Here is a 576,716-nt window from a genome sequence, read left to right on the forward strand (position 1 = left end):
TTTAATCCCAGCACTTGGGAGACAGAGGCAGGAGGATTTCTGAGATCGAGGCCAGCCTGGTCTACAAAGTGAGTTCCAGGACAGCCAGGGCTATACAGAGAAACCGAGTCTCAAGCCCCCGCCCCACCCCCCAAAAAAGAGAAAAAATAAAGAGAAAAAGAAAAAGAAAGAGAAGGAGGAGGAGGAGGAGGAGGAGGAGGAGGAGGAGGAGGAGAAAGAGGAAAAGGAAAAGGGAAAGGGAAAGAGAAAGAGAAAGAGAAAAGAGAAAGAGAAAGAGAAAGAGAAAGAGAAAGAGAAAGAGAAAGAGAAAGAGAAAGAGAAAGAGAAAGAGAAAGAGAAAGAGAAGGAGAAGGAGAAGGAAAAGGAAAAGGAAAAAGAAAAAGAAAAAGAAAAAGAAAAAGAAAAAGAAAAAGAAAAAGAAAAAGAAAAAGAAAAAGAAAAAGAAAAAGAAAAAGAAAAAGAAAAAGAAAAAGAAAAAGAAAAAGAAAGGCATTATTTTTATGTTGAAGACCGGAACCTGCATTACAGGCTTATAAGGACTAGCTCGTCCTTGGTCTGGTACAGAGCAGAGCACCCATTCCAGGGCTTGGTGACTATTAAGCAAGCACTCTACTGAGCTACATTTCCAGTCTCAAAAAGTTTTCTTCTTTTAAATGGATGATATACATTAAATAGTTACAGTATTTATACGCCATTAGATAATTTTCTCAAGTGTATAGACCAGCCTGGTCTTGAACTCAAATATCCACCTTCTTCTGCATAAGGACTACATGCACTACTATGTCAAGTTGCGTTAGAAAAAATTAAAAGAATGTTTTAACGTTTTAAATTACAAATATAAAGATTTAAAGTAAGTCAGACATTATATTCTATGCATCTATTTAAGCTTATAATCAAACAAAAATTTTAAAACTTCACTTAAATGGCCTGGGAGTGTACTTCAGCAATCTAGTACGCAAATGTAAGACTGTGCATAAATATATAAGGTTCAATCTCCAAAACCCAGGAAGGAAAAATTGCTAGCTGGAGAGGGGCTACAACCTCTGACAAAGTAAATCACCCAGTATCATTCAGGTACCCTTGCTTTTCTGCCGCACTTAGGCGTCCCCCACCCCCATCCTATAGGCTTGCAGCGTCCTCTTCGGGAACCCAGGGTGACCTCCCTCCGCCCCGCGCTAGCCCGTTCTCCCCGCCCCGGGCTGCTGTGTCATGGCTGAGCGGAAGTCGCTGCCTCAGTGAGAAGAACCGTCCCTAAAATGGATGGCATAAGCTTCCTCCTCTCCCTCCCACGGCCTCGTCTTGGCATCCCAGGTCAGACCGTACCTTGCACTGTCCCGAACACTTCGTAGTCCACAGACTTGAGCAGCTCGGTCATGGCGGCCAGCCTTCTCCCGAGCAGCATTAGCTGGGTATGTGGCGCGGAGACTGCGACAGCCGCCAGGGGAGGAAGACTTATGGGCTCTGGGACCGACGCCCAGAAGCCAAGACAAGAGCGCGCTGGGTCATGCGTAAGAAGATGGCAGATGACCGTTGTACACAGTGAGGGCGACGGGACACCCGGCGCTCGGGCTCCCTAGCAGGGTGCTCCCTCTCTGCGTTCCCCAGGACCCGGTTCTCTAAAGAAAACGGAGGTCGGGCATGTGAGGGGATTAAACCAACTAATATCTACCCACCGACGTTTATTTGACACAAAAAAGGTTTTGTTTTGTTTTTTCTATAAGGATGAAAATAAGAGGGTGACTTGTTGAGAGGACAGAGCGGGTAAAGTCTAAGTGGGTAGAGATGAGAAGGATAATAGGGGGAAAATTACCAAAATTCATTATATGCAAGGATAAAATGTCAAAGAATTTTTAAGTTTTAGGTGATTTTATATAGGTACACTGTAAAGAATACATAGTATACCCATGGGTACACTGTAAGGAGATTAATTCAAGCTAATTAACTTTCATCTCTGATTTCATTTAAGATTTCAACGATTTTAAATATATATCATTCTTAACTATACTCACCATTGTGCAAATATATGATAATCTCCACTTCATATGAAGAAAATGTGTGCCCTTGAAACAATATCCCCATTTCCAACATCCTGAGGTGGACATTTGAAATGAAGGACCTGCTTAGCTTAGTGGCACAAAGGGTATTTGGTCAGTGTGCTGGCTAGTCTTGGCACAAGCTAGAGTAATCTTAGAGGAGAGAACCTCAAGTGAGAAAATGCCTCCATAAGATCTAGCCATAAGGCATTTTCTTAATTAGTGATTGATGGGGGGGTGGGGGAGGGAGCAGTGGAACCCAGCCAGTTGTGGGTGATGCCATCCCTAGTCCAGGGATCCTGGGTTCTATAAGAAAGCAGGCTGAGTAAGCCATGTGGAACAAGTCAGTAACCAGTCCCCACCCCCACCCCACCCCCCATGCCTCTACATCATCTCTAGGTTCCTGCCTTGTTTGAGTCCCTATCCTGATATGTACAGTGCTGTGGAGGTATAAGCCAAATAAACATTTTCCTCCCCCAAGCTGCTTTTTGGTCATTGTGTTTCATGGCAGCAATAAAAACCTTAACTAAGACAGACAATGAATCAATTCTGAAATGTTCTGACGGTGCCAAATCTGTGGTGATTCTGAGATAAAGTTAGGCTTGATCTTTTCATTCAGGCTGATGAATCTGAAAGGTGCCTTGTGGTGATTTGGCTAGCTTTGTTGCCCATACAGACTGTGTTTGAATACTTGGGCCCATGGGAAGTGGCATTATGAGGAGATATGGCCTTAGTGGAGAAAGTGTGTCCCTGTAGAGGCAGGGCTTTGAGGTCTCCTATGCTCAAGTTATGCCCAGTATGGAATCCTGTCACCTCTTAGTTACCTTCAGACAAAGATGTAGAATTCTCAGTTCCTCTGGCACCATGTGAGCCTGCGTGTTGCCATGCTTCTGGCCATGATAATGGACTAAATCTCTGAAATTGTAAACTAGCACCAATTAAATGTTTGCTTCCATAACAGTTGCCATGGTCATGACATCTCTTCACAGCAATAGAAATCCTAAGAAATACCTCAATCTCTATTATAACTAGATGTGATGCTGTGTAAGATGAGAATTTTTAACAATTTTATCTAATGCCAATGGAAACAGACTTACAGTCATTCTGTCTGTTGTTATACAGTTTTGTTTTCATGGTCTTGATTATTATTCAGAGATATTTCAATTGTCTGGGACAGTTAAAACAGGCTATATCTGAAGAACTGTATTTCCTAGTGAGCTATTTGAAGTCTTCTAGTAACCCATCACTTCAGATAATAAGGATAGAATTTTCAATAATCTGCCTTCTAAATTTCAAATACTTTTTTGTTTGTTTGTTTTTTTCAAGACAGGGTTTCTCTGTGTAGCCCTGGCTGTCCTGGAACTCACTCTGTAGATCAGGCTGGCCTTGAACTCAGAAATTCGACTGCCTCTGCCTCACAAGTGCTGGGATTAAAGGCGTGTGCCACCACGCCCAGCTTCAAATACTTTTATATTTGAGAATTTGCAATTCTCTATTTGTTGGCCTTAATACTTTTATATTTCTTTGCATCTGTGCATATTGAAGAATCTACTACCACTTAATTAAATACTTTGTGCCCTTTCTATCTGGGAACACACACACATACACACACACACAGAAAGAGAGAGAGAGAGAGAGAGAGAGAGAGAGAGAGAGAGAGAGAGAGAGAGAGAGAGAGAGAGAGATCAGGGCCAGACAAAGTGGCATACTCCTTTAATTCCAACTCTGGAGAGGCACAGGCAAGCTGATCTCTTGTGAGTATGAGGCCAGCCTAGTTTACATACTGAGATCCAGGCCAGCTAAGGCTACATGATGAGACCTTGTATCAAAATAGTTACTTTAAAACTTGGGCAGAGTGTGGTTAAATCATTTTTTTAAATAAGATATGTTCTAGAAGGGCTAGCCTGAATAAATTTACCTAATGAAGGTCTTGATATTGCAGAGACTTCTCTTCTTCTCATCTCCCAAGTTACTTCATGAAGACTATTGCTTTAAATTCTGCCCATTACATTCAGAACCGAATCTAAGGTGTCCAGCCTCCACTAGCCTGTAATTGTGTGCTTCCCCAAATCCTGAAGATGGCCCACTGCCACGAGTTCATAGTACAACATAATAAAATCTCTGAAACCTATGTTGCCTGGAATGCGCACCCACCTCCACCTACCACCCCACCCCACCCACTTCGTGTTCTCCCTGTGGTGCTCTGGAATGCCTCCGGGTGCGTCCAGATCTTCTCTGTGGTGCTCAGTGGTTAGATCTTGCCCTAGTCCTTCACTGCATTTTCCCCATTAGTTGTAGATCTTAAAAATCAATGACTGGGAAGGAGACATTTTCCTTTTCTTAATCAACCTTTAACTTCTGTCCACATTTACCCAGGAGTGTCTCTGCCAGCTATTATGTAGTTCTATTTTAACTTTAGAAGTGCTATAGCAACAACTGACATTTGCATAGCTAAAAAATGTACCGTCTGTCAACAGCTGAACATTGGTCAATAGAAATTTTTATGTACCATTTCAGCATGGATTGCTAATAAAATGTGATTCTAAGACTAGAATTTTAAGCAAATGTTTCTACTATTAAGAAATTTTAGCTGGGCAGTGGTGGTGCATGCCTTTAATCCCAGTATTCGGGAGGCAGAGGCAAGTGGATTTCTGAGTTGGAGGCCAGCCTGGCCTACAGAGTGAGCTCCAGGACAGCCAGGGCTACACAGAGAAACCCTGTCTCAAAAAAACAAAACAAAAAAGAAAGAAAGAAAGAAAGAAAGAAAGAAAGAAAGAAAGAAAGAAAGAAAGAAAGAAAGAAAGAAAGAAGAAATTTTAAATACGAAAGAATTAAAGAATTAGAAAAAAATTAGAAAATAAAATCAGTCATCCATGATCTTAACACATCTAATACATTTTCTTTCTGTCTCTCATATGTGTGTGTATACATATATATGTCTGTGCATGTATATATATGTATATATATACATGTGTGTATATATATAAATCCTTTCAGCAAGAACTCAACTATAACATGAATATAAAGCATACATGCTTTAAGTATGAACTGAATTTTTGTTCTGTTTTTCATATAATAGTCTTTCTAGTAAATAATTTTATGATATTAACTGTATATAACCATGAATTAACCTACAAAGCATCTGTTATTGCACATTTGGGCTGCTTTTCATTTTCACTATCATAAAAAATATTATGAAAAAACTATGTATGTAGCTTCCTTTCTTTCTCTTTAGCATAGTCAGAAGCTAGGTCTCACAGTGTAACCACCTTAGACTTTCAATCCTCCTGCCTCAGATGCTGAAAAAGTCTTTAACAAAATTTAACACCCCTTCATTGTAAAATGTCTTGGAGAGGTCAGGCATGCAAGGTGCACATCTAAACACAGTAAAGTTAATATACAAAAAATCAGTAGCCAACATAAAAATTAAATAAAATATTTCCATTAAAATCAGGGACAACATAAAGCTGTCTATTCTCTCAATTTCTCTTCAATATAGTACTAGAAGTTTGAGCCAGAGCAATAAGATAACTAAAGAAGATCAAGGCAGTACAATTGTTAAGAAGAAGTAAAAGTAAAGCTATTCATAGATGATATAATAGTATATATAAGTGACCCCAAAAGTTCTTCCAGAGAATTCCTACAGCTAATAAACACCTTCACCAAGGTGGCTGGATACAAAAAATTCCTCAAAAAAAAAAAATCAGTAGCCCTCCTTTATACAAATGATAAATGGGCTGAGAGGGAAATCAGGGAAACAACTCCCTTCACAATAGCCATAAATAATATAAAATATCTTGGTAGAACTCCAACCAAGCAAGTGAAAGACATGTATGACATGAACTTCAAGTCTCTGAAAGAAAAAACTGAAGAAGATATCAGAAAACAGAAAGATCTTCCATGCTCATGGATCAATAGGATTGATGTAGTAAAATGGCAATTTTCCCAAAAGCATCTGCAGATTCAATGAAATTCTCATCAAAATTCCAACACAATTCTTTACAGACCTTAAAAGAACAGTTTTCAACTTCATATGGAAAAGCAACAAATCTAGGATAGCTAAAACAATCCTGTATAATAAAAGAACTTCTGGAGGTATCACCATCCTTGATTATAGGCATAATACACCTGTATTACAGAGAAATAGTAATACAAACTGCATGATATTGGTATAGAAATAGGATGATCAATGGAATTGAATCAAACACTCAGGCATAAACCCTCACACCTATGGACACTTGATTTTTGACAAAGATGCCAAAACCTTACAATGGAAAAAAGAAAGCATCTTCAACAAATAGTGCTGGTTTAGCTCTATATTTAGAAAAATGTAAATAGATACATATTTATCACCCTGTACAAAATTCAAGTCCAAGTGGATCAAAGACCTCCACATAAAATTAGATACACTAAATGCAATAGAAGAGAGAATGAGGAATAGCCTTGAAATAATTGGTACAGGAGACAACTTCCTGAGCAGAACACCAAAAGCTCAGGCACTAAGCTCAACAGTTAATAAATGGGACATCATGAAACTGAAAAACTTTGTACAGCAACGAACACTGTCAATAGGACAAAGCAGAGGTATACAGAATAGGAAAAGATTTTCACCAACTCTACATCTGAAAGAGGGCTACTATCTAAAATATATAAAGAACTCAAGAAGCTAGACACCAACAAACCAAATAACCCAATTTAAAAATGGGGTAAAGAAAGAATTCTCAACAGAGGGTTCACTAATGGCTGGCTGTCACTTAAATGTTCAATATCCTTAGTCATAAGGGAAATGCAAATCAAAATGACTCTGTGATTCCATTCATCAGAATGACTAAGATCAAAAACTCAAGGGACAACACATTGCTGGTGAGGATGTGGAGCAAGGGGAGCACTCCTCCATTGATGAAGGGAGTGAAAATTTGTACAACCACATTGGAAATCAACTTGGTGGTTTCTCAGAAAATTGGAAATATTTCTACCTCAAGACCCAGCTATTCCACTCCTGGGCATATACCCAAAAGATCTTCTATCATCCCACAAGGACACGTGCTCCACTACATTCATAGCAGATTTATTCATAATAGTCAGAAATGGGAAACAACCCAGATGCCCCTCATTGAGAATGGATAAAGAAATTGTGGTTTATTTATGTAATGGAATACTACTTAGCTATTGAAAACAAGAACATCAAGAAATTTGCAGACAAATGGATAAACTAGAAAAGATCATCCTGAGTGAACTAATCCAGACCCAAAAGGACACACATGATATATAACTCACTTATATATTAGCCATAAAATACAGGATACCCATACTATAATCAACAGACCCAAAAAAGCTAAACAAGGAGGGCCCACAGGAGGATGCTTAAATCTTACTCAGAAGGGGAAACAAAGTAGTCATTGGGGGCTGATGAAGGGAGGGAAATGATTGAGAAAGCAGATCCAGAGGAAAACAGGACTGGAGAGATCAGGTGTAGGAAGAGCCAGGGAGAAAGGATCTGGAGAGTGAATGGAAATATGTGGCATCTGGGAGTGAGTGGGGGGTATATTTCTAGGATGTGCCAGAGACTTGGGATGGGGGAGGCTACAGAGAGTCTATGAGGGTAGACTCTAGCTGATACTCTTAGCAGTGGGGGATATAAAGCCTGAAGTGGCCATATTGTGTAACCAGGCAGGAATCCCAGTGGAGGGAAAAAGACACCAACCCACCTACAAAATCTTCAACCCCAAATTTATTCTGTGTACAAGAAGTATAGGATCAAAGATGGAGCAGAGACTGAGGGGATGGCCAACCAATGACTTGAGAACCATCCCATGGGCAAGAACCAATCCCTGACACTATTAATGGTAATCTGTTATAGGAACCTAGCATAACTGTCCTCTGAGAGGCTCAACCCAGCTGATGGAAACAGATGCAGAGACCCTCAGCCAAACATTAGATGCAGCTTGAGAGGGCTTGTCAGAGTTGAGGGAAGAATTGAGGGACCAGGAACAGATAGGGACTCCATAGGAAGACTAACACAGTTAACTAACCTACACCCTTGGGGGCTTCCAGAAACTGAACCGCCAACCAAAGAACATACATGGACTGGACCTAAGGTTCCCCCAATAATGCAGGTCTCACAACAACTGGAACAGGGCCCGTCCCTGACTCTCTTGCCTGGCTGTGGATCCTGTTCCCCTATCTGGGTTGCCTTGTCTGGCCTCAGTGGGAGAGGATGTACCTAGTTCTGCAGTGACTTCATGTGGCTGGGTGGGGCTTCCCCCTTCTCAGAGGAGAACGGAAGACAGGAAGGAGCCCTATGAGAAGGGATACAGGATTGTGATTGTGATGTAAAGTAAATAAATAAATTAATTAACGGAAAAACAAGAGTTGCCTTGGTGATGATGTCTCTTTACAGCAATAAAACCCTAACTAAGACACTGTCTAAGTACATCCTTTTTTTTCCCTGTAATTTAAACCTTGACTACTTTAATGCTTGGGGGCAAAACCTTCACAATAGAAGTAGATCAAAAATTAAACAGAATGGAAATTCAAATATGCCATACCCTGATGTCAGTTAAGAAGCATTAAAAAGTTCAATACTTAAAAGATGTAGGGGGGCTGGCGAGATGGCTCAGTGGTTAAGAGCGCCGACTGCTCTTCTGAAGGTCCCGAGTTCAAATCCCAGCAACCACATGGTGGCTCACAACCATCCATAACGAAATCTGATGCCCTCTTCTGGAGTGTCTGAAGACAGCTACAGTGTACTTACATATAATAAATAAATAAATCTTTAAAAAAAAAAAAAAGATGTAGGATAAAGACTGGTGAAAAAAAAAATCTAAAAGCCAGGCATGGTGGCACATGCCTGTAATCACAGCACTCTGAAGAATAAAGCAGGAGAATCAGGAGTTCAGCCTTGGTTTTGTAGTCAGAACCTAGGGGTGTGGATTAGAGAGGAAGGTAAAGAACAATAAACCTAACCCCCAACCTTCTGAAAACTAATGTGTTGAAATATTATAGGACAGGCTTACGTAGGATACATTATTTGTTGTCTACTTCATTTGCAGATATTTTATTTTTATAAATTAATGAAACATAAACATTAAGCAGAACCCTTCTGGCTGGGTGCAGTGGTACATTCCCTTAATCCCTGAACTAGGGAGAGTCTAGGCAGTGAGATCACTACAAAGTAGAGGCCAGCTTGTATCAAATGAAACCTAGCTCTCTAAATACAAACAAACCAAGCACCTTTACGGAATGCTGCTTAGTTATAAAGCATAATTTCTGTTCTCTTGCTGCCACCTACCAACCATCCAAGGCAAAGCAGGCTATGAGCATTGGATAATCCCTTCAGAAATGTTAGCAGCATCACTTCATGCTCTTTTGGCTAAGATCAAGTATAGAAATGAATGCAGCACCTCGACTGCCTCTCATTTCAAAGTTTCAAAATCACACTTCCAAACAACCTGTACACATAGCAATCCTTTCAATGACAAGCAGATTTAGGTACTGTTAGGGTTCTTCACTCAACAGGCGGCTTAAATATGGAAGAGTCAGCCCTGGATTATTATTAGATATGGGTGTTATAGAAAAAACAGGTTAAGGAAATTCATTTAGTAAATGCTGGTTGACTCCTTTAATATGTGTTTTAAGATGGTTTTAATCTACCTGTCTGTCTTTCTATCTTATCTGTCTATCTGTCTGTCTGTCTAGGAGGCATCCACATTCAACAGTGTCACTGTACAACATGTGAGCATTGATGATCTCCTACTACCATGTGGGTTCCACGGACTAAAATCAGGTCATCACATTTGGTGACAAGTGCCTTTATCTATAAGCCATAATGCTTTTATACTGCATCCATTGATGCATCAGTCTAGTTGAAACACAATGTGTTTCAGAGGCATTTGTTATATAAGTAAGATGGGCTTACTCCAACACAGGAAATGCTTTGCTCAATTTCATCTGTAATTATTTACCTTTCAGTTATAAAACCCTAATATAGAACTGTTAGCAGTGAAATGACTATAGCATTGCAACAATAATGATGATTTTTGTCAGGTCACAAAGAAACCTGGTCACCTGTGGCTCCTGCCAGCACTTCTCACCCTAGCCCCTGCTAAGGTTCAAGAATTGCTGAAGGAAGAACCCAGACTCAAATAGTATGCAAAAGTAAAGGGTGTTTCTTCTGCAGAAACAACCAGCATGCAGGGGGTCAACCATTCATGAAAATGGCAACCACCAGAGAAGCTCTCAGGCTCCTTCTATGTGGGATTAGGGCAATTTTCCTAGCAGCAGTGATATTAGTACAATTTTAATAGGTTGCTATGTTAGTTCTACCATTCCTGGTGAAGCCTTGAAGAATTACAGAGACTGACTCAGCTCCAGCCTTGCTGTCTCCTTAGGCCAGAAACCAGAAACCAGAAACCAACTCAGCTCCCAGGAACCAACTCAGCTCCAAGCTTATCTTTCCTATGTCAGGGCTATCAGTGATGAACGACCCATTGCTAGTGGCTTTCTTTGAGGAATCTTATACGCTTTTCTGGGAAGCTGAAAAAGTTTTATTCTCAAGTTTTAAAACCTCTCACCTCTACCTTAAACCTCTCTAGCCCAGTAGCTGGACTTCCATCCTCTTTCCCCAGGCTTCTTCTTTTCTTCTTTTTCCCATGTAATCCAGACACTTCAGCTCATAATCTCTCTCTCTCTCTCTCTCTCTCTCTCTCTCTCTCTCTCTCTCTCTCTCTCTCTCTCTCTCTCTCGATTTGTTTTTTCAAATTTTATTTATTTATTTTATTTACATCCCAAACACTGCCCTCCCTGCCCCCCCTTACATTCCTTCCCCATTGCCCCTCCCCTTCTCCTCTGAGAGGGTGCCCCCCCTCATGTTTTCCAGTTGGACCTCTCTCTTATCATTCTCTCTTGCTCTCTCCCTCTCTCACTCTTCTCATGGCATTGTCAGTCTGGACCCTTCCAAGTGCCCCCAACTATGCTTTCCTTCACATCTACAATAAAACCTTACCCTCAACCATACCTTGGGGAAATCTTGTCTTCATTTTAATTCAAACTTACAGCAGTTTCCTCCCATTTAATTTACTTTACAGAAACCATGTTGACTAAGTTAGACAAGTATTATAACTATTTTAGAACAAAATAAATAGTCTCAGAACCTTTAAGGAATTGTTTAAGATCACCAGGAACAGAATCCTACACAGAGGCAAATCTCACTTTCCGATGGTCTTTCATTCACTTGTTAGCAAATACTATAGTAAGATGAATGTGTGCCATAAGCGGGTATTGAGGATAATGTGGTGTTCTATTTAAAAACTGGAGGTATGTTAGGGAGAGTCTGAGGAAACCACACCTAAAGAATAGATCAAAGAAAATCAGAAGAGAAAATGGGAGGCATGGATCCAGGCAAAGGGAATAACAAGGTGATAACCCAAATTCCTCTGTGTCAGTGCCCAAAAAACTCCTTTCCCCAAAGCCTGGCATTTAGACAAAGGCCAACACTCCCTCAGGGACGTAAAGATAGTTCCCATTTGCTAAAAGGAATCATTCTACTTATTTCTGGCAAAAGGAACATATAGCTGTCCCATTAACATGTGGCTGTGATGTCTATTATTAGAATGTTTAGGTCAACACTAGCTTCTAGGTTCCCTCATTCCAAGCAAAAGCCCCCACCCCAACTCACAGGCTCTTTTCTTCCCAAGTACCCATTCCCATGTGATCCTAGAGATCCCTCTCCCATTCCCTAGCCCCATCCCAGCACTTCTCTCTGATATCGCAAGAGACAACTTTGGCAATTTGGAATAAACTTTCCCCTTTTCACCCATGGACCAGCTATTTTTCTTTACTGTGCCCATTTCATTCATCTGGTACTCAAAACCTGGGAGGGGCATATATGAACCCTCTTCCAAGAATCTCAGCTTCTCCTAATCCAACCAAATTGTCAATGTTTCCTTTCTAGCAGGGGATGACTTGTCCATGCTGGCTTCTACCATCCACTGTATTTGACTCCAAATTCTAGAGTTTTACTCTTCAGCCACTTCTTCCCTCTGCCTGTTCTACCTATCAGTATCTTCTCACCTGCTCAGTAAATAGTCTCTCTCTGACTCCTGAAGCCTACTGTGCCCTCCTGAGCACCTCTCATCTGGGCATCTCTCCATCTCTTTTGCTCCTGAAGATAACTATGTCCTCCAGGGTATCCACTACAAGAGCATCTCTCTACTAAGACACTTACCACTCTTCCTATATTGGAGCCCTTCTTTCCCCCCAAAAGCCTCTCCATATGTTTCTCCTGACCTGCTCTAACGTATACTAATCTCTCCTATACTATGTTTCACTCCTGAGTCTTGTCTATAATTACCATGAATTTCACATTGGTGTATCAGGATGCTCCTCTAGTCCTACTGAGCCCCCATCACATGGAAAGGTATCTTCTCCTGTGTGATTTAGGACATTTCTATCTGACAAGTCTCAGTCTGCTTGAGGAAACCTAGATTGGAATTCTCATCGCAGCACTTGTCCTTCTCTGCTCTTCCTTTAATCCTTCTGGATGGAACTAAGAATGTCTCGCTTCCCCCTGGTCTGCCTTAGGATCTTCCCACTAAAAACCTAACCCCTCAACTCTGCTTGCTTGTCTACTCAAATCTCTACCTACCCTAGGATTTACTGAAATTATTAAGCTTTGTCACTTTGTTTTTACTGCAACATGGGCCGGCCATAATACAAACTTGAAAATCAGTCTCAATGGGCAAAGGATGGCATATTTGACATCAAATCTTCGCTGATCTTGACAAACACTAACACTGCATGGGAAAGTGGTCTGAGTCCACCTATGTATGGGCTTTCTTCACTTTTCATTCTCACCCTTCCCTCTGTACTCATACCATGTTCACCAGGTTCTAAAAAAAAAAAAGCAAGCCCCTTCCTGAAGCTGGTCAGGATCTAGAGCCCTCTGTTCCCACTCTTTTAAAAGACTTCAATATAAAGGATGAACCATGACCCTGACCCTGGGCATCTCCTCAACTTAACTCTTTCTCCAGTACTCTCCAAGGAAATTAATTTTGATAAACTGAAGGAGGTCACCCAGAATCTAGATGAAAAATCTGCCCAGGTCCTCACTATGCTTACACAATCCTTCCTTTAGTATGAAAAGCTAGATTGTCCTAATTTTCAAGGGTAGCTTTTCCTTAACTCTCACTTTTCTTCAAAACTTAAGAGGCTGGATGATGGGCCTCAAACATCCCCTAAGAGATCTGTTCACTGTAGCATTTATGGTATTTAATGAAGGAGATGTACAGGAAAAGACAGAAAAAGCTTCTCATGATAGAGTACCAGCTCCTAGCTGTAGCCCTTAGGTCTTCTCCGAAGAAGATGAGGCAGAGAAGAACGACACCTGGAGCTTGCTTTAAATGTGGCAAAGCCAGAAACTGGTGAAAATCTGCCTTCATTCAGCCTGCCACAATGACCCTGTCCAAACTGTGGATAAACAAGACACTAGAGAATTGACTGACCCTCTTTGCCTAGACAAAGCAGATGTTTTCCCCAATTTCCTCCTTCACAGAAAAGTCTCTTGGATCTTCTGGGCCTGGCAGCTGAAGACTGATGCTGCCCTTGGACTTCACTCCCAATAAAATCAAAATTACTACTGAGGAACCTAGGGTAACTGTCCTGGTAGCTAATAAGTCTCTGTTATTCTTAATAGATTCTGAAGCTACTTGGTCTATATTTCCTGATTACTGCAGTGAAACTTATTCTCCTCAGATCATCAATCATGGTGAATGTTCACAGTCAGCCCCATCATCCAAGCACTATGGGGCCCCTCCTCTGATTCCTCTGGGTCCACGTAATAGCCAACTCCTTCCCCATCATACCTCATTGCTCAACCCCATTATTGGGCAAAGATATCATAATAAAGCTACACATTTCCTTTTCTTTTCAACCAACTCCCTCTAGAGTTTTTCATCTACTCCTAATGTCTGAGGAGCCCTGATATTCACTGACTAACATTAATGCTCCACTCTACCCCCTACCAGATTCCCTCAATGACACAAAAGTATGAGACATTGCCTCTCTCTCTCAGTGGTGTCCATCATTCTACTGTTGAGATCCTACTCCAAGCTAAGCAATTTTGCCTTTAATACTAGCACTCAAGAGGGAGAGGGAGGGGGGAGGGAGGGGGAGGGGGAGGGAGATGAAGTAATGTTCCACTTGCACCCCAACTGCCCCACAAGGGGGATTGTGACTCCCTCCCTACTTTAACCCACACCAATTTAGGGGCAGTTTTCCATGGGGGTTTTGGCACTTAAAGTCTTTATACATGCTTCCAAACAAAACACATAAATATGTGTCTTACTATGGTGGACACTTTCTCAGGAGGATAGATGCTTTCCCTGCTGCCGCTGAAACTGTAGAAATGGTTTTCTCCCATATCATGAATGATAATTTACCCATATTTGGAATTCCTACATCTATGCAACTATATAATGGCCCTGCCCTGCATTTAGAATCATTAGAGCCTAGGGGTAGAATGGTACCTCTATAATCCCTATTAATCCCAGTCCTCTAGAAAGGTAGTAAGCGCTAGTGGAGTTATTAAGTCTCATTAATTAAAACTGTCTTCTGAACATTCCTTTCCTTGAACTCAACTTTTACCTTATGCTCTCACTCTCATTTAGACCATACCCCAGCCCCTCCTTTCTTAGACATTCTGAGTTAATGTACAGCCATCCATTTCTTCTAAGAAATTTACCTCCCCCACACCATCTTGGGAGCAAACTCAGTGGAGGGTGCCAAGGTCCACAGAGGATTCTCCACACTGCAGGCACCCTAGAAGCCCCAGGATCTTGAGATCACTGGTGAGTGGAACGCAACATCTGTTCAAAAAAAAAAAAAACAGAGGGTCTTGTGCCAGCAGGAACAGGGACAAAGGAAACCCGCCCAACCAGCAGCTGTGATCCCTTCCAGTAGCTCCAGCCCAGTGCCATCTTGGGTACAAACTCCACAGGCCCTAGCACACCCAGGATCTTGGGATCACTGAGACAAGTTTACACAGGCGAGCATGTGGGCGGCAGAAGCAACAGAACTTCTTGGACAGGGACCCTTTGGGAATTCATCCTCAGCCAGGAGGCAGAACTGAGACCCAGACACGCACACACCTTAGAACCTTCCCCTACAGAAAGAGTTGGACTCCAGGGAGGACTCTGACCTTGGGACTCAGAAGGAGGATCTGAGCTCCAGACTTCTGGGCACCTGACCTGTTAGAGGACAGCTTGCCTGCAGAGAATGCTCTGACCACTGGGCTGAGGAGAGAGTTGGACTCCCAGGAGTGCTGACAGAGGCTAACAGAATCACAGGAGGAACAAGTTCCAGCCAGAGACAGCTAGAACATTAACACCAGAGATTACCAAATGGCAAAAGGCAAATGTAAGAATCTTACTAACAGAAACCAAGAACTCTGGGCATCATCAGAACTCAGTATGCCCACCACAGAGAGTCCTGGATACCCCAACACACCTGAAAAGCAAGACTTGGTTTTAAAATAATATATCATGATGCTGGTAGAGGATTTTAAGAAGGGCATTAATAACTCACTTAAAGAAATACAGGAAAACACTGCTAAACACATAGAAGTCCTTGAAGAATTACAGGAAAACATTGCTTAACAGGTAGAATTCCTTAAAGAGGAAACACAAAAATCCCTTAAAGAATTACAGGAAAGCACAACCACCAAACATGTGATAGAATTGAACTAAATCGTCCAAGATCTAAGAATGGAACTAGAAAAAAATAAAGAAAACTGAAAGAGAGACAACTCTAGAGATAGAATCCTAGGAAAGAAATCAGGAAGCATAGATCAGCAACAGAATAAAAGAGATGGAAGAGAGAATCTCAGGTGCAGAAGATTCCATAGAAAACATGGACACGACAATCAAAGAAAATACAAAATGCAAAAAAGATCTTAACTCAAAACATCCAGGAAATCCATGATACAATGAGAAGATCAAACCTACAGATAATAGGTATAGATGAGAATTAAGATTTTCAACTTAAAGGGCCAGTAAATATCTTCAACAAAATTATAGAAGAAACTTCCCTAACCTAAAGAAAGAGATGCCCATGACATACAAGAAGCCTACAGAACTCCCAATAGATGGGACCAGAAAAGAAATTTCTCCTGACACATAATAATCAGAACAACAAATGCACTAAAGAAAGAAGGAATATTAAAAGCAGTAAAGGAAAAAAGGTCAAGTAATATACAAAGGCAGACCTATTTGAATTACAACAGACTTCTCACCAGAGACTATGAAAGCCAGAAGATCCCGGACAGATGTTATACTGACCCTAAGAGAACACAAATGCCAGCGCAGGCTATTATACCGAGCAAAACTCTCAATTACCATAAATGGAGAAACCAAAGTATTCCATTGCAAAACCAAATTCACACAGTATCTATCCACGAATCCAGCCTTTCAAAGAAAAATAAAGGGAAAACTCAAATACAAGAATGGAAATTATGCCCTAGAAAAAGCAAGAAAGTAACACTTCAACAAACAAAAAAGAAGACGGCCCCAAGAACAGAATCCCAACTCTAACAACAAAAATAACAGAAAGCAAGAATTACTTTCCCTTAATATCTCATAATATCAATGGACTCAATTCTCAAATAAAAAGACATGGGCTAAAAGACTGGCTATGTAAACAGGACCCAACAATTTGCTGCATACAGGAAACCCACCTCAAGGACAAAGATAGACATTACTTCAGAATAAACGGCTGGAAAACAATTTTCCAAGCAAATGGTCCGAAGAAACAAGCTGGCGTAGACATGCTAATATTGAAGAAAATCTACTTCCAACCCAAGTTATCAAAAAAAGACAAGGAGGGGCACTTCATACTCATCAAACGTAAAATCTTCCAAAATGAACTCTCAATTCTGAACATCTATGCTCCAATGCAAGGGTATCCACATTCATTAAGGGAACGCTAGTAAAGCTCAAAGCACACATTACATGGCACACAATAAAAGTGGGAGACTTCAACATCTCACTCTCATCAATGGACAGATCTTGGAAACAGCCTGACAGCACACCTAAAAGCTCCAGAACACAAGAAAGCAAATTCACCCTAGAGGAGTAGATGGCAGGAAATAATCAAACTTAGGGCTGAAATCAACCAAGTAAAAACAAAAAGAACTATACAAAGAATCAACCAAACCAGGAGTTGTTTCTTTGAGAAAATCAACAAGATAAATAAACCCTTAGCCAGACTCACTAGAGGGCACAGGGACAGTATCCTAATTAAGAAAATCAGAAATGAAAAGTGAGACATAACAACAGAACCTGAGGAAACCCAAAACAACATCAGATCCTACTACAACAAAACTGAAAAACCTGGATGAAATGGAAAAATTTCTAGACAGATACCAGGTACCAAAATTAAATCAGGATCAGATTAATGACCTAAACAATCCCATAACCCCTAAAGAAATAGAAGCAAACATTAATGTCTCCTAACCAAAAAAAAAAAAAAAAAAAAAAAAAAAAGCCCAGGACAAGATGGGTTTAGTACAGAATTCTATCAGACCTTCAAAGAAGACCTAATTACAGTTCTCCTCAAACTATTCTATTCCACAAAATAGAAACAAGAGATACTCTACCCAATTCATTCTATGAAGTCACAATTACTCTGATGCCTAAACCACATAAAGACCCAACAAATAAAGAGAACTTCAGACTAATTTCCCTTATGAATATCGATGCAAAAATACTCAATAAAATTCTCGCTAACCAAATCCAAGAACATTTCAAAACAATCATCCACCATGACCAAGTAGGCTTTATTCTAGGGATGCAGGGATGGTTTAATATATGGAAATCCATCAACATAATCCACTATATAAACAAACTCAAAGACAAAAACCACATGATCATCTCCTTAGATGCTGAGAAACCATTTGACAAAATCCAACAACTCTTCATGATAAAAGTCTGGGAAAGATCAGGAATTCAAGGCCCATACCTAAACATAATAAAAGCAATCTACAGCAAACCAGTAGCCAACATCAAAGTAAATAGAGAGAAGCTGGAAGCAATCCCACTAAAATCAGGGACTAGACAAGGCTGCCCACTTTCTCCCTACCTATTCAATATAGTACTTAAAGTATTAGCCAGAGCAATTAGACAACAAAAGGAGGTCAAGCGGATACAAATTGGAAAGGAAGAAGTCAAAATATTACTATTTGCAGATGATATGATAGTATATATAAGTGACCCTAAAAATTCCACCAGAGAACTCCTAAACCTGATAAACAGCTTCAGTGCAGTAGTTGGATATAAAATTAACTCAAACAAATCATTGGCCTTTCTCTACACAAAGGATAAACAGGACGAGAAAGAAATTAGGGAAATAAGACCCTTCACAATAGTCACAAATATTATAAAAGACCTTGGTATAACTCTAAGAAAGTGAAAGATCTGTATGATAAGAACTTCAAGTCTCTGAAGAAAGGAATGGAAGAACTTCTCAGAAGATGGAACGAACTCCTATGCTCATGGATTGGCAGGATTAATATTGTCAAAATGGCTACCCTGCCAAAAGCAATCTACAGATTCAATGCAATCCCCATCAAAATTCCAACTCAATTCTTCACTGAGTTAGAAAGGGCAATTTGCAAATTCATCTGGAATTAAAAAAAAAAACAAAAAAAACCTAGGATAGCAAAAACTATTCTCAACAATTAAAGAACCTCTGATGGAATCACCATTCCTGACCTCAAGCTGTACTACAGAGTAATTGTGATAAAAACTGCATGGTACTGGTACAGCAACAGACAGGTAGATCAATGGAATAGAATTGAAGACCCAGAAATGAACCCACACACCTATGGTCACTTGATCTTTGACAAGGGAGTTAAAACCGTCCAGTGGAAAAAAGACTGCATTTCCAACAAATGATGCTGGCACAACTGGTGGTTATCATGTAGAAGAATGGGAATTGATCCATTCTTATCTCCTTGTTACAAAGCTAAAGTCTAAGTGGATCAAGGAACTCCACATAAAAACAGAAACACTAAAACCTATAGAGGAGAAAGTGGGGAAGAATATCAAAGATATGGGTACAGGAGAAAAATTCCTGAACAGAACAGCAATGGCTTGTGCTGTAAGGTCAAGAATCAACAAATAGGACCTCATAAAATTGCAAAGCTTCTGTAAGGCAAAAGACACTGTAAATAAGACCAAAAAAAGCCACCAACAGAATGTGAAAGGATCTTTACTAATCCCAAATCTGATAGGGGACTACTATCCAAGTTATAGAAAGAACTCATGAAGGTGAACTCCAGAAAATCAAATAACCTCATTAAAATTGGGGTACAGAGCTAAACAAAGAATTATCAACTGAGAAATACCGAATGGCTGAGAAGCATCTGAAAATATGTTCAACATCCTTAATCATCAGGGAAATGCAAATCAAAACAACCCTGAGATTCCACCTCACACCAGTCAGAATGGCTAAGATCAAAAATTCAGGTGACAGCAGATGCTGTTGAGGATGTGGAGAAAGAGGAACACTCCTCCATTGCTGGTGGGTTTGCAAGCTTGTACAACCACTCTGGAAATCAATCTGGCAGTTCCTCAGAAAATTGGATGTAGTACTACCAGAGGATCCAGCAATACCTCTCCTGGGCATATACCCAGAAGATGTTCCAACTTGTAACTAGGACACATGCATTCATAGCAGGAAACATGTATGTTCATAGCAGCATTATATATACTAGCCAGAAGCTGGAAAAGAACCCAGATGTTCCTTAACAGAGGAATGGATACAGAAAATGTGGTACATTTACACAATGGAGTACTACTCAGCTATTAAAAACAATGAATTCATGAAATTCTTAGGCAAATGGTTGGATCTGGAGGATATCATCCTGAGTGAGGTAACCCAATCACAAAAGAACTCACATGATATGCACTAACTGATAAGCAGATATTAGCTCAAAATCTTATAATATCCAAGATACAATTTGCAAAACATATGAAACTCAAGAAGAAGAAAGACCAAAGTGTGGATACTTCATTCTTCCTTAGAATGGGGAACAAAATACCCATGGAAGGAGTTACAGAGACAAAGTTTGGAGCTGAGACAGAAGGACCATCCAGAGACTTCCCACTTGGGGATCCATCCCATAATCAGCCACCAAATGCAGCCACTATTGCATATGCCAGCAGGATTTTTCTGACAGGACCCTTATATAGCTGTCTCTTGTGAGGCTATGCCAGTGTCTGGCAAATACAGAAGTGGATGCTCAGAGTCGGCTATTGGATGGAACACAGGACCCCCAATGGAGGAGCTAGAGAAAGGACCCAAGGAGCTGAAGGGATCTGCAATCCTATAGGTGGAACAACAATATGAACTAACCAGTAACCCCCTGAGCTTGTGTCTCTAGACGCATATGTAGCAGAAGATGGCCTAATTGGCCATCATTGGGAGGAGAGGCCCATTGTCTTGCAAAGATTATATGCCCTAGTACAGCTGAATGCCAGGTCCCAGAAGGGGAAGTGGCTGTGGAGCAGGGCGGGCGGGGTGGGGGTGGGGGTAGAGTATAGTGGACTTTTGGGATAGCATTTGAAATGTAAATGAAGAAAATATCTAGTAAAAAATTGTTTAAAATAATTTTTTTAAAAAAGATTTTCACGCCGGGCGTGGTGGCACACACCTTTAATCCCAGCACTCGGGAGGCAGAGGCAGGCAGATTTCTGAGTTCGAGGCCAGCCTGGTCTACAAAGTGAGTTCCAGGACAGCCAGGGCTATACAGAGAAACCCTGTCTCAAAAACCCAAAAAAAAAAAAAAAAAAAAAGATTGTCACAATCTAAAAACAAACAAAACAAAACAAAACAAAACAAAACAAAACAAAACAAAACAAAAAACAAGAAAAAAAAAAGAAATTTACCTCCTCTGGAACCCTATTCTGTGACTATTTATCTTTCTCCATCTCTCAAGATACCTTCTCTAGCAACATAATGATCATGGGCCATCCACTGACCCTATTGTCCGAAGTATATTGCCAAGAGATTGGGTTTATTTGAAAGCCTCTTACCCATAGGCCTTTAACCTACACTGGTTGGGTCCATATCTGGTTATACTCAGAGAACTATCTTGAGCATAATACTGTCTTGATCAGTGTTCTATCTTGAGCAGAGAGCTATTTTTAGCAAACTGCAAGAGGGAGCTATCTGGAGAAGACTACAGAGCTGCCAGCTTGCACCCCATCATTGATTCCAGGTCATTTCTTCCACTGCTCCCAAACACCCCTTCCTAAGGATTTCCTAACAAGCTCAGAAGAGGGCATTGTATCCCCTGGGACTTAGATTATAGGCAGTAGTGTGCTACCTAAGTTGGTTGCTGGAAACTAAACTTGTGTTCTCTGGAAGAGGAACAAACTGCTCTTAACTACTGAGCTATCTCTTCAGCCTTACTTATAAATTGTGTGTGTGTGTGTGTGTGTGTGTGTGTGTGTGTGTGTGTGTACACTTGTGAGTAAGTAAGTCTAAGTGTCCATATATGTGGGTACCCATGAGGGTCAGAGGCATCAGTTACCCCTGAAATTGGGAGTTACAGAAAGCTGTGAACTATCTAATGTAGGTACTGAAAAGCAGACTGATAAATGATATAGAATTGAAAAATACTATTTACATATTCTATCATGTTTCCATTTGACATGTCTTTGCAAGTATCCTCCAAGAGTTGACTAGACTTCATTTTTATGCAATGCTCAAACAACTCTTTTTACCTTATTACACATGATGACAATTTGAAGAGTTTCTTCTTAAATTCAAAAATGCTAACTTAACTAATGATGGATTGTGCCAGATATCAACCTCAAAAAACACAAACAGTGGCAGAAAAACTCTTCCTCCTCTTGCAGAGGACCTAGATTGTGTTCCCAGCACCCTGATGGCAGCTCACAACTCCCCACATACAGGGAATCTGGATCCCTTAATGCCTCCTTGGGCACCAAACACAGACACACACACACACACACACACACACACACACACACACACACAATGTACATACATATACAAAGGAAAATACTAATATCTATAACACAAAATTAAATAAATCTCACAGAGAGAGAGAGAGAGAGAGAGAGAGAGAGAGAGAGAGAGAGAGAGAGAGAGAGAGAGGAGATGAATCTGTGCGTAAAGGCATGCAGTGACAAAATTGACAATTTCCAAGGTATAAGAAAACATTTTTAAAGTACAAACCCCTCAAAATAGCAGGGGGTGAGAATTATTGAACCTAATGTAATTGATTTTTCTGTGATACTTTCTCTTTTCCAGTAGATTTCTTTTAAGTAATGTTTTATGTATTGGTGTGTGTGTGTGTGTGTGTGTGTGTGTGTGTATGTGTGTGTGTGTGTGTGTGTGTGTGTATGCCCTTCCTTTTCTGTGCACCATATACATACAGGAACCCACGAGGCTGAAGGTCCTTGGATCCCTTGGAAATGGGGTTACAGGTGGTTGTGAGCCACCATGAGGATGTTGGAAACTGAACCTAGGTTCTTTGCAAGAGCAGCAAGTGTTCTTAACCACTGAGCCATCTCTCTGTCCCCCTTCAGTGTGAGTCTCACAAAGTATCATCCACTCCAACTAAGATAAGATAAAATCAATGACTGTAAGATAATCAGCCACCCGGTTTGCCATTCAGTTCCAGATTCTTTCATTCATTAATAATAAAATGGATTTTTAAAAGTGAATATTTCAAAATATCTATACATAATACCTTTAACTGTCTTTTTAAAAAGTTTTTTATGCATATGAGTACTTTGCCTGTATGTATGAATCTGTACCACATGTGTGCTTGTTGTCCACGGAGGTCAGATGAAGGTATCATGTGCCCTGGGAGTGGAGGAAGGTTGTGAACCACCATTTAGGTGCTGGGAATTTATGAAGGAATTTATGAATTCTTTGCTCATTAAAAAATAATGGATCATTTTTTATCTTATTCCATCTTGATTCCATTCTCAAAGCCTGCTGAACATATCCATAATAGACTATATGATGCTGTATCTTATGTTAGAATCCTAATTCCACATGCAAACAATATTCTTGTTTTGTTAGGTCTCAGTGTAGGGAATTAAATCTAGGGCTTTCTATTTCTTAAGCAAATGCTCTTTCTAAACTACGTCACTTGTTTCCAGAATGTTCTTAATCAGTCTTTGAAACTGCTCAAAGTTTGCATGTTTATGTGCATGCAAGGGTGTTATATACGTATGTGTATGTCAAAGGTGCATGAAGTATCCTCCCTGTCACTCTCTTGTGGTTTTGTGGTTTTGAGGCAGGGTTTCTCTCTGGACCTGGAGCTCTCGTTTTTCAGCTACAGTGGCAGCCAGCAGGACCCAGTGGTTCTCCTAGCCCTGCCCTCCATAGTGCTGGATATGAGATTATGTCTGTTTTGTTACATGGCTGCTGAGATTTAAACTCAGGTCCTCCTGGTTGTGTTAGCACTTTTACTAACAGCCATCTCTGCAGCTCCTCAAAGTTCATTGAAAGGGCTACATCTTTAACAGAAAAATGCTATCCCTTAAGGTACACTTAGGTAAGTGCTGGCCTCTTTCTTTGTTTGTTTTGTTTTGTTTTGTTTTGTTTTGTTTTGCTTTATTTTATTTTATTTATTTTTTTTGTTTTGTTTTATTAGACAGGGTTTCTCTGTATAGCCCTGGCTGTCCTGGAACTCACTCTGTAGACCAGGCTCGAACTCAGAAATCTGCCTGCCTCTGCCTCCCGAGTGCACCACCATGCCTGGCTAAGTGCTGGCCTCTTGCTTTACGGTTCAACTTGGAACTTTGATCTGTTTGCCTTAGTATCCTATGACTCTCTTTCAGGCTTTAAATGGCATCTGAGTTCCATCCTCTGCCACAGGCTTTTCTTCCTGCTGCTGGCCTTGGCTGGCTGGGGCAAGAGAGGAGGGGCGCCTTATTGTCTATTTGACAGAAAGAATACTTTAAGCTGCAAATTGATTTCTCATGGTATCTGCTACGAGATACCACTAAACACCTCTGACAATAAGAATTCAGAGCATCACTCCAAGTGTTGTCTTGAACCCTACACTTTGAAATAAATTGACCTTATTTCATCTTCATAAACATGTTTAAAGTACAGGAGGAACAGTTAAAGCTCATTTTAGAAATGGGGAAGCTGGACCACAGAAGTGAAATCAGAGTAACTGATTCATAAAACTCCTTCATGTCAGACTGAATAAAAGCATGGGTCTGTGTGAGATTTGAAATTATATTACTGGAACATAACACAGTTATGAAGCAGCTGATGGGAAAACCATGCCTAGTATGCCAACTGAAAAGAATTAATAAGATCAGTGTGTTATAAATCTTGTAAATCACCTAACTACTGCCTTCTTAGAAAAAAAAAAAAACTGGGCAGGTAACTCTTTAAGGAGTCCCTAAAATGGCTAGGGCAAATAATATAAATTAATGCAAGGATTTAGTGGCCATCTATCCATCTATTGCTCTGATCTAGGCATTGTTCCTTCTTGTCTTCTTTTTTTTTTTAGATGGCAAGTCTTCCTCTCATTCTGTAAACATGTCATAGACAGTTGTTGGCACTGTTGTTTATTCTTTTTAGTAGTGCAGTGCTTACTTTCTTACTTTCCTTTTTTTTTTTTTAAACAGACTCTGCTTTTCTGCTGGTCCTTGGGAGTTTGCTAGGGCTAATCTCTTTGTCACACTAGTTGAGAGTTACCAGGTCCACTCCTAACTAACCAGAGTATTTTGTCCCTGTGTACAATGATTGATTGGCTCAGGGATAAACACAGGCCAAGCACTGTCTTCTCCAGACCTTGCTGGGACCACTGGAGTCAATGCTCCCTTTAAGACTTTGAGCTGTGTCATTGGAGTCACAGCTGCCAGAACCCTTTGCCAAGAGAGCCAGAAAGCTTGCCTGGGATTAGAGCCACACCCCGAGAGAGCCACACAAAGGCAGAGCTATTTGGGTGACACTGTTTAACTATTTCAAAAAAGAACCCACAAACTTTCAGCCACACAATTCACCAGATTCACAGGCTCACTCATTTTGCTTAAAGTAGCCTAAATTAGGTTTCTATCAATGGCATTCAAATAACCTCAGATCTACATAGATGTGTCAAAGAATAGGATTTTCCTCTTCTGCAGACCTTTTTGGCAACAAGGATATGAGCCTGCCTGCAACCATACTTCTCTCCTCAGAAGAGAATACTTGGTGCTTTCAGGAAAGCCCACACATTCTCTGATATCAATGGAGATCTTGAATCAAACCAGCCCTAGGGCTAGCACTCAGACACAAAAGACAATAAACCCTATGTTCAAGCTGGTTTCTACTGTCTCAGTCATTCATCCTGTGTCATTTGCTTGTTATGTAAAGCTCAAGCTCATAATATGTTGTTGACATTTGTCCTGAAAAATTCTGAAGAGTCTACCGATAAAGTCCAAATTTCTCTCCCTTTTTTCCTCTGTAGGGCAGAGGCAGGGGCAGGGAGAGTCAGACTTCATCTTTGCCTAGTCTTGTGGCGAACAGAGCTCAAGAAATCCTTCCTCTTCTTCCCTCTAGCCTCATTTTCAGCCAATAAAGGATTATTAGTTTTTCAAAATACCAGATGTGCTTTTTCATCCATCACTGTTCCCCCAAATTCCCAAGGTCTCCAATGAATGGGCTGAGGCTTGGAATGGTCAATTCAATGTAATTTAAAATAAAGTTTGATACATGTACATGGAAAACTACAACCAGAGGCTGAGCAGTAAAATCATTAGCTGTGCAAACCTAGTGACCTGAGTTTAATGATCAAAAGCTATATAAAGAGCGAGATGTGGTGCTGTTCACCCATAATGCCAATAGTCCTATGGCAATATGGAAAATGAAGACTTATCCAGAAGCCTGAAGGCCAGCTAACCTGGAATATAGAGTGAAAAAGGAGAAATAAAAGAAACTTTGACTTAAAAATGTAGAAGGCAAGAACTGACTCTTGAAAGTTATCCTCAAACCTCTACATGCATGCCCTGGAAACACACACACACACACATTTTAAAAATAGTATCATCAAAGCTTATGATCATAGATACCATTCCTGGCATGGATAACAAAAATAAAATAAATTAAAATACAACATGATTCTGTGCAGTTGAAGAAGTATAACAAAGAAAAATTTGGGGCTGGAGAAATGGCTCAGTGGTTAAGAGAACATATTTGTCTTGCAGAGGACCCAAGTTCTGGTCCTAGTACACAAGTCAGGTGACTCACCACTGCCTGTCACCCCAGTCTAGAGGACCTAATACTCTTTTCTGACCTACAAGGTAATAGCATCATGTCCACATGCACAAACCCACACTCATGTAAATACATCATCTAAAATAAAAATCAATCCTTCAGGGGCTGAAGAGCGCTCCCAGTGGTTAAGAGCATTGGCTACAGTTGCAAAACTGTTGTGAATTGGGATTGATGACAGAGGCAAGAAGGAAGTCTCAAACTCAGAGGTTAGGTTATAACAGCTTATTTATTCATAAGTAGCAATAAACAAGTAAATGGTAAAATGGGGCTGTACTTGTTTACACACACATACATATATGCTTCACTAACCTCCGGTCTACCCTATATCGTAGCCTGGTTTGATGGCAGGCGCTGGAGAAGTCTTCTGTTGCTTTATGGGTTCTGCTGGAGCTGGAGCTGGAGCTGGGTCTGAGAGATGTGGGCTTGTCTCATTTGGCAGCGGGCGACCAGGTGGATTCGTCTCTAAGCAGGTTGACATTTCTGTTGGACTCCAGGAATGAGTAAGTTGCCGTCCCAGACTGGAAGTTATTTAACCAATTTTAGCCAATCATAACTAAGGCATTCACACATTACTTCATTGAGCTTCTACCTTATCATATTCACTCACACACGCTCTAGGCTTGGTTACATGAGGACCGCGTGGTAAGTGCAGCAGGGAACCAGAGCACCCCAGGCAGCTTTGAAGCACTGGGAAAAGTGGCTCCTGGGGCCACGCATTCCTTGCAGCTACTCTTCCAGCAGACCTGGGATTCATACCCAGCTCTCATTCTAGGACTGACACCCTTACACAGACATACATGCAGGCAAATGTCAAGGACCTGCCTTGGCTTGGAGAGGGGTCCTGAGAGAAGGGGTGTTTGAGAGCAGTGAAACAAACAACTCAAAGTCAGATTGTAGGTCCTAGCTGGCAGCCTATGTTTTGCTTGAGATAGTTTTCCAGACTGCTCTACGTTCTGCTCATAGAGTTCTCCAGGAAGTTCTCTTGTGCTATTCTAAAAATTCTCTAGATAGCTCATCTCTTGCAGATTGAAAGCCCAGTTTTTATTTACACATCAGTCCAGTCATTACCTCAGGTTCCCTTTTGATTATTCCAATCAGTATCCCAGGGCCCCAGCCTCTTAATTCTTAGGAGATAGCAAGCACATTTATTTTAACATTGCAAAAGAATTTAGAGATCTGCCTGCCTCTGTTAAGCACAGAGAAAAACTATCAGGGTGGGACCCTAGTACAGGTACATATTCTGCAATCAAGGGCTCAGTTAAGTGATTTTGCAGTACCAGAATGCATTTTTTAAGCTAAATTCAGCCAATTACAACTAGAGCGTGCCACAAATTACTTCATGGCTTTTTTTTTTTTCACTCATGCCCCCCCACACACACACACACACATACTATGGCTTGGTTATCTGGGGCTGTGGGTGTGGTCCGAGGCATTGCCCTACAGCAGGCTTGGGCGGCAGACATGAGTTCGTATCACTTTCACTCACTCTGGGGCCATTGGCTGTGCCTCGAGTGCAGCTATACAGCATGGGACCTTGTGAGGCCATGTGTTCTTTCAGTGATGACAAGGTACAAAACACAATAGAAGATATAGAATTGGAATCTAAATACTTAGAGTCATTTAAAATAAGAATGCACTGGAGATATACAAGGGCTTGGGTTTGGTGGCCAATATTGAAAAATTAAAGGAGATAAATTCAAGAGAGTGACATGTCCTAATCAAAAGATTCAAAACAGAAAAGAGAAAAGAATTTGCAGAGAGTGCTTGCTGCCCAAGCTTGACCGCCTGAGTTTGGTCTTCCAGAACCCATGTAATAGGAGTGAATCAAACTCTGCAATTTTCTCTCAGACCTAATCTCTATAGCATAATCTACTCTGGAGTTGACATTTCCCCAATGGGGAAATTCCTAAAGCATCCAGTCTTCAAGGCCCTTTTCTGAACAGCAGGAAGAGGGCAGTGCAAGACAAGATATGGATGAACACAGCAAGACCTCAGCAAAATGTGGCTGACTCACACAGACTATTCATTTCCCAGTGAGTAATCCTAGGTTGAAAACACTTAGACTTCTTTCTTCAGTGATAATGACTGTTAGTTGTACTTTCAATGAGCCACAAGACAAGAATCAGTTCTGCCTTATTTGTAAGTAAGAGATAGACTGCATACTAAGATTTATATGAAATCCTTAGGAAGATGGGCCTAACTAGGTAAACTTTTCTTGTATTTTGAGAACAGGGGACCCTTGTTCATCTGGTCTGCTTTTTGTCTAGAGGGTAGAATTTAAGTTCTATTTTAAAGGTATTTCTGTTCCCAACATCTAGGAAGCCATGAAGATATAATGTTCAGACTGGACATTTGCAGTGGCACAGGCTAGAGTCACCAGCAGGACTCTAGGATAATGAAGCCTGGTATTAGCTTCTTGATAAAAGGTCATCCTCTTGTCACATGTTTGTCCAGAGTTCTCCATACTTTATGTTTGAGCTTTTTCTACCCTCTTAGATTCTCTATTCTCTTAGATTTTTTCCTATCACTTTATTTATCAGTGATCACTCCAACAATGGCTGTTCTCAATAAACTAAGACTTGACTTACCTTGAATGTACTAACCCACTGGGGTTTGTCTCAGTCTGACAGTCTAGATCAAAAGTGGGAATTAGACTCTTTCTAAGTCACCAATAAGATGAAATTTAACATAGAAAGAGGTCTGTGATCTTGAAAGTTCTAGCAGAATGGGAAAACCAGACAACATGCAAGCTTCACAAGGCCTGCTATGGCTGTAGTTTATCACATCCTTAATGTACAGCCTTTAGCAGAGACACTATGAGCAAGCTGACAAATACTAACACTTATGTATGCTTCTAACAATAACAGATTCTGTGCTGGGAAGACATGGGTAATTGTTCTTATGACAATGGAACATGAAGTCTCTTGATCACTCAGGAATTTCCTTCATTCTATAGCTGTCTTAGTCCGTGTTCTGTTGCTGTGAAGAGACCATGATTGTAGCAACTCTGATAAAGGGAAGCATTTAATTGAAGGGTTCTTACAGTTTCAGAGGTTTAGTATATTATCTGCAGGACACAGACAGATATGGTGCTAGAGAATGAGCTAGGAGTTCTAGTAGCAGGAAGGAAAGAGAAACGGGGCCTGACTTGAGCATTTAAAATCCCAAAACCCAGTAGTTTGTCAGTGACAAACCTACTCCACCAAGGCCACATCTCCTAACCCCTGCTGAGTACTACCATTTTCCAATGACCAAGCATTCAAATAAATAAAGGAGCCCATGAGGGCCATTCTTATTCAAACCAGCACATTAGGCTCATCATCCTACCTATGAACTTGAGTTTTGCCTTTAAGACCCATAACTCAACTACTATAAGTTTGTTAGTATCAATTTGCAGTAGATTTAGGCTGCAAAGTAACAAATTTAAAAATATGAAAAGCTATGAAAATGCAGAAAAATCAAGCTTAAAACTTGATTAAACATGTGTATAGACTAAGTATTCTGACACTAAATAGAAATACTGAAAATTTATTTCTATTTTAAAATTCATATGTTTTACTAATGTGTTTAATCTTGATTGTCAACTTTAGACAATTTAGATTTAGAATTACTACAGAAATGACTATCATAGAACACATCATCTGTGGTGAATTGAATAATAATGGCCCTCATAGGATGAAATATTTGTATTCTTAGTCCTAATAGGTGAACTGTTGGGAAGGATTAGGAGATGTAGTCTTGTTGGAGAAGATATATCACTGGGGTGGACTTTGAGGTTTCAAGAGTCTGCATCATTCCCTCATTCCCCCAATCACTGTTCTTCTCCTCTCCTCTCCAATCCAACACGTATGATTGCTAATTACACAAGAAAAAAGTTTAATTTGTTTTCAAATGTCTGATTTTTAAGATAGAACCTATTTACTCTGAGCACTATAGAATGCTTAATATGAAATGTTAAAGCCAGCCCCCACACCATCTTGGGCGTGATCTCAGCAGAGGGTCTCAAGGTCCCCAGAGGACTTTCCACGCTGCAGGCACCCTAGCACACCCGGGACCTTGAGATCACTGCTAAGTGGAACACAACATCAGTTCCAAAACACCCAGAGGATCTTGTGCTAGCAGGAACACAGACAAAGGACACCTGCCCAACCAGTGGCTGGGGTTGGTTCTAGTTGGTGCCACCCCCGCGCCATCTTGGGTGCAATCTCAGCTGAGGGCCCCAAGATCCCCAGAGGACTCTCCATGCTGCAGGGCACTTGAGCACACCCAGGATCTTGGGAATCACTGAAACCAGTCTACACAGGAGAGCACATGGGCAGCAGAAGCAACAGAGCTTCTTGGGAATGGTTACTTCGGGTCTTCATCCTCAGCCAGGAGGCAGAACTGAGACCCAGACCCCTGGGCACCTTCCTTGCCAGAGGAGAGTTGGCCTACAGGAAGGGCTCTGACCCCAGGACTCAGGAGGTGGATCAGAGCTCCAGACTTCTGGACACCTGCCCTGTAAGAGGATAGCTTGCCTGCAGAGAGTGCTCTGACCACTGGGACTCAGGTGAGAGTTGGACTCCCAGGAGTGCTGACAGGCTAACAGAATCACAGGAGAAACAAGCTCCAGCCAGAGACAGCTAGAACATTAACACCAGAGATTACCAGATGGCAAAAGGCAAATGTAAGAATCTTACTAACAGAAACCAAGAACACTGGGCGTCATCAGAACCCAGTAGACCCACCACAGTGAGTCCTGGATACCCCAACACACCTAAAAAGCAAGACTCGGATTTAAAATCATATCTAATGATGGCAGTGGAAGATTTTAAGAAGGGCATTAATAACATCCTCTGGAAGAGCAGCAAACACTCTTATCTGCTGAGCCATTTCCCCAATCCAGGTAAATGTAATTTGAACAAAGAAAAAGAAGTCCAAACTTTCCTAAGCAAGACTAAATTCTGTAGTTAACTGCCTTCAGACCTCATCTGCAAGACTGGCCTATCTCTAGGTGTTCTGCCTGCCAGCCCAGATTTTGGACTCTCCAGCCTCCTTAAACATGTTATCTAATTCCTTAAAATGAATCTAAAAACAACATATTGGTTCTGTTTCCCTAGAGTACCAACATAGTTGCAGTTTACTTGCAGTCAAATACTGGCTAACATTTCAGTAAATACCAAGATCATATGTAATAAGGGCCACAGGAGATTATAGCAGAACTAAGAGATTCCTATTCCCTTATGACACTATAGCCATTATAACCCTATAGCATAATGTATATGTGTGTGTGTGATATATATATATATACACATATATATATATATACACATATATATATACATACATATATATATAATCACGCATAATCTTGTTTGTGATGTCATTGTAAACAATTCAGTCCATGTGAAATATAGTACATATGATTATGTTTGTTTGCTTGCTTGTTTGTGACAGAATCTCACTTTTGTACCCAGGTGGTCCTTGAGTTTCCTGTCTTTCTCCTTCAATTTCCTGGGTGACATGTGCCATTACTACTGATCTATACTTTTATTTTGGTGCTATAATAGTGTGTGTGTGTGTGTGTGTGTGTGTGTGTGTGTGTGTGTGTGTGTGTGTGTGTGTGTGTGTGTGTTGCTGTGTGTAACTATATGTGTTGATCTGTGTATGTCTGTAAATGTCTGTATCTGTGTATTACTTTCTTTGTGTCTCTGTGTGTGTGCGTGCCTATGTGTGTTCATTCCTTATTGGTATGTTCCTGGTACTGAAATTGCTCTGCTTAACTTTTTGAAGAAACACCAACCTGTTTATAAAGGAGTTGCATCATTTTACCTTGTCACCAATAGAATATGAGTTCTATTTTTTCATATCCAAATCAGTTCACTATTGTCCATGATTTTTATTACAGCCACTCTAATGGGAAATATTATCTCTTTGTGGTTCTGACCATTATTTTTAATGACTAAAAGTCACCTATGTTTAAGATTTATAAAGTTCTCCTTCTCTGTGAACTCTTTTTACTTTCTTGATGCTCTTTGCAGCACATATACTGCTTTATTTTGGTGAAATCCAGTTTATTTATTGATATTTTCTTACTTGTGTTTTTGTTATCATACTTTGGAAATCTTATGGGTTTTTTTTTTTTAAGAGAATTTTATAGCTCTCAGCTCTTATAGGTCTTTGACTAATCTTATGTCCTTAGCTTGTTGTTATACTTTGTTTTGAGGCAGCAGCTCATGCGTCCCAGGTTGGCTTTGAACTCACTTTGTGTTCAGTACATGCTGTGTTGCATGGATGGAGTGTTAGCGGATAATTTGTGTGAGAGAATTGGCTCTCTTCTCTCTCTCTCTCTCTCTCTCTCTCTCTCTCTCTCTCTCTCTCTCTCTCTCTCTCTCTCTCTCTGTGTGTGTGTGTGTGTGTGTGTGTGTGTGTGTATGTGTGTGTGTGTGTGTGTTGTGTGTCTATCTCTTTCCTTCCCATTTGGGTTCTAAACATTGAACTCAGATTGTCAGGCTTGATGTCAAAAGCCATTACTGGTTAAGCTACCTCACTGACCACAGCTTGTTATTTTTTTATATAGAGAGTGAGTAGAAATTCAACTTCATTTTTTTTTACATGTAGATATCTAATTGTTCCATCCTATCCATTCAAAATAGTATTATTTCTCCAAATCAGTTGTCTTGGAACCTTTGTTGAAAAGTCAAAAACTATACATAATTAGTTTCTGAATTCTCTGTTCTATTCTATTGGTCTATATCTGGTCTTCTACCCTTGCCACACTATTCTGATTAATGTAACTTTGAAATAAATCTCAAAATCAGAACATTCAAGCTCTTTATTATTCTTCTTCCTCAAGAAGGGATGAGTGACCTGAGGAGTTAGCTTGGTGAGTGAGAGTGATTTTCACCAAGCCTTGTTCCCTAGGACTCGTGTGGCAAAAGGAAAGAGCCACCTCCAGCTCCTAGGAGATCTGGTAGTTCTGAACACAAGCAAGTCCCAGAATCAATCAATCCTAGCCCTTCCAGAGCCAAAACCAGGAAGATCTACTGTTAGGGAACTGTTTTCTTTCTCTTCTTTTTCAGTGCTAAGGACTGAACCCAAGGCCACACACCTGCTAAGACAGCACTCTATTACCAGGTTTATACCTCCAAGTAAAAATGATTTTCTTCTGGAGGCTAAGTAGTTTGATATGCAGCCCACGCTGACCTCAAATTAGTGAGCTGCATGCCTCAGTGTCACCATGCTCAACTGGGAATTGATTTTTTTAAATCCCTTTTTGATTGTTCTCTGCTAGTGTACAGAAATTTATTTTTGCATGTTGATTTTGTGTGAATCTTATTGAACTTATTTAGGAGTTAGGGGGATTTAGTGGTTGATTCCTTTGGATTTTCTACATACAAGATTATGCAGTTTATAAATAGATATTGTTTTATGCCGTCGTTCTCAGTGTGATCTTTCATTTCTTCTTACATAATGGTTTAACTAGAGCATGTTGTATAATTTTTAGTAACAGTGAAGAAAGCAAACATCCTTTCTCATCCTGATCTCAGGAACAAGTTTTCTGTCTTTGGCCATCAAGTATTATGCTCTTTGTGGCCTTTCATGGAGGCATCCAATTAGGTTGAGAAAGTTCCTTTCTTTCCGAATGCATTCCATGTTATTATCATGAAAAATATTGGGTTTCTTAAAGAATGACTTTTAAAAAACTTTATATATACATAGTATTTATTTGTTGTGTGTATGCACACATGCATGTGTTTCTATGTGTCTATGCCTGCTCTTGCCCCAGCTTATGTGTGGAAGTAAGTGACAATTTTCAGGAGTCGGTTCTCTCTTTCTACCAGATAAGTTCTGGCCACTGATCTCAGGTCATTAAGCTAGTCAGCGAGATGCCTTTACCTGATGAGGCATCTCAGAAGCTCAATAATTGCTGTTAAAGTGAGCTGGAATACATCCTCTGTTCACTTAGACTTTAAAGTTGCAATCTAGCTTATAAAGTAACCAGGGTTACTAAAGAGTCTCTCTGGAATTCAGAGAGCTTAATGGTGTAAACTTTGTCAAATTTGAAATAGTATAAAACAGATAATCCTGTGATTGAAGATACACAAAAAAGCTAAAAAGTGTCAAGAGATCTTCACTTCTAAAAGCACAATATGAAATGCCAAGTATAGCAGATTTAGTGCTGTACTGGATTTATTGTTAAATGTAATCCATGTTTAGACTTCGGTTTAAATTCTTGTGTGGTTTAACTCTAATTGAGATTTTAAAATCCTAATTGTAAGACTTATTGTTTGTTAGTTATGACTAAACTGTTGCAGAACAGAATCCCAAAAGTACTTTTTCCTTCAAAAATACATCATATTTTGAGTTTTAGATAATCCTATAGATGAATTCTCTACAAATTCTTCTGAGAATAGTTTTGTAAGTGAGCAGTGTTTTTTAGCACTCAAGACTTGCTAAATTAAATTATATCAGCCATGAAGCTAGAATCAGAACTGCACCGGTCTGATACCACACCCACCACCTGCTTACCTGCACTGTGTTTTAAATATGGTAGCATTGCAGTTAGTGACTCCTCTTATTTGCACCATACACTAATTTGTTTGGACAATGAGGGATGCTTGTGAAAATTCTTGGGAAAGCTGAAAATGGGGGCAAAGGTCAGCCAAATCATGCCCACATATGACAGTATGGAATTGCGCCATCTCCTGGTTTGTTTATGGGGGGGGGAACTCACTTTTTAAAAATCTTTTATTTATTTATTTATTTATTTATTTATACTCCAGATTTTGTTCCCATCCTGGTTCACCCACCTACTGTTCCACATCCCATACCTCCTCCTGGACCCCCCCCCCATCTCCATGAGGATGTCTCCACCCCCACTCTCCACCCCACCAGACTTCTCTACTGACTGTCCTACCCCATTCCTCTAGTGACTGTCCTAGGGAAACTATGCTACTGACCATCCAGTATCAGTCATGTCAAAAGCTGGCAATGGCAAATACAACTAAACAGAATCCAAGATTAAAATTAAGCTGTTGCTGGTCTTGGCATAGCACACTTCCAGGATAAACAGGTGCCGGGAGCCATGGCCTTGTGGAAAATTTCTAGTTTACATAAACAATCCTGAGAAAACATTCGTGGTCATAACAGAAAGAATATTTGTGGATAGAGAGGACATTGTGACCATTGGTTCCAAGAACTGAAGACTGCCACCTGACCTTTGGAGAGCCCCTGGGCTCCTTCCCCCTTTCTGAAAGCCTCCTCTTTCTTATATTGCCATCCCAAAATAAAGTTTTTCAGAGCTTGATCAGTCTAATAGTCTTGCTCTCATTCTTTGTGTTTCTTGTCCCTCCCACTCTCTCTCTCTCTATCTCTCTCTGCTGCCCTAGGTCCTCACTGATTATTCCTGCAGGTTGGGGCAAACTGGCATCCAACGTGGGGCCTCTGGGTCTGGGGTCTGAGAGAGACCACTCTTCGAAAGGACATCTGCCGCACTGGATCGCCACTTTGTCAAGAAGTGAGTGAAGATCCCCACAGTGATCACCGCAGTGTCACCCACACTGTGAGATTGATCTGAGAAAAGTAAGAAGAGTGGCCAGACTATGGGACAAGCATTAAGGAAACATGAATTATTTTTAAAGGATCTCAAGGAATCCCTCAAGACAGCTTAAGAAAATTTGTTCACAGCCAAGAGGTTATACTCCAGGTGAGAGGAGTAGGGTTTAAAATAGAATAAAATAAAATAAAAAGAGTAAAAAACAAACAACAAAGAAAAAACAGATGTTAGAAAAATTCTTAGCTCAAGTGCATTTATGTTGTCCTTAATTCCTAGAAGTAGGAATGATACATATATAAATGAAAGAATTAGACAAGTTGAGGAGGAATTGGGAGAAGCTAGAAAAGCAGGGCCCTGGGGAGCAACTATCAGTAGCTACTACTGTGCCTCCTCTCCCTTCTCTGGCAGAATTCCTGGAAGAAGGAGAGAAAGAGTTAGATTTGAACATCAGAGAGAGGGGGAGGGGGAGGGGAAGGGGAGGGGGAAGGGGGAGAATAGATTTCAGAAATAGAGTTGTCCCCAGTCCGGGATGTTTTATCAAAAGAGAAGGCAAATAGATATAAGCTATTTCAGAGCTCTCCTAGGAACAGGAGGAAATTGGGAGACATTCTGCTTATTTTCTGACTCCTATGGAGATATTCTTAGTTCTGGTTAGGATATCTGGGTCCCTTTGAGACATCAAGTTCTCTTTCTATTGTCTATCCTTGGTGCACCAATCTGTCCATATGTCTGTCAATTTATATTTGTTTTTGTTTTGTTGTTTGAGTTTCATGTGAAAAAAAAATGGTTAAAACTTTATCTGATGGCTGTCCATTCTTTGATTTAGTTTAACTTGTTTAAAAGGAAGTCCCAATTTGCTCAGCAGAAACTGATAAGTTACACTGCACTGTAGCTGGGAGTCAAGCACAGCTGGAAAATCCCTGATAGAAGCTGGTTTTATATACACAAACAGCTCTTAAAGGAGCAAATGGCTTTTTGCTTATAACATTGGTAACAGAAAGTCAGCTTAAAATTGCTAACTCAGGGTTGGAATCATTGAAACAAAACTTGATATGAACCAACCCAGGAAAACAGATCTCTCAAGATACTTCTAAATTGGGATAATATTTTGTGTAATTCTTATTCTAGAAACTAGATGTATAAAGGATAGGATTTAAAACAATATCTCTTTAATGATGTATTAAAAGCTGCACTGTCATGCATTCATATATAATAGCTGGCAGCCAAACTTTGTAACGTGAAAATAATGCTCACGGTATTAATTTTTAAAGAGAATGGGTTGTTTAAAACTGAGTTTTCTTTTTCAAAATCATGGGCATGCTCTAATATTGCAAAGGAAACTTAAAAATATAGTTAAACTGCCAATGTTCCATTAGCTCAGTTTACAATTCAATCACAAGCTCAAGATTTTAACTCATCCATAATTGTAATGAAGAAAAAAATCAAGCAAGTGAAGACATTCATAAAGGATATTATAAAATAGTAGTAGATTTGAAAGATTGTTTCTTTACTATTTGTTTGCATCCTTGGGATTGTGAAAGATTTGTTTTCAGTGTTCTTTCTATTAATTTTAAAGAGCCAATAAAAAGGTATCAATGGATAGTTCTTTCTCAAGGCATGGCTAACAGTCCTACATTATGTCAAAATTTTGTGGCACAAGCCATTGAGCCTATAAGACAGAAATAGCCAATAATATATATTATACTTTACATGGATGATATCTAATTAGCAGGTAAAGCTCCTCAGGACTTCTATGTTATAGAAATTTACAACAGGCATTAGATGATAAAGGATTACAAATAACTCCAGAAAAAGTGCAAACTCAAGATTCTTATAATTATTTAGGTTTTAGATTTACAGATCAAGCTAAAAATAATTATTCGCAGGGACAACTTATAAAGTTTAAATGATTTTTCAAAAGCTGTTAGCTGATATTACTTTGCTTTGTTCTTATTTAAAGCTTACTAGAGGAGAATTAAAACCCTTATTTGACATTCTTAGGGGGAGTACTGATCCTACCTCTCCTCGAGTTTTAACTTCAGAAGGGTTGTTAGCCTTACAACAAGTAGAAAGAGCTACTAAAAAACAATGTTACTTATATAGATTATTATTTGCCTTTACATTTGTGATTTTTAATACTACTCATATACCTACAGGACCTTTTGAGGTCAATTGCCCCAGTCTGTAGAACTTGTCACACAGATCCTACTGGAGGTGGTTTGGCACAAAACGCCACTCTTGCTAGAAAAAAAAATCCTTTTTATATTGGTTATATAAGAGCTCATTCTGATCTTCCTGGACCTTTAGCTGCAGGCAGTGATTGTATTGACAGAGTTTTAATAGGAGAAGCTTTAGTTTCAGGTCCTATTGTTTTGGCTAAATGTGATCATAATGAATTTCATCTCTCTAGTCACACCTTAAGGCTCCAACATCAGATCGCTAAGGAGTAAGCTAGAATGATTGTAAAACAATGTTCTGACTGTCTTACATTGTCTCCAGTTCCTTGTTTAGGGGTTAATCTATGAGGCCTTATGCCCAATAATATTTGGCAAATGGATATATCTCATTATTCAGAATTTGGAATTTTGAAATATATACATGTCTGTATTAACACTTGTTCAGGATGCATTTTTGCTTCTCTACATACAGGAGAAGCTTCTAGAAATGTAATTGATCATTGTTTACAGGCTTTTATGGGATTGCCTAAAATCATCAAGACAGATAATGGGCCTGCTTATACTGGAAACAAATTTATACAATTTTGTAAGGAATTTGGAATTGAAAATAAAACTGAAATTCCTTATAATCCATGGGACAAGGAATTCTCCCCCCCCCCTTTTTTAATTAGGTATTTTCCTCGTTTACATTTTCAATGCTATCCAAAAAGTTCCCCATACCTACCCCCCCAATCCCCTACCCACCCACTCCCCCTTTTTGGCCCTGGCGTTCCCCTGTACTGGGGCATATAAAGTTTGCAAGTCCAATGGGCCTCTCTTTGCAGTGATGGCCGAATAGGCCATCTTTTGATACATATGCAGCTAGAGTCAAGAGCTCCGGGGTACTGCTTAGTTCATATTGTTGTTCCACATATAAGGTTGCAGTTCCCTTTAGCTCCTTGGGTACTTTCTCTAGCTCCTTCATTGGGGGCCGTGTGACCCATCCAATAGATGACTGTGATCATCCACTTCTGTGTTTGCTAGGCCCCGGCATAGTCTCACAAGAGACAGCTATATCTGGGTCCTTTCAGCAAAATCTTGCTAATGTATGCAATGGTGTCAGCGTTTGGAAGCTGATTATGGGATGGATCCCTGCATATGGCAATCACTAGATGGTCCATCCTTTCGTCACAGCTCCAAATTTTGTCTCTGTAACTCCTTCCATGGGTGTCTTGTTCCCACTTCTAAGGAGGGGCATAGTGTCCACACTTTGGTCTTCGTTCTTCTTGAATTTGATGCATTTAGCAAATTGTATCTTATATCTTGGCTATCCTAAGTTTCTGGGCTAATATCCACTTATCAGTGAGTACATATTGTGCGAGTTCTTTCGTGATTGAGTTACCTCACTCAGGATGATGCCCTCCAGGTCCATCCATTTGCCTAGGAATTTCATAAATTCATTCTTTTTAATAGCTGAGTAGTACTCCATTGTGTAGATGTACCACATTTTCTATATTCATTCCTCTGTTGAGGGGCATCTGGGTTCTTTCTAGCTTCTGGCTATTATAAATAAGGCTGCTATGAACATAGTGGAGCATGTGTCCTTCTTACCGGTTGGGACATCTTCTGGATATATGCCCAGGAGAGGTATTGCGGGATCCTCCGGTAGTACTATGTCCAATTTTCTGAGGAACCGCCAGACTGATTTCCAGAGTGGTTGTACAAGCTTGCAATCCCAGCAACAATGGAGGAGTGTTCCTCTTTCTCCACATCCTCAACAGCATCTGCTGTCACCTGAATTTTTTATCTTAGCCATTCTGACTGGAGTGAAGTGGAATCTCAGGGTTGTTTTGATTTGCATTTCCCTGATGATTAAGGATGTTGAACATTGGGACAAGGAATTCTTGAACATGGGCATTGCACTCTGAAGAATTGGCTTTTGAAAAAAAATAGAGAATCATATCCCTGTACACTACAAAAATTTTTTAAATTTCAATGCCAAGGAACTCTCTGAGTGTGGTGAAGAGGGCATGTTTGTGTGTGTGTTTTTTTTTTTTCTGCAGGATGCTGAAGGAGCACGCTAGCTGCTAGAGTGGTTAATGAGACATACTGATGCTGGGACAAAGAATGATGCTGATCGTGAGTTTGTAGAGGAGTGCCCTGATAATGATGACAGAGAAGCTGTTTTGGGCTTACATCCCTGATCAACCCTTTTTTTACATCCAACAGTATGGGAAGGCCTAGAAGTTGTGGTAAACAACACTAAGTTGATGGATATGCCTGCTGGAGGAACTTTCACTATGTATAAAGAAACTAATTACTAAAGATTTAGAACTAATGTCTCCATATGCTTTTGTGGGAGGCGCAGCTACAAGCACTTCTGCCCTAGTTTTGCAAGAAAAAAAATTATTAGCTTCTTAGAATAGCAATAGATACAGAATAAAGAAAAGGAGCTGAATACACAGCTTTCCACGTTGTTCACAAATCACCCTTTTTCCTGGCTCTCTCTGATAGAGAGGGCCTGATACTTACCAATATTACTGGATTAGGAAATGTCTCAGCCTGCTTCCTTTGTGCTGCATTAGGATGCCCTCTATTGACAGCTGTACCTTATCCCATCCCTTTTAATATGTCTGGTGCCAGTCCTAAGACCTTTTCCCAAATTTTTGAAGTATCCTTATTCTTGATCCCTGAACAACAGCAATTTAAATTCTGCTATACTAGTCCCAATGATAATTTGGGCAATCAAACTAGCTCACCTAGTCAGGATCTGATTGCCTCTGAAGGGTTTTTGTCTGTTTGTTTTTTGTTTGTTTGTTTGTTTGTTTTGGGGTTTGGGGGGTTGTTTGTTTGATTGATTTTTTAAAAAATATTTTTTATTACATATTTTCCTCAATTACATTTCCAATGCTATCCCAAAAGTCCCCCATACCCCCCCCCACTTCCCTACCCACCCCTTCCCATTTTTTTGGCCCTGGCGTTCCCCTGTACTGGGGCATATACAGTTTGCGTGTCCAATGGGCCTCTCTTTCCAGTGATGGCCGACTAGGCCATCTTTTGATACATATGCAGCTAGAGTCAAGAGCTCCGGGGTACTGGTTAGTTCATAATGTTGTTCCACCTATAGGGTTGCAGATCCCTTTAGCTCCTTGGGTACTTTCTCTAGCTCCTCCATTGGGAGCCCTGTGATCCATCCAATAGCTGACTGTGAGCATCCACTTCTGTGTTTGCTAGGCCCCGGCTTGTACAACCACTCTGGAAATCAGTCGGGTGGTTCCTCAGAAAATTGTTTGTTTTTTATTGTTGTAGTTGTTTTGTTTCTTGTGGGTTTTTTGGTGTAATGGTACCCTTACTAAAATTCTTTCCAAAACATAGATAAAGAATTGCTGTGCCTTCCTGTGTCCCTAGTTCCTCAGTTGACCTTGCTAACTCCCACTGAAATAGTGAGCTGTTTTCTTCCCTGTAGTGGCCAGTGTCTCCTTAGTAACCTCTGATGTGGCTGCCAGTTTGACTGGAGGAGATTTAACCCATTCTCTTCTCACCACCGCAAAGTTAGCCCAACAATTTGTGTTGGCAGTAGAAGCCTCCATTGAGTCATTAGCTTCTTTACAGAGACAATTAACTTCCCTTGCCCAAGATGCCTTACTGAATCAAGCACTTGATTTGCTGATCACTGAGAAACATGGCACCTGTCCCTTTCTGAATGAGTCAGGCATAGTGGAAACTTGAATCCAACAGTTACATAAACTTAATTTAGAGCTCCAGAAAAAAGAAAAAAAAAAACAAAAACAGTTTTCAGCTGCTTCTGATAATTGGTGGAAGTCCTCCATGTTCACACTCTTGATGCTCCTACTTGAACCTTTAATAAGCATTTTATTAGTAGTAACTTTCATTTTTAACAGAATTACTGGTTTTATAAAACAGCTGATTGATTCCATGGCATCAAGATCTTTGCAAATTCATTATTATAGACTTGATTTGGCTAATAGAGGCCTTGTGGAACCTGGGGTTGATAATGTTCCTTCAGGAGCTGCATAGGATTCAGACCTGAATGAATCCAGCATGGGCACCAGCGTGGACTTCGAGGACAAGCACCACAGGGGAAAGTTTCACACAGACCGTCTCTGAATTTCCCATGAGACAAACCTGGTTTGCAAGGAGGTTGGTATTTTTCAACCTTATCCTAAGGATTTTTCTAAGTCTCTGCCTCCCCTCCCCAAAAGATACCATGATCCATGACTGTGGATCTCAATGTTACCCACAGGAGGAATCAGGGATGCTTCCCCCCGCCCCCACTGGTTAATGCTTACTCATCCAAGAATGAGATGACTATTGATCACCCCAGTTCCTTAGGACCTTAGTGAAAATAATTAAAATGGAGGAGATGCCGGGAGCCATGGCCTTGTGGAAATTTTCCAGTTTACATAAATAGCCCTGAGAAAACATTTGTGGTCATAACAGAAAGAATATTTATGAATAGAGAGGATACTGTGACCGTTGGTCCCAAGAACTGAAGACTGCCACCTGACCTTTGGAGAGCCCTGGGACTCTTCCCCACTCCCTTGAAGCCTCCTCTTTCTTATATTGCCATCCCAGAACAAAGTTTTTCAGCACTTGATCAGAATAATAGTCTTGCTCTCATTCTTTGTGTTTCTTGTCCCTCCCACTCTCTCTCCCCCTTGCCCTAGGTCCCCGCTGATTATTCCTGCAGGTCAGAGCAAGCAACCATCTTATATTACTGAAGTTAAGAACTTCAAGTAGCCTCTAGAAGAAGACTAAGACTGAGAAGTTGTGAGAACCTGAGAAATTCTATTTGGACTCAGTCTGTACTTTTCTTTCTGCAGAACAATTGTCACTTTTCCGTCCTAAAAAGAGGAAAGCAATGGCTATCTTCAAATAATGCTTGTCTACACTGACTTTCTTTATTCTTATCTCTTCATTTTTAGAAAGGGAAAAGGCTGATTGGATCAACTGGATCATGTGTCTACTTGAGATCAGACCTGGGAAGAAAAACTAAACCACTTCCAGATATAAATTCAAAGTTGAAATACCTAGAAAATTTTTCAGAAGGTTCTGGCTATCCCTTGAGTGGTGGCTTGTTTGTGAGAGCTCTAGGAATGTGTGTAGAACCCATTTATCTCCTAGTGGATAACAGTTGATGCTAAGCAGGCTTTTCCCTTAAATATATTCCCTCAGTCTCTTCTTTGCTTATTATCTGCTAAATTTAACCACGGACACTTAAGTTACATTTTTCCTATAAATGGTGTTAAGCAAAGGTGTTCTAAAGAAGGAAATGTAGAAGGCAAGGTAGAAATAAATTCTAATTTTATTCTTGATTATCTCTTTGACCTAGGACAACTTTTATCAACTTCTTGTACTGAAAATATACAATGATTTCACATTATTTCATAATAAAAAATGTGAAATTTAAACAGATATGAAAATTACCATCATAGTTCAAATGCCTGTTTCCATGGGGACAGGGGTCTGCTTATAGGGCCACAAGCATCAAGGGGAGGAGGCATCTGGCCTTCTTTATTGCCAATAGTAAGTTAATAATATAATTCATATATATATATATATATATATATATTCATATATGTGTGTATGTAGGTGTATGTATATATATGTGTATACACGCACCCATACATATCTCCAAAATCTTTATTGTTGTCTATCCTGTATATAGTAAAGTTTTATCACATAAGAAGGTTCTAAGGGAGACATAACAACTGAACCTGAGGAAATCCAAAACATCATCAGATCCTACTAAAAAAGGCTACACTCAACAAAACTGGAAAACCTGGATGAAATGGACAAATTTCTAGACAGATACCAGATACCAAAATTAAATCAGGGGTCAGATTATTGACCTAAACAATCCCATGTCCCCTAAAGAAACAGAAGCAGGCATTAATAGTCTCCCAACCAAAAAAAAAAAAAAAAAAGCCCGGGACCGTAAGGGTTTAGTGCAGAGTTCTATCAGACCTTCAAAGATGACATAATTCCAATTGTCCTCAAACTATTCCACAAAATAGAAACAGAAGGTACTCTACCCAATTCATTCTATGAAGCCACAAATACTCTGATACCTAAGCCACACAAAAATTCAACAAGGAAAGAGAATTTCACACCAATTTCTCTTATGAATATTGATGGAAAAACACTCAATAAAATCCTCGCAAACCAAATCCAAGAACACATCAAAACAATCATCCACCATGATCAAGTAGGTTTCATGCCAGGGATGCAGGGATGGTTTGATATACGGAGATCCATCAACGTAATCCACTATATAAACAAACTCAAAGACAAAAATCACATGATCATCTCGTTAGATGCTGAGAAAGCATTTGACAACGTCCAAACACCCATTCATGATAATAGTCTTGGAAAGATAAGGAATTCAAGGCCCATACCTAAACATAATAAAACCAATAATCTACAAGAAACCAGTAGCCAACATCAAACTAAATGGAGAGAAGCTGGAAGCAATCCCACTAAAATCAGGGACTAGACAAGGCTGCCCACTTTCTCCCTACCTATTCAACATAGTACTTGAAGTCCTAGCCAGAGCAATTCGACAAAAGGAGATCGATCATCGGGATACAAATTGGAAAGAAGAAGTCAAAATATCACTATTTGCAGATGATATGATAGTATATATAAGTGACCCTAAAAACTCCACCAGAGAACTCCTAAACCTGATAAACAGCTTCAGTGAAGTAGCTGGATATAAAATTAACTCAAACATCAGTGGCCTTTCTCTACACAAAGGATAAACGGGATGAGAGAGAAATTAGGGAAACAACACCTTTCACAATAGTCACAAATAATATAAAATACCTTGGCGTGACTCTAACTAAGGAAGTGAAAGATCTGTATGATAAGAACTTCAAGTCTCTGAAGAAAGAAATCAAAGATCTCAGAAGATGGAAAGATCTCCCATGCTCATGGATTGGCAGGATTAGTCTAGTAAAATGGCTATCCTGCCCTGGCATTCCCCTGTACTGGGGCATATGATCTTCGCAATACCAAGGGCCTCTCCTCCCATTGATGGCTGACTAGACCATCTTCTACTACATATGCAACTAGAGACACAGCTCTGGGGGGTGGGGGGAGTACTGGTTAGTTCATATGGTTGTTCCTCCTATAGAGTTGTAGACCACTTCAGCTCCTTAGGTACTCTCTCCAGCTCCTTCATTAGGGGCCCCATGCTCCATCCAATAGATGACTATAAGCATCCACCTATGCACTTGCCAGGCACTGGCATAGCCTCACAAGAGAGAGCTGTGTCAGGTTCCTGTCAGAAAAATCTTATAGCATATGTAATAGTGCCTGTGTCTGGTGGTTGTATATGGGATGAATCCCCTGGTGGGGCAGTCTGGACGGTCTTTCCTTCTGTGTCAGCTCCGAACATTTTCTGTATCCATCGTTTCTGGGTCTTCAATTCTATTCCATTGATCTACCTGTCTGTTGCTGTACCAGTACCATGCAGTTTTTACCACAATCGTTCTGTAGTACAGCCTGAGGTCAGGCATGGTGATTCCACCAGAGGTTCTTTTATCATTGAGAAGAGTTTTTGCTATCCTAGGTTTTTTTTTGTTATTCCAGATGAATTTGCAAATTGCCCTTTCTAATTCGTTGAAGAATTGAGTTGGAATTTTGATGAGAATTGCATTGAATCTGTAGATTGCTTTCAGCAGGATAGCCATTTTACTAGATTAATCCTGCCAATCTATGAGCATGGGAGATCTTTCCATCTTCTGAGATCTTCTTTGATTTCTTTCTTCAGAGACTTGAAGTTCTTATCATACAGATCTTTCACTTCCTTAGTTAGAGTTATACCTAGGTATTTTATATTATTTGTGCTTATTGTGAAGGGTGTTGTTTGCCTAATTTCTCTCTCATCCCGTTTATCCTTTGTGTAGAGAAAGGCCACTGATATGTTTGAGTTAATTTTATATCCAGCTACTTCACTGAAGCTGTTTATCAGGTTCAGGAGTTCTCTGGTGGAATTTTTAGGGTCACTTATATATACTATCATATCATCTGCAAATAGTGATATTTTGACTTCTTCTTTCCAATTTGTATCCCGATGATCGATCTCCTTTTGTTGTCTAATTGCTCTGGCTAGGACTTCAAGTACGATGTTGAATAGGTAGGGAGAAAGTGGGCAGCCTTGTCTAGTCCCTGATTTTAGTGGGATTGCTTTAGTGGGATTGCTTCTCTCCATTTAGTTTGATGTTGGCTACTGGTTTCCTGTAGATTATTGGTTTTATTATGTTTAGGTATGGGCCTTGAATTCCTGATCTTTCCAAGACTTTTATCATGAATGGATGTTTGGATGTTGTCAAATGCTTTCTCAGCATCTAACGAGATGATCATGTGATTTTTGTCTTTGAGTTTGTTTATATAGTGAATTACGTTGATGGATCTCCATATATTAAACCATCCCTGCATCCCTGGCATGAAACCTACTTGATCATGGTGGATGATTGTTTTGATGTGTTCTTGGATTCGGTTTGCGAGGATTTTATTGAGTATTTTTCCATCAATATTCTTAAGGGAAATTGGTGAAGTTCTCTTTCTTCATTGGATCTTTGTGTGGTTTGGGTATATAACCCCATTAAAAATGGGGTACAGAGCTAAACACAGAATTCTCAACTGAGGAATACCGAATGGCTAACAAGCACTGAAAAAATGTTCAACATCCTTAATCATCAGGAAAATGCAAATCAAAACAACCCTGAGATTCCACCTCACACCAGTCAGAATGGCTAAGATCAAAAATTCAGCTGACAGCAGATGCTGGTGAGGATGTGGAGAAAGAGGAATGGTTCTCCATTGCTGGTGGGTTTGCAAGCTTGTACAACCACTCTGGAAATCAGTCTGGTGTTTCCTCAGAAAATTAGACATAGTACTAGAGGAAGATCCAGCAATTCCTCTCCTGGGCATATACCCAGAAGATGTTCCAACTGGTAATAGGGACACATGCTCCACTGTGTTCATAGCAGCCTTATTTATAATAGCCAGAAGCTGGAAAGAACCCATATTTTCCTCAACAGAGCTATGGATACAGAAAATGTGGTACATTTACACAATGGAGTACTATTCAGCTATAAAAAACAAAGAATTTATGAAATTCTTAGGCAAATGGATGGATCTGGAGGATATCATCCTGAGTGAGGTAACCTAATCACAAAAGAACTCACATGATATGCACTCTCATTGATAATTGGATATTAGCCCAGAAACTTAGAATACCCAAGATACAATTTGCAAAACACAAGAAAAATCAAGAAAAAGGAAGACCAATGCATGGGTACTTCATTCCTCCTTAGAATGGGGAACAAAATACCCATGGAATGAGTTACAGAGACAAAGTTTGGAGCTGAGATGAAAGAATGGACCATCCAGAGACTCCCCCCCCCCCGACCCCCGTTGATCCATCCCATGATCAGCCACCAAACACAGACACTATTGAATATGCCAGCAAGATTTTGCTGACATGACCCTGATATAGCTGTCTCTTGTGAGGCTATGCCAGTGTCTGGCTAATACAGAAGTGGATGCTCATTGTCATCTATTGGATGGAACACAGGGCCCACAATGGAGGAGCTAGAGAATGGACCCATGGAGCAGAAGGGATCTGCAACCCCATAGGTGGAACAACAATATGAACTAACCAGTACCCCCTGAGCTCGTGTCTCTAGCTGCATATGTAGCAGAAGATGGCTTACTTGGCCATCATTGGGAAGAGAGGCCCCTTTGTTCTTGCAAACTTTATATGCCCCAGTACAGGGGAACGCCAGTGCCAAGAAGTGGGAGTGGGTGGGTAGGGGAGCAGGGTGGGGGAAGGTTATAGGGGACTTTCAGAATAGCATTTGAAATGTAAATGAAGCAAACATCTAATAAAAAAATGAAAAAAAAAAAGAGGAGGATATTCCCGGTTACCATAGTGAGTTCTTAGTTACCAACAATAGTAGTTATTCTAGATTATTTAAACAGCAAAATAATATATGGAATAAAAAAGAGGTGTCCTAGGACCAGTGAGATGGTCCAGCCTGAAAGTCAGTTGCTGATAACCTGACAGCCAAAATTCCACAGAGCCACATAACAGAAGAAGTGAACATACATTTACATGCATAGTCACTTAACACACTTAAATAGAAAAGAAAGAAAGAAAGAAAGAAAGAAAGAAAGAAAGAAAGAAAGAAAGAAAGAAAGAAAGAAAGAAAGAAAGAAAGAAAGGAAATAGAGAAAAGAGATTGCCAATATGAAAGAAGTGACTCTAGCCCATTCAAAACTGTATAAAAGAATGTCTGGAGCCTGGCTGGGGGAATGGATACCAATCATGCCAACATCCTAGAAACCTTTGCTGGAGCCACTGACACACCCACCAAGAAACAAGCTTCTTACTGGGTGCTTCTGGCCTGAGGCATAAACATTGGTCAGGAACACTGGGTTGACCAAGGCCAGGCCAGGTGCCCACACCTCACCATTTTCCCACTGGACAGCTACAATAAGAGGACAGTTGACCTTTAATCAACACTCAAAGTGAGGGGTTTCCTGAACATAGGAGGTGTTTCAAATGCTGAGCAGCACCTTTTCCCAAAAGGAAGACGCACACAGAAATTGGGAGATGGTTTACCTTATCCTGTGACCTATGATAGGTAGTCAGCTTCTTCCTCTGTTTCATTCTCCATTTCTACATTCCAAATGCCCTTTCTTCAAACACTTTCCTAAATGAAAGTCTCTTTCCTCTGCTGAAAATATTCCTTTTACCACCAGCAGCCTAACCACTTCTAGTGTAGGCCAACATCAGAGAGCTGCCAGAAAAGGATGGCCCTGGCATGGGTGAGTTCAATGAGGAAATATTTATTCATTAAAGTGAGCACCAGGATCCTTAATGGAGCATCCTGACATAGGAGGAGTAAGAACATGCTCCTGGAGCTCAAAGAGATGTGCTCTTCAGCAAAGAAAAGAAATCAATGGAATTCTTGGTCAGAAAGAAAGAAGGATCCTGGTTCCTTTTTGCCTCCCCTCTCCTCTCCTCCTGGTAAATAGCTCTTTAGTCAAACTCAGCCCAAAGCTACAGGAACAGGGGAAGGTCAAGAAATATGCCAGGTGAATCTGAAGGGGCTAAGAAAAAAAAAGCCCATGTTCTTTATTTTACAGTAGATCTCTGTCCTGGTTAGTTTTAACTTGACAGAGCCTAGAACCTCAACCGAGGCCTTGCCTAAATCATATTGGCCTGTGGGCATGTCTAGAAGGGATTGTCTTGGATAATAATTGGACCTAGCACACTGAGGGTAACACTATTTCTTGGGCAGGTGGTTCTGAGCATATAAAAAGCTAGCTGACTAAAAAAAGATATAAATCTATCCTAGAGCCAGTTAGCCAGCAGCATCCTCCATGACTTCTGCTGTACTTCTTGACTCAAGTAAGTTCTTTGGTTAGAGATAATACTGTGTGGAAAAGCAAGCAGGCACACCTTTAAGTTCCTGATGTAACTTTCCACAGTGATGATCTGTGAGGGGGATTTGCTAGATGAATAAATCCTTCCTTCCTCTAAGTTGCTCTTGGTAAGGGTAATTTATTACAGCAACAGAATGATCTTTCTCTTTAACAGTACTAGTTTCTACTTATAACTTTACAGCTAAAAGTGATTAAAAATTAGTCTTTGAGCCGGGCGTGGTGGTACACGCCTTTAATCCCAGCACGCCTTTAATCTCAAGGCAGAGGCAGGCAGATTTCTGAGTTCGAGGCCAGCCTGGTCTATAAAGTGAGTTCCAGGACAGCCAGGGCTATACAGAGAAACCCAGTCTTGAAGAAGAAAAAAAAAATTAGTCTTCCTTCCCTGCTAGACTGTAAAAGAAAGCTCCTTGAGGTCAAGCATTCATCTATCATTTCTTTATCTTATTTCTCTAGGAACCTGCATATCTGGTATGTAGAAGAACCTTAATCAGGCTAGAGATGTAGCTAAGTTTGGTAGAATCCTTGCCTAGCATGGAGGATACCCTGGGTTCAATTTTCAGTGCCATATACATCAGATTAGTGACACATGACCATAATCCTATCACTCAGAGGATGGAGTCAGAGAGACTAGAAGTCATCTTCAGCTACATATTAAATTCAAGGCCACCCTAGAAAACAGGAGACTTTGTATCAGAAAATAAAATGGGGCTATGGAGATGGTATTCTATTGGGGCTGTTCTATCAGTTGGTAAAATGATTGCCATGCAAGCATGAGAATATTAGTTTAGATGGTAGGATTGGAGATCATGACTAACTAATTTAGTCAAATCAGGAAGTACCAGGCTTCATGAGAGATCAGTGTTTGAAAAAATAGTGTTGGAGAAATGACTGTGGAAGGCATCAGACTTCCACTTCTGGTGTCTGTGTATATGTGTGCACACATATAAGAACATATGCATACACTACATACATATGTGAATACATAAAAGGGACTTCAATTGCTACATCTTGAGTTCATGAAGGTGTGTACAATGTGGAACACTATACTTAAGAGATCAAATTCTTGCTGGGTGAAGTGGCACAATTCAACCTAGCCAGAGCCATACAGTGTAACCTGGTCTTTAAAAAAGATATTAATCCTTAGCAAGCATAATGGCAAATACGTAATCTTAGCACTCAGAAGCAGAGGCAGGAGAATAGCAACATGTGCATGCCAGCCCGAACTGCATAGAACTGCATAGTGAATTCTGTGTTACCAAGAGTTATTCAGAGAAACTCTGTCTCAAATATCCCCCAAAATCTAATTTTTGAACCACTTTTAGGGGAAATGTTCCCTGATTCTTCGTTAGCCATGTTGTTTCCCAGTGTGCCTTCTTTGCGTATCCACGAAAATAGCTTCTGACTTCAAGACCTCTCAGATTTTACCCATATTAAACTTAAATGCTACCGACTGTTGCGGTAAATCTCCTCCCAAATATGCCCCAGCAATGAAAACACAACAGTTAGTATGATTATTTGCTGCTCGCCTAGATTGGGCAGATCTACCGCTACACTACCATCTTCCACATCTATGAGAGCCCTTAGAACTTGCAGTTTTTCCAGGCCATGTCCTTCTGCTCTGCTTTTCTCCTTCCTCCTGCTCCTCTGCGTCCTCTCCCTCTTCCATTTTCTCCTTCTTCTTCTCCCTCCCACCTTCTACTCCACCTTCCTTTTTATCTGCCCAATCATCAGCTCTCCTTTATTTTACAAATTAAGGTGGGAAGCAGGTTACAGGAAATCACCAGAGTGCTGACTCACTCCTTGTTCACAACCACTCACAGGAGAACAGAATTAACATCAAATATAATTAGCCCCAGGGTTATCCACAACAACTGACTTAATCTTATTTTGCCTAAGGCTGCTCTTACTCAGTTACCTTTTTTAGTTAAGTTATTAATAGCTCATTCTATGACATGCATGTTTTAGTTAAGTTATTAATAGTCCATTCTATGACATACATGTAGAAAGCTAATTTATGCCCTGTAATGCTTAGAAACTGTAAGCCACAAAACACAATAAATATTTTAATCTAAGACTCTTTGCCTTTATTCTATATAAAGGCTTCAAATAGGCACAGCACCATATGGTACAGAGCATATTCATATGAAAAATATGCTGTTATCCTGAACAGGAATTGAAAGTAGAACCAGACTTATTTTTTATATACATTTATCTGGTGTCAGCATCTAAAAATACTCATATCCAATGTCACCTTAGGAGTCAGACAGAAGCTGAACAGAGGGGCTGATGTGAGAGGTCAGAGTCAAAGTATTGTGAGTCTCATAAGCCCCTGAGCATTATCAAGGCTTCGAGCCCAAAAGAACAACCAGTGTCACTCTGGAAGCTGTGTAGATTGTTCTTATAGTTATGAGCTATGTCTCTATCTTAGAGTTTTATTGCTAAAGAGGCACCACGACCATGGCACCTCTGGTAAAAGAAAACATTTAATTGAGGCTTGCTTACAGTTCAGAGATTTAGTCCCTTACCATAGTGGGAGCATTGGCAGAATTCTTGCAGACATAGTACTGGAGAGATAGGTGAGATTTCTACATCTGGATTCACAGGCAGTGAGAGAAGAGTGAGAGAGAGAGAGAGAGAGAGAGAGAGAGAGAGAGAGAGAGAGAGAGAGAGAGAGCGAGAGAGAGAGAGAGCGCCATTGTGCCTGGCTTGAGCTTCTGAAATCTCAAAGCCCTCCCCCCTGCCCCCCAGTGACACACACCTTCAGCAAGGCCACACCTCCTAATAGTCCCACTTTTTATGGGCCTATGGGGCCATTTTTATCCAAACCACAACAGACTCCATTAGGCCAATGACTATACACACACACACACACACACACACATACTTAGTACTAGGTATTGAACCCAAAAACCTTATGTACAATATGTAAAGGAGTTTTAACAAACCATTACTGAACTAATATTATGATCTAAAAATACAGAATAAAGGATAGATAAATTAAACTTAAAAGCAAGGTTAGGGTAATAATTATTTGAATGTATTATACTTAAACTATATTTTTAATGTTTAAAATTCTATCTAATAAATGGCAATGGAGAAAAAGAAAAGAAAATCAGTGTAAATTAATGAGAAGTTTGAAAAATAATTTTAAAAATAAGTTCAATATGATTACTTGCAAATGCAAAACATTTTAACAAATTCTCTCACTAAAAACACCAGTGAGAATGGATCCAGATGTGATGGTTTGTATATGCTTGGCCCCAGGAGTAGCATGATTAGAAGGTGTGGCCTTGTTGTAGTAGGTGTGTCACTGTGGGTATGGGCTTTAAGACCCTCATCCTAGCTTCCTAGAAGCCAATATTCTGCTAGTAGCCTTTAGATGAAAATGTAGAACTCTCAGCTCCTTCTGTATCATGCCTGCCTGGATGCTGCCTTGATGATGGACAGAACTACTGTAGGCCAGACCCAATTAAATGCTGTTCTTATACGAGTTGCCTTGGTCAGGGCCTCTACTCATAACAGTAAAACCCTAACTAAGACGTCAGATATCCTTTGCAGTTCAGCTTTCATCATGAATCTGACTTTAATGCTACATTTAGAATGAAGTTTCCTCAGAGACCTGACATTGCTGAGGATGCTGAGAATGGCAGACCACTGCTCTGTTGGTGCTGATCCTCCCAGGGACTAACATGTGGATTTCTCAGGAGCTCCTCAAAAAAGGCAACATTGTTTCCTATTTCATCTGTGTATAAGTGAATATCCCAAAGCATGAAGTAGAAGCTAAACAAATTGGTTTTCTACATATTTGTTTATTTTCCTCATTGACTATACCACGTCTGTTTGCTACCTGATAGCCAAACCAGTAGTTCTCCTGGCTCTGCTCTGTTGTGGCCAGTTGTTACACAATCCCCATCAAGTCCTGTGACCTTGTTATATCCTTCAATGCCTTCTCTGCTTTGATTTCACATTTGAACAATTTCCACATTTCACTCTATAAACTGCCAAGTATTCAATGTTCTATCAATAGTGTGTGTATTGTGTTAACAAATGGATGTCACAGTCTGTAAATTCAGACCCTATTAACACAAACACATTCAGAATGTACCTAATAACATGTTCTTTTCTGGTGGGCTGAACAACCCAGTCCACTGGTGCTTATGTGATAGTGATCAACTAACCTAGACTTGAGTTAGTCAAGTAGAGATTCAATAAACATTTTCAAACTTAAATATTTAAAAATAAAATAAACATATTTAATTTTATTATTTTTAACTCTGTGTGTGTGTGTGTGTGTGTGTGTGTGTGCCCTCAGAGGTCAGAGATCTTGGATCTCCCTAACGATGGAATTGCAGGTGATTGTGAGATACCTGGCATAGTTCATAGGAATCAAAATCAGTTCTTCCGGAAGAACATTAAATGTTCTTAGTCACTGAGCCATCCTGCAATCCTAGTCATTTCTCTACAAGAGAGAAATTCATCACCAGGTGTCTTAGTCAGGGTTTCTATTCCTGCACAAACATCATGACCAAGAAGCAAGTTGGGGAGGAAAGGGTTTATTCGGCTTACACTTCCATACTGTTGTTGATCACCAAAGGATGCAGGACTGGAACTCAAGCAGGTAAGGAAGCAGGAGCTGATGCAGAGCCATGGAGGGATGCTCTTTACTGGCTTGCTTCACCTGCTCTCTTATAGAACCCAAGACTACCAGCCAGAGATGGTCCCACTCACAAGGGGCCTTTCCCCCTTGATTGCTAATTGAGAAAATGCCTTACAGTTGGATCTCATGGAGACATTTCCTCAACTGAAGCTCCTTTCTCTGTGATAACTCCAGCTGTGTCAAGTTGACACAAAACTAGCCAGTACACCAGGAAATCCAAAAGTTGGGCTGAAATCAACCTACATAGTCTAGATTGCCACTTAAATAAAAATTCATATTCCTTTCCTGCCAACACATATACTTAGTCACAACACACGAGAAGACTATTTGATGTGTGTTTACATAATAGCTACACACATTTGATTTTTGCAAATGGAATTAATTTTACAGTCTAAGGAAGGGTCTCTGTCATACACTGCTCCTTCATAGGTAACATATCAGAGAACTAGAGACAACTGGCAATTAAAACATTTTTCAGGCACAATACACAAGATACTCATTATTTTCCAAATTAGTAAATACTGTGGAAACAAATAGGCATGTTGCTATCCTAGATACAAGGAGCAGGAATGCACAGCTGTACTCCAAGCATGTGAGAGGCAAAGGCAGGAGAACTGTGACTAGGGCTAGCCTGGGATACATGGTACTATCCTGCACTAACATACACATGCTCATGCACACATGTGCTAGCAAGATGGCTCAGTTGGTAAAGGTACTTGCCACTAGAAATGACAACCTGTGTTCATTTCCTTCTGGTAGAAACAGTCCTGCAAGTTGTCCTCTCACCTCCAAACACATGATGTGCCATTAACATGCAAAATAAATAAACGTTAAAAAGAAACAAAAGACTATTCTAGAAAATCCATACTATGTCATCTTAGGCAATGCATACCATTATAAACACAGGAGAGATAACTTTCAATTGAAAATCACAAGGTTCAAATTTGGGCTGGGGATATAATTTAGGTGTTAGTTTGCTTGTTTTGTTGTTGTTTTGCTTTGTTTTGAAACAATGTCTCACCTTGTAGCTCAAGCTAGTCTCAAACTTATGAGCCAACTCAACTCAATGTTGGAATGTTTTTTTGGTTTTTGTTTTTTTGTTTTTGTTTTTTGTTTTTCAAGACAGGGTTTCTCTGTATAGCCCTGGCTGTCCTGGAACGCACTAGACCAGACTGGCCTCAAACTCAGAAATCTGCCTGCCTCTGCCTCCCAAGTGCTGGGATTAAAGGCGTGTGACACCATTGCCTGGCTGGAGTGCTTCTTATATTCATTACATTCTGGGTTCAAATCTTAGCAACACATATACACAAACACTCGTGTGCGTGCACACACACACACAAACACACACCAAACTGAAAGATAGAAAGAAAGAAAGAAAGAAAGAAAGAAAGAAAGAAAGAAAGAAAGAAAGAAAGAAAGAAAGAAAGAAAGAAAGAAAGAAAGAGAAGCAAACAAACAACCACCAACATCCCTATAAAGTTGCTATGATGATTTGCTTAGGGGCCTTTTATAGCTATGATCATCTAGATTTCAAGTGAACATTCTGGTTTTTGTTTTTTGTTTTTTAAGCCAAGGGCAAAATTTAGTGGGCATTTCCTGGGTACATGTGGTTTAAGAAACAACAGTCTATCACGGCATTGGTTTTTGTCTCTCCTTTTCTCCTCCTCCTCCTCCTCCTCCTCCTCCTCCTCCTCCTCCTCCTCCTCCTCCTCCTCCTCCTCCTCCTCCTCCTCCTCCTCCTCCTCCTTCTTCTTCTTCTTCTTCTTCTTCTTCTTCTTCTTCTTCTTCTTCGAGACAGGGTTTCTCTTGTAGCCCTGGCTGTCCTGGAACTCACTTTGTAGACCAGGCTGGCCTCGAACTCAGAAATCTGCTTGCCTCTGCCTCCCAAGTGCTGGGACTAAAGGCGTGGGCCACCACTGCCCAGCTTTTTGTTTGTATTTAACATTTTCTGTATGTGTAGCCCTGGGTATCCTGGAACTCTGTAGAGCAGACTTACCTGGCCTTGGACTCAAGAGATCTGCCTGCCTCTGCCTCCCAAGTACTGTGACCAAAGGTATACACCACCAGGCTCAGCCAAACACTAGTTCTTAATAGAAAACAAGTGGTTAAACTTCAGTCACCTTCTGTAGCACAGAATGTGACTAGCTTAACAGACCAATGTGCATAAAAAAGCAGGCTGTCCTCACAAACACTTCCAGGTGCTAAAATGGTATGTGTCACTGTCATGGAGTTCTAAGCACACTGTATAGATGTGTGCATGTATGTTTTTCTAGCACAGGGATTCCCCATCATAAACCCTGAGCTACAGGGAAGGACTGCCACTGCAGGTCAGAGCACAAATGCTGTTACACTGACCCAGGGACAGCAAGCCTGAGAGGTTCCAAAGCAGACAGAGCAATTACAACATGGCCTCACACCACAAGCCCAAACACGGCCTTTGTCACCTTTCTAATTGCCTTTTCTGAGGAACAAGCCCCCAGGCTTGTACACCTATACTTCCAGCACCTAGGAGGAGGCAGGACTGCTGTGGAGTGTAAAGTCAGCCAGGGCTAACAGGGAGACCCTGACTTGAACCAAGCAAACACAAGGCCACCTACGCTGACAAAAATAAAAAGTAAAACCAGTACCCTCTTGGTCCATGTTCAAGTGCGCCCCTTGGTCTGGCCCACTGATTTAAGAGTCTTAGAGGGGTGGGAGGGAGGTTTGGGCTTGTTGCCCACCCAACATTAAACACCAAGATGGAAGGCAGGATGAGCAGGGTAATTCTTTCCTCCACAGCTTGCATTGGTTTCAGAGACAGGCAGCCAACGAGGGTAATCGTCCCTTTCCATGGAGTGGGCTGTGTTAAGTGTCTCCGATGCTCACACCTTAGTGACGTTCTCCAGGCCCCTTCCTTCAGTTTCTAAAGGCAGAAAATCATCTTCTCTGAAGATACTTGAACATTTTAAACAACAAAAACACTTCCAATGGGTGCTTTTGGAAAGAAAACCTGCGCCTGCTCTAGTTGAGCTGCCGAATGAGCTGATTGATCCGTTGTCCCCAGTAGCCAGGTAAGCCCATCTCCTCAAGGAAGCCCACTCTGTTCTTGGTAGCATGGCAGGCCACAGAGATGTGGAAAGGCACAGGAAGGAAGAGACCTCCGGGAAATGCTTCCCAGGGAAGGCAATTTCATGGATGAGGTCTTCCAGGCAATGACAGCAAATCTCCCCAGGTGCTCCTCGATCACTGTGCTGTCCGTCAGAGGGACTGTATTATCCTTAATCTTTGCTTGCCCACGTTTCAAGATGAGTTCCCAGACAGACTTCAGATTTGGAAATCCCCAGGTCACATAAGGCTCCACGGTGCGCAGCATTCTTACGCTCTGAGGGGTGACCTTGACAAAGACGCCACTGAACAATTTGTTCAGGCAATTTCTTTCATGATGGTGCTCTTTACCAATAAACTCAATCCTTCAATCCTTTCCATGTGTATAACGAAGGCCAAGGAATGTTTATCAGGCACCTCCAAAAGCACGAGGCTTCACCTCTAGTCGCTGGACACGTACCTTGTCACCTTGCTGCCGCCAGGAATCGTGTACGAAAGATTCTAGTCGTCTAAACCTGAATTGTTTCCCTTTTCTCTCTCTCTCTCTTTGCCAAGAGTGCCTGCTTTGCCTGAGTGGCTTTGAGGGCTTGATAAGCCTTCCTCTTTTTCAGGAGATTTTCTGGAACCAAAGGGAACTAACTTCTTTCTTTCCCTTTCCTCCGCCATCTTTCCGGTGCTTGAGCTACTCTCAAGTGAACATTCTTAACAACAATAGCAATAAAATAATAATAGAATCAGAAATATATCCTAAGTTGTTGTGCTGTTTTACCATTATTATTGTTAACATTATTGTTATTTGACACTAGAGATTGAATGAGCAAGCGTTTCATTTGCAAATTGCTATGGAAATATAAGAAATAAGTATCCAGATGATAAGCTATGGGATTTTTTCTCATACAAACTCAATTTGTGATTACAAAAAAATAGTTCAGCTTTCTCCCATTCCACAAGCAGATATTTATTTCATTGATGGTTCATCTAAGGGTATTTTTGGGTTTTTTTTGTTTGTTTGTTTGTTTTGTTTTTTGAGACAGGATTTCTCTGTGTAGCCCTGAGTGTCCTGGAACTCACCTTGTAGACCAGGCTGGCCTCAAACTCAGAAATCCGCCTACCTCTGCCTCCCGAGTGCTGGGATTAAAGGTGTGCGCCACCACCGCCCTGCCTAGTAATGCTTCTTTTTCCTCAGTCCAACAAATGGAACTGGCTGTTTTAAATCACCTATTATAGTTAATTCATAAACCATTAAATATTGTTTTTGATTCTGCTTATGTTGTAGGATTATTTCCAGCAGCAGGAACTGCTTTAATTTCCTCTTCACATCTTTGTATGCTCCCATTACTACAGGAACTACAACATCTGATTTAGGCCCACATATATCCTTTGTTCATTCCAAATATTTGTGTACATTCTAATCTTTCTAGTTTTATTGCAGAAGGAAATAAGCAAGCTGCCCTATTTTTGCTTCTCCAGAACAGGAACACACACACACACACACACACACACACACACACACACACACACACACTAACAGACTTCATGTACAATATGACATCCCACCTAGACAAGCAAGGAAAGTAGTGCAGGAGTGTCCTATTTGTGCTCCCTTACATGGTCATAGTCATATAGCTAGAGTAAAACTACCCAGAGGTAAACTACTAATGAATTATGCCAACTAGATGTTACTCACATTGTGCCTTGAATGTCATACCTGCATGTTTGCATAGATACATATGTTCTAAATTGCTTTGGTCTGTACCTCAATCCTCAGAGAATGCTTCCACAGTATTCTCACCTCTTATACAAACTTTTGCTGTTACAGGAGTGCCTACTTTGATAAAAACTGAAAATGGACCAGCCTATAATAGTAAAAATTTAAGAACTTCTGTAAAGAATGGAATATTAATCATGTTACAGGCATTCCCTATAATCGTCAAGACCAGGGTAAAATTGACAAAGCACATAGAATATTAAAACAACAGTTATTTTTAAAAAATTTAAAAGGGGAAATACCAAGGAATTTCACTTTTCTTTGTCTACTAATTTCCCTCAGGGTGACTTATGATGTCTGAGAGCTCAAAAACATTTCTCTACAGAACATTCTGAACTGCCTTTAGACAGATCTGTGTGGTTTAAAACATTTGAGACTGGGAAGCCTGGGTGGATGAAGAAAACTGGGAAGCTGTCTGTGTCTCTCATCGCACATGAAACCACTGAAACATTACGAACTCCTCACTGGCTCCTCTGGCTCCTGGCCATCCAAGACAGTGGTAGAGGATGAGGACATGGTGGAAGTCACAGAGGGCAAAAGGAGATATTGATTTTATCATCAGAAGTCAAACCTGCCCACCTGATGCAAAGTTAATGCCCTATGCACCAAGGGATAATTAGTCTATGAAATACATGGAACCTGACTTCACCTGAAAGTCTCCTGGTGATGCTAGGTGCTTTGACCTGTGCATCTTCGGTGAGTGCCTCTGAGGACATGTACTGATCTTACGTTCCTCATACTCCTTTGCTTCAACTTGTAGATTGGCTGGATCCTGCTGCTTTTATCTTTTTTGATGACTGTGCTTATAACTTGACCTTGGGACAGCAATAGACTCATTCACTCATCTGGAGAAGGGACTTTGTTTGATTTTTCCTTGTTATTTAAATCACTTTCTATTTACATGGGTTATTATAACATTTGTATTCCTACTAAAGGCAAATATATGCTTACATTCTACAAGATACCAAAACTACTGATCATATGGGTCTATTTTCAAGTTATTCTCTATATTTTTCTGATAAATTTTATAACATAACCAATAGTACTGCATGTACTTTGGATCCCTATTCTCAGTGGCAGAGTATTACACACAACACCTTCACTGTTCTATTATTCATTGTGTTTATAATTTGCTTGCTGATGGAGTATTTCATCAAATGACAAATTAGATTTATCTACAACATCTCAAATCAAAGCCACTCTGAATGTCCTGTGTTTAAAAAAAAACAAGAAACAACAAAAACAAAAACAAGGTGGGCATGGGGCAGGGAGAGATATGGGAACATAGTTCAGGAATGGAATTATATAAGGAAAATTCTGGTCTGAGTGACTATGAGAACACTCCAAGAAAACAAGTCAGGAGTCTTGTGACCTTAGTTTATTCAAAACAAAAAATTGTTCCAGTTATGAACTGGGCTTGAAAATAAGTGATTTGTAAAGCTCAAGGTGAACTTTAATTAATAAATGAATTTACTCATTTTGTGTGTGTGTGTGTGTGTGTGTGTGTGTGTGTGTGTGTGTATGTGTGTGTGTGTGTGTGTGTGTGTTACTAGGCAATACAACTTGGAACCTTAAGCTTAGGAGGCCTGTACTATATCACTGAGCTATATCTTCAGCCCACCAAAATTAGAACACTTGGAGCCTTGACAATCACTTTGATCTTCCCAGGAAAACAGCCTTGGACTCACATTATACAACACAGAGCACCTTTGCTTTTAAAACCACTGAAGAGTTTTCTTCCAGAACTATGACTCAACTCTATGGGAGGGCTTTCTTACTATAATATTATAGTCAAGCTGTTTCTACTAACAGTCATGATATCGTAAACATACATTTTCTGGTTAGCCTTAATTGTCAACTTGACACAGTCTAAAGACACCTGACAAAAGCCTAAATTAAGAAATTGCCTAGGTAAGATTGATTTGTGGGCTTGTCTTACTAACTGATGTAGGAGGGCCTGACCCATTATGGGTGGCACCATTCTTCAAGCAAGTTGTCCTACAGTATTTAAGGAAAAACAAACAAAAAGCTACTGAAACAGAGAGCAAGCCAGCAGGCAACATTCCTCCATGGTTTCTGTTTCAAACTCTAGACGTGAGCTCTTGTTCTGACTTCACTCAGTGATAGATTGTGTCCTGAAGATACAAGTCAAATAAACCCTTTCTTCCTAAGTTCCTTTTGGTCAAGAGGAAATAGCAGCAGCAACAACAACAATAATACTAACAACAACAAAATCTAGAACAATACTGCATTTCTATTTTTTAAATGGTGTCTTAGGATTTTCATTGCTGTGAAGACACACCAAGACCAAGGCAACTCTTATAAAAGACATTTAATTAGGGCTGGCTTACTGGTTCTAAGGTTCAATCCATTATCATCATGGCAGGAAGCATAGTAGTGTCCAGGCAGGCATGGCACTGGAAAAACTGAGAGATCTACATACTCATCTCTTTGCCCAACCCCACAATGATACACAACAAGGCCACACTTCCTAATAGTGCCATCCCGTGGACCGAGCATATTCAAACCACCACAAATGGAGATAGCATCTTACTATGTAACCCAGGCTGGCTGAAACTCACAACAATCTTCTGCCTCAGCCTTCCTAGTCCTGGGATATTGGGTGTGTGTGTTTGGTGGAGGGGGGAGGGGGCGGGGAGAGGAGGTGTGCGGGAAACCCAAGGGAAAAAAAATAAATGCCAACATACTCATTTTTAAATGATTTTCCCCCTTAATTATGGTGTGTGTGTGTGTGTGTGTGTGTGTGTGTGTGTGTGTGTGTGTGTGTGCATCTGAGTGCATGGGCCTAAGGAAAGCAGAAGAGGATGTCAGATCCTTTGGAGTTGGAATTACAGGAAGTTGTGAATCACCTGATGTGGGTGCTAGGACCACACTCTGTCCTCTGCAAAAATCAGTGTGAGCTGTTGAGAACAGTTTTTTTTTAATATTCATTTTACATTTGAAAAACTTGTTCTCAACTTCAGAAATAGTTTAAAAGGACAAGTACCTCCCAAGACAGCTTTTAATTATAGTAATAAGCAAGGAGCTAACAGTGAATTCAGTAAAAATGGAAGAAAATTATCCTACTTTGCCTCCCCTCCACATTTCATTCCTAACTTAGCCTAAACACCATCATTTTATTCACAGCAAGGTAATAATTAGAATGCACTCTTAGCAAAATAGGTCTAGCAATATTTTTTGATTTGTACTTTCTTTGGTTACAAATACTGTGTTCAATAATTACATGGCAAAAAAAAAAATGACTGGGCCTCACAGCAGATGAATTTTAATAGCAAAATGCTTTTATATGGGCATATTTTTACATTCTAAAATAATGTCTCCACTATTTTGATTACAGGTCAGCTCTTTTAAATCTATAAGAAGTATTCTATGTAGGGAGTGTTTGGTGATGAATCAGATTTGAAATTACACCTACTCTCCTTTGATTCTGGCACAAAATGTGTCAGTGAAGACTGCAACTAGGAAAATTATCCTGTCCTACCACAGGATGATGGTGATGTCAATCTACACATCCAGATAAGAAATATGTTAGCAAAAATGAATTTCAAGAACAGGTCTACTCTAGGACTGCTATGGCACCATTACAAATACATTTATTGTCATTAATGACAAGACTAATAATACCTAAACTGCTACAGAGTTTGTTTACGTCTGATTATGGCTCCTATTTTACAGATGAAGGCAGTTGAAATAAATTTCCCAAGATAATACAACTGCCTAATAATGGAGTTTGGATTAGAATATGGTCTCAAAGACTCAGGGCCATTCCCTACCCCAGGACTGGTTACATAATTGAAGGATCCAGTGCAATGCAAAAGCTTAAGACCTCTTGTTCAAAAAATTATTAATGATTTCAAGGCTGGAGTATGTGGATTATCTGTAGAATTCTTACCTAGTTTGCATAATGTGGGTTGGATCCCCAACACCCCAATACTGATTAATAATATCAAGAAAGCAACAGCAAAACACTAAAGCAGAGGATATGGAGGCCTTTCTCAGTACAGTTATATGTTATATATTTTCTAAGCAGTGTTAACTGAATCAAGTTCTCCTAAGAAGTCACAAATATATACTCAAGAGTTTGCAGACTAATCGGAGGCTCAAGACTGGAATGTTGAAAGTGAAGATGTCAAAGTTGGAGCTGGAGAAATGGCTCAGTGATTAAGAACATTTAATGGTCTTGAGAGACCCTGACATTGGTTCCCAGCACCCACATGATGAGTTTAATTCCAATTTCAACCCCTCTTCTAATCTCTACAGGCTCTTGTCTGCATGTGGTACATACATACATACTCAGCCATTCACACATACATATAAAGTAAAATAAAATATGTGTACACATGTACTTCTTGGTTGGTGGTGTAGTCTCTGGAAGCTCTGGGGGGTTTGGTTGGTTGATATTGTTGTTCTTCCTATGAGGTTGCAAACCCCTTCAACTCCTTCAGTCCTCTCTCTAACTCCTCCTTTGGGGACTGCGGTGCACAGTCCAGTGGTTGACTTTGAGCATCAGCCTCTGTATTTGTAAGGCTCTGGCAGGGCCTCTCAGGAAACAGCCATATCAGGCTCCTTGCACCATGCACATTTTGGCATCAACAGTAATGTTGAAGTTAGGTGACTATATATGGGATGAATCCCGAGGTATGACAGCCTCTGGATGGCCTTTGCTTCAGTCTCTACTCTACACTTTGACTCCATATTTGCTCCCATGAGTATTTTGTTCTCCTTTTTTAGAAGGACTGAAGCACCCACACTTTGATTTTCCTTCTTCATGAGCTTCATGTAGTCTGTGAATTGTATCTTGGCTATTCTGAGATTTTGGGCTAATAATCACTTATCAGTGAGTGCATACCATGTATTTTGTTGTTGTTGTTGTTATTGGGTTACCTCATTCAAGAAGATATTTTCTAGTTCCATACATATGCCTAAGAATTTCATGAATTCATTGTTTTTAATAGCTGGCCAGTACTCCATTGTATAAATGTACCACATTTTTGGTATCCATTCCTCTGTTGAAGGACATCTGAGTTCTTTCCAACTTCTAGCTATTATAAATAAGGCTGCTATGAACATAGTGGAGCATATGTCCTTGTTATATGTTGGAGAATCTTTTGGATATATACCCAAGAGTGGTATAGTTGGGTCCTCATGTAATACTATGTCCAATTTTCCGAGGAACCTCCAGACTGATATCCAGAGTGGTTGTACCAGCTTGCAATCCCACCAACAATGGAGGAATGTTCCTCTTTCTCCACAACCTTGCCAGCATCAGCTGTATTCCTCTTATTTCCTTAGAGAAGCTTTGCAATTTTATGAGGTCCCATTTGTCAATTCTTGATCTTACAGTACAAGCCATTGCTGTTCTGTTCAGGAATTTTTCCCCAGTGCCTTTATGTTCGTATGTTCGAGGCTCTGCCCCACTTTCTCCCAGAAGCTCAGAATACCCAAGATACAATTCACAAACCACATGAAACTCAAGAAAAAAGACCAAAGTGTGGATACTTCGATCCTTCTTAGGAGGAACAAAATATCCATGGAAGGAGTTACAGAGGCAAAGTGTGGAGCAGAGACTGAAGGAATGATCATCCATAGACTACCTCATCTGGGGATCCATCCCATATACAATCACCAAACCCAGACACATTGTGGATGTCAACAAGTGCTTGCTGACAGGAGCCTGATATAGCTGTCTCCTCAGAGGCTCTGCCAGTGCCTGATAAATACGGAAGTGAATGCTCACAGCCATCCATTGGACTGAACACAGTGTCCCCAATGAAGGAAATAGAGAAAGGACACAAGGAGTTGAAGGGGTTTGCAGCCCCATATTGTACTCTGTATCTGAATATTTCCACAATTTTATATAAAGTCAAAATATCAAGTCTTCTCTGCTCTTAGCCTGCTTTCTTTTTAAAACAAACAACAAGCCTGGCTTGATGATCCACAACTGCAATACCATCACTGAGGAAGCCGAGGCAAAGGGGTTGCTTTATGTTGGAGGCTAGCTTAAGCTGCAGAAAGAAAGAAACTCTGTCTTAGAAAATCATCAACAATGAACTTCAGCCATTTTCCCAGTGCAGTTGAAGCATCTGCTGTACACTGCTCCTTCCTGGGACTACTTAATCTGATTTACCCTGAAGATGAGAAAAGACCTCAGATCCTTGGAGTTGTAGGCCTTTGATTAAGAAATCTCTGGCTTTTCTGAATTTTCTTTTGGAAATCTTCCCAAGCTTTCACTTGACCTGCAGGGAGTAGAAAGGCTGAACTTGAGCAATGCCATATCCTAAGGTAAACCTTTTACCATCCAACACATATTCTGAGAACAAAGGCAGGCTGTGAAGTATGGAGAGTAATTGTAAGTTTACATTCTGGAGACAAGAACAGGTTCTGTGTGAACATCTGTGGTAGTGAAGTTCTGCAGTGCAAACAGAACTGTGTCTTGATCAGCTTCCTGCCTAACCTGATACCTAACCCAGGTTCTTCTTCCCTTCTCCTATCTACAAAACCTATTTTTCCATGTGAACGCATCCCCCCGCCCTCACTGTAGTTTCTTGTTTTCCATAAGCATCTTGGTAGTTCCTATTTTTAGTTCACTCCCACTATGGGTTAAGAAGGAATCACAGCCAGCACGGAGCTGAGACTCTTCACATATTCAGTTTTAAATGTAGACAACTGCATTTATGAAATTATGGAACTCTACCTCATATGGTTAAGATTGGATAAAGTTATACAGGACCTGCACATTTTTTATGGACTGGATATCTATATACATGCAAATATCCAGGATGGTATTTCTCAATCCTATCAGACCCAGTTTTAAAATAAAGTTTTAAAACAAATACCCTTCACCATCCTGGAATTAAATGATTATATAATATGATCTATTTGTACACAAGAAAAAATAATATAATACCCTCTGTGTAATATAAAGGAAAAGAAAAACTAGAATTTGGCCAGGCTGTGGTGGCCCACGCCTTTAATCCCAGCACTTGGGAGGCAGAGGCAAGCTGATTTCTGAGTTCGAGGCTAGCCTGGTCTACAGAGTGAGTTCCAGGACAGCCAGGGCTACACAGAGAAACCCTGTCTTGAAAAAAAAAAAAGAAAGAAAGAAAGAAAGAAAGAAAGAAAGAAAGAAAGAAAGAAAGAAAGAAAGAAAGAAAGAAAGAAAGAAAGAAAGAAAAAGACAAAAAGAAAGAAAAATTAGAATTGAGGTTTATGTTTAAATAAAGACTTTCTTCTATATAAGCGCACTGCAAGGCATTTGGAACTCAGGCAGGGAAACTTTGTTCTGTGTAATGTTCCACTTACCTGTCAGTGTCCTGACTTGCTGGACAGTCAAACAGGGTCTGAGGAACCACCTGTAAAGAGAATGGGGGACAAGAAACACAAAGAACAGACAGCAAGCCAAGTCTGATCAAACGGACGAATGATATTTTTCCCAGGCAGGTTTTATACCCAATAGAAGCAGAATATGAGGAGAGGAATGATGCAGATTCACTTTGTTTCTGGGGGAATACACCTATTCCCAAAAGCAGGATATTGGCTAGGTAAAAGGTTCAGCAGGAGGAACAGAACAAAGAGGCTTGCTAGGTACCTGTCCACAAGATCTATAGCTATCTGTTCTTTTTTTTTTTTTTTAATGTTTTTATTGGGTATTTTCCTCATTTACATTTTCAATGCTATCCCAAAAGTCCCCCATACCCTCCCCCCTACTCCCCTACCTACTCACTCCTACTTCTTGGCCCTGGCGTTCCCCTGTACTGAGGCATATAAAGTTTGCATGACAAATGGGCCTCTCTTTCCACTGATGGCCAGCTAGGCCATCTTCTGATACATATACAGCTAAAGAGAAGAGCTCCAGGGGGTACTGGTTAGTTTATATTGTTGTTCCACCTATGGGGTGCAGATACCTTTAGCTCATTGGATACTTTCTCTAGCTCCTCCTTTGGGGGACCTGTGATCCATCCAATAGCTGACTGTGAGCATCCACTTCTGTGTTTGCTAGGCCCCGGCATAGTCTCACAAGAGACAGCAATATCAGGGTCCTTTCAGCAAAATCTTGCTAATGTATGCAATGGTGTCTGCGTTTGGAGGCTGATTATGTGATGGATCCCCGGATATGGTAGTCTCTAGATGGTCCATCCTTTTGTCTCAGCTCCAAATTTTGTCTCTGTAATACCTTCCATGGGTGTTTTGTTCTCAATTCTAAGAAGGGTCAACTTTGGTTTTCGTTTTTCTTGAGTTTCATGTGCTTTATATCTTGTATCTTGGGTATTCTATGTTTCTGGGCTAATATCCACTTATCAGTGAGTACATATCATGTGAGTTATTTTGTTGTTGGGTTACATCACTCAGGATGATGCTCTCCAGGTCCATCCATTTGCCTAGGAATTTCATAAATTCATTCTTTTTAATAGCTGAGTAGAACTCCATTGTGTGAATGTACCACATTTTCTGTATTCATTCCTCTGTTGAGGGGCATCTGGGTTCTTTCCAGCTTCTGACTATTATAAATAAGGCTGCTATGAACATAGTGGAGCATGTGTCTTTCTTACCAGTTGGAACATCTTCTGGATACATGCCCAGGAGAGGTACTGAGGGATCCTCCGGTAGTACTATGTCCAATTTTCTGAGGAACCGCCAGACTGATTTCCAGAGTGGTTGTACAAGCTTGCAATCCCATCAACAATGGAGGACTGTTCCTCTTTCTCCAAATACTCGCCAGCATCTGCTGTCACCTGAATTTTTTATCTTAGCCATTCTGACTGGAGTGAAGTGGAATCTCAGGGTTGTTTTGATGTCCATTTCCCGGATGCTGAACATTATTTCAGGTGCTTCTCAGCCATTCCGGTATTCCTCAGGGGAGAATTCTTTGTTTAGCTCTGAGCCTCATTTTTTAATGGGGTTATCTGATTTTCTGGAGTCTACCTTCTTCAGTTATTTATATATATTAGATAATAGTCCCCTATTTGATTTAGGATAAGTAAAGATCCTTTCCCAGTCTGTTGGTGACCTTTTTGTCTTATTGACAGTGTCCTTTGCCTTACAGAAGCATTGCAATTTTATGAGGACCCATTTGTCAGTTCTCGATCTTACAGCACAAGCCATTGCTGTTGTATTCAGGAATTCTCCCCCTGTGCCCATATCTTCGAGGCTTGTCCCCACTTTCTCCTCTATAAGTTTCAGTGTCTCTGGTTTTATGTGGAGTTCCTTGATCCACTTAGATTTGCCCTTAGTACAAGGAGATAGGAATGGATCAATTCACATTCTTCTATAGGTTAACCGCCATTGTGCCAGCACCATTTGTTGAAAATGCTGTCTCTTTTCCACTGGATGATTTTAGCTCCCTTGTCAAAGATCAAGTGACCATAGGTGTGTGGGTTCATTTCTGGATCTTCAATTCTATTCCATTGGTCTACTTGTCTGTCACTATACCAGTACCATGCAGTTTTTATCACAATTGCTCTATAGTACAGCTTTAGGTCAGGCATAGTGATTCCACCAGAGGTTCTTTTATCTTTGAGAAGAGCTTTTGCTATCCGAGGTTTTTTGTTATTCCAGATGAATTTGCAGATTACTCTTTCTAATTCGTTGAAGAATTGAGTTGGAATTTTGATGGGGACTGTATTGAATTTGTAGATTGCTTTTGGCAAGATAGCCATTTTTACTATATTGATCATGCCAATCCATGAGCATGGGAGATCTTTCCATCTTCTGAGATCTTCTTTCATTTCGTTCTTCAGAGACTTGAAGTTCTTTTCATACAGATATTTCACTTCCTTAGTTAGAGTCACGCCAAGGTATTTTATATTATTTGTGATTATTGAGAAGGGTGTTGTATCCTTAATTTCTTTCTCAGCTTGTTTATTCTTTGTGTAGAGAAAGGCCATTGACTTGTTTGAGTTAATTTTATATCCAGCCACTTCACTGAAGCTGTTTATCAGTTTTAGGAGTTCTCTGGTCGAATTTTTAGGGTCACTTACATATACTATCATATCATCTGCAAAAAGGGATATTTTGACTTCTTCCGTTCCAAATTGCATTCCCTTGATCACCTTTTTTTGTCGAATTGCTCTGCCTAGGACTTCAAATACAATGATGAATAGGTAGAGAGAAAGTGGGCAGCCTTGTCTAGTCCCTGATTTTAGTGGGATTGCTTCCAGCTCCTCACCATTTACTTTGATGTTGCCTACTGGTTTGCTGTAGATTGCTTTTACCATGTTTAGTTATGGGCCTTGAATTTCTGATCTTTCCAAGACTTATCATGAATGGGTGTTGGATTTTGTCAAATGCTTTCTCCGAGTCTAACGAGATGATCATGTGGTTTTTGTCTTTGAGTTTGTTTTTATTAATGGATTACGTTGATGGATTTTCGTATATTAAACCATCCCTGCATCCCTGGAGTGAAACCTACTTGGTCAGGATAGATGATCGTTTTAATGTGTTCTTGGATTCGGTTAGCAAGAATTTTATTGAGGATTTTTGCATCGATATTCATAAGGGAAATTGGTCTGAAGTTCCCTATCTTTTTGGGTCTTTCTGTGGTTTAGGTATCAGAGTAATTGTGGCTTCATAGAATGGATTGGGTAGAGTACCTTCTCCTTCTATTTTGTGGAATATTTTGTGCAGAACTGGAATTAAATCTTCTTTGAAGGTCTGATAGAACTCTATACTAAACCCATCTGGTACTGGGTTTTTTTGGTTGGGAGACTATTAATGAGTGCTTCTGTTTCTTTAGGGGATATTGAACTGTTTAGATCATTAACTTGATCCTGATTTAAATTTGGTACCTGTCTGTCTAGAAATTTGTCCATTTCATCCAGGTTTTTCAGTTTTGTTGAGTATAGCGTTTTGTAGAAGGTTCTGATGGTATTTTGGATGTCTTCAGGACCTGTTGTTATGTCTCCCTTTTCATTTCTGATTTTGTTAATTAGGATGCTGTCCCTGTGCCCACTAGTGAGTCTGGCTAAGGGTTTATCTGTCTTGTTGCTTTTCTCAAAGAACCAGCTCCTCATTTGTTTGATTCTTTGAATAGTTCTTCTTGTTTCCACTTGGTTGATTTCGCCCCTGAGTTTGATTGTTTCTTGCTGTCTACTCCTCTTGGGTGAATTTGATTCCTTTTGTTCTAGAGCTTTTAGGTGTGTTGTCAAGCTGCTAGTGTGTGCTCTCTCTTGTTTCTTTTTGGAGGCACTCAGAGCTATGAGTTTTCCTCTTAGAAATGCTTTCATTGTGTCCCATAAGTTTGGGTATGTTGTGGCTTCATTTTCATTAAACTCTAAAAAGTCTTTAATTTCTTTCTTTATTCCTTCCTTGACCAAGCTATCATTGAGAAGAGTGTTTTTCGGTTTCCACTTGAATGATTGCTTTCTATTATTTATTTTGTTATTGAAGATCAGTATTAGTCCATGGTGATCTGATAGGATGCATGGGACAATCAATATTTTTGTAACTGTTGAGGCCTGTTTTGTGACCAATTATATGGTCAAATTTAAAGAAGGTACCATGAGGTGCTGAGAAGAAGGTATATCCTTTTGTTTTAGGATAAAATGTTCTGTAGATATCTGTTAAATCCATTTGTTTCATAACTTCTGTTAGTTTCACTGTGTCCCTGTTTAGTTTCTGTTTCCACAATCTGTCAATAGATGAAAGTGGTGTGTTGAAGTCCCCCACTATTATTGTGTGAGTTGCAATGTGTGCTTTGAGCTTTACTAAAGTTTCTTTAATGAATGTGGCTGCTCTTGCATTTGGAGCATAGATATTCAGAATTGAGAGCTCCTCTTAGAGGAATTTATCTTTGATGAGTATGAAGTGTCCTCCTTATCTTTTTTGATAACTTTGGGTTGGAAGTCGATTTTATTCGATATTAGAATGGCTACTCCAGCTTGTTTCTTCAGACCATTTGCTTGGAAAATTGTTTTCTAGCCTTTCACTCTGAGGTAGTGTCTGTCTTTTTCTGTAAGATGGGTTTCCTGTAAGCAGCAAAATGTTGGGTCCTGTTTGTGTAGCCAGTCTGTTAGTCTATGCATTTTTATTGGGGAATTGAGTCCATTGATATTAAGAGATATTAAGGAAAAGTAATTGTTGCTTCCTATTATTTGTGTTGTTAGAGTTGGCATTGTGTTCTTGAGGCTGTCTTCTTCTTTTTTTTTTTTTTTGAAGGATTACTTTCTTGTTTTTTCTAGGGCGTGGTTTCCGTCCTTGTATTGTTTTTTTTTTTTCTGTTATTATCCTTTGAAGGGCTGGATTCGTGGAAACATAATGTGTGAATTTGGTTTTGTCATGTAATACTTTGGGTTCTCCATCTATGGTAATTGAGAGTTTGGCTGGGTATAGTAGCCTGGGCTGGCATTTGTGTTCTCTTAGTTGTCTGTATAACATCTGTCCAGGATCTTCTGGCTTTCATAGTCTCTGGTGAAAAATCTGGTGTAATTCTGATAGGCCTGCCTTTATATGTTACTTGACCTTTTTCCCTTACTGCTTTTAATATTCTATCGTTATTTAGTGCATTTGTTGTTCTGATTATTATGTGTTGGGAGGAATTTCTTTTCTGGTCCAGTCTATTTGGAGTTCTGTGGGCTTCTCGTATGTTCATGGGCATCTCTTTCTTTAAGTTTGGGAAGTTTTCTTCTATTATTTTGTTGAAGATATTTGCTGGCCCTTTAAGTTGAAAATCTTCATTCTCATGTACTCCTATTATCCGTAGGTTTGGTCTTCTCATTGTGTCCTGGATTTCCTGGATGTTTTGAGTTAGGATCTTTTAGCATTTAGCATTTTCTTTGATTGTTGTGCTGATGTTCTCTATGGAATCTTCTGCACCTGAGATTCTCTCTTTCATCTCTTGTATTCTGTTGCTGATGCTTGCATCTATGGATCCAGATTTCTTTCCTAAGGTTTCTATCTCTAGCGTTCACTCGTTTGGGGTTTTCTTTATTGTGTCTACTTCCCTTTTTAGGTCTAGTATGGTTTTGTTCATTTCCATCACCTGTTTGGATGTGTTTTCCTGTCTTTCTTTAAGGACTTTTAACTCTTTAGCAGTGTTCTCCTGTATTTGTTTAAGCAAGTTATTAAAGTCCTTCTTGATGTCCTCTACCATCATCATGAGATATGCTTTTAAATTCGGGTCTAGCTTTTCGGGTGTGTTGGGGTGCCCAGGACTGGGTGATGTGGGAGTGCTGCGTACTGATGATGGTGAGTGGTCATGGCTTCTGTTAGTAAGATTCTTATGTTTGCCTCTCGCCATCTGGTAATCTCTGGAGTCAGTTGGTATTGTTGTCTCTGGTTAAAGCTTGTTACTCTTGTGATTATATTAGTCTCTATCAGCAGGCCTGGGAGACTAGCTCTCTCCTGAGTTTCAGTGGTCAGAACACTCTCTGCATGCAAGCTCTCCTCTTGCAGGGAAGGTGCTCAGATATCTGTCTTTCGAACCTGCCTCCTGGCAGAAGTTGTGTTCCATTCACCAGAGGTCCTAAGATCCCCTGGAGAGTGCTCTGTGGGGTGTCCGCAGACTCCAAGCCCAAGGTGATCCGGTGCTGGGGCCGACCCGAAGGGCTAGCTATCTGTTCTTAACTGGGGGTAGAACTTTGCCACCGAGGCCTCAACTTTTCCCATGGAGATCTCAACTAAGCTAGTACTTTTCTGCTAAAGTCAAGACTCTGTAAGTAAGCATTTATGGCTGACAAGGCAGTTAACATTCAAACAGGGTCACTCCCAACATGTCAGTCCTGGTCTTCAGCCATCAAATGCCAGTTCAACTTCACTCAATCACTGTGGTAACCAAAAATACACCCAGCAATCCAACACAACATCCTCAAAAGTCTCACAAGTCCTGTTGATGACTGAATAAAAGTGGCAGGTCTGAATAAAAGTGGCTCCTAAACACTGGGTTCCTTTTGATTCTTTGTTGGGCCATTTTAACCAGTGTAGGACAGGATACACTTGCAGTCTTCTTGGCTTAGTTTAGGACTTGGCAAGCCTGCTCTCAGCAGGCATGTATTTTCTGTTTGTACACATCTATTTTTAGGTCACTAGTTTTAAATAGCACATACAATCACACCCACTCTTCTTTTCACTACCACATAAAGGTCACTTTGGTACGGGAGTGGTAATAACATGCATGGATTGATGATGGGGTGAGGAAGAAAAACATTAATTTTCTGCTATATTTTTTAGAAAGGTAAAGATGCTGTTAGTAGGCTCCATAGAAAGATTAGCTACTGATCTTATGCTCTGCTTCTTGGTTCTCTCTGGCCTCCAGTATAAGATTAGCTAAAATAAAGTCTCTAATAAATATGTTTCCCTAGACCAAAGACAGGTAATATTATCTGCCTTACTTTCTACTTGCTGAATACAAAACTTAAGTAAGATAATGAACCTTAAAGGAGTAAGAATCACACCATTGCCATACCTCTTTTCTTTGCTTGAGTTTGGTATTTATTTCTTTTTTTTTTAATTAGATATTTTCTTCATTTACACTTTAAATGCTATACCAAAAGTCCCTTATACCTTCCCCCCAATCCTGCTCCCCAACATACACACTCCTGCTTCCTGGCCCTGGCATTCTACTCCTATAGCCTCAGAAGAGACAGCTATATTAGGGTCCTGTCAGCAAAATCTTGCTGGCATATGCAATAATGTAGGGGTTTGGTGGCTGATTATGTGATGCATCCCCAGGAGAGGCAGTCTATGGATGGTCCTTCCTTCTGTCTCAGACCCAAACTTTGTCTCTGTAACTCCTTCCATGGGTATTTGTTCCCCATTCTCAGGAGGAACAAAGTATCCAAATTTTGGTCTTCCTTCTCCTTGAGTTTCATGTGTTTTGCAAATCATATCTTGGGTATTCTAAATTTCTGGGCTAATATCCGCTTATCAGTGAGTGCATATCATGTGTGTTCTTTTGTGATTGGGTTACCTCACTCAGGATGATATCCTCCAGATCCATTCATTTGCCTAAGAATTTCATAAATTTATTGTTTTTAATAGCAGACTAGTACTGCATTGTGTAAATGCACCACATTTTTTGTATCCATTCCTCTGTTGAGGGACATCTGGGTTCTTTCCAGCTTCTGCCTATTATAAATAAGGCTGTTATGAACATAGTGAAGCATGTGTCCTTATTACAAGTTGGAACATCTTCTGAGTATATGCCCAGGAGAGGTATTGCTGGATCATCCAGTAGTACTATATCCAGTTTTCTGAGGAACCACCAGACTAATATCTGACTGGTTGTACCAGCTTGCAATCCCACCAGCAATAGAGGAGTGTCCCTCTTTCACCACATCCTCACCAGCATCTACTGTCACCTGAATTTTTTATCTTAGCCATTCTGACTGATGTGAGGTAGAATCTCAGGGTTGTTTTGATTTGCATTTCCCTGATGATTAAGGATGTTGAACATTTTTTTCAGGTGCTTCTCAGCCATTCAGTATTCCTTGGGTGAGAATTCTTTGTTTAGCTCTGTACCCCAATTTTTAATGGGGTTAGTTGATTTTCTGGAGTCCAGAACCTGAGTTCTTTGTATATATTGGATATTAGTCCCCTATCAGATTTGGGATAGGTAAAGATCCTTTCCCAATTTTTGGTGGTTTTTTTTTTTCTTATTGACAGTGTCTTTTGCCTTACAGAAGCTTTGCAATTTTATGAGGTCCTATTTGTTGATTCTTGACCTTACAGCACAAGCCATTGCTGTTCTGTTCAGGAATTTTTCTCCTGTACCCATATCTTTGAGGTTCTTCCCTACTTTCTCCTCTATAGGTTTTAGTGTTTCTGTTTTTATGTGGAGTTCCTTGATCCACTTAGACTTTAGCTTTGTAACAAGGATATAAGAATGGATCAATTCCCATTCTTCTACATGATAACCGCCAGTTGTGTCAGCACCATTTGTTGAAAATGCTGTCTTTTTTCCACTGGATGGTTTCAGCTCCTTTGTCAAACATTAAGTGACCATAGGTGTGTGGGTTCATTTCTGGATCTTCAATTCTATTCCATTGATCTACCTGTCTGTCACTATACCAGTACCATGCAGTTTTTATCACAATTGCTCTGTAGTACATTCTGAGGTCAGGCAAGATGATTCCACCAGAGGTTCTTTTATCATTGAGAAGAGATTTTGCTATCCTAGGTTTTTTGTTATTCCAGATAAATTTGCAAATTGTCCTTTCTAATTCGTTGAAAAATCGAGTTGGAATTTTGATGGGGATTGCATTGAATTTGTAGATTGCTTTTGGAAGGATAGCCATTTTTACTATATTAATCCCGCCAATCCATGAACATGAGAATTTTTCCATCTTCTGAGATCTTTGATTTCTTTCTTCAGAGACTTGAAGTTCTTATCATACAGATTGTTGCAGGCAGGCCAGCGACTCTCAAGGAATGGTACAACTGAGATGGCAGCTCGAGCTAAAGAAAGGAACTAGAGGGACTGAAGAAAGAACGGAGCTAAGTCAAACAGGATTCTCATCAAAGCTCAATTTTACTAATTCGTGCACTGAGTTATGAAACAGGGGGAAGGGGTTAATTCCCGCCAAATAATCCTGGGGTCCAGTTGCAGGCTGACCACGTGTATGGCTCCAGAACAGCAAGGCAGCAGGCTCCTGCAGTGGGTGTGGCAGAACGATTGAGCAGCAGGCTCCACCCTGATGCAAACAGTGAAACCAGAGCAAACAGGTTTCAGGCTGAGGGGATGGGGGAGGTTACAACAGATCTTTCACTTGATTGGCTAGAGTCACCCCAAGATATTTTTTATTACTTGTGACTATTTCTTTCTCATCCTGTTTATCCTTTGAGTAGAGCAAGGCTACTGATTTGTTTTAGTTAATTTTATATCCAGTCACTTTACTTAAATTGTTATCAGCTGTAGGAGTTCTCTGGTGGAGTTTTTAGGGTCACTTATATATACTACTATATCATCTGCAAATAGTGACATATTGATTTCTTCATTTCCAATTAGTATGCCCATAATCTCCTTTGTTGTCAAATTGTTATGCCTATGATTTCAATCACTATATTAAATAGGTAGGGAGGAAATGGGCAGCCTTTTCTAGTCCCTGACTTTAGTGGGATTGCTTCAAGTTTCTCTCCATTGAGTTTGATATAGGCTACTGGTTTGCTGTATATTGCTTTTATTATGTTTAGGTATGGGCCTTGAATTCCTGATCTTTACAAGACTTTTATCATGAATGGGTGTTGAATTTTGTCAAATTATTTCTCAGCATCTAACGAGATGATCATGTGATTTTTGTCTTTGAGTTTCTTTATATAATGAATTATGTTGATGGATTTCTGTATATTAAAAAGAAATAGTCACAAGTAATAAAAAAATATCTTGCATCCCTGGGATGAAGCCTACTTGGTCATGATGGATGATCATTTTGATATGTTCTTGGATTCAGTTTGCGAGAATTTTATTGAGTATTTTTGCATCTATATTCATAAAGAAAACTGGTCTGAAGTTGTCTTTCTTTGTTGGGTCTTTATGTAGTTTAGCTATCAGAGTAATTGTGGCTTCATAGAGTGAATTGGGTAGAGTACTTTCTGTTTCTATTTTGCTGAAAATTTGAAAAGAATTGGAATTAGGTCTTCTTTGAAGGTCTAATAGACTGCTGCACTAAACCCACCTGGTCCTGGACTTTTTTTGGTTGAGAGACTATTAATAACTGCTTCTATTTCTTTAGGGGAAATGGGCCTGTTTAGATTGTTAATCTGATCCTGATTTAAATTTGGTACCTGCTATCTGTTTAGGAAATTGTCCATTTTATCCAGGTTTTCCAATTTTGTTGAGTATAGCCTTTTGTAGTAGGATCTGATGAGGTTATGGATTTCCTGAGATTCTGTTGTTATGTCTTCTTTTACATTTCTGGTTTTGTTAATTAGGATATTGTCCCTAAGCCTTCTAGTTAGTCTGTCTATGGGTTTATCTATGTTGTTGATTTTCTCAAAGAACCAGCTCCTGGTTTGGTTGATTCTTTGTATAGTTCTTTTTGTTTCCACATCCTTGATTTCAATCCTAAGTTTGAATATTTACTGCCATCTACTCCTCTTGGGTGATTTTGTGTCCTCATGTTCTAGGGCTTTTAGGTGTGCTCTCAAGCCTCTAGTGAATGCTCTCTCTAGTTTCTTTTTGGTGGTACTTAGAGCTATGAGTTTTCCACTTAGGAATGCTTTCATTGTGTCCCATAAGTTTGGGTATGTTGTGGCTTCATTTTCATTAAACTCTAAAAACTCTTTAATCTCTTTCTTTATTTCTTCCTTAATCAAGTTATCATTGAGTAGAGTGTTGTTCTGCTTCCACGTAAATGTTGGCTTTCTATTATTTATTTTGTTATTGAAGATCAGCCTTAGTGCATGGTGATCTGATAGGATGCATGGGATAATTTCAATATTTTTGTATCTGTTGAGGCCTGTTTTGTGACCAATTATATGGTCAGTTTTGGAGAAGGTATCATGAGGTGCTGATAAGAAGGTATATCCTTTTGTTTAGGATAAAATGTTATGTAGATATCTGTTAAATCCATTTGTTTCATAACTTCTGTTAGTTTCAATGTGTCTCTGTTTAGTTTCTGTTTCCAGGATCTGTCCATTGATGAGAGTGGGGTGTTGAAGTTTCCCACTATTATTGTGTGCAGTGCAATGTGTGCTTTGAGCTTAACTAGAGTTTCCTTAATGAATGTGGATGCTCTTGCATTGGAGCATAGGTGTTGAAAACTGAGAGTTCATCTTGGGCGATTTTACCATTGATAAGTATGAAGTGCCCCTCCTTGTCTTTTTTGATAACTTAGGGTTGGAAGTCGATTTTATTCGATATTAGAATGGCTACTCTAGCTTGTTTCTTCAGACCATTTGCTTGGGAAATTGTTTTCCAGCCTAAGGTAGTGTCTGTCTTTTTCCCTGAGATGGATTTTCTGTAAGCAGCAAAATGTTGGGTCTTGTTTGTGTGGCCAGTCTGTTAGTGTATGTCTTTATATTGGGGAGTTGAACCCATTGATATTAAGAGATATTAAGGAAAAGTAATTGTTGCTTCCTATTATTTTTGTTGTTAGAGTTGGCATTCTGTTCTTGTGGCTGTCTTTTTTTAGGTTTGTTGAAGGATTACTTTCTTGCTTTTTCTAGGGCGTGGTTTCCGTCCTTGTATTGGTTTTTTTCTGTTATTATCCTTTGAAGGGCTGGATTCGTGGAAAGATAATGTGTAAATTTGGTTTTGTCCTGGAATACTTTGGTTTCTCCATCTAAGGTAATTGAGAGTTTGGCTGGGTATAGTAGCCTGGGCTGGCATTTGTTTTCTCTTAGGATCTGTATAACATCTGTCCAGAATCTTCTGGCTTTCATAGTCTCTGGTGAGATGTCTGGTGTAATTCTAATAGGTCTGCCTTTATATGTTACTTGACCTTTTTCGCTTACTGCTTTTAATATTCTATCTTTATTTAGTGCATTTGTTGTTCTGATTATTATGTGTCAGGAGGAATTTCTTTTCTGGTCCAGTCTATTGGGAGTTCTATAGGCTTCTTGTATGTTCATGGGCATCTCTTTCTTTAGGTATGGGAAGTTTTCTTCTATTATTTTGTTGAAGATATTTACTGTCCCTTTAATTTGAAAATCTTCATTCTCATCTATACCTATTACTGTTAGGTTTGGTCTTTTCATTGTTTCTTGGATTTCCTGGATGTTTTGAATTAGGATCTTTTAGCATTTAGCATTTTCTTTGATTGTTGTGTCTATGTTTTCTATGGAATCTTCTACAGCTGAGATTCTCTCTTCCATCTCTTGTATTCTGTTACTGATACTCGCATCTATGGTTCCTGATTTATTTCCTAGGAATTCTATCTCCAGAGTTGTCTCCCTTTGGGGTTTCTTTATTGTTTCTACTTCCATTTTTAGATCTTGGATGGTTTTGTTCAATTCCCTCACTTGTTTGGCTGTGTTTTCCTATAATTCTTTAAGGGATTTTTGTGCTTCCTCTGAAAGTTTTCCACCTGTTTAGCAGTGTTCTCCTGTATTTATTTGAGTTATAGATTTTCTACTTTTGCAAATTTCTGTGAGCTTTAAATAAGAGGCCAAGAACCTGGAAACACCAGCAACAATTTAACTCCCAAGTGCTTACACTTGGGATTACAGGGGTGCACCACCATGCCCTTATGCAATGCTGGGGATCCAACCCTGAGATTTCTGCATGCTACACAAATATTCTTGCCAACTACGCTATAGTTCCAGACCTGGTTATTTTGTTGTTTATTATGTGCTTGTGTATTTGTGTGTATGTGTGTGTGTGTGTGTGTGTGTGTGTTCATTATGTAACCAAGACTGAGCTCACTTAAACTCACTATAATCTTCCTGTTTCAGCCTTTTAAAGGTGCTCCTTTTATAAATATTTTTATGTTTATTTAATGTGTATGGGTGTTTTTGCCTGCATGCCTTTATGTGTATGGTGTGTGTGTCTGGTGCGATGAAGTACAGATGAAGGTTTCTAAAAATCTCTTTAAAAATTACAGAAAAACACTGCTAAAGAGGTAGAAGTCATAAAGAGGAAACACAAAAATCCCTTAAAGAATTACAGGAAAACACAACTAAACAGGTGAAGGAATTGGAAAAAAAAAAAAACCAAGACCTAAAAGTGGAAGTAGAAACAATAAAGAAAACCCAAAGGGAGACAACTCTGGAAATGGAAATTCTAGGAAAGAAATCATGAACCATAGATACAAGCATCAGCAACAGAATACAAGAGATGGAAGAGAGAATCTCAGGTGCAGAAGATTCCATAGAAAACATGGACACAAAAATCAAAGAAAAATGCAAAATGCAAAGAGAGCCTAACTCAAAACATCCGGGAAATTCAGGACACAATGAAAAGACCAAACCTAAGGATAATAGGAGTAGATGATAATGAAGATTTTCAACTTAAAGGGCCAGTAAATGTCTTCAACAAAATTATAGAAGAAAACTCCCCAAACCTAAAGAAAGAGATGCCCATGAACATACAAGAAGCCTACAGAACTCCCAATAGACAGGACCAGAAAAGAAATTCCTCCCGACACATAATAATCAGAACAACAAATGCACTAAATAAAGATAGAATATTGAAAGCAGTAAGGGAAAAAGGTCAAGTAACATATAAAAGCAGATCTATTAGAATTACACCAGACTTCTCATCAGAGACTATGGAAGCCAGAAGATCCTGGACAGATGTTATACAGACCAAATTCACACAATATATTTCCACGAATCCAGCCCTTCAAAGTATAATAAATGGAAAGCTCCAACACAAGGAGGGAAATTATGCCCTAGAAAAAGCAAGAAAGCTATCCTTCAGCAAACTTAAAAGAAGATAGCTACATGAACAGAATCCCAACTTAACAACAAAAATATCAGTAAGCAACAATTACTTTTCCTTAATATCCCTTAATATCAATGAAATCAATTCCCCAATAAAAAGTCAAAGAATAACAGACTGGCTACATAAACAGGACTCAACATTTTGCTGCATGCAGGAAACCCACCTCAAGAACAAAGACAGACACTACCTCAGAGTACAAGGTCGGAAAACAATTCTCCAAGCAAATGGTCCCAAGAAACAACTTGGAATAGCCATTCTAATATCAAATAAAATCAACTTCCAACCCAAAGTTATCAAAAAAGACAAGGAGGGGCATTTCATACTCATGGTAAAATCTTCCAAGATGCACTCTCAATTCTCAACATCTATGCTCCAATGCAACGGCATCCACATTCATTAAAGAAACTTTAGTAAAGCTCAAAGCACACATTGCACTGCACACAATAATAGTGGGAGACTTCAACACCCCACTCTCATCAATGGACAGATCCTAGAAACAGAAACTAAACAGAGACACATTGAAACTAACAGAAGTTATGAAACAAATAGATTTAACAGATATCTACAAAACATTTTATCCTAAAACAAAAGGATATACCTTCTTCTCAACACCTCATGGTACCATCTCCAAAACTGACCATATATTTGGTCACAAAACAGGCCTCAACAGATACAAAAATATTGAAATTATCCTATGTATCCTATCAGATCACCACAGACTAAGGCAGATCTTCAATAACATCATAAATAATACAAAGCCAACATTTACGTGGAAGTTGAACAACACTCTACTCAATGATAACTTGATCAAGGAAGAAATGAAGAAAGAAATGAAAGACTTTTTAGAGTTTAATGAAAATGAAGCCACAACATACCCAAACTTATGGGAAACAATGAAAGCATTCCTAAAAGGAAAACTCTGAATACCACCAAAAAGAAACTGAACAGAGCATACACTAGCAGCTTGACAACACACCTAAAATCTCTGGAACAAAAGGAAGCAAATTCACCCAAAAGGAGAAGATGGCAAGAAATAATCAAATTCAGGGATGAAATCAACCAAGTGGAAACAAAAAGAATTATACAAAGAATCAACCAAACCAGGAGCTGGCTCTTTGAGAAAATCAACAAGATAGATAAACCCTTGCCAGACTAACTAGAGGGCATAGGGACAGAATCCTAATTAACAAAATCAGAAATGAAAAGGGAGACATAACAACAGAATCTGAGGAAATCCAAAATATCATCAGATCCTACTACAAAAGCTTATACTCAACAAATATAAACTCAGCAATATACAACAAACCAGTAGCCAACATCAAACTAAATGGAGAAAGACTTGAAGCAATCTCACTAAAATCAGGGACTAGACAAGGCTGCCCACTTTCTCCCGACCTAGTCAATATAATACTTGAAGTCTAATTGCCAGAGCAATTAGACAAGAAAGGGAGATCAATGGGATACAAATTGGAAAGGAAGAAGTCAAAATATCACTATTTGCAATTTTATGATGTCCCATTTTTCCATTCTTGATCTTACAGCACAAACCATTGCTGTTCTGTTCAGCAATTATTCCCCTGTGCCCATATCTTTGAGGCTTTTCCCCACTTTCTCCTCTATAAGTTTCAGTGTCTCTGGTTTTATGTGGAGTTTCTTGGCCCACTTAGGCTTGAGCTTTGTACAAGGAGATAATTGTTAATTTTTTATAAGCATATAATTTTGAAAATGTATAAGAATGAAAAGAATACTGACATGTTTTGAAAATAATAAACAGTAAAAACTGTAAAAGCATTACCTCACCAAAGTAAATGACAGCTGTAAGTCATGTAAGTAAAATACACCCCTGGATTAAAAGTAGGACATTACCTCTGAATTTTCCTCTCCTAAGCACACAACCTGTAATGAAGTCACAAGAAAAATAAATCACACTTGAGGGACATGTTACAAAATAACTGGGCTTCACATTTCTACATAAGCATACACACACACACACACACACACACACACACATGACAGAAGGTGTATCTAGGCTGTCCTAGAACTCTTTACATAGATTAAGCTGGGTTTGTTTTTTTTAACTATAGTAAAAATATAAAAATAAAAACCACTGCAAATTTGTAGAAATCTTAACAGAAACCACTTGTAAAATAATAGTGGCTCCTGGTTTTACTTTATCGAATTCCAGTTTCATACAAGGTACTCCTAGATTCACCCTATAATTTCACTGTCAAAAAGAGAAAAGGGAAGGTTGCTTAGCAACCCATGGAGAGATACCAAAGTGACATCTTGGCTCTCCTATGAAGAGGCCATCACCATACATGAGTATGTCTAATTCTTTCCAAGTGCCTTTTCTCCTTGGTCTTCTTCCATATTTGAGAAGCCTGTGCCCATGCTCTTATCTTCTTTTACTCTTTGCTTGAGTGCTGTTCCTTCTATTTTTAACTCTGTTTCATATTTTTAGTTCTGAAAAATCTCCCCTCTGTCAAAGTTATGGATCCTAGTTTAGCCCTAGTGAGAGGACTGAGACAGGCTGACTCCATGACAGGCTTCAAACTGGCAGTTCAGGAAACTAGACTTAGATCTCTGTTTCCCAGAACTGGACAAGTACTGGAAGAACCCCAGGTCTGGAGCAGCCAATGAGAAACTTCTCTACCATTAGATGCTGCCTTGCCACTTGGCCTGAGGCAAGGGCAATGAGTCTTCAACAATTTTCAACCCCCCAATCCCTAGCAATGTTTCTGGAATGTCCAGAGGGCCCTAGCCAACCCCAAATTCCTAGGAATCAAGCCCAATTAAGATAAAGGTCACTTTCCTACTCCCAGAATTCCTCTAATGTGCTTGAAATTGGTCCTGTGAGCTCACCTGGGCATCTCCATCTAGGTAAATGGTAGATTCCTGCATGTTGGACTTCTACAGAATAAAATACTCTTTGCTTTTGCATACTCTTTGAGTCCAGGGTATTATTCTTTGAATCGTGGACTCTATTATTATTATTATCATTTTATTAATTTACATTCCATCCTTTGCCCCCTCCCAGGCCTCCTCCCAATGTTCCTTATCCGATTCCTCCTCTCCATTTCTCTGAGAGGGTGCTCCCCCTTACACACCAGATCTCTACCTTTCCTGGGGCCTCAAGTCACTCCAGGATTAGAGGCATCTTCTCCCACTGAGGCTAGACTAGCCAGTCCTCTACTGTATATGTCTCAGGGGCCTTGGACCAGCTAGTGTATGCTGTCTGGCTAGTGACTTTTTTTTAATGAACCAATTATGTGACTATTGTGCACTTAATACTAGTAGCCAAAGCAGGTATGCAGCATTTAATAGATTCATGGTTTTTCTGTTATCCCCTTTCCTAGTTTTCCTTCCAGGAACACTCCTCCACTGCTGGTGGGATTGTAAGCTGGTATAACCACTCTGGAAATCAGCTTGGCAGTTCCTTAGAAAATTGGACATAGTACTAGCAGAAGATCCAGCAATACCACTCCTGGGCATATACCCAGAAGATGCTCCAACTTATAATAAGGACACATACTCCATTATGTTCATAGCAGCCTTATTTATAATAGTCAGAAGCTGGAAAGAACCCAGATGTCTTTCAACAGAGGAATGGATATAGAAAATGTGGTATGTTTATATAATGGAATACTACTCAGCTATTAAAAACAATGAACTTATGAAATTCTTAGACAAATGGACAAATCGTGGACTCTTTCACTAGTCAAGGTTTCTGAAAAATTAATCAAACACTTCATACTAGTGAGAGTGAAAACATAAAGCTGTGTCCTGTCCCTTCACAGCTGATAAGGCCATTTCAAGGAAAACAAAAATCTGAATGAAGGCTGTATCTTTTGTCAAAGCACTAGGTGCAATCCCAGGTTTTGGAAGGCGAATGCAGAAGGGTTGTCTTGAGATCAGGCTATATGTACGATTCTGAGTCATTCCATTTTATGTAAAATGGTGTATAAACAAGCTATGATCTGTCTTAAGGGATTCCATTTTACATCCAGCTTGAACTCCATTTTTAACTCAAACACAGAAACAGACTGACTCTTCATTTCAGTAGGCACAAAGCTCTATGTGTCCAGTGCCACCCATAAGTCTCATGTTGATAAATAATTTATTCCTATAAGCAGGAAAGGTATCACCCTCTAAATTTATCCAAGTAAATTTAGACCATGTGACAATCTGGGCATATTAAAACCATAACAACAACAACCAAAGCAAACCACAGCCCAAGAACTTACCAAACATACAAGATTACGGAAGGCCCTAGCACTTTCATCTGGACCCACACAAATGAGCATACTTAGTACTTAAATGACTATGGCTGCTACCAACCTGTTACCTGACCACAGTGTGGATATTCAACAGGCAACTCCCAGCTATCCAAAAGGCTTAGCTCAACTCAGTCTTTACTATTGGTAGGGGCTACTTGATTGCCATCTGTCTGCTCAGGAATTTATTTGTTTGTTCAGGAATGCTATCCACTTGTCTACCTATCCATCCATTTGGATTCAGTCTTGCCCTTTGCCTTTATGATGTTCATGGTCCTTCACCTCCTTTTTGTAGCTCTGCTCATTTAGCTACAATGTTGAGCTGTCTCAACCAGAGAGAGCTATTTCCAGCAAAAAGCTAGCTATCTCAACCAGAGAGGTTTTTAGAATAGCAAGAAAAAGCTATTTGGAGTGAGCAGAATGCAGAGAGGGGGAGGGGAGAGGGGAGGGGGAGACTGAAAAGCTGTCTCCAGCAGACTACAGCAGAGCTACCTATAGTGAGCTGTCATAGACTGCCAGCTTGGAACCACAATTTGACTTGGAGTGGTTTGTATTCACCAACAGGGACCTAACTGAGGCTGATTCTTGGCAAAAAAAAAAAGCTTTGGGAAAGTCTGACAAAACAAACATCATATAAACTAAGAGTAGAAAGAGAGGTGAGAAGGGTTCTTTGCAGGACTATTCATTGTGAATTCTATTGGATGACTTCTTCCGTCTCCAGAATCAAGCACACTCCTCTCCTGTGGGTATAACATGAACAGCTCTCTCATAAGGATTTTATAGCTAGCTTCTGAATAAGTCCAGAGCCTGAACCTGAACCTGAACCTGCCATTATCTCAAATTCCTTCAATTTAAAATATTAAGGACCACCTTTTGAGATACTATGTCCTAAACACTGTTAGGGCAGATGTAATGATGTCCTTGTGTGAGCCAAGGAAAGAAAGTGACAGAGGGAGGAAGGGAAAGATGTGGGAAGGAGGAAATGTGACAAGATGTTCAGAGCTGGTGAGTGGAGAAGAACAGCACATATGAGATGTGTTATTCTTGCAACTGAACACATTCAAAATAGGAAAATGTGACCAGAAGAAAGTTCAGAAATACTTTAGGGTAAAGGGATAGGAATTTCTGGAGAGGTCAAGTTTTTATATTTTACATTACTCACTGGCATGAGGCTGGGTATTTATATTGTCTGAGCATTTCCAATGTGGCTGTCTTCATGGAACAGTCTGTTCTCAGTGTTTATTAAGAGATTCTCGAATGGTTAAATTTAGGATTATGCGTTTAACTCCAGTAACCTCCCAGTTGTAAAATTATAAGACTCTCAAACAACTTTTGAACTCTGATTTTAAATAGTTCCCAATTTATTTATGAAACTGGTTTTGGAATCATGCAGACATTTTATTTGGGATCTGTTTTAAAGGAAGGTCATCCAGGCACAGGCGGATGTTTGTTTCAACAATGGTACTAGTTGGCTTAGTTAGGGTTTTAATGATGTAAACAGACACTATGACCAAGACAAGTCTTATAAGAACAACATTTAATTGGGGCTGGCTTACAGGTTCAGAGGCTCAGTCCATTATCATTATGGAAGGAACATGGCAGCATCCAGGCAGACATAGTACAGAAGGAGCTTAGAGTTCTACACCTTCATCTGAAGGTTGCTAGCAGAATCCAGGAAGCTAGGATGAGTGTCTTAAAGCCCACAGCCACAGTGACACACCTACTCTAACACGGCCACACCTTTTAATAGTGCCACTCCCTGGGCCAAACATATACAAATCATCAAATTTCAATCCCTGGCCCCCATAAACTTATTCAAACACATGAGTCTATGGGGGTCATACCTAAACATAGCATAATGCAAAATATATTTAGCCCAACTTCCAAAGTCCCCATAATCTATAGCGGTTTCAACAATGTTAAAAGTCCAAAGTTCAAAATCTTTTCTGAGATTCATCCAATCACTTAACTGTAATCCCCAAAGCAAGACAGGAAACCAGCTAGGCAAACTCCAAACTCTGCATCTCCATGGCTAATGTCAAAGCAATCTTCACAGCTCCAACTCCTTTTTTATCTTTGTTGACTGCAACAAACTTTTTTCCTCTGGGCTGGTTCCACACCCTGTTAGCAGCTTTCCTCAGCAGATAGCCCACAGCTCTGGCATCTTGAACATCTTAGGGTCTCCATAGCAACTTCAATGTTACAGCTTCTTGTTTCAATGTCTGGGATCCACACATGATCTTCTGGGTTTCTCCAAAGGGCTGGTGTCACTTCTCCAGCTCTGCTCTTTATAGTACTCTAAGCTCAGGTTGATCCACTCCACTGCTGCTGCTGTTCTTGATAGTCATCCCACGATACTGGCATCTGCAATACATTGTCTTCCACTGTAACTAGGCTTCACTAATAGCCTCTCATAGGCTCTCTTCATGGTGCCAAGCCTCAAATCCTTTGCATGACTCCTGCAGTTCTGGGCTGTCAACTGCAACTGAGGCTGCACCTTCACAAATGGTCTTCCATGACCTCTCACTTTGCCAAGCCTCAGCCACTCTTCATGACTCCTTCATACCTTCAAAACCAGTACCACATGGATGACTCTTACACATTGCCAACTACAGCTGCAGCGGGAGGTACAACCTTGGTTATATCTGGAACACAGCTTTTTTGTGCTCTCAGAAAATACTTCTGGAGAAATTTCAACTCAATGATACTAGTCTCTTCTTTTTTTGTTATTTTTTGTTCGTTCATTTGTTTGTTTGTTTGTTTGTTTGTTTTCAAGACGGGTTTCTCTGTGTAGCCTGGGGCTGTCCTGGAACTCACTCTGTAGATCAGGCTGGCCTCGAACTCAAAGATCTGCCTGCCTCTGATTCCCAAGTGCTGGGATTAAAGGCATGCGCCACCATTGCCAAACTACTAGTCTCTTTTTTTTTTAATTAGGTATTTTCTTCATTTACATTTCCAGTACTATCCCAAAACTCCCCCATACCCTCCCCCCACACACTCCCCTACCCACCCACTCCCACTTCTTAGCCCTGGCTTTTGCCTTTACTGAGGCATATAAAGTTTGCATGACAAATGGGCCTCTCTTTCCACTGATGGCCGACTAGGCCATCTTCTGATACATATGCAGCTAGAGAGAAGAGCTCCGAGGGGTAATGGTTAGTTCATAATGTTGTTCCACCTATAGGGTTGCAGATCCCTTTAGCTCCTTGGGTACTTTCTCTAGCTGCTCCATTGAGGGACCTGTGATCCATCCAATAGCTGACTGTGAGCATCCACTTCTGTGTTTGCTAGGCCCCGGCATAGTCTCACAAGAGACATCTATATCAGGGTCCTTTCAGCAAAATCTTGCTAGTGTATGCAATGGTGTCAGCGTTTGGAGGCTGATTATGGGATGGATCCCCGGATATGGCAGTGTCTAGATGGTCCATCCTTTTGTCTCAGCTCCAAACTTTGTCTCTATAACTCCTTCCTGGGTGTTTTGTTCCCAATTCTAAGTAAGGGCAAAGTGTCCACACTTTGGTCTTCATTATTCTTGAGTTTCATGAGTTTCACAAACTGTATCTTATATCTTGGGTATTCTAAGTATCTGGGCTAATATCCACTTATCAGTGAGTATATATCATGTGAGTTCTTTTGTGATTGGATTACCTCACTCATGATGATACCCTCCAGGTCCATCCATTTGCCTAGGAATTTCATAAATTCATTATTTTTAAGCTTGAATACTTATAGCCGAGTACTACTCCATTGTGTAAATGTAGCACATTTTCTATATCCATTCCTCTGTTGAGGGGCATCTGGGTTCTTTCCAGCTTCTGGCTATTATAAATAAGGCTACTATGAACATAGTGGAGGATGTATCCTTCTTACCAGTTGGAACATCTTCTGCATATATGCCCAGGAGAGGTATTGAGGGATCCTCCAATAGTACTATGTCCAAATTTCTGAGGAACCACCAGACTGATTTCCAGAGTGGTTGTACAAGCTTGCAATCCCATCAACAATGGAGGAGTGTTCCTCTTTCTCCAAATCCTCACCAGCATCTGCTGTCACCTGAATTTTTGATATTAGCCATTCTGACTGGTGTGAGGTAAAATCTCAGGGCTGTTTTGATTTGCATTTCCCTGATGCTTAAGGATGTTGAACATTTTTTCAGTTACTTCTCAGCCATTCGGTATTCCTCAGGTGAGAATTCTTTGTTTAGCTCTGCACCCCATTTTTAATGGGGTTATTTGATTTTCTGGAGTCCACCTTTTTCAGTTCTTTATATATATTGGATATTAGTCCCCTATCTAATTTAGGATAGGTAAAGATCCTTTCCCAATCTGTTGGTGGTCTTTTTGTCTTATTGACGGTGTCTTTTGCCTTGCAGAAGCTTTGCAGTTTCATGAGGTCCCATTTGTCAATCCTCGATCTTACAGCACAAGCCATTGCTGTTCTATTCAGGATTTTTTTCCCTGTACCCATATCTTCGAGACTTTTCCCCACTTTCTCCTCTATAAGTTTCAGTGTCTCTGGTTTTATGTGAAGTTCCTTGATCCACTTAGATTTGACCTTAGTACAAGGAGAGAGGAATGGGTCGATTCGCATTCTTCTACATGATAACAACCAGTTGTGCCAGCACCATTTGTTGAAAATGCTGCCTTTTTTCCACTGGATGGTTTTAGCTCCCTTGTCGAAGATCAAGTGACCATAGGTGTGTGGGTTCATTTCTGGGTCTTCAATTCTATTCCATTGGTCTACTTGTCTGTCACTATACCAGTACCATGCAGTTTTTATAACAATTGCTCTGTAGTAAAGCTTTAGGTCAGGCATGGTGATTCCACCAGAGGTACTTTTATCCTTGAGAAGAGCTTTTGCTATCCTAGGTTTTTTGTTATTCCAGATGAATTTGCAGATTGCTCTTTCTAATTCGTTGAAGAATTGAGTTGGAATTTTGATGGGGATTGCATTGAATATTTATATTGCTTTTGGAAAGATAGCCATTTTTACTATATTGATCCTGCCAATCCATGAGCATAAGAAATCTTTCCATCTTCTGAGATCTTCTTTCATTTCGTTCTTCAGAGACTTGAAGTTCTTATCATACAGATCTTTCACTTCCTTAGTTAGAGTCACGCCAAGGTATTTTATATTATTTGTGACTATTGAGAAGAGTGTTGTTTCCCTAATTTCCTTATCAGCCTGTTTATCCTTTGTGTAGAGAAAGGCCATTGACTTGTTTGAGTTAATTTTATATCCAGGTACTTCACTGAAGCTGTTTATCAGGTTTAGGAGTTCGCTGGTGGAATTTTTAGGGTCTCTTATATATACTATCATATCATCTGCAAAAAGTGATATCTTGACTTCTTCCTTTCCAATTTGTATTCCCTTGATCTCCTTTTGTTGTCTAATTGCTCTGGCTAGGATTTCAAGTACAATGTTGAATAGGTAGGGAGAAAGTGGGCAGCCTTGTCTACTCCCTGATTTTAGTGAGAATACTTCCAGCTTCTTCCATTTACTTTGATGTTGGCTCCTGGTTTGCTGTAGATTGCTTTTATCATGTTTAGGTATAGGCCTTGAATTCATGATCTTTCCAAAACTTTTATCATGAATGGGTGTTGGATTTTGTCAAATGCTTTCTCTGTGTCTAATGAGATGATCGTGTGGTTTTTGTCTTTGAGTTTGTTTATATTGTGGATTATGTTGATGGATTTCCGTATATTAAACCATCCCTGCATCCCTGGAATGAAACCTACTTGGTCAGGATGGATGATTGTTTTGATGTGTTCTTAGATTCGGTTAGCGAGAAATTCATTGAGGATTTTTGCATCAATATTCATAAGGGAAATTGGTCGGGAAGTTCCCTATCTTTTTTGGGTCTTTCTGTGGTTTAGGTATCAGAGTAATTGTGGCTTCATAGAATGATTTGGATAGAGAACCTTCTGCTTCTATTTTCTGGAATAGTTTGTGAAGAACTGGAATTAGATCTTCTTTGAAGGTCTGATAGAACTCTGTACTAAACCCATCTGGTCCTGGGCTTTTTTTGGTTGGGAGACTATTAATGACTGCTTCTAATTCTTTAGGGGATATAGGACTGTTTAGATCATTAACCTGATACTGATTTAACTTTAATACCTGGTACCTGTCTAGAAATTTGTCCATTTTGTCCAGGTTTTCCAGTTTTGTTGAGTATAGCCTTTTGTAGAAGGATCTGATGGTGTTTTGGGTATCTTCAGGATCTGTTGTTATGTCTCCCTTTTCATTTCTGATTTTGTTAATTAGGATGCTGTCCCTGTGCCCTCTAGTGAGTCTGGCTAAGGGTTTATCTATCTTGCTGATTTTCTCAAAGAACCAACTCCTCATTTGTGATTCTTTGACTAGTTCTTCTTGTTTCCACTTGGTTGATTTTGCCCCTGAGTTTGATTATTTCCTGCCGTTGACTCCTCTTGGGTGAATTTGCTTCCTTTTGTTCTAGAGCTTTTAGGTGTGTTGTCAATATAATTGTGTGTGCTCTCTCTAGTTTCTTTTTGGAGGCACTCAGTGCTATGAGTTTTCCTCTTAGAAATGCTTTCATTGTGTCCCATAAGGTTTGGTATGTTGTGGCTTCATTTTCATTAAACTCTAAAAAGTCTTTAAATTCTTTCTTTATTCCTTCATTGACCAAGGTATCATTGAGAAGAGTGTTGTTCAGTTTCCACGTGAATGTTGGCTTTGTATTATTTATGATGTTATTGAAGATCAGCCTTAGTCCATGGTGGTTTGATAGGATGCATGGGACAATTTCAATATTTTTGTATCTGTTGAGGCCTGTTTTGTGACCAAATATATGGCCAGTTTTGGAGAATGTACCATGAGGTGCTGAGAAGGTATATCCTTTTGTTTTAGAATAAAATGTTCTGTAGATATCTGTTAAATCCATTTGTTTCATAACTTCTGTTAGTTTCACCGTGTCCCTGTGTAGTTTCTGTTTCCACGATCTGTCCATTGATGAAAGTGGTGTGTTGAAGTCCCCCACTATTATTGTGTGAGGTGCAATGTGTGCTTTGAGCTTTACTAAAGTTTCTTTAATGAATGTGACTGCCCTTGCATTTGGAGCATAGATATTCAGAATTGAGAGTTCCTCTTGGAGTATTTTACTTTTGATGAGTATGAAGTGTCCCTCCTTGTCTTTTTTGATAACTTTGGGTTGGAAGTCGATTTTATTCGATATTAGAATGGCTACTCTAGCTTGTTTCTTCAGACCATTTGCTTGGGAAATTGTTTTCCAGCCTAAGGTAGTGTCTGTCTTTTTCCCTGAGATGGATTTTCTGTAAGCAGCAAAATGTTGGGTCTTGTTTGTGTGGCCAGTCTGTTAGTGTATGTCTTTATATTGGGGAGTTGAACCCATTGATATTAAGAGATATTAAGGAAAAGTAATTGTTGCTTCCTATTATTTTTGTTGTTAGAGTTGGCATTCTGTTCTTGTGGCTGTCTTTTTTTAGGTTTGTTGAAGGATTACTTTCTTGCTTTTTCTAGGGCGTGGTTTCCGTCCTTGTATTGGTTTTTTTCTGTTATTATCCTTTGAAGGGCTGGATTCGTGGAAAGATAATGTGTAAATTTGGTTTTGTCCTGGAATACTTTGGTTTCTCCATCTATGGTAATTGAGAGTTTGGCTGGGTATAGTAGCCTGGGCTGGCATTTATGTTCTCTTAGTGTCTGTATAACATCTGTCCAGGATCTTCTGGCTTTCATAGTCTCTGGTGAAAAATCTGGTGTAATTCTGATAGGCCTGCCTTTAAATGTTACTTGACCCTTTTCCCTTACTTCTTTTAATATTCTATCTTTATTTAGTGCATTTGTTGTTTTGATTATTATGTGTTGGGAGGAATTTCTTTTCTGGTCCAGTCTATTGGGAGTTCTGTAGGCTTCTTGTATGTTCATGCCATCTCTTTCTTTAAGTTTGGGAAGTTTTTTTCTATAATTTTGTTGAAGATATTTACTGGCCCTTTAAGTTGAAAATCTTCATTATCATCTACTTCTATTATCCTTAGGTTTCATCTTCTCATTGTGTCCTGGATTTCCTGGATGTTTTGAGTTAGGATCATTTTGCATTTTCTTTGACTGTTATGTTGATGTTCTCTATGGAATCTTCTGCACCTGAGATTCTCTCTTCCACCTCTTGTATTCTGTTGCTGATGCTTGCATCTATGGTTCCGATTTCTTTCCTAGGATTTCTATCTCCAGTGTTGCCTCACTTTGGGTTTTCTTTATTGTGTCTACTTCCCTTTTCAGGTCTAGTATGGTTTTGTTCATTTCCATCACTTGTTTGGATGTGTTTTCCTATTTTTCTTTAAGGACTTGTAACTCTTTAGCAGTGTTCTCCTGTATGTCTTTAAGTGAGTTATTAAAGTCCTTCTTGATGTCCTCTACCATCATCATGAGATATGCTTTTAAATCCGGGTCTAGCTTTTCGGGTGTGTTGGGGTGCCTAGGAATGGGCAAGGTAGGAGTGCTGCATTCTGATGATGGTGAGTGGTCTTGGTTTCTGTTAGTAAATTCTTATGTTTGCCTTTAGCCATCTGGTAATCTCTGGAGTTAGATGTTATAGTTGTCTCTGGTTAGAGATTGTTCCTCTCATGATTCTGTTAGCCTCTATCAGCAGACCTAGGAGACTAGCTCTCTACTCTGAGTTTCAGTGGTTAGAGCACTCTCTGCAGGCAAGCTCTCCTCTTACAGGGAAGGTGCACAGATATCTGGCATTCAAACCTCCCTCCTGGCAGAAGATGAAGGCCTAAAACAAGACCTGTCCCAGAAGCTGTGTTGCTTCGGTCTGTCACAGAAGCTGTTAGCTTCTGTAGTCCACACTCTCACCTGCACAGACTAGTCTCAGAGGGATCCGGGAACCAAGATGGCTTCCCCAGGTGCTCTGGCAAAGAGCTCCTGGGCAGGGTGGACACCTCTCCTCTGGCAGATGTCTGGAGACTGAAAAGGGGTCTGTCTCAGAAGCTGTCCTCTAGGGACCTTAGGGGTGTCTGCCGACTCTGTGCCCAGGTGACTCAGTGCTGGAGCCAACTGGAAGGGACTTGTGACCCTGGTCAGGCCGGGTTTCCTGCTTCTCTAATGCTGTCTCAGGTCCCGAGAGATTGGATTGGAACAGAAGTTGTGTTCCACTCACCAGTGGTCCTAAGATCATGTGGAGAGTCTTCTAGGGGACCTTGGGGGTGTCCGCACACTCTGCCCAAGGTGACCTGGTGCTGGCACCGACCGGAAGGGACTTGTGACTAGTCTCTTCTTAATCATCACTAATTTTTTAGCTATAGTTAACCAGCATCAATTTTCCTAGTAGTCCCTTCTATTTTTCATTCTAATCCCAGAGCCACATGGCCAAAGCTCCTGCTTGCAGGAGCTGGAACATGGCTCCCTTGTTCTATTACATCATTACTAGTTTTCTGTTTCCCAACTCCTTTACTGCCTAAACTTGGCTGTCCTGGATCTTGCTCTGTAGATTGACTTGAACTCAGAGATCTGCATGCCTGCATCCTGGGATTAAAGGTGTCTACCTCCACACTTGAACTTAAGCTTTTCTTTACCCGGAACTTGCTCTGTCCCAGGCTGGCCTTGAATTTAGAGATCTGCTTGAATTTATCTCCTCGTATTACAGGTGTGTGGCACCATGCCTGGATCTAAACTTAGCTGGGTTGGATTTTGCCCCAAAGTCCCACTCCCTTAATCGGTTTTCTCCTAGAACATAGGATTTAGCTCCATTCTACTTCCTGGTGTCCGTTTAATACTTAAACTATACATTTTATATTTTTATTTCACAGCTTGCTTCCTTTCATTAATGTGGGGAGCCGCCCTCACATTCGCCGTTACAAGATGGCACTGACATCCTGTGTTCTAAGTGGTAAACAAATAATCTGCGCATGTGCCAAGGGTAGTTCTCCACTCCATGTGCTCTGCTTTCCCCGTGAGGACAACTCGGCCGATGGGCTGCAGCCAATCAGGGAGTGACACGTCCTAGGCGGAGGATAATTCTCCTTCAAAGGGACGGGGTTTCGCCATTCTCTCTTTTTGCTCTCTTGCTCTTGCTCTTGCTCTCTTGCTCCTGAAGATGTAAGCAATAAAGCTTTTGCCGCAGAAGATTCCGGTTTGTTGCGTCTTTCCTGGCCAGTCGCGAGAACGCGTGTAAGACATTAAAATACTCTTTATAAAAATGAACTCTAGAAACCAGATGACAGAATTTATTCCAGGCTATTTTGACTTTCTTTGTCAATAATTAATATAAATATTTTTACCTTAGCCTCAGGTAGACTCTTCAGACAAGGGCAGAAAGCTGACACATTCTTCACCAAAATACCACAAAACTCCTCTTGGGCTGTTTCTAAACAGTTTAAATCACTCTCAGCAACAAAGTCATCCATTTTCCTAGTAGGATAGCCCATTAAGCCCCATTTAAAATATTCCATGCCTTTTCAAATCCAAAGTCCCTAAATCCACTTGTCCAAACAAAAGCATATTCAGGACTATCACAGCAATACCCAAGTCCTTAATATCAACTTCTATGTTAGGGTTTTACTGAAGGTTGTCCAGGCACAGACAGATGTTTGTTTCAACAATGGTACTAGTTGTCTTAGTTAGGGTTTTACTGATGTAAACAGACACTATGACTAAGGCAACTCTTATAAGGACAGCATTTAATTAGGGCTGGCGTACAGGTTCAGAGGCTCAGTCCATTATTGTCAAGGCAGCATCCAGACAGGCATGATACAGGAGGAGCTGAGAGTTCTACACCTTCATCTGAAGGTTGCTAGCAGAATACTGTCTTCCAAGAAACTATAAGTATCTTAAAGCCCAAACCCACAGTGACGCACCTACTCCAACAAGGCCACACCTTCTAATAGTGCCACTCACTGGGCTGAGTTTATATAAACCATCACACTAGTGTTGGACCTTAATTGGGGTACTAGTGCTGTGATAAGACACCTGGGTAAGAAAGGATTTATTTGGCTTATGTAACCCAAGTCAGTGTCTGTTGCAGGAAATATTTTTAAAAAAACAAATTGGCATGTTCCTGCACTTGTGCCTCTGCCCCAGTGGCCTGGCTGGTTATGGACTGGCAGGCAATGGCCAAATTGTTGACTCTGAGTCAGAACTCCACAATCTCTCCACCCTGCTCACTAGGCTCCCACTGGTGGGTCACTACCATGCCAACTCTGTACTTCAAATCCCCCACAGCCTTTGTGGTGCACATCTGGTGAACCCACGGTTTGCCTTTGAACCCAGATGAGCCACTGCACAAAGGAAAACACAACACAAACTTAGTTCAGAAACAAGGGTAACTCAATCTCTGGTTGCAACAACTAAAACCTAATCTTGTAAGCCTTATTAAAATCTGATTCTTCCGGTGGCGAATCCTTGCAGATCCTCTATGATACCAGGAAACTCTAGCAGCTACATCTTACTCATATGCTGTCCCCATTCCAAAGGGCCTAACTCTCTCCTGCTTCCTCTCTTCCTCTGTCCAACACAGAAGTCCTGCCTACTTACCCAGTGATTGGCTCCATTATTCATTAGGGGATTGGTTCACAAGAAGCAACCTGAGTACATGACTCATTCCTCATTCCAGAAACCCCTCCTGGGAGAGCAGAATTAACATAAAAATACAAGCAGCACAGAGCCATCCACATCAAAGAAGTTTTCCATTGAGGGAAACCAGGGCAAGAATCTGGAGGCTCATTCTGATATGCAAGCCAAGGAGGGTTCTCTTACTGGTTTATTCCTCATAACTTACTCAGTCTTATTATAGAACCCAAAACCAACAGCCCACAATAGGCTGTGCTCTCCTCTATGTTGGGGTTCAGGAATCACCATTCAAACCAAGCAAAAACTGATCTCAGTTAAGCAAGATTATTTTATTGAACACATACCATGATGAAGATTCAGGACTGCAAAAATGACTGCACTCAGTGTAGGCTTTTTATTGGAAAAACCAGGTTCAAAAGTTTAAACAACAAGGAGTGGAGCAGTTGGCTTGCTAGGCAAAGTATTATCAGCTAACCTTTAGGATGATTGGTCCTAAGTAAGGTACCTGGGCAGGTGGTGGACAGGTAGTGAACAGGGGAATTTCAGAACATTGAGAGAACAGAGCATAAGTATCATAAACCTAACTTTTTGGCTTAATAGTAGCATTCTTCGGTGTCAAACAAAAACAAAAAACAAAAACAAACTCATATATAGGTGCAGGAAGGGCTGCGCAGTAGTCAGCTTTGACTCAAGCCATCTTAGATATTCATATTGACCTTTGATTTGATGGGTCCTATCTAAAGCTTTGTGGAATTCCTTAAGATTAGCAAACCTCATAAAGGACATTGAGAACATACAGAACAAAACAGGATATGTGGTCAGCATATGTGGGCCAGGTCACTTCTCTGTGTCAATGACTGGCAGGCATGTTACAGCAACAATATGAAATAGCTGGCAGGCATGAACAAAATGGCTACAGCTATTCTGGTGGGTCAGACAATAACATCCCATCAATCACTAAGAAAACATCTGATAGGTTTGCAGCAGGAGGCAATTTGTAAATCGTGGTTCCCTCTCCTTTCAGATGACTCTAGCTTATGTCAAGTTGACATACTAGCTAGCACAAAATCTCACTTTGGTGTTTAAGATTCTGTTGAGTTATGAACAACCTAATAAAATCGTTGTCTATGCTAAATAAATGCTCTGAATAAACTGAGATTGGAACATGTGATCTGGCTATTTATATGCCATTTTCAAAAAAGCAAATTACCGTGCTGGAGAGAGAGCTTAGCGATTAAGAGCACTGTCTCTTCTTCCTGAGGCCCTGAGTTCAATTCTCAGCAACTACATTATGGCTCACAACCATCTGTCATAGGATCTAATACCCTCCTCTGGTGTGTCTGAGGAGAACCACACATACTCATTAACAAAAAATAAATCTAAAAAAAAAAAATACCAGTGACATTTTTCAAAACAATCAAGTCTAGCTCAAAAAATTAAAAGTTGCCATCGGTGATGGCTATTTTTGGTTCTCAACTTGACTACACCTGGAATTAACTAAACCTTAATGATTGGGCACACCTGTGAGGGATTTTTTTTTTCTTTAAAACATTTGAAGTGGGAAGACCAACAACAACTCCTCCTCCTCCTCCTTCTATTTGGTGGTTTGGCTTGTTTTTTCAAAACATGGTTCTCTGTTCTGGAACTCTCTCAGTAGACCACACTGGTGTTAACTCACAGAGATCCACCTGCTTCTGCTTTTTGGTAGAAGGGAACTTTGGCCTGACATTCCAGCCATTTGGTAATGATACAGGGTGATGTACTCTCTTTTGGAACTGCTTTTCATCCAAAATTAGGACATTTGGGAGCCTGTAAAGGCTGGAATTCCAGTCAAAGGCTGGCAGGGGGCAGGGTACTTCTGGTTTGGCATCTAGGTTTTGCTGGCACCTGAGGCTAGTGAAAGCCAAGTAGTTTTGCAGTCTTGTAATGCTGGTCCAAAGTGGGGGCTGAAGCTGGAAGGAATTCTATCAGAACCATCTAGTTTATATCAGCTCACTTGCTTGCTTGCTTGCTTTTTTCTTTCTTTCTTTTTCTTCCTTTCTTTCTTTCTTTCTTTCTTTCTTTCTTTCTTTCTTTCTTTCTTTCTTTCTCTTTCTCTCTCTTTCTTTCTCTCTTTTTCCTTCCTTTCTCTTTCTTTCTTTCTTTCTTTCTTTCTTTCTCTTTCTCTCTCTTTCTTTCTCTCTTTCTTTTTCCTTCCTTCCTTCCTTCCTTTCTTCCTTTCTTTCTTTCTTTCTTTCTTTCTTTCTTTCTTTCTTTCTTTCTTTCTTTCTTTCTTTCTTTCTTTCTCTCTCTCTCTCTCTCTCTCTCTCTCTCTCTCTCTCTCTCTCTCTCTCTCTTTCTTTCTTTCTTTCTTTCTTTCTTTCTTTCTTTCTTTCTTTCTTTCTTTCTTTCTTTCTTTCTTTCGTCCAGAGCTTGTTGATTCCAAAAGACAACCCAAAACTGATATAAGTTTGGAGCAGTTTCTAGTCTTCAGTTGATTAGAAATTTGCTAAAACAGATATAGACTTGGAACAGAAGATAAAGTTAAGTGGCCTAGGAGAAAAATTGTATTTTGAGTATAGACTTGAAACTTCTAGGCCCACCGGTGGCCCTGGCTGTTGGCACAATGGAAGAAGTCTCAGGACTGGTGGGGGAAAGAGAGAGATCACTCTCAGGAATGGACAGTAGGTAGGGAAGCTTAACTGGCATATGACTTGTGACAAGTGGATCCAAGTTGTGTTTCTCTGAAGTTTAGAAAAATTTATGTACTGAGAATTTTGGTTCCTGTTTAAAAACAGAAATATTATAAGAATAAGCCGGGCAGTACATACCTTTAATCCCAGCACTTGGGAGGCAGAGGCAGGAGGATTTCTGAGTTCAAGGCCAGCCTGGTTTAGAGAGTGAGCTCCAGGACAGTCAGAACTACACAGAAAACCCTGCCCCCCCTCCCCCCCAAAAAAAAGAAAAAGAAAAAAAAAGTATGTTTTCATTTTAATCCCAGGTGTGGGAAATAGGGCTGTTTCAGATTATTCAGGCAGTGGACTATGATTTGCCTCTTGCTCTAGAACAGGTGTAATTTTGCCAGTTACAGATAGTTTCTGTGATTGTGTGATGTCTGGAATTCTGGGAACTTTTCAAATGGTATGTAAATGCTAGTGTCCAGAGAGGTGGAGTGGGTTGTTGGTTGTTTGCATCCCTGGTAGTTTGTTGAGTAGTCATACACAAAGAAACCACAAGAAGAAATTAGATATCCTGATAGCAAAGGTAAAACTTAGCTCAAGGCGTCCAATGCCCCTAATCAATAGGAAGTATTCTAACAATAAAGACTTTCCCTTTCTCCTCTATCTTTTTTCTCTCCTATTTAGTGTTAGGGGTTGAAAAGATGGAAGAAAATGGATGGAGAAGGGTGGGAGAAAGAACAGCCAACAAAGTAGCCAAAGTCTGGAATACAATATAGTTTTTTAATTTACAAAATGAGATAGAAATTTTAGATATATTAGCAATGACCATTATTTGTAATCTATTTTGAAATCCTCATTGTAGAAAAAGCAACTAACACACATCTACAAACAGCACAGTAGATTCACACCTTTGAGCCGTAGCAAAATAGGGCTTTTGATTAAAAGGCTGATTTTTTTTTTTGTATATAGGGCTAGGTATAGAAATAGATTTTTTTTTTAGCACAATGAAAAGTACACTTAAGTTTATATTTAGAAAATAACCAAAGAAAAATTAAATTTACCAGGGCTAAATTAATAGATTATCAGAACTGTGTTGATTAATATGTCCAAAGTTGGAACATTTGAAGTCTTAAAATAATAGCATAGCAAAAGAGAAAGATCTAAAATATTTTTAAGTTTATATATCATGAATTTTTTTTCAGACTTTTATAACTTACCTTAAATCGTTTTCTCAGAGCCTTAAAAATTATTTAAGCTTTTATGTCCATTGGCCTTTATAACTGATAGCCATGTGGTAAATTACTGTTTTTAGATCTTTATAACTTTCATATACACCAAATCATTTTTCTATATCCTTATAACTTGCATTTATATGCCCTAAATCATGTCCCTAAACTCTCATAATCTTTAATCCTTTATTGTCATCCAGTCATTTACTGGATAGGTGGTTAATTACTGACAGCAGTCATTAGAAATCAAGTTGTTGTTGGTTTTTTTTTTTAAATAGAAATTTATATTGAGGGCTGGTGAGATGGCTCAGTGGGTAAGAGCACCCGACTGCTCTTCTGAAGGTCCAGAGTTCAAATCCCAGCAACCACATGGTGGCTCACAACCATCCCTAACAAGATCTGACTCCCTCTTCTGGTGTGTCTGAAGACAGCTACAGTGTACTTACATATAATAATAAATAAATCTTTTAAAAAAAAAAAAAGAAATTTATATTGAAACTTGTTTTGTGAATTTATCTCTTTTAGTGTGGAGTTTGCCAGGTTTTTTGGTTTTGTTTTGCTTTTTATTTGTTTGTTTTGTTTTTAAAGCAGGAGCCCTAGTAGCTTTGGAAAAAGCAAGGCCTGCTTTTTACAAGTGAATTGGCAGTTTCAGATTTGGTAAAAAGTTGGATGCTTGGTTATGTTAAGCTGATAAAGCTTCAATTAGTCATCAACAGCTTTAGAAATCTGAAAAGGATAAATTTGAGCAGGAAATATAGTACAGATGGCCTCTGTATCAATTAAAATGATAGTGTCATACCAGGACAGTCACCCTAGGCTCCTCTATGGTGAGTTTGATGGTTTCAATATTTTAGTTGGGGCAGAATTCCTAGGGTAGGATCAGTCTTCAAACATCACATAGGACAGCATTACATCTTTGGCTAAGCAGTATTGGCCTTCTGATGCCACACCCAGAAGATCTGAGAGACTTTCCTATATAGGATGAACTTGAGAGGCTGGCCTACTTTAGCAAGGCAAAGAGAGCCAGTCAGTCCAGCACCCTGCTTGTGTAAGAGGCAAAGTTCATCTGCAAGCTCCACCTACCCGAAGGCCAGGTAACTTCATGGAATGCTGGGAATTGTTGTTCTTGGAAAATAACAACGTCACATAGGAAATATTGTAGGCCTATGGTTTTGTCCTTAAAAAGCCCCTACAGCACATGTCTCATCACCACTCGCTGGGAGTCATGGAGAATAGACCTGTCCAGAGTCCATCCTGGTCAGTGATTAATTAAGCTTGCTTCAAATTTGGTTCAAAATGTGGAAATTGGTTTTTTCTCTCTCTTGAGAATCTCAGGAAGAACATTTGGAGCACCCACCATAGGGAGATAAGAAAGACCACTCCAACCCAAATTCTGAAGCTGGTCTCTTCTCTTTGGCACTGGGGACCCCACCACTACCATACTGAACAGCCATGCTCTAAAAAGGCGATAGCAAGCATTTTTTTTTTTATAAAGACCTTCTTTTGGAAGCCATTGTAAACTTTCTAAGACATTTTTCTGCCTACTTTCTGGATTCTGGTTATGGCGTATCCAGATCTGGGAATGGGGAGGATCTGACAAGGTCTATGCACCCTGTTCAGGACAAAGGCAATTGTCTGTAGGGAGTTGGTCTGGTACTGCTATGTATTCAAATGCTAATACTGCCCACCCCCACCCCCACCCCCACCCCCACCCCCACCCCCACCCCCAGACCTGCTTGTCCGCTGATGAGAAGATCCTCAAGTACACCATGTGATGCTTTGTAACCTTGGCCAGTAAAAGGCTAAAGCCTCTGATTGAGCAGTAAATAGAGGTGGGCAGATTTTCAGTTACCTGGCTGGGAGTTACAAGTACAAAGAGGAAAGAAAGGAGGGAGGACAAAACGGGGAGGAAACAGCCATGAGAGGAGATGAACCATGAGCACACGGTTAGGAGAAACAGTATGTAACAAGGAGCATTTGACTGAGATGTAGCTCCAAAACCTGCCCAATCTAGGCTTACAGCTTGTAAGTAAAACACCTGGATTGTGTGTCTTTTATACTGGGTAGCAAACATCTTAAATTCCTTTTACAGGAGAGAGCCCACTGGTTATTTTTGGTTAATTGGAGTTCATCCAGTGCCGCCAGCTGTGACTCATTGGGCAATATTAGTCCATGAGGGTAAATGGAGCGGAGACAATGGATGGGGCGGTTCAGAAACCCTGTGAGTACATATGGTAATGATGACACACTGGGACCAGCTGTGGGGAGACAGATCAAGTTTCCTTGAGGTGACTCAAGGGTTTTATAATTTTGTGGGAGGGGGGGGGGTAGGAGTATGGATAGGCAAAGGTAATTGGGTGTAAGGTACCAAGATGTCTCATTAGCATGGAGAAGCATTTCAGGAATCCCAGGTGCTAACAGGTTCCTATCAGGAGAAAGGAAGCTGAACCTGTAATCTAACCATAGCTATGTGACATTCCACAGGTAGAGGTGTGTGTGTGTGTGTTTTGTTTGAACACCCCAGACAAGGTCAGAGATTGAGGAGCTATGATGGTAAAGGGACTTGTACCAAGTCCAGAAGGCTATCCAGACAATGGTAGATTTTTGACCTTAATTATCAGGGCAACAAAAGCTTTTCTTTTCTGACCTGCTTTGGGCCCCAGAGGACCCCATGGTGCCTGTTGACAGGATTCCAATGCCTAAGTTACACAATAGAGCTCAGGAATTCCTGACACTGGGAGCAAAGCCTAGGGTTTAGAAGGACCCAGAATGGATCTCAGAACCAAGAACTCAGAGAGCCCCAGCCTCTAGTTGGTTTTACAAGAAAGCTATAAAAATTTTTCTCTTGATCAGACTGGTGAACTAGTAAAGCAGAGGGCTGCAGTTGTTAAATGTTGCTGTCTCATATTTTCTGTTGTTTGGCTCTATGTTTTCCATTCTAGTTTTTACTCTGTTTCTTATTGCTTTACCTGTTTTTCTGGCTTGGGGTATCTGGATATATGAACCACAAGACTGATAAGAATTCAATGCTTGAGGCCAGTGGGAAGCTTTGAAAAACCTAGGGCCCTGCTACAGCACCATTGTGACTGTGGAGAACTGGACCTCCCCTTCCTGAATTGCAACATTGCAGAAGGTATGGACCATTTTTCCTGTCTGTTTTGGATATATGAATGTGGCCACTGCATGTTTGTTTCTCTCTCTCTCTCTCTCTCTCTCTCTCTCTCTCTCTCTCTCTCTCACACACACACACACACACATATATATATATATACATATATATATATATATATATTCTTAAAAGTTTCTTTTGCAATATCAGAGCATAACCATAATTTTGGAAAGCAAAACCGATTTTTAACTGTGTAAACAATCCAGTCTCTCTAAAATCAATACCAAGTGCATTATTTTCATGTTACAGAGTTTGACTGCTAGTTATTATATATGAATGCATGATGGTGCAGCTTTTAAAGCTCATTAAAGAAACATTGTTTCAAATCCTATCTTCTATTAGTCTGGCTTCTAGGACAAGAATTACATAAAATATTATCCCAATTTAGAGATACCTTTAGAGACCTGTTTCCCTGGGTTGGTCATGCCATGTGTTGTTGTCCAGAAAGACTCCAACCCTGAGTTACCAGTTCTAAGCCAACTTTCTGTTACCACTGTTACAAAGTTTATACCATACCCAATAACTTGTAAGTCAGTAACATATTTATACATTTAAGACCAGTCAGAAACAAACATAAAGTGGCTACACACATTTACTTATTTAGACTACACAGACAAAATTTTCTTACCTTTTTCTATCAGTAATATCAAGGGAGGAGCACCTTGTCACCAGCTGAACCCAATAATCACAGTCACAGAGATTTTTGTAGGAGAAACAGCCATCAGCTTCCTGACCAAAGAAGCCAAGAAGCTGCTGGTCCCTTTAAGAGCAGCTTTTACAGTAGACTCCTAGCTACAGGTGCAGGTCAACTTAACCAGTTTTTGTTGTGCCAATTCAGAGTGTCTTTTTTTTTTTTTTAACAACACCAAAAAAAAGAAAAAAAAAATCCTTGAAATGAGTTAAAAACTATATCAAGGGGTGAACAGCCAGCAGATATGAAACACAGAGCAACAGTCAAGCAATGAAACAAAACCACAGACTTAAACTGACAGACATGGACAGAGTGATGCACTAAGGACAAACAATAGACCAAGAGGAAGAGAACTAGATGTTCCACCAAAGGGACCCAGAACCAGAACTAGGCATTACCCCTCTGGGAACCAGAGAGGAAGCAGGATGTCTCCTGACCTCCTCCTAACCCCAGGAGAGCTCTGGAACAGCTTACGTTCATTTTTCTTCTCTTTCACCAAACCATCCCCAGACACAGGTGAGGGCTGCTTTTCTGAAACCCATTCTCCCTCTCATGGCAAGGCTCTAAACTATCTCTAATCAGGGTCTAGAGACTAAAGGCATCTATGAGAACTATTTTCGCTTCCCTAGATTTTAGCATACCTCTAACCACATATACAAAACGCATTCTACCATTACCCTGTCCCATTTTTACAGGGTTTACTCACTGCTGGCCCAAGTTTTCCTTTGCACTGGCTTTCTTTCCCTGCAATGTCCTTCACTATACCCCTTATACTCCAGCCCCAACATGGAAGACACCATCTGACCAAGCCAGCTCAGTCAGTAAACGGGGTCCCAAGGGAGGGATGGAGGATTAAAGAAAGAAAGAGAGAGAGAGAGAGAGAGAGAGAGAGAGAGAGAATTAGACAACATCATATCAAGACCCAGCAAGTGCTGAGGCTGATTTTTTTTTTCAGTCTGCTTTATGCTATTCTAGGTACATGCAAAGAGTAGGGTCAGTTCTAGGTCAAAAGCAAAATAGTCAAGGAAAAACCAAGGCATAAACAAAGGTCCAATGATTACTCTATTCAGGGACTTACCAAAATGATCAGGACACAAAGAATATATTCTTTAGCTGTAGTAATTTTTAGCCATGCCCTAGTCCAATGTAAATAGTCTTGCCAAATTCCTGAAGAGGCCTCAAGAGCTCTCTACACTTTCTCTTCGGCTGGATCCACTCGCCAGATGTTTGGCCCATTCCCTAGCCTTCGCCTATCTTTTCAGCTTTCCTGGGCACTGACAATGATATACTAGAAATAGTTACAGAAGGGAACACATCATTCCTTGTCCCCTAACAAGCTGAAATGCTAGGTCAGAAGGAAACTCCCTGGCATAGGGAACAAAATGGCATACCACAAAAATGGGCCAAGATTTATCAATATACAGACTCACAAACTAAAATAGTTCTACAATATAATAGGGCACTTGGTCTGCTTTATGCAGAACAAAGACATATTATATGGCTTTAAGAGAAAACTATTATTTCTATACAAACCATTCAGGATTATAATCTGGTTGTACTCAGAGAAATATTACAAAAAGAGGACCTGAGATTAAAAAGCAAAATGACTATTACTCTGTTCATTTCCAGGCTCCTTCTAAATAGTAACGCTAATGTCAGTTATCACAGGGCCTTTGGCCCATCTGCTTCTGCTAATTACTGTTGAGCCTCACATTACTGATAGATGATAATTCCTATGTGGGTAGCATTAAGCTGATGGTTATAAGATCCCACTATACACAAGTACCCAATACAGAGTCAAACATTTGACAACATTTACAACTCAAGGGAAGAATGTAAGAGCCAACGTTAATCTGTAAGCCCCATCTACCCAAAAGCCAGGTAACTTCCTGGGATGCTGGGAATTGTAGTTTTTGGAAAATAACGGTGTCCCATAAGAAATACTGTGGCTGTGTGTTGTTGTCTTTAAAAAGACCCTACAGGACATGCCTCATCACCACTTGCTGGGAGTCCCAGAGAGTAGACCTAACCAGAGTCCATCCTGGTCAGTAATTAATGCTTGCTTCATATTTGGCTCAAAGTCATGGAACTGGTTTTTCTCTTGTGAATCTCAGGATTAATACTTGTCCACATTTTGTGCAAGGTCGTGGTAGTACTTGAGGCATAGGGCCAGTTCCTTGCCCAGTGGTTAGCATTTCCACAATTGGATACGATCTTGGGGATGCTGCTAAGTTCTGCCATTTGTTTATTTAAAGCTTTGCTTATTAAACCTTTTAAATGCTATATTCTCAGATCTCTGAGGTGTTTGAGGGTCATTATTTACTTGTTTTTAGTTGACAACATATACAGAAGTCTATATAAAGGTAGATATAAATTGGTCTCTTCTACCAAGCTTTGTTTCTGTAAATGAATTGTATTTGTATTTAGCATGATTATAACCATAGTTCTGAACACATTAAAGAATTTGATTATTTGTAATGTGACTGATGTGCACATCTTAAGTTATCTTTAAAAGTTTACAAGTTAGCAGTTTTTACAAGATTCAAATTTTATAGTTTTATCCTTGTTAAATTCTAGGCTTCAAAATTTGAATGGAAGATGTTTGTTTGTTTGTATAACATGATTTTAATATTTTTCAACTGTTCATATTCAACAGGCAGAATAATCCTCTTCCGGGTCAAAATCTGGATTATCACTTGAAGGACGTGTCCAGAAGATGTTAGCACTGATCAGTTTTACTATATCAGAATACGCTGATTCAACAATTACACCACGATTAGTTGAAACATACTCAACCAGTTCATTCAGTGGTGCTCTTTTAATTTCTTTGCTCTTCAAGTCTGAAACAGAGTCCATGAAATCAAACAGTACACAGCACTGTTGTAGCTTCTGGCAGAAAAGCTCTTGCTGTTCATTTGAAGTGGCATCTTTGAGCTGGGGCAGGGGGTGCAGCTCTGCCTGGCTGCCCTGGCTGCCCTGGCTGTGGAACTGCGACGAGCCCTGAGAACGCTTCTGCCTCTGTGCCTTGCGCACCGATCAGGTGAAGCCGTCCACAACTGGTGCGAGTGGCGACGGCGACTTCTCGGCGACCCGGGCGCTCGGCCCCTCCCGCAGCGGCTGGGACAGGCACGGCGGGCCTGCGCCCCAGCACCCCGGGCCCAGGCCGCGCCGCCCTCACGCTCCGCAAGCTGCTCTTTACGGGACAGCGCCTCGCTGCCGTGTCCCCGCGCCAGGCAGCCGCCTCTCGGGGCTGGCGGAGGGGAGGGTGGGGGGGGGGCGGTGGCGTGCGGGCCGCACAAGCTGCTGACGCCCGACTACGAGGGCTGACAGAGGTGAGCCCGAGTTGGACCGCTGGAGCGAGCCTCGTGGCCCCTTAGCGCACGGAGTCCGGACAGGTCTTCAGCTGCTGTCGCCCGCGCTGTCCGCCAGCCAGGAGCCTCCTCCATCTCCGGTCTGTGCGAGCCACTGCTCAGCGCTCGCTCGTTCTCATGTCAGCGATGGACCCCTCCTCGCCCGGGGCGGCCACCAGCACCCAGATCCTTGGAGCTTCGCCCTTGCTCAGCCTCCGGCGCCCACAGAGCACACCCTGGGAGCAACTTGAGAGGGTGGCTGGTACTCGGTGCGCATGCCACAGTTCTTAAAGATACAATATAAAGGTCTAGTCCTCTTAAAAACTGATATTACAAACTGTTAAGGATGATAAAAACACAAGTTACACGCTTTTAGGGATGGTTAAGAAATGTAGCTGTCCAGTGGCCACGGAAAACTGGGTCTGATTAGCCTTCTCAGGGCTGGGGGAAGAGCACAATTCCCCTTTTTTTATTTTTTGAAAGATGAGTGGAAAGGGGACACAAAATTTACTTGTACTCTATGATCCCACCTAGGAAATATGGTGACTAGGCGGCCGTGTCTGCTTAGGTCTGGGTCTATATTACTCCTCCTTACCGGTCTAGTAGAACAAGCGAAGCTTGTTGGTGTTTGTTTGGCACTTGTCTCTGTCTTAGGTCGACAGGAGCTCAAGAATGCCAGTTGCCCACCAGCCTTCAAAAGCACACATTTTCCCCATTCAGACCAAAGCCATGAAGGGCATATGAATATGCACTCAATGCATTTCTTCATAGGTATGAATAACTGCCATGGTGAATAACTGAGCTTGCTGAGGGTGATACTGTGTAAAGGCAACCAATCTGCTTAAGATAAAAAGTCAAAGGTTAAAAGCAACAAGATTAAAGTTGTCTGCAGAAATGTCCCAGGTATTCAATTCAGCTGCTAGTTAGCAAAGATCAGACACAAAGTCTGGCCACCAGGTGTATGGGAGGTGGCTTTGAGAATTGATAGAAATCACTTACTTCTCTGGTAAGAGTGGAGAAGTTTTGTTTTTTAAAAAGCCAATTTTTCAGAGTGTAATACACACGCTCAACAATTCCTTGTCTCATTAGGTTATAAAAAAAAATCCAGTTTTGTGTTCGATACCAAATTCCTTACAAAATGATGTAAAGTTGTTTCCAGTATCAGCTGGCCCATTATCTGTCTTAACGACTTTAGGTAATCCCATAGCATTAAAGGCTTGTAAACAATGATCAATTACATTTCTAGAGACTTCTCCAGTATATAGAGAAGCAAAAAAGAATCCTGAACAAGCGTCAATACAGACACGTATATATTTCAATTTTCCAAATTCTGCATAATGACTTACATCCATTTGCCAAATATGATTGGGCATAAGGCCTCGTGGATTAGCCCCTAAATGAGGAACTGGAGATAATGTAAGGCAGTTAGGGCATTGTTTTTCAATCATTCGAGCCTGCTCCTTAGTGATCTTATGTCAGAGCCTTAAGGTATGACTAGAAAGATTAAATTTATTATGATCACGTCTAGCCAATGCAACAGGATCTGAATCTAAGACATCTCCTATTAAAGCTCTGTCAGTGCCATCATTGCCTGCAGCTAAAGGTCCAGGATGACCAGAATGAGCTCGGATATGACCGATATAAAACTTATTGGGGGGGGGGTAAGAATGGTATTTTGTAGTTGAGAAAACAGAGATCTTGCTAGTGTGTTGAAATTAAATGTACCACAAGTTTCCAATAGAGTAACAGACTGGGCCACATATAGACTAGCAGTAAAAAGATTAAAAGTATCATTTACAGACTGAAAAACATTCAGTACTGCTGTCAGTTCTGCTAGCTGAGCTGAGAGCCCAGGAGTCTCTATGACTACCTGTTGATTATTTATGAAATATCCAGCTCGTCCTTTAGAGGAGTCGTCAGTAAAAATAAAAAAAAAAAACATTATGCAGAAGCTGTAAAGATGTCACATTAGGACATTATGTACATTTAAAATTTTATCAACCTATTTGAGGGTAATGATTATCTATAGTTCTTTAGATCCTATTTGAGCAAGGAACCAATCCATACTATGCAGCTTTAGCCAAGTATTTTGATCTACATTAAAAGGATGTATAATGACGTCTGCTTCTTTGCCAAAATAAATCAGTGATTGCATCCTTCCAAGTATAATCATATGGGCTACTGCCTCATAATATGGCAGGATATTACGTTTAGGAGATATCCTTGAATGTATCCGCATAAGAGGAGCCTTTTGCCACAAAAATCCTGTAGGTGTATGAGTCATATTAAAAATCAACAGATGTAAAGGCAAAGAATAATCTATATAAGTAACAAATGGTCTCTCAACAGTTCTTTCTGCTTGTTACAAGGCAGGCAATCCTTCTGAAGTTAAAGATCTAGGGGAGGTAGGATCAGGACTCCCTTTAATAATATCAACTAAGGGTTTCACTTCTCCTGTAGCAAGCATTAAATAGTGGCAAAGCCAATTGATAATTACCTAACAGTTTTTGAAAATCATTTAAAGTTGTTAAACAGTCCCTGCAGATGATTATCTTCTGGGGATAAACAGCTTGATCTGTAAGTTTAAAGCTTTAATAATTATAAGGATCCTGGGTTTGTACCTTTTCTGATGCTATTTGTAGTCCTTTATCAGCTAATGCCTGTTGTAAACCTCTATAACATAAAAGCAAGTCCTGAGGATCTAACAAGATACCATCTGTAATGTATGATGTATATCATTGGCCATTGCTGAATGGCTTATAGGCTTATAGGCTGAATGGCTTGTGCCACAAACTTTTGGTATAAGGTAGGACTATTAACCACGCCCTGAGGAAGAATTGTCCATTGATATCTTTTCCTGGGTTCCTTAAAATTAATAGAAGGAACACTAAAAGCAAATCTTTCACAATCCTGGGGATGCAAAGGAATAGTAAAGAAACAATCTTTCAAATCTACTACTATTTTATAATATCCTTTAGGAATAGCTACTGGAGATGGAAGTCCAGGTTGTATAGCTCCCATAGGTACCATGGTTTCATTGACCTTTCTTAGATCTTGTAGCAATCTCCATTTACCAGATTTTTTTCTTGATAACAAATATTGGAGTATTCCATGGTGATTGAGATTGTCTTAGATGCCCTACCTCTAGTTGCTCCTGCACAAGCAAAGAGGCACCTTCTATTTTTTCATTAGATAAGGCCACTGATCAACCCACACAGGAATATTATTAAGCCATTGAATTTTATCAGCATGGGATACAGGCAAGATAGTATTTTTATGGAAAAATACCCCAAACCTCTAGTGTTAAAGTGGGGCTTAGGCCTTTCAATTGTCTTAATGCCTTGTCCTTCCTTTCCTAGCCCTTGACCAGGCAAAAATCCTTGACATAGCATCTGCTTAGTCACTGTCTCATTAGGACTACACATTATAAGACCCGCTGTGACAAGAGATCTCTTCCCCAGAGGGTAATAGGCAAATTTGGCCTGACATAAGGTTGAATTTTTCCTGAATTGCCCTCCTCATCTCTCCAGGTTAGAAGTTTAGAACTTTGTTTTGGGTTATTGGCATAACCAATCCCTTGAAAGTGGGTGAGCATATAAGATAAAGGCCAAGTTGAAGGCCAATCTTGTCCTCTAATAATTGTTACATCAGCCCCAGTATCTAATAATCCTTCAAAGCTTTTTCCTTCAATTATTAATTTAAGGTTAGGTCTCTTACTAATAATAGACTGAACCCAGTACACATCAGAGGAACCAAAGCCACTCTGTCCTTTCTCACTCTTAACAAATCTGGAAGGTAGTAGATACAAGGGAACTAAGGTAAGTTGAGTGGTTCTTTTGTTAGCAGGTACAGTTATAATGTCATGAGGGGAAGTAGCCATAATTTTAATTTTGCCCTCATAATCACCTATAACACCTGGATAAATCTGTAGTCTTTTTATAATAATGCTGCTTCAGCCTAAAAGAAATTCCCAGGTTCAAAAACTCCTGTAGGCAGGGTTTGAACTCCTATTTCTGGGGTCAATACTGCATGAGTGGTGGAACTGAGGTCCAATCCTGTACTTCCTGTGGTTGTCTGGTAAGTTCAGAAATGGATTTCTCTGTCTTGGCAGCAGCTTCATGGCCCCATAAGCTGCTTGCTGTGAACGTCTTGAGGCCTGAGGCTAGCCCCTCTGCTCATTTCCTGACACGGGACGGCCTTGAATATCTGTTTTAGATCTACATTCCCTGGCCCAATGATTAGCCTTCTTGCATTGAGGACAAATTTCTGGGGCATGGCCTGATTGTCCACTCATGCCTCTGTTCCTGGGACAATCTTTTTTTTTTTTTTTTTTTTTTTAAATGACCCAAACTTCCACATTTAAAACATACTGTATTCTCTTGTTTCTGTGAAAGCATTGTTTGCACAGCGGTCCCTTGTAAGGCAGCAGCCATAGCCAGACCCTGATTGTATGAGGGTCCAATTTCTGCACAAAGATGAATATATCCAGATTACTCTGTTTTGTGCTTTGTGTGGCCAAATAGCTGCAGAGTACACTACAATAGCATCCTCATAAGCCAATTGTGTAACAAAAGGAATTCCTGCTTGAGGGTCTCTAAAAATTCTACTAGCTGCTTTTAGCAGCCTCTCACCAAATTCCTGAAACAGTTAATCAGGAGCTTGTTTGATGCCAGATAGATTTCCACTGAGATCCCCTTTAGTCAGTAATTGACTCCAAGTGTGGCAGGCAGCCATTGCAATTTGTGAGTATACTCCTACAGGTAGCCCAATATGATTAGCATTGCCTTCATATTGACCCTCTCCTAGAAGCATGTTAATATCCCAATCTGTGTTACCTGCCTGAGCATTCAATGTGGCAGTTCTCTTAATAGCTTCACACCATTCACAACTCCAAAGTGAGTAATCTCATCCTGACAAAGTAGCCTCATAAAGAGTCTTCCAATATTGGAGGGTTAACTTTATCTCCATCACAGTGTCAAACAAAGCTTGTATAAAGGGAGCTGTAGGTCCACACTGTGCCACAGATATTTTTAATTCTTTTATCACCTTGAACTCCAAAGTCTGCTATTGTCTGACTCTATTGCCCTGCTAGTCAATTATCTCAACTACAGGGAAAGCTGGCATGTCAGATGTATCCTGCCCTTTCCCTAGAGCCTGATTCACTGATCTTTCTAGTATTGATTAGCGTATCTCCAAATCCCTACTCTTTCCTGCACTTGATACCTTTGTTAGATCCTGTATCTCATTAGTCAGTTTCTGCAGCTTAATTTCCAACTCTAGTTTATGTACTTGCATATCCATCTGGGCAGCATCTCCTTCAGTAAAGGCCCTAGGTGGAGCAGAAGGTGTGCGACGAAGCCAATCCCATCATAATATTTGGCAGCCTCTTTTTCTAAATGAGCTTCTTCCTCCGAAGCTAGCTCATCATTAGTGTCTCTGTACTTTTCTAATTTAGGGTCAAGAGAGCCTTTTTCTGGGAAAGACTTCTCTGACAGGCATTCTTCCTGAAGTTCTCCAAGCTCTCCCTGGGCATTAACTAATGCCTGTTCTTCATCAATAGCATCTATTGAAAGACCCACAACGTGAGGACTCCCCCACGTTCTGACTCAGGAGAGGCGACACCCCAAAATCACCCACAAGAAACGGTCTTGTTGCAAACTGCAAGAGGATTTTTATTCAAGAGCGCTCTCGGGCCCACGGTCATACACCACGCAGGGGTAGAGGACCATGGCACCCCAAGTAGCTGAGTAAGGGGTATTTAAAGGAAGAAACCACAACTCAAGGAGGTGGGAAGGGCGTTGTTGGAAAATACCAAAAATACCAGTTAAGAGTCACAAGGAAGTGCAAAGTTACAAGAGTCATGAGGAATACCTGGTAATTGTGAGGGTTATTTCTCAAAACAGTTTCTAAGAGCCCCTAACAAAAGCACATTTGCATAGCGGGTTCCGGCAATGGTCAGGGTGACTTTCTTTGAATGAGCACTCTTTGAACCCAGGAATGGGTGGGTAGAGGAATGTCGCTATCTGTTTTATGATTAGCATACCTTTACAAAGGCCACATTCCCAAGCCTGGGCCTAAAGGCCTAGAATTCTGTTTTTACTTTGTTATACTTTCACTATTATAAGTGCTCAGAGGCAGAGGGTGATAGAATCTGCCTGGGTGGTTCTCAGAGCTTCTCCAATTTTTTCCCAGGTTTTCTTATCCAAAGTTCTTTCTTCTTGAAGCAATGGGAAGCATGAATCTATCTGATCTAAACGTTTTCTAACAGTTGTTCTTCAAACCCTACCCCTCTCACCTGAAGCTGCTCTTGGAGGCTGATGACAAACGCCTGTTTAGAATTCTCCAGTCCCACATTGCACCGTTACCTCCTAAGTGGCATCAGCATTGGGTCGATGCTGTCCGAACTTAGCCTGTATCCTTTTGCACCTACAACAACAGTCTGCAAAAGATGAAATGCACGGCTAGTGCTAACATTGATGCTGTTTGTTGCTTACTGTGCAGGATACCATAAATTCTTCCGTTTTCTGTGGAGCTTCACCTAAGACAATGTTCCTCAATTGCCCTTCCCCCCTTTCAAGTCCCTCATTTGGGAGCTACCTATAGCCATCTAGCAGCCATGGAGAACTGGGTATACCTGAAAGGGAGGCTGGCAATGAAATAGGATGGGCAAGTGAAATAAGAATGAAGCCAAGACAAAAGTTCTCTGATCAAGTCTCAAGGTTTAATTTTCAGATCTGTGAATATATAGGGGAAACCCCAAAGACCCATCCTCTGTTTTGGCTGGGTTCTGTTCTTTGTTTCAGCTGGATTCTATTGCAAAACAAGCTCAGCAGCTCAGCGGGCAGTCTCCTTCTGCAGGAAATTGCAGGTGGGCAAGGCAAGAGACTTCCACCTAACTCTGAAGACTCCACCCAAGTAGGCAGAAAACTGACTGTGGCAAAAAAAAAAAAAAAATTAAGGTCTGATTAGCCCACTCAGGGCTGGGGGAAGGGCACAAAGAAATACAAATTAATAGTCAGATAGTCAAACTCATGGTCATACTAGATACTAGTTTAGTTAATTACAATAGAATATTTTCAAGGTTATTCAGATAGTAAATAGCTAAGAATAAACAATGTTTGATAATTCAGGTATACTATAGATAGATGTTTGGTCTTTGAAAACCTCAGAGATCCACAGAAAATGTCATTTAAGATTATTTCATTATTAAAGGATCTTTGAAATATGACACAGGTCTATTTCTGATAGTATCCCCCATTCCCTTTCAAATAAGATGATGAGTATTAATAACCTCTGTATGAACTTGCTTTAATTGTGGCAAGTTAGTTATTAAGCAAAGAAAATGCCTATGGTTTAACTACAGAAAAATCTGTCCAGAAGTCACAAATGGATGCAGGAAAGTCATCTGTCAAGGTCTGCCAAGACAAGGGTAAACAAGTCCTTCATAATTCCTGCTTCACAAAAAGTCCATCAGATATACTGAACCTGAAGGCTGATGATGGATCATCCAATATTATAGAGTCAATATTGGAGTCTGTCTAGGCAGTCAGCTGTCTCTGTCATTTCTATAATTTTGAAAGCTATGTTTCTGTACCTCCTGCATATGCAGGTACTATTTATTCCTTCACCAGTTTCTGATGAGGTTGAAAATTAGATAATTATAGTCTCACAATTAAATTTAAGTTGTTTAACATTTAGGGAGATGTTTTACATCTAAGAAGTTATTTTTAAGCTAATAATAAAAGTTAGGATAGAAAATGATTTAGACATATAGCTCTGAACTCACCAGATAGGAAAGATGGTAGAATACTTTATCTAAATTGTCAAAAATCAATTGACTAGACATTATGAATGTAACTCTTACTTAATAGTTTTCATAGTTGTTCCATAATTATTATAATTGTATACAATTTATTTTTGAAAGAAAACGAGCCTTTTATTGGGCTAACAAGAGGAATTGTAAAGAGAATATCTTCATATCACCTGTCAATTAAAAAGCCAATGGCCTGTGGCTTAGGCAGGAAATGGGAGTTGGGATATCTGAAAGGAGAAAGGATTCTGGCAGAGAGCCAGGCCAGAGATTCACTGGGAAGATGAGTCGAGAAGGACCCATGGTCCCTGAGCACAGGTAACCAGCCATGTAGCAGAATGTAGGCTTGAATGAATGGGATATCTTTAGTTATGATCTAATCAGATCATAATGATCTAATGATCATATGATCTAATATGATCTAATACCTTGGCCTAGTTATATGGCCAAAGTATTTGTAAATATATTTTGAATCTGAAGCTTATCTCTGGTAGCATGGGGCTGGGAGATAGAACCAGACCTAACTTCAACAGAGGTGCTATCTTGGTAGATTTCTCCTTTGGTGACTATGAAGTGTCTTTCCTCATCTCTTTTGATTACTTTTGGTTGAAAGTCTATTTTATTAGGTATTAGAATGGCAACTCTAGCTTGCTTCTTGGGTCCGTTTGCTTGGAAAACTTTTTTTCCAGACCTCTACTCTGAGGTAATGTTTGTCTTTATTGCTAGGTGTTTCTGGTATGTAGCAGAATGATGGATCCTGTTTACACATTCACTCTGTTCATCTGTGTCTTTTTATTGGGGAAATGAGTATATTGATGTTGAAAGATATTAATGACCAGTGATTTCTAATTCCTGTTATTGGTTTTATTAGCATGTGTGTGTGTTATTTTGTTTTGGTTTTCTCATGTAGAATTATTTATTTCATTTGTTTTTTTGGGTGTAGTTATCCTCCTTAGGTTGGAGTTTTCCTTCTAGTATTTTCTGTAGGGGTGGATTTGTGGATAGATATTGTTTAAATTTAGTTTTGTCTTGAAATATCTTGCTTTCTCCATCTATGGTGATTGAGAGTTTTGCTGGATATAATAGTCTAGATTGGCCTCTGTGGTTTTTTAAAGGATATAAGATGTTTCTCCTTCTAGCTTTTAGAATCTCTGTTTAGAAGTTGGGTATAATTCTAATAGGTCTGCCTTTATATGTTACCTGGCCTTTTTCCCTTGCAGCTTTTAATATTCTTTGTTATGTGGATTTAGTGTTTTGTATTATGTTTTAGTATTGTGTGGTAGAAGGATTTTTTTTTTTCTGGTAGAGTCTAATTGGTGTTCTATAAGCTTTTGTAGGTTTGTGGGCATCTCTTTCTTTAGGTTGGGAACATGTTATTCTATGATTTTATTGAAAATATTTTCTGGTCCTCAGAGGTGCATTTCTTCAACTTTTTCCTATTCCTGTTATTTTTACGTTAGGTCTTTTCATGGTATTCCAGATTCTCTGGATATTTTGTGTCAGGAATTTTTCAGATTTAACATTTTCTTTGACTGATGTATCAGTTTCTTCTATTGTATCTTCTACACATGAGATTCTTTCTTTTTTTCTTTTCTATTCTATTGGTGATGCTTGCATCTGTTGTTCCTTTTTTGTTCTCTGAGTTTTCCATCTCCAGGATTCCTTCAGTTTGTATTTTCTGTATACCTTCTATTTCCATTTTCATGTCATGAACAGTTTTATTTCTTTCTTTCACTTGTTTAATTATATTTTCCTATATTTCTTTAAGGGATTTATTCATTTCCTCTTTAAAGGCCTCTATCATCTTTATAAGATTGAATTTAAGGTCATTTGCTTGTGCTTCTCTGTGATAGAATATCCAGGGCTTGCAGTAGTAGGATAGCTGTGCTTTGAAGGTGTCATATTGCCCTGGTTTTTGTTGATTGTGTCCTTAAACTGGCCTTTAGCTATCTGGTTGTCTCTAGCTGTTTCTGTTGTAGCTGGTATTTGGGAGGAGACCTAACCTTGATGATTTGGTGTTTTGCATGCCTCTGGTGGGTATCCTTGGGCTGGACAATGAAACTTAGGGTACTGTGCAAATTTTTTAGCAGTTGGATGTGCCTGTAGTGACACAGCAGCAAAAGGACTAGGGGCAGGGGTTGGAGGAAAGACAGTCAGAGAGGTGGCCAGAGAATGGCTGTCTGGGGGACATCATGCCAATCGTGCCAGCTGGACATACTCCCAGATGACTTGACAGATGGGGGAATGGATGTAGGAAGAGAATCTAACTTGTATGGTTCCAGATCAGGAGGTCTGGTGAAGATGGGTGGGCAGGTGGCTGGACAATAGAGGTTTGTAATCTCTAGCTGACTGAGATGTAATGATTTTTAATGGTGGTCAGTGAAGAGGTAATAACTAATGTACAAAGAAGTGATACACTTTTTTTTAACCTATCCAGTTCACTCATATATAAATAGAACAGGCTTTGATCATAGGCAAATAATGGCATTGTCTACATGAACAATTTTAATATCCAAAGAGACTCATACAATCACAAATGATAATCAAAATACTACTGTTTGCAATCTGGTTCTTTGTACTAAGCAGAATCTCTACTGAAAATTAGCGATTTGTTAGAGGGAAACATATCAAAATAATAATGTTATAGCATGAATTATATATTCATAATTCAACAAGCATTTATTGTTTTCTGACTGCCAGGCTTGAGATCTTCAAGTGAATGACACATTATTTGTCCTCAACAATTCACTTCTAGGACTGGAGAGATGGCTTAGCAACTGAGAGCACCTTCTCTTGCAGAGGTCTCAAGTTCAGTCCCAGCATTCATACCAGGTGGCTCACACCTGCCTGGAATTCCTATTCCAGGAACTCCAACACCTTTCTGTCATCTCCTTGAGCACAGCATTCATATCCGCATTCAAACATGCATAAAAACACATAACACTTAATATGTAATTAAAAATAAAGCTTTGAAAGAATAGATATCTTATGTGTGCACATGTGAATGCCTGTGTGTATTTATGTGTGCTATGTGCATGCCTGATGCCTTGAAAGCCAAAAAACAAAGTCAGATCTTTTTAAAGCTGGAGTTACAGGCAGTTGTGAGGTATTTAAATTGCATACTGGAAATTGAACTCAGGTTCCCTTACCAGCTGAGCCATCTCTCCAGCACACACACACACACACACACACACACACACACACACACACAGGGATTAACATTCTTATGAGCACTTCTAGCTCTGTACTTAGGCTTCTGTTAAATTATTCCCCTACCCCACTCTTACCATAGGATCTAACTAGGTGATCATGGCTGACTATGTAGACCAGGCTGGCCTGATACAGAGATAGAGAAATCTCCTCTCTCTGCTTCTACCTCCTGAGTGCTGGGGGCATTACCATGCCCAGGCCTGATTAGTTTTTTTTTTAAAAACTAATATTTTGAGTGATTATTATTTTATTATTCTTGTTTTTGTTTTTCAAGACTGGGTTTCTCTGTGTAGCCCTTGCTGTCCCAGAACTTACTCTGTAGATCAGGCTGGCCTTGAACTCAGAGCTCTGCCTGCCTCTGCCTTTCAAGTGCTGGGATTAAAAGGTTTCACCACCACCACCTGGTCTAGTGATTATTTTACCATGGAGTTTCTGTTCCTGTCCATTTCAATATTAACAGAGAACTTGGTTTTACCCTTAAATTTCAGAAAACAAAAAATCCCTCACATATGTTATGAATAAAATATAAATATATCTCTATGCTAGAAATCCAAATATATTAAAATTTACCATACAATATTTTTTTAAAAAATTATGTGTGTGCACCTGCATGAGTTTATGTTTACTACATATGTACATGTGATCTCAGAGGAATCAGATATCTTGGAACTGGAGTTATAGGAGGTTTTGAGAAGCCTATTGTAGGTGCTAAGACTTGAACTCAAGTCTTTTACAAGAAAATTAATTACTGAGTCACATCTCCAGCCCTTTTAAAATTTTATACATATATAAAATATATATCTATATAATATATACTGTATGTAAATATTATATATACATATATATGTATATATATATATCATTTCTGTATGGTTGTTGATTTATGGGTTCCACTGACTAGTGGGACAGGCAGAAATGAAACATCTCTTTTTGTTGCTGTTGTTATAACCTGTTAAATATTCTAAAGTAGGATAATGGGTGTTAAGTAAATAGAAGTTAAGTAAAGTAAAAAAGGAAAGTTAAGTAAAATAGAAGAACTGGCTGTGATGGTTTGTATATTCTTGGGCCAGGGAGTGACACCATTTGGAGGTGTGGCCTTGTTGGAATAGGTGTGACCTGGTTGGAGTAGGTGTGTCACTGTGGGTGTGGGCATAAGATCCTCACCCTAGTTGCCTGGAAGTCAGTCTTAGAACTCTCAGCTCTGCCTGTGCCATGACAACCTGGATGCTGCCATGCTCCCACCTTGTTGATAATGGACTGAACCTCTGAATCTGTAAGATAGCCCCAAGTAAATGTTTTTTATAAGACTTGCCTTGGTCATGGTGTCTGTTCACAGCAGTAAAACCCTAACTAAGACACTGGCCTAGACTGGTTTTGTGAATGATGACTTGAGATGAGAAATGACTAGAAATATCCAGCTAGAAAACTAGCATATAACCCATCTATACCACTTTTGGCCATATATTAAAGTGACTATCACAAAGATATTTGCATGTACACATTTATTGCTGCTATATTCACAATTTCAAGGAAATGAAATTAGCCTAGATATCTATTAACAGATGAATGGATAACAAAGTGTGGTACATATATACCATCTTTTATATGACATACATATGTATGGATGGGATTTTATTTGACCATAAAGACAAATAAATTTGTGAAATTTAGAAATTTTGAAAATGGATGGATCTGGATAAAATTTTTTAAGACAAACACTATAGATTCAGACTTAGTCAAATACTACATGTTCCTATTCACAAGCAGGGCCTAGCTTTTCATGTGTGTGTGCGTGTGTGTACTTGTGTATGTGTGTGTTCATATATTCATGCACGGTTATGAGTATGGTTTTATGTCACAAACTAGGAAGGAAGTCATGACATAGAGAAAAGAGGGTTTACAGAGGCAGAGAAAGGCAACAGAGCACATGTGACTTGAAAGCAGAAAGGGGGATGGGTCCTAGAAGGGCAAAGGTATTGAAAAGAGGTAAAATAGTAACATACATTTTGTTTGAAAAATGCATCAATTAAACCTAATATTTTGTGTGCATAAATGTCTTCCCTATACAAGTTTGGAAACCTAAGTTGGATCCCTGGAATCCACGTAAAGGTAAAAGGATAGAACCAACTCCCCAAAAGCTGTTTCTCACTTCTACATGAACACCATGACATAGATATTCACAGCATATGTGTAAGAGAGTAAGGAACAAGAAAGAAAATCTACCTGGGCTACCAAGGTCAGCCTGGTCAACTTGAAGGCTGCTTTATAGACAGTAAAAAGGTCTGGAGATATAGACCAGTAGCTGGGTGGTGGAGCACTTTACCTCACTCAGTCCTCAGTATCATACACACAAGGAAACAACAAAGCACCTACTGTCAGAACACAGTCCAAGAACGGAGTAATTAAGAATTCTGAGTGCTTGTGAGAAAACTCCAAGAAGTCAAGACAAAAGTCTGTGACCTCAGTTTCTTAAAAACAGAATTGTTCTTGAAATGTGTTTTCATGTTCCTCTGAGGTGTAGTGGATAGGAGTGAGTTTACTTCACCTGTTCTTACTCATGTCCCCTATGGGAAAAAAAATCATGGTTTTGTCATATGTGGCTTGTTGTTGTGATTCCTCTTAACATTCAAGGTATAAACTGTCTAATGCTCTGAATAAACTTGGCTAGTGCACAAGACTTTAGTCTGCCTCATTTTTAGACCTCCTACCTTCTTATTGCTGTTTGTATTTTTTTAAGACAGGATCTCACTCCTGCTGGCCCAGGAGTATGCAGTCCACACTGGCCATGTTTTTTATGGCTCAGCTATTCCATTGTGGTTCACCTTCTCCCTCCTGTATATGCTTCTTATTCCATGGAGGCTCCTTTCTGCTTCTCCTCCTTCCTTTTCCTCTTGGTCCCAAGCCCAGAAAACCTAAACCCCACCTACATCTCTTCTCCCCAGTTATTGGTTGCTGGCATCTTTATTTACCAATCAGAATTAACTCGGGGCAGGGACCCTCAGTGTCTTACCTACAGACTAACTTGTCTTTGGGGCAAACAGTTTTAGAGGGCCCAAATTAACATAAAAATACAAACAACATTAGACCAACTACAAATAATCAATCCCTGTAAGTCATTCACAGCATGAGCACATAGAAAGAAACGAATGTAATATAAAACATTTTAATGTGAAATTTTCTTACATGTGGTACATACCAGAAATTGCAGGGTTGCCCAAGGTTCAAGGCCAGTTTGGTTTACATAGTATTATAGTCCACGAGTCACCTCACAAACTACACAAATACAGATTTTAGTCAGACAGGCATAGTTTATTGATCATTCAACCCAGGAATGATTGATCAGGGTCATAGACCAGACTTAGAAGAGCCAAGATCCTACAGAGCTCTTCCTTTTTTTCTTTCTCCCCATCCCCTTTGTTATTTTTTTTTTAAATTGGATATTTTATTTATTTAAATTTCAAATGTTATCTCCTTTCCAGGTTTCCCCTCTGGAAACCCCTTATCCCATTTTTCTTCCCCCTGCTTCTATGAGGGTGTTCTCCTACCCATCTACCCACCCACCTACAGAGCTTTTAAGCTTTTAAACCCGCCAAGTTAGTTTACCAATCAGTATTTAGGGATAGGGGATTTCCTTGGCAACATATCTTTGCTGTCCATTTATCCAGCTCCTATTGGTTGAGGTATTCAGCTGTGATAGAGGACTTGCCTTGCTTAACTTCAACACTCACGTCTTAACTTGCCAACCAGGATGCTAGTTACCCATGTACATGTCTCTTTCTGCCAAGTAGGATGTCAGTTCCCTGGGCCGTCTTGGGAAGTTAAACTTTACTCAATCTCTACTCAAAATGGAAGTCTTATTCCAAATAGCTTCTTTTATTGGTGTAGGCCTCTCTTTTATGTTGGGGTCTATTCCAGGGGCAGCTTATAAAAGCAAAAACCATAAAAGGTCATACACAGGTGCAAGAAGTGCTGTCTGGTGGTTGGTTCCAGTCCAAGGTTATTGCTGCTAACTATACAAAGCAGTTCTAACTGACTTATATTGTGGTTGGTTTCCAAGAACACCAAAACACAGAATGCCCCATCAACTCGGGCATGAGAAAGTTTCCTTATAATATTAGTAACAGCACAAAATGGGTGGCTAGACACAGGTCTTAACACATAGCAGTTTCATAATAGCCATGGCTACAGAGTAAAATCCAGTCTCAAAACAAAAACAAAAACAAAAAAACTAAAACAAAACAAAAAACCACAAACAAAAAAACAAAACCAAAAACAAAAACTAAAAGAAACAAAAGTAAATTTTATTATGCTGCCCTTAGGCTTATTGTTTTTTAGACATTCTCTTTTGAGATGGTGACTTTTTTTGTAAAATATTTTCTTGAAGATCTAGGGATGGAACTCAGCTTAGGAAAGAGGCCAACCACTAGTAGAACTCATAGACCAGCTGGTAATCCTTGTCTGTTTTTTCAGTTAGTTAGTTAGTTTGTTTTGTTTCGTTTTTTTGTTTAGCTCAGGTTGGCTTTAAGCTACAACCCTCCTGCTCTTGAGTTTCCAAATGCTGGGATGACAGGCGCATGTTACAATGTCCTCTCTTAGAAATTTCTTGTTATTTTTAAGATCAATCTCAATTCTCCAGCATTTACTTCTTAGTCTCAATACATGTATTCACTCCCTTCTGGCAAGCAATCTTTAACCAGCCTGAATCTTGAGTTATCAGAAAGCAAGCTTGCAGCCTCAGTCTTTTCTGTCAGCTGATAATTATTTCTTCCTCCTTTCTTTATCGAAATAACATTGCCATCAACCTTACAGATTAATTTAAAAATAACTTCTATGAAGGTGATATGCCTTCATTTAGAATTCCCAGGTATCTCGGTACTTATCCAGTATTTACCAATGCATTATCTTGTAATTTATTAGTTTGTTGCCAGGAAAGGCCTCTACGTCCTTAAGGGCAGAACTAGGCGTTCTTAAACTTTCTATAGGGACCTTAAATGAGAAGATGACACACAAAGTATATTTGTTGAGTAACTTTTTTGGAGGGTGGACGGGGAAATATCAGAAAGGTGGGGGGTAAAAGGACAGAGGAACACAGGGTACTATTGTGTATACAGATTCTTCCATACACGTTTTTTTAAAGATAGTGTCTCCTGTTGCCAGTAGGAAGCAGAGGTTGGCCTAGAACTCTTTGTGCTCATACTGCTTCGCTGTCCACACTCCCGCCCCCGGCTGGGATACAAGCTGCTCTTCCGTAAACTGGCCCAGAAGAGAGGATACTGAGCGTGGAGAGGTAGTCGGATTCCGTGTCTCTGGATCCTGCTGGAGCAGAGTAGGGTCTCTTGTTTCTCGCCGGCAGCCTCGCGTGGCAACCCCAGTCGCTGACACCAAACTCGGCTGACTGCAAGAAAGCAGCCAGGTTACCTCCTCCCCGCCTCCGTGGCCCCGCCCCGGAAGTGACTTGAGGCCGGTCCGGAACCTCCCGGCGCTGCGGCTGCAGCGTCACCAGAAGAGCCGGAGGGGTCCGGGCCGAGCAGCCGCTGCCACCGCCAACGAACCGGGTGCCGCGCGGGGTCCAGCAGCGCGCCGGGCAGCCGGGGCGGGAGGGGGGCCCAGCGGTCGGGCCGAGGGCGAGGCGACGCGGACGAGGCTGAGCCCGCAGCGGGGCGGGGGCCGGGGCCGGGGGTCGGGCCGGGGGCGGCCCCGGGCTAATGGAGGCTCCGGAGCGGGCGGGCGGCGGGGAGCCCCCCGAGCCTGGCGGGCGGCCGGTACTGGGCCCGCGGGCCTTCGTCCCGCAGAAGGAGATCGTGTACAACAAGCTTCTGCCCTATGCCGAGCGGCTGGACGCCGAGTCCGACTTGCAGCTGGCACAGATCAAGAGCAACCTGGGCCGGGCCGTGCAGCTCCAAGAGCTGTGGCCCGGGGGCCTCTTCTGGACGCGGAAACTCTCCACGTAAGTGGGCTGAAGCCGTCGGCGGGCCGGGCTCTTTGTCTGCGCTGCTGGTGCTGCTCAACTCTGTTCTGTCCAGACGGCGCTGACCTGGTGCAGGATTCCAGGGGCGCGGCCGAGTCCGGGGAGACCCAGTCTCCTCGTTGCTTTCCGTGGGACTTCTGGGTCCTGTCGGTCGCCTCTCACGATCAGCGTTCTGGTCCTTTCTCTTGACGTGCCAGGCTCTGGGGAGCCACAGGCGTACCCGGGCATAGGGACGAGCGGCTCCCATTGGTTCTCCCTGGGGTTCTGCGCTTGGAGCTGCGGGATAGAGAGCTTCGGTCTTTGGGGAAGCGACTCCTGTCCTTGCTTCTGTGGTTTTTTTGGGTTTGTTGTTTGTTTTTTGTTTTTGTTGTTGTTTTGTTTTGTTTTTCCTTCCTCGTCGATCCACTTTACACTTCTTACCGTAGGAAGTAGGGACAGTAAGAGGTTGTGTGTGTGTGTGTGTGTGTGTGGTGTGTTTTTCTGTGTTACTATGTTTCTTGGGGGTCTGGGTTGCTGTTCTGGCTTCCTGGATTTAATTGAAACGATTCGTTTCAAATGGACAGTCAGCGCATTCTCGGATTGAGTAGACGTTGAGAATGTTGTCTTAGAATTCTAGGAAAAGTGTATGTTCCTGTTGTGACATTTCCTCGGTCACGACTTCGCTTATTCTAAGGCAAATAGTGAAGAGCGCTGTTAGGTTGATCCCGGGCTTTGTTGGCCAGACTGTGTGGTTTTGAGTTGGTTAGTTCTTTTGTTTTCCGTACGCACTAGCCGCAAATTATAGCGTCATTAGAATTAGAACGGGGGAAAAGTAATGATGGAGCAAAAAGTTTGGAGAGGTCATTTGCTCTATGCGCGCCTTTACTTTGGCAGAACTTATTATATAAGATTTTTGCTGTTTTGTTTGGTACGCTACATATAATTTGGTAAGACTATGTTTATGCATATGGTTACCGATAAGTGATTGCACAGGGCATGTCATTTGTGTTCCCCAGAATCTGCTGAGTGAGCTGGGTGATGACTCAGGGTTTTATAATACAATAGTGGGCTGTATCTCTCTTCGGGATAATTTTTATGTGCTAATTATTGGGGGGCTTCTGACAAGTTTTTTGTACTCTTCAACCGAGTGAAAAGAGCTCTTTTACTTAAAAGATGCAAAACTAAAGCACTTAATTTGTCTTTCTTAGAGTGACCATAAAGTGGTCACGATTAACAGCTCTGTTGAGTGGATTATAAAGAAGTTTATGGTATTAAGGATCCATAAATGTGGAGATCAATGTAATCAAAGAAAACCCTCTTTTTAAAGGATTAAAATTGAGTTACTTTGTGTGTTCTCCTTAGGTGTTTGTGTAACTTGAACACAGTAAAAATGAAGTTTGTTAGTCACTTTGATAGACTTGCCAAGGAATATTGTTTTCAGGGAATATATGCAACTTTTCTTTGGTGTATAATATGTGTATGTATATGCCAATTTGTGAAGACATCCAGCTTGGATTTATAAGCACAGTTAAATGTTTATTTTCCAATATCTGGTTAATGAGTTTGGTAAATTAGCACTAGGCTTTGTTGCTGTTTTGCCTAAAGTACAAGTATTACCAAGAAATAATAATGGAGTTACCATGCTTGATGTGTAGAGCAGTATTGCTGTTTAGATGGCTTAATGGTGGTGGCTCCTGTTTTCTGTAAATAACCTGCAACAAGTGCTGTCATGTAGACTTTAATTTTGGAATAGTGGTTAAATACTGGAAACTAATTCTTGGAATTGCGTTGCCATGTGACACTTTGAATTTGATAGGGCACACTGTGGTCTTGGGTGTGTGTTTTCTTCTCGAAGACGAATTAGGGTGACATGTTTGTGTATAGTTGTGCTCACCCTCCCCAGTTTAAAAGCCTAGTGTTGTGCTTAACATCTATATAATCCTGAAGTAATCATGTTTGCCATGTTCTAGAAGAAATGGAGTAGATTTCATTTTTTCCTCACCAATTCTGAAGATATGAGAAACTTATTTAATCATGTCCTTTTGCTTGCTTGTAAATGAAATGAGAGTGTTTCCTGGGAACTATTTTTGCTCTGATGTTATATCATTTTGCTACTTATTAAATATTTAAAAAGGAGTTATGATACCCTCTCCCTCCCAGTAAGGTTTTAGGTAGGCTTGGCTGGCCTGGAACTATCCGTAGGATGGCCCTACCCATTTGCTCTTCCCGATGATGGAATTACCAGCATGAGACACCATGGCTGGCTGGCTTTTGAGACAGGATCTCTAGTAGCCCTAGAACTGTTCCAAACTTGCTGGTCTTAACTCCCGACCCCTGCCTTAACCTCCCAAATGCTAGCCAGCAGTTAATCATTCAGAAATAGCAAGTTTACCTTTGACTTGCTAATTGGTTCTTTGTGCCAGAACCTCATTTTTGGTTCTCATTTTTTTAAATGCAAAACTTTTTGCCTTACACATTTTCAATATTTTTTACTCTATTATTATTCTTGTTATTGTTATTATTATTATTATTATTATTATTATTTATGTGTAGGGGTAGTCAGAGGACAACTCTAAGGAACAGTTCTCTCCTGCTTGGCTTCCTGGGATCAAAGCCAGGTCTTTAGGGTTGTTGCCAAATTGCTTTTGCCTGAGGATCCATCTTGTTGACTCTGAATATTTTTATTATGGAAAATATCGAACATATAGAAGAGGACAATAACATAATGAACACCACTTACCAGCAATTATCAAGCCATAGTGAGTTGGAAAATTTGTGATTGATTTTACTTCTGAGTTCCCCCTCTATCTCCATTACTTTGTCTAAGGTTTACTATAATCAAACCTTATGGCAGAACACTTTTAAAAGGCTGATATATGTCTTGCTACATGTGCACTTGTGCCATTACATGCTCGAATAAGTTAGATAAATAAAGATTTACCATATGGATTTTAGGGCTTGAAGTCAGGTTATCAGGCTGGGTAGAAAATAACTCACCAGTCTAAAAAGGGTTTATTAATGATTTTTCATACAGCATCTTTTATCCTTTTAGAAATTAGACTCAGTTCAGGGGCAATAAGTATAGCATGGAATTACTTCTGTTTTAAAAATGAAAACACCGAGACAAATAGGTTAAACAATATAGTAGAAGTAGCATTAATCTTTTTCTAATACTTTTTTTTTGTTCTTTTAAAGGATTAAGAAGTGTTTTTGATTTGTGAGACATATCAGTGAAAGATTTCTGCCTTTCAGATGCTCCAACATGCAGTTTCTCTTAGTGTCCCGTTTATTATTGTTGTTGCTGTTGTTCAGGACACACCAGCAAAGGAGTAGCTCTACCAAAAAAATTGGTGAGAAATATGATTTCTAAATGAAGCCTTTTAAATATATATAATTAACTCCTGTATTGAGGCATCAAGAAAGGCAGTCAGTAAACCATAAACAGTGGGATTAGATGGCCTGAAGCCTGAATGTCTCTTTCGACAGGCATACTATCTGTTTTTGCTGCATGATTGTAGAATACCATTGTATCTGAAATGTACACCTAGTTGTGGCCCATGTCCCCACACCCTGTGCCCCACCCCAACACACACACACACACACACACACAGTGCTGGTTCTGAGACTCCAGGTCTCACACACAAACTAAGCAAGTATGTCCTCCCTGAAGTACATTCTGAGTAGTGGTCTTCCTTCCATAGTCTTACAGAGTGTGAGGCACACTACCCAACCGTGAATAAATGAATGAATGAACATTGAGAAGTGCTTTCCAATAAACTCATCTTCAGAAACCATTTTTCCATTTGTCAGCTTTCTGTTAAGTGAGATTCATTTGTAATGACTCTTCTTTTGTTTGTTTTTCTTTCTTAAATTTTTGTTATTTAAATGCATTTTATACATCAAACATATTAATGAGTATTTTGAGAATCAAATAATACATAAAAATTTGTTCAACTTTTATATACATATCCTTTTATATGCTAAAATATCATTAATGATCATTTACTGCTATCCATAACTAAGAAGCCTATATCTAATGTTGAATACTAAATTGTTTTAAAACATAAGATATGTAAAAATATAAGATACATATTTTTAAAAAAATCCTTTAAGGGAGGAAAGATTTATTTTGTCTTACAGTTTCATAGAGATTTCAGGGTTTCGTGGTAGGACAGATAGGAAAACAGGAGCTCACTGTCCTTTTTGTCACTTGTGGATGGCTGCTGCATTTCATGTGGCAATGGACTAGAAGGCAACAAAGTGAATTTTCTTTCTAAGGAAAAAACCTATTATTACCTTTACTGCTGTGAAATGGGTGTGAGACTAGTATTCTACTGTAAACAAGATTTGTCATAAATGTTTCATGGTCTTCCCTTGTTGACCATCCAAAGGAATGAATATGTTAGCAATCTGAGCTGGTTTCAATAGGTGTTTAGTGGTTTTTGTTTTGTTTTGTTTTGTCAACAATGAAGTGTAGAGGTTTTCTACAGCAGTATGTTTAAAAAACATAAATATAGGTACATACTTTTCTTATTTCTCCACTTGAATGAACTTGATGTTTTTTGGAAGATTCTTTTTTAAAAAATAATTTATTTTTATTTTATCTGTATTGGTGATTTTCCTACATATTTGTCTTTATGAGGATGTCAGATGCCCTGAAACTGGAGTTACAGACATTTGTGAGCTGTCATGTGGTTCTGGGAATTGAACAACAAAATATCCAGACAGTGAAACAAGGGACTGAAGAAGTGGTTCAGTGGTTGAGTGTGGTTCCCATCACCCCCATCAGATGGATCACAACCATCCGTAGCTCCCGTTCCAAGGGATCCCATGTCCTCTTCTGAATCCCCTTCTGTCCTCTCCCCCTCTCTCAACTTGTGTCTTTTGATGTTGAATAAATGTTCTCCCAACCTCCAACTTTTAGCAGCATTGAACTTTGGAGCTAAAAGGAATCTTAGAGACTCTGGGGTCTTTAACTCATTTTAAATGAAAATATTGTGATACTGGGTTGTATGTATTGTGATACTGGGTTGTATGTGGTTGTATATGGTACTGGCCTGTATGTGGGACTTTCTATACCCACTTAGGAAATTAGTCACGGCACCCTTCTGCTGTGAGGTGCTGTGTGTGTGGCGGGGGTGGGGGTGGGGTGGGGGGGTGATGCCCCCTGCCCCGTGCAGATGGGAGAGCTGACCCAGAGGGTCATGAGATTGAGAGAGGTAGTTCTGCCCCCTCATTGGCTATAACACACAGGAGAGTGGGCCCTATACTTCTACTGGGCAGCACAGTAGATCTGGCTTTTATGGAGGGGAGCAAAGTGAGCATGGGAGAGCTGACTCAGCCCCTCATAGGCTTCATCATTTGGGAGAGTGGGCCCTGCTCCTTGACTAGGTAGCCCAGTGGGGCTGGCTCTGGAAGTGTGGGTGCAGGTGACCTGCCATGAGAACAGGAGAGCTGTCCCTGCTTCCTGCCGATGTCCCCATTGGGTGACCTAGCCAGAGCAGTGTTAGAGTACTTGTCGTGGTGGTGCAGATAAGGGAAAGCCAGCAGTCTTGACTAGCTCAGCTACCACCCAGGCCCACATCCAGTACTCTGAATTGGCCCACCCAAAAATCTATCATCTGCGAATGGTTGAGATGTGGAAAGGGCAGAATCTTCGTGGCACAGGGTAATAATTGGATAACTGAGAGGAGTCTTGATCAGGATCCAGTATTGAGGGCATCACAGAAGCCATAGTCTCAAACCAGACCAGTGACTCACTACAATCAACATTTGCAAGTGAAGATGTGAGGACAGAGGAATATATTGTGGGACATACTGTGACATACTACAGCTTACATAATATGTTTTCCATGCTTTGTTTTTGTTGTAGTTGTGTGCGTGTTTTATTTTGGTGGGGAGGTTGCAAGGGAGAAGTGTGGTTATAAGAGGACAGGAAGATAAGTGGGACTGAGTAGTGAGCATGATGTGAAACACCCAAAGAATCGATTAAACAGGTAAAAGAAAAAAAGAAAGAAATTAGGCCTGGTGGCACACACCTTTAATCTCAGCACTTGGGAAGCAAAGAGAGGATCTTTGAGTTCAAAGTCAGCCTGGTCTATGGGAGGACAGTCAGAGCTGCACAGAGAAACCATATTTCCAAAGGAAGAAAGAGAAAAAGAGAAAGAAATTAAGTAGAAAGAAGTTCTCTGGGTATGGTGGTTTTAGGTAGTTTGAGAATAGGTTGGGATGTATAGAAACTTGAAGGCCAGCCTGGGCTGTTGAATTGGGGAATTATGTTAATTAGGAACTCACCAAACAAGCAAACATGGGCTATAAGGTTTGGCTCTGGGGCTAAGGACTTCTGTGATGCTGCTGTGCACATCAGCCTACAGTGTCTGTTGTCTCCTCTTAGTGGTGAGGGAGCCTCGGATCTTTCCCTTCAGTACCAGCATGTTGTTTTCTGTGATGAGGCAAGTGCTGTCTTGGAATCTTGTAGACAGTGATGACCGACAGGGCACTAATCAGTCCCAAGCTCACAGCTTCTTTGCTACTGGCATGGCATGTTGTTTGTTTGTTTATTTGTTCATTTTGCTTTGTTCTCAGCTCATAGAGTCAGCAATTACTGATTGAGCTACAAGAATATAAGAAATAATGTGGAGGTTGTAGATTGTTTCTGGTATCTTTTTCTTTTTCTTTTCTTTCTTTCTTTCTTTCTTTTTTTTCTTTTCTTTTTTTTTTTTTTTTTTTTTTTTTAGTTTTTTTGACATGGGGTTTCTCTGTATAGCCCTGGCTGTCCTGGAACTCACTTTGTAGACCAGGCTGGCATAGAATTCAGAAATCCTCCTACCTCTCTACCTCTGCCTCCCAAGTGCTGGGATTAAAGGTGTGCACCACCACTGCCTGTCTTCCTTTGTTGTTGTCCACTTTATTTTCTAAGTGCATCTTGAGCTCACCTAGACTGTCTAATCAGTGAGCTTCCAAGATTTCTATTAACAGGGTAATATAACAGTCAGGGGCTGCCAAGCTTAGCACACATAAAAGTGTGTGTGTGTGTGAGGCCAGAGGAGGGTGTCTGCATACTCTATTACTTTCTGCCTTCTTTTCTTAAAAAGTTTCTCACTGAATCTGGAGCTAGGCTGGCAGACAGCAAGCCCCAGGGATTCTGCAGTTGTCCTCCTTTAACTGTGCCCCTCACTCTTCAGTGGTAACTTAATATTTGGTCATGCCGTATTTTTCTGTTTTGTTTGTTGTGTTGTGTGTGTTTTGTTTTGTTTTAATGTGGGTGCTAGAGATTTGAACTCAGGTCCTTGAGGTTGCTTAGCAGGCATTCTTAGCCACTAAGCCATCTCCTCAGCCCAAACTTGTTTTATTTTATTTTGTGGGCAGGATCTCCTGATGTAATCCAGGCTGGGTTTGAAGTCACAGAAACTGCCTCAGCCTTCTAAGGGCTAAGAGTATAGGTGTGTAGCACCATGTCTAGCTAGTTACAGAAACTTTCTGACAGCCAAATTTCCCGAAGACCACAGAGATCCTTTTATTATTAGCTATATGTCTGTGCAAAAGAAAGAAGGCTTCTTGACTAAGTCTTAAGGTAGAATTTAATTCAGTAAAGCAGATTTTAGAAAATGTCTTTTAATTTGGGGAATTTTAATGTGGGGAAATAGAAGTGAATGAGTAAATGAGCCATATAAATATTAAATTTATACTCAGGAGCATCAAACTGAAATGGTTAACTTTTGATGCAGTATGCCTCAAGGCTGTTTGTTATTTATTCTTAAGTTTCCATTGCCTGGTGCATTTCTAGCACATAAATAACATTCAACAAAACATTCAAGAAATTGTTTCCTGTAAATTTTTTTAGAGTGCTTGTTTAGAATGCACAAAATTTTTAGTTCTTGCTCCAGAGCAAAATAAAACAGGCCATCACAGTACATGTCTGCAATCCCAGCACTCATCCTTGGCTAGTTGGAAGAAGATCTTTCCTTTATCCATAGTTCAAGAGAGAACTAACTAGAAAAGAATAGTAGTATTAAGGCCAATTTTGCTGAGTAGTATATTGGAAGCTGTCTTTTAGAACCAGTTTGTTTAATGTGACCCAATTTTATTGTTAGTTTGAAGGCTTTTTTTTTCAGAAGAGATTTCCATTCTTGCTATGTAGCCCAGACTAGCTGTGATCTCAAATGCTCCTGTCTCATCTTTCCAAGTGCCAGCGCTGCTGAATTTATAAGCTTGTGCCACCATGCCAGGTCTCTTATTTAGGAGCTATTGATAGATTTGTTTGTTTTTTGAGACAGTCTTAATTTTATCCCAGACTGGGCTCAGAAGTCACTATGCAGTCAAGTAGAACTCAAATGAATGACAGTTCTTCTACCCTAACCTCTGAATTGCTGGAATTACAGATGAAAACTATCACCTGATAAGATTTCAGATATAAAAAACAAAAGGTCAGTGTGTGTGTGTGTGTGTGTCTGGCAGCAGGGGTGGGGGGTAGTTTGGGGTGGGAGCAAATCAGAGGACAACTTGTAAGAGAATTTTTCCCTTCTTCTATTTGGGTCCCAGAGGATTGTCTTCATCACCCATCTTGCTGGCCCAGTTATAAATAGTTTTACTTTTTTGAAATAACATTGCCCCTCCCCCTTCAAATTAAATTAATGGTTTAATGATAATATAAACTGTAAGCCAGGACATTTTCAGGAGCAAATCAGGGAATAATATGATTTAGAGGAGTCCTTGGAGTCAGAATGTGTTCAATGTTGCTTTATTGGTGACAATAATTAGAACTTTATAGTCTAGTAATTGGGTTTGGGGATATGGTTTAATTGGTGAATTGCTTGCCTGGCACATGGGAAGCCCTGACACCCCAAAACTGGTCGTGGTGAACTTCTCTAATTCTGGCATTGGAGGCAGGAGGATCAGAAGTGCAACCTCATCATTGGCTTCTTAATGAATTGGAAGCCTCTCTGGGCTCTAGCTTCTCTGATTCGTGGTTTTATTTTACTAGTGATACATATATATATATATATATATATATATATATATATATATATATGTATCACTAGTAAATATATATATTAATAAATACATATATTAACTTTAAAATTCCTTGTAATAAAAACATTTGATGACATCATTTTGTTTTATTAACTTATTACTGTTCTTGGTGTACCAGGTTTTTCTGAGATTAAAAATCTAAAAGTATTTGGTGACATACTGTGAAGATGTGAGGGGGAAAAAGCTGGAAATACTTTGATGTTGTCTTGTCTTTTTTACTGTGGGAGGATGAAACATGGTTTGTCATTTGTATGTTCTGGCTTGGTTAAGGAATGGTCTATTCAAAAGTTTAATAATAATTACTAAGATTTTTAAGTATTTTGAGATAGCACTTATTTTTAGTCCTACTGAAAACTTAATGTGAAAGTTTCAAGTTGAATTAAAATGATGGTTGCTAGTCTTTACTTCCATTTTTAGAATCCAATTTCTTGGTTTTTTTAAGATTTATTTTTAATTAAGTGTATTTATGTTGGCTATGCATGCATATGTGCACATGCACACAGATGCTTACAGAGAGGGCACAGGACTCCCTTGGGGCCAGAGTCAGAGGCAGTTGTGAGCGGCTGACATAGATGCAAGTAACCAAACTCAGGTGCTCTGACAAATTACTTTGCTGAGTCATTTCTCCAGCCCCACAGGGCTTATTACAATTTAGTAGTCCCAGTAGTTTTGACAAACTTAAATCTAAAATGCTTCTTAAAAATAAACATTGTAAACAGCTCCATGACTCTGCTGCAGAGATCCTTCCACTGTATTTCTCCCCTAAAGATTGACCTGTACTGTGTGTTCCTCTTCTCATTTTATCCATGTCTCTTTTTGTGTTGAGTTTATTTTATTTTAGCTTTTGAGATTTGGGATGGTTTCATGTGGCCCAGGCTAGCCTGATATAGATCAGGATGGCATATAGACCAGGCTAGCCTGATATAGATCAGGATGGCATTGGATTTCTATTCTTCTGGTCTCCACCTCCAGGTGCTGGAGTTTTGGTGAGTGCTGTACATCCAGTTTTATCTCATGCTGCGGTGGAACCCAAGCCTCAAGTATGCTATGCAAGACCTCCACCAACTAAGTCCTATCATATCACTTTTGATACCATAGATTAACATCACTTATTCTTTAAAATGAAATCATAATAGGCATTCTTGGCTGTTTGGTGGTTCTTTGTAATTTGGACAAGGTCTTCTGTAGCTCATGAATGAAAATAAAAAGGAAAGAAAGGGACATGACTGTTCCTAGGTATGGTGGAGGAGAAAAGTTTATTGTAGATATAAGGAAGACCTAGTGAGAGGCAGGCCCATCTGAGAGAGTCCAAGATAGTCATGACCCTGAACCATATGGAGAGAGGGGGAGTGCAACCAAATATAGCAGTTAGGAGGTCAAAGGTACAAAAAGGAGCAGGTAACCAAAATATCCGATTTATTCTGGGAAGAGCCTCTGGGTGAATGGCAGCCCAGCCTCTGGGTTGGAGAGTTCAGAGTAGAGGTTGGGGTGTTTAGTGTGCTTTTACTGCTTTTTAAAAATTTATTTATCTATTTATCTATCTATCTGTCTATCTATCTATCTATCTATCTATCTATCTATCTAATGCACATGAGTACACTGTTGCTGTCCTCAGACACACCAGAAGAGGCATCAGATCCCATTACAGATGGTTGTGAGCCACCATGTGGTTGCTGGGAATTGAACTCAGGACCTCTGGAAGAACAGTCGGGTGCTCTTGACTGTTGAGCCATCTCTCCAGCCCCGCTTTTACTGCTTAATAATGATTCTTACTATCTTACTGAGAATAATGATGTCAAATATCTGCTTGGTAGTCATCTGAATGGTCTCTTTTGAAAGGTACCTGTAGTGATGAGTTTAGCTACACTGCTTTGTGCTCCTGGCTGGTTGCACACGGGTGCCCAGGAACTCTTTGGATCTGTGGATGAAAGACACACACATTAGATTATTTTTGAAATGCCTTGGCTAACTCAAAGGCCAGGCAGTTCTAATCCTCCACCTGACTACCATAGATTTTTCTCCAGTACTCCTAACTCAACACTCTGAAAATCCATGATCTACCTTTGTTGCACTGTGCCTTCTGGGCGGGCCCCTACATTTTGCTGCCTCTTTTGGGGGCCACATTCCTTCTTACTACATTTTGGATGATTTTCCTTCCACAGCTCTAAATCTGATCTGTCTCCCTAAGAATCAAGGAGATTCTTTCTCTCCTCCCCTCTTCCGAGTCTTGGTCTGAGCAAATCTAAGGGTTCCACTCCATCTCCCTTTGCCCAGTCATTAGCCACTGACATCTTTATTGATCTATCAAAAACCAATTTGGGACAGGGACCTTCAGTGTTTGGACAAGCAGATTCCCAATTAAATCAAAGCATTAGGACCAATCCCCAACAGGTACCTGCCCTTTGAACTTTTAAAAATTGTCTTTGTCTTAACAGTTTGCAGGGGGTGTGTGTGTGTGTGTATGAGAGAGAGAGAGAGAGAGAGAGAGAGAGAAATTTGAATATTCATTATTTGTCAGATATGTATTCCAAATTTTAAGTTGGACTTTTAATTTTTTTTCATTTTTTATTAGGAATTTTCTTATTTTACATTTCAAATGCTATGCCAAAAGTCCCCCCTCCCTTCCCCCCTCTCCTACCCATCCACTCCCACATCTTGGCCCTGGCATTCCCCTGTACTGGGGCATATAAAGTTTGCAAGACCAAGGGGCCTCTCTTTCCAATGATGGCCGACGAGGCCATCTTCTGCTACATATGCAGCTAGAGACACGAGCTCTGGGGGTACTGGTTAGTTCATATTGTTGTTCCACCTATAGGGTTGCCGACTCCTTTAGCTCCTTGGGTACTTTCTCTAGCTCCTCCAATGGGGGCCCTGTGTTCCATCCAATAGCTGACTATGAGCATCCACTTCTGTGTTTGCCAGGCCCCGGCATAGTCTCACAAGAAACAGCTATATCAGGGTCCTTTCAGCAAAATCTTGCTGGAGTATGCAATGGTGTCTGCGTTTGGAGGCTGATTATGGGATGGATCCCTGGGTGCGGCTGTTTCTAGATGGTCCATCCTTTTGTCTCAGCTCCAAACTTTGTCTCTGTAACTCCTTCCATGGGTGTTTTGTTCCCAATTCTAAGAAGGGGCAAAGTAACCACACTTTGAATTTGAATATTCATTCTTTGTCAGATATGTATTCCAAGTATTAAGTTGGACTTTTAGTTTTTAATGACACTATATTATTAGTGGTATGACTTCAAGCACCGCGTACTTTTTGATTGTTTCCTTTAGATTGGGTCTTTTACTGCTCTGGAACAGAAGGCAAGTGTAACTGCCAGTAATCCCAAGAAATCTGCCTGTCTCAGCCTCCTCAGTGCTGGCGTTACAGGGAGCGTTCGTTATTACACCTATTTTAAGACGCTTGAATTCTGGGATTGAACTCTTTCCTTCTCCTAAACAAGTACTTTACTAACTTACATTTACCTTTTCTAAAAAACAATTCAGTTTTTGTTATTTGTTTGTTTGTTTGTTTGTTTTTTGTTTTTGGTAAGTATTCTTTGGTGTTACCACTCTAGTTGATGGCATTATCCTAGGAGAGTGGAGCCTGAAAATGAGGCACACTAAAGTCTCATGTACTAGTCAACTTTATTCAGAGCATCAGACAGTTTATATTCTGAGGCTATCTTGAAGGTTGAACAAGGTCATATGAGCGAAGGTCACATGTTTAGGCTACATACAGTCAAGGACAACTTGTGTTTGGAATCATCATCTAAATAATAATGATGAAGTAAATCCACTCCTGTCGGGCTGGGGGCTCCAGGAAATAAAGGGGGTGGGAGAGTCCCGCCAAAGTTCCGGTCCGGTGCTCTTTGCGGGCAGATGTGGGGGACTGCCGAGCACTCTCTACACAGGTGGGGGTCTGGCTGTGGGAAGCCATGGTACCCCAGCCCTCGGGGGTAAAGAGGGAGCAATCTGGGGTCTCTGGACTGGTTCTCAGTCTCAGACATACCAGACGTCCCTGTATGTCGAGGAAGAGCTGAGAACAGGCTCTCAAACGGACTCTGGCCCAGGGAGGGTAGGGGGTGAGCCCTGACAGTTTACCGTGGGGACAAGAGTCTGGCTTGCTCAGGGTGCTTCGGTTGGCTTGGGCTGCTAAGGTGGCTTGGGTTGGCTGATGACTGTGGCTGGAGTGCAGGTCCGGTGGGAGGATAGACAAGGCTCTTTAGGGGAAGGCCTATTCCATTGTTCAAGCATGGCAGGTCTTGATGAGCAGAGATGGTCTATGGTTTTAGAGCTTTATTGCAGAAAGGCAGAGAAAACGAGAGAAGGTAAAAAAGGAGAGGCCGGCAGTGGCCACTTGGAAAGGAGGAGGAAAGGGGGTTGGTAGAAGGAGAGCTAGAGATGAGAATGAGGTAAGAGCTTAAGAGAGAGGAGGGGCTAAGCAGTCCCTTTTATAGTGGGCTGCCTGCTTACAAGGTAGCTGTGGGGAGGAGCATACCTGACTATTGTTAGGTAACTGAGAGTAGAGACTAGCCAGAATGCCAGGAGCTTAGGACATTGTCTGCATGAATTATAGTCACAGGATTATGGAGTTGGGGGCTCCGTGGTATCAGGTGCCTATGTCTGGGAATGTGGCTCACTGTTCCATCCTTGTAGAGTTTTCTACTGGATCTCTGGAGTAAGCTTCGCTCAACCAGAAAGCAGGCTTCCTTTCACGGTCCCACACACTCCTATTTACTCTTCTTGGGAGGCTTAGAATTATATCCCAAGAACAACTTATGTTATAGAGGAACAGAAATTACAAGTCTCTCATTTTGTTTTCTTGGAGTTTTCTGACATGTTCTCAGAATTATCCTCTCATTCATATATATAATTTTTCCCGTAATCTGTGTTCCAGCACTTTGGAAAGATTTCTTTAATGAACAATATTTTGAGAAAGGCTGAGAAAGAACTGCTTGTGGATTGTGGGGTAAAGGAAATAGATTTCTGAGTAAGTCCCTTAAAATCGTTAGCTTTTCACCAACTTTAGACCTTTGAGGAAGCCTTCTCCTTGGTTTCTTCATGTAGTATTAAAACTTGAATTTCATGTTTTTCTTGTGTGTCTGCTGTTGTAAATGCAGTGGGTTGCAGAGCAGTATTGTCAGTCTATTGGAACCTGTTCTTCCAGTTTTTATGTATTCTAATACAGGGAACGCAGATGTGGAGGGTCTTGGGCACCCGAGTCCTGGCAGGGTCTGAAGCCGTCACCAAAAGTGGGGGATATTTTGAATTCCTCTTTTATCTCTAGTATACATAAGTGATGATTTATTCTTTTAGTTTTTCAACATAGAGTTTCTCCATGTAGCCCTGGATGTCCAGGACTTACTTTGTAGACCAGGCTGGCCTTGAACTCAAAGAGATCTGCTTGCCTCTGCCTGCTAGAATCAAAGCTGTGTGCCACAAGGCCTAGCGGTCCCTTTTTTTTTTTTTTTTTAAAGGATAGTATGCTTTCATTTTTAGTAGCATGTAGATGACTGTAGGTTTCATTTTCTAAGTTTATAGTAAGAGGAAGAGGCTTCAGGAAGTTGGAAACTTGTTTAGCATGTTGTTGGCTTTTCAAGTCTAACACTTTTTCTTGTTGAAACAAAGTCCAACAAACCTAGAACTTTGGCTTTTCCTTATGTGTGTCACCGTGCCTGATTGTAGAGTCTTTATACATTATTGTCATGTATCCACTTGCTTGAACGGACTATATGATTAGGAAACATTCACAGGCAGAGTCAAAAAAAGAAATCTCAGGCCCCATTTTCTCTTTCCTCTCTAACACACATTCTGACTGTACAAAGGTAGTGGGTACAATGATATTGTACCTGGAAATGATAAAGAAAAGCCAAATACATTGAAGATAGCTTAAGAAAATAAAAAGAGATATTCTCATTCATTCATTCATTCATTCATTCATTCATTTTTTTTTTCCTTTTTTGAGACAGGGTCTCACTATGTTTTCTTGGCTGTTCTGGAACTCACTATGTAAACCAGCTTGGCCAAAAGGAAATGTTCTGAATAGATTAAGAATTTTTTGGTCTTTCTGGAAGTTAGAAAATTTGAGAAGTAGGCATAAGTTTAATTCTATTTTAGGCCTTGGGAGTAATAATTCTCTCTCTCTCTCTCTTTCTCTCTCTCTCTCTCTCTCTCTCTCTTTTAATGTAAGTATTTTAAGTCTACCAGCGATCCTCAACGTGGTTTAGGACTTTACATATCTAGTAATTTGTTGGAGATAAATTTTGAATTCGTTCTTATTCCTTAAATATATCAAGGAAGGAACCCCTTGGCTGGATGTGGTGTTTCACACCTTTAATCCTGGCACTTGGGCAGAGGTAGGTTGTGTTAATCTTACCAGGTGAGAATCAGACCACTATCTCAATTTTGATCTAAATTTCAAGCAAGTTTTAATTAAATACTAGCCAGGATGATGAACTCTGGCCAGGTCTATTCTAGGGTTCTTAGAAAATGGCCATGAGCTGTCCAGGGCAAGAGGTAAGACGTTACTCCCTGGCACGCTTCTGGCTCTAGAGTTGGATTAAGGTTCTCCCTTCTCTAGATCCAAGCATATTTTATTAAAATTTTCACTATCTCCTGTGTCAGTCAAGCTACCCGACTCTTTAAAAGGGAAAAGGGAGAAAAGCAGAACAGCTTTAAAAAACAAAAGAATCTACAAAAAAGTTAATTGAAAAACCACAGCATGGGATAGCATGGGATTGATATGCATAGGTAATCTTAAAGGAATCATGTGCTGTGATTCCATCTTTTGATATAAGCAACCTGTGGTTTGCTGCCATCTTAGTGTTGTCCCCCTATCAGGATGGTGGCAGCCATTTGGCTGATAGCCATCTTTACTAAGGTTGGAGAGTATGAATGTCATGTGACTTCACCACCATCTAGGTTAAAGGTGACCACATGTTTTAGCCTGATTTAGCCATTTTGTGGTTCTTTTTTCCCATCTTTATCCTCCTAGGGCTTTTTTTTTTTCCTTTTTAATGGTTTTAGAGCTTTATTATAAAAAGGAGGGGGAAAGAGAGAAGGTAGAAAGAGAGAGAGGTTGGCCATGGCCACATGGAGAGAGGAGGGAAGGGAGAGAAGGAGGGCTAGAGATGAGAGTAAGAAAGGTGAAAGCTTAAAAAGACTATCCTCCTAGTTTAACATCTATCACTAGATAGGAGAGAAAGGATAGAAGGCAGAGAGAAAGAAAGAGGTCCTTGAATCTAGTTTTTTCTTCTTGTTTCTTCTTTGAGCCTGACAACTAACAAACAACAACTACCACCAACCCCACCTTTCTGGGTCCTAGCATTTATATTGCCTCTGAAAAATTCCCAGAATTCCAAATATTACATAATCACAGAAACTATCTGCAGCTGGCAAAACCACGTCCTCTAGTGCATAAGACATAGTCAGCTGCTATGGTCAGTTTATTGCAGCCCCCAAATGAAAACATATTCTTAGAATATTGTTGTGTTTTTAAAGAAACCAAAATTCCAAAATTCTCACTGCATGCAACCTGGTATAAACCAATGAAGGAGGCAACAACACGTCTCCAGGATATTTTGGACTAGGATGGATTTTTATGATAATTCCTGTCCTGAAAAGGTTTATGAAAGAGGACTTAAAACTGGTGCTTGTTTAATAACGTATTAAAATGGTACCTTCATGTGTTCATATATAAGAATATACCTTGTGCTGGCAGCCAAAGTTTGTAATATAAGAGTCTCCCAGGTGATATTGGTTTTAAAAATATAAAAAAGTCATGGAGAAAATGGAGGCATGCCACTGTGAGGCAGGGCTGGAGTTTCTAAAAAGAGAGCTGAGTTCCATGAGCCATGTTGACCAGGTGCTTGCGTATAAAGGCAAACAAAGCTTTGTGTCTTCTGCCTTCATCCAGTTGGGATAAGCACGTATCTTGATGTACTTCCTGCTTGTCTAGGTATGCATTTGGGTCAACCAAACTTGTTTAAGGGAAATGGAAATGTGGCTTGTTATGTTAATCCCAAAGCTAGGAGGAGAAAGACCACTGAATCATTACCGCCATATTAATTAAAGCAATCAATTAATTTAGAACAAGGTTTTTTATTTGTGTACATGGGCTGCCCTCCAACCCCAAGGTGGGGTTTGAGAGGTAAACATTGGATGCAAGTGGGTTTCCAACTGGGGGAATTGCTGAGTGATGTATGGAGGGATAGGCAGGGCTATAGGAACAGAACCTAAGCATATCAAGCACTTGAAACAAGACATAGTTGTAAGGTATCATAATAAGGTAGCCATAACAACTCCTTAGAAACAAGGCTAAGGTTGCAAAATGGTTATAAACAATTTTTTAAAACAATGATGATTGCCATTTCTGGAATAGGCAATACCAGAACCATTTGTAGTTGAGGTTGCAGCTGGGGCATAGCCCAATCCTTGAGAAACAGAGGCTTAATCAGAAATAGGATGAACCTTGATCATCTTTGGATGGATTCGAAGCCTAAGATGGAGGCAGTCAGTCTGTTTCCTCATTTATCTTACATGAACAGCAGCTACCAGCATCTCAGGGAGTATCTGTTCTTAATCAAGGGGCTTTTAGGTGAGAGACATTATTGTTTTGTGGATCTCTTATGCACAGTTATTAGAACTTAGAACATGGGGCTGGAAAGATCAGCAGTTAAGAGCACTGACTGCTTTTCCAGAGGTCCTGAGTTCAATTCCCAGCAACCACATGGTGGCTCACAACCATCTGTAATGGGATGCATTGCCCTCTTCTGGTGTGTCTGAAAACAGTGACAGTGTACTCATATACATAAAATAAATAAATTAAAAAAAAAACCCCAAACAACTTAGAACATAACTGACTCATTTAGTGAATCTCTTGTGAGTTTGAAGCCAGTCTGATCTACATGGTGAGTTCCAGGCCAGCTAGGGCTATATAGTGGGACCCTGCCTAAAGGAGGGAGCAAGAGATGTGAACACTCATTATTAGTCTTAAGCTTGCTTATTGCCAAAGCTTTTTCTAAGTTAAAAATTGAATATACTTTTGAGATAAACTGTCAGTTTATTTTTATTTAGTTCTTTGGAGAGTGGGTATCACTATGCAGCCTTGACTGGTCTGAAACCCACTGTGTAAATCAGACTGGGTATGAACTTTTAATATTACCTATCCTTTTACTGCTGGGATTATGGGGGTACCACAAATGGTAGGGGTATTGGAGATACAGCTTAGTGGTAGAATGTGTCAGGCCTTAAATTTACTTCCAATGCTGGGGATGTGATCTGATAAGACAACAGTGTTCTAATTTGGCTTTATTATTAAATGCTTGATAATATGTTGATTAAAGTACAGAATAATTATTTTGTATAAATATAAAATTCTTAGTAGTATTTAGAAGTTAAGGTCCATCACATTCATGATAGGCTTTTTTTTTCCTTTTTTCTTTTAAATCTGTACATTATAAATTTACTTTCTTGACATTTCACACTGAGGAGTTCTTTTTTGAAGGGTCTCATGTAATCCAAACTGGCCTTGAACTCCTGATCCTCTTTTATCACTTCCCGAGTGCTGGTATTGTAGATATGCACTACCATGTCTGGCAGGTTGTCCATGTTATATATAGCACATTACAGGATTTTCTTTATAAATTTTTACACTTATTTATTTGATTTTTTTAAAATAGGCTGAGCACAATGGATGGATTTTATCGTGTGTGTGTGTGTGTGTGTGTGTGTGTGTGTGTTTTCCCATTTATTATACCATGGAACATCAGCTTAGTTAGTATGGACAACATAGTAAGGAACACGATTGAATAGATTAATTTTTAACAGCTTTGTTTTCCTTTTGCAGTTATATCCGACTTTATGGGAGAAAATTTAGCAAAGAAGATCATGTTCTTTTTATTAAGTTACTGTATGAGCTGGTATCAATTCCAAAACTAGAAATCAGCATGATGCAGGGATTTGCCCGTCTCTTGATCAACTTGTTAAAGTAAGTCTATTTTCTGTTATTCCTGGAGAGATTTTGTTTTTTTTTTAAGTGTTAGTGAATGAGAATCAGTTTTGAGAATAGTTTCCCATAGTTTAACTGTATGTTTTGATTTAAAAATTTATTTTCTCTGTGAAGCTTTTAGTTGTACATGTTCAATTATAGGTGGTTAGGTTTTTATATATGCTTATTGTTTGCTCCATGGGGTATAAACTATTCTTGTACCCAGCAAAGGGTAGAAACTACACATATGGTGTACCAAAACAGGAAACTTGAGCGCCAGAGAGATAACATTTAGTGCTCTAGCAAAGGACCCAGAATCCACATGCCAGATCACAGTTATCCATAATTCCATGTCTAGGCTATCCCTTGCCTTCTTTGATTGTTGAGAGTACCAGGTGTGCATAGTGTGTACATACACACACACACAGGCAAAACTCTCACACACAGAAATAAATCCTCAAAAAATGTAAAAGTATGAAATTCCTCTCCAGTAATGGTGGCACAAGTTTAAATGCTTTTTTAAATTAATTGTGCTTGGTGTTGAGAAGCACAAGTTTTTCCTTAGTGCTCATTCTACCAGTGACAGGCAAAACACCCACACTGTGATTACCTGTCCTCTTTGTGTATATACTCGGTAACCATGCATCTGTATAAATGTTTGCATATATTTCTTTTCTTTTTTTAATTAGAAAAAAGGAACTTCTTTCAAGAGATGATTTAGAGTTACCTTGGAGACCACTTTATGACTTGGTAGAAAGAATATTATATTCCAAGACAGAGCACCTGAGATTAAATTCATTTCCTAAGTAAGTATTAAAGTGCTTCTTTGAGGCCTGGCCCCTGTGCTTTAGGAGAGTGAATACAATGGGGAAATAATGGGTTAAGTAAGCAAATGCTTTGCCCTTGTTTTGTTTGTTTATTATTTATTTATTTATTGTCTGAGACAAGCTCTCTTGCCATAACTCTGGCTGTTCTGGAACCCACCATGTATGTAGACCAGGTTGTCCTTAAACTCACCAAGATTCTCCTACCTTTGCCTCCCTAGTGATACTACTGTGCCCAGTGCAAATTCATATTTTACTGTGCTCATTTCTATGTAACTTGACTTTGACTTTTACCCTTTTGAAGCTATTTGATTCTGTATTTTTTTTCAAAGCTTTTTCACTGAGACATCTCAACAGTCATCCTTACCATACTTCAGTCATTCTTTTGTTATTAGATGCAGTGGATATCTGCCATTCTTTTTTTCTTCTTAAAAAGTTACTTTTTTTCATTTGTGTGTGATTGTGTGAGTTCATGTGCACTACATGTGTTTAGCCTACTTTGGAGGACAGCAGAATGCATTGAGTCTTGGAATTGGAGCAGCTGCAGGTGGTTGTAAGCCGCCGTGTGGGTTCTAGGAATTGAACGTGGGTCATCTGTAAGAGATGCAAATGCTCTTAATCACTGAGCCATCATTCCACAAAACAATCCCCACACGCCAAACTGGCATTTTATGTACTTTACTTCATTAAGTAATGTAAATGTTTTAAGTAAGGGCCTTCCGTCTTTCCCAGGGCACTCTACACAAGTAGAGGAATGGTGGGTCCGTCCACCCCATACAGAACAAACATGCATGAGTGGTCCTCTGCTCGTCCTCCAAGTGCTGCGTCTTCACATGCCCGGACAAAGTCTCGGTGTTACTAATTAACTACACTTAGGATAGAAGCTGTTCAAATGCCAGTCCTTGGTTTTTGTCATTTCCTTGTAACATTTAGAACTATGGCTGTCTTGCTGATTATTGGTTCCTTGCATGTACATCATGATTATTGAAGACCTAATGTTGAAAATTTTTGTTGTATTTATTTTAAATGTGCAAAGTATAACATGATCATTTGTCACTCTGTGCTGCTAGGCAGTCATCGCAGACTAAGTATCATCTTCACGTACATGGTTTTGTCTACTGTGATTACTTTTCCTCCAATGTTTTAGTATCCATGCTCTTTGCAAATTTGGCTTAAGATATGTAATTAAAGTTTACTTTTTAGAAATTAAAAATTATTTGTTTTTTGGTTTTTTTTTTTTAAGACAGGGTTTCTTCATGTAGCCTTGGCTATCCTGGAACTACTTCTGTAGACTGGGCTATATTCTACTCACAGAGATCTGCCTGCCTCTGCCTGTCAGGTGCTGTGATCAGAGGTGTGCGGCACCACCATCTGGCTTAAAAGTTAATTCTTAAAAGCAAGCTCTTGTTAGGTAGCTAAGCTTCAGATTCTTGGTAGCCCAGACTAGCCTTGGCCTTATAATCCAGTTGCCTCTGCATCTAAGTACTGGGATTGTTGGCATAAATACGCCACTTGTTCTTTAGGTTTTATTAACTGTTTTCAGTTACAACCCCAAGTGAGATCACTTATTTACTGATTTCCTGAAGAACATTGTTTATGTGTCTGTATTAACTTTTCTCTTTCATAAGTCAAAATTTTAAACACTGGTGTGATTTCTTTCACTTTCTTAGACATGTTGATATTGCCTCAAATCTAAGGCCTAGGTCAACAGTCTGAACTTCTTGCATGTGACTGCAAATGGCAGATTTTTTAAAGGTTTTTAGATTATAGATTTAGTGGTGAAGAATGAAAGTGTATAAATGGAGCAGTGAAAAATGATTACAGGCAGTTGTGAACTTAGCCCTTAGTTGGATTTTGGGCAAGTGGTATATGTAGTCATGAATCATGTTGTCCTTGAGGTTTCTTATCTTACAATTAGGAAACTTCCAACCATGGGCAAACTGAAATTCATATGAAACTGAACGGTACTGTGTACAAATAGACTTCTTAAAAATTCTTGATAAGGGCTGGGAAGATGGCTCAGTGGTTAAGAGCACTGTCTGCTCTTCCAGAGGACCTGAGTTCAATTCCCAGCACCCACATGGCAGCTGACAAATGACTATAGCTCCAGCTCCAGGGAATTCGACACCCTCACACAGACATATATGCAGGTAAAACACCAGTGCACATAAAACAAAATCCTGTAAAACAAAACAAAATTGACACAGAAAAAACAAGTATACTGTGACTAATACAGTACCTAGACAACTAAGGGAAGGTTACAGAAAAGTTTAAGAGAGCAAGCAAACCAAACCAAAAAAGGATAAGAGTATAATTTCTTATTGAAAGTGTGCTTAGCATTTGCAAGGCCCCCGGCTCAATTTCTAGTACTAAATACCATCCATATTCATTCTCTATACTCAGTGACAAAAATAAATACATACAAACAGTACTTTTGGGGAGGCCACTTGGGTCAGCAGGGAAAGGTGCTTGTTCCGAAGGTCTAATGTCTGGAACAATTGAACTGACTCCACAGAGTGTCTGTGACCTCTTCATGCACTCATGGTGCATATCCTACTCCCACATCATGCACACATCCACAAGAATAATAACCTTAAAATCATTAATATATAAGTACCACTTTAACTTTAAAAGAGAATTATTATAAAACAGTTTCAAACACGCAGATGTCATTAAAACAAAATTACCTTAAGCTAGGCATGGTGCTACACACCTTTAATCCCAGTATTCTGGAGGCAGAGGCAGGTGGGTCTCTGTAAATCTACAAAGTTAGATCAGGATAGCCAAGACTACACAGAGAAATCCGAACAAAAACCCAACAAAACAAAACAAAACCAGACCTATTTAACATAAATTTGTTTGGATTGTAAAAAGAAAAGATCAAACATTTTATGCAAACAAATATAAGGACAGGAAAGATGGCAAGGTAGTTAAGATCACTGACTGCTCCTACAGAAGACTTGAATTTGATTCCACATGGCAGTTCACAATGTTTTACAACTGCCTTTGGGGAATATGACCCTCTTCTGGCCTCTTTGGGCACTATGCACACATATACTGTAGACCAAACACTCATAAAATAAAATATATAAAACCAAGCATGATGATGCACACTCTTAATCCCAGCACTCAGGAGGCTGAGGCAGGTGGATCTCTGTGAGTTAGAGGCTAGCCTGGTCAACATAGTTTCAGGAAAGTTGAACTATATATTGAGAATCTATCTCAAAAAACAAAACAAATACAAATAAAGAAATGAAGTCATAAGAAAAGGAAACACATATTGAAATACATATTAGGGCTTAGGAGAAAGAATATAACAGATGTATTACATAGAGGCAAAAGAATGACTAGTGAGAGGAAATAATGTAAAGCCACAGGGAATGTGTACAGTAGACTTCTGGGAAGAGTATCAGTAAAAATGAGATCTGGAATTCGGTGCTCAAAGAATAATACATAGCTCGGTGTGGTAGGCAGATCTCTGTTAGATCAAGGCCAGTCTGGTTTACATGAGTTCTAGGAAGCCAAGGTTACCTAGAGACCCTGTCTCAACAATAGCAAAAAAGAAAAGAAAGGAAAAAGAAAAGAAAGAAAAGAAAGAAAAAACATCATCCTTGTCTAATGTGTTTTCGAGATAAGGTTTCAGATGCACTCCAGAACCAAGACTAGCCTTGAACTCTAGATCTTTTGCCCCCATTTCTCTAGTGCTGTTCTGTGTTGCTGTGTTTCAAGCCATGTTGTAGAAGAATGACAGCAACATGAAGCTTGTGTACCAGGGTGTGTGAGAATTGCTGGAGACTGAACCTAGGGCCTTGTGCCTGCTGGTCAGGTGCTTGTACCAACTAAACTTCATCCTCAGCCTGGCATGATTCTGTATCTCTACCAACTGCCAGTTTAATGATTTGGTTGTAATAATCTGAGTGAGATCGTTCATGCATCTAACTCTAGCATCAAGAGGCTGAAGCAAGAGGTTTGCCATGAGTTTGAGGTCAGCTTGGGTTATATAGTATGTAGAAAGCTATCCAGGGATACAAAGCAAAAACCTGTCTTTAAAAACAACAACACATTTTTAAGACTTTCAGATGTTCCACTAGATATTCAAGAGTAAAAAAGAAACCAGTTGCTTTAAACATATTTCTTAGTGCTGGGATTATAGAAGTGTGTCACCATACCTAGCTTCATACTTTGTTGTTGTTGTTGTTGTTATTTTGGGATAGTTCACAAATTATAAGATATTTTATGTACCTAGCTTTTGGCCACTAAGGTTGTTTAGGTTCTCCTCAATCATTATTCTTTGAAAGTGCCCTATGGTTACTAGAGAAATGGCTCAGCATTTTGCTCTTTGCAGAGAACCTAAATTTGGTTCCCCAGTTCCCAGCATCCTTTTGGACCACTCACAGTGACCTACTGTCACTCCATCTCCAGGGATATTGGATGTGTGTGCCCTCCATAGGCACCTGCCCATCCCTGCATGTGCCCATCCCTACACCCACACATGCACATAATTTAAAACTAATAAAAATAAATCTTTTTAAAACATCATTAAAAATACCCTGTGAGATTGGGGCTTGTTCTGGTGGAGCACATGCTTAGCATGTGTGAAACACTAGGTTCAAATAGTCTGCCCTGCCAACACTTACACACAGATATACCCAGCTATACCTACCTTCCAGCCCATCCTGTTTTCCCTGTGTGTCTCAAAGACTCACAGTATTTCACCTGTCTCTGCTTCCCCAGAATTGAAGGCATATGCCACCACCCCAATGGTCTTCTGCTTTGATTAATCATGCCTTTTTCCCTATTTTTTGATTCTGTAAGAACAGATCTTTCTAGGACATGAGCTTTTTCCCCGTGTTAGGTCTTTTCACTTAATACACCCTTCCGTGTTCCCAGTACTCTGAGATAAAGTATATGAAGTATTTTGTGGATATTTATAAGGTGTTTTGTTTTGTTTTACATATTCCTATCTGTACTAGGTTTTTTTTCTTCATATATGCTTCAGACTAAAATTGGTGCTCTCAGAAAGTCTAACTATATGGATCCACTAACCTACAGTGATTGATACATAGTATTGTGTACCTGTCTTTTCAGGGACTACATTGTTAAGTAAATTGATTGTTACTTTGTTTCTCTTCAAGAAATTCAGTTTTGAAAAGCTGGGTGTACATTACACAGCTTTTATCTCAGCACTGGGGAGACATCTGTGTCCTAAACAAAGGAATAATATTAAATTTATAAATTCAGTTTTGAAATACTTAAATATTTCTTGGCCTAACTCGCTTCTGCTTCCCTTGAATTGAAGACTACTGCTATTGGCTCTTGAGCAGAAATGGTAGAGAAGCCAGTGAGTCACACAGCAGTGCTTGCAGTAGTCCTGGGACCGCCCTGTTCTTCCCAGCACTTCATTGTTCTGCTGAATTTCTGCAAGGGGACTGTTTGGATAGTTACTGCTTTTCTGCTTAACATTGTTTTGGCATGGTGATGTTGCAAGCTTTTATAGTCAAGAATAAGGTTGTTGGGTCTTACCAACATTTTATTTCTTAACATCCTTTCACTTATAAGGAGCCATTTTATGACTTGCTCTCTTAGATTTGATATTTTAGTTCTTTGATATATTAGTTCTTTCTTAGATGCATTTTGACATATTTGAAACAGCTTTGTCATTTGACAGCCTGTTCTTGTACTATTTTTAGATGGTTTTTTAAAATCAGAAGTGCTTCATTTGTTAAGTGTTTGTCTTTCAGCTCTTCAATTCTGTGTGCCTGGTGTATTCTGTTCTTATGGAAACCACTGCTTAGAGTGCCATGTATTTCTTTTTTTTTTTTTCTTAAAGATTTATTTATTATATGTAAGTATACTGTAGCTGTCTTCAGACACTCCAGAAGAGGGAGTCAGATCTCGTTACAGATGGTTGTGAGCCACCATGTGGTTGCTGGGATTTGAACTCTGGACCTTCAGAAGAGCAGTCGGATGCTCTTACCCACTGAGCCATCTCACCAGCCCCAGAGTGCCATGTATTTCATTCTACCTTAAAACTTGGTTCTGTTTAGAGCAAAGATAATCAAAACATTTACCCTCTCTTCCTTCTCTTCCCTTCCATCTCAGACTTCAAGTACTGAGACTGTTGGTAATTGAAAGAAGTTTTTAGGTTTTTTGTTTGTTTTAAAACAAGGCCTCCATGTTGTCCTGTCTGTACTAGAACTCACTATGCAGACCAGGCTGGCTTTGAACTCAGAGAAATGTCTGCCTCTGCCTCCTGGGTACTGGGACAAAGGAATGCACCACCTCACCTGACCTAGTAGAGTTTTTAATTTAGTACAAAATACAAAATTGTATTTTTGACTCCTGTTTCCTATTCATGTCTTGTCACAACTTAATGTTCTTGTAAAAGGACATTTTAAGTATTTTTCCTTTTTAAGTGTTTTTCCTCTATATATTTTAAGGCTACCATGCATACTATTTTTCATAGTGTATATGCGTGTAGGAAAAAATTGTTTTCCTTTCTTTACTTTTTTTTTTTTACTTTTTTTTTTTTTTTTTTTTTGAGGGGGAAGGACTAGGGTCTTGTTGTGTAGCCTAGGCTGGCCTCCAGCTCCCAACAGTCCTGCCACCACACCTGGCTTGGTACTTAGTTTTTGATTACCTGTGTATCTCTATCCCATTACCATTTGTGGTTGTTAGCAATTGAGCCCAGGGATTTGACTTGCTAAGTAAGTGTTGTACCACTGATATCTACCCTAGCCTGGCTTCCTCTATTGATTCAACAAAGGGTCATTTGCTTTTGTTGTTTTTGTTTTTTGAGACAGGTCTTTTTGGGTGCAATTTTTTAAAAATCAAACTTCTGCCTTTCCAGGAGCTCTGCCTGCCACTCTCCAGGCTAGGCTCTGTGATCAGTCACCACTGGTCTCACTCAGCTCCAGCAAGGGCCAGCTGGCCGTTTTTTAAAACTAGCTCCCTCCATCTTCCTTGGCCCCTACTCATTGTGTAGGCGGAGACTGCAAACTCTAGGGGCCCCAAGACCTACATGTCTGTAGCTTCCCCCTTGCTCCAAAGCCTGGTCTGAATCCTTTTTCTCTGTGTCCCTTCTCTTCCTCCTAGGACCTGGAAATCCCACCTTTTTTTCCCTTCATTCAGCAAGTGACTTTTCCCTCCTTTATTGACACAATCAAGAACCAATTAGGGAATCAACCCCTTCCACTACAGGTCTTGCTATATATAGCTCAGTGGCCTCAAACTCACAGTTCCTCTGCTACTGCTTCCCTAGGGCTGGAATTGCATGTGTCAATACACTTGGTTTACAAAGGGCAATTTATGATCACATAAGTCTTTTATTCTTACCTTTACCTGTTTACAACATGGAAATAACATATTCTACTCTGGGGTTTCTTATTACTCATTAATGATCTGGACCCAAAATTTAATAGTTAATAAAATGAAGAAAGTCATTCCCCCAATGAACTGTCAGTAAGTCATTTTCACCAGTTATTTCATCAGTAAACACTGAATTGCATTGATTTCTAAAACAGCATTTGAGGAACATTATGAGGAGAAAGGGCTCAGCAATTAAAAGAATATGTTTCTTCAGAAGATCCAAGTTAGGCTTTTAGCACCTGTAACTCCAGCTCTAGGGCATCTGCTGCCCTCTTCAGGCCTCCTTGGGTATCCCGTCCCCTGCCTGGGACATACATAGAATAGTTCAGATTGTTCAAGTAATCATGCTAAATTTACATGAGAGGAAGGGTGATTACAGTAACATTTATTTTAGAAAAATGCTTTAATTTTAATGAAAAGTTAGTGCTACCATTGCCTCCATGGTGATGATGGTGTCTCTTCTGTGTAACTGATGAAGTAATCTTAATGGCTGTAAAAGTGACATTTAACAGAGTGGTGTGAGATTTGAAAGATGGGTAATGAAAAATGTTTGATTGGCTAAAGATGAGTTTGTTTAGATTTAGAAAGAAGGTAAAACTGACTTAATACATTGTTAGGGGAAAAAAGAATACTATTTAATTAGGAGTTTAAGGCAGGGAAAGAAGGAATGCACCATTATTGTTGTTTTCCAATTCATATGTTAAAAAAAGCAAATAGAGTTAGTCTGACAGAAATTTTAGTTCAGTTGAATCTATGAATATTTCTGGGATTATTTTTATTTTGAATGTGTCATGTGTTGGGGGGGGTTTACAAGTGAATCTTGGGCATGACTCAGTGTTTAAGAGCACTGCCTCTTTTTCCACAGGACATGGATTTGATTCCTAGTACCTACAATGGTGACTCACAACCATCTGTATGTAGCTCCAGCTTTTGACTTCCATAGTCACCAGGCATGTAGTGATGCACATATACATGCAGACAAAACATTCATACACATAAAATAAATAAATGATTCTTTAAAATTTTTTTAAAATAAAAGAAAAGCTAATCTTATCTTGATAGTTATAAAGAACTAGGAGAGTCAGGTTACAGCCTCCATGACTTTGAAATTCACTTTTTAGTAACTGGGAACAGAAATGGTTGACTCTCTTGTCCTGCCTTGGAACAATCAGAGAGCATTAGTGCCATCATGAGGAAATTGAAGTGTAGAGAAAAATTTACATGAGGCTCAAACTGGAACAAGAGCTTAAGAATTCACTTTTGTACAGAATAGTAAGGTGATGAAAAGAAATTTCTCATCTGGGTATTATATCCTGAATCATAAATTCATGATTGATAGGCAGGAAAATTGCTGTAGCAGTAAAAGGTGCACAAGTTTTTGTTTCTGTGAAGTTGCACGTACAATGCTTTTTGCAAAGCATGAATTAATAGTTGTTAATATTTGCTGTGATGCCTAATAAATAATTCCGAGCTACCCAACAGCTTTCAATATATTATCTCAGTTAATTTTAAAATAGCTTTATGAGAGGGTAGGTATTTGCCATGATAAAAAGTACTAAGCTGTAATACTATATTCTTAGGAACAATGACTTGATTTTCAAATTCAGATTTGTCTGACTCTTAGGTTCAACCTGAAGCATTGTGTACCCATGGCTGCCTTTTGTAAATGAACTACCATTTTTAAGAGAAAATGGGGTGTGAGAAACTCCATCTAAAGCTTAATCACTCTGTAGATCACTTTAAAACCATGAACAGTTTGAGTTACCAGTTTAGTATTATAAATTCCCAACAATTGGAACTTAAGTAGTGATTACTCACTCCCTCTAAAAATTATTAGCATCTAGCCTTAACCTTTTATTTTATTTTTAAACAGAAACATTGTTCCCTTCATCTTGAGAGATTACAAGAATCACAAAAGGTCACTATACAGATATCACAGGTTAGAGAGATTGTACCCTTTTCTGAATAAAGAGCATAAATTCCATGGTACAGGCCTTATGTGGAAGATCGGTTGGAATTGATTTTTATATGAATGAAATCACACTCTAAAACCCTTGAGTTGGTAACAAGTTACAGGAGTGTTATCATTAACTTCCTGTGCTTACATTTAGAATGAACGAAACACTTAGCTATGCAGTCTTTAATGACTTACTTTTTGGAACAGTTTCTAATGTTAGAAAGGTTTCTTTCTTTGTGTAGTGAAGTTACTTAGGAGAAAGAGCAGGATTTCTGCAACATCTAAATCTGAAGTCAGTTGCTACCAAATCAGTAAAATAGAAAGTTAATGTGAGCACAGACATTAGGAAGTCAAGGGCTCTTTTCTTTTCTTAGAAAGACAGTTCATGTTTCAGAATTTATCTTTAAAGTCTGAACTTAAATTAACCGGATGGCTTTCTACATGTTGATTCTATAATTTGATACTAATTGGCTCTTGAATTCAAACTGAAAGAAGATCCAAGCGCTGTGCTATTTGTTCCCGTGATAAAAAGTGTTTATTGGGTATTGTAAGCACACAGAAATAATTGAACTGTCCCTGCAGATTTGAATAGCTCTATTAGAAGCACATTAGGTATCTTGACTAATAAGTACAGCCATGGGATTCAGGAAGCTTCAAATGTAGAGAAAAGTTTATGCTCAATATACTATGTTTCTTAATTGTTTGGTATTTTTGTGTGTGAAAATCACCCCGAGTTACTTGCTGACCCTCACCCCAAGTGTGAAAGTGAAAGATGATGACTAAAGTAGTTAGTAATGAGGCTGCAGTTTCTTTCTAGGTTGATGTTAATATATTAGGTGCTTGTCTGAGTTTGTTCCTTGGAATTTTCTTATAGTTTAGTTCTTAAGCTTTCAGAGAAATTGTACAGACCTCTGGATTTGAAGAATTTTAAAAGGTTTAATGATAAAATTTCTGAAACCTTAACACCCCTGTCCTTCACTTGAATTTTGAACATTTTTGTGTTTCTATTTGTGTTTATCATACCATATTTCATTATATCACAGTTCATATTTTGATGCAAAAGCACTATAATAAAAATTATTCTTTAGAGTTTTCAGCCATTGGGCTTACTTTGTATGTGTTTAATATGGTATTGTTATCTACTTTGTAAAGATTGAAAGGGGTTTATCTTTTTTTCTGGTATAGTGTTTTATTTCGTTTTACTTATCATACACAGATACAAAGAACAAAATGAGGGTAGAGGAAAAAAAGCAGATGAGGAAGTCTAGGTAGATAATTCTTGTAATTCTGTATGTAGCAGAGAAGATTTAGGAATTAAATATAGACAGATAATATGAACCTGTGTGTTTATCTTTGAGGTACAGGTTATAGAATTAACTGTGTTCTTTAAATACACCAATGTAATTTATCAACTGGCTTTTTTCTCCTCTAGTTCTATAGAAAATGTTCTCAAAACACTGGTGAAAAGCTGCCGACCGTAAGTAGCACTCAATTTATAAAGCCTCTTGTTTTACCTGTAGCCTTCCCCCATCTTTAGTGTTCTTTGAAGATGAAATTAATTGTATAAGTAGTTCCTGATATTGTAGTGCTAGGCATTGAGCCCAACAGTGTTCCCAGTTCGTAACTGAATTTTTACTTCAATATTAATTAATTTTTAAAAAAGTTAATTCATTAGTAATGTTTGTATGTGTGAGTGACTGTGCATGTGTGTGTTGGGGAAGGCCTATCTGCACCAGGGTACATGTGTAGAAGGTAAAGGGTGAGGTTTTAGTTGGTATTACTTTGCTAAGAACTGACTCAAAAATACTGGGAAAGGGAATTAGATATATAAGGTTCTTGAAGGTAGAACATAATTCACTGGTGGTATTTCTGTTTTAATTTGCAATTTGCTACATTAGTACCTGACAAAAAATGTGTGGTAAACTTAATAGAAGTGTTATTAGCAATGCAATTTTATTTTTCATATAAATTAATAAAGTATGCTTTTAAGCTAACAAAAGTTTTTAAAAGTATGATAGGTTAATAATATGATATATAGGTCAAGCCTATAAGTTGATTCCTCTGGGACAAATACAGGATTCTCAGATACAGTACTTTATACGTCATATTGATTGATTGAGAAGTTGAAACAGGGTCTCAAGTTGTCATGTTGGCTTTGAACTCCTGCCTCCACCTCACAGTGCTAGGATTATAGGTATGCAAACTCCCAGCTTTAAACCTTTTCAGATTAGCAGTTTTTACATGTGGCTTCTTTTAATAATTTACCTTCAGTGTGTGTGTGTGTGTGTCTGTGTGTCTGTGTAAGTTTTCTAAATCACAAGGATGCTCTTGGCCTTTTTTCAGAATTGTAGAATATCAGAGCCTTAGAAGAGGTCTTCTCATTTACCTCATGTATCAAGAAGTACCTGTGGTCCTGTGAGGGACCCATGGACTCGTCCCGGGAATTCCTGGGCCGATGCTTCTTATGTTTACTGATTATTTATCCTCTACATGGACTTGAGTTTTATTAAGAATTTTTCAGTTACTAAACTTTGTAGGCAACTTAAGTAACAGTGTTTTCTCAGCTTCAGAGCATCTTCTGAATGTCTGCTATCTTAGATAAAAAACGTTTACTTTCTTCCAAGTGTGTATGGGAGGTTATTTATTGTATCTTTGTAAAAGTATGTTTTTATGATGGAAACTTTGACATTTCTAGTGTGATATCTTATGAAATATATTCCCTTCCCTCATGATGTTCATTTTCTTTTGCTGTTGGGGAACAAACCCAGGTCCTATGTATACAGGGCAAGTGGTGCTAATTCTCTAGTCTTTTTTTTTTTTTTTTTTTCACTCTTGTCAATCATATATAATTATTGTAGGGTTTTTAATTCAATAGATACATATAAACCTTTTCTTTTTTTTTAATTAGATACTTTCCAGCAGATTCAACAGCAGAAATGTTAGAAGAATGGCGGCCTTTAATGTGTCCTTTTGATGTAACAATGCAAAAGGCCATCAGTTATTTTGAAATATTTCTTCCTACCTCCCTTCCTCCAGAACTGCATCATAAAGGTTTTAAGTAAGTGTGCATATTTGACATGCTCTAGGATACAGCAAGAATACCAATAACTAGCAAGAAACTAAAAATGGGCACACATTGATTCTTTTTATTATAGTTCAAGTGTGAAAGCTAAAAGAGCTGAGCATATGATTATAAAGAAAGTAATGCTTATATGACAAGCCCAATGAAATGATAGTTTTAAGATATCAGAAGAGAAAAGAAATAGAACAACCATAACGGAAAATGTCAGAAAAGGAGAAAGGCAAAGGATATAAGGGAGCAAGTTGTTACAGTTGTTAAGAGTGACAATATGTAACAATTAAGAACAGTAAATGAGATTACATTTAATAGCACAAATAAGAAAGGGAACACTCAAACAAAAAGTAGTCCTTTGTTCCAATAAGTTTGAACTTTTAGTATTATTTCTTCTAGGTTGTGTAGTTATCAGTAAGACTAATAGATTTAGAAGTACAAAAACTACCTGGCTTTGAACCGCTTTCTGTAATCACTTGCTATTCATAACAGCATTTTTCTTCTTCAGACTTTGGTTTGATGAATTAATTGGCCTTTGGGTTTCAGTGCAAAATCTCCCACAGTGGGAGGGGGTAAGTATTCTATTTTTTTCCCTTCTTTAATTTTAAATTTGGGTATAAATATATAGATCCTTTGATAACTAACTCCTGGTTTTTAGAATTTCTAATAGTAACATTACAGTGAATTCCTTTTTTAAAAAGGTTTTTATAAGTGTGTATGCATGCACATGTGCGCACACCTGTGGGGCTGTCTGTTGGTGGACAGTTGGTGGGTACTGGTGCCTGAGGATGCCGGAGGTATCACATCCCCTTGAACTGGAGCTATCGCTGTGTAGTGTTTTGTTTTCTCAGTGCTTAGTGTATTGAGGGTGGGGTGCAGGTGTCAGGTGCCTGTTTCTCCCTCTGCCCGACCACCAAAGACCATGTCCTTTTGATTCGGCACCAGGCTCTGGGTAAAGCCTGGCATTTTCAGCACCACAAAGTACTTATCTTGAGCCCTGGAAATGGTGATCTCTCAAACACCCCCACCTAGGGACAACTTCCTGGTGGCTACATGTGTGTAGCAGTTCTGGCTCAATCTGTAGGAGCATCATGATGGTTTCAGAAACATTAGGAAGCATAAAAGAACTGGAGGAAGACTTAGGCTGGTGACTGAACTGGACTTGAAGCTTTGATGATAAACATAGCCCTTGTCACAGGTAGAACAGCAGTAGGGCTTTTTGATACCACCAGATGTGGGTGATAGTTGAGTTTGGGTCCTCTGTAAGCACATTGTGGGCTCCTAGCCATGTAGCCATCTCTCCAGGTCCAGTTAATTTCTTTCATCTTACTATTTTCTAACAAGTAGACAAGCATGCATTATAAAGTACATGATTGCTGTTTGTTTTAGTTGTATTCGTTATAGGTGCTATTGGACATTTGATAGAGATATATAAATATTTTTTCAACTTTCATTGTGCATACTGCTTTCTGATTTTTTTTTTCCCCTTTGAGGAGTATTTTGGTTACAATTGATTTTAAATGGATGGCATGAACCAGATCTTAATTTTGAAGTTTTAAAAGTCATGAACTATACCCATTGTTCTAAGGATTGCTGAAAGGGACAAATGAGAAGCTGGGTGTGATTGCACGCACTCGCAATCCCAACACTTGGGAGGCTGAGGCAAGAGTAGCGTAAGTTCAGGGACCATTCTGGCAGACAGTAAGAATCACCTCAAGAAAACAACAGAATAAGGATTATAATGAACATTCTAAAATAACAACATCAGCTTAACATTATTTTGTTTTTGTTTACTTTCAGCAATTAGTAAATCTCTTTGCTCGATTGGCTACAGATAATATAGGATACATAGATTGGGATCCATATGTACCGAAGGTAATTAGAACATTTGTGTGTATCATAGTCCTGATAACTAGCATTATTTGGTAAAGGGGATTTTTTTTAAACTCTAATGTCAGATGTTATACATGTCTTGCATTGAAGAACATGAAGTATAATTTTGAGAGTAAATAATTTAGAAAGTAGTAAATAAATCATTAGGACTATCATGAGTTCATTCCTTTCAAAGAGTTGTCTGTATTAAATTTGATTGCATTCTAGAGTGTTACCCACTCCCCCTACCTCTTAGTAATTAAAGCTAGAATATCTTCAGAGGTGTATTATTCAGTTGTATTGGAAATCTCTTGGAGAGCTGGTGAGATAGCTCAGCAGGTAAGAGCACTGACTGCTCTTCTGAAGGTCCTGAGTTCAAATAGCAGCAACCACATGGTGGCTCACAATCACCCGTACAATGAGATCTGACGCCCTCTTCTGGTGTGTCTGAAGTCAGCTACAGTGTGCTTATGTGTAATAATAAATAAATCTTTGGGCCGGAGCAAGCAGGGACTGAGTGAGTGGGGCCCACTGGAGAGAGCAGAGGTCCTAAAATTCAATTCCCAACAACCACATGAAGGCTCACGACGATCTGTACAGCTACAGTACTCACATACATAAAATAAATAAATAAATCTTTAAAGAAAAGAAAAAAAGAAAGAAATCTCTTGGAAGGCCTTGCAGGAGGTGGAAATTGGCATTAGAACAGCACTAGTAATCAACAGAAAGGTCCTTGTTGTCTTTGCTTTTGTTCTTTTCCACTGTAGTTAACTTCTAAAAACTAAGGAACAGAAGCAGCCCTTCCCCTCATTTGGGACCCTATCAGTAGTGATAGCTTTAGAGTATAAACTTAATTACATTAAAATACAGTGATTCCATGCTGCCTAACACACAAATACTCAAGGAGGACTTCAAGTCAGCGTTAAGGTTTGAAAGGTGAGCGGTCTGCCAGCTGCTCTGTTAGAGCTGCTGCTGTCCAGCATCTTTGGCATAAAAATGAGAACACAGGAAAATAATGTGTATACTCAGAAAGTGAAAGGAGGGAAAGGCTCATGCTTAACTGTACAAGCTTCAGTTTTTCCTTTATGTTTAACTATAAATATCTCATTGTTTGAGTACATGGACTCAGCTGCTTCATATCTGTTGCCTCTGACCTCAGAGCATCATACGATAAATCTGTTACATATATATATATATCTACTTTCTAAAGAATAAAGCAAATCACTGTATGCTGATAATTTTGCTTAGAATTGCATGGGGGTGGGGAATGAAGGTTTATTTAAGACTATACCTAACATTCACTTGGCTATTTAAGGACTTATTGTGATACTTATGAACCTTTTTATTCCTATATTTATTTTGTTTTGCCTTAAAAGATATTTACAAGAATTCTGAGAAGCCTGAACCTCCCAGTGGGAAGCAGTCAAGTTTTAGTCCCAAGATTTTTAACAAATGCTTATGATATAGGACATGCTGTAATATGGATCACCGCAATGATGGTTTGTAGTTAATTATGTGTTTCATAAAATACACCTAAGTTTTCTTTAACCTTTTGGTCCAAGCTCATGTTAATAGCTTGGTTGGTCACTTGATTATTAGATAGTTTTCTTCTCTTTTTTTACTTTCTATGCCTTTCCCTTTACCTCACTTTACCTCTTTCCTTCGTTTCTTTCTTCCTCCCCTCCGTCCCTTTCCCTCCCCTGTCCCTCCCCCCCCATCCACTCTCTTCCCTTCTCTTACCAGCATTTGTTTTTCTGGGGGTTGGAGCTAGGACCTTGTGTGACAAATGTCAGCTATTTTCCGATGTTGTGCATCCATATCTAAGATCTGTAATAATCCATTACTTGTTAATTTCCATATGGTTTTCAGTGTCACTTTTGAAATATACATATACTATTAGAGCAGCTTTATATTTAAATTATAGGATTTATTTTTAATGTTTTTACCTCTTGAATTGTTAGTCTATAGTTGATAATTTTTTTGTGTGGAAAAGACAGAATGTTCATACAGAATTACAGTGAGAGTTGAAACTCGTACTGTTACATAGAACTTTAGTTTTCTCTTGTATTCAATACATAATGCATATTAGCCACTTCTTTTTTTGTTTGTTTGTTTTTTGTTTGTTTTTTTGAGACAGGGTTTCTCTGTATAGCCCTGGCTGTCCTGGAACTCACTCTAGACCAGGCTGGCCTAGAGCTCAGAAATCCGCCTGCCTCTGCCTCCCGAGTGCTGGGATTAAAGGCGTGTGCCACAACGCCCGGCTAGCCACTTCTTTATGTGATTTGGAAGTATAATTTAAAAAAAAACAGTTATGCTAATTATTCTATCAGAAGTTTGAAAATTGTGATATTGAGTTGTTGTGGAATCATTTTGGTTTCTTGTAGTTTGCTCTCTTCTGGTTTCTGTACTGAGAAACATAGACATAGGCTTCATTTATGCCTGCATTTGAGTGGGAAGGCCCATTAATAAAAACAGGCTCCTCTCTCTCTCTCTCTCTCTCTCTCTCTCTCTCTCTCTCTCTCTCTCTCTCTCTCTCTCTCGATTTGAGAGGAAGATTAAGACAGGGTCTAGTTATATAGCCTTGATTAACCTAGGACTTAGTATGTTGTATGTAAATCAGCCTGACCTTTTAACTTGCAGGGATTTTTCTTGCTCTTGCCTGGGATTTTAAGTATGAGCCAGTATACCCTTTTTTTTAATATAATTTGACATTTTGTCTTCCTTGCTGTTGTTAAAAGACCATTTTTAGTCAAGCTGGAGGGTATGAGCCCCTGTAGCCCTTTAGATGAATGCTAATTTTCTTCTTTTTTCCCCCCCATTGTTTTAATAATAGATTAATAAATAAAATATATTTTTGAATTAAAAATGTGCATCATAAAATGTGTGTTGAGTATGTTATGTAAATCTTTGTTTCATACAATGAGCAACTTAATGATTCATTTTAAGGAGTGCTTTGTATGGCTTATGTTGTCATCTTTTTTTTTTTAAATTGTGTGCTTGTACATAGGAGCCACTCTCCCCATGGGATTGTCAGAGCACAGCACAAGGGAGTCTGTTCTCTCCTTCTACCGCGTGGGTCCTGGGTCCAACACTGTCAGGCTTGAGACCATTGTTTTTACTCATGAGTCATTTCACCAGCCCTGTTACTATTCTTGATTATACCAAGATTACAGTCTTTATGTTAAATTATAGTATTCTTGTTTTTTTACAAGAACAATACAGTCTACTGTTTCCCTAAGTTGAAAGATGATACCTTCTCAGTTTTATTCAGAATTAAGTAAATTAATTTTGTGTTTATTGGAATGTTTTTAAACTGATTTGTGCAAAGATTACTAGGGAGTTATGTTTTGACTGTGGTTTCAGGTACAACTGTTACAATAAAGGGAATCCACATTAGACCTTTATATCTAGGATTTGACTTATTGATCAGTTCATATACAGTATAATATAGATATTAATGTTTCTTTCTCTCTCTCTCTTTCTCCTTTTTTTGGGGTGTATCTGGACAGGGTGGACCAAGTAAATTAGTACAAAAACATTTAGCTGGTTTGTTTAACAGCATCACATCATTTTATCATCCTTCAAATAATGGGCGTTGGCTGGTAAGTATGTTCAGTTTCTGTTATAGTATTTGAAGAAATAAAGATATAATTTAGCTATTGTTTATCTTAGAACGGTAATATTTCTTATCTGTCATGTAAGCTTTGGCTATGTGTAAGTGGTTAGATCAAATCTGTGTGTTTGACATACGTACATACATACATATGTACACACACACACACATATATACATACACACTAACTTAACGCCACATGGCTATTACTGACAAAATAATAAATAATGCCACAAAAGCATAGCCACATCACGCCAGTTTTATTTTGTCGATATTTTAGCTTTGTTTTGTCTTTTAATTGACTGATTAAGTATCTTTTAAAAAAAAAGAAATAATGGAAAATTTTTATTTGGTAGGAATGTACTTTCTTTCACTCCCCTTCTCTTTTAAGACAGGCTCTCACTGTGTATCCCTGGCTAGCTCAGAACCTACTATGCACACCAGGTTGGCCTCAAATTACCAGAAATCCCTGTGTCTTTGCCTCCTGAACACTCTTATTAGTGTGTGTTACCATGCCTGACTAGAAACTGTTTTGAAACATGAATTTAAGGCAAGGCAGGAAAGCACATGACTGTAGTCTTAGCACCCATGAGACTATGGCAGGAAGATCACAGAACCAGGCTATGCTACATAGTGTGACTCTGTCTAAAGGAAAACGAAACAAATTAAATCCTTGAATTTAGAAATTACTCTTTGCTAGTTTGTATAGCATGCTGTTTGTGTAGTAAGAGCATAAAGTTCTTTGTATTCAGAGTGTTTCTTTTTCTTTTTTTCTTACTTGAGAGAAAAGATCTATGTAGGAAAGTTGAACCTGAGTAGAACCTATTGTTTCTATGTTCCCAGAACAAGTTAATGAAACTCCTTCAGCGGTTGCCAAACAGTGTTGTTAGGAGATTACATCGTGAAAGATTCAAGAAGCCCTCCTGGTTAACTCCTGTGCCTGAAAGCCATAAGCTTACTGATGAAGATGTTACAGACTTTGTACAATGCATTATTCAGCCTGTCCTCTTGGCTATGTTTAGCAAAACTGGTAGTCTAGAAGCAGCCCAGGCTCTGCAGAACCTTGCACTTATGAGACCTGAGTTAGTAATACCCCCTGTGCTTGAAAGGTAAGCTCAGTTTTGTAACTCAAGTCCCGGGGATTTAATGCTCTTTTCCAGCACCGTGGGTACCAGGCACACATGTGCTGTACAAGCATAATGTTTGAACAAAACACCTGTACACAAAAAATAATTAAATCTAAAAGAATTAAATGACACTACTGTTATTATTTGCCTTTCTGTGGAAAGCAGTGCTTACATATGTCTTCTGTACTAAGTAGATTGCAGAGGGAAATAATTGAAGTTCTGTGTAAAGACCCTAGGTGTCCACTTTATAAGCTAGGTGCTTGTAAGTGCAGCTTTGGACAGGTAAGGACAGGAAGATCCTTGGGACTTGCTGGGACTTGCTGGCTGGCCATTGTAGCCAGTCAGTGACCTCAAGTTTCATTGAGACCCAGTCTCAGAAAAAATAAGGTGGGGAGATGTGGCTGAGTTGGTAGAGTCCTTTGTTAGCATGTCCAAAGCTGTGGGTTCACTGCATATAAAACTTGACATGGCAGAAATTGTGGTACAAGCTTGTAATTTTAGTACTTTTAGTCAAGATGATGAAAGAGTATCAAACTCAAAGTCATCCTTAGCCTGCGCTACAGGAGACCTTATCTCCAAAAAGAAAAGACTAAAAGATATTTGTTTGTAACAGGACTAAGTAGAATATTTGTACCTTGTCTTCCTTAGTTCAGTATGCTGTGGATTAAGTTGGCTGAAACAGTGAAAGCTTATAAGTTTATGCTTTTTTTTTTCCCCACTGGAGTTTGTATGGAGACAAGATCAGATAGGGGTGTGATTGTAACTGTATTGTTCCTTTGTGTGTATAAATCTGTTCATGTTAGTACAAAGTTTCCACTCAGTATTCTGCTATCTGTAGTTCTGCAGGTCAAAATGCAGCTTATGAACTTAGTATATTTAACATTGAAACTGTACTCTGTTTTAAACTATAGAACATACCCTGCTTTAGAGACATTAACAGAACCTCACCAGCTCACAGCTACTTTAAATTGTGTAATTGGAGTAGCCCGAAGTTTGGTATCAGGCAGCAAATGGTTTCCCGAAGGGCCAACACACATGCTACCTCTGTTGATGAGAGCATTGCCTGGGGTAGATCCAAACGACTTTAGTAAGTGCATGGTAAGCATATTGATGATTTTGTTTTGTAGCTGTTATTGTTGTTAAATAAATACTTTTCTTTTTAGTTAGATACCTTTAGATTATAGTGTTACATTTGGAAATGGTTAAGTTGAGGTTTGTGCACAATTGATTTATGTAATACCTTCCTTTGTAGTTTTCCTTGATCTGCATATGTTTATTGTTCATGTTTTAAAATTCATTATGTAGTTGCAGGTTTTCTTAGACATAGTAAACGTTTCAGGATGATTCTCTTGCTCTTTTCTTTATTTGGGTGACCAAGGAAGAGTGATAAAAAGTTACAGGTCATAGAAGCTGGGCATAGTGGCAGACACCCATAGTTCAAGCACTTGGGAGACTGAGTAAAGTTTGAAACTAACTTGGACTACATAGTGAGACTGTGTCTCTGAATAACAAAATCTTCTTCCCCGTGAATAACAATGGAAAAATTACAGCATATAAAATTCCAGCTTTTACTTCTACACATTTTTTCCCTGACTTCACTGCTTTGGTGTCTTCTTTTTCTTTTCCTCCTCCTCCTCCTCCTCCTCCTCCTCCTCCTCTTCTTCCTTCTTCCTCCTTCTTTACCTTCCTCCTCTTCCTTCACCTTCCTCCTCCTCTTCCTCCTCCTTCCTCCTCTTCCTTCTTCCTCCTTCCTCCTCCTCTTCGTCCTCTTCCTTCTTCCTCCTCCTCCTTCCTCCTCCTCCTTCCTCCTTCTTCCTTCCTTCTTCTTCCTCCTTCTTCCTCCTCCTTCTTCCTCCTCCTTCCTCCTCTTCCTCCTTCTTCTTTTTTTCCTTCTCCTTCTTCTCCTCCTTCTCCTCCTCCCTCCTTCTCTCTCCTCCTCCTTCTCTCTCCTTCTCCCTCCTCCTTTTTCTTCCTCCTCCTCCTCCTCCTTCTTCCTCCTCCTCCCTCCTTCTTCCTTCTTCTCCTTCTCCTCTTCCTCCCCTCCCTTCCCCCCTCCCTCCCTCCTTCCTTCTTCCTTCTTCTTCCTTCTTCTTCTTCCTTCTTTTTTCCTGTTCTATGACAGGTTAGCATTTCCCTGTCATGTTATATTTTCAGGTGGAAGGAAAAGTAAATTTTTAGTGACAGAAGATTGGAGAACTATGTGTTTAGGCTTAATATATAATGGGAATAAATTTTACTATAACAGTTATTAAAGGAACATTTAGCTAATTATTAGGAACCCTAAATGTTTAATTTTAGAGTCAGGAGTAGTGGCTAACTCCTGTGATCACAGCAACTGGGGGACTGAGCTAGGAAGGCCACTATGATTTTGAGTACATACTTGGCTGCATAATGAATTTCAGGTTTGTGTGAGTTAGTTTTGCCTCCCTCTCCCCCAAATAGACAAAAATGATAATTCTAAATGAAAAGTATCCAGAAAGACCAGTATGGAATTTCCCTTAAGAACATTTGAATATTTGTACTTAGCTTTTAACATAACTTGTGTTGAAGTACAGTTACATAATTGATGTTGAAAATCCTTTGTCTCTTCCCATAGATCACATTCCAATTTATAGGAACATTTTCTACTCTGGTGCCTTTAGTAGACTGTTCATCTGTACTGCAAGAAAGAAATGACCTCACAGAAGTAAGGATACTTTCTGGCTATAAAAGGCTTAACTGAAATGTGATATTTCCTTATATGCACATTAACATTTAATTCTTTTTAAAAACAAAATGAAACACAGTTTCAGATAGGTTATAGAAAGTACAATTACTAAAGGACAGGGAAGCTGGTGTGGTGTATACACTGGCAATCACAGTGCCTAGAGAGCTGAGGTAGAAGGGTCATGAGTTAGTTCAAGGCAAACCTGTATCACTTATCATGGCTCAAAAATTGAATAATAAAAATTATAAAAGGTGGTACAGTGTTTGTCTATTATGCATGAGGATCTAGGGTCAGTCCCCCTCACAAATAAGTAACTTTGTTTTTACTGGAGTTACCTGTATGACTAGAAGCCATGGCATCTTTGGTGAGATAGCTGTATCACACAGCCTAGGACGTACAGGAAGCACAGGCCTTTTTCCAAATAGCTGCTGGTATATTTCAGTTTGTTGTCGTTGTTTGCAGGGTTTGTTCCGCATAGGCGGTACTGCCACTTTTCCCATCCATCATTGCCTGCCTAAATAACCTTTTCCAGGAGCAGTGGCATTTAATACAGAGGGTTTCTTAATTTCTGTGGTTCTTATGGAACTGTTAAGAAGCATAGAATAAGTGAAGTTTTACCAAAAGGAAACCATTTAAATTTCTTCTCTTACTACAAGTCAGAAATGTCCAATAATCTTAGAAATTACAGACACAAACGGTGTACCAATGAGATACCTCATCCAGAAAAGGTACTTACTGAGCAAGCTTAGTGATGTGAAATAGATCCCTAGAATCCATGTAAAGGTGAAAGGAAAGAAGTGATTCTATAAAGTTGTCCTCTGACCTCCACATGTATGTCAAATGCATTTGCACACACACAGTAGTTGAATACTACTGAAACTAAAGTTAGAGCCTGTAACTACACAAAACATGCCAAATAAATATGGGAGGGTGAAGAAGCCTAATTCTTAAAAGTTTCAAGCTGAATGCTGTAAGCCTAAGATTTACATAGTGTCTCAACAGTGATAACCTTTGAACCAAGTCTTTGTTAAGGAAGGTTGTCCTTCCATTGTGCAATATTTAATAGTACACTTTTTCTGCTGTCCTCTATACTAGTAGCACCAGTCTATTCTAACCCTCTTTTGTGAAAGCAGTATTTTTGAGGTTGTCACATGTTTTCTTTTTTGTATGCTTGTGTTACTTTATCATTTGGGTATGAAGTAATACAGTGCTGTCCTTTACAGCTTTAGAAGCATTTTGAAACCTGAGTTAAAAATAAAGTTGGTTGCCTTGGTTCAAATAAAGTAGTGAAATAGCTCTGACTTGATATATGTGGTTATGGTGTTTATGACAGTATCCAATGCAAAAAAAAAAGTGCATCGACTTGCTTGTTAGGTTATAATTGAATTTCATTACTTCAGAGGGAGAAATTAAGCATATTTGTAACTTTTCCCCCCCATATTACAATGTTATAGATTGAAAAAGAACTTTGTTCGGCAACAGCTGAATTTGAGGATTTTGTGTTACAATTTATGGACAGGTAAGTTGATAACTCAGTTCTATCTTTTCTCAGATAGATTAAAGGGGGTGGGGGGGGCGTTACATGTTACCTTGAAACTGGTTTCTTTCAGTGCTGTAACTTTTTATTTAGATTTTACCCAAAGCTAAGGTTGGTACTGTGAAGTCTATTTATGAGTTATGAAAAACTTGAATAGATGTGTCTTTGAGTAGTAATAAGAATAGAGGTTTACCTGGCTGTCACTAGTTTTTTTGTTCCTAAACTTTGCTTTGTTTGGATTGTTCAGATGCTTTGGACTAATAGAAAGTAGTACATTGGAGCAAACAAGGGAAGAGACAGAAACAGAGAAAATGACTCATTTGGAGAGTTTGGTTGAATTAGGCTTATCTTCTACGTTTAGTACAATCCTCACACAATGTTCCAAAGACATATTTATGGTAAGAGAACACGACTACAAAATGTAACTACAATCTTTTTATTTAATTGATGTTTTTGCATTGAGTATCGTTATCCTTTATGCTCAACTGAAGGTTTAATAAAACGTTGTTCATCCTCATTGAAATGTGTCTGCAGATAACATTTGCAGAAATCATTGTATGTGTAAAGGGGTAAAAAGAGTCTATTAATTGTCACGTATCCCTTTTCTACAGATTATGTATAGACACAATGTTCTTTAAAGTGACTTAGTGATGCATATTTTGTATTTTCAAGCTTTTCTTTGGTGACTTTGTAATTTAAAACTGAAGTGTAATGCATGAGTTCTAATGTTTCTAGGCATAAGAGAATTGTGCTAGCTGAATAAGAATTACATTAAGTAAGCTTGAACAGGTGTGAGTTATTGTTGACTCTGGGGTCAGTGTTAATGATAGCATTATGTTCTAAATGTCTATAAACAGAAGAGTGCTCAAGGAGAATTCCCCTCCCTTTCAGGTGCTCACTTTATAGGGGAGTATCACCTTGCCTGATATTGGCCATATTTTTAAAATTTGTAATTTAATTGAGAGACGTTTTAGAAAAATTTGCATCACATAATAAAAATTAAATTCTTGGTAGGATAATTTTATGATGAATTTGAAAAGACGTCCTTTTAAGGCATAAATACCCATTCATCTGACAGCCTCTCATTCTTCTAGGTATATGGTCTTTAAAATTACTGTTTCTATTTGTTTCCTTCCTTCCTTCAAGATTAATCAACATTTAATATGTTCATCCTGATAAAAACTCAGCTATACTACACCCATGTATAATGGTTACTAAGAATATATGAGCATAGTCAGGTAGAGTAATACACACCTGTTGTCCCAGCATTTGTTTTGTTTTTGAGACCTGGTCTCACTATAGAGCTCTGACTGTCCTGGAGCTCACTGTGTAGACCAGGCTGCCCTAGAACTTAACAACTTGCCTGCTTCTGCCTCTCCAGTGCTGGGACTAAAGGCAGAGCTGCTAATACTGGCTCTTATCCTAGCAAGATATATATGAGTTCAGGGTTATCCTCAAGCCAACCAGGCTGCATGGGACTGTGTCAAACAAGCAAGCAAGCAAGCAAACAAACAAACAACAAACCAAAACACAAAAACCCAGCAACAAAAAAGGAAGACTATAAAGAATCTAAAGAAGTGAAGATAACCCATCTCTTAGCAGACAAACCTTGTTTCTAACTTTTGGTATTTGTTAATCCATTCCTTCATGTAGATTAAGATTTTGTGATGTTGTAAAATTAAGTAGACTACTTCAAGTCTCTTTTGGTTTGGTTTGGTTTTGTGACAAGGTCTTGGATTTATATCCAGGCTGGCCAGGAACTTGCTATGTATCACAGAATGCTCTCAATATGCAGTGGACCCCTTGTCTCACCTCCACTCACTGGGATTATAGATGTAAGCATCCACACCAGACATGCTTCAGTTCTTTAAAGTAGATACAGCAATGTATGGCTGATACTTGTCAGAATGACAAATTTTAAGAAATAGATATCCAAAAAATTTCTGTTCTATTATATTAGTTATTGGAGGTGATTAAATTGCATTGGCTTCCATTTACTGTAATGGTAGATAGCATTTCAATTTCAAATCAACTACTGCTTTCCAAATGGTTTTGTTTTTAACTTTTCCTCCCTTACCTCCTCCCTCTCTCCCTCTCTTCTGTCTGTATGGGTGTGTGTGCCACTGTGCATGTGTAGACTACATTTGGCAGCCTGTTTTCTCTTTCTACAATGCAAGTTTTGAGACTTAAACTAAAGTAAAGGTGACAGTTACCTTTACCTGCTCAACTCTCTTGTCAGTCCCCTCAAGTATTTTTAAGTTATTATCCATAGAAGCTGTGTTTTAGACCTGAATGTAATCAGTGGTTAAAATTTTACTTCTTAGTTACTGTTAGAATAGTATTTTTTTAATGTTCCAAGAGATGGTTAATTTCTAAAGAATTACACTGATTGAGTGTTTTCATTTTTTCTGTATCAACAGGTGGCCCTTCAGAAGGTCTTTAACTTTTCTGTTTCACATATATTTGAAACAAGAGTTGCAGGTCGCATGGTGGCAGACATGTGCCGAGCTGCTGTGAAGGTAAGTTTTGTTGTATCTTGATTTTTGTTTAGATACTGTGTCTTGTTTTTGCCCAGGTTAGCCTCAAATATTCTTTCCTCCTCCAGCCTCGTTGGGTTATGGGTTATGGGTGTATGGGATTTCATAAGAACTTGTTATTAAAGCACACTGCTCTTGCAGTGCTATATAGTGCTATATATATAGTGCTGCTTCATCTTTTATGACTGTTAAGTATTTACTTTACATAAATGACACCTTATTAACAATAATGCATTTTCAGTGTTGCCCAGAAGAATCCCTGAAGCTGTTTGTTCCCCACTGCTATGGTGTTATAACTCAGCTTACAATGAGTAAGTCGCTACAAGTAAAACCTGTGTAATTTTCAAATACATTTTTCTTTGTTCTTAGAATACTGATAATATCAATAGATCCTTTAGTCTGTGTAGCATTTATATTTTGTTTGTTTGTTTAATTTATGAGATTATTTTTGAGAGAGGATAGCCTTGGCTATCCTGGAACTCACTAGAGCCACCTGCCTATGCCTCTGAAGAACTAGCATTAAAGGTGTACCCCCTTCCACATGCACACATAATATATCATCCAGGTTAGTAAGTAACTTTGAAGTCATGCCATATTGAATTAATATTTTCATGAAACAGGTATCAGGAGCTACTTGGAAAATGTCAGTCTTTTTGTGAGATGCCAATTGGCAGAAGTCTTGGTTAGTTTGATGATTTTCTTTCTTTTATTTTTTTCTGTCTGTCTGTCTGTCTGTCTGTCTGTCTGTCTGTCTGTCTGTCTGTCTCTTTCCTTCCTTTTTTCCTTTGTTTCTCTCTCTCTCTCTCCCTCTTTCTCCTCTCCTCCCCTCCCCTCCCCTCTTCTCTCTTTTTTTTTTCTCCTTTGGCTTTTTCTGTGAAGCCCCTGACTGTTCTATAACTAGCCTTGTAGACCAGACTGACCTTGAACTCAGAGATCTGCTTGTCTTTGCCTCCTAAGATTAAAAGCTTGTGCCATTACAGCCTGTGACTTTCTTAAAAATACTTTTTCACGTCTTTCTGAAGTGACTTTACTTTTATGAAGACTTAAGTCTCCCTGAAAGATTTTCTGAACTATTAGGAATATAAAATAGAAATATTTTAATGTACTATATCCATTGGACTCATGATTCTTCCATGATGCTATTTTGCCATTGTAGATGATGATGTATTGAATGAAGAAGAGCTAGACAAGGAGTTGCTGTGGAACCTTCAGCTTCTGTCTGAGGTATTAGAAGCATTTGGAAGAAAGCACTCGCTTGCTTCTAGGTTTAGTCTTTTGTTTGGTTTGGTTTTGGTCAGACTGATGTTTACATATGAAAAGTAAGACATTGGGGATTTAATGTTGTTGCTGTTGTTTTGATGAGACAAGGTATCATTATATTTCCAATATGTAGGAACTCATGGTAATCTTTCTTTCTTGCCCTCCTGAGTGTTGGGTTTACAGGGACACACCACCAAGCTTTAGCTTCAGGAAGATGAAATATTTAAAAGTCTGTCATTGTCAAATAAGATGGAAATGTTCTGAGTTCACTTTTCTGTTAAAGATGGATAACTTATCATTTGGGAGTTTATTATATTTGGAATTTTTAATTTTTATTTTGTTTTGTTTTTTGATGGGGGATGATTGTCACTTTGTGGCTCGGGTTGGTCTCCAGCTTACCAAGATGTGCCTGACTTTGCCTCTAGAGTGCTGAAGCTGAAGGTGGGCACCACCATGCCAACTCTTGAGAAATCTTTTACAGTCAAAATTTGATCACCACTCAAACTTGAGTTTTCTTTATGAGATAGTTTAGAAATTTAAATACATATATTTTGTTCCTTTAAAGATATATTGATTCTTTTGAAAGGGATGTTACTTTGGCATATGAAAGCATAAAGTTAGAATATGTGTTTTGGTTAAAAAAAAAACATTACTAAAGTATAGTTAAAAATGACACTTCTAAAATGATTTTAAAATGAGTTAGAGCCATTTACAGAAACATTGTTTTTAAGCTACTGCAGTGTCAAGTATGAATGAACCTTGAATTGGTTATTCTAGATTCAAACCAAATGCCTTCAAGTATTTTTCCCTGTCTTTTCAGATTACTCGTGTAGACGGGAAGAAGTTACTTCTGTATAGGGAGCAGCTTGTAAAGATTCTCCAGCGAACCTTACACCTGACCTGTAAGCAGGGCTACACGCTGTCTTGCAACCTTCTGCATCATCTTCTTCGTTCTACCACACTAATCTACCCTACAGAGTACTGCAGTGTTCCGGGGGGCTTTAACAAGCCGCCTTCTGAATACTTCCCTGTCAAGGCAAGCATTTTCAGCCATTTAGAATTAAAGACTCTATTGGGTTCTTAAGTTAATCAGAGATGTTTCTCCTTGCTGTGTAGAGAAATGTCCAGTCTTTAGAAAAATTTTGTTGTTGTTGTTTATTTATTAAGTGTGCCTGAAGCATATATATGCCTGGTACCACATAGGCTAGAAAAGGGCATTGGATCTGAAGTTGGAGTTAGAGGATTTTGAGCCACTACATGGGTGATGGAATGTAAACCCCTATGCCCTGGGAAAGCATTCAGTGCTCTTAACTGATGAGCCGTCTCTCCAGCTCCAATTCCTTGTTTTAAAGTACAGTGTTTAAAGCTGTTACTGGGATGTAGTAGTAACCTTGTGCTTTTTAACTTGTCATGGAGCTAAAACTCTTCCCTTCCTTCCTGCTATGTAGCCTAGGTTGGCCTTGAAGTTGTGATCTTCCTGTGTCAACTACTACTGTGCTGTGATAGCTAATGCCTGGGTAGTTTTCTACCTTTCTGCAGTGGCTATGCCATATCTAACTTCAAGAGTTATATATAATTTTAATCCTGAACTAGCTGGCTTCATATAAACTTGCTTTCTCTCCTACAGTAAATGCTTATTAAGTGGCTTTTAGGGAGACATTCAGGAGTAATAAAAATGAATTTTTTATGAGTCTCTTTTGCACATATTGGCTCATATTATTTCTATGTCTGCCTTTAAACTTTAGAAGTATTGTATATACATGTTTTTCTCCAGCTTAACAACTAAATAAAAAGCTTCTCTTTTCTAGGACTGGGGTAAGCCTGGAGATTTGTGGAATCTGGGGATCCAGTGGCATGTTCCTTCTTCAGAAGAAGTCTCTTTTGCCTTCTATTTGTTAGACTCCTTTCTTCAGCCTGAGCTTATCAAACTCCAGTGTTGTGGAGATGGAGAACTTGAAATGTCTAGGTTAGTTTTCTTCTATTATTATTTGTCAAACCTCAGTGCCTGCCCCAAACTTTGTTATCTGATGTATGTATTTTCCTCTTTTTTTTTAAATCTTCTTTTGAAGGTTTCTTTGATTTTATGTGCATGAGTGCTTCCCCTGCATATTTATACCATGTGCGTGCCTACTGGCTGCAGAAATCACAGAAGGCTTTGGGTTCCTTGGAACGTGGACTTGGTGGTTGTGAGCCGCCGTGTGGTTTCTGGGAACTGAGCCATCTGTAGCCCCATGATACATAAACATAATCAGTGTTTGTTTTTAAAATGTGCATTAAATGTACTGAGAAAAACATTGAACACTATGTAACAAAATTCGTGAATGTTTCAACTCTTGTTTTGGGTGTGTGGTTTAGCTTGGGTTTTTGAAGACCTTGAACTTCTGATTCCTGTCCTGTCCTGCCTGGGTCACGCAAGGCTGAGGATCAAACCCAGGCATGCTAGACAGACATTGTACTCATAATTCAGCCCCATCTAAACATTTTAGGGTTTTTCTATTGTTTGTGTATATTTTATTTTTCTGTTTTTGTTTTATTTTGAGACAGTTTCTCGCCATATAGACCAGGAACTCTCTGCTTCCCTAAACATCTTAAATAGAAAAACTGACCCCTTATTACCCTCCCAGTTTTTTGGCAGAAACACTTTTCTACTTGCTTGTATTGGAAAGTATAGATAAGGTATATTCCTTTCAAAGGAAATATCTCTCTACTGAACATAGAAATCCATTCTTTTTAGTAGCTTTCATTGTTGACTTTTGAGGTTATTTAACTGAGATTTTCTTTATTTCCCATAGGCATTTAACAAGAAATAGTTATTTTTAATCCATTGGGCCTTTATAGTTTAAAATTTTGAAAGTTCCAGAAATAATAATAAGAAATTTAGTGTTTATCAAATGCCAGAAATTTTTAATAGACATAGGTAAGATTTGGAGGAAGAGGTTTCATTGACTAACACTGACTTATACAGTGTGCTAGACTGCTTTATATATATATCAGTATTTACGTTTCTTTATTCCCATTCCATTCTTTTGGTTTTCAGTCTTATGGTATCTACCCTTCTTACAATTTCCTCATGAAATGCATCATGATCCTCTCAGTCAAGGAAAATGTCAGACTTCCTCATCAGCCCCCAACCTCTAGACATCTTGCTGAATCTCTGGAATTGATCTTTTCTCCATCAGAGTTCCTTTTTCACATTCTGTTTTATAAGTCTGGCATGTGAGACTTAATTGCTCTGTCACAGCTTTCTCTTCTTCAGTCAGTAGAGTAAGCTCCAGGTTTGTTTGCTTTTGTAGTTCTTGTATCATGGTCATTGTCTTGTTCAAAATACCACAAATGCAGCTCTTGGTCTCTTTGCTCAACAGAAACTGCCTTAAAGCTGCATATAAAGCTTGATATTGAGACCTTATTGCTGATAATTCCTTTAAAATTGCAACTGCATTTTTCTGTCCTGCTGAATGAGGGTGATTAGTTTTGATTTCATATTCCAGCCTATATTGAAGGTAGTCCAAATCAGAGTCAGCTTTCTGGACCATCAGTTCCAGTTTATTGACCTCCGCCACCATACTGAATAGTTAACATTCCTCAGACGTCGGAAGTGCTTAAGCTCTAAACTGCTCTTGGGAAGCACATCTGTAGCTAGATTTTTTTTAACCCCTTTTTCTTTTTTATTTACCCTCCTATTCCAAGTTTAAGAGTTGAAATAAGGTAGACATGCTTTCTTTTGTTATTTTTTATTAGTAGTAGAGATCTTTGTATTTGGTTAATTAAACTAAACTGTCCTTCTCAGAGTGCAGTTAGTTATTATTTGTGATTATTTCTTAAAAGCCTGACTAAGTATAAGTAGGCATAGTATTAACAATAAATATGTTTGTGTTCTAACAGTAAGTGATAAATTTGATAAAATGCATTAGGTATTTTCTAAAAATGACTATATTTTTTTGTATTGTCTAGAGATGATATTCTACAGAGTCTGACTATAGTACACAGCTGCTTGATTGGTTCAGGGAACCTTCTACCTCCATTGAAAGGAGAGGCAGTTACTAACTTGTAAGTAAAAACAAAACAGTACAACAACAACAAAAAACCTACATGTTTTTATTCTTTTGACATTTGAGTATATTTTAAGTTTACTTACTTCATGGGCTACTGCTTTGTTCTTGATATTGTTTCTGGATTATTTAATCTTTCATATTTGTAGTTCTTAGGGCAAAAAACCAACAAAATACCTAAGGTATAATTTAGGTCTGTGAAATTGTTAAAGGTTTTTATCCAGATTTTTTTATATGGTTGCAAGGTAAAATATATTTACAGGTTAGTACATTTTAAAACAACAGTTAGGAAGTATTAATTTAAGATTAATACACTTCTTTTTAAAAAAGCAAGCAAGCAAACAAACAAAACAAATCCTATTTTGCCAGCAGTCAGCATCGAGTTAGGATCCTGCAGCCAAAAACAAGTCCTATAGAAGAGTGGTTTTACTAATATTTTCTTCAGTGTTGCTTTTTGGTATATCATGCAGAATATTTAACCCATTGCTGGTGCCGCCATCTGGGCTGTGCAAAGTGGAGGGGCCGTGAAGTGAGCACTGCTTAGCATGAGGAGTTAGCAGCTGGGTTACTGTGAAATTTCTCCCAGCATCTATTTTATTGCTGAGAAAGCTAATGAAGATCACATAAAAAATGAGTAGGTAGCTATCCTTAAAAATTGGGATTAGAGAAATTATTTGCTGTTTTTTGCTCTTTGTCTTTTAATAGAACCATAAAAGGCTTTACTGGAAAAGTGTTTGGGGGCATGACCAATTTGTATGGTCATTTGGAGTTATACTTTCCAAAACATATTGCCTATTATTTCACCCTAGAAATATTTATCATCACAGAGTATTAAGTTTAGAAATAGTAGTGTAATTTTAGGAGGCAAAATCTGTTTTAAGCTTGTTTAAGAACTTGGTGAGTCTTTGAAAAAAATTAGATTTTTTTCATTCGTCTATCTTATAGTTGGATACAAGAACAATTTTGCCAATGTTCATTTTTGTTAAGAAAGATTAACTTTGAAATATATTTAAAGATGAGAGCCCTTTGAACCTTTTCTCTCCAATGATTTTAACCCTGTGTCATATTGTAAAAACAATCCTTGTCTAGCACACAAAGCGCTGTTTCGTGCTTACCAAATTGGGTGTGTCAACAGAGTTCTACAGAAAGTGTTGACAAGAAAGTATTGTGGCCACTTAATGTATTAATTTGAGAGCTCAAACATGTCTTATGATGGTTGGAATGTAGTGGTAAACGACCAGTTGAGGAGACTCCTGTGCTTGCCTTGCAGTTTATCTTGGTGTGTAGCTCTGCCATGTATACTATTGTAGTGAACTGTGGCAAATTTTCATCTTTCTTTCTGGCATTTTCTGTTTGGTTGATTGGTTTGTTTGTTTGTTTGAGACTAAGGTCCCTCTGTACACTTGGCTAAGCCTGAAACACAGACTGGCTTCTACCTTAAGCTTCCAGCATATTGGGATTACAGGTGTAGCCACCAAGCTCTTCTCTTCTGAAGTAAACGTTCATTGTGACAGAAGTTCCCTTATAAACCAGATTCAGTGGCTCACATATGCATTGGAGTGGCTGAGGTAGGGAATTGCAAGTTTGAGGCCATTCTGGGCTGTGTAGCAAGATTTCGTTACAACCTTTTTCCCCTCAAGAAAAAATTCTATACTTGTTTTTTAGAACGCCAATTAGATTTTTATATGAGATGCCTTTTCTTAAAAAAATTTAGTATATTAATAAATGCCATATTATATCATACAGCATTATTTAAGCTCTAAGATTCACACAGACTTCTACTTATGAGGTTTTTCACTAGAAATATAATTTAGACTGAAGAGTTTTATGCTTTAGATTTTTTAAAATTTAACCAGACTCAGCACCTCATGTTTGTAATTGTAGGAAGCTGAGGTAGAAAGTTGGAAAATTTGAGATTGGCCATAGTGAGACTTTGTCTCAGAAAGAACAGTGGAGGTAGGAAGAGGCAGAAACCTTCACTTTTGGATAATAATTTAATACAAAATATAATGAAGTCATACAGAACACATTAAGCATAAATAGTTTTTAAAATCAAAGAACAATTTACATGTTAAAACACAGGTTCTATGCAGAATAATAACTTGTTTAGTTAAAAACAAGTCATCATCTCTTTGATTTAAATTGCTAAACTGGAACTTAAATTTTTTACTTTATTACACTATTTTATACGTGTGGGCAACAGATCTCCATGGAACTGGAGTTATAGACTTCATATAACGTTGAGCCATCATGTATGTGGGTGCTGGGAATCAAACCCAAGTCCTCTGGAAATGCATGCAGCCAGTGCTCTTATCTATTAAGTGGGAATTAAAAAAACAAAAAACAAAAGAAAACAAACAAAACTTTCATTGGCTTTTAAGTAATAAATGAAATATTTCCAGCAATAATTTGTATTATCTTTATCCAAAAATGTGGAGTACAACTTTGTGCTTTTATTTCCTGTGTGCACTATTTTCACTTTTATTGCAGAAGTGAATGAATCTGAAACTAATAAAATAGCCTTTAAAACTTCTAAAATGCTTATTCTCCTACAGTAAAATTGTTGTTAAAATCATCTATCTGAATTGAGTTGAAAGAGAGAAATTAAATCAGTGGCTCATGCTGTGACCCCCAAGTGTGAAGAATGAGTAGAGTTCACAGAGACTCTCAGCAGAATAAAGCTGAGAGGAAAAGAACACTGAGGGTAGACTCTAGTCTGAAGGCAATGGAGGGAAACCCACGGATGGAGAGAATAGGGTGCCTTATAGTGGTGAGTGTATTAGTGTAAAGCTACAGGGGTTAAAATACCACATCAATTTGGGGAACTATTAGCAACTCAAAAAATATTTTTCAATGTATATTTAAATTCTTCATCTAAGTTTTGTGTAAAAAAATGTATCATGGTCTGTTACATTTAAAGTCAAGTGACTTAGTATCAAATCAGGTCTGGTTTCTGTATTTGTTGGTGATATCATATTTGTCCTCTGGAAATCTGTGATGAAAAACAGAAGCCCATTTTACTTCTAAGTAGTTTTGTTTCTAATGGAGTTTATGTGATGATCTTAATTTCACTATTAGGGAAATGGCTACTAAATGTAAAACTTTTTTTTTTTTTCCTATGCTATACAGTGAGTGACAGACAAATACAAAAAGCTAAATCCAAAGTTTAAAAGTAAATGATGGAGCAATGTGTGTTGGGGTGGGAGTCACTAAATAAATACCTGTAATTACCATAAACTTTTGCGTGTCAAAGTGTGTGCATAAGGCCCTTGAGGGGTAATTAAGGCTAAAAAAGTTTTCAACTTAATACAACTTTAAAAAGTTTGAAGTTTTAGCAGTTATGCTCGATGTCATACATTGCTGAATGAATCTTAGAATGGAATTTCTCCCGGGACTTTAAGAGAGACACTACTGCTACAGTAGTTAGGAGGTACAGCTCTACCTGTATAGATGTGAAAGTTGGATTATGTCTTTCCATTGTTACACAGGAACTTTGGACATTGCCTTTAATCCAGAAATCCTCAGTTTTCTCCTTTTCCAGTCCACTTTCTGTTATAATCTTTTAGGTCTAACCAGATATTACAGGATGCAGAAACTAACATCTAAAAAACAGGGTTACTCAAGGTAGAGGAGTCACCATTTTCATCCCCAAATATACTCCTTTTACTTTGTTCACCTTTCCTCTGATCATCATCGTCAGATCATTCTTTGGGATCTCAGCTTTTACTAACTTAACTGTCCACTCAAAAAAGTCTTACCGACTACGCTTGAGACCATTTCATTAATGTGTGAAAGGTTGTGTTGCATATACAATGAGGGGCAGGGCTAGCTAACCTCTCTTGGCACCTCCAGGAAACTACCCAGCACTGCTGGGGAAGCTGCACACAGGAAAGGAAACAGTTACTACTCCACGGTGAGTAACCCTGTTTTCTCCTTATTTCACCTTCTGATTGTTTTCATTGATTTTTAAAAGCTTTGTGTGTCGGACATGAAAATCTATTCTCATACTTACTTTTAAATCTCCAGTGTATAAAGTTCCTCTTACCAGTCCTCTGTTCCCATGGTAGCTCTTCAGTTGTGTTAGTTTCATCTGTTATCGATGCAGAGAGCTGGGTACACAGAGATGGCCAACTGTCTCTTGTGAAACACTTGTGCATTATGGGAGGCACACCTGCCAATGACTTGATTGCAAATCTTTTTATTTATTTTATTCAGGATTGGGAAGGGTTCTTGGGAAAGCAAGGTAGAAGACTTATGTATAATATTGTTTGTGCCTGTTTGGTGACAATTGATCCAGTCCTTGTACACATCTGACTTATATTTTTGCCTTTATGTTTTTGTCATTTCTTCATTTTTTTTAGCATCCTCTATTTGCCACCAGTGATATTTTTTCTAATTCTACCTAAGTGTAAGGCAGTTGCTATCTAATGGGACAGATAATGTGGTAGTTTAAGATGTTTTGTTATCAAGTGGGTGGCCTGGTCTAAGAAGAATGTAAATGATTTTACTCCCATTATTATTAACATGTAGAACTGCTTATAGTGTGTTATATTTGAATTGTTTTTCAGAATTGTGTTTAGTTTTCAAGACAAATAATAGCTGCTAAGATGAATGAATTAATGAATGAGTGAGCAGAATGGACTGAACCAGGGGAATATAGAACTTAAATTGTAGTTTGCGGCTGTTGCTCTTTGTTTTTTCTATGTAATACAGGCTGGCCTCGAGTATATAGACATGTGCTGCCACATATAGTGTATATGCTCATTCAGAAACAATTGCTGTTAAATAAGTCAAACCAATTAGAGTTAATTTGTGATAGGTAGAAAGAGTTCAAATTAAAGTTGATTCTTAGATAAGTGACTATGAAGGGAATTCTTGGTAATAAAATTAAAGTACCTTATATATGAATGATATGGCAGTTGTATTTTAATTTTTGTTCCAAAAGTAGGAAAGAATAAAATATTTTTAAGTTTCAGTACTTTAAAATCTTTAAAAGGTAGATTTCTTTTTTTTTTCTATTTGATATTAGCCAAACAGACCATGAAATAATGCAGGATATTTTTTGTTTAATTAGGATAAATGATAGAAAAGCAATTCAGTTGACACACTATAGACTATTAAGTGATAGTGTTTGTGTAGTATACGTGTTATGTGTGTCTGTGTGGGGTACATATGTGGCGGTCAGAGGCTGCTGTTGGACGTCTTCCCCCATCATTCTCCACCTTAGTTTTTGAGACAGGGTTTTTCCCATACCTGGGCTTGCTGCTTTGTCTAGAATGGCTGGCCAGTAAACTCCCAAGGTTCTTCTTTAGATTCTCCCTAGCACTGGGTATATTGAGCTTTTTACTTGGGTACTGGGGTCTAACCTCATAGCCTGGTGCAGCAAGCATTTTATTGACTCTACACACCTTTGATAGGGTTTTGTTTTTTTTTGTTTTTGTTTTTTTTTTGATACAGTAAGATTTATGGAAAATAACTAACTATAGAAATTACTTTTTAAATCTTATTAAGATAGTGTGACTGATTGAATATTTAGTATTATGGGGTACTGAGTATGAATTGAGTAGAGTTATAGTTTTACTTGAGACAACTAGTATTTTTGTATCCTCAGTGAAGGTTTCAGTTCTTATACACCAGGAATGACAAACCCTTTCTCGTGTTCCACCAAGAAGGTGGTGACGGCTCCCACGTACTTTGTCATTGTTCTTTTCTATTTAGTGCACTAGAGACTTGAAGCTCATTGGTAAGGCTTTCTTATGCTTTTCTGAATTGAATTTTTGGATACATATTTTTTTCTGATAATAAAAAATAAAAAGTAAACAAAATGCTGAGATTCTCACTCTTGGCCATAGGTTGAAACTATAGAAAGGAAACGTACTTTTAGAAAATCTCATAAAAGCAAAGTAGCATTTTATGCTATAAAATGGTAAGGAATCTTAAAATACATTAGTGAAAAAGATTCATTTCCTTGTTTATATTTTGTAGGTTTGGTTTTGAGATTTGCTGTCCTGGGATCTGAGTTATGGTCACCAGCATAGCTGAGGAACCAGCATTTCAGTACTCTGAAGTCATTAGCTATCTGTGGCTAGGGTTTGTAAGTCAGAAGATATAATGCTTTGAGCTTAGATGCTTTTGGGGGTACCCTTGAGTATGTTGATTTAAAAGTGGTGTTTCCTTCCCCATTATACATGTTGCAAGCTTATAGTATTAGATTGTAATAGTTTTTGTGTTTTATTACATTGCCTTATGTTGAATTTGCTCATTCTGTCCTTCCTTTGCACTTGTACCTACGTTCTACAGCTTAGAAAGTATCTTCTCTTCATGTTAGAGCAGTTTGAGCCAAGTCTTACATATTTTGAAATTGTGAACATTGAGGTAAACATATATATAAATTCAGATGCATAAATTCTTATTCTCCCATAAAATGGGTTCTCAAAAATCTAAAGGTGACTCAAGCCATCTTATTCAACTTAGCTGGGTCTGGTTGTACTGACATATTTCTTTTGGGCAGATTTTTGGTGTCTTCAAGAGTTTTACTTTTTATTTTAGTCCAGGCTGGCCTGAAGCTCACTTCGTAGCTGCAACCTGGCCTTGAACTCACACTGATCTTACTCACACTGATCTTTATGTCTCAGCCCTCAGAGAGCTGGGGTTGCTGACCACCATGCCTGGCTTGTGGCTGGTCTTTAGTTAAGAGTAAGCATTTCGAAACACCCATTTAGAAACCACATTTACTACTGCGTTAGGAAAGGTCCATTTTGCTGGATTAAAGAGAAAGAATAATAATTATTTAGAGAGCCATGAAGGCTGTCTTAGTTACTTCAGCAATAAAAGTTGACTGAGTTTTAAAGTATTATTATATAATTATAAAGCTGAGTTTTCTTTTTGCAGATATATAAATGCTAATCAATGAATTTAAGCTTTTCCACTTGAATATTCAGTTATCGATATTGAGATGATTTTTTTCCCCTTGAGGTACTAAATTAACATTTTCTTTAAGTCAGTTAATATGTTCTTACTGATACAGCAGCATTAATCTTCAGAAGTATAAGAAATTGAAGTACTAGAGACTAGAAATTTGTTACAGGGTATTATCTTTGTTTTAATTTAAACATTGTAACAATGAGATTTTTTTCCTTTGGCCTTTTGTATTGATATTATTAATAAATGCAAACTCTCTTGTTTTTATACAGGGTACCAAGTATGGTCTCCTTAGAGGAAACAAAATTGTATACCGGACTGGAACATGGTATGTGAATACTAACTGAAGTAGTTCTGTAGAGGTTTCTGTGTAGCTTTTTTATAAGGATTAGAATGGAATAGTTTTGTAGTTATAGATCTTAGATTCTTTGTAGTATATACTCACTACACAACATACTCACTATACAACAATCATTTTCTTTCTCTCTGAAGAAACTAAATGTTCATGTTTGTTTCTGAGACAGAATCTCACTATATAACCAAGGCTGGCCTAATGCTTCTAGAGATCTTCTTGTCTCTGCCTCTGGCTTTAGAAATTGTTATATAAAGAATAATAATTTGACAGTAAATCATAGAAATTGGGTCCATAAATTTAATTGCTTTCTGTGTTCAGATTTAAGCTTTGCTATATAACGTTGGTCTTACGTTTTTTAAATTATTTTTTAATTAAAAGTGCAGTTATTTATTTGTGTATGTACAGGTACATTCCATGGTCAGAGGACAACTTGCTGGAGTGGATTCTCTTTCCACTTTCTGGAGTGTTGGTTCTGGGGCTCAAATTCAGGCTATCAGTCAACGGAAAGACCTTTACCAGCTAAGCCATCTCACCAGCCATATTATATTGTTTTAGGATGATATATTAAAGTGACTGAGAATATTGTAGCCCTTATGTTCTGGTGATTTTTGTAGCTGTTTGTCTAGTGAGTTTTAATTCAATTAAAATTTTTGATATGGTGCTGGGGATCATACCTGGAGATACGAGTGGGATAGACCAGTTTTCTCCTACTGAGAGGACATATCAACTCTTCAATTTGATATTAGTATTTTGTGAAACAACTTGGGATATTGCTCAGTGATAAAACATACACTTACCACGCCTGAGGCCCTGGGCTAATTTCCAGCACTCCCACCCACCAACTGTGGTTTTTTTTTTTTTTATACTAATTTAATGTTCAGACTATAACTTTAATAGAAAGAGACAGTAAACTATCTTACTGATGGGTTAATAATAGAATTAGTTACATACATTAGTCTCTAAGGTATAACTGTTGGGTTTAGATCACCCAATAGTATTTTTCTCTCTCTCCCATCCCCTACTTTTAAAAAGTATGTATTTATTTATTTTTTTATTTTACATGTAAGAGTATTTTCTGCATATATGTATGTACATGTACCACATTCCTGTGGAGGTCAGAAGAAGGGGTCAGATCCCCTGGAACTGGTCGAAATGCCATATGGGTGCTGAGAACTTAACTGCCATCCTATCTAAGAGTAGCAAGTGCTTTTAACCCCTGAGCCATCTCTTCCCCACCTTGACAAAATATTTCATAAGTAATTACTTTATTTTGGTTGTTTGAGACCCGTATCTTGTGGCTCATCTTGCCTTCAGGTCCTAATCTTCCTTCCTCTTCTTCCCAAGTGCTGAGATTACAGATGTGAATCACCATGCTCAGATATGTTTGCCTATTCATTTATGGATTGATTGGAGACAGGGTCTTGCTTTGTAGCCTCTAACCATCTGCCATTCTCTGTTTTACCCTCTGAGGTGTTGAAGTTACAGGTGTGTGCATTGGTGCTCTGCTTAAACTTTAAACATGGAGGTTTTGAGTGTTAGTTTGTGTCATACTCAGCCATTAATTTAACTGTGTTAAAGGCAAAGCCATCTGTCCTCCTCTTTTTCCTTTTCAGAAGGGTTTTCAGATAAGCTGTTGTTAGAAACAAAGTCAGGAATTTTCCACGTCTAAAATGCCTTCTCTTATTATTTTTATTTAAATAGACCTATCCAGAGAAAACTACCGAGAAGTAATTGCTAGTGTCATAAGGAAACTTCTTAGTAAGTATATATGCCTGTAACTTCCCTGTATTCCTACAGTTTAAAATTGTACCCTGCTACAGGGTACAAAAAAACTTTTTTTTTTTTTCATTAAAATAGGGTGAATAACACACCACCTCCCAGCCCCCTTTAAACAGCAGGTTGGGGTTTATATAGTAATTTTTAGATTTTAGCTAAACTCTTTTTCTTCTATTTTAGGCCACATACTTGATAATTCAGAAGATGATACCAAATCACTGTTTCTCATCATAAAGGTAAAAGTGGCTCCACAGCTCCATAATTGTTAATGTGCTTTGGCTTGGTTGGTGCCTTCTGAATAAATGTTAAAATCTCTAACACAGATCATTGGAGACCTTCTGCACTTCCAAGGATCTCATAAACATGAATTTGACTCTCGATGGAAAAGCTTTAACTTAGTAAAGAAATCAATGGAAAATCGGGTCAGTATTTTTCACCTGAAATTCTGAGTTACTATTTTTGAAAAAAATAATAGTTCTGATTTGAGGATTATTGTTTATAGAGAAAGTTTGCCCTGTAAGTAGTAGCTTTAAGAATATTGTATGAAATTCATCTCTTCCTCCTCTTCCTTTTTGCTATAGAATTCTTGCTACATAATAATAAAATATATGACTTTTAAAAATATATTTTATAAAAGAATATTGTATGTCGATTATAAGCAGGAAACATATCAAGTGGATCCTATTTCTTAGAACTATTGCTAACTTTTAGAGTGCCTGTCTAGCATGTGTGAGGCTCTAAATTTAAAATAATTTATTGAGTGATAAGATCTGTTACTCATGATCATTTATGTATCCATGTAGGGATTTGCTTAGTAGCATTCAGACTATCTTATAAAAATGTGAGAAAATTAAAAAAAAAAAAAAAGGAACATTGCCCACAGGCATGAACTTTGTGTGACTGAGGAAAAACATTTCTTTTGTTGGTTTTGTGATCCAATATGAGAATCAGTATAAGCGGCTTTAGACACTTGGGAGGACCAATACCCCAAAGCTGTTCTGAACAGTGTTCTCTAGTAGATGGTGATCAAATTGAGTCTCTACATGCCTATATACTATCTGTGCTGGTCACTGGAGATAGGAAGAATATGTGAACAGGAGTTGGAGCTATGGCAGTCTGTTGAAGAATGCTAGAAGGTAAATTAGGTCAGAAGTTTGGTTGTAAAAAGTCCTTTGGTTTTATATCCAGCAGTGGAGGGCCAGTAAAAGGAATATGCATCGTAAACATGAGCCACCATATCTAACTGAAAGCTCGGATGGATTTGATTTGAACATAGGAAAGTGTATTCACTGACTATTAGAATGTTCTATCACATTTAGAATCTAGGTGGAAAAAGCCTGAATCAAGGCTTTTAAGATGCAGATAGAAGAGTTTGATCAAAAGATAAAATTGGAGGGCTTTGATAACTGATGTGATAAAGGATAACAATTAGAAATAATTTTATATTATATTTATTTAATTGTATGTGAAGGCATGCATCTGTGAGAGTGCAGTTCAGAGGACGGCTTGCTAGAGTCAGTTCTACTTCGAGTGTAGGTCCCAGGAATTGAACTCTGGTTGTCAGGCTTGTGGCAGTTGCTTTTGTTCTTCAGTCACTTTTTCTGCCCTATGTCCACTTTCATGGTCTGGGTTGGCTCTTTGGTTGTTGTTATTGGCTTTGCTTGGTTGTTTGGTTGGTTGTTTTTGAGACATGGTCAATCTGTGTAACTCTGGGCGGCCTGGAACTCAAAGTGATCCACCTACCTCTGAGATTAAAGGTATATGCCACCATGTCTGGCTCTACCCTTTGTTTTGAGGTAATATTCATAGAGGAGTCAGGAATCCACTGTTGAAGTCACTTAGTAAAATTATTGAGGTGTTTGCTATTTGTTTTCCAGCTCCATGGAAAAAAGCAACATATCAGAGCATTACTAATTGACAGAGTGATGCTGCAGCATGAGGCAAGTATCTTAATAGTCACCTCTCGATGCTCCATTCTAAGGAATAATTACTGTGATATTTTTCACAATTAAATGGACTTTTAGTAAATACTTCAAGACTTGATTTATATTATTTCTTTTTAAAGTTGCGAACACTAACTGTTGAGGGTTGTGAGTACAAAAAAATACATCAAGATATGATCAGAGATCTTCTTCGATTATCAACAAGCTCATACAGTCAGGTGAGGTTCTACACTCTCCCATATTTTTATCTTGTTATATGCAATCTAAATATCCTTGTTTTTAACAGTATAGCTTAAGCAATCCCTCATATAGGGTGCCTCAGAAAGGAAATAAGAGAACCAGAACTAAAATCTAGAACTCCCACCCCAATGACATTAGAAATACCTTTCAAATTTCAAATAGATTGAAATCTTGCCTTAGTGTGCAAAACCATTTATGTTTGCAGTGTAATTTCTCCAGCTACCCTCCATTTTCTGAGTCAGGGTTTTTCTTTGTAGCCCTAGCTGTTCTAGAACTCTCTTTGTAGATCAGCGGACCTCACGAACCTCTATTTGTAGCTAATTATTTCTCTTTTTAGATCCCTGTATTTTCTTCCAACAGGGTCTTGCTATTTAGCCAGACTGGCCTTGAATAGTGCTGGGATTAGTGGTATATGTACCACCATGTCCAGCTTAAATTGTTTCTCTATGTTTTAAATTTTAGAGATTGTACTAGTAGAATGGTGCGCCCATTTAATTCTATGAACTTTTGAAGGCTAATCTGGAATGGCTGTATAATCCCTTCTGTGTGTAATCCTCAGGTTTCAGAGAGCTGCTAGCATATAACATGTACTCTATCTCTTTATATAATATTGGACCAAAAGATTATGTCCTAGCACATAGAACAGAGAAATTACAAGATTTGTATATACCAGTTCCTTTGAACTTGACAATTTCCTGTGTGTGGGCATATGACACTTGATCTTCTTACCAATAGTCACTTAGAGTACTGTTTGCTTTCAGATATGAAAATAAGCTGTTGCTTACAAGTGCCATTCAACTTTCCTCCCATCAAAACAAAATACATGATAATTCCTTTTTAATAATTATTCCTTTATTTTTAGAGTGTGTGCTTTCTGTTATTTATCATCACTTTGTTTTTATACTTTATTAGACATCTTTTAAATCCTTGTCAATTTTCCCCAGGTCAGAAACAAAGCTCAGCAAACATTTTTTGCTGCTTTGGGGGCATATAACTTCTGTTGCAGAGATATTATCCCCTTGGTTTTGGAATTCCTACGGCCTGATAGAAAGGATGTCACACAGCAGCAGTTCAAGGTATAGTTTCTGTTTTAACTTTTGCTGTAAACACCCTGTCATTGAAGGTCTTCATTTATAGTATTTTGTTATATTTGCTTATCATATCTCTTAAAATGTGGGTAAGTTGACAGTATTAGAACATTTTATCATGGTTAGTGTTACGAAGAAAATACAGGGTGGAGGCCCCTGTGGAAAATAGCTAAGTTTAAGTAGCATAATCAATGTGAAAGGAAGGCCAGAAACAGGAAGAAATAAGGTTATTTTGAGCAACAGATAAAAGTAGAAAAAGAAAGTTAAGAGCTTTCAGAGGTGACATGTAAATGAATCTTTATAAGTAAATAGATTGAGAGATATTAAGAATAGGTAAGAGTAAGTGCTTGATGGCTAAATATGAGAGGATTAACACATGGGCATATACATTTCTACACTCCTGAGTAGTACGAGTGGATATAAGGGAGGTGGGAGATCCTCGTACCCAAGAGTTCAGGTAAGCTTGGGCAACGTAGTGAGATCCCATCCCAAAACAAAATGAAAAAAATTAGAGGTCAAACAACAAAACTGATTGAAATACCATTAAAAGAGAGGAACAGACAGAAGGCAAAAAAGAGACCTTTCAGGAAAAAAAAAAAGATATTCATCAGTGCCAACTTTCTGGAGAGGATTAAGATGAGCACTAAGCATGTTCCTTGAAGTTATTTTGTAAGATGAAAATAGGCTGTAAGCCAGGCTTACTTACTTTTATCGTAAAGTTTTATTAAAACAAGCCATTCTTATATGTAGTTTGTACATCTTCTTCAATCATGGTGTTGGAGATGAGGAGTTGAAACTTACACCAAGGGACTATTTCCTTTCTTCCTTCATTTCTGGTGGCTGACTTCCTAACCCAGTGCTGGATATTCTTTCTGGAAGGTCATTTGATTATATATTGGTCAATCTTGTAAAGAATGGCTTATATGAACAACTGTAGAGAGGTTAAGGCTAACAGTGGCTATATGTAGAACTTGAAGGAGACTGGGATATATAGTAGTAACAGTCTGACTTGGGATCTGTTTAGACTGAGTGTTCTGGAAATTTTGAAAAATGTTTTGATACTAATAGAAAATGTATCCACTTCATCAGAATTATCTAAATTAGACTTTGTCAGTAAGAACTTACAGTTAAGCAGCTGGATTTTTTATTTGTTGTTTGACAATTTCACACATGTATACAATGTATCTCTTCATGTCCACCCTCTTCCTGAGTAACCAAGCTTGTATATACTTAGTAACATACTTAGCAACTTGGCCTTAGCTGGTATTTGATAAATTCTTTCAAAATTTAGTTGAAATAAAAATATTTCACTAGCCAGGCAGTGGTGGCGCACACCTTTAATCCCAGCACTCGGGAGGCAGAGGCAGATGGATCTCTGAGTACGAGGCCAGCCTGGTCTACAGAGTGAGTTCCAGGACAGCCAGGGCTAATACAGAGAAACCCTGTCTCAAAAAAACCCAAAAAACAAACAAACAAAAATTTCACTAAAAATATTCAGTGGTGCATTTCAAGGCCATTGTCATGTCTAAGAAAAGTAAGAGTGGAGTTTGTGGTTTTACAAAACTGCCTACCTTTTTACATTGACCTCATAGTCATTCTTAAACCCTCTATTAAATGACTGAGGAAAATATTAATGGGTCCACTTGCTTATACCTCAAGTTCCTGGTTTTAAAAATAACACATAAAATATGTGAACCTATTTACAAATTAGCTGTAAGTATATAAGTAATCACTGTAAAAATTTAAGAACCATGTTGAACTCAACCATGACTCTTTCCTTGTAAATGTATTTGTTCTTATAGGGCGCCTTATATTGTCTACTTGGAAATCACAGTGGTGTGTGCCTGGCAAACCTTCATGATTGGGACTGTATTGTGCAGACCTGGCCAGCACTTGTTTCTTCAGGGCTTAGCCAAGCAATGTCACTGGAAAAGCCATCAATAGTGAGACTATTTGATGACCTTGCTGAAAAGATTCATAGACAATATGAAACAATTGGCTTGGATTTTACAGTAAGCAACCATTTATTTGTTTATTCATACTTTAGTGGAAATTCTGTCTTTTATTTTCCATGTCTTTCCTTTTTTCTCTAATGATAGTTTGGCTTGTTATTATAATTTTTAAAAGGCATTAGTGATCACTGTTATAATAGATAATGGTAGGACACCAAGTTGGTTGGAATGTGTCTGGGGATGAGTCAGGTCATTTCTACCAAGAGGCTACTACAGTTAACATTACTGCATTTACCATTGTCCCATAGATGCCACCATTGCATTATTCTCCTTCACCTTCACTCATTTTCCCTTCTCTCTGGTTGGTCTAGAACTTTTTTGTTTACCAGGCTGGTCTCAAACTCACTCTGCTTCTTGAATGATGGGAGTACAGACATGACCCATCATGCCCATTCATGACAGGTTTTTTAAAGAGTTGATTGTATTTTAGGAGGTTAGCTATACTAGCCAAATCACAGAAGATTTACCACTAGCTAGATTCATAACTTACTATGCAGAATATTAAAAGTTTTTAGATGGGTGAGAAAGAAATGCCACTGGTTCTCAAATAAGAGATAGGACATCATTTAAGCACTTTTTGGAAAGTCAGTGACTAATTCTGTAGTCCATGCTAGCCTCAGACTTGTAGCAATCCACCTGCCTTAGCCTTCTATATGCTGAGATTACATGCATGAGCCACCGTTCTTGAGCATGTGAGATGCTAAATCCACTCACTCATACTTCCTCAGCGCATCAGAATGGACAGAAAGGTGAGGATAGTTGAGTTCTTTCTTCCTCAGGTTGGCTATGTTTTTCATCACATTGACCAGAATTATAGCTATGGCTCTAAATTCACCCCTTGCTCTTTGAAACTGCCCTTACATTAGGACTGGTTCCCCTACTTTACCCATGTTTGGTCTTCTGTAGCCCAGGCTGGCCTTGGGTTCCTGATCTTCCTGCCTTCATCTCCTGAGTGCTCTGATTACAGGCATATATCACCATATCCAGGTAGATTCTATTTTTCTTTAAAAATTAATAATAATAGTAACTTAAAATGCAATTTCCAAATCATTAATCTGTCTGGCAAAATGGCACAAGGGGGAAGGTGTTTGTCACCAAACCTGATGATGTGCTTGTCACCAAACTTCCTGAACTGAAAGCATAACCATTACTTTTGTTGACTTATTGCATATATATATCTATATATGTCCTATGTTTGCACATACCATGGCACATATAGAGATCAGAGGACATATTGTAGAAATCACTTTTCTCCATCTACCTATGTAGATATATATGGTCCTAAGAATTGAACTCGGATCTTCAAGCTTGACAGCAAGTTCTCCCTCTCCTTTTCATTAAATAGTATACATTGTATTATGTGTCATGACTCTACTTTTTTCTTTTTAATAAGATTCCAAAGTCATGTGCTGCAATAGCAGAATTACTTCAACAATCAAAGAATCCTTCCATTAGCCAGACACTACTTAGCCCAGAAAAGATTAAAGAAGGACAGAAGCGTCAACAAGATAAGAATGCTGATGCCCTAAGGTAACTGATAAACTTTCTGCTAAGACAAAATATTACCGTTAATATATTTTTTTCTAGCTCTACAATATAAATGTAACTTACCACTTACACATTGATTTCTGGGGAAATGAAAAAAGTTGGGAGATGATTGTTGTAAAGGGCCTGAATTTTCACTTTTAGGAAGAGAGCTGAAAGAAAAATAGGTAAAACAGTTATTGCTGTATCTTTTTCACTATGAATTCCTTTTTATTGTATACATATAATATAATTGTTACACTTTATTATTAAGTCCTAAGTTCAAGTTCAATACATTCCTTTATAGCTTTTAAGTAATCTCTTTTTGATAAAATTTGGTAGTAGGTATTAATAAGCTTTTTTTTTTTTTTTAAATTTGGGAAACCAGAGCAAGTCCATGGAAACAAAGTGATAGCCTTCTTAACTAAGTTTTGGGCTTACCATGTAACTAATACATGATTATGTCTACCTACTGTTTCTGAAAATGCCTTATTTTTTATCAGAATATTGCCCAGTCTGTTCTTAACTCATGAGCTTAAGAGCTCTTCCTGCCTCAGTATCCCAATGAATCACTTATGAATATGGGAGCTAGCTACAACCCCCAAGCTTGTTTTCTAAAGTGTCTTTGTAAACACTGAATTCCCATAGCTGGTTTAGTTGATTTCTGATAGCAGCTTACTATACAGACAAGAGTATACTGCTAACTTTTTTTTATTACAGTTTTAATGTTTACTTTGGAACACTCAGAAATAGTTTGCTGGGCATACTTTTCATGCTGGTACTTTTTGTGTGGAGGCAGGAGGAGCAGACATTCAAAGTTAGCCTGTAGTATAAGACCTTATCTCAAAAACAAAAACAAAAAAACAAAACAAAACAAAAACAAACAAATTAAAAAAAAACCCTAAGAATATTAAGAGAAAAGATGACATGTTCTATAGATATCTGTTAAAACCATTTGGTCCATAACTTCTGTAAGTTTCACTGTGTCTCTGTTTACTTTCTGTTTCCATGATCCACCCATTGCTGAGAGTGGGCTGTTGAACTCTCCCACTATTATTGTGTGAGGTGCAATGTGTGCTTTGAGCTTTACTAAAGTTTCTTTTATGAATGTGGGTGCCCTTGCATTTGGGGCATAGATGTTCAGAATTGAGAGTTTGGAGTTGAGATAAAAGGATGGACCATGTAGACACTACCATATCCGGGGATCCATCCCATAATCAGCTTCCAAATGCTGACACCATTGCATACACTAGCAAGATTATGCTGAAAGGACCCTGATATAGCTGTCTCTTGTCAGAGTATGCCTGGGCCTAGCAAACATAGAAGTGGATGCTCACAGTCGGCTATTGGATGGATCACATGGCCCCCAATGAAGGAGCTAGAGAAAGTACCAAAGAAGCTAAAGGGATCTGCAACCCTATAGGTGGAACAACATTATGAACTAACCAGTACCCCGGAGCTCTTGACTCTAGCTGCATATGCATCAAAAGATGGCCTAGTCGGCCATCACTGGAAAGAGAGGCCCATTGGACACGCAAACTTTATATGCCCCAGTACAGGGGAACGCCAGGGCCATAAAAGGGGAGTGGGTGGGTAGGGGAGAGGGGGTGGGTGGCTATGGGGGACTTTTGGTATAGCATTGCAAATGTAAATGAGCGAAATACCTAATAAAAAATGGAAAAAAAAAAAAAAGAATTGAGAGTTCATCTTGGTAGATTTTTCCATTAATGAATATAAAGTATCCTTCCTTATCTTTTTTGGTAACTTTTGGTTGAAAGTTGATTTTATTTGATATTAGAATAGCTACTTCAGCTTGTTTGCTTGAAAAATTGGTTTCCAGCCTTTTATTCTGAGGCAGTGTCTGTCTTTGTTCTTGAAGTGTGTTTCCTGTATGCAGCAAAAAGCTGGGTCCTGTTTATGTATCCAGTCCGTTAGTCTATGTCTTTTTATTGGGGAATTGAGTCCATTGATGTTAAGAGATATTAAGGAAAAGTAATTGCTGCTTCCCTGTTACTTTTGTTATTAAAGGTAGAATTATGTTTGTGTGCCTATCTTCTTTTGGGTTTATTGAAAGAAGATTATTTTCTTGCTCTTTGTAGGGTATAGTTTCCCTCCTTGTGTTGGAGTTTTTCATCTATTATCCTTTGTTGGGCTAGATTTGTGAAAAGATATTGTGTAAATTTGTTTTTGTCATGGAATATCTTGGTTTTTCCATCTGTGTAGGCTTGATTTCCCAATATAGGAGAATTCGAGGTCAAGGAGATGGGAGTGGGTGAGTGGGTGAGGGCATGCCCTCATAGAAAGAAGCAGATGGAGGGGAATGGGGGCTTCTGGGCAGGGGGAAATCGAAAAAGGGAATAGCATATGAAATGTAAATAAGTAAAATAGCCAGTAAAAAAGAGAGATAGAGAAAAGCAACACTTGGTAGTTTGTGTTCTTTTTTCCTTTTAGTCTGGTCAAATGGTGAGATGTAAGAGGAGAGTGAATTTATATTATGTGATGTTTGTCTTAATAGTATAGTAAGATCATATTTTATCTGAATTTTTTTTAAAGGAACTATGAATGTTTGGTAAATACTTTACTAGATGGTGTGGAGCAAAGAAATCTGTAAGTATAATTTTTTTTCCTTTAAAACATGTTTTATAACCATCAAAACATTTGTCTTAACTGCTCTAGTGCTCCTGTGCATGGGAAAAGGAATGACTATATTAATGGAATAATTTGTGTGTTAGAAGATTGGGATGGGGCGTGGGTAATTATAGGGGCAGTTTGCTTCAATAGGCCTGTCTTAACTCTTGAGAGACGTAAGTAAAATTATGTCATACATAGAGTTGTGCAGGGTTTCACACACCTGTGATTCCAGTTCTCAGAAGACTACAAAGCAAAGAAAGAGTTTCAAAACAGATTCTTGCTTTAAGTGAGTTTTAAGAGAAATCTGATTTGTAAGCACCTTCTCTCATTCTCCCAATCCCCAGGCCTTGGAAATTTGAGCATATAGGAATCGGGCTTCTGTCTCTACTCCTAAGGGATGACAGAGTGTTGCCTCTTCGTGCCATACGTTTTTTTGTTGAAAATCTCAACCATGATGCAATTGTTGTTCGAAAGGTACATACTTTATTTATTTTGGTTACTGTGTTGGGTTTGAGAATATTTACTTCAGCAACCTCTTTAAATTCTTCATAGACAACATATATCCTAATCAATATCTTGAAAGGAATGATTGGGCATCTCCTTCTGTTTGCTCAGAAGCAATAAGAATTTGTTCAACAAATATTGGGAGGCATAATCAAGCATTTTATACATTTAATGCTATAGCTATTACTTACAGACTAATAGGAAAGTTTGACTTTTAGAAATTAAAAAAATCTATTTTGTAAGCAGAGGGGCAAACCTTAGGGTTCAGTTTTTTGGCTTTGTTCTAAAAGTGTTACAATTGAGCTTGAAGAAGAATTCTGGCTTTGTCCACTTCTGAAAGAAAACCAATAAAAGGCCCAGAGACCAACACAAATGGAATGAGCTACTGTTGACCCAACAAAGGAGGGGCAGGTTCTTTCAGCAGAGCTTCCAAGGTGGAGATGCTAGTACATTCTTAGTTGAATGTTTATGTTCTTCCCATCAGTGCCAACAGGTAGACAGTATATTTCTCACACACACACACACACACACACACATCACTGCAGCATGCATGTGGAAGTCACAGGACAACCCTTGGGAGATGGGTCTCAGTTCCCACTGTTGGGTTGGAGGATCAGACTGAACTCAGGTCATTGAGCTTGTGCAGCAAGTGCTTGTGCTTGCCGAGCCATCTCAGAGAGCCTAAACTTTTCATGCGTACTTTCTTGGTTAATTTCTCCAATTTATCCAATAACCTTTCGCCTGGTATTCCCCTTCCCACTTTCAAATCTTCTGTTTTGCCATCCCGTTTTTTTCCATTTCCTTACAGCCTTTTCCCCTCTCATGTCCCCTTTCCAGCATCATGACTTATATACTCATGCTCACTGTACATAAATAACTTGTATATAAATTGGAAGCTGGGATCTGTATAAAAGACAGCTTGTGTTGGTTATCTTTCTAAGTCTGGGGTACTTTTCTTAATACTGTTTCCATATCCATTTGTAAATGTCATTTTTCCATTTATGGTTGAGTAAAATTTCACTTATATGCATAGCACATTTTTATTATCTGTCTGTTGATGGACATGGAGGCTGATTCCCTTTCTTTGCTATTGTCAGTAATGCACCATTGAACATAGATGCACAGGTATCATTGTGATAGAATGCAGAGTCCTGTGGGGACCTAATCTTTGAGAAACTCCTGCACTGATTTCCTTAGAGTTTGCATGAGTTTACACTCCTACCAAGAATGAATGTGGGCTCCTTTTGGGAGGAGGTGTTTTTGAAGAAAAGAATCAGTTTCTACTGTGGTACAGAATGTTGTAAGAGAGGTTTTTTTTTCCAAAATGTTGATATGTGTGTGTTAACCTGTTTGTAGATGGCTATCTCAGCTGTTGCTGGTATTCTCAAGCAGCTAAAGAGAACTCACAAAAAGCTGACTATCAACCCTTATGAAATCAGTAAGTAGTACCTCAAGTAAATAACAGTGCTTTTCAATAACACTTAGAACATTTCTCTGAGTATTCACAGAGGTCAGGAGTGGTAGCACAGGTAGAAAGGTCCAGAATTCGAAAGTCAGCTTGAGCTGTGTTAACATAATCCATTGAGTCTTTCTTTCTGAGCAGGAAGATTAGAAAAGATCTTCTACTTTTCTTACTGTGTTCTCAGGATTTTCCCCCCTTTGTTTGTTTGTTTGTATGTATGTATGTATGTATTGTTATTTTGTTTTTCGAGACAGGGTTTCTCTGTATAGCCCTGTCTGTCCTGGAACTCACTCTGTAGACCAGGCTGGCCTCGAACTCAAGAGATCCATCCACCTTCCTCTGTCTCCCAAGTGCCGGGATTAAAGGCGTGCACCAATGTCTTGAGAGGGGAATATTTTAATTGTAGATTAGAATAGTCCACAGAAAAATGTCTCTTAAGAGTTATTCTTTGAGATAAAGGACATGCATGAGGATAAATAACTAAAATTTTAGTAAGGTGTGTTGATAAAATTAATGACACAGAATTAGTGTTAATTTAAAAAAATGTTTTTGAGAACTGTATTTTGATATATAAAAGAACAGTATTACTTTTGCATTCTGTACTGTGGAGTGTAGAGACATGAGAGCAACTCTCATAAAACAGTTCTAATAAGTGTGTGTGTAGGGAGAAAGAATATGTTAAAATATACATAGGGTAATGTGTAAAAATATGAGGACTGTAAGCAAAGAACAATGTAAAAAAAAATCCCTGAGCTTTGTAAGATTGAAATTAATTCAGAACCAAATGTTTTAACAAACCCTTTTAATTTAGTACATCATATTCTCCTAGCAGTTATCAATCCCAAATCCATCTTTCCCTCAACAGGCCAGCTTAAAATCCCATGCCCTCCTGAGACTCGGCCCCTCCCACCTGGCCTTGTCTCAGGGCTGAGGTCCAGGGCCTTACTCATGCCTTTTGTTTATTTTTGTAATTGTGTAAGTGGGTGCACATATGCCATCACATTTATGTAGCAGTTAAAGTACAAGTCAATTTTTTTCTCTTAACCATAGGGGTCAAGGGGTTGAACTCAGGCTGCTGGGCTTGTTAACAGGTAACTTTACCTAGTGAGCCATTTAGACAATAATATGTGATCTTTTATAAAGACAATATTAATGTGATTTCTTCTTAAGTGTTGCAGGTAGAGCTAGAGAGATAGCTCAGTATTTATAAACATGTTTTATTTTTCCAAGTTCTATTTCCAGCACCCTCATCAAGCAGTGCACATCTGTTTGTGAGCTAGTTCCAAGGGGATGCCTGTAACTAACCTCAGGCATATGCACATATACTAACATACACACAAATACATATGTATATGTATGATTTATGCAAACATTTTTAAGGGAGTTATAGTCAGAGCATGGTGGTACATGGCTTTCATCCCAATACTTGGGAACAGAGGCAGGTGGGTCTTTGAATTCTAGGCCAGCAAGGGCTATAAAATGACACTGAAGGATTGTGTATTGAAAGTCTAGAACAGCTACTGAGTTACTGTCTTCAAGTTATTGAATCTGAATACCTTTTCTTTAGGTGGATGTCCTAAACCTACCAAAATTCTTGCTGGTGATAGACCTGATAACCATTGGTTGCATTATGATAGTAAAAATATACCAAGAACAAAAAAAGAATGGGAGTCAAGTTGCTTTGTTGAAAAAACTCACTGGGGATACTACAACTGGCCAAAGTAAGTCACGGTTCACCTCCCACTTTATCATTAAACATTTCTTTTTTCTTTTTTGGTAAACTTTATTTTGTTAGATCTAATTCCTAGGTTCAGTCACTTTTAAAGGCCTTTCCTTCTTTCTTCCTATTTTGTGTTCCTGCGAAATCTGTGCTTTGTTTCTTCCCAGTAGTTACACTACAATTCTGAGTTTTTGTTAATGCCATGCTATATGGCTTGGTAGGCTCTTGACAGCTGCTCTAAATTGTGTTCCTATGTATTAACACACTTTTAACATACTTGTCTAAACCAGAGCACTTTTCTCTCACTGTTGAGTCCTGTAATTTGTTACCAAAACATGGAGATCTGTAGACTTTATAGCAGGAGACTATTATAATCTACTCATATCCCTATACTTCATTCTTATCAGAAGTTATTAAAAATACCTCCTAACATTTACCATTGAAGCTGTATCATTCTCTTCTGTTCACGTTATAAATAAAACTCTTACTGTGTAGGAATATGGTTGTTTATGCTGGTGTGGAAGAACAGCCTAAACTTGGCAGAAGCAGGGAGGATATGATAGAGGTAAGCATTCATTCCATTGTGGTTTTAATTGGATCTTGACTGCTGGTTTAGCTGTATCTTAAGTCCTTTTTTAAATGTTACTAGTGTTCCATCACTCGGGTGCTAATTGACACCACATTAACATTTTCAAGGTTGCCCTTAAGTTACTACTGAATTCAACATCCCACTGAGTACTGCTCTAAACAGTACTGCTGGCTGCTTGTGTTAGTTCTGGATGATACAAGGCTCTTGAGCAAACATAATGACCAATTTAGGTTTCCACTGTGTATAAGTCATGGCTTCTTGGGAAATAGGTGTTATTTTTTTAAGGTTTATTTTTATTGTTTTTAAATTATGTGTATCTGTGTATAGGTGTCTGCACCTGGTTGTAGGTGGGGGGCAAGAGGTATTAGTATTGGTTCCCCTTTGCACTGGGTAATGGGAACAAACTCAGGCCTTCAGGAAGAACAGTGCCATTCTTACCACTGAGCAGATATCTAGATTTTAAAGACAAATATTTTAGTTAAGTTGGGTATGGTAGAGAGTGAGTGTAACTTCTGCACTCAAGGCTTTTAAGGGAGGACTGGTATTAATTCAAGACCAGTCTGGACTGTAGAACAAGACTGTCCATAATCAACTAAACAAAAGGAAGGAAAGAAAAAAAACAAAACCACAAAAATGAAACAAAAATTTCTTCATCGAATATACTTCATTATCATTGTGAAAGTTAATTCACTTTAAAAAGCCAAGTTGGATTGGGACTCTATAAATAAAGACCCAAGAGTCAGCAGCTAATCTGGACCCTTGGGGGCTCCCAGAGGCTAAATCACCAACCAAAAAGCATACATTGGCTAGACCTGCAAATATGTAGCAGATGTGCAGCTCAGTCTTCCTGCAGGTCCCCCAACAACTGGAGCAGGGGCTGTCTCTCTGTTGCCTACCTGTGAATCCTGTTCCCCTAAAAATGTGCCTAGTCCTGCAGTGACTTGATGTTCCAGGGTGGGTTGGTACCCAGGAAGGGGTGGGGGCCTTGGAGGAGGGAGGGCTTTGATTTAAATTGAATTAGTTAGTTAATTTAATTAATTAATGGGGGGAGCTAAGTTTTTTTCAAGTTGATGTTTAAATTTCCTGATGCTCACCGACCTTTCTTTAAAGGTTGGTGTTATACAAAGATGGAAATGGCTTGGTAGAATTTGGTTTATACTTAGAAGGTTCTTATACATTGCACACAGCTGGCTCAAAAGTGTTAGTCCTGATTACCAAACAGAACATTTTTTGGTTTTAATTCATATTATGAAAAATGACATCCAAATCTGGGAAAGAAAAGGAAAAAACGTAAATATTTTTAGAGTTGCATTTTAGTTTTGCATCTAATTTCATTTACTATTTTCATTCTAGAAAGTACTATAGTTTCTATGGATATTGAAAATTCTCCAGAACAAAACTATCACTATAAGTCTTGTGCTCTTAAGTAGGTTTTAAACTTTGAACATTGTTCTTTTTTTTTTTTCATCTTTATAGGCAGAACAGATTATATATGATCGTTTTTCTGATCCTAAGTTTGTTGAGCAGTTAATCACATTTCTATCTTTAGAAGACAGAAAAGGAAGAGATAAGTTTAGTCCCCGGCGTTTCTGCCTCTTTAAGGTAATTATGCTTGAAATATTCTTTTCATAAAATTTAGTGATTACCAGTTATGGGCTTGTAAGTAAATTTGAATTTACCTATTGTCTGCCTTAATCTAAAGTGGTACTGAAATTACATAGTTCATATTGCCATGGCTTACTTTTTGTTTATGGTAACCTTTTAAATTATTGATGGTATTAAGCACCAGAAACAAAAAAGTGTATTTTAATATCAATTTGCAATATTCTTACTATTGTAACTGACACTGTTAAAGAAGTTAAATTCTAATGGAGAGAATAAATTACAAACTTAAATATTATAAAGATAATACTGGGGCCTGGCGAGATGGGTCAGTGGTTAATAGTACTGACTTCTCTTCCAGAAGTCCTGAGTTCAGTTCCCAGCGACCACATGGTGCCTCACAACCATCTGTAATGGAATCTGATGGCCTCTTTCTGTATGGGTAGACAGTTAGCCATACATAAAATAAATAAATCTTTTTTAGAAAGATAATACTGAATTAACTTTTTCTTTCTTTTTATAGGGTATATTTAGAAATTTTGATGATGCTTTTCTGCCTGTTCTGAAGCCCCATTTAGAACGTTTGGTTGCAGATTCTCATGAAAGTACCCAGAGATGTGTTGCAGAAATTATAGCTGGTTTAATCAGAGGTTCTAAGCATTGGACGTTTGAGAAGGTGATGTGATCAATAATTGGAGGGTTTTGTTTGCTTGTCTTGGGTTTTTGTTAATCATTTATCCAGGTCACATAAGTCATACCAAGACTCGGAAAGCTGTGGCAGGGCCAGCCTGGGCTATGTGAGCCCTTGTCTGAAGAAAAGGTAGAAAAGGTAGCAGTCCACATCATATTTGATATTGCTTCTTGAAATATGACAGGTTCAACTCCATACAATGTGCCAAAAATGGAGCTTTGTGATATGGTGTGTAGTTGGTAGACTGTTTATTTAGCATGTACAAAAGCCTTCTGTTAGGTCTTAATACTTAGGGACACGGGCTTAAATTCCCAGCATTCTGCAGGTGAAGAGCAAGAAGACCAGAAGTTGAAAGTCATCCTCTTTTACATAGCAAGTTTGAGGTTAGCCAGGGATACAGGAAATCTCCTCCTCCTCCTCCTCCTCTTCTTCTTCTTTTTTTTTTTTTTTTTTTTTTTAAGGAAAAAAGAAATGAAAACTGTCTGGGAATTGCCACACAAACCATATGTACACCATTCTCAGTTAACCAAGAATAGTTTATTGAATGGATACCATAATATTGAACGTCCAGGACCACAATAATTAAAAACTTAACTGTGGCACCATTCTCGTACCAGGGCAGTGTTTTTATAGGAAAAGCCAAGTTTTAAAGTTCAAAGGCAAGCAGTGAAGTGGTACAACATTTTTGACTAACTAGACAAAGTATTATCAGATAATCTTTAAGCTGATTGGTCCTGAGTGAGGAAGAAGGGTGGTGGACAGATGTTGAACAGGTGAGTTTCAGAACATTGGGATAACAGGGTACAAGTGATTCAGCCATAACTTTTTGGCTTATTAATAATATACTCTTAGCCGGGCATGGTGGTGCACACCATAAATCCCAGCACTCAGGAGGCAGAGGCAGGCGGATTTCTGAGTTCGAGGCCAGCCTGGTCTACAGAGTGAGTTCCAGGACAGCCAGGGCTACACAGAGAAACCCTGTCTTGAAAAACCAAAATAATAATAATAATAACAATAATAATAATAATAATAATATACTCTTTAGTGTCAGCTGTGAATAATTAATTCCTTCTGGGAAGTAGAGTGTGAGAACCTGAACTTAATTTTACTTTATGAGCAAAATGGAGACTGAGTACGAAATGGCTACTGCTATGTTAAAAGGAGCAGGCCTCAACAGCAACAATAGTTTTTCATGGTCTATAGGTAACATCCGGTTCATGGAAAGGAGTCAAGATACACCAATCAGGTTTAAATTTAAAAAAACAACAAAATCAAAGCCAAAACAACCCTGGAAAGATGGCTCTTAGTAGTTAGAGTGTATACTGTTGAAGCACCCAGTTCAGTATCCAGCCAGCACCCACATTGGGCAGCGCACATCTGCCTGCTCCAGGGGAGCCAGTGCCCTATTCTGGGATCTGTATACCATGTAATTCCATGTACCTATACATAGTATTAGAAAATAAACAAAATCTTTTTGTTGTTGTTTTGTTTGTTTTGAGACATGTCTTACTATGTAGCTCTTGATGATCTGGTACACCAAGCTGGGTTCAAACTCACAGCTGGACTCTGCTTCCTGAGTGCTAAGACTAAAGATACCACACCCAGCTTTAAAATAAATAAGAATCTTAAGAAAAACAAAACCCAGAAAACATGTTTTTCTGAAAATGGCACTTTATACACATCACACACATCCTTGTCATTCCTGTTAGTGGAGCTACTATTGAATTAGCTCTTTACGAAAACGTTTAAAAAAATCTTTTTCTGATACTTTTTAGCCCAAATACTACCTTCCTATTTGTCCTTTTAAACCAAAGTACATGGCTATGAAGTGTGGTTATTAAGTATGAATTTGTTAGAAAAGGATTGTCTCAGTTTCCCCCTGAGATTAATCAAAGTCTGTCTTTTCAAGATCACAGGGTGATTTGTGTACTTATTGAAGTTTTGAAACCACAATATGTTCAGTCCTTGATTATCATAACTTGAACTGAAGATCTTGCCTAAAGTGAATTCCTGTTTCATATCAGAAGACCAGTGCTTCCAACTTAGGTTCAATAGTGACATGAATGTGCATGAAAAATTTACACTTTCCCTTTTGCCCAGTGTGATAGCTTTAGTTTTTTATTTTGTTTTTTTTTTTAAAGAAATTTTCTGTGTAGGAAATATTTTATAAGGAGCCATACAAAGTTTCCCCTCCTTTTTGAATGATATTCGGAGAAAGAGATTGTCTTATATATACTTTTTATATACTGTATTATATGAATTATACCATGGTAAGATCCCTCACTTGGGTGGTCTGTGAAGTCCTGTCCTATTGTGTGTAAGTATTCCTAGGAGGAGCTGTTCAGAATGATGTGCACCACTAACGTTCCTGCGTTTGACTTTGCAAAGGTGGAGAAGCTTTGGGAGCTCCTGTGCCCGCTGCTGAGAACGGCACTGTCCAACATGACAGTGGAGACATACAATGACTGGGGGACCTGTATAGCCACTTCCTGTGTAAGCACATTTTCTGCTTTCAAAATCTATCAGATCCTGTGTCCCCTTTGATCTTGACAGTTTAGTTTGTTCATGCCTTTTTTCTGGGGGTGTGGGGGGTACATAATTGAAGATGGTGCTTTCCAGCCTTCCTGACAGCCTTTGAGTGTAATTCTGCTTCTCATTCGGAAAATTTGGGAAATGCTTACACATAGTAAAAACCGTGTTATAGTTATACATGTTAATACCAAGTGTGCCCATTGATTGTGTGCTTTTAAGTTGTCCATTTTGCTAACACTTTTCTCCCTTTTAATACAAGTAATGATAATTAAATTTGTATTTGACTCAGTTTTATTTTGGCTTGCCTTTTGCATACTTACTTGTAATATAACTGGGTCTGATTGAGATACAGGATTAGTCTTCTGCCTAATTTACTACTTTATATCTTCAACACAGGAAAGCAGAGATCCCCGGAAGCTTCACTGGCTTTTTGAGCTGCTCTTGGAGTCACCATTGAGTGGTGAAGGGGGGTCCTTTGTAGATGCATGGTAAGTAAAAAGAAAACCTGTATGGTTAACATTAAAGATTTTATGTTACCTAATGAATAAATGGAAATGAGTTAATAGGCATGGTGGTACACACCAGTAATTCCTGCAATAGGGGGGTTGGAGAGGAGAATCATGAGTTTTAGGCCGGCCTGGGCTATATACCAAATTCCAGGCCAACCAGGATTAACTAGCATGAGCAAGTACCGAAATGAAACCAAAGCAAAAGAAAGACAGGAAATGGATTATCCAAGTGCTAAATTAAATGATGAATTTCTTTTAACGGCTGTGGTGTTTTCACTTTGTAAGCAGTGTGCCAGCTCTAACATAAGTCACCCAGCCTTCTGAGCTGTCACAGCTTTTGAGGGAATATAATAACCCCTTTGTCATAATCTTATTTTTCATATTCTCTTTTACCAAAACACAAAGAAGAGGGGCCGGAATATAGTTTATAGTATATGGTCGTATACTCTATCACCACAGAAACAAGACACATATAAAGGAGTGTTTACTTAGCAGACTTTGTGAAGCTGGAGAAAAGCAGGAGCTATTATAAAAATTATAATAAAGTGGTTGGGTGGTGGTGGCACACGCCTTTAATCCCAGCACTTGGGAGGCAGAGGCAGGCAGATTTATGAGTTCGAGGCCAGCCTGGTCTAGAAAGTGAGTTCCAGGACAGCCAGCAGGGCTATACAGAGAAACCCTGTCTCGAAAAAAAAAAAAAAAAAAAAATTACAATAAAGTGGGACTGGAGATATCCAAAGGTCCTGAGTTCAATTCCCAGCAACCAAATGGTGCCCCTCTTCTGGTATGTCTAAAAACAGCTACAGTGTACTCATACAAATATAATAAATAAATCTTTTTTTTAAATTATAATAAAGGTATGTTCATTAGTGAGAACACTTAAATTATTATTCTCAAAACATTAGGTCAGGTGCTTAGCAATATAGATTTTTGCCTGTAAGCCTGACAACTTGAGTGCAATTCTTAGAACCCACATGGTGACCAAATGCTAAAAGGAGACATAGTCTAACACAGACATGTTTTCTGACCTCCACCCTCATGCTATAGCATGTATGTGCCCCCAACCCTACTTCATATACACACATAATAAATAAATGTTTAAAAGAAAGGTCAATGGATATTCTTTTACAAAACTTAATAGTAGTAAATATAGTACCACTAAAAATATATTTAAACATTTTGAATGTAGTAAATATAAAAAGTAGGTAAAAAATAGAGAAAAATAGAAAAAGGGATGTGGAAGGCAGTCTTCAAGATGTTACTATTTTGAATTGTTGATGGTATACTTAGTGAGAAGAAGCTGTTTGTGGTGATCCAAGAGAAAGCAGGAAAAGATTGAAATGTATTACAGGCATTGTTTATACTTTCAGCATAGAAAAGCAGTGTGTAATACAATGTCTCTGTCCTTTCATTGTAGCCGACTCTATGTGCTACAAGGTGGCCTTGCCCAGCAAGAGTGGAGAGTCCCTGAACTATTGCACAGACTTCTGAAGTACTTGGAACCAAAACTCACCCAGGTTTACAAAAATGTCAGAGAAAGAATAGGAAGGTATGTGTAGTTCTTCCTTTTGGTTTTATGTCTTGAGTCTTTGTAGTTAAGTTTTAATACTAACAGTACATACTTACTGGTCATGTTCCCAGTGAGTGTGCTGTTGTCTGCCTCATGTTTTGATCATTATTATGTTTTGAAAAACAAGACTTCGAATATGAATTGGGAGCACTGTACTCAGAAGCCACCAATGAGAGCAGCCATCATACTACAGGGTTGCCCCTCAAAATTGTATGGCATATCTTACACTGGGAGTGTTCAGAGACCCTCCCTGGGAATTATCTTTTGAAAAGTTTGGCTGAGCTGTAACTTTTGAACCTCAGTTTTAATTTTCATGTCAAACCCCCTACTCTTCTGTGTTTTATTTAACAGTGTGCTGACCTACATATTTATGATAGATGTTTCTTTGCCAAATACTGCTCCAACAACATCTCCTTGTATCCCTGAGTTTACTGCTCGCGTCCTAGAAAAACTGAAACCACTCACAGATGTGGATGAAGAAATTCAGAACCATGTTATGGAAGAAAATGGCATTGGTGAAGAAGATGAACGAACTCAGGGCATTAAACTCTTAAAAACTAGTGAGTTGTTAAAATTGGTAGAAATTCACTTGAAAACAGAGAGCTCTTTTTAGTTCATTTGAATGGTTTTCCCAACACACACACACACACACACACACACACACTTTTTCTTATGATAAAAAAATGTGTGTTTTCTAATTTTAATCTTTTCTGTTAGCTTGTTTGGGCTTGCTTTGTTTGTTTGTTTGTTTGTTTGGGTTTTGAGATACTGTCTGACCAGGTAGCTGTGGCTGTCTTGGAACTCATTGTGTAGACTAGGCTGGCCTTGAACTCCCAAAGATACACCTTCCTCTGCCTCTACCTCTCAAGTGTACTACCATGCTTACATTTTTCTCCATTTTTTTAAAATCATATTTTGCTGATTTTCATTTGTAGTTGTTTATATGTTCTTGCTATTTGTTAGGATTAAAAGCATGCATCACCACACCAGGCAATTTTTACCATTTTTGCGTGTTCAGTTTAAAGGCTATAAGTCCACAATCACCTATGTCCAGATTTCTCTTCGTGGGAAGCTGAAAGTCTGCACTCATTTCACAGTAACTCTTTGTGTTCCCTTCCCTGTGCCTCACTCCTAATAGCCATCCCTTTACTTATGTCTCTAAAATTTGTTCTAGGTAGTTCTTCTCAGTCAAATTGGATCATATTAGTTCTTTTATCTCTGGCATATTTCACTTGGCAAAGTATTTTATGATTAATCTATTGCTTTAGTTAGAGCTTTTACTGACTACGGCTACTCTTATAAAAGAAAACATTTAATTGGGGATGGTTTACAGATTCAGATGTTTAGTCCATTATCATTATGGTGGGAAGCATGGCAGCATGCAGGCAGATATGATGTATCTGTATCCTGGAAGCAGCAGGAAGAGAGCAAGCCACTAGGTCTGAATTGAGCTGCTGAAACCTCAAAGCTTACCCTTCCCCTAGTGGCCGCAGCTACTAGTAGTGCTCCCAGTGGATTAATTGGGGCCATTCTATTCAAACCACCACATGTTGAACCATAAATAAGAAATTCATTTTTACTGCATTTTCTTTCTTTATCCATCTGTTGGTTGACATTTGAAATTTTACCACCTTTTTTCTATTTTGAAAAATGCCACTCTAATCATTATTTAGTGTTGTGTTTTAGACAGGGTCTCACTATGTAGCTCTGACTATCTTGGAACTTTGCTTATAGATCAGGCTAATTTTATCAATCTGCATCTGCCTCTGAAGTGCTGGGTTTACTACTATACCTGAGTTGACCACTAATATACTAAGTATCTATTAGGGTCCTGCTTTCAGTTTCTGTGTATAAACCTAAGAGTGAGGTGTGCTCAAGTGTTGTTGTTCTCAGTGGCCACCTGTTTTACAGTCTTGCTATGAAATGCTATCCTCTATCCTGTCTACTCTGTACTTTTTGATTTCTGTATAGGGTCTTCCTCCTTTTCCTCACTTATCCTAATGGGTTTGAAAAGTTGTAATTTGGCTTGTGTTACCTGATGACAAATGATGTTCACCATCTTTTTATGTGCTTGATTGGTCCTTTGTCTACTTTCTTTGGAGAAAGATTTCCCCCCTTTGAGTCGGTGTTTCTGGCTGTCCTGGAGCCATGTATGGTTTTCCATTCAGAGATCCTCAGCCTCTGTCTGTTAATGTGCCATCATATCTGGTTTTTCTCCATTTTTAAAAATCATATATTCTGTTGATTTTGAGTTATAGTTGTGTATATGTTCTTGCTATTATACATTATTAAGTAAATAACTTATAAATATTTTCTGCTGTGAATATATGTTCTCTCTTGTTCACTTTTCCTTCCCCTACCCTATCTTCCAAATGTTGGTTTTATTATTGTTTCTTTGGTTTGGTTTGGTTTGGTTTGGTATTCCCCAACCCGCTGCCCCCATAGGATCTTTCTCTGTTGGGCTTGCCTCTGCCTCCTTAGTGCCAGATTTGCTGTTGTGTTTGGCTGACTTGGGGTTTTTGTTTTTTGTTTGTGTTTTTGTTTTTGTTTTTGTTTTTAAATCTTTCTTAAATATACTTTGGGCTCATCTTTAGGTCCTTAGTCTGCCTTCAGTTACTTTGAAAATGACTGTAAAGTCAGAATCTAGCTTAATTGCTTAGAATGTAGACAGTGACTTTTCCCAGCACTGCTTGTTGAAGACTGTTTTTTATTACATTACTTGGTGCTCCTGATCACCACACATTGTGAGGATTTATTTCTGCATTTTGTTGTGTTCTATTAGTTTGTGGTCATGCCTTCATGTCAGCGCTGTACTGTTGATTTCTTTGGATTTGTAGTAAGTTTTTAAAATCGCCAAGTATGAGCCTTAGAGTTTTCAAGATATTTTGGCTACTTGGTATCTTTTAGTAGCTTTTTTTTTTTTTTTTTTTTTAACTATAAGCTACTTGGTCACTATTTTAGCTGCCTCAGAATTCTTGGCTAGTTTGAAATATATTAAAAGTTCTTGGCAGGCTATTATAACTCGTAGATTTTTTTTTTCTTCCCTAGTACCCTCAATTACTTGATTACCATGGATTTTATTAAACTGCTAATGAATCAGTCTGATTTGAGATACTGTAACTGTTGGGGACATTAGAATCGCATCATTCTTCGTGCTCCCTAATTGTATATCTTGGCTGATTCTGTGTGTTTATTTCCAAATAGTATTGAAATGGCTTATGGCAAGTGCAGGAAGATCTTTTTCTACAGCAGTCAAAGAGCAACTTCAGCTTCTGCCTTTGTTCTTTAAGGTAAGACTGTAAGTTGAAAAAAATATGTGTTCCCTCTAGCCATCATTCGTAACCATCATTCAGTGGTTGATGTGTGGACCTACAGAGTAGTTCCTGTCTCAAAATCTAAAAGTTTGGATATTTTTTATCCTGATGTTTTCCTAATCCACTTTTAAAGCAATCCATATCATTCAAGATAGGGAAAGATATTTTCCATATTTTTATGCACTAGTTGAATTTTGATTTCATCTGAAGGTAGATTGTCACAGAAAATTCTTCAGTGATAGTAGTTAACATTGAAAATATGTTGCAGATATGCATATAATATTTAATTATTGTTAACTTTTATATATACATATATATAAAACAATTATTTTAATGAATGATATATTGCTGCAAAGAGACACCATGATCATGGCAGCTCTTATAAAAGAAAACATTAGGGTTTGCTTATAGTTTTAGAAGTTTATTCCATTATCCTCATGGTAGGGAGCATGGCAGCATACAGGCATACATGATAGCTAAGAGTTTTACTTCTGGATCTGCAGAAAGGAGAGAGAACCACTGGGCCTGGCTTGGGCTTCTGAGACCTCAAAACCTACCCCTAGTAATGTTTTCTCCATAAGCCCATACCTACTCCAACAAGACCATACCACCTAACCTAAGTAGTGCCACTCCCTGAGAACCAGGTATTTAAATATATGAGTCTAGGTGGGACATTTCCATTCAAACCACCACAATGTGAGAGCACAACAGATACATAAAAGGTCTTTTTCTTCTCTTTTTTAAAACAGGATCCTATGTAGCCCAGGCTTGTTTCAGAGTTGCTGTGTAGCAGAAAGTGACCTTGAACTGCTGAGCCTCCTGTCTCCCACTCCTAAATGTTGAGATTACTGGCATGAGCCACCACACAAATGTTTTGCAGACCAAGCATTAGCACTACTTTAGAGAGCATATGAATGATTAAAAGGGACAATGAGATTTTAATATAATAATTTCCCGCCTGTAGTTTTCTTTATGTAGCGATTGTAATTTAATAAACCATTTACTATATAGTACCTTTGATTATGTTGTTGTTATTATTATTATTATTGTAATTATCATTACAAACATTTACTAGGTAGACAGTAAGAGGCAGGAATAGGAGCTAGGCTGGTTGGAATATGTCTTAACTCAATTGCTGACCCTTCAGAACTTACGTCTTTTTCCTCATGTGCAAATTCAAAGTAGTGTCCACTCACATTCTAAGGGTGTGGTAAAGATTATGTGAATTAATATTACATATCTTTCATTGTTAAAATTGAGTTCTGTGATTGAATCAGTAACATGAGTATCATTTCATCTGAATTTTCTGCTCCTGACATTGCTATTAGCAAAGACCAAGAGTTCAGATTAAAAAAAAAATAGTATGCTAATCTATTGGATTCTAAACCAAGTGAAAAAGTAGCCTGCCTGTGCAAAGTGTTTAGTGAATGTGTCAGGCATGTGGAGAACACTAAAAATGGTCGATAATGTGGTTTAATCATTTGCCCCTCTCACTGTGTTCTTTTTCATTCATCAACATCTTCTATATAACATGTATTTTACAGTTGCATGTTGTGTTTGTTTTTTAATAAATTACCAGATATGGTACATTAACACTTTTATTTAAAAGGTTAACCCTAGAGCTATCACAGTGGCTCAGTGGTACCTGTTGTCAAACTTAAAAGCCTGAAATTAATTCTTAGAACCCCTGTAATGGAAGAAGAGAATAGATATCTGTAAGTTATTATCCTCTGACGCACAAATTTAACATAAAGTGAAACCATATAAAGCAGTTTCATACCCATCAAAATCAAGACATTCTTAAGGTTAGGTATGTTGGTGCATGCCTCAAATCCCCAGCATTTTAGAGATGGGGGGAGGATATATTTCAAAGCCAGCGTGGGCTACAGAGTGAATTCCTGTCTCAAAAATTAGCATATTTTTTCTATTCTGATATATTTTTTAAATCTACTCTTACAGCAATCAATAGTCCTGGTACTGGAACATGGATATTCTTTCATTTTTTAATTTTTAAAAAGTGTTTGTGTGTATAAGTATTTTGTATGAATGCTTGATGCATTTAAAGTTCAGAAGAGGGTATAAGATCCCTTGGAATTAGAGCTACAGGTGGTTGTGGGTTGCTTGCTGTATGGGCGATGGGAACCCAACCCAGGTACTCTAGGAGAGCCACCAGTGCTCTTAGCCACCTTCTACCTCTCCAACCTAGTCTTCCATTTGATTAAGGTTCTTTAAGTTCAAGTATTAGAAATCTACTGATTGGTAAGGTAGTAAATTAATATTACCAGAAAATATCCAGGTGGTTTACACAACAAAGGAAAAACTTGAAGAGATGAGTAGGAGCCATAACTCCAAGGTTCTGGATTACAGAAAAGAATAGGATTCTACTCCAGGCATTGCTCCCTGGGGTCTTCTCAAGATCTGCATGCCCAAATCTAAGGTTACACCAAGTAAGCACTGGTCCTTTGCGTCTCTTGAACCTAGGATCTCTTGATTGACAGCCCTCCAGAATGCAAGAGGATGATGCTCAAAAAGGAAATTGGTGTGTCTGCAGTAGCAGGAATTGGCATTGATGTGCACGTATTTATATGCATTAAACTATCTTTATCTTTTACATGTTAGGGAAAAATCAAATCACCTGATTTTTATGATTTTTTTTCATTTATTCTCAAAACATTAAGGATATTTAATAATTATTATTAATTAAGGATTCACAGGAAGTTACAAAGTAAATCAATAAAGTTTTATGGTACTTTTCACTTCATTTCCTCTAACACTAAAGGTATTCCACAACTGTAGTATAATATCAAAATTACGAACCTGACATTGATCTGTGTACATACTACATAATACTGTGTCATTGTACCACCTGTACAGATTCATGTTATATGTACTGCAACAAAACCAGAACAATTTAATTACCATGACAGGTTTTTTTAAAGATTTATTTATTTTGTACACTGTAGCTGTCTTCAGACATACCAGAAGAAGGCATCGGATTCTATTATAGATCACTGTGAGCCATATGCGGTTGCTGGAAATTGAACTCAGGACCTCTGGAGCCATCTCTCTATCCCTGTCTATGAAAGTCTCCTATTTACACCTGTTCACACACTTCCCCCACCCCCACTGCCAAGATGGGCTTTTTGTGTGTGTGGCCCTGGCTGTCACAGAACTCTCACTGTAGACCAGGCTGGCCTTGAACTCACAGAGATCTACCTACTTCTGCCTCTTGAGTGCTGGGATTAAAGGTATATGTGTACCACATTGTCTGCCTAAAATATTTATTTTCTTATGTATATTTCTGCATATATGTGTACATGACTTGTGCCCACAGAGGCCAGAAAAAAAGGGTGTTGAATGCCCTGGGACTGGAGTTACAAATAACTGCATTGTGGATGCTAGGAATCAAACCTGGCTATTTTGCAAGAGCAGCAAGTGCTGGTAACCACTGAGCCATATCTTCAGCCCCTCTTTATGAATTTTGCCATTAAAGATTTAAAGGTGGGGCTGGTGAGATGGCTCAGCACCCAGCCTAATGACCTGAGTTCAAAACTCAAATGGTGGAGGAGAGAATTAACTCCTGCAAAAAATTTGTCCTCTGACCTCCACAGCCTGCATAAATATATGCACACCTACTCTGTCAATCAAACAATTATAAATCTAAACAGAAAATATCAGTATAAGCTTTTTCTATCTTTAAAGAATGTGTTTGTTTCCCAGCTTTCTCAACCTAAAAGACTTAGGAAGAAGCCTTCACAGAGTGGTAACTTTTCATCGTACCCTGACTTCAGTTTCTCAGTAACAACAGTTCCTATGAAAATCAGGGCTTCTTAGAGAAACACGAAACATCTAAGATAAATGAGCTCATCGTGGCTTATCATATCTGAAATCAAGGCGCCAATTTGAGTTAAATTAACGAATATCACTTTAAAGAGTGCTACATTAATACAAAGTCATCAAATTAATGAGTTTATAATAATAAAAGTACCCTTTAAGAAAATAATTGTTCACCACTGAAGTATAGGAACTCAATATTCTAAACAAGCAAAAACTTTCATATATAAACTCTCTTAATATATAAAGTGTTCTGGATAGCTGTGAAGATCATGAGCTATAGTAGTACCACTTTGTAGATTTCTCCTTTATGACGGACTGTTGTATAAGAAAAAATACAGTGGACAAAAAACACATAGCAATTCTTAGTGTTCAGTATTACATGTTAGTAAAATGAAACCTAGATCCACTGGCCAGATTACGGGACTTACTGCAACCAAAATACACTATCAAGTAGATACAATCAGGGGAGACCATGAGTCAGGAAATTACTAAAGGAGACCTAAGTTTCTTTCTCCAAATGTTAAAAATCAGACAGCAAGGAATTTTCAGAGATTTAGAAACACAGCATCATATGATTGTTAGAATATTGGGTGAGCCCAGAATATCTGCTATGACAGTGTGCCAATGCTGCCGTGGGGAAAGCTTATGCACTATAGAGTTTTTGTGGTTATTTTGCTGTTTTTTATTTGAGGCTAAGTTTCATCATATATCACTGGTTGGCCTGGAATTCATTAGACCAGGCTTCAGACTCACAGAGACCTGAGTACTAGGGTTTAGAACTAGCTACTGTCAAGTATTTTTTATTGTGAGTGTAACAATGTTTCATGTATGGTGATATCATTCTAGATTATATATTTTTAAGATGACATAAGGGAATATCTATGAGGCTTGTGTCAGATATTTTAGTTGATAGAAAGGGACAGCAGGAAGCAAAAAGAAGATTATCCATGAGTATATCATTGTTTAAGAAGTGATTGAGCCGGGCGTGGTGGTGCACGCCTTTGATCCCAGCACTCGGGAGGCAGAGGCAGGTGGATTTCTGAGTTCGAGGCCAGCCTGGTCTACAAAGTGAGGTCCAGGACAGCCAGGGCTACACAGAAAAACCCTGTCTCGAAAAACCAAAAAAAAAAAAAAAAGAAGAAGTGATTGAATTATAAGGTGTTCGTTGTATTTTTATGTATATATTTGCAATTTTCCATATAAGTTGTTATAAGTAAAAATGTGATTTTGTTTTACGTTTTCATTTTGAGACAGTCTCTCTTTAGTCGTGATTGGTCTCAGATTAACTGTAGCCCAGGCTGGCCTCCTAGGTGCTGGGATTTCTGTCATGTAGGATGTAGTATATGGTAACCATTTAGTTTTGTTTTATAGATCGCTCCAGTGGAAAATGACAATAGTTATGATGAACTGAAAAGAGATGCAAAGCTCTGTTTGTCACTAATGTCTCAGGGGTTGCTGTACCCTCAACAAGTGCCTTTGATACTTCAGGTGCTAAGCCAGGTAAGTACATGGCTACAGTGTATACAACACCTGATTTTTGTGCCTGTTTTTTTTCTTTTGAGATAAAGTCAGTATGTAGCCCTGACTGGCCCAGAAGTCACCAGGTAGAGCAGGCTGGCCTGTAACTCAAAAACATCCACCAGCTTCTGCCTCCCAAGTGCTAGGATCAAACATGTGGTATCAAACATATGATATTGTACTGGGCCTCTGAACTTTGTTCAAATTTTCTTTTAATATATATGTTGATCGAAAAACAACAACAACCAAAACAAAAAACAAAAACCAGGCCTTTATTTATACCTGGTTCAGCTGCCAAATTCTATAAAAGTAACTTGTATTCACCTGATATAATTGGCATTTCAGATGGTTACTGTCTCTGTCTGCTAACTCAGGTCTAGTCTTAGAAGCTTCTAGCCTCTGTGAAATCTAGGCCTAGAATGTTTCGGCCTCTGAGACTTAATGCTGAATAAGTCATGCCTTCCTAATTCTTTCTGGTCTCTGGCTGGCTGGTTCAACTCAGCTGTTTTGATTTAAAACTCTTCTCCAACCTGACTCATTCAATCTGGCTTCTCTCTGATTCTCCTGAATTTCTGTGCTTGGCCTCATACTAAGTTGGGCAGTCTGTTCTAATCTTCTGGCTCCTTCTCCTTTTCTTTCTCAATCTGTCTTCATCTGTGTCTAGTTATTCTCTCTCTACAACCTCTCTCTGCACAAACTGTCCCAGTAAAGCTATCTCTTTGAGCTCCTATTTCTTTTGTCACTTCTGTTTCCTCTCTTCTTTCCAGAGTTGAACATATTCTATTCTATCAAATCTTTCTCTGTTTTGTCACTTTGTCTGCCACTCAGTTAAACATCACTTACCAAAAAAAAAAAAAAAAAAAAAGAGCTTCCTTCTACATACTAACATTTTCTTCATTGTTTGAAATTAAAGGTGTGTTTCTGTATTTCAGCCAGATGTATTAAAGGTGTATGCAACTAGGAACAGTTTTTTTCCAGGAAACAACGCAATCTCAGGGTTCAGAGTATGATCGAATATCCTGTAACAAACTTCTTTGAATTTGGGCAAGCTCAAGAGATAATAGTGTTAAAATGTATTAATTCCAGTTGTCAATGAGGAAAGGAGCTGATATCCTCTTTGCCATTTTCCTTCCTTGTCTGTGACAGACACTTACAGTGGTTCAAGTATTCGGACTGCACTGCAGTCCGGTCACACAGCAGAGCCAGTCATGCACACTACACAAAAAGTAGGGCTGTTCTTTCAGTTTTCACTGAAAAATATTTCCCAACAATAGAAAATGATATTTTAGGGGCATGGAGTTTAGTCATTCTGTTTTTATTCAATTGTTGCATAGAATTTGTTGGAAAACAATGATTGATCACAGCTTCTTATTTCTACCTTGTTCCCAAGTGAGAGACAAACAAGCAATTATAGTGACTAGAAAAATCTATGAGACCTACCAGTATTCCTTTAGGAATTAGATGAAGAAGAATACTTCTTCCTGGTTGGGAGGGGGGCTGAGAATTCGTTCTGTAAGGGCTATCAGTAGACGGGCAATAATTGTGTGTCTGTACATACTGCATTGGCATCTCCTTTTGTACATAATTGCTCTTCAGCTGATTCTGCAGATCGTGGGTTTGGAGGCAGACAGACCTGAATTCAAAGCATTATTAACTTGTATTTTACTTACTTGTATGACTTCTGGAGACTCATTTAATCTTTCCACCGATCAGTTTCCTCAAGAAGTTGGAACTTCTTTCACTTAATCTCAAGGAGTCCCTTTAATCGTTCACTTTTCTACTTCCTGTCCATATGTCCTTCCTGTTCACTTGCTGTCTTCTCTTTTTCTCCCTCTTTTCCTTTCTCTTTCCCACTCTTCAAATATTTTTGAGGTACCTTACATATTCAATGACATGCAGTAAAGCAATAAATATAGTTCCAGTTGTCATGAAAGTCTTACAGATCACTGCCTAGACTGCCATTGTATTTAAAAGAGTGTTGTCTCTTCCCTTAAATTTTTTTTTTATTCTACCCTGTGTTAAATAAATACTAAGGCTAACTAGAATTTTAAAAGTTTTTTTTCATTTTTGAAATTATAATTACACTGTTTTTCTCTTCCCTTTTATCCCAGTAAACTTGACCATATAACAACCCTCCTTGCTCCCTTTTAAATTTATGACCTTTTTTTTTTTTTGCCTATGTATTTGTGTGTCCAAATACGTATGAACATGCTTTGTTGTTTTCATTCCTCTCCCCCAACTTGTCCCTTATGTTCTCTACCTAATTTCAAATCCCTCCCGCCCACAAAACAAAAACCAAAAATTATAACAAACACAAGATATACCAAACTAAAATTGAAACAAAAGCCTACCCCCCCCCCCAAAAAAAAAGGGCTCCATTTTGTGTTGGCCAATTACTCCTGACACTCTATTAGGGAAAATTGATTTTCTTTTTCCCAGTAGGCATCAACTATTGATAGTATCTTGGTTAGGGGTGAGTCTATATGCCCACCTCCCTTTTTCCATGTTGGGAATTTGTCTGGTTTGAATATCTGCACGTCCTGTGCATGCTGTCACAACATTCTTTCTGAATTCATACGTGCATCAGTCCTATTATGTCTGGAAGATTCCATTTCCTTGGAACCGTTTACTATATCTCTTAAAATCTTTCCACCTCTTCTGTATAAATCCCTGAGCATTGGGGACAGGAGCTTCATTTTTTTTTTAAAAAAGTCTCATTTAGGACTAGGTGCTCCAAAATCTCTCAGTTTCTGCACATTGTCCAGTGGTGGGTCTGTGATCCACTGCAAGGAGCTTCTCTGATGAGCACTGAGCAGTGCACTGATCCATGGATATAGCTGTAACATTAGGATTCATTTTATTCCTGATCCTTTAACAGAGTAATAGTAGGTTTTCCCTTAGGGCCTATGCCTGTCTTGTCTATTCTTCAGGTTAGGTAAGGGACTAGGCAAGGAAAAGCAAATAGGATGTGGTACTATAAAGAGATAAAAGGGAAGCTAGACTAGGAGGATTAAATTGGGAGGGGGTGTGGGGGTCAGGTAAAAAAGGGACTATGGGAAGAGACAACTAAAGGCCTTTTAAAAGCCATATGAAAACCTATCATTGTAGAAGTTTTCTAAAATATTTGCACATATGTAAGTATTTAATGGAGTCACCATATATGATGAAGGAGACAATCCCCCAGCTAGATGTTCAATCAGTTAAAACCTGCAGTGCCAGGAATGGATTAGAACTTACTAAGTTGTTGGCCAAAAGGATTTATAGACACCTCCCCCTAAGTCATGATAAGCTATTGCCAAAACTATTGGCCCATCTCCACAATCTGATGTGAAAGTACTCTTGCTGAAGACCCCACTTCTGCCAGCAAACATGGAGAAATAGGTCCGTTTTTTAACCCTACTGACCAGTGTTGATTGTACTTGGAAGGTACTCTGCATTCTCCCAGAGGAGGAAAGTAATCATCACTACCACCCACTACAAACCCTGAGACCTGTACCAGGGACCTGCCTGCAAGATATACTGAGGCAGTAGTGGCACAGATGTGATGGGAGGAACCACCATTGTTTATTTAAGTCCCACTCCATGGGATGGAATCCATACTTGACATTAATAGTTCATATTCTTTTTTGTTTTTCATGCCCTTCCTACTGTTATGGGAAGTAAAATAATGTATGATACTTGGAGGATTCAGTTGTCTCTCTCAAGAGAATATTTTGACTTTTACCAGTATTTTTCGTTCCTACTACAGAACACTGAGGCATTCTGATGAACTTGACCAGGCTTCTTGTTGCTTAGAAGGAAGTAGAAGATAAAGCTTATTTCATCTATACCTGTGAAAGTAGAGTCAAGTTCAAATATTGTATTGCTTGTATGTAATGTCATTGTCATCTCATTTACTTGTCAGTTCTATCATCATATATACTATTTTCTCATTCACAGACAGCAAGAAGCAGTTCTTGGCATGCAAGATATACAGTGCTGACCTACCTCCAGACCATGGTATTTTATAACCTCTTTATTTTCCTAAACAATGAAGATGCAGTTAAAGACATCAGATGGCTGATTATATGCCTTTTGGAGGATGAACAGTTAGAGGTAAAATTTAAGTTAGAACAAATGGAAATTCAGTTACCTTTAAAAATGTATGATTATGAGGTTGACGCAGGAGCATTTCCATAAGTTCAAGCCCAGCCTTGACTACAGAGTGCAATTCATGAGATGTGTTTTATTTAAATACTCTTTAATTTTATTTTAGTATACCTATCTGTGTGAATAGTCATAATTTGCTGTAATGTAGATAAAAACTATTGGATGTGTTCTTGACGTGTCTTCTCACAGCTGCTTAGCACATCACTTATAAACCTGGGGTAGGGGGTTGCCTATAAAATGGGAAGTTGTAATTACTCTTTTTCTTCCTTTTCCCCTTTTAATTGAAAATAGATTATTTTCTCATACTGATTATGGTTTCCCTTCCCTCTACTCTTCCCACTTCCTCCTCACTTCTTTTCCCCTCTGGATCCACTCCCTTTCTGTCCCATTAGGAAAGAACAGGCTGCTAAGAGATAACAACCAAACATAATAAGACAAAACAAAAGCCATCATATCAAGTCTGGACAAGGAAAACCAACAGAAGAAAAAGAGTTCCAAAAGCAGGCATAAGAATCAGAGACCCACCTGTTCACACACTCAGGAGCTACATAAAAATACTAAGCTAATAGCTGTAATATTAATGCATAGGACCTGGTGGTGACTCTTGTATACTTTGTGCTTGCTGCTTCAGTCTCTGTGAGTTCATATGAGCCTTGCTTAGTTGATTCGGAGGTCTTTCCTCTAGCGGTCCTTCATCTCTTCTGACTCTTACACTCTTCCCACCTCCTCTTCAGTGGAATTTTCTGAGTTCTGAAGGGAGGGATTTGATGAAGACATCCTATTCAGAGCTGTATGTTATAAGGCCTGTCTCTTCTCTCCCACCTTTTTACTGTCTCCTTTCCTCCCTCCCCCCCCCCCCCCCGCCCCTCTCTCCCTGAGTACTGGCTGGCTGTGGGTCTCTACATCTTTGGATGTATCTGCTGTTGGAGGAGGCTTCTCTGGTGATAACTTAGTAATGCAAGTGCATTACTTAGTAATGAGTATCTATGATTATAGCAGAATATCATTAGGAGTCATTTTGTTGTATGTTTGTTTTAACCAATAGTGTTTGGTTTTACCCTAGGTCTCTGAGTTATCTAGTCTGGTTCTTAGTCACCCAAACAGTGTTGAGTATGGCTTCCATCTCATAAAGTGTCAAATCAGAAATTAGTTTTTTTACACCCACATGTTTTGTGCTACCATTGCCATATCCTGCAGGTAGGACATATTGTAGGTCAAAGGTTTTTTGGCTGGGTTGGTGTTTCTCCTTTGGTAGCCTATAGAGTACCTTCCCACACTTAAGACACCAGAATGTAAGAGTGAAGATTCTTAAGTACCTGAAGGCATAATACAGTATTATCCAGTAAACTTAAAATATGACCACTCCCTTACCTCTACTAATATAGAGGTTTTAGTTATATTTTGTACCAAAAGATAATCTTTTAACTCAATTAGCCCAATATAAGAAAAGCAAGCTGCAATAAATAAATAAATAAATAAATAAATAAATAAATAAATAAATAAATAAATAAAAGATAAAATTGACCTTGGCAGGTGAGATTAGGCACATTTACTATGGTACAGCCTTAGACTATAAATGAATGACCTTGGGAAAAGAAAATATACAAACTTTTATAAAAATACTACTTACTTTACAGACTTTAAAACTCATTTGTAGTAGAGAACTTTCTGTGTTTATGAATCTGTTTCTAAGTACTAAAAACAGATTTATCTATAGGAAAGTGGGATGGTGGTTTCTCCTCTTCCCTAATAAGCCTGGCCAGCTTTTCTTGTGTTCAGAAAACAAATATTATCCAGACCTAAGGGTACTGACAGACTGCTAAAAACACATTCAGTGAAAATACTTATATTTCTTGTACTTCTTAGAAACTAAAGGAATAAAAATGGAAAAGTGGAAATTCAGAAATAACATTTCCAAGCCCCAGTTTCAGAGTATTAATCAGCTTTCTTTGACTATAACAATATCTGAAGATAGTACCGCAGCAAGACAAAAGGTTTATGTATTTCAAATTTCGCTTTGGAGGGTTCAGTCCTAATAGAGTGACCTGGTTGTTGCAGGCATATGGTAAAGCAGTATAACATGGTAGGATGTGGTGGAGCAAAGCCACTCATCTTCTGTCCAAAAAGGTAGAAAAGATAGAAAAGAGACTTTCTCCATTGTCCCCTGAGAGCATGCGTTCAGCCTCTTCAGCTCTACCCCTTCCAGGTAGCACCACGCTGGAGATTAAGCCTCTAACACATGGACTTTAGATGTAACATCCAATCTATAACAATACTGTGTGGTAAAAATTTGCTATCATAGAGCCAGGCCTGGTAGTGTATGCCTTTAATCCCACCACTTTGCTTTGTAAGCAAGCAAATTTCTGTAAGTTCAAGGCTACATATTGAGACCCTATCTCAAAGAAAATTGTCATGGTCTGGGAAGTGGCTTAGCAAATAAAGGAACTTACTGCCAAGCCTGACACCCTGAGCTTAGCTCTGAAACCCACATCTAGGAAAGAACTGACTGCAATACTCACATACAGAAATATTTTGTTTTTAACTAAACTTATTATATTCAAGAACATTTATTAGAACATTGTCTTAGTTAGGGTTTTACTGCTGTGAACAGACACCATGACCAAGGCAAGTCTTATAAAAAACAACATTTACAAAGGATAAACAGGCTGAGAAAGAAATTAGGGAAACAACACCCTTCTCAATAGTCACAAATAATATAAAATACCTTGGCGTGACTCTAACTAAGGAAGTGAAAGATCTGTATGATAAGAACTTCAAGTCTCTAAAGAAAGAAATTAAATAAGATCTCAGAAGATGGAAAGATCTCCCATGCTCATGGATTGGCAGGATCAACATTGTAAAAATGGCAACTTGCCAAAAGCAATCTACAGATTCAATGCAATCTCCATCAAAATTCCAACTCAATTCTTCAACGAATTAGAAAGGGCAATCGGCAGATTCATCTGGAATAACAAAAAACCGAGGATAGCAAAAACTCTTCTCAAGGATAAAAGAACCTCTGGAGGAATCACCATGCCGGACCTAAAACTGTACTACAGAGCAATTGTGATCAAAACTGCATGGTACTGGTATAGTGACAGACAAGTAGACCAATGGAACAGAATTGAAGACCCAGAGATGAACCCACACACCTATGGTCACTTGATCTTTGACAAGGGAGCAAAAACCATCCAGTGGAAAAAAGACAGCATTTTCAACAAATGGTGCTGGCACAACTGGCGGTTATCATGTAGAAGAATGGGAATTGATCCATTTCTATCTCCTTGTACTAAGGTCAAATCTAAGTGGATTAAGGAACTCCACATAAAACCAGAGACACTGAAACTTATAGAGGAGAAAGTAGGGAAAAGCCTCGAAGATATGGGTACAGGGGAAAAATTCCTGAATAGAACAGCAATGGCTTGTGCTGTAAGATCAAGAATCGATAAATGGGACCTCATAAAATTGCAAAGCTTCTGCAAAGCAAAAGACACCGTCAATAAGACAAAAAGGCCACCAACAGATTGGGAAAGGATCTTTACCTATCCCAAATCGGATAGGGGACTAATATCCAATATATATAAAGAACTCAAGAAGGTGGACTCCAGAAAATCAAATAACCCCGTTAAAAAATGGGGCTCAGAGCTGAACAAAGAATTCTCACCTGAGGAATACCGAATGGCAGAGAAACACCTGAAAAAATGTTCAACACCCTTAATCATCAGGGAAATGCAAATCAAAACAACACTAAGATTCCACTTCACTCCAGTCAGAATGGCTAAGATCAAAAACTCAGGTGACAGCAGATGCTGGCGAGGATGTGGAGAAAGCGGAACACTCCTCCATTGTTGCTGGGATTGCAAGCTTGTACAACCACTCTGGAAATCAGTCTGGCGGTTCCTCAGAAAATTGGACATAGTACTACCGGAGGATCCTGCAATACCTCTCCTGGGCATATATCCAGAAGATGTCCCAACCAGTAAGAAGGACACATGCTCCACTATGTTCATAGCAGCCTTATTTATAATAGCCAGAAGCTGGAAAGAACCCACATGCCCCTCAACAGAGGAATGGATTCAGAAAATGTGGTACATTTACACAATGGAATACTACTCAGCTATTAAAAAAAATGAATTTATGAAATTCCTAGGCAAATGGATGGACCTGGAGGGTATCATCCTGAGTGAAGTAACCCAATCACAAAGGAACTCGCACAATATGTACTCACTGATAAGTGGATATTAGCCCAGAAACTTAGGATACCCAAGATATAAGATACAATTTGCTAAACACATCAAATTCAAGAAGAACGAAGACCAAAGTGTGGACACTTTACCCTTTCTTAGAAATGGGAACAAAACACCCATAGAAGGAGTTACAAAGACAAAATTTGGAGCTGTGACGAAAGGATGGACCATCTAGTGATTGCCATATGCAGGGATCCAACCCATAATCAGCTTCCAAATGCTGACACCATTGCATACACTAGCAAGATTTCGCTGAAAGGACCCAGATATAGCTCTCTCTTGTGAGACTATGCCAGGGCCTAGCAAACACAGAGATGGATGATCACAGTCAGCTATTGGATGGGTCACACAGCCCCTAATGGAGGAGCTAGAGAAATTACCCAAGGAGCTAAAGGGAACTGCAACCCTATAGGTGGAACAACAATATGAACTAACCAGTACCCGGGAGCTCTTGACTCTAGCTGCATATGTATCAAAAGATGGCCTAATCGGCCATCACTGCAAAGAGAGGCCCTTGGACTTGCAAACTTTATATGCCCCAGTACAGGGGAACGCCAGGGCCAAAAAGGGGGAGTGGGTGGGTAGGGGATTGGGGGGGTGGGTATGGGGGACCTTTGGGATAGCATTGAAAATGTAAACGAGGAAAATACCTAAAAAAAAACAACAACATTTAATTGGGGCTGGCTTACAGGTTCAGAGGTTCAGTCCATTATCATCAAGGTGGAAGCCTGGCAGCATCCAGGCTGTCATGGCGCAGGCAGAGCTGAGAGTTCTACGTCTTCATCCAAAGGCTGCTAGTGGAAGACTGACTTCCAGGCAACTAGGGTGAGGATCTTATGCCCACATCCACAGTGACACACCCATTCCAACCAGGTCACACCTATTTCAACAAGGCCACACCTCCAGATGGTGCCACTCCCTGGTCCAAGGATATACAAACCATCACAAACATGATGATATTCTCTCCCATAGCTCATATATAAACATAACTACATAACTACTTAGGGCTATAACTCAGTGGAACAAGTCCATTTACCGAGCAAGCATGAAGACCTGAATTCAGATCCCTAGCACCCACATAATAGACCAGTCAGGTAGAGACAGGAAGTTCACTTGGATTTGATAGTCACCAGCCTAATCCCAGGTTCAGTAAGAGACTCACAAAGGAGTGAGGCAGCCGGAGACCTGACCTTATCCACTAGCTACACACACACACAGTGACAGTAAGTTTTAGAACATGTATTAAATAGACCATGGCATTTATTTAAACTGTCCTATTTTGGTTAGGTTCTACTGTGTTGAGCTAAGAATGAAGAAGCGGGGATGGTAGCATGTACTTGGAATCTCAGCAGTAGGTAGTGGCAACATGTTGGCCATCTTGGGCTATATGAAACCCTGCCTTACCCACACAAAAAGGAGAAAAAACAAACAGACAAAAACCCCACTAGGTTCAGCTTGTGTATGGATTTCATATTTGCATTAGTTTTGTATCTTAAATCTCATCTAGAGACAAGAAATAAGTATTTTGGGGGAATCTCTAATACAGAGTTAAATGTATTGCTTGGATTAGCCTCTTTGGACTCTGGAGTTACTGTGCAGATGGTTAGATGAGTATGAATGGCCTGGTTTCAGGCCTCAGAAGAGAGTTTTGCTATGTTCTTTTAGAACATAAATGCACATCTACACACACACACACACACACACACACACACACACACACACACACACACACACACATACACACACACACACACACACACACACGGAATACCGTGTTGCGTTCCCAAAGCTCAATTTGCTGAGCTTTCATTGTTGTTCTTAGTTTTTACCAAGATGGGTGTCTTAGTCAGGTTTTGGGGTTTTTTTTTTGTTTGTTTGTTTTTTTTTTGTTTTGAGACAGGGTTTCTCTGAATAGCCCTGGCTGTCCTGGAACTCACTTTGTAGACCAGGCTGGCCTCGAACTCAGAAATCCACCTGCCTCTGCCTCCCAAGCGCTGGAATTAAAGGCGTGCGCCACCACCGCCCAGCCCTTAGTCAGGGTTTCTATTCCTGCTCGAACATCATGACTAAGAAGCAAGTTGGGGAAGAAAGGGCTTATTCAGCTTACAATTTTACATTGTTTATCACCAAAGGAAGCCAGGACTGGAACTCAAGCAGGTCAGGAAGCAGGAGCTGATGCAGAGGCCATGGAGTGATGTTCCTTACTGGCTTGCTTTCCCTGGCTTGCTCAGCTTGTTTTCTTACAGAACTCAAGACTACCAGCCAGGGATGATCCCACCCACAAGGGGCCCTTGATCACTAATTGAGAAAATGTCTTGCAGCTGGATCTCATGGAGACATTTCCTCACCTGAAGCTCCTTTCTCTGTGATAATGCTAGCTTGTATCAAGTTGGCACACAAAACCACCCAGTACAATGGGTCTATATGGGGTCAAGGGTGGATTTGGCAGACTGAGAAAGGAGGGTAAATAAGTATGGCTGGTGGGAGTAGGCAGGCAAGATTTGTAGTGAAAATGCATTGTATCACTTGAGATGGGTGAGAATAGTGGAGTGAGAAATAACTCCTTAAAACTTTAAAAAAAAATGTAACTGAAATGGGTGTAGTGGTACATATTTGGAATCCTAGCTCTTGGGAAGCTAGCCAGGTGGAACATGAATCAAAGGCCAGTCTTGACTACATAGTAAGACCTTATCTCAAAGAACAGAGGGAAGGTGAGATGGGTGTGGTAAAGAGCTGGAGAAAGTTGTTTACCTTGCCAGAGACTGGTGTCTAGACCTGATGTTCCTTGCAGTATTTACAGCCTCATTTTCCCTAAGATAAAGTTCAGTAAGTAGAACAGTACAGGTTATAGAGGCAATGGGTGTGTGTGTGTGTGTGTGTGTGTGTGTGTGTGTGTGTGTGTGTGAGAGAGAGAGAGAGAGAGAGAGAGAGAGAGAGAGAGAGAGAGAGTGTGTGTGTGTGTGTGTGTGTGTGTATGTGTGAGTGGGCAGCTTCTTAGAACACAATGTAATATTATAGATTTAGGTCACATCTTGTAGTAGTTAAGGAAGTTAGAGAAGCTAAAATACAGATTTGGCTATTAATTGGAACTTAAAGAAGAGATGACTTTTTAAACCTTCAGAGGACATCAAAATAGACAAATTTCTCTACAAGAATATTAGAAACTTAATAGAAAACCATGCTGTGACATACAAAAACCATCAAGCCTTTTTAGACTAGTTATAGTCACATAAAGGCAATACAAACTACAAATGATGACCAGAGAAATTCAAGCTAATGACAAGACATGCTTGCTTGCTTTTAATATATCTTCTCTTTATCCACAAAACAAAGCTTGTGTTGCTGCTGGCCAGTATGACTAGTACCCACATTCCAATTCTGTATATTATTAGCATTACCCTTTGCACAGAAGTTGATATTCATAGAATTGCTGAATCTTTCAAATTAGGTTATCCTAAATCAGTCAGAAATTCATCAAAAGTTAAATGAAGTAAGAATATTTTGTCTAGCTATGGTGGTGCACACCTGTAATCCCAGTTACTCTGAAGGTTGAAGAAAGGGAATTGAAAGTTCCTAGACAGCCGGAACCACACTAAGCTCACACTAAAACAGGAGGGGCAACTTAAGAAAATCCTGCGTAACTAAAGAACAAAAGGGCTTAAGGATGAAACTCATTGGTAGACTGCTGTCCTGACATAGACTAGGCAGGTTCTTGGATTTAATCTCAAGTACTACAAGGCCAGCTTGGGCAATTTAATGAGACCTTATTTCAGAATTCAAAGATAAAAGGAATGCTCAGTGGTAGAGTATTTGATTAGCTTATAAGAAGCCCTTAATTTAGTCCCAGGACCACAATATATTTATAAAAAAACAGGGCAACCAAATGACAGTACAAGAAACCTCTCCAGGAATACAGAGTGAAATATTGGTGGTTTTGTTGATATTTTTAACATTTTTAAAAATTATTTTGTTTATGTGTTAATTTGTGGAGAAATTTTATTTTCTTTATAGTAGTTATACTTCTATAATCCTTATATAGCTTTATGTACTTTGAGGCCACAGATGCCTGGGGAATCTGGTGATATATTTGTCATGAAAAAGAAAGAAAAAGTAAATTTTACATACATTTCTAGGGAAGGTCCCCACTCAGCTTTCCATACCTCTCTGGGACCCTTTATCACCTCAGACTTAGGATCTCAGTTCTAATAGAAGTGATTATTCCTCCAGGTTCGAGAAATGGCTGCTACCACCTTAAGTGGTCTGTTACAGTGTAACTTCCTTACCATGGACAGTGCTATGCAGATTCATTTTGAGCAACTTTGCAAAACAAAACTACCCAAGAAAAGAAAACGAGACCCTGGTTCTGTGGGAGATACCATTCCTTCTGCAGGTAATGTTAAATATTTCCATTCCTTTGAAGAAATAAGCAGCTTGCTTAAACATCTGAAGTACTTGTTTGTGCTCGGGTCTTTACTAGATGTTAAGAATAATTGTCCCTATTTGTTAGGAGCTTGAGTGAAGAAGATTGGCTCTGAAATTAAAGGCTAAAATTGTATGTACAAAGAAACCTGTCTACTACTGCAACTGTTACTTTTTAATAAGGCAGTTCTTACACACACACACACACACACCCCAAATAAATAAGTGTGCAAAAGCAGATCCAAAATTGGATTAAAGTATCTAGAATAGGATTAAACTGTTTTCGGAATTTACAATTTATGTATTAATGCACTAAAGGAAAAAATGCAACCAGCAATATGTCTCATTTGGTAAAGACACCGCTGTTATGTTTGGAACTTGAGTTTGATTTCTGGATCTGTGATGAAAGGTAAGACCTACCCTACAAATTTCCTCTGACATCCAATTGCATACCATGGACTCAAGTGCATACATGTGCAGATATGCACACATAAGCTCGAATACACACATACATACATACACACACACACACACACACACACACACACACACACACACACACACTAAATTTTTAAATGAGAACTGGGGATGGGCTGGGAATATAGCCCATTTGGTAAAGTGCTTGCCCTACAAACCTTAGGCCATGAATTTGACTCCCAGCACCTACATTGAAAGCCTAGTGTGATGGCCCATAATTGCTGCACTGGGGCAGTTGAGATAGACAGATCTCTAGATCCTAGTGAAAGACCTTGACTCCAAAAAACGAGTACAGGGCTGTAGAGATGTCTTGGTGGTTAAGTGTGCTATACTGTGGTTTCTAACATCCACATCTGGAGCTAGCTCCACAGAATTCAACACTCCTGTCTGCCCTCTCGGAGTACTTACATGCATGTGTACATACATATACACATAAACATGAAATGAAACTATTAAAATTGAATATATATTCAAAAAGTGATAAAAGGCTCCTGAGGAACAACATCTGAGATTGACTTCTGCTTCTACACATGTATGCAACATAAATAGATGCACACACAAGAAACGGTTTTAGGGAACTAGAGGGCCCCTTGCTTCTGTCTAGAGAAGGGAGTATTGAACAGTCCTGTATGGCTCTGTGAGGGAGATCACTGCAAAGAAATCTATTACCAAGTAAATTTCTCTTTGTGCACACATCTATGTACTATCAGTACAGAAAAGTGCCTGATATCACTAAGGACCACCAGTACATGTGTGATCCATTGTCTAAAGTCTGAATCCAGTGTAGACTTTATTTACTGTTCACTTGATAAAACGATGAAAAGTTATTATAGGAGCTTCTAAAGGAATTGAGCATAAATCAGACGCTGAAAGGTGTGACTTGTTACGTTTAAAGAGAAATTTAAGTGGGACATCAGATGAACATCTAACTATAACCCCAGAGATATAAAAATGATGTAGAAAACTTAGTAAGTATAAAATTTGTTGAATACAAAGTGTCTAGAATATGAAGTTATTTAGAACTTTAGAGCCATAGTTATATCATAATTACTTAATAGCAAGTAGTATTTATATATTAAATATTAGTACCAATTAATACCAAACTCCAACAGCATTCTAGTTTTCTTTGATAATAAAGTATCTTAAGTCTTTATTATACCAAATGGCATTATTTATAATTTTTAGTACTCCAAAATCTCATTTTCTTACTTCTTCTGTTCATGGACATGCCTAGAATATATTTACAGAATGTACATCATGCTTTAGCTAAGAACCTCTGAGAGGAGCTGGAAATGGGCTCAGTATAGTAAGGTTTTGGCTCATATGCATCATGCCCTGAGCTCAATCCCAATTACTACCAAGATGGAGATGGAAACTGAGGCTTACATGTGGCAGATATAGTGAGGATGTTGCTTAGCTCATGTGAGACCCTGTGTTTGATCCTTCCCAGCCCCACTGGAAGGGATGAGGGGCAGAGCAAGAAAGGAAACGGGGAATGTGGGCATTTGACAACACTTGGACTTACTCTACTGAGGAAGGAACAGACCCTGTAAGGTAGACATGTGTTGCAGTTCTGTTTCAAGAAATGCATTTGTCATGCATGATGGTGTGTCATGCATTTTGTAAGGGGACAGTCGCATAGAGAAAATAATACTTAATCTGTTAAATTGTTTCAGGATCAGGAATTATACTTAGAATATGAATGAGCTGATCAAGAAAATTGTATCTATGCTGGTTTTAACAATGACTTGTTCCTGGCTAGAAACAATTACACAGTCACCGAGAGTCAGCTACAGAATGTCTTCAGAATTTGCAGTTTCTAGTTCAGCCACAGAAATCATGCTATTATTATGCACTTGTAAATTTATATTAAATGGGGAAATATGCACATTAAAAGTACATCTAGCATGAATGAAAATTTATTTCACTGTAAATGATATGTTGTTATTTCTGTTGCAGAGTTGGTCAAACGTCATGCTGGTGTGCTTGGACTTGGTGCATGTGTTCTTTCTAGCCCTTATGATGTTCCTACCTGGATGCCCCAGCTCCTTATGAACCTCAGTGCACATTTGAATGATCCTCAGCCTATTGAGGTACATTCTATATGGTCCCGAGAACGAGCTCTAATAGCCATATCTTCAGTTTTGTATGAGTGAGTTTAAGTACCCAACAAGCCAAAGTAAAAGGATAAATAGCAAGTAATAGGCACATATCATATAGACAACAAAATACCATCAAATTGGAGGCTAAGCATATCTAGCAGAAATCCACTGGTGAAGCCCCTTTAAGGCAACCAGCAGGAGTTCCCAATAAGGAGAATGAATCTCCAGCAGAGTAGAGTATGCCCTCTCTAGTGAGGCTTCCAAGTAAAAGAACAAATAACAGATAGAGATAACACTGTCAAATCAAGTGCTTGTAACAGCATAATGTTACTGGGCAAGTAGCTAGAGTTCACAGTTGAGCTGAACTTCCCATGGCTACTTTTCAGTATTCCTACTGCTGGTACTTTTACATCATTGAACAAATAGTAGCAGCCTCTGCTGGAAATCATTTTTCTTCCAGGTGTCCTCAGACATGGTTTTACTCTTGAGCTGATTTGCCATTCTTTCCTTCCTGCCATAGAGTTAAAGTTAAACCATTCCCAGACAAAGGACCTTAGAGAACACAACCTTTAAATGCTTGTGGACAATTCCACTCCAGCTTCTTAGTGAACTCAAACAGCACATGACAATTTACCAAAGTAATGTATATTCCAAAGAATGTAATTATTCCCTGATAATTTACTTGTATCACTTCATACATACTTTCCTGTGTACTTTTTGTTGTTGTTTTTCGAAACAGGGTTTCTCTGTATAGCCCTGGCTGTCCTGGAACTCATTTTGTAGACCAGGCTTGGCCTTGAACTCAGAAATTCTCCTGCCTCTGCCTTCTAAGTGCACTCAGGAGGCAAAAGCAGATGGGTCTCTTGAGTTTGAAGACAGCTAGGGCAATACAGAGAAACCCTGTAAAAAACCTAAATACATAGTTTTTTTAAAAAGCTACCATCTCTGATATGGTCAAGTTTACTCTATAATTATTAAAACCAGAGACATTTCTCTCATGTACAACAAAATAAAATTCTGTATCTTCTATTCTTTCAAACCCAGCATAAAGAGTACTTACAGCATTAGCTAGAAAGTTAGGTTTCTTGCTACTACTATTATTATGGCATTTTGTGTCTGGAAAGTCTCATCTCACTGAAAGCTAATATTAAAGTAGAAATAGTAGTTGTATTATTTATTAGTAAGCACCCAAGCTCTTACGCAAAACAGGTCACCTTCGTAGATGTATGTATATATATATATATACATATATATATATATTGAACTGGTCTAGCAATGTGACAATATATTACAGTTGTTTGTCCTGAAATTAAACTAGTAATTTTATAGAATATAAATATATATATAATATTCGTGGTTTAGTGACAGAAAATTGACTTGGTTTTCTAACATTGTGAGAGCTGAGGTCTAGGTGGATACTAGTGTAACTGAAGATAACCCACATGTAACTCTGGTTGTTAGAGGTTAAAATGTATATGGGTCAATTACAGATGACTGTAAAGAAGACCTTATCCAATTTCCGAAGGACACATCATGACAACTGGCAAGAACACAAGCAGCAGTTCACTGATGACCAGCTGCTTGTCCTCACTGACCTCCTTGTGTCACCATGCTATTATGCATAGAGGGGTGAGTTACATGGGTCTTTCCCAGCATGTGTCGTCCTACCAGTAGCCAAGGAAATACCTACAAGATTTTAAGGTTTGCTAACATTTTAGATGTAACTGCTTAGATAAAGTGAAGAGAGTTCTTTGTTTTGACTTTTGGAGACAGGGACAGCTATGTAGACCAGGCTAGCCGTGCATTTGAGATTCCCCTACCATAGTCTCATGAACACTAGGATTGCAGCTATGTGTCACCACACTTGAATGCTTTTAAACATGACTTTTGAGGTAGGGGGTAGATAGTTTAGAGGAAGAGCCCAAATTTAGCAAAGATGAGACCCTAATTCGATTTCCAGTGCTGAGGTAAACAAACATGGTAGCCTGTGCCTGTACCCTCAGAGGATTTTGTTGGGTTGATTGTAAATACAGCTTTGTCTGTGGTCAGTGGAAATAACTATTATAGAATTTTTCTTGATTTTTGTTTCCATTGTTAGGGAGGCAATTTATGTGACTGTATTGGGACAGTTAGAAAATAAGTAACTTGCATCAGTAGCCTGGGATAGTCAGGTGAAAGAAAAGAAGTTGGGGTTGTACTAGGAACTCTGGTTTCTACAATCATGAGAACACTTCATCTGGATGTTTTTAAATGTGTATGAATCTTCGACTTGTATTTGTGTATATTCACATGAGCATGCCGTCCGTGCCTTTGGCGGCCAGAAGAGGGAACTGAGTTATAGATAGTTGTAAGCCTCCCTGTGGCTGCTGGGAACAGATACATATGCTCTTAACTGCTAAGCCATCTCTCTGTCTCATCATCTGGATTCTTTTGTTCATTTGTTTATTTGGTTTTTGTTTTGTTAATTTTCAGATAGAGTTTTTATCTCTATGTAGCCCTGGGTAGCCTAGAAATCACTATGTTGAACAGGTGGCCTCAGAGCTCTTTCTGCCTCCACCCCTCCCCTTTCTCAAATGCTAGTATTAAAGGCATTCCCTACCATGCACAACTCATCTAAATTCCTAAGTGCTTATTACATTTCTGTAAAAACAGAGGGCCAGAAAGTCTTTGTATAGACAAAGGTAAGGAGAATAAACACAATCTGTTTGGTGGGATTTTAGAACTGAGTGTTTTGATAATCTGACATAATTTTTTGTTTTATTTTTCTTAATGCAGATGACTAGTCCTCATTCTGGGCTCATTTCATCAAAAACTCCAGATCCTCAGGTATCATCCGTGGTGACTCTGCAAGTTTCACAACTCAGCTTCTCTTGAGCTTTCATCATTTTGGTGGCTTCTCTGTTTGGCCTCATTAGTCTTCGCTCACAGGTTCTCAGCTGCCATTTGATTTCCTAACTTGTTCTGAAGTGTTCCCTGAGTACTGATCACTTTTTCTTTTGAGACATATGACAAAGTCACAAAGTCTCAGACTAGAAGTAGCCTAGTACTATCATGGTATTATGACCAAACAGTCTCGAACGTTGTTAAAAACAACAATGTCCTCGGAATGGAGAATGCTCATCAATTATGTAGGTTCTCTCATTTCATTCATCTCACGTTATTTTGAGTTCTTCCCCAAAGGCTGTTGAGTTTAGCATTAGTAGGGCCATGGGTCATGAATCTGAAGTTTTGACCGCCTTGTGTCTAGAGAGCCATGAAGAGAAAAGGATCAAAGGGGGCAAAGTCTCAGAGTTAACCTAGAACCTGACACGCTCAACCACACTGCAGATGTCTGTATCTCCACAGACTGGAGTTTTTGGTGCTGAGTAAGAGCCAATTGCTGAAAAACTGGGGGTTTGGTGAATAAATTTTAGACTGATTTGTATGTGTATACAATGTGTGATTTTAAAAATAAAAAAGAACATCAATAAACACCATGGCTGATTGTTTTTTACCCTGTAGTCCATACAAATATTGTTTTACACCCCACCTTGAAATACATTACACTTCAAATGAGTGGAAGATTGCAGTTTTTGATCTCTCTCCCTCTTCTTCTCCCTTTCTGTCTCCCTCTCCCCCCCCTTTTTCACTCTCTTTCCCTCTCCCCCTCTCTCCCCTCTACCTGTATGCCTGCCTACAGAATCACTAATATTAATAAGTCTTGATATTTGACTTGTTTAGTATGTTATGTAGATGTAAAAGATTGTACAATAAACTGTAGAGATAACACTGACAAGATTTTGTACAGATGCAACCCTTAACGCAGACCATTGTGTGACTTGTTTTTTTGGTGTATGTTTTTAAGTTATATTCTTTATCTTCTCGTGTTACAAAAGCTGAAACATAGGTTTTAGGTTTTTTTAAATTTATTTACTAGAATATCTGGATTTTTATGTACCTTTTTTGTGTGCATTTTTAAATGATAACATGTTTGCCTATCACAACTTTATAGAGTGCAAGTTATCTTCTAGTTGGAATAATTCACAAGTTGATAAATGTCATCTTTTAACACACTCTTTACAATCTTCCTTAAAGGAATACTACAGTCATTTTTTAGTATCTCTATGCCGAGTGTCTCAATATACACATACAGTAGTGGGCTTGTTACAGTACTGAAGTGTCGCCATACCCAGGCATAATCCCCGTACAGAATAGTACCTAATGAATAGTCAATTCAACTGTGTAACTAGTTTTAAAAACCGAATAAAATGGACTGTTTTTAATACCTGACTTTTATCTGAAGAGAAGACAGTTCAGTTGGGAGCAACTTTTGTGGGTTCTTTTTGCCTTCTTAGATTTAGATCTGTGACTTTCTTCCCACTTAGAATGAATTGTGGCCAGAATGAATGATCTAATTCTGCTCTGTTGAGTGCAGTAGCCAGGCTCACTAGGTGTGCTTTAAGTGGTAATTAGCCATGTATGATTAGTGATTATTACATTTAATGGTACAGTAGAACTTCTCTGTCATCACACAAAGTTCTGTAAAAACAAAACAAGGAGGCAAATGGTGGTGCACACCGTTAGTTCCAGCACGGGGGAGGCAGAGGCAGATCGATCTCCGAGTTGGAGGCCAGCCTAGTCTACAGAGTTGACTACTAGGACAGCCAGGACTACATAGCCTTTGTCTCAGAAGGGGAATAAGGTTTGGTAGCACAAACCCCATAACTGATTTCTCAAGGCCACTGCTTGAGTAAGACTGTACTGCCCACCTCAGCTTTTCTTTTTCTTTTTTTTTTTTTCCTATCTTTTGCTTGCTTGCTTTCTTCCTTCCTTCCTTCCTTCCTTCCTTCCTTCCTTCCTTCCTTCCTTCCTTCTTTCTTTTCTTTTCTTTTCTTTTCTTTTCTTTTCTTTTCTTTTCTTTTCTTTTCTTTTCTTTTCTTTTCTTTCCTTTCCTTTCCTTTCCTTTCCTTTCCTTTCCTTTCCTTTCCTTTCCTTTCCTTTCCTTTCCTTTCCTTTCCTTTCCTTTCCTTTCATTAGTTTTGTTAGGGAAATTGAGAGAAAGAACTCCCAAGGGAAGAATACTCCAGCTATTTCTAACTAAACTATATAAAGCTATACTTTAACAGTGATTCTTAAGTGGGAGCTTATAAATAAAGTAATTGGTAGTCAGTGTGGCCCTTAATTAAGATTCTCTGGATAGGATTCAGCTTCACCAACATCTTTTTTTTTTCTTCTTTTACTGTATTTATTTATTTACTTATTTTTAAATAATTAATTTATTTACTTTATTTTTCAGAGGCTAAAGCTAAATACAAAAGCAATGCTATCAGATTTCATAGTTCCTTTTTTAAAAAATATTTTATTAGGTATTTTCCTCATTTACATTTCCAATGCTATCCCAAAAGTCCCCCATACCCTCCCCCCAACTCCCCTACCCACCCACTCCCACTTTTTGGCCCTGGCATTCCCCCGTACTGGGGCATATAAAGTTTGCAAGTCCAATAGGCCTCTCTTTCCAGTGATGGCCGACTAGGCCATCTTTTGATACATATGCAGCTAGAGTCAAGAGCTCCGGGGTACTGGTTAGTTCATATTGTTGTTCCACCTATAGGGTTGCAGACCCCTTTAGCTCCTTGGGTACTTTCTCTAGCTCCTCCATTGGGGGCCCTGTGATCCATCCAATAGCTGACTGTGAGCATCCACTTCTGTGTATGCTAGGTCCCAGCATAGTCTCACAAGAGAGCTATATCTGGGTCCTTTCAACAAAATCTTGCTAGTGTATGCAATGGTGTCAGAGTTTGGAGGCTGATTATGGGATGGATCCCCGAGTATGGCAGTCTCTAGATGATCCATTCTTTCATCTCAGCTCCAAACTTTGTCTCTGTAACTCCTTCCATGGGTGTTTTGTACCCAATTCTAAGAAGGGGCAAAGTGTCCACACTTTGGTTTTCGTTCTTCTTGAGTTTCATGTGTTTTGCAAATTGTATCTTGTATCTTGGGTATTCTAAGTTTCTGGGCAAATATCCACTTATCAGTGAGTACATATCATGTGAGTTCTTTTGTGATTGGGTTACCTCACTCAGGAAGTGACAGGGTGACACATACCAGTAATCAAAACCGTTCTGGATCCTGAACCAGAAGACTACAGAGTAAGATTCTATAATCTCAAAAAGTTCCTTATTGATTCAGTCTATCAGTGATTGAGAACCCTGATGAAAACAAGATCTATATTCTACTCTTACACCTAAAAGCAGAGTCCCTTAGTCTGAGTGCCCAATTGTGTTCCCTGGGTAACTCTAATATCAAGTTTGTTGTTTATTAGCTTGACATTTCCCCAAGCTCATACTGTGAATTTTGAAATTAAATGTTCTGTCATTAATTCTACAAGTGGTCCCAAGTTTGAAAGCTCTTAGAATATGTGGTATATTAAAAAGGAGCAAGAGCTGTGTCAACCATACAGTTAAGCTGGTCAGGGCTGGGCATGGTGGCACATGCCTTTAATCCCAGCACTTGGGAGGCAGAGACAGGTGAATTTCTGAGTTTGAGGCCAGCCTGGTCTACAGAGTGAGTTCCAGGACAGCCAAGGTACACAGAGAAACCCTGTCTCGAAACAAACAAACAAACAAAAAGCAAACAACAACAACAAAAAACAAAGATAAGCTGGTCAGGAGCAGAGAGATGGATGACAATATTAGACAGCTATTGTTGGCTGGACTTCAGCGAGCATAGGTTCCTGTGAGCTTTGCTGAGTAAGGAAAGTAGAAAACATTTATAAGCTCTAGTCTTCAGTTTCTGAATAGACTTTGAAGCCTTTCTAAATCATATTTAGAAGGACATTTTCCTTACTATTAATGTGACTGAGGTGAGGGACTGGTGTAGCCTAGCAGTCGAGGCCTTGCATAGCACAGTAGCATCCCTGAGTTCAACCCCAGTACGAGGGCAGGGCGTGGAATTCACACTTGAAAGCTTTTCTTATATTGGAGCATCCAAGGAATATTTAAGCCAGGAGCTCCTAATGATGGTTGTTTGCCATCCTGCCCAGTGAATGTGGACATTTTATTGGCCTTGATGTGCACTTTCCCAGAATGCTCCTTATTTTGCATGCCATCCATAAGATTGTGCTGGAAAGCTGGGTTTATTGCCTGTTCACGTGCTAGCATATTGTTAGCCATGATTAACTTTTACAGACTTTGCCTTTTGCATTATTGGTATGCCACTGTTTTTATCCAGTATCCTTGCTGCCATATTTTGTGCATGTTATTATTTTGTGTTGCCTTATAACCCCACAAACATTGGTGGAGCCTTTGTCTTTCTCAGTATGAGGTTGGTTTCTCTCAGGTGTATGTACTACTGATGGCTACTAGTAGTTCAGCCTGAACATTTTGTTATCGTTTATGTCCAAATGGAAATTATACAGGCAGTATTTAATGTATTTGGAGAGACATATAATTTGGGTCAGAATTCCCACTCTTAACTGCTAATTCGTGTTTTTTTTCTTCAAATGTTTCTAGGGCCCAGTGTTACCTTTACCAACAACATCTTAGAACCAGTATATTGCCAAGTGTCTGGGGAGTAGAACATGATTTATGTGAAAATTAGTTGGGGGTTTTTCTTGAGCATTTTTTTTCCTAAACATAGTTCGGATTTCACAAATCCCTTCAACATGTTTCTTAGTAAAAAATGGGAAAATTAATAGAATTGTATTAGTATTATTATATTTTATACTTAATTACATTAAGTATAAAGGAAACTTAACAGAAAACGGAAAGGGGTTGTAGTGGCAATGGTGCCACGAAATATTTCACCTGGATGGAATCAAAGTCTTTGATTTCTAACCAAAAAAAAAAAGGGGGGGGACATTTGAATAGCATTCTCTATTTCTTAAGTATTGGATGAGATTAGAAAAGTAGAAGATCATAATTAACCAGGTTAAAATCCTGAAGGAGTTAACAGGGTATGTTTGCCCATAACAACATACTTAGGAATGTTTCTTATATAAGCTAAAGTGGGTTTGTTGTTTTAGACATATTGACTTTGGGAGATGAGAAGCAACGCTCTAATGGTTTATGCTGGTGTTTTAAACAGGACTAGCTGAATTACACTATTGCTTCTCAAGATTTTTACACCCAACACGGTATTTAATAGTACCTGTTTGTTTGTTTTTTTAACTTTGCATCAACCACGTACTTACTATGACCTAAGACACATATGTGTGTTGAAATTGGTTCGATTCAATTTGTCATAATGACTTTAATTATTAAACTGGAACTGACAGCCTAGTTAGAAAGCCAAGGAGATCAGCTTGAAGGCTCTCCGCAGGCACTCTCAGCTGTCTCCTCCTGCCTGGCATCTCTGGTTTTCATTTTTTCCTTGCTGTGTATCAGCGGTCAGTGGCCAATTCACAGGCAGCCCTGGCATATCGGAGCGCACTCCCACTAGGCTGAGGCGGGCAGGCAGGGAGGGTGCCGAGCAGGCGGGGCGGCCACGGTCAGAGGGAGGGGCCGCGCCCCGGGTTCGGTGACTGCGCCGCGCGCCCGGCTCGCCTAGGCTCCCGGGATGCGCGGAGGCGGCAGCGATGGCGATGATGACTCTAGCCCGGCAGCTTCCAGGCCACCGGGCACAGATAGGGTCACTACTGCGACACGGAGGAGGAAGGGCGGCGCTGAGGCCAGCTGGTAGGTGAGAGGCCGCAAGCCCAGACCGGGAGGATCACACCAGGGTTGTGAGGCGAGCGGGAGCGGGGAGAAGGCTAAGCTTGGCCTGGCCTGGTAGGTTGCGCACCTGTGTTCCTGTGCAGCCTTGCTGTAAGCTCTACACAGACCACAACCCACTGCCTGCATCCAGGCGGAGTCCAAGCATCCCTGGACTAGCCTAGGCCTGTGTTTCCTCCAGTTCTAGGGAGCCCCCTACCCGTTACCAATCACAGTTGGGGATAAACCTGCAATCTCCTACTCCTTTAGTCAATAGTACGATAGTACGCAGTGCTCCACAGACTCCTTATCCCTCCACCAGAGACCCAGATCTTTCCCACCCCATCAGCTATTAGCCTCAATGGATAGATAGTTCAGGTGATTAGAAACAATGGGAGGTTTGAAATATCTCACTGACCTTGGGCAAGTTATTTAGCCTCCCCGTGCTTTTCTAGATCCATTCAAATTAGTGGGAATGGGACAGAACTTAGTTTTGTGTGAGGGCTGTGGAAAAAAAAAAAAAAAAAAAAAAAAAGCCTTCCATGAAGAAATTCGGCATTTATTTGGGGTTGGAATACAATGAAATAATCAAGGTCATGAGTTAACTTGTAAGTGTCCTAACGTTTGCTTCAAAAATTAATAATCTCTGTGAGCTCCTAGGGATCCGGGTTAGTTGATTCTGTTGGTCTTGCCCTTCAGCTCCCTCAGTCCGTCAACTTTTAGAATGGGAATAAAACAAACAAACAAACAGCACAGTATTAGAGACCCATCGCCCCTCCCCCCTCCCGCCTTCTCTTCCCCCTGTCCCTCCCTACACCTACTCATGACCCCCTCCCTCCTTCCCTCAGGCTGGCTTTCAAGTAGGTGATACTGCCTTTATGCTCTTGAGAGACTGAGATTACAGGCTACCACATCCAGCTTTTCACATATTTTTTTGTTTATTTGTTTTGCAACAGAGTGTCACTATGTAGCCTTAGCTGGCCTGGAGCTTACTGTGTAGATCAGGCTGGCCTCCAACTCAGAAATCTGCCTCCTTCTGCCTCATGAACACTGAGATTAAAGGCCACATCCATATTTTACTAAGAGTTGACACTAAGCAATTTGTTAGGAGTTCCTCGTTCTTGCTTCCAGTTACCTCAACATCCTTCCGCAACTGTAATCAGATGTATATTAATTCATTTTGAGAAAAAGTCTCACTATATGTATGTAGTCCAGACTAGTCCTGCCTGGTTTTGTAATCTTGATCCTCTTGGCTCAGCTTCCCCAGATATGTGTCATTATACTCTGCTCATTCTATCTTATCATGGTTAATAAGTATACTTAAACCCAGCATTCTGAGCTGGTGAGATGTCTCCACAGAAAAGGCATTTGCCACCAATGCCAAGGACTTACATGATGGAAGCAGAAAGCCAACTTCTACAAATTATCCTCAGAACTCCAAATGTCTGCCTGTCTTAGGGTTTCTATTGCTATAATAAAACACTGTGACCAAAGCCACTTGGGGAGAAAAGGTTTATTTCATCTTACAGCACACCATACAAGAAAATCAGGGCAGGAATTCAAGGTAGGAACTGATGCAGATGCCATGGAGGACTGCTTCTAACTGTCTTGCTTTTTATTGTTTGCTCATCTGTTTTCTTATAGTACTCAGAACCACTGACCCAGGAGTAGAATCATGCATAGAGAGCTGGGCCATCTCCTATCATTCATCAATCAAGAAAATGTACTTGCCCACAGGCCAGTCTGGTGGGAGCATTATCTCAGTTGAGGCTCCTTCCTCTAAAATGACCCTAGCCTGTGTCAAGTTGACATAGAACTAAAAAACACAGTATAACAGTATAGTATACACTCACCAAATAAATATAGTACAATACAAATATGTTTAAGGCTAGATTGTAATTTAAAATATTATGATACGACTTTTTACATCTTCCAGGACCTATCTATAACCCCAGAAATAAAAAGTAACATGTAGGTATGCATTGGAAATAACATTTAATGTATGTTTAAGAATAGTTAACCACTGACTTTGCTCTAAAGGACGGGGACACACACACAATTTCTTTTTTTTTTTTTGGTAGTTGTGTGTGTTTGTTTGTTTATTTGTTTTCTAAGACAGGGTTTCTCTGTGTCACAGCCCTGTCTGTCCTGGAACTCACTTTGCAGATCAGGCTGGCCTTGAATTTATGGAGATCTGCCTGCCTATACTTCCCAAATGTTGGGGTTAAAGGTGTGTGCCTCCATGTCTGGCTTACATCTTTATTTTTGTTTTTAATTTTCTCTTAAAATCCCAAGAATTAGTATGGAGCTCTGGGTTGAATTTTCTTCCAGTTCCTTTATTGGTTTTGAAGTTTTGTGTTCCAGGAACTTTTACTGGGAACAGCAATTTAATAATTCGTAGGATTGTTTTAATGGTGAAGTAAAGTTTGATAGCTTATATAAGGTTTAAATGTGAGATTATAGCATGTAACAGCCGTACAATAAATGAGAGCTGTTGTAATTTAGTTTTGATCTAAGTATTCCTCTCTTGAGTGTGACCATGTAAGTGTGCATTTGTGTGGGAATGGAGAAGCTTTTGGGGGAAATATGGTAGTATAAAGCCCTGAGAACAAAGCCCCGTACATCATAAATATTCTCTAGATACTAACAATAGTTCTGAGAGGTTTATTGCTCTTATTTCCTAATGTGCATTTCTATACTTTTAAATTAAAAATATATTGATTATCCAACTTTGCACATCATCTTCCCAACCCAGGGATTGAACCCAAGACCTCGTGTGTGCCAGAAAAGTACATTACTGCTAGCTATAACACCCAGGCTGGCTTTGAACTTACAGTCCTCCTGCCTCTGTCCTGAGTAGCTGGGATTACAGCCTGTGCCACCACTCCAGACTCAATTCCCCCCTCACACACACACTTCCCTCTCTCTCTCCTTTCTTTTCCATGATTACTTTGTGCCTAATCATCTCATCTTTTACATCTAGTGCTTGGGTCTTGTAACTTCCACGGTTCCATTTCATTATCCCCTGCTTTATTTGTCTAAGCACCTTGGTTCCAGGCTCTTATCATTTCCCTGGACCAAATTCCTGCTACTCTGGTTTGTCTTTTTCCCTTCTCATAAATTAACTCCAAGAAACTTTTTTTTTTTTTTAGCCAACAGTAAAATGCTGTCTTTTTGCACTGTAACAATATCAAAAGGGTTCACAAAGAGGCATGCAGTCTTTTTTTATTTTTTTTAGTTTATAATATTTTTAATTTTTAAAAAATTTTTTATTAGGTATTTTCCTCATTTACATTTCCAATGCTATCCCAAAAGTCCCCCATACCCACCCCCCCAATCCCCTACCCACCCACTCCCCCTTTTTGGCCCTGGCGTTCCCCTGTACTGGGGCATATAAAGTTTGCGTGTCCAATGGGCCTCTCTTTCCAGTGATGGCCGACTAGGCCATCTTTTGATACATATGCAGCTAGAGACAAGAGCTCCGGGGTACTGGTTAGTTCATAATGTTGTTCCACCTATATCTTTCTTTCTTTTTTTTTTAATTAGGTATTTTCTTCATTTACATTTCCAGTACTATCCCAAAAGTCCCCCATGCCCTCCCCCCCACTCCCCTACCCACCCACTCCCACTTCTTGGCCCTGGCGTTCCCCTATACTGAGGCATATAAAGTTTGCAAGACCAATGGGCCTCTTTTCCACTGATGGCCGACTAGGCCATCTTCTGATACATAGAGGCATGCAATCTTAAACTAGAAATAGTAAGAGCTCTCCATTATTACTTAACTCTAATCATTGATAAGCAAATGTTCTGAATTTATACTTTTATCTCTCATAAAACTTAGTTTGAAAATGTATTTTACAGAAAAGTGAATGTCACATTGCAGTGAAGAAAATCACCATAGTGTGTGTTCTGCAGTCCACAGTCAATGCAACAGCAGCCACGGCTGCTTCTGGCTTAATGAGGGACACGGTGGTCACATGGCTCTCCCAGAACTGATCTGACTGATTCTCACTGCCAAGTCTGTATCTGTTTAAATGCTGAGAGACTTCTGCTCTAGATAGACCATAGTAGTTGTTTGGAGCCACAGTAATCATTTATTGACTAGATCCAGTCTGCACCTCCTGATCCAACAGCTAAAAGGTTGGCACCTGGAGGCCACTGAGATCCAGCTCCAGGTGGGGCTTAAATATTCTGAGCATAGGCTCTGGACCTCCTGAGCGTCTTTGGTTGTCCCTGCAATGTTACATAAAAGCAAATGTTTTCCAGTTGTTAAGAGCAGAACACTAAATGTTATCTATTGTGCTGGATTCTTCTTTGGGAGAGGACAGATGGCAAACCATACACATCTTTGGGGCTGGGAACAGTGAAGATTGTGTGACTATATATTAAATGTCCTTGCATATGAAAGAAAAATGACTATAGATAGAAAGAAGGAGCAGAAAGTTTAGTCTTTTAAGGTGCCAGGTGTTTCTTATGTACATTCAGCAGCTAGAACAACACACACATGTAAAGTTTCGTGAAAAATGCAGAATATATACCTCTAATTTGGTGGTGAGGAAGAGCAATACATACTTTTAACCACTAAGCCATGTCCCTAACCCTCATAGTGGAGTGTATGTGTGTGTGTGTGTGTGTGTGTGTGTGTGTGTGTGTGAGAGAGAGAGAGAGAGAGAGAGAGAGGAATAGAGAGGTAACAAAAATACTTTTTAAGCTAGACAGGTGCAGTACATTGTGCACCTCTTCACACAGCAAAGTATTACTTTGCACCTCAGAAATTACAAACATAATCTCAGACACCTTTTGTTACTTGATTTCTTCGTCTTTCAAATGTAGTCCTTCATGAATCTCTTTTCCAAAGGAGATTTTCAATTGGTCAAGAACTTAACTCTCAAACTAGTAAAAGAAGTAAATGCTGAGAAATAAAGATTCCTCTCTAGAAAAAAATTGGATTTGTCAGTGATTTCTGAGCTAAAGGGCCATATTATGTATCAATACCCTCCTGTTTAAATTTCAAGCACATTGTGTTGCTTGCCTGCCTTCTATTGCAGAGACCTAGTCTCCATTTCCCAAGCTGTTCATTCTTCTCCTTGCCCCTCATCTTTCACCCAGCTGTCTTCTCCACACCAAAGCCCCCTTCACCATTGCTCAGCTTCTTCCCCCTGTCCCTGGCTTTAGTCTCTGCAGTCACACAGATGTAACTATTCCAGGAAGAGACAGTCAACTTCCAATGGAGAGGTCGTATTCCTGTGTGTTTCCATTGCCTGGTTTCAATGCCTTTTCTGTATTAGACCTTGTAACATGGTTTTCAAAGCAATAGAAATGGAAATTTTGAATTTTGTAAAACAGAATGCAATTGCTAGCTCACTAATCCATTTCTGTCTCTGGGTGTACTTTTTTTTATGTGTGTGTGTGTGTGTTTGTGTGTGTGCAGGCTTATCTTCTTTGGCACATGCTCGTCGTCTGTGAGCTGAGATCCTGACTCTTTTCCTGCTGAATTTATTTTTTTGAGAACACAAGAAAGAGACACCTCTCTCTGAAGATGAACACAAGTGCCCCGCTTCAGAATGTCCCCAATGCCACCTTGCTAAACATGCCTCCCCTGCACGGGGGAAATAGCACTTCTCTCCAGGAAGGTCTTCGAGATTTTATCCACACAGCCACCTTGGTGACCTGCACTTTTCTGCTTGCCATCATCTTCTGTCTAGGCTCTTATGGAAATTTTATTGTCTTCTTGTCTTTCTTTGACCCATCCTTCAGGAAGTTCAGAACCAACTTTGATTTCATGATCTTGAACCTGTCTTTCTGTGATCTGTTCATCTGTGGGGTCACAGCCCCCATGTTCACCTTCGTGCTGTTCTTCAGCTCAGCCAGTAGCATCCCAGATAGCTTCTGCTTCACCTTCCACCTTACCAGCTCAGGCTTCGTCATCATGTCCCTCAAGATGGTGGCTGTGATTGCTCTGCACCGGCTCCGGATGGTGATGGGGAAGCAGCCTAATTGTACAGCCTCCTTTTCCTGCATCTTGCTCCTTACCCTTCTTCTCTGGGCGACCAGCTTTACACTTGCCACCTTGGCTACACTGAGAACCAATAAGTCCCACCTGTGTCTCCCCATGTCCAGTCTTATGGATGGGGAAGGGAAAGCCATTCTGTCTCTGTATGTTGTTGACTTTACCTTCTGTGTTGCTGTGGTGTCTGTCTCTTATATTATGATTGCTCAAACCCTTCGGAAAAATGCTCAAGTAAAAAAGTGCCCCCCGGTGATCACAGTTGATGCTTCCAGACCACAGCCATTCATGGGGGCCTCTGTGAAGGGAAATGGAGATCCCATCCAGTGCACCATGCCAGCTCTGTATAGGAACCAGAATTATAACAAACTGCAGCACAGTCAAACTCATGGATACACTAAGAATATCAACCAGATGCCAATCCCCTCAGCCAGTCGACTCCAGCTGGTATCAGCCATCAACTTCTCTACTGCCAAGGATTCCAAAGCCGTGGTCACCTGTGTGGTCATCGTGTTGTCAGTCCTGGTGTGCTGTCTTCCTCTTGGGATTTCCCTGGTGCAAATGGTTCTGTCTGACAATGGCAGTTTTATCCTTTACCAGTTTGAACTGTTTGGATTTACTCTGATATTTTTCAAGTCAGGATTAAATCCTTTTATATATTCTCGGAACAGTGCTGGGCTGAGAAGGAAAGTACTCTGGTGCCTGAGATACACTGGCCTGGGCTTTCTCTGCTGCAAACAGAAAACTCGACTTCGGGCCATGGGAAAAGGGAACCTTGAAATCAATAGAAACAAATCTTCTCATCATGAGACAAACTCTGCCTACATGCTGTCTCCAAAACCACAGAGAAAATTTGTGGACCAGGCTTGTGGCCCAAGTCACTCAAAGGAAAGTGCAGCGAGTCCCAAAGTTTCTGCTGGACATCAACCCTGTGGTCAAAGCAGTTCCACACCCATCAACACTAGGATTGAACCTTACTATAGCATCTATAACAGCAGCCCTTCCCAGCAGGAGAGCGGTCCGGCAAACTTGCCTCCAGTGAACTCTTTTGGGTTTGCCAGTTCCTACATCGCCATGCACTATTACACCACCAATGATTTGATGCAGGAATATGACAGCACGTCAGCAAAACAAATTCCTATCCCCTCTGTTTAACATGGCCAGCGAGTCTGGAGGGAATGGTTTTCTATTCTAACTAAGCAAGCCTTTAAAAGAGTTTGCAAAGCAAAACCTGGACTCAACTGAACACTTGACAATTTGATTTTCTTTTGTTTATAATATTAGTATCTGGGTTGGCTTCATGGTTTCTTGACATTTTAAGATTTGATGTAAAAGTTTATTTCAACTTCTACTCTAATCTATGTCCCAATACTTTATATTAAACTGCTAAGAAGATGCTAGGATCTATCCTACTGATGACCTTTTAAGTCAGTATTATGGGACTTTAGATATGTATTGGCTACATTTTCTTTCTTTCCATTTATTTATTTACTCACTTTATATCCTGATTGAAGCCCCACCTCTCCTCCCAGTACCCGCTCACATGGCCCTTCTCCCAATTCCTACTACCCTTTATTTCTGAAAAGGGGGAGGTTCCTCCTGGGTAACCAACCCACCCTGGCACCTCAAGTCACTGCAGGACTAGGTATATCCTCTGCCACTAAGGCCAGACATGGCAGCCCAATTACGGGAGCAGGATTCACAGACAGGAAATAGAGTCAGGGACAACCACTGCTCTATTTGTTGGGAGACCCACATGAAGACCAAGCTGTTACAAATGTGCTGGTGAGCCTAGGTCCAGCTCATATGTGCTCTTTAGTTGGTGGTTCAGTCTCTGGGAGCCTTCAAGGGTCAGGTTAGTTGCCTCTGTTGGTATTCTGAAGGGGTACCTATTCCCTCCAGGTTCCTCAATCCTTCCCCCAACTCATTCACAAGACTTCCCAGGCTCAGTCTAATGTTTCGCTGTGGTACTCTGCATCTGTTTCTGTCAACTGCTATAATTTGGCTACATTTTTTAAAATGTGTTTGAAAAAAAAATGATCTTTCTGAAGTGTTATTTTTATAAAAATATGGAATTTGTGTTTTTGAAGTACTGAAACAGCAAACAGTGTACTTTTTTTGGTGGCAAGTGATTTAAATAAAAAACTTACTATTAAAGCAAAAAATAGAAGTGTGTTACCTGCACCTTTGGCCTCATTAAAATTCTCACCCATTGTTAGGCATTGCCTTTATAAGACAGTAGCCTAATAATACAGAGCTACGATTCTTGTCACTTTTACTGTACAGCATTGTTCTATGTGAGTTGAGTAGCTAGCTTCACAAAGTTTTTTGGTAGTTATAAGTTAATTACTGTTTCAGAAGAACCTTGTTTATTCCAAAATCCTATACTAGTAGAGGATTGTACTACAGTAGGGGGCACCATTCTGAGAGAACAGACATGATGTGTCAGCCTCAGCAGTTTGTTTGTGGAAGACGGGTACATTTTGATCATGCATTCAACACTAGCTTCCTAGAGATGCAATTGGGAGGTTTGGCTTGGGCTTTCCTTGTTTATGAAGACAGTTTAGTAGCTAATCACCTGACAGCATTCACACAGATATTCAGAAATAACATTTTTATTTAAATATTGCTATGGAAAATAATTTCTGAAATATTAATAGATCTATTGATATTTTCAGATTGAGTTTTTTAGGTTTTGGGTTTTTTTCTCATTCTTTTTTTATAGGGCTGGAGCTTGGACCCAGGGTCATGCATATTAAGCAACCAATTTACCACTGAACTACTTCCTGATCCCCAAACTAATTGTTTTATATTTTCTCATTGACCTTAAATTAGAAATGAGCAACCATATTATTCTTACTCCTGAAACTAATTTATTAGGTACTCTAATATAAAAACATCTTTGTCATGCAGCTAGAATGGGAACTTACTAGAATTTTGAAACACTAAGAGACTTAAAATAGGATATCTTTACAAACTATTGTACCCAACTATTATTCCCTATTCTTGAAGTTCAAGGAACAGAAGGTGCTCAGTTCAGAGTACCCTCTCCCAGGCTCTTCCAGTCTCCAGGATCATGGAAGATGCTGAGAGGTGGAGAAGCTCCTTAGACAGAACTGGCCTAGCCTCCTGTAGCCACAATGCCTTCTAATGCACTCCAGTCAGGTCTGTTTCAGAGATTTAAGTATGAGGACAAGATTTTCAAATTCACCTTTTAGATCTGGCCTGCCTACTTTTCCCCTTCTCTTCCTCTTTTCTCTTCCTTTCTTTATTCTTGCTATAAAGTTTAATAGCCTATCCATTCTCCTTTATTTTGGTAGCTGGATACTCTTTTTGGAAGTCACTCTTACCTATTTCAATGGTGTTTTTATAGATTCAATACAACATGGTTCTCACTAATACTCCCATGAGACAGATAAAGTACAGAGCTCTTTTCAACAAAGAATTAAGGCATTTGAGAGATCCTCTTCCAAAATTATTTAAAGAATTTTAGCAAATTACCATTAAACTTTGTCTTAATTGCAAACCTAGTATTTAGTCCAGTAAAGCAAATAAGTTTGTATTCAACAACAAGGTCATTTACACTTTAAAAGTATATATCTCTGGGTCTTGGAAGATGGCTAAGAGGTTAAGAGCACTTCTTCTTCCAAAGGACCCAGGTTCAATTCTCACGTAACCCACCATGATATACATGATACATAGACATGTATACAGGCAAAACACGCATACATATAAAATAAAATTAAATCTTTAAAATATTTGAAAGTATTCATCATAAAAATGTATACATCTCTTTTGATTTTTTGTTTTTGTTTTTTGAGACAGGGTTTCTCTGTGTAGCCCTGGCTGTCCTGGAACTCACTCTGTAGACCAGGCTGGCCTCGAACTCAGAAATCTGCCTGTCTCTGCCTACCAAGTGCTGAGATTAAAGGTGTGTGCCACCACACCTAGCTGGTATGCATCTCTTTGAGGGAGAATTACTACCTACAAATATTTTAATATTAGCTTTTGTGACCAGTGAGTTTGAAACTATTTGACCAACATGGGGCCCATCTTTGATAAATAAAAATTATAACATAAAGAAGACAAAGCATATACATAGAAAGCATTTGGTTTCTTTGTTTTCATCAAAGAAATCATTGATTTGATTTTCATGAACTATATAGTGGGCTAGATTCTTGGCTCCCCTCCCATCTGCATATAGAGATGTAACCTGTTTCTTCATAATCTATATATGTCTGTCTATAACAGTATACTCACAATATTGGTATAGATAGACATATATAACTTTTATCTTCATAAGGGCTAAAAATTTTATCTTAAAGTAATGAGAATTTAATTGAGTATGATTAATGTGTAGAAAACATTAATTTTTTTCTCTTGATACTTACTGTATGCAAAGTATGTGTCTCTAAAACATTTTATAATAAGTGTCCTTATGTTAACCCTTGAGCCAAATTTTTATTTCTGATGTTTTAATGTACTTTAAAAATAAGTTTGGAAAATAAAAATTTTGAAAATCCCAACTTTGGGGGGGGTTGGTTTTTTTTTTTTTTTGTAGTTGTTTTGTTTTGTTTTGTTTGTTTTTGAGACAGGGTTTTTCTATATAGTGTGGGCTAGTTTCAAGCTCACTCTGCTGCTGCTTTCTCATCACTGAGATTACAGCGGTATGCTAGCACACTGTGCTGAAAAACCAAGTTTCAATATGGTGTCTTGTCCAGTCTTTCACATAGGCAGGCCTCACACACAGAAATCTTGTCTCAACCTGCCAAGTGCTGGGACTGATGGAATGATGTGGTAGTTTGAATAAAAATGGCCCCCTTAGGCTCATGGGGAGTGGCACTATTAGGACCTGTGATCTTATTGGTGTGGGTGTGGCCTTGTTGGAGGAAGTGTGTCCCTGGGGGTGGGCTTGGAGATTTCAGAAGCTCAAGCTAGGCACACTGTCTCTTCCTGTGGCCTGAGGAGCTGGATGTAGAACTCTCAGCTTTTTCTCTAGCACCCTGTCTGCCTGTGTGCCACCATGCTTCCAACCTGATGACAAGGGACTAAACCTTTGAACCTTAAAGGTAGCCTCAACTAAATGCTTTCCTTTAGAGGAGTTGCCATGGTCATGGTTTCTCTCTTCCTTCCCCAACCTCTCCATTTCTCTCAGTGGCACTGTGGATTGAACCCAAAATCTTGCACACGCTAGACAGTGCTCTGCCACTTATACTCCCTTACACAACGAATATGTTCAGCCTTAAATAGGAAAAGTTACCTTTCTTTGAGAAATAAAATAACATGTTTGCCCACATTTTGAAACATGTATAGTCAAAATAAGAATAATAAGCCACCAATCTTATTTACTGGACTGTTTCCCAATGGGATACTTAAACCTAGGTCTTCATGCATGCTGGACAAGTGCTACCACAGACCTATATCAGCTCTCTCTCTCTCTCTCTCTCTCTCTCTCTCTCTCTCTCTCTCTCTCTCTCTCTCTTTGTGTGTGTGTGTGTGTGTGTGTGTGTGTGTGTGTGTGTGTACCTGCTACAAAGTATTTGTAGAGGTCTGAGCACAGCCTCAGAAGTTGTCTCTCCTTTCACAGTATGGGTCTCAGGGATCAAACTTAGGTTGTCATACTTGAAAACAAGTGACTTTATCTTCCCCCTTTCATTTTTTGAACTGGTTCAAGGCTAGCCTTGAACTTACTCCATACCTTGATCTGATCCTTCTACCTTGGCCTCCTGATTTATCTGTGACATAGATATTCACTACCAAGTTTGGCTTAACTTCTTTAAAATGAAAAAATATAGAGTTTTTTTTGAGAACTTTTAGTTTATCAATCACCTTTTTTGAGAGCTTTTAGTTTATTAATCAAGGTTCTATCTAATGTTCATTTAACAGGAGAAAGTGTAGTAAGAAAAGAGTAGATATCTACAAAATCACCTGTAGGCAGGGCTGTTTGTATAAGAATGACTGCAGAACAAGCATCCTGCTTTTGTTACTTTTCTCCTCTTCATACAATGTAGAACCCAACTGATGAAATCATGATGCCCACATTTAGGGTAGGTCTTTCCACCTCAGCTCAATCTAGAAACACGCACACACACCTGCTCAGAGGTTTCTTACCTTGGTGATTTTAGATCTTGGCAAGTTAACCAATATTCAGCTGGGTCTTCACGTTGCTACTACTGTTGCTTACACAACAAGCCCTCTTGACATCTACACAGCAAGTGACTAACACAAAAACACTGCTGCAGAAAAATCTAGAACCTGTATTTCATTAGTGGAACACAAATTGCATCCTCTTGATTGTGAGCCTAGGCTTTAATGGTTGAACCCTCTCTCCAGACCCCAAATTGCATCTTCTAACCATTCCTTCAGAGGAAGTTAGAGGATATAGCAACACTAAAAATGTATGCTAAAAGGAATTTCAGAGTGGACTGTGACTTCTAATTTACTGTCCACAGAAATACCACCTTCTTGGATGCTCACATTTGTAGGCGTACTTTGAGCTATACTTTTAAATAACAGAGTACTACCATATAATCTTCCCTTTGAGATAATACAATCTCTCACTTTTAGATGTATTTTCTAGGGCTAGGAATTATCACAGTAGTACAGCCCCTGATTAGCATGTGCAGGGTTATAGATTTGATGTCCAGTAAAACACACACACACACACACACACACACACACACACACACACACACACACACACGCACAAGCGCGCTCACTTTCTTGAGGGATGATGCCTCAAGCAGTATTCTCAGTGATGTTTGTTACTCGATTAGTTCAAAGCCTAATTTATATACTAGGACCTAAGAGCTAAGTTATAAAATCCACCCCCAAAAACATATTTTATAAAAGAAGCAAGAAAAATAAGGAGGGCAAACATACCTTCATAAAGAAGATAAATAAAAAACAACAACAACAAAACCATGGGTTCTGCTATAGAGATTGATTGCTTCTATACTTTGTGGCAGGTACTTCATAACTTCTCATTTGTATACCTAATAGCCTAGCTAGTCTGAAAGGTTAGGTTTCCCCTCCAATCTAATACACCTATTAAAGAGACAGGAAAGGTTAACAAGAAGAAAAGGAGAAAAGAAGGAGAAGAAAAGGAGGAGGAGGAGGAGAAGAAATTGAAGAAGGAGAAGAAGAAAACAAGCAGAAAGTGGAGATGGGGATACACATTACATTGGGAAGAAGAACAGATTTTGGGTCCACTGAGTAGGGAGAGGTTTGCTTAAGGGTGGGTCTCTATTTAGTCCCATGCTGACCAGGAACTCACTCTGTAGCTCAGGCTGATCTTGGATATGCAGCATCTTTCTGATTTCCAGGATTACAGGCTTGTGCCACCATGTTCAACAAACTTGAAGTTTAGAGGATGAACTGAGGGACGGGGAAAAGAAGTCTGTAAAATTAAGTAGTTCTGGGCAAGGTGTCACTGGGTAGTCACTATGTCACTGCTACTGTAAGGTGGCTTGAGATCAATCTGGTTCCCAGGAGGTAATTATTTCTGCCTGAAAGGGTAGCCAATGTATGGATAATTTCTGTCCTCCTCTCCTATCTTTTGTTTTCCCTGCAATACAGGGAACTGCTTGCTTAGGGCAGTTTGCCTTTAGCAAAGGGGATGAGACAATTTAGGCAGACATGCATCACTTTCCCTACTCCTCTTCCACATGTGCACTGTCGTCTGCTGCCTTCCTCTAATGCTCATGGTTAATAGGTGTATGACAGTGGGTGCCTAAACTGAGTCCTTTATGATTCCCTGGGCCTGGTCTTTTGCTCTACAACTCTGGTTATAGAATTTATAGAGTTAAATCCTAAATATGGTTAGGATTTAGAGAGGGAGAGGAGAGGAGATTTGAGAAGAAGAGGTTCTGAGTTAAATTGTCCTTCAGGTGAAAAGTTTATTAATGGGCCATCCAGATGACTCAGCAGAAAGCTCACTTCCTGCCAAGCCTATGATATAAATTCATCCCCCTGGACCCATGTTGGAAGAAGAAAACTCACTCCTGCAGTTTGTTCTCTGAACTCCACACCTGTTATCCTCTGCACATACACCTGAACTTGCATACACAGAAAAACAGACAAAAATGTGCAATTTTTAAAGTTTATTAATGCTATTAATAACAGGAGTCCATCTGTGAGAGGATGATCTGAAATACAATTTCAACCTCTTAAGACAAAGTGGGTTGTCATCTCTTAAAGCCTTCAAACCATGAGGAGACTTTGCACCATAAACAGACAAGGCTAGCTAAGGGCTAGCTACATGATAGGAGTTGCTCTTTCTGTGAATAGGGAAGTAGGTCATGGTTAATTCATGACCCATCAAATGTGACAATTGTCAGACTACCTTCAAACTTTGGGTGGCATCAGGGGACTAGCTGTGTTCTTGTCAGCCATTTCTGTATAGAGCCTGGTTACCTGGAGTGTGACATGGCATTTCCAGACTTTGGTTTATGTATATGAAAAATAAAGAAATATAAGGATAACCTTATAGAAAGGAAGATGTGAGGTTGACAAGAGATTAGAAAATGTCAAAGGCATTCTGGATATTCCTGCTGAATCAAGCTTCGTTGGTACTTAGGTAGTTTGTTTGTTTGTTTTTGACAAGGTTTTTCTGTGTATAGCCCTGGCTGTCCTAAAAGTTGCTCTGTAGGCAGGCTGGTTGTGAACTCAAAGCAGTCCTCCTGCTTCTGTCTGCCGAGTGCTGGGATTAAAGACATGTACCACCACCACCTGGCTAGGATATCCTCTTTTGGTCAAAGGCTGGTGGTATCTGAACTCACACATTTAGTTTTTAGATGACTGCCTTTTTGCTAAGGCTTCACATGGTGAAGAGAGTGGCACCTAGAATTCTGATGACTCTTCCCTTTTTTTTTATTAATTTTATTCCCTTTACTACCCAATATCACCCCTTTCTCTCCTCCCAGTACCCCCTCTCACAAGTCCTTACCCCATTTTCCCTTCCTCTTTTGAGAAGAGGAAGCCTCTTTCTGAGTGTCAACCTCCCCTCACATCAAGTTGCTGAGGAGGCACATCCTCTCCCACTGAGGCCAAACAAGTCTGTCTGTCCATTTAATGATGAGGAATCCACAGGCAGGCAGACAGACCTGCTCCAGTTCTTTGGGGACCTGAATAAAGATCATGCTGCTCATCTGTTACATATGTGCAGTGGCCCTAGGTCCAGCCTATACTCACTCTTTGGTTGGTGATTCAGTTTCTGTGAGCCCCCAAGGGTCCAGGTTAGTTGATTCTGTTGGTATTCCCATCGAATCCCTGTCCTTTTCAGGTCCTTTAATCTTTCTCCCGACTCTTCTATAAGACTTCCAGAATTTCATCTGATGTTTGGGTGTGAGTCTCTGCATCTCCTCTTCCCATTGGCTGCTGGGTGGGGCCAGTGGCTCTCAGAGGATAGTTATGCTAAGTTCCTGTATGCAAACATAACAGAGTATCATTAATAATGTCAGTGATTGGTCTTGCCCACAGGATGGGTTTCAATTTGGGGCAGTCATTGGTTGGCCATTCTCAGCCTCTGCTCTATTCTTGTCCCTGCACATCTTGTAGGCAGGACATGTTTTGGGTTGAAGGCTTGTGGGTAGGTTACTGTTCTGATCCTTCTACTGGGAGTCCTCCCTGGCTTCAGGAAGAGGCCACTTCAGGATATATATGCCCCATTGTTAGAAATCTGAGCTAGAGTTGCCCCTTAAATCCTCTGGGGCTTCTCTCATCTCACATCTCTGGCATGTCCTAGAGGTTGTCTCCCTAGTCAACCTCTCTTCTCTCCCCCCTGCTCTCCCTACATATGATCCCCCACCTCCCCTCCCCATCCCCTCATCCACACAGATCCCTCCTTCTGTCAATCTCCAATATCTATTTTGTTTTCCCTTCTGAGAATGATTTAAACATCCTCCCTTGTGTCCTCCTTGTTATTTGGCTTCTTTGGGTTTGTTGATTATAGCATGGTTATTCTGTACTTTGTGACTAATATCCACTCATAAGTGAGTACATAACACACATGTCCTTTTGGGTCTGTGTTACCTCACTCAGGATGATATTTTTCAGTTCCATCCATTTACCTGAAAATTTCATGATGTTCTTGATTTTAATAGCTCAATGCTGCTCCATTTTCTGTATCCATTCTTTGGTTGAGGGACATCTGGGTTGCTTCCAGTTTCTGAATATTACAAATAAAGCTGCTATGAACATAGCTGAGCAGGTGTCCTTGAGGGATGGTGGAGCATCTTTTGGGTATATGCCGGGGAGTGGTATAGTTGGATCATGAGGGAGAAATATTTCCAGTCTTCTGAGAAAACGCCAAATTGATTTCCAAAGTGATTGTACATGTGTGCACTTGTACTCCAGCAGTGGAGGAGTGTTCCCCTTGCTCCACATCCTTGCCAGCATGTGCTGTCCTATGAGTCTTTGATCTTAGCCATTCTGAGGCTAAGGTCTCAGGGTCATTTTGATTTGCATTTCCCCGATGACTAAGAATGTTGAACATTTTTTCATGTGCTTCTAGGCCATTCGAGATTCCTCTGTTGAGAATTCTCTGTTTAGCTCTGCATCCCATTTTTAATTGGGTTATTTGGATTGCCATTGTCTAGCTTCTTGAATTAGGTATGTATTTTGGATATTAGCCCTCTGTCAGATATAGGGTTAGTGGAGATCTTTTCCCAATCTCTAAGCTGTAATTTTGTCCTGATGATGGTGTCATTGGACTTACAAAAGCTTTTCATGAGGTCCCATTTATTAATTCTTAATCATAGCATCCAAGCCATTGGTGTTCTGTTCAGGAAGCTGTGTCCTGTACTGATGAGTTCAAGGCTATTCCCCACTTTCAGTTCTGTTAGAGTAAATGTGTCTGGTTTAGCCGGGTGTGGTGGCACATGCCTTTAATCCCAGCACTTGGGAGGCAGAGGCAGGCGGATTTCTGAGTTTGAGGCCAGCCTGGTCTACAAAGTGAGTTCCAGGACAGCCAGGGCTATACAGAGAAACCCTGTCTCGAAAAAAAAAAAAAAAACAATAAAAAAAAAGTGTCTGGTTTTATGTTAAGGTCTTTGATCCATTTGGACTTGAGTTTTGGTCAGGGTGATAAATATGGATCTATTTACATTCTTCTATATGCAGACATCTAGCTAGTCCAGCACCATTTGTAGATGCTCTCCATTCTGCATTGCATGGTTTTGGCTTCTTTGTAAAAAAGCAAGTGTTTATTGGTGTATGGGTTTGTTTCTGGGTCTTCGATTTGATTCCACTTGTCCACCTGTTTCTGTGCCAATACCATGCAGTTTTTATTACTATTGCTCTTCAGTACATCTTGAAGTCAGGGATAGTGATACCTCCAGAAGTTATTTTATTGTTCAAAATTGTTTTATCTATCCTGAATGTTTTGTTTTTCCACATGAAGTTGAGAATTGTTCTTTCAAGATCTGTGAAGAATTGTGTTGTAATTTTGAAGAGAATTACATTGAATCTGTAGATTGCGTTTGGTAAAATGGCCATTTTCACTGTTAATCCTATGGATCTATGAGCAAGGGAAATCTTTCCACCTTCTGATAGTTTCCTTAATTTCTTTCTTCAGAGACTTGAAGTTCTTGTCATACAGGTCTTTCACTTGCTTGGTTAGCATTACAACAAGTTTGTTTTTTTTGGTTTGTGTGTGTGTGTGTGTGTGTGTGTGTGTTATTTGTGGCTATTGTGAAGGGTACTGTTCCCTCAACTTCTTTCTCAGCCTGTTTATTGCTTGTGTAGAGGAGGGCTACTGATTTGAGTTAATTTAGTATCCAGCCACTTTGATGAAGGTGTTCATCAGTTGTAGGATTATTATAGCGAATAGCTATATTTTGACTTCTTCCTTTCCAATTTGTATCCCATTTGATTGACTTTTGTTGTTTTACTGTTCTAGGTAGAACTTCAAGTACTATATTGAAGAGATATGGGGAGAGTGGACAGCCTTCTCTCCATTTAATTTGACATTGGCTTGCCATTTATCGCCTTTGTTGTGTGTTGGTATGCCCCTTGCATCTCTTCTCTCTCCAAGACTTTTAGCATGAAGGGGTGTCAGATACGTTTTTGGCATCTAATGATATGGTCATGTGGTTTTTTTTCTTTCAGTTTGCTTTATGGTGGATTTCGTTGATGGATTTTCATATATTCAACCACCCTGCAGCCCTGGGACGAGGTCTACTTGGTCAGGGTGGATGATGTCTTTGATATATTCTTGGATTTAATTTGCAAATATTTTATTGAATATTTTTGCAAATATATCTTTGATATATTCTTGGATTTAATTTGCAAATATTTTATTGAATATTTTTGCATCAACATTCATAAGGGAAATTGGTCTGAAATTCTCTTTCTTTGTTGAGTCTTCGTGTGGTTTAGGTACCATGGTGACTGTGGTCTCATAGAATGAGTTTGGCAGTGCTCCTTCTGTTTCTGTTTTGTGGAATAGTTTGAGGAGTGTTAATATTAGCTCTTATTTTAAAGTCTAGTATAATTCTGCAGTAAAACCATCTGGCCCTGGGCTTTTATTAGTTAGGAGACTTTTAATGATTGCTTCTATTTCCTCAGGGTTTGTAGGACTATTCAGATAGTTTACCTAAGTCTTGATTTAGCTTTGGTAATTTTTATCTGTCTAGAAAATAATCTATTTCATTTAGATTTTCCAATTTTGTGGAGTAAAGGCTTTTGAAGTAAGACCTAATGATTCTTTGAATTTCCTCAGTGTCTTGTTGTGTCTCCTCTTTTCATTTCTGCTTTTTTTTTTGATTCTTTGTGTTGTTCTCTTTGTTTCTTATTTATTTAATTATTTTCTTACTTACTTACATATTTACTTATTCACTTTAGGTCCTGCTAACTGCCCTCCTCCTGGTCATTAACTCCCACAATCTTTACCCCACTGAGTCCCCTACCCTGACACTTCAAGTCTCTGCAAGGCTAGGTATATCCTCTCCCACTGAGGCCAGACAAGGCAGCTCAGTTAAAAGAACATATCTCACATAGAAGCAAAGCCTTTGGGATAGTCTCTGCTCCATTTGTTCCAGACCCACATGAAGACCAAGATGCATATCTGTTACATGTGTAGGGAGTCCTAGGTCCAGCCCATGTATGTTCTTTGTTTAGTGGTTCAGTTTCTGAGAACTCCAAGGGTTCAGGTTACTTGACTCTGTTTGTCTTCCTGTAGAGTTCCTATCTCCTTTGGGGCCCATGATTCTTCCTCTTATTCGTTCATAAGAGTCCCCAAGCTCTATCCACTGTTCAGCTTTGACTATCTGTATCTATCTGAATCAGCTGCTGGGTAGAACCTGTTGGAGAACAGCCATGCTAGGCTCCTATCTGCAAGTTTAACAGAGTATTGTTAATAGTGTTATAAAAGGGTTCTCTTTTGGTCTAATTGATTGATTTCAGCCCTGAGTTTGATTATTTCCTGCCATCTACTCTTCCTGGGTGTGTTTGTTTCTTTTTACATGGAGCTTTCAGATGTACTTTTAATTCATTAGTATGAGATCTCTCCAATTTCTTTATGAGGGCATTTAGTGCTATGGACTTTTCTCTTAGCACTGCTTTCATAGTGACCCATAAATTTGGGTATATTGGGCCCTCATTTTTATTTAGTTCTAGAAACTCTTTAATTTCGTTATTTCTTCTCTGACCCAGAAATCAACAAATAGAGAGTTGTCCAGTTTCCATGAATTTGTAGGCTTTTATTGTTTCTGTTGTTGTTGAAGTTCAGCTTTACTCCACGGTGATCTGATATGATGCATAAAATTCTTTCAAACTTCTTGAATCTGTGAGGTTTGCTTTGAGAAGAAGGCATATTCTTTTATGTTTGGGTGAAATGTTCTATAGGTATGTGTTAGTTCCATTTGATTTACAACCCCTGTTAGTTTCATTATTCCTCTGTTTAGTTTCTATCTCAAAGTGTCCCACTATTAACGTGTGGGGTTCTGTATGTGATTTATGCTTTAGTAATGTTTATTTTACAAATGTGGTTCCCCTTGCATTTGGGGTATAGATGTTCAGAACTGAGATGTCCTCTTGGTGGATTTTTCCTTTGATGAGTGTGAAGTATCCTTCCCTGTCTCTTTTCATTACTTTTGACTGAAGGTCTATTTTATTAGATATCAGAATGGCTACTCCAGCTTCTTTTTTTTTTTCTTTGTTTTTGTTTTTTTTGTTTTGTTTTTTGAGACAGGGTTTCTCCTCTGTGTAGCCCTGGCTGTCCTGGAACTCACTCTGTAGACCAGGGTGGCCCCGAACTCAGAAATCTACCCGCCTCTGCCTTCCAAGTGCTGGGATTAAAGGAATGTGCCACCACTGCCTGGCTTTCCAGCTTGTTTCTTGAGTCCATTTGCTTGGAAAACATTTTTCCAGCCCTTTATACTGAGATAATGACTGCCTTTGTTGTTGAGATGTGTTTCTTATATACAGTTGAATGTTTATGCATCCATTCTCTTAGCCTGTGTCTTTTTACTGGGGAATTGAGTCCATTGATGTTGAAAGATATTAATGACCAGTGATTGTTACTTCCTGTTATTTTGATGTTGATGATGGTTTTGTGTGTGTGTGTTTCTCTTCTATTGGTTTTAATGGTGCAAAATTAGTTGTTTCTTGTACTTGTCTGAGTATAGTTAGCCTCATTGGGTTGAATTATTCCTTCTAGTATCCTCTGTAGAGCTATCTTAGTGGAGAGGTATTGTTTGATTTTGATTTTGTCAGAATATCTTGGTTTCTCCATCTATGATGATTGAAAATTTTTCTGTGTATATTAGTCTGTGCTGATATCTGTGGTCTCTTAGGGTTTGGAAGACCTCTGCTCATGTACTTCTAGTTTTTAGATTCTCAGATAAAAAAATCAGGTTTAATTCTGATAGGTCTGCCTTTATATATTACTTAACCTTTCCCTTGGTTGCTTTCAGAATTCTTTCTTTGTTCTGCATATTTAGTGTTTTGATTATGCGGCCGGAGGCTTTGTGCTCTCTCGCGCTCTCTCTCTCTCTCTCTCTCTCTCTCTCTCTCTCTCTTTCTCTCTCCCTCCCTCCCTCTCTTCCTTTCTTTCCTTTAAAGTCTAAATTTATTAAATAAAACAAAATAACATCAGATATATTACATTTAGCTTAGTTACAATGTGACCAATGTCCATTTGCAGCAGAGAAGACTCTGGGTGAAGAAGGTGCATTGTGGTGGGGGTGAGTGAACAGGGACAAAAACATCTCCCAGTACCATAAAATCAGGTGTTACACTTCCAGTGGGAGACAGTCAGGATGGGCAAAACTCAATGTTTACTAAGCAGGCCTGTCAGGGAGGAGAGAGCCAGAACATTCTGAGAACCAGGTGCAGCAGGCTAGCTGGAGGGCAGCAGACAGGGCAGGTCCTCTCAATCACTTGGGGGAACACTTTGACCACATCATAGCCCTCAGGTGGTGTGATTCACTCCTGAGAATGCTTTTCACAGTAAATCTGATCCTCTACAAAGAAATGGCCCTTCTGTTTCAGGTTGATGCCACAGTCGGTGCACACTTAACATTCAGGATGGCGGTGATAGTCCCTCAGCTTCACAACACTCCCACAATGCCAGTTTCATATTTGTCACAGATGGGCAGCTTCTGAGCATTTCTAATGGATGCAGCCACTTTGGTGACTGAAGCTTTAACACTTCTAAATCCTGGTGGTTTGTTGGGATCCTCTTTCCCATTTGAATCCAGGATCTCCTGCAGAAAAGGAAAGATGTGGACTGTTTGGGGGGCTCATTTAACTCTTGCTTCTCCTTAAGCATCTTGTAAACTTTGGATTCTTTGTCAATGATAAAGCTGCTGGGAGGATGAGGCTGAACCAAGGGTCTGCTTTTCTCCTCCTCCCCACTGTCTGAGGTCTTCAACTCCACAGCAGTGTTGAAGTTAGAGATGTTTTCAGATGAGTAGAGGCCAGTTGGGTTGTTGTACTGGTTTGTGATGACCCAGGTGCCAGAAGCAGATGAGGCAGTAAATGGCATGACACTTCAGTTGTGGGCACTTCCTATGTGCAAGACTTCTTGGGATTCTAACGCTAAATTCATCTTGTGGGATAATGAGTCTCCTCGGTCACTAGAGGAGACCAAATTTCCTATTCAGATGTGGATACTCTGAGCATCAAGTTGTCTACACAGCCCTTAATTTTGTTCTGAGCTTCCAAGTGTGTCATACTGCTGGTATCTTCCCCATCGATGGCTGTGATTAAATCTCCAACACATTAATTAGCTATAGCAGCCTTGCTTCTAGGAGTGACCTGGGAAATGGCAAGAGGATGCTCAAAGTCCTTGCTGCCCACAAGGTGGAAACCCTAGGGTCCCATGCCCTGGAGAACAATCTGTTGGGTAGTCATTGTTAGGCACAATCGGAGGGGACAGACAGGCAAGGCACAGATCAGCACAGCTTGTGGATTTTCTTTTCTTGTCCAATCTGTTTGGTGTTCTTTAAACTTCTAGTACCTTTATAGGTATCTCTTTCTTTAGGTTAGGGAAATTTCTTCTACGATTTTGTTGATTTTTCTGGGCCTTTGAGCTGGGAATCCTCCTTATCCTCCTCCTCTTCCTCCTCCTCCTATTCCTCCTCCTATTCCTATTATTCTTAGCTTTGATCTTTTCATAGCATTACACATTTCCTGGATGTTTTGTGTCATGAAATTTTTAGATTTTGCATTTTCTTTGACTGATATATTGATTTCTATCTTATTTTCTATATCCAAGATTTTCTCTTCCATTTCCTGTATTCTGTTGGTGGTGCTTATGTCTGTAGTTCCTGTTCTCTTTCCTAGGTTTTCCATTGCCAGGATTGCTCCAGTTTGTGTTTTCTTTATTGCTTCCATTTCCTTTTCAGATCTTGGACAGTTTTCTTCATATCTTTCACCTGTTTGATCATATTTACCTGTACTTCTTTATATTTATTTCCTTCCTCTTTTAATGTCTCTACTTGTTTGAATGTATTTTCCTACATTTCCTTAAGGGATTTTATTCATGTCCTCTTTAAAGGCTTCTATTTTTAAAAGAGTGGCTTTAAGATCCTCTTCTTGTGCTTCAGTGTCATTAGGATATCCAGGGTTTGTTGTAGCAGGATAGTTGGGCTCTGGTCGTGCCATAGTGCCCTGGGTTGATTGTGTTTTTATGTTGTCCTTTAGGCATTTGGTTTTCCCTGGTGTTGGCTGGAGATGCTGATGGCAGAAGAATTCTCAGAAATGTGGGGCCAGCAATGGGCAATCAAGGTCAGGGTACCCCACTCTGAAGGCTGTGCCATGGATGGACCCTACTCTGCAGGATGTGTCTCAGTCAGACCCAGCTGGGATGGTGGGCAGATCCAACTAGGATAGGTGCTTGGGCAGGGTTCCAAGCTGGTTAGTTTGGGGCCCCTAAAGGTTTTCATGGGGAGGATGTTCTTGGGGTCCTGCAGACTCAACAGCAAGGTCAGAGTTATATACAATGGTAGTCAGAGTACCACACATGCTGCTCACCTCTGCAGGCTGTCTCCTTATAACTCTTCTTATAAGAGCCCTAGTACCATAATGAGGTCCCCATCCTTATAACCAAGTCTAACCTAGTTACATTGGGGGATATGAAGTGGTCATCTCCTGTAGTCAGGTAGGACTTCCTGTGTGTGTGTGTGTGTGTGTGTGTGTGTGTGTGTGTGTTAATACACTCACAAAACCTTGGACCCAAATTTTGTCCTGCTTACAAGATGCACAGGGATAAAGATGGAACAGAGATTGAGGGAACAGCCAACCAATGACTGGCCCAACTTGAGACTCATCCATGAGAGCCAACCCCTGACACTATTACTGATACTCTGCTATGCTTGCAGACAAAAGCCTACCATAACTGTGTCCCAAGAGGCTTCATTCAGCAGCTGATGGAAAACAGAGGCAGAGACCCATAGCCAGATATCAGGGGGAGTTTGGGGAGTTGTGTGGTAGAGTAGTGGGATAGGATTGAGCTGGAGGTATCAAGGATAGCAGAAGAAGACATACACAGTCAATTAACCTGGGCTTATGGGGACTCACAGAGACTGAACCACCAACCTAAGAGCATGCAGGGGCTTGCCTAGGCTCCCTACACATTTGTAGCAGATGTGCAGTTTGTTCTTCATATAGGTCACCTAACAATTAGAGTGGGGCTATCTCTGATTCTGTTGCCTGCCATTGGATCTCTTTCCACTCACTGAACTGATTGGTTCTTCCTCAGTGAAAGAGGATGCACTTAGTCCTGCTCTAAATTGATCTCTCAGGACAGGTGGGTACCCATGAGAGACTTCCTCTTCTTCTCAGAGAAGGGGAGGGAGTAATGAAGAAGGAAATTTGTGAGGGTGAGACTGGGAGGAGAGGAGGGAGAGAGCACTGTTACCAGGATGTAAGGTGAATAAATAAATTAAATAATGAAAAAAATTCTATCTCCAAATATAAAAAACATTGTATATAAGGGTATAACTGCATTTTGGAGAACACAGTTCATTTCACATAGTTATATGTAATTATTTGCTATTACTATTTTTATTATTATTAATTATTACAATGGTCTTTCCATAACATAAAGCTCTATTAGGAACATTTTTCACACTTGTGAACCCTTGGCCCTAATGAACCCATTCTTCTTTGTTTTAAGATATGGTCTCAAACTGGACTTCACAGTAACTTTGAACTCATTGTGTAGCCCAGATTTGCCTCGAACATGTGACAATCTTCCTTTGTTGGCTTTCTGAGTTCAGGGATTACAGATATGACCTATTTTGGTTCTACATTCTGTTGGGGTGTGTGAATGCTGTTCAGGCAGATGAAACAGGAGGGTGCTAGGCTGCATTCCATCCTCTCCAACACTGGGGTAAAGGGGTGACAGAACACAGCCTAAGACGGGGAAACCAGCTCAGGTGAGAAATGGTTCAGGCTGAGGTCAAAGAGGAAGGGGTTCCCAAGCTCCCAGGGGTCCAGTTGCCACTGGGAACTGCATGGAGTTGGGAATGAGGGCCCATGGGCAACAACCCCACAGCTACTGTGAGGGGTAAGTCTGGCTTGGCTCAGGGGTGATTGTCTGTGTCTGGAGGGTAAAGGGGCCTTCTGCAGGAGACTTAGGTGGCATGGCTCTGTATGATGAAGGCTTCCCCCCATGATGGTTCTTGATGAGCAAAACTACTCATTGTTCATCATGGAAAATAAGTACATATGACTTACTCAGGGTGAACCAGAGATTAAAATACCTTTTACAGGTAGGAATGTTCAGGAAAGGAAGCTTATTGGCTAAACCCTCAGGCAGGTGCATTTAGATACCTCATTGGCATGAAGAACTCTGTGTTATGTGACTAGTGGTCATGATCCTCATGTGGGGTGTTGTGTTCTAGTGTCCCAGGACAGAATCTGGGTTGGAATTAGATGAAACACTTACTCTTCTCAGATACGAGAAATACTGATTTCTGAAACTGCTCAACCTCTCCAGTTTTTGTCTGGTGGCATGGTTTCACTTGCCCCACAAGCTATTATACCAGGCAGTAAACAGCTTTTGAATAAATTAGTCAAATAATCAATAACTGAATGAAACTGGGCATGGCAGTGTATGCTTGTATTTTTAGCACTTAGTAGACTGAGGCAAGAGGCCTGCCAAAAGCCTAAGGTACATAGTGAGTTCAGAGACAGCTGGTTTCAACAAAACAAGACAGAAGAAATGAACAAATGAAGACTAAAACTGATATCAGCCCATATATGGTGTGGTGGTTTAAATAAGAATGGATCCCCATAGGTTATAGGTTTGAATGCTCAGTCATCAGGGAGTGGCACTACTACTGAGAAGGATTAAGAGGCGTGGTCTTGTTGGGGTAGTTATGCCCTTGTAGGAGGAAGTTGTTACTCTTATTGCTGGGTAGGAAACTACTAGACAATATGAGATAGGAAGATGTAAAAAGTGCAAGCCAGGCCTAGTGTTGCATTCTTTCTGCTACCTGCAGATCTGGATGTAGAACTGTCAGCTACCTCTCCAGCACCATGTCTTCCTACATGCCACCATGCTGCCATGATGATAATGAACTAAATCTCTGAAATTGTAATTAAGTCCCAGTTAAATGCTTTATTTTATAAGAGTTGCTGTGGTCATGGTGTCTCTTCACAGCAAAAGAACAATGACTAAGTGAAAAGTTGGTACCAGGAAGCAGGGTATTGTTGAATTCTTAAGTGGGCAAATGGACTATACTAGTAGGAGCATGAGAGACAGAGGTGCTGAGAGCGATGTAGATTATCTTGTCCCAGCTCCATAGGTTTCAGAGGAAAAGAATTTTAGTAAATGGCCCAGAGATTGTTCTTGTGATACTTTTCAAAAAAAAAAATGTGGCTGCTTCCTGCTCTTGTTTAAAAAAAAAATCAGCTAGAAACTAAATTGAAGAGTTTTAAAAGATTAATGGCATTTGCAGAGGAGATTTCAAGACAATGTAGTATTGGCTCTGTGATGTGTGGTTATTACTGGTCACTCTTATGTAGATCTATAATGAAAAGGAGCAAGCTGAGAAAGGAAAATACAAAATGTACAGTTTGAGGAGAAAAGGGGCACCAGGAAGTGTAAAGGATTTAAGTCCAGTGCTCCAGGAGGTAAAAAGTTTAAAGAAAAGCCTGATGATAAATAGAATAATGGAAGTGGTGCTCTAAGGCCAAGACCCTACCCAGTTAAGCTTCCAATTTGTGAAAAGCAATTAAAGAAAATTTAACTAGTGAGAAAAACTATCAACAACAGCAGATGACGAAAATGTACTTGAAGGAGGGGCCATGCTCCAGCCCAAGCAAGCAGCACAACTTGGGAGCTTCTGATGTATCGTTCTGGACTTTGAGTCAAGGACACAAAAAAGGAGCTATGGAGTTTTCCTCTTTGGCAAAAAAAAAAAAAAATGCTGATGAGGCTAAGTGTGTGTCAGTGGTGTCCGGGCACAGATAAAGGAAGGGGAAGCCTGGATTCATGAAGAAGCCCCAAGATGTTGGAGGTGCCAGAGTCCTGGGACGCTTGCTAAGAAAAGCTGCAAACCAGATATGGAACCAGCCCAAGAGAGAGAAGTGTGTTGCAGTCAACAAAACTGAAAGGAATTTGAGATCTGAAGAGTACTTTGACAACAGACATGGAAATGAAGAATTTGGAGTTTGCTCTGCTGGTTTCAGGTCTTGCTTTGGTCCAATATTTCCTTACTATGCTCCCTCTTCCTGCCTTTCAGACTGGAAATGCATGATCTGTACCATTGTATGTTGGGAACATGTGATCTACTCTCACTTCACAAGAGACTTTAGATTTTTGAAACAGTGTTGTCACTGTTGAAACTATGGGGACTTGTGACGTTGGACTGAATGCATTTTTACATTATAATATAGCTACAAGTCTATGGGGCCAAGGAGTGGAACATGGTGATTTGAATGAGAATGTGTGTGGTATGAAATATGTGTGTGTGTTGGGGTCCAGGAGTTGCCTCACAAACTACACAAACACCAATCTGAGTCAGATAATGATGGCTTATTGAACACACACCCTGAAACTGAACAATCAGGGTCATAGCTCAGAATTCGGAGGATTGAGCTATGACCATGATATCTTTCTCTGTCTATAAGGGCTAAAACTACAAAAACCTTAGTGAGCTCATAAGTAGGTACAGAAAGTGCTGTCTGGTGATTGGCTCTGATTTAAGCCATTTTAGACATAGCAGTTCATAATGACCTTTAATTTGACGGGTCCTACAGAAAGCTTTGCAGAATTTCTTAAGATTAACAAACCTCATACAGAACATAACAGGATATGTGATCAGCATGATCAAGTTATTTTTCTGTGTCAATGTTTGGTAGGTACATTACATAGCAACAACATGAAATATCTGGCAGGCATGGAACAAAACAGCCACATCAATGCTAGGGGGCAGGCTTCAACTATATATATATTGAAATTATATTATATATAGTCATCTAGAAGGGCAGAATGTCAATTAAGAAAACCCCTCCATGTTATCAGGCTGCAGGGCATTTTCTTATTTAGTGATTGATGGGAGAGGTCCCAGACAATTGTAGGTGGTGTTAAGCCTAGTCTGGTGGTTGTGGGTTCTATAAGAAAGCAAGCTGAACAAGCCATATGAAGCAAGCCAGTAAGTAGCACCATCCATGGCCTCTACATCAACCCCTGCCTCTGTGTGAGTTCCAGTCTTGACTACCTTCAATGATAAACAATGATATGACATATAAGCCAAATAAGTCCTTTCCTCCCCAAGTGTTTTTGGTTATGGTGTTTCATTACATCAATAGAGCCCTAACTAAAACAAACCATTTAAATAATAGACCCCATGAAAGTGGTATTCTTCCAGGACTCTCCTGCTGGAGCAGAAAAAAGCTGATGTCTTAGGGCTAGGGATAGCGAGGAATTTGTGTCTCATTACATGTTGTCCATTGATATTGGAAGATATTAATGACCAATGATTGTTGTATGTATTTCTCTTCTTTTGATTTTGTTGGTATGAAATTTTTTATTTCCTGAGTTTTCTTGGGTGTAGTTAGTCTCTTTGGGTTGGAGTATTCCTTCTAGCATCTCCTGTAGGGATAGATTTGTGGATATATATTGTTTAAATTTGTTTTCATGGAATATCTTTTTTCCATCTATGATGATTAAAAGTCTTGCTAGGGATGATATCCTCCAGATGCATCTATTTGTTCAAGAATTTTATAAATTCATTGTTTTTAATAGCTGAGTAGTACCCCATTGGGTAAATGTACCACATTTTCTGTATCCATTCCTCTGTTGGGGGACATATGGGTTCTTTTCAGCTTCTGGCTATTATATATAAGACTGCTATGAACATAGTGGAGCATGTGTCCTTATTACCAGTTGGAACATCTTCTGGGTATATGCCCAGGAGAGGTATTGCTGGATCTTCCAGTAGTACTATGTCCAATTTTCTGAGGAACCTCCAGACTGACTTCCAGAGTAGTTGTACAATTCTTGGGCAAATGGATGGATATAGAGGATATCATCTTGAGTGAGGTAACCCAATCACAAAATAACTCACATGATATACACTCATTGCTAAGTGGATATTAGCCCAGAAACTTAGAATACCCAAGATATAATTTGCAAAACACAAGAAAATCAAGAAGGAAGACCAACGTGTGGATACTTCATTCCTCCTTAGAGTAGGGAACAAAATACCCATGGAAGTAATTACAGAGACAAAGTTTGGAGCTAAGACAAAAGGATGGACCATCCAGAGACTACCCCACCCGGGGATCCATCCCATAATCAATCACCAAATCCAGACACTATTGCATATGTCAGCAAGATTTTGCTGAAAGGACCCTAATATAGCTGTCTCTTGTGAGAGGCTATGCCAATGCCTGGCAAATACAGAAGTGGATGCTCACAGTCATCTATTGGATGGAACACTGGGCCCCCTAATGAAGGAGCTAGAGAAAGTACCCAGGGAGCTGAAGGGGTCTGCAACCCTATAGGTGGAACAACAATGTGAACTAACCAGTACCCCCCAGAGCTCGTGTCTCTAGTTGCAATATGCAGCAGAAGATGGCCTAGTTGGCCATCATTGGGAAGAGAGGCCCCTAGGTCTTGCAAACTTTATATGCCTCAGTACAGGGGGAACGCCAGCGCCAAGAAGTGGGAGTGGGTGGGTAGGGGAGCAGGGAAGGGGGAGGGTATAAGGAACTTTTGGGATAGCATTTGAAATGTAAATAAAGAAAATATCTAATAAAAAAACCAATACAAAGTGGTGGGTATTATAATTAAGGAAAAAAAAAGTCTTGCTGGGTATAGTAGTCTGGGCTGATAATCTGTTGTCTCTTAGAGTCTGCAAGTCATCTTCCCCGGCTCGCTGACATTTAGAGTCTCTGTTGAAAAGTTGGGTATAGTTCTAATAGGTCTGCCTATAAATGCTACTTGGCTTTTTTCTTTTGCAGCTTTTAATATTTTTTTTTTGTTGTTCTGTAAATTTACTGTTTTGACTATTATGTGTCAGGGATTTTCTCTTCTGGTCCAATCTATTTGGTGTTCTGTAAGCTTCTTGTATGTTGATAGGCATTTCTTTCTAGGGAAATTTTCTTCTATGATTTTGTTGAAAATATTTTGTGGGTCTTTGAGCTGGGAGTCTTCTTTTTTTAATTACCGTTATTCTTTGGTTTGTTGTTTACATAGTATCCTGGATTTTTTTTTGGATGTTTTATTTCAGGAACATTTTATATTTAACATTTTGTTTTTGTTTTTGTTTTTTTGAGACAGGGTTTCTCTGTGTAGCTCTGGCTGTCCTGGAACTCACTTTGTAGACCATGCTGGCCTCGAATTCAGAAATCTGTCTGCCTCTGCCTCCCAAGTGCTGGGATTAAAGGCGTGTGCCACTACTGCCTGGCTAACATTTTCTTTAACTGATGTGTCAATGTTTTTCTATCATATCTTCTATGCCTGAGATTCTTTCTTCCATCTCTTGTATTCTGTTGGTGTTGCTTGAGTCTGTAGTCTCTTTTCTCCAACCTAATTTTTTTGTATTCAGAATTCCCTCCATTTCTGCCTTTTTTTTTTTTTGCTTCTATTTTCATTTTTATGTCTTGAACAGTTTTATTCATTCCCTTTACCGGTTTGTATTTTTCTGTATTTCTTTAAGGGATTTATTCATTTTCTTCTTAAAGGCCTTTATCATCTTCATAAGGTTGACATGTAGGAAGGCACATGACACTTAACATACATGAGGACTGAAATGCTATATGTATTTTTTCTCTAATTTGTTAAGAATGTTCATCTATACAACACAAAGCTTAAGCAGATTTTTTATTAGATATTTTCTTCATTTACATTTTAAATGCTATCACCAAAGCCCCCTATACCCTTCCCCCACCCTGCTCCCCAACCCACCCACTCCTGCTTTCTGGCCCTGGCATTCCCCTGTACTGGGCATATGATCTTCGCAATACCAAGGGCCTCTCCTCCCATTGATGGCTGATTAGGCCATACTCTGTTACATATGCAACTAGAGACACAGCTCTGGGGGGTACTGGTACTGGTTAGTTCATATCATTGTTCCACCTATAGGGTTGCAGACCCCTTTAGCTCCTTGGGTACTTTCTCTAGCTCCTTCATTAGGGGCCCAGTGTTCCATCCAATAGATGACTGTGAACATCCACTTCTGTATTTGCCAGGCATTGGCATAGACTCACAAGACAGAGCTATGTCAGGGTCCTTTCAGCAAAATCTTGCTGACATATGCAATAGTGTCTGGGTTTGGTGGCTGATTATGGGATGGATCCCTGGGTGGGGTAGTCTCTGGATGGTCCATTCTTTTGTCTTAGCTCCAAACTTTGTCTCTGTAACTCCTTCCATGGGTATTTTGTTCCCCATTCTAAAAAGGAACAAAGTATCCACACTTTCTGATTTCTTATCATGTAATATGGCATCACTAAAGATAGCCTCTATAGTTAAGTACTGTGTTCAGGCCACCCCAGCATAGCTGTAGCCACTTTGATCCACACCTGTGAGTCATTGACAGGAAAATAATTTAACTCAGAGCAGGGTTAAGCTGACCATATACACTGTTATGTTCTGAGGCTTACTGTTATTATTACTATTATTATTACTATTATTATTATTATTATCATTATCATTGGAAACTCCGCAGCAATAGCTTTTACTCAGGACTAAGCAAGATAGAGGTCAACTTGAACTGTTACATCTAAACTACTAAAGAAACTGAAAAAATGCTAACCATCCTACAGCATCTGCTTATAAGCTCATTATGATTTTTCCTCTATATAAATTGATCCTGGACAGTGTTTATGGTCATAGATTTCTGCTCCTGAGTCTGAGCTACAGGCTTTGCTCTATAAGTCTTGGTGTGTGTGTTCAATAAATCAGTCCTGCTTAACTGAGATTGGTGTCTGAGTGGTTTGTGTGGTGGTTCCTGAACCCCAACAACTGCAAGTTTCTATGTCCACATTTAAATTATGAGACATTAAAAGACTAAGCATTCCTCCAGGGACTTTGCCACCTATTCTAGAGGAGGTTGCGGTAGATTAATGGAAGTGGCTGAGTTACATTATGTTAGGTAGGATGACGACCTTGTTATTTTCACTTGAAATTAAACATGATATAAGGAAATATAATTGGGTATCAAGTTGGCAAAGGCAGGGAGTCTTCTGATAATTAATTTTAGTTGTCTTCTTGACTGGATATGGAATCAACTTAAGAGTCAAGCCTTTGGAAATATCTGTGAGAGATTTTCTTGATTGTATTAGCTGTAGTGGAAATCAAGGCAAGTGCAGATATCAGAAAGTGGGAAGGATTTTTGCTTTCTGCCTTCTTGCCTTTGTATATTAATGGCAATATCTGTCCTATTTGTGAGTTCAACTATTCTATTGTTGCTAATGCTTCTGCTACTGCCATTCTCTACAAATGGAACACAGCTTTTAATAGTTTTTCAGAATCTTCCAGGCCTTCAGTGCTAGATTGTGATTGTGATCCATCCATCCTGATGGGCTGAGTAGCTACTACATCCTCAACTTCTCTAATGTAAAAGGCAGTTATTGTTGACTATTCAACCTGTATCATGTCTGGTAAATTCTCTTTATATAATATACATACTGCTTTCTAGAGAATACTCAGTAACACAGTTAATTGTGCTTTAATTCTCACTTCTCTGCTGCCAAGAGGATTAAGTCAGATTTCTGGAAGAGGGCTCCTTTCCTTGTCATGACCCTAAGATGTCCCTGTCTTTTTGGCCTGTGGCGGCCAAAAGAGGATGTCAGAACTTCTGGAACTGGAGTTAAAGTGTTGTGAGCTGCCTGGTGTGGGTGCTTGGGTTCAAACCCAGGTCCTTTCTAAGAGTTGTAGGTGCTTATAACCATTGGGGAATCTTGTCAACTCCTGAATTAAAGATTTTAATAAAGAATTGTCCACACAAAAATAAAGCTCTTGCCTTAAAGAGAATAGAGATAGTTTACTCAAATACCACATGTAAGAGACAATGGGCTAGGAGCACTCATTTGGGCTAGCTCAAATTTCATGTTCCAGTATAGTGACTGCATCACAGAATTTTTATGGTAACAGAACAAAGAAAGTTATAAACCAAAATACTTTTAAAATACACTGCTGGAAGCATCAGTTTGGTATGAGCGATGGTACAGAGAAACTACTTGGTAGTCAGAAAGATTTACTAGGAATCAAATTGCCAAGGCCACAGAGGAGTGGGCAGAAAGGAGCAAAATGGTGTAAAAGCAAGAATTGTTATGACACCTGGCAGGGTGGGGTTCTGAGCTAATATACAATAGACTGGTATCCTTGCCTGAGGTAGTTGACTTTTGAGGGAAGGTTAAGGGAGTTCCTGGAAAATTAAGAGTGGTTTCTGAGAGATAGGAACCTGATTTAGGAGATCTGCTTTTCTGGTGAACAGAGAAACCTTGTTTGCCCAATAGCAACCATTCTGTTTTCAGAGATAATATCCTTCTGTTTAGGAAAATACCACTATGTAGACAGCAGCACCTGCCAAAACTAAAACAAAGGCCTAATCCATCAAGGACTAAATTTATGGGAAAGTCTTTAAATGTACTAACCTTGTTTTTTGAATTCTTTTTTCCTCTTTTTTACATTTTTTATTAGATATTTTCTTTACTTACATTTCAAATTTTATCCCCTTTCCTCATTTCTCCTCCGAATCCCCTCATTACATCCCCCTCCCCTGCTCACTAACCCACCCACTTCCACTTCCTTGTCCTGGCATTCCCCTACACTGGGGCATCGAGCCTTCACATGGCCAAGGACCTCTTCTCTCACTGATGTCCCACAAGGCCATCCTCTGCTACATATGCAGCTGAAGCCTTGAATCCCTCCTTGTGTTTTCTTTGGTTGGTGGTTTAGTCCCTGGGAGCTCTGGGGGTACTGGTAGGTTCATATTGTTGTTCCTCCTATGGGGCTGCAAACCTCTTCAGCTCCTTGGATACGTTCTCTAGCTCTTCCATTGGGGACCCTGTGCTTAGGCCATCCAATGGATGGCTGTGAGCCTCTACTTTTGGATTTATTAGGCACTGGCAGAGCCTCTCAGGAGGCAGCTGTATCAGGCTCCTGTCAGCAAGCACTTAATGGCATCCACACTAGTGTCTGGGTTTGGTGACTGTATATGGGATAAATCCCCAGGTGGGACAGTAACTGAATGGCCTTTCCTTCAGTTTCTGCTCCAAACTTTGTCTCTGTATCTCCTCCCATGGGCATTTTGATCCCCCTTCTACCACTCCTGGGCATATACTCAGAAGATGCTCCAACATGTAATAAGAACACATGCTCCACTATGTTCATAGTAGCCTTATTTATAATAGCCAGAAGCTGAAAAGAACCCAGATGTCCCTCAACAGAGGAATGGATACAGAAAATGTGGTGCATTTACACAATGGAGTACTACTCAGCTATTAAACATGATGAATTAATGAAGTTCTTAGGCAAATGGATGGAACTAGAAAATATCCTGAGGTAACCCAACCACAAAAGAGCACACATGGTACGCACTCACTGATAAGTGGATATTTGCCCAGAAATTCAGAATATCCAAGATACAATTCACAGGCCACATGAAGCTCAAGAAGAAGGAAGACCACAGTGCAGATACTTTGGTCCTTCTTAGAAGGGGGATCAAAATAGCCTTGCTTTTTGAATTCAGAACTTTTACTTCTGACTAACTGTTCTTGTTAACTGAAGAATGTCAATCCAGGACATGATTTTTGTGCTTAAAAATCTCACACTGAGAAAGGCTCAGGGCTACACTAGGATCCCAAACACCCAGCAGAGTGGCCAGCTGGATAATACTTTCTATTGGCCTAAACCCGTATCCTAGCAGTCTTGGATAGGGATAATCTCTTGTGTACTGTGTGGGAGCACTGCCTGTAATAAAAATCTAATGGCCTATTAGCAAAAGGCAGGAAGAAGTAGATGGGAGTTCTGGTAGAGAGATTGGAACTCTGGAAGACAGTCAGAGGTGGAAGATTCACCATCGGGACTCTGAGGAGATCTGACATGAAACTGAGAAGAAAATAGTCAAGTGGCTGAACTCAGGTTAAAATCAATAAGATAATAAGTTGAGAATTAGTCAGTGAACCAGTCTAGCTTATTGTCTCTGCATTTATTCATAAATAAATAAGCCTCTGGGAGCTGGGTATGCGTGGAAAAGTCCTCATTTACATTCTACTCTGGTGAATACCCCATAATAGTCACTGCTGAGCTCTTTCTCCAGGGTTCCTGCCTACTTTGAGTCAAGGTCTGACTGTGCAGCCCTGGTTGGCCTGCCTCTGCTTCCTGAGTGCCACTGTGCTTGGCCTTGTCCTTAAGTTTTTTTAGCATAGTACATGGCAGAAGTGTCTCACTGAGTCCTTCCTTTCCAGGCTGAGGACAATCTTGGCTGCTGTGGTTTTTTTCCCACATCAATAAAATCATTTGCTCTTTGTATTCTGGGAGGTTTCTGGAGAAAGCCCCTGTAATCTAATCTGAGATTTTAGTTACCATATTTAAAAGTCCTTTACAATAATAAAGGACTCTCTAACAGGCCTGAGCATGTCACTGGTAGGTCTTAAGTTCTCTCTTTCCTTCTCTCTTGCTGAACTGTTAGATTATATTCCTAAAACTAGACACCCAGGTCTTATTTGGCCACTTCCTTGTGGCTAACTCATCCCTGAGGCTCACCATCAAAGTTCAGCCATCAAAATTAATTATTGGCTACTCTGACTTATATGTCCAATCACGATTTACCAATATACCATAGCACAAACTTCCCTCTTCTGCTTAAAAACCATTCCTGCAGAGACACCTGCTGCTGTCTTTGTCTGATCTAGCTCCTGCCACAATTGTTCCTTCTGGGATAAATCTTTGTGCTGAGAATTTGATGCCTTGGTGTGTTCTATGCTGACTCCAAGATTCCTTTAAATAGTATATGTTGGCTACAAAGATGAATCAGTAAATAGAAGTGGTTGCCAAGCCTGATGACCCGAGTTTGATTCCTGGAACACACATGGTGGTTCTACTCCGTTGAGTTGCCCTCCACACAAGTACCATGGCATATGTATTAGTATCAGGGTTTTCTAGAGTCACAGAGCAGATGGAATCTTTCTATATAGTAAGGAAATTTGTTGTGATGACTTAAGTCTGTAGTCCAACTACCCCAACATTGGTCAGCAGTGAATGAGAAGTCCAAGAATCTAGTAGTTGCTCAGTCCCATAAGGCTGGTTGTTTCAGCTTGTCTTCTGTAGAAGTAGATTCCAACAGATGTGCTGGCAAGTAAATGCCAGCACTGGAAGAAGAGTCTTTATGCAGGTCTCCAGCAGAAGGTGTGGTCCCGATTAAAGGTGTGTACCACCACACCTAGATCTGGGACTAGTTTTGTCCCAAACTGACCTTGAACTCAGAGATCTTGCCTTAGTCTCCTGGAATTAAAGGCAAATACTACCTTGCCCGGGCCTAAGCTTTTCTATGCCTCAAGATCTCTATGCTAAGATCCAGGTCAGAAACTTGTGTCTTCCTGCCTCAAGATCTGGATCACAGGTGAGCCCCCTCAATTATGGATTGTAGTTCATTCCAGATATAGTCAAGTTGACACCAGGAATAGCCATTACAGCATACATACATATTTCACACATGTACACAAAAAAGCACACACACACACAAATGTAATACAAATTTTAAAATATGTCTCCTTTTCATAGAGAAGGTTTTTTGTTTTTCTTAATATTTTGATAGGACACCAAACATTCAATTTATAAGGAGGTTATAGATTAAACCTTTAGTTATTTTTCACCATTTATTAGTGCAATTTATTGATTTAAAAATATCATTCTACAGGACTGAAGATCCAAGGAACAATGAGAATTTCATACAATAGGTCCACTGAAATATTAGTATTAGTCCACTGAAATAAGTGTTTTGATTACTATGTAATTTATGAAAGATTATGTTCCTGTGAGGAGAAATATTTTCTTTTTCTCCAACATAATATTTTTATTAATTATTTGGGAATTGCATACAATGCACCCTATCACACTTGCCTCTCATTCCTCCCAAGTCCATCCTCCCACCTTTCTCCCCCTCCGCCCTAGGAAAAGGAAAGGAGGGAAAAAACCCCACCAAGTCCAATTTGTGTTGCCCATATACTCAATTAGAACATGGTCAAACTCCCAGTGGCCAGAACCTTAAAGAAACCCAATCCTTCCCCACCTCCCAACCAGAAGCCATCAACTGTGAAGAGCTACACTTCAGCATCTTTATCACAGTTTTAAAGCATTGTCTTTAATAGCTTACTGTCTGGGCTGTTTCTATTTATTTTTTCTTTATTTTGGTGGGGGGTCTGGGGGTTGTCACAGAAACCTTCAATGTCCCTCATTCTCGGTTATGAATCTGCAGTCATTGATATTACTGCAAAAGCAGCTTCCTCCTCATAGCAGCCTCAGGCAACGTGGATCATGAACTCTGGAGGAAGCAAAGACCACAGACAGCATGGACCCTATAAATCTTCTGGGAAGTCTTAATCCAGAAAATGAACTTTCTTCTCTTGGACGGATATCTTATTGTTGCTCAGAGCCAGGGTGATCATAGGGTTGGGCATCATGTCTGGGGGCAGAATCTTTCAGAGCTCTAGGCTGCTGTACACCACCCTACCCTCCGTGCAAGCTTTACTGTTGGTATCCCATGCATGATCATTTTGTATCTTGTTTTCAGTTCTTGGGCTGTGCCCAGGACAGAGCTCACCTCCCCATCCCTTGATCTGCTCACATTCCCCATCCCACCCTTGCCGCAAGCAAGGTGAGCAGCACCAGCAGGAGGTGATAGGGCAAGATGAGTCTGATGGTAGCAGGAGCTGGAGGATAAGGCTCTACTTATGACATGCTGTTTTTTTAACCTCAGCCATGTTCTCCTATCTGTGGCCTCTGCTGTGCCTCTAGTTCTGCTTCTCAGCTGTTCACACTGTCTGGTCTCAGACTGCCTTTTTCATTTGTTCTGGAGATACTGCTTGCTTTGCAGACTCAGCTGCTGCAGCCTTGTCTCCCCCGGAGACCTCTGTGGATCTCTCAGGCTCCTCATAGCAGTGCTGGGACCCCGTAGGTGACAGTAGGCACTGTCATATCCTTCTCTGAAATATATTTTCTTAGAACTTACTGTATTTTCAATTATATGTCTGTACATATCAGTGTATGGGTATGTATATGTGAATGCAGGTGAGTACTAAGGCCAAAGAGAGAATTGGATCCCTGAAGTAGAAGTTTCAGGAAGTTGTGAGCCTTGTGACATGACAGCCCAAGACTGCAATTACTGGCCCTTGTCACCCTCACTTGAGAATTTGAGGCCAGGCAGTGGTTTTTCATGTCTTTAATCCCAGTACCCTCGAGGCAGAGGAAGGTAGATCTTTGTGACTTTGAGGCTAACCTGGTCTACAGAGTTTTAGGACTGTCAAGGCTATATTCAAAGATAACAAACCAAACCAACCAACCAACCAACCAAACAAACAAGCAAATAAAAACAAACAAAAAGAAAGCATTTGATTTTTGATTTCACTGGAGTCCACAATTGAAAGACTGAATTTTATTTTATTAAAATTTTTACTGGTTATTTTATTTATTTACATTTTAGATGTTATCCCCCTTCCCAGTATCCCCTCTGAAAACCCCCTATCCTATGCTCCTCCCCCTGCTTCTATGAGGGTGCTCCCCCACATATCCAACCACTCCTACCTCACTGCCCTAAACTGGGGCATCAAGCCTTCACAGGACCAAGGGTCTCCCTTCCCATTGATGATAAGGCCATCCTCTGCTACACATGCAGCTGTAGCCATGAGTTCCTCCATGTATATTCTTTGGTTGGTGATTCAGTTACTGGGCGCTCTGAGGGGTCTGGTTGGTTGGTATTGATACTGTTGTTCTTCAGCTCCTTCAGTCCTTCCCCTACGTCTTCCACTGGGGTCCCTGTATTCAGTCTGATGGTTGGCTGCAAGCATCCGCTTCTGTAAGAGTAAGGCTCTGGCAAAGCTTCTCAGGAGACAGCTATATCAAGATCCTGTCAGCAAGCACTTCTTGGCATCAATAATAATGACTGAGTTTGGTGGCTGCATATGGGATAGATCCTCAGGTGGGGGAGTCTCTAAATGGCCTTTCTTTCAGTCTCTGCTCCACTCTTTGGAGCAACTCTGGGTTAAAATTTTGAGAAGGGTGGGTGGACTCATCCCTCAACTGGGGGCTATGCCTAACATCTGGATATGGTCTCTACAGGTTCTCTCTTCCCTTTGTTGGCTATTTCAGCTAAAGTCATCCCCATTGACATCTGGGACTTTCTGTTGGCTACCCCCAGTTCCCCATCCCCCATTGCTACACACCTCTGTTCAATTTTCTGACCCTCTGTAGATCTCCCCTGTCTCCTCTAACACCTGATCCTGCCCCCACTTTCCCCTTTCCCTCCTTTCTTCCTCTCAAGTCCCTCCCACCCTCTACCTCCCATGATTATTTTTCCCTCCTTCTAAGTAGTACTGAAGCATCTACACTTTGGTCTTCCTTCTTCTTGAGCTTCATATGGTTTGTAAGTTGTTCATATGCTCTGTAATATCCACTTAACAGTGAGTACATATCATATGTGTTCTTTTGTGACTGTGATACCTCACCCAGAATATTTTCTAGTTCCATCCATTTGCTGTCAAATTTCATGAAGTCATTGTTTTTAATGGCTGAGTAGTACTCCATTGTGTAAATGTACCACATTTTCTGTATCCATTCCTCTGTTGAGGGATATCTGGGTTGTTTTCAACCCCTGGCTATTATAAATAAGGCTGCTATGAACATAGTGGAGCATGTGTCCTTATTACATGTTGGAGCATCTTTTGGGAATACGTCCAAGAGTGGTATAGCTAGGTCCTGAGGTAGTACTATGCCCAATTTTCTGAGGGAACTGCCAGACTGATTTCCAGAGTGGTTGTACCAGCTTGCAGTCCCACCAGCAATGGAGGAGTGCTCCTCTTTTTCCACATCCTCACCAGCATCTGCTATCACTGAGTTTTTGATCTTAGCTATTCTGACTGGTGTGAGGTGGAATCTCAGGGGAAAGACTGAATTTTAAAGGACTTTGTATTTTGAAAGAGATGGGCTATTTCAAAGGGACTGAAATTTTAATGCATTTGAATTCATAAAGACTGTGGGATTTTAAAAGTTATTTATGTTTTTAATGTGAGATCTTGAGGATGAATGAAAAAGGAAGGGTTGTCGCTTAATATTATTGTTTTATTTAGGGTTTAATATGAAGAGATACCATGACCAAGAAAATTCTTAGAAGGAAAACATTTAATTGGGGCTGATTTACAGTTTCAGAGGTTTGTTCAGTCCATTATCACCATGGGGGTGGGGTGGGGGAAGTGGGCAGATATGGTGTTAGAGGAGCTGACTGTTATTTATTTTAATCCAAACGCAGAAGAGGCTGTATGCCACACTGAGGGCTTGAGCATATATGAGACCTCAAAGATTCACATCCACAGTGACACTTCCTCCAAAAAGGCTATACCTACTCCAACAATGTATAGCTTCTAATAATGTCACTCCCTATGGGACAACCATTCAAATACATGAGTTTATGGGGGTCATATCTATTCAAACCACAATAGTGATGTTGATAGTTAAGTTGATAAGGGGTCAGTTGTACTGTCTAATTTTGTATCAACTTGACACAAGTTAGAGTCATCAGAGAGAAAGGAGCCTCAATTGAAGAAATAATCTCTGAGATTCGGTTGTAAGACATTTTCTTAATTAGTGATCAATGAGGGAGGACCCAGCCCATGGTGGGTGGTACACTTGGAATAATAAATCCCAGCGTCGGGTTTTACTACGTGCATAAATGGTTTATGTTCCTGAGTGAAAGACACACACAGAGCCTTTATATTTTGATATGCCTTAAGCAGCACAATAGTTGGGCCACTGTCTAACCTCCATGTGGTTTATCTAACTCCTGCCAATAATTCTGAGTTATTACTTACTAAACTCTATACTCTATGTAGGCTGCCCTGGGCCCAGAGGGCTGCCTGACTGGGCCGTTCTCTGGGCCTCACTCTCCCGGGGCCTTCTCACATGGTGGGCATGCCTCTCTGTCCTGCACTCTTCTCAGGTATGGCGTCTCTTTTCTCCTCTACACTCTCCCATCATGGTGGGTCTCTCTCTCCCTCCTCTCTCCCAGTCCCAAGCCCACAAAATTCCAAAAATCAACCTCTGTCAGCCCAGCTATTGGCTGATGGCATTTTTATTTACCAATCAGAACCAACTGGAGTGGTTTCCAGAAGCTATGTGCAGACTCATGTAAGCAGATTTGGGGACCCAAATTAACATTAGACAACAAGCAATATCAGGCCAAACCCACTACATGGTGCCATCTCTGGGATAGTGTTCCTGTGTTCTATAAGAAAGCAGGCTGAGGAAGCCATGTGAAGCAAGCCAATAAGCAGCATCCCTTCATGGCCTCTGCATCACTCTTACTTCCACGATCCTGTCCTGTTTGAGTTCCTATGCTGACTTCTTTCAGTGGAGGACAGCAATGTGGAAGTGTGAGCCAAATCAGTCTTCTCCTCCACAATTTGCTTTTTGGCCACAGTGTTTTGTAGCATCAATGGAAACCCTAACTAAGGCACAGTGGCTCAGCAGTTAAAAGCACTTTCAGAGGATTTGAGTTCATTTCCTACCACCCACATGGCAGCTCATAAAACCATTCTTAACTCCAGTTCTAGGGGATTTGATGACCTCTTCTGACTTCTGCAGGCATCATGCAGGCACATGTTAAACATGCATACAAGTAAAATACTTAAGATTCACACACACAAGATAAAATATAAAATAAATAATGCAAATATATGTGTGGGTGTTTTGTACAGCACACATGAAGTGCCTCACAGGAGCTGAAGGGCTTCCTGACTGGCATTATGAACAGTTGTGAGCCATCATGTGGATGCTGGAAATGGAACCTGTGCCCTCTGTAGAACAGCGAATGCTCTTCACTGTGAGCTATCTCTCCAGCTCCTACTGTGTTATCTCTAGGATTTCAGTTTGGAGCTATGATTCTGTTTTGTTTGAGAAAAGGTGTCATTCTGTAGCTAAGGCTGGCATTGAACTTGCCATCCTCCTGCTCCTGTACTGGTATTACAGGTATCAGAGACGGAAAAGGAGAGGTCCCAGGGCGGTATACAGGCTTCTATTCAGTTTTGAGACAGTTTGTTCTTGGGTTAAAGATAGTCTACAAGCCCAGTGGTGTCTAGAATTGCAGGTAAAGCCAAAAACATTCACAGAAAATTTACATGCAAAGCCTTCTGAAGACCAGCTATTAATTTCTGATACTCTAATTTGGAGGGTTTGGCATATGTTAAATCACTGAAGTGAAGCTCCTAAGTCAGCGATTCTCAACCACTGACTCTCTGGAGAACTTATTAATATTTGCCTTTACTAACTTAGTGTGTATATGTACTTAACACACTGAGAATTAGTTGGTATCAAAATCAGATCAAATCAGTTGGTACCAAAAACTGAATCAAAGTTCATTTGAAACACAGGTTCTTAAAACTCTGTTCTAACCAAGCAGTTTGGTAGGTATGGAATAGCAAGCACCCAATTTAACAGAAACTGTACTTGGAAAGTCTTCTCAAAGCACATTAGGTTTGTTATAGCTGAATCATCCTACTATCTTAGTAATTCAGCTGCTTATCAAGTCAGAAGCTAAACATTTAGAAACCACATGAGTCTTCATGGACTAGGTAGGAAAACATAATCTAGAAGGGATATGGGCATACCTAGAGTAGCCCTCATCCTTATCTTACCTTCCTACATGTCAGAATTGGATAGCAATAAACTCACAAGTGCTTTAGTTTCCAGGTAAGCAGATGGAGCTGTCACTCCCAGGGCTATTAAAGGTGTCCTCCTCTAACTGGGTCCAAATTAGGTTGCCACATCTCTTCCTCAGTTTAGGAAGTTCAGTAAGTTCTTGCTGAATTTCTTGATACAATTTTAACATACATAGTTGTGTGTGATATTAATTTGACAAAATTATAGTGTTTTTACTTTATCAGTTGTGCCTTGTCAGTGATGCCAGATGGATTGTGTTGTTTGCAAAGTACAGAGTCACCCATCTGTCTTTGTTTCTGTCTACTCAAATGCTGCTTGTAAAATGGAGTCTCAGAGTTGAGGCACAGCCTGAAAAACCAAGATTAACAGAATATAGCTTGCTTTCAACATCTATGCTGAAAAATCACAACCCCTAGACAGTCTCCAAATGAGGCCATTTACCAGAAGGACCAAATGATTGTCAAGGCTGGAACTTCAATCCCATCCGGTGATCCCTCTCCTGCTCCCTCTCCCCCCCCCCCCCTTCTGTGTGTGTGTGTGTGTGTGTGTGTGTGTGTGTGTGTGTGTGTGTGTATTAGGGAAGGGTGGGTTTCACGCTCCATATAAACTTTTGAATTCTTGAGATCTGGAGAGTATAGAAACTGAACTCTAGCCCAACCTCCTCGCCTTATTTACCTCTTTAATTTGACTTTATTAGTGCTTCTCTCCTTTATAACTGTTAAACTAAGTATTTACCAGAGTTCTGTGAGCCATTCTAGCAAACTTTTGAGAAAAAGTAGTAGGTCTGGAGACTGATTTATAGCTGTCTGGTAAAAGGTATTAGAATCCAGGGACTTCATAGATGGTTCGGTGTTTAAAAACACTTGCTCATCTTTCAAAGGACCTGAGTTTAGTTCCCAGCACCCACTTTGGGTAGCTCCCAACTTCCTGTAACTATGTGGTGCACATATAGGCAAATAGGCATGCATACACACACACACACACACACACACACACACACACACACACACACACACACACACACACACACACACGTATATAAAATTAGAACTTGGTACTTGCAATATTTGTAGCTGACATCTGATGTGGAGCAACTTTGTAAGGTTGAATCCTTTTTACCTGTGACATATGATGCTAAGTCCAAGTAGGTAAGCATGAGAACTAAAATTAATTGTAGGGTACCCAAAGGTGCTGAGTATAGTTGGTGTAGAATAAAAAAGTTTACATATTTTTTGTTATATAGGCCATTCTATGCTATGTAGGAATAACTGATTACTTAGTATGTAGACCAGGCTGGTTTCAAACTCACAGTAACCCTACCTGCCTCTGCTTTCTCAAGTGGGCATAAAAGGTATGCCCAGCTTGCTTTTTTTTTTTTTTTTTTTTTAAGAAAGTGTCTCATCTCATTCACTCTTTCTAGATTAGCCTAGAATTCACAGTGTATGGCAAATCAGATTGGTCTCAAATTCATGGCAATACTTCTTTGTTTTCCAAGTTCTGGGGTTAAGACACTATGTTGAGTCATTTACTTTTTTCTTTTCTTCATTTCTTGTGCTGTGCTGGAAATGGAATCCAGGATCTTGTGTTTGCTAAGCAGTCTGCCAATGAGCTGCATCTCCAGTCTCCAGCCAGATTCTTTCACCTCCTAGACTTACCTTACTGCTGTGATCCCTAAATACAGCTCCTCATGTTGTGGTGACCTCAACCATAAAACTTTTTGTTGCTACTTCTAACTGTAGTTTTGCTACTGTTATGAATCATAATGTAAATATGTTTTCTGATGGACTTAGGTGACACCCCTCCCCCATGAAAAGGTCATTTAACCCCTAAAGGGGCCATTACCCACAGGTTTTAAACCACTGTCCTAGACTGCTTTACCACTAAACCCCCCGCCCTAGCAATAAAGGCATTGAATTAATTAAATCAATTGTAGGATACCCAAAAGTGCTGAATGTACTTGGTGTAGAATAAAAAAGTTCACATATTAATTAATTATTAACTAATTAATTAATTTCTAAGACAAGGTCTCCTGCAGCCCAGGCTGGCTTCAAACTCACTATGTAGCAGACTTTGAACTTCTGATTCTTCTAGTATCTACTTCTCAAGTGCTGGCATTACATTAATTAATTAATTAATTAATTAATGCCATGCCATTAGGCCTGGTCATAAACCCTTTCTTAATATAGCTTTTATCAGAAATACTGGTTTTCAGGAGTATCTGGACCACCTTTTATTTTGACTGTTTAAGATAGGCTTTCAACTTTGTTGCCCTGGTTGGTGCAGAACTGGCTATCCTTGGCGTAGACCAGGCTATCTTTGAACTTTCTGATCCCCTGAATCTGTCTACTTAGTGCTGGGAACAAAAGCATGAACCCCAATATCCAACTTTTTATTTTTGTTGTGGGAGACTGAACTGAGGGCCTCAAACATGCTCTGCCTCTAAAGTATTCTCTCAGTCCCTATGGCCACTTTTTTGTCCTTGTTCAGATTCATATGGATAAAATATATGCAAAAAGGATAAAGGAGAAAATAAAGTAACTGAATAATCTGCCACTAATTACATGAAAAGACTGCTTAATAACATTTTATTCTCTTTAAAATAAATATTGTGCTGTAAAGCTGTCCAGAACTAAGATTTATACTATACAGCAGGCACGTACGAGAGCCAGCACAGTGAATTTTAGAATGAACCATTCTAATGTAGAGATGAGTCACGAACTGTCTGCACTAGACATGTACTCTGTAGTAAACTCATTCATGGTAAGAATCATAAAAGTTCAAGAAAAAGAGCAACCTCTCATTTAAAAAAAAAAAAAACCAGTTTCTTGAGTGATCTCAGGTTATCTGTGAGGCTCTCCTCTATTTCCACTTCTAGTTTAGTGCTTGACAGCGAGCAACTGTCACAGAAACATTTGCTGAAAGGATTTCAGGCACTAGAATTTTATACATTTTATGTGGCCCCTCATTTTATACAATCTTCTAGAAACTTCTTTCTAAATTATCTTTACTTCATTAGCTTGTCATATGTGCTGTAATTTATTCAGTAAGTATATTATTTAAAATACTTTAACAAGTACAAGGTATATGACATTTGATAAGCTGGACTAAACTGCTTGGATCAGATTTGTTTTGAAATTACATTACCCAAGCAAAGCCAAACGCAATCAGTTCATACAAGACCAAAATGAATGAAGTGAGACAAGGATCTGCCTTACAAGTTTATCTGTAATCTCTTATATACACGTGAATTTCACAGTGTGGTTGCCAGTCCTTTTTGTGATACTACAGACAAGGTCCAATGGTGAGACTCTATAAAGAGATGTGGTCAGGAGAAAGTGATGATTTTCAATCATCTTTCTTTCTTTCAACTTTAATATCTTTTAATTGGGGAGAGAAAGAAGTCCATTTTCATCAGCTGTATCTAGAATTTTACAGATTACTGGAGATTCAACCTGAAGAATAATAATATTAGAAAGTTGGTAAGGTGAACATTTCCTCAGTATCTTCTCAAAGAATATATTTGCTAAATATGTAAGATCCTGGTTTGGATAAACCTCCCAACATTTTCCCTACAGATTAGGCTCTTTTCTCTCTCTCCCCAGCCTCCTTCCATTTTTTCTTTTGAGATTGTGTCATGCTATGTATTCCTCCCTGACTAGCCTTGAACTTCTCTTTTGGCAATCCTGAGTGCCAATTTTCATGAAGCCTAACATAAATAATAAAGCTTTCTGAAAAACAAGTTTAGTCACCCATATAAAAGCATTATAGCTGAAAATATTTTTATTTCTCAGTAAATATGGTAAAGGAGACAGAAAGAACAGGAATATAGAAGTTTGTAACTAGAGTTACATCACTAAAACAGGAAAACACTATGGCAAAACTATCAGTTCTATTTATAAGGCAAAGTAAACACTAACTTAAAGGATGAATTATTTGTTATAATATTGTGAAAAAACAAAACAACAAAAGAAAAAAACCAAACATATCAGGGGAAACAGTAGAGAACATGTGCCCAAAGAGAATTTAACTAGAGGAAAAGAAATAATAAAAATCCAATGGAAATATTAAGAGATGAAAAGTGTATCACAGATGGACTGGACATGGCAAATGAAGTAACTAGTGAAGCTGATGAAGGTTAACAGAAATGACTGCCTTTAATCATGGATGGGACAGGGGTGGGGTGGAAATAAAAGGAAGTTTTTGAGATTCTGAGACAGTTTCACTTATGTATATTTAAGTAATTTCAAAAACAGGGAAAAATGAGTAGGGCAAAAGAAATCTTTGAGAATATAATGGCAAATTTTTTTCTAAAATGTGCATGAATTTACAAGTCCTAGAAGCTATGTATAGTTCATAGAGGATAAAAACAGAAAAAGGTACACTTAAAACAAATCAGTCAGTATTATAGAGTCTCTAGAAGAAAATGTTAATAGGGTGTGTCCATGACTGAGGCAACAAAAGGTTCTTGGAACACAACCTTTTATGGAATACAGTAACCATAAAAGAAAAAAGAAAAAAGAAGTCAATATAATATAGTTTTATCAGAAGACAATGAACAAGAGGAAGCCAGAGTATGTAAAAGGTGTGTACAATACAAGAGTTTATATCTAGAATATTTTTCACCTTCTAGAATCAAGCAATCGGAAGTAAGTATCAACAGCAAAAATACGCGAGTAAGAGACTGACACAAACTCTATTCTTGAACCAGTAGTCAGGCTCCCTTGAGCCTCTCTCAAATTATACCTTTGTCCACGTCTCTAGCCTGACTAGTCCACTTATACCAAGAGAGAGAACTTCCACACTCAATATCTGATTACTCTGGCTGGCTTTACTAAGAAGCCTAGATCCAGACTGTTCTTTGTGATTTTCTGTTTATTAAATCTTCTATGCAGCCTAGTGGCTATTGATTCTGAGCTCCTGTCTCTTCTGTATTCAGAGTTGAGCCTTACCTGTTTCTTGTTTTATTTATCTATCTACCTATCTACCTATCTACCTATCTACCTATCTACCTATCTACCTATCTACCTATCTACCTACCTACCTACCTACCTACCTACCTACCTACCTACCTACCTACCTACCTACCTACCTATCTATCTATCTATCTATCTATCTATCTATCTATCTATCTATCTATCTATCTACCTACCTACCTACCTATCCAGCCATCCATCCGGAATTTCATACACATAAACAATGTATTTCAATCAAATGTCCTCCCTGTAAGTCTTGGTACTAATGAAAACAGTACTGAATAAAGTATTCCTAACCATTTTAAGATGTAACAGTATAATCTTTTGTTTCGTAAAGCCTGGCTAGATGTAAAATTTCACAAATATAGATGAATACCAAAATGACATGAAAAGGTATTCAGTATCATTAATTGTATGAGGAATGTAAACTAAACCCACTAAAATGACTAACAAGAAAGACTGAAAAAGAAAGCTAGTGAGGAGACAGAGTGAATGCACTCTCATGTACTGGTGGTAGGAGATTAAATAACAGTAGTATTTTGGTGAGTCATTTGGTAGAAGGCATTTTTACTCATGCCTTAGAAATTCCACACACAGATATATAACCATAATGAATGAAAATGGAGAGGTCTTATTCATCATAACCAAAAAAACAAAAAATGAGTTAAATGTCCATATGTAGAAGAGTATACTTACACAAAAGAATAGGATTTGGCAATGCAAAGAGAACAAAGTACTGATGTATTCAACATCACTGAGTATGAGAATCCAGACACATAATGGAACTCCATTCATGTGGCATTCCAAATAAAACAAACCTAATCTATTTTATGAGAAACTAGAAAGAGGCATCTTTTGGATACCTACCTGATCAGGGGTATGAGAGAACTTCCTGTTGTGGCAAACCTTATTTTGGATGATATTTACAATGCTATTTAAAATTGTTAAATAATCGAACTCAGCATTTAAGATCTGTGCTTTGAGACAGGGTCTCATATATGCCAGGCTGGCTTTGATCTTGAACAACTTATTCTTTTGCCTCTACCTCTTAAGCTCTGGGATTACAGGTGCATTCCCATATCTGGTTGGCTTTATGTGGTGATAAGAATCAAACCCAGGGCTTCATGCATGCTAGACATAAAGAATGCCCTTTATTGACTTAACACAAAAAATTCAAATATGTCCACCATTTAATTCTTTTCATTTGGTGGTACTGGGATTGAATCTAGGACCCCCCACACTCAAGGTAAGTTCTGCCACTTAGCCCCTAAACCAACTCTTGATTATTTTAATTTTACTTACCCCAAGAATATACTGGCACGAGTGAGGCTCTAGCATATACACAGTGACAGCATGAGGAGAGTCTGATTCTTTACACCTAGAATACAGAGTACTTTAAGGTACTGCCTATGTCATAAACAGCAGGTATTTTTGTTATCCTATTAATCTATAAAAACCTTAAGTGGACCCAGCATAACTTAACTTAAATTTAATAATTTAATAACTATTTAGCTATTTTAATTTAAAATACAATATAAAATTTATTTAGTTATTATATCTTATGTAAAACTTTTGTCAATAAAAAAAGGTAAAAGAGAAGGACTCAACTTACTTTAGTTTTACAGTCACTTGTCTGGGTTTGTCAGTTATATCACAAATATCCCCATTTCCATAAAAATGTGACACCATCCTGAATTGGAGAAACATACAAGCTTTATTACAGTTTAATTAGTTAGAAAAGCTGTAATGGATAGATGAGAAGGTTACATCACAGAGTCAGAGTCTATAAGGAAAATACAAATTAGAGAAACTTTGTATTATCTTTCTTACAGGTCAGATTCAAAGTTTTTTGAGCTTGGTACAGTAACTCAAATACTTCTAATAGCAGCCCTTAGGATTTCTGTGAGCTTGAGGCCTATCCCAACAAACCAACCAACCAATCAACCAACCAATCAATCAAAACAAAGTAAGAAAAGTTACTGTTTTAAAGATACCCACTTGCCCAGCTAGCATATTGTTTGGTGAAACAATTCTTCCTTTCTGTTTTCCATCAAGGTGATCCCATTACACACTTTTCTGTATGTGGTACAAAAAAAAAAAATCAAAAAAAAATCAAAAAATATATTAAAGACTCTGCCAAAATATAACTCTCACAGTGAGCAATATCTAAAGAAAAGTTTTACGTTTTCTAGTCATACCCTGCTATGCTTCAATGTTGAGCACATGAAGCCACAAACACTATTTTTGCAGGAAACATCAACTTAAAATAATTTGTCTGGCACATTGAACATTTAAATATTTTTATTTTCCTAACTTAGACTTTGGTCAGCCTGAAAAGTCAGCATATTTTTTAAAAATAATTTTTTAATACTTTCTGTTGCAGGAAGAAACAAAAATTATCATTTGAGAAGGAACAAGAATTAATCTTTTAAATTCACTGGATATGCGATTATAAGAAAAGCTGAAGTTGTTGTTCTTGAGAAGTAAGATGACCTTACTTCTGGTACAATAAAATATACCTAGATAGCACAAAAGATAAGTGAGCACTACCTAATTAAAACTAAGTAACAAGAGGAAATGACAAAGTATATTTAACAAGTGAAAAACTTACAAACACAAATGTTAGCCCCAGTTCTAACCAAATCCAACTGTTAGAAGTGGGGCGTTAGCTCAGTATTAGAGCACTTATCTAGCATGGATGAAGGTTAAATCTCCCTCACTATACAAAGGAATAAAACTGAGATGGCTCAGTGGTTAAGAGCATTCACTGCTCTCTCAGAAGACCTGGGTATAATTTCCAGTATCCATGTGGCAGCTTACAATTGTATGTAACTCCACTGCTAAGGAATCCAACACCCTCTATTAGCCATTTTGGGTAACAGGCGCGCGCGCACACACACACACACACACACACACACACACACACACACACACACACACACACACACACACATTCAGGCAAACACTCAAACACACACAATAAAAATAAATAAATATTAAAGAGAAAAACAGAACAACAAAACCAAACCAAAGAATAGAGTCATTGTCATGAACATCACCGCCAGTCTTAGATCACCATCACTATTAAAGGCAGCAGGTAGTTTACTGCATGTTATGGCTAGGCTAGGTTATTTTATTTAAATGTCCTCATTACCTTATAAGAATATACTAGTAGATACAGGAGGCTTACAGATCATTTTATTTTCCTAAGGCCCTACTACAGAAGAGCCAGCCAGCATTTGAACCTAGTCAGCCTATCTCTATGACTGTCTTATTTTTTTAAGACACGGTTTCTCTATCTAGCCCTGGTTTATAATAAAGACATGCATCACCATGTGCAGTTGATGACTGTGTTCTTGACACTGGGTTGCTTCTTTCTGCAAAGGAAAGGAATCTAAAGGCTGTTCCCTAAATAGCACTGACCTAAAATTTTACCCGTGTTTAAATTTAACTTTTTTTTTTGTAAAGACAGGGTCTCTCTACATATCCCTAGCTGCTCACTGAGTAGACCAGGCTGGCCTCAAACTCAGAAATCTGACTGCTTGGCCTCCCAAGTGCTGGAATTAATGGCATGCAGCATCATGTCCTACTCTGCATGGTTAACATTTTAATCTGTCAGTATTTTGGGTTTTTCAAGCCCAAGTGGATTAAATACCTTCACCTAAAACCAGATACACTGAACCTGACACAAAAGAAAACAGGGAATAACCTTGAATGAATCAGAACAGAAGACAACTTCCTGAATAGAACACTAATAGTACAGGCACTAAGATCAATAATCAATAAGTGGGATCTCATGAAAACGAAAAGCTTCTGTAAGGAAAAAAAACCCTGTCAATAGCAAAGCAGCAGCCTATAGAACGGGAAAAGATTTTCATCAACTCTACGTCTGACAAAGTTAATTTATATCCAAATATATATAAAGAACTCAAGAAATTAGACACTATCAAACCAAATAACTCATTTAAAAATGGGGAACAGATCTAAGCAGAGAATTCTCAATAGAGGAAGACCTTAAAGAAATGTTCAACATCCTTAGCCATCAGGGAAATGCAAATCAAAACAACTCTGAGATTCCATCTTACACCAGTCAGAATGGTTACCATCAAAACCACTAATGACAGTACATGCTGGCAAGGGGAACACTCCTCCACTGCTGGTGGGAGTGCAAACTTGTACAGCCACTATAGAAATCCATATTGTAGTTTCTCAGAAAATTGGGAGTGGATCTACTTCAAGATCCACTCCTGGGCATATACCCAAAAGACACTTTATCTTACCACAAAGATATGTGGTCAACTATTTCATAGCAGCTTTATTCTTAATAGCCAGACACTAGAAACAACCCAGATGTTCCTCAACCAAAGAATGGATAAATATGCTATACTTTCACAATGGAGTGTTATTAAGCTGTTAAAAAACAATGACATCTGAACTATCCAATAAAATAAACTATCCAATAAAAAAGAAACAATGACATCTGAATTTTGCAGGTAAATAGTTGGAACTAGAAAAGATCATCTTGAGTGAGGTATCCCAGAAAGACAAACATGGTATGTATTCACTTATAAATGGATATTAATTGTAGAGGATAATTGTGCTACAATCCACAGACCCAGAGGGGTTAAGTAACAAGGATGGGAGATTCATGGATGCCTTTGGGAATAGGATAGATGTTGTGGGTGGTCTGAGGGTAGGAACAGGAGGAATCAGGTGCGGAGAGGATGGAGGGAGAGAGTACTGGGAGAGACAACTGGAACTGGGAAGCAGTTTGGGGGCAAGGTAGAAACCTAATGCAATGAAAACTTCTAGGAATCTATTAGGGTGACCCTATCTAAGACTTCTAGTAATGGGGGATAGGAAGCTTGAACAAGCCATATCCTTTAATCAGGCAAGGCTTCTAGTGGTGGGACTGGGACACCAACATAGGCACAAAATCTTTGACCTACAAATTGTTCTGGCAGGTTCTGGCAGAGGTCTTGTGGGAGTGGCTAGCCAATGACTGGTCCAGCTTAAGACCCATGCCATGAGATGGATCCTATACTGCCTAGAAGACCCAGAGACCCAGGATAGAACCAAACATGACTGGAAAAAAAGTCACTGAAATGATGCTATACTCATAGACTGATGCCTAATCTAGTTGTCAGGAGATTTTACCCAGCAATTGATGGGAAGAGATAGAGAGACCCACACCCAAACATTAGGCAGATCTCAGGGAATCCTGAGGTAACAAGAAAACCCACAGAATCAACAAACCTGATCTCAGGGCCTGAGAGTGAACCTACAATCAAGGAGCATGCTTCGGTCTAACCTAGGTCCTCTGCATACATGTTAGAGATGTGTAGCTTGGTTTTTTTTGTGAGACTTTAAAAGTGGAAATGGGTTCTGTTTCTGATGTATTTGCCTACTTTTGGGACCCTTGTCCTCCTACAAGGTTACGTCATCTGGCCTTAATATAAGGGAGGTGCCAAGTCTTATTGCAACTTGACATGTCATGTTTAGTTGACATCCTTGATAGGAGGTCCTCCTGGTGGGGTGGGGAGTTGGGGGAGCTAGGAGGAGAGGAGGAAGGGGAAACTGGGGCTGCCAGGATGTAATATATGGGAGAATAAATAAATTTAAAAAATGAGCCCTCAAAAATTATTGAGTCTTCTTCTTATTTTTTTTTTGCATAGTTTTTATACACTTTATATCCTGATTGCTGCCCATCCTCCTGATCCCCCAGCTCACACAGTCCCTTTCCCCATTTTTCTCCCCTTCTCTTCTGAGAAGGTAGAAGCCCTCTACTGTGTATCCTTCCCACCTTGGCACATCAAGTCTCTACAGGGCTAGGTGTATCCTCTACCACTGAGGCCAGACAAAGCAGCCTAGTTAGGGGAACATATTCCACAGAGAGGCAATAGCTTTATGGATAGTCTCTATTCCAGTTGTTGGGGGACCCACAAGAAGACATGCACATGTGTGGAGGCTATAGGTCCAGCCTGTGTATGCTCTTTGGTTGTTATTCAGTCTCTTGAGAGCCCCAAGGGTCCAGGTTAGTTGACGCTGTTGGTTTTCCTGTGCAGTTCCCCTTTGGCCCTGCAATCCTTCCCCCAAATCTTCCATAACAAAGGCAAGTAGTCTTTACCTGACTGTCTGGGTGCCATCGTCTTGAAGATGATACGCTCTAGCAGTATTTTTCTTAGCCCACTCAACATGCTCTTCTTGGTTCCATGTCCCCACAACTACAGAAGTTTTTCCATTATCTTTGTCCTAGTATATAGAAAAATACTAAATTTTAAAATTACAATTACCATTTTTTGATATGCTCAGTTGTCAGTCTTGGCATTAGGTATCTTTACCAACTGAGTCACAGGGTGCCTGTATCAGTGTTTGTAGTAATGCATGTTGACATGAGTATGTAGACCCTCCTATAATTCCCCAGTCCTCATCTTCATCCATTTACTGGGTACTGATGTGATGATATCAGTCAAAGTGAGGAAGCAGAATTTAAGTGATCTTTATTTTGTTTCTCTGAATAATGTAATTTAGCCTAACTTCAGATGTAGTAACTTGTGACTCAATATTTTTTCCTTTCTCTCTTTTTGTTGTATCAATTTCTTCCTGGAGATGTTTTTTCTTTAGTTTCTTAAATATGTGTGAAGGCATATGTACTCACAGGATTTGGGCTCAAACTCAGGTTGTCAGACTTACACAGCATATTCTTTCATTTGCTGAGGCATTTTTCCAGAACCTTTCTTTTTTAATTCAATGCCAATACCTCAACCTCCTAAACCAAAAATTTAATTGCTCATAGTATTTTATGCAATCATATACACACTACTATAATGTTTTGAGAGGAGAGGGGCATCAAACCCATTATATAAACTTTTATTTATATCATATACACATACAATAATAAATAAATAATTTTTAAAAGAAAAAATTAAAGAAAAAACACTGGTGAAGTACTTTACCACCAGGTTAAAGTCCTTAGTACCACTACTGTGATGTTGAATGAATTTTTATGAGATGAATTTTTCTCTCCCCAAATATTCCTAAATTTATATCATGGGGGAGTAGAAAATGATGGGTGATATTTAAGTCTTGACTACTGTATCATTATGACAGGAGGCTCTGAGTTTAAGGTCCCACCCTTTCTATGCTAAAAAATAGATTTAGGTATATGGGTATCCTGTCTGTATGTATGTCTGGGCAGTGTATGGATACATGCTGCCCATGTGACCAGAACAGGATGTTGGATTTACTAGGACTGGAGTTACAGATGCTTGTAAGTGACCATGTAATGCTGGAAATTGAAGCCTGGTCCTTTGGAAGAGCTCTATGAATCACTAAACATCTCTACACAGCTGAAAGTGTTCTCACCCCTTTCTCCTCTTGCTTTGTGTCATTAGGTGAAACAAGAAGGACCTCACCAGATGGCAGACACTTTGATAACATCTAGAAATGTGAAATCTAGTTTCTTTTCCTATTGAGTTATCCAGTTTGTAGTATGCTGCTATAGCAGTACAAAAATGGACTACGAGGCCTTACCTTACAGTTAATCTTCACTTTACCTCTCTACTTTTAAATAAGAACTTTGCAGTTTTAAAGTCTCCAGGGTTCATTTGATAGCACAATAATTTCTGTATGAAAACCATATAAAATCATTTCCTGATTCTGCCTTTACTGTTTTTTTAAAACAAAACAAAACACTATACTTTGTCTTATAAAAGTAAGCTCTTACCCCTTTTCTCTCCTTATTCCTTGTTGTTCTCCATATTTTATGCCAGATAATCATGCTAGGCAATGATATACTTCTGAGTAATAGTACAGAAAACTTTTTAAGCAGCAAGTGAAACATGCAGTCACTTCCCTAGTAGACTTTGTTGCCCAAAGGAAAAAGAAAGCTAATACATCCCCCCCCCCCCCCCCAGCAAGTAGACTTGTTACTTTCCAGACAGGGATCAGAAGACAAAGTGTCTAGGAAGCTACATAGGGAGCAAGACTGTGTGGGTTTGAATTCCAGTCTTACTATTTATTGCCTATGTAAAACTTTTGTTTCTGTTCCTGAAACTTGGGTTAACAGGACTGACATCTGAAAAGTGTTTTGAGGATTAAATGAGTTAACATTTAAAGCACTTAGTACCTGGCATATTACTTTTTAATATATATACTAATTCCATATATTATATTCTATTATTATTCTATATATATATCTATATGGTATTAGAACATTACATTCTAATACTAATAACCTAGTAGATCTATCAGAACATTATAGGTTACATGACCTAGGACAAATTAAATTTGGTAAATTATATGGTTAAGTATATGTTAAGTATATGGGAAAGAGTCATTAAAATAGTTATTTTAACTTTCTGGAAGGCATTTTTTTTTCAGTGTGCATACCTTTCACCCCAGTACTTCTGGGGGTTGAGTAATCAAGACATTCTGAGTATTAAGACCCAGTCTCAACTAACTAACCAACCAACTAACTAACCAACCAACCAAACAGAAAAACTCCTGAAAACCTAAACCAAAGCCCCTAAACAAACCCAAAACAATAAAAAAAATTTAAAACTTTCAACCTAACCCAACCCAAACCAAGTAATAACAACAAAACTCTGAAAAAGTACACTAATGTAACTATCTAAAATGCTCATTAGAATACTTTCATAGTGGATTGGGGATGGGGCTCAGTTCATAGAGTGCTTGCCTAGCATGTAGAAAGACCTGAGTTTGACACCTAGCACCATTTTAAAAGGGGGCATGCATATTAGGACATGCATGTAATCCTAGTACTAAGTAGGCAGAGGCAGGAGGATCAGATATTCAATGTCTTTTCTAGCTGAAGAGGGAGTTTTTAAGTAGTTTGGGTTAGAAACTTTATCTCAAAAACAAAACAAAACAAAAAACCAAAAAAGCAAAGAAAACAAAAAAACCAAGCAAACAAACAAAAAACCCAACAACAACAATAACAACAACAAAAAAACAGAAGATGAAATAATACTTTCTTCTAGCTGAGAAAGGTGGTACATTTACCAAGTTTGATTAATTCTGTAATCAATGTAGTATCCTACTATTTATTCATTTCTTAAGGATGAATTATCAGAATAACTCTAAATTAGAACAGCCCCAACAGCCTATTAATTTACTAGGCTCAGGGTAGTTTAAGAACACAGATAGTTAACAAGCAATGTTCTTTCAAGGTGACTGAAATCAGTTAATACTAAGTTTTCCAGTTTCTAAAAACTGGGAATACTCTGGCTAGTATTACCACATTAAAAATCACTTCACAATTAAAAGTAGTATTGAAGTCGTCTTTTTTTTCCACGGGAGATTTAAAAGATTTCTTTATTTTTAATTGTGTGTCTACGTGTATGATGGACACTTGAGTACAGGTAACTGTAGAGGCATAGGAAGCACTGGATCCCTAGAGCTGGAGTTAACAGGCAGCTGTGAGTTGCCTCACGTGGGTGCTGGAAATCAAAGTTGGGTCCTCTACAAGAACAGTACACATGCTTAACTGCTGAGCCAAATCTCCAGCGGTCACAGCCTTTAAAAACGTGAATCCAGGAATGGCGATGCAGATCAATGTTAAGAACATTTGACATATCTAGGAGGCCCTGGGTTTGAGCTCCAGGACAACAAAACAAATAATTGACCTGGATTGTTGTTACTCTATACCTCGTGATATTGATGTACATGTTTGCCATAGCAGAATTCATATTTCCACCAACCAACACCCTAAAGGAAAGAAATAGATAAAGTTATACACAGAGAAGGGAGACTGATATAACAATGCCACATGATAGTGGGAAGTATATATACTTTTTATGAGTTATAAAATCAATAGTGTGGTTTAAAATTAAAATGACAAAACCAAAACATGACAGGCTGGTGTTTACAGTGAGTTTCAGGATAGCTAGGGCTATATGTGAGTCCCTGTTTAAAAACAAAACAAAACATCTTTGAGTGTATTTACACTGGTATTAAGAGTCAGAGCAAACGTTACCTTTTAAACGTAGCTCATTTGAACTCTTGATTGTTGCATAACCAAAAAGTGAGAAATAAATCACTGATGCCCATTTTAACCATCAACCAAAATCATACAAGACAGCCATAGGAAATGTCAAACTTTTATGAGTAGAGAGAATATAATTAATGGGTGTGGATAAGGCGGTATGGGAGGGGGCAGGTGACTACACAGGAAATGTCCATTGGTGATGGCACGATCCTGTGATTTCTCTACAGGCCCTTGTGTTCAGTGCTCTTAATGGACATGGGTTAGGTAACTGCAACATGTAAGGTTGTAAGATCATTTAAATTACAGTTTCACTTCCTTACCCCATGAAAGCAGTAAGAGCCACTTAGGAACTCCTTGATGAGCTGGTCATCTGTCAGCTTGGAAATGTGGGTTGTTCCAACAGTGAGCACTGGCTGAGAGCCAACAGCAATAGGTTTGTGGATGGCTGGAAATCTCTCTTCCTTAGCAGATGGCAAATCTTCCTAAAATTAAGCAGACAGACATGCTTATGGGTTCTATCACATGTTTTCCAGTTATAGCTTGTTATTATTTTAAAACCAAACAGAAATCTAGAAAAGTTTTTTCCCCACTTAATTTTAATATTTTAATAAAGGGGAACTTTGTGACAATAGTAAAAAGTCTAGAAAAATGTTAGTTTTACCTCCAAGTACCAGGTATGATAATCCTCTGGCACATATAGGGAAAATTTCCATTTTATGCATTTTTGTCTTCCTTTTGTAAAGTAAAGTACTTTGGGACTTATTAAGCTTTGCATCCTTACATTTAGTTTTGTAGAAGCCCTTAAGGGTAAAGCTAAGTTAACAAGGGGGGGAAAGGAGTTGGCGGGAGTGAATAGTATCATCAGTTGTGATTACTTAAACGTAGCTGGACTGGTTGTTGCTCTGGAGGAACCTGAAATTTCCTCAAGTAGATCTAAAGTAATAAGGGAATTACAACTACAGACTTGTAAAGGAAGGGATGAAAAGGACTTTGATGAAGAATTGAAATATGAGGACTTTAACAAGAGGAAACTCATGATCAACACTTGAACTTGAGAAGTAAAGAATTTCTTACTAACTTACAGTGGATATGCTGTCTCCTTTTTCAGTTGATATGGTAGTTGTCATGTAATAGAGTGTGACTCTTTTACATCTATTTCAGCTTATAGGAGTCCTTGAATGGTTATTCTCTTAGAAATCAATGACTACTCTTTTTCATATAGTCAAAACAACAAAGGTGCTTTTTTGTTTTGTTTTGTTTTTAGTGGTTGCTAGCCAGGTGTGGTGGTGCAGGCTTCTAGTTTTCTAGTACCTGGGAAGCAGAGGTAGGAGGTTTAGGAACTCAAGGTCATCCTTGGCCACTTGGTTCATTAGACTATGAGGCCAGTTTGGGCTATGAGAACTAAGGGGGCATTGGCTCAGCTCTTGTTCCACATCCTTACCAGCATTTGCTGTCTCTTGAGCTTTAGATCTTAGCCACTGTGACAGGCTTAAGACAGAATATTAGTTGTTTTGAATTACATTCCCGTGATGGCTAAGGGTGTTGAATATTTCTTTAAGTGCTTCTTGGCCATTTGAGATTCCTCTGTTGAGAATTCTCTGTTTAGATCTGTATGCCACCTTTAGTTGGGCTATGTGGCTTCATAGTGTCTAGTTTCTTATGTTCTGTATATATTTTGGATGCCAGCCCTCTATTGAATGTGGGGATGGTGATGATATTTTCCCATTTTATAGGTTGCCATTTTTCTTACTGACTGTGTTCTCTGCCTTGCAGAAGTTTCAGTTACATGAGGTCCCATTTATTAATTGCTGAACTTACAGTTTGAGCTATTTATTGGTGTTCTTTTCAGGAAGTTATCTCCTATGCCAATGTGTTTAAGGCTATTCCTCATTCTTCTACATGCAGACATACAGTTAGACCAGCATCGTTTCTTGAAGATGCTTTCTTTTTCCACTGTATAATTTTGGCTTCTTTTTCAAAAATCAAGTGTGCACAGGTGTGTGATTTACTTCTGGGTCTACAGTATGATTCCATTGAACAACCTTTCTGTTTTATGCCAATACCATGAGGGATTTTTATTACTATTGTTCTGTAGTACAGCTTGAAATCTGGGGTGGTGATTCCTCCAGAAGGATTGTTTTAGCTATCCTAGGTTTTTTGTTTTTGCATATGAAGTTGAGAATTGCTCCTTCATGGTCTATACAGAATTTTGTTTGGATTTCGATGAGAATTGCATCGAATCTGTAGCTTGCATTTGGTAAGATGGCCATTTTTACTATGTTAATCCTACTGATCCATGAGTATGGGAGATCTTTACATCTTCTGAGATCTTCTTCAATTTCTTTCTTTAAAGAGTTGAAGTTCTTGTTATATAGGTCTTTTACTTGTAAAATATCTTGCACCAAGATATTTTATATTATTTGTGGCTACTGTGAAGGGTGTTGTTTCCTTAATCTCTTCCTTAGCCTGTTTATCTTTTGTATATAGGAGAGCTACTTACTTTTTGAGTTAATTTTATATCATTTTGTTCATCAGTTGTAGAAGTTTCCTGGTAGAATTTTTTTGGGTCACTTATGTATACTATCATATCATCTTTGAACAGCAATACTTTGACTTTTTCCTTTCCAATTTATATTCACTTAATCAATTTAGCAGTTTCTCAGAAAACTGGGAATGGATCTACCTCAAGATTCAGCTATACTACTCCTGGGCATATACCCAAAGGAAACTCTACCATGCCATAAGGACACTTGCTCAACTATGTTCAAAGCAGCTTTATCGTAGAAGCCAGAAACTAGAAACAACCTATATGTCCTTCAACTGAAGAATGGACATAAATAAATAAATAAATAAACAAACAAACAAACAAACAAACAAATAAGTAAAATGTGATACACTTACACAGTGGAGTATTACTCAGCTATTAAAAACAATGGCATCATGAAACTTGCAGGCAAATGGATGGAACTAGAAAAGATCATCCTGAGTGAGGTAACTCAGACCCAGAAATACAAACATGTACTTACTTATAAGTAGATATTATCTGTAAAGCTAAGGATTTCCATGCTATAGTCTAGAAACTCAATAAAGTTAAGTAACAAGGAAGGCTCAAGGAGGAATGCTTGAATCTCACTGAGAAGAGGAAAAAGAATAGACATCCTGAGTGGACAGGCAGGGCGTGGGTGTGGAGGTAAGTGAGGGGACTGGGTAGGAGTGGGTGTGGGGATGGAAACAGGATGAATGTGGTAGGGGGAGGATGGAGGGAATTAGGACTGGGAGAGACAACTGGAACAGGGTGAGGGGTATCTCTGGGATCAACTAGAAACCTAGAGCAATGGAAACTCCCAGGTATATATGAGGATGACCCTAGGTAAGACTTCTTTCAGTGGGGGATATGGATCCTGAATCAGCCTCCTCCTCTGACCATCTCCAAAACCAGGCAAAACTTCCAATGGAGGGATTGGGACAACAACCTAGCCACAAAGTCTCTGATCTATAATTTGTCTTGCCTAGAAGATGTGCAAGGGTAAAGATGGAGCAGGAATGGCCAACCAATGATTGGTTTAGCTTGAGACCTATGAGAGGGAGCCCACCCCTGATACAGTTAATAATAGTCTGCTATCCCTGATGTGGTGGTTTGAATAGTCTTGGCCCAGGGAGTGGCACTATTAGGTGTGACCTTGTTGGAGGAAGTGTGTCACTGTAGGGATGGACTTTGAGAGACCTTCCTCCTAGTTGCCTAGAAGTTAGTCTGCTCCTAGTTTCCTTTGGATGAAGATGAAGAATTCTCACCTCATCCAGCACCATGTTGTCTTGATGATAATGGACTGAACCTCTGAACCTTTAAGCCAGCCTCAATTAAATGTTGTCCTTTATAAGAGTTGCCTTAGTCATGGTGTCTCTTCACAGGAATGGAAACCCTGCAGACAGGAGCCTAGCAAACCATCACCAGAGAGGCTTCACCCAGCAATTTATGGAAACAGAGGCAGAGATCCAGTCAAACATTAGGTAATGCTTAGGAAATCATGTGGAAGAGGGGGAGGAAGGATTCTAGGAGGGAAGTAGATTCATTTCCTAGAACACAAGGAACTCTACAAAATCAACCAACCTGGGCTCAAAGTGGTCCACAGGAACTGAACTGTCAACTAAGGAGCATGCGTTGGACCAACCTAGGCCCTATGTACATATGTAACTTTTGTGCAGTGTGGCCTTCATGTACGACTCCTAACAGTGGAAGCAGGAGCTGTCTCCAACTCTGTTGCCTGCCTTTGGGACTCTTTCCCCCTACTTTTCCCCTTAGCTGCTTTGTCTAACCTTAATAGAAGATGAGCCTAGTTTTACTGCAATTTGATATGTGAAGGCTGGTTGATCTCCATGGGAGGTTTCCCCTTTTCTGATGAGAAAGGGAGGAGAAGTGGATGGGGGTTGGAGGGAGGTGGGAGGGAAGGACTGGGAGGAGAGAAGGGAAGGCAAACAGTGGCAGGGATGTAAAGTAAGTAAATTAATTAAAAAAATGATAAAAAATTCTGAAAAGTATAAGATAAAGAGTTGATATTATTTAAATAATTAGAATTCAAAATTTGAATTTAATAAAATAAATTGCCACTATAATGCTACAGAAATACCTAACACATCATGGTACAGGTTCTAAGACATGGAAAATGAAACACTGAGGAAGTATAATTAGTTAACTCTCATACCTCTTTATTTCTCCTGAATGGCACTCTCAGTATCTCTTCCTGCTGCTCCAACTGTCTTAGTGTGAGGGGTTTAAATGGAGAGCCCGGCAGTGATTGACAGAATATGTCATTCACAGGAGAGGCTCTGAACCTATTCAGTAAGAAAAAAACATTAAGGCTAAATATGAATGCTTTAAAGCACATGTGCATTGTATGTTTAGAATATTGAGTGAACATCTTACTTGTATTTAGGATGACTGCACAAGAGTGGTGTCAAAATGACAACTTCATATTCACAAGTTGTAACTTCAGCTACTGAAAGGATCTCATGCTTAGATTCAGGATGGCATATGTACATCACAGTACTTGATCTGGGTCGATTTTGTTTCAGACTACAAGGTGTACCATTTCCCATTCCAACAGGATAGTAGGGTGTCATCTGACCTTCAATGTTTTTAGTGGGAATCTTAAAGAAAGTATAAGACAGACCTTTTATTAGAAATTTGAGGTGTGTTTGAGGATGGGGAAAACATTTATTTAAAAAATATTACATTTTCTTTAAAAACAGAAGAGGAAAATTTCTGTACTTTCTTTTAAGTCAACCCTAATGTTCTGATTCTTAAGTTCTTAGTTGAGCAAATATGTATTTAGGGATAGTATAATATAGAGCAAATTAAAATTAAAATGTTAAGTCAATGTACATTTAAGTGAAGAGTACAAACACATGATTAATCTGAGTTACTCTCAATAGTTCTGAAGACACAAACTAAGCTAATGAGAAAATGTACTATACTGGGCTGCTTAGCTCCCTCTTCATTAAACTTGTAGAGAGCATTGTTTCTACTTTATATTCTGCGAGTTTCAAGGCTGATTTCCAAGAAGGGCTGATAGTAAAAGAAAAAAAAAGAAAGGAAGGAAGAAAAAAGAAAGCAAGCAAGAAAGAAAGCAACATCCTTTGAACTACACTAATTGCCCTTTTACACAATACTACTCTGAGCCATCATTTGATGGACATATATGAAGTACCTACAATATGCATATGCATAGCAGCTTTGCACTGGGCAGAGGTAAAAGACAGCCCCTATTCTTAGCCTCTATTTTTATAGCCTGTGTAGGTGGGTAGCTTGCTATTTACATGTGCAGTTTATAAGCTAGTCATAAGAGATGAGAAGCAAGCAATTAAAAAATGCTCTTATTACCACTGTTTCCAATGCTATATAGAAAGCAACACCATCTTGCACTGAAATGATGAAGTGGTATCTTAGAATCCTTTACAGACATATAATTGATATTTTCCTTTAAGTGGAGATTGAGTTTACGGTGTCACATATGCTAGACACTGTTCTATTTCTGGGCTATAGTTTCGCTTTTCCTTGTTTTAATTGTTTTGACATCATATTTATGTATTTGCATATATGTGCACATACAGCTCTATGTGTTTGTGGAAGTCAGAGGACAACTCTCAGGAGTTGGTTCTCTCCTTCTGCTATGTGTAAAGTAAATAGTATAGGAAGTCCTTGAACTTGTGACCCTCCTGCCTCAGTCTTCCAAGAAGCTGGGATGACAGCTTAGGTATTACTTAAAAAGTAAATAGTAGGAGAACAACATAATTTATTTATTGTTTGAGACAGGGTCTCAAGATGGTCACAAGATGGCCTGGGCTCACAGAAATTTGCTCACCTCTGCTTCCTGAATGCTGGAATTAAATATGTGAGCCATCGTGCCCAGCTGGTGATGTATTTTTCCATAGACAACCCAGATATCATACATTTGTGAAACTTATCTGTTCTACTTCCATGTAGTATTATATAAGGAATATATATGTAGCTTTTGTCACTAAGGTCATACCTAACAATGAAGTGTGAAAACTTAACACATCACTTGCCTCATTTGACTTTTCATTTTCTTTTGCTTCTCGTTCTATGGAAACAATGCAAGAAAAAGGTAATCATACAGCATGAACAATCCCATCTCTACAATAAAAATAACTGTGTTTTAAAATCAGCTTTGAAACATTAAACTTATTTTTAAAGAAGGTGCAAACACTAAGATTTCTGCTTTGGAGTGGGTTGTTGGGTATTGGAGCCAGCACCTCATACGTGGTGTTTATACACCCTCTAAAGTTAGTGTTCACAAAATGGCTCTCTATGAAAAATCTGAGTTTGGTTCCCGGGAATGACATGGTGGAGAGAACTGATTCCCACAAGTTTTCCTCAAGCTCCTTTATGCATGCACTGGCACACACCTTAAATAAAACTGTAATAATAATAAAGTTTAAAGAAAGTCACACAATATCCAAAACCATTTTTTCTTTTCTTTCTTTCTCTGAGTCAATCTCATGTTGCAGAAGCATATAGGCCTTGCTAGGTAAAGCCAATGGCCTTGAATTCCTTTTCCTACTGCTTCTACTCTCCAAACGCTAGCATTACAGTCATGTCCCACCATGCCTGGACTCAAATGTTAAACCAAACCCAGTAGTATATCACCATTGTAGAGACTAACCTTTTTCATACAGAAGATTCTTAGCCAACATATTCCCAAGGTAGTATTCATGAATATTTACTTTCTACATTAAAAAAAGTACAGTATATTACAAACATATTTAATTTGTTACAACTTGAAAAATTATCAATATCATTGTGAAATTTCTCATTTTATGGTTTATGTTTAAAGAAAAACATACTTGGCCAGTTTCTTTTTCTTCATGGTACTGTCGAATATGTTTCCCATGACAGACCTCATAAGTCCAGTAAGATTCAATCTAAAAAGACAGGTATGTTTTTAACACACAAAAGCCATATAAGTCAACCGAATTTTACCTAAAATTTTAAGCAGCTGGAATAAATTTTTATGAAGTGACACAAAATTATGCCACACAAAATACAAAACTTGTGAGGTATATGTGGTTTCTACTAACTGGCTCTGTAAAATAGAGCTAGGGCTTATTTAGGTCTGTAATAACTATCGGGCTAATTTTCTACATAGCTTATAAATAGTGGTTAGCATTTTATAATTCTATTCAAGAATTCAAAAAGGCTTTCCTTTGAACCCCAAAACATTCAAAGTAGTTCAGTAGCTGATACTTTGATATTGGTGTACTATATAAGAATTTAAATGAACAACATACTATTAAGCAGTAAGACTTGTGCCCAACTTAAAGGGTGTCATACCCTAATAAACGAAGAAAAGCCATTTTAAGCGTCTACTGGCTGCTAAAGACTTACTTTCAAATGCACATAAAATACTTACTCTGTAGGAACAACTGCTTTGTTTAAATAGTGGTTCCAAAAGCTCTCTTGGATTGGGGCCTTTGTAATCCTTTTCTTCTTCCTAGAAAAAAATAAGCTTAATACACAGCTTTCCTAGAACTTCATCCAACCCTGCTGGTTGGGTATGAATTCAATGGTTGAATCACAAATGCTTGGAAATAAAAGAAAAAAAGAGCTAACAACTTGAACAAGAACGTATGGGATGTTACTTCTTTTAAATGAACTGAAGTATGAAGCCACAGAAAAACCTTCTATAGCACTTCATTCTCTTTTTAAAAAGGTTCTGAAGTATCAGTTTTCTGACAATCCTTGTAGACTTATTTCAGAATTTTTAATCACCCATATTCCCCCCTAAATTCTAGCTATTAAAGTCTTAGAATGGTTCTATTGTGGAATGGTGCTTTTCAGTTTCCTTCATATTTTTATACTTCAGGCTTGAGCCACACATGTGGGTGGATTTTGTTTTAAGGGGGTTTAAAACAGCATGGGATAGCTGCCTTGGACAGACTTCAAATATGGAAAAAACTTAAGAAAAGCCCTGAGTCTAATATTTCTACTTTGCAGACCATGAAAATGTAAATTGGCTTAATCAATGCATTGGGTAGAGGAACTGAGTTTCTAATTGGTCCAGGGATGCACAGCTAACCGTAGCCTATACCTCAGCCTCCTGGCTCTAGGCTGTTGTCTTTTACACCTTACTATGTTGCTTCTCCTGCCTCATCGGGAAAGAAGTCATCGCCCTGAAGGATGGCTAAGAGGAGTTAGGTTGTTTTAGGAGGAAGAAAAGGGCATGCGCTGAGGTAGTGAGAAAGTATAAGGAACCTGGAGAATTATTTATTATAAAAAATTCTTTATGAAAGCACTATGTTTACATTAAAAGCTGTATTGTGTTCCACAAACACCATTTCTATAAAGGAAAACAAGCAAAGAGTTAGCTTTTTATTCAAAACATTAGTAACTAATTCCTCTCTCCCATTTGTAATTTTAGACAAGGTCTCACAATGTGTCTGTCCAGCCTGGCCTTAAATTCATGGTAATTCTTCTGCCTGAACCTCTTAGTGTTGAGATTAGAGGTGTGAACATCACACTTGCCTGGTTGCTAATTTTTCTAAAATAAATTCCCAATTTAATATTTTTTGCTACAAGGCTGTTGAGACGCTTGTTACTTATTTTAATATATGATCATAAGGCTGTAAAATGCATCTTTAGTTAGAGAGATCAGCAATATATGTATAAAAAACATACCTCATCCCCACTTGTCACAAGTGGAAGTATACATTTGTATTTTTCTTTATGAGCAGTTGTCATGATGATGTAATTATCTTCTTTATACAAAACTCCAGTTGTAGGCTAGAAACAGAATCAAAAGCATACATTATTTTTTGTCAGTTAAGGTGCTTTACCCTGAATACATTCAGTGCTCTTTAGAACAAAGGTTCCTCAAGTAAATTGACCAGTTCTACTGAAGATTGTTAAAGCACATTTTCAGATGTAGGCAAAATAGTGTAAACATCTTTAAATGATAAGGAGGAAATTAAAAACTGTATACTGTTGTCCTATCTAACAGAAAAGATAAAGTTTGGGCTGTAAAAGAAAACTAGTAAGGCAATAGATTGAAGTTTAAATGCTAATTAATACATACATTGAGGCTATACATTGTGGCACACACCTTTAAGCCCCGCCCTCAGGAGGCCGTGGCAGGCGGATCTGTTTAAGTTCTAGTTTGCACTTGTTTACTTTTTTGGCGGTGCTGGCAATGGAATCCAGATCTAGGTGTGTGGTAAATTTGTCTGTAGTAGTTACACATGGATAGACATTTCAGCACTACAATCATTCAAAACTGAATTTCCATTCTTGTTAGATTATACACCAAAATCTCGTATTCTAGGACTGGAGAGATGCCACAGAAATTAAAAACACATTATTACTCTTCTCGGAGGGGTGAGTACAGTTCCCAGTTCTCACATTGGGAGCCTCACAGCCACTGGCTCTTTCATTCTTGCCTTTTTACACAATACACATTAATTAACGATCATAAAATCCTTTTTAATCTCATGTTCTAGAGTCCTAAATAATAGTGGTAATACATTCAAGCCTCTAGTCTATTCTGCATGGCCAGTAGTATTCCGCATATAAGCTCACTAATATCTTCCAAACCAAATAGCCCTCTCAAATGCCTTAAGGGAAAAGATTCTCAGAAGCTGTATACGTCGTTTTTAAGTGTGTGTTGGAGAGAAAGAATGAATAGAGATGGGACTCCTGTCTGTTGGACGGTTGTGCGGGTAGGGTGATGTGCTAGTTAATTCTAAAACTTCCTCCACAGAGTGGGGCTGTAGAGAAGCCAGATCTAACGTAATGAGATTTAAAGGAGGGAGATGAAGTGACCGCTGATCTCCTAGTTAGTATGGAGGGCATATCCACTTAGTGTGCTAAACGAATTAATGAATGAACGAACACACTTAGGCTTGGGGTCGATAAATGCTTGGGAAAAAAAGGTTCTGGAAGAAAAAGCTAAGGAATCGAGGGCTGGCCCGAATGCTTCGTGCCAGAAAGAGGGGAGAAGGCTGCGGCTCGTGAGGGCACTGACCAGAGAGAACTCGGTACCAGGCCAGTTGACTCGGAAGGGGATGTCGTCGCTGAGCTGGGGCAGCGCTCGGCCGCCGCCGGACGCCTCCAGGAGACCGTACAGAACCAGCAACAGTGGCCCTCCGGGGACCAGGCTCCGCAAGCCGCCGTCTCCTTCCTCCATTGCCGCGTCCTCCAGCCACCGTCACAACCTCCTCTACCAGAGGAGAACAGGAGGAGGGGAGGAGGAGGGGGAGGAAGGGGGGGAGGAGGAGGGGGAGGAGGAGGGGGAGGAGGAGGAGGAGGAGGAGGAGGAGGAGGAGGAGGAGGAGGAGGAGGAGGAGGAGGAGGAGGAGGAGGAGGAGGAGGAGGAAGAAGAGGAGGTACTACAAAGCGTCCTTAGTGCAGGGGACCCAACCGCCGCCGCCACGTCTCCTTGCAGACGGCTGGGCAAAGCCGCCTCCGCCTTACAAGGGCTTGGGGCCACCGCTTCCGGGGCAGGCAGCACATCAACATCCGGGGTTGTTGAGTCGGTGGCCTACGGAAGCCCGCGCTTGGGTCGCGTTGCATTGCGTTGCTGCTGTAGCATCCTAGCGGTTGGACTCAAACGCAGAGGCCCGGGACTGACGCCGGTTGAACGGGTCTGGAGACGGCGCTTGGACGAAGCGGCCCGGCCAGGTGAGTCCTGGCCCGCGCGCTCAGTCCAGCCGCTAGGGACTCTCGGGATTTGGGGGTGAGTGGGCGGCGGCCCGCTCTCAGAAAGCAAGTAGAGAACCGAGCTGTGCAGAGTCGAAGTAGAACTTACAGTTCCGACTGAGCTGCCTACCCTCCAGTCTTTTGCTATTTGCACTCTCCATCTTCTCTCCAGAAGCTTCTCTTAGTTTCTTTTGATGGCGACTGTTGTCACGTCTGTCTCAGATGCTGTGTGTTTGGGGACACCCCCAGTGACACCTGCCACGTCCTTCGACTTTGGCATAGATTTGTTGGGTGGCTAGGCGCGTACAGTCCTGCATTTTTACTTCAGGAGAAGTTTTCCCTCCCTTGACTCAAGTGTTGGACTGTTGTTATTTTACTTAAGTCCAGAAAGTTTATGTCAAGGCCAGAGCCAGGTGAATGTGAAGTTATGAATCAAGTTACAGCAGACTGAATATAGACAGAAAGTTTTGGTTTTTGTCCCCTTCTTGAAAAAAGAAAATAATGTCCACATTTTTTTTCATCTCCTGTGTAATAATTTTACAGTGTTTGCCATAGAACATTTGGTAAGGACTGCCCATGTTGTGGTGTTAAAATCCACTGGGAGAAGAGACTTAGACTCAATTCAAATTTAGACTAAATGAACTTATTCTTACTGTTGGCAGAAGGAAGGGAGCCATAGAGCAAATACAGCCCACCATGCAAAAGGTGAATTAAGGTGGGGCTTTAAGGAGGACATCTGAATTACATGGATTACTGATATCCATGGAGTCTACATCTGATCAGGAAAATTGTCTCACTTCTCTCAGTTGTTTCTTACTTTCTCATTATACAGTAATAAAAAAAAAAAAACCATTTTATCCCTTCCCCAAAGCGATAGTAAGTTTTACAAAAGGCAAGCAGCCTTTAATGCTTTATAGCCCCATTGTCTGATTCTTATCTATCCATTAGGATCTCCCAGGCATTCCAGAGCAAAAGACTCATTGGCCAGTTAAGGGAAGCCTGGCTCCACGTTAAGTTTCGTCAGTCATCACAGAGGACTTCTACTCTAATGACTGAGATAGAGCAGTTCATTTTTCAGTGGGTAAAAACATAGTGCCACTAGATTAAGGCTGGCTGTCATATCCCCACACTCAAATTTGAACCAAATCAAAAAGCAGGAAGAGCAGTCCGTTTTTCAGCTTTGTAAGTTTTCTTTAAGGTAAAGACTCACACTATTAAAACAATATTGTTCTAGAACTGATGTTTTGTTCATTGCATTAGCTCATCATAATGTTTAATGTGTGTCAGGCATTGGGATTGGTAAGCTAGAGAGTAAATGGGCTCCTGTCATTTGTATCTCATTTTCTATCATTGAGATACTACAAATGAATAATTATGAACTAGGGGCTAGAGAAATGGTCCAGTTACTAAGAGTACTGGCTGCTCTTCTAGAGGACTGGTGGTCCCAGCACTCACAAGGAGGCAGGCTCCAACCATCTGTAACTGCATTTTGAGATCTGACACATGCATAGATATGCACAACACAAAACACATCATCATCATAGTCTCATAAAAATTTCTAACTAGATAGAATAATACCTAACATTTATTATTTAGTTTCTGCTAATCATAATATGACTATAAATACTTCTGCTGCGGCCACCTTGGGCACAAACTCGGCAGACAGTCCCACGGTCCCCTGAGGACTCTCCATTCTCCAGGTGCCCTAGCACGCCCAGGATCTTAGGATCACTGGTCAGTAGAACACAACATCTGTTCCAACACCACCAGGAGTGCCTGGGCCCAGCAGGAGCAGGGACATAGGAACCTTGCCCGACCAGTGGCTCAGGTTCCTTCTAGTCGGCACTGGTCTACCTTGGTTTCGATCTCAGTGGACAGCTCCATGCCCCCCACAGGAGGTACCACTTCCAGGGGCTCTAACACGTCCAGAATCTTAGGATCCTGGGATCCCAAAGAGCTTGGTCACGTGAAGATCTTGGTCACGTGAAGATCTCAGGGTCTCAGAGGAAGCTTGACTGCCAAGAACTCTGACACACCCAGAATCTCAGAATCACAGAGAAACCTGGAGTCTTAGGATTTCTGACTGAGACAGGATTACAGAGAGGACAGGCAACAATCAGATATATGGAGGGCAGGGAGCACAGGAGATAATCAGATCGTGTGAGGCAAGCATAAGAACAGAAACAACAAACCAAGGTTACTTAGCATCATCAGAACCCATCATAGCAAGTCATGTATATACCATCACACCAGAAAAGCAAGAAATGGATCTAAAGTCACTTCTCATGATGATGATGGAGGACTTTAAGAAGGACATAAATAACTCCCTTAAAGAAATATAGGAGAACACAGGTAAACAAGTAGAAGCCCTCAAAGAGGAAACACAAAAATCCCTTAAAGAATTACAGGAACACACATGCATACAGGTGAAGGAACTGAACAAAACCATCCAGGATATAAAATGGAACTAGAAACAATAAAGAAATTACAAAGGTAGACAAATCTGGAGATAGAAATCCTAGGAAAGAAATCAGGAGCCATAGATGCAAGCATCAACAACAGAGTACAAGAAATGGAAGAGAGAATCTCAGGTGCAGAAGATTCCATAGAAAACATGGACACAGCAATCAAAGAAAATGCAAAATGCAAAGAGATCTTAACTCAAAAAATCCAGGAAATCCAGGACACAATGAAAAGATCAAACCTAAGGATAATAGGTATAGATGAGAATTAAGATTTTCAAATTAAAGGGCCAGTAAATATCTTCAACAAAATTATAGAGGAAAACTTCCCTAACATAAAGAAAAAGATGCTCATGAACATACAAGAAGTCTACAGAACTCCAAATAGTTTGTACCAGAAAAGAAATCCCTCCTGACACATAATAATCAAAACACTAAATGTACTCAACAAAGATAGAATATTAAAAGCAGTATGGGAAAAAGGTCAAGTAACATATAAAGGCAGACCTATTAGAATTACACCAGACTTCTCCCCAGAGACTATGAAAGCCAGAAGATCCTGGACAGATGTATACAGACCCAGAGAGAACACAAATGCCAGCCCTGGCTACTATACCCAATTGAGAGAATTACTGTAGATGGAGAAACCAAAGTATTCCATGACCAAACCAAGTTTGCACACTATCTTTCCACAAATCCAGCTCTTCAAAGGATAATAAAGGGAAAATTCCAACACAAGGAGGAAAACTACACCCTAGAAAAAGCATGAAACCTAAAAGAAGATAGCCACATGAACAGAATCCCAACACTTACAACAAAAATAACAGCAACAATGAATTTTCCTTAATATCTCTTAATAGTAATGGACTCAATTCCCTAATAAAAAGGCATAGACTAACAGACTGGCTACAAAAACAGGAACCCAAATTTTGCTGCATACAGGAAACCCACCTCAGGGACAAAGAGAGACACTACCTCAAAGTAAAAGGCTGGAAAACAATTTTCCAAGTAAACGGTCCAAAGAAACAAGATAGAGTAGCCATTCTAATACCAAATAAAATCGACTTCCAACCCAAAGTTATCAAATAAGAGAAGGAGGGGTACTTCATACTCATCGAAGGTAAAATCTTCCAAGAGGAACTCTCAATTCTGAATATTTATGCTCCAAATGCAAGGGCATCCACATTCATTAAAGAAACTTTAGTAAAGTTCAAAGCACACATTGCACCACACACAGTAATAGTGGGAGACTTTAACACCCCACTCTCATCAATGGACAGATCCTGGAAACAGAAACTAAACAAAGACAAAGTGAAACTAACAGAAGTTATGAAACAAATGGATTTAACAGATATCTATAGAACATTTTATCCTAAAACAAAAGGATAGACCTTCTTCTCAGCACCTCATGGAACATTCTCCAAAATTGACCATATAAACAGTCACAAAACAGGCCTCAGCAGATACAAGAAGATTGAAAGAATCACATGCATCCTATCAGATGACCACGGACTAAGGCTGATCTTTAATAACAATATAAATAATAGAAAGCCAACATTGATGTGGAAGCTGAACAACACTCTACTCAATTATAACTTGGTCAAGGAAGAAATAAAGAAATTAAAGACTTTTTAGAGTTTAATGAAAATGAAGCCACAACATACCCAAACTTATGGAACACAATGAATGCATTCCTAAGAGGAAACTCATAGCTTTGACTGTCCCCAAAAGAAAATGGAGAGAGCACACATTAGCAGCTTAACAGCACACCTGAGAGCTCTAGAACAAAAGGAAGCAAATTCTCCCAAGAGGAGTACACCGCAGGAAATAATCAAACTCAGGGCTGAAATCAACCAAGTAGAAACAAAAACAGCTATACAAAGAATCAACCAAACCAGGAGCTGTTTTTTTTAGAAAATCAACAAGATAGATAAACCATTAGCCAGATTAACTAGAGGGCATAGGGGCAGTATCTCAACACAACTGGAAAACCTGGATGAAATGGACAATTTTCTAGACAGATACCAGGTACCAAAATTAAATTAGGATCAGATTAACGATATAAAAAGTCACATATCCTCTAAAAAAAAAAAAAGAAACAGTCATTAATAGTCTCCCAACCAACCAACCAACCAACCAACCAAACAAACAAACAAACAAAAAAAAAGCCCAAGACCTGATGGGTTTAGTGCAGAGTTCTATCAGACCTTCAAAAAGGACTCAATTCCAATACTCCTCAAACTATTCCACAAAATAGAGACAGAAGGTACTCTACCAAATTCATTCTATGAAGCCACAATTACTCTAATACCAAACCACACAAAGACCCAACCAAAAAAAAAGAAAAAAAGAAAAAAGAAAAAGAATTTCAGACCAGTTTCCTTCAAGAATATGGATGCAAAAATACTCAATAAAATTCTCACAAACTGAATCCATGAACACATCAAAACAATCATCCATTATGATCAGGTAGGCTTCATCCCAGGGATGCAGGGATCGTTCAATATACAGAAATTCATCAACATAATCCACTGTATAAACAAAATCAAAGACAAAAACCACATGATCATCTAACTAGATGCTAAGAAAGCACTTTACAAAATCTAACACCCGTTCATGATAAAAGTCTTGGAAAGATTAGAAATTCAAGGTTCATACCTAAACATAATAAAAGCAATATACAGCAAACCAGTAGCCAACAGCAAAATAAATGGAAAGAAACTTGAAGCAATCCCACTAAAATCATGGAGTAGACAAGGCTGCCCACTCTCTCCCTACCTATTCAATATTGTATTTGAAGTCCTAGCCAAAGCAATTAGAAAACAAAAGAAGATCAAAGGAATACAAATTGGAAAGGAAGAAGTCAAATTATCACTCTTTGCAGATGATATGGTAGTATATATCAGTGACCCCAAAAATTCCACCAGAGAACTCCTAAATCTGATAAACAACTCAGCAAAGTAGCTGGATATAAAATTAACTGAAACAAATCAGTGGCCTTTCTCTACACAAAGGATAAACAGGCTGAAAAAGAAATTAGGGAAACAACATATTTCACAGTAGTCACAAATAATATAAAATACTTTGGTGTGACTCTTATCAAAGCAAGTGAAAGATCTATGTGATAAGAGCTTCAAGTCTCTGAAGAAAAATTGAAGAAGATCTCAGAAGATGGAAAGATCTCCCATGCTCATGGATTGGCAGGATTAATATAGTAAAAATGGCTATCTTGCTGAAAGCTATCTACCTATTCATTGCAATCCCCATCAAAATTTCAACTCAACTCTTCATCTGGAATAACAAAAAACCCAGGATAGGAAAAACTATTCTCAACAATAAAAGAACTTCTGGTGAAATCACCATCCTTGACCTCCAGCTGTACTACAGAGCAGTTGTGATAAAACCTGCATGGTACTGGTACAAAGACAGACAGGTAGATCAGTGGAATAGAACTGAATACACAGAAGTGACCTCAACACCTATGGTCACTTGATCTTTGACAAAGGAGCTAAAACAATCCAGGGAAAAAAAGACAGCATCTTCAACAAATGGTGCTGGCTCAACTGATAGTCAGCATGTAGAAGAATGTAAATTGATCCATTCCTATCTCCTTGTACAAAGCTCAAGTCTAAGTGGGTCAAGGAACTCCACATAAAACCAGAGACACTGAAACTTATAGAGGAGACAGTAGGGAAGAGCCTCAAAGATATGGGCACAGGGGAAAAATTCCTGAAGAGAACACCAATGGCTTGTGCTGTAAGATCAAGAATTGACATAGGGGACCTTATAAAATTGCAAAGCTTCTGTAAGGCAAAGGACACTGTCAATAAGACAAAAACAACAGATTGGGAAAAGATTTTACCAATCCTAAATCTGATAAAGTGCTAATATCCAATATATACAAAGAACTCAAGAAGTTAGACCCCAGGAAACCAAGTAACCCTATTAAAAATGGGGTACAGAGTTAAACAAAGAATTCTCAACTGAGGAATACCGAATGGCTGAGACTCACCTTAAAAATGTTCAACATCTTTAATCATTAGAGAAATGCAAATCAAAATAACCCTGAGACCCCACCTCACAACAGTCAGAATGACTAACTTCAAAAACTCAGGTGACTGCAGATGCTGGTTAGGATTTGGAGAAAGAGGAACACTCCTCCATTGGTGGTGGCATTGCAAGCTGGTACAGCTACTCTGGAAATCAGTTTCGTGGTTCCTCAGAAAATTGACATAGTACTACCTGAGGATCTAGCTATACCACTCCTGGGTATATACCCAGAAGATGCTCCAACTTGTAATAAGGACAGATGCTCCACTATGTTCATAGCACAGCCTTACTTATAATAGCCAGAAGCTGGAAAGAACCCAGATGTTCCTCAACAGAGTAATGTATACAGAAAATGTGGTACATGTTCACAATGGAGTACTACTCAGTTATTAAAAACAATGGGTTCATGAAATTCTTAGACAAATGTATGGATCTGGAGGATATCACCCTAAGTGAGGTAACCCAATCAGATAAGAATGCACATTGTATGCACTCACTGATAAGTGGATATTAGCCCAGAAGCTCAAAATACCCAAGATACAATTTGCAAAACACATGAAACTCAAGAAGATAGAAGAACAACGTGTGGACACTTCAATCCTTCTGTAGTGGTTATTCTTGGTTGTCAACTTGACTATATCTGGAATGAACTACATTCAAGAATTGGAAGGCTCACCCGTGATCCTAATCTGGAGGCTGGGAGATAGACGTTTCTGACCTGGATCTTGGTATAGAGATCTTGAGGCATAGTGGCTATGAATTCCAGAAGATTAATTCAGGGAGATCTCTGAGCTCAAGGTTATCTGGGATTAAAGGTGTGGTGGCACACACCTTTCATCTGGGCTACACCTTCTGCTGGAGACTTACATAAAGACATTGGACAAAGGAAGACTCTCTCTCTCTCTCTCTCTCTCTCTCTCTCTCTCTCTCTCTCTCTCTCTGTCTTTCTGTCTCTCTCTTCTTTGCCTGCTTACTGTGTGGGACTGAGCAACTGCTAGATCCTTGGACTTCCATTCACAGCTGCTGCTGACTATTTACCATTGTTGGGAGTTAGACTGCAGACCAATCACCAATTTTCTTTACTATATAGAAACTACCCATAAGTTATGTGACTCTAGAGAACCCTGACTAATACACCTTCTTAGAAGGGGGAGCAAAATACCCATGGAAGGAGTTATAGGGACAACGTTCAGAGCAGGGACTAATGGAATGACCATCTAGAGACTGCCCCACCTGGGGATCCATCCCATAAACAACCACCAAACCCAGACATTATTGCAGATGTCAACAAGAGCTAGCTAACAGGAGTCTGATAAAGCTGTCTCCTGATAGGCTTTGCCAGTGCTTGACAAATTCAAAAGTGAATGCTCACAGCCATCTATTGGATGAAGCATAGCGTCCCCAATGAAGGAGCTTGAGAAAGTACCTAAGGAGCTGAAGGGGTTTGCAGCCCCTTAGGAGGAACAACAATATGAACTAACCAGTAACCCCAGAGCTCCCTAGGACTAAATCACCATTCAAAGAAAACACGTGGCGGGACTCATGGCTCTAGCTGCATATGTAGCAGAGAATGGCCTAGTTGGTCATCAGTGGGAGGAGAGACCCTTGGTCCTGTGAAAGTTCTATGCCTCAGTATAGGGTAATGCCAGGGCCAGGAAATGGGAGTGGGTGGGTTGGGGAAAACGGGGAGGGGTGGAGGGGATAGGGAATTTTCGGAGGGGAAACAGGAAAGGGAACAATATTTGAAATGTAAATAAAGTATCTAATAAAAAATTTTAAAAAATACTTCCACTGCATTAAGAAGTCTAATCCTTATGAATCAGGTTCTGTAGATTTTATAGTAAATAGATGTTGTGATGAAGTTAAAAAGAAGGAACTGAAGAACTCCAGACTTGGACAGAAAAGGTGTCCCAGGGGAGGTGACACTAGAACTGGAACGTAAAGTGTTTACAGGATTTCATTAGACAGTAGGGAGAGTGTGTTCAATTTTTAGATGGTCCATTAGTGCTTTTTGGTGTGGTCAGAGGAAAAGGTGAGGTAGAGTCAGCAACAGGAGATTGGGACTATTAAGGAATAGAGAGTTGGTTCAGAGAACATAGCATAATGTCAAAGAAGGGTCAGACCTTTTTGAAAATATGTCAGTACTTCTTTGGTTTGAAACTGTATGTAACTTGGCTGTCCTTGCATTAAAGATCTTTACTTACGTATATGGATATTTTGCCTCCATGTGTGTCTGTGTACCACATGGGTGCAGTGCCCATAGAGGACAGAAGAGGGTATTGGATCCTTTGGAATTGGAGTTATAGAGGATTGTTAGCCTTCATGTCTGGGATCAAACTTGGTTCCTCTGAAAGGCCAGCTAGTAGTTTCAACGTTTGAGCCATTTTTCCATTTCCTTGGCCTTCAATTTATAATCCCAGGCCTCTCACATGCTGGGGAGGTCAGAACTCTTTGAGGTGGTAGGCTTTGCATTGAAATCATTTGAGGGTGTGTCTGTTTTTCAAGCATACAAAGCAAATAGAGGTGACCAAATGGATTAAATATTTGAATGACCAGAAAAAAAAAAAAAAGGAAAACTTAGAGGTGTAATTAAATAATTGGTGTTTAAGGTGTTGCATAGTTGTCCCTGCTTCAGACTCTGAGATCATAGTGATTGAATATGCTGTCAGTGGAGCTTAGGTTCAAGTAAGGAGAAATGTAAGTAAAACAATTACTAAATGCTGCAAAGCAACTAGGTTTATGTGAAAGAGAATGCCACTGGTGTGTATGGCGTTTCGTAAGTGGTCACATACCTAAGCAGGTAGACTCCTACCTAAGTAGGTAGGTGCCTGGGGGGAAGTGGCACTTCTGATTTGCCTGGAATGGTGAAAAGAGGAGAACTACATAGAAATATCCAGGCAGAAGCCTGAGGCAGGAATGAGGTTGGCCTGCATGGTGGTTTGAATATACTTGGCCTATGGGAAGTGGTACCATTAGGAGGTGTGGCCTTGTTGGAAAGTGAGGCACTGTGAGGGTGGGCTTTGAGGGCTCCTAAGGCTTAAGCTCTACCCAGTTTGGAACAGAGAGCCTCCTCCTGGCTGTCTGTGGAATGAAGTTCCTGGCTACCTTCAGATTAAGATGTGAAGTTCTAAGTTCTTCCTCCAGCACCATGTCTGCTTGCATGCTGCCATCCTTCCCTCCATGGTGATAATGGACTGAACCTCTGAAACTGTAGACCAGACCCAATGAAATGCTTTTCTTTATAAGAGTTGCCTTAGTCATGGTATCTCTTCACAGCAATGAAACTGTAACTAAGACAGCTTGTTTGAAGGACAGAGAGGCCAGTATAACTGGTGTACAAGAAGACTGTGTCAAGAAATGACATTGGAGAGGTAGGAAGAGGTCACTTGAACACAGCCTTGTAGGCAGGACAGTGACAAGGCCTGATGTACACTTCAGAAGACCATTAGGGTTGCCATATGGAAAAGTGATTTGGGGGACTGTTGTGTGTTGAATATATAGATGTTGCTAGAATGTAGATATTTTCTAATCTTCAGAACCCAAATATAAACTGCTTGGAAATAAAATATTTATAGCTGTAATTCAACTTAAGATGAGGTCAAAATGAATTAGGATGGGTCTTAATCCAATGACTAAAATCTTTTTAAGAAGACTGAAATTTGAACTTAGACACACAGGGAAAATGTCATGTAAAGGAAGCGGAAGTTTGAGCAGTCTATCTACAAAAGCTGGGAGCATAGCAATTAATAGAGGAGAGGTTTAATCAGACATACTTTTTATTTATATGTACGCAATAACAATTTCTGTTCTAAAGTTGTATTATTATTGTATATATGCATGTGTGTGTGGGGTACGGGTGCATGTCACAGGAAGGGCCACCTATTGAACGTCTGGTGAGACATTGTTAAGAGTCTGTGTAAGATGGTAAGTGAGCACTATATGTGCCAGCACAGAATGGTATTATAGGTAAAGATGGAGCTGACTTGCGCTGGCTAGTTTTATATCTAATTGACACAAGTTAGACACCTTTTAGAAGATGGAACCTCAATTGAGAACATGTCCCACCCGATTGTCCAGAGGGCAAGCCTTTGGTGCATTTCCTTGGTTGATGACTTATGTGGGAGGGACCATCTTACTGCCCTAGGTGTGATAATATGAGCAAGTGATGAGGAGCAGACCAGTAAGAAGTCACTTCTGCTGTGTCTGCTCCCATTCTTACCTTTAGGTTTCTGATCTGAGTTCCTGCCTCTATTACTTCTGCTCCAATTTCTGTCCTGGCTTCTCTCAGTGATGGACTTAAAAACTGTGAGCTAAAATAAATTCTTTCCTTCCAAAGTTGCTTTTGGTCATGGTGCGTCATCACATTAATAGAAACACCAACTAAGACATGACTGGATTGGATAGAAATCAAGGACTTGCAAAATGATATTAATGAAAGCAATATGCTCTTGTGTTTTGGAGAGGTTAGAACAAGTTGTTCTCAACCTTGATACTATTGGTAGTTTGGCTGGAACAATACTTTGTGTGGAGTGTTTTCTGTATGTTTGCTATCCTTGCCTTGGGTTTACCAGATGCCAGTAACAGTTGCTGACTTTTCCATACCCCAGTTTGTGACACTGAATAATACCCACAGACGTTTTCAAATGTCCTCTGCAGACAAAATACGCTGTGGTTTTAAATAAGACACATGTTTAGCTATTGACTTACTGACTGGAAAAATGTTCAGGAATGTATGGATAACTTTATCACTCCAAGAATTTGGTAGGAAATGTGTCCTTCCTATGTTTTAATGGCAATATTCTATCTGTAATGATATCTTATTTTACCTTGAACTGATGTCATCATGTCATATTAGTCCTTCTCTGTCATTTGCTTCTCTTACTGCTGATATCTAATACCCAACAGAAGCAGCTCACAAAAGGAAACATTTATTTTGGTTCCTAGTTCAGAAAGTATAGTCCATCTTTGCAGGGAAATCATGGCAATTGAGGCAGAGTTCTCTCCTCAGCCAGCAGCTGGACCTTGATATGCAGCTTGGTCATATGCCTGGGGATCAAGAATTAGGGGGCTCTTGAGGGAAGCACATCTGGACTGTTGCCCTCAGGTACCACCTCTACTTCTCACCAGTTGTGTTTCTTCTCCAAAGATTCTCAATGTGCTCTGTCCCCACCCCCAAAAAACTCCCGGCCCCCAAAGAACTACTAGCTGGGACAAACTACTAAGCAATGAAGGCCCATGGGGGACATATATCTGTCATTCAAAACATATGGCTGAAGAGGATTTTGGATGTAAATATGTAGAGGATTGTCCTGAATCTGCATTTATCCCATGTTGTAGCCTAGGAATTATTTTGGGACCCCCCCCACACACACACCAAAAGTCATATTACTTTATTTTGTCTTTTCTAGACTTCTCGCCAGAATGGTATAAGGACAAATAACCTAAATTTTCATTTAACTTTCTGTTTCTTGGGTCTAGATAAAATCCCATTTGTTTTACAGATTTCATTTCTCTGTAAAGGGAATTAGCTGTAACGAAGCAGCTCTTAATGAGTCCAGTGACAGTAAGTTGTACGTTTATTCATCAAACAGCCTGTTGGGAGGCATTGTTGTAGGTGTGTATGTAATAAGGCTATTATAAAATTGATTAGATTAAGATCAAGAGGTATGTCAGTGCTGGGATTTTACGCATGAATTTCCAGAGTTTGCTGAGAATAAATTTTAAATTTCTCATAACGAGGTCTTTTTGATTTGCATTTCCCTGATGACTAAGGATTTTGAACATCTCTTTAAGAGCTTCTGAGTAATTAGAGATTCCTTTGTTGAGAATTTTTGTTTTAGCTCTGTACCCCATTTTAAATTGGGTTATTCAGTTTTTTGGAGTCTAACTTCTTGAGTTTGTTATATATTTTGCATATTAGCCTTCTATCAGATGTAGGGTTATTGACGATCTTTTCATAATCTGTAGGTTGCCATTTTGTCCTATTGATTACAGAAGCTTTTCAGTTTCTAGAGATCCCATTTCTCAATTATTGTTCTTAAAACCTGAGCCATTGGTGTTCTGTTTAGGAAGTTTTCCCATGTGCCAATGTATTTGAGGCTCTTTCCCACTTTCCCTTCTATTAGATTCAGTGCATCTGGCTTTATGTTGAGGTTCTTGATCCATTGTGATAAATATGGATCAATTTGCATTCTTCTACATGCAGACCATCTGTTAGACTAACACCATTTGTTGAAGATGCTTTCTTTTTCCACTGTATGTTTTGGGCTTTTTGTCAGAGATGAATTATCTGTAGTTGTGTGGTTTTATTTCTTGATCTTTGATTCTATTCCACTGTTTGTACTGTCTCTGTATGAATAGCATGTGATTTTATTACTATTGCTCTGTAGTACAGCTTGACGTCAGGATGGTGATTCCCTCAGAAGTTTTTTATTGTTCAAAATTGTTTTGGCTATCTTGGGTTTGTGTTTTTCCATATGAAGTTGAGAATTTCTCTTTTCCATGTCTGTGAAGAATTGTGTTGGGATTTTGTTGTGAATTGCATTGACTCTGTTGATTGCCTTTTCACTATGTTACTCCTACTGATTCATGAGCATGGGAGATCTTTCCATCTTTTTAGGTCTTTTTTTTTTTTTTTTTTTTTTTTTTTTGGTGGAGGGGCTTGAAGTTCTTGCCATACAGCTTTTTTACTTGGTTGGTTAGAGGTACATTACGATATTTTATATATTATTTGTGGTTATTTCAAATGGTGTCGTTTCCCTAATTTCTTTGTCAGCCCACTTATCATTTGTATAAAGGAAAGCTGCTGATTTGTTTGAGTTACTTTTATAGACAGCCACTTTGCTGAAGTTGTTAATCAGCTATAGTAATCCTCTGGTAGAATTTTTGGGATCGCTTATGTATACTATCTTATCATCTGTAAATAGTGACGCCCTGACATCTTCCTTTCTGATTTCTGTCCCTTTGATCTCCTTTAGTCATTTTATTGCTCTAGGTAGAACTTCAAGTACTGTATTGGATAAGGTGAGAGTGTGCAGCCTTGTCTTATCCCTCATTTTAGTGGGTTTGTTTCAAGTTTCTCTACTTAGTTTGATCTTGGCTATTGGTTTGCTGTATGTTGCTTTGATTTTGTTTAGGTATGTGCCATGAATTCCTGATACCTCCAAGACTTTTAATACAAAGGGATGTAGAATTTTGTCAGAGGCCTTTTCAGCATCTAATGAGATGAACATATGACTCTTTTGTTTGAGTTTGTTTATATATTAAATTACATTGATGGATTTTCATATACTGAGTCATTCCTGTATCCCTTGGATGATGCATACTTGACCATGGTGAATGATGATTTTAATATGTTCTTGGATTTGCTTAGTGAAAATTTTATAGAGTATTCTTGAATTGATGTTCATAAGCACTATTGGTCTGAAGTTCTCCTTCCTTGTTAGGTGTTTGTGTGGTTTAGGTATCAGAGTAACTGTGGCCTCATAGAATGAATTAGGTAGTGTTCCTTCTGTTTCGATTTTGTGGAGTAGTTTGAGGAGTGTTGGTATTATTTCTTCTTTGAATGTCTGGTAGAATTTTGCACTAAAACCATCTAGCCCTGGGCTTTTTTTCGATGGGAGATTTTTATTGACTGCTTCAATTTCCTTAGGGGTTCTGGGAAAGTTTACCTGATCTTGATTTTATTTTGATATGTGATATCTGTGTAGAAAATCATCCATTTTTGTCTGGATTTTCTAGTTTTGTCAAGTATACTCCTTTGTAGTAAGATTTGATGATGTTTTTGAATTTTTCTTACTTTCTGTTGTTATCTTTCACTTTTCATTTCTGATTTTGTTAATTTGTATACTGTCTATATACTTTTTAGTTAAGTTTGCTAAGGGTTTATGTATCGTGTTGATTTTCTCAAAGAACCAGCTCTTGATTTTGCTGATTTTTTTTTTGTTTTGTATTGTTCTCTTTGTTTCCAGTTGATTCATTTCAGTCCTGAGTTTGGCTATTTCCTGCCATCTACTTCTCTTGGGTGTGTTTGCCTCTCTCTCTCTTTCTTTCTTTCTTTCTTTCTTTCTTTCTTTCTTTCTTTCTTTCTTTCTTTCTTTCTTTCTTTCCTTCCTTCCTTCCTTCCTTCCTTCCTTCCTTCCTTCCTTCCTTCCTTCCTTCCTTCCTTCCTTCCTTCCTTCCTTCCTTCCTTCCTTCCTTCCTTAGAGCTTTCAGGTGTGCTATTAAATTGCTAGTATAGGATTTCTCCAATTTCTTTAGGAAGGCACTTAGTGCTATGAATTTTTTTGTTTTAACAGTGCTTTCATTGTGTCCCATAAATTTGGGTATGCTGTACCTTCATTTTCATTGAATTCTACAAAGACTTTAATTTTTTTCTTTACTTCTTTCCAGACCAAGTTATCATTGAGTAGAGAATTGTTCAATTTCCACAAGTATGTGGGCTTTCTGTGTTTTTGTTGTTATTGAAGTCCAGCCTTAGTCTGTGGTGATCTGATAGAATGCAAGATATTATTTCAATCGTCTTGTATGTTGAGGCTTGCTTTGTGTCAAGTTATATGGTCAGTTTAGGAGAAGTTTCCATGAAGTACTGAGAAGAAGGTATGTTCTTTTTTGTGATGGTTTGTATATGCTTGGCTTAGGGAGTGGGACTATTTGGAAGGTGTGGCCTTGTTGGAGTAGGTGAGTCACTGTGAGTGTAGCCTTTAAGACCCTCATCCTAGCTGGATGAAAGCCAGTGTTCTCCTAGCTGCCTTCACATGAAGATGTAGTACTCTCAGCTCTTCCTGCACCATGCCTACCTGGACACCTGATAATGATAATGGACTGAACTTCTGGACTTGTAAGGCAGCCCCGATTCAATGTTTTTATAAGAGTTGCCTTAGTCATGGTATCTTTTTACAGCACATTGACTAAGGCACTTTTGTTTTGGGGTGAAATGTTCTGTAGATATCTGTTAAATCCCATTTGGTTAATAACTTCTTTTTTTTTAATATTTTTATTAGGTATTTTCCTCATTTACATTTCCAATGCTATCCCAAAAGTCCCCCATACCCTCCCCCCAGGTTAATAACTTCTATTGGTTTTACTTTGTCTCTATTTAGTTTCTGTTTCAATGACCTTTCTATTGGTGAACAGTCTCCCACTGTTATTGTGTGAGGTTCAATGTGTGTTATGAGCTTTAGTAAAGTTTCTTTTATGAATGTGGTTGCCCTTGCCTTTTGGGGCATAGATGTTTACAATTGAGACTTTTACCTTGGTGGATTTTTCCTTTGATGAGCATGAAGTGTCCTTCCCCATCTCTTTTGATTACTTTTGGTAGAAAGTTTATTTTATTTGATATTAGAATGACTACTCCAGCTTGTTTCCTGGAACTGTTTTCTTGGAAAACTTTTGTCCAGCTTGTTTCTCTGAGTGTCTGTCTTTGTTACTGAGATGTGTTTCTTGTATGCACTAGAATGATGGATCCTGTTTACATATCCAGTCTGTTAGCCTATGTCTTTTTATTGGAGAACTGAGTCCATTGATGTTGAGTGATATAATGGTTCATGCTTGTTAGTTCCTGTTATTTTGTGTTGGACATGGTATGTGATTCTCTTCTTTTGGGTTTCTTGTGTTTTCTTGGGTATAGTTATCCTCTATGAGTTGGAGCTTTCCCTCTCCCACTAAGGCCAGACAGGGCAGCCATGAAGACTGAGCTTCCTGTCTGCTACATATGTGTCAGAGAGTTCTTGTTCCATCTCATATATGTTCTTTGGTTGGTGGCTCAGATTTCTGAGAGCTCCCTGGGGTCCAGGTTTGTTGGCTCTGTTGATCTTCCTGTGGGATTCCCATCTGCTTCTAGGCCTTCAATCCTTCTCCCTGCTCTTCTATAAGTGTTACTGACCTTCATCTAATGTTTGGTTGTGGGTATCTGCTTCTGTTTCAGTTCACTTCTGAGCTGAGACTCTCAGAAGACAGTTATGCTAGTCTCTTGTCTGCAAGCATAACAGAAAATCATTAATAATATCAGAGATTGCTGCTTGCCCATGGGATGGGTTTCAAGTTGGACCTGTTATTGGTTGGCCTTTCTTTTGGTCTCTGCTCTATTCCTGCATTTCTTTTAGACAGGACAAATTTTGGGTGGAAAGTTTTGTGGGTGGGTTATCATCCCTATCCTTCCACTGGGAGTTCTGCCTGGCTACAGGAGGTAGCCTCTTCAGGTTCCATGTCCCTACTTAGGCAAGCTAAGCTCTTCAGCATTGATTCCTGGGAGCTTTCTCAATCCAGATCTCTGGGACTTCCTAATGATTCTCTCCTCCCCACCACCCCAGGTAGCTGCAGATTTCCATTCATTCTTCTAGCCCACTGAATCTCCCTCCTGTCTCTGCCCACACTTGATCCTGCCTCCCTATTCCCCACCTCCCTCCCCCAACTCCCACCCCGCCAATTCCCTTCCTCCCTCTGCCTCCTATCTCCTTCTAAGTGTGATTCAAGAGTCCTTGCTTGGGCCTACTTTAATGTCTTTGGGTCTCTGGGGGTGTATCATGGGTATTCTGTTCTTTATGGCTAATATACATTTATTTATTTATTATATTTATTTTTTATTAGATATTTTCCTTATATACATTTCAAATGCTATTCCGAAAGTTCCCTATACCCTCTCTCCGCCCTGCTCCCCTACCCATCCACTCCCACTTCTTGGCCCTGGCATTCCCCTGTACTGGGGCATATAAAGTTTGCAATACCAAGGGGCCTCTCTTCCCTGTGATGTGACTAGGCCATCTTCTGCTACAAATGCAGCTAGAAATATGAGCTCTAGGGGTACTGGTTAGTTCATATTTAATATCCATTTATGAGTGAGTTACATATCATGCATGTCCTTTTGTGTCTGTCTGGGTTAGGTCATTCAAGATGATCTTTCCTAGTTCAATCCATTTGCCTGAAAAATTCATGATGTCCTTGTTTTTAATAGTTGTATAGTATTCTATTGTGTAAACTTCTTATTTAATTTATGATTTGAATTTATGTTTGAACTTTTATAGAAAAAAAAAGGATACTTGAAGAAACCATGTGATGTAGTCCCCTAAGAAAGGTACGAAACCAACTAACCAACCAACCATCCAAACCCCAAGAATGATTCCATTGCATGGCATTATTACATCAGAGCTGGCGTAAAGAGCAAGATTAGGAGGAAGAAGGACAACAGAGTAGAATAATTTAGAAAATTAAAAGGGAACTTAGACCTTAAGAGAGCGGTACAACAGAATGCAGAGAGAGTGAGGGATAAAGAAGAAACTGTAGAGAGAGCAGGCCAAGCAGGCAGGCTTTTCCTAGCCATAGGACAGAACAGGTCTTTTTCTTAACAGCAAGGCAGGCTTAGTCTTACTAGAGAGGAGAAAGCTTTTTTCTATCTCGGTTATAATACATTTATCAATAAAAGGGTAAAAGCATTTTGGAACAAAACTTCCCTAACCTAAAGAGATGGCCATAAAGAAGTTTACAGGACTTAGAAGTTTACAGGACTTAGAAGTTTACAGAACAATAGATTGGACCAAAAAGAAAATCCTCCCATCGTATAATAATAAAAATACTAAATATACAGAACAAAGAAAGGATATTAAAAGCTGCAAGGAAAATAGGCCAAGTAACATATAAAGGTCTATTAGAATTATACCCAACTTTCAAGAGAGACTCTAAAGCCCAAAGGGCCTGGGCAGATGTTTTACAGTCTCTAAGAGACCATAGATGTCAACCCACACTACTATACTTAGCTATATACTTTCGATCACCATAGAAAACAAGTTATTCCATAACAAAACCAAATTTAAAGAATATCTACCCACAAATTCAGCCCTATATATTATACTAGAAGGAAACTCTAACCCAAGGAGGTTAACTACACACCGCAAAAAACCCCACAGGAAATAAATAATTTCATACCAGTAAACAAAAAGAAAGGAAGTGTGCACTTACTTGCATGCACCTTCCCCTACATACTACCACCACCAACATAAAAATAACAGGACTTAACAATCATTGATCTTTAGTATTGCTCAGTATCAGTGGACTCAATTCCCCAATATAAAGATACAGACTATCAAAATGGATGAGAAAGCAGGATCCACCATTCTAGTGCATACAAGAAACATAACTCAACATCAAACATACCTCAGAGTAAAGGTTTTTCAAGCAAAAGGTCCCAAGAAGCAAGCTGAAGTAGCCACTCTAATATCTAGTAAAGTATACTCTCGACCAAAATTAATCAAAAGAGATGGAGAAAGATACACTTCATACTAATCAAAGGAAAAAAAATCCAACAATATTAATGACTCAAATTCAGAATATCTGTGCCCCAAATGAAAGGACACCCACAGTTGTAAAAGAAACACTACTAAGACTAAGTCACACGTTGAACTCCACACATGAACAGTAGGAGACTAAACCCAGGATAACTAAAACAATCCTGTACAATAAAAGAACTTCTGGAGGTATCACCATCCCTGATTTCAAGCTGTACTAAGGAGCAATAGTAATAAAAACTCCATAGTATTAGCATGAAAATTGATGAGTTTTATCAATGGAATCAAATTGAAGACCCAGAAGAAAAGCCACACATTTATGGACACTTGATTTTTAACAAAGAAGCCAAAACCAAACCATAGAAAAAAAGAAAGCATCTTTAACAAATGGTGCTGGTCTAACTGGATGTCTGCATGAAGAAGAAGGTAAATAGATCCATAATCTAACACCCTGAGCAAAACTCAAATTCAAATGGATCAAAGACCTCAACATAAAACCATATATACTAAACCTGATAGAACAGAAAGTGGGGGATGTCCTTGAATTCATTGGCACAGGAGGAGACAACTTCCTGAACAGAACACCAACATCTCAGGCACTTAGAGTAGCAATTAATAAATGGGACCTCATGAAACTGAAAAGCTTCTGTAAGCCAAAGGACACTGTCAAAGGACAATATAGCAGCCTACAGATGGGAAATTATTTTCACCAACTCCACACCTGACAGGGCTGACTTCCAAAAATACATAAAGAACTCAAGAAACTAGACATCAAGAAACCAAATAACCCAATTAAAAAATGGGATAAAGATCTAAACAAAATTTTCAACACCTGCTCTTGAGAATGTGGAGTAAGGGGAACACTTCTTCAGTGCTGGTAGGAGTGCAAACCATTTTGGAAATCAATTTGATAGTTTCTCGGGGAATGGAATTACCTCAAAACGTAGCTATACCTGTAACTTTATTTTTCAAACCTTATTTTTAATGATGGTTCTTAAATGCTTTTTAACTTCCCTTGTAGTCCACCACCCAGCAGAGGTAGTGGAAAAGAAAGGATATGGGGGAAGTGTACCTGTTTAGAAAGGTTCTTTGGAGCAACTCTTGTATGTGTTGTCTGGAAATCAGCAGTTCAGTTCAGTTCACAGGTTAGCAGGCAATGACAGCTTGATCCACTCACAAATACCTCACAGAAATATCAGCAGTCCTGTTTGCAGAATCAAACAGGAATCAGCAGCTAGTGGTGACACAACCTAGCATAGACAGCAGGAGGCACCAAAAGGTGACACCAGGAGAAGTTCTTGGCTATGCCTTTTTCAGGGAAGGGAAAATCAGTGAAGATGTGAGACCCATAAGCATTGCACAGCTAACTGTACCAGCAAGCCAAGCTCTGTCTCTCACTCCACAAAGTCCTATTTATACCCTTCCAAACATCACGTGTCCTCTACGTATCTTGTCTCAGCATGTGCATCTAATCAGCCTGAGTCTGTGGAAATGGCAAGAATCTGTACTACACCACCAGATATATATATATATATATATATATATATATATATATATTTTGGTGTGTTTCTCTCTATGGAGTTCTGACAAATGCAGCTCAACTATACAATGTAAGGAGGGCCAATAAATGCATGTTGTTAGCAAAGAATCCTTCATCAAGTTTCCTTTCACGTGCTTGCTTTAGCAGAGCATCTCTCCTGTGTCTGCTTTAGTGCAATGTTCCTTCACAAGTTTCCTTAGCCTTTTACACTTGTGTCCACTGGAATGCATTGTTCTGTCATGTTTTGCCCCAGCAAAACACCACCCAACTGACTTTACAAAGAACCCTCAAGTTTCAAGTTTCCACTTCATATACCATTCCTGGACATATACCTAAAAGAAGTTCCACCCCCCCCCCCAATACACTTGCTTATCTATATTCAAAACAGCTTTATTCATAGAAGCCAGAAATTGGAAACAAACCTAGATGTCCCTCAACTGAAGGATGGATAAAGAAAAGGTGGCACATTTATACAATGGAGTATTACCCAGCTATTAAAAACAATGAAATTTGCAGGCAAATGGATGAATTTAGAAAAGGTCATCCTGAGTGAGGTAAGCCAGATCCAGAATAACAAACATGGTCTGTACTCACTTACAAGAGGGCCTAAGCAGGGATGCTTGAATCTCACTGAGAAGAGAAATAGATTAGAAATCTGGGGTAGATGGGATGGGACTAGGTGGGAGAGAGGATGGGGAATGAGAACAAGAGAGACAAATTTGGGAGAGGTCAGAGGGAGAGAGTACTGGGAGAGAGAACTGGATTGGGAGGGAAGCATCTCGCATGAGATAGGACAAGGGAAACTCTCAGGAATCTATTAGGGTGACTCTGAGCAATGGGGCATATGGATCCTGAACCAGTCATCTCTTGTAACCAGGCAAGACTCTAATGGAAGGACTGGAACACCAACCCAGCCACAAAACCTCAGATCCTCAATTTTTCCTGCCAACAAGATGTCCAGGGGTAAAAGATGGAACAGAATTTGAGGGAATGACCAACCAATGTCTAGCTCACCTTGAGACCCATGACATGAGGGGGCGCCCACTCCTGAGACTGTTTTTGGTATTATGCTATACTTGCAGATATGAGCCTAGCATGAATGTTATCAGAGAAGTTTTATCTAGCAACTAATGGAAACTGATGCAGAGAGCCACTGACAAACATTAAGTAGAGCTTGGGAAATCCTGTGGAAGAAGGAGCGGAAGGATTGAAGGAGCAAAAGGTGTCAGACACCACAGGAAAACCTACAAAATCAATTAACCTTGGCACAATAGGGGCTCAGAGATTGAACTGCCAACCAGAGAGCATGTCGGGGACTGACCTAGGCCCTCTGCCCATACGTAACAGTTGTGCAACTGGTTCTTCATGTGGGACTCCAAAGGAGGGAGCAGGCCTTTGACTACATTGCATGCCTTTGGATCCCTTCCCCCTAATTAGGCTGCCTAGTCTATCCACAATAAAAGATGTGCCTAATCTTACTGCCACTTGATATGCCAAGGCCAGGAGATTTACATGGGAAGCCTCTTCTTTTTATGAGGAGTAGGGGGAGGAGAGGTGAGAGGGAAGGGCTGGAAGGCGAGGGAAGGGAAGCTGCAATGGGGATGTAAAGTAAATAAATAACCAATTTAAAAGAAAAAAGACAAAAATCAAGGATAATTTTATGAAATTAAATAATTGGAGAATTAGCTTCCTGATTATGTAGCCACATAAACAGTTGATGCTTTTATTTATGTGACAATATATAAATAAGAAAAATATAGACTATAATCAGAAATGACACTTAGAGAAATTATAATTGTAAAATCTGTTTTAAACACAATTTTTATTATGTTTCCACCAGAAAACCTATCTTTTATTTTAAAGTTTCATTATGAAATAAATACAAAGTAAATATGATTATCATAGTGGTTTTATATATGGATAGCTCTATGTAGTTTTCTTGGTTATAAAATACCTTCTTAACCCAAAGGAATAGAAAGCATATTATAATCCCAAAGGGATAATTTACATTAAAAGAAAAGTACAATTTCTTTTGGTCTAAATTTTAGGTTCATTTAATTCCAAATAACAAGGATATTAACAATCAGTGCTGTAACCTTACCTCTTCTATATTTCTAATAACATTATTTTAAACTTACGTACAACAAACCATGGTTATTCTAATAGAAACAGGAAGTTAATTGAGACCTGCATTTCTAATGAACAAATGTTGAAATGTAGTATAACTAGGAAATCACTTTTACAACGTGAACTCTTTCCCATTGTGAGAATCTGTTGGATATGTTTCAGGACACTTGCAAAGACATCGTAAATCTAGATGATATTCCAATTACAATATTAAATAGTAAGATCTTCAAGGAAGAATGTCTAAAACATACTGATGTTCTGTACTGATGTTATTTTCTGAAGACTAAAACTCTTGCCTCTTTGGGTGCGTTGGTGACTCTGTATGCAAATCAGTTTCTATTTTCCTTCTAAGCGTTCCTTTACTAATTTTTCCAAAGAGAAGAGATGCTCGTCTGCATCTTCTGGTACAAGTTTCCTAACAGAATCTGCAAGTTCAAAAAGATATTCTGTATTTCTTCCACTTGGACCAGCTGCATTAAAAATTTGTTCAGCAATATCTTCCAGAGGTGCAGGGCCAAGATAGTTAGGATTATCACATGTTCCAATGTAGAGCAAAACACTGAATGGTTTTGTTGTGGAATCTTTTGGATAAAAAATGACTGTCGTAGTTCTGTAGCCTCCTTTCTCTCTGAAGTCAAGGTATGTTTTTACTTCCTCTTCTTTTCCTACTGGTAGTTTGTAAGCAACACCCCATACACTGCCCTGTTGAAAAATGAAAAGAATATACGGTTTTGTATTTATAAGGCTATCAAAGTAGGTGAAGATAATTTATGACCTAAGATATCTAATAGTCTAATGACCTAAGATATCTAATAGTCTTAGAAGTCAATGAAGTTTTGTTTTAATGTGCCTCAAAGTGGTAGATTAAGAAAAGCAGCTTTTAAAATGCTGCCTTTTTGATTGATTGATTGATTTTTTTTTACACTCCATATTTTATGAGCCCACCCATCCCCCTCTGACTGTTCCACATCCCATACCTCCTCCCCATCCCCTGTCTCCACATGGATATCCCCATGCCCCACCCCACCTGACCTCTAAACTCCCTGGGGCTTCCAGGCTCTTGAGGGTTAGGTACATCATCTCTGAATGAACACGGACCCAGCAGTCCTCCCTCTACTGTATGTGTGTTGGGGGCCTCTAAAATGGTATTTTTTAATAAGTAAATAAAATGCTTTATTTTGAATAAGTAATTGATTTGTATCAAGCACAGCAAGTCCCTTCCATCAAAAGTTTATATTAGGTCTTATTTTTAAACTAATAAAAAGTGTTCACTGATCATTAAATTCTGTGGAAGAAAGGCGCCATTTGCTCACTAGGAGTTCCAGTCATTGGTTTGAGGATAAAGTACTTTTAGATGGCTTTTCCACTATAAACTGTTGAAAGCATTTTGTAATCAAGACTGTAATTAATGGTACTAATGTTTACCTTTTTTTTTTTTTTTTTTAATTTTCAGATAAGGACTAGCATTTTGAACAAGGCCGGCCTTGAACTTTTCATTCTTCTGCCGTGGCTTGCTGATTATAGACAGGTGGCAATAGCAGCAGTAGCGGTGCTGCTTGATTTTTGTTTTGTATAATTTTTCCCCAACTTTAAAGAAACTGGGTACTGTCCATGAAGTTTTGAGTGCTTCAGACTCGTTTCAGAATCATAAGTGCTGTTTATAAAATCAGTTAGACATTTTTGTTTTTACTGAAAAATCCCTGATTCCAGGCAAATTTCTAGAGTGCTTTTGATTCTTAGTCATAATCTGGACACGTGGAGCCTGTCCCCATTGTGTTAAAGAGGATCACAAAATTCTCAGTCATCAGACTCACTTAGAAAGTTGTAAGAAGGAGATTACATATGATTTGGTTGTATTTTGTTGCTTTTTGAGTTCTGATTGTAACTTTCCCCTTGGTACAGAAAAGAAACCGGGCAGTGGGTGGTGATGGTGCACGCTTTTAATCCAGGACAGTCAGGACCATACAGAGAACCCCTGTCTTGAAATCCCCAAACCACCAAACCTGAACAACCAAACAAACCCTAAAACCTAGGTCAAACTCATGTTTTATCTGTTATAATTGGGTGGCTTAGACTTCCTAGCAGTACCAGCAGGGCTGTCTCTGCCTCTTTTGCCTGCTTTTAGGACCCTTTTTCTCTTCTGGGTTGTCTTGTCCTGCTTAGGGAAGATGCCTAGTCTTACTGCATGCAACCTGATCTGCCCTGTTTGGCTGCTGTGCTTGGGAAGCCTGTCCTTTTCTGAAGGGTAATAGAAGAGAGGTGGGCTGGGGGAGGGAGGGTGTGCAAGGAAAGGAGGAGGGGAACTGGTCTGGATATAATATTAATATATATATACATATATACATATATTATATATATATATATAAAAACAAACAACCCCAAAACCAATCTAGAAAAGAGTTCCAGACTTTGTTTAATTCAGATTTTCTGTGATGACTAACAAAATTTCACTGATTATTAAAATACAGAGCTAACATTTTATTTAATTAGAACTATGTTAAAAAAAAAAGTATATCATACCCCAGGATCTTCAACAAGGGTCACAACTCTTCCAGGCTGTTTTGAAAAAGGTAGAAAAAAGTGTTTTGTTTTGTTTTTTCTAAATTAAAGTTCATTAAATAACTAAACATTAGCAACTTGTAATAGAATAAAGCTCTACTACATTTGTCTAAGGGAGTAGGTTAAGGCATTGCACATCTAACAGATCTGATTCTGTAGGTCTGGACCCTTATAATAAGTATTGCTAGCTGGCTTAGTGACACTCTTAGGCTCATGCTTTCAGAACCACTGCTAGGCTATCCTTAGATCTCAGGTGTGAATGAATGAGTGGTTTCCCCTGTAGCTATGAAGTATCTTTACTTTAGTATTTATGCCATAGGGGGCTTCAAGGTAGCTGCTTTTATGCCCTCATAAATAAGTTTCATTGACTTATTTAGAAGCTTATACTAGATTGATCATTGTATCTATCTATCTGTCATCTCTTTACTATTTTTTGAGAGAAAGTCTCAGGTAGCCTAGAGTGACCGCAAACTTGCTATGCAGCTAAGGCTTGGTTTGAACTCTTGCTTCTCCTGCTTTTACCTCTGAAGTGCTAGGCTTATAAGCATGCCCGCCAAGCCTAGCTTAGAATTGGGGTTTTTTGTTTGTTTTTGGTTTTTTGTTGTTTCTTTTTCCTTAAACTGTTCATATACAAGACAGATTACTTGGCAGGACTATAGTAGCCTAAGTGCATTTTAATTAATTATATTCTAATTAATTAATCAATTGTTCTTTTCAGACAGTTTTCTGTGTGTAGCCTGGGTTGGTCTTGAACTCACTATGTATACAGGCTTGTCTTGAATTCCTGGTGAACTTTGTCTCAGCCTCCAGAGACTGCTGTTTGTAGCAGAGGGTTCCCCCATGTAAGAGAGACAATTCAGAAAGATGACTGGAGATTGCACAGAGTCAGATTTGTAAAGTGAGAGGGCAGAGTTGAGGGAGTGATGGTGCAGTTAGTAGTACAAATAGATACTTGCCTATCTTGGACCTTCGGCTAAAAAAAAAAACAAAGGCAGACTTGTGAAAACACTAACTTGAAGTTATTGAAACAATGGAAACAAGAAGCCATTAAAATGTGAGAGAAATTAGAAATTAAAACCTGTAGCACTTGGGTAGCAGGTGATTGCTATGATAAGAAGTATTTTGGGAATATCAGATTGGTAAAATGTATAGTGGCTAAAATAGAAGGAGGAAGAAATAAGAGTGCAGAGTAAGAAATACCTGCAGTGAGGGTGACACATTTTATATTTCAGCTCATTTCCCCCCTGCCCAGCTGATCCAATTCTTGATAGTTTTGTTTTTTAAAAGTATGTGTATGTACACTCCTCTCCCCCCATAAATAAGTAAATATTTAAAAACTATGTGTCTTGGGGGCATGTGCATGTGAGGCCAGAAGAGGGCAGGAGATCCTCTGGGAGCTGGAGTTACAGGTGTGTGCTTGTTGCCTATTGCTAAGTGTTGAGAACTGAACTTGGGTGCTCTTCAAGAACAGTATGAGCCTCAGAGGCATCTCTTCACCCAGTTTGGTTCTTTTCTATCAGTCTATTTTCTCCTTAGAGATTTCTCTGCCTGCTTCTGATTTTGCTTCCTACTAGTCCAGTGAGAGCCAAGAATAGCTTTCTGGTTTTAAATCTTTCAAGGTTGTGCTATTCTATAGAATAAAACTAAAGGTGCTTTGCTAAACTGGGAACCCCATTCCTTCCTACCTTTCTCAACAAGATATTGACTTACTTAAATGTCTTCTTTGGGGAGGGGGGAGGGGATAGGGGATTTTCAGAGGGGAAACTAGGAAAGGGGATAACATTTGAAATGTAAATAAAGAAAATATCTTAAAAAAAGAAAGTTTTACTCAATTTTGGACTCTACATGCAACACTACTGACCTCCCAATCAAAATGAGCCCACTGCAGTGATAGTGGCTGTTATGGGGACAATGAACTATTTTCTACTTCGATTTGAGGACCACTCCTCAGGACGCAATTCATGCCTGGAACTTTAAACCTAGGTGAGAGAGCCTGTGAGAGACATGGACACAGGCAATAGTGGGGAAATATTTATGATTAGCTTACTAAATGGACATTTTGTGCCTCTCAAAGTACCTTCTAAACATTTATGTCTGTACCCATAGGTAACTACTGTTGTCAGCTTTGGTTCCCAAATTTTCTTTGTGCAGTGAGTGGAAGTTACTGCTGAGACTGATGATTCTGAGTGGAAAAATGACTATTTTTTTTTGGCCTGTACCACTGACTATCTAGAGCTTAAGGGACATCACCAAAAAAGGAGGAACCAGAGACAAAGTAGAATCAAAGAAAGGGATGGAGTATTATGGAACTCTTCTTCTAGGCATAAAGTGGTCTCTACACTCCACATCAGCTCTAATTACTTGCCCCAGGCTTGCCCATAACTGGGCACATCAATATTCTGTCGTGTAGAAGGGTGGCTTATGTCCCCACGAGCATCTACTGACCAAGTAGGGAGGGGCTCATGAATGTCCCAATGGTTTCTGGGACAGAGTCTTTCTTCAGTGATGAATCTACTTAAAAGTTGCATGCTTCTTCGATAAACCCTCACTCATGCTCCTCCTAAGCAACACTAATGAAAAGTTCAGTTTGAACAAGAGGGCAGGGATAAGCAGGAGTGGGAAAAGACAAGAGGAGAAAAGGTAATGGGGGGGTTCTATGATCAAGGTGCATGCATGCCTGTGTGTATGAAATATGAAATTATTATAAATGTGCTAATATTAATATAAAATAAACATTCAGAACTCTTAAAAAGTCTTCTTTATATAACTCTTACTGTCACATCTTTGAACATTTTTGAAAAACAGTACATGTTTCTAAATTTTTTTTTAATAAGGGAGCAATGAAACTGAAGAAAGGGTTCTTTTCTTAGTTTATTTATTTAGTTTTTAAAGATAGAGTCTTGTGTAGCCCAGGCTTGCCAGCTACTCACAGTATAGCTAAGGATGATTTAGAACTTCTGATGTACCACCTCTACCTCCTGAGTATAGCAGTGAGGTTTTTTTCACACCCCAGTTTGTGTGGTAGTAGGGTTAACATTAGGTGAGCTACATGTTGTCACTTTCTTTTCCTTCCTCATTTTTGAGATAAAACAGTGTCTTTCTGTGTAGCCAAGGCTGGCCACAAAGTGGCAATCCTCTTGCTTCAGCCTCCTCTATTCAATGATTACAAGTGTGCATCAGCATCTGTGGCTAAGAAGAGGTCTTCAAAATGAATAGGATTGGGAGTTGTTTTATTAATAAGTTATGATTGGTGTTTTTTTGTTTTTTTTTTTGTTTTGTTTTGTTTTTTTTTTTTTTTTTTTTTTGGTTTTTGGTTTTTGGTTTTTGGTTTTTGGTTTTTGGTTTTCCGAGACAGGGTTTCTCTGTGAAGCCTTGGCTGTCCTGAAACTCACTTTGTAGACCAGGCTGGTCTCAAACTCAGAAATCCGCCTGCCTCTGCCTCCCAAGTGTTGGGATTAAAGACATGCGCCACCATGCCCGGCGATGATTGGTGTTTTTATTGGATGACGGGGAATGCTTTTAATCTAGGAAAGTTAAGGATTTAGTAAATATTTCTGATTTTTCAAATTAAAATGATTCTTTTGCCAAGTGTGTGTGACGACATACACTTTATTCTAGAGTACGTGGGAGGTGCAGAAAGGAGAATCAGGAATTCATGGTCATGTTTGCTATATAGCAAGTTTCAAAACAGCTTGGGCTATACAAGACCCTATAGCAAACAAAACAAAATAAAACAAGCTTCCTTTTTTGCAGTTATAATTTTGGAGAAAATTCTCTTAAGTCAAATCTTCCCTTTGTTGAAAACCAGTCATTTTTGTGATACAGATGTATTTAAGTAAATGTAGAAGCTAGGTATGGTGGCACAGGCCTTTAGTCCCTGCGTTCTGGGAGGCAGAGAAAGTTGGATCTCTGAGTTTGAGGTCAGCTTGATCTTCAATGTGACTTCCATGCCAGCCAGAAGTACATAGTGAGACTGTCTCTAAAAATAAACAGAAACCTAGGAAGAAATTAAAGTTTAATGAAGAAATTCAAGCAAACAATTCTCTCTACTACACTATATGAAACAAGCCTTACATCTGTATAGCTGCCATTCTTATAACTAACTTACTGGGTACATACTTTTGTAAAAATACAGTTTATATCCTAAGAATTATCTGAGTCATTCCAAGTTGCTGAATAGTTCTGGAATATTCTTTTTTATTTTTGTCTAGATAGTTACATTTAGACAAATGTGAAGTCAAGTTAGGTTGTTTTGTCTAGTTCTTTAACAGAATACTGTATTTGAAATATATTTAGTGCTGGGCAGTGGTGGCACATGACTTTAATTCCAGCACTTGGGAGGCAGAGGCAGGCAGATTTCTGAGTTCGAGGCCAGCCTGGTCTACAGAGTGAGTTCCAGGACAGCCAGGGCTACACAGAGAAATCCTGCCTTGAAAAACCAAGGGGAAAAAAAAGGAATATATTTAGTGCTAAAAAGTTCTGTTAATGTTCTATGTTTTCCTCGTTGTTATTTTGAAATGAAAGGTGTAAAACTATTAGCCAACGCCCTTTAAGTCTTAGTGAGCTGAAGCACAAAGAAACATTGGCTTTGATAGATCTCTTACTACTTTTTTTTTTTTTAACATTTATTTACTTTCTATGTACACACCTGTGCCATGGCTTGTGTGTTGAGGTCAGAGGGTACCTTGTAGGAGTCAGTCTTGTCCTTTACTTGATGAGCTACATCTCTGGCCTTATTAAAAATGTAATTTTAAAAAGTTATCTTTTCCTTTTAAAGAACCATTGACCCCATCTTCCCAAAGACAGGGTCTTAACTATGTAGCTCTGGCCTCAATTCAGAGATTCACATGCATCTGCCTCCCAAGTGCTGGCATTAAAGATGTGTACGGTTATGCTGGGGTCTCTGATCCTACTTTTTAAAACTGATATACACAAACAGCACCACCACAAAACAAAACCATCACAACAACAAAATCTGAAAACAAACCATGGACTTTTAAAGAAATATTGTATTGATTAGACAATTTTTTTTTTTACCAGCAGTCTGCGTGACAGTACACATATCTTAATGTGCTATGTAAGAAAGATACCCTTTGATTGAGCCTATGTTGTAAAATATGCAGTCATAACCACATACCTGCCTGCTTAATGTTTGGTTATTAAAATGAAAAGCTAGTTTAAGGTATATATATATATATATACATACATACATACATATACATACATACATATATATACCTAAAAGGCATTTTATTTATTTTAATTCTTTAATATTTTAAATATTGTTTTATAGTAGTCTTGGTAATTCTTTGGTTATGGTGTTTCTGTTGATGTAAATAAACATTGGCCTCTGTTTGGGTTCCACCAGGCCAGGAAAGTCTACCTTAATTCTAAATTGACAAACTGTAGTTAGAATGGTTCTACCTCAGATGCTCTTCCTGATTTAAAGCCTGTATCTTTTGAGCAGGTACACACTGTGATCTTTCCCTTTCCTAAAATCTCTTCTGATACTTGGTTTCCAGTATTTCAGAATATTATGCTTTAGAGTATTTTTTAAAAATGGTGCTGGGAATTGAACTCGGGCAGGGCCTTGCATGCACTAGGTAAGAACTCTACTACTAAGCTATATTCCCAGACTTGTTTCTGAGCTTGAGGTCCAGGCCAGTATTGAACTTGTGATATTCTTTTGGATTACAATTTTGTACCAGCAGACTAGGCTAATTTTAAGAGTATGTTGGAGAACACAGGAACATTCAAAACCAAAGGTTAGATATTAACCAAACAAGTTACTAGTTCATACTTGTTTAACTTTTTTTTTCCACAGATTTTTTTTTTTTTTTTTTTTTTTTTTTTGTAGCCAAGGCAAATAGTGAGCTGCTTCTAACACTCTGAACCCCTGGAGAGCTGAATGCTTTATATGACCGAACTGAAAAACAGATCCAATGATTTGTATTTACATTAATAATTCAAGAGAACTATGGAGAAGGAACATTCAAATAATGGAGATTTTCAATTCATTACTCAGAACGAACTGCAAACCTCACATAACTTTGCTTATACCTCTCAATCAAAAAATCACCATGGGCATAAAAATTGGAATGACTGGAAACTAGTTCTTTCATGATCTTAGGCATTTTAAAACTAAAACATTGGAAACATAAATTGGAAATTTACAGGCACATATAAATTCAGACCAGTAAAAACCTGGCATAATATAGACATATCAACGAATTTACACACTGACCATGTGGTGACATGAAAATTCAACTTTATTATTTTGTGGGGTGGCAGAGGTTGCCAAGATAAGGGTGCTGTCCTGGCCACTTCAGCCTTGGGCGAGCTCCCTGTGCCCGTGCTTTCTGCTTTAGAAACTAATTACTGGCTTCTGAAGCGGCCTAAGGATATCCACTTCTTGAGAGAGGCAAGGGCAGGTGGCCAATGAAGTTGAGAGCTTTATCCTGTTCCAGTGCTCTGCTGGGTAGGTGGGCATGAGGCGCTGGCTCCTTACCTTGCCTGGGACCCCGCGGTGGTCCGTGCTACCTTGCCAGAAGCGCCGACTGTAGTTTGTGATGTAACCAACCAGCTTGTCCTGGTAGGGGAAGTCCACCTTCCAGATGAGGGACCCATAACCAAACACCCACATCTTTCTGGACCCTGACCGGCACTCGGACTTCAGAACGAGACTGCTACCGAGGGGAGTAACCGGCTGCTGGGGCAGTGCCAGGCGCTCTGGCTTCGCCTGATGTGCGGCGCAAAGCACACTGGGTTTTCAGAGCTTCTATGGTGCGGGAGGGGTGGGGGTAGGGAATGGGAGGCAGGGGACTACATTACCCACAATTCTTTAGAGTTTTACGACTCTCGAGTTGGAGCAGCACCCCTCCCACCTTTTTTTCTAGTGAGAATTGAAAGAGGAGAAAAGGCAGGACTCCTGTCTTATAGGGCACCACAATTAGCACGTAGTCATTTTGTTGTGCTTTGAAAATTGGCTAGCTGCCCACATCAAACAGCAGCCAGAGTGGCAGATCCCGGAAGTATAATATCTGTATGACCAAGTCCTGTGTCCTTTGCTTTTAAATAGAAGCAAAACAGTAGTTTTATGTGTGTGAAAAAGCAACTGGATTCTAATGGAAGTTGCTTATCAGATTGGGGGGAGGGGGGGAAGAACGGGACTGTTTAAGCATGATGAAGGAGAGAGGTTTTTATACAGTAAGAGACATCTGGAACAGTTCACAGTGGGCAGGACCAAACTGAGCTGTGCCATGTGAGAAGAGGGAGGGAAAGAAAGATGAGAGAGAGGGACTAGGTGCAGCAGCCTGGAGGCTCAAAAGGGATTTGGTTGGATTATATAGGAAAGGGCTGCTGCTAGAAGGTCAGCCCAGCCCTAGGGATGGAAAAGTTTAGAGTAGGGGTTGGGGTATGCCAGCAGGAGGGTCCTGAAATAGATCAGGACCGAAGGATGCAGGAAGAACTTGGCAGTCAGTGCCTATTATGATGTTAAGTAGGCACCTCAGCCATTTTTCTCACTTTTGAAACCTACCACTTATTTAAACTTCAAAGAACAGTTTGTTCAGTCTTAATCTCGGAGGCTCAGAGACGAGCAGGTGCACTCTCCCATTACATTACTTCACCAGTGGCTTTTACAGTGCTGCTTATAGAATCCTTTTCTTTTCTCAGGTGAATGGCTGCTGTTTTGTTTAATAAGAAACTTTGAGGATAATGAATATTCTTTACTGAACACTTAATTTGGATGGTTGAGGAGAATTCTTATATTTAGTTTAAAATGTATTGTTTTTCCTGGATTTCCTTCTTAACTCTTAAGTATTTTCATTGCCTCCCCATCAGACAGTTCTATTCTTGCAGAACTATGGCAGGACACCTTAAATTTTAGATAAAAACACTAGTGGGAAAATATGTAGAACCACTGTTGACTATTGGGAAACATATTTTCTTAGTCTTCCTTTGGGTTGTGTTCTTTGTATTCTTAAGATTATAATATTTTATGTATTTGAATTTCTCAAAAATTGAAAATTAAGTGATATATATACACTCCCTCCCCCCAAAAAGAACAGAGCTTTGTTTTTTGTCTTTGATTGGCACCCCACTGAAAAGCAAGCTGATGTCCTAAATGTTGCTATAGTGATATAAATAGTAAGGAAGCAAAAAAAAAATTCCTCCTAAGTTATAGGGATTTTTAAAATACACACTCTAGATAAAGGTTCCAAACACTGAACTCAAATACAGACTTTTGAAAGTGTTGAAGCAGTTACTACTTAAACTGTAGAAAATTTGGCTTGGATTTGCATTTTTCTGGGGAGAAACTTGTTTAATGCATCTCTCCAAGAGGTCAAACATTCTAAGAAATACTATCATCTGTTGAGTTAGTGCTATTTCTCACTTCAACCATTCTGATTCTTTATGGAGGAATAAGTCTAGAAATGTTGGGCGATTGCCCATTTATGAGGATTTCTGCTTTTGATCTTCAGCAATACTAGAGGAAAATGCTAACTTCAGAGAATGAAAAAAAATACGTATATATTACATTTATTTATTTATTTTATGCATATGAATACACCACCATTGCTCTCTTCAGAGACACCAGAAGAAGGCATGAGACCCCATAAAATAACAAGTTGTGGTTTCACAATGCTTGCCATAATTATTTTTCTTAAACTCTTTGCTGTCATTTTTCTTTTTTTTTCCTATTAGATATTTTCTTTATTTACATTTCAATAGTTAGCCCTTTTCCTAGTTTCCCCTCCAAAAATCCCCTATCCTCTCCCCTCTTCCCCTGCTCCCCAACCCACCTACTCCCTCTTCCTGGTCCAGACATTCCCCTATACTGGGGCATAGATCCTTCACAGGACCAAGGCCCTCTCCTCCCATTGATGGCCAACTAGGCCATCCTCTGCTACATATGCAGCTAAAGCCATGAGTCTCTCCGTGAGTTTTCTTTGATTGGTGGTTTAGTCCCAAGAGGTCGGGGGTTACTGGTTAGTTCATATTGTTTTTCCTCCTGTGGGGCTACAAACCCCTTCAGCTCCTTGGGTGCTTTCTCTAGCTCCTTCATTGGGGACACTGTGCTCCATCTAATGGATGGCTGTGAGCATCCACTTCTGTATTAGTCAGGCACTGGCAGAGCCTCGCAGGAGACAGCTATATCAGTCTTCTTTCAGCAAGCTCTTGTTGGCATCTGCAATAGTGTCTGGGTTTGGTGGCTGTTTATGGGGTGGATCCCCAGGTGGGGCAGTTTCTGGATGGTCATGCCTTCAGTCTGTGCCCGAAACTTGTCTCTGTAACTCCTTCCATGGGAATTTTGTTTCCCCTTCTAAGAAGGATTGAAGTGTCCACACTTTCGTCTTCCTTCTTCTTGAGTTTCATGGGTTTTGCAAATTGTATCTTGGTTATTCTGACCTTCTGGGCTAATATCCATTTATCAGAGAGTGCATATCATGTGTGTTCTATTGTGATTGGGTTACCTCACTTAGGATGATATCCTTCAGATCCATCTATTTGTCTAAGAATTTCATAAATTCATTGTTTTTATTGGCTGAGTAGTACTACATTCTGTATCCATTCCTCTGTTGAGGGACATCTGTGTTCTTTCCAGCTTCTGGCTATTATAAATAAGGCTGCTATGAACATAGTAGAGCATGAGTCCTTATTACAAGTTGGAGCATCTTCTGGGTATATGCCCAGGAGTGGTATAGCTAGGTCCTCAGGTAGTACTATGTCAATTTTCTGAGGAACCACCAAACTGATTTCCAGAGTGGTTGTACAAGCTTGCAATTCCACCAGCAATGGAGGAGCGTTCCTCTTTCTCCACATCCTAACCAACATCTACTGTCACCTGAGTTTTTTATTTTAGCCATTCTGACTGTTGTGAGGTGGGATCTCAGGGTTGTTTTGATTTGCATTTCCCTGATGAGTAAGGATGTTGAACATTTTTTCAGGTGCTTCTCAGCCATTCGGTATTCCTCAGTTGAGAATTCGTTTTTTTTTAATTTTTTTCCATTTTTTATTAGGTATTTAGCTCATTTACATTTCCAATGCTATACCAAAAGTCCCCCATACCCACCCATCCCCATTCCCCTACCCACCCTCTCCCCCTTTTTGGCCCTGGCGTTCCCCTGTACTGGGGCATATAAAGTTTGCGTGTGCAATGGGCCTCTCTTTCCAGTGATGGCCGACTAGGCCATCTTTTGATACATATGCAGCTAGAGTCAAGAGCTCCGGGGTACTGGTTAGTTCATAATGTTGTTCCACCTATAGGGTTGCAGATCCCTTTAGCTCCTTGGGTACTTTCTCTAGCTCCTCCATTGGGAGCCCTGTGATCCATCCATTAGCTGACTGTGAGCATCCACTTCTGTGTTTGCTAGGCCCCAGCATAGTCTCACAAGAGACAGCTACATCTGGGTCCTTTCGATAAAATCTTGCTAGGGTATGCAATGGTGTCAGCGTTTGGATGCTGATTATGGGGTGGATCCCTGGATAAGGCAGTCTCTACATGGTCCATCCTTTCATCTCAGCTCCAAACTTTGTCTCTGTAACTCCTTCCAAGGGTGTTTTGTTCCCATTTCTAAGGAGGGGCATAGTGTCCACACTTCAGTCTTCATTTTTCTTGAGTTTCATGTGTTTAGGAAATTGTATCTTATATCTTGGGTATCCTAGGTTTTGGGCTAATATCTACTTATCAGTGAGTACATATTGTGTGAGTTCCTTTGTGAATGTGTTACCTCACTCAGGATGATGCCCTCGAGGTCCATCCATTTGCCTAGGAATTTCATAAATTCATTCTTTTTAATAGCTGAGTAGTACTCCATTGTGTAGATGTACCACATTTTCTGTATCCATTCCTCTGTTGAGGGGCATCTGGGTTCTTTCTTTGTTTAACTCGGTACCCCATTTTTAAATAGGGTTATTTGGTTTTCTGGAGTCTAACTTCTTGAGTTCTTTGTATATATTGGATATTAGCCCTCTATCAGATTTAGAATTGGTAAGATCTTTTCCCAATCTGTTGGTGGCCTTTTTGTCTTATTGACAGCATCCTTTGCCTTACAGAAGCTTTGCAATTTTATAAGGTCCCCTTTGTCGATTCTTGATCTTACAGCACAAGCCATTGGTGTTCTCTTCAGGAATTTTCCCCCTGTGCCCATATCTTCGAGGCTCTTCCCTACTGTCTCCTCTATAAGTTTCAGTGTCTCTGGTTTTATGTGGAGTTCCTTGATCCACTTAGACTTGAGCTTTGTAGAAGGAGATAAGAATGGATCAATTTACATTCTTCTGCAAGCTGACTTATCAGTTGAGCCAGCACCATTTGTTGAAGATGCTGTCTTTTTTCCTCTGGATTGTTTTAGCTCCTTTGTCAAAGATCAAGTGACCATAGGTGTGTGAGTTCACTTCTGTGTATTCAGTTCTATTCCACTGATCTACCTGTCTGTCTTTGTACCAGTACCATGCAGTTTTTATCACAATTGCTCTTTAGTACACCTGGAGGTCAGGGATGGTGATTTCACCAGAAGTTCTTTTATTGTTGAGAATAGTTTTTCCTATCCTGGGTTTTTTGTTATTCCAGATGAAGAATTGAGTTGAAATTTTGATGGGGATTGCATTGAATAGGTAGATAGCTTTCAGCAAAATAGCCATTTTTACTATATTAATCCTACCAGTCTGTGAGCATGGGAGATCTTTCCATCTTCTGAGATCTTCAATTTCTTTCTTCAGAGACTTGAAGTTCTTATCATATAGATCTTCCACTTGCTTTGATAAGAGTCACACCAAAGTATTTTATATTATTTGTGACAATTGTGAAATATGTTGTTTCTCTAATTTCTTTTTCAGCCTGTTTATCCTTTGTGTAGAGAAAGGCCACTGATTTGTTTCAGTTAATTTTATATCCAGCTACTTTGCTGAGTTGTTTATCAGATTTAGGAGTTCTCTGGTGGAATTTTTGGGGTCACTTATATATGCTATCGTATCATCTGCAAAGAGTGATATTTTGACTTCTTCCTTTCCAATTTGTATTCCTTTGATCTCCTTTTATTGTCTAATTGCTCTGGCTAGGACTTTAAGTACGATATTGAATAGGTAGGGAGACAGTGGGCAGCCTTGTCTACTCCATGATTTTAGTGGGATTGCTTCAAGTCTTTCTCCGTTTCCTTTGTTGTTGGCTACCAGTTTGCTGTATATTGCTTTTATTATGTTTAGGTATGGGCCTTGAATTCCTGATCTTTCCAAGACTTTTATCATGAACGGGTGTTGGATTTTGTAAAGTGCTTTCTCAGCATCTAATTAGATGATCATGTGGTTTTTGTTGTTGTTGTTGTTTTGTTTTGTTTCGAGACAGGGTTTCTCTGTATAGCCCTGGCTGTCCTGGAATTCACTTTGTAGACCAGGCTGGCCTCGAACTCAGAAATCCGTCTGCCTCTGCCTCCCAAGTGCTGGGATTAAAGGTGTGTGCCATCATGCCTGGCTCGATTATGTGGTTTTTGTCTTTGAGCTTGTTTATTCAGTGGATTATGTTGATGAATTTCTGTATATTGAACATCCCTGCATCCATCCCTGTATCCCTGGGATAAAGCCTACATGATCATAATGGATGATTGTTTTGATGTGTTCATGGATTCAGTTTGTGAGAATTTTATTGAGTATTTTTGCATTGATATTCATAGAGAAACTGGTCTGAAGTCCTATTTCTTTGTTGGGTCTTTTTATGGTTTATGTACCAGAGTAATTGTGGCTTCATAGAATGAATTGGGTAGAGTACCTCTTGTTTCTATTTTGTGGAATAGTTTAAGGAGTATTGTTATTAGGAGGTCTTTGAAGGCCTGATAGAACTCTGCTCTAAAGCCATTTGGTCTTCGGCTTTTTTTGATGGGAAACTTTTTTTTTCTTTTTTCTTAGATATTTTCTTTATATACATTTCAAATGCTATCCTGAAAGTTCCCTATACCCTCCCTCCACCCGGCTCCCCTACCCACCCACTCCTGCTTCTTGGCCCTGACATTCCCCTGTACTGGGGCATATAAAGTTTCCAATACCAATGGGCTTCTCTTCTCTGTGATGGCCGACTAGGCCATCTTCTGCTACATATGCAGCTAGAGATACGAGTTCTGGGGGTTACTGGTTAGTTCATATTGTTGTTCCACCTATAGGGTTGCAGACCCCTTCAGTTCCTTGGGTGCTTTCTCTAGCTTCTCCATTGGGGGCCCTGTGTTCCATCTTATAGATGACTGTGATCATCCACTTCTGTATTTGCCTGGCACTGGCATAGCCTCATACAAGACAGCAATCACAGGGTCCAGTTGGGAGACTATTAATGACTGTTTCTATTTTTTTAGGGGATAGGGGACTGCTTAGGTCGTTAATCTGATCCTGATTTAACTTTGATACCTGTTATCTGTCTAGAAAATTGTCCATTTCATCCAGGTTTTCCAGTTTTGTTGAGTATAGGCTTTCATAGTAGGATCTGATAATTTTTTGGATTTTCTCAGATTCTGTTGTTATGTCTCTTTTCATTTCTGATTTTGTTAATTAGCATCCTGTCCCTGTGCCCTCCAGTTAGTCTGGCTAAGGGTTTACCTATCATGTTGATTTTCTCAAAGAACTAGCTCCTGGTGTGGTTGATTCTTTGTAGAGTTGTTTTTTGTTTCTACTTGGTTGATTTCAGCCCTGAGTTTGATTATTTCCTGCTGTCTACTCCTCTTGGGTGAATTTTCTTCCTTTGTTCCAGAGCTTTCAGGTGTGCTGTCAAGTTGCTAGTGTATGTTCTCTCCAGTTTCCTTTTGGAGGCACTCAAAGACTGCTTTCATTGTGTCTCATAAGTTTGGATATGTTCTGGCTTCATTTTCATTAAACTCTAAAAAGTCTTTAATTTCTTTCTTTATTTCTTCCTTGACCGAATTATCATTGAGTAGACTGTTGTTCAGCTTTCATGTGTATGTGGGTTTTCTCTTATTTATGTTGTTATTGAAGATGAGCCTTAGTCTGTGGTGATCTGATAGGCTGCATGGGATTATTTCAATAATTTTGTATCTGTTGAGGCCTGTTTTGTGACAATTTTTGTGTTCAATTTGGACAAAATACCATGTGGTACTCAGAAGAAGGTATATCCTTTTGTTTTAGGATAAAATGTTCTATAGACATCAGTTAAATCCATTTGTCTCATAACTTATGTTTGCTTCACTGTGTCTCTGTTTAGTTTCTTTTTTTTCTAGTTTTATTTAATATTTTAGTGTTGTTTTTTTTCCCCCCTAGACAGGGTTTCTCTGTATAGCCCTGGCTGTCCTAGAACTCACTTTGTAGACCAGGCTGGCCCTGAACTCAGAAATCTGCCTACCTCTGCCTCCAGAGTGCTGGGATTAAAGGCGTGCGCCACCACGCCCGGCTCTGTTTAGTTTCTTTTTCCAGGATCTGTTCATTGATGAGAGAGTGTTGTTAAAGTCTCCCACTATTATTGTGTATGGTGCAATGTGTGTTTTGAGCTCTATTAAAATTTCTTTAATGAATGTGGATGACCTTGCATTTGGAGCATAGATGTTCAGAATTGAGAGTTCATGTTGGTAGATTTTACCTTTGATGAGTATGAAGTGTCCCTCCTTATCTTTTTTGATATCTTTAGATCGAAAGTCAATTTTATTTGATAATCAAATGGCTACTCCAGCTTGTTTCTTGCTACCATTTGCTTGGAAAATTGTTTTCTAGCTTTTTACTCTGAGGTAGTTTCTGTCTTTGTCTTCTATGCAGGAAAATGTTGGGTCCTGTATCGTAACCAGTCTGTTAGTCTATGTCTTTTTATTGGGAAATTGAGTCATTGATATTAAGAGATTTAAGGAAAAGATGTTGTTGCTTCCTGTTATTTTTATTGCTAGAGTTGAAATTTTGTTCATGTGGCAATCTTCTTTTAGGTTTGTTGAAAGATTACTTTCTTGCTTTTTCTAGAGCGTAGTTTCCCTCCTTGTGTTGGAGTTTTCCCTTTATTATCCTTTGAAGGGCTGGATTTGTGGAAAGATAGTGTGTAAATTGGGTTTGGTCATGGAATCTCTGTCTATGGTAATTGAGAGTTTTGTTGGGTATAGTAGTCTGGGCTGGCATTTGTGCTCTCTCATGGTTCATATGACTTCTGCCCAGGATCTTCTGGCTTTCATAGTCTCTGGAGAGAAGTCAGGTGTAATTATGATAGGTCTGCCTTTATATGTTACTTGACCTTTTTCTATCTTTGTTGAGTACATTTGGTGTTTTATTATGTGATGGGAGGAATTTCTTTTCTGGTCCTAACTATTTGGAGTTCTGTAGGCTTCTTGTATGTTCATGGGCATCTATTTCTTTAGGTTGGGGAAGTTTTCCTCTATAATTTTGTTGAAGATATTTACTGGCCCTTTAAGTTGGAAATCTTCCTTCTCTTCTATACCTATTATCCTTAGGTTTGGTCTTCTCATTATGTCCTGGGTTTCCTGGATGTTTTGGGTTAGTATATTTTTGCATTTCGCATTTTCTTTTTTGTTGTGTCAATGTTTTTTATGGTATCTTCTGTACCTCAGATTCTCTCTTCTATCTCTTGTATTCTGTTTGTTATGCTTGCATCTATGGCTCCTGACTTCTGTTCTAGGTTTTCTCTTTCCAAAGTTGTCTCCCTTTGTGATTTCTTTATTGTTTCTACTTCCATTTTTAGATCCTGGATGGTTTTGTTCAATTCTTTCACCTGTTTCTTTGTGTTCTCTTGTATTTCTTTAAAGGAGTTATTTATGTTCTTCTTATAGTCCTCCATCATCATCATGAGAAATTACTTTAGATCCATATCTTGCTTTTCTGGTGTGATGGTGCATCCAGGACTTGCTATGGTGGGAGAGTTGGGTTCTGATGATGCCAAGTAACCTTGCTTTCTGATGCTTCTGTTCTTATGCTTGCCTCCAGCCATCTGATTATCTCATGTGCTCCCTTCTGTCAATATATCTGATTGGAGCCTGTCTTTCCTGTAATCCCACTTGAGTCAGAACTCCTCAGAGTCCAGCTTTCTTTGTGATCCTGTGATTCTGGGATCCTGTGATGCTGAGATTCTGGGTGTGTCAGAGTTCTTGTCAGTGAAGCTTCCTTTGAGACTCTGAGATCCTGGTATGACCAAGCTCCTGGGATACTGGGAACCTGGGATCCTAAGATCCTGGGCACGTTAGAGCGCCTGGAAGTGGTACCTCCTCTGCGGACCGTGGGGCTATATGCTGAGTTCTAAACCAAGGTACACCCCCACCAACTGGAAGGAACCTGAGCCACTCATTGAGCTGGATTCCTGTGTCTGTGCTCCAGCTGGCCTCAGGCAGCCCTGGTTCTGTTCAAACAGATGTTGTGTTCTACTCACCAGTAATCCTAACATCCTTGGCATGGTAGGGCGCCTGTGGGGTGGAGAGTCTTCTGGAGACCATGTTACTGCCCGCCGAGTTCGGGCCCAAGTTGGCCCAGTGCTGGTGCAGACCAGAAGCTGCTGTCATTTTTCTTAAATATTTTCCTCATTTGGAAAAATTAAGATACATAGGTAAATTATGAAAGTGTAACTACTGTTCATATACCTTCCATCATAAACTTGTTATGAATATTTACCAACAGTTAATGCATTTGGAGTAAGGTGCATGTGTTATAACTTTTTAATATTAAATACTTTTCTAAATACTTTTACACATATCTTTTAAAATATAAGATAATTATTTAAATTGTATTATCAAATATCTATCATATCCAAATTTCCTTAATTATCTTAAAGCTGTTCTGGAGTCACTAGAGAATAGGTAAGTGTTATAAAAGGTGATGTCTTACAAACAGCTTATGTTGACTAGTCAGTGTTAGAGATGGAAAGGAACGCTGCTGTTCTTACAGCATATTTTTTTCTGGACTTGATTTCCTTTTACAAAGCCAGAGATATTACTAAGTTCTTTTATTTTTTCAGGGTATTATATATTGTTTTGAATGCACTAACATTATTTGTAACCAAGAGAGAAGCCAGTACATTGGAAAGGTAATCATATCTACATATTTTTGCCCAAGTTGTGTTCTTCAAATATTTTTATAGTTGTACCTTTATGTGTGTTTTCAGGATAGAAATATATTTTCCTTTGTTAAACAAACACACTTAATACATTATCAGTATGTTATTTGTTTTCTTTTATACATATAATTATTTTGGGAAGAAGCTAGCAAGGTTCAGCATAGGTTAGCATTTCAGTATCCTCCAGTATGGCCTTAAGCTCCCTCTATAGTCTTATTTTGCTACTGCTGTTTGTTTATCCGATCCTTCTTCCAAAGTGAGCTGTTTTGCTTACTCATTGTGCCGTGCTTACTCACCTTGCTTACTCACCTCCTTTTTGCTTATGAATTTCCTTTTGTTTCGGAATGCTCTTCTTCCTATTGTGTCATTTGAAATGTTCTTTGTTATGTATGGGACAACTCACATCCCTCACCAAGTAGAAGTAGATTCTTCTTTAATTTATATGATTTTCATTTTACTTTTATCATAATGCACATTTACTGTGTTGGATCACATATATTTATCCTTCCTATGAGGCTGTAAACAACTTGACATAATATCTGTGTGGCTGTATAGTCCTCATTGCTGATCACATAACTGGTGCTTAAAAAATAACTGTTAATTGAAAAATTTAATGTGTGTTTGGTAATAAATATCTTCACTTAACCTAATGGAGCATTTGACCTGATGAGATTAATTTATTCATAGCTGACATTAGAAATTTGCTTGCTATAGAATGAACTTCTATATTTACAGTTTTAAGTTTTATTTTAAAGGTGACCATGTATAAGTTTAAATTTATTAAAGTTTAAATTTACTATTGAATCTATTTTATGCTTGCTTTTAATGTCTTTCCTTAAACTTTTTTTTAATAGATTGTTTAGAATATGGATCTAGAAAATTTTTCATCAGTATTGGGCTATATGTGCTGGCATTTTCCGACAACCCTCCTCTCCCAGAGGACATTAGGAAAACTAGGATGGAACTAGGACTGAGAAGTTTACTCCTTGGGACATCAGGATTCCCCAAGAAGCCCGAATCTCAGCTCAACATATGTGACTAGTTTGCGAGTCTTATAGTGAGATCTGTGTTGGGCTTTGATTGTTAGGGAACATGAAATGAGCTCTGAAGGGAGGTGATTATGATGACACACTGATACTTACGTATGAAGGTTGCTGTCTGTTGGCTTTGCTGATTTCATTCAGTGAGACATTTTCAAGGATGGAACTCCTGAGTGTTTATCCCCTTCTGGAAAGGACTAACAGTAGTAGGAAAACATCCCTTGTTATCCTTGTTTTCCTCCAACACCATTCCATCCTTCCTTTTTATTTTAAAAGACTTTTTGGGATTTAGTTGTTTCCTACAAAGAGTAGTAAGATGGGATTCACAAGTGGTGGTCTGCTCGTAGCAGTAGACTCTGTGCTTTGGTGTGATGTGAATGTGTAGCCTGCTGGAAAGATCTGACAGACATTTTCAGAGGGAAAAAGATAGAACAGTAAAAACTCCCTTGACATTTTAAATAAAATTGCTAGAAACTGATGTCAGAGACATACAGTTAGACTGTATCAGAGGCTGTGAAACCTAAGAGTTTTTCTAATTTTCTCATGTGAGAAATACAAGACAGGTCCACTGTGGTGGATTGATATCTAGTTCAGTGTTATTTTACTGACTGTGGCATTGCCTTTCTGCCTTGTTTTATAGACTGATCAAAAGGATGGATTTTACAGAGGCTTACTCAGACACGTGTTCTACGGTTGGACTTGCTGCCAGAGAAGGCAATGTTAAAATTCTAAGGAAATTGCTCAAAAAAGGCCGAAGTGTGGATGTCGCTGATAACAGGGGATGGATGCCGATTCATGAAGCAGCTTATCACAATGCTGTAGAGTGTTTGCAGATGCTAATTCATACAGGTAAACTAAATGTAAGGTATGGGAGGCTGTATGTATAAACTAAAATAGGAAAATAGGAAGATGGTAATAAGTGATTTGTTTTCGGTAATCCTAAAATAAGTACCTCTCCTATTAAAGATGCTAAGATTTCTGCCTTGGATGGTATTCCATCTAGACATATATAAATATTGTCCTTTATTCTGGAAGTATTTATACTTTGTTTACTTATTTCACGTTTATTTATTATACACTTATTTAATTTGTGTGTATGAGGCAAGCATATACTATCATATGCCTATGGAGTTCAGAGGGAGGGAGCCAGTTCTCCCCTTTCATCATGTAGGTTCTGGGGATTAAATTTAGCTTATCAGGCTCAGCAGCAAGGATCCTTACCCACTAAGGTATCTCACTGGCCTATTTATTTATTTATTTATTTAGAGATCGAATCTTACTGTAGCTCTGTAGCTCTGGGTAGTCTGGAACTCAGAGATTTGCTTGCCTGTTTCATTTGAGTGCTAGGATTAAAGGCATGCACCACCATGCCTAGCCTCTTTGTTTATTTTTATTAATCATTCTAGGTGATATGTCAGAGTAGCCTGCTGTTTTAACTGTATTTGTAAATTACTCATGATATATATTCCTTCTTCTCTCCCTCTCCCTCTTTTGGCATGGAAAAGGAAATAAACAACAGGGACAGTGGTACAGTGTTTTATTTGGATTAATTTTTTAAAAGTTAAAATTTGCATTTATGTATATGAGTACTTAGCTTACATATATGTATGCATACCATGTGCATGCCTGGTGCTCTCGGTGGTCAGAAGAGAAAGTTGTATCCCATGGAAATAGAGACACAGAGTTATAAGCCATTGTGTTGATGGTGGGAACGAAACCTGGGTTCTCTTCATGGACAACAAGTTCTCTTATCCACTGAGCCATCTCTCTAGCCCTAATCTTTAAAAAACAAAACAAAACAAAACAAAACAAAAGCAACACACTTCTCATTATCTTTATCTTTGCGAAATTTTCTAATTACGTGGACTTTATATTTGCAGTACAGCATGGACCAGAGGACCTCTCTTTACAGTGCTTGTAATGTTCTGAGGAAAGATAGATAATGAATACATAAAAAAACATTAAGCAGGATTATTTCACTTTTGAGAAAATAAAGCTCATGTGGTATTGAACATATTTTCATAACTTTGCATACTGAATGCTCAAAGATTGACCTATACTTAGCAGCAGTATTTACACCAAAGGAGTCAGCAGTGCTGTCGACCTGGCTGGCTTCTTCTCCAAGGGCAGCTTGTGAAGTGTAGCTAGTATTTTACTGAGTAAAAAGGTCTGCATTGCAGAAAGGAGGATGAAGGTTGAGCACTGTGGTCTGGTTTATGTGTCAGATGCTTGATTTATATTATTAATCTGCTCTTACAGATCATGTTACATCTGATTATCTCATCGGGTGAAAATAAGACCACTACCACATTTTTTGGAGCCAGGTTTGAAGCAAGCTTTATTAAATACTGGACAGGACCATGGACACTGGCCAGGTCTATGTCCAGGAGAGTCCCAGACAAAGGCTGTGAATTATGTTAGTCAGGTGCTTATAAAGGCAAACCCCACAAGGCCACATACCTCCTGCCTTTGTCCCATGTGGGCTAGCATACATTCTCATGTACTTCCAGTCTAAGTACCTCCTGCCTGCATGTGACCAAGCACATCCTGTACAATTGGGGCAGCCAACCTGATTTACAGAAGTGAAAATATGTGGCTTGTTATCTTACACGAACAACAGCTCCCAACATTTCAGGATGTTTTCTGTCCTTGGGGCTTACAGATTAGAAGCATTTCGGTTTTATAGATTTCTTAAGCATAGCATTTAAAATTCAAAATATAACTTTAGCCTTCATAAAAGAACTGTGTGTGGTCATTGAATGACATCATTTTTAAATAATCTGTCTTATTTGGAGCTTACAGATTAGAGACATTTTTGTGTAGTGGATCTCTTAAGAACAGTATTAAAACTTAAAACATATTTTGTTTTGATTGAGAAGACCGAAACTCAGTGAAGTTAAAGCACACTGACAGGTCAGCAGAGTTGACCTGCTGAAGGTTAAAGCTATCTCTTCAGACTCTGAACCTTAGATTTTAAGGCAGAGTCTCTCAATGAACTTGGAGCTTATTGATTGGGCTAGGCTATTTGGCCAGTGAGTTTTAGAGCTCATGCTATGGTGGACAGGGAGACACCAGGGCTGGCATTCCAAACTTGATCCTCATGCTAGTGCAGCAAACACTTTTACTTAACTGAGCTTTGTTCCAGTGCCAAGATAGCCCATTGTAAGTTGAATATGGGTGACTGAGGCCCAGGGATATGGATTTAAATTGTACTCTGTAACATGTTTCTATGTGGAAGTAGTTTCATGATAAGATTATTGATTCTGTGAGGTTGATGGACTGCTTAAACATTGTGATTGTAGCATGCTGGAATGTTGCAGATAGAGAGACAAATTTATTTAGGATTATCTTAGTTTTAAAAAATAATATATATTTATCAACCCCCCAACATCTGTATCTGGGCTAACATCCTTTTGGCTATTGAGTAAAAGTTTTTGAGTCTACTAATGAAATAGACTATTAGCTTCTAGCAACTCAAAGTTAAGAATGTCATCAGTTAACATATAAAACTTTTAGTGAGCATTTTCTGTCTTTCTGTAATCCAAATACCTGATATTTTTCCAATGTATTTGGAAAATATCTTCATGTATGATATGCATTTGGTCTATGAATATAAAAGGTCATATGACTGTTTCCATACTTGAACAAAGTAACCTTAATCCATGTTTCCAGACCATGGTCATTCATATTTGGCTCAAAATACCTTTCTCCCATTGATGTAAGGTCTGTGTTTTGCGTTGATAAAGCTTGATAGTGTAATCTGCTTGACACAGGCTTTTCTGACCCTTATGATCCACTCTTTTGAGATCTGGCCTCACCAAACTTAGCTCAATTTACTGAGACATGGTTCTGTTCTTAATTTTTAATCTGTCTTCTACCATGAACTATGTAGTTTTGTTTTTCCTCGTAGTGGTCAGTAAAATTCAAAATAACAGTTTGCTACCTACCACTGTAATTAGTAATGAGATAACTTATTATTCAAAAGTGAAACTATACTTTGTGTCAGCAGATGTAGGGCGTGGTGTTATTGGAGAGTGTTTGGCTCTACTCTTGTCACGCCTGCTCAGGTGGCTGATGCAAGTCCAGCTCACATGGTCCCAGCTGTGTAATCAAGAATTCACAAGGTTAATGGAAGATTTATTTGACTACAGTGTTTGCCATTAAAGAGTCTTTCATGCCTTCACTGTTCAAAGTTTAGTAAGTATATGAGGTGCAGAAACTACTCTGCCTTCAATAGAAAGAAATGAGCAGAGGCTAAGGCATAGAGAGCTAAACCATTTTCAAGCAGCGCTCTCATTAGGAAAGGAAGAAAGTCAGAGTGATAGTTGAGGTCAGTGTAAAGCTAAAATGTCCCTTTCGTAAAGTTTACACATTGTTGTAAGGAAGCCGGTTAATCATTGAAACATCAAACCAATTTATATTGGGTTCTGAAACTTCCTTCTTTCTAGAGCCTTACTCTGTAGCCTGGGCTAGCCTTGAACTCACAATCCTTTTGTTTTAGCCTACCTTGTGCTAGAATTGCAAGTGTACAGCCTTCTGCCTGGCTGAATGTTGAATCTGTTTGTATATTCATGTGTTGACATGTGTGTGCATGATATATGTTTGAGAGGGTGAGTGTACAGTGGTGCATGCATAGCAGTAGACAACTTTGTGGAGTTGTTTCTCTATTTCCACCTTTTCATGGGTTCCTAGGATAGAACTCAGGTCATCAGGCTTACGTGTCTAGTGGTTTAACCAGTGAGCCAGCTCACTGAAAACCTTAGAATGATACTTTGGTGACTTTACTAAATTTATAATAGCTAGCAAAGAGATTGTATATCTACCTGTATTTATTGTTTCTTAAAATTCAAATTATACTCATAATTCCATTGAGACCCACTGAAGATTAGGCCATCTATTATTTCATAGTTATTGAATCTGAGCCATAGAGAATTTAAGTAGCCTGCCTAAAGTGTAATCCAAATCATAACTGGAAAAGCCTGGATTGTAGCCTAACTCTTCTAATTCCAAATCTTCTAACTCTGAATGTTACCTTCCTAAACTAGTGGTTTTGTTTTTTGTTTTGTTTTTAATTAGAACCTTTATTCAAGTCACTGTCCAAACAGAATTCTTTATAATGTTCTAGCAAGTTAGTACAGAGAGCATCACACAGTGACACTAACTGGTTGCAAGGGCAACTTTGTGCAAGCTTGTCTCACCCTTTCCTTCTGCTAAAAGGACAGTCATTAATGTAAGGTTTGGATTGAAGTACACAATGCTAGGGTAGCTGGGTCTATGGGTCCAGCTTAGTAGAGATCCAAATTCATTATTAGGATGATAAGCTTTTTTCTATTCACAGGAAGTGAGCTCAAGTGACACAACTTAAAATTTTAGGCTGCACAGTGATCAGGTTCCAGAGCAGTGAGCATCCTTCCTTGCATACACACAAGGCAGAGCCTTGGAATTTGCCTACCAGCTCCACATCTTCTAATTCTGACTTCATTTTTGATTGCTCTCACAAGAGAAGCTACTGTGCAGAAGAAAACTAGAATCACATTGAGGAGTTTCTTTGTATAGAGATACAGGATTTCAGATTTCTAGAACAAGTGAGATTTCCCAAAGGAAATGGAAGCTATCCAGTTGTTTCTCTTTTAGTTTTGTGCCATTGATCCTTGTGAAATTCTGAAATGTTGGTTCTTCATGGCTTTCCTTTATAACTTTGTGATCAGTGTTATGAATGTCACTGTCAGCTTCTTCATCTTTTTCATCCAGTTTCTTGAGTGAATATCAAGTTTGAAGGTCCTAGCACAGGACCTAGGGTATTTGGTAGTCTCCAATCCAAGTCTACAAGCCCTTTCTAAGGGCTTACTAGTTACTCTTTCTGCTGTTCACTCTGTGCATTTGCCAGTGAGTACTTCAAATGTTCATATTCAGGATGATATTTTCTCATAACTTTCTGCAGCATTAGTGATTGGCACACAGAGTTCATAGAAACTATACCCACTACAGCAGAGATACTTTGTTCATGACTGCAATGAGAGCCAGCTTAGTTTTATATAAGTAAGATTCTGTATGCATAGAGCATATTGGACATAAAGACTACTGGGTTTGTATTTTGTGATATATCCATTAAATAGATAATCACTGTTGAAAGTGAGGGTGTCAGAGCCTCAGTAATGTTTGTCCCAGAAGCTGACCAGGTGAATATCGTAATCTGTCCAGGTGTGCCATCAAGACACACCTTAAATATAATAATGTCTATAAAAGTACTTTGATTCATCTTTAGTTTTACATACAGTCTCAAGATACCCTCCAAGTCTGTTTTCAGGCATGAAATAGATAGGAAGCCTATTGCATATCTGTATAAGCAGAAAAATTCTCAAACAAATGAAAGAAAGTCTACATTGGATAGTGGCAAAAGGCAATCTCGGCCAGTCAATCAGTTTCCAGATTTGAGCCAGTTTGCAGACCCAAAACCCCTTGAATGAAGGGGTGGCCAGGGTCCCCTGAGGAAGGATCTTGATAAGTCATCTAAAAGTTTTGCTGTTAGCCTTTCTCCAGTTCTTCCCCAGAGGGTAACAAGGGGAAAAGAAAATAATCAGACTTTCTGGGGTCTATTGGATGGTTCAGAAGTGACACTGATCCCAGAAGATCCCAAGAAACACTCTGGCCCTCTAGTCAAAGTAGGTGCTTGTAGAGGATAGGTGATTAATGGAGTTTGAGTGATGTCTGACTCATGGTAGATCCAGTAAGTCCCCAAACACATCCTATGGTCATTTCCCCAGTTCTAGAATGTATACTTGGGATAGATATACTTACAAGTTGGCAGAATTCTCACATTGGTTCCCTGTCCTGTGGAGTGAGGGCTATTGTAGTTGGAAAGGCTAAATGGAAGCCTTTAGAGTTGCCTCTGCCAAAGAAAATAGTGAATCAAAAACAGTATTGTATTCCTGGAGGAATTGCAGAAATTACTGCCACCACAAAGGACTTGAAAGATGCAGGGGTGGTGGTTTCCACCACATCTCCCTTTAACTCACCTATCTGGCCAGTGCAATGGAGAATGACACTTGACTATCAAAAACTAAATCAGGTAGTAACTGATTTCAGCTGCTATACCAGATGTAGTTTTGTTACTTGAGCAAATTAACACATCTCCTGGTACTTGGTATGCAGCTATTGATCTAGCAAATGCCTTCTTCTCAGTGTCTGTCCATAAGGACCACCAGAAGCAATTTTCCTTTCAGTTGGCAAGGCCAGCAGTATACCTTTACAGTTTTGCCTCAAGGATATATTAACTCTTCTGCCCTGTGTTATAACTTAGTTAGAAGGGATCTTATTCATCTGTCACTCCTACAAAATAATTCATTAGTGCACTATATTGATGATATTATGCTGATTGGACCAGGTGAGCAGGAAGTTGCAACCACTTTGGACTAATTGGTAACACATATTCATATCAGAGGATGGGAAATAAATCCATCCAAAATTCAAGGACTGTCTACCTCAGTGAAATTCTTAGGAGTCCAGTGATGTGGGGCATGCAGAGATATTGTTTCTAAGGTGAAAGACAAGTTACTGCTCCTGGCCCCTTCCACCACCAAGAAAGAAGCACAACATTTTGTGGTCTTTTGGATTCTGGAGATAGCACATTCCTCTCTTGAGCATGTTACTCAGGCCCATTTACCAAGTGACTTAGAAAGCTGCTAGCTTTGAGAGGCCTGGAACAGGAGAAGGCTCTTCAACAAATCTAGGCTGCTGTCCAGGCTGCTCTACCACTCTGACCATATCATCCAGCAGACTTGATGGTACTTGAGATGTCAGTGGCAGATAGGGTTGCTGTTTGGAGCCTCTGGCAGGCCTCTGTAGGTGAATAACAGAAGAGACCTTTGGGATTTGGGAACAAAGCTCTATCATCATCTGCAGACTATTCTCTTTGAAAAACAGCTCTTGGCCTTAGTGGAAACTGAACATTTGGCAATAGTTACCATGCAATCTGAACTGCCTGCCCATCATGAGATGGTTGTTATCAGACCCTCCAAGTCATAAAGTAGGATGTGTACAGCAGCAGTCTATTATCAAATTAAAGTGATATCTATGTGATTGGGCCAGAGCAGGTCCTGAAGGCACAAGCAAGTTACATGAAGAAATTGCTCAAATGCCTATGGTTTCAACTCCTGTTACAATGCCATCTGCTGCCAAGCATGCACCTATAGCCTCATGGGGTGTTCCCTATGATCGGCTGACTGAAGAATCGAAGACTGGGACCTGGTTTACTGATGATTCTGCACATTATGCAGGCACCATCTAGAAGTGGACAGCTGCAGCATTACAACCCCTTTCTGAGACAACACTGAAATATACAGGTGAAGGAAAATCTTCAAAGTGGGAAGAACTTCTGGCATTACACATGGTATTACAGTTTGTTTGGAAGAAGCAATGGCCAGATGTATGATTGTTCACTGACTCATGGGCTATAGCCAGTGGATTGGATGGATGGTCAGGGACTTTGAAAGATCATGGTTGGAAAATTGGTGAGAAAGACATCTGGCACAGAAGTATGTGGATAGATCTCTCCAAGTTGGCAAAGGATGTGACAATATTTGTGTTTCATGTAAATGCTCACCAAAAGATGACCAGCTGAGGAAGAGTTCAATAATCAAGTGGATAAGATGACCCGTTCTGTGGACAGTCAGCCTCTTTCCCCAAGCATCCCTGTCATTGCTCAATGGGCACATGAACCCACCCGGTGGCAGTTTGACTACAGTGGACCACTTCCTCCATGGAAAGGACATTTGTTCTTACTGGAGTAGATACTTATTCTGGTTATGGATTTACCTTTCCTGCATGTAATGCTTCTGCCAAAACCACCATCTGTGGACTCACAGAATGCTTTATCTATTGTTATGGAATTCCACATAGTATTGTTTCTGACCAAGGAACTCATTTTACAGTCAGAGAAATCTGACAGTGGGCCCACAATCATGGAATCCATTGGTCTTACCATATTCCCCATCATCCTGAAGCAGCTGGTCTAATAGAAACTTAGAATGGCCTTTTGAAGACCATTATAGTGACAATTAGGTGACAGCAGCATGAAGGGCTGGAGTAGAGTTATTCAGAAGGCAGTATATGCTTCAAATCAGCATCCAATATATGGTACAATTTCTTCCAGGATCCATGGTCCAGGAATCAAGGGGTGGAAAAGGGAATAGTTCCATTCAATATCACTCCTAGTGACCCTCTAGAGAATTTTTTGCTTCCTGTCCCCACAACCCTAGGTTCTGGTGACCTAGAAGTTTTGGTTTAGGGGTGGGGGTGGGTTCTCTTACTAGGAGCCACAACAAACATTCCACTGAACTGGAAGCTCAGACATCCCCCTGGTCATTTTGGGCTTTTAATGTCCTTAAACCAACAGGCTAAGAAAGCAGTAACAGTGTTAGGAGGGGTGATAGATCCAGATTACCATGGGTAAATTGGATTGCCTCTCTACACCGAGGTAAGAAGGATTATATCTGGAGTGCAGGAGGTCCCTTAGCGTGTCTCTTAGTACTACCATATCCTGTGATTAAAGTCAATGGTAAACTACAATAGCCTAATCCAAGTAGGATGACAAAGGACACGGACCCATCAGGAATGAAGGTATGGATCACTCCTCCAGGAAAAGAGCCAAGATCTGCCTAGGTGCTTACAAAGGGTGGAGGAAATACAGAATGGGTAGTAGAGGAAGGTAGTTATAAATACCGTCTAAGGCTATGTGACCAGTTACAGAAATGAAGATTATAAAGTAATATGAATGCTTCTGTTTTATTTTGTTAAGAACACATTTGTATAGCTATTTGTGTTTCCTTCCAATATCTTTAACATCAACCTGCATTTAAGTTGAGATAGTAAAAGAATGTTCCCAAGGGATTTGTAAATTTGTAAATTTACAAATTCGTTTTTGATTGTCTGAGGAATAGTTATATCATGTTAGGCATATTCATGAGCTTGTTATTGCTTCATGTGAACGTGAGATATTATTTGTGTCCAATTGACAAAGGGTGGATTGTAATGTTTATTCCTGGTTGTCAACTTGACTATATCTGGAATGAACTACAATCCAGAATTGGAGGGCTCACCTGTGATCCTGATCTTGAGGATGGAAGACACATGTTTCTGATCTGGATCTTGGGATATAGATCTTGAGGCACAGTGGCCATGAAAAGCTTAGGCCCAGGCAAGGTAATACATGCCTTTAATCCCAGAGACTAAGGCAAGGAGATCTTTGAGTTCAAGGTCAGTCTGGGACAAAGCAAGTCCCAGATCCAGGCATGGTGGTATACACCTTTAATCTGGGCCACAGCTTCTGCTGGAGACCTATATAAAGAAGATTCACTCTTCTTTGCTTGCTTTCATTTACTTGCCAGCACATCTGGTGGAACCTACTTTTACAGACTTGATCAGGTGAATCAACTAGCCTTGTGGAACTGAGCAACTACTAGATTCTTGGACTTTCCATTCACAGCTGACCATTGTTGGGGAGTTGGACTACAGACTCTAACTCATCATAATAAATTCCCTTAATGTAGAAAGACATTTCATATGTTCTGTGACTCTAGAATTAGTTCCCTGATTAATATACCCCTCCTCCTTCACATTTTATCTTCTTATTCCAACCCTCGCACCCATCCATACCTATATATTCTATTTACCTTTTCTGACAAGATCTGTTCCCCCTAGTCCCTGTAAGTCACCTTTGTGGTTCTTGGATTGTAGCTTGCTTATCATTGATTTAACAGCTGATATCCCTATACAAGCAAATACATACCATGTTTCTCTTTCTGAGTTTGAGATGCCTCACTCAGAATTATTTTTCTAGTTCCATCATTTACTTGAAAATTTCATGATTTCATTTTTAAAAAATGGCTGAATCATACTCCATTGTGTAAATATACCACATTTTCTTCATCTGTTCTTCTGTTGGGGAACATCTAGATTGTTTCCAATTTCTGGCTATTATGAATAGAACATGGTTGAGCAAGTGTTTTTGTGATAGGATGAAATGTCCTTTGGTGTATGACTAAAGAGTGGTATTGCTGAATCTTGAGGTAGATTGATTCCCATCTTACTGAGGAACCACTACACTGATTTTCATAGTGGCTGTACAAGTTTGTACTCCATCCTGAAATCCATGATACTCCACATGGAAATCCTTTACTGCACATGGTCCCCAACATGAGGTGTCACTTATTTTATTGATATTACCTATTCTGATGGGTGTAAGGTGGAATCTCAAAGGAGTTTTTATTTACATTTCCCAGATGAACATTTCTTTGTGTTTCTCAGTCATTTGAATTTCCAACTTTGAGAATTCTAAGAAGTAAAGGGGAAGAGGTGATTAGATAGCTCAGTGGATTAGGCAGTTGCCACCAAGCCTTTTGTTCTGAATTTGATCTCAGGTACCCACATAATGAAAGGAGAGAACTGATTCCTTCAAATTGTTCTCTGACCTCCATATACATACATATGCCTTTTTTTCCTTTTTCTTTACATCATAGATACATAGACTTGTACATCAGAGGTTTTTTTGTTTGTTTGTTTGTTTGTTTGTTTGTTTTATGCTAGGCACCAAATCCCAGGACCACACACTAGTCAGATGGTGTTCTTTTACTGAACTGTATCCCTAGCCCCATGTCAGAAGTCTTGTTTCCTTTAGTATAATGTGTGTGTATTCAAATTGTACCAGTGGTTTATACTTAAAGGGTGGTAATAAATCTTTAGTTTTACGGGATGAATCTCTACGTAAATTATTATTTCTTCCCTCCCTAGTGCTGGGGATTGAAACCTGGACCTTATACATGCTAGGCCAGTGCTCTAACAACTTAATTAAATCTCCACCCCTGGAATTTTCCTTGCTATTGTTTGGGTGATTTATCTTTTCCTTCTTGTCTTAGTTAGGGTTTTACTGCTGTGAACAGACACCATTACCAAGGCAAGTCTTATAGAAAACAACATTTAACTGGGGCTGGCTTACAGGTTCAGAGGTTCAGTCCATTATCATCAAGGTGGAAGCATGGCAGTATCCAGGCAGGCATGGTATAGGAGGAGCTGAGAGTTCTATGTCTTCATCCAAAGGCTGCTAATGGAAGACTGACTTCCTGGAAACTAGGGTGAAGATCTTATGCCCACACCAACAGTGACACACCCATTCCAACCAGGTCACACCTATTCCAACAAGGCCACACCTCCAGACGGTGCCACTCTCTGGTCCAAGGATGTACAAACCATCACACTTCTCATCATTCATTCATTTATTCATTCATCCATTTGTATATATAGGGACTCAGGAATATTGGTTTTGTACTTTGGGTTTTTGCTTTGTACAATATTATTATTGTCTTAAATACTCTTGGGTAGATAGGCTTCATTGTCCTTTCAAAATACTTGATTTTTTTTTTCTTTTCTGAGTGTTTTTTTACTTTGTGACCCTATAAATATGCTTCAGGTTCATTTTATATATTCTTAGATCCAGGGTTGGAATCAGCCATTTTTATGAGACCTAGTTTCTTCTATTAGAGAATGATATTCTAAACCAAGATCTGAATACCACTGGTGTGTAATTGGTTTTAAGCCATTTCTGGAATTAGGAAATGAAATGATGGATTATAACTCATATGTATATATGTGCATAATTATAGTCATTTCTGTTTATTAACTTAGTACTTTTAAATGGTTTTGTGCCAATGTCTGGACTGTGAAATGGAAACTTCTCATTTCTTTGAAAAGTCAGTTTGGGGCACACAGGTGAAAGGATGTTTTGCTTAAGCAGACACATGAAGGAATGTTTTCCTATAGCAAACAGGTGAAAGGATACATAATGTTTAGAAGGAATATTAACATGATCCCACAGACAGTGGGAGGTAGAGGGTTTGCCTTGTTCCACCTCATTAGTCTTTGCTGATGACACACATGTATTGGTTTGGCTTACATTGCATTGCTGAGCTCTGTTTATGGTGACTTCATAGATAGAAACTTGCCAAAGAACTTTTTGTGAGGTTCCTGTGTGGCTTCTTGTCACTTCTGTCGACTTGACTGATTGGGGAGCCTTACAGTATCTTTTGTATTGAACTGCCCTTGCTGATTTATGTGTTGTGTCTATTGAGTGGACTAGATTGTAGCTGATGGTTTGTGTGTAGTGTTTGCCAGGTGGACTGGACTGCAGCTGTTGATTCATGCATGGTGTTTGCTGCTGGATTGAACTGCTGGTAGCCTGACAAGGAAGAAGATTGAAATTGCCCCTAAGAAATATTTATAAACAGGTCCACTTCCCCCACGTCCAAATAACTTTTCTTTTCCAATACCTCTGATGGATGATGGATGGACTAGAGGAGAGGTTGAACACTTACTTATTAAATTAGGCTGAGGATATTTTTTTTTGCCTACAGGATTGTAAACTAGAATTACGTTCTAGATTCATTCTGACTTTTCCATTGCTTAAATGGAACCTCAATTTCCAGCAAACCTATAGTGCATTGTTTGATTTGGTCTTGTATATAAATGTAGTTTTAGAATTGTTAATTTCTATCTTTTAAAAAAACCAACCCATTATCAACTACTATACAGTGTTTAAATAACGTTTATAATATATTATTTATAGTCACAACATTATTTTCAGAATTATGTAGGGCATTCATTTGTCCGCTCCTTCTTACGGAGTTTATGATATGATTTAGATAAAATTAAATTCTTTTGTCACAGTATGTATCACAGTCTGTATTTGTGTTTGTTTGTTTTTGTTTTTTGAGACAGGGTTTCTCTGTGTAGCCCTGGCTGTCCTGGAACTCACTCTGTAGGCCTGGCTGGCCTCGAACTCAGAAATCTGCTTGCCTCTGCCTCTCAAGCTGGGATTAAAGGCCTGCGCCACCACTGCCCTGCTTTTTTTTTAATTTATTTTTTTATTTATTACATATTTTGCTCAATGACATTTCCAATGCTATCCCAAAAGTCCCCCATACCCTCCGCCCCACTTCCCTACCCACCCATTCTCATTTTTTTGGCCCTGGCGTTCCCCTAAACTGGGGCATATAATGTTTGTGTGTCCAATGGGCCTCTCTTTCCAGTGATGGCCGACTAGGCCATCTTTTGATACATATGTAGCTAGAGTCAAGAGCTCCGGGGTACTGGTTAGTTCATAATGTTGTTGCACCTACAGGGTTTCAGAACTCTTTAGCTCCTTGGATACTTTCTCTAGCTCCTCCATTGGGGGCCCTGTGATCCATCCAATAGCTGACTGTGAGCATCCACTTATGTGTTTGCTAGGCCCCTGCCTAGTCTCACAAGAGACAGCTATATCTGGGTTCTTTCAGCAAAATCTTGCTAGTGTATGCAGTGGTGTCAGCGTTTGGAAGCTGATTATGGGGTGGATCCCTAGATAAGGCAGTCTCTAGATGGTCCATCCTTTTGTCGCAGCTCCAAACTTTGTAACTCCTTCCATGGGTGTTTTGTTCCCAATTCTAAGAAGGGGCACAGTGTCCACACTTTGGTCTTCATTCTTCTAGAGTTTCATGCATTTGGCAAATTGTATCTTATATCTTGAGTATACTAAGTTTTGGGCTAGTATCCACTTATCAGTGAGTACATATTGTGTGAGTTCCTTTGTGATTGGGTTACCTCGCTCAGGATGATGCCCTCCAGGTCCATCCATTTGCCTAGGAATTTCATAAATTCATTCTTTTTAATAGCTGAGTAGTACTCCATTGTGTAAATGTACCATATTTTCTGTATCCATTCCTCTGTTGAGGGGCATCTGGGTTCTTTCCATCTTCTGGCTATTATAAATAAAGCTGCTATGAACATAGTGGAACATGTGTCCTTCATATCGGTTGGGACATCTTCTGGATATATGCCCAGAAGAGGTATTGCTGGATCCTCCGGTAGTACTATGTCCAATTGTCTAAGGAACCGCCAGACTGATTTCCAGAGTAGTTGTACAAGCTTGCAATCCCACCAACAGTGGAGGAGTGTTCCTCTTTCTCCACATCCTCACCAGCATCTGCTGTCACCTGAATTTTTGATCTTAGCCATTCTGACTGGTGTGAGGTGGAATCTCAGGGTTGTTTTGATTTGCATTTCCCTGATAATTAAGGATGTTGAACATTTTTTCAGGTGCTTCTCTGCCATTCGGTAATCCTCGGGTGAGAATTCTTTGTTCAATTCTGAGCCCCATTTTTTAATGCGGTTATTTGATTTTCTGGAGTCCACCCTCTTCAGTTCTTTATATATATTGGATATTAGTCCCCTATCTGATTTAGGATAGGTAAAGATCCTTTCCCAATCTGTTGGTGGCCTTTTTGTCTTATTGACAGTATCTTTTGCCTTGCAGAAGCTTTGCAGTTTCATGAGGTCCCATTGGTCGATTCTCGATCTTACAGCACAAGCCTTTGCTGTACTATTCAGGAATTTTTCCCCTATGCCCATATCTTGGAGGCTTTTCCCCACTTTCTCCTCTATAAGTTTCAGTGTCTCTGGTTTTATGTGAAGTTCCTTGATCCACTTAGATTTGACCTTAGTACAAGGAGATAGGAATGGATCGATTTGCATTCTTCTACATGATAACAACCAGTTGTGCCAGCACCATTTGTTGAAAATGCTGTCTTTCCTCCACTGGATGGTTTTTGCTCCCTTGTCAAATATCAAGTGGCCATAGGTGTGTGGGTTCATTTCTGGGTCTTCAACTCTATTCCATTGGTCTACTTGTCTGTCACTATACCAGTACCATGCAGTTTTTATCACAATTGCTCTGTAGTAAGCTTTAGGTCAGGGATGGTGATTCCACCAGAGGTTCTTTTATCCTTGAGAAGAGTTTTTGCTATCCTAGGTTTTTTGTTATTCCAGATGAATTTGCAGATTGCTCTTTCTAATTCATCGAAGAATTGAGTTGGAATTTTGATGGGGTTTGCATTGAATGTGTAGATTGCTTTTGGCAAGATAGCCATTTTTACAATGTTGATCCTGCCAATCCATGAGCATGGGAGAACTTTCCATCTTCTGAGATCTTCTTTAATTTCTTTCTTCAGAGACTTGACGTTTTTTATCATACAGATCTTTCACTTCCTTAGTTAGAGTCACGCCAAGATATTTTATATTATTTGTGACTATTGAGAAGGGTGTTGTTTCCCTAATTTCTTTCTCAGCCTGTTTATTCTTTGTGTAGAGAAAGGCCATTGACTTGTTTGAGTTAATTTTATATCCTGCTACTTCACAGAAGCTGTTTATCAGTTTTAGGAGTTCTCTGGTGGAATTTTTAGGGTCACTGATATATACTATCATATCATCTGCAAAAAGTGATATTTTGACTTCCTCTTTTCCAATTTGTATCCCCTTGATCTCCTTTTGTTGTCGAATTGCTCTGGCCAGGACTTCAAGAATAATGTTGAATAGGTATGGAGAGAGTGGACAGCCTTGTCTAGTCCCTGATTTTAGTGGGATTGCTTCAAGCTTCTCACCATTTACTTGATGTTGGCTACTGGTTTGCTGTAGATTGCTTTTATCATGTTTAGGTATGGGCCTTGAATTCCTGATCTTTCCAAGACTTTTATCATGAATGGGTGTTGGATCTTGTCAAATGCTTTTTCCGCATCTAAAGAGAGGATCATGTGGTTTTTGTCTTTGAGTTTGTTTATATAATGGATTACGATGATGGATTTCCGTATATTAAACCATCCCTGCATCCCTGGAATAAAACCTACTTGGTCAGGATGGATGATTGCTTTAATGTGTTCTTGGATTCGGTTAGCGAGAATTTTATTGAGGATTTTTGCGTCTATATTCATAAGGGAAATTGGTCTGAAGTTCTCTATCTTTGTTGGATCTTTCTGTGGTTTAGGTATCAGAGTAAGTGTGGCTTCATAGAATGAGTTGAGTAGAGTTCCATCTACTTCTATTTTGTGGAATCGTTTATGCAGAACTGGAATTAGATCTTCTTTGAAGGTCTGGTAGAACTCTGCACTAAACCCGTCTGGTCCTGGCCTTTTTTTGGCTGGGAGACTATTAATGACTGCTTCTATTTCTTTAGGGCATATGGGACTGTTTAGATCGTTAACTTGATCCTGATTTAACTTTGGTACCTGGTATCTCTCTAGAAATTTGTCCATTTCATCCAGGTTTTCCAGTTTCGTTGAGTATAGCCTTTTGTAGAAGGATCAGATGGTGTTTTGGATTTCTCCAGGATCTGTTGTTATGTCTCCCTTTTCATTTCTGATTTTGTTAATTAGGATGTTGTCCCTATGCCCTCTAGTGAGTCTAGCTAAGGGTTTATCTATCTTGTTGATTTTCTCAAAGAACCAACTCCTCATTTGGTTAATTCTTTGAATAGTTCTTTTTGTTTCCACTTGGTTGATTTCACCCCGGAGTTTGATTATTTCCTGCCGTCTATTCCTCTTGGGTGAATTTTCTTCCTTCTTTTCTAGAGCTTTTAGATGTGTTGTCAAGCTGCTAGTGTGTGTTCTTTCTAGTTTCTTTTTGGAGGCACTCAGAGCTATGAGTTTCCCTCTTAGAAATGCTTTCATTGTGTCCCATATGTTTGGGTATGTAGTATCTTCATTTTCATTAAACTCTAAAAAGTCTTTAATTTCTTTCTTTACTCCTTCCTTGACCAAGGTGTCATTGAGAAGAGTGTTGTTCAGTTTCCACGTGAATGTTGGCTTTCCAATATTTATGTTGTTATTGAAGATCAGCCTTAGTCCATGGTGGTCTGATAGGATGCATGGGACGATTTCAATATTTTTGTATCTGTTGAGGCCTGTTTTGTGACCAATTATTTGGTCAATTTTGGAGAAGGTCCTGTGAGGTGCTGAGAAGAAGGTAAATCCTTTTGTTTTAGGATAAAATGTTCTGTAGATATTTGTTAAGTCCATTTGTTTCATAACTTCTGTTAGGTTCACTGTGTCCCTGTTTAGTTTCTGTTTCCACGATCTGTCCATTGATGAAAGTGGTGTGTTGAAGTCTCCCACTATTATTGTGTGAGGTGCAATGTGTGTTTTGAGCTTTACTAATGTGTCTTTAATGAATGTGGCTGCCCTTGCATTTGGAGCATAGATATTCAGGATTGAGAGTTCCTCTTGGAGGATTTTAACTTTGATGAATATGAAGTGTCCCTCCTTGTCTTTTTTGATGACTTTGGGTTGGATGTCGATTTTATTCACTATTAGAATGGCTACTCCAACGTGTTTCTTCATACCATTTGCTTGGAAAATTGTTTTCCAGCCTTTCATTCTGAGGTAGTGTCTGTCTTTTTCCCTGAGATGGGTTTCCTCTAAGCAGCAGAATGTTGGGTCCTGTTTGTGTAGCCAGTCTGTTAGTCTATGTCTTTTTATTGGGGAATTGATTCCATTGATATTAAGAGATATTAAGGAAAAGTAAATGTTGCTTCCTTTTATTTTTGTCGTTAGAGTTGGCATTCTGTTCTTGTGGCTGTCTTCTTTTTGGTTTATTGAGGGATTACTTTCTTGCTTTTTCTAGGGCGTGATTTCCTTCCTTGTATTGTTTTTTTTCTGTTATTATTATTTAAAGGGCTGGATTCGTGGAAAGATAATGTGTAAATTTTGTTTTGTCATGGAATACTTTGGTTTCTCCATCTATGATAATTGAGAGTTTTGCCGGGTATAGTAGCCTGGGCTGGCATTTGTGTTCTCTTAGTGTCTGTATAACATCTGTCCAGGCTCTTCTGGCTTTCATCGTCTCTGGTGAAAAGTCTGGTGTAATTCTGATAGTCTTGCCTTTATATGTTACTTGACCTTTCTCCCTTACAGGTTTTAATATTCTATCTTTATTTAGTGCATTTGTTGTTCTGATTATTATGTGTCTGGAGGAATTTCTTTTCTGGTCCAGTCTATTTGGAGTTCTGTAGGCTTCCTGTATGTTCATGGGCATTTCTTTCTTTAGGTTTGGGAAGTTTTCTTCTATAATTTTGTTGAAGATATTAGCTGGCCCTTTAAGTTGAAAATCTTCATCTCATCAACTCCTATTATTCGTAGGTTTGGTCTTCTCATTGTGTCCTGTATTTCCTGGATGTTTTGAGTTAGGATCCTTCTGCATTTTGTATTATCTTTGATTGTTGTGCCGATGTTCTCTATGGAATCTTCTGCACCTGAGATTCTCTCTTCTATCTCTTGTATTCTGTTGCTGATGCTCGCATCTATGGTTCCAGCTTTCTTTCCTATGGTTTCTATCTCCAGCGTTGCCTCACTTTGGGTTTTCTTTATTGTGCCTACTTCCCTTTTTATGTCTAGTATGGTTTTGTTCATTTCCATCACCTGTTTGGATGTGTTTTCTTGTTTTTCTATAAGGACTTCTACCTGTTTGGTTGTGTTTTCCTGTTTTTCTTTAAGGACTTGTAACTCTTTAGCAGTGTTCTCCTGTATTTCTTTAAGTGAGTTATTAAAGTCCTTCTTGATGTCCTCTACCATCATCATGAGATATGCTTTTAAATCCGGGTCTAGCTTTTCAGTTGTGTTGGGGTGCCCAGCACTAGATGGGGTGGGAGTGCTGCGTTCTGATGATGGTGAGTGGTCTTGATTTCTGTTAGTAGGATTCTTACGTTTGCCTTTTGCCATCTGGTATTCTTTGGAGCTGTGCAGGATACACTTGGCGGGGTCCTGGAACCAAGTTGTCTTTGCAGGGTACACTAGGCAGGGTCCTGGAACCAAGATGTCTGCTGCCAATGCTTAGGCAAAGTGCTCCCACGCCGGGCAGGTCCCTATCCTCTGGCGGGGAAAATGGTCACCTGCCTGTGCAGGATACACTCGGTGGGATCCCGGAACCAAGATGTCTGCTGCAGATGCTCAGGCAAAGTGCTCCCGTGCCAGGCAGATCCCAATCCTCAGAATTCTTAAGATCGTGTGGCTGGTGGTAGTCAGCCGACTCTGGGCCCTCGCTACCCCGGTGCTGCTTGGACCGAAAGGGGCTTGTGCCCCTACTCCTACCGGGTTTTCTGCTTCCCTGATTAATGCAGTCTCAAGTCCCGTGCGATTGGATTGGAGCAGATGCTGTGTTCCACTCACCAGAAGTCTTAAGATCGCTTGGTGGGTGTTGTCGGTAGCTGGTGGTTGTCAGAGGACTGTGCGCCCTAGCTACACCACCACCACCCCCCCCCACCCCCCCCACCCCCACCCCGTGCTGCTCGGACCGGAAGGGCTGCCCTGCTTTTTTTGTTTGTTTGATTGATTCCTCCTTCCTCCTACATAGTTGATTTAAAAAACAAAGAGGCCTTTGATACGATTTTGCTATCAAGTCTGAATCCCTGACTCCCACAAGTTGTTCTTTGATCATGACAAGAATGCTATGGCACATGAATGGACACATTTACACATGTATGTAAATAAGTAAATAAATGTTATAATATAAAAATTTAAATGGAGACATTAAGAATTAATCTTCCTTTCTTTTATTATTAGAGCACATCCTTCCTTCTTCCCCAAAAATGCTTTTCTTCCCACATTCAGCTGCCGTAGCCTAGATATCCTTTTGTCAGATGTCATAATCTGAGTCTTCTCTTGGCACTTTCCTTTGAAGGCGCTTTCTTCTTTGTGCTTGTAGCAGTACCACATTATTTTGCTTTTTCCAACTTTTAAGGAATGGTTTTTATTGCACAAACCCCCTATGCTCCTCTTTATATTGATCCTCTTTTATTTTTTGTCTTCTAAATTCTTTTGTTATTTTTACCTTTCTTACCTGTTATCATCAACCAGAGTCCCTTTATCAAGTTTAAAACTAACAAGTAGTTCTAGCAATAATTTTTGTTGAAATCATATTACATTTTCTAATTATCTGGGGAAGAATTATTTGTTTAATGTTGAAATTTTAAAGTGTTACTGATTGTGTACAGTGTTTCTAGTTTCTCTTGTCTTTTATATCTATAAAACTATAAGGTTAACATCTGAAATATACAGTATTTTATACCTGAATCTCTCAGTAAACTGATTTTATTAAGCATCTAATTCTGATCACTTTTGCAACACTTTCTGTGATAAGGCACTTTGTTGAGTATCTTGTGAAATGTGAGGCTACATTTGTGAGTACTTACAAGCTGTGTTTTGAGTTTTTAGGCTTAGACTGCCTCTTTCATCAGTGAGTTACAATTATAAGAATTACTTAAAATAGATGACTAGTTTTGTCAGTAGAATTAATTTCAATTGTATTATTCAAGAAAAAAAATCCTTATTTTTTTATTCTTACTTGTTAAAGATAAATGGCCTTCACCATTTATCTTTGAATCTTTTGGGCTTAGAATTTTTTATATATAAAAGCACTGGTAAGAAGAAACCTCTTAATATGATTGCTGTGCATTTTAAAGTATTTTTCTATATACATATTTACATAATTTCCATATTAACCGGAACCTTTAGTTTTTCATCAGAATTTTCATCTTAAATTAACTCCTAAGCTTTTTGTCAATGGTATGTAACTGTTTAGTAACTGATTCTTTGAAATGTTTTTCTTTCTTTTATAAGCACAATCTTCATTAACTACTAAATGATGATCTTAAATTAGAAAAGGACTATATAAGGACTGGGAAGACAGTTGCTAAAGTACTGGTCTCAGGGCTTACCTCAGAGAAATAGACAAAATAGTACAGAAGGTTGGTACTTTCCTAGCACTAATACTGATTCTTTTATTCAAGTTTTATTGCATTATGATGAGAAAAGATACATTAACTTCAATTTATCTGAATTGGGTAATATTTAAAAACATATTTTGAGTAAATAGACTTGCATCACATTCTTCTTCCCCTTTTGTACCTCAACTCCTCCTGGAGAGCCCCCCCCCCAAAACCTGCAATACCTTTAGTTTTTTATCATATTCTTTAAAATTTATAAAATATTGCAACAACAAAATAAATATTATAAAAGTTGTTTGATATAAATCAATTGAACAGTCTTATGTAGATGTTTGTCTACAGTAATACTGAAAATACACTTGTTTTTCTCAATATAAATTTTAAATAACTCCAAGTATATTAACTGTATGATATATTAAAATAATATATCAGTATTAGTTTTTTTAATGAGCATAAATAGATAAAGTCTTTTTGCTTGTTTGTTTGTTTTGTTTTTAGTAGTACTTAAAATCTTGGCTTATTGTGGTACAAACACAAAATAAGAACAGTTTTTGGCCATTAGAGTTCATTGTAATAAGTTTGTACTTGAATGTCCCTCACATCACCAAAGAATTTTACCTCCATAGTAGATAAGCTAAGAGTTGACAGTTCTGCACCAAGGAATGAATTGTAGGCACGATTTTGGATACAGATTTCCTGCTACGGTCAAAGCTATTTGACTTGAGTGATTGTCCTCACTCTTGCCCACAGGGAACAGGTTACATTCATTTAAGAAATGGCGTGTGTAGCCGGGCATGGTGTCGCACCCCTTTAATCCCAGCACTTGGGAGGCAGAGGAAGGGAATTTCTGAGTTTGAGGCCAGCCTGGTCTACAGAGTGAGTTCCAGGACAGCCAGGGCTACACAGAGAAACCCTGTCTCGGAAAAACCAAACCAAACCAAACCAAACCAAACCAAAACAAACCAAACCAAAACAAAAAACCCAAAACCAAAAAACAAACAAAACAACAACAAAAAGAAGAAATGGTGTGTGTATTAAGATGGTCTACCCATGAAGTCATTCATCAACTGTCTCAATGAACAATGGTTCTGCTTGGAGGGTGGCACAGATGTTAGGTGAGTGTAAGATTCTGGTTCATTGGCTGGGATGATTTTGAAAAGCATTCATCTCAGAATAACAGTAACTTATAAAGTCCTCTTCAAAATTGATACAATAATTATAAATATCCAGCAAAGCCTTCAGTCTCACTCTTTGCTGTTCTCTTACAAGCCACCTCCCAAATTACATTTCTTTTGGCTGTATAAATAATTTTGAAATATGTAAGCTGTTCTGAAAACCATAGTATAGTGTAAAACATCAAATAAACAATCCTACTGATAGAGAGGCTGAGATAGAAGAAGCATGTGTGGCACACAGCAAGACCCAGTCATGTACAAATAAGCAGAAAGTGTATATGCATTGTATAGTATTGGACCTATTTCTCCAATTACCAAATTAGACATACAGCTGGATGACAGCCAACAAACTTCTAATTCCTCATATTTTTGGATCTCAATCAATTTGGATATGTTGGTAATATTAATTTTCATATTAAGAGATATTAAGGAAAAGTGATTGTTACTTCCTGCTGATTTTCTTGTGAGAGGTGGAATTATGTTTGTGTGGGTTTATTGAAAGATTACTTTCTTGCTTCTTCTAGGGTGTAGTTTCACTCCTTGTGTTGGTGTTTTCCATCTACTATCCTTTGTAGGGCTGAATTTGTGGAAAGATATTGTGTAAATTTGGTTTTGTTATGGAATATCTTGTTTTCTCCATCTATGGTGATTGAGAGTTTTGCTGGGTATAGTAGCCTGGGCTGCCATTTGTGTTCTCTTAGGGTCTGTATGACATCTTCCCAGGATCTTCTAGCTTGCATAGTCTCTGATGAGAAATCTGGTGTAATTCTGATAGGTCTGCCTTTATGTTACTTGACCTTTTCCCCTTACTACTTTTAAAATTCTTTCTTTGTTTAGTGCATTCAGTGTTTTGATTATTATATGACAGGAGGAATTTCTTTTCTGGTCCCGTCTATTGGGAGTTCTGTAGGCTTCTTGTATGCTCATGAGCATCTCTTTCTTTAGGTTGGGGAAGTTTTCTTCTATAATTTTGTTGAAGATATTACTGGCCCTTTAAGTTGGGAATTCCTCTCTCTTCTATACGTATTATCCTTTGGTTTTCTCTTCTCATTGTATCTTGAATTTCCTGGATGTTTTGGGTTAGCAGCTTTTTGCTTTTTGCATTTTCTTTTACTGTTGTGTAAATGTTTTCTATGGTATCTTCTGTACCTCAGACTCTCTCTTCTATCTCTTGTATTCTGTTGGTGAGCTTGCATCTATGACTCCTGGTCTCTTTCCTAGGTTTTCTAACCCCAGGGTTGTTTCCCTTTGTGATTTCTTTATTGTTTCTATTTCTATTTTTAGATCCTGGGTGGATTTGTTCATTTCCTTAGCCTGTTTGATTGTGTTTTCCTGTAACTCTTCAAGGGATTTTTGTGTTTCCTCTTTAAGGGCTTCTACCTGTTTACCTGTGTTCTCCTGTATTTCGTTAAGGGAGTTATGTCCTTCTTAATGTCCTCTATCATCATCGTGAGAAGTGATTGTAGATCTGAATCTTGCTTTTCCAGTGTGTTGGGGTATCCAGGACTTGCTATGGTGGGAGAATTGGTGGGAGGATTGGGTTCTGATGATGCCAAGTAACCTTGGTTTCTGTTGCTTATGTTTTTACACTTGCCTCTTGCCATCTGGTTATCTCTAGTGCTACTTGCCCTGGGTATGTCTGACTGGAGCCTGTCCTCCCTGTAATCCTGGTTGCGCCAGAACTCTTCCAAGTCAAGATGTCTCTGGGATCCTGCAATCCTAAAATCCTGGGTATGTCTGAGCTCCTGTAATCCTGTGATCCTCTGATCCTGGGAGCATTGGAGCACCTGGGAGTAGAGCTGCCTCTGGGTGTTATGGAGCTGGCTGCAGAGTTTGCAACCAAGGTCTATTCAGGGTGCTGGCCCAGACAAATCAGAAGGAACCCCTGCCACTGGTCTGGTAGAGTTCCTGCATGCCTGGGTCCTGCCAGTCCCAGTGACGGGGTACAGATGTTGTGTCCTCTTCAGCTCTGATCCTCTGATCCTGGGCGCATTGGAGCGCCTGGGAGTGGAGCTGCCTCTGGGTGTTGTGGGGCTGGCTGCCGCTATAATACTTTTAAGCTTATAATAAATCTAACAGTTTTTGTGTCTTTTGTTTGGGAATTATATGGTCTAAGTTGACTAGAAACTCCTAATAAATAGATAAGGCAACAAGGAGGTGAAGCAAACCCTCATAATAATAATAACTACACCAAATTGGTGCCAATGTGGAGCAAGAAATTATTTATAATCCAAGTTAAAATCTTATATATCCTAGGTAAAAGGCATCTTGTTCCTTTAAGGAACCACAATAGAAGCCACAATGGCACTGGGTTGGGGGGGTGGGAGATGGGCAACATTTTCTTTGAAATGTTTTTTTCCCCAAGCCTTACAATATTCCAGATTGTGTCAAAATGCATGCTAGTTTGGCATGAGTGGTTTCAAGAGGGTCAGAGGTCAAATTAACGTACAGCTGTACCCCTGGCTGACTGTAATCCAGGCCTTGCTATGTTTTCACCCAGAGCTGGAACACTTAGCCCCTGAGCCAAGCAAACACAGGACTGGCAGGGGCTGCCGAGGTCATGGAGCTTTCTTTATGCCTCCTAGAGCTGAGGGTTGACAACCAGGGTCAGAATTCCTCTTTAAAGGCTTGAAGATGAACATGCAAGCTGTGTGCTTCCTAGTCAAGAGCTCATGAAATAGGGTGTCATGCTGCTCTGAACTGCCAACCAATTTCATTAAGATGTGGGGCTCCTATAGGAGAACTAATACGGGTTAGAGCTGGTTTTGGTGGCACTTGCTGGTAAGATTTGCTAAAGGAAACAAAGACAGACAGATATGTTCTTTGTGAATCACGCTGGACTGATCTAAGAGCAAATTCAAGATAGCCTGGGCTACACAGAAAATCCCTGTTTCAATAAATAATAAATATATGTGGGGCAATGGACTGTGCTACCATATAGAAGGACTGGTAAGGTAGTAGAAAGTTCAGAACCCCAATAAGTCTCATAATTGAGAATGGCAGGAGTTCAAACTAGGTCCTAACCAGGTGGTGCATAATACCATACTAAGAGGACCATGACAACCAGTCATGTAGCATAGAACTTGGACTTCTCCATGCTTATGAGGTGTCTAGATAGGCCTCAAGTGTTTAACCAATGAGCTTTCCTTCCTGGGCATTCCTTCCTACAAAAGGTATTTAATCTCTGGTCCACACTGAGTAAGATGTATGCATCTTCATCTACCATGAATAAAACAGTTGGGACAAGCAAGGACTGTCTCTTTCATCAAGGACCACCATTGGGGAGGCCCTCCTCATACAGGAGTCATGCCTATGCCTCTTGGCACTCACTTGGTGCTAAACTGGATTCTGCCCTGTCCTGCAGATTCCATTCCCAACTCCTTGAGCTTCCCAGTGGGGGTACACTGGAGGATGGAAACTCAACTCCATGTTCTCAACTCTATGAGGTTCTCTGTGGTGTCTAGGTGCCCAGGAGTTTGAGAACTACCTCATCCTTCACAGCCTCTGCTCTTTCTCAGCTGGAGAAATACGGGTTAGAACCCCTATCTTAGACGGTGTTTTGCCTTCCCTGAGTGGCATGTTGGCACCCCAATGGTGAGGAAAAAACACAGCCTAACACCCTGCATTTTGCCTCCGGAAGCTGCACATTGGTGAGGTTTGAACACCCCAGCAGCCAAGTGAAAATGCAGACCCACAAATATGTATCACCATAGAGAAGGCTATTTGGACTTTGTACAGTCTATTTTTGATTTGTCAGAATAAACATGATTATATGTTCAATGATTATACTGATATTGTATATATTCTTGAAAAAAGTCAAAATGGAACAGACCTGCATGAAAGGGGCTGCCAGATTGGATCAGTTTATACTTATTCTTTAAACTTCTGGACAAAAGCTATATTATGTTGAGAGAGAGGCTTTATGTTTGTGTCAACAGAAAAGGGGAAAAGGCTTTGGGGATCAAATCCAAACTATTAAGGATCAGTTTTGATAGAGGGATACCTCTAGAAGATCATTACTACAGACAGGAGGAAAAGAAAAATCAAAAGGTCTAAACAGGTAATGTGTAATACCAACACTCTATTGAAACTACTCTGAAACTGAGTGGGATGTGTATATGTGTCCAGGAAGAACTTCAGCTCTACATAGCCAATGAATTTTGTTGGCTACATTGTCCTCAAGACTCATCATACCATCCTTTCATATAGCATAGATAAAATTTTATATTGCAGTTTTGGTTACTAGCTCAAGAAAGATGTCTTTCACCTGCTCAAACAACAAAAATTTGATCTTTATATGATCTATGTGCATTCTACATTCCCTACATTGTTATTACAAGAATGCATGTTACAGTCAATAGCTTATATATTTTCAGAACAAAAGGACCAAATACCAATAAGCTGGAACAGGATCTAATAAGATTCATCCTGGAGGATGGTGAGACTCTGACATACTTGTTCCAGCATCCTACCTTGTCTAGCCTGATAGACTGATCCATCTAAGACTTTACAAATATCTAAACTTTCTTAGCACCCAGAGAGTAGAGAAGAAATGTTGCAGCTGGCTTTCTTAAGACAAAGATTTTTTTCAATTTTCTTGGGCCCCCAAAAAGAAATATTATGCTCCAAGTCAGCAGGAAGCAATTTCAAAATGACCATCGTCTGAATCCCTTAGTTTGGGGTGGATAGTTTTGGTCATTTTACGAGTTATGGATATATTGTCATTTAAAGGAATGGTTACAAAATAGTTATGGTCTTGGGAAGGGAGGATTCAATAGGGAGCTTAGACCCAGGGATTCTCTCTTTTCTTTCTTTCCTTTTCTGTGAGGAGCGGGTGTGGCAGCAGTCCCAAGAAGTCGCCAGGGACTGCAGCTAAGTCTTATGACTTGCACCTGACTTCCTCATACACCTGAAAATAAGCCACAACCATCGTGAGAGCTGCGCAGATGCACCAGGATACTGGCGAATCCATTTTGGTGGAGACATGTCCCTGCTGTCCTAATTAGCTGAAGCTGCGTGCCTGGTGAGGTGACGTGGCCTGCCGTGAGTGGATGAGGGCTGAGAGTATATAAGAGTGAGAGGCCCGGGTCAAAGAGAGAAAGATGAGAGAGAAAGTTGAAGCGAGAGAGATGAAGACTGAAGTTTGCTGAATAAACTGCTGTTAGAAGGACTGGTGGTCTTGTCGTTCTTGCTGGTCGAGAGCGGACGCGACATTTTTCTCTAACCTTTTTCTTAGATTAAAAAGTTGAGAAGAAAACACGGGTATAGAGATATCATATAGGAAGAATAGTATAAAAGGATAGATTATTTAATCTACTCTTCAATTTAGCTATTGCTATTCTCAAATAATGTCATTTTGTTTACGTTAATATGGATTATTGTATATTGATACAGGTTTAAAGTTTTCATTGGTATAAATCTTTGGATTTTGATACAATGTTTAAGGTTGATTTTGGTATATCATAACTTATGTATGTTTCAACAGTTGTGTAGCTATTATGCCTGTGCAACTCGTTTAAAAATATGAGGAGTAGTCCTAGTCCTTTTAACAGCTGCTATTGTAAACTGTTAGGGATGGTTAAAAAATACAAGTTAATAGTCAGACAGTCAAATTCATGGTCATGTCAGATACTAGTCTAGAGTATCACATGGTTGAACAGATAATAAATATCTAGAAACAAGCAACATTTGCTTGTTCAGATATACCATGAGTAGATAGATGGTCTTCAGAAACCTCAGAGACTGAGAATATGGCATTTAAAGATGTTTTTATTAATTTAAGGCCTTTTTGACATTGAAATATGTCAGCTCCTGGCAGCACCCTATTTGACTTTGGAAAAACAAAACAAAACATGATTATCGAAGAATTAGGAGATGGTTTCTAATGTCGCAAGATGCCACTGGGCAGAGAAAATGCCTTATTCCCTCTGCAGACAGAATGCTGTCCAAAACGGGCAAAAAAACCCACAGGCAAAGTCTACTGCTGAACTCTGCCAAGACAGGGTAAGCAAATCTTTCGTATTTCCTGCTTCACAAAAATGTCTGTCAGATGCACTAGGCCAGAAGGCTAAAGATGGATGCACCAGTGTTAGAGACAATTCTGGAGAACTGTTCAGGCAGCCATTTCTCTGCCTTTTCTATAACCTTAGAAGCTGCTTGTTTGTATTTTCTACTTACTCAGGTAATATTTATTCCTTCTCAGGTCTCTGATGGGATTGAAACCAGATATTGATAGTCTCATAATTAAACTTTAATTATAAAGGGTCTAAGAAAATATCTTGGAGTCTTAAGAAGTTGTTTTAAGGAAAACAAATAAAGGTTAGAGGGCCCTAGAAGAGGTTTTAATGAAGGTTGGAGGGGAATTATAAATGGTGTTTTAAGGATGGTAGTTGTAAGTTATAAAAGAGAATTTAAATACTTAAGATGCTAATGAGAAAATCATTTATGTACAGAACTCTAAACTAACCAAGATAGGATAGATAATAGAATACTTTCTTCTATGCTGCCAAATATAAGTAGACTGGACTTTTGTGAATATAAATATTATACCATAGATTTCATAATTATGTTACAATTGTTCCTGTTGTATGCTGTTCATTATGGTAAGAGAAAGAGCCTTTTTATTTAGACAAAAAGAGGGAAATGTAGGAGGTTGGTCTGGTATCACTATGTATTCAAATGCTAACTTCTGGCCCATGAGATTGGGTTGCCCCAATGAGGAGATCCTCACATACACCAAATAATGTTATGTAAACCTTGTTATACCCAAGTTATCCCTAATTGGTTAATAAAGATTCCTACAGCCTGGGATTGGGAGAAGATGAAGGTTCCTGGGCTTGAGTTCTGAGGCAAGACCAACGAGGAGCATGAGGAAGGAGGAGGGGGAGGAGGAAGAGATGGGGGAGGGGGAGGGAAGGGGAGGAGAAGGAAACGGAGAGGAGGAGGAGGAAGAGGAAGAAGAAGAGGAGGAGAAGAGGAAGAAGAGGAGGAGGAGGAGGAGAAGAGGAAGAGGAGGAGGAGAAGAGGAGGAGGAGGAGGAAGAAGAGAGAAGAAGAAGAAGAAGAAGAAGAAGAAGAAGAAGAGAAGAAGAAGAAGAAGAAGAAGAAGAAGAAGAAGAAGAAGAAGAAGAAGAAAAGCAGCAGCAGCAGCAGCAGCAGCAAGAAGAAGCAAGAAGAAGAGAGCAGCAGCAGTGGTGGTGGCAACTGAGAATGTACCTGAGACACAATGGCAGAGACCATATCCTCAACTAAAAGCCAACTTCTATCATCTATCTCCTGCTCCATCCTTTCTTTGACAGAGGAAAGACAGCTTTCTTACTCAGCAGATAAAGACCCCCATTACTAGCAGAATAAAGATTTAAATTCTTATTTGGGGTTCACATAGGGACAAAGCTAGGCTCCCACATAGATTTTAGGATCAAACAAGGCCTTCTTCAAATTCTTCCCACCACTGAATCCACTGTTTGATAGGGGATGGGGCATTGTAATCTCTCAGTTTGTTTTATGAGCTATCAAATTAATCTTACAGTCAAGATTTCTCCTGAGAATGGAGCATAAAGCAGGCTATGCTGTGATTTGCACCTTACAGATGAGCTCCCTTTTGTGAGTTTGCTTTCTCAGAGAAAATAAATGGTGATCCTGAGAACAATATTTGAGGTTGACATTTGGCCGCTGAACAATGTTAACAAATGTGTATTCACTCCCTTTTCTTTACACATGTGTACATGTGAACTGAATAAAAAAGTATTTAAAACTGAATTGAAGGAAGTAATACTAGAGATTTTCTTCATTGAAAATTGTAAATAAATTTGGAAATAAAATCACATTCATTAATATTTCACTAAGTCTTCCTTAAGCAAATCTTTGACAGTGTATCTATATTAAATCTTACCTTTCAGCTCCTGCCACTCCCGTTGTCTGCTCCGCAACTAGTAAGAGTTGTAAAACCTGAAGTTGTGTGAGAGCTCTGAGTGGTAATGAGAAAACTCCAAGAAAACAAGACAAGAGTCCTGTGATGTCAGTTTCTTTAGAACATGGAGTTATGTTCCTTGCTCTTCCAAGGTTTAATGGATAGGAGTGACTTTACTTCAGATTATTTATTACAACTGTTTATTGCCCCTATGGGAAAATAAGTTTTGCCATGTGTGGCTTGTTCTTGTAATTGTACACTAACGTGACTCTTCATAAGAAGTCTGATTGTCTGATGCTATGAATGAAGTTGGCTATTGCATGAGATTCTAGTCCTCCTTATTTATCAGCCTCTTTCTCCTAGGTCCCATGGCCTCTAGAGTGGTAACAGTACTTGAGCATAGTTTCTGTGGCAAGAATACCAAAGGGCTGTTCACACTGGAGTCCTTCCTTATACAGCTGTCCCTTGACTCACTGGTACTTTCCTGTTTCATTCAACGTCACATATAGTCTTTGTTTTTCATGCCCAAGAAGTAGGACTGATAATCTTTTGGCTAATGGGTTTCCCTTCCTCCACAGATTCATCTGAAAACTACATTAAGGCAAAGACGTTTGAGGGCTTCTGTGCATTGCATCTTGCTGTGAGTCAAGGACATTGGAAAATCACACAGATTCTTTTGGAAGCTGGAGCTGATCCTAATGAAACCACTTTAGAAGAAACTACACCATTGTTTTTAGGTGATGTATACTATTTTTGGTACAGATGTACTTTTAAAATGTTTTTGTTAGAGAAACTGTTACAGGATGTTTCTTCTTCCTTTGATTTTTGAAACCGAAAAGCTAATTTGAAAGATTTTTCTCTTGTTTCTCTACCTTTGAGTGGTAGTAGTATTTGGGACTTGAAAATTTTTATTTAAAGCTGCAAAACCCATTGTGCACTAAACTGCCCTGTTGACCAGGGCAGTGCTGAAGACCAATGATGTTTTATTGGAGCAGTCATTGCAAGGTTATCTGCTAAGGTCTTGTCTTAGTATTAAAAGATTAAGGTTCCATGGAAGGGATCATTATTTGTTGCCTGTGGATCACAAGTCAGTCTTCTACAGTGAGGAACTTTTAATTCCTTAAGGATCACAACCAAATGCTAAGTTGTCATATTCCAATAACAATATTTTTACTTTTTATTCTGTCTTATATATGGTTCTCTTTGGATTTTAGGGACATATTTTCCCCATAAGATTGTCTGAGACAGGAGGAAATTCATAGGATGCCTTTGAAGTAGAATTAGTATATCTATTCTCCAGTTTTGGTCCTACCACATATAATTTGTATGATCACTCATTTACTGTATGCCTGTTGCTTCATTTATAAAAATGAAAGTATTCTGTCTATCTAGATTTTGTTATTCACATGAGAATAAAATATCTGTAGAAATATTTTTCTGTGAATATAAAATATTTATTTAAAAATTTCATGTATGGTAAAGTTCAGTTTAAAGGTGTGTGTGTGTGTGTGTGTGTGTGTGTTTGTGTGTGTGTGCCTGCATGTGTCTAAACCCCTGCATGTAAGAAGAGCCTGTGCATATATAGAGAGGAATTCATAGGACATCCTACTCTATCATTTTTTTACATTATTTATTTGACACAGATTTATCTTATGAACCTTAGTCATTCTGTCTCTGCTACCATACCCCTGAGGTCACTGGTGCAGAGCCATGCCTGTGGTTTTATGTAGGTGCTTAAAATTTGAACTTAGGGTCTAACACTTGTGTAGCAAGCACTCTTAGCTGCTGAGCCGTCCCCTCAGCTCCACTTTCTAAGACTTGAGAGTCAATGAGGCTACAATATCAAGTTGCCACCTACATATTCCATCTTCCTGATTCTTACCCGGGTTTCGGCACCAACTCTTACACGCGTTCTCGCGACCGGCCAGGAAGAACGCAGCAAACCAGAATCTTCTGCGGCAAAAGCTTTATTGCTTACATCTTCAGGAGCCAGAGAGCAAGAGAGCAAGAAGAAGAACAAGAGCAAGAAAGAGAAAAAGAACAAGAACAAGAAAGCAAGAGAGAGAGAAAGAACAAGAAAGCAAGAAAAAGAACAAGAACAAGAAAGCAAGAGAGAGAAAAAGAACAAGAACAAGAAAGCAAGAGAGAGAAAAAGAACAAGAAAGCAAGAGAAAGAACAAGAACAAGAGAGAGAAAAAGCATGGCAAAACCCCGTCCCTTTTAAGGAGAATTATCCTTCGCCTAGGACGTATTACTCCCTGATTGGCTGCAGCCCATCGGCTCAGTTGTCATCACGAGAAAGGCAGAACACATGGCGGGAAAACTGCCCCTGCACGTGTGCAGATTATGTTTACCACTTAGAACACAGCTGTCAGCGCCATCTTGCAACAGCGAATGTGAGGGCGGCTCCCCACACCTAATTTTTGTATTTGTTCTGTGACAGGGTCTCCCTATATAGTTCATGATGTGGCTTTGAACTAGAAGTGATCATCCTGTGTCTGCCTCCCAAGTGTTAGGGTTACAGGTATGTGGCTACCTTACCAGTTTTTGTTCCAGTTTTAATTTTTCATCCCCAACTCTGCCTCTGAGAGCCACTGATCTGTTATCTGTAGTTAACTTTTCACAGAATGTCATGAATATGTGGAACAATATATGAGATTACTCTTTTAAAACAAAACAAAACAAAACAAAACAAAACAGCATAATGCTTTTAGAATTCATCTATATTGTTGTATATATTGATGCTCTATCTCTTTTTATTGATGGATATAGAGGAATTTTAATCCAACAATATGGCTGCCCAGGCAAGGGATCACATATGAGAAGAACTTCCAGTCTCTGTGATACAACTGGAATGTAGATACACGCCCCTTTAATCCCTAACAATGATGTCTAATTGAGGAGCAGACAAAGTGATGAATCAGGAAATTTTGACAAAATGAGTCACAGATAGGATATACTTAACTCTAAGGAGAACAGACAGGGAAGAGAGGATACTTAAGAGCAGAGATAGTGAGAGAGGGCAAGAGGTAGAGAGGGCAAGAGGGAGGGAAGGAGTAAGTGAGGAAGGGGGAGAGGTGTTGGTATTATGTGTGTGTGGCAGTTTTACCAGGACAATTTTACAGGGACAAGTTGCAGATAGAACAAGCTAGACACAGGTGAAGACAGAACGAGCCAGAGTTAGCATGAGACCAAGCAGAGCCTCATACTCTGAGAAACCAAGAAAAGCTTGATTGAGCCAGTCAGTTTAGAAAGATTTGATTGTACAGAGGCTTGAAGCCTCTAGGCCTAGGCCCAGGGATAGTTAGAACAGAGAAGGAGATGCTCTGGTTTCAGCCTAAGCTGTGTATTTTTTTTTTTTTTTTTTTTTTTTTTTGGTTTTTCGAGACAGGGTTTCTCTGTATAGCCCTGGCTGTCCTGGAACTCACTTTGTAGACCAGGCTGGCCTCGAACTCAGAAATCCACCTGCCTCTGCCTCCCGAGTGCTGGGATTAAAGGCGTGTGCCACCACGCCCGGCTTAAGCTGTGTATTTGCACAGCTTGGGTATGACTCATCACTTCATCTGAGAAAATAAAAGTGACTTTTACAATGGATAGTACTGTATTTCATTATACCATTCTTTACCCATTTGAATTGCCTTTAGTGTTTGGTAAATATATAAATCGGGTATGAATATTTGCATTCAGTTTTGTGTGATTGTTTTCATTTTTCTAGCTGTGCTGAGTACATGCTTACCTCTCGAAAATATTCTGGAGGATTGCATACGCTGCTGGGCCCTTTTCCAGTCCTTTGATTAGTATTTTAGATTTTCAGTAGCTTCATATCCTCAACACTTGGTATCTATAACTTTCAGTTAGGTGATTCTTTGTGGGGATTTAATCGTGTCTTGTTGTAGATTTAATTTGTATTTTTAAATAACCAGTGATAGTAGTTTCTCATATAATTATTTGTGCTATTTTCCTAATTAGATTATGGAAATAATTCTGCTACAAGTAATTCTCATATTTTTCACTCAGATTTGCTGTTTCAGTACGTTGTTTGAGCATTTTATTTTTTCTTTGTATTTTTCTGTATTATTATTTTTCTAAATCCTTTTGAGATTAAGTTGTAGAGATAATGATTGACCCTGAGTATTTCAGTACTTTAGTGTGAACTTCTTAAAAGCAATGAAAATTCCCCTATTTAGGTAACTTCCATATGATGATAAAAATTAGGAAGTTAGTGTTGATAAAGAACTATGATTTGAGAAGGTGGACTTCAGAAAATCAAATAACCCCATTAAAAAATGGGGCTCAGAACTGAACAAAGAATTCTCACCTGAGGAATACCGAATGGCAGAGAAGCACCTGAAAAAATGCTCAACATCCTTAATCATCAGGGAAATGCAAATCAAAACAACCCTGAGATTCCACCTCACACCAGTCAGAATGGCTAAGATCAAAAATTCAGGTGACAGCAGATGCTGGCGTGGATGTGGAGAAAGAGGAACACTCCTCCATTGTTGGTGGGATTGCAGGCTTGTACAACCACTCTGGAGATCAGTCTGGCGGTTCCTCAGAAAACTGGATATAGTACTACCGGAGGATCCAGCAATACCTCTCCTGGGCATATATCCAGAAGATGCCCCAACTGGTAAGAAGGACACATGCTCCACTATGTTCATAGCAGCCTTATTTATAATAGCCAGAAGCTGGAAGGAACCCAGATGCCCCTCAACAGAGGAATGGATACAGAAGATGTGGTACATCTACACAATGGAGTACTACTCAGCTATTAAAAAGAATGAATTTATGAAATTCCTGGCCAAATGGATGGACCTGGAGGGCATCATCCTGAGTGAGGTAACACATTCACAAAGGAACTCACACAATATGTACTCACTGATAAGTGGATATTAGCCCAAAACCTAAGATACCCAAGATATAAGATACAATTTCCTAAACACATGAAACTCAAGAAAAATGAAGACTGAAGTGTGAACACTATGCCCCTCCTTAGAAGTGGGAGCAAAACACCCTTGGAAGGAGTTACAGAGACAAAGTTTGGAGTTGAGATAAAAGGATGGACCATGTAGACACTACCATATCCGGGGATCCATCCCATAATCAGCTTCCAAATGCTGACACCATTGCATACACTAGCAAGATTATGCTGAAAGGACCCTGATATAGCTGTCTCTTGTCAGAGTATGCCTGGGCCTAGCAAACATAGAAGTGGATGCTCACAGTCGGCTATTGGATGGATCACATGGCCCCCAATGAAGGAGCTAGAGAAAGTACCAAAGAAGCTAAAGGGATCTGCAACCCTATAGGTGGAACAACATTATGAACTAACCAGTACCCCGGAGCTCTTGACTCTAGCTGCATATGCATCAAAAGATGGCCTAGTCGGCCATCACTGGAAAGAGAGGCCCATTGGACACGCAAACTTTATATGCCCCAGTACAGGGGAACGCCAGGGCCATAAAAGGGGAGTGGGTGGGTAGGGGAGAGGGGGTGGGTGGCTATGGGGGACTTTTGGTATAGCATTGCAAATGTAAATGAGCGAAATACCTAATAAAAAATGGAAAAAAAAAACTATGATTTGTATCTTCTACTTTTAAAAAATTATGATTTTATGTTTATAGGTGTTTTGCCTCTCTCTCTCTCTCTCTCTCTCTCTCTATATATATATATATATATATATATATACAAACCATGTGCATGCCTGGCACCTGTGGAGTTCAGAAGAGGGCATTAGAGCTGATGTTACAGATGGTTATGAGCTGCCATAGGGTGCTGAGAATCGATCCCGCATTCCCTAGAAAAACAGACAGTGTTCTTACTTAACCACTGAGCCATTTCTCCATCACCAAGTACTGTTATTTAATTTTCATATCTCTTTCTCAGTTGTTAAAGTTGATTGTCAGTGTTTTTTATTACTTATTTTTTTTTGAAACCAGATTTCCCTATATAGACTTGGCTGTTTTGGAACTTTCTCTGTGGACCAGGCTAGCCTCGAGCTCAGAGATCCACCTGCCTCTGCTTCCCAAGTGTTGGGATTAAAGGTGTATATCACCATCACCTTTGATTGTCAGTGCTCTTTATAATGATAGAAAAAAAGGCCATTTGGCTAAGTATTAGTTGTTAACATCCATGTGTCATGTCTCTTTGCGTTTCTGTGATTCTAAACAGACAATGAGGCCAGCATTACCTGCTACCCTTTAATGTGTCATTTTTCCTGAGCCTCCTGTGGTTCTGAGCCACTTTTCAGTCTCTTATGGCATTTTACATCTTTGTGTTTCCAGGAATGCTGTTTACGGTCTCTTGTTCCATTTTCAAAGATGTTATCCTTTCTTGGATATTGTAGGACTTGTTCTGAATGCCCAATTACTACTGGGTCTGTTGCTAGAAGCCAGTAAGGATAAATCCAGATCAAGTAGGTTGTGGGGCAGCATATAGAGTTACGGAATCATCCAAGGTGGTTGACTGGAAAATTCAGCATCTGTGATTTGTTGAATATGATTGTGACTGAGCACAAGGCCAAGTGTAGAGAGCCAGACCTTTGATACTGGGTGGAATGGAATTGCCTTTCTTGGACAGAACTTGTCAATGTTTTAATACAGGTGACTTTACTTCCCTCCCTCCCTCCCTCCTTACCTCCCTTCCTCCCTTTTGGGGCAAGGAGCACAGGGGAATAAAGGGAGTGGGAGAAAACCTGCATCCTGCCAGAGTTCCAGTGCTCTGGGCAGGTGGACATGGAAGGACTGCCGCATGCTTTTCACATGACCCCTGGTGGGTGTCTGGCTGTGGGAAGCCACAGACCCCAGCTCGGCAGGTGGTGGACAAGGAGCAGTCCTAGGTAACAGGTTCTCAGCCTCGGGCATCCCAGACACCACTGGACACTGCAGAAGAGCTGAGAACAGAATGAGGGCCCCCTGGGGCTGCTTGGTCAGCCTTGGGACTGAAGGGAGGAGAGGGCAGGGGGAGAGGGGGCACTGTGTGGTTCCCACTTGGGCCGGTCAGTGGCTGGAGTGCAGGAAAGCCTTCTGCCTGGAGGTTAGATGCTGCTAAGGTTAGGGGAAAGCCTATCCCATTGTTCAAGCACAGCAGGCCTTGATGAGAGCAGAGACCTTCTATGGTTTTAGAGCTTTATTGTAGAATGGCAGGGAGAGAGAGAAGGTAAAAAGAGAGAGAGGCTGGCCATGGCCACGTGGAGAGAAGGGGGAAGGGAGAGAGAGAAGGAGGGCTAGAGATGAGAGTAACTTTGCCCTGTCCCTAATTGAATAGCCAGGATTGATCATTATTCTTTAGATGCTCTTTCTCAAGCATTTTTTTTTTTATCTGAAGTTAAAAACATTTAACGAACGAATGCTGTTGAAAATCAGGCTTAGGCTCAGCAGCAGCGGTCGCCATCTTGGTTCCGGGACTCAGCAGAACTTAGGAAATTAGTCTGAACAGGTTAGAGGGTGCACCAGAGAACCGGACAGCTTCTGGGACGGGCGGAAGCACAGAGCCGCTGAGGCAGCAGCCTGGGCGGGCCGCAGACAACCGGCCACCATCCGGACCAGAGGACAGGTGTCCGCCTGGCTTGGGAGGCGACCTCAGCCTCAGCAGCAGCTGTCGCCATCTGGGTTCCGGGACTCCGCAGGACCTAGGAAATTAGTCTGAACAGGTTAGAGGGTGCACCAGAGAACCGGACAGCTTCTGGGACAGGCGGAAGCACAGAGCCGCTGAGGCAGCAGCCTGGGCGGGCCGCAGATAACCGGCCACCATCCGGACCAGAGGACAGGTGTCCGCCTGGCTTGGGAGGCGACCTCAGCCTCAGCAGCAGCGGTCGCCATCTTGGTTCCGGGACTCAGCAGAATTTAGGAAATTAGTCTGAACAGGTTAGAGGGTGCGCCAGAGAACCGGACAGCTTCTGGGACGGGCAGAAGCACAGAGCCGCTGAGGCAGCAGCCTGGGCGGGCCGCAGATAACCGGCCACCATCCGGACCAGAGGACAGGTGTCCGCCTGGCTCGGGAGACGGCCTCGGCCTCAGGAGCAGCGGTCACCATCTTGGTTCCAGGACTCCCTGGAACTTAGGATTTTAGTCTGCACAGGTGAGAGTCTGCACCACAGAAGCTGACAGCTTCTGGGAACTGCCAAAGCAACACAGCTTCTGAGAGAGGCCCTGTTTTGGGCCTTCTTCTTCGACCAGGAGGAGGTCCAAAAAACAAGATATCTGCGCACCTTCCCTGTAAGAGAGCTTGCCAGCAGAGAGTGCTCTGAGCACTGAAACTCAGAGGAGAGAATCTGTCTCCCAGGTCTGCTGAGAGACGGTAACAGAATCACCAGAAGAACAATCTCTAAACAGAGTCAACTATAACTACTAACTCCAGAGATTACCAGATGGCGAAAGGTAAACGTAGGAATCCTACTAACAGGAACCAAGACCACTCACCATCATCAGAACCCAGTACTCCCACTTCGCCCAGTCCAGGGCACCCCAACACACCCGAAAACCTAGACCTAGATTTAAAAGCATATCTCATGATGATGGTAGAGGACATCAAGAAGGACTTTAATAAATCACTTAAAGAAATACAGGAGAACACTGCTAAAGAGTTACAAGTCCTTAAAGAAAAACAGGAAAACACAATCAAACAGGTAGAAGTCCTTACAGAAAAAGAGGAAAAAACATACAAACAGGTGATGGAAATGAACAAAACCATACTAGACCTAAAAAGGGAAGTAGACACAATAAAGAAAACTCAAAGTGAGGCAACACTGGAGATAGAAACCCTAGGAAAGAAATCTGGAACCATAGATTTGAGCATCAGCAACAGAATACAAGAGATGGAAGAGAGAATCTCAGGTGCAGAAGATTCCATAGAGAACATCGGCACAACAATCAAAGAAAATGGAAAATGCAAAAAGATCCTAACTCAAAATATCCAGGAAATCCAGGACACAATGAGAAGACCAAACCTACGGATAATAGGAGTGGATGAGAATGAAGATTTTCAACTCAAAGGACCAGCAAACATCTTCAACAAAATTATTGAAGAAAACTTCCCAAATATAAAGAAAGAGATACCTATGAACATACAAGAAGCCTACAGAACTCCAAATAGACTGGACCAGAAAAGAAATTCCTCCCGACACATAATAATCAGAACAACAAATGCACTAAATAAAGATAGAATACTAAAAGCGGTAAGAGAAAAAGGTCAAGTAACATACAAAGGCAAGCCTATCAGAATTACACCAGATTTTTCACCAGAGACTATGAAAGCCAGAAGAGCCTGGACAGATGTTATACAGACACTAAAAGAACACAAATTCCAGCCCAGGCTACTATACCCAGCCAAACTCTCAATTACCATAGATGGAGAAACCAAAGTATTCCACGACAAAACCAAATTCTCACATTATCTCTCCACGAATCCAGCCCTTCAAAGGGTAATAACAGAAAAAAACCAATACAAGAACGGGAACAATGCCCTAGAAAAAACAAGAAGGTAATCCCCCAACAAACCTAAAAGAAGACAGCCACAAGAACAGAATGCCAACTTTAACAACAAAAATAACAGGAAGCAACAATTACTTTTCCTTAATATCTCTTAACATCAATGGTCTCAACTCCCCAATAAAAAGACATAGACTAACAAACTGGCTACACAAACAAGACCCAACATTTTGCTGTTTACAGGAGACACATCTCAGAGAAAAAGATAGACACTACCTCAGAATAAAAGGCTGGAAAACAATTTTCCAAGCAAATGGTATGAAGAAACAAGCTGGAGTAGCCATCCTAATATCTGATAAGATTGACTTCCAACCCAAAGTCATCAAAAAAGACAAGGAGGGGCACTTTGTTCTCATCAAAGGTAAAATCCTCCAAGAGGAACTCTCAATTCTGAATATCTATGCGCCAAATACAAGGGCAGCCACATTCATTAAAGAAACTTTAGTAAAGCTCAAAGCACACATTGCACCTCACACAATAATAGTGGGAGACTTCAACACACCACTTTCACCAATGGACAGATCATGGAAACAGAAACTAAACAGGGACACACTGAAACTAACAGAAGTGATGAAACAAATGGATCTGACAGATATCTACAGAACATTTTATCCTAAAACAAAAGGATATACCTTCTTCTCAGCACCTCATGGTACCTTCTCCAAAATTGACCACATAATAGGTCACAAAACAGGCCTCAACAGATTCAAAAATATTGAAATTGTCCCATGTATCCTATCAGATCACCATGCACTAAGGCTGATCTTCAATAACAAAAAAAATAACAGAAAGCCAACACTCACGTGGAAACTGAACAACACTCTTCTCAATGATACCTTGGTCAAGGAAGGAATAAAGAAAGCAATTAAAGACTTTTTAGAGTTTAATGAAAATGAAGCCACAACGTACCCAAACCTTTGGGACACAATGAAAGCATTTCTAAGAGGGAAACTCATAGCTCTGAGTGCCTCCATGAAGAAACGGGAGAGAGCACATACTAGCAGCTTGACAACACATCTAAAAGCTCTAGAAAAAAAGGAAGCAAATTCACCCAAGAGGAGTAGACGGCAGGAAATAATCAAACTCAGGGGTGAAATCAACCAAGTGGAAACAAGAAGAACTATTCAAAGAATTAACCAAACGAGGAGTTGGTTCTTTGAGAAAATCAACAAGATAGATAAACCCTTAGCTAGACTCACTAGAGGGCACAGAGACAAAATCCTAATTAACAAAATCAGAACTGAAATGGGAGACATAACAACAGATCCTGAAGAAATCCAAAACACCATCAGATCCTTCTACGAAAGGCTATACTCAACAAAACTGGAAAACCTGGACGAAATGGACAAATTTCTGGACAGATACCAGGTACCAAAGTTGAATCAGGATCAAGTTGACCTTCTAAACAGTCCCATATCCCCTAAAGAAATAGAAGCAGTTATAAATAGTCTCCCAGCCAAAAAAAGCCCAGGACCAGACGGGTTTAGTGCAGAGTTCTATCAGACCTTCAAAGAAGATCTAATTCCAGTTCTGCACAAACTTTTTCACAAGATAGAAGTAGAAAGTACTCTACCCAACTCATTTTATGAAGCCACTATTACTCTGATACCTAAACCACAGAAAGATCCAACAAAGATAGAGAACTTCAGACCAATTTCTCTTATGAATATCGATGCAAAAATCCTCAATAAAATTCTCGCTAACCGAATCCAAGATCACATTAAAGCAATCATCCATCCTGACCAAGTAGGTTTTATTCCAGGAATGCAGGGATGGTTTAATATACGAAAATCCATCAATGTAATCCACTATATAAACAAACTCAAAGACAAAAACCACATGATCATCTCGTTGGATGCAGAAAAAGCATTTGACAAGATCCAACACCCATTCATGATAAAAGTTCTGGAAAGATCAGGAATTCAAGGCCCATACCTAAACATGATAAAAGCAATCTACAGCAAACCAGTAGCCAACATCAAAGTAAATGGAGAGAAGCTGGAAGCAATCCCACTAAAATCAGGGACTAGACAAGGCTGCCCACTTTCTCCCTACCTTTTCAACATAGTACTTGAAGTATTAGCCAGAGCAATTCGACAACAAAAGGAGATCAAGGGGATACAAATTGGAAAGAAGGAAGTCAAAATATCACTTTTTGCAGATGATATGATAGTATATATAAGTGACCCTAAAAATTCCACCAGAGAACTCCTAAACCTGATAAACACCTTCGGTGAAGTAGCTGGATATAAAATTAACTCAAACAAGTCAATGGCCTTTCTCTACACAAAGAATAAACAGGCTGAGAAAGAAATTAGGGAAACAACACCCTTCTCAATAGTCACAAATAATATAAAATATCTCGGCGTGACTCTAACTAAGGAAGTGAAAGATCTGTATGATAAAAAACGTCAAGTCTCTGAAGAAAGAAATTAAAGAAGATCTCAGAAGATGGAAAGATCTCCCATGCTCATGGATTGGCAGGATCAATATTGTAAAAATGGCTATCTTGCCAAAAGCAATCTACAGATTCAATGCAATCCCCATCAAAATTCCAACTCAATTCTTCAATGAATTAGAAGGAGCAATTTGCAAATTCATCTGGAATAACAAAAAACCTAGGATAGCAAAAACTCTTCTCAAGGATAAAAGAACCTCTGGTGGAATCACCATGCCGGACCTAAAGCTTTACTACAGAGCAATTGTGGTAAAAACTGCATGGTACTGGTATAGAGACAGACAAGTAGACCAATGGAATAGAATTGAAGACCCAGAAATGAACCCACACACCTATGGTCACTTGATCTTCGACAAGGGAGCTAAAACCATCCAGTGGAAGAAAGACAGCATTTTCAACAAATGGTGCTGGCACAACTGGTTGTTATCATGTAGAAGAATGCGAATCGATCCATACTTATCTCCTTGTACTAAGGTCAAATCTAAATGGATCAAAGAACTTCACATAAAACCAGAGACACTGAAACTTATAGAGGAGAAAGTGGGGAAAAGCCTTGAAGATATGGGCACAGGGGAAAAATTCCTGAACAGAACAGCAATGGCTTGTGCTGTAAGATCGAGAATTGACAAATGGGACCTAATGAAACTCCAAAGTTTCTGCAAGGCAAAAGACACCGTCAATAAGACAAAGAGACCACCAACAGATTGGCAAAGGATCTTTACCTATCCTAAATCAGATTGGGGACTAATATCCAACATATATAAAGAACTCAAGAAGGTGGACTTCAGAAAATCAAACAACCCCATTAAAAAATGGGGCTCAGAACTGAACAATGAATTCTCACCTGAGGAATACCGAATGGCAGAGAAGCACCTGAAAAAATGTTCAACATCCTTAATCATCAGGGAAATGCAAATCAAAACAACCCTAAGATTCCACCTCACACCAGGTAGAATGTCTAAGATCAAAAATTCAGGTGACAGCAGATGCTGGCGAGGATGTGGAGAAAGAGGAACACTCCTCCATTGTTGGTGGGATTGCAGGCTTGTACAACCACTCTGGAAATCCGTCTGGCGGTTCCTCAGAAAATTGGACATAGTACTACCGGAGGATCCAGCAATACCTCTCCTGGGCATATATCCAGAAGATGCCCCAACTGGTAAGAAGGACACATGCTCCACTATGTTCATAGCAGCATTATTTATAATAGCCAGAAGCTGGAAAGAACCCAGATGCCCCTCAACAGAGGAATGGATACAGAAAATGTGGTACATCTACACAATGGAGTACTACTCAGCTATTAAAAAGAATGAATTTATGAAATTCCTAGCCAAATGGATGGACCTGGAGGGCATCATCCTGAGTGAGGTAACACATTCACAAAGGAACTCACACAATATGTACTCACTGATAAGTGGATATTAGCCCAAAACCTAGGATACCCAAGATATAAGATACAATTTCCTAAACACATGAAACTCAAGAAAAATGAAGACTGAAGTGTGGACACTATGCCCCTCCTTAGAAGTGGGAACAAAACACCCTTGGAAGGAGTTACAGAGACAAAGTTTGGAGCTGAGATTAAAGGGTGGACCATGTAGAGACTGCCTTATCCAGGGATCCACCCCATAATCAGCATCCAAACGCTGACACCATTGCATACACTAGCAAGATTTTATCGAAAGGACCGAGATGTAGCTGTCTCTTGTGAGACTATGCCGGGGCCTAGCAAACACAGAAGTGGATGCCCACAGTCAGCTAATGGATGGATCACAGGGCTCCCAATGGAGGAGCTAGAGAAAGTACCCAAGGAGCTAAAGGGATCTGCAACCCTATAGGTGGATCAACATTATGAACTAACCAGTACCCCGGAGCTCTTGACTCTAGCTGCATATGTATCAAAAGATGGCCTAGTCGGCCATCACTGGAAAGAGAGGCCCATTGGACACACAAACTTTATATGCCCCAGAACAGGGGAACGCCAGGGCCAAAAAGGGGGAGTGGGCGGGTAGGGGAGTGGGGGTGGGTGGGTATGGGGGACTTTTGGTATAGCATTGGAAATGTAAATGAGCTAAATACCTAATAAAAAATGGAAAGAAAAAAAAAATAAAAACATTTAACACTAGGATCCTACTTTTGCTAAGTGGAATATAGAGTGTATTTTGTTTACATTTTCATTTCTGGTTTTTGAATTAAATGCTTTTAGATGATAGTTAAGAAGAGTAAATGGAAGTGTTTACATTGTACCACTGTGGACCCTTATTAACTTAAAAACTATCTTTTTTTTTTTTGAGACAGGGTTTCTCTGTGTAGCCCTAGCTGTCATAAAACTCTCTCTGTAAACCAGGTTGGCCTCAAACTCAGTGATTCTCCTGCCTCTCTCTCCCCAGTTCTGGCCAAAGGAGTGAACTACTCTGCATAGTATTCTTTTATTATTATTATTCTTAGATATTTTCTTTATTTACATTTCAAATGTTATCCCCTTTCCTAGTTTCCCCTCCGAAAGTCCCCTATCTCCTCCCCACTCCCCCTGCTCCCCAACCCACCCATTCCCAATTCCTCATTCTGGTATTCCCCTATACTGGGGCATAGAGCCTTCACAGGATCAAGGGCCTCTCCTCCCATTGATGACCGACTAGGCCATCCTCTGCTACATATATAGCTAGAACCACAAGTTCCATCCATATGTTTTCTTTGATTGTTTTCTTTGACAGTTCCAAGGATCTCTGAGGGTACAGGTTAGTTCATACTGATGTTCCTTCTATGGGGCTTCAGACCCCTTCTGCTCCCTGGGTACTTTCTCTGACTCCTTCATTGGGGACCTTGTGTACTGTCCAATGGATGACTGTGAGCATCCACTTCTGTATTTGCCAGGCACTGGCAGAGTCTCACAGGAGACAGCTGTATCAAGCTCTTGTCATCAGGTTCTTGCTGGCATCTGCGTAGTGACTGGGTTTGGTGGTTGTTTATGGGATGGATTCCCAAGTTGGGCAGTCTCTGGATGGTCCTTCCTTCAGGCTCTGCTCAGAACTTTGACTCTGTAACTCCTTCCACGGGTATTTTGTTCCCCATTCTAAGAAGAAACAAAGTATCCACACTTTGGTCTTCCTCTTCTTGAGTTTCATGTGTTTTACAAATTCTATCTTGGGTATTTTCTGGGCTAATACCCACTTATCAGTGAGTGCATATCATGTGTGTTCTTTTGTGATTGGGTTACCTCACTCAGGATGATATCCTCCAGATGTATCTATTTGCTTAAGAATTTCATAAATTCATTGTTTTTAATAGCCGAGTAGTACTCCACTGTGTAAATGTACCACATTTTCCATATCCATTCTTCTGTTGAGGGACATCTTGGTTCTTTCCAGCTTCTGGCTATTACAAATAAGGATGCTATGAACATAGTGGAGCATGTGTCCTTATTACAAGTTGGAGCATCTTCTGGGTATATGACCAGGAAAGGTACTACTGGATCTTCCGGTAGTACTATGTCCAATTTTCTGAAGAACCGCTAAACTGATTTCCAGAGTGGTTGTACCAGCTTGCAGTCCCACCAGCAATGGAGGAGTGTTCCTCTTTCTCCACATCCTCACCAGCTTCTGCTGTCACCTGAATTTTTGATCTTAGCTATTCTGACTGGTGTGAGATGGAATCTCAGGGTTGTTTTGATTTGCATTTCTCTGATGATTAAGGATGTTGAACATTTTTTCAGGTGCTTCTCAGCCATTCGGTATTCCTCAGTTGAGAATTCTTTTCTTAGCTTTGTACCCCATTTTTAAATAGGATTATTTGGTATTCTGGAGTCCAGCTTCTTGAGTTCTTTGTATATATTGGATATTAGTCCCCTATCAGATTTAGGATTGGTAAAGATCCTTTCCCAATCTGTTGGTTGTCTTTTTGTCTTATTGACAGTGTCTTTTGCCTTACAGAAGCTTTGCGATTTTATGAGGTCCCACTGTTGATTCTTGATCTTACAGCCCAAGCCATTGCTGTTCTGTTCAGGAATTTTCCTCCTGTGTCCATATCTTTGAGCCTTTTCCCCACTTTCTCCTCTATAGGTTTCAGTGTATCTGGTTTTATGTGGAGTTCCTTGATCCACTTATACTTGAGCTTTGCACAAGGAGATAAGAATGGGTCAATTCATATTCTTTGACATGATAACCGCCAGTTGTGCCAGCACCATTTGTTGAAAATGGTATCTTTTTTCCACTGGATGGTTTTAGCTCCCTTGACAGAAATCAAGTGACCATAGGTATGTGGGTTCATTTCTGTGTCTTTAGTTCTATTCCATTTATTGATCTACTTGTCTGTCGCTGTACTAGTACCATGCAGTTTTTATCACAATTGCTCTGTAGTACAGCTTGAGGTCAGGCATGGTGAATCCACCAGAGGTTCTTTTATTGTTGAGAATAATTTTTGCTGTCCTACGTTTTTTGTTATTCCAGATGAATTTGCAAATTGCCCTTTCTAACTCAGTGAAGAATTGAGTTGGAATTTTGATGGGGATTGCATTGAATCTGTAGATTGCTTTCGACAAGATAGCCATTTTTACTATATTAATCCTGCCAATCCATGAGCAAGGGAGATCTTTCCATCTTTTGAGATCTTCTTTGATTTCTTTCTTCAGAGACTTGAAGTTCTTATCATACAGATCTTTCACTTCCTTAGTTAGAATCACTCCAAGATATTTTATATTATTTGTGACTATTGAGAAGGGTGTTGTTTCCCTTATTGCTTTCTCATCCTATTTATGCTTTGTGTAGAGAAAGGCCACTGATTTCTTTGAGTTAATTTTATATCCAGCTACTGCACTGAAGTTGTTTATCAGGTTTAGGAGTTCTCTGGTGGAATTTTTAGGGCCACTTACATATATACTATCATATCATCTGCAAATAGTGATATTTTGACTTCTTCCTTTCCAATTTGTATCCCCTTGATCTCCTTGTGTTGTCTAATTGCTCTGGCTAGGACTTCGAGTACTATATTGAATAGGTAGGGAGAAAGTGGGCAGCCTTGTCTAGTCCCTGATTTTAGTGGGATTGCTTCAAGTTTCTGTCCATTTAGTTTGATGTTGGCTACTGGTTTGCTGTATATTGCTTTTATTATGTTTAGGTATGGGCCTTGAATTCCTGTTTTTTCCAAGACTTTTATTATGAATGGGTGTTGGGTTTTGTCAAATGCTTTCTCATCATCTAATGAGATGATCATGTGGTTTTTGTCTTTGAGATTGTTTATATAGTGGATTACATTGATAGATTTCCATATATTAATTAAACCATCCGTGCATCCCTGGGATGAAGCCTACTTGATCATGATGGATGATTGTTTTGATGTGTTCTTAGACTCGGTTTTCAAGAATTTTATTGAATATTTTCACATTGATATTCATAAGGGAAATTGGTCTGAAGTTCTCTTTCTTTGTTGGGTCTTTGTGTGGTTTATTGCATAGTATTCTTGATCATTGCATTTATTTGTTTTACAATAGTTGCATTCTTTATTCATTCTTGAGTTTAGTATTTGGTTTACATTAAATGGGTGCTATAAATATGTTCATATTTGAATGTTTGCCCCTAAATTAACTGAACCTTTTGGACAGATTATGAGGTATGACTTTGTTGGAGGAGATAGGTCACTGGACTTTGAGATTTCAAGACTCCTGCCATCCTAATAAAGATATCTTTCTGCCTACAACTTTGAATAAGAATCTAAAATCTTACTGATGTAGTGCTATGCCTGCTTGCCTGCTTGCCTGCTTGCCTGCCTGATGCCATATTCCCTGTTATGATGATCACTGACTCTGTCCGGAATTGTAAGCCCCAATTCACTTTTTTTTTTTAAGTTGCACACTATAAGGTAACCAAATAGAGTATCTTCACAGCAATATAAAAGCAACTAAGAAAGAAATTGGTAGTACCAGGTGGTAACATATTGCTCTGACATCCCCAGCCAAGTTATTATTTGGCAGAATGTGGAAGACTTTTGGACTTTGGACTAGGAAAATGTTTGAATGCTTAGAATACTATCTTATTAAGACCTTGGAAAACAGTAGCACTGAGACCAATATGGACTGTGGAGGCCTGTCTCAAGAGGTTATAGAAGAAAACAACAATATTAGCAGCTGGGCTAGACACCATTCTTGTGATAATTTAGCATTAATGTGGCTGTTTATTGATGTTTCCTATGACTGAGCCTAAGGCAAAATTGAAGTCTTTTGAACTAGTTTCATTGTCAGAAAAGATTTCAAGACATCCTAATATTGGTGCTGTTACTTGGTTATTAGTGATCATCCTCATATATATCTACAATTAAAAAGAGCACATAGGCCAGAAAGAAATACAAAAATGTAAAATTTGAGGAGAAAAACCACCAGGAAATTTAATATCAAAACCTTTGTTTGTGCTGAAAGAGATAGGGAGAATTGAATACAGGGGAGTAGCCAGCTAATTCTGCAATTTGTGAAATGAAAAGACTTAAGGAATTATCTTTTCCCAAAGAGCAACAACAAATCAAAGCTTATACAAGTATAATTCAAGGAAGGGCCAGATTCCACCTCTAGTAATCAACAGAACTTAGCAGCTTTGGCCATGTGTTTCTAGCATTAGAGCAATGAAGGAGTAAAGAGATTGTAGAATTTTCCTCTGAGGTTGAAGAATCTGCTGTGGTTATACATGTAGCAGGGTAGTCCCTTCTTGATGGACTCAAAAGGTCAAGTAAATCTCTGAAAGTGAAGCCCTACTATGTTGGAGACCCCAAGTGTTGGAGCTGTGGGATATCTGCCAAGGCAAGCTACAGAAAGGGAGTGGAACCAGCCCAAGAGAAATAAGTATGAGAGAGTCAACAAACTGGAAGGGCAGATCCATCTAAGCCCTTTTACATCAGACATGGAGATACAGGGTTTGGAGTTTCCCCCTGCTGAGTTTCAGTCTTGGTTTAGTCCAGTATTTCCTCACTGTGCTCCCATTCCTCCCTTATGGGATGACAATATGTATTCTGTGCCATTGTATGTTGGAAGTAGTAACTTTGTTTTTTACAAGAGGTTACATGAAGAGTGCCTTGAATCTCAGAAAAGGCTTTAGAATTTTAAACTGTATTGAGGCTGTAAAATACCATAGAGACTTTTGAAGTAAAACTAAATATATTTTGTGTTATGATATGGCCACAAGCATTTTGTGGTCTGGGAAGAGAATGTAGTGCCTTGATTGAGGCTGACCCCCATAGGCTCATATATTTAAATGTGTGGTCCCTAGTTGGTGGGACAGTCTGAAAAGGATTGGGAGGTATAGCCTTGGAGGAGGCACTGGGCCTATATGTGATGTTTCAAGTTAGCGCACTCTGCATCCAACTTTTAATTTAGAATGTATGCTCTTAGCTACTGCTCTAGCTCCATGCTGCTGTCAAGCTCTCTGTCATGATTATCACAGATGCTAACTCTCTGGACCATAAGTTCCAATAAACATTTTCTTTTATGACTTATCTTATGATTGTACTAGTTGATTTAATGTGTGGGCTTGACCCAAGGTAAAGTCATCAGAGAAGGAGCCCCCATTGAGGAAATGCCTCTATGAGATCCAATTGTAAGGCTTTTTGTCAATCAGTGATCAGTGCCGAGGGCCTAGCTAGGTGGGTGGTGCTATCCCTGGGATCATAGCCCAGGGTTTTATAAGAAAACAGGCTGAGCAAGCCAGTAAGGCTCATTTCTCCATGGCTTCTGCATCCTGCCTCCAGGATCCTGCCCTGCTTGAATTTCTTTCCTGACTTCCTTGGAACAGCATTATGGTAATGTAAGCCAGATAAACCCTTTTCTCCCAACCAACTTGCTTTTTTGTCATTACATTCACTGCAGCAATAGAACCCCTAACTAAGACAATCAGTGTCTCTTAATAGAAATAGAAAGTAATTAAGTAGTCTAATTTATGTTAGAAATGATTTGAACTGGACAAGTTTCTTTTGATACTCTTCTTCCGCCACAGTTTGTTCTACTTTGATGCCATTGATCAGTAACTGCTATGCAGAGTGTCAGACTGTCCATGAAACAAACTTGGCCAGGATGTAGCCAGCACACTACTTCATCATTGAAGTCTTGACTCGAGAAAAATTTCAGCTAAAGATAATGCTTAGACATAAAGTTGTTTTATATATTGGAAAAAATGTCTCCTTGTGTGGACTTATGACAAGCAGTTTACAGATTGACAGCAGTTAATGAGTGATATTAGAGCTGCTGTATAGCGTGACTGTGAATGTCAAACTGGATGATTACATAATCTATGCAATTATCCTTCTTTCTTTGTGGTTATTATTGCAGTCAGTTCAACTACATATGATTATTACTTGCTCTTTTGGCTAAAAGAGAAATTATGCTCCTTCACCAGCAGGAGTCTTTGGAATTAAAGATAATTCTAGGGTATGTACATATATTCCTGATAAGGATCTCAGGTTAATAATTTATTTCAGTAAATCATAATAAGGATCACTACTTATGAAGTTGGTTCCTGTAAATAGAATTCTGCTATATAAATTAAAAACTTATGTCATAGTAAAAATTACACTTCATGGATATACCAGCAGTCCAGTTTCATCTTATCGGGATAGCAGCAGTAATAGTAAGACCTACTAGGAACTGCTAGGCCTCAACATGAGTCAGCAGGAGGGATTAGGACCAGTGGGAAGACCAGGAGAAGTTCTCTCCACAGTGAAAATCATTGAAGACAACAGATCAAGAAGTGTTGCATAGCTAGCTCTACAAGCAAGCCCCTCTCACAGTTTGTTGAGTCCTATTTGTACTCCCTCCAAACATCATGTGTCCTCCACAGGTCTTGACTCAACATTTAAATCTGTCTTAATGAAACTCCACATGAGTCTATCAGCTGACATCAATCACTCTGCCAATTGACTGACTTGAGTCTGCAGAAATGGCAAGTAGCTGCCAACACACCACCAGAAGTTTTTTGGTGCCTTTCTCTCTATAGAGTCATGACAAAATGGAGCTCAACTATGCACTGTAAGGGGAACCAATACATCTGTGTCATTAGTGAAGAATCCTTTATTGTGTGTCCTTTTAGTAGCCTGCCTTATCGAAACACCTTTCACCTGTGTCCACTTCAGCAGAACATTCCTTCACGTGTCTACTTTAGCAAAACATACTTACACTTGTGTCTGCTTCAGGAAAACACTCCTTCATTTTGCCCCTGCAAAACACTCTCTGACACAACTGACTTTCCAAAGAACCCTTAAGTTTCCACTTCAGGAAGATGCTATTTCCTTGGAGTCATCTATAACCTCTGACTCTTAGAATCTTCCCACCTCTTCTTCCATAAAGGTTCCTGAACTCTGGTGGGAAGGCTTTGATGAAAACATCCCATTTAGGACTAAGTGCTCCAAATGTCTCTCACTCTGCATATTGTCCAGTTTGAGTTTCTGTGTTAATTCTTATCTAGAGCAAGAAGAATTTTCTCTGATACGGGTTGACTAAGGCACGGATCTATGGAGTCATCTTATTGCTGCATTCCTTTCCCAGGATGAGTATTTGACTTTCCCCTAGACCTGTACTTATCTAGTCTCAGATTCTTGGTCACCTCAGCAGTGTCAGGTATGGGTTCCATCTCATGAGGTGGGATGCAATCCATTAAAAAAGTGGTTGATTACTGCAGTAACATGGTGTCACTATTGCACCAGCATATCTTCCAGGCAGGTTACTGTTGTAGGTAGCAGCAGGGTTTGTGGCTGAGTCATATTTTTGATTACCTTTCTCCTTTCTTTGTACACTGAGTACCTTCTTCTACTGTCATGAATATTAGTCAGTAGAGGTGAAGTTTCTAGTAGGGAAATAGTTATAAGGTCTTAACAATAATTATTCTTGTCTATCGTGATAAGATAGTGATGATAGCAACCCTTTCTGTCCTTTATTGAAACTGTTTTTCCAGATTAGTTCTTCTGGACTGTATACCTTCTTGCACACTCAGCTGCATTTTTAAAACACTAGAGCAACATTGTCACCTTTATCAGACAGAATAAATATTTGTTTCTTGCTCTTTTTTCATCAATCTCTTTTCATGTTTCTTTTTTTAATTTTTTATTAGGTATTTTCCTCATTTACATTTCCAATGCTATCCCAAAAGTCCCCCATACACATCCCCCCAATCCACTATCCACCCACTCCCCCTTTTTGGCCCTGGCGTTCCCCTGTACTGGGGCATATAAAGTTTGCAAGTCCAATGGGCCTCACTTTGCAGTGATGGCCAACTAGGCCATCTTTTGATACATATGCAGCTAGAGACAAGAGCTCTGGGGTACTGGTTATTTCATATTGTTGTTCCACCCATCGGGTAGCAGTTCCCTTTAGCTCCTTGGGTACTTTCTCTAGCTCCTCCATTGGGGGCCCTGTGATCCATCCAATAGCTGACTGTGAGCATCCACTTCTGTGTTTGCTAGGCCCCCGGCACAGTCTCACAAGAGACAGCTATATCTGGGTCCTTTCAGCAAAAACTTGATAGTGTATGCAATGGGGTCAGCGTTTGGAAGCTGATTATGGGATGGATCCCTGGATATGGCAATCACTAGATGGTCCATCCTTTTGTCACAGCTCCAAATTTTGTCTCTGTAACTCCTTCCATGGGTGTTTTGTTCCCAATTCTAAGAAGGGGCAAAGTGTCCACACTTTGGTCTTCGTTCTTCTTGAGTTTCATGCGTTTAGCAAATTGTATCTTATATCTTGGGTATCTTAAATTTCTGGGCTAATAGCCACTTATCAGTGAGTACATGTTGTGTGAGTTCCTTTGTGATTGGGTTACCTCACTCAGGATGATGCCCTCCAGGTCCAGCCATTTGCCTAGGAATTTCATAAATTCATTCTTTTTAATAGCTGAGTAGTACTCCATTGTGTAAATGTACCACATTTTCTGTATCCATTCCTCTGTTGAGGGGCATCTGGGTTCTTTCCAGCTTCTGGCTATTATAAATAACGCTGCTATGAACATAGTGGAGCATGTGTCCTTCTTACCGGTTGGGACATCTTCTGGATATAGGCCCAGGAGAGGTATTGCAGGATCCTCAAGTAGTACTATGTCCAATTTTCTGAGGAACCACCAGACTGATTTTCAGAGTGGGTGTACAAGCTTGCAATCCCACCAACAATGGAGGAGTGTTCCTCTTTCTCCACATCCTCGCCAGCATCTGCTGTCACCTGAATTTTTTATCTTAGCCATTCTAACTGGTGTGAGATGGAATCTCAGGGTTGTTTTGATTTGCATTTCTCTGATGATTAAGGATGTTGAACATTTTTTTCAGGTGCTTCTCTGCCATTGGGTATTCCTCAGGTGAGAATTCTTTGTTCAGCTCTGAGCCCCATTTTTAAATGGGGTTATTTGATATTCTGGAGTCCACCTTCTTGAGTTCTTTATATATAATGGATGTTAGACCCCTATCTGATTTGGGATAGGTAAAGATCCTTTCCCAATCTGTTAGTGACCTTTTTGTCTTATTGACGGTGTCTTTTGCCTTGCAGAAGCTTTGGAATTTTATGATGTCCCATTTATCGATTCTTGATCTTACAGCACAAGCCATTGCTGTTCTATTCAGGAATGTTTCCCATGTACCAATATCTTCGAAGCTTTTCCCTACTTTCTCCTCTATAAGTTTCAGTGTCTTTGGTTTTATGTGGAGTTCCTTAATCCACTTAGATTTGACCTTAGTACAAGGAGATAGGAATGGATCAATTCGCATTCTTCTAAATGATAACCGCCAGTTGTGCCAGCACCATTTGTTGAAAATGCTGTCTTTTTTCCACTGGATGGTTTTAGCTCCCTTGTCAAAGATCAAGTGACCATAGGTGTGTGGGTTCATTTCTGGGTCTTCAATTCTATTCCATTGGTCTACTTGTCTGTCACTATACCAGTTCCATGCAGTTTTTTATCACAACTGCTCTGTAGTACAGCTTTAGGTCAGGGATGGTGATTCCACCAGAGGTTCTTTTATCCTTGAGAAGAGTTTTTGCTATCCTAGGTTTTTTGTTATACCAGATGAATATGCAGATTTTCTTCAGGATCTTTTGTTATGTATCCCTTTTTATTTCTGATTTTGTTAATTAGGATGCTTTCCCTGTGCCCTCTACTGAGTATGGCTAAAGGTGTATCTATCTTCTTGATTTTCTCAAAGAACCAGCTCCTTGATTGGTTTTTCATTGAATAGTTCTTCTTGTTTCCACTTCGTTGATTTTGCCCCTGAGTTTGATTATTTCCTGCCTTCTTACTCCTTTTGGGTGAATTTGCTTCCTTTTATTCTAGAGCTTTTAGGTGTGTTGTCAAGCTGCTAATGTGTGCTCTCTCAAGTTTCTTTTTGGAGGCACTCAGAGCTATGAGTTTTCCTCTTAGGAATGCTTTCATTGTGTCCCATAAGTTTGGGAATGTTGTGGCTTCATTTTCATTAAACTCCAAAAAGTCCTTAATTTCTTTCTTTATTCCTTCCTTGACCAAGGTATCATTGAGAAGAGTGTTGTTCAGTTTCCACGTGAATGTTGGCTTTCTATTATTTATTTGTTATTGAAGATCAGCCTTAGTCCATGGTGATCTGATAGGATGCATGGGACAATTTCAATATTTTTGTATCTGTTGAGGCTTGTTTTGTGACCAATTATGTGGTCAATTTTGGAGAAGGTACCATGAGGTGCTGAGAAGAAGGTATATCCTTTTGTTTTAGGATAAAATGTTCTGTAGATATCTGTCAGATCCATTTGTTTCATAACATTTGTTAGTTTCAATGTGTCCCTGTTTAGTTTCTGTTTCCATGATCTGTCCATTGGTGAAAGTGGTGTGTTGAAGTCTCCCACTATTATTGTGTGAGGTGCAATGTGTGCTTTGAGCTTTACTAAAGTTTCTTTAATGAATGTGGCTACCCTTGTATTTGGAGCATAGATATTCAGTACTCTTGGAAGATTTTACCTTTGATGAGTATGAAGTGACCCTCCTTGTCTTTTTTGATGACTTTGGGTTGGAAGTCGACTTTATTATATATTAGAATGGCTACTCCAGTTTGTTTCTTCGTACCATTTGCTTGGAAAATTGTTTTCCAGCCTTTCATTCTGAGGTAGTGTCTATCTTTTTCTCTGAGATGAATTTTCTGTAAGCAGCAAAATGTTGGGTCCTGATTGTGTAGCCAGTTTGTTAGTCTATGTCTTTTTATTGGGGAGTTGAGTCCATTGATATTAAGAGATATTAAGGAAAAGTAATTGTTGCTTCCTGTTATTTTTGTTGTTAAAGTTGGCATTCTGTTCTTGTGGCTGTCTTCTTTTAGGTTTGTTGAGGGATTACCTTCTTCCTTTTTCTAGGGTGTGGTTTCCGTCCTTGTATTGTTTTTTTCTGTTACTATCCTTTGAAGGGCTGGATTCCTGGAGAGATAATGTGTGAATTTGGTTTTGTCATGGAAAACTTTGGTTTCTCCATCTATGGTAATTGAAAGTTTGACTGGGTAAAGTAGCCTGGGCTGGCATTTGTGTTCTCTTAGTGTCTGTATAACATTTGTCCAGGCCCTTCCAGCTTTCATAGTCTCTGGTGAAAAATCTGGTGTAATTCTGATAGGCTTGCCTTTATATGTTACTTGACCTTTTTCCCTTACTGCTTTTAGTATTCTATCTTTATTTAGTGCATTTGTTGTTCTGATTATTATGTGTCGGGAGGAATTTCTTTTCTGGTCCAGTCTATTTGGAGTTCTGTAGGCTTCCTGTATGTTCATGGGCATCTCTTTCTTTATATTTGGGAAGTTTTCTTCTATAATTTTGTTGAAGATATTTGCCGGTCCTTTGAGTTGAAAATCTTCATTCTCATCTACTCCTATTATCCGCAGGTTTGGTCTTCTCATTGTGTCCTGGATTTCCTGAATGTTTTGAGTTAGGGTCTTTTTGGATTTTGTATTTTCTTTGATTGTTGTGCCGATTTTCTCTATGGAATCTTCTGCACCTGAGATTCTCTCTTCTATCTCTTGTATTCTGTTGCTGATGCTCTCATCTATGGTTCCAGATTTCTTTCCTAGGGTTTCTATCTCCAGCATTGCCTCACTTTGTGTTTTCTTTATTGTGTTTACTTTCCTTTTTAGGTCTTGGATGTTTTTATTCAATTCCATCACCTGTTTGGTTGTGTTTTCCTGCAATTCTTTAAGGGATTTTTGTGCTTCCTCTTTAAGGTCTTCTATGTGTTTAGCAGTGTTCTCCTGTATTTCTTTAAGTGAGTTATTAAAGTCCTTCTTGATGTCCTCTACCATCATCATGAGATATGCTTTTAAATCCGGGTCTCGCTTTTCAGGTGTGTTGGGGTGCCCTGGATTTGGTGAAGTGGGAGTGCTGGGTTCTGATGATGGTGAATGGTCTTGGTTTCTGTTAGTAAGATTCTTATGTTTACCTTTCGCCATCTGGTAATCTCTGGAGTTAGTTGTTATAGTTGTCTCTGTTTAGAGATTGTTCCTCTGATGATTCTGTTACCCTCTATCAGCAGACCTGGGAGACTAGATCTCTCCTCTGAGTTTCAGTGGTCAGAGCAGTCTCTGCAAGCAAGCTCTCCTCTTACAGGGAAGGTGCACAGTTATCTGGTGTTTGGACCTCCTCCTGGCCGAAGATGAAGGCCCAAAACAGGACCTTTCCCAGAAGCTGTGTTGCTTTGGCCTGTCACAGAAACTGTTAGTTTTAGTAGTCCACACTCTCACCTGTGCAGACTACTTTCTGAGGAGTCCCAGAATCCAGATGGCTCCCGCCTATCCTGAGGCAAAGGCCTCCCAGGCCGGTCGGACACCTGTCCTCTGGCTGGGAAGGTGGCCGGATGTCTGGAGCCCGAAAATGGCGCTGCCTCAGAAGCTCTGTGGCTCTTGCCTGCCCCAGAAGCTGTTAGCTTCTGTAGTCCACACTCTCACCTGTGCAGACTACTTTCTGCAGAGTCCTGGAACCAAGATGGCTCCCACCTATCCTGAGGCAAAAGCCTCTCTTTTCATGTTTCATTTGGAAAAAAGTTCATGCACATGGAGGCCTACACATATACAAGTAAAACTGGATTAAGATAGTTGACAAATGTTTAGGAATAATCATAGCATTATTATAATAATGCGCATTACAACGTATATAAAATGATGAGAACATCATGGAAGTGTCCAGCTTTACAAACATCTTTTTGGTGACAGTAATTTCTCTGACTGTTGTATTGCAGCTGTTGAAAGTGGACGGATAGATGTATTAAAGCTGTTGCTTCAACATGGAGCAAATGTCAATGGATCCCATTCTATGAGTGGATGGAATTCCTTGCACCAGGCTTCTTTCCAGGTAGTCTCTGAATTTATTATTTCATTTCTGTGTAAATTGTATTTCTTACCCTTTTCTATACCGTTTTTTGCTTTCTGTTTTATCTGATTTATAATGGCAAGTGCAGTATAGAAAAGGCAGGCTAAATGCTAATGATTATTCTAAATAAGTCAGCTGTTATAGTGGCTGGAGCAGTTTTGGATTATAGGGATTATATAAGTAACTATCAGAATATGTGGGATACAAACTGATAAGGTGAAATGGTTTATTTTATTGTAAGTATATGTTTAGAGAATATGATAGCCCCTTCTGCTTGAGTTAGCAAACTGACTTTGCAGGACTAATGATTATAGTTGCTAAAAGCCAGTATTTAATTTGTTTACATTTAATAAGTTGTGTAGAAGTATAGAGTAATTTGATGTCATATATTTTTCATCTAAAGTAACAGGACATTACATTTTTTTGAAGTTTTTCTTTACTGAGAAAATAAGAAAAGTAAAACTCAATGAGAAAGAGTTTTTACTCACTTAAAAATATGTGTCTGTGTTTTAGGGAAATGCTGAGACTATAAGATTGCTTCTTAAACAAGGAGCAGACAGAGAATGCCAAGATGACTTTGGAATCACACCTCTGTTTGTGGCTGCTCAGTATGGGAAGCTAGAGAGCATGAGCATACTTATTTCATCTGGTAAGAAGGATAACCTTTGTGCTCTCATGCTTTTTAACTGTGTTCTTAGAGAAGAATGATTCTTGAATCAGGTCATGAAATTGATATAAGTAGCAACTAACAGTGTACATAGTTGCTGGCAGTATGTTACCAGGTAAAAGTTTCTTTGTGACTATGATTACAGATGTAGCATTTCCCAAAAAGATTGTGTGACTATGTCTTTTTATTATAACATTGTCTGACCTGAAGGGTTCAGCAAAGAAGGGCTTTTAAAGTCTTAGGGTGTGTGCGCTGACAGAGCTAGGAAATCAGGGATCCTTAGAGGGAGACACATACCAACAGATTTGCTGAGTGGTCTACATAGTGGATTTCAGGACAGCCAGGACTTCATAGAGTGTCTCAAAAAACAAAAACAAACAAAGGAAAAAAATCCTATAACCAAAGCCAAAAAACAAAACAAAACAAAAAACAAAACAAAAAAACCAAACTAACCTAACAACCAAACAACAACAAAAAGCCAAAACAAAACAAAACAACCCCCCCCCAAATCTCTATGTATTTAAGTCAAGGTAGAAAGTGAAAAAGAATGAACCTTCATGATGTTCAAGAAGAAGGTATCTGAGAAATTATGAGACTGTACTTTAAACATGAGGACTCCCAAATAACTTCCTAAAATTATTCTTTTATCTGGGCATAGTGATTCCCGTATTTCTTTTTTTAATTTTTTTTCTTCTCTAAACTTTTAAAATATCATTATTTAGTGGGTATGAAGGTCTGTTTCTAATGTAATCATGTAAAATGACTTTACCTTCAGTGTCTTACTTTTAAAATGTTTCAGTTGTAGTCTTAGAGGAACCGGTTCCTTATTATTTCTGATACGTTGAAGTTGTCAATTAAACTAGAAGTTTGGCTCTTTTTTTATTTATTTATTTATTTATTTATTTATTTATTTATTTATTTATTTATTTTTAAGCAGGTCCTACTGTTAACTTCTGCTTTTCTCATTGATTGTATTTTTCTCTCTGAAGCTGACAGCAAGATGAGGCACCCAAGTCAAGAAGATTCTAGTTGCCTAGCATTTTTACAATTCAAAAAGGTTCTACACAGTCTTTAATTTACTTTGTGTAGCTTGTTCAAGGTGTACTGAATAAAAGATAGTCAGTCTTCCCGATTTTTGATGGTGTTTTTTCTAATGAGATATATTTGAGAAATTTAAAAATTGACACAATCATGTGTTAGTGTGAGACCTAACATATGAAATAATGTTATTTGCTGGTGAGGTGCTTAGGGAAATATGCTATTTTTTTTTTTTAACAATTTCAAAAGTTTCTCAACAATTAAGGCCATTTTCAGCCCTTTTAAGTCTTTTTGTTTGGTTTTGTTTGTGGAAATAGGATCTCAGTATGTAGTTTTGGCTATTCTGGAACTCACTATGTTGGCCAGGCTGATCTCAAACTCACAGAGAACTGCTTTACTCTGCCTGGCTACCTTTTCAAATTGTTTATAGTAGTATTAAAATAACAGTTTTTATTTTAAAATAATTCAGCTCCATTAAAAAATATCATTCCTATTTATTGTTGCCTTTACTATGCAATACTTATGACAGAAAAAGTGTAATTGTAAAACTAATCAATATGGTTTTTAATAGTAGATCCCATGTATATCAGTCACTTATTGGTAATGTTTTCCTCATAAATCTTAGTGTAAAATTAGTTAGTGACATCAATAAAGTCATAAGTCCCAATAATTCATCAATAAAACACATACGTCTCACAACTTATACTTTCTTGGAAATTATCATCAATGATTTTCCATTGTATTTTTTCCATTTTTTTTAAACAGGTTAGCCTCAAACTTGTGATATTCTTTTCTCAGACTTCCAAGGGCTGGAATTATAGATCACTACACCCTTCCCTTCTAAAATATACTTTGGGGCTTGAGAGGTGTCTTAGTGGCTAAGAGTTCTTTCAGAAAGATGGAGTTCAGATCTAGCACCCATGTTAGATAGGCTCACTACTTATGGACTCCAGCTCGAAGGGAATCTGATCCCCACTTCATGGATACTAGAATTCATGTGCACAGATATGTGTGCACATACACACATAACTCATAAATACATATAAAATAAATCTTTAAAAAATATTTGTACTTGGAACCCACAGTGCTTGTTTGGCCAGGGAGAGGAATAAGTAGCTTTCATTGAATAGGAGATTTTTTTTTTTTTTTTTTTTGGTTTTGGTTTTGGTTTTTTAAGACAGGGTTTCTCTGTGTAACCCTGGCTGTCCTGGAACTCACTCTGTAGACCAGGCTGGCCTCGAACTCAGAAATCCACCTGCCTCTGCCTCCCAAGTGCTGGGATTAAAGGCATGCACCAGTGAATTCTAAAATATTCTTTACGTTCTTACTAATGCAGAACAAAAACTATTAAAATGATTTTCAACAGGTTAGTAAAATAAGTATATTTTTCAATAGCATCCAGTAAGGGTGAAAGTGTTTGTACTATGAAAACATTTTATGGCTGCTTGAAATTTATGTTTTCAGCTTTCTTTCTTCTTTTTAAAAGCATCTATGTCCATTATTGGTTAAGTATTTTGTTTTGTGTTAGGTGCAAATGTCAATTGCCAAGCCTTGGATAAAGCTACTCCTTTGTTTATTGCTGCACAAGAGGGTCATACAAAATGTGTGGAACTTTTGCTGTCCAGTGGGGCGGATCCTGACCTTTATTGTAATGAAGACAATTGGCAATTACCTATTCATGCTGCTGCACAAATGGGCCATACAGAGTAAGTGCTCAAAATGGAATAAAAATGGTCTTGGAATTAAAAGCTAATAAGGAATAGATATGAGTCAGACTCTTTACCTCCAGGTAAAATGCTTGGTCATTCCTTTCTGAAACCAGTTTTTGGAATGCCTAAATTTACTCCTCATCTTCCCCATACTTTTTTTTTTTTCTTTTCTTATTTTTTGGTCTGGCCCTCTACATCTTTGATTTTCCCACCCTGAGGAAGAATAACTGTATGTAGGTGGTATAGATATTGGAGCAAAGGGATTTCTTTAACTGATGGCTGTTCTTTCCCTTTCTTGCTAGTTTTATTTCAAATACCTTTAACTAGCAATCTAGCCTTTAACTAGCCTTATTCACAAATTTGCATTATCTCTGTGTTTGCAAAAAGAGTATGTGATCTTTTTGGAATGAAGTCTTCCTTTTGTGTGAGTTGAGTCCTCTACCCTATCTTAAACCCTTTGACTAAACTTTTTATCTAATCTCATGTCTAGTCTGGTATTTTTCTATGCTTCTGTTACTCTTTCTTTGCTAGAAGTCCCTAGGAAATTATTAGTGTATTTTGGAGAAAGTACTGGTGAGTAGGGAATTTTAGAGTTAGTAACCTGGTTATAGTAATAAGAATAAGGTTCCCTCTCATAAATCAGTATGGACAGGTTTCAAAATCATGTTTGCAGTCTTTAAAGTTATAATTCTACAATAGTGTTTCCGATACATACCGTTAATGTTTAATTAAAAATAATAAAGTGATCATTACGTTTACACAGTAGGTAAAAAAATAGTCTACGAGCTGACTATTTTGTCCCTAGGTAGCATGTTCTCAAAGGTCTTTGTAAGCATGTTTGCCTTGGGGCACTACACTTTTCTAGCCCATCTTTAAAACTCAGACATGTTTATTTACAAGTTGTCAAACAGATTCTTAGTTTTAATAAAATACTTGTTTTCAATATTTGGTATTTCCTCTAAATGCTTTTTAAAATTTATTATTCTTTGAGACTTTTATCCCATGTTTTGAACACTTTCACCCTTTCTAACCTTTTCCTAGCTCATACCCCCTTTTCACTCAATTTGTGTCCTTTACAAAAAATTTAAGTCCATTTCTTCTAATTGTTGATAAACAAATCTTTAAACAGTTGTACTCAGTTTTAAATTAATAACCAAAACTCTCATAGGAATTTGGTCTAATGTTCAATTTCAAGAATTCTGTTGCACTGATTTCATCTTTAGCCTACTTCTATGACTTCAGTTCTTCTTCAGTGTTATTTTAGGTCTGTTTTATGGAAGGAAAATCAGCCAAGAGAAACAGTCCTAGAAAGGAGGGGAATTTTCTGGCTGCTTAGTCCTTATAGTTTTGTCTTCAGAGCTGAATAGTCTTCTCTGCAGCTAGTTGCTGAGACAAGGTTACAGACAATATAAGAACTATATTTTAGCCATCTTTCTAGCAGTTGCTTCTTTATAAATGTACCTCAGATATTAATGATTATATTTTTTCTGAGATTGTAATATTTTACTATAAGTTATAGTTTCTTGTGATTAAATTGTAATTTCTTGTTTCATGTCACTTGCCATATTTAAAAATTCTTACAGATAGGAAACCAAACTGATTAATATTTAAGAAAGAAATACTTCATTTTATTTTCTGTTATTATTTGTTTGTATGTGAAAATGAGCCTTGCTGAGTAGCCCTGGCTTCTGAAATTTGTTATTCAGTTGTGGTAGGCCTTGAAGTCATGACTATTCTGCTTCAGTCTCTGACTGCTAACTTATAGGGGTATGTCACCACATCTGTCCATTATACAATCCCCAGTGCTGGGAATTGAACCCAGGCCCTCCAGCATAATATATAAACACTCTACCTCTGGGCAATATCCCTAGCCCCTCATTTTCTCAACTAGTTTATATTTAGTGTACTAAAATTTTAAATAATTTATTAGGTCCTGAAATACCAAACATAAAATTGGCATAGGTCATGTGGTAAGGCAAATAACAGTTAATGAGGAAAACAGGTATATTTACTATATTACTCAATTCTTTTTCAGGTCTATTTAAACTTTGCACTAAGCAATAGTACGGGTAATATTTTGTAGCAGCTCTGAAGCATGTAGACATTTACTGGAGTTAGAAAGTGTAGGAAAGACACTTTTTTTTTTTTTTTTTTTTTTGGTTTTTCGAGACAGGGTTTCTCTGTAGTCTTGGCTGTCCTGGAACTCACTCTGTAGACCAGGCTGGCCTCGAACTCAGAAATCCGCCTGTCTCTGCCTCCCAAGTGCTAGGATTAAAGGCGTGCACCACCACTATCTTCTAGTCAGTGGATGATTCTTAAAATATGTATGGGAAAGATGTTGCATGCACCTGGAATATTAAATATTCTTCCATTTGTGTATTTGAAGGACCTTGGACTTGTTAATACCACGTACTAACCGGGCTTGTGACACTGGACCAGACAAAGTGAGCCCTGTTTATTCTGCAGTGTTTGGAGGACGGGAAGAGTGCCTGGAAATGTTACTGCAGAATGGCTATAGCCCAGATGCACAAATGTGCTTGGTATTTGGATTCAGTTCCCCTCTGTGCATGGCTTTCCAAAAGGAGTATGTACATTTGTTACATTTTACTTGTTTTTAATTCCCAAGTAACTTTTCTTCATAGTGGAAACTCAGTATCTCTGTTACTACTAAGTTGCTAACTTCGAAGAGGTCTGCTGCAGTATCTGTCGTTCAGTTTAGCAGAAGTGAGGTTGATAATGCCGGATGGTTTATCTTTTCCTTTTGGACCTGGATTACACTTTTAGTTTACAGTTTTAGGGAATACTTTAAATGTATTAGTGTAAATGCAAGCCTGCTCTGATGTCTTTAAAATGATCCAAGAATCAGAAATGAAACTTCATCAAGTAAGGTGCTGACTGCTTCAGGCTCTTTACCTTTAGCTCACCCTCCCCTCCCCTCCTTTAAGTTTAAAAGCCTTAGAGCAAACTGTGGTTTTCAGATATTATTACATTTAACATATTTGATATGTAGCATTTCCTAATGTAGTTCTTAATAATTATATTTTAAAAGTCAAATATTAATTTTCATACTCTGCATGAAATCAACTTTGATTTGTTTAAAGGGATGGCTCACAAATTTAATTTACTTTTTTACACTCCATATTTTACCCCCCCCCATCCACCATCTGACTACTGTTCCACATCCCATACCTCCTCCCCACCCCCTGACTACACGTGGATGTCCCTACTGCACTCACACCCCACCTGACCTCTAAACTCCCTGAGGCCTCCAGTCTCTTGAGAGTTAGGTGTATCATCTCTGATTGAACATAGACCCAGCAGTCCTCTACTATATGTGTGTTAGGGGCCTCATATCAGCTGATGTATGCTGCCTGCTTGGTGGTCCAGTGTTTGAAAGATCTCAGGGGTCCAGATTAATTGAGACTGCTGGTCCTCCTACAGGGTTGCTCTTCTCAGCTACTTTCAGCCTTCTCTAATTCAAAAACAGGGGTCGGCTGCTTCTGTCCATTGGTTGGGTGCAAATATCTGCATCTGACTCTTTCAGCTGCCTGTTGGGTCTTTCAGAGGGCAGTCATGCTAGGTCACTTTTTGTGAGTGCTTCATAGCCTCAGTAATAGTATCAGGCCTTGGGACCTCCCCTTGAGCTGGATCCCACTTTGGACCTGTCTCTGGACCTTCTTTTCATCAGGCTCCTCTCCATTTCCATCCCAGTAATTCTTTCATACAGGAACAGTTATGGGTCAGAGGTGTGACTGTGGGATGGCAACCCCCCTCACTTGATGTCCTGTCTTCCTGCTGGAGGTGGGCTCTATAAGTTCTCTCTCACTACTGTCTGGTATTTCATCAAATGTCCTTCCCTCTGACTCCTGAGAGGCTCTCACCTCCCAGGTCTCTGGTGCATTCTAGAGGGTCCCCCCAACCTCCTATCTCCTGAGGTTGCCTGTTTCCGTTCTTTCTGTTAGCCCTCGGGACTTCAGTCCTTTTCTCACACCCAGTACCATATCAGGTTCCCATCTTCCCCCACACCCATCCACTTTCCCTCCCAGGTCTCTCCTTTCCTCCCCACTTGTGAGTGCTTTCTTCTCTCTCCCAAGTGGGACTGGGGTGTCCTCACTTGGGCACTTCAGCTTGTTGAGCTTTTGGAATTCTGTGAACTGTATCTTGGAAATTCTGTACTTTTTTTTTTTTTTTGGTTAATATCCACTTATTAGTACATACCATGCATGTCATTTTGGGTCCGAGTTACCTCGCTCAGCATATTTTCTAGTTCCATCCATTTGCCTGCAAAAGTCAGGATGTCCTCATTCTTAATAGCTGAGTAGTATTCCATTATGTAAATGAACCATATTTTCTGTATCCATTCATCTGCCATGGGACATCTGGGTTGTTTCCAGCTTCTGGCTATCACAAATAAGGCCGCTATGAACATAGTGCTCCTGTGGCATGGTGGGGCATCTTTGGAGTATATTCCCAAGAGTGATATAGCTGGGTCTTCAGGTAGATCTATGTCCAATTTTCTGATGAACCTCCATATTGGTTTCCAAAGTGGTTGTACCAGTTTGCAATCCCACAAGCAATGGAGTGTTCCTCTTTCTCCACATTCTCGCCAACATGTGCTATCACCTGAGTTTTTGATCTTAACCATTCTGATTAGTCTAAGGTAGAACTTAGGGTTGTTAGGATTTATGTTTCCCTGATCACTAAAGACTTTGAACATTTCTTTAAGTGCTTCTTGGCCATTCAAGATTCCTTTGTTATTAATTCTCTGTTTATTTCTGCCCCCCATTTTTTGATTGGGTTGTTTGGGTTTTGTTTTTTTTTGTTTGTTTGTTTGTTTGTTTTGTTTTGTTTTATTTTTTTCGATATTAGCTTCTTTAGTTCTTTATATATTTTGTATATTAGCCCTCAACCAGATGTGGGATTAGTGAAGATTTTTTTTTCACAGTCTATAGGTTGCTGATTTGTTCTATTGACTATGTCCTTTGCTTTACAGAGCTTTCCAGTTTTATGAGGTCCCATTTATCAATTGTTGATCTTAGAGCCTGAGCGATTGGAGTTCTGTTTAGGAAATTTCCCCCAGTGCCAGTAAGTTCAAGACTCTTTTCCACTTTCTCTTCTGTTAGATTCAGTGTATCTGGTTTTATGTTGAGGTCCTTGATCTACTTGGACTTGAGCTTTATGCAAGGTGACAAATATGGATCTATTTTCATTTTTCTACATAGCAACTGCCAGTTAGTCTAGCACCATTTATTGAAGATGCTTTCTTTTTTTCCATTGTACATCTTTGGCTTCTTTCTCAAAGATCAAGCATATGTAAGTGTGTGGTTTTATTTTGAGTCTTCAATTCTATGCCACTGATTGACCTGTCTGTCTCTGTAACAATTCTGTATTGTTTTTTTATCATTATTGTTCTGTAGTATGGCTTGAGGTCAGGGATGGTGATTCCTCCAGAAATTCTTTTTTGGTTGAGAATTTTTTTGGCTAACCTGGGTTTTTGTTTTTCCATATGAAATTGAAAATTGTTCTTTCCTTGTCTTTGAAGAATTATGTTAGAATTTTTCTGGGGATTGCATCGAATCTGTAGATTGCTTTTGATAGCATGGCCATTTTTTTCTGTGTTAATTCTACCAATCCATGAGCATTGAAGAGCTTTCCATGTTCTGAGGTCTTCATTGAGTTCTTTCTTTAGAGACTTGAAATCCTTGTCATAGAGATTTTTCATTTGTTTGGTTAGAGTTACCCAACCATATTTTATATTACTTGTGACTATTGTGAATGGTTTTGTTTCCCTAATTTCTTTCTCAGACTGTTTATCATTTGTATAAAGGAAGGCTATTGACTTATTTGAGTTAATTTTATATCTGTGTGATGGTTTGAATATACTTGGGCCAGGGAGTGGCACTAGTAGAAGGTGTGGCCTAGTTGCAATAGGTGTATCACTGTGGGTGTGGGCTTTAATACCCTTGTCCTATCTGCCTGGAAGTCAGTCTTCCACTCTGTACCCCATTTTTAATATGGTTATTTGGTTTGTTGGTGTCTAACTTCTTGAGTTCTTTGTATATTTTGGATATTAGTCCTCTCAGGTGTAGATTGGTGAAGATTTTTCCCCATTATGTAAGCTGCCATTTTGTCCTATTTACAGTATCCATTGCTTTACAGAAAAGTTTACGTTTCATGAGGTGCCACTTATTAATTGTTGATCTTAGTGCTTGACCTGTTGGTGTTCTGTTAGGAAGTTGTCTCCTATACCAATGGTATCAAGAATATTCCCCATATTTTTGTTTCTTCTGTTGGATTTAGTGTATCTGGTTTTATGTTGAGGTCTTTGATCTACTTGAAATTGAGTTTTGTACAGGATGATAAATCTGGATTTGTTTACATTCTTCTACATACAGAAAGCCAACTAGACTACTACCATTTGTTGAAGATGGTTTTGACTTTGTCAAAAATCAAGTGTCCATAGGTATATGGGCTTATTTCTGGGTCTTTGATTATATTTCACTGTCGATCCTGTCTGTTTCTATACCAATACCATGGAGTTTTTATTACTATTGCTCTGTAGTACAGCTTGAAATCAGGGATGGTGAAACCTCCATATGTTCTTTTGTTGTACAGGATTGCTTCAGCTATCCTAGATATTTGTTTTTCTCTATGCAGTTGAGATTTTTTTCTTTCAATGTATATAAAGAATTGTGTTGGAAGTTTGATAGGAATTTAATTGAATATATAGATTGCTTTTGACATGATAGCCATATTTACTGTGTTAGTTCTACCAATCTATGAGTATCCGAGATCTCTCCACCTTTTGATATCTTCAATTTTTCTTAAGAGACTTGAAGTCTGGTCATACAGATCTTTCACTTGCCTTTACTATAAACACCAAGATATTTTATATTATTTGTGGCTGTTGTATAGGGTATTGTTTCCATGATCTCTTTCTAAGCCCATTATCATTTATATATATGAAGGATACTGATTGTTTGGAGTTAATTGTATCTAGCTACTTTGTAAAAGATGTTTCTCTACTGTAGGCATTCTCTGGTACAATGTTTTGGGTCGCTTATGTTATCATATCACCTGTGAAATGCAATGCTTTGACTTCTTTTCAAATTGTGTCCCCTTGATCTCCTTTAATTGTCTTTTGGTCTAGGTAAAACTTCAGTACAATATTGAAGAGGTACAGAGAAAGTAGACAGCCTTCCTTTTTACATGATTTTAGTAGAATTGCTTTAAGTTTCTTGCCATTTAATTTGATGTTGGGAATTACCTTGCTGTATATTGTTTCTATTGTGTTTAGGTATATGCCTTGTATCCATGATCAATCTAGTACTTTTAACATTAAAAGAGTGTTGAATTTTGTCAAAGGTTTTTTCGGAGTCTAGTGGGATGGTCATGTGGTTTTTGTTTGTTTGTTTGTTTTCTTTCAGGTTGTTTATATGGTGGATTACACTGATGGATTTTCTTCATCTTTGGGATGAAGTCTATTTGATCATGGTAGATGATGTTTTTCATTTGTTCTTGGGCTCAGTTTGTGAGTATTTTTACATCAGTGTTCATAAAGAAAATTGGTCTGAAATTGTCTTTCTTTGTTGAGTCTTTATGTGGTTAAGTATCAGGGTGACTGTGACCTCATAGAATAAGTTTGACACTATTCCTTCTGTTTCTATTTTGTGGAATAGTTTGAGAAGTATTGGTCTAGCTCTTCTTTGATAGTCTGGTAGAATTCAGTGCTAAAACCATTGGCCCTGTGATTTATTTTGAATGGGAGAAAATTAATGACTGCTTTTATTTCCTTAGGGATTATGTGACTATTTAAGTGGGTTACCTTATCTTGATTTAACTTTTGCAAGTGGTATCTATATAGAAAATCAACCATTTCATTTAGATTTTCCAATTTTGTGGAGTACAGGGTTTTGAAGTAATACCTGATGATTCTTTTAATTTCCTCAGGTATTATATTCCCCTTTCCATTTCTAATTTTGTAAATTTGGATATTCTTTCTCTGTCTTTTAGTTAGATTGGCAAGAGAGTTTGCCTTTTTGATTTTTCTCAAAGAAACTGCTCTTTGTTTCATTGATTCTTTGGATTGTTCTCTTTGTTTCTACTTCATTGATTTCAGCCCTGAGTTTGATTATTTCCCGATGTCTACTCCTCTTGAGTGAGTGAGTGAGTGTGTGTGTGTATCCTTAGAGCTTTCAGGTATGATTTTAAATTAGTAGTTTGGGTAGATTGTAACTTCACTTTCACTTGATTTTAAAAAGTCTTTAATTTTTTTCTTTATTTTTTCTTTGATGCAGTGGTCATTGAGTAGAGTTATTCAGTTTCCATGAATTTGAAGGCTTTCTGATAATTCTCTTGTTGAAGTTCAGCTTTAATTCATGGTGATCTGATAAGTTGCAAGGGATAATTTCAATTTTCTTGTACCTGTTGAGGCTTACTTTGTGATACAGTATATGGTGAATTTTGGAGAACATTCCTTAAAGTGTTGAGAATAATGTATATTGTAAGGTCCATTTGATTTATGTTTGTTAGTTTCATTATTTCTGTTTAGTTTCTGTTCCAATGCCCTGTCCTTCTGTGAGAGTAGGGTGTTAAAGTCTTCTGCCAATATTGCATGGTATTCGATGTGTATTTTAAGCTTTAGTAATGTTTCTTTTATGAATATGGGTGCCCTTGCATTTGAGGCATAGATGTTTAGTATTGTGATGTCTCCCTTTTGGAATTTTCCAGTGATGAATATGAAGTGCCTTTCCCCATCTCTTTTGATTAGTTTTGGTTGAAAGTCTATTTAATTAGGTATTAGAATGAGTACTCTAGCTTGTTTCTTGAATCCATTTACTTGGATTTTTCTAGCATTTTATTCTGAGATAGTGTCTATCTTTGTTGCAGAGATATGTGTCTTGTATGCAGTAGAATTATGGAACCTTTTCCATTCTGTTATCCTTTCTTTTTACTGGGGAATTGAGTCCATTGTTGTTGAGAGATATTTATGGCCAATGATTGTCAATTCCTGTTATTTTGATGGTGGTGGTGGTTGTGTGTGTGTGTGTGTGTGTGTGTGTGTGTGTGTCTGTGTGTCTGTGTCTGTGTTTTTGTCCTATTGGGCATGTTCTATGGCATGAACTTATTAATTTCTTGTGGTTTTGTTTTGTTTTTAGTGTTGTTAGCCTCACTGGGTTGGAGTTTTCCTTCTGGCATCCTCTGTAGGGCTGTATTATTGGAAAGATATTGGTTAAATTTAGTTTTATCATGGATTATCTTCTTTTTCCTCCTCTATGATTATTGAAAGTTTTCCTAAATAGTCTGGGCTGACATCCATGGTCTTTTAGGATCTGCAAGACAGTTGCCCAGATCCTTCTGGCTTTTAGAGTCTCTTTTGAGAAGTTACGTGTAATTCTGATAGGTCCACCTTTATGTGTTACTTGGCTTTTTTTTCCCTTATAGCTTTTGATATTTTTTTGTTGTTGTTCTATACATTTAGTGTTTTGATTATTATTTGACAGAAGGATTTTCTTTTCTGGTCTGATTGTTTGTTGTTTTTGCAAACCTATGTTTTATAGGCTTCTCTTTCTTAAGGTTATGGGATTTTCTTCTCTGACTCTGTTTAAGATGTTTTCTTCTTTTTTTCAGTTTTTTTTATTAGATATTTTCTTCATTTACATTTCCAATGCTATCCCGAAAGTCCCCTATACCCTCCCCCTGCCCTGCTCCCCAACCCACCCACTCCCATCATCACTTCTTGGCCCTGGCATTCTCCTGTACTGGGGCATATAAAGTTGCAAGACCAAGGGGCCTCTCTTTCCAGTGATGGCCGACTAGGCCATCTTTAAGATGTTTTCTTGCCCTCTGAGCTGGGAATCTTCTATTCCTATTATTCTTAGGTTTGGTCTTTTTATAGCTTCCCAAATTTCTCGAATGTTTTATGTTAGAAACTTGTTTTATTTGGCATTTTCTTTGATTGATATATCAATTTCTTCTATCATATCTTCTATGCCTGAGATTCTCTCTTTCATTACTTATATTCTGTTGCTGATGCTATCCTCTCAGATATCCTGTTGTGCCCTGTGTCATGAAGCCTCTGTAGATTTGGATCTGCAGGACTGACCTCTTCATGTACTCCAGCAATTCATAAGATGATGGTGTGGTAGCTGAGTTGGTCTGCCCACTGGCTCACCAGTACCCTCTCTACCAGAGCCAGCTCTACTGTGCTACACAGGCAAGATGTGGGGCCCACTGTCCTAAGTGCTCTAGCAAGGGTTAGAGGTGGGGGCAGCTCTCCCAGGCTGCCTAGGTGAGGACCAGGGCCAGATCTCTCAACCCTTTGATATCAGCGTAGCCTCAGGCCTTTGTTGGTAACATGGGCCAAGGAAATCAACACATCAGACCTATGCTATTGCAGGGCTGTGGACTCCTGCATCGGTAATAACATTTTCTTTTGAAAGGCTGGTTAAAAGTTTGTCCAAAGATGGGCGTGGTGGCACACCTTTAATCCCAGCACTCGGGAGGCAGAGGCAGGTGGATTTCTGAGTTCGAGGCCAGCCTGGTCTACAAAGTGAGTTCCAGGACAGCCAGGGCTATACAGAGAAACCCTGTCTTAAAAAAACAAAAAACAACAACAACAGAAAGTTTGTCCAAAGCTAAGATTCCAAAGGAAATAAATCCCTGGCCAAAGTTAATCATGGCATAGAAAAACTGTAATTTAACATATAGTTGTCCAGTTTCATTGTTAAATCACCACCATAATAAGTAAACAAAGCAGGACATGTTGAGTTGGTTTTGGGTCTTCTCTCTGCAGGTCCTGCTCTTCTTTGTGGGCTAGGATGCAGTTCTGGGAATCACAGTGACTGACACAGTAGTCAGTTATCACAAAGGAAGAGGCATAGCCCTACTGGCACTTTGCATTTGTTACTGGCTCGACTGATGGACAGTATAATCCACCATTTCTCAAGGAGCAGGAATGGCAACTTCCTTCATGTCTCCAGTTTTGCCTCTGTTTGTAGCACACAAATCACTTGTATCGTTTCTCCACCTTTTTTTTTTTTTTTTTTTTTTTTGGCTTTGTTTTCCATCACTCTGCCACCTACTTGCTGGGCTTGGTGCAGCCCACAGAATGCCAATTTCAAAGGGATTTGTTTTCCTTTGTAACTCCCTTTCTCAGTTGTGTGCAAAGGAACATAGACATTAATTATGCTTTGTTACAGTTAACTTTATGAACAGTGCTAAAGTATGAACATGTAACTGTCAAAGTTGAAGTTTTGATGACTGTACTATGTTATGCTTATTTACCTGATTCTTTGTTGTTGAATGTTTCTTTCTAATTTCTGCTACAGATAATACTGTTAATAATATATTTCCACAAGGGATTTATAATTTATTTTGAATTTTATCTTTTGAACAAAGTTTCAAAGATTGGATTAATAAATAAGAAATCTGAAAATTTTAATACTTACGTACACTTTATATTTATTTGCATAAAGATATTTAAATGTCTATAAATATATTTACCTAAAGAAATGTATTTAACACATATACAGTATCTCACTTATTTATTTGTTTTCATAAATAGTTAAGAAGGACTAGAAAAGCAATGTAACTCACTTAGAGTTACACAGCTTGGTTCCTTGGCTTGTGCTCTCTAACTTACAGCCCTACCTAACTGTCCAGTGACTTTTTCATCTTCTTTTTATTTTTTTTTCTTTTAAAGTGAATATAATTTTTATTTGTTTCCTTTGGTTGAAATAGGGTCTCACGAGAACCTCATCTGACTTCGATTTGCCACTTACACTATAATGTGTAATACATATTGAATTTTTTTGTTTTTTAAATTGTTATTAATCATTCCATTTGTTCACATCTCAAATGCTTCGTGATTACCACCTCCACCAATTCCCCCATCCCATGATACCTCACTTCCCTATTACCTCTCTGCCACCCTCCCATCCCATATCTGCCCTCCCTGCTCTCTTTTGCCTCTATGAGAGTGCTCTGCCACCCACCCACACTTTCCTGACCCACCTTTCCAACATCCCCCTACTCTGGGGTATCAAACCTCCCCTGGACCAAGGGCAACCCCTCTCACTGCTGTCAAACAAGGCCATCCTCTGCTACATATGTATCTGGAGCCAAAGATCCCTTTAGGTACACTCTTTGGTTGGTGGTCTAGTCTCTGGGAGAACTGGGTGATCAGGCCAGCCTATGTTTTTCTTCCAATGGGGCTGCAATCACTGTCCAGTCCTTCTGCCAGCTCCCCCACCAGATTTCCCGAGTTCAGCCTGATGGTTGGCTCCAAGCATCCACCTCTGCATTAGTCAGTTGATGACCATATCTCCCCAGGAAATGCCACACTAGGTTCTTCTCAGCAAGCACCTCTTGACCATGGCAACAGTGTTGGATTTGGTGTCTGCAGACATGATCTATCCTCAGGTGGGGCCATCCTCAGTTGGCCCTTCAGTCTTTGTTCCTCCCCCCTCCCCGTTCTTCCTTTGGATAAGAAGATTTCTGGGAAAACAAAACAAACCTTTGAGATGGGTGGGTGGCTCCATACCTTGATCAGGGCCCTTGCCATTCTACGGAGGTGGTCTCCTCAGGTTCTAGCTCCCCCTTCTCTGTGCATTACAGCTAAAGTCAATTCCATTGGGTCCTGGGAGCCTCACATTTCTCTGGTGTCTCGGACCCTCCAGTGGCTATCCCAAGTTCTTCATCTCCCTTGCTACCTATTTTTATTCACTTTCCAGACCCTGTGTACCTCTCTCACATATCCTCCAGATTCTGATACTGCCACCCTTATTTTCTCCTCCTTTCTCCCTCCCTTGTCCCCCTCTCATTCCATCTCTCACAATCGTCCTGTTCCCCTCTGAATGCATGTAGGACTGACATATCCACACCCTAGTCTTCCTTCCATGTTCCATATGCTCTGTGGGTTGTATCATGGACACTGTGAGCTTTTGGGCTAATATCCACTTATTAGTGAGCATACACTATGTGTGTTCTTTTCTGTCTGGGTTACCTCACTCAGGATGATATTTCCTAGTTCCATCCATTTGCCTGCAAATTCTATGAAGTCACCATTTTTAATCACTGAATAGTACTCAATTGTGTTGAAAATGCTGTCTTTTTTTCACTGGATGGTTTTAGGTCCCTTGTCAAAGATCAAGTGACCATAGGTGTGTGGATTCATTTCTGGGTCTTCAATTCTATTCCATTGATTTACCTGTCTGTAACTGTACCAGTACCATACAGTTTTTAATCACAATTGCTCTGTAGTACAGCTTAATGTCAGGTATGATGATTCTACCAGAGGTTCTTTTATTGTTGAGAAGAGTTTTTGCTATCCTAGGTTTTTTATTATTCCAGATGAATTTGCAGATTGCCCTTTCTAATTCGTTGAAGAATTGAGTTGGAATTTTGATGGGGATTGCATTGAATCTGTAGATTGCTTTTGGCAAGATAGCCATTTTTACAATGTTGATTCTGCCAATCCATGAGCATGGGAGATCTTTCCATCTTAAGAGATCTTCTTCAATTTCTTTCTTCATAGACTTGAAGTTCTTATCATGCAGATCTTTCACTTCCTTAGTTAGAGTCACACCAAGTTATTATATATTTTTTGTGACTATTGTGAAGGGTGTTGTTTCCCTAATTTCTTTCTCAGTCCATTTATCCTTTATGTAGAGAAAGGCCATTGATTTGTTTGAGTTAATTTTATATCCAGCTACTGCACTGAAGCTGTTTATCACATTTAGGAGTTTTCTGGTGGAATTTTTGAGGTTACTGATATATACTATCATATCATCTGCAAATAGTAATATTTTTGACTATTTCCTTTCAAATTGTATCCCCTTTATGTCCTTTTGTTGTCTAATTGCTCTGACTAGAACTTCAAGTACTATATTGAATAGGTAGGGAGAAAGTGGGCAGCCTTGTCTAGTCCCTGATTTTAATGGGATTGCTTTGAGTTTCTCTCCATTTAGTTTGAGGAGAGTTGGAATTAGGTCTTCTTTAAAGGTCTGATAGAACTGTGCACTAAACCCATCTGGTCCTGGGCTTTTTTTTTTTTTTTTTTGTTTGTTTTTTGTTTTGTTTTGTTTGGGAGACTATTGATGACTGCTTCTATTTCTTTAGGGGAAATGGGACTGTTTAGATTGTTAATCTGATCCTGATTTAACTTTGGTACCTTGTATCTGTCTAGGAAGCTGTCGATTTCATCCAGGTTTTCTAGTTTTGTTGAGTATAGCCTTTTGTAGTAGGATCTGATGATGTTTTGGATTTCCTCAGGTTCTGTTGTTATGTCTCCGTTTTCCTTTTTGATTTTGTTAATTAGGATACTGTCCCTGTGCCCTCTAGTTAATCTGGCTGAGGGTTTATCTATCTTGTTGATTTTTCTCAAAGAACCAGCTCCTGGATTGGTTGATTCTTTGAATAGTTCTCTGTTTCCACTGGGTTGAATTTAGCCCTGAGTTTGATTATTTCCTGCCATCTACTCCTCTTGGGTGAATTTGCTTCCTTTAGTTCTAGAGCTTCTAGGTGTGCTGTCAGGCTGCTAGTGTACGCTCTCTCTAGTTTCTTTTTGGAGGCACTCAGGGCTATGAGTTTTCCTCTTAGGACTGCCTTCATTGTGTCCCATAAGTTTGGGTATGTTGTGGCTTCATTTTCATTAAACTCTAAAAAGTCTTTAATTTCTTTATTTCATCCTTGACCAAGGAATTACTGAGTAGAGTGTTGTTCAGTTTCCATGTTAATGTTGGCTTTCTATTATTTATTCTGTTATTGAAGATGAGCCTTAGTCTGTGGTGATCTGATAGGATGTATGGGGTAATTTCAGTATTTTTGTATCTGTGGAGGCCTGTTTTGTGACCAATTATATGGTCAATTTTGGAGGAGGTGCCATGTGGCACTGAGAAGGAGGTATATCCTTTTGTTTTAGGATAAAATGTTCTGTAGATATCTATTAAATCCATTTATTTCAATACTTCAGTTAGGGTCCATGTATCTCTGTTTAGTTTCTGTTTCGAGGATCTGTCCATTGGTGAAAGTGGTGTGTTGAAGTCTCCCACTATTATTGTGTGAGGTGCAATGTGTGCTTTGAGCTTTACTAAAATTTCTTAATGAATGTGGGTGCCCTTGTATTTGGAGCATAGATATTCAGAATTGAGAGGTCAGCTTGGTAGATTTTACATTTGCAGAGTATGAAGTGCCCCTCCTTGTCTTTTTTGATAACTTTGGGTTGGAAGTCGATTTTATTCCATATTAGCATGGCTACTCCAGCTTGTTTCTTCAGACCATTTGCTTGGAAAATTGTTTTCCAGCATTTCACTCTGAGGTTGTGTCTGTCCTTTTCCCTGAGGTAGGTTTCCTGTAAGCAACAAAATGTAGGGTCCTGTTTGTGTAGCCAGTCTATTAGTATATGTCTTTTTATTGGGGAATTGAATCCATTGATTTTAAGAGAAATTAAAGAAAAGTAATTGTTGCTTCCTGTTATTTTTGTTGTTAAAGTTGGGATTCTGTTCTTGGGACTGTCTTCTTTTAGATTTGTTGAAGGATTACTTTCTTGCTTTTTCTAGGGTGTAGTTTCAGCCCTTGTGTTGGTGTTTTCCCTTTATTATCCTATGAAGAGCTGGATTCGTGGAAAAGATATTGTGCGAATTTGGTTTTATTATGGAATACATTGGTTTCTCCATCTATGGTAATTGAGAGTTTTGCTGGGTATAGTAGCCTGGGCTGGCATTTGTGTTCTCGTAGGGTCTGCATAACATCTGTCCAGGATCTTCTGACTTTCATAATCTCTGATGAGAAGTCTGGTATAATTCTAATAGGCCTGCCTTTATATGTTGACCTTTTTCCCTTACTGCTTTTAATATTCTATCTTTATTTAGTGCATTTGTTGTTCTGATTATTATGTGTTGGGAGGAATTTCTTTTCTGGTCCAGTCTATTTGGAGTTCTGTAGGCTTCTTGTATGTTCATGGGCATCTCTTTCTTTAGGTTTGGGAAGTTTTCTTCTATAATTTTTTTGAAGATATTTGCTGGCCCTTTAAGTTGAAAAATCTTCATTCTCATCTACTATTATCCGTAGGTTTGGTCTTTTCATTGTGTCCTGGATTTCCTGGATGTTTTGAGTTAGGATCTTTTTGCATTTTCCATTTTCTTTGATTGTTGTGCTGATGTTCTCTATGGAATCTTCTGCACCTGAGATTTTTCTCTTCCATCTTTTGTATTCTGTTGCTGATGCTCACATCTATGGTTCCATATTGCGTCCCGCTCGACCGGCAAGAAAGACGCAACAAACCAGAATCTTCCGTGGCAAGAGCTTTATTGCTTCCTTCTCAGGAAGATCCTGAACCGGGAAAATGGCGCTGCTTTTATAACCCGCAGTGTGACGTTTCAGCACCTGATATGGCGTGACAGCTCCCGATTCGTTGCTTGCCCATCACCCCACTATTACACCCCGAGAATGGGAGTGACTAGGAGTGAATTCACTCTCGCACCTGCGTACAAGGCTTGTTTACTAGTTAGGCACAGCAGAGGCCCGCGCCATCTTATAATGGCGATTGCTCGCAGCACACACGGCTCTCCTCAGAAATTACTGGCAGCACGCACGCAGTTGCTCGCAGCATGTACCGGCTCTCCACAGTTCCAGATTTCTTTCCCAGGGTTTCTATCTCCAGCGTTGTCTCACTTTGGGTTTTCTTTATTGTTTCTACTTCCCTTTTTAGGTCTTGAATGGTTTTGTTCAATTCCATCACCTGTTTGGTTGTGTTTTCCTGTATTTCTTTAAGGATTTCTACCTCTTTATCAGTGTTCTCCTGTATTTCTTTAAGTGAGTTATTAAAGCCCTTCTTGATGTCCTCTACCAGCATCATGAGGTATGATTTTAAATCTTGCTTTTCCAGTGTGTCGGGGTATCCAGGACTGGCTGATGTGGGAGTGCTGGGTTCTGATGATGGTGAGTGGTCTTGGTTTCTCTTAGTAAGATTCTTACGTTTGCCTTTCGCCATCTGGTAATCTCTGGAGTTAGTTGTTATAATTGTCTCTGGTTGTGATTCTGATAGCCTCTGTCAACAGACCTGGGAGTCTCGCTCTCCTCTTAGTGGTCAGAGTACTCTCTGCAGGCTAGCTCTCCTCTTGCAGGGAAAGTGCACAGATATCTGGCGTTCAGACCGGCCTCCTGGCTGAAGATGAAGCCCAGAAAGAGGGCCTGTCCCAGAAGATGTGTTGCCTTGCAGTCTGCCCACTCACCTGTACGGACTGGTCTCAGAGGGACACGGGACACAAGATGGCTCTCTCACCTGCTCTGATGGTCAGAGCCCTCCCGCCCAGACACCTCTCCTCTGGCAGGGAAGATGCTCAGATATCTGGAGCCTGAATCGGGTCTGTCCCAGAAGCTGTGTTGCTTCTGCTTGTCCCAGAAATTGTGTCACTTCTGTAGTCCGCACTCTCACCTGTGCAGACTTGTCTCTGAGGGACCCAGGACCCAAGATTGCTCCCTCACCTGCTCCGAAAGAGCCCTCCTAGGCGGACACCTCTCCTCTGTTGGGGAAGGTGCCCCGATTTCTGGAGCCCAAAATGGGGTCTGTCCCAGAAGCTATGTTGCTTCTGCTTGTCCCAGAAACTGTGTCACTTCTGTAGCCTGCACTCTTACCTGTGCAGACTAGTCTCTGAGGGATCCAGGACCCAAGATGGCTCCCTTACCTGCTCCAGCTGAGCCCTCCAGGCTCTCCAATACTTTTAACATGAATTGGTGTTGTATTTTGTCGAAGGCTTTTTCCACATCCAATGAGTTAGTGGATCATGTGTTTTGTTTTGTTTTCTCCTTTGAGTTTGTTTATATACTGGATTACAAGGATGGATTTCCATATATTGAACCATCCCTGCATCCCTGGGATGAAGCCTACTTGATCACATGTGATGATCTTCTGGATGTGTTTTTGGATTTGGTTTGCGAGGATTTTATTATTTTTGCATCAATATTCATAAGGGAAAGTGGTCTGTAGTTCTCTTTTTGTGGTTTCGGTATCAGTGTAACTGTGGCTTCATAGAATTAGTTAGTGTTCTTTCTGTTTCTATTTTGTGGAATAGTTTGAGGAGTATTAGTATTAGATTCTCTTTGAAGGTCTGATAGAATTCAGCACCAAAACCATCTGGCCCTGGGCTTTTTTAGGGGTGTGGGGGGAGACTTTTAATGATTGCATATATTTCAATGATGGGTTGTGGGGCTGTTTAGATGGTTTATCTGATCCTGTTAACTTTAGTACCCGGTATTTGTCTAGAAATTGATCCATTTCATCCAAGTTTTCTAGTTATGTTGAGTATAGACTTTTGTAGTAGGATCTGATTATCTTTTGAATTTCCTCATTTTCTGTTGTTCTGTTGTTCCCTTTTCATTCCTGATTTTGTTAATCTGGATACTGTCTCTGTGCCCCATAGACAGTATGGCTAAGGGTTTATCTATCTTGTTGATTTTCTCAAAGAACCAGCTACAAGTTTTGTTGATTCTTTGTATAGTTCTCTTTGTTTCTACTTGGTTGATTTCAGCCCTGAGTTTATTTCCTGCCTTCTACTCCTCTTGGGTGTATTTACTTCTTTTTATTCTAGAGCTTTCAGATGAGCTGTTAAGCTGCTAGTGTATGCTCTCAACAATTTCTTTTTGGAGGCACTCAGAGCTATGAGTTTTCCTCTTAGCATTGCTTTCATTGTGTCCCATAAGTTTGTGTATGTTGTGCCTTTATTTTCATTGAATTCTAAAAAGTCTTTAATTTCTTTCTTTATTTCTCCCCTGACCAAATTATCATTGAGTAGATAGTTGTTCGGTTTTGACGTGTATGTGGGCTTTCTGCCATTTTTGTTGCTTTGAAGACCAGCTTCAATTCGTGGTGGCCCAATAGAATACATGGGATTAATTCAATGTTCTTCTATCTGTTGAGGTTTTGTGTCCAAGTGTATTGTCAATTTTGGAGAAGGTACCATGAGGTGCTGAGAAGAATGTATACTCTTTTGTTTTAGGGTGAAATGTTCTGTAGATATCTGTTAAATTAGTTTCATTCTTTTAGTTTCCCTGCGTCTCTATTTAGTTTCTGTTTCCTTTAGTTTCTGATTTAGTTTCATTGGTGAGAGTGGAGTGTTGAAATCTCCTACTATTATTGTATGAGGTTCAGTGTTGGTTTTGAGCTTTAGTAGGGTTTCCTTTACAAATGTGGGTGCCCTTGCATTTGAGGCATTGGCTTCCAGAATTGAGAGTTCATCCTGGTGGATTTTTCCTTTGATGAATATGTAGTGTCCTTCCTTATCTTTTTTGGTAACTTTTGTTTGAAAGTCTATTTTGTTGGATATTAGGATGGCTACTTCAGCTTGTTTCTTGGGGCCATTTGCTTGAAAAAAAAATTTCCATCCTTTTACTGTGAGGTAATGTCTGTCTTTGACTCTCAGGTGTGTTTCCTGTATGCAGAAAAATGTTGGCTCCTGTTTGTGTATCCAGTCTGTTAGCCTATGTCTTTTTATTGGGGAATTGAGTTCATTGGTGTTGAGAGAGATTAGGGACCAATGATCATTGCTTCCTGTTATTTTGTTGTTAAAGTTGGAATTACATTTGTGTCTTTCTCTTCTTTTGGGTTTGTTGTGAAAAGATTACTTTCTTGCTTTTTCTTGGGTGTTGTTTCCCTCCTTGTGTTGGAGGACTTTTCCTTCAGTTATCCTCTGTGGGACTGGATTTGTGGAAAGATACTATTTAAATTTGGTTCTGTCTTGGAAAACTTTGGTTTCTTCATCTATGGTAATTGTGAATTTTTGTTGGGTATAACAGCCTGGACTTTCATTTTTGTTCTTTTAGAGTCTGTATGACATCTGTACAGGATCTTCTGCCTTCCAGAGTCTCTTTTGAGAAATCTAGTGTAATTCTGATAGGCCTGCCTTTATATGTTACTTGACCTTTTTCCCCTTACTGCTTTCAACATACTTTCTTTGTTCTGTGCATTTGATGTTTTAATTATTATGTGACAAGAGGAATTTCTTTTCTGGTCTCATCTGTTTAGTGTTCTGTAGACTTCTTGTATGTTTATGGTCATTTCTTTCTTTACATTAGGAAAGTTTTCTTCAATAATTTTGTTGAAGATGTTTACAGCTCTTTGAGTTGGGAATCTTTACTCTCTTCTATACCTATTATTCTCAGGTTGGGTCTTTTGATTGTGTCCTGGATTTCTTGAATGTTTTGAGTTAGGAGCTTTTTGGTTTTTGTATTTCCCTTGACTGTTGTGTCTATGTCTTCTATTGTATCTTCTGCTTCTGAGATTTTCCTATCTCTTGTATTCTGTTGGTGATGCTTTCATCTATGACTCCCGTTCTCTTTCCTAGGTTTTCCATCTCTAGGCCTGCCTCCTTTTGAGTTTTCTTTAATGGTTCTATTTCCATTCTTAGATCCTGGACGGTTTCATTCAATTCCTTCACCTTTGATTGTGCTCTCCTGTACTTCTTTAAGGGACTTATGTGTTTCGTCTTGAAGGGCTTCTTCTTGTTTACTTGTGTTCTCCTGTATTTCTTTAAGAGAGTTATTTATGTCCTTCTTAAAGTCCTCTGTCATCTTCATGAAATGAAAGTTTAGATCTGAATCTTGATTTATAGGTGTGTTGGGGTATCCAGGACTTGCTGTGGTGGGAGAACTGGGTTCTGATGTTGCCAAGTCAAATTGGTTTCTGTTGCTTATGTTCTTATGCTTGTCACTTGCCATCTGGTTATCTCTGGTTTTATCACCTCCCTGTCTTTGACTGGAGCCTGACCTTCCTGTGAGCCTGGGAATTCGAGCTGTGGTGTCGAGCTGCCACCGTTGTGTGTACTGTGTGGTATCAGGTATCTTCTTGGGGGCACAAGTGGAAGCTGGAAGATGCCCTGGTATCCATCTGGGAGGAAATTTGCTTTCTTGCATCACAGGGATCTTGGTATGCTGTGTCTCTGGGCAGAGTTTAAGAAGCTTCATGTGTCTGAATTTCTGGTGCAGGGGAGATGGGTAGCAGATCGAACTGCAGTGGGGGTGTATGCTGTGAGGGATTGGGTCTAGAGCAGGATCTCTGTTCCAATCTGGCACACTGGGAACTGGGAGGTGCCCTGGTCCCCTATGACTTTTTCAAATGGGAATTACACCTTCTTTGTTTTTCCATGTAGCTATCTGCACTGGCTGGTTTTGTGTGTCAACTTGACACAGGCTGGAGTTATCACAGAGAAAGGATCTTCAGTTGGGGAAATGCCCCCATGAGATCCAGCTGTAAGGCATTTCCTCAGTGATCAAGGGGGAGGACCCCTTGTGGGTGGTACCATCTCTGGGCTGGTAGGTCTTGGGTTCTATAAGAAAGCAAGCAGAGCAAGCAAGTGGAAGCAAGCCAGTAAAGAACATCCCTCCATGGTCTCTGCATCAGCTCCTGCTTTCTGACCTGCTTGAGTTCCAGTTCTGACTTCCTTTAGTGATGAACAGCAATGTAGCAATGTAAGCTGAATAAACCCTTTCCTCCCCAGTTTGCTTCTTGGTCATGATCTTTGTTCAGGAATAGAAACACTGACTAAGACACTATCCGTATTTGATGATCTGTTTTTAAGCAATTAATTTAATAGGCTAAAATGGTAAATGTTTATTTCACAGAAGTGCTTAAAATTAAGATCAACTTTATAACACAGAGTTTTAAGTTAAAATTTGTTCATTAGAAAAGCTTTCCTGGCCGGGCGGTGGTGGCGCACGCCTTTAATCCCAGCACTTGGGAGGCAGAGGCAGATGGATTTCTGAGTTCGAGGCCAGCCTGGTCTGCAGAATGAGTTCCAGGACAGCCAGGGCTATACAGAGAAACCCTGTCTTGAAACAAACAAACAAACAAAAAAACAAAAAAAAGAAAAGAAAAATTTCCCTGTGTGATAAATGTGATATCTGTACCTACCTACCTACATATTTGCTGAATATAAAAAAGTGGAAATTGGCTAAGGATACATAATATGGAGCATTGTAGAATGAATCAATCTTCAGAGACTTACCTTGTTCTTCATTAGCTCTTTTAAAAAAATATAACAGAAATTTTTAATTGTAGAAAACATTATAGCTTGAAAAAAGGTTTCTGTGTGAAAGATATCTTAAAAATCTTAGCGTTGAAACCACAAACAATGCAGAGCGATTGATACAAAAAGTTTTCTTTATCATTACTCTATTCAAACTTATTGCATGTAAAAGCCATTGGTTATACCAAGTGCTATTTTCATTTCCAGTTGTTACTACTATTAAAAATTTGTTAATAAAAGTATTTGTTGTAATGCAGTCTAACTTTTAAACTTCTTTGTCTTTCTTTTTTCCTTCTTTCTCATTTTGCTTCTTTTTTATTTTTATTTTTTGGTGAAGCTGTGATTTTTCTGGAATTGTGAATATTCTTTTGAAGTATGGAGCCCAGTTAAATGAACTTCACTTGGCATACTGCCTCAAGTATGAGAAGTTTTCAATGTTTTGCTCTTTTTTGAAGAAAGGTTCCCTGATGGTACCTTGGAATCATACATCTGAATTCATAAGTTATGCAGTTAAAGCACAAACAAAATACAAGGCATGGTTGCCACATCTCCTGCTTGCTGGATTTGACCCATTGATTCTGCTGTGCAGCAGCTCTTGGTAAGAAATCTTTCTAATCAGTTCTTGAGATGTCTGGTCTAGGATGTGTGTGTGTGTGTGGGTGTGTGTACTGACCACCATATCTGCATTGCGTGAGAGTATTGACCATTGTAGCTGTGCTGGTTTGAAAGAGTTGGGGGCTGAAAACAGTGAAGAGGATATTAAAGCACTGAGTTCTATAAGAAGTGTCTGCATGCAAGTGATTAGGAAAGGTGTAGCTTTCACGGTTTCTGAGGATATAGCTTACTTAGTTCTGGTTGTTTATCATGTCAGCCCTTTATAAGAGAGTATATGAATGTTGAGTCGGGATTCTGTGGTGACAAGATTGTTTCTACACACTTCCAGATTTAGCAAACGTTGTTATCTCAGATAGGTGCCTGTAGTATGGTATGTGAGCAACAGGTTTGATTAGTCAAATGACAAAAATAGAACCAAAGCCTCGGGTCTAATAGAGAAGGTGTTACCTTCCCGACCCTTGGTGAAATACGTCAGCCCTGCAACAGTCAGTTTCAGGAATGGAGCTGAGGTCATCAGGGTCAGCAGCGAGCATTCTCACCTGCTGAGCATCTCCGAGCAGCATCTCCCTACCTCTTAAAGTTGACTTTTATTTCTGGGGAATCTACTTTCCTTCCACTTTCCTAATAACATACTGAACCCCTGACTGTACTCTCTCAACAGATGATTTAAACATTTATAGCTGCCTATCAAATGCTGTTTCCACTCTCTACTCTTCTATATTAATTTGTGTAAAACTCTATTTTTAAGGTAATTGAATGAAACAGGAAGATTACTGACAATACAATGAGACATCTCTAATTTAGGAACTTGCATATGTTTGTCATAACAGTTCTGCCTCCCCATATGCATTCTATTGTGCGATAGTATACTTTCAAGGGCCAGTTACATCTAGTAATTAACACAGTTATATAAGGTGATGCTAATGTCTTAGTGAATTTCATGATTAGCTCTTCTCTGGGGCTAGCTAGCAAAAGATAACCTTTCACTGTCTAGGAGTCATCTCCTGACTGTGCTTTAAATTTGACTAAACACCTCAAGTAGCTATAGACAGTTCGACAGTCTGTTCTCCTTTCCTGAACCCTAGCGATGCCTGTCTCCAGAGCATGCACTTTTTCTTCAGCTATATATTTAATTTTTCTTCACCTGAAACCATGAACTGACTCCATTTCTTTTAACTTTTACATCCTGGAGTTTCCCAGATATCCTGTGTGGCACTCAAATCTATGTTCTTAACTACTTTGCTTTAACTTCATGCACCCAGAGAAATGAAGTAGTTCTGTTATTTAAGGTCAGACACTTCCATCCATTGTGAAATTTGTGCCATCTTTTCTTGTTCCTTCCTACTTCTAAATTAGGAAAACTTATGGATAGAAAAAGGAATTAAATATCTCCAATTTTCCTTTGCTCTCTAAAACCTATGGAAGAAAAATAATTAAATTTTGACTGTTATCCTTTGTTCTCTAACCAACTAAGTCAACTCTTGGTAAGGAGAGTGCAATATTGAACATAGCCCCAAAGTTCATAAAATATACTGTTCTTTTTCTAGTTTAAATGATTTTCTTACTCCATGTTTAAGTTGTGAGGGGTTTTTTTGTTTTTTGTTTTTTTTTTTTTTTTTTTTTGTGTGTGGTTAATACATCCTTGGTACATACTCCATTTCTAAGATTTGTTAGGAAAGTGTTAAGAAACAAATAAACAATCAAATTATTTAGTTTAACATTCTGAATTGATAGTGCCGATTCATATACTTCACTACTAAAGAGTCACTTTATATTCAGAGATATCTATGTCTATCCCTCCCTTTTCTCAATGTGCTTTCTGAGGAACCAACAGCTAAACTGCCCTTTCTGTTTCTTTCCTTTCTTCAGTTGTTCTCTTGGAATGTCTGCAGAAACTGAGCATAAAAAGAAATTGTTTTATACTAATTGAATGAGATAAAGAAATTTTTTTAAAAAGACATAACTGTTTCTAAGGAGTTGACGTTTTTATTATAGATAGAAGAGAGAGCACAGACAAGGCATCTGGGTGATTCCAGAGTGAACATGACCTTCATATTGAACAGAAACATGTGAGGCGAGGGGGTGGGGGTGGAGAGGAAGAGAGGGGAACCAGGGACAAGATCCCAGGAGACCAAAAGACCAGTCTCTTGACTGTCATATGGCTAGGTTATGTATGGGAGAGAAGCTAGGGAAGCCCAGCCCAGTTACTGGGCTGGAGAGTTTATGGTAGGTGGTGGGATCTGCCAAGCAGGATGTCTCCTTAGTGGGTACTGACAATGCTGAAAGAGGCTGATGGGCAGTGTCTGTTAAGTAAACACCTTAGCCATTTGTCTGGGGTCTGACACCACAGTTATATAGTTGTTCTGTTTGTGTGTTTGTTTTTCAAACAACGTGAGGCTGTGTAGTTGAACTTGGATGAGTAATTTGCTAGGATTTTAAGTTTTCTTAAAGTACTGACTGTATTTCATGTGTATAATGATGTGAGATCTCCTGGAAAATATAATACTGAAGTTTTCATATTCTAGTAATATATTTATACATACATATTTTATACTTGTAAAAGTGTGTTTATTATATTTTATATATTTTTATAAATTTTGAAGAAATAGGTTACACATTATGTAAGAGAGCTAGGAGCTTAAAGAATTTAGGCATTTCAACCATTTTTTTAAATTTTCACTAGATTCAATTTCTAACATTTGGGGAAGCCTCTTTTAGTTGGACTGATAGGGAATCCTGTGTTGTTTTGAAAAAAAGAGAGAGGAATATATATTAGTGTGGACCTCATATTTTTTGTTCTTAATGCTGAATGCAATGTTAGATCACTCTTTATGGCTGAGTCTATAATGAGGAAGGTTCTTAGAACAGCTGCATAACTTCTAGGAATAGTTAAGGAGGTGAGGGCTAAGGGTGGTAGAAGAGATGTCTCTTTTTATGCTCAGCTTTGGGATGAGTGGAAATATTTGAGCTTTATCCTTTCTAGATCATCCTGTGTCTATAGGGATAGCCAGACTACATTTGGCAAAACAGCTCAGTTGTGAGAAGGTAATGGCAAGTTCAGCCAAGACTCTGGTTCTTTTTCCAATGGAAAAAGAAAATGCCTGCTTTTCAGGAATGTAGAAATTCCTCTTGAGGTCCCTTGGATTACTGCACACAACATTATTCCGCTTCTGGGAGTCTAATGAGTTGCCTTAGTTGTTTGAATACTGTGTGGTTTTGCTGTGGTTTTCCTTTCATCATTAAGTTCTTTAAAAATAAGAGTGTGGTATTTACTTATGTGTATATGGCTAGTACTAGAAGCAAATATACAGACACACACACATTTGTTTTCTGATGGCCTGTTAATATGTTGTTGATACAGGGTTGATTCAGCCAGTGATGACATCCTTATCTTTACTTTGGAATTTTCTAATTGGAAGAGACTTCCTTCAGCTGTTGAAAAGATGCTCTCTGTTCGTGCAAACTCCTCTTGGGCTCTTCAACAACATTTGGGTAAGAAGGCACAGCTTTAAACACACTGCTACTCTTTCTTCTCTTGCTTCTCTAGTTATGTTAGAATTTTTGTGGATTTTTTAGAGAACATAGTAAATTGTAGCCACTGGCAGCCACGAGTTTCAGAGTTCCTGAAAGGAAAGATGGGGTTGGATGGAAAAGGCAGCAAGAGAAGTAACAAGCCAAGACAAAGTTCTCTGATCAAGGCCCAACTTTAATTTTAGAGTCTGATATTAAAGGGGGGAACCCATCCCCCACTGTGCCAGGATCTCCTGTTTGCTTTATCAGGAAAACAAGCTCAGCTGCTCAGCAGGTAGCGTCTTGCATGAAGCTGCAGACAAAAGAATTTACCTAGGTCAGAAGACTCTAGGTGAGCTGGGAACTGTGGCAAACAAGGTCTGAGCCAGCCTGCTCAAGGCTGGGGGGAGGGCACAGTAAATTAGGCATAATATGGATTTCTTCATATGTGGAAAGCATGGGGGAAAGGGTAGTATTTTCCTCTGAATTATATCTATTCATAAGTTTAGCGTACAAATCTTACAGGGAGCAGCAATTGACTATTTTTACTCAGTAAGAATCTTTTGCTCTTGTAAAGATACATAAGGAAAATACTTAGTTTATATTCAATAGAATATTAAACTTAATATTTCTTTAGAAATTTTTATAGATTCATGTTCTATCTGTAAAGTTATCATCTCTGAAAGGAAATATTAACTTATTTTATTTGTACCTGTCTCTACTGATAATATAGTAACCTGTTTATATACCCTGTGAACTGGGTGAAAATTCTGTGAATTGATTATCTTGTTGTTGGTCTTTCTTGTAGTCCAGGCTAGCCTAAAACTCTTGGTACTCCTGCCTTTACTTCTTGTGTGTTGAGGTTACAAGTATATGTTACCTGGTGATTGATATTTAAATGACTATTGTAAAACAGATTTTTCAAACTTTACTATACTTATTAAAATTTTATTAGCCAAAAAATTAAAAAATACTCAGTGAGTTATTTTTAATTTAATTTTTTTATTCACTTTACATCCCACTCATTGCCCCCCTCTCCATTACCCATTCCACAATTCTTTCCCCATAGCCCTCCCTTCTCCACTGGGGGGGGGCTGGATATCCACCCCCAACCCTGGTACTTCAAGTCTGCAAGACTAGGTCCTTCCTCTCCCACTGAGGCCACACAAGGCAACCCAACTATAAGAACATATCCCACATACAGGCAACAGCCTTTGGGATAGCCCCCATTCCAGTTGTTCAGATCCCACATGGAGGTCTAGCTACACATCTGCCCTATATTAGTGGGGAGGCTTAAGTTCAGTCCATGTATGTTTTTTGGTTGATGGTGTAGTCTCTGAGAGCCCCAAGGCTCTAGGTTACTTGATTCTGTTGGTCTTCCTGTGGAGTTTCTATTTCCTTCAGGGCCCTCAATCCTTCCTTCTAGTCTTCCATAAGAGATCCCAGGCTCCAACCACTGTTTGACTGTGTTTGGTGTCTGTGTCTGTCTGAGTCAGCTGCTGGGTGGAGCCTCTCAGAGGACACGTTCTTCAAGCATAATAGAGTGCCATTAATAGTGTTGGAGACTGGTGCTTGCTCATGGGATGGATCTCAAAGTTGACCATTCATTCAGTCTCTATTCCCTCCCCATGCCTATATTTCTTGTTAACAGGATAAATTTTATTTTATGTAAGAAACCTAGTTTAAATATACTATATCCAAAGTATTCTTATATATTTGCTCTGATTTATTTAATTTTGATTATATGTTATGAGATTATGAGTTTTAAGTTGAGAAAATTTTTCTTTCGTGTCTATTTTTATGTAATGTGAAACTTTTCCAAAAGCAGTTTGAATAGGTTTTTAACAAATCAATCTATACCTATGTAGAAATGTCTTGTAATTTCTTTAAAAATTACATTTTAGTTAATTTTCTCAATCTTAAGTGCTCTTGAACTTAGCCATGCTCAGACTGTGAGGAAAGTTTCTGTTGAAGAAGTTTTCTATTTGGAGTCTCCTGGCGTTCCAGTTTAGGATTTCTTTAATGATAATGTGGGAAAGTTCTCTTGTATGTAATTCTCAAAGTATTTGCAGATACTTTTCTGATTATGTATTTGTATAATCAGAAAACAGATATTTATTCAGAACAGATAGAATGTCGGAGAGCGAATTTGAGAACAGAAAACCAAAAGGGCATAAATGTCAAATGGGAAAATTATTGCAATACATTAAGGCCATAGCACAGGGCAGGTGTCTAGATCAGTGATTCTCAACCTGTGGGTCATGACCCCTTTGAGGTCACAAATTGGATGTGCTGTGTATCAGATATTTACTAGTAGCTTGTGCTTCTTGTTCTTTTCTCTAGCTACAACCTCTTTTCTTGATTCCAGCTCTATATATCTATTAGCCATTTGGATATTACTATTTCATAACGTACATTATGATGTATCCATAATTGAACATGCCATTTTACTTACAAATTTTTGTGTTCTTTCTGTTTTCTAGTTCCTTAGGTCTGAGAGCTTTGGAGAATATTATTTTCCAAGAGAATGACTTAAAGCTGTTTAGCTGTTTGCTATTCATTTCATTGACAGTGGTAGTGTTTCAGTGATGTGTTTGTTTGTTTGTTTTGTTTTGCTTCGTTTTAAAGCCTGTCCTACAACACCTTTCTTTTTTATTTAAACTTGATTATTTATTTTTATTTTATGTGCTTTTGTGTTTTGTCTGTTTATCTGTCTGTGGGGGTGTGTCAAATCATGGAGTTATAGACAGCTGTTGTGGGCTGCCATGTGGATATGTATAGATTTTGCCCCTGTTTGCAAACAGGTTTTGATTGTTATTTAGGTGGTAATATATACAATTCCAAGGCCAGTTACACTGGTTTATACCTGGAATTTCTGCATTCAGATAGCTGAGACAAGAAAATATCACAATGTCACGGGTAACTTGAACTTTATAGCGAAGCTAGCCTGTGTCTACATAGTGAGATAGTTTTAAAATCAACAAATAAGATATTACCTATATAAGAGTTCTCATGTTACTTTATAATGAGTTAAAAACAAATATTGTTAACTTTATGCATGAAAAAGAAATATATGCTGGGATATGGTGGCATATGCCTTTAAATCCCAGCACTCAGAAGGCAGATGCAGGTGGATCTCTAAGTTTGAGACCAGCCTGGACTACAGAGAAAGTTTGAGGATAGCCAGGGCTACACAAAGAAACCCTGTCTCAAAAAAATAAAAAAGAGGGGGGGGGAAGAAGGAAGGAAGGAAGGAAGGAAGGAAGGAAGGAAGGAAGGAAGGAAGGAAGGAAGAAAGGAAGGAAGGAAGGAAGAAAGAAGAAAAGAAAAGGAAAAGAAATACTTGAGCTGGACATGTCTCAAATCCCAGCTTTCAGGTCATCACACTAGAGATGACTATTATAGCCAATTGAAAGTCTTTATTGCAGCTGACTTGAACTACACTCAGGTATTCCAGACCTAAGCATCTCCCAAAGCCTTTAGACCAAAGGACTTTGAAAGGACAAAATCACGTCCTGGTATCTTGCACAGGAGCTGCAGGGGGATGTTTGCACAAACAAGCAACTTCACTGAAGCTAAGTTAGCTTTGGTTTCTAGAATAGAGTTGGGTAATTTTCCGGGGATTCTCCATCAAGTACATCAAATTCCAGTTAAGCCTGAAATAATTCCAGCAAGAACACAAGATGGAGGAACCTCTGCGCTGTCTTGCACCGTCATGTTCCCCTCTGTTTCTATGGGCATGAGGCAAATCATTGACTCATTCTGTTCTAACAAATCATAGTTGGCCAGTACCTTAGTTCGTCATGCAGTTGAGGATGCAGGGTCCCAGCATTAGCTAGATCAGAGTAAGCCTCAACAGTAATAACGATGCTTATAATAAGTTAGTTGGCCATGAGGACCAGGTAGTTGGAAACTAATACCAATTATTTCATCTAACTCCTTTTTTTCCTTTCTTTGAGGTTTTCTCTAATCATAGCCTCTGGAAGTACATCACCTGTTGTGGCCCATGAGCCTGAGGGAAATGAGCACTGCCTTGGGGGCAGTGAGTTATTGAATTGAATACTCCAGGACAGCTCACTCCACACGTCCAAGATTTTCTCCAACCAGCAGAACTCACAGAAACACACAGAAAGTGACACATTCATGCAGAGAGACACATAGTAAAAACCGCGGGTGGCTTCCACACATTCATACACCTGAACAGACTAGGGGAATCTAGTGATGTCTCACACAGATCCTAGACACAGGATCTACATTGCATCCAACCTCTCCTCTTGCGTCTTAACCAGATAGAACCTCTTACAGACCAAACCTACCTCCAGGGGTGTTTAGACCAGATGACATTTGATTTATCTTTTGGGTGCCCCTGGAACACTTGGCAAGAATCCATTAGAGAGGATTTTCTTGGGGCCCTGATCATGTCAGGGTGTGTACTCTCTAGCTAGTGCACTCTTGCCTGCTCCTGGGGATTCTGAAGCCTCTAATTGTCTGAGTCTAGTCTAGGGATCTTGCTAGGGTCTCCAAAGTACTTTGGGGAGCTCACCAGAGATTATCAATTAGAGACAGTTGATAGTCAACTGAAAGTCTTCATTCTAGCCAGCTGGGACTACACTCAGGTATTCTGGACCTCCCCAGCATTTAGACCAAGAGGCTTTTATAGCAAACACAAATCCTGGTATTTCCTAGCAGTTTACTAGAAGCTATTACCTGTGGGTGGGGGTTCTGAGCAGTCAAGTCAAAAATGGTGTCCCATGTCCAGCCCAGTCTTGGGCCACTGGGCGAGGGGGACCCTGGGAGTTTGACTGCATGAACCCAATGGCACCTCCAGGCAGGCATTGGGCTGTGGGATGATCTGGGGGTGAGGAAGGCACAGTCTGGGGTCAGACGTACCAGAGTAGGGATACTACAGAAGCCGCTGGGTACCGCAGAAAAGCTGGCTCTGGGGTCCCTGGGCCGCATGGAGACCAGGGATGTCAGGTTCTCGCACTTGGGCACCACAGACCCACTGGATGTCACATAAGAGCTGAGAACAGAGTGGGGACCCTCGGTGGACTCTGGCCTGGGGGCCGAAGGGAGAGAGTCTGGCTTGCTCAGTCAGTGGCTTGGGTTGGCAGAAGCTATGGCTGGAGGCCTTCTGGCGGGAGGTTAGACTGGCAGTTCTTTAGAGGGAAACCTGCTCCATTGCTCCAGCACGGTGGATCCGGATGAGAAGAGGCAATCCATGGTTTTAAGGCATTCATTGTAGAAAGACAGCGAGAGGGAGAAAGTAGAGAAGCAGAGGCCAACAGCGGCCATGTGGAGAGAGGGGGGTGGTGGGGGGAAGAAGGGTTCGGAGAAGGAGGGCGAGAGGTGAGAGTAAGAGCAAGAGGGTAAGAGAGAGAACATGAGAGGGGGAGAGAGAGAGAGAGATTGAGAGAGAGAGGAGAGAGAGAGAGAGGAAGGGGCAAGTAACTCCTTTTATAGGGTGCTGGGCCATCCTTGCTGTTGCCAGGTAACAGTGGGGAGGAGCATATCTGTCTATTGCCAGGTAATTATGGGGGTGGAGTCCAGACAGAATACCAGGAGCTTGGGGCATTGTCTACATGACTGTAGGCCACACAACTCTCTGTGGGGGTGGGGACTTGGCTGTGGGAGGCTGTAGCTGTGACAAGAGCTAGGGGCACAGGAGGCATGGCCAAACACCTGCTGTCCCTTAGGGTAACCAGGGTTCCAGGCCTGTGCTCGACTGGGGACCAGGCTGTGTGTGCACAGCTCACTGCTCTACAGTCAAGCATTGGCTTTGGGTTTCTAGAATAGAGTTAGGTAATTTTCTATGGGATTTTCCATCAAGGAGATCAAATTTCAGTTAAACCTAAAATAGCTCCAGCAAGAATACATTATGAATGCCTATAATGCATTGCCTATCACAGTAGCTAAGGCATCAAGGTTTGGTTATGAAAACCCTGTCTCAAAAATGGAGAGAAGTGGGGAAGGAGCTCATGTGTATCAGTGACAGTGCTGTTAACTGCCATGTTTACAGTCCTAGCTTGAATTGCCAGTACCACAAAACAACCTACAAAACCCAAGTAGCTGAATTCCTGAACATGAAGACAAGCTGTGTGTGTTTGTTTTAATAAAAATACTGCATTCCAGTCTCTGGAATCTTTTTGAGGGTGTACAGGTAATAAATAATGGTCAGTCCTCAGCATCATTTAGGAGTTTTTTTTCCCCTGTTTAAAGATTTTCATGTAGTATATTTTGATCATGTTTTTGTTCTTGATTTCTTTCCAGATGTTTCCATCCCTCTATGTACTCAACTTCAGATTCATTCTCTTTCCTCCTTCATAACTTCTTCCTTTCTCTCCAGAAATTCAAAAGGTGAAAATCAAAACAATGAACAACACAAAAAATAACACCAACACTATTGCACCAGTATATCCTACAGGCAAGCAGTGTTGTAAGTTGTAGGGTTTATAGCTTGGAGATATTATTATGTGCATAATATAGTGGGTTTGTGAATTTGAGGCCTACCTGGACTATGTAATGAGTTCCACATCATAATGAGACCCTGTTGGAAAACAAAACCAAAACAACTTATTGTGCCAGGTGGGCATTGTGTAATTAGACTAGCACATACAACAAATTTTAATTTAATTTAACTGAAAAAAATTTGTTTTTGTGTTTTTTCCATTTTTTTATTAGATATTTTCTTTATTTACATTTCGAATGTTATCCCCTTTCCTGGTTTCCCCTCTGAAAACCCCCTGCCCCTATTGCCTCCCCTCTCCCCCTGCTCACCAACCCACCCACTCCCATTCCTGGCCCTAGCATTCCCCTACACTGGCACATAGAGCCTTCACAGGATCAAGGGCCTCTCCTCCCATTGATGAGTCATGAGTCCCACCTCAAAATAACACCAAAATTGTAGTTCTATTGATGCTTATTTATACAAGAAAACTTTAGGTCCTTTTCAAGGTAAATACCCACATTTGCTAACTCTTCAATTTGTTATCTATTTAATGTGTAAACTGTACTATATGTTTCTTAGGTACCTATCTAAGATGTGTGTGTGTGTGTGTCCTTATTGAACCTGCTGAAATATTTAAGTTTTACATTCTAGCTTTGTTCTTCCATAACTCAATTTTTCATGACATAATAGTTTTAAAATAAGGTATATGTCAAAACAGAACTGATAGTATTTAAAGTTATAAGTTCATACAAATATGTATCAATTTAGCCCAGACTGTGAAATTCATCCTAGCCCTTTTTTATAGTGGAGCCTATTTCTTCAACATAAATGTGGTTCCTACTGCTCTGATTATAACCGTTTAGTTGTTCAAGTTGTTTTATGTAAGAGTTCTCTCATCACTAATATTGCCACATTCTCTGTAAAGATGAACCTCAACCATCAACATTCTGGCTTCCCACTGTATGAATTCCAATTTACTCTTAGGCAGGCTTTACCATCCACATCACCAGGATGCCTGTATCCTGCCCTGACTAATTTGCCGAGTATCTTGTTAAAAGAAGAAATGGAAAGGAAATTGGAATGTAAAATAATTGCAGTTTTGAGCTGATGAAGAAAAGTTAGTGATGTTATCATGGAATATTTTCTTTTGGATTTGCATCATGGACTATATTCTTGTGTCTTTGTTCCCTTCAGTGTTGATTTGAAAATTACCTTCTTTAATTAGAGCAGCTGGGATCACCCATGTGTGAATGTCATGAAACTGGGTCTATTACCATCCCCTCCTAGAGGGAGGAGAAGTTCCTAAGGCTCACAGGGCTCACTACCCTTCAGTAACGCCTCCCAAGTCCCCTCCGTCCCCTCATAAAAGTTACATAAAGGGTGAATCATTAACTCCAATAAAACTGCACTGGTATAGATGTGTAATTTGATCAAAAAACTTCCAGGGAATTTAGCTGCTTTTGAACACCCAAATTCCTACAAGTAACCCAAATAAACTCCTGCTTTAAAGTTTCTTTAAATGTCAACAGCCTTATCAGATTATACCATTAGAGCCCTGTCTTCACAGCATATCTAAACATGTTTATGCACATCCACTTGTTATTAAAATAAATTGGACTAGTCTACATTTGTTAGGAGAAGCTTAAATGATTTGCCTACCACATTGCAGCAATATAACTGTTGTTAGCTAGATCCAAATGATGACCTCCAAGTGCATACACACATAAACACACACACTCAAACACCACACATATTTATTTACTTACCTAATGTTACATATTATTATACCAGCTATGTAAAATAATCATTATATAAAAGGTATAATGTCTGAATAGGAAAGTTACACTTAAGGAAGGAAGGAAAACAAAATCATGTATTTGAGATGACATAGTGTTTTATTTCAATTTATTTCCTATAGATTTTTTAATACCAAATATATTGACAATGTAATTAATTCCAGTTAGTTATTGACTTTAGGTGTTTTCTTTTCATTACATCTTCAACAGTGTTAGATAACTAGTTTTGCCCAGTATTATCAATCATATATTGTATATGCTAAATGATAAATATTGTTAGATAAGCAAAAGCATTTAAACTTTAATTTTGTTTTCAAAACCGTCACTATTCTTATCTAGATGTTACATTATACCTATGGATGCCAGTTCTTACAAAGTCACATGTATGTCATATACTTCCAGTATAATTTCCACAATTCTACAAACACACTATCCTCAAACCAAGTTTCAAGATTGTATTCAATGGTATTTCTTTGGCTCTTTGTATAACCTTCATGCATTGGTAGTATTCATCTGAGTCTTTACCACTGTTTATATTCACATCATTAGTCTACTTTGTTTAAGGTTACTTTCCATTCTTTTGTTCTCACTTTTTCCTAATGATAGTTGTTTTTAAAACTTTTAGTAAACTAAACAGAAACTAAAACATAAGATATTGAGATAACTTGAGTTGTTTTGATATGGTGAATTTGGGATGTTAGAAAATGAGCTTGCTTTAACCAGGTTGAGCTGGGGGTGTAGAAAACAATATTAGTTGTCCTCAGACATGCTCTCCATGGTACTTGAGTTGATGCTCCTGCCCTGGCTCCTTTGTCAATGCTCCATCTCACAAGGATTTCGAGATTTCTTTACTAACAAAAAATCGAGTCACATAAAAGCATTAGCTGTTTTGGTTTTTGTGGACATTATCTTCTTCAGTTAACACTCTCATCTTAGAAATTTATGCTGCTGTCATCTGGTGGTTCTCAGTTACATGTACATGGATTATTCTTTGAGAATTTGCATCCTCCGGTGGCTACATCAGATACTCATCAACGCTTAGAGGTGTTGGGATCAAATGGATCTGAATGGCTCTGCAGTTTTGTGATGTTTGAAATGTTACTAAAACTTCTTTTTTTTTAATTAAATGTTTTCTTTACTTACATTGCAAATTTTATCCCCTTTCCTTATTTCCCTTCTGAAAAACCCCCTATCCCAACCCTCCTCCCCTTGCTCACTAACCCACACACTCCCACTTCCCTACACTTCACATGATCAAGGGCATTTCCTCACAATGCCATACTCTGCTACATATGTGGCTGGAGACATGGGTCCCTCCATGTGTACCCTTTGGCTGGTGGTTTAGTCCCTGAGAGCTCTGGGGGTACTGGGGCTATAAACCCCTTCAGCTCATTGGGTCCTTTCTCTAGCTCCTCCATTGGATGGCTGTGAGCATCCACTTCTGTATTTGTCAGGCACTGGCATAGTCTCTCAGGAGACAGCCATATCAGGCTCCTGTCAGTAAGTACTTGTTGGCATCCATAATAGTGTCTAAGTTTGGTAACTTTATAGGGGAAGGAACCCCAGGTGGGACAGTCACTGGATGGCCTTCCCTTCAGTTTCTGCCCTAAACTGTATCTCTGTATTTCCTCCAATGGGTATTTTGTTCTCCGTTCTAAGAAGGACTGAAGTATCCACACTGTGGTCTACCTTCTTGAGCTTCAGGTTGTCTGTGCATTGTAGCTTTGGTATTCCGAACTTCTGGCCTAATACCCGCTTATCAGTGAGTGTGTACTATGTGTATTCTTTTGTGATTGGGTTACCTCAATCAGGGTGATATTTTCTAGTTCCATCCATTTCCCTAAGAACTTCATGAATTCATCATTTTTAATAGCTGAGTAGTGCTGCATTCTGTAAATGTACCACATTTTCTGTATCCATTCCTCTGTTAAAGGACATCTAGGTTCTTTCCAGCTCCTGGATATTATAAAAAAGTAGGCTGCTATGAACATACTGGAGCATGTGTACTTATTACATGTTGGATCTTTTTCTAGGTGTATGCCCAGGAGGGAATAGCTGGGTCCTCAAGTAATACTATGTCCAATTTACTGAGGAACTGCCGAACAGATTTCCAGAGTGGTTGCACCAGCTTGCAATCCCACCAACAATGGAGGAGTGTTCCTCTTTGTCCACATCCTCGCCAGCATCTGCTGTCACCTGAATTTTTGATCTTAGCCATTCTGACTGGTGTGAGGTTGAATCTCAGGGTTGTTATGATTTGCATTTCTCTAATGACTAAGGATGTTGAACATTTCTTTGGGTGCTTCTCAGTCATTCGATATTGCTTGGTTGAGAATTCTTTGTTTAACTCTGTACCCCATTTTCAATAGGGTTATTTGATTTTCTGGAGTCTAACTTCTAGAGTTCTTTATATATATTAGATATTATCCCTCCATAGGATGTGGGGTTGGTAAAAATCTTTTCCCAATCTGTTGGTTGCCTTTTTGTCCTATTGACAATGCCCTTTGCCTTACAGAATCTTTGCAATCTTATGAAGTCCCACTTATCAATTCTTGGTCTTAGAGCATAAGCTATTTGTGTTCTATTCAGGAAATTTTCCCCTGTGCCTATGTGCTCAAGTCTCTTTCCCACTTCCTTTTCTATTAGTTTTAGTGTATCTGGTTTTATGTGGAGGTCCTGGATCCATTTGGACTTAAGCTTTGTACAAGATCAGAATGAATCGATTTGCATTATTCTACATGCTAACCACCAGTTGAACCAGCACCATTTATTGAAAATGCTGTCTTTTTTCCACTGAATGGTTTTAGCTCCTTTGTCAAAGATCAAGTGACCATAGGTGTGGGTTTATTTTTGGGTTTTCAATTCTATTCCATTGATCTACCTGCCTGTCACTGTACCAATACCATATAGTTTTTATCACTGTTGCTCTGTAATACAGCTTGAGATCAGGGATGGTGAGTCCCCCAGAAGTTCTTTTATCGTTGACAATGGTTTTCGATATTCTGGGTTTTTGCCTTTCCAGATTAATTTGGAAATTGCTCTTTCTAACTCTATGAAGAATTGAGTTGGTATTTTGATGGGGATTGCATTGAATCTGTAGATTGCTTTTGGCAAGATGGCCATTTTTATTATATCAATCCTATCAATCCATGATCATAGGAGATCTTTCCATCTTCTGAGATCTTTGATTTCTTTCTTCAGAGACTTTAAGTTCTTGTCATACAGAGCTTTCCCTTGCTTAGTTAGAGTCACACCAAGATATTTTATATTATTTGTGACTGTGGTAAAAGGTGTTCTTTCCCTAATTTCTTTCTCAGCCTGTTTATCCTTTGTGTAGAGGAAGACCTCTGATTTGTTTGAGTTAATTTTGTATCCAGCTACTTTGCTGAAGTTGTTCATCAGGATTAGGAGTTCTCTGGTGGTTTTTTTTTTTTCTTAAGTATACTATCATACTATCATATCATCTGCAAATAGGGATATTTTGACTTTTTTCTTTTCCAATTTGTATCCAATTGATCTCCTTATGTTGTCTAATTGCTCTGGCTAGGACTTCAAGCGCTATATGGAATATATAGGGAGAGAGTGGGCAGCCTTGTCTAGTCGCTGATTTTAGTGGGATTGCTTCAAGTTTCTGTCCATTTAGTTTCATGTTGGCTACTGGTTTGTTATATACTGCTTTTACTATGTTTTGGTATGAGCCTTGAATTCCTGATCTTTCCAAGACTTTTATCATGAAGGGGTGTTGGACTTTGTCAAATGCTTTCTCAGCATCTAATGAGATGATCGTGTGTTTTTTTTTCTTTGCGTTTGCTTATATAGTAGATTACATTGATGGATTTCCATATATTGAACCATCCCTGTATCCTTGGGATGAAGCCTAGATGATCACGATGGATGATTGTTTTCTTGAATTCAGTTTGTGAGAGCTTTATTGAGTATTTTTCCATTGATATTCATAAGGGAAATGGGTCTGAAGTTCTCTTTCTTTGTTGGGTCTTTGTGTGGTTTAGGTATCAGAGTAATTGTGCTTCATAGAACGAATTGGGTAGTGGTTCTTCTGTTTCTATTTTGTGGAATAGTTTGAAAAGTATTGGTATTAGGTGTTCTTTGAAGGTCTGACAGAACTCTGAACTAAAACCACCTGGTCCTGGAGATTTTTTTTTTTTTTTTGGTTGGGAGACGATTTATGACTCCTTCTATTTCTTTAGGGGGTTGGGACTGTTTGGATTATTTATCTAATCCTGATTTAACTTTGGTACCTAGTATCTGTCTAGAAAATTGTCCATTTCAGTCAGATTTTTCAGTTTTGTTGAGTATAGGCTTTTGTAGTAGGATCTGATAATTTTTTTGGGGTTTCCTCAGATTCTGTTGTTATGTCTCCCTTTTCATTTCTGATTTTGTTGATTTGGATACTGTCTCTGTACCCTCTAGTTAGTCTGGCTAAAGGTTTATCTATCTTGTTGATTTTCTCAAAGAAGCAGCTCCTGGTTTGGTTGATTCTTTGTGTAGTTCTTTTAGTTTCTACTTGGTTGATTTCAGTCCTGAGTTTGATTATTTCCTGCCTTCTACTCCTCTTGGGTATATTTGCTTTTTTTCTTTTCTTTTTTTTTTTTTTTCTTGAGCTTGGAGTTGTGCTGTCAAGCTGCTAGTGTGTGCTCTCTCCAGATTCTTTTGGAGGCACTCAGAGCTATGAGTTTTCCTCTTAGCACTGCTTTCATTGTGCCCCATAAGTTTGTGTATGCTGTGACTTCATTTTTATTAAACTCTAAAAAGTCTATAATTTCTTTCTTCATTTCTTTCTTGACCAAATTATCATTGAGTAGAGAGTTCTTCAGCTTGTGTTCTTCAGCTTCCACATGTATGTGTGCTTTCTATTGTTTATATTGTTATTGAAGATCAGCCTTAGTCTGTGGTGATCTGATAGGGTGCATGGGATTGTTTGAATCTTCTTGTATCTGTTGAGGCCTGTTTTGTGACTGATTGTATGGTCAGTTTTGGAGAAGGTACCATGAAGTGCTGAGAAGAAGGTATATCCTTTTGTTTTAGGATAAAATGTTCTATAGATATCTGTTAAATCCATTTGTTTCAAACTTTTGTTAGTTTCACTGTGTCTCTGCTCAGTTTCATGATCTGTCCATTGCTGAGAGTAGGGTGTTGAAGTCTCCCACTATTATTGTGTGAGGTGCAATGTGTGCTTTGAGCTTTAGCAAAGCTTCTTTCATGAATGTGGATTCTCGTGCATTTGGAGCATAGATGTTCAGAATTGAGAGTTCATCTTGGTAGATTTTACCTTTGATGAGTATTAACTGTCCTTCCTTACCTTTTTTGATACCTTTACGTCAAAAATCAATTTTATTTGATATTAGAATTGCTACTCCAGCTTCTTTCCTTTACTGCTTTTAATATTCTTTCTTTGTTTTGTACATTTGGTGTTTTGATTACTGTGTGATGGTGGGAAGTTCTTTTCTGGTCCAAACTATTTGGAGTTCTGTAGGCTTCTTGCATGTTCATGGGCATGTCTTTATTTAGGTTAGGGAAGTTTTCCTCTATAATTTTGTTGAAGATATTTACTGGCCATTTAAGTTGGAAATCTTCACTCTCTTCTATACCTGTTATCCTTTGGTTTTTGTTTTTTTATTGTGTCCTGGATTTCCTGGATAGAAGTTTTGGGTTAGGATCTTTTTGCATTTTCTTTGATTGTTCTGTCAATGTTTTCTATGGTATCATCTACACCTGAGATTCGCTTTTCTACCTCTTGTATTCTGTTGGTGATGCTTGCATCTATAGCTCCTGACTTCTTTCCTAGGTTTTCTATCCTAGATTGTCTCCCCTTGTGATTTCTTTATTGTTTCTAGTTCCATTTTTAGATCCTGGATGGTTTTGTTCAATTCCTTCATCTGTTTGGATATTTTTTCCTGAAATTCTTCAAGGGATTTTTGTGTTTCCTCTTTAAAGCTTCTAGCTGTTTACCCGTGTTCTCCTGTAATTCTTTAAGGGAGTTATTTATGTCCTCCTTAAAGTCCTCTATCATCATCATGAGAAGTCATTTTAGATCTGAATCTTGCTTTTCCTATGTGTTGGGGTATCCAGGACTTGCTGTGTCAGAAGTACTGGGTTCTGATAATGCCAAGTAGTCTTGGTTTCTGTTTGTAAGATTCTTGTGTTTGCCTTTTGCCATCTGGTAATCTCTGGTGTTAGATGTTCTTGCTGTCTCTGGCTGGAGCTTGTTCCTCCTGTGGATCTGTAAGCCTGTGTCAGCACTCCTAGGAGACCAGCTGTCTCCTGGCAAGACTAGTGCACAGAGGGCTGTGGAAAAGCCCTACCTCCTGGGTACAGATGGAAGAAGGAATGACCCTGAGCCATCTCCTCTTCTGCTTCTTAGGCCTGTGTGCTCCTGGCTAGTCCAGCCTTAGCCTGTCACTGGAGAGAAAATGGCAATCTCCCCTGAGTCCCAGAGTCAGAGCATTCCCTGGAGACAAGCTCTCTCCTGGCAGGAATGGTGCACCTGAAATTTCTTTTTAAACCTCCATTTTCCCATATTATTAAAGTATGATAATAAATCCCAGAGTCTGGGGCAGATCAGTGGTACAACATAACTTTAGGAGCCCAAAGAAACAAACAAAAACTGTATATGTATATGTATGTGTACCCTGGAATAAATAATACAAAACTAGAATATGTGGTGGGTGTGTAGCATAGAGAACACTCAGTGAATGTTCTGTTTCTGTGCCGATTTTGAAATTTCTTTCTTAAAAAAAGTATTTTTTTTAATTTTCTGGATTTTTTTTATGCATGTATTTCTGTGTATCACATGCATGCCTGGTGCCTATTAAAGTCAGAAGAGGGTAGTGGATCCCCTGAAACTGGAGTTATAGGCAGTTGTGAGCCACCATGTAGATGCTACAATTTGAGCCTGGGTCCTTTGGAAGAACAGCTAATGTTATTAACTTCTGAGCCATCTTCACAGACCTTGAAACTTTATTTTCTGTCATAGATGCAAAGAGGAAATGGTCAGGCTGCACATCCCTCGGTTTCATGTGTTACGTTCAGAACCTTTGGTAGTAAAACAGACTAAGAGGGAAATAGCAATTTCTACTTAGGGTTTTCTTAAGTGTTAGCTTGTGTTGTCAGATTATTAAAATTTAAAGACTTATTTTTTCTGTCTCTGGATGCTGACTTGAGTATGTGACCAATTGAAGTGAGATCAAGCAAGTGGAAAAAGTACATACACGTTTCATGTAGTCATGCTGAACCAGTAGTCTTCTTTCAAAATGAGCTAAGCAACGTAGTGTTTCTTTTTTATTGTATAAAATGGGCTGGATGCTTATCTTAATGTATTGCTTGTGTGTATGTGTATGTTTTGTAAGTATTCATGATAGTGTGTACATGTTGGGGGCCACAGGAGGATGTTAGTATATCACTTGCCTTGATACAGGGTCTCTCATTGGATCTGGAGGTAGCCAGCAAGCTACACTGATGCTCCTGTTTTTGTCTGGGTAAGAGGTGCTGGCCGCCACTGTGGCTTTTCCATTGTTTCTGAAGTTCAAACTCAGGTCGTCATGCTTTCACAACAAGAGCTATTACTTTTCCAACCATTTATTCAGTCCACTGTTAGTGAAAATTATGTTTGTTTGTTTCTCCAGCCTCTGTTCCAAGCCTAACCCATCTTTGTCGTTTGGAAATTCGGGCCAGTCTAAAAGCAGAGCACCTTCACTCTGACATTTTCATCCATCAGTTGCCACTTCCCAGAAGTCTGCAGAACTATTTGCTCTATGAAGAGGTTTTAAGAATGAATGAGATTCTAGAACCAGCAGCTAATCAGGATGGAGAAACCAGCAAGGCCACCTGACACAGGTCCTTTAATTCTGTTTAGTCACAAAAGACGGCTTGTGTGACTGTTTGGATTTGGTGATCAAATGTCCATGTTTACAGTTGCTTTTCCCAGTTTGTGTCTTTCCCAATATTGTGAACCTTATCCATCTTGCCTTACTCAGTTTTATTTCTAGTGCACTTTGTTGTGTATTATTTGTTTACCTGACCATTTTCTACTTTATTCTGCTAATAAACTGTAATTCTGATGTGGTGCTGGATGTGACTTCTTTCTACTTAGGATTCATGTTCACCTGTGCTAGAATCTAAGGATAGAATCCATAAATTTCCCCAGAAGAATTTATAACATCTGTCCTTTTGAATTATATTTCATTATTATTTTACTTAGGGATGAATATCTTCAATGTTTATTAAGAGGAAACTTTCCTCCATGTTATAATCTGTTCTCAGTCCTTAATTCAAACATTTTTGTGAGGTGTTGATACTCTTGCATTTTCACATGTAAAATCAGGAGTCCTTTAAAAAAAAAAAAAAGAACATAAAAAGTCAGTCATATTGTTGATCTCTCGCCCCCTAGGTTCATTCTTTCTTTATACTTTTGGCAAAAGATACCTGATTTTTAGTTTGCAAAGACAAGAACACATCTAAACTCAAAGTCATACACAGCATAAACTATTTTATGTCATCTTTAGAAGTATTTTACTGCACTTAGAATATTAATAAAGAAACCTGAAAAGGACATTCATACAGCACTATCTATAGGGAAAGAATGCACACTTTATTAATTTAATGCTAAATATAATAGCCAGGCTTCATTCAGCTCCAGAATAAGAGAGCAGCTTTGTTCCTGTTAGTCACCAATAGTCAATTATATCACATCAATATAATGTTTTTCTTAATGTCTGGATGTATTTTCAGATCGTGGATGAAATATGGACCTCAGAATACTACTGCCTTGTGAATTTTTACAACTATTTTATTTAAACCTCGAGTCAAGAAAAATCAAACATGATCAAATCAGTTATTTAGGGAATTGGAAACTAGCCTTAAGAAGGTACTAGAGTGTTGCTGTCAATATAGACAGAACAGGCTGGTTTCTAAAGGAGGCAAGCCTTCATCTCTTGCCAGCAACCTGAGACTGGGTAGATCAGCTGGTCGCATTTTGATAAGCCCTTGAAAGAAGCATAATGTCTTACTGATAACTGATTGGGAAGACAAGCTCATCTTTACATTCAAGTCTTGTTTTGTGAGGATATAAAGTTAGGTATTGAAAAGTAGGCAGAAATTCTGATAGTTCTGGTTAATAAAGATATTCCAAACTTTTAAAATTTTATTTTTAAAATAATGTGACTTTTATTTTTCAAACTCTGTATCAGGTTTTGTTTTTGCTTATGGCCAAGTGTATATAGAGTGCTTTAAAAGAGTTTACCTTTTAATGTATTTTGTTCATGTCCAAATGTATTATAAAACCCTGATTTCCCATAAGTTATTATTGTGGTTTTCTTTTTGAAGCTCTGAAAGTCAATACAGATAGCCCCTGGCTGATGAGTTTTTGACTTTATAGTAGTGGAAAGGTGACCAGCATCTCATAGAAACTGCACTTTGAAGCTTGATCGTCTCCTAAGGCAGCAATACATAGTATGAGATTCTCTTGGATTCTGATGATGCTGAGCAGTGATAATGAGTTGTGACACCTGGCCAGCCATGTGACTGGAGGGTGACTGTAGAGGGCATTAGTACTCATAGTTAAGTACTGGAGAAACCAAGAACATTAAACACATTGGCTTATATCTTCAGTGGGTGGATGTGTATACCTGTTTTTCCAGGCACATGTAATTGTGTCAGGAGTTACATGTGGGTAAAACTGATACCAGGAGGTCCATTACTTAGGTCTTCATGGGACTTGAAGCAGTTATTTGAAAACTCCTGCATTCTGATGAGAGCCAGTGGGGGCCTCAGGCATCTCAGGAACACATTCCCTTTGGGAGGAGGCAGTGTTTCTTAGTTAAATATGGTCATATTTGACAACTTGCACACACTAGCATAGTAATTTTATAATCATGCTATTTCCATTTTTCTTGCCTTTTAAAAAGAAATTTCTAAACAAACAACTACAAGGAAAACTTAGTAACTCTGACATTACAGGTTTGGTTTTTTGTTTTGTTTTGTTTTTTTGGTTTGTTTTCTCTCTTTTGTTCTCACCTACAAGGCCCAATTGCTGGGTTTTTGTTTTCAATCTATCATTTTTACTGCTTTATTAAATGACAAATGATTGTTGGTGCATAATGTCTTGCAGCAAATAAACAATTATTTTGTCCAATGAAATCCTACCATTTTAATTAGATGGAACTGTGCATGCTTTTTTTTTTCTGTAACATATGGTACAGCCTCAACTGAATTAACATCAGTGGTTCACTATGAGGTCAGCATATGTTTATATTTTTAATGAAGAATTACTTTGAATAAGTTGTGTGTAGATTTTAAATGATATTGTGGAGTTGCTTTGGTGAATAATGTGTTAATTGAAGGACATTTATTAACTGGTTACTATGCTAATCTTTTAACAAATCCTCCTGGAAATAAGGGTAATGATATTTAAGTATTTGATATGAAAAGAAAATATAGGATATTAATAAATTAAAGGTGGAGGCAGGAGGATCATAAATTCGAGGCTATGCTCGAGTACATAGCCAGTTAGAGGCTAGCCTAGGATATGGATGAGTCCTCAAAAAATAATGTGTGTCTGTGTCTGTAAGAGAGAGAGAATCTTTTCACACACACATCCATACATACATACATACATACATACATACATACATACATACATACATACATACATACATACACTGACCTCCCCATACAGAAGAAAGAAAGGAAGATGTAACTCATCCTCCCGTCCAGGTCCATTAGTTTGTCTTTGAGGTTTTTATGGTTTCAATCTATGCAGAAAGTTAAGGAATTTAAAAATATGTATACTTAAAATTAACCAATTTCACATTTTTTTTCTTGGTCCATTCTTTTTTTTTTTTAAATCATTGCAGTGAAACCTTCAGCCAAGCTAAAGTCAAGTGCTTATAGACTTCTGAAGCAGTGAGAATGAGAGAAAGAAAGAAAAAAAACTGTGTCTGCTAATTCTTTGTCTAAGGTTACCCGAAGAAAGGGAAAAAACCCAGCCTCATATTTATATAAAGAATATGGAATTGTAGGTAATACCTGATGGACGTTCTCTAGCCATGTGGTCTCTGTCCAAGGTAACCACGCAACTGCATATTTTGTGCACCACTCCAGTATATGTGCATTTATGATGGCTTTTTCTTAATGGGGGGGGGGTGTTGAAATGGTCTTACTGTAGCTAATGCTGCTCTGGAACTATAGCTCTGGTTGGCCTGGAACTCACTCCACCTACATCCCCTGCAAGCTGGGATTACAGATGTGAGTCATGGCATCTGGGTTTATAAAGTAACTTAAATTGGTACAACTAGTAAATACTGGTGTGATTTCTTTGTGTCTTGGCTGATTTTTACTGCTCAGCATGAACTGATGAAACAGAGCAGGTAGGAATTGCCATTCGTACACCAAGACCTCGAAGATATCTGCTTATGCCCCTTTTATCATCAAATGGTTTGTATATCTTCTTCACTACTTTCCTGTGTAGATAATAAAAATTTATCTGAAGTCATTATAAGGTACTAATTTACAATCTTTGTCTAACATAATGAAATCATGAAAGTTCAGCTGTCAATGGGTTTGAACTGAACAGTTGAAAAGAGAGGATATTTCAAACGTTATTGAGTTGTTAGATCAAATGAAAGGAGCCAAGAGATCAGTTCCCAACTCTAGCATTCTCATAAATATATACATCAGTTAGTAATGTGAGGTTTAAATTTTGTGTTTCTTACAAACTGTTACTTACTGTTAAGACAATAAAATACTCAAATCCTCATGGCATTTGGACAAGCATATAATGTACTTCCAGCACAAACTCTTACACTCTAATTCTCTCCTTTTCTTCCTGTTAGTCGCCTTGTACTCCTCAGTAGTTTTGTTCCTACATCATGTTACATACACAAACATGATTTTATGTATCTATATATAAAAGCTTAAAACTACAAATAAAAGAGAAAGTGATACTTATCTTTCTGAGAATAACTTGATTCCTTCAGCTTTTATCATAAAAATGTCTTCGGTCTCCATTCATAGTGTATCCAGCTTTTCACCTTGCCTCCACAGTTCTTTGGATGCTCTAGATGAGAGTGAGAAATTCCTGTTGAACTCAGTGTGGCCAAGCTGAGAATCTTTGTAGTAGTGTCTTCAACGCCAGCCTGCACAGTCATAGTTAACTGCCAATTTCCCCAGCCCTTGCTTAGTCCAGATAACGCTTTCTGTAGCTCTGGTGTGTGTGTGTGTGTGTGTGTGTGTGTGTGTGTGTGTGTGTGTGTGTCTGTGTGTCTGTGTGTCTGTGTGTCTGTGTGTCTGTGTGTGTCTGTGTGTGTAGTCAGAGAGACAGAAAGAGCGAGCGAGCACACAAGAGCATGTCCCTGTGGTTAGCATGGATCTCAGCTGGAGTAAGGTAGCACTGATTTATGACCATTCTTCTTGCTTTCCCTAATTCTCACTCAGAGACCTCATAGCCCTAGTTATTTTTCACTCATTGCCTCTCACAGGAATAAAATTTATTGTTTTTTATTCTGTCTTTCTCTGGGTTGCTTTGATGGAGCTCTTAGCTACCATCTTACCTTAAAGTTACTAGAATCACATTTTTATAAAGAAAATTGCTTCTTGGAAAATATAGTATTAGATGGACTAATAAATAGCCCTATGTTTAGATTATTGATGTTTTTAACTTTATAAATTTCACATATATTTCATTTCATATGTGTTGGATATTCTAGTTCTCATTGAGACTAACAACTGCAAATTTATCTCATACAAGATTCACACAATATTTTCTGAGTAACAATTTTTATATCATAAATCATGATTTGAGAAAAGATAGGCTACTTTTTCTTTCTTTTGCTATTTATATTTATCTCACCAAGGATGTTCAGTCAGTCCACTGTGTTTTAAAGTCATGTGGATATCCAGGATTATATATTTCATTTCCATTTTGACTTTTTAAGTATTTTTAACTTTTTCACTTTATTTATCCTGGTTGCTACACCCTTCTCCTGCCCTCCATAGTCCCTCCTCCATCCCCTCTCCCCTTCACTTGTGAGATGATAGTACACACACACACACACACACACACACACACACACACACACACACACTCACTTACGCACACACACCCTAGTCTCTGTAGGGCTAGGTGAAGTCTCTCTCACTGAGGCTAGACAAGGCAGCCCAGTAAGGGGAAAGAAGTCTACTGATAGGCAACAGCTTTAGGGACAGCCCCTGCTCCAGTTGTTGGAGGACCTGCATGAAAACCAAGCTGTACATATGCTACATACGTGCAGTGGTGGTGGTGGTGGTGGTGGGGCTAAGTCCAGGCTGTGTATGCTTTTTGGTTGATGGTGCAGTCTCTGGAAGCCCCCAAGAGTCCAGGTTAGTTGGCTCTGTTGGTCTTCCTGTGGAGTTCCTATCTCCCTCTAGGTCCTTCAGTTCTTTCTCCAACTCTTTCATAAGACTCCACGAGTCCAATGTTTGGCTCTGCATCTCTGCTTCCCTTTCAGTTAACAGCTAAGTGGAACCTCAGAGGACAACATGCTCCTGTCTACCAGCATAAGAAGAGTGTCATTAATAATATCAAGGATTAGCTCTTGCCTATGGGATAGGTCTCTAGTTGGGCCAGTTAGTGGCTGACCATTCCCTCACTCTCTGCTCCATTTTCCCCTCGGCATTTCTTGTAGATGGCACAAATTTTGGGCTGAAAGTTTTGTATGTGGATTGGTGTCCTTATCTCTCAACTGGGGGACTGGCTTGGCTATTGGAGGTGGCAATTTCATGATCCACATCTCCAATTTGATGAGTCACAGCTAAGATCACCCCCCCCATAGACTCCTGGGAGCCTCCCTTATCTTAGGTCTCTAGTATATCCTAGAGATGCCCCACTTGACCCCCTCATCATTATGAACTGCTGATTTCCAATCATTCTGGCCTTTTGGCCCTCTCTCCTGTCTCTCCCCACACCTGATTCTGAACCCTACCATTTCCTTCCCCATCTCCTCTCCCACCCAGTTACCTCTCTCTATCTGCCTTCTATGACTATTTTATTCTCCATTCTAAGTGAGATTCAAACATCCTCACTTAGGTGCACATTGTTTTTTAGCTTCTTCAGGTCTGTGGATTATAGAGTGGGTATCCTGCATTTTATGGCAAATACCCACTTATAAGTGAGTACATTCCATTCATGACCTTTTGGGTCTGGGTCACCTCACTTGGGATGATATTTTATACCTCCATTTTTTTTTTGCCTGCAAAATTTATGATGTCCTCATTTTTAATAGCTGAGTCGTATTCCATTGTCTAATTGTGTATCCATTTTTTGGTTGAAGGGCATCTGGGTTGTTTCTGTTTCCTGGCTATCACAAAGTTGTGATGAACATAATGGAGCAGGTTTCCTTGGTATGGTAAAGCATCTTTTGGGTATATGCCCAGGAATGGTGTACCTGGATCTTCAGGTAAAAACTACTACCAATTTTCTGAGAAATCCTCAAGATTGATTTCTAGAGTGGTTGTTGTACAAGTTTGCACTGCCACCAGCAATGGTGGAGTGTTCTCCTTGTTCCACATCTTCACCACCATGTGCTCTTGCTCTTAGTCTTAGCCATTCTGATGGGTGTGGTAAGCTGATGTTCCAGATGACTAAGGATGTTGGTTGAACATCTATTATATTAGATATTAGAATAGCTTGTTTCTTGGATCTGTTGACTTGGAAAACTTTTTTTTCAGAATTTACTCTGAAGTAGTGTCTGAGGTGTGTTTCTTGTATGAAGCAAAATGATGGATCCTGTTTACTCTTCCATCCTCTTAATCTGTGTCTTTTTATTGGTGAATTGAGTCAATTTATGTTGAATGATACTAATGACCAATGATTGTTATTTCCTGTTATTTTGATGACAGTAGTAGTGGTGGCAGTGGTGGTGGTGGTAGTGGTGGTGTGTGTGTGTTTCTCTTTTGTTTTGCTGTGGGATCATTAATTTGTTGTGTTTCTGTGGGTGTAGTTACCTTCCTTGTATTGGGGTTTTCCTTCCCAAATCCTCTGTAGGACTTGATACTGTTTATATTTGCATTGTTTGGTTTTGGGGGGGGGTTGTTTTTGTTTTTTGTGGAGTATCTTGATTTCTCCATCTATGGTGATCACAAGTTTTGCTGAGTATAGTAGTCTGTGGTGACATCTGTGATCTCTTAAAGTCTGTAAGACATCTGTATAGGACCATCTGGGTTTTAGAGTCTCTGTTGAGAAGTCAAGTATATTTCTGATACTTATGGTTTATATGGTACTTGGCTTTTACCCCTTTTCAGCTTTTAATATTCTCTGTTCTGTACATTTAGTGTTTCAATTACTATGTGTTGGGAAATTTTTTGTATTCTAATCCCATCTATTTGGTGTTCTATAAGCTTCTTATACATTTATAGCAATCTTATTTTTTAGATTGAGGAAATTTTCTTCTATGATTTTGTTAAAGATATTTTCTATGCTTTTAATCTGGAAATCTTTTTCTCCTTCTGTTCCTATTATTAAGTTTAGTCTTTTCATTGTTTATCAGCTTGTGGATGTTTTGAGTTAGAAACTTTTGAAATTTGGCATTTTCTTTGACCAATGAACAATTTCTTCTATTGTATCTTCTATGCCTGAGGTTCTCATTTTCATGTCCTGTATTTTGTTAGTGATGTTTTATAAGTAATTCCTCCTCTCTTTCCTAGGTTTTCCATCTCCATGGTTGCCTCTATTTGTGTTTTCTTTATATCTTTTATTTCTATTTTCAGGTCTTGAAGAGTTTTATTGATTTCCTTCACCAATTTGATTGTATTTTCATGTATTTCTTTGAGGGATTTATTTCCTCTTTAAAGGTCTCTATCATCTTCATAAGATTTAAGGCCATTTCTTGCTCTTGAAGTATGTTAGGATATCCAGGACTTGCTATAGTAGATGAGAAGAGTTCTAATGGTGCCATATGGCCATGGTTTTTGTTGATTCTGTTCTTCCACTCTCCATTAGCTATCTGTTTGTCTCTGGTGTTGCCTGGCTTGGAAGGCCCTGGCGGTAGCATTCTACCTGGGAATGCAGGTAGAGATGGTAGATCTTAATGACATCAGGTCTCTGATTCTCTTGAGTGGTAGCAGGCTTCCTGGCAAGGCAGGCTGAGTTGTGGCCTGGCAAGTGGAGTGCAGATCAGGGATTGCAGGCAGAAGTGTGGTCCAGAAGTTGGAACACAGAGGGAATTTTTTATTACTATTATTATGTTTCACACTTACAAAAAAATGTTTATATCGTTTAAAAGTCAAGTAACATGTATAGGCTAGAGAACAAGCTCAATGATTAAGAGCACTTGTTATTGCAAAAGACCCAGGTTCAATTTGCAGTATCCACATAGTGAGTCATGAACATATAACTCTAATCCCTGGTGATCTATTGATATTTTCCAGTCATCCATATGGACCATAGACATACCCACATAATGACTCATGAACATATAACTCTAATCCTTGGTGATCTGTTGACATTTTCCAGTCATCCATATGAACCATAGACATATATGTAGCCAAAACACTCACACACATAAATAAATCCAAACAAAACTTTTAAGTACAAATCTATTTATGTGTCCTCTTCACCCATTACTTCCCTTTCATGAAGGGAGCCAGTTTATAGATTTTTAAAAATATTTTAAGTGTTAGCATATATATTTCAAACTCTTTGGTAAGTGAAAAAGTGTACATGATTTTCTCCACTTTTTAAAATAATAATCCGTAGAGATAGCTTTCATTTATTTTTATGCTAACCCTACTATGCAGATTTGCCACGGTTTTTCAACATTCTCTCTCTTGATGACAAGCCAAGTCATTTCTAGGCTTTTGTGATATCAGTGGTAATGCAGTGAATAGTTTTGCACTGCTTGGTTTTTTGCTTTTCTTTGTTTCTTTTGTTTTTCTGGTTTAGCTTTATAAGACACCCCACTCTCCCCAATCCCCTTTGCCTCTATGAGGGTTGGGAAATGACATCCTTCATGATAGTCACAAATAATATAACATATCTAACATGAGATCTGTATGACAAGAACTTCAATTCTCTGAAGAAAGAAGGCGAGGAAGACCTCAGAAGATGGAAAGATCTCCCATGCTCATAGATCGAAAGGGTTAACAGTAAAAATGGCCATCTTACCAAAAGCAATCTACAGATTCAATGCAATCCTCATCAAAATTTATTTTTATTGCTCATTTTATTCATTTACATTTCAAATGATATCCTCCTTCCTAGTTACCCTTCCACAACACCTCCATCCCATACCCTCTCATCCCCCCTCTTCCCCTTCCCTTTTGTCTCTATGAGGGTGTTGCTCCACCCACTCCTGCCTCACCACTCTAGAATTCCCCTATGCTGGGGCATCAAACCTTCATAGGACTAAGGGCTTCCCATCCCAATGATGTCAAATAAGGCCATCTTCTCCATATGTACCTGAAGACCTGAATCCTCTGTATACTCTTTGGTTGGTGATTTAGTCTTTGGGAATTCTGAGTGGTTTGGTTAGGAGACACTGTTCTTCCTATGGGGTTGCAATCCTCTTCAGCTTCTTCAGTCCTTCTCCTAGCTCTTCCATTGCAGTCCTTGGGCTCAGTCTGATGGTTGGCTGTGAGTATCTACATCTGTATTGGTCAGGTGCTGCTAGAACTTTTCAGGAAACAGCCATACCAGTCTCCTGTTGGAAGGTGCTTCTTGGCATCAGCAATAGTGTCAGAGTTTGGTGTCTGTATATGGGATGGATTCCTAGGAAGGGAAGTCTCTGAATGACCTTTCCTTCAGTCTATGTTTCATTTTTTGTCCCTGTCTTTCCTTTGAACAGGAACACTTCTAGGTTAACAATTTTAAGATATGTGGGTGGCCCCATCCCTCAACTGGGGGCTGTGCCTATCTACTGGAGGTGATTTCTACAGGTTCTTTCTCCCCTTTGTTGCATATTTTGGCTAAAGTCATCCCAGTTGAGTCCTGGGAGCCTCTTTCTTCCTTTGCTTCTGGGACTTTCTAGTAGCTACCCCCAGTTCACTATCCCCCACTGCTACATATTGCTATTGGATATACTGACCCTCTGTATTTTTCTCCTGCCCCTTCCAATATCTGAACCTGCCCCTCTTTTTCCCTCCCCCTCCTCTCTCCCAGGTTCTTCCTCTATCTCCTATGATAATTTTGTTCCCCCTTCTATTGAAGCACAAAATTCTTTTTTTTTCCTTTGATTTAAGTATTATGATAGGAAAAGATACATAATTTCAATTTATCTGAATATATTAACATTTAAAAACATATTTTGAGTAAATAGACTTGCATAACATTCTTTTTTCCCTTTTATACCCCAACTCCTCCCGGAGGAGCCCACCACCCCTTCAAAACCTGTAATAACTTTCATTTTTTATCATATCCTTTAAAATTTGTAAAATATTGTAACAATAAAAATGAGTATTATAAAAGTTGTTTGATGTAAAACAACAATCAATTGAACAGTCTTATGTAGATGTTTACAACAATACTGAAAATACATACCTTTTTCTCAATATAAATGTTAAATTACTCCAAATATACTAGCTGTATATTATTTTTAAATAATATATCACTATTAGTTTTTTTTAATGAACATAAATAGATAAAGTCTTTTTGATTTTTGTTTTGTTTTTAGTAGAGCTTAAAATCTTGGCTCTTATGGTGGTACAAACACAAAAGAACAGTTTTTGGGCATTGGAGTTCATTGTAATAAGGCTGTACTTCAATGACCCTCACATTACCAAAGGATTTTACCTCCATAGTAGATAAGCTAAGAGTTGACAGTGCTGCTGCTCCAAGAAATGAATTGTAGACACAATTTTTGGATACAGTTTTTCTGCTATGGTCAAAACTTTTTTGACTTGAGTGATTGTGGTCATTCTCAGCCCACAGAGGACAGGTTATATTCATTTAAGAAATGGTGTGTGTGTTAAGATGGTCTCTCCATGATGTCATTCATCAACTGTTTCAATGAACAATGGTTCTGCTTGGAGGGTCGCACAGACATTAGGTCATTGGCTTTTTTAAAAAGCATTCATCTCAGAAAACGAGTAACTTATAAGGTCCTCTTCTTCAAAATCGATACAATAATAATAAATATCAAGCTAAACATTCAGTGTCACTCTTTTTTGTTCTCTTACAAGCCGTCTCCTAAGTTAATTGTCTACATTTCTTTTGGCTGTATAAATAATTTTGAAATATGAGAGCTGTTCTGAAAATCATAGTATAGTGTAAAAACATCAAATAATCTTACTAATAGAGAGGCTGAGATAGGAGAAGCATGATTTCAAGACCATTATGTGGCACACAGCAAGACCCTGTCACATACAAACAAGAAGAAAGTGTATGTGAAGCTGGGCGGTGGTGGCACACGCCTTTAATCCCAGCACTTGGGAGGCAGAAGCAGGCGGATTTCTGAGTTTGAGGCCAGCCTGGTCTACAAAATAAGTTCCAGGACAGCCAGGGCTATACAGAAAAACCCTGTCTCGAAAAAACCAAAACCAAAACAAAACAAAACAAAAAACTGTATATGGCTTGTATAATATTGGACCTATTTCTCCAATTACCAAATTAGAAATACGGCTGGATGACAGCCAACAAACTTCTAATTCCTCATATTTTTGGATCTCAATCAATTTGGATATGTTGGTAATATTAATTTTCATATTAAGAGATATTAAGGAAAAGTGATTGTTACTTCCTGATATTTTCTTGTGAGAGGTGGAATTATGTTTGTGTGGGTTTATTGAAACATTACTTTCTTGCTTCTTCTAGGGTGTAGTTTCACTCCTAGTGTTGGTGGTTTCCATCTACTATCCTTTGTAGGGCTGGATTTGTGGAAAGATATTGTGTAAATTTGGTTTTGTTATGGAATATCTTGATTTCTCCATCTATGCTGATTGAGAGTTTTGCTGGGTATAGTAGCCTGGGCTGCCATTTGTGTTCTCTTAGGGTCTGTATGACATCTGCCCAAGATCTAGCTTTCATAGTCTCTGGTACAAAGTCTGGTGTAATTCTGATAGGTCTGCCTTTATATGTTACTTGACCTTTTCCCCTTACTGCTTTTAAAATTCTTTCTTTGTTTAGTCCATTCGGTGTTTTGATTATTATGTGACAGGAGGAATTTCTTTTCTGATCCAAACTATTTGGAGTTCTGTAGGCTTCTTGTTTATTCATGGGCATTTCTTTCTTTAGGTTAGGGAAGTTTTCCTCTATAATTTTGTTGAAGATATTTATTGGCCCTTTAAATTGGGAATCTTCCCTCTCTTTTATTATGCCTATTATCCTTAGGTTTGGTCTTCTCATTATGTTCTGGATTTCCTGGATGTTTTGGGTTAGGAACTTTTTGCTTTTTGTGTTTTCTTTGACTATTGTGTCAATGTTTTCTATGGTATCTTCTGCACCTCAAGGCTGGGGGGAAGGGCACAAAATGATTGTCCAATCTTCCCTGATAGTTTATTTAAAATACCTGGGTTGGTGGGTGGGCACTTAAGCACCAGGCCAGAAGGTCCTGAAAGAGTGGCAATGCTGTGATTTGGGGAGATCTTGTTAAGGACTGTAAATGCCATTTTTAGCTCTTTAAGAGCTCTAAGAAAAATAGCATCTATAAATGGTGTTGTTGTGGGTGTGGGGAGTAGAGGAGTTTGTCAGGAGGTTAAAAGAGAGCTCCACCAGAGAGTTCTCTGGTGGGAAAACCAGGCCCCCAGAGTTCTAGAGCAGGGACAAATATGCAAAGGCAGACCTGTTGGAGACCAGTCTTGACTATTTTGAGGGCCTCTCTAGCCTCTGAAGTGATTGCGATAACATCCTCCACTTTCCCAGGGCTTCTTAAAATCTGAAAGGGAGGAAGGGATGCTAATTTCCTAGATATGATTAGGCAAACTAGGTCGGATCCAGGCCAAATTTCCCAGAATGGGAATGCTAGAATAGTAAGTATGGGGAAAGTGAATTGAATGAAGCTTTTGAGGTTTAATATCTCCGGTGATGGTGTGACCTAGAAATAGATATGGCTCCTGTCTTTGTATATTTTCTGCTGCTCTATACAATCCAGATTTCTGTAATGTGGCAGTGACAGTGGTTAGTTTTCCTTTCTTGCTCGCCCTGCGTGGCCATGGTGCTCGCTCCATCTGCTAGGTCTGCTGCCACACCACCGCAACCTGTCTGGTTCCACCCCAAGCACAGCCACAGTGCTAGCTCATGCCCCTGCAGCTGCGCAAACCAGTGGCCTCCTGAAGCCCTGTCCATCTCCACCTAGGATTCAGTCTCTGACCCCCGTCTTAGGCCCCCGGACCCACCACACCAGCTGTGCCCCCCGCAGAGTTCAGCCTGCATCTTTACTTGTAGACTCAAAGAATTTTCTGAAGTTGCACTGTTATCTGTAGGTGAGGCAAGAGACTGTTCTGAGACACACTTTTGATTATAGAGGCAGCCGCCTGAGTCACCTCCCTCCCCTTCTGCCTACCCAATCTCTTGTACCTTTATTAGGGCAGCAGTAGGGAGGGGCAGCAATTCGGAGCCTGGAAAGCAGCTTAGGAGCAAGGCAACAATAGAGTGAGAATAAGGTGGCAGGGAGTCTTCCTATTTCTTATTCTGTGCTTCTGGAGCTACTCTTTGCCATGTGCTTTTATCCGACACCTGCCCTGATAGCAGCCAAGGACAAAGGTCCAAGACTTTGTCGTAAGACTTGTTAATTGTCAGAAGATTGAAGTTGCCTGCTCTCCAAGAGCCTTTTCAACATCCTCAGCTGATTTTCTCTATTCTGAGAGTTGGAGTTGCTTGAGCTATTACTCTTGTCCTGAGTGAAGTGGTACTGGGACCTAGCAACTACAACCCTCCCATCCAAGATCCAGAAAGTCTCAATGGTTGTAGAACATATCGTCTAACGACATTCCTCCCAAGAGTCATGGATCACCTAATAATATTCTCTGAATCAGGTGGCCCAAAATATTTCCCCTAAAATTTAGGCAGTTGCTATTGCCCAGAGCTTAAAGATAATTCTCTACTTCTTTCTTCGGGCACTGGGTACTTTGGACACAAGATTTAGATAATCTGATCTGGATCCACCCTGAAATCCTCCTACCTGAGAACTAGTTTTTATAATATCAGAAGGTGCTATACAAGTTAATGAGGGAGGAAAGTAACCAATAGTCCTACCCAGCAGTGATGCTTAGGAACCATAACAATGACTAGCCTAACAAGATATTCCTAAGGGTGCAATAGTGTCACTTGTATTTTGGTGATAACCAATAGCTGTCTGATTGAATTTATGGCCCACTCAACAAAATGGGGCTCATGCCTTGTCTTGGAAGCCTAGGAATCAAGGGCTAGTGTGGTCATTTATCTTAGAAGAGAACCCACTAATTTCACTTTACTAAATAACCAAATAACCTAACAGGATTTTAAATATTTACCTTAATATCCACAGATAAGTGTAACTCTCATCCTTCTTCTAAGCAGCTTCTATTTGAAACAGACGAAGGCCATTACAGAAAATGACAAAATGTAAAGAACAACTGATTGTGGAGTATTCAGCTCAATGAAAATACCTGCAACAAAACTCCTGCACCTTAGGCTCTGTGAAAAACATCTCAGGAAGAGAGGCTGGAAAAATGTTAAGAGCCAGAGGACCATGAAATACTGCTTCAAGTCTGGCTGCCTCAACAAGATGTAAACAAGGGTGACACTAAAAGCTCTGTTAACATGGAAAGTGGAAGTCTCAAGGATCATGAGCCCTGGGCAAAGAACTACAAGCAACTAAGAAATGCTGAGCAAAGACTTAGTCTTCCCCAGAGATGAGCTCCTCCAGTGTGTCTCTCTGTGTGTGTGTGTGTGTGTGTGTGTGTGTGTGTTGGTGTGTTTGTAACAATTTAAACTAGAGGTCAGGAATTAGAAAGAGACTAGAACATGGGAGGCATTGGGAGGAGAAAAATAAAAAGTAATTATATTTTAATATATTGCAAAATCATAAATTAAAAGAATTGAAATAAAAAAAACATAAATTAAAAAATAGTTACTGCTTTAGAGGTCACTGGACCTGGGACAATGGAGTCAATAAATGAGGTGGATTGAAGTCTCAAGCAATAACCAACTTTACTCAGGGCCTCAGATGATTTATTTTCTGAGGGTTAAGAACAGTCGCCTGAGTAAAGTTTCCATGAGTTCAAACTGTATACAATCACAAGGATAAGCTACACATGGCAAAAAAAAGTGTGTTTCCGTAAAGGCAAATAAGGGATAGTTTAAACATTTAATTGAAAAACAGCAGCAAGTAATCTGAAATAAACTCATACCTGGGAGGAACACAAAACAACATATTCGAAGAACAATTTTGTGTTTAAAAGAAAATGACATCACAAGACTCTTGTATTGTTTTCTTGAAGTGTTCTCACAAACGTTCAGAATTCTCATATGATTCCATTCTTGGACTGTGTTCCAATAATAAATAAAACATAAAAGTCTTAAGGAAAATAACTTTCCATCTTTCTCTTAATTATCATTCTTTTTTTAACCCATCATCCAATTCATAGTCTTATATTCATTTGCTATTTTTGCTTCATCTTATGCATGCTCGGTGCTTTCTTAAGCCAGAGTTCTCACTCTTTAGGTGGCTTCAAACTACCCTCTATCCTCAGCCTGAAGTATCAATTTGTATCACCCAGCTTTACTTCCACAAAATTTGATTGCTCAAAACAAGAAAATTCTGAAAAAATAACAAAAGGTCTCTCATGAAGTCAATATTCAAAGGAATAAAATCTCCTTGGGTTGCCACAGTACCCGTGCTGGTTAATTTATGTCAAGTTGACACAAGCCTTATCTTAAGTCCATTGGCTAAGGCAGCACACACATGATCCAAACACATTTCACATCTGGAGTGTGAGCCTTTCATGGGAACACATAGAGAAAAAAAAAATCCTTCTGAACATGCTGGAACATGTTCCCCTAGTGTTGAGGTTTGGTCTTTGCTACATATGCTGAATATTGCACACACACACACATCCAAGGCCTGGCTGCTTCCAGGGGCAAGAGAATCTGCACATAGACTCAAGTGATGTTATGTAATCTTGCCTCTCCCAAGTTATCCCTGATTGGTGAATAAAGATGACTATAGCCTATAGCTGAGCAGAATTGAGATAGGTATATTGGGAGGAGGGGCTTCTTGGGCTTGGGTTCAAAGGAGCAGCACAAGGAAGGAAAAGAAGAAGATGAAGGTGGAGAGAGGAGGAAGCCACAATGGAGTAGGTGAATCATGAAAACATAGACATGAGAGTTGGCCAATTGGAGTTAAGAACTGTCCAGATAGAACATGGCAAGTTATAAACTCTCAGTTATTGATAGAAGATTCTGATAGCATAGAGGATAGATACCTGCCCAGCTCTAGTGCTGATTAAGGCTTATTATAAATGTAAAGGTTCTTTGTCTTTTGTTTAGGAACCAAATGATCAAAGATGGGGTAGAAACCCCAATTATAGATTAAATATTTGCTACAACACCCTAGAGTACATAAAGCAACTCTTCGTTCTTCCTTTTACTCACTCCTCTTCTATTCACATTCCAGTCATCTGCCCTTTCTTGACCCTGATGGACATGATGTGGAGTAAGAAGAACACTCCTCCATTGCTGGTGGGATTGCAACTGGTACAACCACTCTGGAAATCAGTTTGGCAGTTCCTCAGAAAATTGGACATAGTACTACTAGAGGATCCACTCCTTGACATATGCCCAGATATGCTCTAAAATGTAATAAGGACACATGCTCCACTTTGTTCATAGTTGCCTTACTTATAATAGCCAGGAACTGGAAAGAACCCAGATGTGCCTCAACAGAGGAATGGATACAAAAATTGTGGTACATTTACATAACAGAGTACTACTGAGCTATTAAAAACAATGAATTTTTGAAATTCTTAGGCAAATGGATGTATCTGGAGGATATCATCCTGAGTGAGGTAACCCAATCACAAAAGAAGTCATTTGATATGCACTCACTGATAAGTGGATATTAGCCCAGAAACCTAGAATACCCAAGATACAATTTGCAAAACACATGAAAATCAAGAAGGAAGACTAACACCTGGATACTTCATCCCTCCTTAGAATAGGGAACAAAATACCCATGGAAGGAGTTACAGAAACAAAGTTTGGAGCTAAGATGAAAGGATGGACCATCCAGAGACTGCCCCACCCGGGGGTCCATCCCATAATCAGCCACCAAAAGCAGACACTATTGCATATGCCAGCAAGATTTTGCTGAAAGGACCCTGATATAGCTGTCTCGAGTGAGGCTATGCCAGTGCCTGGCAAATACAGAAGTGGATGCTCACAATCATCTAGAGGATGGAACACAAGGCCCCCAATGGAGGAGCTAGAGAAAGTACCCAAGGAGCTGAAGAGGTCTGGAACCCTGTAGGTGGAACAACAATATGAACTAATCAGTACCCACAGAGCTCATGTCTCTAGGTGTATATGTAGCAGAAGATGGCCTAGTTGGCCATCACTGGGAAAAGAGGCCCCTTAGTCTTGCAAACTTTGTATGACCCAGTACAGGGAAATTCCAGGGCCAAGAAGTGGGAGTGGGTGGGTAGGGGAACAGGGTGAGAGGAGGGTATAGGAGACTTTTGGGATAGCATTTGAAATATAAATGAAGAAAATATCTAATAAAAATTTAAAAAATAAAATAAAAAAGAAATTATCATCCTGAGTGAGGTAACCCAATCACAAAAGAATACACATGATCTGCACTCACTGATAGTGTATATTAGCCCAGAAGCCTGGAATACCCAAGATACAATTCACAAAACACATGAAACTCAAGAAGAAGGAAGACCAAAGTGTGGATACTTTGATACTTCTTAGAAGGAGGAACAAAATATCCATGGAAGAAGTTACAGAGACAAAGTGTGGAGCAGAGACTGAAGGAATGATCATCCATAGACTACCCCACCTGGAGATCCATCCCAGAAACAACTACCAAACCCAGACATTATTGTGGATGGCAACAAAAGCTTGCTGACAGGAGCCTGTTAGAGCAGTCTCCTGAGAAGATCTGCCAGTGTACAAATACAGAAGTGTATGTTTACGGCCATCCATTGGACAGAGCACAGGGTCCCCAATCAAAGAGCTACAGAAAGTACCCAAGGAGCAGAAGGGGTTTGCAGCCCCATAGGAGGAACAACAATATGAACTAACCAGTACCCCCCAGAACTCCCTGGGACTAAACCACCAACCAAAGGAAACACATGGTGGGACTAATGGCTCTAGTTGCATATGTAGCAGAGGATAGCCTGGTCAGTCATCAATGGGAGGAGAGTCCTTGATCCTGTGAAGGCTCTATGCCCCAGTATAGGGGAATGCCAGGGCCAGGAAGTTGGAGTGGGTGGGTTGATGAGCAGTAGGAGGGGGTGGGGGAAGGGAATAGGGAGTTTTCAGAGGGGAAACTAGGAAAGAGGATAATACTTGAAATATAAATAAAGAAAATATCTAATTTGGGAAAAAAAAAGCTCTGCATTCTTCCAGTTCTCTTCAAATATGTTAAAACAAAACAAAACAAAAACAAAAAACGAAAAACAAAAAAAAAACCCTCATTTGAAAAAAAGGATGCTATAAATGTGAGCCTTGTAATAAATGCTCTTACTATCACCAGTGCCTTCAAATATGTAAAACAACCCATAACCAAGGGGAACACCATGAATGAAAACAAAATCATAAAACCAAATTGTAAAATTAATCCATACATATAAACAGATTGATCAGTGTAATGAATGTGGTAAAGCTTTTACATGTGCCAATTATCTTCACAGGCATGAAAGAGTTCATACTGGAGGGAAACCCTGTGAAGGTATTCATTATGGTGAAGCCTTTTTACAATATGGTGGTTTCCAAGTACCTAAGATAAAATATACTGGAGAGAAACCTTATGAGTGTAATCAATGTGGTAAAGCATTTGCATATCACAGTCATCTTCAAAGGCATGAAAGAATTTAAACAGGAGAGAAACCTTATGAATGTAACCAGTGTGGTAAAGCCTTTTCACAACACAGTAATCTCAAAATACATAAAAGATTGTATACTAGAGAGAATTCCTATGAATTGTAAACAATGTGGTAAAGCCTTTGTATATCACAGACATCTTCAAAGGTATGGAAGAAATCATAGTGAAAGGAAACCCTGTAAGTGTATTCAATATAGTGAGCCTTTGCACAATTCTACAGTCTTTATTATCATCATGAAAGAATTTATACTGGAGAAAAACCTTATGACTATATTTAGTATGGTGAAGCCTTTGCACACTTCTATAGTCTTCATCATTATGATAGTATTCATAACATAGAAACATTATATGAATGTAAGCAATGTGGCAAAGCCTTTGTGTTATTGTGTCTGCTGAGATCCATCACAACTCAAACTCAGGTCAATACAAATGACAAGAATTTTTTGTAATCAAGCTGCATGATTGGGGCCACAGACCATATTGTTGGAAGCTGAACAGAATGAAGCAGAGAGCGGGACCTAGAAACAGTGTATGGATGTGACTGCTCAAGTCCACTCCAAGTGACATTATTTCTCCAGCAGGCAGCATTTTCTAAATCTTTTCAAATACTACTAATGGAAAAGGATTGATATTTCTGACTTCAAGCCTACATGTTGGCTTTCTGTTACATGAGCCAATTCATGATGTAGAAAAACTCTATAGTAAGTCTCAACACCTGAGCTATAGAAATTAATGTTTACATAAGAAAAACTTTCATGAGTAAAAACGTAAGACTATTACTAACAGAAACCAAGACCACTCACCATCATTAGAACCCAGCACTCCCACTTCGCCCAGTCCAGGGCACCCCAACACACCTGAGAAGCTAGACCCGGATTTAAAAGCATATCTCATGATGATGGTAGAAGACATCAAGAGGGACTTTAATAACTCACTTAAAGAAATACAGGAGAACACTGCTAAACAGGTAGAAGACATTAAAGAGGAAGCACAAAAAAATCCTTTAAAGAATTGCTGGAAAACACAACCAAACAGGTGATGGAATCAAATAAAACCATCCAAGACCTAAAAAGGGAACTAGACACAATAAAGAAAACCCAAAGTGAGGCAACGCTGGAGATAGAAACCCTAGGAAAGAAATCTGGTACCATAGATGCAAGCATCAGCAACAGAATACACAGAATACAAGAGATGGAAGAGAGAATCTCAGGTGCAGAAGATTCCATAGAGACCATCGGCACAACAATCAAAGAAAATGGAAAATGCAAAAAGATCGTAACTCAAAACATCCAAGAAATCCAGGACACAATGAGAAGACCAAAACTACGGATAATAGGAGTAGATGAGAATGAAGATTTTCAACTCAAAGGACCGGCAAATATCTTCAACAAAATTATAGAAGAAAACTTTCCAAACCTGAAGAAAGAGATGCCCATGAACATACAAGAAGCCTACAGAACTCCAAATAGACTGGACCAGAAAAGAAATTCCTCCCGACACATAATAATCAGAACAACAAACAAACTAAATAAAGATAGAATACTAAAAGCAGTAAGGGAAAAGGGTCAAATAACATATAAAGGCAAGCCTATCAGAATTACACCAGATTTTTCACCAGAGACTATGAAAGCCAGAAGAGCCTGAACAGATGTTATACAGACACTAAGAGAACACAAATGCCAGCCCAGGCTACTATACCCAGCCAAACTCTCAATTACCATAGATGGAGAAACCAAAGTATTCCTCGACAAAACCAAATTCACACATTATCTTTCCATGAATCCAGCCCTTCAAAGGATAATAACAGGTTAAAAGCCAATACAAGGACGGAAACCACGTCCTAGAAAAAGCAAGAAGGTAATTCCTCAACAAACTTAAAAGAAGACAGCCACAAGAACAGAATGCCAACTCTAACAACAAAAATAATAGGAAGCAACAATTACTTTTCCTTAATAGCTCTCAATATCAATGGACTCAATTCCCCAATAAAAAAGACATAGACTAACAGACTGGCTACACAAACAGGACCCAACATTTTGCTGCTTACAGGAAACCCATCTCAGGGAAAAAGACAGACACTACCTCAGAATGAAAGGCTGGAAAACAATTTTCCAAGCAAATGGTCTGAAGAAACAAGCTGGAGTAGCCATTCTAAAATATAATAAAATCGACTTCCAACCCAAAGATATCAAAAAAGACATGGAGGGACACTTCATAGTCATCAAAAGTAAAATCTTCCAAGAGGAACTCACAATTCTGAATATCTATGCTCCAAATGCAAGGGCAGCCACATTCATTAAACATATTTTAGTAGAGCTCAAAACACACATTGCACCTCACACAATACTAGTGGGAGACTTCCACACATCACTTTCATCAATGGATAAATCATGGAAACAGAAACTAAACAGAGACACAGTGAAACTAACAGAAGTTATGAAACAAATGGATCTGACAGATATCTACAGTACATTTTATCCTAAAACAAAAGGATATAACTTCTTCTCAGCACCTCATGGTACCTTGTCCAAAATTGACCATATAGTTGGTCATAAAACAGGCTTCAACAGATACAAAAATATTGAAATTGTCCCATGCATCCTATCAGATCACCATGGACTAAGGCTGATATTTAATAACAACATAAAAAATAAAAAGCCAACATTCCCGTGGAAACTGAACAACATTCTTCTCAATGATACTTTGGTCAAGGAAGGAATAAATAAAGAAATTAAAGATTTTTAGAGTTTAATAAAAATGAAGCTACAACATACCCAAACTTATGGGACACAATGAAAGCATTTCTAAGAGGAAAACTCATAGCTCTGAGTGCCTCCAAAAAGAAACTAGAGAGAGCACACACCAGAAGCTTGACAACACACCTAAAAGCTCTAGAACAAAAGGAATCAAATTCTCACAAGAGGAGTAGATGGCAGAAAATAATCAAACTCAGGGGCGAAATCAACCAAGTGGAAACAAGAACTATTCAAAGAATCAACCAAACAAGGAGCTGGTTCTTTGAGAAAATCAACAAGATAGATAAACCCTTAGCTAGACTCACTAGAGGGCAGAGGGACAGCATCCTAAATAACAAAATCAGAAATGAAAAGGGAAACATAACAACAGATCCTGAAGACATCCAAAACACCATCAGATCCTTCTATTAAAGGCTATACTCAACAAAACTGGAAAACCTGGATGAAATGGACAAATTTCTAGACAGATACCATTTACCAAAGTTAAATCAGGAACAGGTTAATGATCTAAACAGTCCTATATCCCCTAAAGAAATAGAAGCAGTCATTAATAGTCTCCCAACTGAAAAAAGCCCTGGACCAGACCAGTTTAGTGCAGAGTTCTATCAGACCTTCAAAGAAGATCTAATTCCAGTTCTTCACAAACTATTCTACAAAATAGAAGCAGAAGGTACTCTACCCAATTCACTCTATGAAGCCACAATTACTCTGATACCTAAACCACTGATAGACCCAACAAAAATAGAGAACTTCAGACCAATTTCCCTCATAAATATCGATGCAAAAATACTCAATAAAATTCTCGCTAGTCAGTGGATGATCACAGTCAGCTATTGGATGGGTCACACGGCCCCCAATGGAGGAGCTAGAGAAATTACCCCAGGAGCTAATGGGAACTGCAACCCTATAGGTGGAACAACAATATGAACTAACCCAGTACCCCGGAGCTCTTGTCTCTAGCTGCATATGTATCAAAAGATGGCCTAGTCGGCCATCACTGCAAAGAGAGGCCCATTGGACTTGCAAACTTTATATGCCCCAGTACAGGGGAACGCCAGGGCCAAAAAGGGAGAGTGGGTGGGTAGGGGATTGGGGAGGGTGGGTATGGGGGACCTTTGGGATAGCATTTAAAATGTAAACGAGGAAAATACCTAATAAAAAAAAATTCTCGCTAGTCGAATCCAGGAACACATCAAAACAATCATCCAACCTCAACAAGTAGGTTTCATTCCAGGGATGCTGGGATGGTTTAGTATATGGAAATCCATCAACGTAATCCACTATATAAACAAACTCAAAGACAAAAACCATATGATCATCTCGTTAGATGCAGAGAAAGCATTTGACAAAATCCAACACCCATTCATGATAAAAGTCTTGGAAAGATCAGGAATTCAAGGCCCATACCTAAACATGATCAAAGCAATCTACAGCAAACCAGTAGCCAATATCAAAGTAAATGATGAGAAGCTGGAAGCAATTCCACTAAAATCAGGGACTAGACAAGGCTGCCCACTTTCTCCCTACCTATTCAACATTGTATTTGAAATCCTAGCCAGAGCAATTCAACAACAAAAGTATGTCAAGGGGATACAAATTGGAAAGGAAGAAGTCAAAGTATCACTTTTTGCAGATGAAATGTTGATATATATAAGTGACCCTAAAAATTCCACCAGAGAACTCCTAAGCCTGATAAACAGCTTCAGTGAAGTAGCTGGATATAAAATTAACTCAAACTAGTCAATGGCCTTTCTCTACACAAAGGATAAACAGGCTGAGAAAGAAATTAGGGAAACAACACCCTTCTCAATAGTCACAATTAATATAAAATGCCTTGGAGTGACTCTAACTAAGGAAGTAAAAGATCTGTATGATAAGAACTTCAAGTCTCTGAAGAAAGAAATTAAAGAAGATCTCAGAAGATGGAAAGATCTCCCATGCTCATGCATGGGCAGGATCAATAAAGTAAAAATGGCTATCTTGTCAATAGGAATCTACAGATTCATTGCAATCCCCATCAAAATTCCAACTCAATTCTTCAAAGAATTAGAAAGGGCAATCTGCAAATTCATCTGGAATAACAAAAAACCTAGGATAGCAAAAACTCTTCTCAAGGATAAAAGAACCTCTGGTGGAATCACCATGCCTGACCTAAAGCTCTACTACAGAGCAATTGTGATAAAAACTGCATGGTACTGGTATAGTGACAGACAAGTAGACCAATGGAATAGAATTGAAGACCCAGAAATGAACCCACACACCTACGGTCACTTGAGCTTTGACAAGGGATCTAAAACCATCCAGTGGAAAAAAGACAGCATTTTCAACAAATGGTGCTGGCACAACTGGTGGGTATCATGTAGAAGAATGCAAATTGATCCATTCCTATCTCCTTGCACTAAGATCAAATCTAAGTGGATCAAGGAAATCCACATAAAATGTGAGACAGTGAAACTTATAGAAGAGATAGTGGGGGAAAGCCTCGAAGATATGAGCACAGGGGGAAAATTCCCGGCTAGATCTGCAAAGGCTTGTGCTGTAAGATTGAGAATTCACAAATGGGACCTAATAAAATTGCAAAGCTTCAGTAAGGCAAAAGACACTGTCAATAAGACAAAAAAGCCAGCAACAGATTAGGAAAGGGTCTTTACCTTTCCTAAATCAGATAGGGGACTAATATCCAATATATATAAAGAATTTAAGAAGGTGGACTCTAGAAAATCAAATAAACCCATTAAAAATGGTGCTCAGAGGTAAACAAAGAATTCTCATCTGAGGAATACCGAATGGCTGAGAAACACCTGAAAAAATGTTTAGCATCCTTAGTCATCAGGGAAATCCAAATCAAAACAACCCTGAGATTCCACCTCACACCAGTCAGAATGGCTAAGATTAAAAATTCAGGTGACAGCAGAAGCTGGCGAGGTTGTGGGGAAAGAGGAACAGTCCTCCATTGTTGGTGGCATTGCAAGCTTGTACAACTACTCTGGAAATCAGTTTGGCAGTTCCTCAGAAAATTGGACATAGTACTACTGGAGGATCTCTTCTGGGCATATATCCAGAAGATGTTCCAACCAGTAAGAATACACATGCTCCACTATGTTCATAGCAGCCTTATTTATAATAGCCAGAAGCTGGAAAGAACCCAGATGCCCCTCAACAGAGGAATGGATACAGAAAATGTGGTACATTTACACAAGGGAGTACTACTCAGCTATTAAAAAGAATGAATTTATGAAATTCCTAGGCAAATGGATGGACCTGGAGGGCATCATCCTGAGTAAGGTAACCCAATCACAAAAGAACTCACACAATATGTACTCACTGATACATGGATATTAGCCCAGAAACTTAGAATACCCAAGATATAAGATACAATTTGCAAAACACATGAAACTCAAGAACAATGAAGACCATAGTGTGGACACTTTGCCCCTTCTTAGAATTGGGAACAAAACACCCATGGAATGAGTTACAGAGACAAAGTTTGGAGCTGAGATTAAAGTTTGGATCATCTAGAGCCTGCCGTACCTGGGGATCCATTCCATAATCTGCCTCCAAACACTGACACCATTGCACACACTAGAAAGATTTTGCTTAAAGGACTCTGATATAGCTGTCTCTTGTGAGACTATGCCAGGGCCTAGCAAACACAGAAGTGGATGCTCACAGTCAGCCATTGGATGGATCCCAGGGCTCCCAGTGGAGGAGCTAGAGAAAGCACCCAAGGAGCTAAAGGGGTCTGCAACCCTATAGGTGGAACAACAATATGAACTAACCAATACCCCCCACCCCCACCCCTGGAGCTAGTGTCTCTAGCTGCATATGTATCAGAAGATGGCCTAGTTGGCCATCAGTGGAAAGAGAGGCCCATTGGTCTTGCAAACTTTATATGCCTCAGTACAGGGGAATGCCAGGGCCAAGAAGTGGGAGTGGGTGGGTAGGGGGTGGTAACCTTCTTTCAGCCTACCAGTCTGGTTCAGACCATCAGCCACTGAAGCAGAGCCTCCTGCTGTGCTGCTTCTCATCACTCTCCTTTGATGTTACACTGCCTGCAATCTGCCTGAGGCAGAACTGGTTCTCCAAGATCTTCTGGAGTTAGGGTGAACTGTGATTTTCTAGAGTTTCTGCTAAAAGGCACTTCTGACAACTTCACAAGGAACTTGGCGTGACTAGGGATGGGCTTCCCTCTTTATAAAGTACAGATTATCATTAAACATTTGAGTCTTGATCAGAATACTGTCTTGACTCCATTTCTCTCTCTTCTGGCCTAGATTCCCTCTTTTCTTTCAGTTCCCAGGCTCGAACCCAGACATGAGAACTGCAGGCAGGCCCCAACACACACACACACACACACACACACACACACACACACACACACACACACACACACACAAAACAAAGCTCCAAAACACCAGTCAGGCATATGATTTTCTGCCCGTAATCCCAGCTCTGGTGAGGTGGAGACAGGTTGAGCCCTGAGATTGATTGTCAAGACAGACTAGCCTAAATTATTGATCTCAAGTGAGAGACCCTGCTTCAAAAACAAGGTGGATATTACCTGAGGAACAACTCCTAAGGTCATCATTTGGTTAAGAAATGCACCCAAACATACATGAACACATACTATACACAAATGGAACATAATTCAGACTAAAAGCTGTGGCACTTGCCAGAACATATATCCTGCAAGGATTTTACATAAAAAGAAATAACCCAGTTGCCAAGAGACAAATATTACACGATTTTACTTATACTTATATATGCCTAGAGACATCAAGTTGGTAGCAATGGAAAGTAGCATGGTGGTTGCCAAGGGCTATGAGAGGGAGAAGTGAAGAATTAGTGTTTATTGGGTATAGAATTTCAGTTTGAAACAGTAAATGAATTCTGGTGATGGATGGGAATCATAATCCCACATTCCCGTGAATTTACTTAATGCTATTCAACTATCAACTTAGAGAGATAAAAATGATAGCTTTCATATTATGTATATTTTACAAAAATAATAAAAGCTCCTCCTTCACCATAAAGTGTTAGGGAGGTTGGTCCCTGTATCTTACACGCTTTCGCGACCGGCCAGGAAAGACGCAACAAACCAGAATCTTCTGCGGCAAAACTTTATTGCCTACATCTTCAGGAGCAAGAGTGCAAAAAACCCCCAAAACCAAAAGCGAAACCCCGTCCCTATTTAGGAGAGTTATCCTTCGCCTAGGACGTATCACTCCCTGATTGGCTGCAGCCCATGGCCGAGTTGTCGTCACGGGGAAGGCAGAGCACATGGAGTGGAGAACTACCTTTGACACATGCGCAGATTATTTGTTTACCACTTAGAACACAGCTGTCAGCGCCATCTTGTAACGGCGAATGTGGGGGCGGCTTCCCACACCTGTATAGCTGCAACTCAGAAACAGCAATGCTAATCTACTTTGGTCAGTGTCTTAACTATTTCACTGAATTTATATATGTGTAGCTTAAAAATAAAGCAATATTAAAATGTCTACCAAGGTCTTTTCTTTTTTCTTATTTATTACTTATTTTATATGTAAGTACACTGTAGCCATCTTCAGACACACCAGGAGAGGGCGTGAGATGTCATTAAGGATGGTTGTAAGCCACCATGTGGTTTCTGGGACTTGAACTCAGGACCTTCGGAAGAACAGTCAGTGCTCTTAACCACCGAGCCATCTCCCCAGCCCCTGCCAAGGTCTTTTCTAAGGTAACTGTTGAAATCTCAAAGGAATCTCCTTTGAGTTACTTAGTGCAACAGAGGCAGCTGTTAGCTCTGAAGTGCTGAGAAGAAGATAGAATCCTAGTGAAGCCTGAGTGCTCTGCACAGCACTAACTCCCAGGCAGCACTTAATTAATTTACTTTCCTTTATAAAACTTTACAGAATGAAATTTTATGCCTCTTTGTTTGGGTTGATTACTCACATGGACTTTCACAAGAAGTCCAGCATTAGATGCTTCCTTTGTTCTCAAATGCCTTTGTTTTTAAAGGTATGTCGCTGAGGCTGGGTTGTGTGCAACCCTTCGCTGAACTGATAGTGGCCTGCAACATGCAAGGATGTTTTTTTCTTCACTGAATGTTAGTACCATCTTTGGCTATGAAGAGATGTTTAAATTCATGCTGGCATAAGAAAATATGCTCCGAGCTTCTTTAGATATTTAGACCAAATTTTCATGTAACAAATATCAGTTTATTACTCCTAGAATGGCAAGCCACTTCAAGACAGGATAAGCAGTAAACAAGACATGTATCATTCAGTCTGAGTGACTCAGATTCCAGTTCTGAGTCCCAGAACAATGGAGTGCTAGACAGTATCCTAGAACCTTCATTTGTAAAACTGACTAAATAGCACATACCTTTTAGGATTGCTGCAAAATTAGGGGTGAAGTATGTAAAACTGTGCAGGCCCTGTCACCTAACAGATGCTAAATAAACAAACATTAGTTACTATTTCTGTCACTTGTGTTAGTGTTACTAGAGAGCCTATGCAGGATAGGTGTGCCAACAGTAAGTGCACACTGGTAACCTTTTTTCCCCACATCATTAGGAATAATGAGAGGCTGAGACTAAGACAACTCTAGCACTTAGCGTTTTGGGTTGATTTCAATGACACCCTTTTCACTTGGTCTTGCTAACTCTGAACTTGGCTAATATTCAACCCACCTTTTTATCTGTTTTTAAAAAGAAAAAATATATAAAATGCAAGTTGACAACTGCTTTTTAAAAATTTACTTATTTATTTTTAGTATGTATGTGGGAGTGTGGGGCACCCTCAGAAACTAGAAGTGTCTGGTCCCCTGGAGTTAGAAGCAGTTGTGAACCTTCCAATGTGGGTGCTGGGAACCAGGCCTTGGTCCTTTACAATGGCAGTCTGTGCTCCTAACCCCTGAGCCATCTTTCCAGCCCCATAACTGCTTCTCTTAGTGAAGAAAGGAATACCTGTTTTAAAAGTATATCACATTACCTGGTTAGAACTATCAAAAACAACAGATTCTGTTAAAAAAAAATACGGGTTGTGATTTAGCAATTAAGAGCTAGAAGACATGCACAGAGCAACAGGTATCCCTCTAACTGTCCTCAGCCATCTGTCAGATTTTCATCAGATGTAGTAATGGAGCCTGCCCTCAGGTGGGATGTTCTCAAAGATTGGACACAATATTGCCCATCAAGTTTGCAGAATAAATACATGTCCCAAACTACTGTATATTCTTCAAGCCTGTGACTTTCCCTAAATGATTTTTACTTTGTTCTAATTTGTTTTCTATGCTGTGATAAACATTACGATCAACACCAACTTGAGAGTTTTATTTATTCTGTCTCACAACTTATACTCTATCATGAAGGGAAATCAGGGCAGTAACACTGGCAAGCAGGAACCTGGAAGCAGGAATTATAGCAGAGACCATGGAGGAATGCTGTTTTCTTGCTAACTCCCAATGGTTGGCTCAGCTTGTTTTTTCATATGACCAAAGACTACCTATCCAGGGGTCGAATTGCAGACAATTCTTTGGGCTTTTTCACATCAATAATTAATCAAGAAATACCCAGCGTATTTGCCCACAGGCCAGTCTGATGGAGGCCTTTTCTCAATTAAGAAGTTCTCTTTCTTCTTCGAAGATGAGCCTCTCTTGTGTAAGGTTGACAATAAAAACAAAACAGACATTAAGACCCGATGTATCGGGAGACATCTTGGTTTCAGGATTCTACCAAGACTAGTCTGCCCAGGTGAGAGTGTGGACTACAGAAGCTAACAGTTTCTGGGGCAGGCAGGAGCCACAGAGCTTCTGAGACAGTCCCTATTTCAGGCTCCAGACATCCGGGCACCTTCCCTGCCAGAGGAGAGGTGTCTGCCCTGCCTAGGAGGGAGTTGCCGGAGCATCTGTGGGAGACAATTGGTTCTTAAATTCCACCAAGACTAGTCTGCACAGGTGAGAGTGTGAACTACAGAAGCTAACAGCTTCTGGGACAGGCCCTGTTTCAGGCCTTCATCTTCTGCCAGTAGGCAAGTCCGAACACCAGATATCTATGCACCTTCCCTGAAAGAGGAGAGCTTGCCTGCAGAGAGAGCTCTGACCACTGAAACTCAGGAGAGAGCTAGTCTCCCAGGTCCGCTGGTATAGAATAACAGAATCACAAGAGGAAAAAGCTCTAACCAGAGACAACTAAAACAACTGACTCCAGAGATTACCAGATGGTGAAAGGCAGACGTAAGAATCTTACTAACAGAAACCAAGACCACTCACCATCATCAGAACCCAGCACTCCCAACTTCTAATAAGGACACATGCTCCACTATGTTCATAGCAGCCTTATTTATAATAGACAGAAGCTGGAAAGAACCCAGATGCCCCTCAACAGAGGAATGGATACAGAAAATGTGGTACATTTACACAAGGGAGTACTACTCAGCTATTAAAAAGAATGAATTTATGAAATTCTTAGGCAAATGGATTGACCTGGAGAGCATCATACTGAGTGAGGTAACCCAATCACAAAGGAACTCACACAACATGTACTCACTGATAAGTGGATATTAGCCCAGAAACGTAGGATACCCAAGATACAAGATACAATTTGCTAAACGCATGAAACTCCAGAAGAACAAAGACCAAAGTGTGGACACTTTGCCCCTTCTTAGAATTGGGAACAAAACACCCATGGAAGGAGTTACAGAGACAAAGTTTGGAGCTGTGACAAAAGGATGGACCATCTAGAGACTGCCATATCCAGGGATCCATCCCGTAATCAGCTTCCAAACGCTGACACCATTGCATACACTAGCAAGATTTTGCTGAAAGGGATATAGCTGTCTCTTGTGAGACTGTGCCGGGGACTAGCAAACACAGAAGTGGATGCTCACAGTCAGCTATTGGATGGATCACAGGGCCCCCAATGGAGGAGCTAGAGAAAGTACCCAAGGAGCTGGGGGGGATCTGCAACCCTATAGGTGGAACAACAATATGAACTACCCAGTACCCCAGAGCTCTTGTCTCTAGCTGCATATGTATCAGAAGATGGCCTAGTTGGCCATCAGTGGAAAGAGAGGTCCATTGGTCATGCAAACTTTATATGCCTCAGTACAGGGGAACACCAGGGCCAAGAAGTGAGAGTGGGTGGGTGGGGGAGTGGGTGGGGGAGCGTGTGAGGGACTTTTGGGATAGCATTGGAAATGTAAATGAAATAAATACCTAATCTAAAAAATTCACTTAAAAAAAAACAAAACAGAACAAGAAAAAAAAACCAAAAAAGCTCAATAACAACAACAAGAGAAAAACCCAGCATGCTGTTTTTTTGACATTTCCTATATTTCACTTCCCCTAGAAAGAGTGGGACTCAAAAGCTTCTGAATCATGTTGGGTTGTACTTAAGGACAATAATGCATTTACACACTTTTCTCCCATTTAATTTACCTTAGACAGTTTATTCCAGCAAAACTTCAGAGGGCAGAGGGGAAACTCCATTCACCCCTATCATATTCTACCCTGCCATGCTGAACATCAGCCCAGTGGCTTACCAATGGCAAAGTTTTACTGCAGGTTTTTTTTTCTTCTTTTAAAGTTCAGGGGTACAGTGTTTCTGAACAGAAGGGGTACTTGCTGTTCACAGAAGGGAAGAGATTGTTCAGGTTTATGTTAGATGCTATTTAATATACCTCCTGTAGATGGCCTCCCAAAAGATACCTTCAGAAAGATGTTAAAAAGCAGAGAGCAACGAAGGGTATTATCTCTGGGTTTTGCCTTCTTTTTTCCTCTGGATAACTCTATTATAGAAAAGACTAGTTAAGAGACAAGATGGCTCTTGGTGATCACTGTTTGACTCTATGCCACCACCATCACACTGATCTCCTGTCATGGGCCAGACTCATCTGTATTAATGAATCTTTCCCTAGATTCTGATTATTACCTTGGCAATTTCGGTAAGGTGTAGTTAACAGTCAGCATACAGTCAGTTCTCTATATACATGGGACTTTGGTTCCAGGCCCCCTCATCAACATCACATCTAGGGATGGCCAGGTCTCCTATGTAAAATTGTGTAGTAATAGCATAGATCCCAGACATATCCTCCTTATATTGTAAATCAACATAGATGTTTTACAATATTCAATACAGTGTTGATTCTAACAAAACACATTGGATTATAGGAAATCATGACAAGCAGATAAACAACTGCATGTTTGGTACAGAAATAACATCTTTTAAATAGTCTCTTCTTCCTTCTCCTCCTTTCCCTTCCATTTTTTCTCATCTATGTCTTTCTACATCTCCTTTTCCTTCCCATTTATTTTTTTTTCCATGAGGACAGTGATGTATTAAGATAGAATCTCACATGTAGCCTAGGGTAGTCTTGAATTGAAAATCCTCCTATCTCTACCTCTTGAAGACTGAGATTATAGATGTGTATATAATGCCCTGATTTTTCAAGAAGAAATCCATGGATATGGAACCCTGAGCTACAAATGAACTGTCTAATATTTGGGAAATTGTTAAGGTGATGACAATATTGAAGAGGAGACTCAGAGACTACAGCTATACCTCCACTTCTGTTAGCTCCTGGAAGCCCATTACTATAGGGATATGGTGTAAGCCTAGCCATTAGTTCTAAAGCACTCTGTTGTTGAGAGCTATTAAGACAACTCTGTTGTCTTGATCTCCGAATTGGGCCTCTCCCCCTGAGAAGAAAAGGGGGTTAAAAGCAGGCCACCCGATGCATCGTTCTGAGAATAACAACAGAATGTTCCAGCCCTAAGTCAGCACCAGATGTCCTGACCACACCCTGATACCACCAAGTTCCTGCTTCCCCGGGGAGCTGCCAAAAGAAAAAATTCCACTGCCCCATCCCTCCTGCTGAGAAGTACTTCCTCTTTTGCTTGTGCATTTAAGCCTTGAGCCTTGCTGAATACAGTGACACCTTGATGCTACTCAGAATGGTTCTGTGTTGTTCCTGCACTTGGTGTCCGTTTCTCCCTCCCCCCATTTGGTTCTTAGGAGAAGGTCCCCTCGAGACCCTTGAATAACTGGACCTGCTGGACCGGTCACTCTGTTTCACTTGAGACAATAAGAGGCACCAAAAATGACCAAGAGGGACTAGAGCTTAAAGCACATAAAGGCTTTCTCAAGGCAGACAAGCACTCCAGGATATGCTCTAACAGATTTAATGATCCTTGGCCAAAGAGGACCAACCCCATTGTGTTATGAGATATAAGAGAGGGTTCCAAGGTGCTCCCCTCTAGCTTCTGATAGTGTTTATTCTATTTAAACCCTAGTGTTTATTTAAACACAGACACATATTGGGTAGGGTAGAGATAAGTCTCTTTAAGATTCACATGGCAGTCTTTCTAGATCATCCTCCATGTCCAGAGAGCATCAGAACATGGGATCTGCTATTGCCACATTGCAGCAGTCGCAGAAGGATCACTGTTATATGACTATTAGTTTTTGAAATGTTTAATTCAGAGCTTCTTCAGAATTTGGACGGTTCATAGAAAGAACACACAATGACTAGAGTGCCTTTGTGTGTATATTAGTGATGGGCAGGGAAAGAAATGTCCTGTGGGTTTTCCTTAAAACTTTCCCTCCTGTGTTTTTCTACATTATGGAAAGCATGAACTGTGATTGGTCTCTGAGGTTTTGCACCATTTCTCCTTGGCAATGTTGTCTGATGAACAGGTAATGAATTCTGGTCTTTAATGGTAATGCAGAGATCACAATTTCCTAATAATTCAATGTGGTTTTCTTTTAGAAGTAACCTAATATTAACTATTGTAAAAATCTAAGCTGATTTACAATGTAAGGAGGAAGTGTCTAGGTTCTATGCTATTATTACACAATTTCACAGGCATTGAGTATAGTTACTCAACTATGGCCCTTCCTCCTTCCTGCCTGCGCCTGTGTGATATCTGAAGAATCAAATGCTTAAGTCTTTTTTCAGAAGATGTGATTAAAGGATGTGGCTGAAAGAATAAGAAAAAAGGCTAGGCCAGGCAAGGATCTACCACAAGTCCAGCATGGCAGCATGGGGGCTTTAATTTCTCTAGAATCTTGATTAAATATTGACTCTGAATTCTAAAGGATAAGGACAAAGGAAGAGACATGTGAACATGTGAGCAAACTACTTAAGAAAGTATTTCTAGTCTTGGAAGTCATTCCTGCCCAGAAGCCTTCAGTCTTCACATTATCCTCCACGCCACGCCTCCCTCCAACCCTTACCTGGACAGTGACTAACAATCACATACATATTTTAAAACTGTGCAGTTTCTTCCTACTTGTGACAGTCTGGATGAAAATGGCCCTCATAGGCCCATAAGGAGTGGCACTATTAGGAGGTGTGGCCTTTTTAGAGGAAGTTTGTCACTGTGGGTTGGGCTTTGAGATTTCAGATGCTCAAGCCAGGCTTAGTTGATCCCTTTCTCTTCTTGATGCTTGCTAATCCAGATGTAGAAGTCTCAGCTACCTCTCCAGCACCATGTCTGTCTGCATGCCACCATGCTTCCCACCATGATGATAATGGGCTAAACCTATGAACTGTAAGCTAGCCCTAACTAAATGTTTTCTTTTATAGTTGTTATGGCCATGGTGTCTCTTCAGGACAGTAGAAACCCCCAACTAGGATACTACCCATTTGATTTTGGGGACCTTCTTAGTTCAGTTTTCCTGGGATCCAAACTGAGGGCAAGTGGGCCTCTTACCTGTTCCTTTATTTTATTTTTTTGAGACAGAATATCACTATATAGCTCAGGCTGGCCTCAAGCCTGCAATCCTCCTGCCTCAGCCTCTTGATTGCTGTTATTATAGATATGCAGCATTGCACCTGGATAGACCCAGAGATTTCACTCTGGAAACTTCAGGGTTTTGGAACAAATAGGAAATAAGTTGAGGTAAGTTAAATAGATCTGTCCTTGTTTGTATATATTTCCAATATTTAATTGGCTCAGTTTCTCACCTCAAAGATGCTTAGTGGTAGGAAATTGTGAGGTGAGTGTAGCCATCCAGTGGCCACAAAGAACTGGGTATACCTGAAAAGGAGGCTGGGAATGAAATAGGACAAGTAGTTGAAGGACAAGAAGAACGAAGCCAAGACAAAGGTTCTCTGATCAAAACTCAAAGTTTAATTTTCACCTCTGCAAATATAAAGAGGAAAACCCAAAGATCCATCCTTTGTTTTGGCTGGGTGTGGTTGCTTTGTTTCAGCTGGATTCTGTTCCAAAACAAACTCAACATATCAGTGGGCAGTCTGCTTCTGCAGGAAACTGCAGGTGGGCAAGGCAGGAGAATTCCACCTAGGTCAGAAGACTCCACCCAAGTCAGCAGCACCAACTGTGGCAAACAATTAAGGTCTGATTAGCCCCCTCAGGGCTGGGGGAAGGGCATAGGTAAGAAATATCCAATGCAGGCACATTGAGAGCCATAAGAACTGACAGCTTGATGGAGTGAGTAGTAGTTAGCTGACTGCCAATCCCACCATTAGCCATCCCTCACAAGGAGCTGTTTTGTGCAGGAGCCAACAACTCCAGAATTCCTGGTAACTTCCAAGATGTCCTTGTGCTCATAGCCTCATTAAGTAATTAATATTTATGATGATCTTGGACCATTGAGAGGAGTAATTATACTGTTTATTCTGATTCCTAAGGCAGGCACCTACATAATACACTTAATTAACATTAAAAATTACTAACACTTATTGAACTTTATGTGCCGGGACTTGTGATCCATGCTTTATAGGGATTATCTCATGGTAGAAACATTCCCATATGAAACAGCTTTAACTTAAAATATTTTGGTACTTAAGCTTTAGTTGGCTGAAAATTGTACATATATGGAAAACACATTTACCAAGGAGGCTTTGATTAAATAATGGCTTCTATGCTCTCCTTTTGGACTGTGTTTGTGCACAAACATATTAAGTCTGGAGAGTGTGTTCAAACTGTATTTTTGTTCTGGACTCTGTCCTTCAGTAGTACTAGTTATCCCTTATCCATGGGAAGTGCATGATGAAACTCCAGTGCAGTAGCACCAAGCCTTATGCATGCTGTTTTTCTGTACATGAATGTTGATGATAAACTTTAGCCTATAAATTAAACAAAATAACAGGTTAACAGCAATGTTTAACTGTATGCTACAGTAAAGGTAATGTCAACTGGCTGTTTTTCCCTTAAAATATTACATGCACTATTCTTACTGTGATGATGTGAGATGGCAATGCCACTCCATAGTAAGATAAAAGTATCCAGAAAACACAAGCACCGTGGCAGCAATGGGCTTCTATGGAAGGGTTATCTGAACACAGAGCTGTAGTGACAGTAGATTTGAGACAGAGACAGTGATAGAGCAACACATGGGTGGGTGACATATACAGACTGGATACAGGACAAAGAGATTGTTTACATCTTAGGAGAGACCAAGAAAGACAGCACACACACACACACACACACACACACACACACACACACACACAGTTGAGGGCTTTTCTGTTTCTAAGCTAGTCATGGCACGGATCTCATGCAGCTTTTCAGGGAACACCTATATTGCTCAGGTTGCCTTCCACATCTACCTTGGTCCCACTTCTCTGAGCTTCTGCAGCCCTCACTTCCTGTCCATTGGGTGCCAACTAGCTCTGCTTCCCATCTCTTATGTTGATAGCACCTTCTTCTCTGGACCATCAACAGGTGGTACTCAGGTTCTTCTGTAGGCTCCTCTGATCCTGGTATGTCACTCCTCCATTTGTCTTCTGACCGTGTGGACCCCGAGTAGCTGGAAAGGGGGTATTTAAAGGAAGAAACCACAACCCAAAGGGGTGGGGAGGGCGTTGTTGGAAAATACAAAAATTTCCAGTTAAGAGTCATGAGGAAGTGCAAAGTCACAAGGAAAAATACCTGATAATTGTGTGGTTATTTCTCAAGACAGTTTCTATGAGCCTCTAACAATAGCACATTTGCATAGTGGGTTCCAGCAATGGTCAGGGTGACCTTTTTTGAGCAAACACTCCCCGAACCCAGGAAGCCTGTGGGTGGAGGAATGTTGCTATCTGTTTTATGATTAGCATGACTTGGAGTATTGAGTCACAAAGGTCACATTCTCAAGCCTGGGCCTAAAGGCCTAGTCTTTTTGTTTTTATGTTACACTTTTTCAGCCTATCCATAGGTGAAACTTTTGGTATTCCCCCTTTCAATCTTGGGGAGACATCCTATTTAGGGAAGGTACAACGTCCTACTAGTGGATGCTCACATCTATCATTTGACCAGTTTATCAAATCAAGATTTTCATTTTTAGGATAATGACCAGTAAGGGGCATGTATGAAAATCTCTCTAGCTTGTGCTTGTGAAATTGTCCAGCCAAGATGATTATGAAAACAGTTTCTGGCCCTGCTTTAAGTTACTGTGCAAAATAGCTTCCTCTTGTCCTTGGCCTGTGGTTTCTTCCTTGCTCCCTTGCTGTCATCCAGCTCACACTTCTGTAAATAGCCCTCTTAGTTAACACTCTCCAAGACAACCCCTCTTTCCTGTCAGAGTCGGAACTTTCCTTGTTCACAAGGTAAAGTATGGGGATTACAAATTGAGGAGGGCAGCAGCCCCTAGCTGGATACCATACAGCTTTACTCTTTTTCTAAGGGACATCTCATAGACTGTTTTGTACACTGCCTATGAGGGTACTACATGTAAATTGTCAAAAACCTAAAACCTTGACAGCCCAACCTCTCCTAGTAGCAAAGCATTAAATGCAAATCACCAAATGTAAATTATTTGGGCCTTACGGACATCAGCATGGAATATACTCCAAAGAAACTACCATGTAACTGTACTATAGCTATAATACCCCTGGATCTATTATATACCCAGAAGGCTAAGTCAGACACCACAAAGATTTTTGCATCTCTGTGTTTATTGCTACACTGTTCACAATACTTAGGAAGTGGAGCCAGCCTAGATGCTCAACAGATGAATAGATAGAGAAACTATGCTTCATATACATAATGGAAGTTTATCCAGCCATAAAGAGGGTGAAATCGTGACAGATCTTTTCAGGAAAATGGGGCCAAATTGAGATCATGTTAAGTAAAATAAGTCAGACTCAGAAATACAAATATTGCATTTTTCTCTTCTATGTCTAATCTATATTTCAACAGATAGACATAGAAGTAGAAGGACCTATGTGTGGAGGAAGGCAAGAGAGGTAGTAGCTAGGCAATTATTATTAGTGTATGTAATCACTTGACTATATCTGGAATGAACTGCAATCCAGAATTGTAGAGCTCCCCTGTGATCCAGATCTTAAGGCTGGAAGATACAAGTTTCTGACCTCAATCTTGGCAAGGAGATTTCTGAGTTCAATGTAAGCCTGAGACAAAACAAGTCCCAGATCCAGGTGTGGTGGTGCACACCTTTATCTGGGTCATACCTTCTGCTGGAGACATACATATAGACATTGGAAGAAGGAAGATTCGCTCTTCTTCACCTGTTTGCATTTACTTGTCAGCACATCTGTTGGGAGCTACTTCTACAGACCATCTGAAAGGACTAGCCTTGTGGGACTGAGCAACTACTAGATCCTTGGACTTCCCATTCACAGCTAACCATGTTGGGGAGCTGGACTAAAGTCATCACAACAAATTCTCTTACTATATAGTGACTATCCATAAGTTCTGTGACTCAAGAGAACCCTGACTAATAAAACGTACATTGTCATTTTCGATATGAACAAAAATTACTATGAAACACAGTGATGTAAGATTAACATATACCAATAAAATGGCTATGTTTCTACAGATCTGTGTCATTTCCAACTTATCACACTATGGTAGTTAATATAAGTTAGAATACTACCTAAATTGCAGTGTCTTAGAGTTGGAATAAAGGATTGAATTCTTTATTTCTCCCTAGCCAGGGCATGCTGCTCATAACCACCTTCTCCAAGATTCCTTCAAAGGCTTTTTGCTACTCTTAGAGCTTCCTGCCACTTTTCTTTTATCCTAGAGAAATGTCTCTAGCAGTCCCATTTCTTCTTGCAGGGTTGTGTTTGATCTACTGTACATAGTAATTTATTCTTACTAATGCAACTACAAAATGTAGTAGTGCAGTCCTCTCAGGTCACCTTTCTTGGGGAAAGAGACTTTGTTGTTTTTTCAACAAATGACAGACTCCCAAGCTGATGCTATCAGTACACCAAAAGAGCCATTCCTTGAGAAAAGCCTAGATGATACATGACACATTTTTTAAAATAATTTTTTAAACACTGACATTTTAAATAACTTAAAGTGCACAGACACTTGCCAGAGGCCTGTCCCAGCCTTAGGGGAAGAGTTCTGGGTTGGAACAGAGAGTTGGATGAAGGCTAAACAACTGAATGACCTCTGGCCCTATAATCTTATTAGTTTTGCTTTAATAAGCTCTACCTTTCTTATTAGTTGTGCTTTAAAGAGCACTGCTTTCTTATTATTTGTGCTTAAATATAAATGCTGATTCCTTGTGAATAGCACATGCTGTTTAGCAGCAGAAATTAAGTAAAGGATTAATTGCCAGCCAGGAGCCTCTTATTGTCCAGAGAAGAGGTTTAGGGCTCATTAACTCTTATTGAACCAGAGAGAAAAGAAAAGGAAAGAAAGAAGTCACTTACACAGACAACACACACACCAGATGAAGCTGGAAATGGCTACACAACCTTATTTTTAAACTACTTTCAGCTTTTTATAGCTTTTATACAAAATGTTCTCTGTGTAAGAAAGAATTATTTCATAGATAAAATGTTACAAAGAAAGGAAAATAATTAAAATCCTTTACACAGGCAAATATGCCCAGATGTATACACATTCATATATACACATTCATACACACACATTCTGCTTGGGTCTGACCACCTGTTTCATCTATTCCACAAGTATTCATGCATGCCTACACACAAACACACACACACATATATATATATGTGTGTGTGTGTGTGTGTGTGTGTGTATTTATTCATTTGATGGATGGAGCTGAGCCCTAACTGCCATACACATACATTTGAATGAATGAATGGATGGATGGGGCAGAGTCCCCCAAGCCATCACCTTATTTCTATTCTCTGGCCTTTTTATAGACAAAAATTTTAGAAAATTACCTCTTAGTTAAAATGTTACACAAAAGGGGAGCCACAAAAGAATGTTGATATTAAATTCAAATCAGTGTTCATTCTGTGAGCTTGTAAGTTCAAAAGTTTCACTTTATCAGAGTGCTCACCTGTGGCTTCATCCTTAGATCTGACCTAGAATGAATGTTTTTCCTTGATCACAAATTTGTCCCAAGCCTATTTCTCTTTTTAGTGTAATCATGAAAGCTCATTTTATTCCTTATAGTGCAGTGTTAACTACTATTTTATGAGGAGTGGGCAATTCTATTCTTGATTCTAATTTTACTATATCTTTCTAGCAAAACAACTAAACCATTTCTTAAAACTTTCTTCCTAAAATTATTTGAATCAGTCAGTAATTATATAAGATAATTCATCTGAACAGTATTAATTCATGAAAGTTCATCTTTATGTTAATCTTCAGGAAATCTGCTCAACAGGGTGGACTAATGTCCAGGAATCCTTAGGTGATGTAATAGTGACAGGAAAGGCATATCAGAAGCAAGAAGCAATCCTGGGATAAAGTATCCTGGGACCTGGCCTCCCAGAGCTCACCCATCTTAGGCCATGCAAAAAGGTGGGCCTTTTTATTGGTGTCCTAGATAGTTTAATGCCAGCCTGACACAAGGTAGAGTCAATTGCGATGAAGGACTTTCTGTTGAGAAACACCTCTTATAGGCAAATCCTGTAAAGCATTTTCCAGATTAGTGATTGATGTGGAAGGGCCCAGCCCATTCTGAGTGGAGCCGTCCTTTGGCTGCTGGTCCTGGATTCTATAAGAAAGCAGACTGAACAAACCATGGGAGCCAGTCAGTAAGCAGCACCCTTCATGGCCCCTGCATCAGCTCCTGCCTCCAAGTTCCTGCCTTGATTTCCTTCAGTGATGGATTGTGCTTCGGACCTGGGAGTGAAGAAGACCCTTTCCTCTCCAAGTTGCTTATGACCACGGTCTTTATTACTGTTAATGAAAACCCTAAGCAATGTCTTACAATTGGTTTATTTTACATGTTAGCTCCTCTTTCCCTCGAAATTCAATTTTTTAAGTTTTAAAATTTGATCACTTTGAGTGGTAAACTGTTTTTGGCCTCATACTTATTTCCATATCTTTACATATGCTTGTACAAATATTTGTGAAAATATTATTTTTAGGTAGCAGAACGTTCCTGGTCTTGGTGGATACCAGTTCTTTCGAGTAACACTGCTAACCCTGAGAATGAGTCAGAAGGGCAGTCTTCGCACCTGATGAGAAGGAAAGGACAGTGTGCCCCCTCAACCTGAAAGAGCCAAGTCTTAAAAGGCAAGTGTTGCACTGTTGTTAATGTGCTTTTGAGGAACATTCTGCCTGGATTAGTATTTGAACACTCCCGAATATCACTGACTCAGATGAATCTGCTACACAGTGTGAACCTGACAGAGATTAAATCAAAATGAACCCTTTTCTGCTTTTTTCCCTCTAGTTTTAAATTAATTTAGTTTCATTTAATTTCTATCTTACTACTGTCATTTTAAAAACTTTAATTGGTAGCTATATATATATTTTTTAATTTGTTGAATATAATTTGCCAACCTATCATACTATACCTATCACATATATTTATTTCCTGTGTTGTTCCCTAGATGTCAGTGTGCTCTATATTTCCTTTGATTCCAAAGACTAACAATTAAAAAAAAAAACAATTTTTTTAACTGCTGACCCAGTCCGCGGGTCAGTCAACGGGGTCTGCAAGAGGGAGAGAGTGGGGACTAAAGGACAAGAATCACAAAGAATGGAGACAAGACAGGCTACCTGATCAAGTCTCAAGTCCTGAGTCTTGTTTATTGGAAGGTAACTATGGGTATATATGCACATGCTGGGGAGTGCATCTGGAAACACTCAACCATAAGTCCAGGATGTGTAGGAGAAAAACATGTTTTCAGAGTGTGTTCAGCTGTGGTGGGCTTCTTGCAAAAAACATCATGCTAGGAAAATAAGTCTGTCATCAGGGTGGAAAAGTGCCACCTGTAAGTAAATAGCCCAAGATGGCTGTAGAGATGATAGCTGCTTTCTGCTAACAGTCGGCTCCCAACAAACTGCAGATATATATAAAGTCGTGAAGAAAGACTTCTAGCCCTCTCCCCATTTACCCACTCCTCAGGTTGTATAATTACCAACATTGTGCTCTATTTGATTCAGATGTTGTACCTTTAAAGCATATCTCTGAGTGATTTCATTGATAAATAAAGAACAAGATTTTTCTGATGCTGGAGAGATAGCTTCATCAATAAAACAGTTGAGCCAGCATGAGGCCCTGAGTGCAGACCCGTAAGTCATGTAAAAGTCAGGCACACCAGCACTGGGAAGGGAGAGACATCGGGGTCCCTGGAGCTCGCTGGTCCATCAGTCTAGTCAGATCTGAAGTTCCATTCAGTGAGAGACCCTATCTGAAAGAGAATCAATTGAACACACCTCTACTCTACACACACACACACACACACACACACACACACACACACACACACACACACACACTCACACATTTCTTAACAAGGTTTAACACATGAGGATTAGGCAAGACTGGGATTATAGCTCAAGATGTAGTTTGCCCTGTACGTATGAGGCTCTAGTTCACAAAACTATCAATAAATTCTTATTGTCCTTTAGTGACTAATCTATTTAAATTTTCTTAATTGCCATAAGATCACTCCTATGACTGTTTACCTTAATTTACATTAATCTAATAATGAAGGGTTCATTTAACATTGCCCTTTGCTTAATATGTAATTTCTCAATCAGTAAGAAGCCTAGTTCTCATTATCTGAAAATAATAATTACCTGTTTGTTTAATTGTATTATATAATTTCAGAATTATTATCCTACATTCCTGTTAAAACCATTTTACCAACTGGGTTTATATATAATTATTTCTGCTGTGGATTAGTTGGTTTCATAATCCACTGAGTTCCAGGCATTATTGCTTCTCTTCATTGTACTGATGCCATTCCCATCCACACTGTGGTGGAGCACACATACCCCAAAACACAGAGTATTGCCATATTTTTAATTTGTGCTAGTGGTGGGTGAGAAATGCTAAATAGGCACTGTTGCATTGGCAGTTCTGGTGGTAAAATCCCTAGGTTCATCTCTTATTTTTCCCTGCCTGGTCTTTGTTATCCTAACTGTGCTGCAGTGAAATCTGTGTGTTGCTGAGTGCTCATGTGAATTCTATCTAGTATTTATTTCAGAAAGATAATAGTTCTGTGATTTAAAGTAAAAACATGACTATATATTTATTACAGATTATGGATTTTACTATTAAATTATCTTCTTTTCATATTCAGTGCTTTGCAACTTAAAAGATAAAGGTTTTTTAAAATACCCTTTAAAAATTCCCATAATTCCTGTATTCCAGCCCTCAAGTGAGGGAGCTCTGCTTAAAATAGACACTCCTGAAGCATTCTGTTTCCAACATGACAGCTGGGTTGTCATCATTCATAATTTGTACTAACAGTATATTGTGTTTTTTGTTTAACTTTTTTTATCAAGTTCAGTTACTCACAATAGTACTGTCATTGACTCTGGAGATGCATTCCAACAGAGAAGGGACCCTGCTTCCCAGCTAGCCTTTCTGCCTTTTCATTTTGGGACTACGTGTATACCTTTCAACCAAAAACTATAACCTCTTACACGTGTGCATGTGCATGCACACACAGTGTAGAGAAGAGGTCCAGTGCTGCCTGTAGCACTGGGTACGAGGAGACTGGAACAGTCCTCTTCCTGAGAAATAAGAATGCCTGATGAAATACTAAAAAACAAAGTAAACTTTGTACTTCTTGGCTAATATGAATGTAAAAAGGGACTCAGCCCAGAGAGAAGTGAGCAGGAACCCAAAAAGGTAAGCTTGCCTGAGGTGCTTGTCTAGTTAGGGAAGCTTGACTTAACATTCTCAGTCAAGGGTCAGAATGACTAGCCTAGGGCTTGGATGGAATGAATCTAATGCAGATCCTTTCAATAAAGATGAGCTACTCTCTCAATAGAACCATAACCTAAAAATAAGTTTCTACTGACCTCAGCCCCTGAAAATAACTGTAGTCCTGAACTTGGGAGACAAAACAAATATTCTAGAATGTGTAATTAAAACCAAGCCTTTATTCAGATTTCAGCTGGGATCTGTAATATCGGGAAAGTATAAAGACTTGAGTTGAGAATGGAATATAAGAAACTCATAAATTGTAGTTTTCCTTTTGTTGTAAGAACACCTTCATCTCTGGCTCATGCATTTCCCACAGGTAGAGTTCTGAGGGCAATGAGTAGCTACTTCACAGAAAACACACAACCCTCAGCCCATGTGCAATACTTGTGGTTCCAGCAGAAACAGCTACAGCAGCATCTAGAGTATGCAGTGAGTGCCTACGAAGGAGAGGTTTGAGGATGCCTACGATGGGGAAGGAAAACAGTGAATCCCAGGAAAGCACACACAGTGTGACTTCACTGAGATAAATATGCCTGCTGTAGATAAACCAAGTACTAGATATGCAGTCGTGGGTCCTGAATAGTGTAGAGAAAAACTCAGATGCTCAGGCCTCACCCACATGACAAAGCTGTGTCTAAGGAAGCTGATTACTAGAAATGTTCTTTGCATGGGAAAAAAATTAGCTTAGAATTATTATTGCTAGTTTTGCTGTTTCTTTTGTTTTGCAGGAAGATGAGAAGATTAAGTCAGTTGTTTGAGCTTGTACATGAAGAAGTGTTCTGTTTTGGTTTTGGGCCTTATCATTATCATTATTATTAATTTATTATTATTATTATATTTTTATTATTTTAGATAATACACTTTTAAAAAAACATTGGTCATCACTTAACTTGTTGATTTAAATTTCTATCAAAATCATTTAACCAAGCAACTATTCTTTTTTTTAAAGACTTATTTATTTATTCATTTAATGTATATGAATACACTGTAGGTGTGTTCAAACACACCAGAAGAGGGCATCAGATCCCATTACAGATGGTTGAGAGCCACCATGTGGTTGCTGGGAATTGATCTCAGGACCTCTGGAAGAGCAGTCAGTGCTCCTAACCACTGAGCCACCTTTCCAGCCTGCAACTATTCTTATAGCCAAGTAAAATGTATCAATAGATAGTTCTGCTTTGGTTATCTTGTATATCAGACTATCTTGTCTTTTGCCTTTGAGCCATTCAGATACATGAAGATCATAGAGTATTTGAAAAATCAACCCCTGTCTGAGCCTGTTTTTGTTCTCTCACCATTCTGCCTATGTTAGAAACACTTGTTAGACAGCAGTCTCTTTCAGTTACAAGGTGATGGGATGACTGAGGCAGAGGTAGCTGTCATGGTTAATAGCATCTCTACAGAATCTAGGGTCACATAGGAGATACACTCTAGGCATGTTGAGAGCAGCTTTCCAGATTAATGAAGGTGGGAAGAACAGCACCATCCCACAGACTGGGGCCATGAAAGAAGTAAACAGAGAAGACAGGCTGGTCACCAATATTGATCTTTCCTAACCTGGTGAAATGTGATTGGCCACCTCACATTCCTACTGCCATACCTTCTCCACCATGATGGATTTTATCGCTTCAAACTGTAAACTTACTCCCTTAAATTTCTTTTCATCAGATATTTGTCCCTGCAACCAGAAAAGTAGCTAATACCCTAGCTTTCTATACATTTAAACATTATTATTCTTATCATTATTTAATATATATTATTTATATATGTGTGTGTATGAATATATACATATATGTGTGTATTTATGTGTGGTGTATATATATATGTGTGTGTGAATACATATATTCACACACACATATATATATGTATATGTGAATATACATATATATACACACATACACACATACATACATGTCTCTGTGAATGAATACCTTGGGTGTAGAGGGGATACTGCCTGTGTACGTAAGAGAGAGCCACAGGAGCTTGCATTATAGGCCAGTGTGAGTGGTTGGAATCAAACTCAGGTTGGCTGGAAGAGCAGCAAATGCTCTTAACAACTGAGCTCTCACTCCCAGATAGGTAAGGTAAATGGAGGAGCCTGATGAGTCCAGAAGAATGCACTGAGTCCTCTAGAGCTGGAGTTATAAGAGGTTGTGGGCCATCTGCATGGTTGCTAGGAACTGAACTTGGGTTCTCTGTAAGACCATGAACTGATCTGTCTCTTTAGCCCATTTTCATTTATTATTATTATTATTATTATTATTATTATTATTATTATTGTTATTATTATTAGTAGTAGTAGTCCTCCTTGTGTCTGAGCCCACTGCATAGTTTACCACAGTCACACAGTTAGGCAAACTTTAGCTGAAGGAGGTATAAACACTTTCTGAGATAACTTCTGGCTGATCTGTTTGTGAGCACTTGAAGTAGTCCCTGAGATGTCCTAAGATGACAGGTTTGAGACCTGTTTATTGCAGGAGAACAAGGCACAGAATTCTTCCTAACATTGAGGATTCCGTCTTTACTGCTAAATCACAGGAACACACCACCCTGCCTGTGCAATGGAGGTTGGAGGCCTTATTAAAGGAGCATTTTCACTGTGGGGAGGGTTGCCACTCCAGAAATACTGTTTAAGAACTTCTGATGCCCTGGTTCCTATGACAGTGTATTTTTTTGTTCCTTTTTCCCCCCTACCCTTTAGAGATTTTCACTTGTTTCTTTCTCCCATGCAAATTACTTCATATTTTATAGCCAGTCCTTTTTTTTTTTTTTACTATTGGTGGAGTTTGATCACATGCGCGCGCGCGCGCGCACACACACACACACACACACACACACACACACACACACACCACACAAAGTATCCAGGTTATAAAAGTATCCTTGGTTTTACTTTTTAAAAGTATTTAAATTGTGTGCATGCTGGAGAACTGGGAGAAATAAGAAAAGACATAATTTTAAAACACTAGGCAGCTTCATCTTCATCTAAGCCATATGAAATCAAAGAGGTGAAGAAAGTGAGTTTTATTTTCCTTGATCACAATTCTTCAGGCTTTCCTGGCTTTTCTTATCTAGCCATGTCTGTTTCCTGAAAATGTTTGTTAGTGCTGGAAACAGCATCGTTGTCTTGTTCCTCAGTTCTATGAGAATGCCTCTCCTGAAAAGGGTGGTGGTTTTTATGTCCAGAAAACCTGTACTATAATCGCATTGCAGCATAAACTATTATTATTTGAGTGGTTTTTGAAAAGTCAATGGATACTGACTTTGTCAAATGCTGCTTGGCATTCTCCAGGAAGCAAAAGGATGGAATTAAAAAGGGTGAACCTCAGGCCTCTCTTGTTGCTGGTGTCCATGAAGGGATGTGAGGACACTGCTACTCTAGAGACAACAGTTGCTGCTGGAGTCGGGTGGTACCAGGGTGGTGGCTCTGTGTCCAGAACAATATGGCACATTTTCCTTATTTCCTTCTGTACTTCTAAGACCCTGCATTGCTGAAGATTAAAGGGGCTTGGCAAGAGAGAAAGATGATTTGCAAAATCCTGGCCTTAAGGCAGAGTAGAGAAGTATGGGTGGGAGTCTGAGTAACACTAATAGCATGAGCGTGTGTGAGCACACACACACACACACACACACACACACACACACAATGGTCTAGGGATATTTGTCAGTGCACTGATAAGAAAATAGCTACTGATCCTGAGACCTTGTGGTGTTTTAGCCTTTTGCTTTGAAAGAGGCTATCACTGGGTACCTAGGGTGGTTTGAAATTGGCAGACTTCAAACACATAATATCCCTATGTTGGCTTCCAGAAGCTGGAATACAAATGTGAGCCAGCACATCTGGCTAAAGTCCACTTTTTAATGCCTGGCAGCCATTGCCTCAACTGTCACTTGACACTTGCCTGTATGATACCAAGACTGAAATTTTCTGTTCCTTGCTAGCTGAACTACTGTCTAGAGGGCACTAGAGGAGAGAAGTACAGAGAAAGAAAGTGCCTCCCCTCACTGCTTACACTTTCTGTGGGTTTCACCTTAGTAACTGCATTTTGCCCAACAGTGCCAGTTGGTTGTAGCTGCCAGCTGGCTTCAGCACTCCCACAATCTGCCTAATGCTCACGTCTACAGTTGGGCATCTCTGTCAGAGGCCACAGCCTGTCTTTGCACAAGACTCCTCCCATGCCTCTTTAGAAATCTCAAGTCTAGGTCTTGAAAGCCCCTCTCCTGAGGTATTGGCAAAGACTGAGCAGTGCCCTCCCTCAGAGGTTTCCCAGATATCTAGGTTGTAATTAATCCAGCCGCTTCCATTTGTTACCACAGGTGCTAGAATGTTCCATTTGCATCTTCAGCAGCATGCGCTACATGGGTAAAAAGGCTTGTAAAGACGTCTTAAATGCCTACCAGTTTTACTGGTACTGTAATACTGGTGTTCTTGTTTGTAAATAGATTTATGGACACAATAAAGAAAATAGCTTAATTTTTTATTTTATTTTCCATTTTTTATTAGGTATTTAGCTCATTTACATTTCCAATGCTATACCAAAAGTCCCCCATAGTCACCCACCCCCACTCCCCTACACACCCACTCCCCCTTTTTGGCCCTGGCATTCCCCTGTACTGGGGCATACAAAGTTTACGTGTCCAATGGGCCTCTCTTTCCAGTGATGGCCGATTAGGCCAACTTTTGATACATATGCAGCTAGAGTCAAGAGCTCCGGGGTACTGGTTAGTTCATAATGTTGTTCCACCTATAGGGTTGCAAATCCCTTTAGCTCCTTGGGTTCTTTCTCTAGCTCCTCCATTGGGAGCCCTGTGATCCATCCAATAGCTGACTGTGAGCATCCACTTCTGTGTTTGCTAGGCCCCGGCATAGTCTCAGAAGACATAGCTACATCTGGGTCCTTTCAATAAAATCTTGCTAGGGTATGCAATGGTGTCAGCGTTTGGATGCTGATTATGGGGTGGATCCCTGGATATGGCAGTCTCTACATGGTCCATCCTTTCATCTCAGCTCCAAACTTTGTCTCTGTAACTCCTTCCATGGGTGTTTTGTTCCCAATTCTAAGGAGGGGCATAGTGTCCACACTTCAGTATTCATTCTTCTTGAGTTTCATGTGTTTAGCAAATTGTACCTTATATCTTGGGAATCCTAGGTTTGGGGCTAATATCCACTTATCAGTGAGTACATATTGTGTGAGTTCCTTTGTGAATGTGTTACCTCACTCAGGATGATGCCCTCCAGGTCCATCCATTTGGCTAGGAATTTCATAAATTCATTCTTTTTAATAGCTGAGTAGTACTCCAATGTGTAGATGTACCACATTTTCTGTATCCATTCCTCTGTTGAGGGGCATCTGGGTTCTTTCCAGCTTCTGGCTATTATAAATAAGGCTGCTATGAACATAGTGGAGCATGTGTCCTTCTTACCAGTTGGGGCATCTTCTGGATAAATGCCGAGGAGAGGTATTGCTGGATCCTCCGGTAGTACTATGTCCAATTTTCTGAGGAACCGCCAGACTGATTTCCAGAGTGGTTGTATAAGCCTGCAATCCCACCAACAATGGAGGAGTGTTCCTCTTTCTCCACATCCTCGCCAGCATCTGCTGTCACCTGAATTTTTGATCTTAGACATTCTGACTGGTGTGAGGTGGAATCTCAGGGTTGTTTTGATTTGCATTTCCCTGATGATTAAGGATGTTGAACATTTTTTCAGGTGCTTCTCTGCCATTCGGTATTCCTCAGGTGAGAATTCTTTGTTCAGTTCTGAGCCCCATTTTTTAATGGGGTTGTTCGATTTTTCTGAAGTCCACCTTCTTGAGTTCTTTATATATGTTGGATATTAGCCCGCTATCTGATTTAGGATAGGTAAAGATCCTTTCCCAATCTGTTGGTGGTCTTTTTGTCTTATTGACAGTGTCTTTTGCCTTGCAGAAACTTTGGAGTTTCATTAGGTCCCATTTGTCAATTCTCGATTTTACAGCACATGCCATTGCTGTTCTGTTCAGGAATTTTCCCCCTGTGCCCATATCTTCAAGGCTTTTTCCCACTTTCTCCTCTATAAGTTTCAGTGTCTCTGGTTTTATGTGAAGTTCTTTGATCCACTTAGATTTGACCTTAGTACAAGGAGATAAGTATGGATCGATTCGCATTCTTCTACATGCTAACAACCAGTTGTGCCAGCACCAATTGTTGAAAATGCTGTCTTTCTTCCACTGGATGGTTTTAGCTCCCTTGTCGAAGATCAAATGACCATAGGTGTGTGGGTTCATTTCTGGGTCTTCAATTCTATTCCATTGGTCTACTTGTCTGTTTCTATACCAGTACCATGCAGTTTTTATCACAATTGCTCTGTAGTAGAGCTTTAGGTCAGGCATGGTGATTCCACCAGAGGTTCTTTTATCCTTGAGAAGAGTTTTTGCTATCCTAGGTTTTTTGTTATTCCAGATGAATTTGCAAATTGCTCCTTCTAATTCGTTGAAGAATTGAGTTGGAATTTTGATGGGGATTGCATTGAATCTGTAGATTGCTTTTGGCAAGATAGCCATTTTTACAATGTTGATCCTGCCAATCCATTAGCATGGGAGAACTTTCCATCTTCTGAGATCATCTTTAATTTCTTTCTTCAGAGATTTGAAGTTTTTATCATACAGATCTTTCACCTCCTTAGTTAGCGTTACGCCAAGATATTTTATACTATTTGTGACTATTGAGAAGGGTGTTGTTTCCCTAATTTCTTTCTCAGCCTGTTTATTCTTTGTATAGAGAAAGGCCATTGACTTGTTTGAGTTTATTTTATATCCAGCTACTTCACCGAAGCTGCTTATCAGGTTTAGGAGTTCTCTGGTAGAATTTTTAGGGTCACTTATAAATACTATCATATCATCTGCAAAAACTGATATTTTGACTTCCTCTTTTCCAATTTGTATCCCCTTGATCTCCTTTTGTTGTCGAATTGCTCTGGCTAATACTTCAAGTACTATGTTGAAAAGGTAGGGAGAAAGTGGGCAGCCTTGTCTAGTCCCTGATTTTAGTGGGATTGCTTCCAGCTTCTCTCCATTTACTTTGATGTTGGCTACTGGTTTGCTGTAGATTGCTTTTATCATGTTTAGGTATGGGCCTTGAATTCCTGATCTTTCCAAGAGTTTTATCATGAATGGGTGTTGAATCTTGTCAAATGCTTTTTCTGCATCTAACGAGATGATCATGTGGTTTTTGTCTTTGAGTTTGTTTATATAATGGATTACATTGATGGATTTTCGTATATTAAACCATCCCTGCATTCCTGGAATAAAACCTACTTGGTCAGGATGGATGATTGCTTTAATATGTTCTTGGATTCGGTTAGCGAGAATTTTATTGAGGATTTTTGCATCGATATTCATAAGAGAAATTGGTCTGAAGTTCTCTATCTTTGTTGAATCTTTCTGTGGTTTAGGTATCAGAGTAATAGTGGCTTCATAAAATGAGTTGGGTAGAGTACCTTCTACTTCTATTTTGTGAAATAGTTTGTGCAGAATTGGAATTAGATCTTCTTTGAAGGTCTGATAGAACTCTGCACTGAACCCGTCTGGTCCTGGGCTTTTTTTGGCTGGGAGACTATTAATAACTGCTTCTATTTCTTTAGGTGATATGGGACTGTTTAGATGGTCAACTTGATCCTGACTCAACTTTGGTACCTGGTATCTGTCCAGAAATTTGTCCATTTCGTCCAGGTTTTCCAGTTTTGTTGAGTATAACCTTTTGTAGAAGGATCTGATGGTGTTTTGGATTTCTTCAGGATCTGTTGTTATGTCTCCCTTTTCATTTCTGATTTTGTTAATTAGGATTTTGTCCCTGTGCCCTTTAGTAAGTCTAGCTAAGGGTTTATCTATCTTGTTGATTTTCTCAAAGAACCAACTCCTCGTTTGGTTAATTCTTTGAATAGTTCTTCTTGCTTCCACTTGGTTGATTTCACCCCTGAGTTTGATTATTTCCTGCCGTCTACTCCTCTTGGGTGAATTTGCTTCCTTTTTTTCTAGAGCTTTTAGATGTGTTGTCAAGCTGCTAGTATGTGCTCTCTCCCATTTCTTCTTGGAGGCGCTCAGAGCTATGAGTTTCCCTCTTAGAAATGCTTTCATTGTGTCCCAAAGGTTTGGGTACCTTGTGGCTTCATTTTCATTAAACTCTAAAAAGTCTTTAATTTCTTTCTTTATTCCTTCCTTGACCAAGGTATCATTGAGAAGAGTGTTGTTCAGTTTCCATGTGAATGTTGGCTTTCCATTATTTATGTTGTTATTGAAGATCAGTCTTAGGCCATGGTGGTCTGATAGGATACATGGGACAATTTCAATATTTTTGTATCTGTTGAGGCCTGTTTTGTGACCAATTATATGGTCAATTTTGGAGAAGGTCCCGTGAGGTGCTGAGAAGAAGGTATATCCTTTTGTTTTAGGATAAAATGTTCTGTAGATATCTGTTAGGTCCATTTGTTTCATAACTTCTGTTAGTTTCACTGTGTCCCTGTTTAGTTTCTGTTTCCACGATCTGTCCCTTGATGAAAGTGGTGTGTTGAAGTCTCCCACTATTATTGTGTGAGGTGCAATGTGTGCTTTGAGCTTTACTAAAGTTTCTTTAATGAATGTGGCTGCCCTTGTATTTGGAGCATAGATATTCAGAATTGAGAGTTCCTCTTGGAGGATTTTACCTTTGATGAGTATGAAGTGCCCCTGCTTGTCCTTTTTGATAACTTTGGGTTGGAAGTCGATTTTATCTGATATTAGAATGGCTACTCCAGCTTGTTTCTTCAGACCATTTGCTTGGAAAATTGTTTTCCAGCCTTTCACTCTGAGGTAGTGTCTGTCTTTTTCCCTGAGATGGGTTTCCTGTAAGTAGCAGAATGTTGGGTCCTGTTTGTGTAGCCAGTCTGTTAGTCTAAGTCTTTTTATTGGGGAATTGAGTCCATTAATATTAAGAGATATTAAGGAAAAGTAATTGTTGCTTCCTTTTATTTTTGTTGTTAGAGTTGGCATTCTGTTCTTGTGGCTGTCTTCTTTTTGGTTTGTTGAGGGATTACTTTCTTGTTTGTTCTAGGGCGTGATTTCCGTCCTTGTATTGCTTCTTTTCTGTTATTATCCTTTGAAGGGCTGGATTCGTGGAAAGATATTGTGTGAATTTGGTTTTGTCATGGAATTCTTTGGTTTCTCCATCTATGGTAATTGAGAGTTTGGTCGGGTATAGTAGCCTGGGCTGGCATTTGTTTTCTCTTAGTGTCTGTATAACATCTGTCCAGGCTCTTATGGCTTTCATAGTCTCTGGTGAAAAGTCTGGTGTAATTCTGATAGGCCTTCCTTTATATGTTACTTGACCTATCTCCCTTACTGCTTTTAATATTCTATCTTTATTTAGTGCATTTGTTGTTCTGATTATTATGTGTCGGGAGGAATTTCTTTTCTGGTCCAGTCTATTTGGAGTTCTGTAGGCTTCTTGTATGTTCATGGGCATCTCTTTCTTTATGTTTGGGAAGTTTTCTTCAATTATTTTGTTGAAGATATTAGCTGGCCCTTTAAGTTGAAAATCTTTATTCTCATCAATTCCTATTATCTGTAGGTTTGGTCTTCTCATTGTGTCCTGGATTTCCTGGATGTTTTGAGTTAGGATCCTTTTGCATTTTGTATTTTCTTTGACTGTTGTGTCGATGTTCTCTATGGAATCTTCTGCACCTGAGATTCTCTCTTCCATTTCTTGTATTCTGTTGCTGATGCTCGCATCTATGGTTCCAGATCTCTTTCCTAGGGTTTCTATCTCCAGCGTTGCCTCACTTTGGGTTTTCTTTACTGTGTCTACTTCCCTTTTTAGTTCTAGTATGGTTTTGTTCATTTCCATTACTTGTTTGGATGTGTTTTCCTGTTTTTCTTTAAGGAATTCTACCTGTTTGGCTGTGTTTTCCTGCTTTTCTTTAAGGGCCTGTAACTCTTTAGCAGTGGTCTCCTGTAATTCTTTAAGTGACTTATGAAAGTCCTTCTTGATGTCCTCTATCATCATCATGAAAAATGTTTTTAAGTCTGCGTCTAGATTTTCGGTTGTGTTGGGGTGCCCAGGACTAGGTGGGGTGGGAGTGCTGCGTTCTGATGATGGTGAGTGGTCTTGATTTCTGTTAGTAGGATTCTTACGTTTGCCTTTCGCCATCTGGTAATCTCTGAAGCTAGCTGTTATAGTTGTCTCTGTTAAGAGCTTGTACTTCAGGTGACTCTGTTAGCCTCTATAAGCAGACCTGGGAGGGTAGCACTCTCCTTGGTTTCAGTGGGTAGAGTATTCTCTGCAGGAAAGCTCTCTTCTTGCAGGGAAGGTACCCAGATATCTGGTGTTTGAACCGGACTCCTGGCAGAAGTTGTGTTCCACTCACTAGAGGTCTTAGGATCCCGTGGGGAGTCCTGTGTGGGCCCTTGCGGGTGTCAGGCAACTCCGCTGGCTAGGAAGCCCTGGGCTCGAGTGGAGCGGAAGGGGCTTTTGTCCCGGGTCAGGCCTGGGCAGTCTGCTTCCCTATGTACCGCAGTCTCAGGTTCCGCGTGCTTGGATTGGGGCCGGCGCTGTGTTCCACTCACCAGAGGTCTTAGGATCCCGTGGGGAGTCCTGTGTGGGCCCTTGTTGGTGTCAGGGAACTCCTCTGGCCAGGAAGCCCTGGGCTCGAGTCCTTAATTTTTTAATACTTATTTTATGTGTATGAGTGTTTTGCCTGTTTGTGTGTCTGTATGCCTGTGTATATCTGTGCACATGTGTGTAAGTACATGTAAATGCATGTATATGTATGTGTACATATGTATATGTGTGTGCATGTATGTATGTATGTGTGTGTGTATATATATGTGGGCATGTGTGTGTGTGTGTATGTACACCTGGGGCTCCTTGGTCATTAGAAGAAGGAAATGAGGTTCCCTGGAACTGGAGTTGTGGAAGACCGTGAATGTTAGGAATTGAACCTGTTAGAAACAAATGCTCTGAGCCACTGAGATTTTAAGATTTTAGAATCCAGATTATTGGCATCAGGGGAATAAAAGGATTCTGGCTCTTAATCTATTCACTATTGCTGGAGCAGAATGCCCAAAACTGGATAGTTTATAAAGAAAACAGGTTTATTCTAGTCCTGGGTTCTGGAAGCTCTTAACCTCTGAACCATTTCCCCAGACCCTGTCAAACATGAAGTATTTTTCAAAAAAGAAAATGTTTGAAAGGTCTGGAAGCACACACACACCTTGATTCCAGCACTGAGGAGGAGGCCGAAGCTGATAGAAGCTGTCAGTTCAAAGCCCATAAATTTCGAACTTGCCATAGCTATATAGTGATGCTTACACACAAACACACACACACACACACACACACACACACACACACACACACAGAGGGGAGGGGGATGGGGAGGGGGAGAGAGAGGAAGAAAAGAATGTATGCATGCACTGATGCATTTAGGGGTAAAACACTGCATCTGAAATGTGTTTATGATACTTGGGAAGCCAGGAGGGACTTACTGTTAACCACTCCTGGAATTGGTGAAATGCAGTTTATTTTTCTTTACATACATACTTGGGAAGTTTTCACAATAAAAATATTCTATAGTGGTACATACCTTTAATTCCAGCATTCAGGAGGCAGAGGCAGGTTCAAGACCAGCCTGGTCTACAAAGAGAGTTACAAGGCAGCCAGGGTTATCACCCAGAGAAACCCTGTGTGACTGGGGAGGCAGGGAGGAGTATGGGACTGGGGATGTTGTTTTGCATGAATAAAATAATCTAGGCAGTTATACTAAGTGAATCGAGATCTGAGAAATAATTTGGTCTCATTTGAGACTTGCCAGGTTTGATAAAGCGGATTCTAAAATGTAATGAAAGCCAAAGAGTAAAGTTAAGGGGACAGAACTCTTGGGAAGTGACTCAGCAGTACAGCCAGACTGCCATCCCCATAAACAAATGGAGAGGATTCTGGAAACCACATCCAACAAACAAGCATTGGCACAGGATACTTAGAGCAATGACTCAGGACTTCCTGAGGCTGTCTGCAGAGCTACTTCTCTGTCCCATGGATGTGATGCCCCAAACCAAAGATTTCAGTGTGTCTCTGGCGCGGACACTCTCCATAGTGTCAGGATGGTTTTCCCTTTAGGATCTCAGCAGCATTGGCTCTTGCAGAAGTTTCTGGGAGGGTGGAGATCTAGAGGCACAGGCAAGCCCCACCCTGTGGCCTCAGACAATTTGTCTCTCCAAGGACTGGTGCTGCTAGGGACCTCCTTAGTGTCATGGAGCCCCCACAGCTGCTTTTCTACATGTATGGCCAGAAGGGGAGCGCCCTCGGGTAGGGCAGAAAGACTCCTGCCCCAGTCCCGGGGTCCCAATCCTGGGCCCTATTCCAACCTGCACCCTGCTTTCTCTGAAACCTTAGCATGTGGTCTCACTATGGGTCCTCAGCATAGGAATCTGCATTATAAACCTTGGCAAGTCTCAAAGGAGATCAAATTATTTTTCAGACCTTTTGCATCATGACCAGGGCCTTTTCCTTCCCTCCCTTAAAGCGCCCACTGATAACATCTTCCAGCACAATTGGGTAAGCAGCCTCAATTCTCAGCTTGTCTGGGTGTCAGGAGCCATAATGGGACAAGCTAATAACTAGCAGGTGATCATCCTGAAATGGCCTGCTTCAGATTATTATATAATCTGCGACAGGTACACCCTTATTAAACAAGGCTGTAAGGGATTCACTTTAGAAAAGATTCCTGCTATTAATATGCTTTTCCTGTTATTATTAAACACATATAATAATCACTAAGTAATAGCACACCCCTTTGGTGTGGATCTCTGCAGGTCCATGAAGATATACTGTCTTATAGTGATGCTATATAGATAAATAAATGACTTAAGTCTCTATAGTGATCATATAAGAATTCCTAAAATTATATCAACTCATTATGGAACTGCTATTAGATCCTTTTCTGATAGTCATGACTTCGATGAGAACTCAAGTGTCACCAGTTAATTGCTCTTAGATAATAATCAGACTTTCTCCTGCTCAGAGCACATTCTAAGAGGTATAAAACAACGAACCAAAGGTCATAAAAAGGGAACTAAGGATTTATTATAGGTGCTAGGACAGAATATAAAATATTGTCTGGGTTTATGTATACAAAACTTCACTTATATATGGTTTTTTTTTTTTTGGGCTAGGACACTTCATCAAGAGAAATCTTTTTTTTTAATTAGGTATTTAGCTCATTTACATTTCCAATGCTATACCAAAAGTCCCCCATACCCACCCACCCCTACTCCCCTACCCACCCACTCCCCCTTTTTGGCCCTGGCGTTCCCCTGTACTGGGGCATATAAAGTTTGCGTGTCCAATGGGCCTCTCTTTCCAGTGATGGCCGACTAGGCCATCTTTTGATACATTATATATGGTTTTAAACCTTCAGTCAACCTGTAGAGCTGAGACAAGTGATGGATGTTTACATAGATAATTAATCCTATGGATATGCATGTAAACATTCCCTGTTGTAAATGTCTATTTCAATTTATGATTTGATTTTTTGTGTGAACTTATGAGTAACTTTGTAATGTGATCATGTACTCTGAAAGATGTTGAAGTGCTGAGGACAAAGAGAAGAATCAGAACTGTGGTGAGAGGATCGGAAGTGAGAGGAACTGAGCTGTGAGAGGGAACTGAGCTGAGAAGAAGTTTTTAGACAGAACACTTTATAGACAACTAAACTCAAGAAGAACTTAGAAGTACAGGCAGAGTTTTGGGAGAAAAGGCATTGAGAGTAAGAACATTGCTGTGACTTCAGAGCAGAAGAGAACAAGATTACAAGGAGAATGCAGAGTGGAATAACGTAGAAACATAAAACACTAAGAAAGCAATGTGCAGAATGTAAAGGGAAAGAGGAAAAAAGATGCTGCAGAGAGCAGAAGGAACAAGCAAGCTTCTCCTTACCATGGGACAGAACAGGTCCCATGGTAAGGACAAGGCAGGCTTAGACTTATTAAAAGGAACAAAGCATTTTTCTTATAAACATGGATTTAATTCAGTTAGCATTAAAAGGGTGGAAGGCTTTTCTCTCCCTATGCAATAAAGATTGGAGCTCATTTTTCATCCAGAATGAGTGAGGAGTTCTTTCTGCACTGGTGCTTGGTCTTTTGCTCCATATGCATGTCAGTATGGATGTGTGTGTGTAAGTATGTAATTGTGAGCATGTATGCATGTGTGTGTGTGTAAATATGTAGTTGTGAGAATGCATGGAAGTTGGGCCCAACTGTGTTTGAATGGAAATGTGTAAATGAATAAATGAGCATGCATGAATCTGTATATGCATTTATGTGAGATTATGCATATTCACTTATGTAAAAGTTTTTCCTTCTGCCAGTGTTATTCTCTTCTCTTGGTTCAATAGAAGTTTTTTGCTGCAAACTTCCCCCTAGCCCAACAAGCAAAGAGTGTCTGGACAATAGGGAAAAGGCTCTAGCAATTAATCCTTTACTTAATCTCCTGCTGTTTTAGGATGAGGTGCTAAGTGCCAGAGACTTCAGTTTCTGGCCTCAGAGGATCACAGAAGGCAGGTCAGCTACAATAGCATAGTAACTTAGAATTTAGATAAATACACTTTTTATTATACAGCAACCCTAAATATCTCCTAAGACAAAGTCTTACCCCCACCAACACTCTTCCCCTTCCACTGCCTCAAGAAGAAATTAGAAAGAAGAACCCCACTCGGTGGCTGCTCCCCACCCCAGCAGATGAACAATACCCAGCCTTGACTGGGCCACAGAGATGCACTGGTTCTAGCTACCCTGTAATTTTTCAGATGAAGTTGTAACTTGGTAAAGCCAAAGCATATTCCTGGCACAGCACAGCTTGCCAGAATCAGGGGCCCCTGCTGAGTATGGCATTTTGTTTTATTTGTGTGTGTGCCTTGGCTCTGAAGACTTTTATGGCTGCTTCAGGCAAGGCCTGTTGCTTGGGGACAGCAAAGGCCCTGGGCATCCTTTAAAGCAGCCATCTGAGCTGTGGCTCCTTTGGGTTTCCTTTTGCATAACAGGAAAAGCTAGAGAGTGTTCTGTCCTCACTAATCAGAATCCATCGCAGATCTGCTACTCATTGAGGTCACCTCTTGGAAGCCAGCTCAAAGGCTACTAAAGGGGCAACACTACTTTCTTCTGAAAGAGCAATCATGAATATTCAGTGTGTGTTTTCATGAACATCCTAACAGACACTAAACTATGGTTAGGCTTATGGGGTATAGCAAACTACAGAAAAGATGTGACCCCTGATGGTGTGGAGTTGACACTCTACTGGGGAAATAGCTAACAGGAATATAAATAAATGGACAGAGTGTGATGTCAGGCAGTGGCAGGTGGTGGTGTGAAAACATAGTTATGAGCAGGAGCTGATGGGGTGGATGGACGGGATGGATGCTTTGACCTTTCAGAGCAGGGGACATTGGAGCAGTGTCTGGGATGAAGTAGGACCCAGATAAGCACTTTCACACAGACACACACACACACACACACACCACACACACACACACATATACACATATATGTATACAAACACACACACACATATACATACACACACATATATGGGGAAAGAAATTTCAGATAGAGATATCCAGGTGCAAAGGTCCTGGAGCAGGAGAATGTTTACATGGGATGGGAATAGACTGTTAGGGCTGGAGGTATGGTCAGGAGCCAGAGTACAACTTTATAAATGATGCCAAGAGTCTAGAGCAAGATAGCAACCATGTTGAGTCTGAGGTCTCATCCTTTCTCCCCCTCATCTTCCCTCTCCTGCTTCTAAACAGGGGGTTCTTAATGAGTAGCACAACTTTATACTCTACTTATTTTGAAGACTAAATGAGTTCTTTCTTATCTGAAGCTCATCTTACCTCTTTTAGTCCCACTATTAGCAATGCTGGCTCTCCAGGTTCCTTGGACTCGGTCCTGGGATCGAATGTTCTGTGAACACTCTAGAAATACTGGCTTAATTTTATTTTTTTCCATTTATTTATTTGTTTGTTTGTTTGCTTATTTGTTTACTTATTCACTTTACATCCTGACCACAGCACCCCCATCCCAGTTACCCACCCTGGGGTACCAACCCACCCTGGCACCTCAAGTCACTCAATGCTGGACTAGGCACATCCTCTTCCACTGAAGCCAGCCCAGTTAGGGGAAAGAGATTCACAGGCAGGGAACAGATTTAGGGACAGTCCCACTCCAGTTAGGGGACTCACACAAAGACCAAGTTGTATATCTGCTACTGAAAGAGTAATAAACTCAGTGCTCCAAGGTATGCTAATCATAAAACAGATAGCTACATTCCTCCACCCACCTGCTTCCTGTGTTCAAAGAGTGTTAATTCAAAGAAAGTCACCCTGACCATTACCGGAACCTGCAATGCAAATGTGCTATTGGTAGTGGCTCTTAGAAACTGTCTTGAGAGTTAACAATTACCAGGTATTCCTTGTGACACCTGTGACTTTGTACTTCCTTGTGACTCTTAACTGGTATTTTTGGTATTTTCCAACAACACCCTTCCCACCTCCTTGAGTTGTGGTTTTTTCCTTTAAATACCCCCTTACTCAGCTACTCGGGGCACCACGGTCCTCTACCCCTGCGTGGTGTATGACCATGGGCCCGAGAGCGCTCTTGAATAAAAATCCTCTTGCAATTTGCAGCAAGACCGTTTCTTGTGGGTGATTTTGGGTTGTCGCCTCTCCTGAGTCAGAACGTGGGGGAGTCCTCACGTTGTGGGTCTTTCACTATATATATGTAGAAAGCCTAAGTCTAGGCCTTGCATGCTCTTTGGTTGGTGGTTCAGTCTCTGAGAGCCCCCAAGGGATGGAGAGGAACTGGAAAAGAGAACATGAGGAAGACTCAAGGGGGATGAACCCTGAAGGAAGAGGTCCTGGGAGACCAAAAGCCACAGGCCCAGTGTCACAGGGTTAGAGATCTCTGAGTGGGTCACCTGAGTCAGTGGCTCCACCTTGGCTGCAGGTGAGACTCTTGCATAGGTAGAAATTGTCCAGGTTGCCTCCAATCCAAGGCATCAAGGGCCCCTAGGTCAGGATCCTATGGGGCAACCCACTGAGATCACCCAAGGATGTGGTGTGCAGCTAAAGTTTGGTCCTACCTGGAACAGGTGGCTGTATGTGGATGCAGGGCCATGCCAGAGACTGCCTTCTCTATATTGTCCTCTATATTGGTGATTGGCTCAAAATATTGAAATGCAAACTGTCCTGGAGACTGGAAATTTCCAATGACGCCACATTCTACCCCTCATTCATTCATCCTATAAACTTCCACTTATTGTTCACTAGGGCAGAGAGTCTTCTTAGAGGAGGCCAGGCAGCATGAGGCATAGAATGCCCTTGCCAAGAGTAGGCCAGGTGGCAGAGGTCTACAAGGATGCTTCGGGTTACCTAGGAACGTCATGTTTTCCTGTCAATCAGCATTTCTGTCGGATGAGCCAGCTCTTGTAGATGGTATCCTAAGGCTGGTTCTGTGAACTTTCAGCACACTGGTAGCAGAGGTCTGCCTTTCAGAGTTGGAGGAGCTTCTGTGTTATGGCCCCATATCCACCATCTTGAAGATCCAACTCTTCATTCTCATAAAGGTACAAGAGACAGACAAATAGTGATATCCTGGGTGTCAGTGGGAAGGTTCTTTATCGAACGTAAGAGTAACAATGCCACCATGTTTTTTTCTTCCTTCCCTTTGTTTGCATTCCCTACAGCACTCTGCAGATGTGCAGAATCTCTTGAAAGATCAGAGAGGGATGAGCAGGCATCAACACAGAATATACCTGGAGACTGGAGGAGAAGCAGGCATCAACACACAGCATGATGGAGGCCTGGAAAATGAGCCCAGAGAAGACCCTCACTGGCTCACCACAGTTAGCCTTCAAAGCTGGCAGGAAGGCTCCTTGCTAGAACTTAACCCCCAAAATGTGCTCAGTGCCAAACCAGGACACCTTCATTTCCTTTCTTCATTCTTAATCTTTCCTTCTTCCTTCCTCACCCCTATCCTGTTTCTTCCTGTTACTTCCTGTTCCTCCTTTTTCTTTCTCTCCCCTCATCCTTTCCCTCCCTTCTCACATTTCTCTTTCATCCCTTCCTTACCCCTCCCTCCCAGCTTCTTTCTCAGCCTGCCCCTCTGTCTGTCCTTATTTTTAGAGAGGATATGAGCCCCATAAATCACTTTGAGCTCTTTCATGTGAGATTTTTTTTTCCCCAGCATAGGCCTAGACCCTGCTCCTTGTGTTTGTCTGGCTGGAGTCAGAGACATGTGAGACACTGGCAAGCACAGGAAGGCATAGATACTCCCTGATCCCATCCCTTTTACATGGCTTCCTGTGGCACTCAGCTCAACAGTAGCTGGGTTACATGTGTCTAGTGGCTATATCTCCCCCAACCCCCATCTCACCCCATCAGCCCATTTACTTTTCATCAAGTACTGTGCTAGCCATCGAATGAAGGGAGGCTGGAGTCATTGGGAGCATCTTCATGAAGGCATGTCTTGTGGACAACAGGCCTGGGGTCAGCAAATGGAGAATGCCTTCTTTCCAGCCACCCAAAGGACACACTCCAGAGAAGGGCCTTAAAGAAGGGCCTTCTTGTTTATCTTTCAGGACCTGTGGTGGGTACCCTCACATAGCTGCTGGCCTAGCTAGACCTGCTAGACACAAGGTGCTGGGGAACAAATGTAGAGTTTCTCAGTACCAGGGGTAGCTTTCAAGTGAGGCTCTCACCTTCTAATGGGGCCTGGAAAGATGTTGTAGAGGACAGAGACCCCATTAGAGCTCTCAGTGAGGAGCATGACAGAGGATCCTAAGTCCAAGCTTGAAGGATTTAGAACTCAAGAATCTATGCCGGATCTATCGTGAAGAAGCAGGTTTTAGTCCCATTTGCAACTTCTGGGGATGCTGCCTACCCAGTTGCATGGGGCCTTTGGCACTGCTGGTCGCTCCTGTCGGCATGCCCATTCTTTCCACCATGTCCTGTAGGGCCATCCTGTTCTGTCTCCAGAAGGTCTCTGAGAAGTGAACAAGTGTCCCCTTCTTCAGCTAGACCCCTTGCATATATGGAACCTAGGGTTCCTTCAAGAATCTTTTAAGTACTTAGTAGACTTTTCTCCACTATCTTCTGTTTAATATAAAACAACAGGAACCAAAATTCACCTCCCCTATTTGTACCTTGTTCTGATTCCTTCAGTACTTTTACTTCTGCATCCACAGGCCATAGACGTGTACTCATTTTAAGGGAAGATTTGCAGTAACTGCAGAGGAAACAGTAGATGCTTCCTGGAGGTCTGGGGTTCATTGCTACTGCTAATTTTTATACACTGTTTCTAGATGGTTTTTTGTTTCATTTCCTCTTCTTAGCGTTTCTCAATTCCTAATTTTTCATGAATACTTCATTCTTTACCTGAGGTTAATAGCTAGTCAAATATGCCATATATGGCACATCTATCTATCTATCTATCTATCTATCTATCTATCTATCTATCTATCTATCTATCTATCTATCTATCTATCTATTACTATATATGTGTGTGTATGTGTATATATATATATATATATATATAAATTAAAAATATATAAAACATAAAATCAGTTTGGAGACATTTCTGAAATGACTTTCCTGCAGCCTTGGTTCTAAACACCCATTTATTTTGCACAGTCCATTATGTTAGCCTATGCAACACAAGATATAGGCTTTAAAATGCCTCAGGCAATCAGATTATTGTATATTAAACAATGTTTCTATTGTACAGTTTTATGCTCTCATAGAAATACAAATTAACTACAGAAAACAAATATTTATTATTTTCCTACCATTCTCCAGTACATTAACATCAAACTTATCTTTGGATTTTTAGATTGTATTGTTTTAATGTTTAATTTTATGAATCACTGTTTATGTTGCTGACTTGTTTTATAAGAAAAATATTGTCAAAAGATTTCTAACCTTAGATTAGGACAGAGTTTCCATAGTTCCTAAAATGGCCCCAAACAAACTTTTGGCATTTCATACAATGCATTTATGCAGAGTGATTGTAAACACTGAGACTTATAAAATCAAATGCTGACCAACTCTGAAAAAAGCCAGAGATGTTTTACAGTCTACATTATCAAATATTCAGTCAATATTAAATTCTTTATGTAAAAATAAAAAAGAGCTGGCTGTGATGTCTCATGCCTATACTCCAGCGCTTGGCAGGCAGAAGTAGTAGTTCCAGGACAGCCTCTAAAAGACCAGCCTAGGCTACCTGAGACCCCATATTCAAACACACACACATGCATGCACACACACACAAGCGGTACCTCTATTTCATTAGTATGTAAATGTGATTTTTATCTGAATTTAATGGTAAAATTATACTCAAAACTTATTTCAAAACAAATTTATGACTTTATCAGTTTTACCCAGTTATGTAAATTTTTTTTAGAGAAAATGGAGTCACAAATGGAAAAAGTTTAAGCATCCCTGGTTTAAACAACAACAAAAAGGCAAAAACAAAACAAAACCCATCATTGGCATAAGGGCTGAAAAGAACAGATTTTAAGGAAGGAAGTAGTGCTAGCAGGATATAGTTTTGGTTTATCAAGCACACTGGCTTTGTGTGTGTGTGTGTGTGTGTGTTAATTAATAGCCAAGGCTATTCTTGGCTGTCAGTTTGACTACATGTAATCTTCAGATTTTTGAGGTAGGAAAACAAGCCTTTACTCTTTCAGTTGGGAAGAGAGAGACCTACCTTTAATCTGGATCTTGAGGTGGGAAGACATACCTTTAATTCACATCTAAGCTAATCGGGGCCACAGTTTCTGCTGGAAGCCTATAGAAGGTCATGGAAGGAGGAGTGTTTGCTTTTGCCTGTGGCCTGCTTGTACTCACCTTGCTAGCAAGTCCATTCTTTCATTTGAGCCTCCTTCCAAGGAGGATTCCAGGCCTTTGCAGCCATTGTTGGATTAGCTGGACCACAGTAAGTCATCTAATAAATCCCCTTCCTATATAGAGATTCATTCTGTAAGTTTTGTGACTCCAGAGAACAATGGTCTTCAGGAGCTCTGCAATGGCATCCCGAGAACAGTGGACTCGCAGAGGTGAGATGACAGTCATCTTCCAATACCAGTAAGATCCAAGAGAAGATCTGCACAGACAAGACAAGAAGGCTGACTTGGTTTTATACTGTGTTGGGAAACCATAGGAAAATAAGAGACAACAAACAGTAAAGTCATGTTTTATAATCCAATGGTTTCTAAATGAATCAAATGTTAAAAACAAAGAGTATAAACTATAAAATAGTTTATATGGATTTTTAATATTGTGACAGATGCTTTCTAAGAATAAAAAGGAATATACTTGACACAATAAAAATGTACAACTTAAATGTCAATCAAGCACATATAATATTAAAAACTAATCAGCGAACTAGAAAAAAAATTGTTTTTTTGAGACAGGGACTTTCTGTAAAGCCCTAGCTGGACTGGAACTGTCTGTGTAGACTGAACTGTCCTGGAAATAAGATTTGCCTGTCTCTTCCTTTCAAGTGTTGGGATTAGACGTACGTATGCCATAGGATTGTTAATATACCACATAAATAATGCATTAAAGAAAGCATTGTGCTGATTTAGTGTTATTTGGAAATGTTTTCTTGGGAAATCATGAAAAGGGGAAATTTTTACATGAAATAGTAGTAAAAAATAATTAAAACAATTATAGTACCAAAAATTATAAGGGCTTTTGGCTAGACATTTAAATTGTTATTTTCATTAAACCTTTGAAAAGAGAATTGTAGAACACATAGAGATAGAAGAAACCATAAAGTAGCAAAGACCAGCTACACTGGTTAATGTTAAAAGAGGAGCCAGACTAGGATGGATTTTTGCATTCTATGTATGCTGCCACCCTTAAGGCTCTTTTAGGTTCAGGTTCCAGGTTAAGTTTTGAAATTTACACAGCAAACATATTCCCAGGATCAATTCGTAAATACAGAAGGTTAGTGACAGTGTCCTAAGTGGGAGGTCCCAGATGATGAAAAACATGGGAAAAGGAGACGGTAGAATGTATAAAAGCGGTGGGGCCAAACAGTGGTGGTGCACGCCTTTAATCCCAGCACTTGGGAGGCAGAGGCAGGGGGATTTTGTGAGTTCGAGGCTAGCCAGATCTACAGAGTGAGTTCCAGGACAGCTACACAGAGAAACCCTGTCTTGAAAAACAAATAAACAAACAAAAGCTAGGGTGGGGAGGTCTTACACAAGCTATTTCTTATGCTAAGTAAGCTTCTTACGAATATCATCTTGTATAAGATTTACATGAGGGAAAAGGAAGGAGATGGGAGACATCTATGAAGTCAGCAGAAGCATCCAATGGGACACACTCAGGAGAAGTCTAATCAAACAGTGCTACACAGGGTAACTCAGGGTATCTCAAAAAATTTTTTTACTAAGCTTCTAGTGGCTTTGGAACTGATAACCACAGCCCCATATTGTGGGAAGAGATGTGTTCTCAGAATCTGAAGCAACCCCTCCCAAAGGCTCTGGCCCCAGACCATTACCAGCTCTCCCAAGCACATTCCTGGCTTTAGAAAAGGAGCTCTGTTTTATCTCTATACCCAGGGGCTCAGGGAAAGCTCCCAAGGCCTAGGCCCCAGGCTGTTACTGGCTCTGCCAAGCATGTTCCTGGGTTTCAGAAGGAGCTGTGTCATTCTCCATACATGGGAATCTCAGCACTTAATACAAGTGGTTTTTGTTATTGTTGTTGTCGTTTTGTTTTGTTCTGTTCTGCTTTTTACCTTTTCACATGGTTGTTGCTAGGTGTCATCTTGTCCTTGGGGCAGAACTATGCTTTCCTCAAGAAGAAAACTGAACCTTTATGGCACACAAGGCCTTACTGTTGGATGTGACCCTGTAATGCCCCATTGAGCAGCTTGTTAGTGAAAGACCCCTGAAGTGGGGGGGACCCTCACTCAAGTCTCAGGTTGCCGCGACGCCCAAGAACTCACAAAAGACCAATCTTGATGCAAACAGCAAGAGGTTTATTCGGGAAAGACCAGTGCACTGGGGACAACTCGTATCTCACTCAGGGGTAGAGGAGTCAACCCCGAGCTCAAGGGGTAAGGGGTTTATAAAGGCAGAAATCGCAAACATCTGGCATAGGCTATAGCATTTGGCAAGCATAACGGGGTCAAGGAACAGTTGGAGTATTCTGTACGAACATTTCCTGAAACAATGGGGCAAGTTAAACTTCTACTTTGTGGTTAGTTCATCCTGGAACAATGGGGGGAGCTAAACTTTTACTCCCTGTCATTAGTGAGGTCTATTTTGGACTCAAGTCTAGGGACTTAAATAATCTTTCACTCTCTCTCAGGATCTTTCAGTAGAGGCCTGCCCTTTGATACAGAGATGGGACTAGTGGCTGGTTGTAAATCAAGTTTGTTTCCTTTGTTATGGTTTGGAGCCATATTTCTGGACAATCCTGGTGATTTAACATGTGTATCCTAGCTTCCTAACCTCTAACTGCCCTGGTTAGCATATTACTTATCTGTGGGGTGTTTTACAAGCAGTCCTTCCTCAGATAAATTCTACTTGGTGTGCCTTACTATCTCCTAAGCTTTAGTAAATCCTTCACATCATCAGCTCTGCTCTTTTACATCACAGCTTGATATTGGATTGCTACCCAGAACGAGATGCCTTTAACAACCTCCACAAAATTAACTCCAAATGGATTGTACAGCTTAATGGCAAATGCTAAGGACAGAACTTGTAGAAACTAGGACTCTCTGAGTTTGAAATCATGCCAAGGATTTTTCTACACTAAAGCCAAATGCTCTGCACAGATAAAGTTTCCACAGTGAAGTTATTCAGAAGCTACAGCTGGGTCCTGCGAGTGGCTAGGATCTCAGGAGACCTCACAGGTCACTCAGTCCAGGGAAAGATCCACCACACCACCTCCTGCTGCTCAGACCACTGCTTCTCCCTGTTATTGGCAGTAACCCTGTGCTCACCAAGTCCCAACTTCGGAGCTTGCCTGAGCACGATCCACAGCATCCAGCGGCAGGGCAGAGAGGACTGCACACAGGACCATTCAAGCCTGCTCTTTTACTAACCAACCCCCCCCCCCCCCCCGCCAAGGCACCCGGAAAAACCCGCCTTCTTTTTTGACTAGTAGGTCCTCCTAAAGGCTCTGATTGGCCAGTAAGTCTTGAGTGACTTGAGCACCTCCCTTAGAGTTAGAGTGTGCTGAAGGTTCGCAGTGTAGAAGTTCTCAGCCCAAGCTTCAAGTCCAGGGACGACCTTTTCCATATCTACAGGGATTTGCATTTCTGTAGTACTTGTGCCTGTCCTCCAATAGCCCATCTGTCTCCCCGACCATCCCTAAGGAAGGACCCAACCGCTCCACCTACCGCTGCTCCGTCGCTTGCTCCTCCCTGTCCTCACCACGTCCTGACTTCAGCCTGAGCTTCCCTCACTCAGGCTGTTTGCCTTCTTCTTCCTGGAATCAAGCTTGCAAAAGCCCATTGCTCAACTCGCAGTGGAGTTATCAATCGGTCCCACAATTAAAGAGAGATTTTGGGAAACAATAGTTTTATTTCCTTGCTGTTGGGATTCAGACCGGGGACCAGCGGTGATGTGCTTATATTTAACACACCAAAGCTGGTTGGGCGGAGCTGTCCAGCAGCCACAGGCGAACTGAGTTTACCTGAAAGGGTGACTGGGAATGAAAAGGTAGGGAGGCGAGAGAAGAATGAAGCCAAGACAAAGATTCTGATCAAGGCTCAAAGTTTAATAATAAGCTTTGTGTTTATAAAGGGAAAAAGCACAAAACCCATCCATCCCCTTCTTCAGCTGGCGTGTGTTGTAGAGTAAGGTCAGCGCAGGCAGCCAAAACAGCTAAGTTTCCATGGGAACCTGCAGCTGCAGCCAAAACAGATGTCTCTGTCCAGGTTGATAAGGCCTGTCTTGGCAAATATTCAAGGTCTGCTTAGTCTGCTCAAGGCTGGGAAGGTTACAGCGGGGCCTCCAGGTTCTCCCAACACTCCTCAGTCCTCACCTGTTACAGGGCAAGGTTGGCAGACCCCACCTTGTACCTTGAACTTTCCAGCCCAGGGGCCAGGCTTTCCCTTCCCAGAAGCTCTCCCTACATAATCCAGACATTTGTGTACTCTTTGTTGCTCTGTTTCTCTGTCTCCATCTCTCTCCCTCTCTCCCTCCCTCCCTCTCTCTCTCTCTCTCTCTCTCTCTCATCCTCCCTCCCCCTTCTCTCTCCACTTTCCCTCTCAATCACTCCCCCACTCCTGCATTTTTTCTCTCCCTGCTTGCCTTGCTCGCTCTTTCTTCCCACCTCTGCCCCTTATTCTCCCATCCCATAATGACTTCTCTGACCTCCTGGGGATCAGTGAATCCATTAGAGAGCTGCCCCCAAAAAACCCACAAATAGTCTAATTTCACTCGGATTGAGTTCTTCATGCTGGGCTTAGGTAAACTGCAGCTAGTTTTCTCCTGGTAGGTGTGAGAACCCTGGGGGACAAACAAGAACCAGATGACAAACCCTGTGAAGCACTGTTGTTAGCCAGCACATCTTCCTCAGTTGGAAGGTAAACACACATTCATACACAGAGCTGTAGTAGTAAAGGTTTTCTAGATGAACAAACCTGATGGGATGAATCTACGTATGTAGAAAGTGGATTTATTAGGATATTTCACCGGCTGTGGTTCAACTAGTCCAACAATGGCTAACTTAGCAGGTGTAGGAGTAGGAAAACCTAGCGGCGAATGTATCCAGCCTCCCTCAGTAAAATCCCAGTGCTTCCTTTCTTGAAGGAAATCATTGCCTTGGGAATGACTCTTATGCTCTCCTTGCCAGCCACAGGCGGGAATCTAGTTCTTCTGTCTTGTTTTACATGATGGCTATTCCTGGTAGTAACGGACTACATATGGAGTTAACTAAAACTGAAAGGGTTTGGGTACTGTGGGAGATTTTTCTTTATTATAGCTTTTGAACTGTGAAAACCCTTCTTTGATCTGGAGTTTTTGAGGTGTTAAGATCCACCTTTACACTAGGCCAAAGCTTTTGGTGGCAGCCTACATATATAAAGGACATTGAAGATGGTAGCTCGTTCTCTTTTTCTACTTACTTACCTCTGGCTAGCAAGTTCTTTCTTTTCTTTCTCCTCCTCCCCCCAACCCCGGGCATTAAAGAGCCCATTTCTTTGAAACTCTGGTATATACTGAAGACTAACTGAGACATACAGCCACAGGGACTGAACCACACTGGATTCTTCAACTTCCCATTGGTAGACAGCCATTGTTAGACTGTGAGACATTCTAATAAATTCACTTTCAACATGCAACATTCATTCTATCAGTTATGCTTATCAAGAGAGAATCTTTAATAATATAGCTGAGTGTACACATTCGGTTTTTGTTTTTTCACCTTCCACTGAGGAAGATGTGCACTAACAATAGTGCTCCACAGTGTTTGTCATCTGTTTCCCACTTTTCTCCTATGCTTGTCTCATACCTACCAGGTGAGAAGTAGCTACAGTTTACCTGACCCCAGCATGAAGGCACAAAATAAAACTCCTGTTTCCTAAAAACCCTCTGTAATAGTTAATATTCTGAGCACCCTTCTTCTGTGGTACAGATTAATAACACCATTACAACTTGAGTAATGGACTATGCAAGCTGTCTACCTTGATTCCAAGAGGAAGAAGAAGTGCCTATTGAGTGCTATGGGGGGGGGGCTCAGGCAATATCTGAAGGCTCCACCTGGTGAACACAGGGCCACTTCCCACAAAGGGCAGGAGCAGGCGACTGAGCAGTGGAAGCTGGAGTGGTGAGTCCTCCCTGGGGCTGGGTAGGAAGACAGATGGCTAGACTATTGGAGGACTGTCACAAGAGCTACTGAAATGCAAATTTCTGTATCTATCGAAAGGGTCTGGTTCTGGACTGGAAGTATGGACCAGGAAACACTACTGAAACATAACATTTCAATCCAATGTTAAGGTGTGATGTAGAAGAGTATAATCAGTGATGGAAAGGATTTACCAGTGCTTGGGAGATGGTAAGTAGGATTTAGCCGAGGGAGAACTGCCTCTAAAACATCCCACAGATAAGTAGTGTGCTAACCAAGCCTGATAGAGATTTAGATGCTAAGATACACATGTTTGTTCACCATGACTGTCCAGAAATTTGGCTTTAAACCATGATAAAGAAGATACCCCTTACTTATAATCAGCCACCAAGCAAATCCTCATATTAAAGAGCAGGCCTCTAACAAGCTATTCGATGGGGTCCTTACAGGATCACAACCAACATTAAGGCCTGGTGTACCATAAAGGTCAAATTTTCATGAGAAAAGGATAGTTCTGCCACAGGGGCAAGATTACACTGGTTGACAAGTCTTTGAAAAAAGAAAATAAAAATCTGTGTGTCGAGGGCTGGCCTAATCAAGCAAGGCTTTCTCTGAGGCTCTCATGTATGATGAATGACAGCATTTTCTCAAACCCAGGAACATGCTTGGCAGAACCAGTAACAGCCTGGGGTCTCATGTATTGAGAATAAAACAGAGCTCCTTCCCTAAAGCTAGAAATATGTGTGGGAGAGCTGGTAATGGTCTGGAGCCAGGAGCTTTGGAGAGGGGTTGCTTCAGATTTGAGAACACAACTCTTTCTACCACATGGGGCTGTGGTTTTCAGTCTCCAGTCCATATTTAAATTGTTCAAAAGTTAACCTGGGGATGGAAACTAAAAGAGACCTAAGGGTGACAGCATAGGTGGAAAATAAAATTTATACTCAGCTGGATCTTCTTTGAGCATTAGCCAGAGTGGAATGCATGCTGGAATTAAAGAGATTTCTATTAATTAATCTTTTAATTGTGTGAGCAGTGATTTAAAAGATCTTTCCAAATCTTTTATTGTCATAGATTCCCTTCTGTATGAGTTCTTTTAGGACTTCAAAGACTAGTGAGCTATGCAAAGGCTTTACAGTGTTGAAAATGCTGTCTTTCTTCCACTGGATGGTTTTAGCTCCCTTGTCGAAGACCAAGTAACCATAGGTGTGTGGGTTCATTTCTGGGTCTTCAATTCTATTCCATTGGTCTCTTGTCTGTCTCTATACCAGTACCATGCAGTTTTTATCACAATTGCTCTGTAGTAAAGCTTTAGGTCAGGCATGGTGATTCCACCAGAGGTTCTTTTATCCTTGAGAAGAGCTTTTGCTATCCTAGGTTTTTTGTTATTCCAGATGAATTTGCAAATTGCTCCTTCTAATTCGTTGAAGAATTGAGTTGGAATTTTGATGGGGATTGCATTGAATCTGTAGATTGCTTTTGGCAAGATAGCCATTTTTACAATGTTGATCCTGCCAATCCATGAGCATGGGAGATCTTTCCATCTTCTGAGATCTTCTTTAATTTCTTTCTTCAGAGACTTGAAGTTTTTATCATACAGATCTTTCACTTCCTTAGTTAGAGTCACGCCAAGATATTTTATATTATTTGTGACTATTGAGAAGGGTGTTGTTTCCCTAATTTCTTTCTCAGCCTGTTTATTCTTTGTGTAGAGAAAGGCCATTGACTTGTTTGAGTTTATTTTATATCCAGCTACTTCACCGAAGCTGCTTATCAGGTTTAGAAGTTCTCTGGTGGAATTTTTAGGGTCACTTATATATACTATCATATCATCTGCAAATAATGATATTTTGACTTCCTCTTTTCCAATTTGTATCCCCTTGATCTCCTTTTGTTGTCGAATTGCTCTGGCTAATACTTCAAGTACTATGTTGAAAAGGTAGGGAGAAAGTGGGCAGCCTTGTCTAGTCCCTGATTTTAGTGGGATTGCTTCCAGCTTCTCTCCATTTACTTTGATGTTGGCTACTGGTTTGCTGTAGATTGCTTTTATCATGTTTAGGTATGGGCCTTGAATTCCTGATCTTTCCAAAACTTTTATCATGAATGGATGTTGGATCTTGTCAAATGCTTTTTCTGCATCTAACAGGATGATCATGTGGTTTTTGTCTTTGAGTTTGTTTATATAATGGATTACATTGATGGATTTTCATATATTAAACCATCCCTGCATCCCTGGAATAAAACCTACTTGGTCAGGATGGATGATTGCTTTAATGTGTACTTGGATTCGGTTAGCGAGAATTTTATTGAGGATTTTTGCATTGATATTCATAAGAGAAATTGGTCTGAAGTTCTCTATCTTTGTTGGATCTTTCTGTGGTTTAGGTATCAGAGTAATAGTGGCTTCATAAAACGAGTTGGGTAGAGTACCTTCAACTTCTATCTTGTGAAAAAGTTTGTGCAGAACTGGAATTAGATCTTCTTTGATGGTCTGATATAACTCTGCACTAAACCCGTCTGGTCCTGGGCTTTTTTTGGCTGGGAGACTATTAATAACTGCTTCTATTTCTTTAGGGGATATGGGACTGTTTAGAAGGTCAACTTGATCCTGATTCAACTTTGGTACCTGGTATCTGTCCAGAAATTTGTCCATTTCATCCAGGTTTTCCAGTTTTGTTGAGTATAGCCTTTTGTAGAAGGATCTGATGGTGTTTTGGATTTCTTCAGGATCTGTTGTTATGTCTCCCTTTTCATTTCTGATTTTTTAATAGAATTTTGTCCCTGTGCCCTCTAGTGAGTCTAGCTAAGGGTTTATCTATCTTGTTGATTTTCTCAAAGAACCAACTCCTCGTTTGGTTAATTCTTTGAATAGTTCTTCTTGTTTCCACTTGGTTGATTTCACCCCTGAGTTTGATTATTTCCTGCCGTCTACTCCTCTTGGGTGAATTTGCTTCCTTTTTTTCTAGAGCTCTTAGATGTGTTGTCAAGCTGCTAGTATGTGTTCTCTCCCGTTTCTTCTTGGAGGCACTCAGAGCTATGAGTTTCCCTCTTAGAAATGCTTTCAGTGTGTCCCAAAGGTTTGGGTACGTTGTGGCTTCATTTTCATTAAACTCTAAAAAGTCTTTAATTTCTTTCTTTATTCCTTCCTTGACCAAGGTATCATTGAGAAGAGTGTTGTTCAGTTTCCACGTGAATGTTGGCTTTCCATTATTTATGTTGTTATTGAAGATCAGTCTTAGGCCATGGTGGTCTGATAGGATACATGGGACAATTTCAATATTTTTGTATCTGTTGAGGCCTGTTTTGTGACCAATTATATGGTCAATTTTGGAGAAGGTCCATGAGGTGCTGAGAAGTAGGTATATCCTTTTGTTTTAGGATAAAATGTTCTGTAGATATCTGTCAGGTCCATTTGTTTCATAACTTCTGTTAGTTTCACTGTGTCCCTGTTTAGTTTCTGTTTCCACGATCTGTCCATTGATGAAAGTGGTGTGTTGAAGTCTCCCACTATTATTGTGTGAGGTGCAATGTGTGCTTTGAGCTTTACCAAAGTGTCTTTAATGAATATGGCTGCCCTTGAATTTGGAGCGTAGATATTCAGAATTGAGAGTTCCTCTTGGAGGATTTTACCTTTGATGAGTATGAAGTGTCCCTCCTTGTCTTTTTTGATAACTTTGGGTTGTAAGTCGATTTTATCCGATATTAGAATGGCTACTCCAGCCTGTTTCTTCAGACCATTTGCTTGGAAAATTGTTTTCCAGCCTTTCACTCTGAGGTAGTGTCTGTCTTTTTCCCTGAGATGGGTTTCCTGTAAGCAGCAGAATGTTTGGTCCTGTTTGTGTAGCCAGTCTGTTAGTCTATGTCTTTTTATTGGGGAATTGAGTCCATTAATATTAAGAGATATTAAGGAAAAGTAATTGTTGCTTCCTATTATTTATGTTGTTAGAGTTGGCATTCTGTTCTTGTGGCTGTCTTCTTTTTGGTTTGTTGAGGGATTACTTTCTTGTTTGTTCTAGAGCGTGATTTCCGTCCTTGTATTGCTTCTTTTCTGTTATTATCCTTTGAAGGGCTGGATTCGTGGAAAGATATTGTGTGAATTTGGTTTTGTCGTGGAATACTTCGGTTTCTCCATCTATGGTAATTGAGAGTTTGGCCGGTTATATTAGCCTGGGCTGGCATTTGTGTTCTCTTAGTGTCTATATAACATCTGTCCAGGCTCTTCTGGCTTTCATAGTCTCTGGTGAAAAGTCTGGTGTAATTCTGATAGGCCTTCCTTTATATGTTACTTGACCTTTCTCCCTTACTGCTTTTAATATTCTATCTTTATTTAGTGCATTTGTTGTTCTGATTATTATGTGTCGGGAGGAATTTCTTTTCTGGTCCAGCCTCTTTGGAGTTCTGTAGGCTTCTTGTATGATCATGGGCATCTCTTTCTTTATGTTTGGGAAGTTTTCTTCAATTATTTTGTTGAAGATATTAGCTGGCCCTTTAAGTTGAAAATCTTCATTCTCATCAATTCCTATTATCCGTAGGTTTGGTCTTCTCATTGTGTCCTGGATTTCCTGGATGTTTTGAGTTAGGATCCTTTTGCATTTTGTATTTTCTTTGACTGTTGTGTCGATGTTCTCTATGGAATCTTCTGCACCTGAGATTCTCTCTTCCATTTCTTGTATTCTGTTGCTGATGCTCGCATCTATGGTTCCAGATCTCTTTCTTAGGGTTTCTATCTCCAGCGTTGCCTCGCTTTGGGTTTTCTTTATTGTGTCTACTTCCCTTTTTAGTTTTAGTATGGTTTTGTTCATTTCCATCACCTGTTTGGATGTGTTTTCCTGTTTTTCTTTAAGGACTTCTACCTGTTTGGTTGTGTTTTCCTGCTTTTCTTTAAGGGCCTGTAACTCTTTAGCAGTGGTCTCCTGTAATTCTTTAAGTGACTTATGAAAGTCCTTCTTGATGTCCTCTATCATCATCATGAGAAATGTTTTTAAATCTGGGTCTAGATATTCGGTTGTGTTGGGGTGCCCAGGACTAGGTGGGGTGGGAGTGCTGCGTTTTGATGATGGTGAGTGGTCTTGATTTCTGTTAGTAGGATTCTTAAGTTTGCCTTTTGCCATCTGGTAATCTCTGAAGCTAGCTGTTATAGTTGTCTCTGTTAAGAGCTTGTTCTTCAGGTGACCCTGTTAGCCTCTATAAGCAGACCTGGAGGGTAGCACTCTCCTTAGTTTCAGTGGGCAGAGTATTCTCTGCAGGCAAGCTCTCTTCTTGCAGGGAAGGTACCCAGATATCTGGTGTTCGAACCGGACTCCTGGCAGGAGTTGTGTTCCACTCACTAGAGGTCTTAGGATCCCGTGGGGAATCCTGTGTGGGCCCTTGCATGTGTTGGGCGCCTCCGCTGGCAAGGTACCTCGGGGCTCGAGTGGAGCGAGTGGAGCGGAAGGGGCTTGTGCCCCAGGTCAGGCCCGGGTAGTCCGCTTCCCTATTTACCGCAGTCTCAGGTTCCGCTCGATTGGATTGGGGCAGGGGCTGTGTTCCACTCACCAGAGGTCTTAGGATCCTGTGGGGAATCCTGTGTGGGCCCTTGCGGGTGTTGGGCGAGACTCTGCTGGCAAGGTACCCTGGGGCTCGAGTGGAGCGGAAGGGGCTTGTAAAGGTTTTATTCTTGTATGAAAATCCCAGGAAGTGCAAAACTGTACCACATTGTGTTTATGGGGTTTCTCTGCAGTTTGACTTTTTTCTCATGATTTGTAAGACTACTGCTACATGCAAAGGCTTTACCACTCTGTGTACATTTATAAATTTTCTCTCTGGTATGTATTATTTTCTGTATTTGTAGATAACTGTGTCATGAAAAGTACTGAAGTCCATCTCTGGACATAATACATTTTTAATTACACATAGAGATATGCTCATTGTACCAAACAACCTTTTCTGATAAGCACCTATCAGTTTGATATCATCTTTCTAAGAACCATTTTTAAGTCTCTATTGATCAGACATGGCTTTCCCATTTTAAGTCTCTGTGTATCAGACATAGCTACCTCAGAACAGTTATGCAAGCAGGATTCACTGCTCTCCACAACTGCCATAGGCTTACTCAGTGTCACTGTAGCTGCTTCTCTAGGGACATAATTACATGTCCCAAAATACTCAGAAATAATGGTCACACCTGGAGGATCGACAGAGGCAAAGAGAGGATGGTTTTACTCCTTGAAAGAGTATTGAGAAAACCACAGAATCATTCACAGAGTTTAGCTTTCAGCCTACATGATCCCAGCCTTTCCCATGATCGACAAGGTGAAAGTAAACATTGCTATGAATATTAACGTAAGCATGGCAAAAGCAAGCAGAACTTGTAGCACATGTGATCTAGATAATAAGCATAGGAGCCACCGAATTCACCCCAGGTCTTTGCCAAGTGGGAAGGGATTTTCATGAGCCTTGCCACAGGAGAGTCCTATCAGTGAAGCATTCATACGCTGTTCCCTACAGGGCCACTGCCAGAAAAGGCTTTATCACACTGCTTATATTCACAGGGTTTCTTTCCAGTATGTGTTCTTTTATTGTATTTGTAGAGAACTGAGATATACACATTTTGGGAACAAGCAAAATAAATGCGTTCTAATTACTACCTTTTTTTATCGAACTCCATTTAATCATAGAATGAAACTATATTCAAGTTCCTAGACTCTAGGTGAGCTGGGGACTTCCTAATAGCTGAACATTTTCATTATTCACCTTTTCTTCTACAAAGCATAATGACTATTCTTGACCACAAAAGAACAAATGGATCAATTGGTTAGACCATAAAACCTATATTCTGTATCCATTGACATCATTCACTCATAAAAAAAAGCCCCTGTCTCTAAATGCTGATGGGTAGAAAATGTACCTGTAACTTGGCACATGTTTGTGGTTTTCAAGATTAAAAGCTTTGTAACATAGGCTGCAGCTCAGCTCCTGAGTATATTCTACAGTAAGGATTGATCAGTAGTGGCTTGATTACAATAAATTCTTGTCATCTGCATTGAGCTGGTGTTGGAGTTGTATTGGATCTAAGTGGACCCATAATGCAAAGGCTTTATCACATTGCTTACATGCATAGAATCTCTCCAGTATGAATACTTTCATGATGATGAAGGCTATAAAAATGTGCAAAGGCTTCACCATATTAAATACATTTGTGGGGTTTCTCTCTGGTATGAATTCTTCCATGCCTTTGAAGATGACTTTGACATGCAAAGGCTTTACCACATTGGTTACATTCATAGGGTTTCTCACCAGTGTGTGTCCTTTTATGTTCTTGAAAACTACTATGACATCCAAAGGCTTTGCCACATTAGTTACATTCATAAGATTTCTCTCCAGTATGTATTCTTTTATGTATTTGGAGATGACTATGATATGCAAAGGCTTTACCACTGTAGAGGCTATTCCTGGTTGTCAACTTGACTATATCTGGAATGAACTACAATCCAGAATTGGAAGGCTCACCAGTTATCCTAATCTGGAGGCTGGGAGATAGAAGTTTCTGACCTGGACCTTGGTTTGGAGATCTTGAGGCATAGTGGATATGAATTCCAGAAAATTAAGCCAGGGAGATCTCAGAGTTCAAGGTCATCTGGGATTAAAGGTGTGGTGGCACACACCTTTAATCTGGGCTACACCTATTGCTGGAGACCTACATAAGGACATTGGAAGAAGGAAGACTCTCTCTCCTTTGCCTGCTTGCTGTGTTGGGACTGAGCAACTGCTAGATCCTTGGACTTCCATTCACAGCTGCTGCTGACTATTGTTGGGAGTTGGACTGCAGACTGTAAATCATCAACAAATTCCTTTACTATATAGAGACTACCCATAAGTTCTGTGACTCATAGAAGTTGGTACTGGGAGTGGGGTATTGTTGTAATTGGCCTGACCATGCTTTTGTTGAGAGGAATGTAGATTTTGGGACTTTGGAAAGCAGTGGAATGCTTTAAGTTGGGCTTAATGGGCTATCCTAGTAGGGTTATGAAAGACTTTGTTGCTGAGTATGGTTTGACCTGTGCAGTCCTGGCCCAAGAGGTTTCAGTAGAGAAGAATTTCAGAATGAGACTGTTTTTGTGGCATTTTGGTCAAGAATGTGGCTGCCTTTTGCCCTTGTCTGAAGAGTCTACCTGAGTCTAAGGGAAAGAGATTTATATTAATTGCATTGACAAATGAAGTCTCAAAAAAGCCCAGCAAAGACTTTGTTCTCTGGTTAAGTATCATGAAGAGTATTTTGAACAAGTGTAGCAAGCTTAGAAAGAAAAATATAAAATATATGGTTCAAGTATTAAAGAAGCACACAGAAGTGAAATGGAACTGAACCCTATGTTCTAGGAGATAACAGATTAAGGGATTTGGAAGCAAGATCCTAACCAGCTAAGTTTAGATTCAGGCATGGTGGTACACACCTTTAATCCTGGGAGACAAAGCCAAACAGATCTCTAAATTCAAGGTCAGCTTGGGACAAAGCAGGTTCTAGGTGAAGAAAAGCTTAAATTCAGGCATGGTGGTAAATGCCTTTAATCACAGCATTACAGGAGACAGAGCCATGCAGATCTCTGAGTTCAAAGTCAATCTAGAGAGCAAGTTCCAGGATAGCCAAGCTTAGGCAGAGAGGGAGTCGGAAAGCAGAAAGCTTGTAATGGAATAAGGGGGTGGGGCATATTCCAGCCCTAGAAAGCAGCAGAATTCATCAGCTTTGGCCATGTAGCTCTGGCTTTAGAGTAAAAAATAGAAGGGGCTACTGGGACAATTGATGCTGGTTAGCTGGAGCTAAGAATTTAGCAGTGTTTCAATATCATTTTGGTGAAATCTCAGAAGTCTTTTCTGAGAGCACAAAGAAGCTGTGTTCCACAGATAGCCAAGGTTCTTCCTCATGCTGCAGCTGCTCTTAGTAATATGTAAGAGTCATCCAAGTGGTATTGGTTTTGAAGGCATGAGGGTTATGAAGAGAAGCTGAGACTTGGCACTGTGAGAGGCCATTGGTGAAGGTGCAGCCTCAGTTGCGGTTGATGGTCTATGACTGAAGGGTCATATAAAGGAGTTGAGACTTGGCACCATGAAGAGAGATGTTGAGAGGCTATTGGTGAAGCCTAGTTGCAGCAGAAGACCCCAGTGAGTTTTTTTTTTAATTTTAATATTTATTTATTTATTTATTTATTTATTTTTGAGACAGAGTTTCTCTGTATAGCCCTTCCTGTCCTGGATCTCACTCTGTAGACCAGGCTGGCCTCAAACTCAGAAATCTGCCTGCCTCTGCCTCCCAAGTGCTGGGATTAAAGGCATGCACCACCACTGCCCGGCCAGACCTCAATATATTGGAGATGGCAGTACCATGGGAATGATCACCAAGAACAGCAGCAGCAGTGGATCAACCTGAGCTTAGTGGATCAACTCTACAGAGGGCAGAACTGGAAAAGTGATGCCAACCCTTTGGAAGAGCTCGGAAGATTATGTGTAGATTCTAGATATTGGAACAAGCTGTGAAGTTGAAAGTGCCTTGGAGACTTAATGATATAAAAGATGTCAGAGCTGTGGGATATCTGCCGTGGAAAGCTTCTAAGAGGGAGTGGAAAAAGGAGAAAGAAGTTTGTTGCAGATCAACAAAGATGAAAAAGGAGTTGGAGATCTGAAGATTGCTTTGACATCAGCTATGGAAATGCAGAGTTTGGAGTTTGCACAGCTGCTTTCCTGTCTTGCCTTGGACATTTAACATTGTTGAGACTGCTATAAGAATGTTTGAAGTTCGACTAAATGTATTTTGCATTATGCTATATTTATGTATGGCCTCCATAGACTCATATGTTTGAACAAGCCTATGGGGGGCAGGGAGTGGAATGTGATGGTTTGTATATGCTCGGCCCAGGGAGTGGCACTATTAGAAGGTGTAGCCTTGTTGGAGTAGGTGTGACACTGTGGGTGTGGGCTTTGAGACTCTTGTCCTAGCTGCCTGGAAGTCAGTACTCTGTTAACAGTCTTCAGATTAATATATAGAACTCTCAGTTCCTCCTGCACCATGCCTGCATGGATGCTGTCATGTTCCTGCCTTGATGATGATAGACTGAACTTCTGAACATGTAAGCCAGCTGCAGTGTTGTCTTTTTAAGACTTGCCTTGGTCATGGTGCCTGTTCCCAGCAGTAAACCCTAACTAAGATAACCGCATTGATTGCATCCATAAGGTTTCTCTCCAGTATGTGTCCTTTTATGCACTTGGAGACTATTGTGATATGAGAAGGATTTATCACATTGATTACATTTGTAGGGTTTCTCTCCAGTATGCATTCTTTTATGTATTTGGAGATGACTGTAACATACAAATGCTTTACCACATTGGTGACATTCATAAGGGTTCTCTCCAGTATGTGTTCTCTTATGTACTTGGAGACTGTTGTAATATGAAAAAAGCTTTATCATATTGGCTACATTCATAGGGTTTCTCTCCAGTATGAATTATTTTATTCCTTTGAGGATGACTGTGATATATATGCAAAGGCTTTACAACATGAACTATATTCAGAGATTTTTCTTTCCAGTAAGATTTCTTTCATACCTGCAAAGATAATTGGCACAAGTGAAAGCTTTATCACATTCATTACACTGATGAATCCTTTTATCTGTTTGAATTAATTTTACAATTTGGTTTAATGGTAAAGAGCAATCAGATCTTAATGTTTTATTACTTTGTTTACATTCATGATTTCCCCTAAATTTTGGTGTTTTTTGTTTGTTTGTTTGTTTTGTGTGTGTGTGTGTGTGTGTGTGTATGTGTTTGAAGATATCTGTGATGGTAAAAGCATTTATTACATGGCTCACGTTTATAGCATCCTTTTTCTATGAAGTTTTCCACATATTTGAAGAAAGCAGGAAAAACTCAGAGCTTTACCACACTGATTGCATTAATAAATTTTCCTTTAATATGAATCATACTACATTTGGAAAGTGGACAATGACAAAGAGAAGAATTTCCACATTCCTAGTACTCACAGGGATTTTCTGCAATGTGATTTTATGGATATACTCTCAATGAAGTTGGAAAACCAACCAATTGTAAACTTGTATCATATTCAGGAAGTCTACTAAAAGTAGGGACTACTATGTATTTTCTAACTGTTCTGGGAGAGAGGGGGGGTACTTTGCTTCTTTCAATATCCCTATGCTCACATGGCTTGAATCCATTGTGAACCTATGTTATCTATTTAATAAAAGAATAGCAAAAAATAGCAAATGGGAAACCATTGCATTCAGACTATGTTCCTCATAGACATGTGGTATCAGAATTAAGGTTTCTCCACAACAACATTCCTTTTTTTTCTTTTAGTTTTTTTTTTTTTACAGGGTTTCTCTGTATAGCTCTGGCTGTCCTGGAACTCGCTCTGTAGACCAGGCTGGCCTTGAACTCAGAAATCTGCCTGCCTCTGCCTCCCAAGTGCTGGGATTAAAGGTGTGAGCCACCACTGCCCAGCTCACAACAATATTCTCATAAATTTAGCAGTGTTACTACAAGTATATGAGTAACCCTAACTTTACTATGGATTATTTAGTTATTATAAGATTTTGGACACATAGTTATCACCTAGCCAGTGTGATTAACCTTTTTGCAATCTGAGTAGTATGAGACTAAACAGATTGGCAGTTCTTCAGCATAGCTTTAATGGGACTATGATACAAATGGTTATATCTGTTAATGCATTGTTTCTTTCATAAAAGAATTCCTTGCAAACCCAAATCAGATACCTGACATTGAGATACAAGGTTTTGTGAAACTTAGTTATCACTGATAGACTTAAAACATTACTTTTCTACACTGTTGCTTTACTTTTAAACTTCCAGAACACATTAAAATTTCTTCAGAGGTATATTCATGTCAACCTGCACATGAAAATTACCTTCCACGTCTTCTGGGACTTTGACAATGTTCTTCAATATTATGGTCTTCCCAATTGTAGCCGAACATATAGTACCAGAAGATGTATGATATATTATTGGAAATTAGGTAAAGTTAAGTTACTATCTTTAGTAAACCTGATTGAGTTATTCACCTAATTCTTCCTCACTCTCAATTGAAATTACAGAAAAGCATCAATAACTAAGCAACAGTTGTTCCATTATTTTAAAAAGTGAAAGAAAATTCAGTCTTACATACAGCATTGAGGTTCCTTTAGGTCTCCAACATCACATATTTGTTGATACTCTTCTGTGAAGGATCCAGCAAAGGTCACTCTTCCTGAGTGAAGTTCATATGCACATCCTCATAGGTCATTGCATTCTAAAATATCCCACGCATGTGTAGAAGAGAAAGCACGATAATGACAACACAGTAAGTGTATACTTAATTGACAATATTGTCATTAAATTCTGATGTAGTCTCCACTTATTTCCTAAGCAGAATTTTTATGTAATCCAAGTCATTTTAGAAGAAAACTAAATGAGGGTCACCTCTGTCATGTATATTTTGCTCTTTGAATAGGATATAGCCTTGCAAAAGAAATGCCAACTAATAGACATAAAGAGAGAGACAAACATGTCAACAGTACTAAGCACACATCAGGAAAATTGTAGGAACAATTACTAATTACAAAAAAATGATGGGTAATCTGGGTGTATTGGTCTGTGCAATGAATTTCAGGACAGTCAGTACATATATTAAAACCTGACTTGGCAGTCATGGATTGGTGCACTGTGACTAACCTGCCTCTAACCTGAGACACACATGGGACATTCCCCCCACTTCCACCTGCTGGAACCCTAGCAAGCTCACTAGTCACAGGCTCTGCCCTGCTCTATGGGAGCTCCATCCTGCTTCTGGTCTGCACTGCACCACCAGTGAGGATTGGTACACTGCACTGCACCCCACCCTATGGCTCTGCCTGCCTCCCAGTAGGCTTGCTCAGACCCTGGACACATGGCTCCATCTACCTCCCAGGAGACCTGCTCCAACCCAGATAACCAGGCCAGCCAACACCAGTGAAAACACTTGTGCTAAAGGCAAGAAGAAGAACACAATCAAGAGAAGCCAATGTAATATGGCACCATCAGAACCCAGCTCTGATCGTACAGCAAGCCCTGGATATCATAACACACCTGAAGAGCAAGACTATGATCTTAAACCTCATCTCATGAAGATGATAGAGGCTTTTAAAGAAAATAATTCTCTTAAAGTAATACAGGAAAACATAATCAAACAGGTAGAAGCACTTAAAGTGGAAACAAATAAACCCATTAAAGAAATACAAGAAAATATAATCAAACAGGCAAAGGACTTGAATAAAATGGTCTAAGACCTAAAATGAAAATAGAAATAAACAAAATGCAAACAGAGGCAATCCTGGAGATGGAAAACCTAGGAAAGAGTACAGGAATGACAGATGCAAGCATCACCAACAGAATACAAGAGATGAAAGAGAGAATCTCATGCATACACAATACCATAGAAGAAATTAAAGAAAATGCCAAATGTGAAATGTTCCTAACTCAAAACATCTAGGAAATTTGGGACACTATGAAAAGACCAAACTTAAGAATAATAGGAATAGAAGAGGTGAGAATTCCCTCATTCAGAAGGCCAGAAAACATCTTCAACACAATCATAGAAGAAAACTTCCTTAACCTAAAGAAATGCCTAACCTAAAAAGAAACTTACAGAACACCAAAGAAAATCCTTTAACTACATAATAATCAAGACAGTTAATGTACAGAGCAAAGAATGAATATTAAAAGCTGGAGGGAAAAAAGCTAAAGGCAAACCTATCAGAATTACACCTGACTTCTCAACAAATACTCTAAAAGCCAGGAGATCCTAGACAGATGTCTTGCAGTCCCTGAGAGACCACAGATGCCAGCCCAACCTACTATAACCAGCAAAACTTTCAATCTCCATAGATGGAGAAACCAAGATATTCCCTGACAAAACCAAATTTAATCAATATCTTTCTACTAATCCAGCTCTACAGAGGGTACAAGATGGAGAACACCAACACAAGGAGGATAACTACACCCAAGAAAACACAAGAGATTAATCATCTCACAGAAAAACCAAAAGAAGAGAATCACACACAAACACACATACCACCTCCAATAGCAAAATAATAGGAACTAACAAGCATTGGTTATTGATATCTCAACATTAATGTACTCAATTCCTCAATAAAAAGACACAGGCTAACAGACTGGATACATAAACAGGGTCCATCATTCTGCCACATGCAAAAAAACATACCTCAACAACAAAGTTGGATACTACCTCAGTGTAACAGGCTGGAAAACTGTTTTCTGAGCAAACAGACCCAAGAAACAAGCTGGAATAGCTATTCTAATATCTAATAAAAATAGACTTTCAACCAAAAGTTATCAAGAGAAATGAGGACGGACACTTCATATTCATGGAAGTAAAAGTCCACCAAGATGATATCTCAGTTCTGAACATCTATGCCACAAATGCAAGGGCACCCACATTTGTAAAAGAAACATTACTAAAGCTCAAATCATACATTAAACCAACACAATAATAGTGGAGGACTTCAACACTCCACTTTCACCAGTGGGCAGGTCATCAAAACAGAAATTAAACAGAGAAAGAATTATGTTATGAACCACATGTATTTAACAGATATCTACAGAATCCTTCATCCAAAAACAAAGGAATATGACTTCTTCTCAGCACCTCACAGAACCCTCTCTAAAACTGACCAACAGATACAAGAAGATTGAAATAACCTCATGCATTCTATCAGATCACCGTGGATTAAGGCTGGAATTCAACAGCAACAGAAACAACAGAAAGCCCACATAGTCATAGAAAATGAATAACTCTCCACTCAATGATTACTTGGTCAGGCAAGAAATAAATAAAAAAAAATTAAAGACTTTATAGAATTCAATGAAAATGAAGGCACAACATACCAAAACTTATTGGACTGCTGAAAGCAGTACTAAGAGGAAAAATTCATACCTCTAAGTCCCTTCATAAAGAAATTGGAGAAATCTCATACTAGGAAGTGAACAAGCCCAAGAGGGGTATACAGCAGGAAAAAATAAAACTCAGGTTAAAAATCAATTAGAAACGAAGAAAACTATACAAAGAATCAGCAAAATCAAGAGCTGATTCTTTGAGAAAAATCAACAAAATAGACAAACCCTTAGCTAAACTAACTAAAAGGCACAGAGACAGTATCCAAGTTAATGAAGTCAGAAGTGAAAAAGGAGGTATCACAACAGAAACTGAAGAAATTAAAAAACCATTAGGTCATACTTCAAAATTATGTACTCCACAAACCTGGAAAATATAAATGAAATGGATGATTTTCTAGACAGATACCATGTACTAAAGTTAAATCAAGATCAGGTAATCTATATAAACAGTCTCATAACACCTAAGGAAATAGATGCAGTCACTAAAACCCTCCCAACCAAAATTGAGCTAATACCAATACTCAAACTATTTATTCTACAAAATAGAAACGGAAGAACCATTGCCAAATTCATTCTGTAAAGCCACAGTGACTCTAATGCCTAAACTACACAAAGACTCAACAGAGTAAGAGAATTTCAGATAAATTTTAGTTATGAACATTGATGCATAAAATACTCAATAAAATTCTCACAAGTTAATCTAGGGACACATTGAAAACATCAGTCACCATGCTCAAGTAGGCTTCATCCCAGGGATGCAGAGATGGTTCAATATATGGAAATCCATCAATGTAATCCACCATATAAACAAAATGAAAAGGAAGAAAATCACATAATCATTTCATTAGATGCTGAAAAAGCCTTTGACAAAATATAACACCCTTTCATGTTAAAAGTCTTGGAGAGATAAGGGATGCAAGGCACAAACCTACACATAATAATATACAGAAAGCCAATAGCCAACAACAAATTAAATGGAAAGAAACTTGAAGCAATCCCACTAAAATCAAGGACAACACCAGGCTATCCATTCTCTCCCTCTCTATTCAATATATAACTTGAAGTTCTAACTAGAGCAATAAGACAACAAAAGGAGATCAAGTGAATACAAATTGGAAAGGAATAAGTCAAGGTATCACTATTCATGGATAATATGATAGTATACATAAATGACTGCCAAAGTTCTATCTGGGAACCCCTACAGCAGATAAACACCTTTATCAAATGGCTGGCAACAAAATTAACTCAAAGAAATCAGTAGCCTTCATTTATAAAAATGATAAAGGAGCAGAGAAAGAAATTAGAGAAACAACACCATTCACAACAGCCACAAATAATATAAAAATATCTTGTTGTAACGCTAACCAAGCAAGTGAAAGATCTGTATGACAAGAACTTCAAGTTCCTGAGGAAAAAAATGAAAAAGATAGCAGAAAAAGATCGCCCATGTTCATGGATTGGTAGAATTGACCTAGTGAAAATGGTCATCTCACCAAGAGCAATCTATAGATTCAGTGCAATACCCATCAAAATCCCAACAGAATATTTTACCGACCTTGAAAGAGCAATTCTCTATGGAAAAATAAAAAACAGCCAGAACAATCCTAAACAATAAAAGAACTTCTGAGAAAATCACCATCCTTGACTTCAAGCTGTACTACAGAGCAATAGTCATAAAAACTGCATGATATTGGTACTGAAACAAACAGATTAATCAATGAAATCAAATTGAAGACCTAGAAATAAATCCATACACATATGAATACTTGATTTTTGACCAAAAAAAAAAAAAAAGCCAAACCATATAATGGAAAAGGGAGAGCATCTTCAACAAATGGTGCTGGTCTAACTGGATATCTGCATGTAGAAGAATGCAAATATGTCCATGCCACACCACCTCCAGTAGGATCTGTGTGACAAGTTCCACAGACTGAGGCGATTGACTTCAAAAGGGGGAGGCCTCCTGAAACTGGTTGTGGAACTCTTCGGAAAAAAATATTGAACCGTAGTACTCATGGCAATCTATCTGTTTTGTTTTCTCTTATTCCTTTTCTTATTTACATGTTCCTGGTAGCCTAGGCTGTCTTAGTCAGGGTTTCTATTCCTGCACAAACATCATGGCCAAGAAACAAGTTGGGGAGGAAAGGGTTTATTCGGCTTACACTTCCATACTGCTGTTCATCACCAAGGAAGTCAGGACTGGAACTCAAGCAGGTTAGGAAGCAGGAGCTGTTGCAGAGGCCATGGAGGGATGTTCCTTACTGGCTTGCTTTCCCTGGCTTGCTCAGCCTGCTCTCTTATAGAACCAAGACTACCAGCCCAGAGATGGTCCCACCCACAAGGGGCCTTTCCCCCTTGATCCCTAATTGAAAAATGCCTCACAGTTGGATCTCACGGAGGCATTTCCTCAACTGAAGCTCCTTTCTCTGTGATAACTCCAGCTGTGTCAAGTTGACACAAAACTAGCCAGTACACTAGGCCAAGATCTTAAGTGAGAATACTGGGTAAGAAACCATCCCTAGAGATGGGACCACTTACATGACTTTATCCCCAGGGAAACCAACACTTTGCTTTTTAAATCATTTACAAAACTATTATGACAAAAACTTTTCCAGCAATAAAATTTCATATGGCTATATGTGTGTCATCGGAGGTGGATTTTGGTATATGGTAAAAAAAAAAAAAAAAAAAAAAAAGCCTTAATTAGAAAGAATTAAAATAGTTTAAATTTATACATTGAAGATTATAAAATATCAGGCACTAGATGTTAAATAATAATTGACCATGAGGCTGGAAAGTTAGTTCAGTGGTTAAGAGCACTGACATTAAAGATTTATTAACCTGCTCCTGGAATTCTGCCACTAGCTTTGGACAATGGCCCCCATTGAATACATTCTTTTAGAATTGTTATATTTTGATGATTTATAATAGCTGTTCTGTTTGTGATTCACTGAATACATAGTTTCAGAGTTGTAATGCTTGGATGATTTTTGTGCTTTACTGTGCCAAATGCATTTTGTTGGTATTTGTGATTGTCTCACTGGATATAGTTTCTAAGAGATGTACTGTTTGGTTTTTTAATGTATTAAATTCCCTGCTTGAGAGCTGCAAAATACACTCAGATTCAAACTGCCTCTGTGTTTGTTTCTGTTTGTCATCACCAAATCCTTACCCACCTAGCTTCAAGGACCCTCATTCCAAGGACCCCCATACCCAACTGGGGTAGTCCATGGCAGGTCCATATTTACCACCCTGCAGAAAACTCAAGTCCAAGTGGATCAAGGACCTCAACATAAAACTAGATACACTAAATCTCATAGAAGAGAAAGAGGGAAATAGCCGTGAATACCTTGGTACAAGAGACAAATTCTTAAAGAGAACACCAGTGGCTTAGGTTCTAGGATAGTGGGAACTCATGAAACTGAAAGTTTCTATAAGGCAAAGAACACTGTCATTAGGACAAAATGGCAGCTTACAGATTGGGAAAAGATCTTCACTAACCATACATTTGACAGAGGGTCAAAATATAGAAAATATATCTAAAAGCTAGAAAGAACTAAAAAAAGTTAAACACCAACAAACTAAGTAACCCAATTAAAACATTGGGTACAGAACTAAACAGAATTCTCAACAAAGGAATCTCAAATGGCCAAGAAGCATTAAAGAAATGCTCAACATCCATAGTCATCAGGGAAAGGCAAATCAAAACAACCTTGAGATTCCACCTTACACCCATCAGAATGGCTCACATAAAAAACTCAAGTGGCAGCACATGCTGGCAAGAATGTGGAGCAAGGAGAACAATCCTCCATTCCTGGTGGGATTGCAAATGTGCAACCACTCTTGAAATCAATCTGGCAATTTCTCAGAAATCTGGAAATAATTCTACCTGAAGACTCAGCTATACCAATCCTGGGTATATACCCAAAAGAAGTTCCACCATACCACAAAGATTATGCTCATAGCAGTTTTATTCACAGTAGCCAGAAACTGGAAACAACCTATATGTTCTTCAACCAAAGAATGGATACAGAAAATGTGGTTTATTTTTCACAATAGAATACTACTCAGCTATTAAAAATGAGGACATCATGAATTCTACAAGCAAATGGATGGAACTAGAAAATATCATCCTGAGTGAGGTAAACGAGATCCAAAAGGACATGCATGTTATATAATCACTGATAAATGGAAACAGGATACCCAAGATACACTCCACAGAACCAAAGAGGTTAAACAAGGAGGGCCGAAGTGAGAATGCTTGAATCTCACTTAGAAGGGGGAACAAAATAGTCATAGGAGGCAGAGGAAGGGAGGGAAGTGGATGGGAGAGGGGAGGAGGAGGGTCAGGATCAGGTATGCTTATAGACAGGAAGGAGACCCAGAGGGCTAGGAGAATGAATAGAAATCTGCAGCTGCAGGGGGTGGTAGTGTTGGGAGAATCTTTAGGAAGTCCTAGAGACCTGAGATTAGGGAGGATCCCAGGAACCAATGCAGGTGACCTTAGCTGAAATACATAGCAATGGGACAAGGAATGTGAAGAGGCCACCTCCTATAGCCAGGCAGGATCCCTGAGGGATAAGGATACCAACCCACCTCCAAAACTTTTGACCAAAAATGTGTCCTGTCTAAAAGAAATGCAGGGACAAAAATGGAACAGAGACTAAAGGAATGACCAACCAATAACCAGCCTAACTTGAAACTGATCCCATGGGCAAACACCAATCCCTGACCTTGTTAATGATACTCTGTTTTGCTTGCAGACAGGAGCTTAGGATAACTACTCTACCCAACAGCTGACTGAAACAGACGCAGATACCCACAGTCAAACATTGGATGGTGGTAGGAGAATCTTATGGAAGAGTTGGGGGAAGGATTGAAGGATCTGAATGGGGATAGGAACCCCACAAGAGGACCAACATAGTCACCTAACCTGGACCTGTGGGAACTCACAGAGACTGAGCCACCAACCAAAGAACCCTCACAAGCTGGAACCCCCCCCTTCCCCAGAACATATATAGCACATGTGCAGCTCAGTCTCCACGTGGTACCCCAAGAAGTGAAGCAGAGGCTCTCCTTTCTCCAGCAGGGCTACTTTGTGGGAGAGGATGTGCCTAGTCTAGTGGAGTCTAGTCTAGGATGAGCTGGGGTAGGGAGATACCCAGGTGAGGCCCTACCTCTCAGAAGAGAAGGGGAGAGGAAGTGAGAGAAGGGTCTCTGGTGGGGGACGGCTGGGAGAGAGGCAATGGTTGGGATGTAAATAAATAAATATTTTTAACAAGACTCCAACTCCTTTGCAAAAATCAGACAAACAAACAAGATAGAACTCAGAGGTCTTTACAGAAGTTCCTACAAGGAATTATATATTCACTCTAGTTCTGTATTGATCTTGCAGAAACCCGAAGTACACCAGTTTAAACTGTAAGATTAATGAGATCTTACGTGTTTAAACAGTTACAAATGGACAGATGAGAATATTAGCAATGTAAATATTGATCATAAATGAGCAACCCGGGGCAGGAGAGAATGCTCAACAGTTAAGAGCACTTGCTGATCTTGCAGTTGCTTACATGGGGCTTACAACTATCCATCATTCCAAGTTCAGGAATTTTGAGGCTACCTTCTGTCAAGACCCATGTGAGAGGAATAGTAAACAGCTTTAGAAATCATGGAGTATGGCCCACTGGTTAGCACAACCATGTTGGGTTTGCCTTAGAGAGACACATGATGCATACAACTGTGTCTTAAGGACTTTCTGCTGTTATGGAGTTTCATTCTGTTTGTCCTTGTAATCATCATGTGAATATACATGAAAGTAATGTTGTACAGTGTCCTGTCCTAAGGGAAATCAATTACAAATAAGAAGTTACAAAGGTGATGCTTATTGTGAGAAGAGTTCTTGTTTTCTTTGTAAAAATACACCTTCACCACCCAATGTGTTTCAATTGCATGTGAACACTAAAAGAAATACTCTTATGGTTATTAGCACAGAGAGGAACATGTAAGCATTCATGTTGTAAGGTGTTTTGTGTAGCATCTATGTTAAAAATCCTGTTCTTTCACCTAAAATGCATTGCATTGTATTGTGTGAAATGGGTATGTGAATATTCGTGAAAGTAATGTAGTACAATGCCCTGTCCACTTACCAATATGAAGTGACTTATTGCGTTAGGAACATGCAAACATTCAGGTTGTATGGTGATTTGTGCAGTGTCTATGTTAAAGTACTGTTTTTTCAGCTATAATGCATTGCACTGAATTGTATGCAAATACACATTTCCCACAAAGTAATGTCTTACAGTGCCCTGTCCTAAATAAATTAATTACAAATAAGAAGTTTCTTAATGTGTTACGATGTGACATCTGTTGTGAGAATAGTTCTTACAAAGACACCTTTATCAACCAATGTGCTTAAATTAACAGTACACGTGATGCCCCCCCCAAAAAAAAAAACTTCTTCTGGTTATTAGCACATAGATGAAAGCATACGCATTCACCTTGTACTGTGTTTTGTATAATATCTTTTTTACAGTGCTTTTCTTCCAGCTATAAGGCATTGTACAGTCTTCTGTGAAATGCACATATGGAAGTACAGCTAAGTAATGACATAGTGTTGCAGACTAAAGAAAATCACATACGATTAAGAACTACCTATTGCCGGGCAGTGGTGGCGCATGCCTTTAATCCCAGCACTTGGGAGGCAGAGGCAGGCAGATTTCTGAGTTTGAGGCCAGCCTGGTCTACAAAGTGAGTTCCAGGACAGCCAGGGCTACTCAGAGAAACCCTGTCTCGAAAACCAAAAAAAAAAAAAAAAAAAAAAAAAAAAAGAACTTACCTATTGCGTTTAGTACATGGTGTGTTTTGTAAGAAATGTTCTTGTTTTCTTTTTACAAAGACACCTTTAAAGCCTAATGTGTTTAAACTAATAGTACATGTCTATACTAAAAGGAACAGTCTTCTGGTTATTAGCACAGACAGGAACTCACAAGCATTCACGTTGTACCCATAGAGGGGTACATAAGCTAATGATTAGGCTGTTGTGAGTGACTGTAGTGGGTTTGCTCTAATTCTGCTTTGTTGATATTTATTTGGATCCCCCAAATTGCAGGAGATTCATCAAGTCCATATGTAAGACACTTAACAAACCTTGCCTCTAATTGGTTTTGATTTGTAAATAATGTTGCTAGCAGCTAATTGCTGGGCCAGGAGACAGAGTCCCTTTAAGCATTTCCAGAGAAAGGGCCAAAGAATGAAGAGAAGGTAGAAAGAGATCTGCCATGACAGAAGAAGAGGAAGGAAGATGCCATTCCTGAGTAGGAGCAGGACAGTGAGCATAACCTCCATGAAGGAGTCTGGGAAGAGAGGCCCTAAGAGGACCACTCACCTGGATCTAGGGCAGCTAAGATGGAATATAGATTTTAGTAAGTAATAACTTGGGAATATTGAAGGGAGGTAGACTAGCCATATGGAGGTTAGGAAGTAGCCCAATTATTGAGCTGTATAAGGTACATATAAACATAAAAGCTGTGTGTATGTGTCTTTAGTTTGGAAACCCTGAACATTGAGGCAGGTATAGAGGAAAATGCTCTGCCACCCTGGGATCAAATTGAGTAGCATTAATTGGATACTGCAATAGGTGGGAGACATTTCTCTAGTGCAGCCAAACACCTGCCAGAAGCACTGGATGAAGACAGAAACTGGATCCTTGTTGCAGACTCAGTGGTGGTGTGTGTGTGTGTATGTGTGTTGAATTGATCAGGCAGTTTTGATCGTGTTTTCCCCCAGTATGAAATTTTAATTTAGTCCTAGGCTTAGAGTGACAAGGAAGGAGACATGGGCATCTTCACAGCACCTGAGTCCATGTGAACTGTGCCATTTTTTCTCCTGGCTTTAGAAACCATGGGCAGGTGGTGTCTGAGGACAAGGACCTTTCTGTGCAGTTGTGAATAAGCCAAAAATGGCATTTTCTGTGGTCACTTGAAGCACAAGTATGGAAGCAGAGGAAACACCTGGCTGCTTGTACCTCCATTTCCCCCACAGAGATTGGAGGTAAGATCCTCAGAGCAAGCATCTCAGTCCTGGACAAAATTCTTTGGTGTGTCAATGGGTGCCGTGCATGCTATCTGCTCTTTGGAAGTCATGGTGCTCTCTCCATTCTGTATATCTTCTAATTATGGGGTCTCTCTTGTGCTCTTACACCTACCGATGTTGTAGACAGCCATCATCTTTTGCTGCTCTTCTTAACCAGAATCAAGTGAAGAAGGAAATGCAAAGACTACAGAACTTCAGCTGGTGACCACTACGAGAAATAACCTGTGAAATCTCCTGATCTTCATCACTGAGGAATTCTTGAGCATTATGTATACATTGTTTCCTATACCATGGAGTCAGTCTTGGGTCTGCACTGTCAAGCTCATCTTATCCTTTTAAGATCTTGAGTTGTAGGAAACTGCACCTTGCAGCTGTGTCCCTTTGTCTATCCTCTTGTTTGTTCATGCGTCTCAGAGGAGAGGTAAACCTGAAGTTTGGGCAACAGTACGATAGGGAATACAGTATTCTGCTTCCTACAAATGAAAATCTGAGCTTGTTTTCTAAATGACAGAACTTATTTGGAATGGTCTTGACAGATGGCTGCTTCTGTGAGATACTTGATGTGTGAGTTTGTGATGAAATTATGTACTTGCCTACCAGATGATTATATTTGCAAAGTACCTAGTAGCAACAGGTGGGCTAGGTCTTACTTTTTCAGTTTCAATACATGTCTTGGGATTAGTCATGTTGCTCTCTGGTCTCTTGCCTTGTAGCCAGGGGCAACACTGATTCATGCATTTAATTAGCATCTCATTTTGCTGTCTGTCTTCCTGTTTCTGTCTGTTTCTGTCTATTTCTTTCTCATGTTCTCTCCCCAACCCCTTCCATTCCAGATGCTTGATCCTCCTGTCTTGAGAGTACAGGAAACTAAGATGACACTGGGTGGTGAGCAGAGAAACCAGAGCCCTGACCACTGGAGTAGTATACTGTCTCATAGGCTCTAAGCTATTTGCCTGACACTTCTGAGCTCTCGGAATCATTTTAGGGTCTTTCTTTTTCTTACTTACTGCTCCCCTGCACATGGATCTCTCCAAGCCAGGAACAAAGGGTCTATAAGGGTAGAAAAATGTATATACTCCCACCACCAGGGACATCCCAGATCCCCCTTACACACCTCTAGATTATCTATCTTTTTGCTTTGCTCCAAGGGTCCAGGCCTCCATGAGGTGCCCGATTTTGCCCTGACTGCATCTGATGCCTGTTTGACTCTTGGGAAGACAAAAGGAAGAAGGCTGGCTGTGCGGATGATGGCAACATGACTGTCTGTTTAACTGAGAGGCAATTGTAGGCTAGTTTCTGGCCCTCCTCTTTAAACTGGACCACCCAGTACTGCCTTTGTTTTTTCTTCATTTGTTTCCTTAATTTGAAGTTACTTATATCTATTTATTTATCTTTCTCTTCATTTCTTTAGTTGAGCGCAAATAGCCATCGAGATCAGTACCTAGATCAGGAATGCCTCCAGCTCAGAGCAGGTGTGATGTGATTAAAGACATATAGCACCACACCTGATTTTCTTTCATTGAACATGTAGTTTAATTTCAAACATTATTCATGTCTGAGAGACATAAAGAGAGAGAATTGTGGGTTACATTTCAATTTCTTCAGTAACTGTGTGGTTGGCCACAGGCCATGATTAACTTTCTGTAAGGTAAAGCATAATGGCACTAACCATATAACAGAGACTTCCACTGAGCACTCTGATTATCATGACACCTCTGTCTCTTAAAAATTAGATTCGATAGCAACACCAGAACTCCAAAGTGGTTTGTTTGTTTCATTTTCTTTTTCATGATGTTCTCTTTTGTTAGAATTCATAGTCAAGGTAAAACAAGGAAAAAAATGACCCAAAGTGATGAATGCATCACCCTCTGAGTTCTTTGCCCTTTCTTTTGTATTTTTTGTTGTTTTCTGTGCTTACTATCCTTTAGATGTTAGGGATGTGTACTGGCTAGTTTTGTGTCAACCTGGCACAGCTGGAGTTATCACAGAGAAAGGAGCTTCAGTTGAGGAAATGCCTCCATGAGATCCAGCTGTAAGGCATTTTCTCAATTAGTGATTAAGGGGGAAGGCCCCTTGTGGGTGGGGCCATCTTTGGGCTGGTAGTCTTGGTTCTAAAAGAGAGCAGGCTGAGCAAGCCAGGAAAGGCAAGCCAGTAAAGAACATCCCTCCATGGCCTCTGCATCAGCTCCTGCTTTCTGACCTGCTTGAGTTCCAGTCCTGACTTCCTTTGGTGATGAACATCAATTTGGAAGTGTAAGCCAAATAAACCCTTTCCTCCCCAACTTGCTTCTTGGTCATGATGCTTGTGCAGGAATAGAAACCCTGACTAAGACAGGATGTAAGTCCAATTTATGTATGGTGGCTTGTAAACAGGCTCTACTATTCTTGAAATAAAATGAGAATCAAAACAAGGACTTGTTTTATAATATAATATATGGAAAATACAATTTGTATTATTAATCCCCCCCAATAAAACATCAGCAACACTTTACTGACTGGACTGTTCCTTTTCTACGTATCTAACCACTCCCTGATAGCTAGGTAGTGTGCCTAGCTGGACTACTGAGGGTAACAAAAGGGGGGCTACCTATTTGGTTGTGTGAAGCCATCATCAATACTATGTATTCTTACCAGTATGTGTGTGTGTGTGTGTGTGTGTGTGTGTGTGTGTGTACATATATTTGCTCCCAGAACACAGCTGACATTCAGTCCTTTAAGTGTCAGATAAACTCTGTATCTGTACTGGCTAGTTTTGTGTCAACTTGACATAGGCTGGAGTTCTCACAGAGAAAGGAGCTTCAGTTGGGGAAATGCCTCCACGTGATCCAGCTGCAAAGCATTTTCTCAATTAGTGATCAAGGTGGGAGGTCCCCTTGTGGGTGGTGCCATCTGTGGGCTGGTAGTCTTGGTTCTATGAGAGAGCAGGCTGAGCAAGCCAGGGGAAGCAAGCCAGTAAGTAACATCCCTCCATGGCCTCTGCATCAGCTCCTGCTTCCTGACCTGCTTGAGTTCCAGTCCTGACTTCCTTGATGATGAACAGCAATGTGGAAGTATAAGCTGAATAAACCCTCCCCTCCCAACTTGCTTCTTGGTCATGATGTTTGTGCAGAAATAGAAACCCTGACTAAGACAGTATCTAAGACTTACAAATTTATTGGTCCTTCAGGGTGTGTGTGCTTCATTGAAACCAAAGTGTTGGTTAGTATCAAAATAAAATTAAAAGGAGGGGATAAATATGCCTACAACTTTAAGATGCTTGATTTCTGCAAAATCTTTATTTACCTAAATATTCCATATTAAAACCATATCAATATTGTCCAGGTTTTATCATTGAAATTACTGAGCTGGCAGAAGGCTGGGTGAGACTGTGTGAGTGGAGTGTACTTTCTATTATAATTCCTTTATCATTTCCGGAGATCTAGGAATAAGTGCATTGTTTTGTTCAGTAATTTGCTGCCAGGCAAGAATATCCTGAGTTGGAACAGCGTGAAGGGTATGTGGGTCACAATACAACAATCACAAAGGACAGTCAATTGTAAAACATTCACACTAAAATTATGACTGATTTCCTAAAGAAAACTGGCATCTGAAAAGACGTAGCTCAGAATTTAAGAGCACTGGCTGCTCTTCCAGTCCCGGGGCAACGGATACCCTTCTTATGGCCTCTATGGCCACCAGACTTTCTCAAATACTCCACAGACTAACAGACATGCAAGCCCCCTCATACATACAGGAAGATGCAGCTGAGTGAGTGGGGTGGGCTAGGGGTTGAGGGAGAATTTAGCTAGCTTGAACAAATATATAACTAGAAAATTTATTCATTTATTTACTTCATTTTATTGAGTGTGCAGAGGGAAAATGGGCTGCACTGTACTTAGGATACTACCTGTGGGTCAAGAGGAAGGACCATCTTCTTTGTAATTGATCTGTCCCTTGGGAAGGAGGGTAGTCAGCTCAGCTGTGCTGGTCTGTATTCCAATTCTTTATCAAAAAGACTTTGATTCCTCAGGGCAGGTTGGGAACCCAGCACAGATAGAAAGGGGAACCACATCAAGCAAGCCAGCATGCAGCAAAAACCAAAAGCAAAAAATGTCTCTTAATTTGGGTATATCAAAGCAAGCTAACATTCCACAAATCTATGAGCCTAAGTCTCATCCCCGGCTGGAAGAAGAGAAATAAATGTAGCAAACATGCAGAGTCAGTCATTTCAGAGTCCACAGTCACCCAGCCCCAATGCTCACTTCATTAGGCCACAGCCTCTAGAGCCTCACTTTTTTCCAGATAATCATGGCAGTGCAAGCCTTTAATCTCAGCAATCAGATCTCCGCTTTCTAGGTCAACATGATCTCTGGAGTGAAAAGAAATAGATGGAGAAAATAAACTCAATACTGCTTTAGAACAGTTATAAGTTTTAAGGAACATAACAGCTTGACATTTAAAATCTCTGGTTCACTATCACCATCCTCATGTTGCTAAGCCAATGCTTTCTAATGGCTGCCCCCTTCTCCGTGATTGCCCCCCACTCCTGGATGTGGTGTGGTGAATGTGTGTGTGCCCACATGTTATTCACAGGGCTACCATCACTGAAGGATTAAATATAAACAAACAAGACAGGAAAGCTGGAAGAACCATAGACATAGCCAAATATTTTCTTTCTTTTCATATGAAAAGATAAAGGAAAAAAAGCTGGCTGTCCCTCAGCCCTGGTGGGGGGTTTCCTCTTTCTTGTTGGTTCTTTTTGAGGCTGTAGAGGGGGAAGAGCATAGGCAGAGTGTAAGACTTTGTCTTACGAGAAATTTAGGGTTGCTGTATAATAAAAAGTTTACTTACCTAAGTCTAAGCTACTGTGCTAGTGTAGCTGACTTGCCTTCTGTGTTCCTCTGAGGCCAGAGACTACAGTCTCTGGCACCTAGCACCTCATCCTAAAACAGCAGGAGATTAAGTAAAGGATTAATTGCTAGAGCCTTTTCCCTATTGTCCAGATGCCTCTTGCTTGTCTGGCTAGGGGAAGTTTGGAGCAGTAAACTTCTATTGAAGCAAGAGAAGAAAATAACATTCACAGAAAGAAAAACTTTTACATAAGCGAATATGCATGTCACATAAGTTCATATTCAGACTCACACATGCTCATTTATTCATTTATACATTTCCATTCAAACCCAGTTGGGTCCAGCTTGCATGCAATCTCACAATTACATACTTACACACTCATATGTATACATTCTCACAAATACATACTTACACACACACATCCATACTTACATATGCGTATGGAGCAAAAGACCAAGCACTGGTGTAGAAAGAACTCACTCATTCTGGATGAAAAATGAGCTTCAAACTTTATTATATAGTGAAAGGCTTCGACTCTTTTAATGCTAAATGAATTAAACCCATGTTTGTAAGAAAAAAGCTTTGTTTCTTTTAATAAGACTAAACCTGTCTTGTCCTTACCATGGGACCTGTTCTATCCCATGGTAAGGAGATGCATGCCTGCTCCTTGTGTTCTCTGCATCATCTTTTTTCCTCTTTCCCTCTGCATTCTGCACATTGTTCTCTTAGTATTTTATGTTACTTATAGTTTCTAAGTTATTCCACTCTACATTCTCCTTCTAATCTAAAAAGTGTTCTATCTTAAAAATGTCTCCTCATCTCAGTTCTCATCTCTGTTCCTCTCACTCCTGTCCCTCAGTTCCGACTCTTCTCTTGGTCCTCAGCCCTTAAACATCTTTCAGAATACATGATCACATATTAAAACGTTCATCAAAAGTTCACACACAAAACCAAATCATAAATTTAAATAGACATTTACAGCAGAGAATGTTTACATGCATATCCATTAGAAGTAATTATCTAGCTAAACTCCCATCACCTGTCTCAGCTCCACATGTTCACCAAAGGTTTAAAACCATAACTAAGTTATAAGTGAAGTTTTGTATAGATTAACCCAGTCAATATTTTATCCTCTGTCCTAGCATCTATAATAATATTGTTACTCCCCTTTTTATGACCTTTGGTTAATTGTTTTACAACCTCTTGGAATGTGCTCTGAGTAGGAGAAAGTCTGTTACTATCTAAGAGAAATTAACTGGTAACACTTCAGACTGGCAGAGTCCTCATTGCAGTTTTGACTACCAGAAAAGAACCTAATAGCAGTCTATAAAAGACTATAAAAGAGCTTAATAATCACAGATATAATTTTAGGAATTCTTATGAGATCATTATTAAAATTTAAGTCATCTATTTGTCTATATAGAATCACTACAAGACAGTACATCTTCATGGATCTGCAGAGATCTTCTCCAAAGGTGTGTGCTATTACTTAGTGATTATTATATATGCTTAATAATAACAGGAAAAGCATATTAATAGCAGGGATTTTTCCTAAAATGAATTCCTTACAGCCTTGCTTAATAAGGGATCACCTGTCCCAGATTCTATAAAAATCTGAAGCAGGCCATTTCAGGATGATCACATGCCAGTTATTAGCTTGTCCCATTATGGCTCCTGACAGCTGTCACTGCAGCAACATCCACCACCACCACCACCACCACCACCACCACCACCACCACCACCACCACCACCACCACCACCAACAACAACAACAACAACAACACCAACAACAATAAAAAAACGATGCTTGTCAATCTCCTTTTATTATAATAATCAAAATTAAAAATTGTGTGTGATTGTGCTGATTCACAGCATAACCCTCATAGCAGAATTAAGTAAAATCAACCGAGAGACCTAGGGTTATATAATAAAAATACTAAAATGCAGATAGATGATAGATAGATGGATAGATAGATAGATCAATAGATAGACATATAGAAACAAATAGACAGACAGATAAAGTAGGGAGGAAAAAGAGATCACAGAAGGCTAATAAGGGCCCATACTGGCCCCTCAAAAACAAGGACAACTGGAGGGAGTGATCAACCTCCTTATGTTTATCAAAGGCAAAATCAAAAGAAAAGGTGAAATGAAACAAAGAAAACCTAGCCAAATCTTTTAGTCTTCTCTTCAGATATTAAAAAAATGAAAAAAAAAAAACAAACACCAAAGAGAGAGATCTACTTTTTGACCACTTTTTATTGTAATAAGAAAATAATGACTATAAAAATTAAAACTGGCCTGTCTTACTCTAACACTCATTGATATAATTGATTCCGTTGATTAAGAGAGGGATACCTGCTCAACACCCTTATAATTTAATCAGAGACCAAAGAAAACCAAAAAAGAGCCAGATGATCTTCTCTCCTTAGATAAAAAGAAAAAGTGGCCAACTGGTGGAACAGTTTTTTTTTTTAATTTTGTATTGTTTATTTTATTTATTTACATTTCCAATGTTATCCTCTTCCCTGGTTTTCCCTCCAAAACTCCCCTCCCCCTTCCTGTATGCAGGTGCTTCCCCATCCATCCACCAACTCTGGTGTTATTACACTAGCATCCCCCTATGTTGGGGCATCAAGCCTTCACAGGACCAAGGGCCTCCCCTCCCATTGATGCCACATAAGGCCATCTTCTGCTACATATGTACCTGGAGCCATGGATCCCTCCATGTGTATTGTTTGGTTGGTAGTTTAGTCCCTGAGAGCTCTGGGGAGTTTTGGTTGATATTGTTGTTCTTCCTATGGGGTTGCAAACCCCTTCAGCTCCTTCAGTCTTTTCCATAACTGCTCCATTGGGGACCCTAGGCTCAGTCAGATGGTTGGGTGCAAGCATCCACATATGTACCTGCAAGGATCTGGCAGAACCTCTCAGGACACATCCACATGAGGCTTCTGTCAGCAAGCACTTCTTGGCATCAACAGTAGTGACTGGGTTTGGTGGTTTTGTATAGGATGCATCCTCAAGTGGAGCAGTCTCTGGATGGCCTTTCCTTCAATCTCTGTTTCACTCTGTGTCCCTCTATTTCCTTTAGACAGGAGAAATTCTGAGTAAAATTTTGAGAATGGTGGGTGGCTCCATCCCTTAGCAATTGTTCTCTCTCCCCTTTGTTGGGTATTTCAGCTAATGTCATCCCCTTGGGTCCTGGAATACTCTTGCTTTTTTTTCTTCTTCTTCTTTTTGAGACATTCTGTTGGCCATGTCCAGTTCCCTGTCCCCATTGCTACACATCTCTGTTGAATTTCCTGACCCTCTTTACATCCCCCTCATATCCTCCCATACCTTATCCTTCCCCCCTTTTCCTCTCCCCTTCCTCTCTTCCTCCCAAGTCCCTACCACTCTCTATCTGCCATGATTACTTTGGTCCCCCTTCTAAGTAGGACTGAAGCATCCACACTTTGGTTTTCCTTCTTCTTGAGCTTCATATGATCTGTAAGTTGCATCACAGGTATTCTGAGCTTCTTTCCTAATATCCACTTATCAGTGAGTACATACAGTGTGTGTTCTTTGTGACTATATTACTTCACATACGATGACATTTTCTAGTTCCACCCATTGCCTGTGAATTTCAGAAATTCATTGTTTTTAATAGCTGTGTAGTATTCCATTGTGTAAATGTACATTTTCTGTATCCATTCCTCTGTTGAGAGACATCTGGGTTGTTTCCAGCTTCTGGCTATTATAAATAAGGCTGCTATGAGCATAATGGAGCATGAGTCCTTGTTATATGTTGGAGCATCTTTTCAGTATATGCCCAGGAGTTGTATAGCTGGGTCCTCATGTAGTATTATGGATTTCCAGAGTGGTTGTACCAGCTTGAAATCCCACCAGCAATGGATGAGTGTTCCTCTTTCTCCACATCCTTGTCAGTATCTGCTGTTACCTGAGTTTTTGATCTTAGCCATTCTGACTGGTGTGAGGTGGAATCCAAGGGTTGTTTTGATTTGCATTTCTCTGATGACTAAGGATGTTGAGCATTTCTTTAGGCGCTTCTCAGTCATTGGAGTTTCCTCAGTTGAGAATTCTTCGTTTAGCTCTGTACCCCACTTTTTAGTAGTTCTCTGAAGTCTAACTTCTTGAGTACATTGTATATATTGGATATTAGCCCTCTATTGCATACAGTGTTGGTAAAGATCTTTTCTCATTCTGTAGGTTTCTGTTTTGTCCTATTAACAGTGTCCTTTGCCTTACAGAAGCTTTTCAATTTTAAGAGATCCCATTTGTCAATAGTTGATCTGAGAGCCTGAGCCATTGGTGTTTTATGCAAATTTTCCCCTGTGCCAATGTGTTCAAGGCTCTTTCCCAATTTCTTTTCTAATAAATTCAGTCTATCTGGTTTTATATGGAGGTCTTCGATCCACTTGGATTTGAGCTTTGTACAAGACGATGAGAACAGGTCAATTTGCATTCTTCTATATTCACCACTTAAGCCAGCAGCATTTGTTAAATATGCTGTCTTTCCCCCTAGATCTTGGAAAAGGAAGTTGTGGAGCTGAGTTTGACTTGGAGACTCCACGATGTTAAGATGCTCTTGCCTTGATGATAATGGACTGAACCTCTGAAACTGTAACTCAGTTCCAATTAAATGCTGCCCTTATAAGAGTTTCTTTGGTCATGTTGTCTGTTCATAGCAGTAAATCTCTAAGACATCTACCCTTATCCTTACCTTAACCCTAAGCCTAACACTAACCCTAAGCCTAAACCTAATCTTTACCCTTATGCTACCCCTAACCCTAATACTAAAATTATCCCTAACCTGAGCCCTAATCCTAACTCTTACCAGAAAAAGACCTAACTTCCCTATACACATGTGGGCAATTGTCTGTTGAAGAGGCTAGACCAAATACTAAGTATATCTATGTGATAATGGAGAACTTGTAGGAAATAGGGAACTCATAGTGCCTTCATTAAAACAAACATGCCAAGGCAAGGGAAACTAACAAAGTTTCCTATTAGGAAAACTATGCTACATAAATTGTAGAGATTAATAAATGCACTTTCAACATAAAAAACAATACATATTGTGAAAAAAGACCTCTTAAAAACACATGTGGATGAGCAAAAAAAAAACTGTTAGAAAACACGTTTTAAACTGTAAAACTATATATATATATAATTTTTTTCCTCTGGAAGAACAGCCAGTGGGAGCTGAACCATCTTCCCAGTCCAAACTGTTAGCATTTTTGAAGACTTTGAACCCTGTGACTGGTGATAACAGTGGTATCTTGTAATATATTTGCTGGAATTAATCATTTAATATAAATAGTGATTTCTAAGAAAAATTAGGAGCTAGGACTACCTCCATTTGAGATATAATATTAAAAGTATTTTGGAAAATGTCTCTCCAACCTTTGAGTAGATGAGGGCTACTGATTTGTTTGAGTTAATTTTATATCCAGCCACTTTGATGAGGTTGCTTATCAGCTGTAGGAGTTCTCTGGTGGAATTTTGGGGTCACTTAAGTCTACTATCATATCATCTACAAATAGTGATATTTTGATGTCTTCCTTTCCGATTTGTGTCCCTTTGACCTCCTTTTGTTATCTAATTGCTCTAGCTAGAACTTCAAGTACTATATGAGTAGGTAGGGAGAGAGTGGGCAGCCTTGTCTAGTTCCTGATTTTAGTGAGAATGCTTCAAGTTTCTCTTCATTTAGTTTGATGTTGGCTATTGGTTTGCTGTGTATTTCTTTTACTATATTTAGGTATGGTCCTTGAATTCCTGAGTTTTTCAAAACTTTTACCATGAAGGGGTGTTGAATTTTGTCAAATGCATTCTCAGCATCTAATGTGATGATCATGTAGTTTTTTTCTTTGAGTTTATTTATATAGTGAAATATGTTGATGGATTTTCGTATCTTGAACCATCCCTACATCCCTAGCATGAAGCCTACTTGGACACGATGGGCGATTGTTTTGATGTGTTCTTGGATTTGGTTTGTGAGAATTTTTTGAGTATTTTTGTATCAATATTCATAAGGGAAATTGGTCTGAAGTTCTCTTTCTTTGTTGGGTCTTTGTGTGGTTTCAGTATCAGTGTAACTGTGGCTTCATAGGACGAATTAGGTAGTGTTCCTTCCATTTATATTTTGTGGAATAGTTTGAAGAGTATTGGAATTAGGTCTTCTTTGAGGGTCTGATAGAATTCTGCATAAAACCATTTGGTCCTAGGCTTTTCTTTGGTTGGGAGACTTTTTTTGCTTGGTTTTAATGACTGTTGCTATTTCTTTAGGGGTTATGGGAAGGTTTAGATGATTTATCTGATTCTGATTTAACTTTGGCATCTGTCTAGAAAATTGTCCGTTACACCCAGATTTTACAGATTTATTAAGTATAGGCTTTTGTAGTGAGATCTGATGATTTTTTTAAATTTGCTCCTGGATAACCAGGACTAAGCAGAGAAACCCTGTTTTTAAATACTGTTAGCCTCATCTTGAGTATACCACCTTCATCCTTTTCCCCCTAGTCACCTGGTATAGTTTCTTTAATGGCATAAGTGGCACAGAAAACTGAGAAAAAAAATAAGTAGATTTTGGGGTAATTTCTAGTGTTGTGAAGTCAGGTGAGGCAAAGGAGCCATAAGGATCAAATACTTTCATGAGATAACAGAAAAACAAAAAACAAAAGAAGTCGATAGGAAAAGTCCAATAGAAGCTATTAACAGAACTATTCAAGAAAATGAAGGAAATCTATGAACATTTTCCAGCTGAGCACTGATAATACATTTCTGATGTCCAAATCAGAGGAGCTGATACTGGTAATCAAACCATTACTGATGCTAAGAAGAAGAAGCACTGCAGTGGGGGTTGTAAGATATTTGAGTTCAGTTTTGGATCTGTTAGATTTGAAGTACTCATTGAACACTGAAGTGAAAATACCAGAGAGGGAGAGAGAGAGAGACACACACACACACACACACACACACACACACACACAGGAGAGAGAGAGAGAGAGAGAGAGAGAGAGAGAGAGAGAGAGAGAGAGAGAGAGAGAGAGGAAGAGAGGAAGAGAGAGTTCAAATAAAGAGTTTTAAGAGTAAAGTCTTTATTGTAGACACATATATTCAGTGTGTGATTAATGTAATAAACCTACAGATTGAATTTAATCACCAAAGAGGGTAGTTTTAGAATAATAAGTCTAGGAATTAAGGTCTTGGTTTCATCAAAGTTAAGTATTGGAGTTGGGGTGGATATGATAACATTTGCCTTTAATTCCAGTATATGAGATGCCAGGGAAGCTGGATTTCTGTGAGGTCAAGGGTAGTCTGACCTACATAATGACCATATCAAGTTACAAGCAAGCTAGACTATATAGTAAGACACTGTCTTTAAAAGTAATGGATCACAGGCCCCCCAATGGAGGAGCTAGAGAAAGTACCCAAGGAGCTAAAGGGGTCTGCAACCCTATAGGTGGAACAACAATATGAACTAAACCAATATCCCACGGAGCTCATGTCTCTAGCTGCATATGTATTAGAAGATGGCCTAGTTGGCCATCAGTGAATGAGAGGCCCATAGGTCTTGCAAACTTTATATGCCTCAGTACAGGGGAACACCAGGGCCAAGAAGTGGGAGTGAGTGGGTAGGGGAGTGGGGGGGGGGAGGGTATGGAGGACTTTTGGGATAGCATTGGAAATGTAAATGAAGAAAATACCTAATTAAAATAAAATAAAATAAAATAAAATAAAATAAAATAAAAAAGTATTGGAGTAATCATCAAAGAAGATTAATGAAGAATATATAAAGATGGAAGAAAATCAATGGTACAGGGAGAAAAAATGCCTCTGTTAGAAAGTTGTCTACTCTATCCAGTTCTGCTGAGGCTTAAGGATAAATGAGACAAGAGTTGGATATTGAGTTCATCTGAGTGAGCGAAAATGACAGCAGGTAATATCATGTAGTGGTAAGAGATTGGGTAGATATGTGCTGCTTATGAAAAGCAGAAAGAATGTTTGGACAATGACTAGAAAAAAAACTTCTCTGCTGAGATCTGCTGAAAATGAAAAATTAAAACAATGAACTAAAGAACAAAGAGGCATTTATGCATTCATTTTCAGGATATTGAAGACAGAACATATTTTTTCCTTGGATGGGAAAGAGAGGCCAGGTTTTTAATATGAGAAGAACAAGAGATAATTTTTGGGAAATAAATCCGAGCGGAGGAAAGACAATGTATTTTGTTTTGCCAGTGGGATAGGTGGTCTTTGTGAGGTTTATATTTTCTCTGTTCTAGTGGTAAGACAGAACACATGGGCACAAACATTTGTGGGTGGATCTCAGCTGGCGGCCCTATTTCTTCAGTGAGAGTAGAATCAATGCCAGAGCTGAAAGTGATGTGGAGGGAGGAGGTAACAGTGACAGTGTTCCAGAATGTACAGCTCCAGGTATTGTTTTTAACCACAGCACCTCCATGACTTGATAGAAGATTCTGATGTGGTATAATGTATATGATTGATTCAAAGTTAGATAGATGATACAATAAAGTATTTAGAAGCATATTTTCTAGGGAAAGCATTTCTGACTGAAGAATATTGTTGTGTGATATATATGCTGCAGTAAGAAGATATTATGTTTTCAATTAACCATGTTTACCATGAGGCAGATGGCATTTTCCACCACTGTAATAACCTATTTAGAAATCTGTTCTGTACACTTTGGCCAAGATTTGCCTCATATCTGTTTTTAATCTTCCACAAATTGTGGAAAATAATAGTGTGCTGATAAATGTTTCCTCTCTCTCTCAGTTTACCTAATGATATGGATACATTTTTCTTTATTTTATCTTCTGTGGATTCTAAAGGTACAGACAATAAAGATGAATGTGGTTAGCCTGTTCTTCTTGAATCCAAACTGTGAAATTAAGTTACTTACAAACTATACCCTTAAAATAAATATTATAGAAATTTGTGTATGATACCAGTGATGCTTTTTTTGAGAGGTAGATCTATATTTTTGTGATGATAGAAAATGAAAAAAAAATCTCTCATCAGATTGGGAATGGAAGCTACAAAGCTGATGATGAAAACTTGAGTAGAAAGGCTTCCCAGTCACATACATCTTAACTTTCTAAAGTTTGATTTTTGACAATTTCACAGACATGTGTATGCACATAAATGCATAATGTAACATATGCACATGTATATGCATATATACTATATTATGATTACTGTCACCCATCTTCTCTTGTCTCTTTCTACCTACCTCATCATCCCAAACCTCACCTCCTTATTCATTGAGTTTAACCAGGTTCATCTATGTGACCATTGCAGACCGTGGGCATACAGTTGCAGAAGATGATTAATCTCATAAGAACCACTGTCCAATAGGTCAGCATGGAAAGGTAGAATCATGTGAGCATCCTCTTCCATCCCATGATTATCTGTTTGTAAGCCCAATCTTATGCAGAGTTGTTGCAATGCAATTTCGGGTATTATGAGATCATGACTTCTTTGATTTGGCCATGTCCAGAAAGAATAATTTCAGTGGCTATTACAATCTTTCTCCCCAATGTTCCCAGAAATTTAAATGCAATAATATATCTTTTTTAAGGCTGAACACTCAATCATCACAGATTCTCAGCACCTCTTTTTTTTAAAATTATCTTTAATTATTTTTTTACAGTCCAGTTGTTATCTACCAACAGTTCCTCATCCAATTCCTCCCCATACCTTCTTCTCCAAGAGGATATCCTTATCCCACACCACCTCACACCCTGCACCAGACCTCTCCACTCTCTGGAGCCTCAAGTCCCTCGAGGGCATCATCCTGAGTGAGGTAACCCAATCACAAAAGAACTCACATTATATGTACTCACTGATAAGTGGATATTAGCCCAGAAACTTAGAATACCCAAGATATAAGTTACAATTTGCAAAACACATGAAACTCAAGAAGAACAAAGACCAAAGTGATAAATTGTCACTGTCAGACCTGCCTGCCAGTGCTGGCAGAGCTCCGCAACACAGCGGCGGGGCTGGAATGGGGACTTCTGGCTTCGGCGGCAGCGGGGGTGCGCAGCTAGGGCCAAGGCCAGGTCTGAGTGGCTAAGGGTGAGTGCAGGGGAGCAGGCCCATCTGTGGAAAAGCAGCACCGAGTTGTTTTTCTTAACTATCACTGACAAATTCTGTCCTAACGTCAGTCCAAGTCCACAGTCAGAGACAAAGGGTTGAAACAGTCTGTTCCATGATGAAAACCACAAACAAAAACAAGACAGCAAAAGAGAAAAAAGACACCAGTATATCTAAGCACACTTGTTTACTCCCTTTCTGGCAGAAAAAGCACCTTATTTTCCTCACTCTGCCAGATGACAGCCAGACCTTTCTGACTGTCCCTCACCCTGGGTACTTCCTCCAGGGTCACCCTTGGAACGTCTTCCAGGGTCGCAGCTTGTGGAGCCTTAGGACGTCTCTCTCCTGCAGCCACTAGGTCTTCATGGTCCACAGTGGCAGCTGCCAGAATATAGAATACCAGAACTGGAAACCCAGGCAGGACTCGAACCCACAATCCCAGAACTGAAAAACCAACACACAAGGTGGGACTCGAACCCACAATCTCAGAACTGAAAAACCAAGACACAAATTCAGCGGTGCCACACTTAGACACTTAGACAACAGACAACATACTAGACTAACACAACGTACCTCCAAGGGGTATTCTCAGGTTTCTGGGTGTCCCCAAATCCCGGGTGAGCACCCAAGATGTAAGGCCCCCTTACGGGGACTCCCACTCTAGTCTCAGGAGAGAGAGAGCACCCAAAGAAACACAAGAATCCTTCTTGATGAAAACACATGAGGTAGTTTAATGACAGAGCTCCGGTCGAAACGTATCTCACACAGGAGACAGTGGATTCGACCCCAAGGCTTGAAAGCTAGGGGTTTTTATGGGGTAAAGGGGTTAGGGGTGGGGAATTCAGCATAGCGACACACTATTGGCTTATTGAAACATCAGCAGAAAAATTACATGCAGGTCAGGGTGTCAGAGTTCTGTGAGTTATTGACTCAGTTCAGATAACCCTGTTATGTCTTCACATTCCTCTTTATCTTTATAGTCAAGCTGTTCCCAGGAATGCTTTAACTACGGGGCATGCCCAGGTTTGTTTTTCCTTGTTCTCAGCCCCAGGCAGCCTCTAGGCTCACAAACAACCAGCAATTTCTGAGTACTTTATATGACTTACAGGTCTTGAAATTTCATCTTTTTTTCAGGTTCAGTATCAAACTGTTCCCGACATAGAAGACAGTTATTCAGGTGACACCTCTCCCTTATATAAAAAAAAGGCAAGGATTTGTGGGGCAATGGGCTATGCACAGACAGCTTGGTCTCCAGTTGAACTTAGGTCTTGAACCCCGGTAGGACCTGGTGGGTGGTAATTTCCACCTACATGGGACAGAAGGCATTTGATTATGTCTCTGGGACCCCAGCTACTGTCGAAGTGACTGCCCCCACAGCCTCCACAGGAGAGGCATGTGGCTCTTAATCACGTAAGAACGGCACCAAACCTTCTCGCATGCAAATAAGGTTTATCCCCAAACTCTCAGTCCAAGCCAATGAGAGGTACCTGCTGTTGAACCCTGAATCACTCCCAGAACTCTATTTAAATCCATCTAGGGAATTAAAGGTGTGTGAGAACTACTCCTTCATCTGAGTCTTTTGTTCCAAGAGCTGTATGCAATACTTAGAAAAAGATGTTCTCTCCTGAAGAGCCACCTGAGGTCCTGTTGCACTCTTCACTGGATAGTCAGCTTCCCGCCCTCCCAGCCGACCTGACTCAGTTCAGAGTGCTTGGAGTTACCAAGCGATCTGGAAAGCATGGCAGAGACTTCATCTCACTGCCTGCACTTGCTTCCTTTCGCTGGAATCCTTGCACTAGGCCTGGACAGGGATCTCCGTGGAAAACCTCTGGTACCCAGGCCCACAGGATGATATTTTTTTCCTCAATGTGTGGATTGCTATTTTGTCCTATTTACAGTGTCTTTTGCCTTACAGAAGCTTTTCAATTTTATGAGGTCCCATTTGTCAATTGTTGATCTTAGACTATGAGCCATTGGTGTTCTGTTTAGAAAAATTTTCCCCTGTGCTAATGTGTTCAAGGTTCTTTCCCACTTTTTCTTCTATTAGATTCAGTATATCTGGTTTTATGTGGCAGGCCTTGATCAACTTTGACCTGAGCTTTGTAGAAGAAGATAAGAATGGATCAAGTTGCATTCTTCTGCATCCTCCAGTTGAACCAACACCATTTGTTGAAAATGCTGTCTATTTTCTATTGCATGGTTTTGGCTTCTTTGTCAAAGATCAAGGACCATAGTTGTGTGGGTTTATTTCTGGGTCTTCAGTTCTATTCCATTGATCTACCTGCCTGTGTCTGTACCAATACCATGTGGTTTTTATCACTGTTGCTCTGTAGGACAGCTTGAGGTCCAGAATAGTGATTCCCCCATTTGTTTTATGTTGAGAATGTTTTTCACTTTCCTGGGTTTTTGGTTATTCAAGATGAATGAGAATTATTCTTTCTATCTCTGTGAAGTATTGAGTTGGGATTTTGATGGGGGATTGCATTGAATCTGTAGATTGCTTACAGTAAGATGACCAATCTTACTATGTTAAGTCTACTAATGCATAAGTATGGAAGATCTTTCCATCTTCTGAGTTCTTATATGATATCTTGCTCTGATAGAGTCACACCAAGATATTTTATGTTATTTGTTATTATTGTGAAGGGTGTATTTTCCCTAATTTATTTCTCAGTCCATTTATCCTTTGAGTAGAAAAAAGCTACTGATTTGTCTTAGTTAATTTTTGTTGGGAGCCACCCTCACATTTGCCATTATAAGATGGCGCTGACAGCTGTGTTCTAAGTGGTAAACATAATCTGCACACGTGCAGGGGCAGTTTTCCCGCCATGTGTTCTGCCTTTCTCGTGATGACAACTGGGCCGATGGGCTGCAGCCAATCAGGGAGTAATACGTCCTAGGTGGAGGATAATTCTCCTTAAAAGGGACGGGGTTTTGCCATTCTTTCTCTTGCTTTCCTGTTCTTGTTCTTTTTCTTGCTTTCTTGCTCTCTCTTGCTTGTGCTCTTGCTTTTGCTCTTGCACTCTTGCGCTCTTGCGCTCTGGCTCCTAAAGATGTAAGCAATAGATCTCTTGCTCTCTTGCACTCTTGCTCCTAAAGATGTAAGCAATAAAGCTTTGCCGCAGAAGATTTCGGTTTGTTGCGTTCTTCCTGGCCGGTCGCGAACGCGGGTAAGAGTTGGTGCTGAAACCTGAGACGAGAAAACCCGGGACGAGAAGACCCGGGACGAGAAAACCCGGGACGGTTACCATCACTGGCGCAAGGAAGATCCCTCATTCCGGAACCAGAACTGCGGGTCACGGTCATAAAGGTTCCCGTAAAACAGACTGTTGAGAAGGATCCGGCCTGGATTCAGAACTCTTCAGCTGGGGAACGGTGGTAATGAAGTGTTCCCGTAAAACAGACTGTTGAGAAGGATTCAACTGCGTGAATTCAGAACTCTTCAGCTGGGGAACAGGGTACCCGTAAGTATAGCTTTACAAGGTAAGTCTGGTCTTGAACTTTCTAACGAAATTCAAGACAGTCTATCAGAAGTAAAGTGGGAAATAGCTTTACAAGGTATGTTTGGCCTTGAACTTTCTCTAGTGTTTGGAGCCTTTTTGTTCCTTTTCACATTTTATCAAGTGGTTAAGGCAGGGCTGAAAATTCTGGATGAAATTCAGGGCAATCTATCAGAAGTAAAGCGGGGAGAGAGAGTAGGAGCAAAGAGGAAATATGGTACACAAAATAAGTATACAGGCCTTTCCACAGGTCTTGAACCTGAGGAAAAGTTTAGGTCAGGTAAGAATACCTGGGGAGAGATTAGAAGGAAGGAGAAGGAAAAAGAAAAGAAAAAAGATCAATTAGCAGAGGTTTCTAGGAGAAGGAGCCTATACTCATCACTAGATGAGCTCAAGGAGCCAGTTCTTAATAGTTCTGAATCAGATGAAAAGGCTATTAGGGCCTGGAAGGCTCTCTCCCGAGCAGGTGAAGCCACAGGACAACTAACAAAGATCGTCCAGGGACCTCAGGAGTCATTCTCAGATTTTGTGGCCAGAATGACAGAGGCAGCAGAGCGTATTTTTGGAGATTCAGAGCAAGCCGCACCTCTGGTAGAATAGCTTATTTATGAGCAAGCCACGCAGGAATGCAGAGCGGCCATAGCCCCAAGAAAGAACAAAGGTTTACAAGACTGGCTCAGGTTTGTCGGGAGCTTGGGGGACCTCTCACCAATGCAGGCTTAGCGGCCGCCATCCTCCAATCCCAAAAATGCTCCATGGGCAGAAATGAATCAACACATAGATCTTGTCCAGGAACAACTAGATGTATTATGGCAAATAGCTCAGCTGGGATGTGAACAAAAGTTTCCGGGATTGTCTGTTACTTCCATTCAGTATGAGAAATTTACTAGGGCAGCTAATTTGTCAAAAAGTCTTTCTCAGTATATGTTACAGAATTGGACGGCTGAATTTGAACAGACCCTTCGGGAATTGAGACTTGCCATCATTCAGGTCAACTCCACGCGCTTGGACCTGTCCCTAATCAAAGGATTACCCAATTGGATCTCCTTAGCATTTTCCTTCTTTAAAGAATGGGTGGGATTATTTGGAGATACACTTTGCTGTGGATTAGTGTTGCTTCTTTGGTTGGTCTGTAAGCTTAAGGCCCAAACTAGGAGAGACAAGGTGGTTATTGCCCAGGCACTTGCAGCTCTAGAACATGGTGCTTCCCCTGATATATGGTTATCTATGCTTAAGCAATAGGTCGCTGGCCATTCAGCTCTTGCATCCCACGAGGCTAGTCTCATTGCACGGGATAGAGTGAGTGTGCTTCAGCAGCCCGAGAGAGTTGCACGGCTAAGCACTGCAGTAGAAGGGCTCTGCGGCATATATGAGCCTATTCTAGGGAGACATGTCATCTTTCAAGAAGGTTGAGTGTCCAAGTGTCCTTCTCCCCAGGAAAAACGACATGGGAGCAGGTCAGGGTTGCTCTGGGTAAAAGCCTGTGAGCCTAAGAGCTAATCCTGTACATGGCTCCTTTACCTGCACACTGGGGATTTGACCTCTATCTCCACTCTCATTAATATGGGTGGCCTATTGCTCTTATTAAAAGAAAAGGGGGAGATGTTGGGAGCCGCCCTCTCATTTGCCATTATAAGATGGCGCTGACAGCTGTGTTCTAAGTGGTAAACATAATCTGCACACGTGCAGGGGCAGTTTTCCCGCCATGTGTTCTGCCTTTCTCGTGATGACAACTGGGCCGATGGGCTGCAGCCAATCAGGGAGTAATACGTCCTAGGCGGAGGATAATTCTCCTTAAAAGGGACGGGGTTTTGCCATTCTTTCTCTTGCTTTCCTGTTCTTGTTCTTTTTCTTGCTTTCTTGCTCTCTCTTGCTTGTGCTCTTGCTTTTGCTCTTGCACTCTTGCGCTCTTGCGCTCTGGCTCCTAAAGATGTAAGCAATAGAGCTCTTGCTCTCTTGCACTCTTGCTCCTAAAGATGTAAGCAATAAAGCTTTGTCGCAGAAGATTTTGGTTTGTTGCGTTCTTCCTGGCCGGTCGCGAACGCGTGTAAGAAATTTTATATCTAGCCACTTTGCTGAAGTTGTTAATCAGCTGTACGAGTTCTCTGGTAGAATTTTTGGAGTCTAATCTTCTGCATATTGTGATATTTTTACTTCCTCCTTTCCAATTTGTAAACTTTTGATCTCCTTTTGTTGCCTAATTGCTCTGGTTAGAACATTGAGTACTATATTGAATAGATAGGGGGAGAGTGGGCAGCCTTGTCTTGTCCCTGATTTTAGTGGAATTGCTTCTAATTTCTCTCCATTTAGCTTGATATTGGTTATTGGTTTGTTATACATTGCTTTACTATGTTTAGGTATAGGCCTTGAATACCTAATCTCTCCAATACTTTAACATGAAGGGGTATTGTATTTTGTCAAAGGCATTTTCAGCATATAATGAGATGATCATGTGTTTTCATTGAGTTTATTTACACAGTGATTTCTTGTATGTTTATGGGCATCTCTTTCTTTAGGTTAGGGAAGTTTTCTTCTATAATTTCATAGAAGATATTTACTGGCTCTTTGAGTTGGGAATCTTCACTCTCTTCTCTACCTATTATTCTCAGGTTTGGTCTCTTCACTGTGTCCTGGATTGTTTTAGTTAAGAACTTTTTGCTTTTTGTATTTTCTTTGACTGTTGTGTCAATGTCTTCTGTGGTATCTTCTATACCTGTGATTCTCCCTTCTATCCCTTTTATTCTGTTGGTAATGCTTGCATTTGTGACTCCTGCTCACTTTCCTAGGTTTTCCATCTCAAGGGTTGTCTCACTGTGTTTTCATTAATGTTTCTATTTCCACTTTTTGATCCTTGGTGGTTTTATGTAATTCTTTCACCTCTTTTATTGTGTTTTCCTGTATTCCTTTAAGAGATTTATGTGTTTCCTCTTCAAGGACTTCTACTTGTTTACTCGTGCCTTATATATCCTTAAGGTAATTATTTATGTACTTTTTAAAGTCCTCTTTTGTATCCATGAAATGGGATTATAGGTCTGAATTTTGCTTTTCAGGTGTTCTGGGGTATCCAGAACTTGATGTAGTGGGAGTACTGGGTTCTGATTTTGCCAAGTAGCATTGGTTTCTGTTTCTTATGTTCTTGTGCCTTCTTCTCCTCATCTGATTATCTCTAGTGCTAACTGGCCTTGCTGTCTCTGACTTTAGCCTGTCCCTCCTGTGAGTCTGGGTGTGTCAGAACTCCTGGTAATCCATCTGTCTCTGTGATCCTGTGATTCTGGAATCCTGTGATCTTGAGTGTGGCCAAGATCCTGCAAGTCAAGCTGCCTCTTAGATCCTGAGATCCTGTTCTGTCTGAGCTCTTGGGAGTCAAGATTTTTCTGGATGTTATAGGAGTGGGTAGAGAGCAGAGCTCTGAATCTGTGATTCTGGGTGTGTCAGAGCTCCTGGAAGTCAAGCTTCATTTGGGTGTTGTAGGAATGGGTGGGGAACCAGATCCCTGGGTCCTTTCAGGTTGCAGGTGTAAACCAGAAGGAATATGTGCCTCTAGCTGAGTGGGGGTACCTTGGTTCCTGGGGGTCCCACATACTCTGGGTTTTGGGCAAAGGTTGGGGCCTCACCTGAGATCCTGGTGTGTCAGAGGTCTTAGGAGTCAAGCTTCCTCTAGGTGTTGTAGAAGTGGGTGGGGAGCCAGAGCCCTGGGTCCACTCTGGGCACAGGTTCAAACCAGAAGGAACCCAGTCATTCTTTCCAATCACCCCGGTTTGGGTTAGTTCTAGTCCCCTGAAACACTCATTCCTTGCACACATGTGTGTGGAAACTTGCGACTAATAGACCACCTTAGGAATCTGTTAACTGAGCACACTACTAGCTTCTGCCGATCCAAAAGCTAAAAATGTCATCAGAGAGCATCCTGGGCCTATAGAAAAGCTTCCTCTACTTCAATGTACCCACATCTCTGATGTCCCACCAAAGAATCTTAAAGTTGCATTGATTTACAGCTTTCTTTGTTCTGTAAAACTATAAAAAGCTTCATAAAATTGCTTTCATGATTGAACATGGAATTTGGAGTCATCTAAATGTATGTTTCCTGGGAATTGTCACTCAAAATGTCTTCAGAATAAACTATCTTTAAGTCCCTTTAAGATGAGAGCACTGCCAAAAAAAAAAATGGGAATGAGTGGGTAGAGAAGTGGAGGGGAGGGTATGGGGGACTTTTGGGATAACATTGGAAATGTAATTGAGGAAAATATGTAATAAAAATAAATAAATAATAAAAAAAATAAAATAAATAAAAAAAGGTGAGAGCACTGCATTTTGCATTGACAGGATGAATTAAGTGAGCTAACTGGATACCTAAATGGGAGCATTGAACACCAGTCCTGGTGTTTCCATATAAATTGTTCTTTCTTATTAGTTTGTCTCCTCTTGTTTGCTGTTTACTGTGGCATTTTCCTCTCCCCTCCTGTTAGTAAATGGGCAGCTTTCTCCAAGCATTTGTTGAGAAGGAATTGCTTAGCAATAGTCCCTCACAGGTCTTCACAAAGCTTAGACTGGCTAGAGAGCTTGGAAGTCTCCTACCTCCAGCCACAACAGGGCTCCTTTCTTCCAACTTTAGGCATGCTTTGTCAGCCTTTGTGTAGATAGTATAAGGGTCTGATGTGATTTAGTCACTTGAATGCTGCTCCATGTGTGAAGTGGACATGGCCAGTTCTGAGGCAGCCAATCAATTTGCTCCCAGCATTTACATCAGCATGGCATGATGGGTACCTCCCATTCTGAATGAATTTGTCTTGTTGCTTTTTTTTTTTTTCTTTTTCCTTTTGAAGGACAAAAAGGAAGCTTGGGAAACAAGAGCTTCCTACCTTTAATGACAATCAGTACATGATATTCCCATAATAATTTTAAGAAATTGAGGCTGTAGTATGCAATGCAGGAATTTAAGAGAGAACTATGGGGGCAGAATTAACTTAGTTTATTGAAACTTGGGTTTGAGAAACTAGTTTTAAAACACTTTTGCTACTTGATATTCCCTAGCCTTCACCCCAACTCATGCATATACATGAAGTACAGGATGGGGAAATATTTAATAGAGGTTTTGCTTTTCAACCATTTTGTGTGTTCTCTCTTCAGATGACCTATGCTATTCTGAACAGAATGCATGTTTTAAGAAGGTGATGAGCCAGTCTCCATCTACCTCACTTGAATCACACCTCATTGAAATGAATTATCCAGGAAGGTTTGTGTGGAAGTAATATTGTCCAATGGCATTTTGCCTGGGCTGAGGGCTATAGTGAAACTGGTTAGTGGAGGCAATTTTTATGTGTGTTAATGACCTATTTTCACAACTAGTTTTTATGGCAATCAACATTTGATTATGGATTTGATCAAGGAAACTTTAATTTTAAAAATCTTCACTCTGCAGAGATCCAGTAATTTCTCCATAACAGATGCTCCAAACCTGAAAGCACTTCCTGCTGCCAGTGTGAGATACTACTGCCAAGCTCTCTCAGACCACAGGTGCCTATCAATGATGCTCACTGATGACATTGGTTTCTCTCCTAAACTGAGGAGAGAAATTATGTTAAAAATACGGAAGTGTGTTTTCTTGCTTCTGGGAAGAGATGTGACTGTTTTTGAGGAAAGTCATTCCAGTCAGTATTCAGATACCCAGCCATGGCAGAAAACTTCCCTGTCACTTTTCTCAAAGCATCTAACCGAACCTTTGTTGCCTGTGTATCTTTCCCTTGGCAAAAGAAACTTCAGCTTTATCTATATGGTCTGAAATGTTAATATTACTAACTCTGTGCCTAAATTTTAAAAGTTGATCTTCTATCAAGTCATAGTCCCATTGTGGAAAAATTAAGACACTAGATAATGTTGAGAAGAAAACTCTTGTACTGTATTGACACAACAACCCTGTTGTCTTACAGGGTACTTGGCAAGTAAACTAGACAAGTTGACCCTGGACCTGTTCTTTAATAACACTTGTCACAGCTGAAATGATCTAGTCTTTCTTGGAGTTTTAAATTTTCTGATCATTGTTCTTCTATCAATACATAATATATATATATATATATATATATATATATATATATATATATGTGTGTGTGTGTGTGTGTGTGTGTGTGTATAAACATATATTACACACACACATAAAAGTTACATGAAGACAGGAGTCTTTTTAACTGTTATATCTCAGCATAAAGAACAATGCTTGATGCTAGGTGCTGCATATTAATCCTGCTAAATTATCCTTTAATGAGGAGTGTGGACAGTATTTGGTTTCTTTTATCAGTCTCTGCTTGGTCAAATTTACTCCCTGCAATTTGGAATCCTGACACTTGAGTGAATATTATGTCATTGCATTGCCTACAAGACCCTTGTTCTGTTACTGAATCTTGTGACCTTCTTGTCATAACCTGTTTCTTTAGTCTTCATACTACAGACTGGCTGGGATGGAAACCTTGTCTTCCTTTACAACTCACACTAGATGGTTTGTGTTGGCAGTATGAAACTTGTTTTATTCATTGCAGAATCCTATAAAGAGAATAAGCAAATTAGCTTGTAGTGGGATACTAAACCATAGTTGTGCATCGTGAAAGCATTCCTACTAACAGTTTAAGTGCTAAAACTCTCTTGGGTAAACTAGCCTCTGGTCACTTAGACCAACCATGAATTTCTATACAAGTGTCCCTGACTTAGGTTATGAGAACTGCCTGACCACTTACCTTCTATGCCCTTGTTTCTGTAAGTGAGGCATGTGAGTCATAGATGTCTTTCTGTTTGTCACAATTATAGTTTATGCCTTTAAAAACTCAAAAGAACTGGAGGTTGAGGCTACTTCCTGCTACTCTTCCTGGAAGAGCCCTGAAGAGTTCATATAAACTTATTTAGGCATCTTGGGAGTTTTTCTCTTCAGAAGCCTGATGCTCATGCTCTATTCAAAAAATATTTTGGAAATTCCACTTTGCTGTGTGCCTAGTGTTAGTAATCTAAAGGTGCCTATGAGAATTGTTCCTTGGGGCTAATTTATACCATTGGCTGAGCTTTTGCTATATGAAGAACACCATGCCTATTGTCAGAGATACAACTCTGAAGGATGTGAGGATGTGGATATCAGCAATGGTGTCAAGAAACTTCCAAGTTATACTGTTCCATGTATAGAAAGAATTACTGAGGACCAAATGGTCCAGGCCATCTCTCAAGGCAGGTATGTTGGGGTGGGGTGGGATGAGGGGCATAAAGAATGAGAACAAAATGATGGAAAAATAAGATAACTTTATTTGACAACCAATAGGGTTGAGAGCTGAGCTGATACAGGCTGCATTGATGGGAGCTGCTGTACGAATGGCTGGGATCTAGGTGTTATTTCTTGAAGTAGTTGACCTTTGAGGAAGTTTCCTGGAGGATTAAGGATTGTTTCCGACAAACAGGAAACCTCCTTAGGAGGTATTTTTCTGGTAAACAGAAACTTACTTTAGGCCTGTGTATCTGATAACAATCTATGTTTACTTGGCCAAAGTCTTCTTTTTGCCAGGTTAACTGTGGGGGTGGAGTCTACCAGGAGCTGGGCTGATAGTCACAGGATTATGGAGTTGGGTGTTCCATGGTGTCAGGCACCCATGTCTGTCTGGGAGCATGGCTCACTGTTCCGTCCCTTGTAGAGTTTCTACTGGGTCTCCAGAGTAAGTCTTACTTGACCAGAAAACAGGCTGCCTTTCACGGTCCCACAGAGGCCCACTGGAGACCACAAAAGATTCTTGGAATCTACCCCTGAAGTCTGAAGTTTGCAAGCCAGTTCTTTTCTCATGGCAGGTCTGGTTCAGTTAGGCTCTCAGCAAATCAAAAGCTTCTAGAAGAACAAAACCAATTAAATGATTGCTAATGATGGTCTTTTATACTCATAGTTTGGTGCCCATTCCAGTCACTAGAGGGACTACCTCCAGCAGCTGGTGGGAGCAAATACAGCCAAATATTAGGCATAAAGAAAACACAGGTTGGAGGTCTCCAGCAGGTCCCTCCCTTTAGAGTTCAGGAAACCCCGTAGAAAAAGGGAAGGAGAAATTGTGAGAGCCAGAGGGGTTCAGGACATAGCTGGCATAGCACAACCCACAGAATAAACTAAGCAGGGCTCAGAGGGGCTCCCAGAGACTGAAGTGGCCATCACAGAGTGTACATGGGCCTATGCTAGCTAGGTCCTTTGCATATGTTGTAGTTGTTGGCTTGGTATTGGGGGGGGGAGATGTGGGGAGGACTCCTAACTGTGGGAGTAAGAGTGTTTCTGATTCTTTTGACAGTTCTTGGGACCCTCTTCCTCCTACTGGATTGCCTAAGTTTGGTGCCTTGGTGCAATGACTTATATCTGGTCTTATTGTATCTTATGTACCATGCTCAGTTGATATCCCTGGGAGGCTGACTTCTCGGGGGAGATGGGAGAAATGGATCTGAGGGACAGTGGTTTAGAGGAAAATAGGAAGAACAGAGGAAGAGGAATCTATGGCCAGTATGTATTCTATAAGAAAAGAATAAATAATTTGCTGGTTCTGCAGAACCACTTAGAGCCTGTGAGGTGTTTTGGAGCAGTTACTAGGCTGTAGTTGGTTCCTGGATAAGGACTGTCAAGCTGGGTAGGTTCAAATAAGAGACAGAAGGTAATATGTTGGTATTAGAAACTGACATGGCAGATCATCTCTGAACCCAGTGACATCACCCAAAGATAGGGACCCATGCATCTGTTACCATGGCAACCACCATACATTGCCAGAATCCACTTGGCTCACCTCCCACCTTTACCTGGGAGCAGCTACATCACAACCCAAATAAAAAGCAGACCCTTTGACCCCTCTCTCTGTTTCCCCTTTGTCTTCGTTGCTACCTTTGCCCTCCTCCCCTACAATAAATGTCATGTGGAACTGTACTGGCCTGGTGTGGTCTGTCCAGACGTGAGCCGTGATTCTAACACAACATAAAGTGGGAGGATCTTAGAAAAAAATCTATATTTTGGGTATGCACTTAAAACTTCCAGGCCTAGCCATGCTTGGTGGCCCATGCCTTTTATCTCAGCACTTGGGAAGCAGAGGCACTCGAGTCTCTGAGTTCAAGGCCAGCCTGGTCTGCAGAGTAAGTTCTAGAACAGCCAGGGCTACACAGTGAACCCTTGTCTCAAACTACCCCCATAAAACAAAATTACCACAACCCCCCTCTTTTATGGTCTTGGTCTTTGGGTGGTGGTGGTAGAAGAAAGGCTTTGCAAGACTAGAGGAAGGAAAGACTCTGCCCACAGGGACAGGCAATAGGTAGGAAAGCTTAAGCTTTTGACTGACAGGAATACTTGTCAAGCAAGGGATCCCTGAACTCATTTGACATGTAACAGATAGATCCACATTATGACTCACTGAAGATTATGTAAATTTTTCAAAGTTTACAGAAAAGATAAAACTTAAGATATACTTGAAGGACCATTGCCTGTTTAAATCTATACTGATGTCCTTCATTCAGAATAAGTAGTTATCAAGTGTCTGTAAGCAGCTGGAAAAGACTGAAGGCATGAGTCACAGCAAATCAAAGTCTGAAAAGTTATCAACATAAACATTCATTTATAAAAAGACAGAAGTTTCATGGAATGAAAGAGAACAAAATGGAAGCAGAACTTGATGACCCAAAAGAGGTGTGGGATAAAAGTTTAAACCGCCTTTTCTCTGTGCAGGAGGAGGACATTACAGCTCCAGGGCATGGTTGAGAAGATGTTTATTGTAGATATTAAGGAGAATTCAGCCAGAGTCATCTTAGGAAGTTCAGAGCAGGGAGAGAAAGTAGGCTGAATAACATGGTCAGCAGATGGAACTGGGTTGTGAGAGAATAGAGAGAGTTCAAGAGAGGAAGAGAATATATAGAGGAGAGAGGGACAAGGAGTGCATCAGAGAGGCAAAGTGAGGCAGAGAGGGAGAGAGGCAGAGACAAAGAGACCCAAGAGAACCATTTCAGCATGGCTAAAATGGCAGGGTTATATAGGATGAGAAGCTGAGGAAAGGTAAGGTCCTAGGCTGAATTTAGTGACCAATGGGAGGGTCTACAGTGATCAGAGAGCAATGCTTTGAGATATAAGATTTGTAAGAGCGGAGGAGAGTGAAAAGTAAAGAAAGCTTAGAGATTTGCTTGTGTGGTGGCAGAACCGTGACAGGACAAGAGAGTGCAGAGGCTCTGCCATCTTGTATTCTTGATGAGGCCAATTTAGGTTTAACTAGAATTTGATTTCCTTGAAGAAAAGGAAGTCCTATAGAAAATTATTTGACTTTACTCTAGGAATCTGAGGTCAAGATACCCCAGCTAGCTTACCTTAGCTTTTGTTAAACTGCCCACTTGTACAAAACCTCTCATTTTAGCTGACTGATTACCCTATCTTCTGTTAAACTTCTTGCTTATTCAAACTCTTCCCCAGCAGCTGCCAGTGAGATACCATGGGATGTGGTTTTTGCTTTTTAAAAACCTGTTACTCTAAATACTCAACACTATATGTGGATCCCAAATTCCTGAGTGTGGTTCAAGTTGTCTAGAATAAAGCCCTTTTCAATGCCTATAGAGTGTGTTTGCTCTTCTCTGGTTATAATCTATGAGAATTTGGAAACCAAGTGTGCCATTGAAGTGGCCATTGAAACTGATTGTCTGAATAGAGGCCAAGCTGTTAGCAGTAAGAAAATGGAGGTGTAATGGAATCCCTGAGACTGAGGGATTGGGGGTTGGGGGGGGGGAGAGAGAAGAGATCAGAGAATGCTAATGAGGGGTCATGAGAAAATTATGAATGGGAAGAGCCCATGTTTAAAGATAGGCAAACCTCCAGGAGTGAGCAAGAGAGGAGGCAGGAAGAGAGTTGTAAGGAACTTCCAGGAAAGGTGGGAGAGACTTAGGAAATGGAGTCATTAGGAATGGAGACACAGAGAAGTAAGAGAAGTGCTGTAGTAACAGAGTCTGAATCCAAGGATGTCTTTAAAGAGAAAGTGATGTCAGAGAGAGGCCCAGGATCAATGGAGGGTTTATTTGGCTTACACTTCTCCATTGCTGTTCATCACAGAAGGAAGTCAGGACAGGCAGAGACTCAAACAGGGCTGGAACCTGAAGGTAGGAGGTGATACAGAGAGAG

At 39.5% G+C, this 576,716-nt stretch overlaps 6 protein-coding genes, 1 long non-coding RNA gene and 4 pseudogenes across 24 annotated transcripts in view; 3 read left to right on the plus strand and 8 right to left on the minus strand.

Annotated features, from left to right (window-relative positions):
- The window catches only part of Acyp2 (acylphosphatase 2, muscle type), a 143,617-nt gene extending 141,986 nt beyond the window's left edge, over window positions 1-1,631 (minus strand). Inside the window, exon 1 of one of the 2 annotated variants that reach the window (NM_029344.3) lies at window positions 1,324-1,419. In NM_029344.3, the coding sequence (NP_083620.1) occupies window positions 1,324-1,402 (79 nt within the window). In that variant the 5' untranslated portion in view covers window positions 1,403-1,419. Of the gene's footprint in view, window positions 1-1,323 lie in introns of both variants that reach the window. The other variant, XM_017314816.2, reaches the window with a different exon arrangement.
- Window positions 1,632-56,979: 55,348 nt separating this feature from the next.
- Window positions 56,980-57,945, minus strand: Gm12099 (predicted gene 12099; annotated as a pseudogene).
- Psme4 (proteasome (prosome, macropain) activator subunit 4) lies at window positions 123,798-233,173 on the plus strand. Of its 4 annotated transcripts, NM_134013.3 has the most exons (47): window positions 123,798-124,247; window positions 143,115-143,255; window positions 143,945-144,061; window positions 154,837-154,881; window positions 156,313-156,462; window positions 156,986-157,049; window positions 158,278-158,352; window positions 159,726-159,848; window positions 161,859-161,951; window positions 162,806-163,071; window positions 164,001-164,187; window positions 165,686-165,775; window positions 167,251-167,315; window positions 167,581-167,731; window positions 169,754-169,852; window positions 170,112-170,181; window positions 171,027-171,094; window positions 171,951-172,166; window positions 172,939-173,096; window positions 175,082-175,177; window positions 182,373-182,428; window positions 184,157-184,213; window positions 184,412-184,467; window positions 184,555-184,653; window positions 186,109-186,171; window positions 186,297-186,392; window positions 187,359-187,490; window positions 189,305-189,514; window positions 190,908-191,044; window positions 193,592-193,645; window positions 194,014-194,143; window positions 195,530-195,611; window positions 197,203-197,356; window positions 197,851-197,920; window positions 199,421-199,546; window positions 200,070-200,222; window positions 202,626-202,730; window positions 203,166-203,257; window positions 204,696-204,827; window positions 205,200-205,408; window positions 208,053-208,138; window positions 213,371-213,499; window positions 217,457-217,612; window positions 226,141-226,303; window positions 228,769-228,902; window positions 230,402-230,540; window positions 231,687-232,384. In NM_134013.3, exons 1-46 carry the CDS (start codon window positions 124,006-124,008, stop codon window positions 230,534-230,536), a joined length of 5,532 nt encoding a protein of 1,843 aa, NP_598774.2. In that variant the 5' UTR covers window positions 123,798-124,005; the 3' UTR covers window positions 230,537-230,540; window positions 231,687-232,384. The 4 variants fall into 4 exon arrangements, with proteins under 4 accessions (NP_598774.2, XP_017169696.1, XP_011241951.1 ...); XM_017314207.2 differs by lacking the exons at window positions 213,371-213,499; window positions 217,457-217,612; window positions 226,141-226,303; ... (1 more) ...; window positions 230,402-230,540; window positions 231,687-232,384 and adding an exon at window positions 211,126-213,133 and having other exon boundaries at window positions 123,801-124,247; XM_011243649.3 differs by lacking the exons at window positions 213,371-213,499; window positions 217,457-217,612; window positions 226,141-226,303; ... (1 more) ...; window positions 230,402-230,540; window positions 231,687-232,384 and adding an exon at window positions 208,912-209,175 and having other exon boundaries at window positions 123,801-124,247.
- On the minus strand, window positions 174,332-174,693 carry Gm12103 (annotated as a pseudogene).
- Erlec1 (endoplasmic reticulum lectin 1) lies at window positions 214,817-306,409 on the minus strand. Of its 10 annotated transcripts, XR_003949491.1 has the most exons (15): window positions 305,937-306,409; window positions 304,595-304,699; window positions 303,330-303,410; window positions 302,764-302,841; window positions 302,583-302,646; window positions 301,966-302,000; window positions 300,323-300,546; window positions 300,102-300,231; window positions 295,722-295,883; window positions 295,062-295,121; window positions 291,520-291,644; window positions 287,391-287,468; window positions 287,005-287,082; window positions 286,695-286,770; window positions 283,625-283,871 (listed from the first exon to the last, which is right to left on the minus strand). XR_003949491.1 is itself a non-coding variant. In XM_011243744.2 (14 exons), exons 1-14 carry the CDS (start codon window positions 306,096-306,098, stop codon window positions 218,375-218,377), a joined length of 1,422 nt encoding a protein of 473 aa, XP_011242046.1. In that variant the 5' UTR covers window positions 306,099-306,409; the 3' UTR covers window positions 214,817-218,374. The 10 variants fall into 10 exon arrangements, 9 of the variants coding, with proteins under 9 accessions (XP_011242046.1, XP_011242045.1, XP_030102093.1 ...); XM_011243744.2 differs by lacking the exons at window positions 283,625-283,871; window positions 287,391-287,468 and adding an exon at window positions 214,817-218,416; XM_011243743.3 differs by lacking the exons at window positions 283,625-283,871; window positions 287,391-287,468 and adding an exon at window positions 265,262-266,136.
- Window positions 236,656-248,113, plus strand: Gpr75 (G protein-coupled receptor 75). Of its 2 annotated transcripts, none has more exons than XM_006514696.4 (2): window positions 236,656-237,569; window positions 243,012-248,113. In XM_006514696.4, exon 2 carries the CDS (start codon window positions 243,120-243,122, stop codon window positions 244,740-244,742), a length of 1,623 nt encoding a protein of 540 aa, XP_006514759.1. In that variant the 5' UTR covers window positions 236,656-237,569; window positions 243,012-243,119; the 3' UTR covers window positions 244,743-248,113. The 2 variants fall into 2 exon arrangements, with proteins under 2 accessions (XP_006514759.1, NP_780699.2); NM_175490.4 differs by having other exon boundaries at window positions 237,381-237,565; window positions 243,012-245,752.
- Window positions 258,777-259,994, minus strand: Gm12104 (predicted gene 12104; annotated as a pseudogene).
- Window positions 306,410-306,414: 5 nt separating the features above from the next.
- Asb3 (ankyrin repeat and SOCS box-containing 3) lies at window positions 306,415-454,727 on the plus strand. 3 transcript variants are annotated; one of them, XR_003949485.1, is made up of 11 exons: window positions 306,415-306,592; window positions 350,336-350,544; window positions 380,931-381,089; window positions 407,481-407,593; window positions 408,125-408,260; window positions 410,845-411,022; window positions 413,412-413,609; window positions 416,019-416,110; window positions 433,385-433,645; window positions 437,024-437,154; window positions 453,060-453,494. XR_003949485.1 is itself a non-coding variant. In XM_006514771.4 (11 exons), the coding sequence occupies exons 3-11, from the start codon at window positions 350,349-350,351 to the stop codon at window positions 453,263-453,265; spliced, it is 1,578 nt and encodes a 525-aa protein (XP_006514834.1). In that variant the 5' UTR covers window positions 306,436-306,592; window positions 348,557-348,625; window positions 350,336-350,348; the 3' UTR covers window positions 453,266-453,494. The 3 variants fall into 3 exon arrangements, 2 of the variants coding, with proteins under 2 accessions (NP_076395.2, XP_006514834.1); XM_006514771.4 differs by lacking the exon at window positions 416,019-416,110 and adding an exon at window positions 348,557-348,625 and having other exon boundaries at window positions 306,436-306,592; NM_023906.3 differs by lacking the exon at window positions 416,019-416,110 and having other exon boundaries at window positions 306,421-306,592; window positions 453,060-454,727.
- Chac2 (ChaC, cation transport regulator 2) lies at window positions 328,730-338,388 on the minus strand. Of its 2 annotated transcripts, NM_026527.3 has the most exons (3): window positions 338,135-338,388; window positions 331,588-331,623; window positions 328,730-329,769 (listed from the first exon to the last, which is right to left on the minus strand). In NM_026527.3, the coding sequence occupies exons 1-3, from the start codon at window positions 338,267-338,269 to the stop codon at window positions 329,404-329,406; spliced, it is 537 nt and encodes a 178-aa protein (NP_080803.1). In that variant the 5' UTR covers window positions 338,270-338,388; the 3' UTR covers window positions 328,730-329,403. The 2 variants fall into 2 exon arrangements, with proteins under 2 accessions (NP_080803.1, NP_001277596.1); NM_001290667.1 differs by lacking the exon at window positions 331,588-331,623.
- Window positions 355,351-355,921, minus strand: Gm12102 (predicted gene 12102; annotated as a pseudogene).
- Window positions 454,728-513,954: 59,227 nt separating the features above from the next.
- On the minus strand, window positions 513,955-521,869 carry Gm40822. Its single transcript, XR_872334.1, has 3 exons — window positions 521,663-521,869; window positions 518,152-518,407; window positions 513,955-515,067 (listed from the first exon to the last, which is right to left on the minus strand). It is a non-coding gene; the product is annotated as a predicted gene, 40822 (long non-coding RNA).
- Between the last annotated feature and the right edge of the window lie 54,847 nt (window positions 521,870-576,716).

Source organism: Mus musculus, chromosome 11 (assembly GCF_000001635.26).
Source record: "Mus musculus strain C57BL/6J chromosome 11, GRCm38.p6 C57BL/6J".
Classification (NCBI taxonomy): domain Eukaryota; kingdom Metazoa; phylum Chordata; class Mammalia; order Rodentia; family Muridae; genus Mus; species Mus musculus.

What these genes read in the sequence shown, in the direction of transcription:
- Psme4 (NM_134013.3), top strand. Translation starts at nt 124,006, where the DNA reads ATGGAGGCTCCGGAGCGGGCGGGCGGCGGGGAGCCCCCCGAGCCTGGC. An exon ending in ATACCCCCTGTGCTTGAAAG is followed by an intron (nt 163,072 to 164,000) that starts GTAAGCTCAGTT and finishes TTTAAACTATAG; the next exon opens with AACATACCCTGCTTTAGAGA. An exon ending in TATAACTCAGCTTACAATGA is followed by an intron (nt 170,182 to 171,026) that starts GTAAGTCGCTAC and finishes TTGCCATTGTAG; the next exon opens with ATGATGATGTATTGAATGAA.
- Gpr75 (XM_006514696.4), top strand. Translation starts at nt 243,120, where the DNA reads ATGAACACAAGTGCCCCGCTTCAGAATGTCCCCAATGCCACCTTGCTA.
- Erlec1 (XM_030246233.1), bottom strand. Translation starts at nt 306,098, where the DNA reads ATGGAGGAAGGAGACGGCGGCTTGCGGAGCCTGGTCCCCGGAGGGCCA. An exon ending in GAATCTTCTGTATGAAAAAG is followed by an intron (nt 302,001 to 302,582) that starts GTTAGTCTCTAC and finishes TTGTTTCCATAG; the next exon opens with AACGAGAAGCAAAAGAAAAT. An exon ending in TGCAGTCATCCTAAATACAA is followed by an intron (nt 300,232 to 300,322) that starts GTAAGATGTTCA and finishes CTTACTGAATAG; the next exon opens with GTTCAGAGCCTCTCCTGTGA.
- Chac2 (NM_026527.3), bottom strand. Translation starts at nt 338,269, where the DNA reads ATGTGGGTGTTTGGTTATGGGTCCCTCATCTGGAAGGTGGACTTCCCC. An exon ending in ACCGCGGGGTCCCAGGCAAG is followed by an intron (nt 331,624 to 338,134) that starts GTAAGGAGCCAG and finishes TTTTCAAAACAG; the next exon opens with CCTGGAAGAGTTGTGACCCT. An exon ending in CCCTTGTTGAAGATCCTGGG is followed by an intron (nt 329,770 to 331,587) that starts GTATGATATACT and finishes ATTTTTCAACAG; the next exon opens with GGCAGTGTATGGGGTGTTGC.
- Asb3 (NM_023906.3), top strand. Translation starts at nt 350,349, where the DNA reads ATGGATTTTACAGAGGCTTACTCAGACACGTGTTCTACGGTTGGACTT. An exon ending in GCAGATGCTAATTCATACAG is followed by an intron (nt 350,545 to 380,930) that starts GTAAACTAAATG and finishes CTTCCTCCACAG; the next exon opens with ATTCATCTGAAAACTACATT. An exon ending in TGCATGGCTTTCCAAAAGGA is followed by an intron (nt 413,610 to 433,384) that starts GTATGTACATTT and finishes TTTTTGGTGAAG; the next exon opens with CTGTGATTTTTCTGGAATTG.